This window comes from Meles meles, chromosome 10, assembly GCF_922984935.1.
Source record: "Meles meles chromosome 10, mMelMel3.1 paternal haplotype, whole genome shotgun sequence".
Classification (NCBI taxonomy): domain Eukaryota; kingdom Metazoa; phylum Chordata; class Mammalia; order Carnivora; family Mustelidae; genus Meles; species Meles meles.
The window spans coordinates 69,866,090-70,442,805 of record NC_060075.1 but is presented as its reverse complement, the minus strand read 5'-3'; the positions used below and the strand labels follow the sequence as shown (position 1 = coordinate 70,442,805).

At 38.8% G+C, this 576,716-nt stretch overlaps 6 protein-coding genes and 1 non-coding gene across 18 annotated transcripts in view; 2 read left to right on the top strand and 5 right to left on the bottom strand.

The window, feature by feature from the left end:
* The window catches only part of LOC123951876 (T-complex protein 1 subunit beta-like), a 1,798-nt gene extending 854 nt beyond the window's left edge, over positions 1–944 (bottom strand). Inside the window, exon 1 of the mRNA XM_046020972.1 lies at positions 1–944. This exon is cut by the window's left edge and continues 854 nt beyond it. Within this exon, the coding sequence (XP_045876928.1) occupies positions 1–925 (925 nt within the window). The 5' untranslated portion in view covers positions 926–944.
* A 1,756-nt stretch (positions 945–2,700) lies between these two features.
* LOC123952382 lies at positions 2,701–2,806 on the top strand. Its single transcript, XR_006820632.1, has one exon. It is a non-coding gene; the product is annotated as a U6 spliceosomal RNA (small nuclear RNA).
* Positions 2,807–97,768: 94,962 nt separating this feature from the next.
* Positions 97,769–407,961, top strand: PPP1R9A (protein phosphatase 1 regulatory subunit 9A). 11 transcript variants are annotated; one of them, XM_046020336.1, is made up of 22 exons: positions 98,014–98,291; positions 98,543–98,749; positions 100,024–101,648; positions 257,789–257,921; positions 267,331–267,451; positions 291,140–291,244; positions 311,655–311,790; positions 316,723–316,788; positions 335,455–335,610; positions 349,817–349,870; positions 352,458–352,687; positions 354,196–354,292; positions 354,397–354,568; positions 372,323–372,480; positions 372,982–373,279; positions 385,311–385,398; positions 385,491–385,574; positions 395,843–396,041; positions 398,076–398,195; positions 399,003–399,026; positions 400,122–400,304; positions 401,677–407,961. In XM_046020336.1, the coding sequence occupies exons 3-22, from the start codon at positions 100,254–100,256 to the stop codon at positions 401,884–401,886; spliced, it is 4,029 nt and encodes a 1,342-aa protein (XP_045876292.1). In that variant the 5' UTR covers positions 98,014–98,291; positions 98,543–98,749; positions 100,024–100,253; the 3' UTR covers positions 401,887–407,961. The 11 variants fall into 11 exon arrangements, with proteins under 11 accessions (XP_045876294.1, XP_045876292.1, XP_045876293.1 ...); XM_046020338.1 differs by lacking the exons at positions 98,014–98,291; positions 98,543–98,749 and adding an exon at positions 97,769–97,849; XM_046020337.1 differs by lacking the exon at positions 98,543–98,749.
* Positions 407,962–410,785: 2,824 nt separating this feature from the next.
* Positions 410,786–444,456, bottom strand: PON1 (paraoxonase 1). Of its 2 annotated transcripts, none has more exons than XM_046021419.1 (9): positions 444,262–444,440; positions 437,502–437,572; positions 435,957–436,012; positions 434,615–434,783; positions 428,832–428,958; positions 425,342–425,542; positions 423,769–423,850; positions 414,552–414,680; positions 410,786–411,114 (listed from the first exon to the last, which is right to left on the bottom strand). In XM_046021419.1, the coding sequence occupies exons 1-9, from the start codon at positions 444,333–444,335 to the stop codon at positions 410,956–410,958; spliced, it is 1,068 nt and encodes a 355-aa protein (XP_045877375.1). In that variant the 5' UTR covers positions 444,336–444,440; the 3' UTR covers positions 410,786–410,955. The 2 variants fall into 2 exon arrangements, with proteins under 2 accessions (XP_045877375.1, XP_045877376.1); XM_046021420.1 differs by lacking the exon at positions 410,786–411,114 and adding an exon at positions 414,187–414,446 and having other exon boundaries at positions 444,262–444,456.
* A 24,542-nt stretch (positions 444,457–468,998) lies between these two features.
* On the bottom strand, positions 468,999–497,867 carry PON3 (paraoxonase 3). The gene is made up of 9 exons (XM_046020132.1): positions 497,745–497,867; positions 495,953–496,023; positions 488,490–488,545; positions 482,690–482,855; positions 477,736–477,862; positions 473,816–474,016; positions 472,515–472,596; positions 472,124–472,252; positions 468,999–469,693 (listed from the first exon to the last, which is right to left on the bottom strand). Exons 1-9 carry the CDS (start codon positions 497,816–497,818, stop codon positions 469,535–469,537), a joined length of 1,065 nt encoding a protein of 354 aa, XP_045876088.1. The 5' UTR covers positions 497,819–497,867; the 3' UTR covers positions 468,999–469,534.
* A 10,112-nt stretch (positions 497,868–507,979) lies between these two features.
* PON2 (paraoxonase 2) lies at positions 507,980–536,648 on the bottom strand. Its single transcript, XM_046020131.1, has 9 exons — positions 536,497–536,648; positions 526,454–526,524; positions 520,035–520,090; positions 515,095–515,260; positions 514,430–514,556; positions 512,736–512,936; positions 510,116–510,197; positions 509,242–509,370; positions 507,980–508,612 (listed from the first exon to the last, which is right to left on the bottom strand). Exons 1-9 carry the CDS (start codon positions 536,568–536,570, stop codon positions 508,454–508,456), a joined length of 1,065 nt encoding a protein of 354 aa, XP_045876087.1. The 5' UTR covers positions 536,571–536,648; the 3' UTR covers positions 507,980–508,453.
* A 20,947-nt stretch (positions 536,649–557,595) lies between these two features.
* On the bottom strand, positions 557,596–558,205 carry LOC123951810 (calmodulin-1-like). Its single transcript, XM_046020866.1, has one exon. It carries the CDS (start codon positions 558,076–558,078, stop codon positions 557,629–557,631), a length of 450 nt encoding a protein of 149 aa, XP_045876822.1. The 5' UTR covers positions 558,079–558,205; the 3' UTR covers positions 557,596–557,628.
* Positions 558,206–576,716: the final 18,511 nt, after the last annotated feature.

Sequence of the window (576,716 nt, the reverse complement as noted above, 5' to 3'; positions counted from 1 at the left end):
GACCGGCAGCACCAAAGAGCTGCTCAGGATAATTATAAATTAACTGCCTGTTAATAAAGCAATTTATCCCATGCTTAAGAATTCGTTCAACTTTCTCCTTCATTTTCTCCTTTTCGGCATGTTCTATTTCAGCAACCTTTGCTGTAGAATCAACTCTTACCCTGGAACCAAATATCTTTATTTTGTCTGTATCCTTACCAGTATTTGCAATGAGAATTTTAGCATTTTCAATTCGCTTTGGTTGATTTACTCCAATTTTTTTATCCAACAGAAAGCCTTCATCTAAATAGGAATCTGCCCGACTTCCTCCTAGCTTCTTGATGATGTGAATTGCCTCCAGATTACCAGAACCTTTCAGTCTGAGAATAGCTTCTACAGCTAACTGAGTAAAATGGTCTCTGTGATGAGTAAGAAGTTTTGAGGATAATGTTGTTCCCGCAATGTTCATTAAATCTTGGCGGAATTTAACTTCATCAGAACCATGATCAACTGCAGAATTCAACAGAGCTTGTCTTGCTGCCTTTGTGGCTTCTCTCCAAGCCGCAATGATGGTTTGTGAGTGAATCTTTTTTGCAGTCAAAGATTCTGCTTCCCTTAGTAATTCTGCTGCTAAGACAGTAACAGAGGTAGTGCCATCACCAACTTCATCACCTTGAACTCTTGACATATCAACTAAAACTTTAGCTGCTGGATTGTCTACACCAATGTTTTTTAGAATAGTTGCACCATCATTGGTTACCATAAGAGAGGCATCTCGTCCACTGCTTAACAGAATTTTATCCATGCCCTTAGGTCCTAATGTGCTCTTTACCAAGTCTCCAACCGCGATGGCACCAATAAAAGAAGACAGACGAGCAGTCTCTGCCCTCTCTTCATCAGCCCCAGCCTTGAAGATGTTAACAGGTGCGAGGGAAAGGGACGCCATGGTTCCGAGGAGTTCGGCACACACGTGAATCCCTCAGCTCACGCCCGGGACCAGAGGCATATGTTTCCATTTTTAGCTGCCAATTGTTACTATGTAAACATTGTTAAGAATGTCCATTTTTACCTAGCTGCCTTATAAAACAGATAAAATGTCAAAGTACTCTTTTAAAACAATTTTAAAAGTCAGTAAAAATTTTAAATTGTGCAGCTTCAATATTTCTAAATGGTACTTTAACACAGATATGATTCTTATGACTGCTTAACACAATTAGAATTTATGTAAATATCTACTCAAAATTTTTCCCTTTTTATCAAGTTATTATAAAGTTATGTTTTAACTAATGTAGACCTATTAGCTTTCATTAAGAAAATTATCTATAAACTAGTACATAATTACACAGCCCAACATTTTCTAATCTTTTACATATGAACTCTACATTGTAAAAAATATTTTGTCCATTTTTGTGTGATATAAAATAAAGAGTGAACTTAAGTGAAAAAATTTTAAATTAGCATATCAACAAAGAATAAAATCTAATATTTACTTTCAATAATAACTTTAATGTTAAAATATTTAAAATGATAATATCTAATAATTTTTAAAACATAGGGATAAGTTTAGATACCTTATTCAGTATGAAAACAAAAATGCTTAATTTCCTTTGAATTATATAAGACAAAACCTACTTTGTCAAGAATAATATTTAAAATGAGGGGCTCCTGGGTGGCTCAGTGGGTTAAAGCCTCTGCCTTCAGCTCGGGTCATGATCCCAGGGTCCTGGGATCGAGCCCTACATGGGGGTCTCTGCTCAGAGGGGAGCCCGCTTCTTCCTCTCTCTCTCTCTGCCTGCCTCTCTGCCTACTTGTCTGTCAAAGAAATAAATAAAATCTTTTAAAAATAATAATATTTAAAATGAAATACGTTTTATTTCGGAACTAAATATAAGTTAAAGATACATATTAATGTGTAACTACATGTTATACATCAAAAAAAAAAGCAAAAACATCTCTCATGGCTTTTCAATTTTAGCATATTCTTCAAAAACTGTGCTGGTTTGTTTAAAAAAAAAATTTTCCACTGATGAGGCAAAAACAGTGTTTTCAGGCTTATTTTTTAAATTTTTTCCATCAATAAAATAATTTCTTTGGGGTATAGTAATTACATCAGAATACATGGATTACAAATTGTTTTCCCATTCCTCATTACATGGATCACAAACTAAGTTTTTGAAGTCTTTCTCTTGAAGAACTATTTAAGAATATATATTCTGGATCTGGTGAAGAATAGTTTTTATATTATAACCATCAAAGAAGCAGGCAGTTCGGCTTCTTGGTATGGCTAAATGATAAGATTGTTTTATTATAGTAATGAACAGTATCAAAATTGAGAAGAATAAACTTTTCCATTGCACTATAATATATAACTCTTTCATAAGAATTTTATCAAAATTTTTCCACAGATAAGATCATATCACAAACAATGAAAGCATTAACAAACCTCTTGAACCTGTCAATTTGTTTAATACGATATACAATCTCAGAAATTTATATGAATAACATTTTATCTGTACAAAATTATCCTTTCATTTGACAATTTTTCCCATAAATTTCTTATATAGTAACAAACTGATTCAGAAATATAGATTATATCAGGGCAACCTATAATATTTCTAGCATCTCTCTTTTTGAAAGGTAAATGTGTAGATCATTGTGATTTTCCAGGGGCTCTTTGAGAATTTCAAAGATAATTTTAATTTTAATTTAAAAAGACACCTAGTGCTTGTTTTGGCAGCACATATACCAAAATTGGAATGATGTAGAGAAGATAGCATAGCTTCTGCATGAGTATGACATGCAAGTTTGTAAAGCATTCATGTTTTTTCAGCAAATATTCTCATACAAAGAAGTTGAATTCTAATATTACGCCATATACAAGAGATTAACTTAAAGTTAATCAAAACTGTTAGAAGAAAAATAAGGGAAAAGATTCATGACATTGGATTTGGCACAATGGTCACTTGGGTATGACACCAAAAGCGTAGACAACAAAAGAAAAAATAAATTGGACTATATCAAATTTTTAAAACTTTTGTGCAAAAAAACACACTGTCAACAGAGTGAAAAGGAAACCCATGAAATGGGAGAAAATACTTGCAGATCTGTATCTTAATTAGGGCCTAATACACTGAAATATATAAAGAACTCCTACTATTCAACAAAAAAAAATAAACAATCAGATTTTAAAATGGACAACAAAATTGAATTGACGGTTCTCTAAAGAAAATACACCAATGGCCAATAAGCACAGACAAAATGTTCAAATCATTAATCATTGAAGAAAAATGGAAATTAAAAGTACAATGAGATATCATTTCCCAACCATTAGGATAGCTGTTTTCAGGAAACAAAGTAACAAGTGTGGGCAAGGATGTGGAGAAAGTGGAACACCTGAAGTTCCTGGTGCAAATATAAAATGGTACAGCCACTACAAAGATTGGTATGGTGGTTCCTTTAAAAAAAAGAAAAGAAAAGAAAAGAAAAGAAATGAAACAGAATTACCATATAATCCAGCAAACCCACTTCTCAACATACACCCCAAGGATTTCAAAGCAAGGTCTTGAAAAGATATCTGTACACTCATGTTCATAGCAGCATTGGTGAAAACAATCCACGTGTCCATGAAGGATGAGGGGCATAAACAAAACATGGAATATGTAAGATGGAATATTATTCAGCGTTAAAAAGCAAGAAAATTCTGACACATGCTCCATGTGGATGAATGAAACTTGAAGGCATTGTAAGTGAGATAAATGAGTCACAATATGACAATTGCTATGTGATTCCACTTACCTGAGCTATTTAGAGCAGTCAAATTCATAAAGACAGAGAACAGCATTGTGGTTGCCAGGAGCTACAAGGGAAGGAGATATTGTTTAATGGATATAAAGTTTCAGATGGCCAAGATAAAAAAAGTTCTGGAGATGGATGGTGGCAATGGTTGCACAATGTCAAAGTACTTAGAGTACACTTAAAAATGGTTACGATGGTACCTTTTATGTTATGTGTATTTTATCACAATAAACAAAATGAAAAAGACACCCTAAAATTTTATTTTCCTGAATTTAGAATTTGATCTCAAGGAAGTAAAGAATTATAAGAAAATATTTGGTCATTTGATTGAGATAAAAAAACAATTACCTGTGAGCAATGACAAATTATAGCCTAACTACACATTAATCTAAGTGACAACAATATACAATAAAAAGAGAAGGTTACAAAATTGTCAGGAACTTTAGCTGTTCTGAAGAGAGGTACTTTTTTTTGAAGTTATCCAGAATATAATAAAGGAAGTATAAATTACAGGAAATTATTTTGGTAATATACAGAATTTCTGCGAAATTTTCAGATTGCACAGAATGTAAAGAATAATCTTTTATTACTCTTGTTAAAAGTGACTAAATATTTCAAGATCAATTTATATTTTCACAGGGAGAAAATAAAATTCTAGTATTACATAAATTTAGTCTTTGGCAGTAAAGGGTATTGGTGTTAACATGTATTAATAAATATATCAAAATTAAGGAAAATTTGCTAAAATCTTAACATATTTTATCTGTTTTCTTTCAGACTCAGATATTGTAAAGAATGGCAAATAAAATTCACTTTCATCAAACCTTCCGTAACTTGCTTATACACTCAAGTTTTACCTTTCACGTTTTTTAATATTCTGGAACAAACTGAACTTTACAACAAATCTATTCTGTTTTTCCTCAGAAAAGATGCCAGGCTATCTCTCCTGATTGTCAGGGACTATGTATCTCTTTCTCATTTTGTAAGATTTCATTTTTTCTTGATTTTCTGAGATTTCTTATATAACTCATAGTATGTCTATTAGGAGAATATTCCATGTTTATTTGGATGATCATCATTTATCTTTCTTCATCCTGGGTAATATTTCGTTTTATGAGGTCTACATTATATATTAATATACCGCACTAGGGTTTTTTAAATTATTGTTTACACAATAGGCCTTTTAAATAATTTTAACCTATCCACTGCAGGGAGGTAATAAATTACAAAGGAGTATGAGGAAATTTGGGGGTTGATGGAAAAGTTCAGCATCTTTATTGTCAGTGATATCATGAGAGTTGCATATCTGTTAAAGTCATCAAATTGTATACTTGAATCGAGTGCAGTTTTTGGCACAAAAATTATACCCCAACAAGGTTGACTAAAAGCAGAATATACTAACAAAAAATACCTAGGAACTCTCCAAGTATTTGGAAATTATACCTCTAAATAAACCGTGGGGCAAAGAGGAAATTACAATAAAAACCTAAAATATTTTGAGCTAAATAATAATGAAGAGACTTCTTATTAAAATATGCAAGATGTGTGGGGCACGTGGAGGGCTCAGTCAGTTAAGCATCCCATTCTTGATCTCAGCTCAGGTCTTGATCTCAGGGCTGTGAGTTCAAGGCTTGTGCTGGGTCCACGCTGGGCATGGAGCTACTTAAAAAAATAAGAAGAAGAAGAAGAAGAGAGAAGAAAATAACAAAAAATGCAAGATACAACTAGCGCAATGTTTAGAGGGGCAACTATCATTCTTTTTTTTTTTTGGCAGCTATCATTCTTTATGTTTATGTTGGACATGCAAAAACATTTAACAATACTGATCTAAGTTTCTACCTGAGAAGCCTTGAAACAAAAATTAAATCCAAAGTAAATCAAACAAAAGAAACAAGAAAGAAGAGAGCAGAAATCAATGAAATTGAAAATGACCAACAATAAAGAAAATTTACAAAGCAAAAGTTTGTTCTCTGAAAATATTCATATAGTTAATAAAGCCCTGGATAAGAGACAGGCTGTTTGTCTTCCTCTGGGATATGAGCAAACTTATCAAAGAAAATTAGATATCTCAGTGTTCTAGATAATATTATATTTTACTCTAAATATTACCATTACAACTATGGACATTAGTCTTTGCTAACAGTTTCAGGTAAGATTTTGGAGAATGTGAGGATGTTTACTGTGTGAACAGTGAAGGTAAATATATTCTCAGTCTCCATGCAAAGATATCAAATTATGTTATGTTCACAGTATATGAAGAATTATCCAAAACTTGGAAATAAAGCCAAGAGAGTACAGATATATTTTCAATGTCATACTGGATCATTATTTAATTTTGAAATTAAATTCTTTAATTTAATTCTTTAAGAAAATTAAACTGGCACTTTTACCTGTGTTTTATTATTCTTCTCACTGTTTGATTAGAGCTCAGACACTGAAATTCATATTATCTTATAGATTTCTGTGTGATAGAAATTAACTTCCAAAATGTGTTGTATTTTTCTTTGTTTCTCACTGTGAAGTGACCAGTTTTATATCTAAACCAGCAATTTTATTCTAACATTACTTTACTCAAGTGCCTATAAATAGATCGTTTCTCAGAATGTTTTTTGAATTAGCTTTAACATTTTAATTGCTCATGTTAGGAGACAATTCTCCATGGGTCTCTCACAAATCTGTGTTCTTATGAGTAGAGGTACTAACTGCCTTTGTTCTGGATTATCTTTCCAAGAATGTTTATACAGCAAACAGCCTTGGATGATACATTTATTTGCTTCCAGAACAAATCGCAGTTTTGCTTATAGCCTTGGAAAGTAGAGTCTCCCTCCTGAGCTGGGGGTCAGCGATGCTCAGCGTGTATTACCTAAGCTCAGAGTTCCTCTCCTAGAATGCAACCCGCTATATGTGCAGGTGTCACCTGTCCTTCGTACCGCCGTGTAGAAAATTGTGGTTTGAACAACTGGCATCAAATATGCTTATGCTCATGCTGCTTGCTAGGCTGTAAAAAATTTCTTTTTGCCTCTGACCCAGGCATTTTGCATCCCCTTCTGGCATCCATGAATCCACTGTAGGTAATGTTTTTGCTTGCAAATAGGGTAAAATCTCAGACCCCTCACAGTTCTTGACAGGTTCTTTATTATTTAAAAAATTGGACAAAAGGGGTGCATGGCTGGCTCAGTGGGTAAAGCATATGACGCTTGATCTCAGGGTCTTGAGTTGGAGCCCCAGGTTGGGTGAGGGATTTATTTTTTAAAAAAGAAAAAGAAATAAAATAAAATAAAAAATCAGACAAAACATTTGACTTGTGTTCATTCCATGTGTGAATGAGAACTGTGTTTCAGTTCTTTGAACATTGTACTTTAACATGTTGCTTGGTTATCCACTGAGATACCCAAGTGGACTTATCTGCTAAATTCAATAGAATGCCATCGTCCAAGAAGTGAACTCAGTGAGTGTTCAGCCAAGACAGATTTTTTCCTTGGGTCCTGTAGGGTTTCCCAATTAACTGTGGAAACTTACCTTTGCTGACTCACAGTTTCTTCAGCCTTTCTCTCTTCTGCCTTCCTTCCTTTCTTTCTTTCTCCCTCCTGAGTTTTTTGTATTTCTGGTGCTTGGTCAAACCTGTTGGTTACTTTCTACAACCAAGAGCAGGGAGGAGTGGTGTTGTAGGCTGTCTTGACTGTGCAGTCAGTTGAGCACCTTGTGTGTACATGAATTTAATTTGTGTGTAGCCAATAAATGTTTCCTACTTGATTGCAGGAATGACTGCTAGTCTGTTTGCATGGTCTTGCCATTCAGTAATCTTCAAGGGATGATGGAGATCTGTTCTTTGTCAGGTAAGAGACGACCGAGAATCTGGCTTGTTTTTCTGTTTGACTATTTGTGAACTCATACCAATTAAGAAAATATTTTTCTGTTCATTGGAGAGGAGAATAACCCTTTGATATCTGAACTGTGGCGTTGTTATGTTCTGTGTTTACTTTTACTTGAGGCTGTAGACCTAAGGCTGCAAGCTCTCTCTGTTTTTGTGATTGAGGGAAGTTTTTACCTTTTGGGGGGTGATTCCAAATATTTTCCTATCTCTAGAGGTATTAGTAAATTAGATTGTAAAGTCTTATGAAAGGAAAGGGCTCTGTTCTGATTGGTTTATACAAGTTAATAAGTTACAATAATATATTCTATTGGTCCCAGAATTTCTAGAAATAAAGAAACTAAATTTTAATATTTTATAAATGTTATTCTTTTTAAAAAACCATTTCTAGAGGAATTTAGTTCAGAAGCACTTTTATATAAGAATCTAAATCCACATTATCAAGGTTAAATCTTGGACAAATCAGACTAGATCTATAATTTTGGGTTTCTCTACTTTGGCACTATTGACATTTTGGGCCAGAAAATAACAATTTAAAAGATTAAACTCTTTCAAAAGACATGTCTCATTATATATTCATTTAAATACAGTTTTATTTATTTTTTAACCCTAAAAAATTTGTGTAAACAAAGATTATTTATTGGATTCATGGAAATAATGCAGGAAATCTTAAATATTTAAATGATGAAAAATTAAACTCCTCTTGTACTAAAATATTTTGCTAAAGATTTTTACATGTTAATAAAATTAGTAAGAAGACAATGTTGACTTTAAACTATAATTACTCTAATTTGTCCAAAGAATTATCTATTTAAGAAGAATATCTTTTCTTAATTTTTCAAATATGAGTACATCTCTGTATTAAAATATCAGAAAATTTAAAGACTGGAGTTTTGCCAAAAGTTCCCAGTGTTGAATTTTTCTTTCTGGCTCGGAACTATGTCTATTACTAGAATTCACAGTTAACTTTTTTTCTGAGTTTCACTCTTGGCAAGGGAAAACATACAAAAGAAGCACAGAAAATTTAATATTTCCCCTGCCTTCCCCCTTTTTGGGAAAGTTTTCACTTTGTATCTGCACCAGATATTCCCAGAATTTATACATAATAACAGAGTATGTGCATGAGCAGATTCATTTCCAAATCTTCAAAGGTTAAAAAAAGAAAAAGGAAAGGGGAAAGAAGCAGGAGGAAGCCAACTTAAAACAGTTATTCTATAAACAGTTATATTATAAATCTCACTGTAAAAGGCTAATTATCTAAACTCTACAAGGAAAGAAAAAAGGTTAGATGAAAGAAACCCTATTTTTACACATATACACACCAAAGAAAAAGCATTACAGCTTATTGAAGCAATAACTAGGGTCTTTAATGATTCAATCAAACCATATGATTAAAAAGTTGGTACTTACTAATCACCAAAGTAGGAAAGTCTGAGACGGTGATCTCTTAAAATAAAAAGTGACCTCTTGTGCAGACAAACAAGTCAGAGAATCTCCTCCCACGGTTTTCTTCCTATTCTAAAGTTTTTCTTAAATGATTCATCTAGTCCATATCAGAAATATCTCAGAGTGGCCACAGTATTTCTAAATCCTTCTTGGTGAAATTAGGCCAGTTAGAGAAATATGCACCTGAATGAAAGTGTGAAGGCAGCACAGGCATGGCCCAGGGTGTGAAAGAAGGAAGACCCCAGATGCCTACAACTCTTATAAACATCTGACTGATCAGCCATTCTCACAGCTTTGAGACTTCTGGCTCTAGGCAAAAGAAACTAAATTAGTAATTATCATAGAAACAAAGGCAAGACTGAGGAAAGATCTTATTAGGTTGGAATAGGTGGCCCATGCAAAATGGATCCAATAAGGTTGCTGGTCTAATGGGCCCTTCTGAACCTGTCAGCCCTCTGGATAGATTGAGAGACAGACTACTGAAGCTACCACGTGCATCACTTCCCCTCCAAACTTTGTCTTATGGACTCACAACAGAAAGTGACAAGGACAAAAAAAGAACCAAGATATTATGTTATTGACAACAAATGAGTTCTTCTTCCAGATATAAGAGTTTTCAAATCTGACCAGGTCACCAAAGGATTCCTGAGAGGAATCCTCATTCCCAGGACACAAAATAAACTGTTTCTCAGAAAGGACTTCACATTAATCTGTTGGGCTTGAGCATCAATGCAGGACCTACCTGACTATAGTGGGAGAGACCCCTGAACAGGAAGTTCAAGTCTCAAGGGCATATGTGGTTTCAGAGCTGAGGGCCTTGGGCCATGTTGGCAAAGGACTCTCCACCAGATCTTTTCATGGTCTCCAAGAATGTCAATGTCAAAAGAATATCAAAAAAGCATATTGATCACACAAAGCTTGGTTTATTAGACTTACTGTAATAAGAGTATCTTCAAAGTCTTAGTAGTGTCTCAGAAGGGAGATTTCAAGAAACAGTATTTATAGGGTTTAGGTGGCTGGGTTTATGAGGTTTCAAGCAAGTCTTTCATGGCAGGTAACTGTGATAGTTTTGACACAATAGTTTCAGATTGGTGAACACGGTGAATTGTTTTAATGAGTTAAACTGTTGAAGGAGAAGCAAGGTGTTTGCCCAAGCCAGCTACCTACTATCCTAATAGTATCCTATTAGTAGAGTTATTTATCCCAATAAACCAAGTATTTGCCTGGACAAAATTAGTTTGCAGAAATGCCCTGAACAAATAGTAAAATGTACTGATTTATAGTCTTATCTTCCTGGACCAGAGTTCTCTGGAACAAACAGTTGTGTCATGATGGCACAGGGAGTCGGAGTTCCCCGAACCTTTCTATTCTGTGACCCCTGCTATGGCTTGTCCAGGGGTCTACCACAAAGCATCATTGCCTTACGATGATTTCCCACATAAAAATCAGTTAATATTTTTCAGAGGGATAATTTTCTTCTGTTCCTTAGAACATACACTTTATTTAGAATGGTATATTATCTTTTATGGATCTGGTAACATTTCTGGCAAAGGGGATACTAGTTGTTAATCCATTAAAGTTAAAATAAGTTTCACCAGGGTTTGGATCTCGGATTCTTTCAGGCTTCCTGAGTACACTGGCCTGTCCTTCCTTAATTGACTCCCACTTATAACTAGCAAAAATTCACCAATCTTCTAAGGCTAGTAACCATTCCTTCAGACTTTAATATCTTGCAGTTATTTACATAAAAATTTAGATTAAGAAAAATTAGCAGTTTGCTCTTTTGACCTTTTTGTAAAACTAACAATTTGGACATTTTCCTTCTAACATGACTGGTAAAAAAAAAAAAAGATTACAGATGACAGAATCAGTCCAGTTACTTCGTAATAGGAACTATTTCAGTGTTTTGGACTAAAGCAAAAAATGTCTTTGTAATTATAATTCAGTGGGGCTGTCTGAATTGGAAGCCTAATACACATATTTCATTGCTTACATTTATTAAAAGAGAGAAATTAAAACTTGATTTGACTCAGTAAATATTAACACATTTCTATAACCCATCCAAAAAAGGCCTTTTAGTTTGATAAGTCAGATTAAGAGACAAACATAGAAAGGCAATACAGATCCATACAGAAAATGATCCTGCCTGTGTGTCAGTAGAAAGATCTTAATAGTCAAGAGTACATCCATGGGGATGCCTGGCATTTAAAGTTTATTTTATAAATAGCCTCTAATATTTATGAAAATTATAGTCCCAGAAAATAGAACATGAAAAGAATGCAAGATACAGTCAGGTCAAAGATTTTTGAAGGTGAACAGGGAGATACTTAAATATCTTAGGAGACAAAGAAGTGAAAATCTGACTGAGATGATGAAGCAAGGGACAACAATCTTACTGAGACTGCGTACTTTGGGAAGACAGGCTCAGGCACGTCCTGAGCCATGTCAGTAAGCTGTTCCTGACAATCAGCACTCACCCACACAATTGTTAACAGAAACCTATGGCTCATTATTTTAAATGGAAAATCTTTAATATATTAACCATCAACTCAATGCCTCCAACCGATTTCTTAAAGTACAGGAAACCAAAGCATATGAGTAACAGACTCTATTATTAGGATGCAAAATTATTATAACTAAATGTTGTATCATATGCAGTAATGCCTCATTGCCTCTCTTTACACCATGAACATCCCAAGAGTGACATCTCTTTTTCTGGCTTTATGTTACTTTTGTCAAGGCTTCTACATGGACCCTGTCATTCTGTCAATTGTATTTGGATCTCAACCCAAGTGTTTTTCCTCTTGTCATTTTAATAAAAAGTATTGCATTGAGCTTTGGGGAGATAAATATACATTTTCCCCCACATAAACACCAGCCTAGAATATTGTTTTGAGAGAGAAAGTTCAGGGTATTAAAATCCAAGAGGCATCCTAGTGGAAAGATCTTAACCGAGGAGAGAATAGGCAGCTTAAGTCTATATTAGGAAATCTGTGACTTACTTGTGACTTAAATTCATGGACATGAACCCTGTTAAACTCTTCTCCATACTTCTTTAAAGATATAGTGGTTATAACTAAGACTAAGTTTGTCACTATTGTCATTAAGAATTATTCTAGAATAACTCTGCCTGAAAAAGGAAGGAAATGCTGACACGCACTGCAATATGGATGAACCTTGAGGATATTATGCTAAGTGAAATAAGCCAGCCACACAAAGACAAAGACTCTGTACTATGCTGCCCATATGAGGTATCTAAAGCAGTCAAATGCATTGCAAGAGAAAGTAAAATTGTGGTTGCTAGTGGTTGGAGAAGGGGAGAAATGGGGACTTGTTTAATAGATACAGAGTTAACTTTTTCTAAATGAAAAGGTTGTGGAGATTGGTTGCATGACAATGTGAATATGCCTAACACTTCTATAATGTTCACTTAGAAATGGTGAAGATGGTAAATTTTATATTATGTATTTTTTATGGCAGCAAAAAGAAACAAAAGAGGGGGAGAAAGAATCATTCCAGAACTTCAGCTTACTCAGAAGTCATCTCTAAAAAAAAATTTTTTTTGGTATAACATAAGTATCTCTCTTGAAGCATCTTTCACCCAGGAAAAATAAGGAGTCTGTATAAAAATCTTAAGAAAATAAAATCCATGGTGTTAATATTTTATATTAAGGAATCCTGCATATTTGCTACTATGTTTGTCATAATATTTGCTTATTAGCCTTGTAATTCCATTTTCTAAAGTGTATCTGTGTAGTTGATGTAGGTTTGTGATATTAAATTCAATTCTTACTAAATTTATGTACATTCTTGAAAAACTTAAGATAATATACTTGTAAGTTTAGGTTATGAGACCATCAGAGTTAAGTAGTCAGAAAGACTCTTTAAGTTAGACGATTATATTGCTGAAAAGAAAATTGAACATTTTAATGTGAAATGTTAAACATAAAAGGAAATTTAATAAGTCGAGATATTTAAGGGAATTTAATATGGTTGTAAAATCTCCCTTACAAGCAAGTGTAAAAATTTGCTAAACTTGTTTTTTTTTTAATTTGCTGAACGTTTAAAAAGAATTCAGGGTATAGGGTAAATTAAAAGCTTAGGAAAGAGTCAAGTGAATAAAATAGTCATTTAAAAAGAAACCTAAGTAAATGGGCTTTTCCACACAGAAAAACTGTTCTTGAGGGCATAGAAAACTCGCTTTCAAGAAAAGCAAAAAAGAAACAGCTCACGTTCACGCTGATAATAATATTTACTGTAAAGAAGAGAGCTGGGTTGCAGAAAGCTAACAACACGTCATTAACCACCACTGACAAAGTGTGCGCGACTCAGGTATCCTACAGAATAGAAATAGAACTACATTCAACGATTGCAGAGAACCAGGCTAAAAACGTAGATGTGGAGTATTTGTCTTCCTATTTGAACTATATCGAACCCTTCTTGGTAATTTTTAACCTCAGAGCTTTTACTCAGTTCTTTATTCATTAACTGCCTCCCCAGCAGGCAATTTGTGAGTTGCAGGGTCAGACTGAACCTGTGGGGCCAAGACTACCAGGAGCCTTGATAATGAGCGAGCTAATTCTCTCTTCCTCCCCGGGACAGGGTAACTTAGAATTCTGCTCAGGTGCAAAAGCAGTTTGAAACTGACTATGTCTCCGGTTCTCAAAGATTTTCTCACAATCAAAAATAGATTTTCTTTGATTTTTAAGTAATCTGCAAAGCACCCTGCTCAGTAACATGTACATGTAATAATTTGGGGGGAAGATAATAAGGATGACCTGGTGTGATACCATTTTAATGAGCCAGCTTCTCTCTGAGCTCTGGGCTGTGGTGAATCGGAGGCACATTTTTAAATGAGTCAGAATCACTTATTGATCACCTTCTGTGTGTAGATGACTGTGTTCGTATTATTGACAATTTAAAAGAATAACAAAAGGAAAAGCCTTGGACTTCAAAGAGTTTCTAACAGCCATTTTGGAATATGGAACACTTCTGGGCAGGCAAAGCCAGGGCAACATGCTGTAGCCATATGTCAGCTTCAGGGCACTGGGTCACACAGTGGGATAAGAGGAAAGGAAATGAGAACCAGAAGTAGCCTATAAAAATGAAAGTGCCTCCAAAGGAATCCCCAGACCAATGGTCCAATGGAACATGTTGAGCAGGAACTAGAGAAATCCATCCGAAATTAATACCTCTTACTAAGCATAAGACTTGCTCCAGCTGTTAAGTTCAATGAAGATTTTTCAGATTAACAAAATAATAATAATAATAATAATAATAATAATAATAATAATAATAATAAATCACTGGTCTCCTTGAGAGAATGAAAATACAAATGGACAATGTCAGACCATATACCACAATTCAGCTCTGCCCACAACCTTGGCAGCAATCAGTCCCAGATGATCAGGACTTGGTCAGTGACTGCCAGTTCCTTCTAATGATTGCCCAGCGTCCAACTCAGGACCAGCCAGAAAAAGCCAGATACATTTCCCGAATCAGTCATGTCAGATGCCCCACTTCTATCTAGCCCCTCTCACTTTCCCATGCCAACAACCTCTAATCAGAGCTGAGGCCTACCCCATCTCCACCCCCCACCCCTGCCCCATTATTAAGCTTCCTTGCCTTGGAGTCTCCACCAAAGGCAAGCGATGGTGCCTGACCCCCACCTCCCATCCCCACCCATAGCAATCTCTGAATATAGTCTTTCAAAATTCTTATTTAGGTAGTACTCATTTATTTCCACAGTTTTACTGGGAGCCCCATCTAGATATGATCTGCACTGGCTATTGCCATGGACCCCAGCCTTGGACTGCATTACCCATGGACACCCCTGGTACCCTGCAGCTTTTGGCCTATGGAGACCCGGCCTAAGTGGTAAGTCAACACGGGGTCTGAACTCTGCTGTCTTTGTGTTGAGTCCCCTGGCTATTTATTCTCCATTTGATAGACAGACATTGTTATTGGTTCCCATTTATGTGGCACTCATTGGAATCAGATCACTTTTTTTTTTTTTTTCATCTGTTTTGCTGTGTTTTATGCTTCTGCCCTGGGGTATACTGCCTGGAACTGTTTGTCAGAAGAAGAGAAGAAGGAGAATGACAGGTGAAAAAAGGCCCAGGTGCTATAAGCCTGTGGCTCCTGCTGACCTCACAGAGTCGTGAATTTCCTGCTTACTCAACAAGTGTCCATTTGGACAAACTCTGCAGAGCATCACCAAAACCCAGAAACTTCCCCTTCTGTCTTGACTTCTGGTCTTGAAAGCTTGCCTTTGATTCAGAGAGTGTTTCCTCTGGTTTTATTCTGCGGGGCCGGGGGAGGGGGGGCGGTAGGGGTGCAGATTAGTGGCTCTACCATTGAAGGCCAACCTTCCGGTTAGAGACCTGAAATCTTGAGTGCGGGAACATCACTTCTCTATTGACCACTGCCTTCGCTCATGGCGTCCTCTAAGCCAAAAGCTTCTCCTTTCGGGAACAATGTCTTCCTACGTATTCTCTCAACGCAATCCTAACATATCTTTCAAAATGGCATAATGGGGCCTCCAATGGCTATGCTGGGGAACCTCTGATGTGAATAATACCATTTGAAAGGCACCTGAGGAAAGAGAGGGAATATGGTTTCTCAGGTCTAATGAGCAGCACGTTTTGATTTGTAGGCAGAGCCCTAAATGAAATTCTGAATAAAAAAATTACTGAAAGAGTCTTTGGCCAAAAATAAGGAGAAATTTAACAAATTTAAGCAGAAACAAATGGGGCTTCTTTCCCTGGTGAATCCTCTCCCTCCGTGACCTCTAGCTGCCTCCATATAGCCAGTTTTCCCTCTTTCTCTTATCCTCTGATCTCTCTCCTTCTGCACCTCCCTGGACTTCTTTCTCTTCTTTCCATGGTCCAGATTTCTCTAAAACCAGGGAAGACTGATAGTTATTCATAGATGAATTATTTCAGACACAAACCTGGGGTTACCTGGCTTATATGTACACCTACGTGTTGATCAGAACCTCAGACACTAAATTCTGGCTAGCAAATGTTGGTTGGATCAACTCAGAAAGAAACCTACAAAAATTCCTCTTTTGACAGTAAATCTAAGAGTCAGAAAAAGGCTTAAAAATGAGATTAAAGTCTCCTAAAACCATGCCTGAAGTATTTCCAATAAAAATTGCATGGACACGACCATTGCCTGCCCAACCATTCCAGCCAAAGCAGGGAGCTCTGACATGTCCCACAAGACCTCGCTGACCAAGGGCATCTGAGTTGGCCCTGTGATGATGGTTTGTAGCTTTGTCCCAAACAATGCCCTGGGGAGACAGGCAGGATGCCGAGGCTGCCCTGCATTTCAATCCCCACATGGAAGAGTCCACAGTGGTGTTCAACACCCTGGAGCCAGGCCTCTGGGGCCCTGAGGAGCATGGCTCAAGCATCTCCTTCCAGCACGGGCAGCACTTTGAAGTATTCCTTGTCACCACTGAAGAAAGATTCAAGGCAGTGGACGGTGACTCCAAGTACCACCACTTCTGTTACCAGTTCCTGCCAGTGTGCAGTTGCCTCTTGAAGGTGGTCAGGGACCTACAGCTGGAGGCTACGAAGATCTTCTAAGCCATCTCAGGAGGGTGAGTGGGATGGGGTCTCCAGTGTTGAATGGCAAATAAAGTTTCAGCCCACATAAAAAAGAAAAAAAGTGTGTGTGTGTGTGTGTGTGTGTGTGTATACACATACATTATGTGTGTATGCAATATGTGTGTGTATATATGTGTGTGTGTATGTATACACACATATATATCCATAATTGAATTATGGAAACAGAAAAAAACCTGAAACTATAAGAACAGGTCCTGAAACTATAAGAATAGGTCCTCGATCAAGATTTATAAGATCTAAATTTCCCTCGTGATTTAGTTTTGCTACAATATGTAGATGACGTCATACTTTATCGAGAGAACAAGGAAGCCTATGGAATAGATCACTTGCTCTCAGCCGTAGCAAAAAAGAGACATAAAGTTTCAAAAGATATTAAAATTTTACCAAAATACCCCTCTTTAAGGTATGCCCTAATTAAAAAGGGAAAAACACTTTCTCCTAGTAGATTAAAGACAATCCAAACATATCCTACAACCATTGTAAAAAGACAGTTGAGAAGATTTCTAAGTTTCACTGGATATTGCAGATACTTGGTGCCAAATCTTCATGAACTGAAGATCTTTCAGTACATTTGACTATAGAAGTGACTGAGCAATCCCCAGTTGGTGAAGATCCAGATCTCTTAGCCATCCCTGAACTGGTCAACCTCTCACAAGTGAGAAAATTACCAAAGGTTGGCAGGGAGGGGGAATGGGAGTCCAGAAGTCAAACTGATAATGGCCAGACCATAAGTGTAATCCTACTCTGACCCACGATGTCTGCTGCAATCAGCCCAGAACGATCAGAACTTAGTCAGTGACTGCCAGCTTCCCTAATTTTTGTCCTCGGTTCTAAATCAGGATGAACTAGAGAAAGTTAAATAATCTCCCCCAAACCAAGCACATGAGATGCCCCATATCTAGTTCTCCCTTTTCTCCACCATTTATACTCTCCTGCCTGCCTTTGAGTCTCTGCTAAATGCAAGTGATGGAGACTGACTGCCTTGATGTAGCGAAGTAAGTGAAAAACCCTGTCTAGTCGCACTTGGGTTGTCTTTGTTCATGCCCCATCCTCTATTCAGAGTTTTCCCGTTTGAAAAATTTGGGTTTCTTGCTGTGAAAAACTTCACAAGCACCATCAGTCATGCCTGGAGCCACTGTAAACATTATGCTACTTGATCTCGAACACCAGAGACAACACATCTGAATAAAAATGCCATTTTGTCTTACTCTAAAATATATACATCTATACATCTATATGTATATATAGAGAGACTTATAATCATTTATATGTGCCCAAAGCTGTGTGTTTATCCAAAAATCATGGAGATCTCGAACTTGGTGGTTTTTGGAGTCAAGCTAACTTATCCATGCTTGTCTCTCTTTAATAAAGCCAGAATACGGTCATCCCACTTTCTAAGTCACCTCTGACAACTAACCCTGTAACCAGTATGGATTCTGACTAGTAAATTGCCAGTGACTTCCCAGTCATTCCCACCAGCTGGTCTATTAAGAGGGTTCCTGGTAAGAAAAGAAGCTTGGGGAACACATTTTCCAGTCACCTGGTATTATAGACATGTCAAAATTGCACACAGTTAAACACCAGCCAGCCCTGCAGAAAATTTAACATATCTCCACGTGTGATAGAAGATTATCTGAGAACCAGAAATAAGCATAAGGGAGTAGAGTGTATTCTTTAAGCACAATGCTGGCTTGCAGTTCTGATTAACTTCTGATTGCCTGCAGTATTTTACAACTCTGTAGGGACAGAAATTAACATGCAGACTTTTGTCCAAGGGAGATATAAATAACTTCTACCTTTATCATATATTGCCCTATAAAATATAAACCAGGAATTTAATACTAATATCCTTTCATTAAATTACCTCTAGATTCCTGACTCTTTAAATGCTCTCTGAACTTCTTTTAGCATCTTACTGATTCCCTCATTAACTGATGAGTTGAATAAAATCTCTGACATACGTTCATTAGGTATTTTCATGAGACATTATTCCACCTTTTTGAAAATTATCCTTGAACCATTAAAAATTTAAGCTCTTAGAGGAATGTTATATGGCTTTTTCTTTTTAAATATTATAATATGATAATATGTAATAATAGTTATCCTAATATTGAATCAACCTTGCATTCCTGAGATTCCATGCATATGATATTGTGATACCAAATTTTATTTGCAAATTGTTTGTATTTAGAATGTTTACATTTATAATTATTAACAAATAATTTTCAGCAAAAGGGAAAATCATGACACTTGAACAAATATAAAAATATACACGTTAAAGAATTTTTTTAATTACTTCCATATGAGAGAACCAAACAGATGCTATAATCAGTTCACAGAAAAAGTGAAATAATAGGAAAAATTATATGGAGTAAAGGAATGTTGAGAGGAATTGCAAATGGAGGCAGAACTATTTTTTTCAGAGAGGGGAGAAAATCAATTAAGATCACTAGCAGACAAAATACTATTTATGCATTTATCAGTTACCTAAACATAGATGCAAAATAGCTCAAAGACAGTGGACAAAACTAGAATCTGATAACATGGAAGGAAATGATATAAATGAAACAGTTTCTATTGAAACACTCAAAAATTTTTGACATAATTGTTGATAAAATGAGTCTGTAGTTTCAATTTTTTAAGAGTTTATTTATCTATTTATTTATTTATTTCACAAGTAGGCAGAGATGCAGGCAGAGGGAGAAGCAGGCCCCCGCTGAGTAGGGAGCCCAATGTAGGGCTTGATCCTAGGACCCTGGGATTGTGACCTGAGCTGAAGGCAGACACTTAACCGACTGAGCCACCAGGACCCCCTGTAATTTCAACTTTTTATTTAACCTGCACTGCATTTTGTTATTGTAAAGGGGGGAAATCTTTCTTCAAACTTTCTATTAAAGAAGAAACTTAAGACACATGGATGTCAGTGACAATGGTGAACCATAAACCTCTAGGAGCCTGTATCTCCCAGAGAACAACAAAAATCTGGCAAGAACTGTCAGAATCAACCTCATAGGAACTCTGGAAGACCATCAAAGGTTTGCAGCAACCAGGAGAAAGGCCACAGATACAGGATAAGAAAATTTTATGATATTCCCTTAGCCTTGCCCTGCCCCTCCCCCAGCACAAGAGCAGATGTGGGAACATGGTTCCAGAGCGAGCCAAGCAGATCTTGTTCCTAGGAATTGTATTTTTCTCTTTTGACCTGTCAGTGGGTTTCCTGAAGGATCCGTGTAAAGAGCCTGCCTTTGTTTCATCTGACGTGGAATCCTGCAGGTGGAGAAGCAGCTACATGAAGGATGTTTCTTTACAAGACAGAAAGTCAAAAGAATGAGCCTCTGTCAACTGGACCAAAAGAGAAAAATTGGGACAAAGGAGGGACACACAGAAAGAAGGGATAACAACTTGGAGAATGAGAATCTTTGGGGACTAGGGACTTTGCAAATCTTCTGCCTATAATGAGGAACCTAGAAAACCACACACATGCCTGGGGTGGGATGGCTGCTCAGAAAAGAATGAAAAAGACCATAACCTTTCACCTCTGGCAGATCTTTAAGTTCAATGAAAGCAGGAAGCGAAGGCTAAGTGAGTAAATGGACAGGCTAAGCAACAAAGATGTGTCTCCATACCATGCCACTCTCCAAAGACCTGGAGAGAATTATTTTCTTCTTTGTCTTTCCTCTTTTTCTTTTCTTTTGTTTTTGGGTCCAGAAGTTTGGTGGAAATCCCTGTCAAGTCATTAGTGAACAACTAAACTAAAGGAACAGAAACTTCAGAGTCAGACATAACAGAGAATACAGTCTTTACAAAAATAGTTTAGAAAAATCATGAAAACAAGAACTAGAACCCAATGCAAATGAAAACAGCAAAACTGGAGAGAGGGGAGAATATCATTTCCAGAGTTAGCACATCATAATATTCAAAATGTCCAGTTTTTGATTAAAGAGCATGAGGCATACAAAGAAAGAAAAGACTATGGCTCTTTCCCAGGAAGAAAAACCAAAATGGACAAAAACTGTTCCCAAGGAAGCACAAGCACTGTACTTGATTTGACAGAGACCTCGACAGATGGTCTGACGTGTGCTCAAAGAGCTAAAGGAAACCATGGACAAAGAAGTAACAGAAACCAGGAAAATGATATTTCAGTAAGTTGAGAATGCCAACAAAGAGACAGAAATTATAAAAAGGGGCCAAGGGGAATATTTGAAGCTGAAAAATACAATAACTGAAATGAAAAATTCACCGGAGGGATCGAATAGCAGATTTGAGTAGAGAAAAGGAAGAAGAGGATTTAAAGATAAGTCAAATGAAATTTTGTCATCTGAGGAACAGAAAGAAAAAAAGGATGAAAACAAGAAACAGAGTCTAAGAATTGCAGGACACCATCAAGCATATCCAGAAAAACATAATGAATATCTCAGAAGATGAGGAGGGGGAGAGACAAGAAAAAACACCTGAAAAATACTGAATATTTCAAGAAACAATGGCTGATATTTTCCCAATTTAAGGAAGACCCAAATCTATACATCCAAGAGACTCAATAAACTCTGTGTAACTTCTTATATTCTTAGTAGTCACTTTTGTTTTCTCTTCTGACTGCCTAGAAATTTTTGCTCATTATCTTATTTTTCTAATATTTGTGTATATACACATGTCTATGTCATCCATGCATTTAACCAGTTATACTGACTGGTTAAATGCATGGATTATTGATATGATTATTGGTTATTTATTAATTATCTATAATTGATGCATGGAATGTTGATTAATTATTAATTATTGAATAATATTTTCTTTCTCTCACTTTTTAATTTTTAAAAATATTTTATTTATTTATTTGACAGACAGAGATCACAAGTAAGCAGAGAGGCAGGCAGAGAAAGAGAAGGAAGCAGGCTCCCCACTGAGCAGAAAGCCCGATGTGGGGCTCCATCCCAGGACCCTGAGAGCATGACCTGAACTGAAGGCAGAGGCTTTAACCCACTGAGCCACCCAGTCTCCTACTAACTTTCAATGCTATCTCTCTCTCTCCGCTCTCCACAATCTCTCTCTTTCAGATTCAATATATACATAGATAAGTTTGTAGACTCTCTTGATCTCTGTTTATGTCTATACCAGCATCCTACTATTTTAATCAAGCAGCTTCAAGAAAGTTTTCATATCTAGTAGCACAACTTCTCCAACACTACTCTTTTTCACAAACTTCTTGGCAAGTTTCATGTGTTTATTCTTTTACAGTAACTTGAGAATGATTTTATTGAGTGCCAAAGTTAAATATCTTTGGGATTCCAATGGGCATTGCATTCAATGTATATATTATTCTGGGAAGACTGGACATGAAGTCTTCCCATCCTGGAAAATGTCTTTCTACTTAATCAGATTTACTTATGGTACTTAACATTTTCTCAAAAGTTCTTTTTCACAAAATATTATTTTTCTTGTTTAACATAATCCTACATATCATATAACTTTTCGCTATTGTGGATGCAGAACATTTTTCTATTTTAATTTCTAGCTGTGGTTTTTAATATAAAAATTCTTGATTTTTGCATATTTATTGTTTGCCATTTATTGAGTTCTCAAACTAGCTATACTGGTTTTCAAAGTTGAGTTTCTTGAATTTTCTAGACACAGATTCATAACTATAAATCATAATCTCTTTTTTCAGTAGTGGTCCTTATGCCTTGTACTTCTTGCATTAGCTAGAATCTTCAGGAAAAAAATTGAATAGTGGTGATGGCAGATACTCCTGTCTTTCTTCTGGTTTCAGTGGCAACGCCTTCAGTGTTTTTCTCTTTTGCATGATTTGTATTGTTGTTGGTTTCTGAGAAAGCCTCTTTTTTTTTTTTTTTTAAAGGGGGCAGAGTTCCCAGACAACAGCCAACCCCAACTGCCAGCCACGAGTGAGCCATTTTATTTATTTATTTATTTATTTTTTTAAAGATTTATTTATTTGACAGATAGAGACCACAGGTAGGCAGAGAGGCAGGTAGAGAGAGAGAGAGAGGAGGAAGCAGGCTCCCAGCGAAGCAGAGAGCCCGATGCAGGGCTCGATCCCAGGACCCTGGGATCATGACCTGAGCTGAAGGCAGAGGCTTTAACCCGCTGAGCCACCCAGGCGCCCCGAAAGCCTGTCTTTCTTGTTTCTTTTGGTTGGAGTTGTAATCAAGAAAGGCTGATTAACTTTACCATATTAAAAAAAATTATCAATTAATATCACTACATGTTTTTGCTTTTTGTATTTATAAATATTATATTGATAGGTCACCTAACTCTGGCTTTCTACTGTAAATTCTACTGCTTAGTAAAATCCCTTCTTCTTCCCCTGCTCTGTAGGACCTAGTTCCATCCCCATAGACTACCTTCTATTTCCAAGATCATTAGCCTTTCTTACATATTGTTATCTTTGCCAGGAATGCTCTCTCCCTAGTTCTTCACGAGTTGAACATAGTCTCATCCTACAGACCTCTATCTCCTCAGACTAACTTTCCCTGACCAATCTACCTAAAGATGATTCTACTGGTATTGTCCATTTTATTGATTGATTGATTTGCTTTACATCAGTTTTTTTTAGACTGTAATTATTTTGCTATTTCTTTATGGTCTATTTTAGGATCAACAGATTTTTTCCATTAAGGGCTAGGTAGTGGATATTTTAGATTTTGTGATTCTTGTGGCCTCTGTTTCAACTACTCAGTTCTGGCACTGTTGTGTAAAGCAATCAGAGGGAATGCATAAAGAAATAAATGTGGCTATGTTCCAATGAAACTATTTATAAAACAGGCAGAAAGCCAGATTTTGTCCATAGGCTGGAGTTTGCTGACTCTTTTTTGTTACTTTAGTTACTCTTCTTGTTCATTTTTCAGTTATTAAAATGAATATCAAGAACTTGAAGTATTTATTCAAGTAGAATTTTAGCTATGTTCTTTTAGGTTTTTCTCTATTATGTTTTCCATTAATCTCTTAATGATTAAGACTTCATTGTAAAATTTATATTTCTTTTTGAGATCATATTAGAATGTTTCCAGTCACAAAGCAACTAAGTTTACATTGTTTCTTTGTTAATGATTTTAGGTTTTTCACATTGAAAGATCATTACTTTCTTCATTTAAAAAATTTCAAGCTTTTTGGGCGCCTGGGTGGCTCAGTGGTTTAAGCCGCTGCCTTCGGCTCAGGTCATGATCTCAGGGTCCTGGGATCGAGTCCCGCATCAGGCTCTCTGATCCGCAGGGAGCCTGCTTCCCTCTCACTCTCTCTGAATAATAAGAAATAACTCGGGGCGCCTGGGTGGCTCAGTGGGTTAAGCCGCTGCCTTCAGCTTGGGTCATGATCTCAGGGTCCTGGGATCGAGTCCCGCATCGGGCTCTCTGCTCAGCAGCGAGCCTGCTTCCCTCTCTCTCTCTCTCTGCCTGCCTCTCTGCCTACTTGTGATCTCTCTCTGTCAAATAAATAAATAAAATCTTTAAAAAAAAAATTTTCAAGCTTTTTATCTGCCCAATTTCAGATAATTTCTTATAATTGGTCTATGAATGTGAGGAAACAAGAAATATGTTTAGTGATATAGATAGCTAGATACAAAATATCATATACATATATATATGTTGGTGATTGTTGTGTTCAAAACCTCTATATACTTAATTATTTGGTAAATACAGTATTAGTGATATCATATCAATTTCTATTGTATTGTTTATCATAAACATCATTTTTGTTGAAATCTTTTCATTTTATTACATCTGATATTAACATCACCACCTGATTTTTTTTTTAATTTTAATTTAATTTAATTTTTTTAAAGTAGGCTCCACACCCAAGGTGGGGCTCAAACTCATCACCCTGAGATCAAGAGTTACATGCTGCACTGACTGAGCCAGTCCGGCGCCCCCTATCATCTGATGTTTTAATTCATCTTTGCCTAACACATCTTTCTCCATCTCCTTATTTTCATCATCCATTTGTTTCTTATAGTCAGTATATAACTAGATTTTATTTCTTAAACAGTCTAAAAATCTTTTTATGGGGAAATTTAATCAAATCAATTATTCAATTTGATTTTGTTTTAGTCAACTTATTTTATACTTACTCCTTAATTAATTATGTTATAGACTTGTTTTCCCTTCCCGTGTATTTCTTACACCAAACTTTTTGAAAAGTTCTTTTTCCTTAGTAAATTATACTATCATATAGCTCATTTTAATGTTTTAATCACATTTAAACCTCTAAGTTTCTCTGTTGATCTGCCAGAATGAAATAATGATTATTGTATTGTTCTGCTTCACCTCTCTATTCTATCATTCTCTGCATTGTTTTTGGCTTTTGATTTATTTCTCTAACTTGAATTTCTTTTCCAGTTTTATTGAAAAATAATTGACATACATCACTGTGTAAGTTTAAGGAGTATGCAGCATGATGATTTGATTCACATTTATTGTGAAATTATTACCACTATAGCTTCAACTAACATCCATCTTCTCATATAGACATAATAAAATGAAAAGTTGGGGGGACTGGGTAACCGGGTGATAGACATTAAGGAGGCACCTGATGTAATGAGCACTGGGTATTATTTAAGATTGATGAGGGGCACCTGGGTGGCTCAGTGGGTTAAAGCCTCTGCCTTCAGCTCAGGTCATGATCCCAGAGTTCTGGGATAGAGCACCGCATTGGGCTCTCTGCTCAGCTGGGGGCCTGCTTTCTCCTCTCTCTCTGCCTGCTTCTCTGAGGATGTGCGATCTCTGTCTGTCAAATAAGTAAATAAAATATTTTTTTAAGAAAGTATTAAAAAAAAAAAGACTGATGAATCACTGACCTCTACCTTTGAAACCAATAATACATTATATATTAATTAATTGAATTTAAATTTAAACAATTCTTAAACAAAAAAGTAAAATGAAAAGGAAAAATATTTTCTCCTTGTGATAAGAATTCTTAGGATTTATTCTCTTGAGAATTTTCCTATATATCACACAGCAGTGTTAGCAATAGTCATCACGCTGTACACTCCATCCCTAGTATTTTTTTTTATCTTATCACCAGAAATTTGTCCCTTTTGACAACCTTCCATTGGTTGTTCAAGAAAATGTTTGATTTCTATGTGTTTGTGAATTTTCCAGTTTTTCTCTTGTTATCAATTTATAGTTTTATGCCATCATGGACAGAGAAAATACTTGATATGATGTCAGTCTTCTTGAATTTGCTTAGACTTGTTTTGTGGCCTGACACATGCTCCCGCCTAGAAAATCTTCCATGTATGAGAAGAAGGGGTATACTGCTTTCGTTGGATAGAATGTTCTATATATGTCTTTGTCCATTTGGTTTATAGTGTTATTCAAACCTCCTATTTCCTTATTGATTTTCTGTATAGATAATCTATCCATTGTTGAGGGTGAGGTATTAAAGTCCTAAACTATTATTGTGTTACTTGTATTGTTTTTTCCTTGTTTTAGCTCTGTTCTTGTTTAGCTCTGTTTTACTTCCATGAGTTCTTCTTTATATATTTAAGTGCTCCAATATTGGGCACATAAATATTTATAATATATCTCTTCATGTATTGACCCTTTTATCATTATATAATTCCTTCTTTTTCTCTCTTTACCATTTCTTTTTAACTTTCAAACTATAGTTGTCAGTGAATTATACACTATTATTACCATATTACAGAATTTAACTGTAACTATATATTTACCATTATTTGTGAAGTTTATGCTACTTTCTTATGCTTTTACAATGTCAGTTAGTGTTCTTTTACTACGACTCAAAGAACTTCCTTTGGCACTTTTTATAAGGCAGGGTTGGTGGTAATAAACTCCTTTAGCTTTCATTTGTCGGAGAAAATCTTTATCCCTACTTCATTTCTGGAGAATGGGTTCTCCAGCTGTAGAAATATTGGTTGACATTATTTTCTTTCAGTATTTTGAATATGTAGTCCCATTCTCTCCTGGACTGAAAGGTTTCTGTTAAGAAATCTGCTGATGGTCTCATGGAGAGTCCCTTGTACGTGACTTTTCTCTTGCTACTATTAAAATTCTTTTTTTGTTGTTTGTTTTTAACTTTTGACAATTATAATGTGTCTCAGTGTAGCCCTATTCATGTTCAATATATTTGGAATTCCTTGGGCCTGGTTGATCTGGATGTCCATTTCTCTTCCCAGGTTTGGGAAGTTTTCAGCTATAATTGCTTTAAACATACTTTCTATTTCTTTCTCTCCTCCATCGGGAATTCCCCTACTGTGCTTATTGCTTTTTAATTTGTGTTCCATTATTCCCATAGGCTTATTTCATTCCTTTTCATTATTTATTCGTTTGTTTGTTTTGCTCCTCTGACTGGATAATTTCCAGTGTCTTATTTTCCAGGTCACTTACGCTTTTTTCTACATGGTTGAGTCTGTTTTTGAAACTATTGAATTCTGCAGTTCAGTGACATTTTTCAACTCTAGGATTTATTTGTTTGTGACAGTTGCTCTTTCCTTGTTGAACTTCTCAGTTTGTTCATGCATTGTTTTCCTAATTTTGTTTAGTTATTTATCCATGGCTTGTGGGTTTTTTTGTTATTTGTTGGGGTTCTTGTAGTTCATTAAACTTCCATAAGAGGATTATTCTCAATTCTTCATCTGACAGTTCATAGGTCTTCCTTTCTTTAGGGCCAGTAATTGGTGCTTTATTAGTTTACATTGGTTGTATCTTATTTACTTGATTTTTCATGATCATTGATTCCTTATATTGGTCTATGCTCATTTGAAAAATCAGGCTCTTCTTCCAGACTTCACAGATTTGCTTTGACAGAGACAGTTCTTCACCTTTCAGCTCAGTTGGAATTTCTGGGTGTATCTACTGATAATACCCTTAAGTAGGTGGGCCCTTCTATTATGGTCTGTTTTGGAGTGAGGCAACTGTTCAAGTTCCAAGGATGGGATGCATGTCTGCCACTGGCTGAGAACACTTGGATTGGACTAACGGCCTGGTTCTCTACCCAGGTGAGGCTGTATGATGGGCTTCACAATTGCCTTGATTCTCTGGCCAGGCTTACTAAATGGTTGGAACTGGCTATTATATGCAGTAGTAGAAGAGGTTATAAATTAGCTTCCCTGACTTGGTAGGGAAGGGACCCAGAGATTATTGTTTGGGGACCCAAACAGGCCGAGTGTGCACTGAATTCCCTGGTAAGGTAAAGGCCAATAGTTTTGCACAACAGACAGGGGGAAGCCACGAGTAGTGCTCTCTGCTGAAGTACAGCCATACATAGGACTGTTAAATGGGCTATGTGGCTTCCCCAGTGCTCTGGTTAGGTTCCCTGGTCAGGCTGAAGGCTCTGTTCAGAAATGAGTGAGGCTGTGAATTAGATTCTCCGCCTGGGAACAGTGGGAGAAGCAGCTCTAAAACCAGTTAAAGCTCTTTGTTTGCTGTCTTAACTGGAGCCAATCTGCTGTCCAAGTTCCCTGACCAAACAGGGCCACTGGCTTTGTTCTGCAAACTATTGCCCACCCACTTCTTGGCTTGCGTGCCCCTGGGCTGCACAGCTTCCAGGAGTTATTGTCAGCCCTTCTTGTCAGATGGGGCGGCAAGATACTCTTCACAGCGTCTGTGATTCAGCTCCTTGCCTGGGTGAGAGGAAAAGGAGTGGCTCTAGGCTACTCTCAAACTGGCTGTCTGCTTGGGAGGGGCTGGGAATTATCTTCAGTCTTCAGCAAGGAATTAATGCCCAGCCTTTGCATAGCAGAGGAATATTCCATGCCTGGTACTGGGAGCTTTACTCTGGGACCAATCAGTTCTGCTCACTCACCTATGGGCTTGAGCATCACTGGGCTGCACAGCTTCCAGAGCCGTCCCCAGCCCTTCTGATCAGATGGGGCCAGCAGACTCTCTCTACAGAGGGTGGGGCTGTGATTTAGTTCCTAACCTGGGTGGGTCCAAACTGAGTTTTAGGGACTGTGAAACTTCTTTGAGGAGCTGAATCAGGCAGATCTGCACCTAGCCAAGTTCCCTGGTCAGAGTGTGCTCCTGACTCGGCTCTGAGAATACCACGCTGCTGGCTGAGATTACTGCTTGGGCGCTGCAGGTATGAAATCAGCCAAGATACACGTGCTGGTTGTTACAAGCCCTTCGCCTCCTTCTTTGTCCATTAGATTCACTGTGGTTGAACCCTACTGATTCTCCTGGGATCCTGTGGTGCAACAGCAGAGTGGGGGCTCCCACAAAATATCCCACCATGCTGGGAGTCTGGTTTATCCCCTGGGTTCTCTTTTCCCACTGGAGGAACTGAAGGCTCAGAGGAGACCTCTCTGCATAGTGCAGCTTTGGTTTTACGGGAAGGGCGATGTGGTCAATGTTATTCCTTTTCTTTTCTTTTTTTTTTTTTTAAGGTTTTATTTATTTATTTGACAGAGAGAAAGAGAGAGAGATCACAAGTAGAAAGAGAGGCACGCAGAGAGAGAGGGGGAAGCAAGCTCCCCAGTGAGTGGAGAACCTGATGTGGGGCTCGATCCCAGGACCCTGAGATCATGACCTGAGCTGAAGGCAGTGGCTTAACCCACTGAGCCACCCAGGTGCCCCTGTTATTCCTTTTCTTATGCTTCTAGGGCAGACTGTCTTGGTGTCTGAAACTCTGAGGGTGCTTCAGCCTTACCCCCATGTCCTAAGATTCTGTCAGTGGTGTCTTATTCTTGAGTAGTTATTAGTTGTTCTTGTGCAAAGTTAGGAACAACCTATGTCCCGGTCTTGATGTCACTCTCTGCTTTTTCTGATAATGGGATTGTTAGTCTTTGACAGAGCTTGTTACAAAGCAGAGCAGTGGAGGCAAAATATCCATTCTGATAATTCTCAAGGTCTCTTAGATACTCTAAATGACTATAGAAAGAATGAGCTAATGAGGGGGGTGGGTACAGGGAGAAGAATTTCCTCCCTCAGAAAATATATGCGATGAGAAGATGGTGTCCAGCCAATTTCTGTGTTGTTGACCCTCTTCCTGTCAGAGGACTGAGTCCATTCCCTATTGCATTGTTCCAGGGCAAAAGGTGAAGCATTCATTGGCTATGATTAGACTTGTTTAAGCCTTAACATCTGCTTGTAATTAGTATGAATCCTTCCAAGATTCTGATATATGATAAGTTCTGTTCCTTAGTTTCCAGAGCCAATGCACATGTTTTTATAATGTGTGTTTTCATAGATATTTCATAAAATTTTAGAGCATTTCTTGGTAATTTTTGAAAAAGTAGCACACAATATTGCCTAACATTTGGGAAATGCAAAAGGGCCCCTCAAAAGAAGATACCCATAATCAATTTATATAGATAATCTCTATTATCAGATTGTTTTTAATGTATTATTCTAATTCTGATTTTATATCTATTTTAATGCTAAAGTCAATCTGCTTGCAAATTGCTCTATATTCTTATATGTATATATTACAAGTATTTCTCATTCCAGTTAATATTCTTCAATAGCATAAATTTTGTTGCTACTTAGTATTTCATCTATAATTTCCAGAGAGTTATTTTCAGATTTATCAGTAGAGTTGACTAGTATTTTCTTTTTGCCTTTTAGTATCCCCTGGATTATGTCTATATCTACTTTCTCATTCTTAAACTTGTTTATTTATGTTTACCTTCTATTATTTTTTATTAGAGTATGCAGAAGTTCTTTTTTTTTTTTTAAGATTTTATTTATTTATTTGACAGAGAGAGATCACAAGTAGATGGAGAGGCAGGCAGAGAGAGAGAGAGAGAGGGAAGCAGGCTCCCTGCTGAGCAGAGAGCCCGATGCGGGACTCAATCCCAGGACCCTGAGATCATGACCTGAGCCGAAGGCAGTGGCTTAACCCACTGAGCCACCCAGGCGCCCCGAGTATGCAGAAGTTCTTATATTTATTTCTCTTTTCTTTAAGCACCATTTTAAAAAACTTCCTTGGTAAAATTTTAACATATTTAACTAAAATAAAACATTTAACTTCAAACTTGTATAAAAGTTGATGAGTAAGGACAAGAAACTCCCATTTACCCATGACTCAAATTCACCAATTGTTTACATTTTGCCTATTTTCTGTATTATTTTATATAAGTATGTTATATGTAAAATGTATATCAAATATTTTTCTACTGCTATTCTAAGTTATACTAATTTTTTCTGAAGTATTTTGGGAATAAGTTGAAGAGATGCCTATTTTCTCTAAGTGTTAAAGAATATTAAACGTATGTCTTTCCTAAGAATGAGGATATTTTCTTGTAACCACAGTGTAGTTGTTAAAATGAGGAAGTCAGACATGGATACACTATTGTTGAACCATAGTCTGTATTCATATTTATCTGTGCTTCAGTAATGTTCTTTATTGCATTGCTTTGGTTACCATATCTCTTCAGTTTTTCTTTAGTCTGGAAGAGTTCCTCAGTCTTTCTTCATCTTTCTTGACTTGAAAATTCGAAGAGATCTGAGCAGTTATTTTGCAAAATGTCTCTCAGTGCGACTTTGTCTGATCTTTCCTCGTGATGAGATGTGGGTTATACATTTTGGAGGAAATATCACAGAAGGCATATTGTGTCATTGTCAGAGCATGATAGAAGGAGTGTGATGACGTTAATTTGGATAACTTGGTTAAGGTGGTGTCTGTAGGTTTCTATACTTTGGAGCTATTGTGTATCCCCTTGTCATTAATAAGTAATTTATGAAGAGACAATCTGAAGCTATGAAAATATCCTGATCCTTTTCATTCACTGATTTTAACATCTCTTGATGACTTTTAACTCTATCATTCCTTCTGCATTTACAGATTCTACTGTAAGAAAGACTATGCATGGATTCTTATATTACTAAATTACTTGTAATCCATTACTATATTTATTTTGATCTATAGTTGTTCCAGAATGACACAGTGTGAGTCCCTTGAAGTTGTCCTCTTTCTTCTTTGTTTTTTAACCTTCAAATTACGTTGTTTTTTCATTAACGCTAACAACTGTTTCCTGTAGTTAAGTTTGTTTCTATGTGTACTCAAGAGTATATTGAATTGTTGATGTATAGGAGATACCTCATTAAATTTCAACCTTTTATTCAAAGGCCTCCAAACAGAATAATCTGGATGCATTAAGAAATTTCAGAACATCCTGTTAGGTGTCAAACACACTGACCTTCTCTCTTATGCTTCTAAACCTTTTTTTTTTTAGCACAGTGGCTTATGGAAAAGCATCTGTTGGTTTTTATCTTTGCGATGACTGTTTTCTTGTTATGATGTGGGAGGAGGCCCTCATCAGGTCTATAAATGTTCTAATACTGCCCCCTTTCCTGTGTCAGCCATGAACCCATATCAGCCATCAAAATTTTTATTTTTTTAGGGGCGCCTGGGTAGCTCAGTGGGTTAAGCCTCTGCCTTTGGCACCTGGGTAGCTCAGTGGGTTAAGCCTCTGCCTTTGGCTCAGGTCATCATCTCAGGGTTCTAGAATCAAGCCCCACATCAGGCTCTCTGCTCGGCAGGAAGCCTGCTTCCCCCTCTCTCTCTGCCTGCCTCTCTGTCTGCTTGTGATCTCTGTCTGTCAAATAAATAAATAAAATCTTAAAAAAAAATTTTTTTTTTATCATTTAGGAACCATTTTACTCTCTCTGTTTGTAAGCTTGTAGATTTTACATTTTACTCTCTCTGTTTGTAAGCTTGTAGATCTTACATTTTTTAATGTTGATAGGATTATTTTTGAGTTCATCCATGTAAACACACAGATGTTTGTACACACAGGTGACACAGTTTCTTCCTAGATTTTTGTGTCAGGTGTACAAGAAGAAATAAAGAAGAGTCCAGATCTGCTTTTATACATTCATAAAGAGAAAGTCTCTGTTGATTATCATTCTCTTTGTCTTGAATTTTTCTAACCCTCTTTGCAAGTATACTGGGATATATTCTGTGGTGTCTGGTTCTTGACTTGGATTTTTTTAATCTGTGACTTAATTGTTCTGAATGAGCCTACTGAAAATGCCAAAGAGCCAGTATTTGTTGGGGATTATGCTTCCTATGGAGTCATTCCAACCAATGCCCTGCCTGTCCTTTTCTCTGCTCAGTAGTGGAGGCCAGGAATTGCAGTCCATGCTCCTGCTGAGGCTCTCCTTCATGCTTCCAACATATCTCCATGTTTCTTTGAACAGTTTCTTACTTCCATTTTCCCAAGGTAACCTGGTTGTTTTTAGTCAAGAAAGACATTCAAGATACTAAGATCTGCATGGTAGGGCTGATCATTGGTACTGATGCTTATTGCCTATAGTCCCTTTTAGCAGAGAGCTGGGAAATATCTTCATCTATTTATATCTATATCTTATATCTGTATTTATTTCTAGCTCTATGTTTTTATTTCTATATCTAAATAACGAGTTTCATTTTGAATTCAATACCACAGATCACATAGGGTTCTTCTCTTTCTACATTTTTATCCCTCTGTCACTGTTTCCTGAACAGTGAGAAATCTGGATTCCATTAGCCTCAATACTTTTACTCAATACTTTTACCCATTTGTACAAATTCAGAGTACACAGAAGTTAATTTCAGAATTGTTAACTCATACCACTGAGAAAAGTAAGCCTACTAACAGGAACCTTGTTCATAAATCTGTTTTAGATGAAGTGTATACATACAGTTAGCTGCACAAAACCCAAGTCTACAATTGATGAATTTGTACAAGTACATACATACATATAATCCACATTCAGGGCTCCTTAGAGAAATGTCTGAATTTAGGGCTGGGGCAGGAAATAGACAAGATGAGCCTGGAGCATCTTATAATACCAAAAGTTTGGAAGTCCTTAGAAAAGGAAAAGAAAAGAAAACAGAATCATAAGGGCATATGAAATGGACGCATAAGCAAACTGAAAGATTTTGCAGTGATTAAAGCTGCAGCTATTTGAAAAAAAATAATATCATTATAAAATAAATTATAAAATAAGAATTCAAGGGGCACCTGGGTGGCTCAGTGGGTTAAGCTGCTGCCTTCAGCTCAGGTCATGATCTCAGGTCCTGGGATCGAGCCCCGTATTGGGCTCTCTGCTCACCGGGGAGTCTGCTTCCCCCCACCCTCCGCCTGCCTCTCTGCCTACTTGTGAGATCTCTGTCTGTCAAATAAATAAATAAAATCTTAAAAAAAAAAAAAGAATTCAAGAGTCCATACTGATAGAACTAAATGACTGAATAAATAAATAGAGCTGAAGAAACAAATTTCCTATGCAGAGTTCCAAATAATTTGTATAGATACTGTGCTGTCAAGAAATGGGGCATCACCCGCACTTTAATTCGGATGTGTGTAGTAATTGCTCCCAAAAGATGTAGTATCAAAAGGAGGGGGTAAGGTAACTTTACAGTGGGGGAAGCTGGCAAACACTACCTCAGCCCACTGATGAAGGTTAATGTCAACAGCACTAAGTTATACTAATAGTGTGTATGCTTGGTTGACAGTAATGGAAACGGCACTTTATCTTTGCGGTCTTCCTTCCAAAGATCAATAGCTCCAGTCTAATGATGAGAAAAATACCAGACAAATTCCAGTAGAAGAGACTTACAAAATACCTAACCAGAACTCCTCAAAACGTCCAGGTCCTCAAAAATTAGGGAAGTCTGGACAATTGCCATAGTCAAGAAGAATGTAAGGAGACATGACTAACTGTACTTTGGTGTCCTGGATAAAATCCTAAAACTGAATTTGGGTCAAAACCAGGAGAATCTAAATAATATATAGACTTTACATAAAATAATATATCAATATTAGTTTATTGTGACAAATACACTGATGTAAGATGCCAGTAAGGGGAACGGTGTGAGATATAAGGGAATTCTGTGGTAACATCTCGGTTTTTCCGTAAGTCTAAAACTGTTCTGTGAAATGAGGTCTATATTTTTTAAAGTATATGTTGAAGGATAAAAAGCCCACATGGCTTGGGATTGTATGTATAAACTCTTAGCAGTCTAAAGGTCAATTGCATTGAGTTATGATTTATTATTCTTTCCTTGGTTTGCAATGTTAGCTGCATTCTTTTGATAAAATGATTCAGAGTTATTTACTTTCACTCCCTCAGGTGAAAACTTCCACGTCTGTTCTTCAATATGCTATTCGGTAACCTCTTATTGCAATATTTTTTAATAAAAATTCTTTTCAGAAACAATACATTATGGAGTTGGATTTTCAACTTTATTAAGTGAAGGATATTCATTCTTCCCGTGATAGCTTCAAATAAATCTTGCATTCAAAATGCAGATCTCACATATATTACGTTTGTGCTCCGAAAAGGAAGATGCGCCTTGTGAGAGAAACAAAATACAGTGCAATATGTGACAATTGTGGGTCTTGAGGGCTGAACGTGACCCCGAAACAAGGACCAAATGTAGCATCATACAAATTATTCCAACAATGGCTAAACTGTAGCAGCCACACATAAAGTAAAATAAGCAAGACAGAATAAAAGACTCAATGTACATGACTAATTGGAAACATTTAGAAATAGAAACAACATTTATGTAATAAATTTTTTTTACTTTTTTCAGAATTTCTCAACATGGCGTAAGGGGCGTATTCACCCGTATCTATATAAATATACAGCCAATTCCTGTTCCTCTGTTTGGGGAATATTTATTAAGCTCAAAGACTTAGGGACATTGGGGAGGGTATGTGCTATGGTGAGTACTATAAGATGTGTAAACCTGGCAATTCACACACCTATACCCCTTGGGATAAAAACACATTATATGTTTATAAAAAAAAAAACAAAAAAAAAAAACAAAAAACAAAGAAACAAAAAGATCAAAGACTTTTCCCTGATATTAAAATTCTGTACAACCCCAGACAAATTCTGGAAAGAAAATTGTTTTTCTGTTTGGACAGAAATTCCTATTCCGTGTTGCTGTTAAAGGGGGGTAATTTAGTTCAGAATAGGGGGCTTTCACTAAAGCATGACGCTGTTAGAACTACAGAAAGCAGCCTTTAGATATTCGGGGAAGAAACTGCTATCCCTGAAGAAAATTATACCAATTCAAAATAGGACAAAGGCAGAACTATATGCCCTTTCAATATCCTATCAGAACATTGTCTAACATGACCACCCGAGGGTTATCTAATTCTCTAGGGGATGTACCTTTGTTTGACTTACTAGTTATGTTTGATTAGGCCCAGGTTCTGTGAATTGTGAGTCAATGATATGGATTTTTTTTTTCCAGTAGAGGTGCAAATGATTTCTCTTTGGCAGGAAAGATAACCCAAAAGGTTGTAGGTTTTATTGCCCAGTAGGATACTAATCAGTTCTGTCTCTCACTGAGTATACTGATTTCAGCAAGTCTTTTTTCCTCACTGACTTATAAATCAATCTCAATCAAACTCTCTCTTTCTGTACAGATGTACACCTGCGCAGAATAATATGCACATAGAGGTACATAATATTTATGTATAACATATATTATGGGTATATGTGTATCACAGACATTCTTTGGGTTAGTTATGACCCCATTTCTTTTTTTCATTAATAACACTCTATTATTTGTCTCAAGCATACAGGTCTGTGATTCATCAGTCTTACACAATTTTATGCCCCCATTTCTCGACACCAGAGTACCTACACAAATTATTTGGAACTCTGCATGGGAAATGTGTCTGTTAGCTTCTATTTATTTATTCATTCATTTAGCTTTATTAGTATAGACTCTTAGATACTTATTTTATCCTTTGTTTTAAATCCAATATTATTTTTTCAAATAGCTGCAGCTTTGACCATTGGAAAATCTTTCAGTTTGCTTATATGTCCATTTTATATTCCCTTATGATTCTTTTTTTTCTTTTTTTGCACTTCCAAACTTTTGGCATTATAAGATGCGCCAGGCTCATCTTGTCTATTTCCCGCCCCAGCCCTAAAATCAGATATTTCTGACTGTGCTGCAGGCAACCTTATTAATAAAGTTGAATACATGTCTGATGCACGTTTATTCTACAGTTGTATGAGAGTCATGCTATAAGAAAATGATTCAAAGTTATTTACTTTTGCTTCCCCAGGTGAGATCTTCCACCTCTATTCCTCAAGCCACTAAAACAGGTCACTGAAAAAAAGTTTATGCATAGATTCATTGATGAGCTACATTACTGCCACCAGAGTTCACCTCTTCCCTATGGCCCCACATGCCCTCATGTACTTATGATTATGAAGTGGGTCAGCACAGTGTTTGTGAGCTACCATACCTGCTGATGGAATAGAAGGGGCTTTTGCAAAGCTTTGCAAAGCTGATCAGTTTGACCTTGTGATGGGTGAGCAAGTTGAATGTTCCAGAAGCTTTCAGAGTTTTTAAGCAGATAGAGAAAATGCTTTTGTTTAACATTTTACACTTTAAAAAAAAAAGATTTTTATTTACTTATTTGTCAGCTAGAGAGAGAGAGCGAGCGCACAAGCAGGAGAGTGGCAGACAAAACAGGCAGAGAGAGAAGCAGACTCTTGCTGACCAAGAGCCCGATGCAGGACTGGAGGCAGTTGAAGGCAGACACTTAACACACTGAGCCACCCAGGTGTCCCAACATTTTGCACTTTAAAAGAAATCCACTTCTTAATGAAAATCATTATTTACTTATTTCTCATCAAATATTATCCTTCAGGGGATGAAATAGATTTTTATTTGTCGATTCTATGGGGGGAAATAAATAACTAATTAACATGATTATTTATCAAGTAGTCAATTTTATAAATTGTCCTTGTGATACAGTAACCACAGGATCAAATTACATTGAATAATTGAAATACATAAAACAGGGACGGAATAACTACTGTGTTAAATTTTATTAGTCATCTAGACAAATTAATGAACAACAAATATTTGGCTACTCAGTCAGCCTAGGAATAAAGTTCCAAAAGATGATGATCATCCTTGAGATCCTCCTATATGTAGCTTCTGGGATGAAACAAAGAAATGTCATCAAAATATCTGGGCAGGGGTAGCCAGTGTTCATGATGAGAAGGCCTTAATTGTTAGACTTTTACATTACACAGTCAGCATTTTACAGATAAATAGTCATGGAAATACAAATCCTGTCCCAGGGAAAATCTCTTGCTTTCCCTGCTTCTGTACATTTGTCAGGTTCTTACTGAATCTGTAATTTATGAGTAAGTGACATGGTTAAAATTTGAATTGAAGACTTTAATCTACATTTAGTGTTTTCTCCAAAAGATAATCGTATCCATATTCTAATTTTGATTCTTTTATATCAGCATTTATTAAAACCTCATTTCATCTTTCAGCAGAGGAAATAATATTTTCAGGGTTCAATTCCATAGGAACAGGATATATGCATATATAGTAAATTCTGAAGTAGCTATGCCAACAAGAACATTAGCATGAGAAGTGAAAACATCATACTTGGTGTACCATTTGAAATGGAGATGGGTCCCACCAGCAAAGAAGTGAATGTGTGTTTCCTTGTCCATTCACATTTATGTGTTTCATGACAAACCTCAACTTCTAATTGTTCCCCACATATTTTCTGTCAAAAATATTCAGCGCCACCCGCAGCGGGGTTTCCCAAAGCACATATATTCAGAAAACTTGGGGGGGTTATAATTCTTTTTTTTTTTTTTGAAGATTTTATTTTGTTTATTTGATGGACAGAGATCACAAGTAGGCAGAGAGGCAGGCAGAGAGAGAGAAGGAAGCAGGTCCCAGCTGAGCAGAGAGCCTGATGCGGGGCTGAGCCTAAGCTGAAGGCAGACGCTTTAACCCACTGAGCCACCCAGGCACGCCAAGGGGGGTTATAATTCTTTAATGAACTATTGTCTTAATTACAGAGACAAATTTCACTTTTGACCAAAAGGCCAAAAAAATCTAGTAAACCTTTGGGTTTTTCAATTACTTTAATAGACACACATAACACTACCATTTAGACAGTCTTCAGATAAAAAGGTGAAGTAAGGGCACCTGGTAGCTCAGTTGGTCAAGCATCTGACTCTTGATTTTGGCTCAGGTCATGATCTCACAATCGCATTGGGCTCTGAGCTGGATGTGGAGCCTGGTTGAGATTCTCCCTTATCTTCTCCCTCTGCCATTCCCTCTCCACTTAAAAAAAAAAAAAAAAAAAAAAAAAAAGGAAAAGTGATTTATAAAATAAGTCACATGGAAAGGCCAGCCACACTGGACTGGGGATTAAGAACCTCAGGTTCCAAAAGAGTTCACACTGCAAGTGTGATAGGACAAAATTAGGAAACCACCTGGGAGTGTTTCTTCAAATGGAAAATCAGCGGGCTGGGTTAACTTCTAGAAATGTCTATGTTCCATCCTTTCCATTTCACAATTCAATTCACAAATTCTCTAAATTTGGCCCTCATGAAAAATAAATTCCAAATAAAAGGCGTATGTTTATTAAAACAAACAAGCATCTAAAGTTTAAATATTTCTACTCGGGGAAAAAGAAAATTGTTGTCATAATTATACCTGGTTTTTTTACATTACTCAAAAAAGCTAAATAACCTTATAATACAACTATGAATTTCTGTTACTGGAGAAGTGTTCAATTTATTATAACATTACCCGTAACTATATCAAATAAAACAAAATTGTAAGTATCTCTTAAAGTTGGACATTCTGTAATATTTTTTATATACTGACTAAAAGTATAACTATATTATATGACAAAGATTACAAAATAACTTCTGAAAATAAGCATTTCACGGATTGTCACTATTTATCTGAGAACATATAAATACAAACTAATATGAATCATAACATTCACTTTTGAGTAAGACTGATGAAATCAATAGTAAAATCCACATAGCTGAAATGCCCAACTTTGAAAACTAAATAATTTGTTCATCAGTGTGAATTCTGACAGCTTTTCTTTTCCAACCCTCTCATTCTTCTTTCTCTATCAAAAAAATATATCCACTGAAGTATATCTTCAGAATCATTAATAGCCAAGTCATTGTGGTCTGAATGAATAATTTGGCACCTTAGCTGAGCCTACCCCCCAACCCCCACAAAAAAGGCAAATAATTTCCCGAAGAATTAAAACATGGCTCTTTCTATTAGTGCTGGCATTTCAGTTCTGTTCAGAGACCCTCTCAAATTTAGCTGGAGATAGTTTCCATGGTAACTGAAGAATGTGCTCTGATGAGTCTTGAAACAGACAAATAAGAATCTTTGCTTCTTACAAGTGGGCAACAATTTAATGCTTAATGCTTTCTAATGCTTAATGGAAGACATTTGAATCTATTTTGGTTTCAGACAAAAGCTGAAAAAAAAGCCAGTTCTGTCAATTACACAAGTCTAAAAGGTAGATATTAGTAACTTTGAGGTGAATACAAGCTGTTTTATCCTTTTCAAGATATAAGAATATATAGCAATATATTATTATCTGACATTAAATATTTTACAGTACCATGAAGAACTTTAAAAACCAATTTTCTTAATCCAAGTAAATATATCACTTCCCATTGTCATTGTCAGTTTTTTACTTAATTACTTCCTAAGTAATATACAGTTTATAAACACTGCAAAAATTCAAGATGGTGTTTCATTTTTTATGTGGGATTTGTTTGTTTTTGATAGAGAAAATTGGGGATGGGTTAATGGAAATGTACAAGTCAATATGTGAAGGAAAGAAACACGGGCAAACTATTGAATTGAAAAATAGGTATGGCTTTTCAAAGTCTAAAAAAAAGAAAATTAGTATTACTCAAGAACAAATTATGGCCCTACTTGAAAGTATCTCTGCATAAACTTGTGTAACAAAGATAATGAAAACAGATGAATCTACCCTAATCCAAAAAACAAAATCAACAAAAAGACAGTTAACTCCCTAGGGAGGAATCTGTGTCTTTCTTGATTGTGATGTTGGTTACCAAGGTAATGACTGTATCTGAGAGGCCCCTGGCTACAAATCCAATCTCTTGAAGACCTTCAGTAGAATCTAAATCAAACAGACCCTTATAATGGACTAACTTGTGTTCCCTAGTGCTCAAACACCTGAACCTTAGCAAATGAAACTTACTGCAAAGCAAGGCAAAAATCAAGGTCATTGCTGAAGAATTTGCTTTAAAATTGCTTTCACCTCAACTCTCCACAAGTTGGAATATGTCGAACTCGAATCATTTAGAACCCTGTGACCCAGGCGTTGTAACTGACAGGATAGCCACTAGCCCATACAATGTATTTGTGTGATTTAGAGGGTATGAATGCTGGTGTTAGGGCTCACAGCAAGTAGAGGACATGCTGGACTGAAGCTACCCTCCACTTGTTCATCCAGACATACCTGTGCAGTATATAAATGGCACAAGGCAGCCCTCGCACTAGGTCTTGAGTATGTAGTGATGAGTAGAAGAGGCCAATGAATACCAACAGAAAAGGGAAAAAAAATGACTGGGATCTGATTGTTTTATAGGACTATTAGTATTTAAATAAATTTGATCAACATTCCTTAAGAACCTACTATGTGCCAGGAATATTGTGTAAGGGTTATAAGGATGGGATTCAGGAAGTACAAAAGAACTCTCAGGACATAACTACTTCTTCAAGTTCCTATACTAAGAGACTTTTTCAAACCAGTCAGGACGTCTGGCAGCCTAAGGTCACATTCCTGGGACTACCCACTCTTTCTGAGTTCCTGCCTGAAAAAGCTTCGTGCTGCCAAAAGAATTTGCTGTTTGTTTTATTCAGTACCTGACAACAGGCCCCTACCCCCACCTTTTTAGAACATTTTCAAATAAATAAATACATAAATAAATACATCTTATCATTGTAAATCCATCCCTGTCCCTTTGAGATACATACTTCTCTCCCACAATTTAGGAGTGTCTTTCTCAAGAACCTGAAGCCATCCCTTTGAAATATAAATTTAGGGAGGGATAGGACCTCTGTCTCCCAGTCTCTGTGGGAGTATGTAATCCTAACTTCAATAATTGCTAGCTAGGAGACACAGCTGGCCTAATTCCATTTACACTGACCGACCCTCTCACCTACGTTTTGTCATTTTTCACTCCCTGGACACTGCTTGAGCCCTCCCTTTCCCTACTCCCTCTTTCTCCGTTTAAAACATTCAGTCACCTCTGCACCAATTGGAATGGAACTCAGTTCTTTCCCCTACTCTCAGTAGTTTCTGAATAAAATCTGTTTTTTCCACTTTAACTAATATTTGACTGTGTTTATCTTTGACAGATCTAAAGGAAATATCGTAGTGTGAAAAAAAAATGTTAAAAAATAACCACCTGAAATTAATATTACATTGTATGTTAATTACCTGGAATCTAAATAAAAACTTAAAAGACCATAAATACAGAATAAAAATGCTAGGGTAGTACATTTAATTAATTAAATTGAGTGTGTGATATATGGTCTGCACATCGATACAAGCGATAATATAATAATATGTGAGAAGAAGGGAGACATCTGTTGGGCAGAGGAGGAAGGCAGTGTGGTTGGAGTGGAAATTTAACTCGGCTTTATGCATTTGTATTTGGACAAGGGAAATAGAATTTAACTTAATATTGACATAGGTTCATTTTATTCCAGAAGACATAAGCATTGCCATAACCATATTAATAAATTCCAAGATCCGTAAGTGGAGTTCTTACCTGATTGTTTTTTCATACCTGCATCATCAATGTATAACATACAATGGTCTCAACAAAAATTCATTGAATTAACAAATGAGGCATTATTTAAATAAAAAGAGAGTAAAATATGTGAACTAAAAGGCAGCTAAGGGAAATAATCAGAAATGAAAGAAGAGCTTTTAGAACTGATGTCACAGAAGTAAAAAGAATCATGAGACCAGCATGAGCAATACACTAAGAAATAGGATTACCCAGAAAAAAATGGATCAAGTCCTAGAAATACAGAATCTACTAAGAATGAATCACAAAAAATAGAAAGTCTGAACAGACTTATAACTAGTATGGAGATGGAATTAATAATCCAAAACCTCCCAACAAAGAAAAGCCTAGGACCAGATTGCTTCATTGGGAAATTCCACCAAACATTTAAAGAAGAATTAACACCAATCTTTATCAAACAAGTATCTCCAAACTCATTTTATGAGACCAGCATTACTTTGAAACCAAAGCCAGACAAAGACACCATGAGAAAAGAATATAGACGCTGAAATCCTCTGGAAAATACTAGCAAACCAAATTCATCAGCACATTAAAAGCGTCATATATCTTGATTTATCCCTGGGACACAAGGATGGTTCAACGTAGGAAAATCAATTGATGTCATATATCCCATTAAGAAAATAAAGTGTAAAATCATGATTATCTCAAGAAAGAAGGAAAAAGCATTGGCAAAATTCTATACCCTTTCATGAAAAAACTCACCAAACTACCAAAGTACCTCAACATAATAAAGGCATATATGAAAAGCCCAGAGCTGACATAATCAATGCTGAAAACGTTAAAGCTTTTGCCCTCTGGGACTGAACATGAGGCAAGGATGCACACTCTTGCCATTCTGTTTAACATAGGGTCAGAAATCTAGTCAGAGAAATAAACTAAATAAATAAATAAATAGCATTATTGTCAGACAGAAGTAAAATTGTCCCTGTTTTCAGATGACATTATCTTACATATAGAAACTCCTAAAGCCCCCACCCAATAACTGTTAGAATAAATGGATTCATTAAAGTTGTAGAATAAAAAAAAATCAATATATAAAAATCAGTTGAAATTCTATACACTAACAATGAACTATCTGAAAAGGAAATTAGGAAAACAATATCAAAATAACCAATTTATAATTACCAAAAGAAAATATTTAGGAATAAACCTAATGAAGGAGGTGAAAGAATTGTATATTGAAAACTACAAAGCATTGATGAGATAAATTAAAGAAGACACGAACAAAGGGAAAGACATCTCATGTCATGGGTTGGAAGATTTAATATTGTTAAAATGTCCATATAATCCAAAGCAATCTATAGATTCAATGCAATCCCTATCAAAATCCCAATGGCGGGGTTTTTTGTTTGTTTGTTTGTTTTTAAGTAAGCTCTACATCCAACATGGGGGCTTGAATTCTTGACCTCAAGATCAAGAGTCACATGCTGTACCAGTTGAGGCAGAAAATGGCATTTTAAAAAAATAGAAATAGTAAAAAACAATTACATAACTCGGAAACACAAATAGCCAAATCAATTGTAATAAAGAACAAAGCTATAGGTATCACACTTTCTGATTACAAAACTATAGTAATCAAAATAGTATGGTATTGGGGAAAAGATAGGTGTATAGACCAATGGAACATAATAAAGATCCCAGAAATAAATCCATGCATATATGGTTAATTGATCTTCGACAAACATGACAAGAATACATAATGGAGAAAAGACAGCGTCTTCAGTGGTCTTAGGGAAATTGAATATCCACATGCAAAAGAATGAATTGGACCCTTAGAGAATTAAAAAAAACAACCTCAAAATAGATTAAAGATTTAAATGTATGGCCTGAAACTGTAAACATCCTAAAATTAAAAAAAAAATAGGGGAACACATCATGACATTGGTCTTGGCAATGATTTCATTGCCTTTACCAAAAGTAAAGGCAACCAAAACTATAATAAACAATAGACTACATCAAACGAAAAAGCTTCTGTTCATCAAAGGAAACAATCAACAGAGCAAACAAGCAACCTACAGAATGGAAGAAAATGTTTGCAAACCATATATCTGACAAGGGATTGATTTTCAAAATACATAAAGAATTCCTACAATTCAATAGCAAAAAAACAAAAACAAAAACAAAAACCTGATTTCAAAAATGATTTCAAAAATGAACAAAGAGCTCGAATAGCTGATTTTCCCAAAGAAAACAAACACATGGCCAGCAGGTACATGAAAAAATGCTCAACATCATTGGTTATCAAAGGAATGAAAATCAAAACCACACTGAGGTATCATGTCCCACCTATCAAAAATACAGTAAGTGTCAGCACATAAGTGGAGAAACTGGAAGCCTTTCACACTGTCGGGGGAATGCACAATGGTGCCGCTGCTATGGGAAACATATGGAGGTTTGTAAAAAAATTAAAAATAGAACTACCATATGATCTATTAATTTCACTTCTGGGTATTATCCAAAAAAATGATGTCAGGATCTCAAAGAGATATTAGCATTCCCATGTTCATTGACACAGTATCCACGGTAGCCAAAAATGTAGGAACAACTCAAAATGTTCATCAACAGATGAATGGATAAAGAAATGGTGGTATATACATACAGTGGAATACTATTCAGGTTTTAGGGGAAAAAAAGGAAATTTTGCAATATGCAATAACATGGATGAACCTTGAGGACATTGTGCTAAGTAAAATAAGCAAGTCACAAAAAGATGAACTGCATAATTTTACTTATATGAAGTATTTAAAATAGTCAAATTCATAAAATCAAGGAATAGAATGGTAGTTGCCAGGACGGAGGGGAAGTGGGGAGTTACTAATCAATGTACTTAAGTTTCAGTTAAGCAAGATGAATAAGCTGTAGAGACCTGCTTTACAATATTGCACCTAAGGTCAACAATAACGTGTTGTACACTTCAAAATGAATTAGGGTAGATCTCATGTTAAGTGTTCTTACCACAATGAAACCAAATTCAAAAAAGATCTGGGGGCATGTCTTGAGGTGCAGATAAATTCCTTGAATTCAGTTTGATCTTTTTTCAGGTTTGATTTTTAAGCTTCATTAATTAACATCATTGTCCTTTAGTCAAAGGCTGTTTGGCTCTACTGCAGAGATAATCCAAGTCTGAGAACTCTGATGCCTTATTCATTAGGAGGACATTTGACTTCAGGCTGTTAGAACATAATGTGTTCCCACCTCTCTGTGAGCTCCAGGAGTTGTTGAGTCCAGTTTAGTCAGGTGGTTCTTCATCAGAGTCTATACTTTCTCCTTGTGCCTTCACAGATAAGTATATACTCAAAGACAGGAAGATTCAGGGGCACCTGGGTGGCTCAGTGGGTTAAGCCTTTGCCTTCAACTCAGGTCATGATCTCAGGGTCCTGGGATGGAGCCCCGCATTGAGCTCTCTACTCAGTGGGAGCCTGCTTCCCCCTCTCTCTCTGCCTGCCTCTCTGCCTACTTGTGATCTCTCTCTCTCTCTGTCAAATAAACAAATAAAATCTTAAAAAAAAGAAAAAAAAAGACGGGAAGATTCTTCCACAGAGCAACAGAACTCTTCCCTAATAGCTCCATCCTCTTCAGTATTATGTCCTGAAAACTGTAGCTCCCTTGACCTCTGCAAACTTTAAACTGTATCCTTGCCTCACCAACACTACTAGGCTATATGCAGCTTTCACCTCAGTGTGCTGCTGAGTGAACACTGTCTCTAGGCAGTGAGCTCTAGGGCTTACCTTCTTTATCTGCTCTCAAGTATATGAAATAAGAATGAGCACAAACTCCTGGTTATCAAGTGGGTCGGAAAACAATGAAATGACATTATAAAAAAATATTTTGTTTATTTATTTGACAGAGATCACAAGTAGGCAGAGAGGCAGGCAGAGAGAGAGGAAGGGAAGCAGGCTCCCCACTGAGCAGAGAGCCCGATGTGGGGCTCGATCTCAGGACCCTGAGATCATGACCTGAGCTGAAGGCAGAGGCTTAACCCACTGAGCCACCCAAGAGCCCCGAAAGGACATATTTTAAATATTGAAAGAAAAATGCTGTCAACCTGGAATTTGATACCCAGCAAAATTATCTTCCAAAATGAAAACAAACCAAAGACTTTATTTTAGACAAACAAATTTTGAGAGAATTAGTTACCAGAAAACCTGGATTATAAAAAATATTTTTAAAAGTTTGTAGAACAGAAGAAATACAATTCCAGATGGAAACCTGGGTATGCACAAAGAAATGAAGACTGCCAAAAATGGTAAATCCAAGTACATGAAACACAAACATGACAGAACTATAAAGAAAAATAGACAAATCCACAGTAAGAGTTAAAAGAGATTTTGACATGACTTCCTTAGTAATTGTAGAACAAATTGATAGAACAATTGATAGTAGTTTAAAGAGCAAATAAAGACAAAAGCAGTAAAGTATAAAAGATATGCACATGATAAACCTACTTGACCTAATTGATATTTACAGGACACTCCATGCCATAACCACAGAATACATGTTTTTTTCAAGCACAAGTGGAATTCACCAAGATAGAGCATTTACTGTCCTCAAAAGAGGTCCCTATAAATTATATATCATGTTCTCTATCTACAACAGATTTAAATTAGAAGTCAATAATGGAAAAATACCTGGAATGTGTTCCAAATACTTCCAAATTTAATAACAGAGATCAAAATAAATATGGGCCCCCAAAAAATCGCACTGAAAAATAGAAAATGTGACCTAAAAGAAAGTGAAAATAAAAACATAATAAAATTTATCAGCTGCAACTAAAGCAATTATTTATAGGAAAATTTATTGCTTTAAATCCTTATATTAGAAAAAAGTAACATTCTAAAATCTATTATCAAAGATTCCCCATTATGAAACCATAAAAAGAAGAGCAATATTAAGCCTAATGTTAGTAAAAATGATCATAATAAGAGCAGAAATCAATAAAACAAAAACCACAAAAAATTGAGAAAATTAATGAAATAAAAACCTGTTCTTTGAAGAGTAATAACATTGTTAAGGCTATAGCTGAATTGAATAGTAACAAAACAAAAAGATAACTCAGATTACCATATCAGGAATAAAAGAAGAGAAATGGCTAATGATACAATAGTCATTAAAAAATAAGAGATTACTTTAAGAATGCAGGCCTATAGTCTGAATAACCTAGATGAAATGAACAAGTTCCCTGAAAAGCACAAATTACAAAATAGACTCAAGAAGAAATGGAAAAGTCAAATTAGTTTAAGACTTTTCTAAGAAAAACACAAATTTACAAAACAGACTCCTGAAGCCAAATAGCCAAAAAGTCCTATATTTATTAATGAAATTATATTTTCTAATTAATATCCTTCCACAAAGAAAGCTTTGCAGTGCAAAAAAGCAAGAAAAGGAAATAAAGGGGCATAGAGGTCAATAATGAAAAAGTAAATCTTTCTTTTCACAGATATCATCATCTACATAAAACTACCAGAGCTAATAAGTTAAATCAGCAAATAGTACTACCCAAGTTAAGATACAACAACCAGGGGTGCCTGGGTGGCTCAGTGGGTTAAAGCCTCTGCCTTCAGGGCGCCTGGGTGGCTCAGTGGGTTAAGCCTCTGCCTTCGGCTCAGGTCATGATCTCAGGGTCCTGGGATCCAGTCCCGCATCAGGCTCTCTGCTTGACAGGGAGCCTGCTTCCTCCTCTCTCTGTGCGTGCCTCTCTCTACTTGTGATCTCTCTCTCTGTCAAATAAATAAAATCTTTAAAATTTAAAAAAAAAAAAAGCCTCTGCCTTCAGCTCAGGTCATGATCCCAGGGTCCTGGGATGGAGCACCGCATCAGGCTCTCTGCTCAGCAGGGAGCCTGCTTCCCGCTCTCTCTCTGCCTGCCTCTCTGCCTGCTTGTGATCTCTGGTTTGAAATAAATAAATAAATAAAATCTTTTTTAAAAATCACTTTTTCTTTAAAAAAAAAGATTCAACTAATCATAATTCTCTATGCTATAAATAAATAATAAAGTAAATTGTGTAAAATGATACTGTTTACAATAGCATCCCAAAGCATGAAATACTTAGGAATAAATTTAGCAAAATAACTGAAAGAAATGTGACTTAAAGTTAACAAACATTGGTGAGAAAAATCAAAAATACTGAAATAAATAGATGTTTGTTAATGGACTGGAAAACTAAATATTTAGTTTTCCACTAATTGATAGATTTGATGCAATCTCAAGGAGACCATAGCAAGACTTTTGTAAAAATTTTCATTGTTAGTGTATAAGAAAGCCACTGATTTCTGTACATTGACTTTGTATCCTACCACGTTACTGAATTGCTGTATGAGTTCTAGTAGTTTGGGGGTGGAGTCTTTGGGGTTTTCCATATAAAGAATCATGTCATCTGCGAAGAGAGAGAGTTTGACTTCTTCCTTGACAATTTGGATACCTTTTATTTCTCTTTGTTGTCTGATTGCCGTTGCTAGAACTTCTAATACTATGTTGAACAAGAGTGGTGAGAGTGGGCATCCTTGATGTGTTCCTGATCTCAACAGGAAGGCTGCAAGCTTTTTCCCATTGAGGATGATATTTGCTGTGGGTCTTTCATAGATAGATTTTATGGAGTTCAGGAATGTTCCCTCCATCCCTATACTTTGAAGCATTTTCATCAGTAACGGATGCTGGATTTTGTCAAATGCTTTTTCTGCATCAATTGAGAGGACCATGTGGTTCTTCTCTCTTCTCTTATTGATTTGTTCTATCACATTGATTGATTTGCGAATGTTGAACCAACCTTGCAACCCAGGGATGAATCCCACCTGGTCATGGTGGATAATCTTTTCAACGTACAGAAATCAGTGGCTTTCTTATACACTAACAATGAAAATACAGAAAGGGAAATTAGAGAATCGATTCCATTTACTATAGCACCAAGAACCATAAGATACCTGGGAATAAACCTAACCAAAGAGGTAAAGGACCTGTGCTCGAGGAACTACAGAACACTCATGAAAGAAATTGAAGAAGACACAAAAAGATGGAAGACCGTTCCATGCTCTTGCATTGGAAGAATAAACATGGTTAAAATGTCTATACTGCCTAGAGCAATCTATACTTTTAATGCCATTCCAATCAAAATTCCACTGGTATTTTTCAAAGAGCTGGAGCAAATAATCCTAAAATTTGTATGGAATCAGAAGAGACCCCGAATTGCTAAGGAAATGTTGAAAAACAAAAACAAAACTGGTGGCATCACGTTACCCGATTTCAAGCTTTACTACAAAGCTGTGATCACCAAGACAGCGTGGTACTGGCATAAAAACAGACACATAGACCAGTGGAACAGAGTGGAGAGCCCAGATATGGACCCTCAGCTCTATGGTGAAATAATCTTTGACAAAACAGGAAAAAATATTCAATGGAAAAAAAAAAACAGTCTCTTCAATAAATGGTGCTGGGAAAACTGGACAGCGATATGTAGAAGAATGAAACTCAACCATTCTCTTACACCATACACAAAGATAAACTCGAAATGGATAAAAGACCTCAACGTGAGACAGGAATCTATCAGAATCCTAGAGGAGAACAGAGGCAGTAACCTCTTCGATATCAGCCACAGCAACTTCTTTCAAGATATGTCTCCAAAGGCCAAGGAAACAAAAGCGAAAATGAACTTTTGGGACTTCATCAAGATCAAAAGCTTCTGCACAGCAAAGGAAACAGTCAACAAAACAAAAAGGCAACCCACGGAATGGGAGAAGATATTTGCAAATGACAGTACAGACAAAAGGTTGATATCCAGGATCTATAAAGAACTCCTCAAACTCAACACACACAAAACAGATAATCATATCGAAAAATGGGCAGAAGATATGAACAGACACTTCTCCAACGAAGACATACAAATGGCTATCAGACACATGAAAAAATGTTCATCATCACTAGCCATCAGGGAGATTCAAATTAAAACCACATTGAGATACCACCTGACACCAGTTAGAATGGCCAAAATTAGCAAGACAGGAAACAACGTGTGTTGGAGAGGATGTGGAGAAAGGGGGACCCTCTTACACTGTTGGTGGGAATGCAAGTTAGTGCAGCCACTTTGGAGAACAGTGTGGAGATTCCTGAAGAAATTAAGAATAGAGCTTCCCTATGACCCTGCAATTGCACTGCTGGGTATTTACCCCAAAGATACAGATGTAGTGAAAAGAAGGGCCATCTATACCCCAATGTTTATTGCAGCAATGGCTACGGTCGCCAAACTGTGGAAAGAACCAAGATGCCCTTCAACGGATGAATGGATAAGGAAGATATGGTCCATATACACAATGGAGTATTATGCCTCCATCAGAAAGGATGAATACCCAACTTTTGTAGCAACATGGACGGGACTGGAAGAGATTATGCTGAGCGAAATAAGTCAAGCAGAGAGAGTCAAGTATCATATGGTCTCACTTATTTGTGGAGCATAACAAAGAACATGGTGGACATGGGGAGATGGAGAGGAGAGGGAGTTGAGGGAAACTGGAAGGGGAGATGAACCATGAGAGACTATGGACTCTGAAAAACAACCAGAGGGTTTTGAAGGGGCGGTGGGGGTGGGGGGTGGGAGGTTGAGGAACCAGGTGGTGGGTAATAGGGAGGGCACGTACTGCATGGAGCACTGGGTGTGATGCCAAAACAATGAACACTGTTATGCTGTAAACAAACAAACAAACAAAAAAAGACTTTTGTAAAAATTGCTAAGATGATTTTAAAATGTATATGAAAGAGCAAAGACCTAGAAGAGCCAAATTATTCCTCTTAATTATGATGTTGGAGGAAATAAGCTGCCTGACATCAGGACATGTTATGAAGCTGTAGTATATAAGTAGATAGATATAGATAGACCAATGGAACTGCAGAGAATCCAAAAATAAACCCATGCACCCATGGTCCTTTGATTATCACAGAGCTGCTGAGATAATTCGGAGGAAAAGAATCGTTTTTACAAAAATGGTGCTAGAACAATTAGGTTTCCATTTTTTTAAACGGAACAACCCACACTTCATAACATACGTGAAAATTGACTTGAAAAAGATCACAGACCTAAACATAAAAACAAAACTACAAAATTTTAGAAGAAAATCTTAGTGATCTTGGGGTATGTTTCTTTAACAGAACAAACAAACAAAAAGCATGAGTGAGAAAAGGAAAAATGACAAAGTATGCTTCACAAAGTTACAAAGGTCTCTTGCCAAGAACTGTGAAATAACTGAGATTTCATCCAACTTGCAAACTAATGAGTTAGCCTCCTTTAGTTCCACGGATGTTGTCACGCAAGAATCCTGAGTCAGAGCCTGATTACTCATGCCACAGCGAGTAGTGTCACCATTAGCCTATTTCTACCAATTCTCTTTGTCCCCAGAATCCCACTGGGGTGCGGCAGATGGGCCCAGATGGATGCCTGAACAGACAGTGAGTTGCACTGTAGAGGAGGAACCCGGAGCTTAAGGAATTCAAATCTTTTATGATGAGCAATAGGCATGACTGCCCTTTGCACCTGAAGGAAACATTATCTTTATTACGTTGGACAGTCAGCATCCCTGCCCTCTGCACAGGAGGGAGAAACCGTCTCCTTCCTTCAAGGCTGAGTGCTATATAAACACCCATTAAAGCACAGTCCAGAGAAAAGGTCCGTTAGCAACTTGCTCACAATAAATGAAGAAACCTGAGAAACCTGCAAAGAATTGTCTCCCAAACCTCTTCTGTTCCAAAGATACAGTTAAGTACATGAACAGGAAAGGCACACACAAGAAAATTTTTACAGTGCACACGTGTGACATGTTGTGCAATTCAGAAGATGTACGGAACTTCCACTAACTGATAAAAATACAAACAACACTACTTTAAAAATAGGCAAAAGATTTAAATAGATATTTCACAGAAGATATCTGAATGGCTACTCAGTACATGAAAATGTTTTGAACATCTACTTGACAATTTAAAAAATAACAGTACTACCAATACACACAACAACACGGTTGACTTGCAGAAATATTATGTTGAGCAAAAGTAACCAGATACAAAAGAGCAAACTGCATGATTCTAATTTTACTAAATTCTAGAAGAGACAGAATTAATCTATTGTGACAAGAAGGAGATCAACATATGCTTTGGGGTTCAGGGTAGAGTTTGACTTCACAGAGCTCAAAGGATCCTTGTAGAATAATTGAAACATTCTGTATCTTGATTATAGTGGTGGTTACCCAGTTGTATACATGTGTCAAAACTCATTCAACTGTACACTTAAAATATGTGTCTTTTATTGCATATAAATTATTCCTGCATAGAGTTTATTGAGGATATAGTCCAGTTACACAAAAGATGACTTAAAATAATAAACTCACAGATAAACATTGTGCATGAAAAATACGATGTTGGAGTTGCATACAGTGAAACATAGATTTAAGTGTAATCATCTAGTATCTATACAAAATAGAATGCAGTTTTTTATAACTAATATTGAAAAGGTATTAGTAATTATAAGAAAATCCAGTAACATAGCTGGACACAAGACTAATACTCAAATCTTTTTTAAAAAGACTTTATTTATTTATTTGACAGACAGAGATCACAAGTAGGCAGAGAGGCTCCCAGAGGAGGAAGCAGGCTCCCCACTGAGCAGAGAGCCCGATGTGGGGCTCAATCCCAGGACTATGGGATCATGACCTGAGCCGAAGGCAGAGGCTCAACCCACTGAGCCACCCAGACACCCCTAATATTCAAATCCTAATTGTTGGTGTACCTGGGGGGCTCAGTCAGCTAAGCATCTGTCTTCAGCTCAGGTCATGATCTCAGGGTCTTGGAATCAAGTCCAGCATCAGGCTCCCTGCTCAGTGGGGACCCTGCTTCTCCCTCTCCTGTGCCCCCAGTTCTGCTCTCTCTGTCAAATAAATAAATAAAATCTAAAAAAAAACCCAAAACCAAAAAACCTTAATTGCTTTGCTATTTGCAGTTTAAAATACAATGATGAGGGGTACCTGCATGACACAGTAGGTTAAGTGTCGGACTCTTGATCTCAGCTCGGGTCTTGATCTCAGGGTCATGAGTTCAAGCCCTACGTGGAACTGGGCTCCACACTGAGTGTGGAGCCTACTTAAAATTAAAAAAAAAAATTAAAGAGAAATACAATGGTGAGTATTTCATTCAAAGTAACAATGTATAAGCAAAAACTTGGGAATATACTTGGAAGGAAATACATAAAGGATATATATGAAAAATATTTTGCAACTCCACGATGGAACACAAGATCTACTTTAATAACATAAGACTGTTTTGGCTGACCGTTGCTGCATAAAAAAAAAAAAAAAAAAAACAAAAAAAAAACTAAGTGACTTAAAATATTCACTTAGTAGATTTGTTGATGTGTAGCTGGTCTGTGAGGAGCTTGGCTGGGCAGCTCTGCTTCTCCCTGGAATTCTGCAGACTAGTTGGGGTCCTTCTTCTTCAGATTGTAGCAGATCTACAATCTATTGGGACAGATCTGCTTGACACAATCTCATCCTCCTCCTGGGACTCTAGTAAACATGGGTAATGTTCTCCAAATGGAAGTGGCAGAGGCTCAAAGAGGCAGACCCATGAGCCGAGCACATTTCAAATTCTGCTTCTGTGATTTCTGCTAATATATCATTGACCAATGCAAGTCTGCATGTGTAAGGACAAAGTCAATGGACAGGAAAAAAACTACTCCTCCTGTGGAGGAGTAGGAGGGACTGCAAAGTCACACAGAAGGGTTGTGTTGTGGACTGAATGTTTGTGTCCCCATAAAAATTCATATGTTGAAGCCCTAATCCCAATGTAATAGTATTAGGATGTTGGACCTTTGGGTAATAATTAGCTTAATAATTAGCACTCACAGTGAGATTTGTGCTTTTGTATGAAGAGGAAGAGACACCAAAGCATCATCTCTCTGCCATGTGAGGGTACAGTAAAAAGGCAGCTTGCTGCAAGCCAGAAAGGGAGGCTTCAAATAACCAAATCTGTTAGGACCTTGGACTCCCAAGCGTCACAACTGTGAGAAATAAATGTCTGCTGTTTTTCTTTTTAATTAGTTTCAGAGGTAGTATTTAGTGATTCATCAGTTGCCTGTAACACCCAGTGCTCATTACATCAAGTGCCCTCCTTAATGCCCATCACCCGGGTACCCCACCCCCCACCCACCTTCCCTTCAGCAACACTCAGTTTGTTCTTTATCTTTAAGAGTCTCTTATGGTTTGCCTCCGTCTCTGTTTTTATCTTATTTTTCCTTTCCTTCCCTGACGTCCATCAATTTCATTTCTTAAATTCCACATACGAGTGAAAGCATACAGTATTTGTCTTTCTCTGACTGACTTATTTTGCTTAGCATAATATCTTCTAGTTCCATCTATGTCATTGCAAATGGCAAGATTTCATTTTTGATGGCTGCATAATATTCCCGTGTGTGTGTGTGTGTGTGCGCATGCACATGCGTGCGCACACACACACACATCTTCTTTTATCCATTCATCCATCAATGGACATCTGGACTCTTCCCATAATTTGGCTATTGTGGACTTTGCTGCTATAAATACTGGGGTGCATATGATTCTTTGGATCACTATGTTTGTAGCTTTTGAATAAATACCTAGCAGTGCAATTGCTGGGTTGTAGGGCAGCTCTATTTTTAACTTTTTGAGGAACCTCCATACTGTTTTCTAGAGTGGCTGCACCAGCTTGCATTCCCACCAACAGTATGACGGGATTCCCCTTTCTCTGCATCCTCACCATCATCTGTTGTTTCCTGACTTGTTAATTTTAGCCATTGTGACTGCTGTGAACAGGTGGTATCTCATTGTAGTTTTGAAAATGTCTGCTATTTAAGCCACACAATCTCTAGTATTTTGTTATATCAGATGGAGCTGACTAAGACAGGTTGTCATTAAAGGGATCAGTGAAGAACAGGGCCAATAATGAAAAAAAAAAAAAAAAACAACCCACAAAAAACCCCTGGATTTTGGACAGAAAGAGTCTGCAGTTGTGGTGATTATTAAACATTTATACAAATTCCTTGACATAAACTAATTCTTTGACTTCTCCCATGAAGATGGGTCCATGATCCTTCTTGACTTTACTAGTAAAATAATAAGGCTTTGTTTATTAGTAGAAGGTGCCAGGAAAGATGCTACCTGACTTCTGGGGCTTTGTTAGCAAATGTTCAAAAAACAAAATAAAACAAAACAAAGACCTCAATGGGCACATGGGTGATGCAGTGGATTAAGCATCCAACTCTTGTTTTTGGCTTGGGTCATGATCTTAGGGTCATGAGATGGATCCCCATGTCTGGCTCTCACTCAGCAGGGAGTCTGCTCAAGTTTCTCTCTTCCTCCAGGCCTGGTTGACTCAGTGGGTTAAAGCCTCTGCCTTTGCCTCAGGTCATGATCCCAGGGTCCTGGGATGGAGCCCCGCATCGGGCTCTCTGCTCTGCGGGGAGCCTGCTTCCTTTCCTCTCTCTCTGCCTGCCTCTCTGCCTACTTGTGATCTCTGTCTGTCAAATAAATAAGAAAAAAAAAAAAAGGATTCTCTCTCCCTCTCCCTCTAGCCCTCCACCCCACCTCTCTCAAATAAATAAATCCTTTAAAAAATGCCTTCATACTTCAAAATGATGGTTATTGTGCTAACTGAATTTATAGATTTGCACAGTGTGTTAGTACACATGTTTTGGCTGGAATGACTAAAATGTACCCAATAATTAACACCTACAATGGTGCTTACCTTTACATTAAAAAAAATCATTTTATATAAAACCCATCAACAAATGCAAAAATAGACAAATAGACTTACAACTTTGCTTGTAGCACTCAGCTCTCAAACCACATGAATCACAGTAGTTAAGAATAAAAATCAAACAACTGTATAAGACCCATTTTTCCCACCAAATATTCTACAGAGCAGTTGGGAGGCCATGGGTCGGGGGCCACACTGTCGGTGTAAGACAAAGCTGGAGGCAGATAAAGTTAAGAAGGCCATGTCCAGGCCAACAGAGTAAGGTACACAGAGCTGAAGTCATGAAATCACCAAGAGAGCTGACGGGAGTCAGTGTGGTACCATATGGAACCAAAGTAGCCCGTCCTCGACTGAAGTCCTCCCAAAGCTCTTCACCTTCACTGCCTTCAGAAGGAGCAATGCTGACATCCTGCAATGCAGCCAGTCTGCTCACCCTGAGAAGCTGAATTCCCCACGCCACAAGTAGCTGGCCAGGGCCTGTGTGGGGACGAATGAGAGAAAGATGGCTGAATGGTGCCTGGAAGTTGTACAAAATTAGGGCAGCAGCGAGCAGAGCGTCCAAAACAAAATCGAGAGAACACAGATGCAGAGCTTGAAGTAAAACTGAGTAAGTGAAAGAATGTGAGGGAGATGGGTAGAAGTTGACAACAGCAACCAAATTTGCAGGAATTGGAATAAATGTATTCTCTTATTTTGTTTTGTTTTTAGCAGGACAAAGACACACTGTCCCTGAGATGAAGATCAGCAATACGTAAGTATTGTTTGTAGAGATGATAGCTTCCCAGGCGAACAGCTCGAACTTTCTATGTCAGCTAGTTCCTCTAAAACAAAATATAAAATCTATCTGCCTCCTATTCTCTCTCGCTCTCTGTTCAAGTGCTTCTTCCAGTTGAAAATAACTTCTTCATTCTTGCTACCACTACAAGGTTTTCCTCTACTTCAACACCTGGTCCAAATCTCCTTGACAGAGCTCTGCTCAATTTAGTCAATCTTTTGCCTGCTTTAGCATTTTTTGCCAATTAGCACCTTTTTTTGATGTTGCTTTGTAAGTATGCCTGAGGGTTACTAATGTGTGGGTTCTATCATTTTGACTAGACTGTAAAGTGAAGTGAATCTGTCTTTATTTGCAGATGATACGATCTTACCATATCGTATCATATCTATCTATCTAGAAAATTCTAAACACTCAACCCAAAAACTGTTAGAACTAACCAACGAATTCAGAAAACTTGCAGGATACAAAATCAACACACATAAGTCAGTTGCATTTCTATACATTAACAACAAAATGCCTCGAAAAGAAAATAAGTAAATGAAAAAAGGACTCAAACAGTTTATTATAAGTATAATCAGGGACTCAGATGAAATAGAGAAGGAGAGGGGAAATGAGACAAAAAAATATTGGAAACAATATCCAGGAACTTCCCTAAACTAGTGAAATACATAAACACAGAGATTCAAGAACTTCAAGGAACTCCAAGCAGGATAAATCAAGAAACCACACATCAGACATATTATAGTGAACTGCTAAAAATAAAAATGAAGGAATTCTCATAAAAGCAGCCAGAGAAAAAGACCCATTACATTGCAGTAATAGAAATAAAGCTGGGGTCCCTGGGAGGTTCAGTCTGTTAGGGCTCCAACTCCATTTTGGCTCAGGTCATGAACTCAGGGTCCTGGGACTGAGCCCCAAGTCAGACATTGCACTGAGTGGGGAGTCTGCTTGAGGATTATCTCTCTGTCCCTCTGCCCTTTCGCCCAACTCATGCTCTCTCTCAAATAAATAGATCTTTAAAAAGAAAGAAAAAGGAAGGGAAGGAGGAAGGAAAGGAGAGGAAGGAAGGAAAGAAGGAAGGAAGAAAAAAAAGAAGGAAAGAAGCTTACAATTTTTCGAAAAGAAACACTGGACGCAGAAGACAAGTGAATGACATCTTAATGCACCAAAAGAAAAAAAAAAACACAAAACATGATAATTTTATACTCAGCAAAAATGTCATTTAAATCAAAGTGAACTGAAGGTGCTCATAGGCACACAGAAGCTGAAACGATTGTCAGCACACCCACATGACAAGAAAGATTGAAATAAATTATTCAGGCTGAAATAAACTGATACCAGATGGAGGCATATAACAGGGTGGAAAGGAACAAAAAGTATCTAAAATGTAAACATGTAGGTGAACACAAAAGAATTATCTGTTAAGATCAGGAATAATCAATGTCTTCTAGACTTAGACCAAATGTAGAAATGAAATCTACATTAGCAGCAGCAGGCGGTGATAGCAGTGCCTGATCCAGCCTGAACTACCTGACTCTGAGAGGGAAATGGAAGACATCCTTGAGACCCGAACATTTCCCCTCGGATAGGGGACCAGAGGGGCTTGGCATGTGGCATAAAGACGAGAAGTCACCTAAAAGATGCCAGTGTTCTCTCCCTCTGTGTGGCTTGCATTTTCCAAAGTCCCACTTTGCAGGGCGGCATTTCTAGTGGATATGTATAATGGGGAGACCTTTTGGGTGTGGGCCCCTTTCCCACACCACCTTGATTAGTCATTTTCCACTGATCAGAGCCCAGGCTAGGGGATCTCAGAAGAACATAGAGGAAGGGCAAGGAAAATTCCTGTGGGGTTTTGGAATCACTTTACTGGAATTTGGAAATCTTTTCTGTCTGAACGCAAAGCATATTCTAGTTCTAGCTGGACACTCCGGGTAATGGGTAGGGGGTGGAGGGTAAAGCGTAGGGGAAGATGCTATAATGAAACTGGTTAGTCAACGTTATCTTAATATTGTTGACAATTCTGTAAAGTTTCTTTTTATGAATGTTTCTGTTTAAGCTCTTTCACCTTTGTTTAGAAATCCTTCCCTTTTGGGAGAAAATGTGACACTTGTGGAAAAGCTTATAGGAAAGCCCCTCTTGCCACCCCCCCTTTTTTTTTTTTGCCTTTAAGCCTTCTTTAAGTGACCCATCTTCTAGGTAATTAAGGTTGTGAATTTTTACTTTGCTTTGTTGTTAATGAACATTTGTCTTTCAGAATGGGATTGTGTGATAATGTTTAAACGGCAAAAACATAATGTGATTTTGTGCAATTAATGAAAAGCTACTGCAAGCAAAATAAAACGCTTCTTGGTAAAACAAAACAAAACAAACTCACAACCCCGATATCAAGAGTTGTGTGCTCTACCTCCTGAGCCAGCCAGGTGCCCCATTTTTGTTTTTGTTTTTTTCAAGCTGCTTTAATTTATTGAGAAGAACACTGTCATAAATGGAGCCTGTTTGCTACAGGGTGCACAGGGCCTCATCCTTCCCGCCCTGGCAGGTTTCGAGTCCGGCTTGGGCTCGCCTCCTCACAGCGCATTGCAGCTGCCCTCCCTACATTAACAAGGGAATACTGAGATAGCTTTGCCCGCAGGGCATAAGGTGACCCTTCACTATCTACAGCACAGTTAGGAACCTGCTAGTAGGGGACAAATAAAAAGAGATTTTTGAAGTGAGAGTACTGAGCTGTTTTGTAAGAGTACCATAGTTAGGGGAGGTGCCTGGGTGGCTCAATCAGTTAAGCGTCTGCCTTTAGCTCCCGTCAGAGTCCCAGAGTCCCAGGAGCGAGCCCAGCATCTGGGTCCCTGCCTTTTCCCTCTATGGCCACACACACCCTCTCTCTCTCTCAATAAATAAATAAAAATTAAAAAAAAAAAAAGAGTACAATAGATTGGGCCAGAAATTCATTAACACTATTTAAAGTAGATACAGAGATGGTGCCACAGATGAGATTTATGCGCTTAATTTTAGAGATGTTCTGCTTATCTTGAGTTAGAAGACACTGGCACCACATGAGATTTGGAAGTCTTATGTTCTAGACCGTAATGGGATAGGCCAATTTCCTGTCATCCAAGCAACTGAATAGTAAAAAAAAAAAAAAGCTTTTCTTCTTCTTCTTCTCCCCTGCAAAACATGAATGGGCAGTGTAATACTAGAACTGTACTTTAAAATCGTTCTGTATATACCTGCTCCAAACAGCCACAAATATGGTATTCTTTAAACCTTTGCCCATCCATGCTTGGAACAGAGTCTTCCAAAACGTGGGGTAACTGGGGTAACCCCACTCCTTGGCCTGGGGTGACAGTGGCTTCATTTCCTGGCTTGGGCAGCTATTTATCCCTCAACTGAGTCCCCTGTTCTCCAGTCACTGCGGGGCCTGCAAATTATGGTGAACGGCCCTCAGCATTTAGGCCTCTATGACAGTCCACTCCCTGGTGACCTGGAAAGCGGCAATGAGGGAACTCGGTTGAATCTTCTCGTTGTGCCAACACAAAGTCTGTACTCACTGCCTGCCATTTTGGTCAATAAATGTACTCGAATTCAAGAAGGAAAGGCAGCTCTGCACAAACAAGCCTTTATCTCTACCAGGATATCACATAACACCAACCCTTTCAGCATTTTCAACTCCATAGTATTTCTGTAGGCTGTGGTAAAGTCTTGATTCAACACCCAGTCCAGAATGTTGGCAATGTCTGGCTTTAGTGGTGCCCAGTGCAGGTGCAGACAGCCTCCTCTGTCATCTTCACAAGGGCGGGAGTGTAGGAGATTGGAAAATGTAGTGAAACTGTCAAAAGATTTCCTAGTTATCCATAAAATGTTAAAATTGCTAATACGATATAGTCCGAAATAAGCTCAAGGATAACTCATAATGGGTAACATAACCACGTAAAGATTAATATGAAGGGTATAGCTAAAAAGTTAGAAGAGATAAAATAGGACAACTTTTATTTATTTATTTTTATTTTTAAAGATTTTATTTATTTGAGAGAGAGATAGAGACAGAGCATGAGCCAGGGGAGGGGCAGAGGGAGAAACAGACTCCCTGCTGAGCAGGTGTCCTAGGCAGGGCTGGATTCCAGGACCCTGAGATCATGACCTGAGCTGAAGGCAGATGTCCAACCAAGCCACCGAGGTGCCCCCAAAATAAATCTTTTTTAAAAATCAGAGGATATTGAAAATTTAAAGATTGGATAAAATTTTTAAAATTCTTGAAAACTCCAGGCAAGGATGACTTCCAATATTTTTCAAACATTTATGGAAGAAATAATTTTAAACACACTCTTTAACACAACAGAGAAAAATGAAAGACTTCCCTATCAATTCCATGAATCTGGCATAACTAATACCAAAACTACCAAATTCTTATAAGGACATTATAAGAAGGCAATATTACAGGTAATATCTCATCTGAATATAAATTTTTAAATCCTCAACAAAATATTACCAAGTAAATCTTACCATGAATATACATATGAATGTTATACATAACCATTATATGCACATTATTTTATGTACATACTGCTGTTTTACATTAGAAACTATGTTTGTTTAGAAATGAAGGATTCGTTTATTATTTGAAAAGCAAACAATGTTAATTTGCCACATTAAGAAGACTAAATTCAATAGATGGAAAAATAGCATTTTAAAAAGATTAAAATTCTGTTCATGTTATGAAAATTTATTCTTCTCAGGAAGCTAGGAATAGAACGTCCTTAATCTGAAAAGGAGTATCTGGTAAGATCTATTTCTATCATCATATTTAATGGGCATATATTGAATACTTTCTCTTTAAAATCCAGAACAAGACTAACTGGATATAAGCAGAATTCTACCAGTATTGTGTTAAAGCTTTTTGTGAATACATCAAGATAAAAAACAAAACAAAACAAATCAAAAACCATAAAATAAAAAGAAAAAGGAAAAGGAAAAGATGGGAAAGAAAAGAAAAAATAGAGACTGAGCCATATAATTCTATACATGGAAAGACCCCAAATAATCTACAAAGAAACCAATAGATTAGTAAGTGAATTTAGCAAGATTGGTATGGGTTAAATACACAAAAGAATCGACTGAATTTCTACATACCAGCAACAAATTATGGGAAAAAGAAATTTACAGCTATTATTCATATTAGAAAAATATTAAGTGGGGCACCTGGGTGGCTCAGTTGGTTAAGCGACTGCTTTCAGCTCAGGTCATGATCCTGGAGTCCCGGGATCAAGTCCCACATCAGGCTCCCAGATCCACGGGGAGTCTGTTTCTCCCTCCCACCTTCTCGATCATGCTCTCTCTCACTGTCTCTCTCTCAAATAAATAAATAAAATATTTAAAAATAAAAATAAAACATGAAATGCTCAGATATAATCTTTTGAAGATGTGAAAGCTTCTTCACTAAAATGTATAAAATACTGATAAGTTTATGGTATCTGTATTTATTTGATTGTCTGAAAGTTAGTGGGAGCCTTCTAGTGCAGAAACAGATTACATCCTGATAGCAATGAACTCACTAATTCTTATCTGCCCCCATTCTTTTCTCTTCAAAGAAGATAGGAAAAGACTCAGATTAGCTGTGACCTTACCAGTACTGGGGTTTGTACTATGGGCCCTGGAACCCTATTACTGTGAACAGAAGTTTAAATAGGATTAGGAAAGCTGTTTGACTTTCCCTTGAGAGAAAACTCCCTAATGTAAACATTCCTTGGAAGAGAGAAAGAGAAAGAACCTGAACTCCTACCTTTTATGATGTAAATAAATGTCTTTAGGGGGAGAGAAGAGAAAAACCCCTTCGAGTTTACCAGCAAGGTTTTAGCTCCATGGCTTCAGGACCCATCCCCTTGAAATATGAAAACTCATAGCTCTGTGAAAGTAAATCTCCTCAGTTCTCACCATTTGGTTATTATTTAACTTCCAAGTCTTGTGTTTTACCCCAGGGTTAGTTTTCTTTCCTTCAGAAAGCCCTACCCATGCAAAAAAACATTTTAAAATTGTTCTCTATGGCTCCATCAATACTACTCAAGTAAAACTTTTTAAATCTTTTTTAAAAATATTTTATTTATTTATTTGACAGAGAGAGACAGAGAGAGAGGGAGAGAGCACAGGCAGGGGGAGCAGCAAGCAGGAGAGGGAGAAGCAGGCTCCCAGCTGAGGAGGGAGCCCTATGCCAACGTGGCATCATGACCTTAGCTGAAGGCAGATGTCCAACCAATTCAGCCATCCGGGAGCCCCTAAATGTTAAAATATCTTAATAAATGTCCATAGACAATGGATCTTAGTCATTAGCAACATTATCTATATATTCAATACAATTCCAGTTCAAATCTCAGAAGGTTATTTCCAGAGGAAATTGAAAGGTTGATTTAGAAATGTATAGGACATGGGGATACAATGTATAGCATAAGGAATATAATTAACAATATGTAACAACTTTGTATGGTGATGGATGGTGACTAGATTTAGCATAGAGATCACTTTGTAATATATATAAATGTTGACTAACTATGTTGTAGACCTGAATCTAATATAATATTGTATGACAACTACAGCAACAACAAAAATGTATGGGAAGCAACAAAGATATAGAATACTCCAAAACTTTGAAAAAGACAGTGATGTGGGGCATATGGCACTAGATTTTAAGACTTACTATAAAACTATAAAAATTAAGGCATTATGATAATTAGTATAAGGGACAGACAAAAAAAACCAGCATAATGGAAAAGTGTATGGAAATAGACCATACATATATGATTGGTTGATTTAAGACAGATTCATTTTATTTACATTTTAGGAGGTGAGGCGTCTGGGTGGCTCAGTGGGTTAAGCCTCTGCCTATGGCTCAGGTCATGATCTCAGGGTCCTGGGGTCAAGCCCTGCATGGGCTCTCCGCGCGGCAGGGAGTCTGCTTCCCCCTCTCCCTCTGCTTGCCTCTCTCCCTACTTGTGATCTCTCTTCTGTCAAATAAATGAAAAAAAATCTTTAAAATAAATAAATAAGTAAATAAATTTATTTTAAAAGCTAATGGATTTTTTTTTAATGGATGGTTTTTAAAAAGATAGTACTGGAACAATTGGATATCCATATTTATACCAAAAGCCCTAAATTTAAGAGATAAAATTTTAAAGCTTCTGGAATATCACATAGAATATTTTCATGGCATTGGAATGAACAGTATTTCTTAAACAGAACACAAAAGAACACCAAGCTAATTAATTTAATTACTACATGTCATTAAATAACCAATATTGTTAGTCACCAGGGAAATACAAATTAAAACCACAATGACACAGAATTTCACTAAATTGGAAATAAACTGGAATAACTAAAACATAAAACAAATAAAAAGTTGTATAGCAAATGTTGGTAAGTCCTGATCAACTGGAACTCTCATACATTCTTAATCAGGGTGGAGGGGGGAAAGGCATTAAGCAATTTAGGAAAACTGACCACGTCTAGTAAAGATAAACCTACATCTATCCTACAATGTAGGAACATCCATCAGTTCCAATCCTAGCGGTACATTCACAAAAATTGTCTACATGTCCACCAAAATACACACACAGTATGTTCAAAGCAATTTTATTCATCATAGCCTAAAAATAGAAATAATCTAAATGTCTACCAACCAGGGACAGATCTATTGGATAGATACATTTTGGTTAATTCATATAACGGAATACTACGCAGTAATATATGATGAAGGCACTACTGACGGACACAACTGTTACACAAACATTATGTCGAGCAAAAGGTGATGGACACCAAAGGGTGCATACAGACAGGGTGATTCTATTTACATGCAGTCAAAAACCAGACAAAATAGGTAGTGATAGATGTCAGAAGAATGCCTACCTCAGTCTGGGGATATTGGTTGCGAAAGGAAATGAAGGAACTTTATTGGAATGTTCTATATCTTCATTCAGTTGGTAGTGTCACAAGTGTATGTGTATATTAAAAAATCATTTAACTCTTCATTTAAGATTAGTGTGCTTTATGAACATTACTAAGTATATATTACTATGTTACAAGTCAAATGTAAAAAAATGAGGGGTCTTTTATCTGTTAAGTGTGTGAACTTTCTACCAAGCATATTTTCATTGAGATACAAGAAGATTCTCAGAAGGAAACAGAGTTATTTCTTATTATTCACGGTAGTTACACTCGATAAACTCCCCATAATATTGCATTAGCAAATGCATTGCTCCTAGGATAAAGACAAGGTTAGGTTCCCGCTACCATCTGGTCACAACATTTTTGTCAACGGATGAATCTATAACCTTGTTTTATGTACACCTCATTAAATATAATTTGCTAATTTTTTAACACTGAACTCACAGCTGTTAAAAAAATTAATTTGAAGATCAAATTGGCTTTATTTTTTTTAAGTTTTTTTTTTAAGATTTTATTTATTTATTTGACAGAGATCACAAGTAGGGAGAGAGGCAGGCAGAGAGAGAGAGAGAGAGGAGGAAGCAGGCTCCCTGCCAAGCAGAGAGCCCGATGCAGGGCTTGACCCCAGGACCCTGAGATCATGACCCGAGCGAAAGGCAGAGGCTTTAACCCACTGAGCCACCCAGGCGCCGTAAGTTTTTTTTTTATTTATTCATCTGAGAAAGAGCATACGAAGGAGCGCACGAGCGGGGTGGGGGGGTGGGGATCAGAGGGAGCAGTAGACTCCCCACTGAGCAGGGAGCCCAGCTTAGGGCTTGATCCCAGGCCCCTGGGGTCATGACCTGAGCCAAAGCCAGATGCTTAACCAACTGGGCCACCGAGGCACCCCTGAATTGGATTTATTAAACAATTCATGAATTAGGCAGCATCCCATCTAGCAAACAGTGGGGAGTTTGGAGTTGTACAAAATGGAAGCCTTTTATGGAAGAAGGTGAGTCCAAAAGTTATTAGCAAAAGTAAAGAAAGAATTGTTCCAGGCAAAATCACCTTCCCTTAAGGGGAAGTTCAGGTGTCTTGTTAGGCAGATTACCTGTTCTTCTGGGGGAAGGAGAGGGCCCATGTGACACACTCCTCCCTGAAGTTGAGCAGAAGGTTCCTGACTCACCAATTAAGACTACATTTCTGAGGGAGGGTAAAACTGCAGTTAGGTTAGGTATTAAGTCCAGATTTGGTGACCTGGCTTAAGTAACAACATTTTGGGCCTGTGATTTTCTTTTTGACACAGACAACAGCACTGTAACTCCTCCTGACACAAAGCTTATCTAAAACATATTTGTGGGGCATAAACCGCATCACAGCCTTCTTGTTCTTAGGAATGCTGGACAGCACTTCAACACTGTGCTTAGGGGCCATTTCAGATAGCAAAATCACCAACAAAGATCACAAAAGAGGAAAAACCATGGCACTAAACAGACCACAAAAATGACAGTATGGGAGCCGAAATAAGGCACTAGCTTGTTCAGTCTCCGCCGGGACCATGCATGTCAGACAGCTCAATTTTTTTTTTTTGCCATTCTATGCATGTCCACAAATGACCACAAGTATGACACGGGTATTGATTTGGGAGGTCACAAATGAATTTTAGTGAGTAGGCAAATATGCAAATACAGAATCTGTGAACAACGAATAACAGTTTGAGTACAACTAGATGCTATAAGGCATATAAATCTTTCATAGTTCTCAGAAATAGTGCCCCTTTATAGGGAAATTGACATCTAGGTAGATATATAAGGAAGTATGTAGAAATTGATAAAATATCAAGGCAGAAATGACGGTGAGAATTTTAAAGCAAAATTGGAACTTTGGGCAATGGTTACACAGAGCAGTCAGGAAGAACAAGAGGAATCACTAAAAGAAATGTGAAGGAGGTAACTGGCTTGCGTCATCTCCTAGAATAAACTAAAAACCCAAACCCATCTCTTTTGCTCCCTTCTGAGCCTTTTAACCACATCTCTACCGGTCCTGATCCATAATGACCTCATGTTTTACTAAGTGTGTAAAAATTTATTAATCCCACAATGACACCATAATAACATTAATATAGGTATTACAAAATGGGTATTTAGAATGGAAATACCTGCAGATCTCATAGCTTATACCATCAGGATAGCATAGGTTATGCGGCTTTAACAAAAATCTCCAAAATCTCTTTGGCTTTACACAAGAAAGCTGTTTTTGCCTGTTTTTGTTTTTCTCTCACACAAGAAGTCCTTTGCAGGTCACCAGGAGGTCCTGCTTTGCTACAACCTCATTCCAAGGAACAGCTACTATCTCAAAAATTGTCTCTGGTATATAGCAGTGGGAAAGTAAGAGTTTTAGAGAGTTTTTTATCAGCAAGAAACACTTCAACAGAGACCTAATACATGTAGATTCTACCCATAATCATTGACCAAACATAGTTAAATAACCTCACCTAACCCAAAGAGGCCTTAATATTTTGTTTTGGATATTTGTGACTATGTTCATGAAGAATATCAATTCTTCACTTGTTGCTTCCTTTTCTTGGAATATTTTCATCTGGTTTCGATATAAGGGTAATGTTAACCTTGTAAAATGAGTTGACAAGTGTTTCTTCCTTCTCTACTTTTTGAAAGAGATGTCTAGAATTGGGGTTCTCTCACTCTGAAATGTTTATTAAATTTACCATTGAACTCTGAAAGGGATAAGATCAAGCAGATTTTCTAATTTTTCTCAATTCAGCTTTGTCATGTTATGTCTTTCAAGGAACTTGTCCATTTAATCTGCAAGTGTTGGCATAAAGTTATTCATCATATGCCCTTATCACCCTCTATGTCTGCAGGATGTATAGGTAATGCCCCCTTTTTCATTCCTGATAGAGGTCATTTTTATCTTCTCTCTCTCTTTTTTTTTAGATCGCTGTGAATAGAATTTTATAAATTTTATGGTTCTTTTCAAAAGAGTTTTTGATTTTACTTTATTTTTTGTCCATTACTGTAAAATTTAGAATGAGTGTGAGCTAAGTGACGTTTAGAGTCAAGTGACCCCACTCCCGAGTCCAGTGTTTGTGGCTGGGGTTGAACTGTAAAATAAAGGATTAGTCCAAGGAGTAGTTTCCCATAGCTCTGGCACCCACGTGCTAGAACTGCAGTGTAAAATGGAACTGCTGAGAACATCAGTCAAATTAAAAGAATTCCTAAAAGTTTCTCTTGCAAATATCTAAGGTGGTTAGTGGCCTGGTAAATGCTGACGTTTTTGAGATGTTTGTTCCATAAATTCCCAAAGACTAGGGATGACTTGGATGTCTAAGAGAAGCGATGGCCAGGAAATGTTGGGTTGCACCAGCCGAGGACAGTCTAGCCTCCAGGGACCCTACATGACTGTTACCAGGGTGACCATGCAGATGGTGGAGATGGGATATGGCCATCACATCACCTCAAAGAGACCTGGGCAGCCTAGGTAATGCAGCTAGTGAAGTGAGACGTGCTCTGGAACACGCTGAAGGTTCCTCATTCTGTGATCAAAACATTGCAACAATAGACTATGGTTTTATCTTCTGAATCTTTCTAAGTTTTCATAAAACTTTACTCAGATTTTATGGGCATGTGCTTGCAAGGGAGGTCATTGATAACAGAATATTGAAATCAATGCAAATACATCAGCAGAGAGATTTTTCTAGGATTCTTGGTGGAATTCAAATCAAGTGATTGAATCAAGTGCTTGATAATTGTTCCAATTTGTATCTTATCTCCCTAACCAGAGTCCAGAATATTACCCTCATTTGTATCCCCTATGATGTCTCATATCTGTATCTCCTGGCTCACCATGCTCTGGGCAAGTGTAATATTAATACATATCAATACTCAGACACACAATATGTGTCATCCTCCTACCTTCCAGCCAAAATCACAAATTATCTCTTTCATCTCACTATTTTCTCGGATTATTTCCCCTATATGGTGCTATAAGGAAAACCAGAAGAGCATGAGGTTGGGTAAAGATGCATGTTATGTGTACGCTTGAGGTTGAAATGTGACAGTAGGATCGTAAGTGATACTCTTAGTCGCCCCAGAGTCTTCTTTTGTTTCAAGATACCAGTGTTCTTTCTCTTAAGCATTAGTGTAGATAATGTGAATGGACTACATGTGTGAAATAAAAGAGGAAGTAAGCAAATGCGGCAGAGGAGATATTTAACAAATTCACAAAAATCAACATTGTAATAAAACTGTGCAAATAGTTAGCTGAATTGAAAACCTATTATGAGTGTGCCCAGCATGTAATTTGGCATTATAACAAATCAGAATAAAAACCGTGTCTTTATGAAATAAGCAAACATGAAATGAGTAAAGCTATACAAAGTTGTTTGCTTGCTCTAAAACAATTGTTTATTTGAATGTTTCATGAAGGCTGTTTAATTAAATATGCTTGATATCTTGAGTTGCATGTCATCTTCTTAGTGCTGTGAATGTTTCATATTTGAGAACTACGTTCAGCTTATTCTGAAAATAAAGCTTCAAAGATCATTTTGACTGTTTAGGAATGATTAATTTTATTGCCAATACTATTTGGTCAATTACCAAATGTTCTTCTATGCAGTCACCTCTACCTTCTAAACCATTTTTGAGGGGAAAATGGGGCCGCCACAAATTTCTGGACTGCAGGTGAGAAAAACTTGCTAATTTAATGATTTATCTTGAATGTACAATGCTGCTTAGACTGATACAGGGCTTAGAAGGATGGGGAGAAAAAAGGTCAAATAGGATGTTGATGTTCTAATAGCAACATGATGATACTGAAAGTAAAGAACTAATTAATTCTGCTTAAAAAAAAAAAAGCTCTTCCTTATCATTACTGTACCTAGCCAGAGTAAACCTAGAAAGTCTCTTGCCCTCACTGTGATCAGTTTTTAATTTGAAACCCTGGTTGTATCTGTCAGTATCTGTCATTCAGAGCCAATTTTTCCCAGCCTTAATTAAAATCCCCACTTCCTTTGTTCTTTCACCTGACTCTTTTTTTTTTTTTTTAAGATTTTATTTATTTATTTGACAGAGAGAGAGATCACAAGTAGGCAGAGAGGCAGGCAGAGAGAGAGGAGGAAGCAGGCTCCCTGCAGAGCAGAGAGCCCGATGCGGGGCTCGATCCCAGGACCCTGAGATCATGACCTGAGCCGAAGGCAGTGGCTTAATCCACTGAGCCACCCAGGCACCCCTCTTTCACCTGACTCTTAATTAATATATGCTACATTGCTATAGGTGCTTGTAAGTTTTTTGTTGTTGTCTGTGAAATCTAAATTTTTCTTCAAACTAGTCACATAGACATATAGACTTGTAGCTGTATGAAACCCGTAAATCTTACCATTTCTTTCTTCCAATTCCCTCACAGCCAGTTCTATTTTGTTAGAAAACTTACTCTGTAAAAACCAACTTGGACACACTTGCTTTGTCCACATTAATGTATTACATAGTTCGCTCAGTTCATTTACAACATAAATACTGAGATTCTATCGTGCTTACTCATCTTATACCCTGAGGAATGCAGACAAGGAGTGATATTCTAAAATCTGCACAGAGTGAGAGATTATTCACAAAGTTATCATTCCAGGGGCACCTGGGTGGCTCAGTCAGTTAAGCATCTGCCTTCTGCTCAGGTCATGATCCCTGGGTCCTGGGATCGAGTCCCACATTAAGACTCCGTGCTGGGTGGGAAGCCTTCTTCTCCCTCTCCTCCCCACTGTGCTCTCTCTTGCTATCTCTGTCTCTCTCAAATAAACAAATAAAATCTTTTTTTATATAAAAAAAGCAAAGTTATCATTCTATATTAAGTATACAATGAGGGACACGGATAATGCGATAAGACTATTTTATCACTGGTTGCTGAATTAGTCAGAAAACATTTGGTTTGAAATTCAGAGTAATAATGTTATGTTTAATTGTAATAATTACAGATTTCAATCAATTTCTTAGTCATTAGCAAGGTATCAAATTATAATTGTTAAAAATCTTAAAAGTGAGTCTCATACAAATATAGAAAAAATACTTGGCATAGATATATTAAGTCACTAATGAAGAAGCCAGTCAGGATGGATAAAGCTTGTCCAAAAATAATTTTGAGACACTGGTTACTTACTGGCATTTTGGGAGTGATAGGGGAAGAATGTTAAACACAAACTAGTTAATGTCCTGTGACAATTAAACCATAACCTTTGTAGCTACTGTTTCCACCAAATAGAAATCTATAAGCTAACATGTCATTTATAGTAGCTATGTTCTAATCAGGCAACAAAATAGCAAAGTCAAGCACTGGTACGTTTTCTCAGAGAATTAAATAGTCCTTGGGTGGGCCTTTAACACAGTGGAAGGTCATACTGTATATGTGCCCTCCCCCCATTTCCAAGTTTTGGGTAAATTCTTTTTAAGCAGTATTTTGATTGCCATACATAAATCACATAGTTTCTTGGCCTCATTTTTCTTATAATAAAAGGAACTCAAGATTTGTTTTTCTCACAGAGAAGTTAATAAGCTAATGTGCAAAGGGTCTTGAAAAGACAATGTCCTTCATAGTTGCTAATTATTAGTACCGTCCCATTTTTGATATTATTGAAGAAATAGTTACATATTTACGTGGACTTCTACTTTGTCTTTTTTTCTGGCATGGTTTTAGGGTTTAGGAACCTGTCTCTTTCCTAACTGAATTTCAAGTGCTCTTGTATATTCTGACTCACAGTAGACATCAAACAAATATTCGCTGAATGAATACCTAGTTTTTGTGAACACTGCTCTTTATTAATAAGGAATACGTGGTTTTCAAATCCACCTACAATTGAATTTTTTTGTTATGACCATTAATGCTATGGTTTTCCTCTTTAAGTGAGAATCCATGTTCTTTATTCCAATGGAGCTAGGTCTTTGTAAAAACATTAAATTGGCCTTGAGAAGTATTTTTGATTTAGCTGTCACACTTATCTTTGACAGTAGAGTGCGGGTGTTGTTCTTTTTTTTTATTAATAGTTTTTTGATATATTTTATTAGCCAAAAATAAATAAATAGTCCACCCACCCTTCTATTTCATTAGCCTTTTATGGCAACACTTTTCGTGACTAAGCATCAGATTATTAATCTTTTCTTTTCCTCATCTGTAAAGTAGGAAGATCATATTTTATTATTTTTAAGAATATTTTTAGTTTGTAATACCCTAAACATTGAAGCAAATCTTTCTTGTAATTTACTCACTTTAAAAACAACAGCAACAACAATTTAATGAAACTTTACAGTTATAGTAGTTTTTTTTTTAAAAAGATTTTATTTATTTAGTTCACAGAGAGAGTGAAAGAGCAAAAGCAGGGGGAACAGTAGAGGGAGAGGGTGAGAGAGAGGGAGAAGCAGGTTCCCCCTGACCAGGGAACCTAATGTGAGGCTCAATCCCAGAACCCTGGGATCATGACCTGAGCCGAAGGCAGGTGCTTAACATCTGAGTCACCCAGGCATCCCAAGTTGTAGTGGTTCTTAATTCAATACCATAACACCAACTTTATATGGCATAAATTGTTAGAGATGGCATCATATACTGAAAAAGAAAAAAGTAACAAGTCAGGATTGAGTTTAAATTCTGACTGTGCCCCTTGTCAAGTTTAAAAGATCACACATGATTAATTTTCCGGAGTGTGTATAAACCTCATAAAACTGAAAATCCAACAGGCACAGGTCTTACAAATCCCAAATGCCGAATATTCCTACAAAAATCTGAACATTCTCCCCACTGGCAAAAATAGAAATATTGTGCAACAAAAAATACATTTTATGGACACTTGATAGAAGAAGAAAGGCAAAAACATGTCCTAGTTTTTTTAAAAAATGACATAGAATACAGGTTTGGGGTGAATGTCTCAGGGGGATTCTATCACAAAACAGCACAGACTGGGGTGGCTTAAACAACAGACATTTATTTCTTGGAGTTCTGAAGGCTGGGAAGTCTGAGATCAACATGCTTGCAGATTTAGTTCTCCCTAGTTTACAGTCGGCCGCCTTCTTCCTGATCCTTCACATGGCAGAGAAAGGAAGTTATGGTTTCTATTTTCTTCTTTTAAGGTCACAAATCCCATCTGGGTGACTGTGGCCAATCTCATGACCTCATCTAAACCTCATTTTAAACCCAATTATATCCTAATGCCTCACTTCCTAATATCATTGCATGGAGTGTGTTTGTGCTTATGTGTGTGTGTTTGGGGGGGGGGGTTCAATGTTTGTATTTTGGAGGGACACAAACATTCAGTCCATAACAGTGGGTATTCAAACCAAATCCTCTGAACTTGGGGGAAATGTGGGAGAGGCATGGGTATTCCTCTATGAGTCTCCCATATGTCTATGAATAAAGAAAGTATTGTATATACTCCAAGCTAGCAAGTTTCTGTGACTCATATCTATGAGAGATTTTGATTAAGTGTTTGGTGTGATTTCTTAGAACATGCATTTTCTTAATCATTCAAATTGATTTTGATTCAGGTAGTATCTGGACTATGCTACTATTAAGCATTGAATTAGATTATCTGTGAGATCATTTAAATATTAAAATGCTGATTATAAAAACCTAGGAATATGTTAGAATTCCATCTAAGAAATCTAAACTAAAAAAAATAAATAAGATCTTTTTTTGCCCTCTGCTAGGCCCAAGACATTTATTTTGCCTTGGGAAGAAGAGATATTCAATATTAATAGGTCTTCCTCTTCATACTTAGACCTTTTTCTTATTCATATTTTCTCTGGAACACTAAAAATGCCACTTTGCACAATTCCTACATAACCAGTATCACTGATAAGTACTCGTGTGCCCCTATACATGACAGTCACTATTTTACCTTTTATTTTTTAATTCAATTTTACAAAGCAGTCTAGGCCTCAGTGTACATTCTGTAGTTCAAATTGTTTCTAGTTAGAGTTACCACTTTGCTTTTTTATAATGCTCATGAGCTGTCAGTTCCATTAGTGTTAAAGGGCAGGTGGGGGGGAGCAATACAGAAAAAGAAGTCACAGCGTCTAACTTCTATAAACTTGTACAGTCTGTAAAGTTACTTCCCTCTTCAAAGAAGGACTTTTTTTTGTTTGTGCTGTTTTCTGCTTATATGGTAATACCATGGGAATGTGTGGTAATATGTGCCTACCATTAATGATTTACCAGACATATAAGTTGGACCAAGAGAGCAATGATAGCAGTGATAGTCTTCTCTTTGCTCTAGTTCTTAATATTATAAGAGATAAGTTTTCTTGGTGTAGTGGCCAGCAACATTGTCAGGAGCTCTTGGCCAATTTCCCCGTCGGGGCCTATTAAATGAAGCCTCTGAGAAGCCAAACAATTTAAATACCCAGGAGTTAAATTAAGGCATTCTATTCAAGCAGGCATCAGCAAAGGTGATAGAACTTCCACAATCCCATTAACAATTCATGAATTCTCAGCAAATGTTGATGAGTTAATTCAATCACCCTGGTTAAAACAAATGGAGCTTAGATTCTAGTTTTTCTTCTTCATCCACAAAACTTTAATTTGCTTTTTTATTTGTAGTGGAAGATATGAAGGAGGAAAGAGGGCTCTTGAATTGTTCTAGTCTGGTTCATATTCTAGTCCTACTCCACATGAAAAGCTTTCAGAAGATTATGCAAACTCTGAATTTTAGAGGGTTTTTTTCCTTAACAAATTTGGAAAATCCAACCCACCTCATAGAGGTAAGAGTTAATATAAGCATCACTGTAATATGCTTAGTAGAGTACCTAGCATACACAGTGCCCTAGTAAATGGTAGTTATTACTAAATAGCAAAAGGCCAAATATTGATGTAGGTGAAGGCTTTCTTCACTTACTCTTTCCTAAACCTTTTTATGGTTTTCATCCAAACTACAGCAGATGCCTATTTTTCTGCTCATTCTCTTATTCCCATGACTTCCACATCAATCCCTGCCTCCAGGTGTCCGATGGAGCCCAGTATTTTTCCACCCTGGCCTTGCTCTTCCTGTTGTTGTGTTATTTTTTAGAACATCTTGACTCTACTATTATCAAAACATAACTTACCTTTTTTTGGGTTCCATTGCTTTAGTTCCATATTCTGTATATTTTATAGGGAGTGCACCAACCCAAACTGATGGAGAATAGTGACAATGACTTACTTTCAGGTAACATGTTGGCATTTTTACCTGTATTTGGGGAAAAGATCCCTTATCTTAGGGGTGAGTCCGGAGTGGAAACTATCATCACCATAACAAGTCCAGTAAATGAGGTCATGGTGGACAGGAGAACCTCACATGTGAACCTTCTCAGGGAGGAAAAGGTTTTCCTCCACCCTTATAGGTTCAGCAGAGGAGGCCTGTGAATTAAACAAACAAAAGACATTAACAGGAAAAAAAAGGCACACAGTTTTTATTGATATTTATATGCATGGAATTCACAGAAAAGAAATGAAACTCAAAGAAGTGGTTAGACTTGGAGGCTTTTATATCATTTTAATAAAGAAAAGGGGGTTTGGGCTTTCAGGGATGATAAATTATAGGGAAGTGACTAGGAAATGTATTAGGTAACTAATGGATGATAGGAGTTATTTTAGAAACATTCATTTATGCAAACTCATCTTGGTGGGTATAAACTCTCCATCTCTGGGAAAAGTGAGTTGTTCTTCCTGGTAGGGGGAAGGCAAGGGGAAGAAACATCTTCACAAAGGAAAATTTATGCCTGCTTTCATGGAGATAGCAGAGTGCAGAGAACTTTTTCTGCATGTCGATTGTCAACTGCCTTTAGCGTAATATAATCCTCCTGCCAAAGTGGCACGCTGTGAGGTAGCATATCCTGATCTTCAGCCTCACACAACGCCATATAGACAGATGGCTACCCAAGCACGCACTTACTCAGTCAGCTCTATTTTCATTGGTGTGCTCACCGTAATCTCACAAAGGCTGTCGGTGTCTCCTTGAAAATGCAGACTGCTTTTCATTTTTCCAACCTATCTCTGGAGATTCTGATCTGCATTGTCAACAACCATCCCAGGTAATTGTTAACGCAGTTTAAAATTGGAGAGCTCCACTAGGGTAGCCTTAGACGTACACATATTCTACAATAAGCTGTGATGTTCTTACAAATAACATTTACCAGATTTTCAGTAAGGCCTGAATAATGAGTCATAAATTATGCCTTGGAAGTAAATGGAATCCTTTTCCCTAATGTAAAAGAGATTGCTAGGCATCCTGCTGATTTACTTTGATCAATCCTGGAAACTGGGGTTATAAATGGAACCAAGCTGAGTTCGATTCTGAGACATATTAGCATCCCCTGCAGAGCTCTTAAAAACCCTGATGCTCAGGCCATACTCCAGAACAATGAAGACCCTTTGGAGTGGGACCCAAACTTTTTTTTTAAAGCTTCTCAAATGGGGACACCTGGGTAGCTCAGTAAGTGAAGCGTCTGCCTTCAGCTCAGGTCATGATTCTGGGGTCCTGGGATCAAATTCTGTGTCAGGCTCCCTGCTCAGTGGGGTAGACTGCTTCTCTCTCTCTTCCTCCCAACTCGTGCTCTCTGTTGCTCTCAGTTGTGCTGAGAGAAACTCGTGCTCTCAGTCTCTCTCAAATAATGCTATCTCTCAGTCTCTCTCTCTCTCAAACAAATAAAATCTTTTAAAAAATAAAAACAAAAAACTAAAAGCTCCTCCTACATATTGTGTCTACAATATGTAGACACGTTTAAGAATCAGTGCACTAGCATCAGGATTCTCAACGCTGGAGGCAAATTAGAATTATAGGGACAGTTCACAAAGACAGCTACCTGGAGATCATCCCTAGAGACTCCCGCCCGATTGTTCTGAGGTTACCCAGCTCCTACAACAGACAGCCAGGGTTGAGAGCAAAGGCATTAGAACAATAACTCAAAGTGGGAATGAGGAAGGGTAGCGAAGAAGAAAACTTAACTTTCAGATTTGAAACAGAGAACAAGAGGAAAGGGAGAAGGGGAGGATTGCATTTAGAGTGTCAGAGCAGGAAAGAGCCTAGTTTACAGCAAATGACCCAGCATAAGCACTGTAATAGAGAAGTAAGCTAACATTTCAAGCACACCAGTCCTGAACGGGCAGCCCAGGCAGGGGTAGATTATTTCTATCTGAAAGGCTAAGAAATTCTACACTCTAGGCTTGAGAGACAGCTATTTGAACTACTATAAACACAGGTGTGTTTTAAAATGGCATTAGAAGTATTAGAAAATTTTCACTGGTGTCCAAGATATGTGGTTGGCCAAGAAGACTACATAGGTCCTCCTGTCTCTGTGTGAACAGGGTATTAGAATTTACCAAGATCAGTAGTTTCTTTACCCTTAGTACTCAAAGTGTGGTCTAGACTAGCAGCATCAGCAAAAAGGCTTTTTGTTGTTGTTGTTGTTAGAAATGCAGGATCTCAGGCCCCATTCCAGAGCTAATGACACAGATTTAAGTTCTTAACAAGATCTGCATTTGAACAAGATTCATATGCACTTTATTTTTTAAAATTTTAATACTTTATTTTTTTAAAAGATTTTATTTATTTATTTGACAGAGATCACAAGTAGGCAGAGAGTCACGCAGAGAGAGAGAAGGAGGGAGGGAAGCAGGCTCCCTGCTGAGCAAAGACCCCCCCCCCCCCCCGATGCGGGGCTCGATCCCCAGGGTCAGGACCCTGGGATCATGACCTGAGCCAAAGGCAGAGGATTAACCCACTGAGCCACCCAGGTGCCCCTTAATTCTTTATTTAAATTCAATTCAGTTAACATATACTGTATTCTTAGTTTCAGGGGTAGAATTTAGTGATTCATCAGTTGCATGTAATACCCAGTGCTCATTATATCATGTGTCCTCCTTAATGCCCATCACCCAGTTATCCCCATCCCCCCAAAAACCTCCCCTCCAGCAACCCTGAGTTTGTTTCTAGAGTTCAGTGTCTCTTATGGCTTGCCTCATTCTCTATTGGAATATTACTTAGCCATCAAAAGGAATGAAATCTTGCCATTTGCAATGGCAAAGACCTAGAGGGTATTATGCTAAGCAAAATAAGTTGGTCAGAGAAAGACAAACATCATATAGTTTCACATAAGTGAAATTTAAGAAACAAAACAGATGCACATAGTGGAAAGGAAAGAAAAATAAAATGAGATTTGTATGCACTTTAAAGTTTGAAATGCAGTGAATGGCATATCCCAGATTTAATATTTTGAACCAGTTCTGCATGCAACTATGTAACTTAAAATTTTGTGCTCTGCCCCCTAAATGGTTAGTTGAATTCAGCCGCTATGATATTGTACAGGATCCTCAAATGAAACTTCCATACGAGGAGCTTGTTGGAGTGCCTAAAAGAACAAAACAGAGAATTGGGACTTCTCTGAGCTTACAGAATAGCTTGTGTCTGCTTGCTAGTAAGTGTGTGCATGTGTAGAGGAATTTAGTCTGAGATTTCCTTCCTTGTAATACATCTCACATCTCACCTAACAGCGAGTTTGTGCTAGCCTTTACCTCTAAATCTTGGTGGCCACATATAGTAGCTAGTTAAAAAAAGATCCTGATTAATTGTGAAGGATGAAATGAGGTTAAATGGTCACAAGACTAGTCCAGTCTCTACATTTGACAGACTAGACCATGGGGGTCCAGAGACTCTAGGGACTTACCCAGGAATATGACTAGAACTCAAAACTAATGACTCTCAAGTTTAGTCTTTTTTTTTTTTTTTTCTTTTTTTTAACTTCTACTGAAAGCGGACTTTGTCTGCCTCCATTTTGACCTCAAACTTTCTAGCTGGGTTCTTCTCTCCAACTTGTCTCTGCGCTCAGGGGGATTACCCTGAGGGCAAAGCATCCTCCAGGGGTATCAAAACTAGCCCCTCAAGCAATAAGGACTACCATGAGCCAGCAAACCCCGCCCATGATTGACTCCGGGACAATGATGGATCTGACCCTCACCGCTTACCTTCACATCCCCACCCACTTTGCCCCGCATTTTCCATATAAAAACCTGGAAATATTTTTGGCACTTTGGGCCACTGTGGGCCCCACAGAACTAACTTTCTTTCTTGTTTCACCACGACTTGTCTCTCTCTCTGCCTTTGGATTCTGTCAGAAGTGAGTGGCTGAACCTGGTCTGTTTGGGAACCCCTGCACCCCGGCTACTATACCACCCGATTTCTTCAGAAGAGCACTATGTCCTTCTCCATTTGTCAAAAAGTAGAGGAATGGAAATAAAGCTGAAGGAATGAGCTTCAGGCTCATCAAACTGAGGAAAGTAACCTCAGTATCACTTGCTCAAGCATCTCTTCTGGTCCAGTCTTACGCACAAGCAGACCAGAGTCCCCTTACAAGAGATGATTTAAGATAAGGGAAGGGCGGGGCGCCTGGGTGGCTCAGTGTGTTAAAGCCTCTGCCTTCAGCTCTGGTCATGATCCCAGGGTCCTGGGATTGAGCCCCACATCAGGCTCTCTGCTCAGCAGGGAGCCTGCTTCCTCCTCTCTCTGCCTGCCTCTCTGCCTACTTGTGATCTCTGTCTGTCAAATAAATAAATAAAATCTTAAAAAAAAAAAAAGATAAAGGAAGGGCTTCTTCCTTAAAGCATAGTTATATTAATGTCACATCTCAAGAATCATTTCAGTTTACACATGGCACTTTTAAATCTGGAGAAAAAAGTTGTTAGCTAGCTAACACGTCATGAATAATTGTTCTAACTGGGTTAAAAGATAGTTCTCAGAAGAAATTAAAATGACTCTCAGATAGTTATAAAAAATGATTCTTATATAGTGTTAAAGATTTTATTTTATTTTACTGGTTAATCAATGAGAGAACCAGACAGATGCTAAAACTGGTTCAAAGGAAAAGTCAACAAACACAAATTTATGTGAAATAAAGGAATTAGATTACAAAGGGAGGCAAAACTGATTTTTCTATAGGAGTTAGAGAGGTCAAACAAATCTCTATTAGACAACAGGGTCTGCATATTTATTATCTGCATTCATTATCTGCAATTTAAATAGAGGTACAAAATTGCTCAAAGACAATGAACAGGGGTATTACTAGACGACTGGAAGGATGTGTTATAGACAATGCATAGTTTTTTGCTGAAGTACAAAATATCTTTCTACAACTGATTAAACAACTCATTATTCTTTATTTTTCTGTAGCATTACAATGAGTATGTGGCAATTTCCCATAACAATAATCCAGAGTTATGAAACATGATCTCTACCTAACACTATAAAAAGGCAGACTCCAGGGCGCCTGGGTGGCTCAGTGGGTTAAGCCTCTGCCTTCGGCTCAGGTCATGATCTCAGGGTCCTGGGATCGAGCCCCGTGTCAGGTTTTCTGCTCAGAGGGAGCCTGCTTCCTCCTCTCTCTCTGCCTGCCTCTCTGCCTACTTGTGATCTCTGTCTGTCAAATAAAGAAATAAAATCTTAAAAAAAAAAAAAAAGGCAGACTCCAAATGGATGAAAGACATAAATGTGAAAAGCTAAACAATCATGTTAAAAAAGGATAATATAAGGGCACCTGAGTGGCTCAGTCAGTTAAGCATCTGACTCTTGATCTCAGCCCAGGTCTTGATCTCAGGATTTCGAGTTCAAGCCCTGCATTGGGCTCCACAGTGGGCATGGAGCCTACTGGAAAAAAAAAAAAAAAAAGAAGAAGAAGAAGAAGAAGTAAAGGAAGGAAGAAAGAAAGAAAGAAATAATATAGGAGAATATCATTGTGGTAGAGATATAAAGAAGGATTTCTTTAACCCAAACAGCACAGAATTCAGGACAAAAAAAAGAGAAGAATATTAGTACATTAAAATTAAGGATCAAAGTCAGAGACATGACATAGTGGGATATGGGATATTTGCAATGTCTAAAACCAGAAAGAGACTAACATGTAATGTGGGAGGAACTCCCACAAACTGACAAGGGAAAAACATCAATTCCAATAGAATAACAGATCACGAATCTTATGTAAGATTTTCCTTCATTGTAGCATACTGCTTGGTCCCAAGGTCCAGCCATTCACCTTGATGAGAGCTGCTAATCGTCATTAAAATGAACTCAGCAACCGCTGAAGGGTCAACTAGGCTTAGTTGGCAACAAGAGCCAAAAGCTGCTGTGATGAAACACCGGGCTGGAAAGTTTTGACAATGGAGAAGAAGAAGTCCAGAAATGAAACACTGCATTAAGGGATTCCTGTGGGGAAAGGAAATGTTTGTGGCCAGGAGAAAACAAGGTAACTGGGGCCTCTGGGAGTTGAAGAGCACTAATGGAACCAGCCAGGCGTTCACACAGATGAGCTGAAGACACAGTTTGCCATCTGGGCTGGCCTTCCTACTGCTTCTCTTCCCTCTACTCACCAACCTTAAGTGTGAAAAGCTACTGCACTTGGGATGCCTGGGTGGCTCAGTCGGTTAAGCCGCTGCCTTCAGCTCGGGTTATGATCCCAGGATCCCGGGATCAAGTCCCACATCAGGCTCCTTGCTCGGCGGGGAACCTGCTTCTCTCTCTGCCTCTGCCTGCCACTCTGTCTGCTTGTGTTCTCTCCCTCTCTCTGATAAATAAATGGGTGGAATCTTTAAAAAAAAAAAAAAAAAAAAGAAAAGAAAGAAAAGAAAAGCTACTGCACTTACAGACTAAGAAAACCAAGCCCAAAATTGTGCACACACTTACATATACTTATATTTGTGGATTTGATCAGTTGTTTTAAGTTTAGTATACTCATTCAATGTTGTACTTGGCTCTGTGCATAAACATAAATACCCAGGAGACAGAGCTAAATGAAAACTTGCATTTTGATGAGTACCTCTTGACCATATATATCTAATAATTGGTATATCACAAAGATCAGAGAAAGTGTGTTAACTGACTGACTAATGACTTGGCATAATTTATGGATAACAGTTCTTAGTGCTTAGCACAATGCCTCATATATGGTAAATGTTCAGTAAGAAATTGTTTTGTTTTATTAAGCATGCCCATTGTGGGGCCCAGCTCGGGGCTCGGACTCACACTCTTGAGATCAAGACCTGAGCTGAGATCAGGAGTCAGACGCCTACCCAACTGAACTACCAGGTGCCCCTGCAGTGAACATTGTTGACTAAAGGGACATAAATATGAGTATTCTATGTCCTGATTAAATATTTTTATTGTCAGTGAATGAGTTAATACCCCGAAAAAACTGTGAATTATTTCATTATTAGATTGTTGCCAGAAAGAAGGGATTAAGAGCAACCAGGATTAAATGTAAGTTATCATTTTGGGGGTACACTTCAGCCAGTATTTGCTAAACTTACATCTTAATGATACAGATTGATCCTATAGAGGAGATTAAATCAATATATATAGGTATGTATTTTGCAACTACTTTATCTTGGAAGGTTCACTAGAATATTATATTTTAGAAAATCCAATATTTTATGGGTGTTTTATTGAGTTATGTATCATTTCCTGTAAATAGTTCCCGGGCAAAAGTAATTATGGTAATGTACTGCTGCTCTCTAAAGCAGGACACTGAGGTCTTCCTCATCCGTTTACCTAAGTACTAAGAAGATCCAGAATTACTTTTGGAAGAAAACCTTGGCTTTGTCTAAAAATAGATTCTTGGCCCACCTCTGCTGGAAGCACTTAGGTCTTCTATTCAAGTATGTGCCTCCTTGGCGGCCTTCATTTTTATAAGAAGGAATCTTCCTACTTTGCCCATTAGTTGATTGTCAGAGCATATCCGTCGGCGTTCTTATTTGGCAAAATGGACTATGTTCATTTCAAATTCCTACCAAAGAGTATGTCTTGGACTACTTATTGGCCAATTCTTATAATCCCTATGGGGAAAATAATTATTGGAAGATTGATAGAAGTATTTCAAGTACATTTCTTCACTTCTATTAATTAACCCATTTTATTTTGTGTTTTTGATGTTTTGATGTTTGGGGCCTTGCTGACCCTGGAGGGATTGCCCCTTCCAAGCCACTTCTAGAGATTATCATCAACAATGTACCTGTGAGAGCACCTTTCACATGCAAACCAACCAGTGGAGCCCGTGCTCAAAGACATCCTCTTTATTGGGTTCTCACACCCAGGACACTATTCTCTTGCCCTAATCACACAAGGGCCAGGTACCAGACAGACAGCCTTTATAGCCCAGAGCCTGCTGAGATTATTCAAACTGGCCAATCCTAAACCTGCTTACCCTACTTCTCCAGTTTCTTCCCACGGAAAACACAGTAAGGGCTCTTACCATGTTTCTTTCTCATTCCCTCTGCTTCCTGACTGGTGCTTCCCTGCGTGGCCCCATCCTTGCGGGATGTGCCCCCCTCCTTGCTGTGAATAACAAGCCATGTTGACAGTGGCGATCACCTCCTAATTTGTTCGTTTCACCAAACCTGAATAATAATAAACCTACATTTAAAAAATATATATATATATTTAGGCGCACCTGGGTAGCTCAGTGGGTTGGGGACTCCGACTTCGGCTGGGGTCATGATTCCAGGGTCCTGGGATCGATCCCCCCATCGGGCTCTCTGCTCAGCAGGGAGCCTGCTTCCTCCTTTCTCTCTGCCTGCCTCTCTGCCTGCTTGTGATATCTGTCTGTCAAACAGATAAATAAAATATTTTTAAAAATATATGTATATATTTATTTATTTATGAGAGATAGTATGTGCACACACCCAAGGGTGAGGGGTGGGGGAGAATCTCAGGAAGACTCCCACTGAGCATGGAGCTGGATACTAAGGGCTCCATGCTCAGGCTCCATCCCAGGACCCTGAGATCATGACCGAAGAAGAAATCAAGAGTTGGTCATTCAACTGACTGAGATACCCCAAACCTACCTTTTACCTTTGGAGCAGATTGGACATTCAAAATTAACCCAAGTCTCAAATCTAATTGTTAGAATCTCTCAGTGACTTGCTTTTATTGAATTATCTTTTTAAGTCATGCCATCCATCTGTGTCTCTGGACTTTAAAAGAAATAACAGTGCAAATCATGTTGTTAGATAAAAGTAAAGTTGTTGCTAATGACATAACCCACTATTGTCTCAGAATGTGCCTTTTATAAATTCATATTAATAGTTTCAAACATACTTTATTTTTATTTTTTTAAAGGTTTTATTTATTTATTTGGCAGGCAGAGATCACAAGTAGCCAGAGAGGGGAAGCAGGCTCCCTGCTGAGCCGAGAGCCCGATGCGGGGCTTGATCCCAGGACCCTGAGATCATGACCTGAGCTGAAGGCAAAGGCTTAACCCACTGAGCCACCCAGGCGCCCCTCAAACATACTTTAAATCTCATATTTTACTTTGAGGAAGATACTGCTTAAAATTTACTGAATATACACATACATATGTATATTCATATATATTGTATATATACATATACATTCAGTATATGTACTAATATACATATATATGCATGTGTGTGGGCATGTATATTACTGAACATATATATCTTTTTAATAATATATGGATTTTCTTCAGTGATGAATTGGTACTGGGTAGTACTGGCCTGAGGGCTGACTATTAAATTTTCAGGAATTCTATGTTGATAGTTTGAATTGGCCATGGTTGGCGTAATGACACCGTGGAAATGGGCAAATACTGCAAACCAGGGCCCCCTAATCCCTGTGCGAAGCCAGATGTTATGCATTATCAGTACACCATTGATAGAATACATTAGTTTTCTACATTTGTTTTACAAGCTAGCATACACCTAAATATACAGGAAATATACTGGAATTTCAGTCTAGTTTACAGAAAATATTTTAAAATTCTAATATTTAACCCAACTAAATATGAAGTTTCAGACCAATAACCAAGCTGCATGATTTTTCTTAGACCTTTCAAATGTATTGTTAGTTTGCTTTTTTAAATGGACAAACAAATGCAACTCTGTTCCTTAGATTAAAGTCAAAAAGTGAGACCAAAATGTACGTGCTGTTTATAGATGGTAAGGTTAACCAGATACACAGTTCCTACTGTTATCTACTGGTCAGAATGATGAGAGAGAGAGAATTTCACAATAGGGAAAGGTAACGCTCAATGACATAAGAACTCCAGAGTTCAGTGAATATTGGAGACCTCTCTCGCTCAAGTTTAGGGGATCGACTTTATGGCAGAATTACCAGAGAACTGACTGTATCTCATATTTCAGAGAAAAGATAGAGCCGAGGGAGACTGGACCAGCTGAAGTCATTCCTTATGAGACTGGACACAATGTCTCCACCTAATCCAGTATCCAGAAATGGAATCAGAATCCAAATGGCATCTGGATTTATGAGGAAATAGTTGTTTGACTTTTTGTTCTGCATCCGTACAGAAGAAGTCAGACTTGCAATTATAAATACAAAAGTCAAGGTTAAAAGAGCTTAAGCATTTATATATTTTCAAAGTATATGGCATGTAACTTTTATGACCTAGCTAAGTAATAAAGTCTCTGAAAAATAAGGAAACAATTTCCACACCTTCTGAGTCATTTGTGAAGCTAGAAACATGAAACCTGGCAAAGTACACTTGTGTATGAATTACCTTCTCCTGCCAATGACCTTTGATTTTAATGATTATCTAGGGATGATCTTACATGTAAAATTGGTTTGCTTTGTTATAGATTTACCTTGCAGCAATGAAATCACACTTCTTTCTATTGTGGTCAAAACACACATTGATTATCAACTTTTAAAAATTGTACAATGCGGGGCACCTGGGTGGCTCAGTGGGTTAAAGCCTCTGCCTTTGGCTCAGGTCATGATCCCAGGGTCCTGGGATCGAGCCCCGCATTGGGCTCTCTGCTCAGCAGGGAGCCTGCTTCCTCCTCTCTCTCTGCCTGCCTCTCTGCCTACTTGTGATCTCTCTCTCTGGCAAATAAATAAATAAAATCTTTTTAAAAAAAATTGTACAGTGCAGTAGTATTTAACTACATTCACACTGTGGTACAACAGAAATCTAGAACTTTCTCATCTTGTAAAGCTGAAACTCTATATCCATTGAACAATTTCTCTTTTGCCTCTTCCCCACCCCTGTCCCCTAGCTCCTGGCAACCATCATTCTGCTTTGTGTCTAAGAGTTTGACCGTTTCAGATACCTCACATAAGTGGAATCATTCAGTATTTATAATTTTGTGACTGGTTCATTTCACTTAGCATAATGTAATCAAGGCTCATCCATGTAGCAGATGACAAGTTTTTTTTTTTTTTTAAGGCTGAACAACATTCCATTGTATGCATATACCATATTTTCTCTATCCATACTTCTGCTGACAGAATTTAGATTGCTTCCATATCTTGGCTCATATGAATAACACTGCAATGAACATGGGTGTGCACATCTTTCTTCAAGACTCTATTTTCAGTTATTTGTGATAAAATCCCAGAAGTGAGATTTCTGGAACATTTGATAATTCTATTTAAAAATTTTTGAGGAACCTCCATACTGTTTTCCATAGTGGCTACATCATTTTACAATCCTATCAACAGTCACAAGGGTTTCAATTTCTTCACAGCCTCAATAACAATGAGAATTTTCTTGTTTTTGTTTTGATAATGGCCATTTTAATGGGTGTGAAGTGATATCTCACTGTGGTTTTGATTTTCATTCTCCTGATGAGGAGTGATGTTGAGCATTTTTTCATGTGTTCATCAGCCATTTGTATATATTCTTTGGAGAAATGTCTATTGGAGTCATTTGCTCTTTTTGAAATTAATTTTTTTAATTGTTGAGTTGTAGGAGTTATTTATTTTTAAAGAATTCTTTATTCTGGGTATTAATCTCTTATCAGATATATGATTTGCAAGCATGTTTTTCCCATTCTGTAGGTTACCTTTTCACTGTTAATTGTTTTCTTTGCTCTACAGAAATTCTCAAGTTAATACAATCGCATTTGCCTTTTTTTGCTTTCGTTACCTGTGCTTTCAGTACCATATCGAAGAAATCATAGATAATTCTAATGTCATGAATATTTCCCCATATGTTTTCTTCTGGGAGTTTTATAGATTCAGGTCTTAAGCGCTTAGGCCTTTAATCCATTGTGAGTTAATTTTTTCATATGACGTTAACATAAGGTGCCAGCTTCATTCTTTTGCACTTTATAATCTATTTTCCCATACCATTAGTTGAAGAGACATCCTTTCCCCCCTTGTGTAGACTTGGCACCTTCATTGAAGATCATTTGGTCATATGTATAAGAGTTTATTTCTGGATTCTCTATTCTGTTTTATTGGTCTACAGATCTTTTTGCCAGTATCATACTATTTTGGTTATTGTACCTTCATAATATGTTTTAAAATCAGAAGGTGTGGGACACCTGGGTTGTTTAGTGGGTTAAGCACCTGCCTTTGGCTCAGGTCATGATCCTGGGGTGCTGGGACGGAGTCCCACATTGGACTCCCTGCATAGTGGAGGGCTTCTTCTCCCTGCTTGTGCTCTCTCTCTCTCGTTCTCACCCTCTCTCAAATTAATAAGTATAATCTTTTAAAAAAATCGTAATGTGTGAGGCCTCCAGCTTTGTTTTTCTTAAGAAGAAATCATACTTTTAACAATGAAAATGAAACAAGGAAAATTGACTATGAGATAATCACACTTTTAACAATGAAAACTTGCTTTGAGAAAATACTTTGTGTCAGCCTCTTAAACATTTTTATCTAGTGGGGTAGGGACAGCTTCCTATTGTGTAATGAAACTTTGTAGTTTTACCTACTACACTGTAAACAGTGATTGTTTTTATTTGGATAGTATTTGTTGTATAAGTTCTAGAACACTGTTAACCGATACTATGACAATAATGACGTGCCATTAAAAATGACAAATGTGTAAATTAGGCACCAAAATGAATGTTATCTTCTTTCTTTCCTCTTTCTTTCTTTGTTCTTCTTCTTCTTCTTCTTCTTCTTCTTCTTTTTTTTTTTTTTGTTTGTTTTGTTATCCTCTTTCAACCATATGCTTTTTCAAGTAATGCTAAGAGCTATCTTTTGGAGCTCTTCTTTTATTATGAACTAGCTTCCGATCTAGTCAACGACCTACTTAATAAAACTGGATTCACTACTTTCATTTCTCATATCATATTTAACTGTGAATGACTTTAGAGTGTTTATAAATGTCAAATTCTGTTTCGAAGAATGAAGGCATTCATTACTGAGTAGGAATTTGGAAAATTAGGAAATTGCTTTGAGGTAAGAATTATTTGGATACAAATAAATTTTGGACCTGCTTGTTTAAAAATCACTCATATTACCTGATATATACTTATATATGTATATAAAAAGTTTTGACTAATTGTGACTTCTTAGAAAATAAAATGACAAAATCAAGTGTTTACAGAGATTATCTACCCATGAATACCTCACATATTCCTTTCTAATGTTTTGGGTATGTCAAATCAGGCAAAGAATTACTTCTATATATGTATTTATCTTCACTGCATTCCAAAAAGAATTTTAAGCATGGTATAAGCAGCGCCAGCCAAGTCACAGATTCTGTAAATTCCCAAACAGAGTGAAATTATTGGTTGAATGTTTTGATACTTTATTGAAACATATTTTTCATTTTTAATTCTGTTTATTTGTGGTATACAGGTTCTCTCACATAACTGCAAAAATCTGAATTACTCCACTTAGTTCTAGCTGACCAATTCTTAGGCTTTAATGAGAATTAGCCCTGACCTATATGTCTAGTACCTTAAGAGAACCATTCAGTGGTAGACAACAGTGTTAACTAATAAAACTAACCTGATTTGAAAAATGGGAGTCATACTAGATCTAGGCAATTAATTGTGGGACTATGGACTTCATAAATTAGTCAAAATTTTTTCTTACAGTTTTATTGAAATATAATATACATACCGTACTTCTCACCCATTTAAAGTGTACCTATTAGTGTGTTTTAGTATATTCATAAGGTTGTTCTATCACCACCACAAAGTTTAGAACATTTTTTATCCTTTAAAAGAAACTCCCTACCTATTAACCATCACTCACCAGCATCACCCTCCCCAGTTCTAGCCTTAAGCAACAGCTACTTTCTGTCTTTATAGATTTGCCTATTCTGACATTTTGTGTAAATGGAATCCTGCAATATGTAGCCTTTTGTAATGGACTTCAGTCATTGAGCTTAATGTTTTCAATTTTTATTCCTGTTGTAGCATGTATCAGTACTTCCTTTTGTTGCCAAATACATTCCATTGTATAGACATACAGTATTTTATTTATTTATTCATCCTTTGATGGACGTTTGTGTTGCTTTCCCCTTTTGACAATTTGTTAATAATGGTGTTATGAACATTCCTGTGTATAGCCCAAAGACTGCTGATGTATTTGAAAATAAAGAAGGGGAACCTTAGGGAAGTCTGCCATTGTAAACAAGAACATTATGCTTCAACAGAAAACTATACATTTTTTAGTTCACACTCTTTCAGGTATCTGATTCTAGTTTTTTGTTGCCATTGATCTATTTTACAGTTCTTTAAAGTGTAGGTTGCCTGATAACAATGCAAAATAATTCCCAAAATATTCCCACCTAGAACCTGTAAGTTCTATCAGATAGAGGTTCACCTGCCTTCTCTCCATCACTGGGGAACAGGCCATTTTTGCTTTCATGTATACATTAATTTCAATATTTCTGATTTCCAAATGTATGTGTTTTTTTTAAATGATCTCTCTTGAATTGGTTGCAATATCGTGCCAGTTTACTCATTAATGGATTAAATAAAATCATTAACACATTTTTATTTTTAAATCTGTACGAGAGTCATGATTTTACCTTTTTTGAAAATGATCTTTCAACAACACCCTCAGTGTTTGTCTGCCTCCAAAACTCCTGCATTTTCTGATGGAATTAGAGTTTTAGTGGCTCTGAGAAGTATCCACCAGTTGGTTACAACATTTCTGAAATCTCAACAAAGATAGTTAACATATCACTGTATTCTCAAATTTAAATACATTCTGTCTAAGAGATTAAAGTTTTCTGTGTAGTTTTGAAGTTAGAGGAAAGTTTTGAGCAGAAGGACTCAAGGAGTCTTCTCAATTCTTATAAATGTGAGTACCACATTTATAAGTTTTTCTATCCTACTTGGATCGCTGTAGAGAGCCAATCAGGACAGTAACTACAAAGCAATGGTTGTCAGGATTTTCTTAGCCAAAAAGCTAAGCGTAGACCTCCATAACCAAAAACATAGCAGGGAGGATGGAGTAGCATGGTTTCTGATACCTCCTGCTCATGGTCTCAAAGGCTTCTCCACATAGATCACAATGCTCTACACAGCAGTAACCAAATAGTGATTCAGGAATGAGAACTGTAGGTATATACTAGATACCGCAACGTATTGGATTCTAATATCAGTAACATCATTTAGTTAGTGTTTCCCAAACATCCGTCCTCAGTCTAGCTGCACAACAGTATCAACTTTAGAACATTCTGGAATTTACTAGATTCTACCCTAGAGATTCTTATTAGGAGAGCTGGCCTACAACCCAGGCATTTAAATCTGATCAAGGTCTCTAGGTGATTATGATTTCCTTTTTATTATTTTTTAAGTTTTGAAGATTTTATTTATTTGAGGGAGAGAGAGAGACAGAGATAGCACACAGAGAGAGAGAGAGCGAGCATGACAAGCGGGGAGGAGAGGGAGAAGCAGGTGCCTACCTAGCAAGGGCTCAAACCCAGGACCCCTAACTGAGCTGAAGACAGATGCTTTAACCGACTGAGCCAGCCAACCTTTAACTGAGCCACCCAGGTGCCCCTGAGTGATTTTGATTTTCACACAAGGTTTGGAGCCAGTGGATACAATACTACAGATGAAGAGAAATACTTCCTAAATCTTGCAATATAAATTTATGTGTTTTCTTACATTGCTCTCCAAGCATTCTTTACCAGGCCAAGGACAGCTAACGTTCATTGTTCATGCCTCACACTGTGCCAAGGAATTCATCAGATAAACAAATTTTCTTATGGGCAAGGAATATAGCAGAGTCTTATTTCATAAAGATTCTATAAGCCACACACCTGGTTTCTTTTGAACTTAATTAATATACCAGGCATTTATTTTTCCTTTTAATTTCTAAATCCTACCAAGAACTATTCAGAATCTATTATTATTTGATTTCTATACGGTCAGGCTAAAAGATAATAGTTTTTTTTTTTTAAGATAATAGTTTCTAAGAAACATTTTATGTCAGTTCTCAATTGTTTGTTTCTTATATATTTCAGGTTTTATATACCCAAACGGATGGTTAGAATCTTGCAAAGAAGTCTTAATCTTTCAGAGTTGGAGAGAATTTTACTTACAGCAAAATAAAAGCAATCGTAAAAAAAAAAAAAATTAAAAATAAATAAATAAATAAAAATAAAAGCAATCGTAGTATGCATTGACCTTGTGATTCAAAAATTTCAGAGAAGTGATCAGAAAGGTTTCAGTGAGGTGATGATTATGTCCAAATACGTTGGAAACTGTCTGTATGTAAATATGTAAGTTTCAGGGTCAACACTCATCCGAGAGCATCTCAGTGTCCATTTTAGGCTTAGTGTTAGATTTTTGAAGGTGCATTTGCTTTCAGAAAATAAAGCTACAACACATAATAAATGACTATTTATTTATGCATCTCATTTGGCCGACCTCATTTGGCCTTTGTCCAACTCTCCTCTGTATGAGCACGTAGTAGTCTATCATTTGGTTTTATGTAGCTCTTTGCTTAATCTCTGAGGCTCTCGAGATGAGCTCAACTTATGAATTTGCAAAATATGTATACTTTGCTAAATTATAGCACACTGTACTTAAATACATGTAATCTCTTATAAGAAAATTATTCAGGTTTCACAAAATCATGTCAGAGTAGCTTGTTAAATTCTAGAGCAAAGATGGGCGCCTGGGTGGCTCAGTGGATTAAGCCACTGCCTTCGGCTCAGTTCATGATCTCAGGGTCCTGGGATCGAGTCCCGCATCAGGCTCTCTGCTTGGCAGGGAGCCTGCTTCCCTCTCACTCTCTCTGCCTACTTGTGATCTCTCTCTGTCAAATAAATAAATAAAATCTTTAAAAAAAAAATTCTAGAGCAAAGCAAAAATTCTTTAAAAATCCACAAAATTCAGTTTCCTTCCCTTTAAAGCTACAATAGGTCAAATTTACATTCTTGGTAAAGATGATATCTTCTTTTTGTTTGTTTTTTTTTTTAATATTTTATTTATTTATTTGACAGAGAGAGAGGTCACAAGTAGGCAGAGAGGCAGGAAGAGAGAGAGGGAGAAACAGGCTCCCCACTGAGCAGAGAGCCCGATGTGGGGCTTGATCCCAGGACACTGAGATCATGACCTGGGCTGAAGGCAGAGGCTTAAACCACTGAGCCACCCAGGCGCCCCATCTTCTTTTTGTTTTGTTGAAACTGTAGTACTTAACTCCCTTCTAAAATTTTAATTAATATCAGCTCAATTTCATCTCACATTAATATATTTGTTTCTATTCCCAGGATCATAAAATATGAATTTCATTTCCTTTGAGGATCCAGCTAGGTGTTAGGCAGTTTTCAACTACTCGTTATGCTGTTTCTGTAGCCATAAAATAAATAAGAGATTCTTGTTTAAGTTTTTGCCACAATTCAATATGGGAAATAATAGCATATTATCTTTTTTGCATGGACATATACAGCCTTGGTGTCCGTGGCTTTCTTTTTTTAAAAGGGAATAAACACTTGGCTTGTAAGGCAGAGAATTATCAATGTGGAATTTAACAGCATTTTCCCTCAAGTAGACAAAAATCAGGAGCAGAGTTAAGATATAAGATTTTTTACACTAACTGATTTCTTTAACTTATACAAATACATTTTAAAAAAACTACAATCTCCTAATTTCAGTTGGGCAGGTTTTATTCTTCTTCTACAATACTAAGAAAGCCCAGAAAGTATGTGATCCATCTACTCATTTAGAATCTAATCAAAGACACCAGCTGAGTGAAGAAAAATTTCTTGTGGCTTAATCAGGAAACTAACTCTAGGGCCAGCAGCACTTCCAAATACAATTACAGTGCTGGGTACTGTCTAGGCCATGAACAGAAGTGCTGGTTGCTTTAGATCTCCCCACAGATTAGGATAAGTACTTGTTCATTTTTCATCCAATTCAAAAATTTAATCATGTAGAAACATGTAAGGCATCATTATATATTTTCAAACTTCACTTTAAAATAATTGTATGGATAAAATTCTATGCTGGACATCAGAATTATAGCTAAGAACCTATGGAAAATGTACTAACAACTTAGAGAAAATTTTTTATTATTTCTTTTTTTTAAAAATTTATTTATTTGAGAGAGAGTGCTGGGTGGAAGGGCAGAGGGAGAGGGAGAGAAGGTCTTACGCAGACTCCAAGCTGAGTGTGGAGTGTGACTTTGGGCTCAGTCCCATGACCCTGAGATTCTGAGCTGAAACCAAGAGTCTGGTGACTCAACTGACTGCGGTGCCCAGGCACTCCTTATTATTTCTAAAAGCAGATAATCACATCTACAAGTTAAATGCTAGAGTTTTGTTTTTGTTTTCTTTTTAAGTAGGCTCTATGCTCAGCATGGAGCACAACTTGGTGCTTGAACTCCTAACCCTGAGATCAAGACCTGAACTGAGATCAAAAGTCAGATGCTTAACTGAGTCACCTACACACCCCTAATACTAGAGTTTTTAAAAAATGTTTTTTTATACCTTGGATTTTATACCAAACAGGACTATAATGCACCTCCTCAGGGTCTAGTTCTGTTACTAGAACAAGACTGGACATGGAAATAAAATCAAAGAATTTTCCTGTTTAATTATAGACAAACAGGGTTGTTTATTTATGAGCTTTAATAATTAATTCACCAAAGCTAATGCCATGGAATAGAGAAGCTCCTGACATACTTTTGGTATTCTTTGATTCCTTCCTCCATATTTTCACAACTAAGAGTATTTTGGACAACCATTTCCTCCAGCAGTTGTGTGCAAAGAAGAGCTATGCTATCCTATAGTTCCAGAAATAGGCTTAGCAGTTCTAAGGTAAAAGAATAATGAATATGAATTCCAGTAAAATGTTTTCAACTTGAATCTCAATTTGACACTTTGCTATCTGTTCTCTCCGTGAAGGATTACCATGCCTCTCCCATTTTGTTCCTGTCTTGAAATATAAAATTATTCTGAAGCAAAGGAGACAACATGTCAATCCCAAAGATGCCAGAGTTCAGGTGCACTTTGTGGGTGGAGAATTGGCACATAGAATACCACCACCAGAATCCTTCTGCCAGAGGGGCTAATCAGCTGAAAGTCAAATGGGCTTCTGTAGGAACAGATAATACCTCACACTTGTTATTAAACATGCAATTTATACTATTGTAAAACTGAAAACTGAGAAGAATGTTTACGGCAGGTATTGTTTCAAACTTAGAAGCAGTGACAGTAATGAAAACATCATACCAATGTCTAATCCAATAAAATTCTTGGTTTACTGTGTTTTGTGTGGGCAACCAAATAAAGTAAAAATAGTGAAACAAGTGAAGATGTATCCCTTTAGCGTGAACACACCGTAAATCTATTGTGCTTTGTAGAGCTAAGAAATTAACAGCAACTTAAAAAAATGACTTTAGGAATCCCAAGAAGTTCCATAGTTTATTACTTTCAAATAAAAGTAAATACTCAAACCCATCACGAGCCTACTTTTAGGTGGAACAGCCAAGATACTGGATGTATTGTAGAATGAGAAATCGATCAAGATGATGGTATAAATTTTCAGTGGCATGCCCAAGGCATGAATGTAGGTAGAAAGCAATGCTGAATCATTATCAGTTTATTTGGGCAGAAATGACACCTTCTAGATTAGAAAATCTGTTTATTGATTTAAGCTTAATTTTATAGTTAGTAACACAAAATCAGACTGATCATAGAGATCTCTGATGTATTCTGAATGTAAGCTGGGGACTTACATTCACTGTTTTACAGAAATATATTTAATCTCTACAATGGAGTGTGTGCGGAATATCAAAAACCTAAAACACTGTAAGGCAGACTTAAATTTTTACCCTTAAATAGGGATGGTTATTTTAAAAGATGGACCTTTAAGATACCCGAATACCAACATTTACATCTGAAGGGGACAAAGCACTCTGGTATTTGCAAATGTGAAATAAGCAGTTATAAATATGCTTTTGGTAACCAAATTGCTTCATTACTATCAACACATTTTTCTTATTAGTATTGGTAAAGAAATAGTAGTAGGAGTAAAATATCCTTTTATGCTAAACCTCTGTGTAAACTTACTTATATAAATTGCTCTTCCATTATTTTGTGTATTGCATAAAGATATTATTGTCTTTAACTGTTCTATTCTTTTCTCTCCATGACCTTCTGTTAATATACAACCAGCCAGGTGCCTTCCTGCATTAAATTATGGCGTGAAAGGCAGGTTTCAGGCTTATCTTAGTGAATATTATCTAGTCTTAAAATTTGATTCAGGCTTGATTTAGGCTTAATTTTATAACTGTACCCAACATTTCATTTACACTTATGAATAATAATAATTCTTTGACTAGTTACTCAGAATATCCATTATGAGAACTTTAAAAATATACTGAGAAAACCCCTAAAACAACATAGAACACATTTTGTACTTTTTTTTTTTTAAAAAAGATTTCATTTGTTTTAGAGAGAGAGCATGAATGTGAGCGGGAGGGACAGAAAGGAAGGAAGAAGAGCCTGAGAAGGAATCTGAAGCCAAATGGGCGTTGAGCTTGGAGCCAGAGATGGGGCTTCGACCAGGTGACCTGGAGGTCATGACCTGAGCCAAAATCAAGAGCCTGCTGCTCCACCAACTGGGCCACCCAGGTGTCCCTACATTTTGTACTTTTTATCTACTAATCTTACGGTCCATTTTTCCTAATCATGGTATTACTGATTACAAAGGAACTAAGAGTAACAGTCCACAGTATTCTGCAGGACTTATGAAAGAAATCATATGGGAAAATCATCTGCCCCAATGTATTGTATTTTGTATTCCACTCATGTCAATACTAAACATCACCTGTTATACCCTAACACTGCTCCAACCCCTTTCCAACTGGAACATGCAAAACTTAGGACCTTGAATCCTCAATACATTAATGAGCTACTAAATTAAGTTTCAACCCTCATAAAGTCAATATGTCTTTTTTAATTTATAGAAATGCAAATGTGGTCTAGGATAGCACTGTCCAAAAGAAATTTCTGTGACGAAAATGTTCTGTATCCACACTATCCAACAGCATATCTAGTTCTAAGTAATTTAAACAGCCACATGTATTGGTTAGTACTGTTCAAGTAGACTCTTAAAATAGGTAAGTGTTAAACTGGAAAGTAGATTATGGGCAATCAAGAAATCTTAAAATCTTAAAATTATCAGCTTTATGTTTTAAAAACTCTGTCATTCATTCCTTCGGTAAGAATTTTTCCAGAAGGTTCACATTAAAAAAAAAAAAACACCAAAAAACCAACCAAATTCTTTAGGTTGCTTTTCTGTATGAATCATCTTTTTGCAAAGAGGTGTAAGACTGATTTTATTGCCAACTCTGCCCCCTCTTCTACAGACAGAACTCAGTGATTAGGTTCTTGCATTTATTTAGGTTACTCTCCTAAAAAACATGGTTTCCATACTGCAAATAAATGACAGGAACTTTTCCACTAAATTATCCCAGACAGCACAAATGTTCTTTCCAAAAGTGGAGACTGGAACCACAGCCCCCTCACGTTGCCTGCTACATCTGTTTATGCTTACAGAAGTGACATCCACTTTGTAGACAGAGAATGCCAATTTCTTGGGAAAGCACCCAGAATTTGGTGAGCTTGAAGAAAAAAATTCACTGTTCAAAGTACTTAGAATTGAGTAACTACAAAGGCTTTTTGAAATTAAGTGGGGAGAGATTTTGCTTCCAGGGTATAGATTCTGTATACAGACTTGCTGGAGTTCATATCCATCTATAATCATTTAGTAGTTGATAAAGCTCTGGGTAAGTTTCAAACCTAAACTTCAGTTTTCCCATCTGGGAAATTCAGATAATTATAGTTTTCTGTTGGGAAAACTTGTTTAAGACTTTGAAATGGGTAAAATATCACTGGGCGTTCTTTCAGTGGAAGGCTGGATGCTATCTACGGGAATCTTGTTTTGGTTCAATGGCAGTCTGCACCTTTGACCTTAGACAAGGCTATTTTACTATTTTATAGGCTGTAGAAACTAATGGTAATGTAAATGTTCTTATCTATAGAAATGCAAAATTACTTTGTTTTTTAGAGATACCATTACTTCCCTGTAGAATAGATAATTCGAAACACTTCATTTTTGGGCCTTACAGAGTTTTAACCAGTTCGGCTTTAGATCTCCTTTTCACATCCTTGTTGGAATGGGTTGTTAACATCTTGCGATTCCCTCCCTAATTAATGAGTCAAATGATATTTCTGACACATTTTTATTTTCTATGTCTATGAGAGCTACGGTATTACCTTCTTGAAAAATTATCCTTCAGTCATTTCTACCCTGTGGAATATTTGGGAGGATTGGTTAAAAATCCACACATCCTCAGGATCAGTTTCGTATTTTGCCCCCAGGCTGAACACTTCCGGTCTTTGGGGGGAGGGGGAGAGAAGGGGGAGCAGCGGCAAAAGGGGGAGGTTGGGGGTCTGAAAAACTCTATCCTGACGCGAACGTCAGGAGACCTCCTCATCCTTTTCTTTTTTAACAGTGGAGACTTGAGGTCAAGGTGGGTGTTAGGCGGGGCACTGTGGCCTAGGTGTTGGCCTTCCGGGCCTGGACGGGGGCCTGGGGTTTTAGATGCCCTGGGGTCATCAAGTTAACTGCAGACTTTGTGGGGGCCCAGCAGCGGGCCGAGCGATAGCCCAGTTTCCGCCGAACCAACCCCTCTCGGCCAGGCCCAGAGGCCCCAGGAGAGCAGGCCTTGCCCCAGGCCCGGGAGGCCCCTAGCCCGCGGCCGAGGGGGTGGGGCGGCCTCTCCTCGGGCCGGTGCTTTTCGCCCTCGGTTGGCCGCCAGAGGCTCCCTCTCTCTCTCTCCCTCTCCTGGGATTTTGCTGCCGGGCTCCCTCTCTCTGCGGCCCTAGAGTTAATCCCATCAGCCGAGGTGAGGCACCTGTTACCCTGGGCCTTCCTCACCCCCGCGGCCTCTCCCGCACTACACCTGGGCTCCCGGGCGGCCCAAACGGCCCGGCGCGGGTGACCGCACGTGGGCCAAGCCCCTTCCGCACCGGGACCCCCGCCCCAGGCCGGCCCGAGTGTGCGAGCGTGTCGCGGCCCGGGCCGCCGCCCGCCCGCAATGGCGTTGGGGAGCGCAGCGCGCCTCCCGGGGCCGCCCGCCGCGGGCTGGGCGCGTGTGGGGGCCGCGGCGCGAGTGGAAGCGGCCGCCGCAGCCGCCCTCCGCGCTGCGCCGTGAGCGGCGGGTGGAGGGGCGCCGAGCCGGCCCGCGCGGATAGAGCCGCGGCCACCGTGGGGCGGGGGGCGCCTCTAAGGAGGGGGGTGGGAGCCGCGGCCGCCCGACCCTCCCCGCCGGCGGCGGCTCCCGCTCGGTAAGGGGGAGGCTGTGCGCGGGGCGAGGAGTTGGGGAGGGTGGAGATGAAGAGGAAAAAAATCGGGATGTACAAAGGCTGAGTTGCAGGCTGGGGGTGGGGGTGGGTTGTGGTTGGGGAGCGATAGGTTGAGGATCGGAGGCATTATCAGTGGGATCTATTGTTTCCTGGCACATTGGGAGGAAAAACAAAGGGATTTATTATCATTACCCTGTAATTTTTTTTTCTTTTTCTTTTTTTAATGTGGCTAGGGAGCTCGGCTTTCCCCGTGCCACACTGGGATCCGCCTGGCAGCCGCCGGGAGCCGCAGCCAATGTGTTAGGACTTCAGGTGCTTTTTGGCACAAAGCTAGACTGCGACCTCCTACCATAGCGCTTGGCGTCACCTGCTCTCCCGGCCCTGCCCCGGGGCCGAGGGATTGCGTCCCGAACCAGGCTTGGGAACCGGCTGCCTCTCAAGTTGGTGTTATTTATGTTTGTCTTTTGTGAGGGCAGGTTTTGAGTCCCCCGGCGGCCCCATCTCCCCCGCCCCCGCCCCCTCGGGTTCGAATTGGCCGGGGAGGGAGTGGGGTGTACGTGCGGGGGGGCGGGGGGGAGGGGAGGGTTTGCAGGGCTTAAACAAATGTCAGGGTACAAGGAGATTGTCGATGCTTTACAAAAAAACAGGCACCACACTCTCAAGCCTTTCTTGTTTGTCTGCATGGGCCATGCATGCGTGCTGGGCCAGAAGCCGAGTTTGGAGGCGGTTTAAGTGAAAGTGTGTGCTTCCTCAGCTGATTGTGCGTGAGGGTGATATGGCTCGGCCTAATATTAAAAGACAAAACAAAGCAAAAACAAAATGAAAAATCTTTAGAGCTACATTGTTTGCGCCTCAGCAGATCTTGAAATATTTGATTACTGACATATTGATATAAAATCCAGCTGTGGGCTAGTGGAGACCAGCAAGCATGCATTGCGTTGCATTCTGAGCTTGTAGTAAGTTAGAGGAGTAAACAAATCAGGACTATGAAAAGAGGGCTCATGTTATATTTGCTTTCTGATCGTCACGTTCTGCATTTATTCCCGTGATACTCTACATCTCACTCTATAATTAATAGTATCCACTCTTAGGAAACTTCCAAATATTAGATGTGAGTGCACTTAGAGTGAAACTTATTTTCATTTAAGAACTTTCTTCTGCTTGTTTTGGTCTGAAAATGTACTAATGTTGCTCGGGGGATGCTGTAAATGAGAATATTGGACCAAAGAGAGTGAACTAAACCTCTGTAAGCATATTTTGTACTTTGGAAACATAGATTCCAAACTCTGAATTGTGCTTATACAGAAAGAATAAATTCTACCTGATGGGGAGCACCCCAAATGAAATTCATTTTTCAGAACGGTTTGGTGATATCTTAAAGATCTGTGAACTGCTGGTTTCTTTGAAGGTCATTCACAAAAGCAACAGAAACTTAGGCTAAAGTAGTGTACTTGTACTCATGTGTAACTTGTATGTGTCTTAGTGTATGATTTCTGTAGGGATCTCCAAATTGTGTTTGAAACATTTTTGTTATCTTAAGACCAATCAGAGGGATAACTTTTAAATTCTTGGCTTTTAAATTCCCCTATCAATAAGTGATTTTTTTTTCCTGTTTGACATATGGCTAAGCCTTGTTGAAAAGTGTATTGTTAGTTGACTGAACTTAAATTCAAATAAGTAAATGAATTTAGAAATTCATTCTTTTCTGTTACAGATGAACCTCTAGCCTTGCTTTGAAAAAGCCATTTTGTGTAACCCCTGACTGAATAATTTCCTAATACACCTGTTGGGAGGATCACTGATACAGTATGGCATTTGAGAGGTACTTTTTCTTGACCAAATACTGGTGATTAGAGAAGAGAGGTGTTTTGTTTTTGTTTTTTTTTTTTTTTTTTTTTTTTTTCCTGATCATTATGAACATTGGTTTTCACCCCTGAAGTAAAAATGTTGAAAACCGAGTCTTCAGGTGAACGAACCAATCTCAGAAGTGCCTCTCCTCACAGGAATGCTTATAGAACTGAGTTCCAGGCACTGAAAAGTACCTTTGACAAACCCAAGTCAGATGGGGAGCAAAAAACAAAAGAAGGTGAGGGCTCCCAGCAGAGCAGGGGGAGGAAATATGGCTCCAACGTCAACAGAATTAAAAATCTATTTATGCAGATGGGCATGGAACCCAATGAAAATGCTGCAGTCATTGCCAAAACAAGGGGGAAAGGTGGACCTTCATCTCCACAGAGAAGAATGAGGCCCAAAGAATTTCTGGAAAAAACAGATGGCTCGGTTGTTAAGTTGGAGTCCTCTGTTTCAGAACGAATCAGTAGATTTGACACGATGTACGATGGCCCTTCATATTCTAAGTTCACAGAAACTCGGAAGATGTTTGAGAGAAGTGTGCATGAGTCAGGACTGAACAACCGCTATTCCCCAAAGAAAGAGAAAGCTGGAGGGAGCGAGCCTCAGGATGAGTGGGGTGGCTCGAAGTCCAACAGAGGCAGTACCGATTCCTTGGACAGCCTTAGCTCCCGGACAGAGGCTGTCTCCCCAACTGTGAGTCAACTGAGTGCAGTGTTTGAGAATACCGATTCCCCCAGTGCCATTGTTCCTGAGAAGGCTGAGAACAACGAATACTCAGTGACTGGGCATTATCCCCTGAATCTACCATCTGTTACTGTTACAAATCTTGACACCTTTGGTCACCTTAAGGATTCTAATTCTTGGTCTCCTCCAAGCAAACACGGTGATGATGCAGAGGATTCTCAGAAGGGTCATACAACTCCGGGACCAGAAGTGGCTTTGAAAAGTACCTCTCTAGCCTCCATACCCAGTGAGGAGACACAGCAGAGCGAGGAAGCCGAGGAGTCCACATCCATCCAAGAGACTCCTGTCGGGATTGACAGAGACATTCGTGAAGAACCTTGTGCTGACACTAAGGCAATGCCAGAGTCTGAAATCCCTTCACCACAAAATGAACCTTTAGAAGACGCCGAAGCTAATTTAGTTGGGAGGGAAGCAGCAATGCATCAGAAGAAAGACCTGGCAGGTGGTGATTTTACCTCTGCTGATGCTTCTGGATCCAGGTGTGGAAAGGAAGTACCTGAAGATTCGGTTCATTTTGAGAGTTCCCATGTTTACATGCACAGTGACTATAATGTATACAGGGTCAGATCCAGGTATAATTCAGACTGGGGAGAGACGGGCACTGAGCAGGATGAGCAGGAAGAGAGTGATGAAAACAATTACTATCAACCTGATATGGAATACTCGGAAATTGTTGGATTGCCAGAAGAAGACGACATCCCAGCAAATAGGAAAATTAAGTTTAGTAGTGCTCCAATTAAGGTAAGTATGTTTTCTCAGTTTGTTTTTGAAATTTCTTTTCTAAGTTGCTTTTTTTTTTTCTCTTTTCTTTTTTTTTGTATTTGGGCCTAAATGTATGTAGAATAGATTTGACAACTATAAGGAAGTCACGGTTGTTGATATACACATGTTGTCAAGTGATTTAAAAGTTTGGAGATGTCCACATATTTCCTAATATACTTCAGGATTGTTTAAACCAGTATTGACTAATAGTAAAGTTGAAGAAGTTTGAGGATTGTGAGATAGATTCCAGTGGACTGGAGTATGAATAATATGAACCCAGAAAACCAGGACTGTTAGTTTGAGAATAGAATTACCTCTTTAACTAGTTCTACTAAAAGTACCCATATGTAAAAACATTTTCTGAATCTGGACCCTCTAGGATATGAGGCATAATGTACAATTAGAGAGTCATGGTTGACCTTGAAATAATAGTCTTTATTTACTTGCTTAAAAAAAATCTGAGTTATCTCTTCCTCAAGTGTAAGTGGATTGTGAGGAATGTTGAAACTTACTATTTTTTTTGTACTGCTACTTAGTAGCGAAAGTTTGATTCATGGAAATATATTAGCGGACTTAAGTACTTTAATTGGAAAGCTATGACTGTGATTAGCTTTGAGTTCAGAATTTGTGATGTAGCCCTGAAATGAAATTTTATGAAAGGAAATTGAATTGATTTGTCATTCATGTATATGTTTTTACCTCTTAAAAGCTGGATAAATGCCAGTTGAATTCAGATGCTCTATTCTGATGACTTCACTTAACATTTGGTGTAGAAGAAATAGCACAACGTAATCAGTAGCGGGGGGTGAAGCATTATTAGCCGATAATGGCGGGAGGGGCAGGAGGTGGTGGGTTGAGTATCACAGTCTCCTGGAATGCTTTTTCAAAGTGTACTTGCCCATCAGCCTCCGTCCTAAGATTCTGGCATGCCCTCCTAGGGGAATCTGAAGGGTTGTGGTGGTAGAAATGTGTAGTTTGAAACTACTTTCTAGGGACTCCCAGCTTGTCCTGCGTGTATATACAATAGATTTGGAATTTGATGTAGTGTCTTTTAAAGGAATCTGAAATCCACTGTCTATTGTCATTTCCATCTTTTGAAACTTCCATATAAGGCTGTAAGAGAGGGAATTTACAAAGCAAAGAGAAATTTGACTTTGCTCTAATTATGAAATACTAATTTGAAATAAATAATCTATGAAATTATTTATAGATGTTAGTAGGCAGTTCATTTCATTAGGGTAAGACAAAATTTCTGGGTCAGAATGGGCCATGCCGAGTTACACTGTGTTTAAAATAACTAGAGATGTGAGTGTGGTTTCTGAGTAAGCTAAGTTACTTTGCTGTGTTTTCCCACTTTCCTTTGTGAGCCTCGCCCCTAAACCTCTGACCTCCACCCCCCAAGTCTTAGGCTTTCTCTTTAGAGGTGTCTTTCCATCAGGCTTATCCAGTGAATTCCTAAATTTCGCCGTGCATGTTCCCTTCCAAGTGCTCTCCTTTGAGCATCATCTTTCTACCCCTTAGGAAGAAAGCAATAAGATTAAATTGTTTCACACTGAGCAAGGCAGGAATAACTGAAATGAACTCTTCAAGGAGTTTGTTAAAACCAGTGACTAACTCCCTAATGGGGGATAGCAGCTTACGAAAATTTATCAACTAGAACACTACCCACTCGACCAAATGGGGCACCAGCCTTGTATTTGCATCCTGAGCAGCACAAAACGTAATGCCTGGTGATGGGTTTAATGCATTTTTAAAGGATTTCTTATTGAAATATGGCTGTTCATAGGTGAACAAACCAGGGTTGGGATATGATATTCTGAAATTCAAGTAATTTTTTCCTACTGTTGCTTATAACAAAAGGCGTTTTGCCTTTTAATTTTCATGTAATAAAGAAATTATGTATTTTATATTAACAAGGAATGAAATAGATTGCATGCATTTAAGTTGTAACACATTTTATCAAGAATACGGTTTGTGAAACAAAGATAATGCACTAGGTTTTAGTGGGCAGTTAACAGTACTAGTTGGAGTGGATTAAGTTTGCAAACAGAAGATTCATTCTTAGCCCTTTGTAATGAATAAGACAATTACTCTTTCTTGTTGTTCTCACTATTTAACATGTAAGTGGATTCACTTGGAAATATTGAGAGTCACTTTTCTACTGGTACTGGGTTTAGATTATTCTCCAATTAAGATTTTTGCCTCAGAGGGTGGTAACAATGATGTTCAACAAGTGTTTATTGAAGGCTTTTCATGTGTCTGTGCTCATGCTGTTAGAGGTAGAAGACACACAAATCTACAATGTTGCCTCTTTCCTATGCTAGCTGGTAGAATCAGTTCTTCAATACTTGGTATTTAAAACCCATATAACACAGTCTGAAAACCTGTGCTGAAATGTCCCATGTCCTACCAGGACTGTAACTGTCCTTGGCTGTGCTAAATGCATGGATTCAACAGGATTTGATAAACCATTTGGAAGGAAATACACTGAGCCATTCCCTATGGATGTTTCATTATTCCTTTTATAAAGTTTCACTTACAGAATGGGAGATTATGATTTCCAACCTAAACCTTTTCTTTTGAAATTTAAACATACTGCCTCTTTCAGCAACCAAAGGTGACATACTCTTTACAGAAATGATCTTTAGAACTTTTACATTCTTTTCCTGATATTCTCATTTACTCTTCACCGGAGTAAATATTCTCAACACTTTTAGGCTTTTGTTTTACATCTTGTGTATGATCGATCTTTATGTGTGTGATCATTTCATCAGTTTTTATTTTAGTTCTTCTACAGATTTTTTTAAATAGATACTTTCCTGAGACGTCTTAAATCTGGATCTAGGAAAGCATCAAAATGATAGCTGATCTTTCCTGTGTAGCGTATTACTTATACATAATCGGTGACATTTAGAAATGGATTGTTTCTTAATGGATAGGTTGATGTGTTTCACAGTGTTGTGGAAAATTACAGTGGGATTGATTAATAATGGAAAATATAAAATCCAAGTTTGAAATATGGAATGAGAGTGTTATGAACCATGCTAATTTGAGCTGTGGAATTATGCCTTCATTCTCAGGAATTTCTCAAAACCAAGAGATTGAATTAATTAGCTTTGCTTTAAATGAACCCAAGAGAAAAGTGGTGACATTTTTCATTATTGTTTTCTATTAATTTGGAATATTTACTGAGACCTTGCTATGTGTGGGGAACAGTGTAATATACAATAAAATGTAATAAATACATAAAGTGACTGGAGCCGATCAGATCAGCAAATGCCAGGAGGTGGGGAGTGGATAGCCCCTCAAGGATGGTTCTCGGGCTATTCTCCTGAACTGTTCCTGGATGCTCTTTCTAAGGTCACTGCAACCCTTTTAAGGCAGTCATAACGCTTTCTCTCTGGGAGTCTTATGTCCTTTGGATAGGTGTTCTTGAAACTTAGCATCGATGAAAAAGGGTATTTTCCTAATTCCCTTAGCAAGAAGGAGATTGCAGGGTTAATGTTAAGGTATGTTGTGCTCTATCTTTCTGAGTGTTCTCTCCAACTGTATGGAGCTTTGCAGAGCTGGGGTTCAAAGGAGAATCACCAAGGACAGCAGTGCTTCTCTAAATCTTACATGAGACTTGTTGAAAGGGGGTCCCTTAGCATTCTCTTTCTTTTGGGGGGCTCTGAGTTGATACACAGGACATATACAAGACCTTTCATTTGGGAGGTGTTCAGAGTATAGTTCTGAGATTCAGATTTCAGTCATTCTGTTTCTTCAGATAGTCTTGCTCAGTGCTCTTAAACTTTAATATGCTTATGAAACCCCTGGGGATCTTTTAAAATGCGGATTTCTGATTCAGCAGGTATTTGGTGGGGGAAATCACCTTGATGCAAATATTGGCCTCCAAGCACATCACCAGCTTTCCCATGGGCTATACGATAGACAGGCTCAGCAACCAGATTAAATGTTTGAATCACAGTATTTATCAAATCAGTTTGAAACACATGGCCAGAAGCAAGAGGAAAGTCATAGGGAAAGTTTACACAGGTAAGGAGCAAAGTTTGGAAGGACCACAGGACCTAGGCCTAGGTACACAGTATTTATATTTATAAATATATATAAAGTTTATATATATTTATATGCATATAAATATATATAAAGTTATATATTTATATATAAATATATAAAGTATATATTTATATACTTTCACATCACCCTTCCCACTAAGGGTGCGGTTATGAGGACCAGAGTTGATTTTTGAGCAAGGGCTCCACATACTAATAATCCCCTCAGCTCATGATATCATGATATCAGCTCTACAGAAGAGAGATGGTACAAGTACACTTACAGACAGCTGTAGCTTTGCCAGTTTCCCTGGGTTTTATTTGTGTTTCTTGGGTCAAGCACCTGTGGGTCTGAAATAAGACCAGGCTGGGTGGCCTCGGTGGGTGGCTGGTATGGAGATGGCGTATCTGGCAGCCCAGAAATGGCATGAGGATGACTTGGTCTTTCTATCCCTTTTCTTTCTGCAAGTGAACTTCTTGTTTGTTCCATCGTATTTTCTATTTTGGAATGTCTTTCAGCTTACTAACTTACCTATTTTTACACATCTTTAAAATTTTACCTTCATTTTAGAAGCTTATAAGGTCTTATTGTTTGTACCTAATTGAGCCTCTGAGTGTTGTCTTTACCTCCTAAGTTATTAGCTTACTTACCATTAGTGACCATCACTTATGAGTGTCATCCATCCCATTTGTTTTCTTGACCTATATAACAGAATTTAATATTGTTGAATAATATAGCAAATTCACAAACAGTAGGTCTCAGGTGAGATTGTGGATTCCTAAAAAGATCTCAAGTGTGTGCTGAGGCTGCTGATCAACAGATTGCTCTTTGGAATATGATTGTGTACTAGTTTTCTGACTTCTGACAAGAGCTGGTCACAAAATGTTGGGGAATCCTTTAACATGTTTGCTTTCCAGATTGGTCTGCTATAGCTGGTTTTGTGGAATTGTGTTCTTTGAAGCTGACAGAGGTGTAAAGTTGTAAGGTGCATGATCGTTGTGGATACAAGAATGGATTATGATCTCTAAATTCATAAAAATTTTGGGTCATTAAAATGTCACATCATAGACTCCTGTGTTAGACCACACAAGAGTTTTATACAAGAGTGTGAAGTTTTGTTTTTTTTTTTCCTTTTTGGAAGATTTTATTTATTTGAGAGAGAGAAAAACAAGCAGGGGGAGGGATAGAAGGAGAGGGAGAATCAGAACCCCCACTGAGCAGGGTGCCTGACATGGGACTCTATCCCAGGACCCTGAGATCATAACCTGAAGGCAGATGCTTAACTGACTGAGCCAGCCAGGTGCCCGACATATTTCTTAATATAAGTTGTGGAAAATATGCTAAAAAAAACATTACTCTCAATGATTTGAGATATATCTGATGAACTTATTAAATCTAGAGTAAAAATTAAATAGCAGTTTGCAAACTATTAATGTGAGCTTTTTAAGAAAATGTTTTTAATTATAAAAAAAGCAGGAGGAAGCAGTTCTTGATAGACTCAGAAACTCCATTTCTTTCATTTTTTGGAAGCCTAAATTAATAAACCAGAGAGAGTATAATATTGTTGTCTTATTTAGTTGTCTTATTTAGTTGTCTTATTTCTTCGGATAACTTTGATCTCATAACATTTAAATTGGACTTCGTTAACATTCTGATGTCTTGATTTATAACCAGGTAAATATGTCAAATATTTTAATATACTATACACATTTAATGTACAAATATTTTAATGTACCCCTTTTCTAATATTGAATGTGTAGACTAATACCTCTTTTCTATTTTACTAAACGCTGGTCATTTAGTCTGCAAAAAGGGGTTCTTTTCTACAACAAACTATTACAGATGTTTGCTGGCATTTATTTGTAGTAGAAAGATTTAGTTTTTTGTTTTTTGTATCAGCCATAATTTTTATCTTCCCCTCTAAAGTTCCTCACAAGGTACACAGGTTGTTGCCATTAATGGATTTTAAAGGGAAGAGGCTGTATTTAGGGGAAAATAACTTTCTATGTTATCCATGCCTTGTTTACCTTATTAACGCAGTTACATGCCCAACAGTAGTAATCTGATTTAAGTCTCATCTGCATTAGATTTTTTTTTTTTTTTTTTTGCAACATCTTACTTCTTCACCACTCAAGGACAAAAAAGGTTTCGGAATTTTTCTAGAGAGATACAGTTAGCTATGGGATAATTTCTGTATAAACAAAACAAGCATGGCTGTGTTAAACTCTGCATATCATTTCTTGGCTTTTGAGCTATTATTTAATTTCTTTGCTTTTCTATTTAATATTCTTTTCTTACTATTCTGTGCTCTTCCTTTTTGGATCTATTTCACTTTTGTTCTTTTGCTTCATTATATTCCACAGTTCCCATTTTGAATGGGAAGAGATGATTCGTATTTTTTCTTCCTGGTCACTTAAAATTTTTTCCCCGGGTCTCATTTCTTCATTGTGGTTTGTGACATAGGAACTTACAGATGAAAAACCCTTCGCGGTAGTCTAGTGTAATTTCCCCCTCACCCCGTTAGCTCTTCAGTAGCTCATTGCTGACAGATGATCATTCAGTTTCTGCCTTAATAATTCCACTTTTGGGGAGTTTATTATTTTGCAAGGTGAAAGGGAAGTTGGAAGGAGGGAAATGCTGTGTGTGTGTGTGTGTGTGTGTGTGTGTGTGTAGTTGTATAGCATTGTGAATGCACTTATTTTCATTTGTTTTTAATTGGCAATTTTTTATTGAGATAAAATTCATATAGCATAAAATTCACCATGCAGTTTGATGGCCTTCAGTATATTCACAGTGTTGTGCGGTTATCACTGTTACCTAATTCTAGAGCATTTCCATCACCCTAGAAAGAAACCCTGTGCCTGTTAGCAGTCACTCTCAATTCCCCTTCTTCCTGTATCCTCTGGCAAACACTAATCTACTTTCTGTCTCTATGGATTTGCCTCTTTTGGACATTTCATATAAATGGAACCAGGGGCATGCTCTTTGAAAGGAATGTAGGAGACACAACGAATGTGACTTGCGATATGTTAAAATTTTTTATGTGTTTTTTTTTAAAGATTTTATTTATTTTTTTTGACAGAGAGAGAGAGATCACAAGTAGGCAGAGAGGCCAGCAGAGAGGCGGAAGCAGGCTCCCTGCTGAGCAGAGAGCCCAATGCGGGACTTGATCCCAGGACCCTGAGATCATGACCTGAGCCGAAGGCAGAGGCTTAACCCACTGAGCCACCCAGGCGCCCCGTGATATATTAAAATTTAAGTTATCATGAGGACGTCAGACTGTAGGAGAGTCTAAAGAGCAGGGGGCAAAAGAATTTTCTGGGTGCTGACATGGTCTAAAGAGCAAGTGACAAGGTGTGGGAGCAACAGATGCAGTCTGCCCCTTATGCAGTTTCATGGAGAGGAAAAAAAAATCAAGCTGAGGAGACAGCAGGGTCCAGGAGGAGATGAAGGTATTTGTAAACCGAGGAAGAGCGGTGCCCATGGCGAAGAGGACGGTTGGAACAGCTCCCTTGTGTGGAACACCGCACTTCCATGCATGTAATCTGAAATTGCTACTGATGGAGCCTAAGTGCTTGCTTCAGCGCGGGCTGTCGTCAAAGGCACGGAGAGCACTAATGCTGATTTCATGTTTGCAGTGGCCTGAACACAAGGGATCCTTGTCCTTTTCCGATGATCTGATCAGCTTCTTTCCATCCTACTGCTCTGACGTTGTTGCTTTCATTATTTTATGTTCAGCGAGATCGTTCATAGACAAACTTCACTCTCTGTCTTTAAAATTCTTTTCATTCTTTCATATTTTAATACAGGTTTCATATGCCATACTTGCTGTTATTTGTAATGTAACCATTTATGAGATGAGTAATTTGGGGCTGGCACTCATTTAGTTTATTGCATGTTGTTTACTGAAGCATAGTATCTAGATGGCTGTTAAATATTATTAACTGGTAATGAAAGTAACACCAAGAGTGACGTGGTATTCTGTAAACTTGACGGATTGCCTCTTGAGGCCTTGGCGTTCTTATTTGTAATGGAGGCTGTCTTACTTGTAAAAGACCCTGCTCAGTGTTAACATCTTGTGATTTTCTGATCATCCCTTAAAAAGATTTGTACAGTAAGTACTGCTATCATCCATACTTGTGCTGTTATTTCAAAGGGAAATGGACATCTTTGGTTGCAGTATGGAAATGAATTTAGATTAGATGCTTGTGAGAATGTTATTTATGCTGTAAATTATAGTTTAAAATGATTAAAATTTTAAATCCAAGGGAGTACATTTTCATAGAGTAGTTTTTCAGAGCAACTCAACTTTTAGAAGTATGGGTTGAACTATATATTAAACACCCTGCTGAGGAACCTAAGAATAAAGAAATGTTTTGTAATATAGTTGCTGACATATTAATTGCTTCACTCACTTTTGTTCTGGAAATAGCTTCATAGCACAGTTCAACATGATTGAGATATTGATAATTTTTTTTTTTTTTTTTGCAAAATTCCCAATTTTTCAGTCTAACTTGCTCTCTCTCCTCACGCATCTGTTCTTACAAAAAGGACAATGAATCAGGCTGAGTATAAAGCTATCTGGAAATTTTATATTTCAGGAGGAGGAAAGTTTTGTTCTTCCCTTACTTAATCTGTTTTCAGAGGGAATGAAGAAAAGCATTTGTAGAGTTAAAACTTTCCCCCATGCATTTATGTATCAGGAAAAGTGGTTTTAGATGAAATGGCTCATAGACCTGTTAGTCTCCTGTCTTTTTTTAAAGTCAGATAAGAGTTTTATTTTGGGGAAAGCTGAAATCTAGCTGGGCTAGATTGGAACATGTAGTGGTTGGCAAGGTTCTAAAAGATAAAGAGTCATGATTAAGAGGCTCTTTACCAGGAGTGACCAGGTGAGAGGCTTGTAGCTATTTGTGGAATTTTCCTGGTGAGGCTTTTGGACTGGCGTAACCCTGAGAAACAGAGTGACTCTGTGCCTTCAGATCTGTCACTGTACAGTGGGGCGGACCCTTCTCTCCTCCACTTAAGAGCTGCCCTCCAAAAGTCACTTTTTACTTTTTACTTGTTCCTCTTTCAAAAGTATGTCAGGATAGAGTTCTGCAAAGGGTACATTCATGCTTGAAAATTCGTCTAATCTTGAATACAAGGATTTTATTTTATTTTATTTTTTAAGAGTTTATTTATTTATTTGAGAGAGAGCGTGAGGGCATGGGAGGATCAAGGAAGAGGAAAAAGCAGACTCCCAGCTCAGCACAGAGTGGGACATCGGACTTGATCCCAGGACCCTAGCTTCATGACCTGAACTGAAGGCAGGCGCTTCAGACTGAGCCACCCAGGTGCCCCAATACAAGGATTTTAAATCGTACTCAGAATCAGAAGTACCTGTTTGGGGTTTTGAAGAGTTTTCCTTCCACTGTAACGGATCTCAGTTGAGGGGAGGAGGGAAGGGCAGGTTTATTGGTTGGTATTTAAGATCAACCTGTGAGTCTGTGCTGTATTGATGGGTTCTTTTACCAACCACTTGTTTCAGATAAAATGGATGTACAAAGTTGTTTCATAAAGAAAGAAATAGACATAAATTCACACTTGCTCTTCGAATCACTTGATATATATTACGTATACTTTTAAAAGAACCCATTTCTGGGGTGGGGGGCGAAATGGCTATCATCTTGTGCAGCTATACATAAGATGTATTTATTTTTTTAAAAGTTTCTTCTGTAGGTAGAATAATAAAGTGCAATAATTTAAGTTGTGCAGGAGTTATTATATAATATACTATGCCCAGGGGGCCCATTTCCTCTTAGAAATTTCAAGATTGGTCACTAAACTTGAAAACACACACACAAACAAGCCTTATGAAAACAAAAATTGGATCAGAAATGAAAATCTACAAGATAATAGGGAAAGCAGAATACAAAAATGATAACATAGAGCAAGTCTTCATTGACTTTTGATGTATGTGCTTAACACTGGATTAGCATTAAAAGGGAATTAACCCTATATACAATTTTTTGTTCAAGATCTAGAATTATCTATGATCATTTAGTATAGATTTCTAAAAATGAAATTATTGGCTAAAATATTTTAAAGCTGTTCACATACATACTGCCTGAATTATTATTTAGAAAGGTTGTATTAGTTTATAATTAGCATTGCATTGGAATGGTTTTCTCACAATCCCTGCACCAATAACTTGGTGTTATTTACATGCTTTACAGTTTTCAGTTTGGTGGGTAAAAAATGTCTCTCTAATTTCTATGATTTATGCTGACATTGATGAGTTTAAATGTTTTCATGTGTTTATGGGCCTTTTTTGGATATGAGTTCTGAGTGTTGTTTTTATGGTCATGTGTTTTTTTTGGTCAATGACTGTTGGTAAGGAGTACATCAAAGTTGTTATTTGTCTTGGTAGAAAGTTGGTAGAAAGAACTGACATGTCTAATAATAGTCATAATAATTCATAGTAATGTCTTAATAATTCATTATGATATATGCATGTAGATTAATAGGATAAGTCTATTATAGGTCATGTCTTCTAAAATTTTAAAGATGAAGACTATTGCTATACAGTAGGGTAAAAAGATTGGTTAAGTACTTAATATGCATTTTTTTATTAACATATAATGTTTTATTTGCCCCAGGGGTACAGGTCTGTGAATTGTCAGTTTAATATGCATTTTTATCACCATTTTACTTTTAGTATTTGTACCTAGAACAAAGATTGAAAGCACATACGTCAGAATGTTAACTATGGTAATTCCTGGGTGGAGAGAATAAAGGTGATGTTTAAAAAAATTATTTATAGTTTTCTAGAGTTACTAAATTTTCTACAGTGAGCAGGTGTTACTTAATTATATGTAAAAAAAGGTGATGGGAACACAATTGGAATGATCAGTGATAACAACTTAAGAGGTTGACAAAACATTTTTTCATATCGTCCAAGATTAAAATGATTAATTTTTATTGTTATTTTCTTTGGAGGTCATTATGTCACAGAAAAATTTTGGTTGGGGTGTATAAATTTATGGAATTCTGAGTAAGTGTTGGTTTAAGAAAATGGGTGTACTTTTGGCAATTGAATTCATTAAGTGCATACTTTTTAATCCTTGGTAAAATTGATACTGCATTTGTGGTTAAGCTTGTCAATATTATGGGGGGGGAGATATTTCAGTGTATTTTAAATTATGATGATAACATTTGCATAGGTGTTAGATGCTTTCCTTGAGGTGCTATTGTGTGTGTATAAAAGTATGCTTTTAAAAACTGAGCATATATTTTGGATTTGAAGAGAAAAGTATATTTTAATGAGTAGTCTTACTAAAAATAATAAATATTTGTTTATTTATAATTCTAATAATTCTTCCACGTCTTTCTTTCTGACCTGTTAAATTACTGAGCCTCAATAGCTTTTCTCTTTCAGAAGTTGAGAGAGATGTCAAGTTTAGTACCTTGGCTATATGTAATCCTGTGAAAACATTTGCATGCTCTCAGTTAAAAACAGGATTTTGAGTTCTAGGACTCCACAGCGTCCTTTTGAATATGTTTCCTGTCACAAAACACCAGCCAATATGTAGTTTCCTGTTGTTCTTCTTAACAAAAGTTTTAGCTGAAAAGAGATTCATTTGATGTATGATTAGGCTATATGGTAGTATATAATATTTTTAGTTAGGGTTAAAGGGTCAGTTCCTCTCATGCATTGGATTGGATAGTGTTCCACCTTTGAAAAGCTTTGGTAGATAATGCTGGAGCATATAGGTGATAACAAAAATATTTTGTTGAGTGGCAGAGTTTTCTGAAATTAGAAGTTAGAAGTATTGCTTCTGGCCTAATTGGATCAACTGATAACTCAAATCTTAAAATTTTAAGCAATTCTGGCATTTTACAAGCTCTGGTGAAGTCGTAATTAAATTGCCTCATTGTATACACTGGTGCTGCATTACCATTTTCCTTTAGGTGTACTTAAACCTTACTACATACAATGTGGCTAATAAATTCTGTTTGTATTTTATTGAATATTGATTTTATAATAGTAATACTCCTATGATTGATTGTATATAATTTTAAGGATTATGTGAAGGAGAAAAGGCAACATTATTATGCATCCAGCTAACTTTGAGATGAAACTCGTGTTTTTCCATTGGGAGATTCTGATGCTTGTGGAATTTTTATGTTGCTGGTTCCTTTTCTGAATAATGAGTTCTGTGAGTAGTATTTTTAAGGAACTAGAGAACTCTCAGGAGATTGCCCCATTTGCAAATATAACAAATCAGAAGTTTTAGTTTGAAGTTAGTTGGTTTTGGCTCTTACTGTTTTGTAACATTCTTGCCCTTAAATCTAGAAAGGAACCATTGATTAAGTAGAGTTGATTCCTCTCACTGGAGGATGGTGGAAATAGATTGTAAATATTAATATGAAATACTTTCTTCTGCCAAGTTTTTATTTAAATTTGTTAGTTAACTAACCTGCAGTGTAATGTTAGTTTCAGGTGTAGAATGTGGTGATGCAGCACTTGCATACAACACCCAGAGCTCATCTCAAGTTAATGTGGAATACTTTTGAAGGTGTCTTTTTTACCATGTGTTGTATTTAATATTTAGGTAGTATTATTAGTTAAGGTTCTCCAGAGAAACAGAATCAAATAATAGAAGATGTGTTTGTGTGTGTGTGTGTGTGTGTTGCGGGGGGGCGTTGGTGAGGGAGAGAGAGAGAGACAGAGACACAGATAGGAATTTATTTAAGGTTTGGCCCACACGATTATGAAGGCTGGTGAGTCCAAGATCTACAGGGTGGGCTGGCAGGCTGGACACCCAGGGAAGGGCTGGTGTTGTAGTTTCAGTCCAAAATCTGTCAAATTGGAGACTCAGGGAAGGAAGGCTGGAGGGTAAGGATTCAAGTCCAAAGACCATCTGCTGGAGAATGCCTTCTTTTTCAAGGGGAAGTTGGTCTTTTGTTCAACTCAGGGTTCAACTGACTGTTTAAGGCCTACCCATGTTATGGAGGGTAATCTGCTTTACTCCGATTTAAATGTTAATCTCGTTCAAAAACACCCTTACAGAAACATCCTGAATAATATTTGGCCAGGTTTCTGGGCATTCTGGCCCAACCAAGTTGTCACATAAAATGAACTTTTATAGTCAGATTTTCTTACTTGGTTCTAACCTCTGAAGCAGTTTCAGGAAAAAAAGAAACAAAACAAAACCTCAGTTTTTTCCCTCATATCTTAGTGGAGTTGTTCTGCTATCTGTTTTTCTTAGAAAACTTGCGAACAGAGTTCTCCCTCTTGGGGCAGTTTGTAGTAGTAGTAGTCGCAGTAGGAAGATCACATGGTTTGGAATCAGATTGGATCCAGATCCTGCTGACATGATCTACTTAATAAAGTTTGTTTCCAGTTTGAAAGCAGAGACTTCGTCTTATGGTCGTGTCTCCAGGACTGCTACAGTGCCTGGCACATAGTAGGTACACAATCAGTGGTGGTAACCTTTGATGTCCTTATCCATGTTCCTTCCCCTTCCCCATTCCCTCCCCACATCTGAAGGTCCAAACGGGGATGACAGTGATAATATTTGTACACGTATAATGATTGTATAATTTATTTATAAGTGAAATCCTTCAAGTTAGCAGTTAGAAATGAAGGCTGAGTGATCCCATTACAGATGGTAATCTTTTCTGGCCCCTGCTCTGGCTGGCTGAAGCTCTTGTGCTCTTTCATTTGGGAAATCTCAGTCTATTGCCCTGTAAGATAATGACAGTTTATAACTAACCAGAGACGGTCATTAAAGTATGGTTGCATGAGATATAGCTGTGAGGGTTGAAGGGGGAAAGTATTCATTTTGCCTTAACTTTATTTCTGCTTTGAGTGATCGACCAAGCTTGTAATTAATTGCAAGAAAATATAAAAATTGAGGTTCCATACGAAAGTTGTAAAGCTACTTAGAAATTGCAGTAATTTGCTAAACTTTGGTAAATTGTATATGTGAATATATCTGTATTCTTACATGAAAATTGAAAATTTAAATAAAGAAGGCAGTTGAATTATTTCTTAACATTTAGTCGCTTCCCCACTTTATTTCCTGACCTGTTTATTAAAATGTGGTTTCTTTTGTACTTTTCTTTGATTAGAGAGGAAATGCCTTTTTTTTGGATAATATCTCCCCCCACCCCTTTGATAATTGATTTTAGAAATGTCTTTGGTTTTAATTGCAGACCTAAGTTATAATTTTATAATTATTTTGGTAGTTAGTTTTCTCATTCTCTAATCAGGCAGGCTCTTGCTGAGTATGACTTGTTTATCCAGAAAACGGTTTTTCATTTTTCTCCATGACTTGTAAGTAATTAGTAATAAACTGCATTGGAACAAATAATCCAAGGTCTTCAAATCATATTTTTTTGTCTGTATGTTTCCTCCATGAATTATATTATCTGGGAGAAGTCTGACAGTTGTATTAGACTAAAATATGATATGGCTTTGCTTGTTCATGTAAATTCGTTTAGGTACAAAATGTATGTCATTTTCCCCAGGCAGAAATAGCTTTTAATGGCACTCTAAGAAAGAGAATTGCTAAGCTGTTTTTCTGCATTTTTCTTTTAAAATAAAAATACCCTGTTTGGAGGTTTATGTACATATCTGGTGACACACAAAAAAGTGTTCTGTTAAAAAAAGCAAAACACCTTTAGGTGATAGCGATGTTGGTAAAAACATATGGCCTTATACTGTTCACGTTGTTTGAGTGACTTGAGCCAGTATGTCAGATACTGTTATGTACTGTATGTTATTACTGCTGGTGATATTTTGCTTTGAGATTAATATGATTCTAACACTCTGCAATTACTGCTTGGGCATTAGGGTTGATAGATCACTTATGATTCAGGTGTTTATGAATAGCTGCTTATGCTGCAGCCATTTTGACCCATTGTCTTCTAATTGATTGTTAGCAGTCGGCCAGCATTATTGAATCCTTAGTATGTGTTGAGCATGGGACTTGATGTGTGGATATTTTTTGTTTGCTTGTTTTTGTTTTGTGTTTTTTTTTTTTTCATTTCATTTTATTTTATTTCTTTTCAGTGTTCCAGAATTCATTGTTTATGCACCATACCCAGTGCTCCATGCAATACATGCCCTCCTGAATACCCACCAGCAGGCCGATGTGTGGTTATTAAGATAAATAAGAGAAGCCCTTGCTTCTCAAGGAATGCATAGTCTTGACAAGGAGGTAGAGAACAAAACCCGTATAGGATAGTGGAATAAGTACTAGGATATGGTTATAGTCAGAAGGTGACTGTATGTGATTTGGGGGCCAAACTGTGACTTTTTTTCAGAATAAAACAGGAGTAAGAATTATATATGTTTGAGAAACCAGAAAATCTGAGTGTGTGTTTTATTTACTTATTTTTTAAAAAGAACACAGACCATTGCTTCGTCTTCTTCGTATCCCACAGTGTCTAGGGTGACCATATGATTTATTGTCAAACTGAGATGCTTTTCTGACAGCAAAAGGACTGTTGTTAGCACTTAGTCTCCAACAATGGGCATAACCTATGTCTGACCCAGGGTGGCCAGTACACTGCGTTGCCTGCATATAACAGAGTGCTGAGGTCCTTTCTTCGTCAGGAGGAGGGAACTCATCAGGGAGGGCTCCTTAGACGAAATGGTACTGAGACTTCCAAGATGATTAACAGTTAATTAGGTAGAGAAGTGGGACATTCTAAGTCCAGGAAAGGTACGTTTGAGGTAACTGTAGATAAATCAGAACAACTAGAGGAACAGTGGGGGGATGCGTGTGCATGTGTGCATGCGTGTGCGTGTGTGTGTGTGTGTAGAGTCAGAATGTAGGCAGGTAATAGTTCAAGGACAGACTTGTCTACTATGGGGTTGGAAACAGATGCAAACTGGAGAGTCACTGAGGAATTTAAAGGGGTAGTTGACCTCGCCACTTTGCTCTAGTGACTCCTTCTTACATGTTGCTGGTTTTGGAAAGCTGGAAGAGATCCATCAGTCCTCTATTCCTTCTCTTTCATTCACTCTGTTCTTTCAGTAAACATTTATCTTAGTGCTTAGATTCTGAACCTATTTTTGCTTGTTTCTTGTCTTTCTAGGTGTATGTTTAATTGACTATTATGTATATTGATAAAATATGAGTGTTCAGTGTCTTTTCTGTAAAAATGTAAATTGAAATCTCCTGATGAGGAGGTCACCTAAAAATCTTGCTGTTGAATTAAATGAGGGTGGTAGGGATTAATACAACTGTTTGACCAAACAGCTAAAATGATCAATTACTCCAGTTATTTTTCAAGTGTCTTTAAGTTTTTGATCCACTTTAAGAAAGTCAAACTGGCCATCATAGCCTGGGCATAATGCTGATTGTTAACCTGAGGGCATAAACCCAAAGCAAAAGGCCTGGCCTGATACCCAGAGATCAGGGAAGGAATGTACATTTAGTTGTCTCATGTCAATCAAGACCTGATAAAATATAAATCACTTTTTATGATTTCCCCACTTTAACTGCTTTTTTCAATTAGTTGACAAACTCTTAGTCCAGATTACTTCTGCTAAGAGAGCATCTTCTTGTAAAGAATGTCTGCTCTAAGCTAGCACTAAGCTAATCGCCTAAATTAAATATTGGAACATATTCTTTTTCAAAGAGCCTACATTCCAGTGGGAGAGATGGATGGGTGAGTCAACAGTTATAATATAGTGAGAGATGCACTGTGTTAGAGTTGTGCACAGGGCACTGAGGGCAGAGAAAGGTCACCTAGGTTCTGGATAGAAGTGAGGAGAAACTTCTAGGAGAAGGTGAAGCTCTAGCTAAGTTTCAAAGGTTTAGTAAGTGTCTGTAGAGGAAGGGGAAGGTGTGCAAGGTAGTAGGGAGGCACAAAGGAGAGAAAAACTCATCTGTTGCAGATCTTAAAGTAGTTTAAGGTTGTCGATACACGGTAAGGCAAGTTCAGATTGGGAGGGTTCTCTGTGCTAAGACTTAGGAGTTTGCATACTTTTCTTAAAACTTATCAGTCATAGGGGATTTTGAGCATGGAAAGGCATGGTCGGATTCGTGTATTAGAGAGGCTGCTCTTATGGAGGGTGGAAGCTGGATGAAAGGGTCAGGTATGGAGATGGGGACGAGGTGGGTATGTAGGAATCCAAATGAACAGGGATAAGACTGGTGAATATTTACAAGAAGGGGGGTCAAGACAGGCAAAGGGCAACCTGGGGCAAGACATAAAGTGGAAGGTGATGAGGGGTGCTGGTTTTTTTTTTTTTTAATAAAGTTAACCTTTGAGTGCGAAAATCATATGCGCCAGTTTCTTATTCATCTCCTGTATTTTTCCTTCCGTCTCATAATAGAACCTTGCCTCATGCTTAGTTTATAACTGGTACTCAGTAAATGGGAGGTAGTGAAGGAATTAGCTGCATATAAAGAGGGAGTTGCTTGTCTTTGATCCAACAGTTGCAAAATTGGATGGATGAACTGATGGGGTCTTTTGGGGAGCACAGTGGGTATGAGAGCTGGATCTGGGTTTCAGTGATATTGGGGTACCATGAGAAGAGGAAAGACCAGGATAAGGGGGTAAGACCTGGTGGGAGTACAGGGAGGCAGCATCATGGATCCTTCACATTTTGGAGGAACAAAGATTCAGAAACAATGCTTTGGAGAAAGCTTGAAAGAGAAGTTTAGAAAGATTTAAGAAGTATAAAGGTTTAACAGCCTTGCTAGTGGGTTGGTAGGTGAAGTAGGGTACTCTGAGTAATTCTGAGGAAAGAGGGTGACATTTATGGATTGAGACTGGGGAAGAACACTTCTGATTAGGAAAGGTCAAAGAGGTACAGAGATGTAGAGACGCTGACTCGCATTTATTTCTGATCAAATAAGTTAGTACTACTGGACCTTTTGAAAAACTGTAATAGTAACTCAGAGCCATGTCCAAGGTTGGTGGCAGAATCGGAAGCAGGGTTCGGAGTTGAAAAGAACCAGTGCTAAGCTTAGCTGTCAGCGTTTTGCAGGTTAAGCTCTAGATTTTTATTGCATCCATCCAAAATGGTCGGGTACGCAGATGGTGGTCATCTTCTCTAGAATTACTTTGCCTGGACTGCGAAAAGCTTTTCTTTATTTTCTTTGTACATTTTTCTAGCTGTAATTTGCCCCCTGATACCAGATCTGCGATGATCCTTAACAAAGGCTCCAGAGTGACAAACGTGAATGTTATTCTAAATCATTAGTGGACTGAAATAGTCCTTCTTTCAGTCTTAATTTGCATTGCAAAAGTAAGTGCTCCTCAGTAAGATACTGTGTTTGTTTTCTTTTCTGAAGGCGTGGTAAGCTTCAGATGGGATTCTAGTAACTCCTTATTTGATTTCAAGCAATTGCCTTTGACAGGTCCTTGTAAATTAAAATCTTCTTCCTGTTGGCCTGATGTCATACAGTGAGATACTGTTCCCACGAAGGGATGCCACTTTATAAAAATGCTAAAAGTAGTCATGAAAATGAATAGAGAAGACATACAGTTAATGCAAATAGGACATATACTAAACACACTAATAACGGAATTGTTCCTGGTAGGGATTTTTCCTGCGTGAATTAGACTGGCTGTAGGTTCTTAAAATACCACTTCTATGTGTATGAATGTGTGCCTCTAAAAGTATTTAGATGGGAATGGCTGTTTCCATGGCTATTTCTTCTTCAGTGAATTTTTGCTGCTGAAGATACACTGACCTTCAGGCTTTTGGCATTTGTTTTACTTGAGGTAGGTGTTGGGCTGGGCATTAGCCACTTTTAAAGACAAGTTCAGTTTTCTTTGTTGTTGTTGTTTTAAAGATTTTATTTATTTGAGAGAGAGCATGAAGGGAGGGGGCAGGGCAGAGGGAGAAGCAGACTCCCTGATGAGCAGGGAGCCCAGCACAGGGCTGGGTCCCAGGACCCTGGCTGGGATCATGACCTGAGCTGAAGGCAGGTGCTTAACCGACTGGGTCACCAGGCGTCCCATGATTATTATTTTTAAGCGAATCTATATCTACTGGCTGAAAAACACGTTGGATTTTTGTGTTGTATTTTACTTAATGATTTTGTTAATGGTGTCAACCAGGTTGACTTGGTACTGACTCTATACTTGAATTCTGTAAAATGAAGGTGCTGGATTAGGTAATCTTTTTATCTAGAAGTGCTTTGTAGATACAAAATATCAAGGCTGTGTTATAGAATTCTTGATTTGGTACATAAATAATCAGACACCTTACCTTTGTGAATGTTGTTTTGAGGTGTTAGTTTAGTGTTTGCTAAGTTTATTAGAACTGAGGCAGAGTTTTGGAGAGCTAATTCTGGAAGTTAAATTAAGCTCAGTGTTAAAATTGAGAGAATATATATTCACAGCATTTGACCTTGGAATTATAGGTAGGAGTGGTTGAGAGGAAGGGAAAGGGGGATGGTGGGACTCTTCGTGACAGTTCATGAATTAAATGAACCACCTACTCTACCAATAATTATGATACATCTTTTTTTTTTTTTTAATGCTGCTCTTCCAAGGATGGAGTTTCCAGCCTACCTGGAGCATATACTTTTTTTCTTTTTTTCCCCCTTTGGTCAGGAAAGGAAATAGAGTTTTGATTCATTAACCTTCTATCCTCTGATCTCCGGTGTGACTGGTATCACATAACTGTGCATGATGTGTATCTGCTGAGTAGCCCTGTGTGATGGAATATGTGACTCTATGATTAGACGTCAGGAAGAAATGAGCTTTGACTATTAAATACACACACACATACACACAGGCTGTCTTTGGCCATCTATGTATACCCATGTCTCTCTGCACATACAGGTCAGGTGTGTATCATATAGTGTCCTGCCACTGGGGAGGAAAATGTGAGAACTTTATTGTTAAGAACAGTTACATCATCAGACTACAAAGCTCCAAGAAATTCTCTGGCAGCATAGTTTGCCATGATCCAACTGGGAATGTGCAAATTATAAGGAAATTGACAGAGAGAAATTCACTGTGGTTCAGTTTTTAACTGCAGGCTGCTCCCTCTCTGAAAAGTCTAAAATACAACAAGGTGAAGTTAAAATGTTCTGAACTATTTGCAGAAATGCCACCGAAGCATGTAAAGTATCAAAGTGCTTCTGAAGTCATCACTGAATTCAGGTAGACAGGCAGAGAGATCAGAATAGAAGGTGAAGTGGGAGTCGTTCCCCTCCCTTCTCCCAGCTGTACTGGAGACAACTGCAGTGTGGTTGAGCTCTGTGTCTACATGTGAAATCAGAGTGAGCAGGGCCTCTAACCTGTCAGCTGGGGATGAGCTGGAGAGTGCCATCCTAGAGCAAAGCACTGGGAGATAGGCGATTAGGGTGCTCACAGCCCCCAGGATAAGTCACCCAAGTGTTTTAGTTTAATTACGTTGTCTCTATTCTGTAACCACCCAGGGATTTCCCCATAACTGAAGGAATTTTCCTAATCACGTGAACACTTAACAGTAATAGAATAACAGGAAATAGTCTTGATTCTAGAGCTAAGAGAACAGCCTCTATAGGTTTGTGAGTATGGGCGTGCTAATCCATTACCAGTGGACCAACAGTCAAAAAGTGTTTGAGTCTCCTCATCCTAGATCTCCAGGAAGTTCATTTGTTCTCTATCTCACAAACTTCCCGTTTAAAAGTCCTTTTGTTACTCTGCTTCAACCAAATAATCTACATGCCTGTGAGCTCCTTAGGCAGGTCGCTCTATGTCTTTGTAATTTTTGGGTGCCCCCTGTCTATGGCACACTTTGGGTGTTCAATAATTAATTGTGAATGAATGAAACCTTACAGCCATCTACCCCTGTTAGTTCTACGAGCGTAGGTCCTGATTTCCAGAGCTCTTAGACATTAGAGTAGTGAAGCCTGTGAAGTAGAAGTATGTAGTGATAAGGGGTTTGGTTTAATGCAGAACTATATGCATCTCATGTAAACTGCTTTTTAGGGGAAAAACTGGGGAAATAAAAATTGTTTTTCTTTCTTTTTTCTGTTTGATTTTTGAGGTGAAGATAGTCAAGATAGCTGATGCCCTATTTCCTTAGCCCAGTCATTAGATAGGTGGCACTGTGATGGATACGGGCCTTTTTTGCAAGAGGTGATGTAAGTAAAAATTGGTATAGCCTTTTGGATAGGTTGCCAAGCCATCTCACTTCTTAGTTTAATTTGGAATAACTTTGAGTTAGTTTTCTTTTGTAGTTTCTAATATTGTGTAAACTGATTCGTTGAATGTTTGCTTTGGGCATGGCGGTACTTTAGACATCTCTCCATTTTCTCATGGGATTATTTGGTTTTTACCTTGCCATTATTCCAGCAAATTTATGATGGTGCTTATGGAAAGGGAGCAGATATTTGAGGTATTATGATTATTATTTTTAAAGATTATTTATTTATTTGAGAGAGAGAAAGGGAGAGACAGAGCAAGCAGGAGGGGCAGAGGGAGAGGGACAGAGAATCTCAAGCAGAAACCGTGCTAAGCATAGAGCCAGATGTGGGGCTCAATCTCACACTAATAGCCTGAGCTGAAACCAAGAGTTGAGGCGTAAGGACTGTGCCATCCAGGTGTCCCCAAGGTATTGTTTATTTAAAGGACATGGTTTTTCTAGTGGAGAAGGTGCTTTGTGCAATTCAATTCAAGCATCTTCTCACTGTAGCCTTTGTATAAGTCTGGCAGTGTACAAAAGTGATGTTTTAATATCTTATTTATTTGGATTTTATTTTTATTTGAAATGCTTATTGCTTAGATGTTTATATTATTATAGTTATTTGATGTGTAACTTTTATTTTTTTCTTGTTTTATTTCTGTTTTCGATGTTTTCCTCTTACATGGTTTCATTTTTCCCCTGTGAGAAAGTAATTAGGGCCCTCAAGTCTGCTGCTCTCTTTGTCTTTTTCTAGCTTCTTATGCATAAACATCATACAGCTGGAGTTGATAAAATAATTTTTTTTCTTTTAGTTAACAAAACTACACTGTGATGATGTTTCAGCAACAGAAATTTAAATCTGGTTTTATTTCAGATGTGTTTTGGTTATTGTTTCTGTAATAAGGTACAGACTCCCCAGTTAAGTTGTTATGTACAGTTTTGTTATTAAATTGCCATTTTGATGGGGCGCCTGGGTGGCTCAGTGGGTTAAAGCCTCTGCCTTCAGCTCAGGTCATGATCCCAGGGTTCTGGGATCCAGTCCTGCAACTGGCTCTCTGCTTAGCAGGGAGCCTGCTTCCCTTCCTCTCTCTGCCTGCTTCTCTGCCTATTTGTGATCTCTGTCTGTCAAATAAATAAACAAAATCTTAAAAAAAAAATAAATTGCCATTTTGAGGCCCCACATTCACCCATAAACCTCTTAATAGAATTCCCCCCCTTTGCGGTCTATTTAATATTCAAAATTTTGTCCTCACTTGTAAGGTTTTCCCTCTATACTTTCATTAGTTCTCTTTTTTACTAACATTTCCTGCTGTTTTCCCTTTCATTTTATTTTGCTTACATAAACACATTTGTTTCTTACTTGAAGCTTTTTTTTTTTTTTTGGTAATGTTGTGGATGGTATTTCCCAAAGGATTCCAAGTGATTTCCAAAAAGGAAACACAATAAAAAACAAATAAAATTAAATAGAGAATCAGGATTAAAGTGAAGAGGAGCTCAAATGTGGAGACTGTAAGTCAGCAGACCTGGTTGCTTGCTTTGTGCTTCACATGTGATCTTAAGTATCCCGTAACTCATAGTGAGAAGGAGGTATACTCAGCCCCATGTTTCTAATACTAAGGACAAGCAGCATTTTTTTCTTTCTTTAACCTCAGAAGCAACAAAGCTTTTGTTCCAAAACCAAAAGTTTTTGCATAGAACATTATTGCATTGATGATCGCAGAGAGGCAGGCAGAGAGAGAGGGGAAAGCAGGATCCCTGCTGAACAGAGAGCCCAATGTGGAGTTTGATCCCAGGACCCTGAGATCATGACCTGAGCCGAAGGCAGAGGCTTAACCCACTGAGCCACCCAGGCGCCCTACTTTGTGTTTTCATACATTGTCTCTGGAGAGGTCGTTTTCCCCCCGCCTGAAATTGGTCACCTTTAGTTTTTTTCTTTTCTCTCTCTTGAGGAAAGAGGGGATGGTAGTGTTGAGCTACTACTTAAACATTATTCCTTGCCAAAGCCCTTCTTAAAGCACCAATAAGCAAGGGATTTGTATAGTCTAGAGTCAAATAATAAGATGTGGTAGCTTATCCCAAAGATGTATTTTACTGGATATTAGTTTTTTAGGGAGCACTTTGAAAACATGGTTCTGTGGTTAATTATGTTTGGGAAACTTTATACTAGAGCATCTTCTATCACAAGACTATTATTAGCCTCTTCGCGGCTCCAAGGAGACCACGCTGTTACATTTTTTGAAAAAATTCTCTTCCCACCTTATTCTTTTTCGTTTAGCATTCCATGATGTCAATTAGCATTCCATGGCTCATGGAGCTACTTTGGGATAAGTTGTTGTACAGTTTTTAAAGTAGAATATTTCTTTTAAGTTGCATTTCAGAAGTTCAGTTGCTCTTACTGCCTTCTCCTTCCTCACTGATTATCCCAGAAATCTTGAATTTTATAATAGTGAATGTTAGGTTATGATAAAGTGTTTTCAATTAATGAAAGTGCTGCTACTTTTAACTTGCAGTAAAGCTTGTTGATTGAAGTAGTCCATTTTTGCTGTTTCATTCTAGAAACCAGAGATTCTGGATCTAAAATTTTCTTTTAATCTCCTAAATCAGCCTGGATTATAGCATGCTCTGTTTTCTAGCTCATGATAAGCATATTGCTGTAAAACATAAGAAAATTAAAAACATTGTCTTCCTATTGTTTAAATAATTGATAAGAGTGAAGTAAATATTTTAGGCTATGTTTGCACTTGGAAAAGGAAATTTGAGCAGTGATCTCATCCCCTAGAGATAGACCATTTGGATAATGAAGCCTAAATTAAAGTAGTTTTCTTCAATAACTAGGGTTAAGTATTGCTGTATGGGTACCAGAGAAGGCGGTTGACCTTATAGAGGATACTTGTAGACTCTCCTGGCTGTTTTCTTCTATTGGTAATCATTAGCTATGAGTGATCTTTTTATAAAGGGTCTCAATTTCCTTTTCTGTAAAATGAAAGAGTATTATTAGATTATCTCTTTAAGATCTCTTCCAGGTCCTAAATTCAGTTTTCTTTACTGTTGTACCTAACAAAACTTTCATTTCTCCTTTTTTTTTTCTTTTTGGCCTGGAAAGCTTTTAACATTAAAATTTTTTTTTTCAATTTTAAGATTTTATTTATTTGACAGAGAGAGAGACATAGAGAGAGCACAAGCAGGGGTAGTGGGAGAGGGAGAAGCAGGCCTCCCGCCAAGCAGAGAGCCTGATGTGGGGCTCGATCCCAGGACCCTGGGATCATGACCTGAGCCAGAGGCAGACGCTTAGCAACTGAGCCATCCAGGCGCCCCATGGCCTGGAAAGCTTTTAACACCACATGAGGCTTAGGCCAGTAACATTCTTTGTTTTTTTTTTAATACTGGAGGTCCAGAGAGAAGGACTTATCTGTTTTCATCTGATGCTCTTCTGTCTCGTTTTATGTACTGTCTTTATTCTGTGGATTCGAATAGAACTATCTTATTTGTGTGGGACATACTTATGTAGAATCGTGAATAGGGAAACCTGAGCAAAGATCAGGTTGAAAAAATTTTGGAAGTATTTTACCCTGGGATAAAATTAAAGTTGTTAGACTGCTATATTACTAAGCAATCTAAGTACAGGGACAATGAAAAACATATATACATACATATTTTTTTTAAAGATTGTTTATTTATTTATTTGACAGAGAAAGAGAGACAGCAAGAGAGGGAATACAAGCAAGGGGAGTGGGAGTGGGAGAAGCAGGCTTCCTGCTGAGCTGGGAGCCTGAAGTGGGGCTTGATCCCACGACCCTAGGATCATGACCTGAGCTGAAGGTGGACACTTAATGACTGAGCCACCCAGGCGCCCCGATACATACATATTTATTTATTTCAAAGAATAACCTACCTCAAGATAATTAAGAGCTCTAAAATTACTGAGGGGAAAATATTACCAAATGGCAAAACAGTAATTCTGTAATATGTTCAGTTTAATGAATGACTAGCTCATAGTCATTAATTGCTTCCTTGACTTTGAGAAACTAATTTTCTCTGGTTGTTAGACTTCTCAGTTCATATATGTATTTAGAATTTTCTGAATAAATTTACACGTATTAAAGTAAAAACAGGACTGAATTTTTTTGTCTTTATGCTGATTCTTTCATTTTTCAATTAATAGTATGACAGTTAAAGCCATTGTAAGGTCATTCCATGTGCATCTGTACATAAAGTCTGTGTATCAGCATTTTAAATTCTCCTTAGTATAAATATATTACAATGTATTATTTAATTTTCCTCTAATAATGGGTACTTGGTTATTTCCATTTTTTTTGCTTCCATGAACAGTGTTACAGTTAACATCTTAATATATTTTGTGTACATGTTGTGGGATGGATTCCTAGAAGTAGTGCCACCCAGAGTCCTTTCCCATCCCCTAAATTGGGTTACATTTGTCTCCCCTAAGTTTCTGAAGCTTCCTGTACGTCCCTCTAATGCTCTAAAACTACATTTTATTGTAAGTATGAGGCTGTCCCCTCCACTGGACACTCTCATGGGATGCAGATTGTGATTTATGTATTGTATCCCCAACACTGAGCACATAGTAGTGAAAAATAAATTTGAACCGGCAACTTGAAAATCAGTATCCAGCTACTCCGTTTTAGTCTTGGCCTGTCTCACACAAACTCTGTAACACTCTCGTACTATTTTCCCAGTGCATTTGGGTCATGACAGCATAGCTCCTGAAATCCAGAGCCATCAACATATGATGTGGCTCCTCTGTTCTTTGCAACTTAAGTTTCAGGAGCTTGGCATGACCCAGTGACACAGGTGTGCTTTCTTATAGAATACAATGTTTTACAAGTCTCTTGAGATAATTCTCCTAATTAGAGATGAGGGGATGAGAACTCTTATGTAATCAGCATTGTGGTAGAATGAAAAGAATCCGGGTTTGGGTGTCAGATGTTTGAAAGCGTCTTCTCTGTGGCATTCTATAACCGTTTACTGAGGGCAAGTTTATTGATCTCTTTGAGGCCTGGTTTCCTCATCTGTAAAATGCAGATAGTATTATATATTACGATTAAGTATCGGAAGGACTAAAGATCTTAAATGTGAAATGTCTACCACGAGACTTGGTACATGGTAGGTACCTGGGCAATGTTAATTCCCTTTTCCAGGTACCTTCACAATTTTCCATCCTCAAGGGGAACTGGCCTCACAAGGTCTCCACATTGATTTTCCAAACCGCTGAGAAACTCTGGTAGAGAAGAAGGTTGTTATAATTGACAAGAATCTCGGAGAGATTTTAGACAATTGCGGTTCAGTTTTTCTCATTCACACATACCTGCTTCTTCATTCCTCCCATCCCTTTGGGATGTATATGTTGACTGTGACATTGCTCTTGTTACCAGGAGAAAAGTGCTCCTAATTTACCACTGTTAGTGATTTCATGTTTTTTATTGCAAGTTCTTGTCTTTTTTCCTGTTATCCTCCCTAATGTAGTTAATTCAAAAAATGTCCTTGATCCTTTTTCAAAGTGAGTTAGGTTATACTTGTCAAAAGATCAGAAGTGGTCCTGGTTCTCATCTTTCTTGATCAAGCCCATTTTTAAATTAATCTGTAAATTTCATTAGACCAGTTTATGAGCAAACAGCAAAACTACTTTCAAAAGTATAAACTACCAGAAATAGAATCAGCTGGTTCTTTAAGTAACCTCCTTTTTGGAGGGCACAAAACTGAAATATGCCATGTCAAATGTCGCTTTGGGGATTGAATGAGTTTGGGCAGTATTTTCGTCAGTAAGTATTGTGATGCAGATATGCTACTACTGTGTTTTGTAAGGGAGAAATAAATGGTGACTTTTCTCCCCCAAACTGTGAAAGCACTGTATATGAATTTTATGAGCAAATGCATTATTACTTGTTTGATGATATAGGAATGCTAAACAAGAGGAGTTCGGTGATGTGTGATGTAGATGAGTGGCTGCAGAAGCTGTGAGGGTTAGTAGAGAGGACGGCAGATTCGGAGGGAGAAGACCTAGGTTTGGGACCTCCTGGCTGTGTAACAGCACACCTTTCTTCCCAGTTGCAATTTCTTCATAATACTTTTTCATTATGTTCATTATGTTGTTTTGGGAATTAAGTAAATGAATATGTGAAAGCACTTTCTAAAATGTAAAAGTATTGTCTACGTCAATAGACTGAACTGTTAGTGTACAAGTGGCTAACATAGTGCCGGTAGATAGTGGGTATTTTTTTTTTTTTTTTAAGATTTTATTTATTTATTTGACAGGGAGAGATAGAGATCACAAGCAAGCAGAGAGGCAGGCAGAGAAAGAGGGGGAAGCAGGCTCCCTGCTGAGCAGAGAGCCTGATGCGGGGCTCGATCCCAGGACCCTGAGATCATGATCTGAGCTGAAGGCAGAGGCTTAATCCACTGAGCCACCAGTCGTTCCAGATAGTGGGTATTAAATAAATACCTGCTGGATGAAGGAATTGGGGATATTAAGCTGGAACAATGTTTCTTTTTTATTTTTAAGGATTTTATTTGTTTATTTGAGAAAGAGAGAGCAGAGCCAGAGCATGAATGGGGGTGAGGGGCAGAGGGAGAGGGAAAATCAGACTCCCCACTGAGCAGAGAGCCCAATGCCAGGCTCAATCCCAGGACTCTGAGATCATGATATGAGCCGAAGGCAGACACTTAACTGACTGAGTCACCCATGGCTTCTTAACAGAACATTCAGTTTACTCCTTTTTATTTCCTTCTTTCTTTATGTTCCAAATCAAGAAATACTAATCTTCTGATACATAGATTTCTGGCAGAGATAAGATGTTGATAGTAATAATGGGCTGCTCCATATCCCATTGGGGTACGGAGCACCTTAGTTAAGAAAACAGACTGAATATGCAAATTATTTATATTGCAAAGACAATTTACATAATAAGTATTTATTGAACATGCACTATGGACTTATTATTTAATCAGTTAGGTAAACCATTATTAGGAGCATACCATGTCCTCAAACCCAGGGGATTGTACAGTAGTGTTGGAGCTAGCTCACTCCGCCTTACAGCCCATCAAATATGTTCTCTTTGTTTCCTCCCTTGACCTGTCCTGATTGCTGGTTGAAAGCTCTGCAAGCGCAGGGTCGTGTCTTCCTCACTCCTCTACCACCAGCACTTGGGACATAACAACTGATCAATAATTATTCATTAGTTGTTGAATCCTGAATACATGAGGATCTTTTTTTTTTTTTTTTAAGATTCTATTAATTTATTTGAGAGAGAGAAAGTGAGAGAGAGCGAGCCTAAGAGGTGGAGAGGGTCAGAGGGAGAAGCAGACTCCCTGCTGAGCGGGGAGCCTGAAGTGGGACTCGATCCTGGGATTCCAGGATCATGACCTGAGCTGAAGGCAGATGCTCAACTGAATGTCCCACTTTAAGGGTCTTGATTAATCTTTTCTCTCCCTTCCCTTCCCTTCCTTTTCCTTCCCTTTCCTCCCCTTTCCTTCCCTTTCCTTCCTTTCCTTCCTTCTCCATGCTCAGCACGGGGCTTGAGCTCACAGCCCTGAGTCACAAGCTCTACGGACTGAGCCAGCCAGGCACCCCCATGAAGGTCTTGATTTAGCAGTGTTTATACAGAAAAGAACCTGAGCCATAACAATCATAATGGCTAACCTTAATTAACACACTGTCATTTCCTCTGCTAAGTGGTTTATAGGCAATAACACATTTAATCCTCTCAATACCTTGAGAGGCTGCTGTTACTATTCACATTCTACTAATGAAATACTGGAATCTCAGAGAGACTAGATAATTTGCCTGATATAGCCATCACTCATTTTTTTTATTTCTTCTACCTGGGAGGATCCAGTATAGCATAGCCTCTCATTTTTTTCTTTTGCTGTTGCTATAGTGGAATTTAGTCTCTTTTATCCAGATGACCAGCATCCTCCCTGATGCTGTTCCCCTTCCCTACTACCTCTCTCCTAGTTCCTCCAAAGAGTCTCCTTCTTGTGATCTGTGAGTCAAAGATGATGGTAATCATAGTTCCAAAACATGAGATTGGTAGTAATGTTATATTTGTAATAAGGGAAAAGGAAAGCTTCAAGCTTTAAAGTAAAACGAATCAGTGCTGTTAGCTTCTGGAGTCCTTGAAAATAATTAAAAGTTTATTCTGAATTCCTTCAAATGTCTTCATCTATTTTATTATCTTCTCTGCTTAAATCTGTTTCTCTTCAAGACCCGAATTCAGGATCAGAAGATAAAGTATCATACATAAGATTTTTGATAGGTTCATAGAATTTGAAAACTTGAAACAGACTAATTTTTTTAAAAAGATTATTTATTTATTTGACAGACAGAGATCACAAGTAGGCAGAGAGAGAGAGGAGGAAGCAGTGTGTCCCCCCCCTCCCCCGTGCCCCCAGCAGAGAGCCGGATGTGGGGCTCCATTCCAGGACCCTGGGATCATGACCTGAGCCAAAGGCAGGGGCTTTTAACCCCCTGAGCCACCCAGGCACCCCCAGACTAATTTTTTAAATTGGGAAAAATCTTTTAAAAAATTAAAAGACTTTTTAAAAAGTTAGGATACTGAGAGTCTTAGTGTTATCTCTTCCAAAAAAGTACCTTGCCCAACTTCCACCTTTCTGTAAGCCATGAAAAGTTTTGCATAATGAAGAAACAGACCTTTTCAAGCAGCAGTGAAATCAGAGAAGAGCTGAAAATTTGGAGATTACATTATGTAGATTGTCACTATGATTCTTCATTTTGCCAGAAAGAATGAAAGACAATTAACTTCTACTTGGTTTTGATGCTATGAAAGATCAACACTTAAGAAAACTGAGAAATAGCGGGGCAGATGGTCACATACAAGAGACAAAGATAAAATGGAAGTAGAGGAAGAGGTTAAAAAAAAAAGCAGTGGCATGGAGACAAGGTTAGAGAGATCAGATGGGACAATAGAGTTGGTAACAAAGGGACCAAGCAGAGCAAAGTTCTGCCATGAACAGGTGAAATCACAGTGAGAGAGAGAGAGAGAGCGCGAGAGCTCACAGGCGGGCGGGGGGGAGAGAGAGAGAGAGAGAGAGAGAGAGTGAGAGAGTGTGTGTGTTGTCTCAACCTCTGTGAAGATAAGGACACTATATCTTTACATGTATCTTTAGCCCCAGTGACTGGTATCTGTACACTTGTATATGTGACAGTATGATTCAGGGACGATTTGAGCCTCCGCAGTGTGCCCTTCTTAAGAATGCCTGACTGTATTTGTGTATTTCAGAAAGGAGTCTATCTAAAGGTTCCTAAAACACAGTTTCATACTTAAGTGGTCAAACCTCAGTTCATTGTCAGCTTTCCCCCCTTTTTCTGCTAGGCTGACCCATTTCCCAAAATTAAAGCCTCTTGTATTTGGGGGTCTAATAGGCTTCTCTGAGCTGGCAATTGTGGGAACCTAATTTCCATTTAAATCTTGACTTGTGTGCGATTAAGTTTTAATTTCTATGCATTTAAAAAATCTTGGAAAAATCATTTTGAGGGGGCACCTGGGTGGCTCAGACCATTAAGCAACTGCTTTTAGCTCAGATTGTGAACCTGGCTGGTGTCCAAGGATCAAGCCCTGCATGGGGCTCCCCGCTCATCAGGGAGTCGTCTTCTCCCTCTGCCCCTCACTCTGCTCTAGGCTCTCTCTCATTCTTCCTCTCTCAAATACATAAATAAAATCTTAAAAAAAAAGAAAAAAGAAAAATTCATTTAAAAATCATCTTGGTGATAAGAGTTGGAGTGCAGTTTTTATTTTTAAAGTAGTCAAGGAAAGGAGAAAAACAATCACTGAATTTTTAACATGGCAGTATAGCTCATGGATTTGGTTATTTAAATTTTAGTTTTCACATCCTTGTTGTGACCTTGGGCTGAAGATCCTTGCTCTGATCCAGTTTCCTTATCTGAAAATAAGAATAATTTCTGCCTCATACAATCTTATCGATTACGTGAAATGCATTTAAATGACCTACTTTGTTGCGTTTGATACGTTGACTCACTCAATAAATGTTATTTTCCCTGCTTCCGTTTTACCTTCAGTCAGAACATTTCTCTCTGATTCTTCGTCTTTGGGCCAGTCTCTCAGAAGCTGTAAGTGCAGAAAGGGCGGTTTCCCTAGGCTATAGAAATTCCCTTGGGTTTAATTTGAACTTCAAATGAGTTCTTCTGTATTCTACCGCAGGAAACAGCCACTTCCTACACTTGATGACAGGGTGAGGCGGCTGGTGAGGTGGAGGGTTATGGACCCATCTAGGAATAAGTCAACCATCTCAATTAAAAGGCAGTCATCATAATTGAATAATTTAGAGCAGGTTGGCAAACTATGACCTCTGAGACAAAGCTAGACCTCTGTTTTTATAAATAAAGTTTTATGGAACACAGACCCTTCCATTCCTTATTTGTGCTATCAAAGCAGAATGAGTGGTTGCAAAAGAGATTGCATGGCAAGCTGAGTCTATTATCTTCCCTTTTCCAAGTGTGCCAACCACTGATTTAGAAGATTGGGAGAGTTTCTTTAGGTGAATATCAACTGAAAAACTTCGGTGTTAAATATTCATGTTTGAACAGCTATGCTGATTTTCTCATTACAAACTCCATCTTAAACTTCTGAGAGTTTGCTGCTCTGAGTCTAGGAGAGCCAAAAATATGATCTGGAATTCACAGACCTCATTAGTTCACTATTCTTGGGCTAGTTGTGTTTGGGGCAGAGAGTGTAGTCAGTCTTCATTATTATTATTTCGTGTGCTTTTTCCCAAAATTTCTGGAAAACTGTTTCAAACTTAGTAAAGTGCTGATTACAATAATTTCATGAACATTTCTTTTATATTATCTAGACATCTGTTTTTGGAAGTAAAGCTTTTATCTGTATCTGCTTCACCTAAAAATGTATTTTGAACCATCACAGCTCAAGGGGGATGGCAGTGGGATGGAGATACTATTTATTATGTTTTAGACAAAGGTAGGCCCTAGTCCATATTGATATTTAAGATAAGTCTATGAGGGGCGCCTGGCTGGCTCAGTCAGTGGAGCATGTGACTCTTGATCTTGGGGTTGTGAGTTGGAGCTCCATGTTGTATGCATAGATTACTTAAAAATAAAATAAAAAAAAAAGAAAGATAGGTCCGTTTCAGTGCATGGTGGGTGCTGATAGCTTATAAAAGAAGTTAAAAACGTGTTGGGCATTCAGATCTCTGCAGTGGAGTATGATTATGAGAGAATCAAGGAAAGCCCCATTGTGACCTACGTTTTGTCAAAACTGGAATACTTATTTCTTAAATGTTGTCAACTGGCTCATTTTTGAGGATGTTCCCTTGTTTGTGAAGTGCTACCTCCTTCTGTTTATGTGAGTGTCCAGCCTGTACTCCAGGGCTGTTTCCAATTAATACATCCTCAGTCCTCGTTGAGGCTGTCTTTCCTTCCCTGCTCTCCCACCCCAATAAATACACGCGGTGTTGATCACCTGCCCCTTTACGCCTCTCTAACAGTTGAATGAAAATTGCCAGATGTTATCACCAGCAGTGCTAAGCGTCATGTCCTCTGCACATTTATTAAACATGTAATTAGTGAAGTAGTTTGTGACTGTGGTAGAAATGTGCTCCATTAAAAAAAAAAGATAGAAAAGATCATTACTACTGTTCCGAGGAGTTGATTCATGATTCTTTAGATCAGCTAGTTTTTACTTAAGAGGGAAGAGGGCCCCTCATTTCCTAAACCTGCGGTTAAAGTTAAGCTTGGACTAAATCCAGTGTGATGACCATAGTGATCAAAGACATTTCTTTGACAGATTCGTTCATTTGTAGAAATCCCAGTCCCTGTTCCAGAGCTGTTTCTTTGGTCACTTTTTGTATACTTTGGTTCTCTGATTCTTTTTCTCAAAATAGTAGTTTGCCTGGATTTGGGATTCTGGTTACCTCTGAAAAGGATTTTGGAGAACTACTCTAGAATCTTAATTGAATTCCGTTATTTAGGGCATTGGGGGTAATAACTTTTCAGATGTGTTTGGATAGTTAGATATCAAGGATTCAAAAAATTGAAATTCTTAACCAGACTTTGGATTCTAAGTCCAGCTTTTGCACCCAGTTCCACTGGGCTTGAGGGGGATGGTCTATGATGTTTGTATTAGTAAAACTGCTTAAGAGAATACTTTCTGAAAGCACATGGTAGCCAAGAGGCCGACTTTGGTTTCTAAAGATATTGATTGCCTTGTTTGCCTTTCCTTGCATAAGATACTATCTTTACTTAACTTTCATAAGCCATACGTGCGTATTTAAAAAAAAAAAATCAGAGCAGGGTGGTAGTAAAAGCATTTAGGGTAGGTCCTTTGGTTCTTTGCTAGCAGGAGTAACCTCTTGTAAGTTACTTAACCTCTTGTGCTTTCCTTTTGTCTTACAAAAGGAGCTTGATTATACCTTCTTAGTATGTGTGCTGCCGAAGCGAGCACTTGATTATACCTTCTTAAGTGGAGATTGTAAGGCTTGTTTTCATGAGGATACGAAAGATAGGATGCTTAAGGTCAAATGAACGGAGTGAGGGTTATCTGGATAATTAAGTCTGAGACCTTTCGAGAAATGTTTTACGGGGGTGGAGGGATATATTTTAGGAAGGGTGTCTAAATAATTTAAACTGAGTTATTGTACTTGTCCCACTTCACTGAAAAATTGCCCATCTTTTACTTTGTTTTGTATGAAATTGGCATAAAACTGCCATTCTAGTCACTTCATATTTATGCCCAGCTCACAAACATCCTCTTGTTGTTCTGTCACAGTGAGAAGACAGTAACATTCCATTTAACTATATCGGTGGAAGTAGGCTAAAATATTTATGAACATATGTTTTGAAATTTGGAAACATTGGAGGAAGAAAATCAATAAAGATGTAAATTTGTTTTGTTAAAACAGTTTGAATCTGTTAAATATTTTCTCAGTAATCTGCTTGACATGCACAAACCACTATAAATAGAGATAAAAGAACTTGTTAACAAAGAGGTTTGTGTGAGTACAAAATTTATTTTTTGGATTTTGTTTCATTAGTCTGAATATTAATTTTAATTTGTTTTACTACATCAGTGGCTCACATAGCATTAGTTCTGGGAACTTACAGTCATCAGAAAGCTAATATGATGCTAAGAATGTACAGAGATTTTTTTTTTTTAAAGATTTATTTATTTGAGAGAGAGAGAGAGAGTGTGCTTGTGAGCTAGGGGAAGGGCAGAGGGAGTGGGAGAAGAAGGAAGCAGACTCCTCACTCAGCACAGAGCTGGACTTGAGGCTAGATCCGAGGACCCTGAGATCATGACCTGAGCTGAAATCAAGAGTCTGAAGCTTACCTGACTGAGCCACTCAGGCTCCCCAAGATTCTTAACAAAGCTTAAAATTGCACATAAATAAGATGTATTGAGACTCTTAAACTAATTTAACACCTGTATCATAACAAAGGTCCTGAAAGCTTTTCCTCTCTTTAACTAGCACTTTGAAGCTTTCTGGGAATACCCTGGGTAACTTACACCTTAATGCTCCTTAGAAGCCTGTGGCCTGAAGTTTGTGGTCCAAATATGGTCATTTTTTTTTTCCTTCTCTAAGCTGAGATAGGTTAACATTTTCAAAAAGTTCTTAAATATTAGGGGAGGAATGGTAAGAAAATACTTTTTTTTTTTTTTAAAGAGAAATATATGGCAAGCTTTGCCCAGCTGTTTTCCATTTTTGGCTGGAGTGAGCGGAACCAGCTTAAATGATTGAGCCTGTGTGAGCGCTTTGGGGGATTTACGTGGGGCAGAATCTAGGACTAGTGTTTACCTTTGGGAGAGTAGTGTCTGATTGTCCTGAAACCCTTGCCTTTTTGTTTTCTGTACCGCCCCCAACCTCCCCAGCTTGCACAATTCACCACTGACACAGGAGGAGGAGCCTTTGGTTCAGTGGTTATATTAAGAAGGATAGTACTCAGATTTCAGATTTGTTGCTAATATAAATGGTCTCTCTGTTTTTTAATTCATGAATTGAAAGGTAATTTTAATACTGTTCCTGTGACTGGTGACTTTCTGATATTCTAAAATTCTTCTTGTAGACTTCTGGGTTTTCTAAAAAAGATAATCATACAATAGCTTACCAATTATAATTATTATAATTGATTTCTTCTTTTCTAAGACTATAACTTTGTCTTCTTTTTCTTGTCTTACTAGGACCTCCCTTAAAAATACTGAGCAGAGGTGGTGATAGTGGACTTTTTTTGTCTTGTTCTTCACTTTAGTGAGTTCTTTTATTATTACATGACTCTTGTTGACATTTTTTGGTAGATATCCTTTATCAGATTAAGAAAGTTCTAATCAGTTATTTATTTGGTGTTCTGTTTTTAAAATTTTGGTTGGATAGTCAATTTCATTGAACTTCTTTTTCGTATCTATTTAGATGATCATAGAGGATATCTCCTTTGGTTATATTGATAGGTGTTTTGATGTTAAACTGCTCTTGAATTCCTGGGATAAATCTAACTTTCTTACATTTTGAATTCACTGATTGATTTTATTTACTAACATTTTCTTCAGGAGGCTTGCCCTGGTCAGTTTTTGTGAGTGAGACAAGCCCCATGATTTTCCTTCCTCCTACTCTCCTTGCTTGGTTTTAGTATAAGGGTTATACCAGTCTCATGCAGGGGACCCAGTGGATGGGTCCTCTTCTATTTTCTGAAATAGTTCGTGTACTGCTGGAGCAATCTCTTTCTTGAGTGTTTGAATCAGTTTCTTGTGAGACCATATACTTTAAATCTTTGTGAGATTTAAAGTTTTCATTCAGTATCTTTAAAGATTATAGTGCTCTTAATTTTTTTTTTTAAAGATTTTATTTATTTATTTGACAGAGAGAGAGATCACAAGTAGGCAGAGAGGCAGGCAGAGAGAGAGGAGGAAGCAGGCTCCCCGCGGAGCAGAGAGCCCGATGTGGGGCTCGATCCCAGGACCCTGAGATCATGACCTGAGCCGAAGGCAGTGGCTTAATCCACTGAGCCACCCAGGCGCCCCTTAATTTTTTTTTTTAAAGATTTATTTATTTGACAGAGAGAGATCACAAGTAAGCAGAGAGGCCGGCAGAGAGAGAGGAGGAAGCAGGCTCCCCGCTGAGCAGACAGCCCAATGTGGGGCTCGATCCCAGGACCCTGAGATCATGACCTGAGCTGAAGGCAGAGGCTTAACCTACTGAGCCACCCAGGTGCCCCTAGTGCTCTTAATTTTAAAGCCATTTTTGAGTCAGTTTGATAGGTTATATTTTCCAGGAAATTGTGCATTTTGTCTGGTTTTCAAAATTATTAGCATCAAGTTGTTTATAATAGTCTCTTATTTTAAAACTTCTGTTGAATATGTAGTTTTTACTATTGCTAACTTGTCTTACTAATTTATTACAGCAATACAGCATATTTAGTCTTTTCAAAAGAACTACCTGTGTCTCTTGATTGTTAGGTCCTGGTCAAAGGAGCGAGACTGATACAAAGCGAAGGTCAAGCAAAGCTTTATTTCGAGCCAAGCATCGAGAATCAAACCGACCATTCGGGGTCACCTCTTACAGAGAGGGCGACCCCTCCCAGCCTCACAGACTAACTTTTATAGAGCAAGGGCCATGTGGTTGAGCCTAGCCACACACAGGTGGCCAATGAGATTGTAACACACAGAAAAGCTACATAGTCATGCTAGGTCACACATGGGTGGCCAGTTGTATAGTAGATATTTGAACTAGCCTATCACCTTGGTCAGAATTGGCGCCCAAAAGGCACCCAAAAGGCGGGGCCCACATTCTTTAGGGTGATAGTGATTGGATGTCTCCACCTGGTCTGACCTGCCCTTGTGTTTGGGCTCTGTTACCTGGGACTGGTTGACCATATTTTACTAGTTTCCTGGACTTGCTTTTAAGTCAGTCCCCTGGGTGGGGGGGGGCAGGGTCAATTTAAGTTTTACTGCATAAACAACAAAATGGCTGTTCAACCGAGATGAAATCGCTCTGGCTAAATAGGCCCTTACATTGATCTCTGTCTTTTTTTGTTTTATTAATTTCCGCTATTTGTTTTTTCTTCCATTTCCCTTGTTTTTTGTGTGTGTTCTTTTTGTAAATTCTTAATTTGATGTTTAGCTCATTAATTTTCAGTCTTTCTTTCTTTCTAATATGAGATTTTCCGACTGAATTTGACTTTGTGTACTGCATTAGCTAAATCTCACACATTTTTATATTAGTATGTTTTTTACTGTTCACTTTTAAGCATTTCCTGATTTCTATAGTGATTACTCCAAACCAGTAAGTTAGTTAGATCTATGTTTTAAAATACTCTAATTCATGTCCCCCCCACTTACGTTTTTGTTATTTATTTTGAACTTAAACTTCTAACTATAGACCGTAGAGAATATGGTATGTATGATGTTGATTTTTTTGAAATTAAGACTGGCTTTAAGACTTAGTTTATGGCCAGTTTTTGTAGCTGTTTTCCGTATGCTTGGCAGGAGTTGGTAGTCCCCGGTTCATGACAACCGTTTTCTGTATATGCACATTAACTCAAGTTTGGTACTTATATTTGCTGAGTGTTTTATTAGGTTTGTATAGTAACAGTGAGAGAGTTGTACTTCTCTCTGACAATTTTTTATTTATGTATTTTGAAGCTGTTAAGTATATATAAGCTTCAAGTTGTTAGGTTTTCTTATATTTTCTTTAAATCATTCTTTCCTTATGTATCATTACATATCATTTCATTATTTCTGCTTGAGGTGTCTTATGTTTGGTACAGATATTGCTATATCAGCCTTTCTTTGTGGTCCTACTATATCATTTAAAAACATATTTTTGCTTGCAAACTTTTTGTGCCCTTATGTTTTAGGCATTTCTTATGAACAACATGCCACTGGATTTTTTTTTTTTAATAATTTTTTTAAAGATTTTATTTATTTATTTGACAGAGAGAGATCACAAGTAGATAGAGAGGCAGGCAGAGAGAGAGAGAGAGAGAGAGAGAGAGAGAGAGGGAAGCAGGCTCCCTGCTGAGCAGAGAGCCCAATGTGGGACTCGATCCGAGGACCCCGAGATCATGACCTGAGCCAAAGGCAGTGGCTTAACCCACTGAGCCACCCAGGTGCCCCTGGATTGTTTTTTAAAAGAGTGAACTTTTCTTTTAAATAGGGAGTTTGGTCTTTGGTCTATTTAGATTTATTATGATTACTAATGTGTTTGTGTTTATTTTGAGCATTTTTTGTATATACTCTGACTTTTGCTGATTTTCCCCTTCTCGCCTCTCCTTTTTGTGAATTTTTGAGCTTTTCCTTCAGACTGGTTTTGTATTCTCCACTAGTTTGTAAATTATACAGTCTATTTTTTATTTGGTTACTCTAGAAATATATGTTTTCCTGTGTATTTATATATATGTATGTATATGCATATCTTTAAGTCTAATGTTACTCAATGTTTTCACTCCCCTCTGAACCACAAAAGTAATTTTTATTACTCTGCTTCCTATATTTACGAAATTGTCCATATTTTAGGTCATTTTAAAAAAACTTACAAAGGTAGGCAATTATCATTAACACTGTCATTGTTTATTTACATACGATGTATGTACCTGTTTTTCATTTTCTTTTTTTACCATTTATTGTGTATTCCAGATTTTCCTTTGGGATTAGTTTCCTTTTTCCTGATGTGTATCTCCTTTAATAAAGGATTATTGGTATTAAGCCCTCTCGTATTTTTGTCTGAAGACAGACAAATGCTTACTTTAAGCAGCGTTATAAATAGCGTACTGTTTGGTTCATACTGTAGTAAAGCAAATTTAGTGTAAAATTTTTACCTCTTAAAATGTATATCAAGGTGTGATGATTTTTGTAATATCTGTTGCTTCATTTTATCCATAGCCCTGTATTCTTCCTTTGGCATGGAGAATCAAGAATAACTTGAAGGAGATTCAGAATTTTTTTCTATTACAAAGGCCCAAAATAGTCTTCCTATTTCTTTTGATTCCCACTGGTAGTACTTTCTTTTTTGCTCTAATTGCTGTCCTATAAAAATATCTGAACAAGATGTGTGTTAATTTTCTTAGTTCCCCTAACTGTCTGGGTACTGAATTTTCTCATAAAAGAGGAATAGATAATCTCAGTCCATTCTCAGTTGTTGCAAATGTGTTGTTTCTTTTTTTTTTTTTTAAAGATTTTATTTATCCATTTGTTCGAGAGAGAGAGATCACAAGTAGGCAGAGAGGTAGTCAGAGGCAGAGGGAGAAGCAGGCTCCCTGCTGAGCAAGGAGCCGGATATGGGACTCCATCTCAGGACACTGGGATCATGACCTGAGCGGAAGGCAGCCGCCCAACCAACTGAGCCACCCAGGCGTCCCTGTTTCTGATGGTTTTAAAAATCAGTGCTTCTTTGAGGGAGAGGTAGGACCTAAGGTACTTGTGTATCTGTAGTTCTGACATTGTGACAACTTGCATGACTGTCTCCAGAGTCTACCAGTCTCCCATAAGCTCGCCCCACTTACTGAATCAGTCCTGACGTAGGCTTGGGGGCCAGTATTGATTCAGTTGGGGAAGATTAGGGGCTCCATGCTGGTGTTGGAGGATGGGACTTTCTGCCTTGCTTCCTGTGCTTGATTATCTGCCTTCATGGTACCTTGGCAGCCTTAGCTGGGGTTTTTGCTATCTGGTGCCAGGATTGTTTGCCTACCTGCCAGCCTGCACCTCTCACAACGTTGCTCACGCTGTCCTAATTGCCGATGCTGTGTTCTCCAGTTACTGCTGGTCCCCACCTTGGTTGGATTCCTTCCATTGGTGAATGTTGCTGGATAAACTTCCAAGCCATTCACTTCAGTAGGCATGTCTAATTTTCCAGGACGGCCCATCTTGTTACTGTGTGAACCCCTGTACTAAAGTACCTGTGGGCATTTCAGAAAGAACAGAGTTGGTTTGTAACACGAGCTTTCAAGAGAACTTAGCTGCAGTGACAAACCTTCTTATTGGAAACGTATTGAGTGTTAATATTCTTGGGTTACAGTTTATTTCCAAACAAAAATATAACAACCACCTGGTGCCCTGAGAGTTGACTTAAAAATTTTTTATTTTGTATATAAATATTGATTTCTTAATTTCATTCATTTTGTGTTTCATTCTATTTTGTCATATTTAATTTGACTATACAAATGGATTCTTTTTATATAGTACTGAAATATTATCTAATTAAGTTCCTTCATTTTTTTAAAAAGATTTTATTTATTTATTTGACAGAGAGAGAAACAGGGAGAGAGGGAACACAAGTGGGGGAGTGGGAGAGGGAGAAGCAGACTCCCCGCTAAGCAGGGAGCCCAATGGAGGGCTCGAGGCAGATGCTTAACAACTGAGCCACCCAGGTGCCCCAGAGTTCTTTCATTTTTTTAACTGTTACCAAATGATTAATTTTTAAGTCAACAGAAGTTACATTGTAGTATGATTGGTTTAAAATTTGGTAGGAAATTTTATAAATTGATGCAGCCTTGGTAAAAAAGTGTTTTCTAGAGCATGCATTTTTGTCCTTGTGAGTTATACTTCTAAGAATAAAGGCAAATGAGAGCAGTAAATGTATTAGTTTTTTCCCTCAAATAATTCTGTCATCATACTATCTTTAATTTTTCTTTCTTCTGAATTTCCATGCCTAATGGTTTATGTTAATTTTTTTGATGAATATTCACTTTTTACCTAAAATATAGAAGTAATGCATATAGAGATTGCCAGCCCCTGAAAGCAAATCTTAACCTTTCTTTATTCCACAGTCCCTGGCTCAGTGTGTGTTCACAGTGTATAGTTGGGCTTCAATCGTGTTTCAGTAAAAAGCAATCAGATGAGCTAGCATTAAAGTTGAGATTCAGAGTTTCATTTGTCAATATTTGCAAAGATGTGGGTAATTAAAAAATAACTGCTCTCCTGCAGCTTCTTATATCCAGGTATCAGTATACATGATAAGTGTTTCTTTTCATAAATCATTAACCATCATATTTAAATATATCTTTCAAAATATAATTATCATTATAATCTTTATTTCTTTAGCACATATGAGACGTATCTAGTCACAGAGATCTCAAGTTTTGCCGTATTTTGGAACAAGTAGAAAATTTGATTCCTTATATTCTTTGTTTTAAAACTCTATAGCAGATTTTATCTGCTAATAGTGGACTTATTCTTGGCACTACCTCAGATGTTTGAAGGGGAAGACAGTTTCTCCCTTAGTCATTCATAGCATAAAGGGGTAGGACAGGCCAGATTCTAGTAGTTACTTGGCCATCAGGTCTGATGAGGGTCAGACCAGGAGTTCCTCATCACTTCAAAATTTTTGTGTTTCTGAGTACAACCCTGTCAATATTACTGATAACATTCTTGGAAGACTCTGAAAGAAGGAAGAGTCTCGTGAAAAAGTGATTCTGCTGGATAGAAAAGGAAAAAGAATGTTTTTTGGTGGATTATTGGTGGAAGGAGGAAAGCCAGAGTTGTAGAAGTGACTGGGAGGCGGCTGGAACTGTGACTGGCTGGCTATTGTCAGGTGTGGGTGGGGCAGCATTCCAAAGGTTAGGGAAAAGGGAATTGATGTGTTTTTTTTTCTCCCCCTGATGGGGATGTTTATTATATAGGCTTTGGGTTTATTATATTATCAGAGGTGGTATGCATCTCATTTTTAAACTTTTTTTTCCCCAAGATAAATGTAGTGTATTACTAAAACTGCATTACCATTAGTTCATTTTCTGTGTATTATCTCTACCTTTGTAATTATCTGTAAAATGTGGGGGAAAACTTACATCTTTTAACAAATAAGGGAATCTGCATTATCACTTTTTCTGTTGCTACCTAAGAGACCTATTGTGATTAGCTTTGGTGAAGTCAACAATTGGTACTTGGGTTATCACACTTAGGCAACTTTGCTCAAACTACGCTCACCATACCTCTTTTTGTAGGAAGGGTAGTAATAGTAGGAAGTAAGCCATACTAAGTAAAACAATTTTGATTTTTCTTGATACCTTTGAGTAAATAGTTATGAGAAAGCACCTGTAGATTTGATAGGCCTACTACTATGGTATCTGGGTGGAAACTATAAGTAGCTAATAATCTTTTTTTTTTTTTTTTAATTATTTGACAGAGATCACAAGTAGGCAGAGAGGCAGGCAGAGAGAGAGGGGGAAGCAGGCTCCCTGTGAGCAGGGAGCCCAATGCAGGGCTCATCCCAGGACCCTGGGATCATGACCTGAGCCAAACAAAGGCAGAGGCTGTAACCCACTGAGCCACCCAGGTGCCCCACTAATAATCTTTTTTATGTTAAAAAAATGGGGGGGTCGACCCACGCATTTTTTTAACATAAAAAAGATTATTAGTGGGGCACCTGGGTGGCTCAGTGGGTTAAGCCTCTGCCTTCGGCTCAGGTCATGGTCTCAGGGTCCTGGGATCGAGCCCTATGTCGGGCTCTCTGCTCAGTAGGGAGTCTGCTTCCCCGTCTCTCTCTGCCTGCTTGTGATCTCTCTCTCTGTTAAAATAAATCTTTAAAAAAAAAAAAAAAAAAAAAAGAAGGCTCTCCTTTAAAAAAAAAAATGGGTGGGTCGAGGTGTTGATATCCTATTAATCATTAATCAGACATAGGTGTGACTTGTAAGTGCTTGCCTAAGGTAAGACATCACATGTGCTTTTTGCACAAAAAAAGGCTAAAATGAGATTGCTGGTCTCGAACACTTGCCAAGAACAGTGTAGAAGTGAGGTACTTTTTGTGAATAATGTGTCTACTGTAAGGAGTTTGTAAATTTGATAGCTGACACTGCAGCCTCCATGCTTGCACCTGTCTTCTGGCCTTGAACTAGATAGATGTCTCTCTAGCCTGAACCTCCCCTTTCTTCCAGATATTTCTGTGGCCAGTTCCTGATATCCAGGTCACTGTGCTTACAAGTCTTCCTTCTTCTCCAGTTTACATTAACCTTCTAGGCTCTGTTGAATCACACTTCTTATTTCCACAGTATAACTGATCAATACCTGAGGTTTTCTTCTTTAGTTATTTCTCTCCTACTAGGATTTATTCCCCAGGACACTGTGTATCTCATTCACCTCTTTCTCCTCAGGGTCTAGGTTGGTGCCTGGCACAAGGCAGGTGCTCAAAAATGTTCACTAACTGAATGTATATATTTTCTTATTCAAAACTTTTGTTGGTGGTGGTTATTTGTCATGGCGGTACTGTGGGAGTTATAGGAATAAATGAGAGTTGAACCCGAAAACCTAACAAATGGCTGTATCAAATTAGTGCTCTGGAGTTAATATGCAGTGGCTTCATTAAATCATCAGCAAAATTAAGCTTTGTATTAGCATTTTTGTTACATTGATTATACATTTATTTCCATTCATAAAAATTAAAACCTGGCTAAAATCCCAGATTATATTGACAATTTCTTTTTTAAATTGACTTGGTTATTTTAAAAGAAAAGAAACACTTTCTGTATGGCTGCCCAAATTCCATTTAAGGGCTTTTACAACAGCAGTATGGCTTACAAATACCAAGGATGGATGTAGTTACATATTTTACAGATTACAAAGTTGGGAAAATAGTTAATGAATGACTACTACAAAGTTAATGAAAGTAGTTAATGAACTACCGGTAGAAAGTAGAATAAAGTTTTCATTTATATCCAAACTAAATCGAGTGTTCATTATCACATTCTAAATTTAGGTATAAATGAAAGAGCACAGAGCATGTCAAGATTAGTAAGTATTTCATTTTACTTTTGGAAAGAGTCATTTACTTACACCTTCAGTATTTAGTAACCATTGATAGTTGAAGGGATTATATGAGGTCAGATTCTATAGAAGTAGTAGCCATTTTTAAAGCCTGTCATTAAATTTCTGACTTAATATAATGTTTTTAGCACTCCTGAGCATAGTGGTTATGTGCAGAAAAAATTACCCAGGGATTATATTGATATTAAAAATTAATATTTGAAGTTAAGATTCAAATTCCTAGTTTTACCTTTGGAGTGTAAGTCCAGCTTATATAAATCATATTATTCTTGTTGTAGATCCATCAAATTTTAACAGTTTTAAAGGTTTTGGGTGATACTTAATCTCATTTATAAACTTAAACTCCTTAAATCATTTAATACTTTATAAAATTTATTATATTTGACTTAAATATTTTTCTGAGAACCAGCAAAATTCTTCTACATCTCACAGATTAAATTATAAATATGGTGACTCTGAAGTTCCCCAGTGTGTCAACACTGTGTATACAGAGTTAGTTAGAAATACTTAGACTCATTGGTCTAAATCAGTTACTCATTTTTTTATTTTAGTTGAAATTCCAAGGCTGACCTATCAATCTGATAGACGAGATTCTCTTAAAAGTTACAAATCCTTAAAATGTAATTGAACTAAAACCAAAACAAAACAGAATGAAATGTAATTGAATTTATTATTATTATTTTTTAAAATATTTTATTTATTTCTTTGACAGAGAGATCACAAATAGGTGTGTGTGTGGGGGAAGCAGGCTCCCTGCTGGGCAGAGAGCCCGATGCAGGACTTGATCCCAGGACCCTGAGACCATGACCTGAGCCAAAAACAGAGACTTAACCCACTGAGCCACCCAGGTGTCCTTAACTGAACTTATTATTATAAAATAGTAATGATAGGACTTTGATTCTCCCAAACATTTTTTACATTTAATTATAAATCTCCTTAGGATTATGTCATCCCAAGTAATTTTCTCAACCTTTGCGACTATGTGAGGAATTTGAGCAGGATTCTTACCAGATTCTTGTCAGTTCCTTTTATAGACAGACTAACCTTTATTTATAGGTAACAGGGCCATACTAAGTTAGTCCCTTCTTAACCACGCAGCCCACATCCCTATTCTACTCATGTAGAGAATGTAGTCTGTAATATTTGGTTGGATTTTGTATTTCTTTGGCTCGTAAGATAATTAAATATCTTTTCCCCTAACTTTGAAGACCTTTGAAATTGATGGAATTAACTTTTTTTTTTTTTTTTAAATGTCCTTTAATGTCTGGCTGGAGCACAAAGATCTTACTGATATTGAAAATATCTGATAGAATGCTGGCATTCTCTCAAGACTTTGTTCAGTTACAACTTGCAAGGTCATTCTGTAGATATTAAATAAAAACAATCAGTGAACTCTGTTAGTCTCTTGCCCCTTCTTCAATGGTTTGTGTATGACCTCTGTACTAGTGGGGGGGAGGGAGAGAGAGAAAGTGCTCTCAGAAGGTACCCTGTCACTAATCCTATGATATCTTTATATTATAAGTGGGAGCATCTGTTCCTTTTGGTTTAGGTCAAAATAAAATGAAAAGAGAATTCTGAAATCCTTTTAGAAAGCAGGAGAAGGTAAAGGAAATAACACTTAAGTCTTATGAGGCATTTTATACTTATTATCCAACTTAAATTTATTTCAGTCTTACCATATACCTGCCAGGGAGGCATTATTGGTTCCTCATAAAGTGTCTTTATTTATAGATAAAGAAATAGTAGTTCAGTGACGGTAACAGCTTGACAGAGGTCATAAAACGATTAAATGGTAGAGCATAGTCTGAATCTAGATCTGTTTTGTGCTCAGATCTCTTTTCCTGCCTTGTCAGAAGATAAATGAAAAAAAAAATGGAGGGGCGCTTGGGTGGCTCAGTGGGTTAAGCCTCTGCCTTTGGCTCAGGTCATGATCTCTGGGTTCTGGGATCGAGCCCCGCATAGGGCTTTCTGCTCAGCAGGAAGCCTGCTTCCCCCCACCCACCTGCCTTTCTGCCTACTTGTGATCTCTGTCAAATAAATAAATAAAATCTTTTTTAAAAAATGGAGATTGTGTTCATATAACCAAATATGTTTCTTTTGGGTATTGCTTCTTCATATTTGCTTGCTTTCCCTGCTAATGTATTTAGTAGAAAAGCAAAGTTGAGTGTGTTTCCTGACTTGCCCATTGGGTTTTGTAGACGTCCTTGTTGGCAGGGAGAGATGCTTGTTCTGTAGACTCCAGAGTTTTTCCACTATGCAAATTTGTTTTGATATGTAAAGGGGAGAGTTGACTAGTGATATGATACAGATCATCTGGAAGGGAACCCTTTAAATTCACTCTCTTTCCATCTCAGATGTGTTCTCTTCCCTTTCCTTTGCTTCATCAGAAGGAAACAAAAGTGGGCCAGTAACATGACAGACTTGCACTTGAAGGGGATTAGGATATGCTTCCCCACTTTGGTGTAAGGATTATTTTGAGCCAAAGAAATTCAGTCAGCAGGTGCAGGCAGAATTCTCTGTCCTCTCCTTACTTGCCTAAAAGCAGGGCATGAATTTCCTTTGTAAAGGTGTCTGTCCTCCTGGACTGTGGGGAGGAAAGAGAGTGACTCTTTACCTCTGGATTTGGTGAGTTGGCACTGAGATGTCTACATATGAGTCTACATAGCATACTTCATTAAAACAGGCCTTCCGGTAGTTTCCACCATGTATTTTATATTATTTACTGAGGATTAATTGTCCTGTGAAGTCTCAATCCCCTTTTCTTTGTTAAAATGTTATGTAAGCCCTTGAGTCTAACTACTTCGTTTTACTACTTCTCTATGACCTTCCACGCACCTAAGATATTAATAAAAATTGTATGCCTTGTCTCCTGTTAATCTCTTTTGTTAATTTAATTTACAGGCTAATCATTACTGAACCTAAGAGAGTAGATGAAAAGTTGTTTTGTTTTTTTTTTTTTTTCCTCTCCTCAACATCTAAAAGGGAAACTGGAGCCTTATGAGGGAGTTTCTTTTCCGTATAACTGGGTTTTCTTTTGACTGTATCAAATGTTACGCTTTTCAAAGCAGTATAATGACTAATAATATTAGTATATTATTCTGATTACCCTGTAGTTTGGGTAAGACAGGTTATTCCTGTTTTATTAATATGTAAATTAAAAAAAATGAATAACCTAAGTCACTTACCTCAGGCTAATTCAGAGTAGAAAATCTGTAATCTTTTTTTTTTTAAAGGTTTTATTTATTTGACAGAGAGAGACACAGCGAGAGAGGGAACACAAGCAGGGGGAGTGGGAGTGGGAGAGGGAGAGGCAGGCTTCCTGCTGAGCAGGGAGTCCTACGCCTGGCTCTGTCCCAGGACCTTGGGAACATGACCTGAGCGGAAGGCAGACGCTTGACCACTGAGCCATCCAGTCGCCCGGAAAAGCTATAATCTTTTAAAACAAAATGGAAGACTATGAGGTTCTTTATAAATATAAAATTAGATTTAGGAATCCCAGCTGGTTATCTGTAGGAAATTGGAGCATCTAAGGAGTTAAGGTTAATTTTAGAAATGACTCGTGCCCCCTTTGCAGAAACTACTTAGAAATATTTGTACCCACTGTGGTAGCAAATAGTGCCAAATTTGGATGTAAATGGCTTTGCAGGCAGCAAATTACTATTTAAAGTTTGAGTTTAAGTATTTGGAAAATGCTTGCCCTAGCCCTTTTATACACTCTAGTTTTACTTGTTATTTGAGCATATATCCTAGAACAGATTTTTATTGATATAACCAATGTATTGGGGCAGAGCCTGACAATCGGCATGTCAGAGGATGCTCATTTCTCTCTAATTTATGAATTTTGTTGATTATTACAGAAATGTCTGAATGCTCATTATGTGCCTTATGTGTATCTTGTAATAGCTATATCAGATCTACTTTTTGAATTTTCAGGGTTTTTAGGATACAGACTTACTTTAGATTCAAATGAATTTCCTGGGGTTCATTGCAGCTCCGTGAATTCCCTGCTCTTAACTTAAATCTAATCAACTATCAGGAATGTCAGAACTCATTCTCCTAGAATCCTCCTGTTTTTTTTTTTTTTTTTTTTTACAGTCCACCTGGGGTATCCATCCTCTCTAGAGAATGTTTATACCCAGTTCGTCTTACATTCATCCATGCTTAATTTCTGTGCAATTTCTTGTTCCTAAAATGTATAAAGCACAAAAATGTGCAACTGCTCGGATATCTGTTATTCATTAATTCCATTAAGTAGATACTGTTAACTCTAGTGGTTTAGCTGTCATTTCATTTTTAAGGACATTCCTGATAAAGTAAGATTTTTGATATTATTACATTGAATTGTCAGGTGAAACTAGTGGGTTTCAAAAAATTCCACTCACCGTTTTTACAAATATTCCAAGAGTTTTACCTCTGTGTTTTACCCCGATGATACATGACTCTAAATTGGATTTCTTTAACCTCTTCCTCATAAGAGAACCTTGCTTTTCTGTTTAAAGAAATGTAGAAGTTACTCCTTATAAGGAGAAAATATCTAGAGATCTGTTTATAAGCATGTAATATTCAAGTTAAAAAAAAAACACATCAAGCTGAAAATTCAGATAAAGAGCAAAATTACCTTGCATTAAAAAATACATTGAAGTTATGCATATAGACTCTGAAAAATAAACATACCTTCCAATGCAATGAAATCCACCTTAATTTTAGTCTTGATTTTGGGATTCTGAGTGACTACAGTGTCATTGACTTGAGTGTAAAGGGACTAAATATTTTCCTACTGGAGTCAAGCTAGCATATTAATTTCTGTAACTGTGAGTTTCCATATAGGCAAAGGACTTGCCACAAAATACCAGAATAATACATAGCATCTCTTTGAGAAAGAAATTTTCTTTCCTGGATTTGCCTCTTCTTCATATATGCTTTCTCACGAAAGAGTTTGAGCTTTTGAATATATGAAGGGGTAGCATTTAACATTCCAAATAGAAATCATTTAAATATAGCAAAAATCTCTTCAGGATGCTTGAGGAATCAAGCATTCAAGTTTATAGAATCACATAGCCTTTACATGGGCAACCAGTTCTCCAAATAGCAAAATAAAATATCTTTAATATAAAAAGTTTTGAATGTAGTGTTTTTGTGTATGTGGGATGTAAGCATGACATTTTAGGCACTTGAAATGAATTTCAGGTTTACCAATTGAGCAACACTTACCCTGTGTTGGGGAAGCAATGTAATGAATGTTTGTGAATGAGAATTTCCTAACTCTAATCTGCCAGACAAATCAGTTTGCAACAAAGTTACTATTTATAATAGTTTCAATGAGATATAATTCATGTACCATGAAATTGTTTCTGGTATATTCATAGGAGTGCTTAACCGTCACCACAAGCAATTTGAGAAATTTTCATTGCTCCTAAAAGGAATGCTAGGCCAAGCAACTCCCCTTCTCCTCACCCCATCCCTAGGCACCTTCTAATTTAGTTTCTGTGTCTCAGTCTTCCTGTTCTGCAAATTTCATATAAATGGAATCATAAGGGATGCAGTCTTTTGTGTCTGGCTTAGTAAAATGTTTTCAGGGTTTATCCACGTTGTAGTATGCGTCAATATTTTATTCCTTTCTATGGCCAAATGATATTCCCTGGTATGGATAGACTGTATGTATTTATCCACTCATCAGTTGATGGCCATTTGGGGTTCTTTTGCCTTTTTGGCTATTGTGAATAATGCTGCTGTGAATATTCACATATACATTTTTGCAAGGACATAGGTTTTCATTTCTTTTGGATATATGCCTAGAAGTGTATATGAGTTTTTTATAACGTTAATTTTCCATTGTTAAAAGTAAATAGGTTTCTTTTTTTTTTTTTAAGATTTTATTTATTTATTTGACAGACAGAGATCACAAGTAGGCAGAGGCAGGCAGAAAGAGAGAGGAAGGGAAGCAGGCTCCCTGCCGAGCAGAGAGGATGTGGGGATCATGACCTGAGCCGAAGGCAGAGGTTTTAACCCACTGAACCACCCAGGTGCCCTAAAAGTAAATAGGTTCCTCATGAACTGACATAAGGAAACATCTTCGAGTAGTGGAAATGGGTTTTTTTAATCTTGGCTGTAGCATTTAAACCTTTTATATCTCTAATTTCTTTTTTTTTTTTTTTTTTTAAATATTTTATTTATTTATTTGACAGAGAGAGGTCACAAGTAGGCAGAGAGGCAGGCAGAGAGAGAGGGAGAAGCAGGCTCCCCACCGAGCAGAGAGCCCGACGCGGGGCTCGATCCCAGGACCCTGAGATCATGACCCAAGCCGAAGGCAGAGGCTTAAACCACTGAGCCACCCAGGCGCCCCTATATCTCTAATTTCTTATACGGCAAGTGAGAGTTAGACTGGAAGATCTCTGTCCATTTAAATTGTAAGGTCTTGGGGATGCCTGGGTGGCTCAGTCACTTAAGCGTCTGCCTTTGGCTCAGGTCATGATCCTGGAGTCCCAGCATTGAGTCCTTGTGTCAAGCCCCACATCAGGCTCCCTGCTCAGCGAGCAGTGTGCTCCTCTCTCTCTCCCACACTCTTCTCTCCCTCTCTCTCTCTAAAAAAAAAAAAAAATCTGTTAAAAAAAAAAACAACCCTGTAAGGTGTGTGTGTGTGTGTGTGTGTGTGTGTGTGTGTGTGTGTGTGTGTGTGTGTTCTTATTCAGCAAACATTTGCTAAGTGTCTACTACTCTGTGGCAGATTTGTGCCAAGACTTGGGGATAGTGCATCTTCAGAGGAGCTCAGAGGCTAGTAGAAAGGTAGGGAGAAGAGGAAAAAAAGCAGAATTCATTAGTCAACAGATAGAAGCCTGTGCTGTGCCTGCCCAGAGAGTGGTCATCACTGAGCGCTGGTGAACTGGTGAGCAGTGGTACCTTATCCATTGTGGGCCAGGGTGTGGGTGAAGGGGTGTCTGTGAAAATCTCTTGGTGAAAATGATGCTTAAGTGGTCCTCAGGAAGTCAGCCAACTGGATTAATGAGGAAATGATGTTTTATAACAAAAGTTGCTTGGTAATCATTATGTGCTTAAAATTTTGGCTAAATGAATTTTTAAAGTTGACCAAGCAGGAAAAGACTACACTTTTTTTTTTCTTTACTACTCATTGCCAGACTTTGTAGTTATTTTTCTCATTGCAGAAAAATGTAAAACAAGCCAATTAAGCTTAAAAATGACTCAACTCTTAACTCTTACTTGAACTATTCTGGTCACTTTAAAAGCTATTTGGGATCAGCAAGAGAGAATTTAACTTTTTTTCAAGAAGAAATTAAATTTTATTTGTTTAATAATCATTTAATTTTTTGGTAGTTAAATGTCACCTCACTCGGAAATATCTGGAATGGTCTTGTCTGAGGGTCTCCTGATGAAAAGGGCTCAGAATGGAGTTGTTTGGGCTAGGAATGCGGATCTACATACTGCATAAGCCTGGTCAGCTTCAGCCTGGGCTTGGGTGGGATGGTGGTAATGAACTTGAGCCTTGATTACAGCTCCCAACAGAGACTGTGGTGCAGTGGCTGGATACCAAGTGTGTGGAGGGCAGGTTCCCTTCAGGAGACCTGCCAGGAGAAGCCTTTTTTTTTTTTTTTTTTTTTTTTAAGATTTTATTTATTTATTTGACAGAGAGAGAGATCACAAGTTGGCAGAGAGGCAGGCAGAGAGCAGGGGAAGCAGGCTCCCTGCTGAACAGAGAGCCCAATGCAGGGCTCGATCCCAGGACCCTGAGATCATGACCTGAGTCGAAGGCAGAGACTTAACCCACTGAACCACCCAGGTCCACCGCCCCCCCTCCCCGTTTTTTTTAACTTTAAGGTGTGCAGTGTTTTGATTTGATACATTTTATTTTATTATTATTATTATTTTTTAATATTTTATTTATTTGACAGAGAGAAATCACAACTAGGCAGAGAGGCAGGCAGAGAGGCAGGCAGAGAGGCAGGCAGAGAGAGAGGAGAAAGCAGGCTCCCCGCGGTGCAGAGAGCCCGATGCGGGGCTCGACCCCAGGACCCTGAGATCATGACCTGAGCCGAAGGCAGAGGCTTTAACCCACTGAGCCACCCAGGCGCCCCTGATTTGATACATTTTATATGGCAGTATGATTACCACTGGGGCATTAGCTAACACGTTTATCATGTCCTGTAATTGTCATTTCTTTTTTGTTTTTAGCATCTTTAAGATCTAGTCTCTTAGCAACTTCAAGGACTATAACCCAGTATTGTTAACTGTAATTACAAGGTGTGCATCAGATCTCCAAAACTTACTTGTCTTCTTACGGGAAGTTTATATACTTGACCAGCATCTCCCTAATTCCTCCACCCCTCTGCACTGTGTTTCTATGAATTTGACTTTTTTTTTTTTTTTGGCTTTCACATATAAGTGAGATCACATAGTATTTGCCTTTCTCTATCTGACTTACCTCACTTATTCTGTCCTCAAGGTCTATCTGTGTTGTCACAAGTTTGCAGGATTTCCTTCTTTCTCAGGACTGAATAATACTCCATTGTGTGTTTGTGTGTGTGTGTGTGTATCACAGTTTTATTCATTCACTCACTGGTGGACCATTAGGTTGTTTTCACATCCTGGCTGTTGTGAATAATGTTGGAGTAAACATGGGAGTGCAGATATCTCTTCCAGATCATGTTTTTATTTCCTTTGGATAGATACCCAGAAGTGGGACTGCTGGATCATAGGGCTGTTCTTTTTTAATTTTTCGAGAAACCTCCATAGTGTTTTGCATATTGGCTGCACTAGTTTCCATTCTCAGCAGTGCACAAGGGTTCCTTCTTTCTGCATCCTTGCCAACACTTGTTATCCCTGGTCTTTTTGATGATAGCCAATCTCACAAGTGTGAGGTGATTCTTCCTTGCTGTTTCAATTTGCGCTTCCCTGACCATTAGTGATATTGAGCATCTTTTCAGGTACTTGTTGGTCATTTGTATGTCATCTTTGGAGAAATTTCTATTAAGATTTCCTCTGCCCATCTTTAAAATCAGGTCTTTTGTTGTTGTTGTTGTTGTTACTGAGTTCTATGAGTTATTTATATATTTTGGATGTTAACACAAGAATATGGCTTGCAGATATTTTCTCCCATTCTGTAGGTTGCCTTTTCATGTTGTGGATTGTTTCCTTTGCTGTGCAGAAGCTTTTTAGTTTGATGTAGTCCCACTTACTGATTCTTGCTTTTGTTGTGAGCATGCAGTTTTCTACTCATTTTATACAAGCAGGTTAATTGCATGCAACTTTGGAATCTTTCACATAGGGTAATCTTTTTTTTTTTTTTTAAAGATTTTATTTATTTGACAGATAGAGATCATAAGTAGGGAGAGAGGCAGGCAGAGAGAGAGAGAGAGAGGAGGAAGCAGGCTTCCTGCCAAGCGGAGAGCCCTACGCGGGGCTCGATCCCAGGACTCTGGGATCATGACCTGAGCGAAAGGCAGAGGCTTTAACCCACTGAGCCACCCAGGCGCCCCAACATAGGGTAATCTTTAGAAATCATGGTGATGTTCCTGTAGGAGTATTTGCAAGCTATTGTGGGCCACTGGAGAAACAAACAAAACAACAACAGAAAAAGGTGAGCTTAGAGTTCTAACTTGTAGAAGCAATAATCTAGGCGAAGTATAAAAATCTTCTTTAGTGGTATTAAAAAGGAAAATATAATGGAATTTGTTCATAAATTGAAATTTCCAGGTTTTTTAAATTGGTCAGGATATAAGAATTCTTTCTTCTCCTTTCAGGTTCTTCCTTGTCTTTTCTAACCATCATTTCCTTTAAAACTTGGCTTAAAGCTCTGCCTTGAAGGAAGTCTTCTAATATTAAAATTTCCCCTTGTGTTATTTTTCCCTTGCATACTGATCTATAATTAATTACCTAATTTTTAGTCTCATAATGGATTGATTTAATATAAAAGTACAGAGCTATGTCTGCCCAGGCCAGTGAGAGAGGCATGCATAGAAGGGGACTGTCGGACGTGAAGACAACACTTCATTTTAATTCATAAATGCCGCTATCTGTATTTTCATACATCCTTGTTTTTGTACATATTATTTCAAGGTCTTGTTATTATAATTAGGCAGTTTGTCTCTTCTGAGTTTTAGTTTCAAATCTGTAAGTGGGTAAGATTCATATTGACCTCAGCTTTCATGATTTATTACACTGATGCAAATCAAACATAGAACAGGGAGAAGGGAAACAACCTTTTGTAGATGAAGCAATGCATTCTTAACTTATGCTGTTAAGACTTTTTTTTTTCTACAACTGTGACAGGCTGCTCATTCTCTGGCAATGACCTCTACCTTGGCCCTGACTCAGCTAGTATGATGGCTCTTTGTGCAAATATTTTCTCAACCTTCAATTTGTCACAAGTAGCTGGGCATTATCCCATGAATAATAGATCTATGATTTTTCTAGCATTAGCAGAGTGGCTGGGATACTAACTTGTTCCAGCTGTGTTTCCTGGATTTGGTTTTTCTTCTCAGGAACTGGTGTTACTGCATAGCAAGAAAATGAATGGCCAGTTAAATAGATTGTAGTAGGTGTGTACTGGCCTGGCCCTGAGGAAGATTAATCTGAGGACAGGTTGAGAGCACTTGAAATACTTTAGGCTTTTAATGATCTGAATATTGTATGTTACCATATCATGGGGTCAGGTAGCTACAGCGTTACCAACAGGAAGACCAAATCTTAGATAGAGGAACTTGCCAAAAAGTTGTTCCGTTCTGAATTTAATACACACTTTGATTCCAAGTTCCATGCTCTTTCTAATCCAATGTAGTACATAAAGACCAATGAAGTAAATAGATTTTTAGTGGCAAAAAAAAATAACTACCTTTTGGATAGGATAATTAAAGAGGTAGAAATTGCTACATTTCCTTACTGTTTCAGTTATTTAAAACAATGCTGAGATTTCAATTCCTTCATTTTTTGTTTTAGGAGATTTTTGTGCCTTTACTTAAGTGCTGTGAAAATGAGGAACCACCGCAAAACATAGGAAAAAATAGATCTACTGCATCATAAAAATAATGTATGTGTTGTGTATTTTTGTTATTATTGTTTACCAAGTTTTTTTTTTTTTTACCTTAGATTATAAATGCCTGTAATTAAAAAGGCCAAACTATTTTAATCCAGTGATGCTGAGGCTTATACTGTGTATTGAAAGAAGTATAGGATTTTAGATCTGTAGATTGGGAGGAGAAGATTTTTCTAGAGGAGATTACCTTGAATAAAGTCATGTTTTGGGGAGAGCTGGAGTTAACTGACTTAGTGTATTTGATGCCAGTCCTCAGATTAGGACACATGGAAGGGGTAATTAGGATCCATATTGCCTGTTGTTGAGTTAGGGAGGGATTTTTTAAAAGTGTTTTGTAAGAATGTTGTTTAGAGGATGTAGAGTGAATGGAAGGCTAGGAGAAAGTCTGAAAGCAATTGCAATAATGTGATATGTTGAGAGCCACGAAGAGGATTGGGTCTTAAGCTTTCCCTTGACAGATACAAAGATAAGAGAGGAGTGGATATTATAGATTTGGGGGAGTTCATTTGTCAGTGGTGGAGTATGTCACACTAAAATGAGTACAATCATTGAAGTGGAGTTAGCATTTTGAATCAGGATTTGTGATTGGAGTAGAGGGTTCATGGGGGATAAGAGAGAGATAACTTGCCGTAGGTCAGATTATAAGAGGTCTCAAGAATTAGGAAGATGAGTTTTAATTGTGGTGTATAAGTCAAGACAAATTATAGAAAACAAAAATGGTGTTTGAGAAGTTGTTGACACATTTAGGAAAACCAATTGTGCTTTAGTTTCTTAGAGTCTGGCTGCGATAGGATTTGCGAGAGGCAGGGTGTGTGACATTAGATGAGCTGAATGAGTTAAGGATGAATGTCCTCTAGAGGTTCTCCAACTTGAATGTGCTTAAGAATCACCTGAGGAGCTAGCTAAAAATTGCCAGATAGCACCCTTCAAGGTTCTGATTTTAGAAGGATGGGTAGAGGGTGGAAATCTGCATTTTTAAAGGTACTCTAGGTAATTGTGATGTAAATGGTACACAGAAGTTTCCAGTTAGAGATACCTGGATAATCATAGACTGAAAACCGGAAATTAGGGGCATAATTCTGTGCAGCAGATGGTGAGTTTGGTTTTGGACAAAATGAGTGTGATATTTATAAGCTACAGTGAGTTTGATGGCAGGACGTCCAAGTGGAAAGAGCTGTCCCGTAAAAATAGGTCCTCGCGTTGGCTAGAGTGTGTTGTCTGGCTGTGAGAATTGATGACGCATCCAGAGGAAGGTTACTGGAGAAAGTAGGACCTTTTCTTCTAATTAATTTACCTCAGAAACACCAGCGCACCGATGGATCTCCTTAGTTAAGTCATTTTAACATAGCTTCGTTCTTCTTTTTTCTTCTGAAAGGACACTGACATTTCTTGTTTTGTTTTCTTAATTCCTGGGGAGTATACATAAATGTCTTTGGCAGAGTCCTGCTGGTCTTGACATAGCTAACAGTATTTCAACCACTGTAGACAGCTGTTTTAGCTATTCAGTTGGGACACATTAAGATAATTCATAAACAAATAAAGTACTGTTACTAATTAGAGTACTAATCTGTGACGATATGCCCATGACTTATTTGGCTCTATGCCCTCTACCTCCTTACCTATTTCAATGTAGGCATTGATGTTGTTGTGTTAATGGTATCTGAGATATCCCGTTTATAAGTAGTTCTCGATCTGTATTTTTCAGGACCCTCAGAAAATTTTCCAGATAATTTTAGTTAGTCTCAAAAATGAATTCTAACTTCTTTTAATTTAGAAAGCAAATACTGTGTTGTACTGTTTAAAAGAGTCTGGATATATAAATTGCTCTGGCCTCTACGTCAACCAAGTAGTGACATTGTACTTCAATCCCTAAATTGATATGAACCACTGGGATAAAGGAAGTTTAGTTTAGTCCATTCACAGAAGAAAAAAAAAAAAATAGCCTGGTAGCTTGAAGCCCTTCTTTTGGCTTTGCTGCAGATTTTATAAAATGTTAAGCAAGCTAATTCACCTCTGGACAAGCTGGAGGTCTTTGAAACAGCGATATCTGAGCGGAAGAGGCCTAATACAAAGTGACTTACTCTTAAACATACTCAAAAATGCCATGGGCCAAATTGAATCCCATGAAACCTAACCTATATGCAGATAGTTTCCAGCATATGAGCCAATTGTATTTCAAAAGTTTATGTGTAAGGCAGCTGTTTGGAACTCAGAACACATTTTTTTCCCCCCTCTTACTGAAACAGTATAAAAAGTATTGGCTGTGTTCCCAGGCTAGCTCACAAATCTTTTTAACCCCAAATGTACCTTAAGTTTTAACTGTACAGTTCAGTTTCATTTTATTAAATATATATATGCATATGTATATATATGTATATTTTTGTATATGTATATATATATTTGCTTTTGTGGGAAAATACACTCCAAATCAGTGGGAAAGGAATAGGTTATCTTTGCTCAGCTGTGTTAAGAGTCTTCTCAGAAGATGTCACTGGTTAAGCTGGGAAACAGTAGTTTATTAAGCATACATTTGTAGATAGTTATCCTCTCCCATTATGAAGATGCACTTGTCGGTTATTCATTCCCTTGGTGATTACTGTTTCAGAAAGATGGCTTCAGTTTCTCACTCTTCTCTTCCTTTACTTTTTCGCCTTTGTCCTCTTCTCTTCCCAAATGTGGTTCATTATTAAGTGCATGTTCATAAATCAGGAGTTGCCTGTAGTAGATTTGGCTATAAAGTATCTAGTGCTCCTGTATTTCGTAACCAGAATTAATTAATAGGTTCAGTCACTTACTTTCTTAAACGAGTCTGGTGAGAACTTATGATGGAGATCAATTATCAATGACTTAAAAGTATGTGACATATTATTGTAGTATTTATTATATTGGATTTTAATGATTTGAATTTTGGTGAATTATTTCTGTTATCATTAACCTGTTTTATTCTTAACCCCTATTTCATTTTGACTGGTTATGGTTGGTGACTATGTATTCATTCAAGGAAAGGGGTTCTATAAAATAGTGATTAAGTCTCATTTACATTCAGCCTGGAGTGATTTACCTTGATGGGATTGCTGTTGTTTTGAGTGGAATTGAGGATCTGGAACCTCTCATTCATTCATTCAATTATCCAGTCCACATATATTTATTGGGTGTGTGTCATCTTCTTTTCTGGATGACAGGGATACTACAGTGACTGAAACAGATATGGTTGCTTCCCATATGTAGCTTATATTCTTGCTGGGAGTATGGAGAGAAAACGATAACTGGTAAGTAAATAAATAGTGTGTCTGGATATATTGTAAAGGTGGATCCCACTTGGGTAACAGATTGGCTGTGGTGTATGAGAGTCAAGGGTATCATCAGCAGAGATTTTGGTCAAACAACCTGAGGTATGTAATTGCCTTTCCTTACTTTGAGGAAGATAGTGGGGGGCGGGGGAGTGGCTAGGGAGCACTGGTGTGAATCAAGAGTATGGTATTATGTATTAAATTTGGGGTACCTGTTAAGCGTTGAAATTGAGATATTCAGCAGGCAGTTCAGGGGAGAGGTCTGGGTTGAAGATAAAAGTTTGGCAATTGTCACCCTAAGAGTGGATGTGAAAAAAAGAGGTCCAAGCTTTGAGTCCAAAATTGAGGGACTGGAATCAGCACAGAAGACAAAGAAGAGCAGCCAGTGAACCTCATTCAGGTAGTACCGACATAGTCAGTGCCAAGTTAAAAAATGTTTCAAGGAAAAGGGAATGATCAGTTCTGTTAAATGTTGTGTATAGTTCTGTTAATATGAGAACTGACCATTGGTTGAGCAACAGAGGACACTGGTGACTTCGGACAGATCCTTTTCATGTGAGACAGAGACAAAAGCCTGAGTTGGTGGGTTTAGGAGAGAATTTAAAGGAGGGAAATGAAAGCCAGGTATGCAGACAGTCGATAGTAAATTCCAAAGGGTGCAGTGGCAGCGTTTCAGGAGCTGAGGAAGGTGCGGGATGAGACAAAATCAGGGAATAGAGGGTGCCTTATGGGGATGAGGGACCAGGTGGTGAAGAACAATTCGGGTTCCTTGGGATTCTTGTAAGGGTGAGTGATATGAAGTGGAATAAAGGACAGGATGTGTTTAGCCTGATAGTTTTCCAATAGATTGTTACAAAGCCAGTGAATGTGGAGGGGTAGGAAAGGGTGGGTGTCTGGCTAAGGTCACCTAGACCTCTGAGTTGCAGCCTTGTTCTTGGCCAATAAAATGGTTTCTTACAGAACATTTCTTATAGAACTTTGAAAGTAAAGTTGCTCTAGTTTAACTGAGATTGAATTGTACCAAAAGCCAAACTGTGGCTATCTAGTAAATATAGAGCCTTTAAAAAAAAAAAAAAAAATCAAGTTACATTATAAAATAGACTAGATTTTTTATGGCACGTAACTGGCTGTTGAAAGAAAAGATGCTTAAAAGAATGAGTAAATGTTACGGGATCTTGTTCCAGTAAATTTCTTATGGCATGATCAATAATTTTAGGTATTTATGAATAGTATTTTTCCTGTACACTTACTTAGAAAGGCTTCATTGCCTCTTTATTCCTCAGTATTTTTTGTCTTGGCCTTTTTTATGGGGCTACCCTCATTTTCATTCAGCGAATTTCTGCTGAGTTCTTCTCTCTGAAATAAACATATTTAAAGTGAAATCATGGCCTGGAATAAGTTTTCTGAGTACTGTTTTAACTTTTCAGTTGAATTCTAGAATTTCTAATTCAAGACTAATTCATCTTTCAGTGTCCATTTGATTTAGGTGTTTGGAGTGGGGATTCCTCTAACACATCGAAATTTTTAATGATAGAATTTAAATTTACATTGCTTATGCAGCTTTCTGGCAAGTTCTGCAGGAAGAAATGATTTCTTTTACTATTTATTATTAGAATTGACTTGTTTGAACAAACTCTTACTGTTTCTTAAGTCAAATATCTGTCCTACATTTGTAATTCCAGATCAAGTTTTTTTAGTTTTTCAACCATAAATTTCATTAATTCCTGTTTAGTAATAGCCTGGCATAGTCCATCCTTCTCTACCCACAAGTCTTTGTAGGATGCCAAGGCCATGAATCAGTGCCATCTCATAGGAATTCTGTTGGAGGTCTCTCAATGGGATGTGTGATTTGAGTGTATCACCCTTATATTTTTACAGAAGATAATAAGCACTGATGTTAAATGCTATTTAGCAAATGGATGCAAAGGGTTGACAGTAATTTTAGGTTACTTAAGATAATGTGGTCTTAAAAATTTTTTTTTAGAAAGCTGCTTTCAGTTGACTTGTAGTTACTTGTAATCTGTTATTACAAGGTCATCTCGTGGAAGATTTCCAAATATTCATTGGACCATGTGTCATTATTACCTCTTAGTTGTCCACAGAGGAGAATGAGATTCTGTGGTGTCGAAGGTAGAAGAGTAAGGGTCATTATTTAGTGTTTGTTATGAATGGTAACTGTGTAGCTATCTCCCATATCCAAAGCCAGTTAGTTAATAGTGGAAGCCACATTCTGGCTTGATGTTGTGTAGGCAGAACTCTCAATGTTCTAATAACAGGAAGACAATGGTAGTTGTGTATAATTCCTACTGGTTGAAATGTAAAAATTATTATCTTCTGGCTTTGAATACCTCTTAGTACATACCCGTGAATACTGAAGTATTAGATCTGAAAATGAATACTTGTGAAGAACCACTGGTGTAATTGTTTAGATCAGTGTTTTTTTTTTTTAAATTTGATCACAACTCGTAACTCGTAGTAAGAATTCATTCTGCATTCTAACCTAGTGCACCATCTCACACATTCGTGTGTGTATGTGTATGTTATATGTAAGTATGCAGGTGTTGTATGTGCGTGTATATGTTAACAATTAGTTATAATAGGTGATATATATATATAAGTTTAATGAAATAGTTAATCTTTGCATCATGCAGTACATTAGAATGTTTTCATTCTAATCAATTTTAGAAAAACATATTGTACATGAACTAAATTGATATCTTAACCCATTACTGGGTCGTGACTGCTTATTGGAATATTTCTGGCCTAGCTGATCTCCAGGGTGGCCCACAACTGTGGAATGCTTGTTTCTGGTTTCTATAAGAAAGGTGGTAAAAGTACTGAATATTCACTCTGAAGTTTACTAATCCTTAGGAAGTAATCTTCACCATCAGATAATTTAAGAAACAGTTACAACTGGGGGTGCTTGGGTGGCTCAGTTGTTTAAGTGGCTGACTCTTGATTTCAGCTTAGGTCATGGTCTTGGGGTTGTGAGATCAAGCCCCGGGTCTGGCTCTACGTTCAGTGGGAAGTCTGCTTGAGATTCTGCTTGAGATTTGCTCTTGTCCTTTCCCTCTGCCCTTGCTCACTGTCTCCCTGTTTCTCTCTCTCTCAAGTAAATCTAAAAAAGAAAAAGAAAGGCTTATGATAGAGTAATTTACTCATACAACTAATCTTTACTGAGTGGCAACTCTGTGTCAGGTTCAGAGCTAACCACCTCATATTCTAAGGTGGAGAAACAGAGGCTAGGGGCATGTGGGTGCCTCAGTTGGTTAAGGGGCTACCTTTGGCTTGGGTCATGGTCCTGGGGTCCTGGGATCGAGCCCACATCAGGCTCCCTGCTCACTGGGGAGCCTGCTTCTACCTCTTCCTCTGCCTGCCACTCTACTTGTGCTCTCTGTCAAATAAATAAATAAAATCTTAAAAAAAGAAAGAGGCTGTCTCTGTCTGAGGCTCCAAGGAGCTTCCCCTGTAGTGGAAGAGAAAATAAACAAATAAGAACTATAGATTGCCATGGAGCTATGGGAGAGAATGATGGGAGATGGTTGCTTGCTCGTAGTTCTAATCACCTTATTTATGTATCATTGGAAGAAAGAAGGTGGTAGCTGGAAGCCTAGGTTTTGACCCTAGGTATCTGATCCCGTTTGTCAGGTCGGATGCTCTCCTCTCCATATTCCCTCTTAGGCAGGAGATCTAATGTGCAACTTTTAAAAAAACTGATTCTTAAATAATTTTCTTTTGGACATTTTCTTGCTTTGTATGACAGAGAGTTTTCTGTTTAACATTTTCACAAAATATCCTCATTTTCGGTGGTTTCCCATGGTTAACATATTTGTAATCTGTATGTACATATGTGTGTATATATAGTCTAATGTAAACACTTTTTTGCTTTTAATATTTTCACACTAATAACGATTTTCCATAGCAGTCATGAAGAAAGATTGGGGTTGTTACAAATTGTAGTTATTATGGAGGAGGGTTTCTTATGAATGATAGTGTTTCCCTATACTCATCTCCCTTCTATGTATGAAATGGAATCATAAAATTTTCATATTTGCCAGTTTAATTTTATGGGCTATGAAGGTACATGAGAATGTTTTGGGAAAAAAATGACAGTAAAGATGACTTGGCAGGTGGGAAGAGGGGAAGTGATAGCCCTTTTCAGGTTTTCAATGGAAGAAGGACCATAGAATTTTTTTAAGCTATGGAGATTGACTTGAGATCAGCAGGTGGGGGGGCGCCTGGGTGGCTCAGTGGGTTAAAGCCTCTGCCTTCGGCTCAGGTCATGATCCCAGGGTCCTGGGATGGAGCCCCACATCGAGCTCTCTGCTCCGCGGGGAGCCTGCTTCCTCCTCTCTCTCTGCCTGCCTCTCTGCTTAGTTGTGATTTCTCTCTGTCAAATAAATAAAAAATATTAAAAAAAAAAAGAGATCAGCATGTGGAAAATACAAGTGGCAAATTCTGATGGATAGAGAGGACGCTAATAACCTTTTCTTGGTTGAATGATATTGGAGATATTAGAAAGGTTCTTTGAGGTTTGTGCCTTATCTTTACCACTACTGTTACCTTCTTTTTAGTGAAGCCTGTAGTGCAGTTTAGTGCTATTGCTCAAGTTCTAGAAGGACCTGGTCTGTTTTCTTTCCCTTCTCCAATATTTCATACAAACCCACATGATTCTGTGCTCTATTATAATAAAATATTAAAAGTAGTGTCATAGATGGATTAAAATATTGATATTCAGAGGGGAGATTAATGGTTCTGCTTTTGAATAGAATGTATACTCCCAAAAAGCTGATGCTTCTACAACCTAAGTGCCCACTGATGGATGAATGGATAAAGGAGATGTGGCACGCGCACACACACACACACACACACACATGGAAAATGGAATATTAAAAAGAATAAAAATGCCATAAAAAAGAATGATATCTTGTTATTCATGATAATATTGATCGACCTAGAGGGTATCGTATTAAGTGAAATAAGAGAGAAAGACAAATACCATATGATTCAATGAATCATACCATATAAGTGAATCATATCATGTAAGTGAATCTTATATGTGGAACCTAAAAAACCTAAAAACCTAAAAAACAAAACAAATAAACACACACATACACAAACAAATGACAGAACAGACTCATAATTACAAACTGGTGGTTCTAGTAGGGAGGGGGCAGGGGGATGGCTGAAGTAGGTGAACGAGGTTAAGAGGTACAGACTTCCAGCTATAAAATAAATAAGTCATGGGGATGAAAGGTACAGCATAGGGCACATAGTCAATATAACTGTAATAACATTGTATATTGACAGGTGGCAGCTACACTAATGGTGAGTGTTGCATAATGTATAGACTTGTTGAGTCACTATGTTGTACTTCTGAAAGTAATGTAACGTTGTGGGTCAACTATACTTTGATTTAAAAAGCTGACGCTTCTAGTTTTAGATAATTCTGGTTTGTCTTTCTAGAAATTGCATTGGTTGTATAAAATATTTAATGCCCTAAAAGTATCAGCTACTTTCCAACCAAGTGTAAGATGATCAAGTAGAGTTTGAGTTTTGAGCATTGAGCTTTGGCTTAGAAACTATTTTCTTAACTGGCGATGAGTTGGGCCATTCTTTTAACCATGAAGTATAATAATCTACGTGAACAGTCTGGTTCCTTGGTGACCTCAAACTGAGAGGCCAGTGAGATTTACTGGGATAAGTACAGTATCTGCAACTGGATAGAAATTGATAAAATATCAACCAGAAGACAATAGCATGTAGTTGACAAAGTAAGGAATATTTACCTTTCGAATCTTTTTTTCTCTTTTAAGCCTAGCTTTTGCTGCATCTCTGCTGTTTATGTTAAATAAAATAACTCATTTTATTCAGCAGAGCAATAGGATTTCATATTTGTTTAAAAGAAGAAAAATTGTAGATTCATTGAAACTACAAAACTAATTGAAAAGTTGAAAATTAAATCTTATTAAGAAAATCATAGCTATAGAAAAAGTAATACTCTTTTTGCATTGAATATGACAGCAGAAGAGATATTTTCTCCAGTAGAAACCAAGACATACATGTTCATATCCTTTGGGCTAGTAGTTTTCCTTCTTATAGTGTATACAATGTAAATAATCCAAAAGGAGAATATTCTTTTTTTTATAATATATATTATTTTTTCACAGGGGAAGGGAGGGAAAACTGGGAAGAAATCAGAGAGGGAGACAAACCAAGAGAATATTCTTTATAGCATTATTTATACTGCATTATTTATATGTGTGAACATATATATTTAACCGTTACATATATATGTATCCTTATCATAGAGTGTAATATTTTAGGTATCTTTTCTAAATGCTATATTATATAATCATCAAAAGAGATATGTATGGGATTATCATAGCAACATGGGTCATATAAACATGTTTTAGAAGATAAATGTATGAACCGCTTTTTGTATGAACCATTTTTAAATTTCCAAATAATGCCCTTAACTTTTGAAAACATGTTTAGAATAGCTTTTTTCCCATTTGACCTGTTTTGCTACGTTTTTACCAATTGCTCTTTATTATATACCTGTGTGTTGTCATTCAGAGTGCTAGCTTTATTCTTGTAAAGTATTAATTGTTCCTTGACATACAGCTCTTTTGTATTCTCAACTATTTAATATTTTAGCTTAAAGCTGAGAAAACGCATTCTTTCGTGTATAAATTTTTGCTTGTTGGATTTAAAAAAAATAGTGAACACAATAAATAATTCATTTGGGTCAGAAGTTCATTACCCTTGACACTTGTGGGCAAGAAGCCTAGGAATTTGTCATCTGTGTTTCCAGATGGGAAACTCTTACCTTCTGATACTTGGTCTTCATTACATCTAAAATACCAGAAAATTTTGTTAGAAGCAGATGTTGGAGATATGTAGATATGACCCAAATGTGTATATTACAGCCCTGAAGGAAATAGCTCAGTTAAAACCAACCAACAAACAAAAATCAAGAATATTGGAGTTCCTTTATTATTTGATTATAGGACTTTCATATCTTCTCATATTCTAGTATTTATTTTAGGTGTTTGAATTTAACTGCTTAAGAAGAAACTTACCCAGTGCTTAAAAAAATTGCTGGATAAGAGGCCATTTCAGCAGTTTTGTAAATTTTTTTTAATGTTTCCAAATGGTGTGTATTTAAGTAATTAGTGAGTTGGAGAGATGAGCCAGTTTTCAGCAGGTCTGATTAGATTAGAAAGCCAGGCTAAATAATTCCTATTGAATATCAAAACAGGATTTGAGTATCTGAATTATGGGTAATTATTTGTTACATTTTCTGAACCTTTGTTGAAAGAGTAGAAGAGTGAAATGAGAAACTCTTTTATAAAAAAATGATGGGGAGAGGAAACAAGTGAACAGACAGAACACAGGATTTTTAGGGCACTGAAAATACTCTGTGTGATATTATGATGGATCTGTGAGCTTATGCATTTGTCCAAATCCATAGAACATACACCAAGAGTAAATAAGGTGAACTGTGGACTTTGGGTGATTATGGTGTGTCAGTGTAGGTTCATCCTTGGTAACAAATTATTACTCTGGTGAATGATGTTGATAATGGGGGGAAGCCATGCATTTGTCAGGGGAGGGGGTCTGTGGGAAATCTCAATACTATCCTCTCAATTTTGTTGTAAACCTCAAACTGTTCTTTGAAAAAAGACTTTAAAAAAATGAAAATAAGAAATTGCGAGTCAAAATATATGTTGAGAGGAAAGCATTCTTTAGGTGTAAAGTAGAATAGATGTGACTCAGATCCTTGTGCTTTTCCTTATCCTAACATCTTGGAGTGATGGACACTGGACACTGTCTCTACATCTCCACCCTCTGGGGTGATGGTGGCGTATTACCCTGCAGTTCTCATATTGCGTAACTCCTGAGTTAGTCCTATATTTTCAATGTTTAGTGTTCAGTGCTTTTAAACTTGCCTTACACCTTTTAGGTTATTTACTTCGTTATCAAACTGATGATTAAATATGGTGATCCTTTTGACTCTACAAGGGAAAAGAATCAAGTTAAACTAACCCCTAAACAATGGTTATCTCAGTTTTAAGGAATCTTTTAGTCCAGGGTTTTCAATATTTACTTTAGAATCATCTAGAATACTTGTTAAAAAAGATAGCTGGCAGGGGTGTCTAGGTGGCTCAGTGGGTTAAGCCACTGCCTTCAGCTGAGGTCATGATCTCAAGGTCCTGGGATTGAGCCCTGCATCGAGAGCTCTCTGCTTAACCTAGAGCCTGCCTACCCGCCTCTCTCTGCCGGGCTCTCTGTGTACTTGTGATCTCTCTCTTTGTCAAATAAATAAATAAAATCTTAAAAAAAAAAAGGAAAAGGAATTTACATCTGGAGCGCCTGGGTGGCTCAGTGGGTTAAGCCTCTGCCTTCAGCTCAGGTCATGATCTCAGGGTCGTGGGATCAAACCCCGCTTATCCCATGGGCTCTGTGCTCAGCGGGGAGTCTGCTTCCTCTCTCTTTCTGCCTGCCTCTCTGCCTACTTGTGATCTCTCTCTCTGTCAAATAAATAAATAAAAATCTTAAAAAAAAAAAAAAGATAGCTGGCCCTTATTCCCAGATTTTCTCATTTAGTAGGTCTGAATGTGACCCAGACTGCACGTTTCTGACAAGTTTTCAGGTGATGCTGTCTGCTGCTGGTTTGGGTAACACTCTGAAAAAGAACACTGGTTTAGCATACATACTATACAACTCATTACTGAAGTTTAAAAGTTCAAATCATCACTCTCATACGATGTACAGCCATGAATTTTATATTTCTTGAACACATATTAAAACATTATTTAAATCATAGTTAAGAGGGAACCGGGCAGATGTTATAGCCAATTTAAAGGAGAAGTCCAAGAAATTAAGATTTCTGTGGTATAAAGGAATATTGACGTGAATTTATAAATGGACAGGAAATTGGCCTTTTCTGTTTGGAGGAGTCAACTGAACCTCCACTGGACAGAACGTCTGTAGATGAGCATAATTTATATTGCTCTCAGTTACCTATGACAATCAGTTGTCTACAACTCACTTGGAGTTGTAAAAGACCTCAAGGTCAATGGAAGACTAGAATCAGATAACAAGGCACGGTGTGCACAACCAAGTCCATTTTTCCATTGGAGCACACCATATTTATTCTTTTTTCTCATGCCCAATTTCCTTAGAGTGCTTTACTGTAAATATCCTAAAAAGGAAAGTGCCAAAGTGTTTTCCAAAATACTCGTACTGCTTTCCATTTCCGCTAACAGTGTATGAAATGCCAGTTCTTTTACTTCTGCAACAACACCTGATAATGGTCAGTCTTCTTAATTTTAATTATTCCAATAAATGTGTAGTAAAATGTTGTTATGGTTTTAATTTTCATTCCCTGAATGACTAATGATGTTGTGCACCTTTTAATGTGCCTTTCTCCCCTTGTCAGTCATATATCTTATTTTGCGAATGTGATGATTTATTTTCCTAATTCTTATTGTTAAGTTTTAAAAGTTTTTTTTTTTTTTTAAAATATATTCTGGATACAAGCCCTTTATCAATGCTTTTGCAAATACTTGCTACTAATCTGTGGCTTGTCCTTTTATTCTCTTACTAGTGTGTTTTGGATAGAAGAAACTTTTTAATTTTGAGGTCCGGTTTAGCAGCTTTTTCTTTTATGAATCACCTTTTGGTGTCACATTTAAGAAAGCCTAAGTTTGGGGCGCCTTGGTGGCTCAGTGGGTTAAGCCTTCGGCTTAACTGCCTTCGCTGCCTTCGGCTCAGGTCATGATCTCAGGGTCCTGGGATCGAGTCCCACACTGGGCTCTCTGCTCAGCAGAGAGCCTGCTCCCCCCCTCTCTCTCTGCCTGCCTCTCTTGTGATTTCTCTCTGTCAAATAAATAAATAAAATGTTAAAAAAAAAAAAAAAAGAAAGCCTAAGTTCACAAAAATACTCCTCCTATGTTTTCTTCTTGATTTTTATAGTTTTGGGTTTTACTTTTAAGTGCATGGTGCACCCTGTAATTTTATATATTCTGTGAGAGTGCTCGCTTCGGCAGCACATATACTATATATTCTGTGAGATAGGGATCCATGTTCTTTTCTTTTCTTATGGTTATCCAGTTGTTCCTCTACCTTTTGTGGAGAAGACTTCCCTTTTGCTAGTGAATTGCCTTTGTCAAAAGTCAGTTGTCCATATATAGAGTTCTGTTTCTGGACACTGATTTGTGTTTTATTGATGCTGATACCACATTGTATTGATTACTGTAGCTTTATAAGAAGTCTTTTAAAAATGTCAGAAAGAATTAGCCTTTCAGATGCTGCTTTTTCCGAAGTTGTTTGGCTCTGGAAGGTACTTTACATTTCCATGTGAATTTTAGAGTTAGCTCATCAGCTTCTATAAAAGAGACTACTTCTGTTTTGGTTTGAATTATTTGAATCTGTGGATCAGTTTGAGGGGAATTGAAATCTCATGGTACTGAGTTTTCATGAACAAGGTGTAGTTCTCCAATTATGCGGGTCTTCTTTAATTTCACTGAGCAGTGTTTAGTTGTTTTCAGCATACATTCTTGCAGGTCTTTTGCCAATTTATCCCTAAATATTTCCTATTTGTGCTTGAGTTTTTGAACATTTGGCGCACAGTGATGGTTTCATGTCCTTATCTATCGTTTCTAAAATTTGTGTCAGTTCTAGATTGGTTTCAATTGATTGACTTTTCTCAGCCTCATGGTTCAAATTTTCCTGCTTTCACATTTCCTTCTATAATCTTCGATTGGTTAACAGACATTATTGGGTGCTAGATATTTTTGTATTATAAATATTCTTGAACTTTTTTTCTGGAATGCAGTTATTTGAAAACAGTCTGATCCTTTTTGATCTCTCTTTTAAATATCTGTTGGGGAGGACAAGAGCAATGAGTGTAATGAATCTTAAACTACCTTGCTCATATCCTTCACTACTGAGGCAATGCCCTTCTCAGTACCCTAGACAATGCCCAATAAATTATGTTTTCCAGTCTGTCTGGAAGAACTGGATGTTTTAGGGGAAAAAAGTACCTTGACCTTCAACTTGTGGTATATACAAATACTAATTTGTGATGGGCCATAGGAGATCATAGAGGAATATTTTCATAGTCTGAAGATAGGAAATGGTTTACTATATAGGACATAAAAATGCTAAGTGTAAAGGGAAAATTGATAAATTGGATATGATAAAAATTAAAATCTCCTCAACAGTTTTTGCTTAAAAATGAGTAATAATACTGAGACTAGGAGATAATGTTTGCCATATGTGTATCTGATAAAAGACTCCTGTGGACACTGTTTGAAGAACTCCTACAGCTGCTCTAAGATTTTATCTTTATCCCGGGTTTCAGTCTTGTGATGTTGATGTACTGTGGTGTGCTTTTCATTGTGCATATCCTACTTAAGCTTCTTCTGTTTGAGAGTTTATTATTTTTATAAAAATCTGGAAAATTATTGGCCATTATTTCCTCAAATGCTTTTTCTAATCTTCCCCTCTTTTCTTCTTGGTTCTACTTACACATACATCAGACTGTTTAATACCGTTCCACAGGTTGCTTAGGCTCTATTTATTTATTTATTTTTTGTAGTCTCCCCCCCCCTTCCATTTTTGTTAATTTCTATTGCTGTTTTAAAATTTACTGTTCTTTTCATTCAGATATTGTGTTTTTCATCTGAGTAACTCAGTTTCATTTTTAAGTCTTCCATTTTCCTTTTTATCATATTTTGTTTTAAATAAATACTGAGCCTTCCATATAAACTGTTTGAAAGCTTCTCTGTTTGCTAATTATTTTTTGCATTTTTGGGGTCTGTTCTGTTTTCTCTTTTTCCCACCTGTTTATGGATCACAGTTTTATCATTTCATTCATGGTCACTCCTAGCATTTTTGATTGGATGTTGGGTATTATGACTATTACGCTGTTAAATGTCTAGATTTTGTTGTGTTCCTTTAAATTTTTTGAAATTTGTTTCAGGTGGCAACTAAGTTGTGCTTCAGTTTGTGTTTTTGAGGCTTTTCCCAAAAATTTTGTTTGCACTGGTCTAGTGACAGCTTTATGTAACCTACTTTGGACCTGCTTCTAAGATGTGTTCCTTTTGGGGTGTGTGGGGTGTTCGGCAAGTCTCTCCACTCATTGTCCATCAGGCCTCGAAGGTCTCCCAGCCCTGTGAGACCACTGGGACTTAACTTCCCTGAGAACTCCCCAGTCCTTTGCCTGACTTCATGGAGTCTCCCCCCTACATAGGAAGAGCTGAATCAGTAGCCAGGGACTCAAGGAGCCTTTGTGCAGATTTCTGGAGCTTTTTCTCTGCCAAGCTCCCAACTCTCTCGTATTCTGCCTCACACACTCCAGTCTCTTTAGCCTCTCCCAGATCTGATTTCTATCTCCTTTGCTCAGTGAGATGGCCATGATTACTTTCAGGAAGTTCCCTTCCCTGCACTCTGTTATGGAAAATGCCTCCTGGAAGAAGAGTTCCACTTTTCTGTCTGTTTTTCTTCACTCAAGGATCATAGTCCTGCGCTGGCTATTGTCTCGGTGTCTGAAAAAATATCTTTTTCCAGTTTTCTAGTTGTTTATTATAGGAGGGCACGATCAGTTATGCTATTCCATTATGCAGAAGCTGGATAGTTTCTGTTTTTAATAGAAATATTTATTGCAGTCATGATTCTGAATGAATGTGATCTGAGGTTATTTATTTTTGTTGTCTGAGTAATTTTTTTCAGCAGCAGAGCCCCCTCCCCCCTTTCTCAAATGAAATTCTACACAGAACTCCAACACAGAAGGTAGTTAAAACTTCATCTGCTCTCATTTAAGTGAGGTTAAGAGCCGGCTTGGTTTCCACCTAACCCTGAAGCAATCTGGTACTCCTAAAAATAAAATTTGAAGACCAGTGAACTATTTACCCCTCTCATTTTACATATGAGGATACTAACTTTCTAGAAGGGTCAACTGCTTTGTCCTAAAGTAATGAATCTTAAACTACCTTGCTTATATGGGTTCCTCTAGCATTTGAAAGAAGATTAGTTATATCCAAAGTTAGTGTCTTATTCTCCTTAGGTCAGCTTGATTGAAAAAAAAAAAAATAATCCTTCTGATTTTGAGCTGTTTCAGCATGAGATTCTTGGAGAACTCCATTTTCTATTAACTTTTGTGTAGTGCACTGAGCCCATATGGGCTCTATTGTAACTTCTGGCTGTTTAAACAGTCTTAGAATAGTTTATTTTAAAACCAGTCCAGCATTTTGGTTTATTCTGCTTTCTCAGTACTTGTGTATGTTAGATTTCTGCTATTCCATCTTACAAGAACTCCAGATGAAGATGGCCACGTACAGATGTTTTATTCCTCCCTCCTCTTTCAATTATTACGCTTATGTTATTTAATCTCCTGGAAACTACTTGGACTATATGTGAAAGAATGCTGTACTTTGAACTCTAAAGAGTAGATCATTGGTTGTGACCTTGAATTGTTGAGGAAGTTTTCATATTGAAGGAAGCTGAATGTCAACATCTTGCACTGTATTTCTTGGCAGAAACCTGCTCCTTGTGCACCTGGGGCTGTCTGCAATCAGAATCGGAGAGCTTACGGTTTTAATTATTTCATTCTGAAACCCGTTCTGTGTTTATTCATTGCTTTATTAGTTTGGTCTGTAGTATGGAAATGGGGCAGTCACCACAGATGGATGAGAAGGAGGAAGGTAGAACAGATGTGGCATTTGTCCAGTCCTTTGGTCTGCGGGTTTGGGTTAGACATTCATATTGAAGAGTTGTGTGGCTGCTCTTATTTTGTTCTGACTGAGAGGGATAACAAAACAAAACACCAAGTAATTTATTTATGCCTTATGTCCTTGATTAGTCTTAGGGTGAAGAGTTCTTTTGAGGTATCTGCGTGTCACTATTCGGGACTCAATGAATACTTGTCCAGTGAACAAATGAACCAACCCCAATAAAACCAACAAACAGCCCCCGAGAAATTGTTGTTGATGTAACTGTTGGAGTTGCATTACTTTACAGAACAAGAAGAATGCGATCGCTCTTCGGCAAAACCAGTTAGTTGAGTTACCTTATTTTTGTATTAAGGCTAATCCTGCCATGTTGATATAGCTCTTCCACGGGCAGTGGGGAAACATTTCCCCTTACTAATCTTTGTGTATTCAGTACTCAGCAAAAGGCTTTTGACACCAGAGGTAGTGCTCAAGAAGTGTTTATGGAAGGAGACCAATAAATCTGTTTTATCACATTCCAGTGTGCTCCTGGGCAGGCTTGGCAGATCTTGAGAAAGCTGGTCTTTTTCATGACTGTAATAATCCCATGTTAATTTTTGAACGTACACTTTACATGCACATACATTTACTCTCTAATTGTAATATGTGTTAGTAGACATTTCCTTTCTAACACTGATTAGAAATTTTGGTTAAAAAATCTTATATTTTTAATATAGCATTTGCTTTTTCTGTGTACAATTCTTAGAGCCTGCGTAACTTGAATTTATTTAATTTTGTTTTCCTTTTCCCAGGCAAAAACTTTCTACCTATTGTAAATAAAACGTGTGGCTTTTTGACTGATTACTAACATTTATAAAAAAGCAACTTAGGAGGGGTTTTCATGCATGTTCTCTTGTTTGCTCCTTCAACTTCTTTTTTAAGGTAAGTAGGCAGGTAAAGCAAGGCAGGTAGGCAGGTAGCTTAATTATCTGTTTCAAAGTTCTACAACTAGTTAAGTTTCAGGGTTAAGACTTTGAGGTCAGTGTTGTTTCTATTGATTGTAAACTACCTCTGAATATTATATTTCAAAAAGTGACATAATCTGTTTGCTTTAACTCTTATTAGGATTGACTTACAATTTTGATTTAAGAATAAGGAAATGACACTGTACTTAATAGAGATAATGTAATTTCAAAGGTTGATTCTGTGAAATATATATGTTACATATATATCTATATATATTTAAGTATATATATATATTTACATTAATATATCTTACATCTTATAACTGTAAATCTCTGTTTAGGGCCCTGTGTCTTTACAACCTCAGTTCAATAATTTATTTCTGATATAAGCAGATGGTGAGAAAACAGTGATCCCCAGATCTCTTATTACTGCTGGGTAATTTGATGTTTTACAGATAAGAATTTTGACCGATGGGAGGCTGGTCAGGAATTCACATGTCTCAGGCGATCTACATTGTCTAGATTTGGAAGTGTACTTGCACTTGAATTCAGGAAGGCTGTTGTAAACAAGGATTTGGCCTGCATTATAATTAAAATTCAAATCTTTATGTAGCTATTCCTTTGAGCTATTAAAAATTTAAAAAAAGTTTTTTTAATCTCATTTTTGAGATAGAAGATTTCAAGCTTTTCAAAATGGTCTTTTCTTCTGTCATACTGAATATGAATAAACCATCGCAATGATTGGTATGCATTTATAGATGAAGGCAGAAAAATTGAAATACAGAAGGTATTACATCTTTGCAGTGAATAAGAACTTTTGCATCATATCATATATTGAAAATGGTAAATTCTGAGATTCTTACAGATCTAATTGATAAAAAAAAATCAATTGATCAATTTGATCCCACATGAACCCTTGTATCAGGAGAATAAAATGATGCCTTGAGGGACTTTATTGACATTTAAAATTGGTCAAAACAAATTTTAATTTGACTTATTAGCCTTGTTTATTTATAATTAACTTTCATTTTTCATATTTCCCTTCTTTTTGATTAGTGTTTTCTGTTCATCAGTTTTACTGCCTTCTGAATACTAAAGTCTGTCTACACTGAAAGTTTTCTAACTGTATTGAAGATAAAGAAATTCATTAAAAAGTTTATCAATACCATTAAAATCTGATACTAAGTTCTCGCTTTCTAGGGGCGTATTTGAAAAATAAACAAACAAAGGAGACTTTAGTATTCGTTCCAGCTGACAATAATTCTGTTATGTCTACTCTAAAAGTTAATTATTGGCAAAATTATTTGAAATATTTTAGTATTCTTGTGACTGTTACAAGCCATGCTTTTTAGAGAAGAGAAATTTGTAATAAGTGTCTTCTCTGCAGTGGTTGTAAAGTGATCTTATCTATGATGGAAACTGATGTTGATCTTTTTTTCTTTTTTTAAGATTTGTTTATTTATTTTAGAGAGGGAGAGAGAAAGAGTGCATGTGCCCATGTGGGTGACAGGGGTGGAGGGACAAAAAGAGAGGGAGAGAAATCCTCAAGCAAGCAAACTCACCACTGAGCATGGAGCCCAATGCAGGGCTCCATCCCAAGGACCCTGAGATCATGACCAGAGCCAAAATCAAGAGTCTGATGCTCTACCTACTGAGCCACCCAGGAGCACCCTGATGTTGTTTTTTAAGGGGGAATGGCAGCTAGGTCTTCAAAATAATTTGCGGGAATGAAAATTGGCTTTCATACCCAAAGTTGCTGACCCCCACCCCCCATGGCTAAGGGAAGGGTCCAATCTGTCTAAAAATATGTAGTTAAAAGTATATGACATATTTTATCTTAAGTATGTGAACAGTACTACAAAAATACAACATCACAAAATAGGATTTCTTTATTTCAGCATATCTCATTGTACTTCACAGATAATCACATTTATCACAAACTGAAGGTTTGCGGCAACCCTGTATTGAGCAAGTTCCAAATGTATTGGAACACATTTTCCAGTAGCATTTGTTTAACTTTGTGTCTCTGTGTTGCATTTTGGTAATTCTTGCAGTATTTCAAACTCTTTTATTGTTACAGCTTTTATGATGATACTGTTGTAATTGTTTTGGGGTGCCACAAACTGCGTTCATATTAGACAGTGAACTTAACTGATAAATGTGTTCTGACTGCTTTGGCAACTGGCTGTTCTCCCATCTTTCTCCCACTTCTCGGGCCTCCCTGTTTGCTGAGACACAATATTGAAATTAGGTTCATCAGTTACCCTACAATGGCCTCTAAGTGTTCACAACAAAGCAAGAATCACATGTCTCCCACTTTAAATCTAAAGCTAGAAGTGATTACCCTTAGTGAGGAAGGCCTGCCAAAAGCTGAGATAGGCTGTAGGCTGGGCTTCTTGTGCCAAATAGTGAGCCAAGTGGTGAATGCAAAGGAAGAGTTTTGACGGAAATTAAAAGTGCTACTCCAATGAACACGAGAAGGATAAGAAAGCAAGAGAGCAGATTTTGCTATTGCTGATATGTTTTAGTGGTCTGGGCAGATCAAACCAGCCATAACTTTCCCTTAAGCCAAACCTTAATCCAGAGCAAGGCCCCCACTCTTAATTTTCTGGAGGCTGGGAGAGGTGAGGAAGCTGCAGAAGAAGGTTGGAAGCTAGCAGAGTTTGGTTCACGAGGAAGGAAGTCCTCTCTGTAACGTGAAAGTACAAGGTGAACGGCAGGGGCTTCTGAAGCTGCAGCAAGGTGAACGGAAGGTCAAGCTCAGAGAGTCAGTGACGGCGACTGTGCTAAACAACAGACTTTCTGTGTAGATGAAATGGCCTTGGATTGAAAGAAGGTGCCATCCAGGACTTTGATAGCTAGGAAGAGGTTAGTTGAAGGACAGGCTGACCATCTTGTTAGGGGCTGATGCACCTGGTGACTTAAGTTGAAGCCTGTGCCCATTTACCATTTCATAAACCCCGGGGCCCTTAAAAAGTATGCTAAGTCTACACTGCCTATGCCTTATACATGGAACAACAAAGCCTGATGATAGTACCTTTGTTTACAATATTGTTTACTGAATATTTTAATCCCACTGTTGAGACCTACCACTCAGAAAAAAAGATTCCATTTAAAATAGTACTACTGCTTGTTGGCGGAGCATCCGGTCACTCAAGAGCCCTGATTGGAGATGTACGCTGAGATGAATGTTGTGTTCATGCCTCCACTCTGCAGCCCATTGATCAAGGAGTGACTTTTACTTTCCTGTCTTATTTAAATACATTTTATAAGGCTGTAGCTGCCACAGATAGCAATTCCTCTGACGCTTTTGGGCAAAGTAAATTGGAAACCTTCTGGAAAGGATTCACCATTCTAGATGCTACTAAGAACATTTGTGATTCATGCGAAGAGGTCAGAATATCAACATGAAAAGGAGTTTGGAAGAAGTTGATTCCAACCCTCATGCTTGACTTTGAGGGCTTCAAGACTTCAGTGGAGGAAGTGACTACAGATGTAGTAGAAATAGGAAGAAAACTAGAATTAGAAGTGGAGCCTGAACATGTGACCAAATTGCTCCAGTCTCATGATAAAACTGTAGTGGATGAGGAGTTGCTTCTTATGGATGAGCAAAGAGTGGTTTCTTGAGGTAGAATCTACTCCTGGTGAAGAGGCTGTGAGGATTGAAAATCTTACAGAATCTCAATTGATAAAGCATTGGCAGGGATTGAGAGGATTGGCTCCAATTGTGAAAGAAGTTCTGCTGTGGGGCACCTGGGCTGCTCAATCAGTTAAGCACCTTGACTGACTCTTGGTTTTGGCTCAGGTCATGGTCTCAGGTGGAGAGATTAAGCACTCCAGCTCCCATGCTCTGTGCTCAGTGGGGAGTCTGCTTGAAATTTTCTCTCTGCCCCTCTTCCCTTCCCCTCCTTTGCTCATGTGAGCATGCACACACTCTGTGTCTCTCAAATATATAAAAGATAAATGAAATCTTAGAAAGTTCTCCTGTGAATCAGATCCTATTAAGCATCACATGCTACAGAGAAATTTTTTTATTAAAAAGAAGAGTAAATGTAGAAAACTCCCTTGTTGTCTCCCTTTAAGTAATTGCTACAACCACACTAACCTTCAGCAACGAACATCCTTATCAATTAATAACCATCAACATTGAGGGAAGACTTAGCAGCAAAAAGATTATAACTTGTACAATGCTTGTACATTAAAAAAAATGCTGTTGCACACTTTGTAGACTACAGTATAGTGTAAATATAACCTCTCTATGGACTGGCAAACCAAAAAGTTCATTACACTCACTTTGTATACACTATTTGCTTTAGTGTGGTGGTCTGGAACAGAGCCTGCAATATCTCTGAAGTATGCCTGCCCATTGAAAGTCTTATATGTTGATTTGAATAATATTTCACTTAAGAGGGCTTTCAAAGCAGAAGTCAGGAGATGTGGAAATTTATCCAAGTCCTGCAAGTTCTAGGAAGGAAAGGAAGGAAGGGGTTTAGAGGTAGCTGGGGTGGGTATCTGGGTAGGACACCTGAGTATATGAGAGTAAGCTTAACATTAGGGAATCCGAGAAAGGTGCTTGGTTCCTGAAATCAAAGGGCAGGCTCCTTGGGGATTCCCATCAGGAGAACCCACTGATCTTCACTGAAACAAAAACTCAGTGAAAGTTACGAGAGCCATTTTGACCTGAGGATGGATTTGTGGGCTTTTAACACAGAATTAATAGAAAATATACAAGGTTGAAGGCTATTACATGACCTAACAGGAATGAAAAGTGAAAGAGGAAATTATTATCTCCTAGGAAAAATAAAACAGTGGAGTCAGAAAGAAATCAGGGCATATTTTTTATCCTGAGCTAGCTAATTGATTGGCATTATGGGTGTTTAACTTACCTGTGTATAGTTACACTCTTCTGATGTCTTTACACTGTAATGAGAGTGTTCATCTGAGTTTACTCAGTATTTCCATTCCATTAGTGATAGCCGTAATGACTAGAAAAGAGAGCGCCAGCCTCATCACTCCTTGGATAGCCACATTGCAGTGGTACCCAGGGGTTATGTCTATGGGAACCTGATCACGAGGCCTTCTGGTTAGAGAATTGCCTGTGTGGCTTATAAAAAAGCCCCATCAGATACATGTAATGAATATGTGTTTCAAAAAGCATGTAAGAGTAAATAAGCACAAAATTGCCTTTTAAAGATGTTGAGTTATTCAAATTTCTCTTTTCTCCTTAGGATTCATGCATAATTATATTAGTAATGTGTTATTCTTATTTTTTAAAAACAGTTGTTTTCTTCTGTTTTCAGTAGTCAGATTTAAGCCTTCATGAAAAACATGAAAACATGAAAAACATGAAAAACAAGTAATTATTTTTATTGTTATGTCTCAATTAATATAAAGAATCGTGCATAAAATGGAAGGCCACAATTGTCTCTAATATGAACAGGGAAGCACAATTTCCTGGTTCTGTTAGCTGTTATAAAACATGGTTACTCAGCTATTATTCTGTACTTTGGAAAAATAATGCTTCTGTGTTGATTCCAAGTGAAATCATTTAGGAATTAAGGTCTCCCATGTGAATAGAAAACCACGATACTTTTAAGGATATATTCCTTCAATTTAAAGACTCTGATGAAGAAACAAAAATATAACATTGTTTAGTCCCTTGATACTTAAAAATCTTCTCTTTTGATGAGAAGTCCTGGCTTCAATCTTTATATAGATTTTTATAGAAAAAATTTAAAGTAGGTAGAGTCAACTCTCAGTTCCAAACATAGGGCAAATACCTCTTGATTTGTTTGACCTGTGGCATTGCTTTTCAACCTTGGCTGCTCTTTACAATCACTGGGAGAGTGTCTTCAAATTACCAGTGTGGTTTCACCCTCAGAGGTTGTGATTTAGTATTGGTCTGGAGTGGGCTTTGAAATGCTTGAGTTCTGTAGGTAATTCTGATGTGTGGTTACAGTTGAGAACCACTGCCTTGGAAGCATTCTGTCGGACTGTCATTCGTCTTTATGTGAAGTCAGAGGGGGACTGAGGAAGGAAAGGAGTGACCTGTAGCATCAGCTTCACATCTCTGCTCATTCTAAGGGATCAGGGTAAGAGAGCATGTGAAGGGCTGGAGTTTGGGTCCTGTGCATCAGGGCACATAGACTAGTGTGTAGTGTTGGAAGTAATGTTCCCGAATGTTGTAGTGTGGTGGCGTTTCTTGCCAAGAGTGATGGGAATGCGAGATTATTTTTGCTTCTCTGATATTGCTTGAACTTGAGTAAAAAGTTGACCATCTCTTGCTTTTTTAGCATTTTAGGAAAAAAATTAGTGTGCCAAGAGTCAAGAGTATCAGGTAATCAGTCAGAAAAACACATGAATGGAATAGAATTGTGTGTATCATTTCAAACCAAAGAAATTCAAAAGCATTCCTTTTTGCTTTTTTGGCTAAGCTCTGGCAGCACAATCACTGTTAATTTTGTAAAGAAATTTATTTTTAAAACAGCATGAAAGCCAAAAAAAAAAAAAAAAAAAAAAACGCTACTCTTGTGGGGAAGGGAGAGAAGACACTCCTGGGGTTCATTGTGTCTCTTAAAATCTATGAGAAGGGTTTAAAATCTTTAAAGAATCTTACTTAGTCATCATCATTTTTGTGCTAGACTTTTTGTATGAACTTAATTATATATTTCTAAATTAACTAATCTTACGAATACTTATTTGTTGAATGTGATCCTTACATATGGAACTGTTTAAAGATTGAAAAGAAGAATAGGGATCTGTGTTGTTAATAGCAATTCTGGATACTATATATCTAATCCACAGCGGTACATAGTATAACTGGTGTCATATATGTCTCTAGACACACATACCGATATAACATGATATTGCTGCCCTATAGCATTTGATATGATATCTGCGCACTGCCGTGATGAAGGTAAGGACACGCTAGAAATGATTGTTGCCCATTGATGACAGTCCAGGTCCTATCAGAGATCTGATGGGTGTTTCTCTCTGGAGAAGAAGGAATATATTTTCTGACAGTCAATTAGATAAAGATTTTTGATTATCCTAGAACAGAGGTGAGGGAAGTAATTCATATGGAAATGGACACTTTTATTAGGGGAGTAAGCTAGATTTTTGCATTTTGTTAGTTGGGTGCCAGGCTACTAGACTCTAAACTCCGTCTGGGCAGGATTTTGTCTGTTTTGCTCACTGTTGTTTCCTCAATAAAAGTTCAGTGTTTTCGATTTTGATGAAGTCATTTACCTACTTTTTGACTTTTTCATTCTTCTTACTTGCTATCTGGTTTTGTAATTATATGCTATAAGCTACTTGCAGCTTTCTGCACCGGGCTAATATGGTAACATTTTACAATTTATTTTACAACTTTTTAAGGACATTTAGTACAACTGATGATTTGTGAATAATTTATGAATTAATTTTAGAGAGAATAAAAGTATAAAACCCTAATGAATTGAATATTAGTGTTTAGCCTTCCTCTTATAGTAGGCTTTTATACAAGAGTTGAAATAAGATTTTAAAACTTCCCAGGGCATGTAATCATAGATATGAACCATATTGAAGGATTTTGTTCAGAATCATACTTGATAATTGACATTTCAATACACTTAACTGTGTAAAAACTTTACACAGAATGGTTTTTAAATTACCTAGTGAATTTAGACTGAATTTTATTCTCAAAAACTCAAAATTTCACATCATTTTAGGACTGTATATATTGTAAAATGTGATATACACTAGTATCTTGTTGTGGTCAGCATCTACCAGAAAAGTGAATATAGAATTTCTTTAAGATAGCTAGTTCAGAAAAATGTCCTGGCTGTATTTACAGCAGGCAGTATAAATAATTGCTGTAAATGTAATACCACAATATTTGTGAATCTACCCTCCTGTCCCCATCAACAGATACTAATAGGAAAATTAATTAGCTTTTTTCTATTGTCTGGCATAAATTATTTTCACCTAAAGATGTACCAAAAAATGGTGATGTACACAATCATACATTTTAGAGATGGAGAGGGTCTTTGAAATAAGGTACACTTACTTTTAGCATCTTGATTATAGATTGTAATTTTGTAAAATGCTTGGTGATATTTTTGTGGAGGTATGTTTTCATTAAGCTTTTGGTGCCTTAATAGTCTTGCAGTAGTCTTATTTGTTAATTTTGCCAAGAGTTCCACTTGAGAGATCTAAACCACTTCCTTCAATTTGAAATTTACATAAGGATGAAAATAAAGTGAGATTTTAAGAACATTCTTATGCCTTTGATTTTTGAAGAGAAAAACCCTAAAGAAGGGTACAACCTGTTATAACTGAGACTTAAAAATTTTTTACAACACAAGAAACTCATTTTTAGTTCAGTAGATAATGCTTGCTGGTAGTCTTTAGAGAAAAAAAGAAGTTACTGCATTTTAATTTTAAAAAGAATCCTGCCAGAATTCTTCTCAATTCTGACGTGGTCGGCCTAAGGTCAGAGGGCGCTAGTTTGCTTCTTAGCACGTCAGTTCGTTCACGACGGTCCCTTTCTCTCATCCCTTGAGAAGTACAGTTTCAGGGTCTGATTCGTGTATGTCCGTGTGTGCGTGCATGTGTGTGCATGCGTGTGTGTGTTTTGTACATATGATCTACCTTTCTATCTTTTTGCAGCAACCTTTTTTCTTTGAATGGTCATCCTAAATTTCTAGTGCTTCCTTGGAGCATAGTTTTTTGCCCTAGATTGTTGATTATTCTAGGGCAGGATTTTTCAATCTGTGTACTGTGACATTAAAACCGGATGATTCTTTGTTCCAGGGGGCTCTCTTGTGCGATGTAGCATGTTCGGTGGTGTTCCTGGTCTCTACCTGTTAGATGCTAGTGGTACTTTCTCCCTGCTTTTGTGACAACCAGAAATGTTTCCAGACATTGCCATATGTCCTCTGGGGGACAAAATTATGGTAGAGAACCACACATGTGTCCCTCCTAATTATATACAAGTTCATTTAAAAATTTTTTTTTACTGAATTGAAATAATAACTTGATTTCAAGAACTGGTTATACTGGGTTTAAATGAAAATTTTTATTTTGTAGCTTGTGTGACTAACAAATACGTAAGAAGTTAGAGAGGACATATATACCGAATTATTTGATTTTAAGAAAAACAGAACACCTTTGTATTAAATCACTCATTTAATGAAAGATATATGCTATTAAGAACCTTTCCATGCTAGAGAGCTTATAAAAAAAATCTTCATTAAACAAGATGGGATTGGGAGGGAGACAAACCATAAAAGACTCTTAATTTCACAAAACAAACTGGGGGTTGCTGGCGAGTGGGGGGTAGGGAGAGGGTGACTGGGTTATGGACATTGGGGAGAGTATGTGCTATGGTGAGTGCTGTGAAATGTGTAAGCCCGGTGATTCACAGACCTGTACCCCTGGGGCAAATAATACATTACATGTTAATAAAAATAATTAAATAAAAAGACATATTTAGCATTTTTGGTGCTATATATACTATTCAGAGGGTACAAAATGCTAATAATTACAAGAATGTTGATATCAACAAATATTTGCGGATATTAAATTTCATACCTTCCTCTGAATGCAATCTAATTTCTGAACTTCCCCATTTTTTACTTTGAAGTTTGATAATTATCTCTTTTTTAAAATGGAAGGGAATTGTCCTCTTAATTTTACTCTGTCTCTTTTTGGTTTCCCACTGAATTCCACCCATAATGAATTTGTAGCAAGAGGAAGGCAAGTCAAGTTATGTGATATTTAAGTTGAAGTTTGTGGCTTTTAGTGTTGCTACTCAGTATTGACAGTGTATTTTTTTCAAAGACTTTATTTGAGAGAGTGAGCAAGCACAAGCAGAGGGAGCAGCAAGCAGAAGGAGAAATGTATGAACGGAGGAGGTTGGGGGTGCAGAGGGAGAGGGAAAAACAGACTCCCCACTGAGCAGGGAGCCTGATGTAGGACTCAGTCCCAGGGCCCTGGGATCATGACCTGAGCTGAAGGTAGAGGCTTAACCAACTGAGCCACCCGAACATCCCAATATTGACAGTGTATTATGAGCAACACAGATCAATATTTTCTGTAGTTAGTGGGCCTGAGCAGCTTTTTCTTGTCATCTCCTTTGGCTTACCTTAAAATATATAATCAAAGCATGTGGTGTTTTTTAAAATTCTACATGCTGTTATTTTACTTACTTACCTTATTTATTTATTTATTTGACAGAGAGAGAGACACAGTGAGAGGGGGAATAAAAGCAGGGGGAATGGGAGTGGGAGAGGGAGAAGCCCGCTTCCCGCTGAACAGGGAGCCCAATGTGGGGCTCCATCCCAGCACCCTGGGATCATGACCTGAACCAAAGGCAGACACTTAACCTACTGAGCCACCCAGTGCCCCTACATGCTGCTCTTTTAAAAAATTTTAACTATTTCAACCAGGAAGAAATTCCCCAAATTGCAGAGTGATTGTATATTAAATATTTCTCATTGATAGAAACTATGAAAAAAATGTTTTGGATTCATTTCATTCTGAGTTTCTATTTTCTGTTGCTAGAATGGATAACATTTTCAAAATTTGAAGAGTAAACAGGCAGATTTGTTAAGGGAACAATATTCTTGTGTTGATATTCTAAGTTTAGTTGTATGTGTTAAATGTCCGTAATGATACACAGGTTCCCCTGATGTCAGTGTTGCTGATAGTAAGTGGGTAGAAGTGATGAATCGGATGATCTGCCTGACAGAAATGCCGTCGGAGAAGAGAATTTTCCTCTTTGAACAGAACCCTCTTTACACTTGGCCTGAATTTCTTCAAGATAACAATACTGCCTTTCAGAATTTAGCTTTTCTTTAAAGACATTTTTCATATCAGCATATTCCATCTAAAATACCTCATGCTAAATATTATGTTAAATTTAAAATAAGAGCATTCAAACATTAATATCTGAATTAAGCACATCAAAATTATCTTTATACTTTTAAATGTGGAAATTATAACAGCATTCTTTTACAAGTTTTTTTTTTTTTTAGATTATCTTACAAGTAAAAGCAGCTGAAAAATTTTGGCAAGCTTGGTCTTTTTCAGAGTGAGTATGACTTTCTTTTTATAGGAGAGTCCTGGCAGATTGTGGTCTATTTTGTGAAATACTGATTGTAGGGGGAAATAAAGATGCTATTTATTCTTTTGATTTTCTTTAAACTGAGCAATCAAATTAAAATCTATGATACTGTTTCAAAAGTAACCATCCTATGTGTTTTTATCCTTTTATCTTTATTTTCTCTGTGGCTTTTTAAAAAATTTTTCTCCAATTTCTTAATATTTTTTACTTTATTCAATTGAAATTTAATAGTCACGCGTTTACTTCTAATCAAGAATTATGAGTACTAGCCTTTAAAAACTAGCCTTTAAAAACTACTAGAGGCAACAACTGTTCAGTTAAAATAATTCACAGCTGGTGGCTAAATATCCTGAGAGAGAGTGTACTAAATGAATCAGTGTCAGCTTGGAAAGAGAGCTCTTTCTTTAACTCTGTTCCACTTCCTATTTGAATGACTTAGATGACTCCCGAGTCATGTAATCTAAGTCAGACTCCACTCACTACACGGAGCTCAACTTTGCAACTCCATGTGAAGTTGAAAGAAATAGCTAATGTGTTGAGTGAGTAAATTAGAATTAAAAATGATCCCAATGGGCTGAAATGCTATCGCAGCAAGGAAATGAAATTTAATATGGATACATCTATATGCCCACATTTAAAGATACACAAAATTGTCACTTAAGTTCCGGAAAACTTAGCAAAATGGTTTTAGTTGACTACCTGTTTTCTAAGAAACAACAATATGATAAAGGTGCTAAAATTGCCTATAGTAGTTAGTTTCAAAATCAGGTTTTCCAAGGGGGTCCCTGAACTGTACCATCCGCTCTTCAGGAGTCTTTTTTCTATTATGGACTTCATTTCTCTCTCTCTCTCTCTCTCTTTTTTCCCCCGCATTTTTCTTTTATTTAAACTTTATTTTTTCAGTGTTCCAAGATTCATTGTTTATGCACCACACCCAGTGCTCCATGCAATACATGCCCTCCATAATACCCACCACCAGGCTCACCCAACCTCCCCACCCCCCACCCCTCCAAAACCCTCAGTTTGTTTCTCAGAGTCCACAGTCTCTCATGGTTTGTCTCCCCCTCCAGTTACCCTCAACTCACTTCTCTCCATCTCCCAGTGTCCTCTGTGTTATTCCTTATGCTCCACAAATAAGGGAAACCATATGATAATTGACTCTCTCTGCTTGACTTATTTCATTCAGCATAATCTCCTCCAGTTCTGTCCAGGTTGATACAAAAGTTGGGTATTTATCCTTTCTCATGGAGGCATGGAATATTATGCCTTCATTAGATGGACTTTATCTCAAGGAATAATAGGACATCGTCCACATGAGTGAACAAGACTACACTTTGAGGAAGAGGGATCGTATTTGGAGGAAAAGGCCTGAGAAGTCTGGTGAAGGAGAATGCTGGGAAACTTGATCTGAAAGAAGGATTTCTGGCAGTGGGCATACTCCTTACTGAAGGCCAAACCATGATCATTGAGCTGGTAGAACCTTTAGGGAGGCTGGTTAATAATATAATCGTTTAAAAACTTGGAGCCATTCAGTAGTGGATTGATTGGGCTGCTTCATGAAGTGACTAGAACTAAAACGTTAATTTCCATAATTGCAGACTATAAAGTTAATATAGTAAAATCAGTTGTATTTTTATACTCACAGCAGATGATTGGGAAATGAAATTAGAAAGAATATTATTTATGGTAGTGCCAAAAATCATAAAATACTTAGGTATGAATACAATAGAAGACTGAGACCTCTGCAGTGAAAAATACGAAATGTTGTTAAAGGAAACTAAAGAAGCCTAAATGAATGGAGAGATTAAACCATACTTAATATTATGTATCTTCAAAGATTGGAAGACACAATATTCTTAAGATGGAAATCCTTCTCATACTGGTTTATAGATTCAGTGTAATCCCAAGCACAATTCTAGCAGGTTTTTTGGGGGGTTGCAACAGACAAACTGATTATAAAATTTATATGGAAGCTAAAAAACATAGAATAGCCAAAGCAGTTTTTAAAAGAACAAAGTTGGAAAACTTTTTATTCAAAACTGTTTTGGTTTTGAAGACTTACTATATAAAGCTACAGTAACCAATAGTGTTTGGAATAGTGAAGTTATATTGGACAGAAAATTCAGAAATAGACCCACTTATCTATGAACATTTGATTTTTAGTAGAGGTGCCTTTTGTGAGACATTTTCTTATCATTCTCTGAAATTTCTCCATATCTTCTGGGCAAGCGGCACTGACATCTTTGATCCGGACTATCTTTACAAAAATGTTTGTATAACAAACAGCTTTGGGAGATTGAGACAGTGCCTTTCTCTGGGACAGAGAGTAATTTATTTTCTCCCACAATAATAAACATAATGTCTCCCACTTAGGCAGAAGCTGGGCAGGTTTACTGGCACCCCCTTTATAGGAGTTGTTGGAGTTTCCAAAGTTTGTGGTTCCTCTGCTGTGACTAAGACCCACTGTGTGTGCAGCCTTTTTTACCTGAATGTACCGCTACATTTCTCCCTTGGGAGTTGGGGAACAAGAGGAACCAATGTAAACATGAAACTCATGCTGCCTGACATGTCAAGAATTACGAGGTGCTTTATCTCTGACCCAGGAGTTTTGGGTCTCCTGCTAGCGTCACGGAAACTGTGGCAGAGCTGACTTGTAGCTTACAAGTAGGATCGTATCAGACCTTTCATAGTTCTTGACAGTACTGAGAGAATTAAAAGGGGGAAAGGAAAGTTGTTTCAGCAAATGGCACTGGACCAATTGGTTATAAATTTGGAAAAAAAATGTGAACATCAACCTTGACCTCATACTAGATGTAAAAGTTGACGTAAAAGATGACTCATGGACCCACATGTACAACATGAAACTAGACTACTGATAAAAGAGCATAGAACTTAAATCCTGCAGCCTTGGGGTAAGACATAGCAAGTCATATCATGGAGGAAAATATTGACTAATAGGATTTTATCAAAATAATAAACATTTTCTCTTTAAAAAAACCATTAGGGAACAAGGTCAGGCTGGCAGAAAACATTTACATAGCATATATCAGACAAAAGGCTTGTATCCAGAATACATAAAATACTCTTTCAATTTGATAATAATGAGACAAAATCCAATGAAAACATAGTAGACAAATGTTTGGATGCTTCACAAAAGACAACCAGTGAATGTCCAATAAGTACGTAAAAAGAAGACCAGCATAATTTGTCATCAGAGAAATGCAAAGTGAAATCACAGTTTTGTCCTAATCCATGCCCATTAGAATGATGAGCATGTGGAGCGTCTGGCACTTTAGACATCGCTGAAGGTATGAATTTAATGTAAATGGTGTGACTACACTGGCAGGAAATTTTTAAAGAGTTAAATATACATGGACTGTTAAAATAAAAACAATAAATGTACACGTACCATACACACACACACACATGTGTATATATACACATATTTTACTGCTATTTCTTTACACAGAGGGGTGAAAATATGTGCCCACACAAAGATTTATTCATGAATGTTTAGAGTGTTTTCATTTGTAATAGTCCAGACTAGGAACAGCCTAAATGTCACCAGTAGGTCACTGGATAAACCAGCCATGTCCTACCCATGCGGTGGGCTACTATTCAGCAGTAAAAAGGACAGGCAGACAGCTGATACATGCAGCAGTATGGATGAGTCTCAAAATAATCACACTTAAAGGAGCCAAATGAAGAATATGTTTTATGCAATTCCATTTATATACAGTTCTGGAAAGCTCAAATGAATCTATAATGACATAAAGCAGATCGGTGTTAGTCTTCCAACAGTGGTAGGCTGAGGGAAAAATTATAAAGGATTGCACAGGAAGTTCTTGGGGCTGGTAGGACTGTTTGTTATCTTGATTGTAGTAGTATTTTCATGGGTGGGTATAGAAGTCAGAACTCATCAAATTGTACATTTTAAATGTAGGTAAGTAGTCATTGCATGTCAGTTAAATCTCAAAATGGGAAAAGAAGACACAATTAAATATTTTATTATTTTTTAGAAATTCAGTTTTCTGAGTTCAGCTTTCTCATACAAAAGAGCTACTTTTTTTTTTTTTCTTCATTGAGTTTTCATTGCCTCATCAATAATTTGCCTATATATTTACTTCTAGGTCCATATAGCCCCATATATTTAGGTTGGAGGATAACGTAGAAGTAGTTCAATTTTGGTTGGCCTCACTTACTTCAACTATAAATTTAGGGTTATATCAGATCACCAAGGATTCTTCTGTCTTCGAAAATCTGTAACTAATTATAAATCAGTTGGTCTTTTTAGAATCACTTCATAAGGAAGCATTGTAGAGAGATCAGGAATATCTACTCAAATAGATCATGTTAATTCTTTTAGAGAATATTTTGAATAATATTAGACTAACCTGGTAATGTAAGATTGACAACCAAAAAACAACTGCCCAAAGATGAAAAACCAAATCTTTGTCTGGATTAACCAGTATTTAAAATCAGGAGTATAAAATGCCATGTAAGAAAAATGAATTTTTTTGTGTGGTTATGTTACAATAAAACTTTATTTACAGAAACAAGTGGTGGGACAGAATTAGCCATGGGCCACAGTTTCCTGACGTCTGGCCTAGAGCTTTGTTGTCTGATGGTTAAAGCTTGGCCGCTGCAAGTATGGGTTCCAGCTAGAGGAAAGTAGGGAGAGAGAGCCCATGGAGGAGATAAACTCACTCCTTCATGGGTGCTGATCAGAAGTGGGATATCTCCCATCTCACAGTCTTTGAGCCAGGGCCTAGTCCAATGGATGACCTTCTTGCAAGGGAGGCTGGCAAATGGCTTCTAGTTTCAACAACTCTGTTACTTTAGAAGAAGAGAATGGATTTTTTTTTTTTTTTTTTTTTTTTGATAGTGGCTCTTAAGAGAAATGTTTCCAAGATAACAGAAGCTTCAAAGTTTGGAATTAAAAGCAGGAACATCATTCAGCCGTGATACCAGAAGTGGCATAGCAAGGTTCTGTTAGGGAAAGTACCCTTGGAAGCCACAAAAGCTCTTCCAGCCCCAAACGATTGAAAACTAATTATTGCTAAGCAGCTGCATGCTGGTGCTTGGCAAACAACATCTTTCTGGGAGTAGTTTCCTGTCTTTAAGGTGGGGATAACAGCAAGACCTCATCGTGGGGAGTAACCGACACTGCGTGCAAAGCGTGGGACCGGACACACAGGTAGTGCTTGGGAAATGTTTGTTACAATTAATACCCTCATCATCAGCATCATTATCTCCTGGAACTCTGACAGCTCGCATGAAAGAGGTTCTATTATTCTCAAGAAAAATGAGTTTTTATTATATAAAACTGATTTCATATTGCTTACTGTGTATTTAGAATGATTTAGAAGAATAGTCTCATGCTCAGAGAAATTTAAAAACCAACACAACAAATGTTATTAAATATTGTTAATATAATTGCACATGCCCACACATAGTAATCTAGGTAAGTTTTTATTAGAACTCACGAAATGGGACCAGTGTTAGATAAACGTCTTAGGGATAGGGGAAAGAATGTGTGTTCACTTGGCTAAATAGAATGTGGCACGTGGGTGTAGAGAATCAAGAAAAAGCATTTTTTTTTCATGTTCAGGAAAAAAATGCCTTTTATGAAGTTGGATGTTCTTGAATATGCTTCTAAGTCTTATTCTAATATACTCATTACGTAAAGAACGTCCTGTGTAATACATACAAATTGCACAGACAGATGTTCTCTGGTGACAGGAATGGAACACCTACAGAACTTGTTTGTAACCGGGCTGCGTTGACATAATAGCCCCCTTTGAGTGAAGCCTGAAGCAGGAAGATAGCTTCATTTACCCAGCGTTGTGGTTTCACTCTTCAGGCCATGCTTGGACAAACAAGGAGGTCAGTGTGAGCAGTCTGCTTGCGGGTTAGTCTCAAAAGAAATTCTCAGAAGTTATTTTTAAAAAGCCAAGGAAAATAGAGCTCCTGTTTTTGGTACATATGTCACAGCTGAGCCTCCTCATTTGAAGAGCTTCATTTAATATTTTTTGCCTTTTGGAGGGTAAGCTCTAGACTATATTCTAGACACTGTAGCATTGATAAAATGTTACTATACAGAGGCTCTGTGTATCCCTTGCACCCAATACCTTCCTTTCTTACTCTGCTCTGCTACAAATCTTTTTCATAGCTTGAGGAAGTGTTTCATGGATGACCTAGTTTTTAAAAAAAAAGTATAAAAACATCAGTTGAAATTTATTATTATTATTATTATTATATTTGTTGTTAGTAAGTCCCACATTAGTGGAACTTTCTAGTATTTTGGAAATGTAAGCAGGATTCGACTCTATTAGAAGCAGGCTAGATTTTGATTTAGAGAAAAGTATCTGAAAAAAAAAACTAAGAAAATTGTGATTGAGATAATCCATTATCACGTAATAGCTTATGGTGTTAAAATTCTAAGCAGTTTGATAGAATGCATATTGAAATGATAATTAGGTATTTGATCTTCAGTGGATGATAGGAGCCCAAAAGGCTTATATTTAGTCTTAAGAAATTATTGAAGAAACCATGTGCATATGTGAAGTGAAACAGTTTTTCTTAATAAGTTCAGTTAAGAACTATTAGGTATAGCAGATTTATAACACTCTACTGCTGAAATTATTATAATTAATTTTCAAATTGGAATTTTACCTACCAAGTCGCAGGGAAGAAAATCCTGTTTTGAAGTGTGTCTTTTCTTTTGTACTCATTAGTTACTTGCTTTTTGGAAAATTAGTTAGATGTGTTTGATTTCTTATTTCTTGATGCCTATTTTACTGAATCAGAACTGACATACATTACCATTTTGGTTGGTATTTAGTGTATTAAATGGTACATGTCGTGTAGTTTTAAAGTGACAGTTTTAAAGTGACAGTAGGCTTCATCTGAGACCCGTGGCTGGTAAGCATGGGGCTCCCTCCATCCCACCCCAGCAGCCTGTGGGGTAGGGTGGATTTGGTAATGACACTGCTAGAGAGTCTCCATAGTCCTGTCTCTCTTCTCAGACTCTTCTCTGTTTTCTCTCTCCGAACTTGCCCTTTCCTTAGAATGCTAAGTGTCTGGGGAACACCTGAGGCTGCTTTTGCCCTACACGCCATACCGGGCCCTGCGCTACTGCTCTTTTCCCAGATGTTGGTGTTCCCGATTCCGCCCTCCTGCTTACCCACCGAGCGTTAGGTGAATGTCTCAGAGCCCATCTTCTTCATCTGTGAAATAGAGATCATAACATACATCACAAGATAAATGAGCAGACCCACATGAGGTACAATTTAGGAGAGGCTTTTAAAATATTATTTATCTTCACAACTGTTTAGTCAGTAAGAGAAATGGAACTGAGAACCTTTTTGCATTTGGTGGTATTCCAGACAGCCAATAGAATGTGTTTTGTGAAAGCTATTTTTGTTACTTTTTTTTTTTTTTTTGGTATCGATTGAAATTGGGGAATGAGAGTCATGTATATTTTAGGTATCTGATTTCTTAGAGGGAAATGCTTTGTGCTCAGTTTAGCAGAGTTTTTTTGTCCAAGTGTTACTTCTGAAACCTCTTGCTATAGAGGAGAGAAATGTAGCACCCCAGAAAAGGACAGAGTGCCTGCTGTCTGCCTACTGACAGCTCCCAGGAATCTGACCACGTCAACCAACAAAGTAGGACAACTGGGTAAGTCCGACCCCCTTAGTCCCTTGCTTTTACTTTGGAATGACAAAAATACTTACTTCCAGTTTACCTAACAGTGACTTTCTAAGTGCCTAACAGCTAGAATGGCCTGGGCCCCGAGGAGTTAGGACTGGAACAGCATTCTGGGGACACCCGGTTCCACTAAGGTTTTGATCTTTAGCTGTGGAATTGTGGGGAGTGTCGGGCAGAGCCAGGCCAGGGTTCCGGCCACAGGGACTGGGCAACGTGTGCAAAAGTTCGCTCAGGCCTTTTGTCAAAGGGCCAAGGACGACAGAAACCTGTAAATGTTGTGTGCCAGGCTCAAGTTCACCTTAGTGTGTCCATTGCAACTTGGGTCATTCTATCTGATTTTCAGATAGAATGGTTCTAACCATTCTATAGAAAAGGGTCTAACACAAACTTTTTCTTCCTTTTTCTTCCCCCCCTTTAATCAGCTGTGGGAGATAGTCATAGGTATAACTGAATATAACGTTGCCTTTTTAGGAAGGCATACATAAAATGTTAGCTTTCACACGTTAGTTCCTGGGAAAACTATTTAAAGAAACCTTAATTTGAATCCTTTCATGAAGTGATGATTTTTAATTTCTCTTAGTTATAATATTGAATTTGTATTTATTAGGTCTGTTATAAAAGCAGTATTAAGAGAACATAGCACCCCTAGGTAGTGTATAGTTGTGGAAGTTGTAGCTTATGTATGATCACAGAGTTGGGAAAAGAACCTTAAATGATTTGAACTGGATTGGCCCAACTCCTCTGTGGTCAGTCACTCTGCTGGTAAATGCTCAAGCTAGAACTTGAATCCTGTCTCCTTTAACTTCTCCTGTAACCTGTTTGTGTTAAGAAGCAAGGATTCTCTTTAGTTTGTCTTCTTTTCAGATCACATTGGCAACAGTTATGCCATCTAAGCTTTGAGGTATGTAGCATGGAAGTTATTGTTTCTCTTTGAAATTTCGGGTAACTGAGGCCTAGAATTTCTTGGTTCCTTTTCTGTCTGATTTCCCTGTTCACACTGGTTGAGTCAAACCTGCAGTTTGTCACTCTTTCCTCCCCAGCCAGCCAAAGATTTCCGTTGTGCGCTCTAGGTTGCTTAAGATCACAGTGGGAGTTAGTAGACCAGGCAGATCTATGGAATGCTTCTCAAATATGCAGGTTGTGAAAGCTTATCACTGGGGAGAAAAAACTCAATGCTTGCAGTTTTACTCAGGCCTAATCCTTTTTTTTTTTTTTTTTTTTTTTTTTGGTGTTAAATTGAATGAGGAAACCGAGATCCAGGACAACAAGCTTACTCAGGAAGATTTACTCATCAAACTGATAGTAGGATTAGTAGGACTAATTGAATCCTTTCCCCAGTCTATTCCATCCAAATCTTATCCCTTAAGACCCAGACCACATGATACCTCGTCCATGTAGCCTTCTCTGGAGAAAGTAATAGATGACCCACCATGGTTAGTCTGACTCTAGAAAAAGGAAATGGGGCAACTTGAATCTAGAAGTTACATTTTAAGGAGACTCTGTTTTGGGGAATATAGTCGGATTACCTGGAACATTGTCACCATTTGGTCTGTTCTTGTAGTGCACTTTTTAGTACAACTTGAGAGAATCTGCTTTTATTACAGAATATAATGCATACACAAAAGTGTATAAAACAGTTGTGCAATGTATATAATGGTGAATAAGTTATAAAATAAACACCCACATAATCACCTCCCACATGAAGAAGTAAGAATATTGTCATTACCACTGAATCATTCTAACTTTGGGAGGCAACCACTGCGCCTTGACTTTAATGATAAGCACTTTGTTCTTTTATTTTTCATTTAAAAAAATTATTTATTTATATTAGAGAGAGACGAAGTAGGGGGGAGGGGCAGAAGGAGAGGGAGGTGGAGAAGCAGACTCCCCGCTGAGCATGGAGCAGAAGTTGGGCTTGATTCCACACCCCTGAGGTCATGACCTGAGCTGAAATCAAGAGTCAGATGCTCAATTGACTGAGGCACCTAGGTGCCCCTGTTTCTTTTATTTTTCTTTTTTTTTTTTTACTTTGTTCCTTTTAAAATAAAATTTTTTTTTAACACTTGTATGTATCCCTTGGTAGTACTTTGCCCCTTACTTCTATCTATTTGAAAAGCACATGGCCAAGTCCTTTATTCTTTTTTCATTCTACACATCTGTCTTGTCTTTGCAGACTTTCTGCATAGAGTTTGACTGGAAACTCTTTGTTGTGTACATGGGTTATAATATCTCGTCCCACTCTATAGCTTCTCATTCCTTATTATTATATATATATATATTATATATATATATTATTATTATTTTTCATTGAACATCTTTTTTTTTTTAATTTATCAAATTTATCAATTATTCCCTTTATGGAAATCATGATTTTAGAATGTTGTTTAACAATTTTTCCTTCCCCCAGGATCATGAAGATATTCTCTTATATTCTAAAAACTAAATACATAGTTTTGTCTTTCACATTAGAGTCTGAAAATTTCATCTGAAGAATTTATTTGTTTGTTTTTGTTTTTCTAGACAGTGTGAGGGAAGGGCCTAATTTAATTGTTTTTCATATGGTGATCCAGTTGTTCCCACATTGTTTACTGAAATGACTGTCCCTTCTCTACTTCCATGAAGGTCTACTTTTGTCCTAAGTCAAGTCTTCATATATTGTGTGTCTGTTTCTGTGCTCCCTAGTCTGTTCCAGTTGTCTTCTGTTTCTCTATTGCTGTAGCAATACTATGTTGTCTTAATTGCCATTTATTTGTAATAACTCCTCATATCTAACGCAGTTCTCACACACTTTGTTCTTCTTCCGGATTGCCTTGTTTACTCTTGGCCTTTTGCATTTACATGTAAATTTTAGAATTAGCTAGTCAATTTCCACACAGACCTGTTTGTAATTTTAGATTGTGATTACACTAAATCTGTGGAATAACCTGGGGAAAATTTACTCTTTAATTCATATGAATGGTATATCTCTTCATTTATCTAGGGTCTTCTTGCATGTCTCAGTAAAATTTTATAAAGCTGTCTTTAGACTCTCGTATATGTCTTTTGATAGATGTATTACTGCTTAGCAAGATTTCTGGTGTACAAAATTAAAATATAATTAGTCATATGTCTGTGTTGCAACAACAAACAAAATAAAATTGTAAAAGATACAATTTGCCAAAACATCTGTTTTAAATATATTTCAATTTAAGGTTTAAATTTACCATCTTATTTTGTGTTGTTTTTTTTTTTAAATTTTTTTTTTCTTTTCTTTTTTTACAGATTGAGAGAGAGAGAGAGAGAGATTACAAGTAGGCAGAGCAGCAGCCAGAGAGGGGAGGAAGCAGGCTCCCTGCCAAGCAGAGAGCCCGATACGGGGCTCGATCCCAGGACCCTGACATCATGACCTGAGCTGAAGGCAGAGGCTTAACCCACTGAAGGCAGAGGCTTAACCCACTGAGCCACCCAGGCGCCCCTTATTTTGTGTTTTTAACTTTAAAAGTTGCTGCTGTTTGATTCTACAGAGACAGTAGTGCCCCACTTACCCACCAGTTGGTCATAAAGTTGTGTCAGTTATTCAGAGTTATGAAATATTCTGGTTTGAGAAGTAACAGATATTTGATTTTGTAGTGTTAAGGGCATTACTATATTCTTTTGCATATACTCATTTAATCCTTTTAACATCTTTATGAGAACAGCATATGGTTTCTGTTTGATAGCAGATGAAACTTAAATGTAGGGATGTTAATTAGTTTGCCTATTATCATGGCACTAGAAAGCTGTGAGTATCTTGGTCTGAATCAGCTTGTGTCCAACACCAGCATCCATGATGTTGTCACCTTCAAGATTTTGTCACTTAGCACTAACTCCCCAGGGCAGCACAGTGCTTCAGCGATGGTGATTGCTGATGACAATGAAAAACACGAAGCAGCAAGAGGCTAAGTCATAATTATTTTATTTTATTTCATGAAGCAAGAAAGAAGGTAAAAAATTTTGGAAAGATTTCTATTCAAAACATGAAAATCAAAGTAAGCCGGCTGAGCTTTATGATGCAAATGGATTCAAAGTATTTTTTCCTATTGAAGGGGGGAGATATAATGCATAGAGATAGTGCTCATTAATGTTATCAGTTTGTGAAAATAGAAAAAATATTTGATTGTTAAGAACCCTACTTTTTACCTAAACTCAGTTTTTTTTAAGAATAGGAAAATGTGAAACTTTAGCTTTTATTTATATATCTTTTCTCCTTCTGTCAGTGACTGTCACTTTGCCAAATCCGTGGGAGTTTTATGATCTGTTATCCTCTGAGATCTGTGGATTCATTAACATTTTGCTGTGATTTTATTGGTTTTGGAATCAAAAACTAAAAACTGAGTATAGTTCACTATTCACATAACAAGATTTAAGGATGCTTAGTTTTTCGAAGTTCCTTTGGTCCCATTAGATTTATTTCTGTTTGACTAATGAGTAGATGGAGGAAAAAAATCAAACATTGCATATGGTTTCTGGAGTCTGGATATGTTTTAATAAAAAAATATATATCAAATCTGGTCAGTGAAAACTTTCAGAAAACGATTTCATGAAAAACTTGCATGCTTTTGAGTTAAGAGTACTTTTTCCCCAAACCTGAATGTCAGTCATACCACTTTTTTCCTATTCTCTGTTTTCTATTTTTATCTGTTCCTTAAAAATATTTCTTAGCTACAAGGAGACATGCCTGAGAGCCGTCTCGTACTTAGGGTGGAGGTCAGTAAAACGATAGCTGGAAAAACTTTAGATTGTCTACTCTGTAGACTAGGATGGAGAAAAAGAAAAATAAGTAAATGGTGTTATGATTTTCTGTAAGATACTCTTAGCTCTTTTAATAACACTATGGTGTAAACAGTGTCTTTTACACTGAGGATTGCAGCCCACTGGGGGGTCATTGCAATCAGCATTTAATTTAAAGAATAGATTAGCATGTAAATTTAAATTTTAAAGTGAATATAAATTGGAGCCACCTAGGGGGCTTAGTCCATTAAGCCTCTGCGTTCTGCTCCGGCTAGTTCTGCTCGGGTTCATGCTCGAGTCCTGGGATCGAGTCCCGCATCGTGCTCCCTGCTCAAGTGGGGAGTCTGCTTCTCCCTCTGCCCTTTACCCAGCTCATGCTCTCTCGCCCTCAAATAAATAAATAAATAAAATAAAAAAGAATCCTTTAAAAATAAAGTGAATATAAATTTAAGGAGCTTCTAAATTTGGACAGATGAAATAGAAAAATTAGTGTATCACATAATAAAATTATTTGTTCATGAAAATTTAGTATCAATTCCACAGATAATGTCAGTAACGTATGTCAAGATTTAGGCCAGGAAAAAGAATCAAGATGTGTTTTAAACAGAAAGATACTTAATGCAAGGGAATTAGGTGCTTATAAAATTGATTGAAGATATAAAGAATGGGTTCTAGGAATGACTTCCAGACTGTAGAATCGATCCACTTAAAAGTTGCGTACACCTGAAGCTATTGTTGGAGCTGTGAGTTTGCGAATATACCCCGTTGCTGCAATTAAGTATTCAGGAAGCCAGAATTAATCTGCTGCTGCTGTGGGCACAATTGCCTCTTGACACCCAGAGAATGGGAAAGTGCCGTCATCAGCACTGCGGTAGAAAACCTCACATTTGCTTGTCTGTGTTTGCAATTGAAACAGCCAAAAGGGTGCAGGAAAATGGCCTCTGCTTTACTTCTGATTCCATCATCTTAGACATGTTGCTTCTATTTGCAGAACTAATTCTCATCCAGAATTCTAAGTCTAAGAGAAATGTCCTTAGCTTATCGTCCTGTCCAACTATCTAGATGGAGGTTAGAAGGGCAGGTGAGAGAATCCATGCACAACATCCAACTTGGTTCACACCTTTAACTGCTCAGGGCTCACACATGCTCTTCTCATCTTGACAGTACTCATAGCAAAACTGTGCAGCTGTCACTCCTATACAGGGAAGGTGGTCACTTCTCCCCAAAATGGGTTACAGCAGAGTCACCGTATCTAGTGAATGGACTTTCTGATCCAGTAGAGATGCAGGCTGAAGTAGTTGTTTATTATCTGGGATTTGCTTTAAAATATTCTGGGGAAAGAAAAGTAGGAGGAGAGACGAGGCAAGACTGGCAAACATGGTTATAATTGTTGAGACTGGGTTACGGCTAATCGATTATTTTTCTCTATTTTTTGTAATCTTTGAAAATTTCCATAGGTAGAAATTTAAAATATATAAATGTAAAATATACATCTTTGTGCATGCTTCTTTAACTTAAAAATTGGCTATTACCTTTGGGAAGAGGAGCAGATGGGAGGCAGTGAAACAACGAAACTGAACCATAGTGATAGAGACCTCTATAGAAGAGAATATTGATTCTCCTCACTTCCTGAAATTTTTTCATTAGTAATTGTATTCATAAATATAAAGCATTGTCACTCTTATCTTCTTAAAATGATGCATAGGGTTATGATTTATTTATTATCATAAACATATTTGTAATGCCCCAAAAGTAATTTCATGTCATTTGATTGCATTAAGATTAGAGAGGTAAATTGTAGACATGATGTATTATGTCTGAAAAGTCTCAAGGCCAGATCTTCTAACCCCAAATACCAGGTTTGCATCCCTGAAGTATACTTAAGTTGTTATCAATCATTAGCTTCTACTCTATACATATATTTTCTTCTCTTACCTGTTCTTTAAGTATAGGGGTCTGAAAGAATGGTGTATGTGCACATATTTTTATGTATGTGTGGTGGGTGTGTGCACATGTGTGTGTGTGTGTATGTGTGTATTTTAACACCAGCTTAATATGAAAAGTGGTTATTGAAACTTCTCATTTCAGCTCTGACAATTAGAAATTTTGATAGTTTTCACTTCCATCCTTAGAATAAGACAAAGCTGGACAAATTGAAAAAAAAAAATGAAAATCTCTCATCATAGACCTAAAGTTACAGGTCAAACCATCACCTTGAAATTTGGAAAGATGGGCGCATGCAGGTTGTGTCAACCAATATCTGCTTACCCGTGGCAGAAACTTATGAAGCAGTAATACTTAAATGGTAATTTTGATAAATTGCTCAAGACTGGGTATGAGTTAATGTTAGAGTTAAGAATTCTTGGGGTTCCAATCTTAGAGTGGTCCCCAGCCCTCACATGTTCATGAGCCTTATCAATGGGTACCCCACCAATTTCTCACAGTGAAGATTTGAAAATTGTGCCAGCATGACTCTGACAGGAGCAATGGAGAAGTAGTCATCATAAAATACACCCAGAGCCGTCTCCAAATAAAGGCTACTCTTTAGGGTGAAAGACTTCGTCAGAACCTTGTCCTGGAGCCACAGGAGTCAGATATACATCTCTAGTCCCTTATAGACTTCCTGTTTTATTGAAGAAATTAAGTGACATGCTGTGTAAAGGTCACAGGCCAGAGGCATCCAAATCTTAGAAGTCTAATTTTTTTTTTTTAGAAGACTGAAATTTAATCAGAAGACTGCCTCTCCCCACATTTTGCCACTATTCCAAAAGATCTCCTGTATAATAACCATGAATTATAGCTGAAAGAACTGCAAGGCGCAGATTCCCTCTGAGGAGGAGTACATAGGGAAGCCCAAAGTCAGGAGCGGGCATAGAAACAAAGATAGTAGAGGAATTGTTCTCTCTTGCACCTACAGCTGCAGCAAACATTAAACACCCAGAGTATAGCCAGATGAATATAAATCTTCACACTGAAGGCTTATTTACTTTAGTTCTTTTTCCCAATACAATATACCTGCTTTGAACAAAAAATTATAAGGCATCTCTGAAAAGGTAACGGAGTCATCAGATATGATGACAGATGTTAGAAATATCGGACAGGTAACTTAAAATAACTGATTAATACAAAAGGGCTGTAATCAGAGAAGTAGACAACATGTAAGAATAGATGACTTAGGGACGCCTGGGTGGCTTAGTCATTAAGCATCTGCCTTCAGCTCAGGTCATGAGCTCAGGGTCCTGGAATTGAGCCCCACATTGGGCTCCCTGTTCAGCAAGGTGCCTGCTTCTCTCTTTCCCTCTGTTCCTTCCCCTGGCTTGTCCTCTCTCTCTCTCGCTAGCTCTCAAATAAATAAATAAATAAATCTTAAAAAAAAAAAAAAAAAGAGAATAGATGGCTTATATAAGAATGAAGGTGGAAACCCAAGGAATCAAAAGAAAATGCTAGACATCAAAAGCACTGAGCAGAAATGAAGAATGCTTTAAGTGAGTTCATCAGTAGACTTGACATGGCTGAGGAAAGAATTAGTGAGTCTGAGGATAGGTCAATAGAAGCTTCCAAAATTCAAATGCAAAGAAAAGCAGAAAGTAAAAAAAAAAAAAGCATTCAAAAACTGTGGGACAATTTTTAAGGGTTTTTCATACCTATAATTGGAGGAACAGGTGGAGGATAAAGAGGGAAAAGAGCAAAACAAAAACAAAAAACAAAAAACATTTGAATTGATATGGCCAAGACTTTCCAAAGTTAATTAATTAATTTATGAAAACTGCAAACACAGCAAGCTCAGAAAAAACCAGGTAGTGTAAATACCAAAAGCAATGAAACAAACAAGTAAACTAAAAACACAGACCAACAACTCATACTTCCTATTGAAACTGCTGGAAACCAAGCCAAAGAGAAAATCTGGAAGTAAGCCAGATGGGAAAAATACTTTACCTATAGGGGAGCAAGGACAAGAAATGTGGATGTTAAAACAAGGTTTCAAATACTTAATGATACACATATTTACACCTTCAATTTAGCAATGACTTTTGAAATGCCTAATAAATGTCATGTTCTATAAAAGGTGATACAGGCAAAATGAGACCTAATAACCTCCTTCTCCCAACTGAGTAGTAAAATCTGGTAGAAGGAAGTAAGAAAAGTATATGTATAATGATAATAGTAATAGTAATAATAATATGCAGATTTTAAAGTTACCACGAGGGAGGTACCAGTCACACAAAATGTCATGGGGGTGCTGAGGGGAGGGAAAGCCCGCACTGGCTTGGTGGGTCAAGGACAGTTTCTTTCCTGTTGCCCACAGGAGCTGACCCAAAACTTGACCTTCATCATTTTCCTCCCATTTTTTAAAATTTTCACCTGCCCCTCACTCAGGCTGTGTTTCCTTCTGTTTCACTGAGAAAATAGTGACAGCAGTGAACCTTGTTATCTCTACCCCTGTTCTCATGCTGTCCAGTTTTCTCATAAGACACCTTTCATTCTCTGTTTTTATTCATGTCTCTGTTTCCGCCTCAGTCCTGGCATATCTGTCACGATTACATTGCTGACCTCTCCTTCTTCTCCCCAATCCCATCTTTCCAGCATCCTGTACATTCTCCGTGAAACAGATTAATCATCTCTCTCCCCTGATTCGCCTTTTTTGTGCTTCTCGCGTCGCCTACAGAATAAAATCTTCCTCTTTGGCCTGTCTTTCAAAGACCCTCGTATTCTGCCACAAACTTCGGTTTTTGATTTCTGAGAGGACATATCCCGTGAAATGTTTTCCAAACGTATTTGACAGAAATATCTATTGACTGTCTCCTGGGCCTGTAATGTTTTGCAGAGTACAGTTTGGGAAGTGCTGGGCTTGAATGAAGAATGTGAACTTCTGGGAACGGGAACAGGAGGGAGAAGCAGGACTGAAGTCATCTTGGTAGTAATGAGCATGGAGAACAGGCCAGCTGCGTATGAGGTCATGACATACATTAGTACATGATTCTCCAAGTGCTGATTTCTTCTCCAAGATTTTTAGGAGCGAGCCTCTGTGTCTGTTTATAATCTGCAAAGACTGTCATGCAGAAAAATAGGAGGAAAAGCCTTTCCGCTCTTAATCTCAGGAGACAATAGATTTTAACCACGTTTCTGGAAACTTGCACTGGCAGAAGTTAAAGTCTTCCAGAGAGCTCAGTTTTATTTCATTTGTAGTTATATTTCATCTTAACAATTTAAATGTAAGGTTATTTGGCAAATTTGAGAAGAATGCGTTTTCGTTTCTTAAGAATTTTTGTGCTGTTCTTTTGTAGCCTCCCTGAAATATGTACATTTATGCAGTTGCCATCCAAATATCTGAATGTATACTTGATAATGTTCCTATCACAAAAGCTGGGGTTCATTGAGTTTTTTTTTTTTTTTTAAGATTTATTCTTTTGAGAGAGAAATTGGGGGTGGGGTAGAGAGAGAGAGAGGCAGAGAGAGCCTTAAGCGATTCCTCAGTGTGGAACCCCACACGGGGGGCTCGATCTCCTGACCCTGAGATCACAACCTGAGCTTAAATAAGGAGTCAGAAGCTTAACCGGCTGTCACCCAGGTGCCCCTGTTGAGTGTTGTTTTATTGGCAATTTCTTGTAACTAGGAATCTCCTGCTTTAGTAGAATGGAAATAATTAACTGTCATGTCTTTAAGGAGTACTAAATCATTCTGAAGGGACTTACATAGAAAAATATTAATTATAGTTTGTTACAATCCTTTAAAAGTTCATGATTTCTTTAAACTTTTTTTGGTGAGACTTGCAGGACCTAGGCTGGAGAGTCACCTTGAGAGATTGGCCTCTCACTGAGTGTTGCAAATGGTAATCATAATTCTTTACATAAGACCTTTCTATAGTTAGAGGGCAAAATGCAAGGCAAGTCATGTGGTACGCTCTAGGGGACAGAAGACTCTATCCAGACCTCACGTACAGGTGGGGAGAGTGTCCTCATATCCCTCTGGGCCTGCCTGGCTGTCAGCGAAGATAGGGAGCCAAAGGCAGCCTTCCTGCCCCCATGGACTTCCGGTCTGGTTGGACATGAAGTATGCCTGTGGCTACACACTTACTCTGGGATTATACCGGGAGTGTTGACTTTCTCAGAAGATGCAAAATTAGGAGTGGAGAAGGAAGAAAAAGTGCTTAGGGAATACGTGATACAAACACATTATGGCAGTGGAATGGGTCTCTTTCTGAAATTTTGGATTAAAACCTTGAAATTGCTGCTTGTGCTACTACTTTTAGAAACTGATGGGCTTCATTAGAAGAGCAGAGGGCATCATTCCGATACTGAGATGCATTGAAGTTTTAGATCATTGGCAGTGTGTCAGTTTTCTCTGTTGTTGTGTCATACCTCAGCATCTCTGACTGGACAACGTATCTCTTTTTCACAAGTACACGATAACGGGAACCTCATGATGTGTTGATGTAAAGTAAAACTTCTTACTGATGGTGAATATAGTCAGTAGATTGTCTAATGTTATTTTCATGATCAAGAGAAAGAGAATCAGGCCGCCAAAATATAATCCTTTTAGCATCATCCACATGTTGAAATAAATTCTAGTTGCAGACTTTTCGCTGATAACTCTCATTTTGGCATTATTATATTTCCAATACACATAAAAGTATATTTTTGCTGAAAATGTTCCATTAAGACATATTTTAGGTATTCCGTTTGCTATCAGTTTCACTAACTTAGAACCGTATTTTTAAAAATGCTTTCCCTTCCTAAGTAGAGACATGGAAATCTTGCTACCGTGTAGCCACAGTAACGTGTCTTAAAAATGAGACTGCTAAATTAAGTCTTTTTTTCCTCTACTTTCTTTAAAACTATATTATTGTATTCCTTTGTGGTATTTCCATCACTTAAGGGAATGAGATTTCAAATTGAATTCTAGAGAGACTTGACTTCCCCTTGGGTTCTCTTTCGCTGGAGGTATGTGTATGCTCTGAGGTAATTAGTGGCGCCTCATTAGGATAATGCTGGCAGAGTGGTAAGACTTCCTTCTGCCTTGAATAACTGCTGACAAAAACCAGACACCCACCACTAAATAAATAATCTTGCTGTGCTTCCTATACATGAAAATACTTTGGACAGTAATTCATGAACACAGCGCAGATGAATGAAAAACTTAAAGCAAGCTACTCCTCTAATAGTAAACTGTGGAAGCATCTTTTCTAAAAACATGGACTTTATACTTTCTCCCTGCCGCAGGCTGCCCCACGCCATTTGTTTTCTACTCCTACTTCTACCTTTTGTCTTAATGATTCTCCCCACTTCTGTCCTTAAATACTTCTAAGCCTGTTCCCTAATTTTCCTGGACTTTGAAGTCAGTCGGAGGTAAGATTTAGTGATCATTCTTTAGCTTGGCCAACATTGAAATCCCACTTATCTCAGAAGAAAAATAACACATTGGAGGCTCTGTGCTTCAAAATTTGACTGCCAAGGAGACGCACCAAAAGAAGCCTTAGGTTGAGGGAGGGGGAATTGAGGCAGTTACTGCTTTTTTAGTTGTTCGGAGTTAATTTCCGGTCACGGTCTCCCAGTGGCTGCTCTGAACTGTTTGCTCCGTCCTCACATCCTGAAAGCCACACTTTATCCATCATTCTCATCTCCTGTGTCCTGCAGAGACTGAGGCCACCTGAAGTGAATTCCTTCACTTGCATCTAAATTACTGCTCTTCATAGGCACTCACGCTCTTTCCCCTTCTGCCTCTTCAAGGGTATGTAAGTTGAAGTTCAGAGAAACAAACATGAGCGTTTAGCCCCCGCAGTACCATTTGAAAGGTCAGTCATATAATGTCCAGTTTCTGTTCTCAATTTGGAAGGTTCTGGTGAGTCTAAAAAAGGAAGATAAATATGAAAATGACTTGAAGACTATAAAGGGCTGTACAGTACATAATTTATTAGCAATCTTTTCCATTGTTTGAGCTTGATATAGCTTGATCCAGTTTTTGTTAGTGGAAGATTTGGTTGAAAAGGATGCAGCAGAATTTGAGTGGATTCGGTAAAGAGTGAGGATGAAAAGAAGAGAAAATGGGTCTTGCGAGTAAAATTGAAAACACTTGGGACTTTATTTTGTCCTTAAAAAATTGGGCAAGATGACTAATTCCTTCAAGCATATGAAAGATCATTATATTGACCCATACTACACTTTATCTCTTCAAAAATGAAATGGAGAAAATGGTTTTAAATAGCAGCAACAGAGAAGAGTCTATCATTTCTGAATTAAAGGTTATTAAACACTGAAACAGGCTATTAAAGGAAGCTATAGAATTCTCAGCATTGAGTACCATTAAGATTAGGGATTACTTCTATTAAATGTTTCAGATATTTTTTTCCTAAAAGCAGATGACCTGATGACCCCTTGCATGCCTATACTCTTTTGGACTCTACTGTATTATAACATTGGAATTTGGAGCATCATAGGGAGCATTTAATTTTCTCTTTTCTATTAAAAATTTTCCTTACTGTGCTCCTTTTCCAAGAAGATACTTTTCAGAGAGAAAAGCTGGAGACCTGCATGGGTGATAGTTGGACTAAGTCCCGGGGATTCTCTGCCATGGATTCCAGCTGATGAGGACAGCTGCTGCTACTGAGCTACTGGCTTCTCACCTCCTCCTTTTCCCCACCAGTTCAAAATCACTTTTTTGTAAACAATCCATCATCTTTGATTAAATTAGACCAGAAATAAAAGCCTACGCATCCTCAAATAAAGAGCAAACATTCAGATCTTGACCTTGCAATTCCAAAATTATTTCCGAACGCTTATAACCAAGTAGGTTCCTTATTCTTTCTCAGAGAAACAATGAGCTGCAGCCATCTGTGACCCCCCAAGTCAAGTGCATTGTGCAAGTGCATTGTGATATTCGTAACTGAAAGCTTTTTGTGTGTTTTGGTTTTGGTGCTGCCCTCTCTCCTGGATTTGTTGATTTCAACAATGGAGTGATTCAAGAAGGCGGAGAGGGGACAGTTAGAGCCTTCCAGGTGCCATGTGACACACACCACTGTGGGCAGTGGCTGACTTATATTACATATACCCCCGCTGGAGTTCTGGTCATTCCCAGCCCAAGATTGAAGTTAATATGCCATCTCTTTGCATTATTTTTTAATAGCTCTTTACTTCTATGGTATAAATGAATAACTTGTATCAGTAGGGACCATGAAGGGAGTTTTTGGAACAAATGTTTTAAAGCATATATATATATACACACACATCTAGTGTATATATACACTGGTTGTTGTGTATCATGTCATTTATCCAGTGCCATCAGGATAGTTTCAGTCTTTTTTTTTTTTTTTTTAAAGATTTATTTATTTATTTGACAGACAGAGATCACAAGCAGGCAGAAAGGCAGGCAGAGAGAGAGGGGGAAGCAGGCCTCCTGCTGAACAGAGAGCCTGACGTGGGGCTCGATCACAGGACCCTGAGATCATGACCCGAGCCGAAGGCAGAGGCTTTAACCCACTAAGCCACCCAGGCGCCCCGATAGTTTCAGTCTTAAGTGATGTGATCTTCGGCTATATTTTTCCACTGTAAACCTTTCCTTTTCAACAATTCACTCCTTGAGTCGTAATCGCCTCAGTTCTCCAGGATCTTTTTTGTGACTGGTTTGAATGAGCTCATTGTTTATTAGCAGTAAAGAACGTTTCTGATACTGCTTTGTTTTGAATATAGTTGAGTGCTCTAGCCGACTTTCTTGTTGAGCCAAAAAGGTCTATTCTGAGTATATTCTCTCTCAGGTTCTATCTTTGCTGAAACTGAAGGAGATTTTGAAGAATTTTCCCCATCTTACCAGGTTGTTTCAGCTACTCTCAGTTTTCTTTTTGGCTTTGCAATAACTTTTGCCAATTATGAAGGTTGATTCATTGGGGACCTCTTTATCTTTTTGTATTGTGATATAAAGTGTAGTTAAATCCACACTAAGGGAACATATTGTTGAGGCAGCTAATTCTTTTAGGCCTTGGCAGTTGGAAGTAATCCATATAGAAATCCGTATAGAAGGTGTTTGACGGTTAACAAAAAGTAATCTATAGGCTAACTGGATATAACAAAATGTAAGTATAAAAGCATGCTGGTTAGTAAATATTTCCTGTTTTTCCATAGGTGGAATACAGTTTTATTTGTATGATCAAATTAAAATAGGATTTTAGTTACGTTTTTCCAGATTGAATATTTATTTTAGAAAGGAGCAGTTGTCAACAGAAGTAGAAAGAAGACCTCATTGTTTTTTAATTCCACATCTAATTTTACATAAAACAAAAATGCATGTTAAATGATAGTACACAAAGTTTAATGTAAAACCAGTTGTATGTACTAATATTGATGTGTGTTTTTCATTGACTAAGATGATAAAAATGCAGGAACATTTCTTTCCTTAATAGTATCCGGGGCATCTAGGTAACTCAGTCCTTATGTGTCTGCCTTTGGCTCAGGTCATGATCCCCAGGGTCCTGGGATCAAGCCCTGCATCCACCTCCCTGCTCAGCAGGAAGCCTGCTTCTCCCTCCCCCACTCTCCCCGCTTGTGTTCCCTCTCTCACTGTCTGTCTGTCAAAAAAATAAATAAAATCTTTAAAAAAGAGCATCCATTAAATCTATTTTATGACTTCTTATATTAGAACTCATTCATTTGTCATTTTTTAAAAGTGTTCATTCAAAAAACTTACATGACTGGTAGGATTTTAAGATAAATAGGATAGTCTTTTTCTGGGAGCTAACTTGAGAAACTTAGGTGTGAAAAGATAAATAAGTATGTAAGAAGTACAATAATAGAAATATTATTATAGCAGCCTATTTTCCATCATCTTTTGAAGAAAACCTCTGGGATAAGCTTTACCAGTGATTCCAAACTTGTAAATGTGTGTCGGGCAATTTCAAGAGTTCTGCAAACCCAGCATTGACTGTAGGTTTAATTAATAGTATATGACTCACATATGTCTTGCTGTTTTCCAAGGCAGTGTAGAAACAATCCTGTTCAATGAAGTGTGATATCATTTATACAGTTACCAAATTCATAGAAGCATTTTGGTCATTACATGCCCTTTCAGCTGCTGCGAAAAGAGCGTCCACTATCATATGATGGGTGCATGTCAACAACAACAAAATCACCTGGAGGAATGTCCAGAATCTTGCTGTCGGATTCCAGGTTTTAAGGAGCACATGTAACCTCTCACAAGGCTGTCACTGTCAGAAAAATAAGTTTGAGTCTTTGGTGAAAATGGCTCTTTGGTTTGGTCTCCTTTCTGTTGGTCACATGTTTAACTGAGTGATATTGTCAACTCTGTGCATAATGGTTTTGGCTTTTTGTTTTTTTAAGATTTTATTTATTTACTTGACAGAGAGAGATACAGTGAGAGAAGGAACTCCATTGATCATCTCCTCGAAAACTACTTAGAGAGTTTATCCTGCCTGTCTTCACCTCATGGTCAGAATGTAATCTTTCCTAGAACTCCTGTGTATTGACTTCTCTTTCAGAAAAAAAGTTTTTCGGGTATTACTATGGTGACCAGCTGCTTTTGACATGGGCCCTTTCTGACTTCTTATTTTCATTAAAGCATTTTCATTTTGTTATCTCAGAGCAGTTGAAGTGTGATTCTAGTCTGTGTCATCTTACTTGAATTCTTTTCGCTTGAAAGAAGTCAAATCCTTTTTGAATGATCAAAAATTAAACATTTGTGACCGACTCAGAGTGATAGTACTTCACAAAGCTGTAACAAAACTTTTTTCTAAAAAATGATGCTGTTTAAGGTTTCTGAAAATTCTGCACGAGCCTTCTTCCATAGGTAGCAGCATTTCTAAAACTTTGCAGTAAGTTTTAATGTTCTTTGTTTTATGTGCCTGAGTTGGCGTTAGCAGAATTAGCAGTATTCATAAGAAATTTTTTGGGAAATATTTGTCAGAATATGTTATTTGGTGGTGATGGGTGGTTATTATTAAGGAATTCATTTTTATTCAATAAATTTAATAAAAGTTTATTAAAGACGCCTCTTTGCTACACTACTCCTTTAATAAAATACAGTGAGCTTATGTTTCTTTCTTTGCTCAAGACAATGGGAGATGGTTTAATGTGTTTGAGTTATTTGATAAATAGCCAAATTAGAGATATTTCAAGTGAGTAAATATCTTTTCCTGAAAATCACGGAACTCTGCTGCCTTGCTCTAGAGCATAGCAGGCCACTGAAGAATGTACCAAGGAATTTGTATTTCAACTATTATGTATTTTTTTCTTTCTTGTTCTTTGTTTATTGTAATATACTTAAGGCAGTATAATGCCCAGACCGATGTGAAAGTCCTCACTCTTGGACCTACGCAGAAATGTTTAGATGTTTACAGTATTAGTGTAGTTATGTAATACTTATGGGATCTCACATCCATGTTTCTCCCACTTATATTTTGACAGTATTATGTTGTATATAATTTGCTAGTGTGGCTTTTTTGTGCCTTTGATTCTCAAACTGAGGATCTTAGAAGCAGGTGAAGATCTGGACAAATATTAGCCTTTATATCATAGAATCATATAATAGTAAGTCATTAACTTAGACTCTTCCCACTGGATATCTCCCCGCGGGTGGCCTGTCAGTACAACTTCTCTCCAGAGCCTAATTTTCCTTCTGCCTTCCCAGTCTTAGTCATTGGCATCAATCAACAGTCACGAACTCAGGGCAACAGTCTTCGGGTTATTTTAAATTTTCCTCTTCTCTTGCTTTTGTGTCCAATCAGTTGCCATGTGCCATCAGTTCTAACTCTGCAATATTTCTTTTTCCTCTACTCCTTTCTTTTGTCATGGCTCCTGCTCTGTCACGCTCTCGTCGTTTCTACTCCAGAAAAGTGCAAAAGCCTGCTTGCCTCTGGTCCCTTCCTCTGTCAAGTCATTATTGACTAAACCCTCAGTGCAATTTCCATACTTGATAAAACATACTATCTTCATAGAAGCTGTTTCATTGTTTTTTAGTAAGGCTGGTGGGACTCTTTCTCTCTATCCTCATGCTGCCATTAGAATGTTTTTCAGTGTTTGCGTTTCTTTGTGTTGAAATGGATATGAGAATCTTATTGCTGAAAGAAGAATAAACAAGATGATTCACATTTTCACAAATCATATCTGAGGGAAGGTAATAGAAATGGGTCGTGGCTGTTATCAAGAAGTCTGGTATGTGTTTGCAGAGGGAATTGGGAGCAGAGTAACTGGAACCTGGACCTCACATGAAGCAAGTATATTTGCATTGTTCTCCCAATACATCTGGGCCCGGGAGACTTTCCTTTTTGTACATGAAAGAAATACTACAGCAAAATTCAATACAATTTTAAATTTCTCAAGACCAAAACCATAAAAATATTAGATAAATATCTAAGATCAAACAATATTGACAACTGCATGGAAAGTCTTATTTTACTTGTGACTTTACTTTTAAACTGGTGGGAAAGAGAGGCAAGACCTCTTCACAGCTTGGATCGCAGAAGCTGAAAAGAAGATGACGGCTCAGTCAGAATCTCTTTGGGAACCCCTTGCCACATTGTTCTGTGTGGTAGTCTGTAGTAAGTGTAGGCCATAGGATCTTTCCTCATTTCGATTTCTGCTGCTTTTGTCAACCTTCAGAAGGCTATAGCATGGAGATGTGGAACCATATTGCTTCAGAAAGCCCTGTAACAAAATACCTCCTGCTCTCTAGAAATATAGAGAGTTCAACTCATCTAGGTATTTTGAAGTTAGGAAAGATTTGAAGAGCAGTCACAAAACTATGTTTAGCCCCCAAAAATAAATCTGGTAGAGAGAATTTTTAAAACAGCTATAATAAGCATATATAGAAAGCTTATGTTGGATAACTATGGAACCAAGGCATTTTGGAATGCATACATTGATCATTTTAGATTAGATTTTAGATTACAGCTTCCTCCAGTGGTTTCCCATTGTATTTGGAATTAATTCTAAGTCTACCATGCGTTGCCTGGAACCAGGGTGACCATTTATCATCAAAATCACTCTTGAGAGTGAAAGGAAGTGCTGTTACTAATTGCACCTGAAGAACCAGAAACACCTAACCCTTTCCTAGGCGAGTTAAAACGTATGGTTACCTGAATTCCAAGGTCCTGCTCCCTTGTACCTGGTCCCTGTATGTCTCTCCCACCTCGTCTGCCACTTTCCCCCACACTCCACACGGACCTTTTTTTTTTCTCATCTCTGTACTTGTCTTGGAGCTTTTGTGCTATCTTTTCCTCTTCCTGAAACAATCTGCCCCCAGACTCTCACATGGTTAATTAATCCTGTGTTATTCCGGGTCTTGGCACATCAGTGAGGGCTTCCCTGTCTGTCTAAAGTTGCCCTTCTTCCCAGCACGCCAGCCTTTGTTTCTCATAGCACTTCACATTACCTGGAATTTTGTGTGTGTATTCATTCACTTACTTGTTTGTTTTTCCCCTTAAAATAAACAGTAGGTACGTCTTTGTCTCGTTCATTACCATGCTTCCTGCGCTTAGGACATTGCCTGGTATGTGAGGTTCAAATATATTTGTTGAATAAGTAAAAGCAAGTTGATTTATTGTAACTTAACTGATGGACTCCTGACGAATTAAGTATCATGACATTGAAACAAAGTTATTTTGGGGAAAAGCACCTTGGTATAGGAGACAGATGGGATAATTTCCTTGGATTACTTAAGCTTTCACTGACTGTCCTTCCCTTTCTGAACCTCAGTTCCCACATCTGTCAAGTGGGATTATAACTGTGTTGCCCACCTCATCATAAGTAGTATCAGATAAATGTTTGAGAAAGGACTGTGTAAACTGTTAGAGGACTTTTATAATTAGAAGGTGTAACCATACATTTTCCACTTCTCTGCCACTTAAAGTATTGCTCTTTTCCAACTTCCCCTTTTCTGTTAAGACCTCCAGGTGAGAAATCTTAGAAATAATTCTTAACTGTACCCACCCATTTGTTCTTGACGTGGAGTTAAGTCTCTGAGCTCTGTTAATTCTTCCTTTGAAACATCTCCAATTTCAGTTTTTATTACCACTGCTTAACATCCCATGTTAGTGCCTCATCACTTTTTCCTAGATTACTCTGATAACATTCAACATGTTTGTTTTCTCTTCCCTGTCTGATTTACCAAAGGCAGATTAATCTTCTTTCCAAACGATGTTTGCTGGTAACCTTCCATGATCTCCATAGCCTATTTGAAAACATCCACATTTCTAAGCCTGACCTTTGGGGCCTTCTAAGGTCATACTCTGAATGCTAATTTCTGGCTCATGTACATCTCCTGAGTTTCGTATTAATACTAATTTCAGTGGGGTTTTTTTTGTTTGTTTGCTTGCTTGCTTGTTTTGTTTTGCTTTGCTACTAGTTTCTCATTCAAACATAAAATGCTCTTTCAGTTCAAGCACTTTATCCTCCAGGAAGTCTTTCCTGACAATACACCCCACATTTAATCACAATGCACTTAAAAAACGTCTTGTGCTTTTTTTCTGTTATGTAGACATGGTGCATCCCTTCTAACTCCCATTTATTGAATACCTACCATTTGCCAGGAATAATATCCTAAATGTTTTCTTTAGTAATTATGAAAATCAATACAAAGTAACCTAAGAAAGGTTAATGCAGTTAATGCATTAACTTGTTAATAGAGGTTAATAAAGGTTAATGCAGAAACTTGTGTTGTTTTTTAACTGCTGTATAGAAGTGTTTTCAGCATAAAAAATTCAGAAACAAGACCCACGTCTCATTCTTTTTCACTTGCGCATACCATTAGCAATATTAAGTTCTCACTTATGCTTTTTAAGATTGCATATATGTTTCATATTTTCTAACGGCTGACTTTTTCTTATCAGCACACTCCATACCTATGAATTCATGTGCTGAAGAACTTCAGTGACCCGATATGTTCTTACCTAAACAATTAAATTAGAATGACAGAAGTTCAGGGAATTTGCTAATTACCTTGCAGTCACTTGTTATCTAGGAACAAGTTTATAAGCCTGGGATTTATGTGGTATTTGCCCTTCCCCACAACAAACCAACATACTGGTTTATAGTCATAACAAGATAATTTCAGCATAATACTTTGAGCAGCATGGCAGAGGTTTTTTTTGTTTTTTTTTCTTGCTTTTTAATACTGGTGACTTTAGACTCTGGAGTTTCCAGCAGTCTGAGGTTAATGAACTGTTGCATTCTTATTAACCATGGTGAGCTTATGGCTTTACAAAATACCAGGTTTTTCTTGCCTTGTGATTTTTCTCCCCCCCCCCCCGGCCCCGCCATATGATTTTGCTGCATTTTTCAGCGCGTGAAAACTGCATGCATCATATTACCATGTTCCCAGAAGTTGCCTGGCAGTAGCTAAGTTTGGCTGAAGTAGTGCTAATGGCATTTACACCTCATGAAACTTAACCACTGATCTGGTTAAACCTGATATTTTAACTAGTGTATTTTTGCAGGTATTTGGTTTAACGATGGCTTTTAAGAAAAATTGAATTTACACACCATTGACTCTTGAAAAGGCCAAAATCTAAATGAAATATTTATATTTGGACATTCAGCCAGGGCAGTTCTAAAAATAATCAGCCATACCATCACTAACATTTGTGAGACAATCTCAAGTTACATCTAAGCATTGATTAAATTATTAATGTGATTTATGGCTTTTTGAAAAGAAATGTTGAATTTTGATCTCTCTCTCTTTATGCCACATATTGTTTGGTGACTTCACTTAGAAAAGAAAAAGAGGAATTTATGACCTCATCAAAAGCCTCATTAAGGAGTATGTTTGGCTTTCATGCTGAGGTTTTTTTTTTTCTTTCTTTCTTTCTTTCTTTCTGCTGTTGTTTGTTTCCAAGAAATTCAGTCTCTACACTCACATAATTTGGGGGATTTCAAATACTACGTCATTCAGCCACAGCTGTTTTAGATATGCCACAAAGTGTAGTTGTATGAAATTGATTTTGATTTTTTTGATAGAGAAAAGCAAAGGATACAGAAAAGCAAACAAAACAGGGAAAATTTAAACTGTCTCCATAGTAATAGAATAATTCATGCAGCCAAAACGCTATAGCTTAGTAAGTACCTCCCTTACTTTAGTGCAGCATCAAATACTGGTGCCTTGTTTCTCATTTGGTACAGATGTGGACTATTCTACCTCTCTAGGGTGGTTTATAAGAAATTATGGTCATGGTAGGGGTTTAAGTTGGGTTTGCTCCATGAACTGGAGGCATTTTCCCCAGTAAGGAACTGGCAGATGAATTTTAGGTACATTGAAGAAATAAATACAGACAACTTGCACAACCTCTGAAACTTGGAGAAGCAATACCGTTTTTATTTTTTCTAATCCTCTCTGAGCTCGTTTGTTAATAACCCTCGTCTTTACTCATTTTTCTGCCTTCCACTTACCCAATTTTCTACTTGGAATGACTTTCTTTGTGACAAAATCCATTTGATTCTTTCTCCCTGTACCTTTTTAGTGTAGCACTGAAGAGAAATTAATTATATTGAACAGTTGTTTTTAAGTTTGCTTCACTTTGCCTCTTCCTGATCATTCGTTTTTCTTCTCATTTTGAACTTTCATTATGGGTGGTAGAGCAGGAATTGGAAAGACCTTTGTTCTGAATAATTGGAGTGACCATATTTGCCAATTAGATACTAGAGCAATGGTTATAAACCTGTCTGAGCACTAGAAATTTATGGAGAACATTTGAAAACATGTATTTTCAAATATGTACCCAGAGATTCTGGCTTAGTAAGCTCAAAGTAGTCCTGTAAATAAGTGCTAGAAATAATTGACAACAGTTTTGTTCTTAAGTCACCTTAAATGAAACTCTAAGGATTGGTTTATAGAGAAACAAAAAAAGATTTTCTGTTCTTCTGGAGATGTAACTCTCCAAAGTCCTGGCTTCAGCTGGACTTTTTATTTGGCTTATAAGTAAAGAAGAATAGTTTAGGCTAAATTAAAATAATTAACTAGATTACTAATGGGTCCATTACTAGATAAATAGTGTTACACTGAGGAAGATAGAAAATGCAAAGATATTTTTCCTAGAAGAAAGAAAACAATATATATCAGACAATATATATGTTGGGGCTTATAAAAGAGACTTCTCAAGGGCTGAGTGTGGACTGAGGAGAGAAGTGGGCCTCTCTCAGGGCCGTCAGGATTCTAGTCTTTAGCCTTTGCTTAGAGAGGAGGGGTCTTTTGAAAGTGAGGTTGTGAAGCAGTTGCTGGAGAATTGGGAAGAAGACAGGGAAGGCCGTATGACAGGGCAAAGGGACAGTCCTAGGAGGGAATTGTCAAGTGTGTTGAAGCTGCACTAAGATGTCAAGTAAAATGAGGATTAGATAATTGGTTTTACCAGAGCGTGGGGGGGGGGGGGTGGATGGGGGTAGTATGGGGGGAGGAATGGAAGGTTCTCGTATCAAAGAGGCATTTTTCAAACTCCAGTTATTCATCCGTCATCTCCATATTTATTTTCTTTCTAATTACCACCTATTTTTCACTCTTTTTCTTTAATTTTATAGGTGGTATTCCGTGGTTAAAAATAATCAACATTTTATAAAAAGGTGTATTTAGAATTCATTTCACAGCCATCCCAGCTTTCTCCTACCTCTTACTTACCTCACTCCTTACAAACAGTCGCTCTTACCAATGTTTTGCTTATCCTTTCATGTTCTTTTTATAAGGTGCCAGAGAAATCTTATCATGGTAACCCTTTTTAACTTTAAGTGTAATTAACATACGGGTTATATTAGTTTCAGGTGTATACCATAATGATTCAGCAGTTCTATACATTACTCAGGGCTCATCGTGATAGGTTTAGTCACCGTCTGTAACCAGACAACGTTGTTACCATCTTATTGACTGTATTCACTGTACTTTTCATCTCTGTGACTTATTTATTTTGTAACTGGAAGTTTGTACCTCTTAATCCCCTTCATCTATTTCACCTTCCTCCACTGCCCACCTCCCCTCTGGCAACCACCAGGTTGTTCTGTGTATTTAAAAGTCTTTATTTTTGTTTGTCCCTTTTTTTCTTTCTTTGTCTCTTAAATTGCACATGGATGCCCTAGAGGGTATAATGCGAAGTGAAATTAGACAGAGAAAAACAAATACCATATGATGTCACATAAGATGGCTTTTTTTTTTTTCAAAGATTTTATTTATTTGAAAGAGAGAGAAAGAACACACACTAGTGGAGAGGAGGGGCAGTGGGAGAGAGAGAAGCAGGCTGCCGCTGAACAGGGAGCCTAGTGTGGGGCTCGATCCTAGGGCTCTGTGATTGTGACCTGGGCCGAAGGCAGACATTTAACAGAGCCATCCAAGCACCCCTCACTGTAGCTTTTTTTTTTTTTTTTTAAAGATTTTATTTATTTATTTGACAGAGAGAGATCACAAGTAGGCAGAGAGGCAGGCAGAGAGAGAGAGAGAGGAGGAAGCAGGCTCCCCACCAAGCAGAGAGCCCGATGCAGGGCTCGAACCCAGGACCCTGGGATCATGACCCAAGCCGAAGGCAGAGGCTTAAACCACTGAGCCACCCAGGTGCCCCTCACTGTAGCTTTTTAATCCTTATGAAAATCCCATTCTCTCTAAAATACCAGAGAATAGCAATGTAGTGTAGTGGGTACTAGGCTCTCAGCCCAGAATTGAGAGAGCCTTGAATCTGCTATATGACTGATTAAACTGCCCAAGCATGTGTCCCCAAATAGACTGTGGCCTGAGCCCTAAAGTTCATATTTTATTAATTCATCTTTCTATATATGTTAATCCTGGAACATAAACAGTTAGCCATTAATGTGTGGTTGAATTTGTATACATTAAGTGTGGGTTTTAAGGACAAAAATTTCTACGATGTCTTAGCCCCCACAAAATAATTTTGTAGCTCAAATACTCCAGCACTTGAACTTGAATTTTCTTTGGTTTCCTTCATTCCCAGTGTTCACTGGATCTTCTTGAGATTGTGGAGATCTTGGATCCTGATCTAGACCCCCTTTTAGCTCTTTGGCTCATGTCCTGCAAGAGTGGGAGGGGATACAGGAACATCAAGGAGTTTCTGAACAACGTGTGACTGAGATGTTTGCTTCTGGTGTTGGAAAGGGTTAAGGTGCGGGAAAAGCTACAGTCTGAGAGAGATCAGCAGACAAGTTGGAAAGGGTCCTGGAAATGGAAAAAACCCTGGATATAGATTGATGGTTCTCTAAAGCCTACTACCATCCCCAGTTCTCCCATATAGTAGAGGGTGGGAGTTTGGCCAGCCCTGTAAACACCAGCTCTGTAAGTGCTGTGGTGACTTCAGGACTCATTGGGCTAAAGCTCAGCCTGTTACAGATCCCAACTTACTTGAGAAACTGAAATCCAAGTATTCAAGTTGTTACCACACAATTATATGACAAATAACATGTCCTGGGTAGGCTGAAGGCCCCACACGAGACACCTCCTACTCCGCAGTGGGAGTCTGAGGCAGCCGTGCAGTTTGGCAAGGAAGGGCAGAGGTGGAGATTTACGTAATTGACCTTATGAAGCAGAGATCAAGAGACACATTAGACTTGAACTTAGATGCTAACTAATAATGACCAGATATGTAAAAGAGATGAAGTGGCCATGGCCCATTATCACCCAGGCCATGCCCCCTTTATCACTGCCTAATGAGAAGGTCTTTCCTAACTAGAACTGTAAACTGAGATAGATCCGTTGTTCCCATAAATTAAATAGTGGAATCACGCAGTCTTGGTTTATTAGGTACCGCAGTTAAAGAGATAAGGTCAGAAGCGCTCAGACTTTCCCACAAGTTATAATTAGATTTCGATGCTGGCATCATTGGAATGTGGTTTTGCCCCCTCGGAAAGCTGACACGTTTACCCCACCCAGACTTTATTGGTTTAGTTGCCCAGTTTGGCTGTAGGGGGTTCATATTCCAATTTAGCTTTGACTTTAACAAACTACACGTGTACCATGTGGCAGCACACTCATACATACGTCTACTCTCCACCTGAGGCCTCCTGGTGAGAATAAATATCCGCTAACCCTAGCACATCTCAGACTATTAATGTACAGTGGTTGGCTAGCAGGTATTCCTAGTTTATGGGAGAGTTGACCCTGGAAGGTTGGGAGCCAATACTAGTGGCTGGGGTATGGAGTGGTGATAAGGTACATAGATAGAACTTTTACCTCCTGGGAAATATACCTGGCTGGCTCAGTCAGTAGAGCATGCAGTTCTTGATCTTGGGGTCATAAGTTCAAGCCCCATGTTGGGTATAGAGCTTACCTTAAAAAAAAAAAAAAAAAGAAATTTTTATCTCCTGCTTTAAGTCTGTTATGTATGCTGAGATAAAAATTTATTGCAACTGAATCCTGGAACAGCATGGAATTAAAAAAAAAAATTACCTTTTAATGGGAGTTCCAGGTCGAGACAACAAAAACACCTGGAGAAACAAAACTCCTGCAGTTTTCTGGCCTTTTTTCTTCCTTTGCCTTCCTGCCCTTGTGCTGCATTTAACACGATGCCACCAGTGGGAAGTTCTCTGTGGAAATCTCCAGGATGTTTTAAATACATATGAAACATCTATAAAAATACTTAGTGAATAGGCAAAAATTCGGTAGGTGTTGTACTAATAACTGCAGTTTGGAAAGCTGTCACTTACATGATAAAGTATTTAAAAAATGCAATAGACCTCAAAAAATACAAGTTGTCATTATTCTTTGAATGGTGTTTAATAAGTGATGGCTTTCTTTATTAATAAGCAACATGATACAGAGCAATGTCACTGTTAACCAAGAGACAATTAAAACTTTATTTATTTACTTACTTACTTTTGAAAGATTTTATTTATTTGACAGAGAGCGACACAGGAAGAGCGGGAACACAAGCAGGGGGAGAGGGAGAAGCAGGCTCCATGCTGAGCAGGGAGCCCTAAGTGGGGCTTGATCCGGGGACTCTGGGATCATGACCTGAGCTGAAGGCAGATGCTTTATGACTGAGCCACCCAGGTGCCCTGAGACAGTTAAACTTTATTAACATGGAGCAAGGTACCTGAAAATGGCTTGTAATATACCTTAAAATAAAATCAGTATTTTAGCCTAGTAATACTAGGCTAGTGAATATAGAATTTGATTAGATACCTCCATGAGGGGCGCCTGGTTGGCTCAGTTGTTAAGCATCTGTGTTCAGCTCAGGTCATGATCCTAGGGTCCTGGGATTGAACCCCACATCTGGCTCCTTGCTTAGCGGGGAACCTGCTTCTCCCTCTTCCTCTACCTGCTACTATGCCTGCTTGTGCTCTCTGTCAAATAAAGAAATAAAAATTCTTTAAAAAATACTTTGATAAGCAAACCTGAATTACCATGGAAATATACTATACTAGGGTCCCAAATTCTTTTAATATTTAACCAACAAGGCAATTAACCAAAGAGAATTTCATTAGCTTGCATTCTCTGATACTTGTTTTGGTTCTCATTTTCTTTTGAGAAGAAAATTCTCAAGGAAATCAACAGGGGCAATTATGTATGTCTTGACAGAAGAGATACTCCTTTGCACAGCTGACCAAGGTGCTTGGAGTTAGGGGAATGAATTGGGTGATTTTTTATGGTGAGTGGAGCATCCTATCTAAGATTTTGTTATTGTACAGATTTGAAAACCTTTTCAGGTCTCTTAAAAGACTCAAATTCTCTTACCCTTTGTTTTTATGAAAAGCACATGACAATAAACATTTGAGTGGGTGTGAGAAGGGAATTGAGGAACCCAACTTCCCCATCTCCTCTGTGTTGGTGTGAAAGACACCAGAAATGTCCTTTGCAGGTCCTTCTTGCTCCTACCATAGAAGCAGTTCAACTTATAGGTGGGTGAGGTTCTTTTTTTTTTTTTTTTCCTCCACTTTGAGTTATAATTGTTGTAGTATAATTATAAAACTATACATCCCCCTGCATTTTTTTTTTTTTTTGCTTCTATTGGAGCTGCTAAATGTCTTAAAGAAAAATATCCACAACAGGCTTTGCTGTCACAGAGCACTTCTATCTGTGTTTCTCCATTTATGAAAGGGGGAGTGTTGCTTGGTAGCAGTGGCGGCTGTGGGTGTTCGAAGGCAGATGGGGGACTGCCGGGCTGCAGCTGCAGTCTTGCAAATATTGTTAAAATAAACTTCCATTGCAAATTGAGTGGTCAAATAGAGAGTGTCATTATGATGAAGCAGAGTTGAAAGTCTAATGTGAGAAAAAGCAGAGCTATTTATCTGAGCCTTGGAAACATCTATTCTGAGTAGTGTCAGTGAGGTTTTGTAGTAGAAATCCAGTGGATTGTGACCTTAAGAGGCCTCTAGGAAGTGATTGGGATAAGTGTCACTAATAGGATATTTTGATGAAAGAGAAAGCAGTTCCATTATTTATTCTAAGAAGGTTTAATTTCCCAACCAATTTTATACAACCTTGAAATATATGCCTCAGTCACTTAAAGGTGCATTTTACCTGTATTTGCTGATTTACCACAAAGTCTCATGTGTATATAAAGTTTGGTTGTGATAAAATTGCATATTCAGAGTTACCTGGGCCTGCCATAGACACTACAATCATGGTTTTCATAAAAATTGTAATGGAGGGGCATCTGGGTAGCACGGTTGGCTAAGCATCTGACTCTTAATTTTGTATCAGGTCATGATGTCAGGGTCCTGAGTTAGAGCCCTGAGACAGGCTCCATGCTGAGCATGGAGTCTGCTTAAGATTCTCTTCTCTATCTTCTTCCTCTGCCCCTCCTTTCACGTGCATGCACACACACACTCTCTCTCTCTCTCTCTCAAAAAACAAAACAAAACAAAACACTACAAAGGAGCCAAATGAATAAATAGATGGTTGTTATCAGAAGAGTTGTGGAAACTTGTGGAGAGTTGTTTTCTAGTGTAGTTGAGTTAGATGAATATTTATAATGAAATACATTATTCATCATAATCATATTCTAATTTTTTCTTTTTAATTAGACATAATATTTATTTTGAAATTATATGTGGGTAGTGTTTATCATGTGTGTTCGTTTCAAGGAAGTAAAGAGGGCATTAAAAAATTTTGTATAAAAAGGAGGACTCTTGCGATCTACTTATCTTGGTAATAGTTAACTTGGACTTCTTTTTTTTTTTTTTGAAGATTTTATTTATTTATTGGACAGACAGAAATCACAAGTAGGCAGAGAGGCAGGCAGGGAGAGACGGGAAGCAGGCTCCCCGCTGAGCAGAGAGCCTGATGTGGCCGGGATCCCAGGACTCTGGGATCATGACCTGAGCCAAAGGCAGAGGCTTTAACCCACTGAGCCACCCAGGTGCCCCTTAACTTGGACTTCTTAAATTGTTTAACTTTATACATTCAACAGAGTTTCTTTTATCTTTTAAAGTTAAGTCTGTTATTATTATTTGTAGTTCTTATGTTCTGTAAAGTTGCTGCAAACAGTATTAGTTAATACTGAATTTATTGCTCCTGGGGGAAATAATTCCTTTAAGCCTCTGGTCATAATATTTTCATCAGTCAATCAATATATAACTTATCTTGTGTGCATTTCTAAAAAGACACCTTATTTATTTTTTACAATTTTTTATTTATTTCTTATTTTTTTAATAAACATATAATGTATTTTTATCCCCAGGGGTACAGGTCTGTGAATCGCCAGGTTTACACACTTCCCAGCACTCACTATAGTACATACCCTCCCCAATGTCCATAATCCCACTCCCCCTCTCCCAACCCCCTCTCCCCCCAGCAACCCTCAGTTTGTTTTGTGAGATTCAGAGTCACTTATGGTTTGTCTCCCTCCCAATCCCATCTTGTTTCATTTATTCTTCTCCTATCCCCCTAACCCCCCATGTTGCATCTCCACGTCCTCATATCAGGGAGATCATATGATAGTTGTCTTTCTCCCGTTGACTTATTTCACTAAGCATGATACCCTCTAGTTCCATCCACGTTGTCGCAAATGGCAAGATTTCATTTCTTTTGATGGCTGCATAGTATTCCATTGTGTATATATACCACATCTTCTTTATCCATTCATCTGTTGATGGACATCTAGGTTCTTTCCATAGTTTGGCTATTGTAGACATTGCTGCTATAAACATTCGGGTGCACATGCCCCTTCGGATCACTATGTTTGTATCTTTAGGGTAAATACCCAGTAGTGCAATTGCTGGGTCATAGGGTAGTTCTATTTTCAACATTTTGAGGAACCTCCATGCTGTTTTCCAGAGTGGTTGCACCAGCTTGCATTCCCACCAACAGTGGAGGAGGGTTCCCCTTTCTCCGCATCCTTGCCAGCATCTCTCATTTCCTGACTTGTTAATTTTAGCCATTCTGACTGGTGTGAAGTGATATCTCATTGTGGTTTTGATTTGTATTTCCCTGATGCCGAGTGATGTGGAGCACTTTTTCATGTGTCTGTTGGCCATCTGGATGTCTTCTTTGCAGAAATGTCTGTTCATGTCCTCTGCCCATTTCTTGATTGGATTGTTTGTTCTTTGGGTGTTGAGTTTGCTAAGTTCCTTATAGATTTTGGATACTAGCCCTTTATCTGATATGTCGTTTGCAAATATCTTCTCCCATTCTGTCAGTTGTCTTTTGGTTTTGTTAACTGTTTCCTTTGCTGTGCAAAAGCTTTTGATCTTGATGAAGTCCCAATAGTTAATTTTTGCCCTTTCTTCCCTTGCCTTTGCCGATGTTCCTAGGAAGATGTTGCTGTGGCTGAGGTCAAAGAGGTTGCTGCCTGCATTCTCCTCAAGGATTTTGATGGATTCCTTTCTCACATTGAGGTCCTTCATTTTGAGTCTATTTTCGTGTGTGGTGTAAGGAAGTGGTCCAATTTCATTTTTCTGCATGTGGCTGTCCAATTTTCCCAGCACCATTTATTGAAGAGGCTGTCTTTTTTCCATTGGACATTCTTTCCTGCTTTGTCAAAGATTAGTTGACCATAGAGTTGAGGGTCTATTTCTGGGCTCTCTATTCTGTTCCATTGATCTATATGTCTGTTTTTGTGCCAGTACCACGCTGTCTTGCTGATGACAGCTTTGTAATAGAGCTTGAAGTCCGGAATTGTGATGCCACCCACTTTGGCTTTCTTTTTCACTATTCCTTTGGCTATTCGAGGTCTTTTCTGGTTCCATATAAATTTTAAGATTATTTGTTCCATTTCTTTGAAAAAAATGGATGGTATTTTGATAGGGATTGCATTAAATGTGTAGATTGCTTTAGGTAGCATAGACATTTTCACAATATTTATTCTTACGATCAAGGAGCATGGAACATTTTTCCATTTCTTTGTGTCTTCCTCAATTTCTTTCATGAGTACTTTATAGTTTTCTGCATATAGATTCTTAGCCTCTTTGGTTAGGTTTATTCCTAAGTATCTTACAGTTTTGGGTGCAATTGTAAATGGGATTGACTCCTTAATTTCTCTTTCTTCTGTCTTGTTGGTGGTGTACAGAAATGCAACTGATTTCTTTGCATTGATTTTATATCCTGACACTTTACTGAGTTCCTGTATAAGTTCTAGCAGTTTTGGAGTGGAGTCTTTTGGGTTTTCCACATATAGTATCATATCATCTGCGAAGAGTGATAGTTTTTCTTCTTCTTTACCAATTTGAATGCCTTTAATTTCTTTTTGTTGTCTGATTGCTGAGGTTAGGACTTCTAGTACTATGTTGAATAGCAGTGGTGATAATGCACATCCCTGGCGTGTTCCTGACCTTAACGGAAAAGCTTTCAGTTTTTCTCCATTGAGAATGATATTTGCGGTGGGTTTTTCATAGATGGCTTTGATAATATTGAGGTATGTGCCCTCTATCCCTACACTTTGAAGAGTTTTGATCAGGAAGGGATGCTGTACTTTGTCAAATGCTTTTTCAGCATCTGTTGAGATTATCATATGGTTCTTATTCTTTCTTTTATTAATGTGTTGTATCACATTGATTTGCAGATGTTGAACCAACCTTGCAACCCTGGAATGAATCCCACTTGGTCGTGGTGAATAATCCTTTTAATGTACTGTTGAATCCTATTGGCTAGTATTTTGGTGAGAATTTTTGCATCTGTGTTCATCAAGGATATTGCTCTGTAGTTCTCTTTTTTGATGGGATCCTTGTTTGGTTTCGGGATCAAGGTGATGCTGGCCTCATCAAATGAGTTTGGAAGTTTTCCTTCCATTTCTATTTTTTGGAACAGTTTCAGGAGAATAGGAATGAGTTCTTCTTTAAATGTTTGGTAGAATTCCCTTGGGAAGCCGTCTGGCCCTGGGCTTTTGTTTGTTTGGAGATTTTTGATGACTGTTTCAATCTCCTTACTGGTTATGGGCCTGTTCAGGTTTTCTATTTCTTCCTGGTTCAGTTGTGGTAGTTTATATGTCTTTAGGAATGCATCCATTTCTTCCAGGTTGTCAAATTTGTTGGCATAGAGTTGCTCATATATGTTCTTATAATTGTCTGTATTTCTTTGATGTTAGTTGTGATCTCTCCTCTTTCATTCATGATTTTATTGATTTGGGTCCTTTCTCTTTTCTTTTTGATAAGTCTGTCCAGGGGTTTATCAATCTTATTGATTCTTTCAAAGAACCAGCTCCTAGTTTCATTGATTTTTTTTCTATTGTTTTTTTGGTTTCTATTTCATTGATTTCTGCTCTGATCTTTATGATTTCTCTTCTCCTCCTGGGTTTAGGGTTTCTTTCTTGTTCTTTCTCCAGCTCCTTTAGGTGTAGGGTTAGGTTGTGTACTTGAGACCTTTCCCGTTTCTTGAGAAAGGCTTGTACTGCTATATATTTTCCTCTCAGGACTGCCTTTGACGTAAAGACACCTTATTTAATATTGTTGCTCCTCTGATGTTGAATTCACAGCCAATGCTAAGAAGTTTCTTAGAAGTACATTAATGGAGATGAAGAATGCTTTCAATGGGTTAATATGGAGACCTGACTCAGTGAGAACAATCAGTGACCCTGACCTTAGATTAGTAAAAATTACCCACACCCAAAAATAAACAGAAAAAGTGGATAAAATAGAGAGCAAAGTTTCAAAGACTTCTTGAATAATATCAGTAGTCTAATGTCTATGTGATGAGACTGTAGAAAAAGAGAGTATAGAGTAAGAAGAAATATTTGAAGAGAAAATGGCCAGAATTTTAAAAATTAACAAAGTGTATTAAATTATGGTTCTAAGAAGCTTAGACAGTCTCAAGTAGGATAAATATTAAGAAAATTCACGTAGGCACATTGTATTCAAATTGTGAAAAAATAAAAGGGTAAATAAAAAAAATGAAGGTGGAAAAAATGATAAATGACAGATCTAGCAATAAAGTTAAGAATTTCAGCAGAATTTTTATCAGAAACTGTGCAAAAGTATAAGGTAGAGTGTGAAACTTTTAAAGTACTGGACAGAATACAACCTGTCAATCCAAAATTCTATACTCACTAAAAATAGCTTTCAAAAATAAAGGCAAAAAAACTTTTTAAGAAAAGTAAAAACTGTGAGAATTCATTACCAGCAGACCTGTGGTATAATGTGTTAAAAGAAGTCCTTCAGAAAGAAGGAAGGAGGAAAGAGAGGGAGGAAGGAAGGAAGAAAAAAGGAAGGAAGGAGGAAGAAAGAAAGGGGGAAGAAGGCATAGAGGGAAGACAGAAAAGAGAAGAGAGAGATGTTTTATAAAATAATTAGGATGTTATTTATTTTTCTTTCTGGTAGAAATTGTGTAAAATTTGGATTTTTTTTTTCTGGCATTTTAATAAAACATACTTGTAAAACTAAAAAAAAAAAAAAAAAAAGTCCTTCAAACACAAGGAACATGATACCGGACAGAAACTTGGACCCACATAGAGAAATGAGCCATTGAGAATATCAGAAACTGAGAGACTCCAGGTACCTCAAGGGACTGGAGTTTTCAGTGCCATCAGATCAGGAGATTTGTTTGAGTGTGTGAAAGAGGAATAGATCTTCTCCCTAATAGTACAGCCAGGCACTTATTTTCTCTTCTTCCTTTTCACCCCTGGAAGAAAATAAAGAGTCTTACTACCTAAGGAATTTGGGGAAAAACAGATATGTGCATACTGAATAGTAAGATTACAAGTCCTGCCCTCATCCTCATGTTGTTCCTAATGGGAAGAGGATTCTTCTCTGAGAAACTTTCCAATTCAGAGGACAATTCTAGATGATATTTGGAAACAGGCAATTAGCTGGATTTTCATTTTGTTAACCCACCTTTAGATCACATTTCAATCAACTTTATGGAAATATACTAAATAATAATATATTATAAATGGGCTAAATTGTGTCCCTTCCCCCCAAATTCATATGTTGAAGCCCTAACTCCCAGCATTTTAGAATGCTCTCTCTCTCTCTCTCTCTCTCTCTCTCTCTTTTTTTTTTAGATTTTAATTATTTGAGAGAGAGAGAGAGAGTGTGTGCACGAGCAGGGGGAGGGGTGGAGAAAGAGGGGGAAGCAGGCTCCCCACTGAGCAGGGAGCCTGACGTGGGTTTCAATTCCAGGACCCTGAGATCATGCCCTGAGCCAAAGGCAGATGCTTAACCAACTGAGCCACCAGGTGCCCTACACAATTTGACTCTATATAGAGATGAAGTGTTTTAAGAGGTGATTAAGTTAAAATGAGGCCATTATGTTGATGCCTAATCTAATCTGACTGGTATCCTTATAATAGGAAATTTGGACACTCAAAGAGATACCAAGTGTACACATGTGTACACCCACACAAACACACACAAACAGAGAAAAGATCTTGTGAGACACAGGTAGAAGGTGGCTGTGTATAAGCCAAGGAGAGAAGCCTCAGAAGAAACCAAGCCAAGCCAGCACTTTGATCTTGGACTTCCAGCATCCAGAACTGTGAGAAAATAAATTTCTCTTGTTTAAGTCACCAGTCTTAAAAATGTAGAGTTAAACATCACTGATAGATAACCAGACCAACAAATAAGCAAATAATGGGAGTAGAAGAGAATAGAGATAATGCAGAAAGGAGAAGGAAATAATCTGAAAATATGATAAGTAAAATAAGAGAAGACATTGTATCTATGAAACAAGAATAAGATGGTCTAATACTCAAGACTACAAGAAGGAGCTTTTGGACAGTAAAAATGATGGAGGATATTTTAAATTCAATGAGTTTTTCAAGACAGGGTTAAGGAAATCCCCCCTCAAAATGGAGGAAGTAGATTATGGAACCCAAGAGGGAAAAAAATGGAAGATAATCCAGGAGGTCCAACATCCAACTAACAGGAGTTCAGAAAATTAGTGAACAATGGTAAGGAAAGAGAAATTAGCAAATAAATAATACAAGGAAATTGTCCTAGCATTAAAACATGTGAATGTTGAGACAGAAGTGCAGTATAGAAAAAAGTTTCAATAAGGCATATCATTGTGAAATTCCAAAGCATCAGAGATTACAAAAAGAACTTGGAACATTTTGGGGGGAAGAAAACTACATCAATGGTTTGGAATTGTAGTACCGACTTTCTCAGCTATAAACAAAGAAAGGTCAAAACATAATAGAACAGTGTCTTAACAATCATGAGAGAAAATAATTTCCATCTTCGAATTCTACACCAAAACTGTCAGTCCCATGTGTGAATAGATTATAGATATTTTCATACATGCAGTATTTTAAAGATATTTTTCCTCTGCCCTTTCTGAGGAAGCTACTGGAGCTGTGTACTACAAAACTAAGAGAATTAATATAGAAGGAGGAATATATGGAATCCAGGAATGGGATTCAGCAGACAGAGGTAAAGAGAATTCCCAGAATGATAGTGAAGGTTAAGAAAGTAGTTGGCTAAATGCCTATAGAGTGTACAGTCAAGATTAGGAGATTTTAGGAGTGTGTCTAAGGAAAACAATTGAGCTTGAAACTTGTATATTATTTGATGTCTTGCACTGGAGTAAGGGAAGTTTATATTTCTTTTGTATGTCTAGTGCTAAAATGTTTAAAAATACACAAAAAAAGTTATCTAAAAAACAAAAGCAATGATTAACTTTAGAGTTAACACAAAAAAATAAATTGTAATGATATCCACAAAGTGACTCAGGCATAAATAGCTTTTAAATAACAACAACATCAACAATAAATACTGAATATTGATTTGGGCCAACATGTGAGGAGTGGTGTAGTGTGTGTGTAATGCTCAAAAAGTAGGTGGGAAGGGGGCAGGAATCAAGAGTGTGGAGACGAGGGAAAAGGATTATATGTTATAAGCCAAATCTAAAAGTAATTGTTGACTTTACAAGAAAATATTCTATTACAAGAGTAATTACTGTAGAAAATAAAAAATATGAGCAAGAAGGAAATTAAAAAAAATTTTAGGTCAGTTTAAATGACTGCTCAGTAAGCAGTTCTTGTAAGGACAAAGGTGTTTGATCTTATTGCCAGCTTACTTTTCTATACATTTTGTTTCCAGGGCTTCCTTTGTTTTCTGGTTTTTGTTTTAAGATGCACATTTTTCTTATTTCTTATTTACACTTTATAGTGATCTTTAAAAATTTAAATTATGTAAATGTAATTATTTTTTAATCAGGTGGAGACTATCTGTTACTGAATTCAAGAGTATTAGTATACTTTGAAAGGAGTTAGAATATGTCCCCCCGAAAATATGTTGCTTTGGCATAAGGATTATTTTGAGCTAAAGACAACCAAGAAATACCAGATATAGGAGGAGTTCTCTGTCTTCTCCCCTTTCAGCCTAAAAACAGGGCATACATTTTTCTTTGAAAAGTGAAATGAGCATCCTTTCATAAAGGTGCCCCCTTTCCTGTACCAAGAAGAGGAGAATAATTCTTGTCACAGGAGAAGATTTGAGTTTGGATAGCAAACCTTACTAAATAGACTGTCTATCATAAGTTTCCTAGTCATCATCACCTGTAGGAGCCCAACTCTCCCTTTCTTATATTTAGTCACTTCACAATTTATTGCTTTTTGCTAAAATGGTTTATAAGCCCCCAGGTTGAAAATCTTTTTGGATTTTCACTGCTGTTCTATGAATTCCCTGTGCATTTAAAGACATCAGAGAGGCACCTGGGTGGCTCAGTGGGTTAAAGCCTCTGCCTTTGGCTCAGGTCATGGTCTCAGGGTCCTGGGATCGAGCCCTCCATCAGGCTCTCTGCTCAGCAGGGAGCCTGCTTCCACCTCTCTCTCTCTGCCTGCCTCTCTGCCTGCTTGTGATCTCTCTCTCTGTGTCAAAGCAATAAACAAAATGTTAAAAAAAAAATAAAGACATCAGAAACAAAATTGTGTGCCATTTCTCCTGGTAATATATCTTCTGTCAGTTTAATTTGTAGTCTCCAGCTCAAGAACCTAAGAGAGTAGAGAAAAAAACTTTTCCTCTCCCACAACCTCAATTTCTCTTTTCCTTGATTTCCCTCTCATCTTTTAAATTTTTATTTGCTGCATTAAAAGATAATTTTCAGAAAATGGTAAAATCATTTTTTATACAGATTTAAGAAGAAACAAGTTTTAAAGAATTTAATTTACTCATGTTCAGGAACCAAATAATAATTTCAGAGGAAGTCAAAACAGCACAGATTTATGTGAGGTTAAGAAATATTGAATGACTTGTAAATGGAAGCAAAGCTGGTTTTCTACAGAGGGTAGGAAGTCAATTTAAAAACTATCAGTCAGTTCAGAATTTACATATATATCACTTAACTGTAATTTACAAAGAGTTGCAAAATAGCTGAAAGCCAATAACAGAACTAGAACTCACTGACCTAGAAGGTTAATTATGCTATGTAAAATGCATAATTTCCATTGAAACACAAAATTTTTATTTTTATTTTATTTTATTTTTAAAGCATGTTTATGACATTTATATTATGTAATATCAAGAGCTGTTTAGCCTTCATTTTCTATATCAAGGGTTAAGAAAATTCTTCTTCAAAGGGCCAGATAGCAGGTATTTTAGGTTATGTGGGACACATGTATACATATTCTGTATTTTATTATTTTCATTTTCTTCTACAACCCTTTACAAAGTGAAAACCATTATTAGCTTGTGAGTTGTACAGACAAAGGTTGTGGGTCGTATTTTGCTGACCTCTGCTGTGTGCAAATGATTAGAAGTTTGTACCAGTCTTCTCATGCCACCAATTTCTAATTCTTGAGATCTTTGTTTTGATAAATCTCTTGGCAGACTGGCATTCATTATCGAGTATGCATAAGCACAAGCACATTTTTTCCTGAGAAAGCTCATTAGTGCAATGTAGTTATTTTCCATTAGTCTCTGCATGTTCCTCAATGCTTTTATGTGGATTAGTGGCACACCAAGGGCAGGGCAGTGGAGTGATGTGCATTGGGTACAGACTATGCAGAGTTGCTTTGTCTACAGAAAGCTTTAAAATCATAATAAGGTTGAATAAAAGTTGGTCTATCCAAGTTCATTTCAAGAGTAAATTCGACTTCTGCTTCCGTACATGATATACTAAAAAAGTTTACATTTACCTTCCTCCTTGAAAAAAGAGAAAAATGGACAAATTGTATGAAACAACGGCAGTGAACACCAGTGATCCTTGAGAGATGGGAACAAAACAGCCCAGCTTCACTCGTGAAGAGTGTCGGGACCACAGTGCAGTTAAGTGGAACGCAGACAGAGCTTGTCGCTGTCACTGAGGTGAGCTGACAGAGCTGAGAGCCTGGGAAAGCTAAGATAGCTAGAGTTTACAGGACAGAGTGCTGATGAAGAAATTGCTGTACAGGGAGAGAACTCTAGAGATTTCCAGAGGCTCTGGTACAAGAATTGAGTTGAATACTGATGAGTGCATGCATATGAGTGAACTACCCAAAGTAGAAGAGGATACAGTGCCCAGATGTCACCTCCGGTGTTGAATCATGCTTATTCCCAGCAACTAGAGTGGAAAACCTCCAAATTCTGTAGGTGTTGGTTAGAGTATCAAAGAAGGGTCCCACCTCCTGAGAGAACAAAAATTTTAAAAAGTAAAATTAAAATAAACCTAGACTAAATCGAATGTATTCCTTCTTAACCTTAAAATCAAGACCTGAATGGAATGGTTTCCAAATAACTTAATCATATTCCAGAAAAAAACTCAAGAATATTTGTTGACATACAAAAATATCCAGGACCCAAGAACCTGATTCACAGTATCTGGCATTCAATTAGAAATTCCCAAGTATACAAAAAGAAGCAGATAAAATAGCATAAGAAGGAGGAAAAACAAAAAAAACAACCCTCACTCTGAAATGACACAAATGGTAGATTTAGTGCACAAATAGATTAAAATAGTTGTTTGGACCTGTGTTCCCCATGTTTGAGATGCTACAGAGCAGATTGAAAGGATGAGGTAGAGACATGGAACTGGTAAAAGCAACATTATGCAGTAAACTTCTAGAGATAAGCAATGTACTGTTTGAGATGGAGAATGTACCAGATGGATTTAGCTGTACATGAGCTAGCTGATGAGTAAAGAGAATGAAATTGAAGACGTAGCAATGGAAACTCTCCAAAATGAGACTCATAGAGAAAAGACTGGGGAAAGAAAACCTCTGAAAGGTGCATCAGTAAACTGAAGAACAACTTTAGTGGCCAAAAATATATGTGTAGTGACATCAGTCACTGGCAAACATTGCTCAGAATCAAATTTTTCAGAAACTAGCAAAAGGTAATAAACCAAAGGCTTGCAGCAGTCATAAAAGCATTTAATAAAGGTAAGCAACTGAATCATATTAAGAATAGCAAGCTTTGTGGTGTTTAACTTGCACTCTTACCCTCTCCCCTACCCCCCCCCCCCACCACCCCTCCTTGAATTCCAGGACCCTGGCATCCGTTGGAAGGGGAAAAAGGTGGTGGGAGATCCAACACCATTTCCACAGAATTGTCATTATTTGACCTGTCCAGTGATCCTCTGGAAGACACTGCTTGTGAAGATTTTCTTGATTTGTCCTGACTTAGCACTCTCTTGAGTACAAGCAGTCTTTTTTGTTTTGTTTTGTTTTGTTTTTGTTTAAGCAGGGGGAGGGAGGAATATTTGTTACAAACAAACGATTGTTAAATATTCCTGGTATTTGGTAGAATTGGTAGATATCATAGCAACAAATGGTAGGCTAACCAAAAAGTTAACCTGGGGAATAAGCTTTTCATAGGGGACTTTGAAGATGCACTGACATAATCCTGGGAATCTAGAAGCCTGTGCAAAGGTGTAGGGCAGTGAACATGCTCAGGAAGTACCTGTGACAACCCTTTGCTCTTACCTTTGGCTGACCTTGAGGCTCTGTGCAAGCTGGAAATGAAGGCTAAGGTAGAGTTGTCTGCTGCCTAGTGGGTGTTGAAGGTGTGCTCCAACACACACAGAGCTCTGCTACAAAGACTGGGAGATTTACTGGTTCCAGGTGGTTAAAGAAATCTTGTCTAAATTATTAGCTGTGCATTTTTTGGGCACTGATTGTGCTGAGCATTAGAAGCCAAAAGACCAAGAGTGCCACCTACTCCCTCGGCTGGCTGTGCAGAGCTCTGCCTGGTGCATACAGAGCATGCTTTACCCTAAACTGGTGGTACTGCGGGAAGAGGCTCTGCAAATACTGCATCTGTCCATCAGCTGAACAGGTGAGAAGGTGGAATGAGCTCTAGGGTGAGGACAGTTAAAAACCGGACATTTCATTTAAATTGAACGTCAAAGAGTAGCACGATTGATTCATGCTAAAAAACAATTACCTACTTCGGTTATGTCATGATGTGCTTTTTTAAAAAAACTTTGTTTATAACCTTTGTTCTGCTGTCTGTGTGCTATTCTTACAGCCAGGTTCCAGGAGGAAAGTGCATGAGATTCGGCAACAGGTCTGCCTAACTTTATGAACCAAAAGTATTACTCGACAGTTTGGCATAAATCTAACTTTTGTAAGATGAAAAAATAATTAGCTGTCTACTAAGCCAATCGAACAGAGAATTCAGTGTCCACAGAACACAAAGAATATATAGAATTTGAGACACCTGGGTGTCTCAGTTGGTTAAGCTTTGGACTTGATTTCGGCTTGGGTCATGATCTCAGGGTCATGAGATCGAGCGGCAAGTGGGGCTCTGCGCTCAGTGGGGAGTCTGCTTGAGACTCTCTCTCTCCAGCCCCACCCTGACCCTCCCCTTGCTTGCGTGCATTGTCTCTCTATAAAATAAATAAGTCTTAAAAAAAAAAGGAAGAACAAAGAATATATAGGCTTTTTAGAATTAGTTCAGAAAAGCTACTATCAATCACAACCACCACCACAGGCAGTAGCAAGAAATGTATGTGTAAGTGGATTCAAAAACAAGGTGGGGAATGAAAAATTATTTGAGGAAATAATGCTGAATATTTTCTAAATTTGCAAATTTGATGAAAATTCTACGATCCCAAGCATTCCAGAGAGCTCAGCTATAAGAAATATGAAGAAAACTACACTAAGGTGATGCACCATAATCAAAATGCTGAAAACCAGTGAGTGATGATCAAAATATAAAAGCAGCACAGGCAACAGGAGCATATTACATATATGGGAACAAGAAGAAAGATGGGAGGGCACTTGATATAAAGAGCCTGAGATGTTATAGCAAATGATGAATCACTAATTCGACCCCAGAAACTAATAATACACTGTATGTTAACTAAATTGAATTTAAATTAAAAAATTAAAAAAGAAAGATGACGGTAAATTTCTTTATGAGAAACAATAAAGCTAGAAAACAGCAGGGATATTTCAAGTCCTTAAGGAAAAATCTGCACACTTCTGTAGCCCATGTATGCCACCGGCATCCCTGTAGTAAGAGAGCGAGGAAAAACGGGTTATGTTCACCAGTGAGCTGACACTATATTTAAGGCCTGTGTTAAAAGAAAAGCCTAAGCAAAAATTCTTGGTGTTCAAAGTCAGATGGGACAGAGAAATGAGACCGTTGTTGCTAGATGTATGAAGCATGGGTTGAGGGCAGAGAACAATGAAAAGTACAAAGCACTGTAGTGGAACTAGGGAAATAGACTACAAGCACTACGTAATGATTTCCATCAAGTTTTTTCTTTCCTGACTTATACTATAAAGCACTTGGAACATAAGAGAAAATATATGCCGTGATACCCACCACTCAGTTTCGTAAAATTTTAATGTTTTACCGTATTTACTTTGTATTTTTCCATTAAAAAAATAGAATATTACAGACTCAGTGTCCACAGTGTCCATCACTGTGTAAAATCATTTTGCAGTCCTTTCTAGCAGTCCTCACGTTCTGGATTTGGTACTTTGAGTTACCAAACATTTTTATTTTTCTAAAATATGTAGGTAAATATAATATTTTTATTTGATGTGTTTAGGCTATACATAAATGGTATCAACTGAAATTACTCTTTGGTAGCTTTTTTTTTTTTCTCAATTTAAAGATGTTGAGACTTGTCTTTGTTGATCCAAGAGCCCTAGCCCCCATGTATTCTACTGTGTGACTCTTCCAGAGTTTATCACTTTCTTGCTGTGGTCATTACAGTTACTTACGGTTTTATCACTCACACCAACAATGCTGCCATATACATCCTTGTACCTGTCTGCATATGCACAGGAACAATGTTTCTCCATGCTGGGTTTCTCCGTGTGGACTGGCCGGGTTATAGGAAATGTATCCGTAACGTTATATCCAAAGTAATGTTGCCAGGGTACGTTTCAGAGAGCGATGCTGACTCTTCCATCCTTCACCAGTTCCTGTTCCTCCTCATTCTCACCAATATGTGGCCTATCTGCTGGATTTAAAAGGGAACTCATTGTTTTAATTTATATTTTTCTGACTACAAGTAAAGTAGGATGCCTTCTGTGTTTGTTAGCCATTAGATTTTCTTTTTCTATGAGTTGTGTCTTCATATCTTACCCCATTATTCTACTTGTTTGATTTTCATTTTTATTAACTCTTTTGAGTTTTAAAAATATATATTGAATACCGACTTATCGGTATGTTTTCCCAGTTTATAACTTACATTTTTCATTCTGTGTATGATATTTTAAAATACAGAAGTTTGCGTTTTAGTGTAGCCCTAATTGCTAATATGTTGTATCTTCTTTTTCTATAATTTTTAGAAATCTTCTCATGTCATAAGTATCTCTTTTTTTGTATTTTCATCTAAAATTTAAGAGTTTGCTTTTCAGTTTATGTCTTTAATCCAAAATTCTTTTTGGAATTTATTTTATATACGATATTAGGTAGGGATAGAAATTAATGTATATTTTTCCTTTCTTTTTCTTTTTCATGTAAGTAACCAAATGGTTTCCCCAACTTATTTTCTTCAAACAATCTTTTAAAATTTAGAATAGATAAGGCCCTAGTCTTTTTAGCAACTTACTACTGAAATGATAATATAGCCTGTGTTTGCTGTTTCAAGACTGTGATATATTTTCCTAGTGGTTTGGTTTTTAAAAAATAAATAAAGCTTAATTTTTCCTCCAAAAAAGCTTGGAAGAGATTTAGATTTGCAGGAAACTTGCAGAGATAGTACAGAGAATTTCTGTGTGCTTCATACCCTGATCCCAGATTGTTAACATCTTTGTGTGGCTTTCAAAATACACCAGAGGTATAGAAAGGGACCTTGTCTTTCCATAGCAAAAACATTACAGAAATTCACTTTACAGTTCTTGCCTTTTTAAAAGACAGGATACATATTTTAAGGTGGTTGTATCATAAATATAGACACAAATACAAATACATGTTTTCAGGTATAATATTAAATATCTCTTGCAGTGTGTGTGAAATGGATTTGCTGTAATGTTCTTCCGACTGCATTCCACAGAAGCATCCAGATTGTATTGTACTAACTCAGTGGGAAGTAGGGGAAAAGGAGGGAGTTATGGGAATTTGGACATCTGGGGATCATGGAAAGCTACAGACTGTAACCAAGGTTAGAGGTTGCTGGGTGTATTCTCCGCTTTCTGCTTTCAAGACAGGTATGGATCTGTTGATGCAGAGTCAGGCTCAGAAAACACTGGTGCTCAGTATTTGTAAACATTCCCTTAAGTGAAAGCCTATAGGGCTTGTTTGTCCATTTGGGTTTGTATTTTCCAAGCTGAAAGTTTAGAATTGTGGTATAGCAAGAAACAGGCTTCTTGGTTCTAGCAGAAGTCTATCCTGTGTAATAAGCATGTGTGCCTCCTGCTAGGGAACTTTGGGGCTGTTGGAATCTAAACTGTGATATTTGGCATTTCTTTCTTTTCTGTGTGGTTCATTTTGTTTCTAATAATAATCTGTATTTTGGCTCAATAAGCTTGAATCCTTATATAATCATATGGCATGTATGGGTTTTTTAGGGGGGGATTGGAGGTTTTCTTTCTATCATCTCATAGTGTGCCTGAAATAATTTCTTCATGAACTACCTTCGAGATAATTTACAGATGTCAGCAATAAAGAGTAAGAATCCCAGAACACTGTTCTCTATGTTTTAATTACTTGTGTGTGTGTGTGTGTGTGTGTGTGTGTGTGTGTGTGTGTGTGTACTGGCCTCCATCCTGTTTTATCTAAGAAGGGATAACCTAATATTGTTATCGTTGATTAGTTAGTGAAAAAGGAAGTTAAGAATAAACTAATAACAGTAATAATGACTACAATAATAATATTAAAAAGTAACAGGAGTTAACCTGAAGTGTGTAAACCCATTTAGGACAACAGAGTGTCCCAAACTATAATTCAGGAAATACAGTCTTGTAAAGATCAGCTGTGGTTTCCTTAATGCCTCTGAATGTCCCTCTCATTTCATTTTCATTCTTATACATGCATATGAGCAGATTCTACCTTCATTTTCTTACTGTTGGACACTTCCAGATCTGTTTGCAGAGAGGTAGAAGATGCTTAATCTGGGTGTAATTGGCAGTATGTGTTAGAATTCCATAGATGGGAGGAATCTGTTGCCTAGAATCTGACATTTCCAGGGGGTTAGAATCCAGGAATATGGAGGAGGTTCCTGATCTTGGCTGTGATTCTCAGTTGAATTCCTTTGGAAATTAGAAAAAGGACATAGTATTACAGTAGAAGGCTTTCAGGAAACAACTAGGACATGTGGAATCATTTGGTAAAAATGGAAAATATGGGAAGAATACTGGTCAACTTGGGTAAATGGTGGTTTGTTTCAGCCTGTTTTCTTCAGCCAAAAGGATGTTTGAATTATTCTGCAGCATTTACAGCTGTACCATTTGTTGATATAAGAAGTTGATTGAGTATCATCAAGAGCCCTGTGTAGACAGTTCTAAACACTAGAACAGGAAGTTAACGATTTCACCTAAAACCTGCCCCTGGTCTCGTTGCACTAGGACAAGCATTTCTTTTGCTCACCCTTAAGCTTTTCTAGTGGACGTCACTAGTAAAATACACATACTAGTATTTGGAGACTCAAGAAGCCGCATATAATACATTTGAACTTTAGCTCAAGAGCCATGAAAAGAACATCAAGGAAAAGAGTGAACATAACTTATAAAGTAGTTGATACTTTAGAGGGAAAGTCAGTGAAATTCATGAAAATGCTATTTTAGTTCAGGAAAAAGAGTTTAGAGTACGGGAGGGTCAAAGATGTGAAGCCGATCCATTTTAAGGCTGATCAAATCATTGTCATTCTGCTCTGTGATGCCACCTAGTACCCTTATTGTAGTTGTGCTGAAATATGAATCTGCCTTCAGTAATATTTCCTCATCCCCTAGGACATAGAAGTAAACATAATTCAGATGTGAATGGATAGCACCCAGGTGTTTATTTTTGTCTCATTGAGAGATTGGTGATGTGTTTTGGATTTCTCTTTCTCTGATCAAATATGCTCTCAAATATTCATCTGAAGGTAAACATTTTACTTCTTGAACCGTAACATTAATTAGAATTAGAAGTTTTAGTCTCCTTATTCTAATTTTATTTCAAACTACAAATAAAATAAAATAAATTTCCTTTATTCATAGTGCCATTGAATCCCAAATATGGGCAGTCCCTTTGCTAGAATGTGAGCCATGATACTTGAGGGATTTATAGTTTCATGGAGAAAGTGAAATGTAATGAAATATTTACAGTAAAGGGGTAGATGGTCTCATGTATTTGTCTTTCTCATGGAATCCTACTCTTTACGATGGTTATAAGTGTGCTATAACAGATGGCCAAATAAGTTTTTAGCCAATTTTGAGCTTTGTGGGTTTTTTTGTTCTTGTCATTATTGTTTTGTAATCCCAGGTCTTATCTGCAGCTTTAATCTGATAATACTCACTGTGAATATAGTAATTGATTTTTTCCCAGATGTATGAAGCCAGGAAATCCTTTTTTAGGTAGAAGTTGTGAACATTTCCTGGAACCGTGCCAAGGCCACCAGGATGTAATATAGAGAAGACTACGGAACTTGAGTGGAGGAAGCTTCTACCTCTAACTTCAACTAAGTCAGTCAGGAACGTTCACAAATAAAGTCATGTCTACACTGAATCTTCAAGTTTGTGTTGTTGTAAGATGGGTAAGAGGATCATGAAAGAGAATTCTGGTCATTTTAAATAGTTTGAGATCTTGAGATTGTTGGAGATACTGATAAAGAGAGTATGTCAGGGAGAAGATGAGAAGTGAGAATATTTAAAAAATCTTATAAGATCTGTTATATTGTTGGAACTGTATCTGGTAGCTTATAAGAAGCCATTGGAGGCTTTAAAAATTGAAACAAAAAAATTTTTTTTTGGATCTTTAAGCAGAGCAGGGTTCTGATGAAATCCATGTTTTTTTGTTTTTCTTTTTAAGATTTTATTCACTTAGTTGACAGAGAGAGACACACAGAGAGAGGGAACACAAGCAGGGGGAGTGGGAGAGGGAGAAGCAGGCTTGTCACCAACCAGGGAGCCCGATGCAGGACTCGATCCCAGAACCCTGGGGTCATGACCTGAGCTGAAGGCAGATGCCCAACAACTAAGCCACTCAGGTACCCCGACATCCATGTTTTCAAAGAGTACTCTAGTGACAATGTAGAGTGATTAGAATGGTACCTGAGTAGTACTGAGAACTGTTATGTAATAGTCAATGTAATTGACCAATGAGAAGGGTATTTGTCTTTGGAAGAGAAGATAGAAGCTTAGCTATTTAAGAGGGTGGAGTACCCTAGACCTGGTCCTCTGAATCCTACTTTAAAAGAGACTTGAATGGATGGTGGTTGCCCTTAGAAGGGCCTCCTTTTTTCCCCCACTAAGAGTATGGCATTCTGTACCTTCCTAACTTTAATTTCGGAAGTCTCACTGAAGTCTGTAAGTACTCAGAAAACATTGTTCAATTAGGGAAACTTAAAAGATAAAAGAGGACAAACTATACCCATGATTGATTGATTGATTGATTGATTTTGGAGGTTTAGAGGATGAACTACACTCAATCTTTTTTTTTTTTTTCTTGGAGGTTTAGAGTTTGAGGAACCTAATCTATAGTATTCTTCCTTTGTGATAAATTCTGAATGACCCGAGTGATAACCTGATAAAAGTTAGAGCTGTGGAGATCAGAGTATCCCCTATAAAGGACTGGATATGAGGGTGTAGTTTAGGTTTGTAGGACTGGTGGCCTTCCTGAATCCTGAACTCCAGAATTAGACTTACCCACTCAGTCCCACTGGCACCAGAAAATAGCGGGTCTCTCCATGCAAGAGAATTTTTAAGGGACAGCACTGAGGCACGGACAAGAGTGTTTGTTCTCTGCAGACAGCCTCGTCCTAAAGAGCAGAGCAGAGTTACACCCGCCTAGTTTCTTACTCTAAAGGACCAGCAGGAGAAGTAAGTCATTCTTAGATGCAGTGAGTAAAGGCGCCTAGAGATATACAGTGCTTTGATGTCCCTTCCCGTGAAATAAAGCCAGGGGAAGAAAGGTGGTTCCATTTTTCCCAAATGGTCAGTGGCTCTGTGAAGACTGGAAACCATTAAAGGGACCATATTACGCTCCGCTGAAATAGCAGATTGATTGTAAGTATAGTTTTGGAATTTCAGAGCTGAAAGTGATCTTGAGCCATTTACTTCATTTACTACTCTCATTTTTATAGATGAGGCAAATTGGGCCTAAAATGGTCAATTTACTTAAGACAACACAAGTGGAAGAGCACATCTTCTGAGTCACCATGGTGACTCTGTTTGTAAATAGTAATCATAAGGCATTGCTTTTTAAATAGAAAATTAAGTAAATTTCCTCATTTCCGTTTTTTTGTGCAGTAAAGAAAGATATGGGAATATTAAAGATGATAAAACAAATTCATAATCCAGCTACTTTATTTTTTATTTTTAAAATTTTTTTTAAAGATTTTATTTATTTATTTGAGAGAGAGAGCAAGCACGAACAAGGGCAGAGGCATACTCCACTGAGTAGGGAGCCTGATGTGGAGCTCAGTCCCTTAACCGACTGAGCCACCCAGGCATCCCAATAATCCAGCTACTTTAAAACAACTATTGTCATTTTCACATGCTTTCTCTTCCAAAACTTTTCAATGCGTGCGACTTAAATATGAAGAATACCCACGACATCCAAATTGGAATTGTTTTCTGAAGGAGGGCTCACTTTGCTTCATGTGAAAGGAATTATTTTGCTACTTGTCTTTTATAGAGAACCATTTGAAGGAATGCAAGGTAATACCAAGAATACTCTGTAACACATCTGGAAATTATTGTTCCAACATCAGCTTTGGTTAACTGTGATCTTGGATGTGCTTGTCTGAAACTAAAATGAGAGATGAGAGCAGATATGGCAAACCTGTGTCTTTTGTCCTCCTCCTCACCGGATCTGTTAGCAGTGAGCGCACTGAAGCCGTGTGGAGGGCGGCTGGACTCAGCTAGCCGGACTGGCTTGGGAAGTCCACCCCAGGAAGGAGGGGGAGTGGAGTCTGTGGCCTTTGTTTGCATGGGGATTTGGGCATTTGCCAAGATTCTAGCTGGCTGAAAAATTCAGGGACTACGTACTTTAGAATCTCATTTTTCTTCTGAATGAAACGAATTTCTAATTTTACTGAGTTTTAAGTAAAGTTGTATTTTTCAGATGGATAAGTATGTGATACCTCTCTATCTAGAGATATAGCTCAGGGGACCACTTCTGTTTTCATGTGATGACAAAATCATTCCACATAAACTTAAACACACACAAAGGCATTGTGAATCAAGCCCAGAAAACTTCAACTGAAGCGTAGTATTAGTTTTTTGCTCAGCGTGAGTGTGATTTTCCACTGAATAAACCCCTCAGCCAGATGTCTGAAAGAAGAGAATGTACACTTGATTTTCTTGGAGCATATTCTCAGAATTAAAACCAGAGTATTCTGGTAATTAAGTTCTTTCGAATAGGGATTTGGATCTAGATCTTTGTTATTTTGTTTGAGGATCAAACAAAGTGGAAGTATTTTAGTATTTAAGGTCAAAACTCAACAAATTATTTTTTTGGTCAATGATACAGTAACTATAAAACCATAGTTTCTATACTGTTTGACACATGTATGTTTATTACATAAAAAAAAAAAAGCTGAACGGGATTGTATTTTGCATTTCAGATTTACAAAACACAGTGTCTTTTTGTTCCTTAGGGTTATCATTGCAAACATCAGTTATCACTATATAAATTAACACCGAAAGTGGTATTAAAATATGTTTAAAATTGATATAAAGCCAGACAAACTTGTTTTTAACAGCAGTGCATGGAAAGATGTGCTCATTGATCGTTCAGGATTTGTTAATGAGTGTTTTTAAAATAACGTTTATTATTTCTCATGTACTTATCAAAGCTCTATATTTTTAAAAAGCCAGAAAAATAACAAAATAAAATAATTTATAATCCTAGTTCTCAGAAACTACTATGTCTGTGTACATAATGGGGTACATTCCTATTCTGTGTGTGTATACACACAGGTGCTTCTATAAGCTCACATGCCACACATTTGGACATTTTTTGGTGTAGTTAAATGACTTTATAGAGCATGATTGTCATGATGCATCTGTGAGAATGAATCAGTGTGTTCCATCTTATGGATATACCGTTATATTCATCCTTCTTTTGGACATTTAAATTGCTTTGAATTTTTTTCCTCTTTAAAATAATACTGTGGGGGCGCCCGGGTGGCTCAGTGGGTTAAAGCCTCTGCTTTCCGCTCAGGTCATGATCCCAGGGTCCCGGGATCGAGCCCCACATCGGGCTCTCTGCTCCGCGAGGAGCCTGCTTCCTCCTCTCTCTCTCTCTGCCTGCCTCTCTGCCTAGTTGTGATTTCTCTGTCGAATAAATAAAATATTAAAAAAAAATAAATAAATAAAATAATACTGTGATGGGGCGCCTAGGTGGCTCAGTGGGTTAAAGCCTCTGCCTTCCGCTCAGGTCATGATCTCAGGGTCCTGGGATCGAGTTCCGCATCGGGCTCTCTGCTCAGCGGGGAGCCTGCTTCCTCCTCTCTCTCTGCCTGCCTCTCTGCCTAGTTGTGATCTCTGCCTGTCAAATAAATAAATAAAATCTTAAAAAATAATAATAATACTGTGATTAGTGTTTTACATAAATATTTTGGTGCATCTGTGATTTCATTAGATTAAATCCTTGGAATTTATTAGGTCATTTGATTGTAAAGGTTTGAAGATCTTGTGCATGCTGCTCTTCAGAAGGTTATGCTAGCTTCCTTTCTCCACAGTGTATTAACTTGACAGTTATCTATCCCATTGCCTGGTTTTAATTCCTCACAAATGAAAAATGACTTATGTCATTTGCATTGTTAAAAGATTTTGTTTATTTATTTATTTGACAGAATGTCATTTGCATTTTAAAAAAAGATTTTGTGTATATTTGACAGAGAGCCTGCAGGAGCAGAAGGAGCGGCAGGCAGAGGGAGGAGGCAGAAGCAGGCTCCCCACTGACCAGGGGCGCTGGGATCATGACCTGAGCAGAAGGCAGAGGCTTATCTGAGGCGCTGGGCACCCCCAATGTTTGCATTTCTTTAGTTGCTATTAAGTTTGAATCCTCCTCCCTACTCCCATTTCTTGGTTCTCTGCTATTGTGGTGTTTATTCTGTATAGGGGTGCTTCTTTTATGCTTTGGTTTTTTAATTTTTATTTTATATATTGATTTATTGATTTATTTTCGGGAGAGAGAGCAAGTTGGGGGAAGGGCAGAGGGAAAGGGAGTGAGAGAAGCCGACTCCCCACTGAGCACCTGGCTGTATCTCAGGACCAGGAGATCATGACCTGAGCCAAATCTAGAATCTGATGCTCAACCCAATGAGCCACCCAGTTGCCCCTCTGCTTTGGTGTTCTTAATAATGCTTCCTCTACTTAAAGCGCTGCGGCAAGAGGGAAAGAGCATGAAGTTTTAATTCATCCAGACCTGGGCTTGGATTTCAGTTGTCACTTATATATTTTCCACGTGTCTTTGGACAGACTGTCATTTATGAGCCTGAAGTTCACTGAGCTGCAAAATAGAAACATTATTGGATCTAAATGAGACACTTATCTCAGGAGAGTCACTTAATGGTAGCTACAGTTATCCTTTTTTTTTTTTTCTCATCTCCCTATTATCACCTACCTGTCATTTTCTGTTGAGGTATTTTTGAATCCAACTGAAGAAAAGGTCCAGGAAAGTCTGCTGTTTGTCTATAAACAGGGGAAGGTTCTCAGGTCACTGTTGGAATCTTCTTTTTTATTCTTATGATAGCTTACTGATATTGTAAACTTATTGATAGACATTTCTCTTTTATATCTATGGTGAGAGAGCCCACAATGGAACAGTGGCTTTTTGTTTGTTTGCTTCTTCCAAAGTGAAAGGGTAAGGCGCGAGTCTCTAATTCAGCTCATTGTCTCCTACAGCTGAGAAGCTGTATCCCACTCCTGAGTGCTTTGGCTATGTCTGGTTGATTCACAAGAGGCAAGCAGCAGTTTGAGTGTGTCAGATTTAGGACATGTGACCTACACATTTCCCTTCCCAGTGCCAGTGCGGCAGGTGGAGATGACATGGGACAGGTTTCGGCAGCCTTGAGCTCTTACACACTAGACTGTTTGTGTTTTCTGGGCTTGGGAGATGACAGGCACCAGCAGCGCGGTTTCTCACAGATAGCCCACCATGACCAGAGGCAGAACTGTGAAGGGGACTGCTGGATTTTATTCAGCAAATCTGCCACAGTTGTGGGACATTGGGGCCTTCACTGACCCCTTATCATTTAGGGACAGATGCTGCACTCAAGGCTACAGGGGGAGCAAACAACTTTTATACATTTACATATGTAAATCCACAGGCTTTAACCACCTGCCAGCCCCTCATTTCAACCAGAGAACTTAATATTAGCTATTATTATTTCTCTCAAATGAGGCATTTTCCCAGCCAATAAAGCTAATTGCCCTTGACTACCCTATTCCTACCAATAGACTTTTTATATTAGCATTTTGAAATACATTAAAAAAGTATCAGTTCTACCAAATGATGTCTTGTCAGTCTCACGAAACTGATCAAAAGGGGAGCATTATAAACCTTTGTGCCAGGCACTAACTGGCCTTTAGAAAAGGAGGATAGTGGTCTTTTCCTGTACTACCTACAAGAAGATATACAATTAATTTCATTCTTCTATAATACTTGATTCCTAACACAAGTAATCATGAAGACCATGTCATTACATCATGTCTTTTAGACTGTATAGCCCTTCAAACGATCATGCTAGCTGGGTATCATAGCAGGTTTATTTAGCTAATGGATGACCATTAAAGGGCATCCCAAACTACACATATGTGAAGACTCACTTAGTTTGCAGTTGTAATATGGTAAAGCTTTTTATGACTGGGAGATTTTTATGATGGGACTCCCTCTGCCTTTTGAAGGTCACTTTGCTTTTGCTCTAAAGTAGTTCTGATTTAAGATAACATCCACATATAGATCACCGACATTGTAAAAGACGTTGTACTGTTAACCGTAGATGATATCGATTCTGGTAAAGGTTTCACAGTGTACCCATGCCTCAAAACTTCATGTTGTTAGGTAGATATACATCATGTTAAATAGCTACCATTTTTATTTTGTTGATTATATTGCAGCCAAGCCAGAAATTAAAACAAACAAACAAACAAACAAACCAGAAACAGAAGCAGTGGGCTATAGAAAGATGAATAAGACTATAATACACCCCTAAAGAGTTTATTTGAATAGAAAATATGGTCACAGATAAATACAGTAAATGACAGAATGGGATAAATTCTAGAGGAGAGACCCCCAAAAAAAGATGAAAGAAAGCTTTACAAACTTATAGCAAAATAGGCACTTAACAATTTTTGCATGCTAGGATGAGTACAAGGAAGTTGTGTGGGTAAAACCTGAGCCTTGTAGGCTGCATTCTCGTCCTGGAGATCTTTGATGTCCTTCTAAAATATTTGGACTTTCTTCTCAAGGGAATCCAGAGCCTTTGGAGGCAGAAGGAATGTAAAATCACTCATAAATTCACTATCTTGGGGCGTCTGGGTGGCTCAGTCATTAAGTGTCTGCCTTCGGCTCAGGTCATGATCCTGGGGTCCTGGGATGGAGCCTTGCGTTGGGTTCCCTGCTCAGGGGGAGCCTGCTTCACCCTCTCCCACTCTCCCCACTTGTATTCTCTCTCTCGCTGTGTCTCTTTCTGTCAAATAAATAGGTAAAAATCTTAAAAAAAAAATAAATGCACCGTCTCTTTCTGTTTCCTATCCCAGTCTCATCTCCCAGTTCTGGTCCCCAGCCACAGTGTCGTGATTAGAATCACACTTGAAGAACGGTATTTAGATGTGGTTGTGGGAGTTGTGGGAGAGCAGAATGCAATAAATACATTATAGTGTTGTGGGATCGTGAGTTGTGGGAGAGCAGAATGCAATAAATACATTATAGTGTAATTATATTATTAGTGATCTGAGCAGTCAGGGAATAGGAAGGAATGAAAACAAGGATCCTTTAAAAGATTGACTCTCAAAAAAATAAAAAAAGATAGACTCTCTAGGAGATTTTGACCAATTTCAAGTGTGTATAGGGTCAGGGGAGAGGGAGAGGAAGATATGTTCATGACCGACTGCCTTTTCAAGTCCACCTGACCGAAAGGGTCCAGTTGCCATCAAGTGGGAGAGAGCTTGCAGGAGGCAGAGAATGGGGAGCAGTACAGTTTTGCTTTGGGGCACTATGAATGTGAGGTGCTATGAAGGCTTCGAACTGGTCAGCATCGAAATGGGGGCCATAGCTTAGTCAGGCTGACACATCAAAGACCATCACAGTTGGTATGAGTAGCCTGGTCTTCGGTGCATCTTCTCTAAGGAGTGAAAACCAGTTTGCGTACATCACCGCCAGGATACTGTAGATCCCATTCCTTTCCTTTGCTGCATTTCAGTGAACTTTTTTGAGATTCCTCACCTACTTGTTTGGCAGACAGTTCAGCCTCGTTGATGTCTTTGAAATTTCTTCCGTCACCTAGGTAAACACACAGTTTCTGAGAGTTTTATAAAGACCCTTGTGTTAGGAGCCAGACTTTTAGTTTAAGTTGGAGACATTTAATCCATACTGTTTTTTCTACTTGTTTCCTGGCAACAAATGGTAAAGTTCCTTGAAAGGCTCTTCCACTGTCTCCCGGCAAAATCTTGGACCTGGGGTGGGTGGTCTTCTTAAGGTTCCCAAGACCGTAGAGCTTAGTGTTTAGTTCTCATGATACCCCTTTAGCCCTTCCTTCAGAGGTGCAGTCACCCTTGCGGGGTGTAAACATCGATACCTTAGGAAAGTCTCCCTTCGCTTCCCAGCCTCAAGAGAAGCTCTCAAACCCTTTTGGTGTAGCCAACCTCCTCCTTTGTCCCCTTTAACCTCACCAGCCATGCATACGTTAGCACTCCATTCCATCAGCTTTCCTATTTAGACAATTCAGAATGATCTCCTTCCATGGGACTTCGGAAACACAGTGTTGGCACTGGTAGGGGAAGAGGAAGGGAATACCAACTGCTCAAACAAATGCTAGAACAGACCCGGACTTACTAACTCGTTCTGTTGCATCTGGATGAGAGTATTAACTTCTGTGAATGAGAGGTCAGCTATTTATCTTGGGAGATTACCCTCTATCCCCCCAAAAAGGTGCCAATTGGTACTAATTAGTTCAGTTTTTTCTGCAATGAAGACACCTGCCCAGTGGGAACTGGACCAAGGCCACCAATTTATGTCATGCTGGCCACCAGTTGTCAGTTTATAAAGCATATGTCTCCAATTTAAACCAAATTCCGGCTGAGCTGAAAGAGAACATTGCTAATTTCTCATGGATATGTTTAATTGTTTATAAGAATTTGGAAAATACTGTGAAAAACATGAACATCAGTGGAAGCACCCAGTTTCCTGTTAAGCTGTCTCCTGGAAAAACACGCTAATTTGGGCTTCGTTGTCTTAGAATTTGTCCAAATTTAGGATGAGCTCAGTTTATATTTATTTATGACAATTTCTTTCTGTCATTTTACTTTAATGGCATTAACTGTTTTTACAAGGAGATATTAACGCTTTTGAAACTTTTCAAGTACTTAACCAACACATCTTTGCAGATAAATGATACTAATGATAATTCAATTCTATTTTCTCAAAATGGAGCGATATGGGACCTTCTAATCCTTTTATTTCACTGAGAATTTGTGTATACATAGCCTTAATAAGACTCTACTTATTTTGAAATATTTTATTTAAAGTCTTCATAGATACAGCTTATTGTTCCACAGAGTCAGTCAGAGCTATTCTAAATTTAAAGAGTCAGCTCCTCCAAATTTGGTTGTTGGTTGTCTCTAAACATGAAGTAGTTGGTGCCAATGATGACACAAAAATATCTATTTGATTTTATCACAGTTTTGGGGCACATTCTTTGACTATGTCTAGGGATATGAAAACTACCACACTATAAGAGTTGTTAAAAAAACCTTTATCAAGATATGATTATCAGATGTCAAAAGACTAGTTTTTGGAGCCAGAGAATTTTCTATTTTTTTCAATTTACATTTTTAAAAAATTTTTATTAACATATAATGTATTATTAGCCCCAGGGGTACAGGTCTGTGAATCACCAGGTTTACACACTTCACAGCACTCACCATAGCACATACCCTCCCCAATGTCCATAACCCCACCACCCTCTCCCTACCCCCCTCCGCCTGGCAACCCTCAGCTTGTTTTGTGAGATTAGGAGTCTCTTATGGTTTGTCTCCCTCCTAATCCCATCTTGTTTCATTTATTCTTTTCCTACCCCCTAAACCCCCCACTTTGCCTCTCAACTTCCTCATATCGGGGAGATCTTATGATAATTGTCTCTCTCTGATTGACTTATTTTGCTCAGTGTAATACCCTCTAGTTCCATCCACATCATCGCAAGTGGCAAGATTTCATTTCTTTTGATGGCTGCATAGTATTCCATTGTGTGTATGTGTATATATATACCATGTCTTCTTTATCCATTCATCTGTTGATGGACATCTAGGTTCTTTCCATAGTTTGGCTATTGTGGACACTGCTGCTGTGAACATTCAGGTGCACGTGCCCCTTCAGATCACTACCTTTGTATTTTTAGTGTAAATACCCGGTAGTGTGATTGCTGGGTCATAGGGTAGCTCTATTTTTGACTTTTTGAGGAACCTCCATGCTGTTTTCCAGAGTGGCTGCACCAGCTTGCATTCCCACCAACAGTGTGGGAGGGTTCCCCTTTCTCCGCATCCTCGCCAACATCTGTTGTTTCCTGACTTGTTAATTTTAGCCAGTCTGACTGGTGTGAGGTAGTATCTCATTGTGGTTTTTATTTGCATTTCCCTGATGCGAAGTGATATGGAGCACTTTTTCATGTGTCTGTTGACCATCTGGATGTTTCCTTCACAGAAATGTCTGTTCATGTCCTCTCCCCATTTCTTGATTGGATTATTTGTTCTTTGGGTGTTGAGTTTGATAAATTCTTTATAGGTTTTGGATACTAGCCCTTTATCTGATATGTCGTTTACAAATATCTTCTCCCATTCTGTCAGTTGTCTTTTGGTTTTGTTGACTGTTTTCTTGCTGTGCAAAAGCTTTTGATCTTGATGAAGTCCCAATAGTTCATTTTTGCCCTTGCTTCCCTCGCCTTTGGTGATGTTTCTAGGAAGAAGTTGCTGCAGCTGAGGTCGAAAAGGTTGCTGCCTGTGTTCTCCTCAAGGATTTTGATGGATTCCTTTCTCACATTGAGGTCTTTTATCCATTTGGAGTCTATTTTCATGTGTGGTGTAAGGAAGTTGTCCAGTTTCATTCTTCTGCATGTGGCTGTCTAATTTTCCCAACACCATTTGTTGAAGAGACTGTCTTTTTTCCATTGGACATTCTTTCCTGCTTTGTCAAAGATTAGTTGACCATAGAGTTGAGGGTCTATTTCTGGGCTCTCTGTTTTGTTCCACTGATCTATGTGTCTATATTTGTGTCAGTACCATACTGTCTTGATGATGATAGCTTTGTAATAGACCTTGAAGTCTGGAATTGTGATGCCACCAGCTTTGGAGAATTTTCTATTTTAAAGGCTTTGTGATGGTTAATTTTATGGGTCAACTTGGCTGGATCACAGTGCCCAGATATTTGGTTAAACTTTATTTTAGATGTCTCTGTGAGGGTGTTTTTGAATGAGAGTAACTTTTCAATTGTATGTTGAGTAAAGCAAATTGCCCGACATAACGTGAATGGGCTTCATCTAGCTAGTCAAGGCCTGAATAGTAGTAAGACTGACTTCCCCTGAAGAAGAGGTGCTTTCCCTAGCAGGCTGCCTTCAACTTGAACTGCAGCATCAGCTTTTCCCTGGGTTTCCAGCCTACTGACTTACCCTGAAGATTTTGGACTTGTGAGTCTCTCTAATTGAGTGAGGCAATTTCTTAAAATAAAGGTGGTTAAATATAAATACAAATATTACATATATTTGTTATATACTATATAAATATGATGTATATTATACTATATATTGTACACACACATGTAGACACAGTGACACACACACGTCGTCTTGGTTCTGTTTATCTGGAGAACCTGACAAATACAGGGTTCTTTGTGTTGCCTTTTGAACTAGCCTGCTCTTTACTGCCCACTGTGTAGAGTGTGCTTATTTTTTCACTTCCTGTTCTTTAGTTTCCCTGAAAACACTAGGCTTACATTCAGCGAAACACATCTTTTGTTCCTAAAGACTTTGTCTTCATTAACTATCCTTGGGTATGCCATGCACATGGTTCTCAGAGCTTTGGGTTTCTCAAATAAAAATATAAAAAGTCTGTGCTCTCTTTACTCTTTCCTGCCTTATTTACTTGGTATAAGGGTTAAAGATAATTTATGTTAAGTTTTATCCTGTCTGTAATTTACCTGCAATTACTTCACCATATGCATCACAATATTTATGGGTAGAACTTTGTTTGAGGAGCCTTTAGTTAGCATTCCAGGTATGTTGGTCAGGAATCTTCATTCTAGGATTAGTCAGTATTTGAAAGACCCTAACTAGAAGTCAACACTTCAGAGTTGGGTGCTTTCAATCTGCACAAAAGGCTTATTAATATTATTCATTAATGTTGAGGATGTTACAAATTATTGGTGAAATGAATGATGTTGCACATATATGGACTGGCCTTAGAAATAGTTCATGTTAACGGACTTTGAATTAGGCAAGGCCAGCAACCAACAGCTTTCAGTGTAACACCTACCTTTAACCCTCATTTGGCTCTGTTCCCCGATATGGAGGATTCTGCCGAGTGGACCTGATAGAAGGCTAGACACATCTGCTGTAGAGTGTTGTCATAAGTGCTTACGAACCTTCCGGCATGTTCCTTGTCAGAGATACCCTAGAACAGAAATCTGGGCCTTTGCTGAGTTTACAACGTAGAACTGTGGGTCTCTTTTTCCACCTTCCCTCTCTTCTGTGTATCTGTCTGCAGCAGAAAAACCTCACCAATGGGGGAATCTTTGCGAGACTCGGGGTGTTTGCCCCCAAGCTGAGGTTGTCCATTGCTCAGAGGCCATCAGGGTGCTCCTTTCTGTGGATGCTTCATTGCCATGTTTCACTCCAACACTTTCAGTGTACGGATCGTCTTCTCCCTGCTTTGTTTTAGTATGGGTTTAGAGTCACCTTAGCAGAGGCACTGAAATCACGGGAAGGTGGGTTTGAGTCCTGGTGAGGAAGCTCATGGTAAGTGGGGCCCGTTTGTGAAGCACACGAGTGCTTGGTCAATGCCCAGTCGCGCGCGCTGTGCCCAGCCGTCCTCTGAAACGTGGTGTGCTAGAATCTGGAATGTTTTCCACCTTTGATGTGTCAGGAAGATGAAGCGGAACCAGACAGCAGGTGGAATCAAGACCCTGTGAAACATTGTGGGAGATTCCTTCCAGTCAGTATTTACATAAAATTCTGAATTTATTTGGACCTGCGTTGAAAAAAGAAAATGTGTTATAAGGAAGTAAAGGAAATACTTTTTTTTTCCCCTTATTGTTCAAAAAGTGTTGCTATTGTTTTGAAAAAGTGCTGTGGCTCAAACCACCAGAAGCATGCAAAAGAATGACCTTAGTTAAAAATCTTAGAGTAAGCTAATTTTAACTTTATTTGTTTTGGATCGCTGTGGGTTACTGGGTCAGAAATGTCACTGCTAACTGTATTTGAAACTTGTTCCCCTTAAAAGCCTACCTCTGCTGCAAAGCAAGGGAGAAGGTCTTGTTTTGTTTCCTTTGATGAAGGAACAGAATATCATTTGTTGGCTCTGAAAAAAGAAGTCAAGTTTAAACATCCTTTTGTTTGCTTAATGAAATAACACAGGGACAATGTGAAGGTGACCGAACTAGATAGATAGATTGATTGATTGATTTTGATCGTGTTGAACATTAGGGCCCAGGATACTGTTGGCCTTTAGAGGTTTTTGCATTCCAGTAATATCACAATTGGGTTCTGATTATTATTTGATTAGCTGTCCATATCTCTGCAAAGTATTTTTGGTAATATAAATAAAATTGGTGGAACTATTTTAAGAATATTAAAAGAACCAGGGTCCATTGATGAAAGGGAAAGTATTTACCTCAGTTAACATCTCTTTTATCTCTGAGATTTCTTACTGGTCAAGGTAAAACAAAGCGAGGCCAGTGATGCGCCGATGTGGACTGATGGTGCATTGCTCTGGACACAGGCAGGGATTTTGGCAGGCCAGTCTATATTTTAGTGTCAAGATAGTTATGTAGATTTTGGTTTCAGGGACAGTAAGCATCACAGTGGGTGAAATATTCAAAACTTATTTATGAACAGGAGTATGAGAGGAGTGTAGGTAATCTGGGGAAGTAGTCATGTTATCTCATGTATAACCCTGGGAAAGCCTTCTCTCCCCCACATTGAATCATGCATGATTACATGGATGATCTCATTTCATTTTCTCAATAACTTTGTGGGATCAGTGCAATTATGATAACAGCCGTTTTGTGAATAAGGACATTGAGGCGAGAGCTACAGAGCTAGAGAATTAGGGTGTCTTTAAATTAGATTAAAATTGGGCTCATACCAATTGGGAATATATATATGTAGATAAAGATGTGGGTATGGATACTGAGGTATAGACAGATATGCAGTGTGCTCTTTGGTTTCCATAATATAACCATTTCAGAGTCTTTCATGTCAGCAGGGATAGAACTTTTTAATCATTGCATAAAATTACATATTCATATGTACCATAATTTAGTAAGACATTCTCTGTCAGTGGACATCTAGGCAATTTCCAGCTTTGGGCTCTTACAGATAGTGCTATGATGAACTCTCTTGCATGTACATTTTTGGGCACATTTGCAAATATATCTATAAATACCCAAATGTAGGATTATTAGGTCAAAGGCATTGACATTTAAAATCTTTTTTTTTTTTTTAAGATTATTTATTTATTTGACAGAGAGAGACAGTGAGAGAGGGAACACAGCAGGGGGAGTGGGAAAGGGGAAAGCAGCCTTCCCCCTGAGCAGGGACCCTAATACGGGGTTCAATCCCAGGACCCTGGGATCAAGATCTGAGCCTCAGATCATGATCTGAGGCAAACGCAGATGCTTAGTGACAGAGCCACCCAGGTGCCCCTGACATTTAAAATCTTGATAGCTATTCTCAAATTATGCTTTTTTCCCTTGCTTTTCCAAGAGCATTCTTTTTCCTATATTCTTATGAACACTAGATATTGCAGTTTTTTTTTTCTCTGTCAACTATTCTGTGGGTATTCGAATACCTGGTATTTCCTTGTACTTGAAATTTGCTTCATTTTTAATGAAGCTGAGCATCTTTACATCACTTACTGAACATTAATATTTCTTTATTGAATTCTACTTAATTTTCTTTTCCCTGCTTGCACATGCAGTTGGTTGAAGTAATGTTCTTTGTATATTATGCATATTCATATTTCATCTTGATATTTAACAATTTTTCCTCCTAATATTTGATTTTTCTTGTAATTTAACTATGGCATATTTTGTTGTCTAGAAGTTTTTAGCATTGAATTTTAATCACATAGCTTATTCATTTCTTTGAAGATTTCTAGGATCTGTGGCTTTGTAGGAATATCCTATCTAGCTGATTAAACTTTGTCCCATATTTCTTTAGCACTTTTAAAGTTTATAAGTTTTTTTGTTCTTAACCAATTGAAATTATACTTTTGCTATTGATATGAAATAGGATTTTTTTTTCACAAAGATATCCCATTCTTTCCTTACTATTTATTAAATATATCACCCCAACTAATTTGAATAGAAAAGTAGAGGAGTAGAACAGAATAGAACCCCAAAATAGATCTTCCTGAGGGTCCAAACTATATTGCCTTAAAAAATGAAGTTTTATTATATGTTTGATATCTTATAGGGTCTGATTCCATTCTACTCTTTTCAAACAGTTTGTTAGTTTTCCATGAAAAATGTGGGGGGGGTTTAATTTTGACTGCCTTGTATTCATAAATTAAATTGGGGCAAACTAAGATTTATAGTAATTTAACAGTATAGATACCTTTACAATATTAAGAATTTTATCCAGGAAAATAGTGTGTCATTATACATACTTAGGGATTTTTGTATTTTCAGTTAAATTTTATAGAGAAGGTTATCCTTACACATTTATAATTAGTGATTCCCAGGTATTTTTATGTTTCTGATCTTTTCTGTTATACTTTCTAAACTATTGTGAGTTTTCTTAATATTTTTTGGTTATTTTGTAGAACTCTTACTGGTTCTAATAATGTTTATGTTAAATCTTTTGGATTCTTCAAGTAAATGATATAGCTTTCTCTGCACCTAATGAATTCTGGCTTTTCTTTGAAAAAGAAAATTTATTAGATTATTATAATATATAATATATTATATATATAATATGTAATATATATTATATTATTTATAGGTTTTTCCCATGTACCCACATAATTTACCAGACTATGAGCAAGCTGAAGATGAAAAGTATCTTACATTATTTCTTTTCTACAGAATGAAATAGTGGTATAGTCCTCTGATTGCTAGCTACCTCAAAAATTGCTTAAAACACCATTTTCCAATATGGAGTCATACAATTAGTTGCTTTATTTAGTTTCAGGATACCCCCAAATGAACTTTATAAACCAGACCAGTTGAGGAAGAACACTCTGACAGCAGAGTATTTTGGGATCTGAAGGAAGTCAGGAAGGTGTTCATTTATTGGAAACAGTTCTCCCGTACTTACATTTTACACACACACACACACACACACACACACACACGAATACACCCACATATTTATTGACTTACTCTGTGGTAGTAAAATTGAGCCCTGTTCCAGGATGGATATCAATGGAATCTTTGTTCTACAGTCAATATATATTCTTGGACTTTCAGCAGATGTAGACAAGCAGCAGACATCAGTGGAGTAATTTCCAGTCATATCTGCCAGTAGTTTGCAGGACATGTAAGTTCCAGATCCAGCTAAAATTTTTTGTGTGTGTCTTTAAAGGTTGCTCTCCTAGGCATGTTACTTTGTAGTCCACTCAGCTGTCTGTGTTTTCTAAAAGAAATGGATATAGGTATGGTTTGTTTTTGTTTTTGGTTTTTTTTTTGTCTAGGACCTTATATTTAAAATGTGCATTCTAGCTCTTCTACACTCAGATATAGGAATTCTTGTTTATTCTTTAAGATTCATCTCAAATATTTTGCCCTTCATGAAATTCTTCTCTTTCTCCAGCAAGTGAGAAAGATTACTTGGCATATTCTTCTGTTACATCAGGTATCACATTATATACTGTGTTGTTTACATTGATTTCTGTATCCCTACTAAGCTGTGAGCTACTTGAGACCATACCTTCTCCAATGTCCACAACTTCCAGTGTCTGACATGGAGAAAGGTACAAACCCTATAATTTAGAAATATGCGTTTGGATGCAGTGATGTTTATTATGGTGGGGAAGTGTGGTAGAGACCAAATGAGTGGCTTGAGGCCATGAAAACTTGCTGAAAGTCAGGAAGAAAAACAGCATTCATCCTGGTACAAATATTATAAATGACATGATTTTGATAAATTGATACCACACTACATCTGCGTCTATATATACAGCATATATTCCTGATTTATAGCTTACCATATATAGCGTATGAAAGTTGCCAGTTTTCCAATAACATGAATGTAGAACACACCTGGACCAGCAGGACCAGCTTTATCAGTGATAGATTTGGTTTCTTTCATCTCTGACCTTCTGTTCTGCTTTCTTTTTTAATTACAGCTTCTTATGTATATTAAAGCTTTTAAGATTTTAAGATTTTGAAGACATTACAGAGTTTTTTCAGGCAGTTTAGAAACTTAATATTTATTGAATTTAATTTTAAAATGTCAGTTTTTATTATTACATGTTCATTGGACTTGGTGAATTACACATTTCTTTCTTTTAGATATTCCTCAGTGACTTGAGTAAGGGATGGTATACCTATTTCCAGTTACTTTTCAAATAGAACAAACTCAGAAGAAATAAGGACAATCAAGTTTTGATTTTAATACGTGTTTTTAAAAATGGAGGGAATGATTGACATAGTATTTAGGAGAACTGGTGCTATCCTAGTTTTCTGCAGCTCTTGAGCAGTATTTTGATAGTCATTTTGTGGAAAGGCTCACTGAGAATCTAGCATGGATTTACATGCAAGTAAAATAAGAGAGGACAAATGAGAACATTGCGTGCTCTGTGCAGTATATATGTGCTACCAAAGTGAGCCGCTCAGTACAGTATAGAAGTCAATTTCAGTGAATCTGTGACTGAAATATAATTATTGTACCAACACACCACAACGCCTGGGCATGTGTAGGTCATAGCATGAAAGGGATTCAGTGCAGGTGTTTGCTTAGGTAGTAGCTTCAAGGTCCTTCTCCATGGTTCCATCAGGAACCAGTAGAGCATTGCAGCTAATATGGTATACTCCGATTCCATAAAAAGCAGTGAGTATTGCTATTCAAATAATACATCCTGTGGCTTCTGTTGTCTCTCAGTTCATTAAAAGTGATAGAATGGCATACATTTCAGAATGTAAGTTATTTTTATTCTGATTGAGTTTTCCTTTTCTTAACATCTCCATTGATTTTAGAGAGAAAACAATTGTTTCAAAGAAATTCATGGTACAAAATTTTTAGTTTACATAGATTTAGATACTTAGCAGGTTTTTTGTTTTTGTTTCTTAAATTAAGAAAGCCGTCTTTCTGGATTGTCATCTTCTTGTTCATCTCCTCCTACAGGTTTTCAGCACATACTCCAATGAAGACTATGACAGGAGGAACGATGAAGTGGACCCCGTGGCTGCTTCTGCTGAGTATGAGCTTGAAAAACGTGTGGAAAAGCTGGAACTTTTCCCAGTGGAACTAGAGAAAGGTATGTGAGCTCCACAACATTTGTAATCTCACTATGTGGCTATTTTAGTAACACAGAAATGACTTTATTTTTTTCACGTGTAGCCTTCCCCCCCCCCAAAGGGTTGGATAAAGTGTTAATTCTCATGGAGGATTTAATTTGTTTATTACATTTCAAAAGTAGTTGATATGAGCTCTGCATAGACTGTAGACTCGAAGACTCTTTCTTCCCTTCTGTTTCCAACGGAAAGCCATCAGCTGCTTTAGTTGGCCAGGATGGTGCGGGAGTAGGGAGGTGTGGGTGGGACCTGATGTTTGGTTGGTATCTTTGCTAAGGTCCAAGGCTAGTGAGAGCTCAGAAGGAGCAGGTGGAAGGGAGGGGGGCAGGAGGTTGTGTTTGTGTTTGTTTTTTTCATTCTTGGTGGAGGAAGAGTGGTCATGGTTGGGCTCTGAATGTAGTAGGTAGGGGAGTGCTGGGCTTTTGATTATGGATTTTGGAATGGAGAATCCTCTCTGAGGGGAGAGGGCTAAGAGAGCAGGGAGATGGGAGCAGAGGGGCTGCCTTTTTTTTATTTCTGCTCTGGGAATCTTAGCCTGCTTGTAGTGGGAAGTGAGGACCCAGCGGCCCAGAGACTGCCATGTTTATCATCCTGTAAGATGGGCACCAGGGAATGGACTGGGACTCAGTGAACAGGGAGCTAATCACATCTCAGAGAGCTTACAAAAAAGCAGAACAAACAGATGAAAACTTGAATGACAAAAAGAAGCAAATGAAAAACCCAATGAGGATATCAAGTATGGCTTTAGAAAGACTTTCTTAAGCCAGTCAACAAACAACAAAAACATTGATTTTAAAATTTAAAATTTCAGTAGAGGAATTGAAGAGGAAAAGTTGGTATTGTTGAGATTCAAACTGGTGACCTTGAAGGTCAGGCCTAAGAAATGAGCCAAACTAATTCTTAAACAACAGAGCAAACATCCATGAAAAGTCATGACAGAGACCCAACATATAAACTATAGGTGACAGAAGAGGAAAAGACAACAGAGGATGAGAGACATATTAGACAGAACATAGAAGAAATTTTCCTGAACTCAGAAAAGACCTGAGCCTCCTATTTGGAAGGGTTTAGCCAACTGATTGAGAGAGGACTTGAAAAACACCTGTACTTAGGCATACCCTGGGAGAAGACCTCGTCATCAACATATAAAGTAGGAATTTTACACAATACTGCGCTCAAATCAGCGCAAAGAAGCAAAGGTACTTGCCAAAGCCACATTATTAGACTAGCATCAGATTTCTCACTTTTAACACTGGACATGGGAGGCAGACATACAGTTTCACACATCGAAGAATCCCGTATCTGTCCCAGAGAGCACTTCTCCTGGTGAAGGAGGGAAAGTTGCTGTATGTATCTAAGGATCTAAAGGACACATCACCTGCCTACTTCCTGATTAGCAAGGAGGAAAAGAAACAAAGAACAACTTGTTCTAAAAAGCAAAGGTGAGGGGAAAAGAGTTGAAAACTAATTATTGGGCATAAAATTACTTGGGTTACAAAAATGTAAAGAATACCAGTCATTACACCAGGCATGACTGGCTAATTGTTCCCATTAAGAGACACTTTTCATTTGAGGTTAAAAAGATGTAAGAATGATACTTACATTTTTCATTGATTTAAAATGTAAAAACCATTCCTAAGTTATGGTCTATACAAAAACAGCTGTGGGATTTGGCTGTGGGCCACTGTATTGCTTATAATAGCAAAAATGAGCATAATCCAAATATTCATTAGTGACAGAAAAGGGTAAAATGAAGGAGGCTCAGTTCCATGCAGTAGTGTGTATGATTCTTACAAACATGAAATTGGCGGCCGGGGGAGGGGTAATAAAAAGCAAATCACAGAAGAAGCCATTCAGTATAATTCCATTTATTTAAATTTCAAAGCCAGTGAAAATTAAATGGTGTATTGTTTAGATATACACAAATAAGTGGTTTTAATAAGTGGTTTTTAAAATGGTGGGAATGATTGATACAATATTTAGGACAGTGGTTACCAAGGGAAGAGTTATGATCAGGGAGGGGTGCAGAATGGGCTTTTCTGGTGTTGGTAGTATTCTGTAAGTTGGTCAGTTTTAATTTTCTTCTTTAAATACAATGTTTTGTAAGTAAATGTTTTCATAGACTCTTTTGTGTTTTTCACAAAATAAAAGTTGAAGCTAGGGAAATTAATCTAGAAAAGAACTAAATTATTTTTAATCTTTTGAGAAGCCTCCATCCTGTTTCCCCAAAATGGCTGCAGCAGTTTGCATTCCCAGCAACAGTGCACAAGGGTTCCCCTTATTCTGCATCCTTGCCAACACTTGTTATCTCCTGTTTTTTTGGAGGATGGCCATTCTAACATTCTAACTCCAATAAGGTGATTTCTTACTGTGGTTGTGATTTGCATTTCCCTGATGATTAGTGATGTTGATTACCTTTTCATGCAAACTGGTGGCAAATGTCTGTTCGCTTCCTCAGCCTATTTTTAATAGGTGTTTGGTTTTTGCTGTTGAGTTGCATGAGTTCTTTATATATTTTGGATATTAACCCCTTACCAAGTATGTTCTCTCATTCTGGATGCTGTCTTTTCATTCTGCTAATGGTTTCCTTTGCTGTGCGGACGTTTTTTAGTTTGATGTAGTCCCACGTGTTTATTTTTGCTTTTGGTGTCAAATCCAAAAAGTCATTGCCAAGACTGATGTCAAGGGACTTACCTGCTGTTTTCTTCTAGGAGTTTTATGGTTTCAATCCTTAAATGTCAGCTTTTAATCCTTTAGAGTTGATTTTTTTTTTAAGATTTTATTTATTTATTTGACAGAGAGATCACAAGTAGGCACAGAGGCAGGCAGAGAGAGAGAGAGAGAGAGAGGAGGAAGCAGGCTCCCCGCTGAGCAGAGAGCCCGATGCGGAACTCGATCCCAGGACCCTGAGATCATGACCTGACCCAAAGGCAGAGGCTTTAACCCACTGAGACACCCAGGTGCCCTTGAGTTGATTTTTATTTATGATATAAGATAGGGGTCCAGTTTCATTATTTTATATATGTCCATTTTTCCCAGCACCATTTGTTGAAGTGGCCATCCTTTCCCTGTGGTATATTCTTGGCTTCTTTGTCATAAATTAATTGACCCAATATGCATAGGTTTACTTTAGAGCTCTCTTTTCTATTCCACTGATCTTTGTGTTTGATCTTTTTATGGCAGTACCGTACTGTTTTGATTGCTATTGCTTTGTAATACAATCTAAAACCAGGAAGTGTTATGCTTCTAACTTTTCTTCATTAAGTTTGCTTTAGCCATTTGGAAAATTTTTTGTAGTGCCATACAAATTTTAGAATTGTTTGTTCTATTTCTGTGAAACAAAGTCATTGAAATTTTGATAGAGATTGAATTGAATTTGTAGGTTTCTTTGGGTAGTATGGACATTTTATTAATATTAATTCTTTGAATCCTCGAGTATGGACAGTCTTTCCACTTATTTGTGTCTTCAGTTTCATTCATCAGTGTCTTACAGCTTTCAGAATTTCAGATCTTTCACCTCCCTGGTTAAGTTAATTCCTAGGTATTTTATTCTTGCTGATGCAATTGTGAATGGAATTCTTTTCTTTTTTAAAGATTTATTTATTTATTTTTAGAGAGAAATAGGGAGCACATGTCATGGGGGGAGGTGCAGAGGGAAAGGAGGAGAGAGAATCTTAAACAGGCTTCACACCCAGCACAGAACCTAATTCAGGGCTCAATCTTTGGACCCTGAGATCATGACCTGGGCGAAAATCAAGAGTTGGATGCTTAAACAGTTGAGCCACCCAGGTGCCCTTGGAATTATTTTCTTAATTGCTCTTTCTGATAGTTTGTTGTCAGTGTGTGAAAATCTAAATATGATACAAACTATATATTATAATACCAAACAGAATTTTACTTTTAAATTAAGGAAGCATTTTAAAAAGTAAATACATTAATGAAGGAAACACTAAAAATATTTCAGTTAAAACCAGGAGTCTGATGTGAAATGCTCTTTAAATGAAATAGTGTAAATGGTAGAAATCAAAAGATGAAAAGTAACCTTTCGCTGATTTTTATTATATAATATGTATAATAATTATATATATGAAAACTGTAATGAGAAGCTGAACTAATTCTAACTTTAAAATATTAGAATTGATAAAATTATATGTAAGAGGAGGTCAGCTTCCACATACATGTAAGAAAATTTATCATTTTTTCTCTATATTTACTCAAGCACGTAAATATGAAAATGGGAATGTTTCATTTACAATAGCACAAAAAGAACAAAATGCTTATTAATCACTAAGATAAACAGTATTTATCTGTTGAAAATCCATCTTTTGACTGATAGAAGATGTAAACAAATAGAAGGATATACCAGCCATATTGGCCTCACTTCTGCCCTTTTCACCAGTATGTTAAAACAAAAAAACAAAAACAAAAAACAACAACAAAAAAACCCCTATCCTAATGCCCCAAAACTTGGGCAAGCACGATGCCCAGTACTCTCCACTCTGCTAGCTAATGCTGGGCCCTGCCCTCCATCACCCCAACACATATACCAGCAGACTACAGCTGGTCTTGTTCACATTTGTGCAGGGAAGAGGAGTACCACTCCTCTCCCTCACCCTGCCCTGCTTTGGGGACATCCCACTCTAGGCCATGTCTCCCCGTCCAGGAACACTCTCAAAATCCAGTAGGATTTTGAAGTGCCCACTCTAGTCCGCTCCAGTAGCTCCACTCTGGAGAGAGATGGCTGGTAGGTCAGTCCCCATCCTCCTTCCCTCCGCCCCAGCCTCCAGGCCTGCTGTGGAGGTGAGATTGCCATGGGTTATGACTTTGTGACTTGAGTCCTGGGCATCTTCTGTAATGATGCCTCTTTCTTTTCTCAGATGTTGCCCAAAGTTTTGCAAAAAGCTTCGTTCATTTTCAGGTACCCCCACCCCCTAAAGAATCAGCTGCAACTAGCCAGCCAGGGGGACATCAGGAGAGAAGAGGAAGTCTGGGTCGGGAGGGGCCTAAGGTGTGCACAGAAGTCTGCACTGTGGCTCAGCTCTGTGCTTTCTTGGAGTTCCTTTCCAGGATTACCAAGATTTCCTCCATGAAAATGCTCCTGAGGCACCCCCTGCCCCTGCTCCCCCCACTGCTGTTTGCTGTACATAGAGGCTAAGTGGGGTGGGGTGGGCGGGTGTGCACATGTGGTGTGTGTGTGTGAAGAATGTATATAGGTAAAGGGGAGCGTGGTCCAGTGGTTCCAGGAAAGGGACAGACTCCTGTGTTCCATCCCCAGCTCAACCACTGGCTCGCTGTGTGGCCTTGGGCAAGTCACTTAACCTCTCTGTGCCTCAGTTTCCTCATCTGTAAAATGGGGATAATAGTACTGACCTACCTCACAGGGGTGTTGTGAGGCTTTAACTAAATGTTTTGTAAAGTGTTTTGAGATACAGAGGCAAAGGCACTAGGGAAGGGCAAAGTATTATTTGGACTTAAGAAAGATGAAATGGTACCATAAATCCTGCTATTCTGAGAGCCATTTTAAACTGCACTGCTCCAACCACCCCCGCTTCTCATCACCAGGACAGCAGGTCGAGAAAATGTCTTTCCTTTCACTTGCTTCTGGGGTTTGTGATTATTCTAGACACTTAATTTTGTTCCCTTGCTGTATCTCCTCCTTCCCTCACCCCCTCGACTTGTTCCCTGTTCCGTTTACGCGGAAATGGCAGAAATGCTTGAGCAATGAGAATGCGTAAGTGGATTGGAAGTTTATAGTCTGAAATTTCAATTTTACTTTGTACTGTACATCTTTTTACTTTAGACTTTGCAATAAAGGGTTATGTCAATCTTGAAAAAAAAAAGATTTGGATGAAAAGATTCAGTATGGAAAAGTCCCTCCTATTCTTCCTCTCTGATACCTATAAATTAATACATAAATTTAATGCAGTTCAAATAGAACTACCAGCAGTGTTGATTGGGAGAGTGGATTGCATAATGTAATACTAGATTATACATGGAAAAATAAAGACCTAAGGGAAGTCTGAAAAAGAATGTGAAAGGTCTTAATTTCTTAAATATCTGGATATAATGTAAAGCCTCTATAGTCAGAACGAATCTTATTCACAGAGCAAGTGGTCAGTAGAACAAGGTAGAAAATCCAGAGAAAGATGTTAGTATGCATGAGAATTTACTACACAACATGTGTGGTATTCTAATTTAGGAGCAGTAGGGTGCTTTGCAAATTGTTCTGGCGTAACTGAGCATCACTGTGGAAGAATATAAAGTTGGACACCTTCATTTGTGTTATATCATATGAAAAACAACTCCTCATGGATTAGATAGTTAAATATTAAGTAATAAAGATATTTGACAAAAAATATATAAGACCACATAAATCCTGAAGGCATGTTGGAGGAGGGGCTTGACCAAAGTGGGAAAGCAGAAGTTAGAAAAGGAAAGAGGGACCAGTCAATCAATCCAAAATTTTAAGCTTTTAAAGGCAATATTGTCAAACAAAGGCAATAGATAAATGATAAATTTGAGGGGGGCATCTTCGTTATAAATGACATGGAGTTAATATGTATAATATGCTAAGAACCTTCAAAAAGAAAAAAGAGACAGGGAAAACTCATTAGAAAAACATGGCAATTTACCGAAGAGGACATCCAATGGTCCATGCTCCTATGAATACAGTCTCAGATCTCATGAGCAATAAGGGGAATGCTAAGCCAACATGAGCTTCTTTCCTAAGAGGAAAAAATAAGCTCTGAGCTCCAGAGTGTGGTGACAGCATCTTTCCTAGTAACTCAGCCTCACCGTCTTTTCAACCGTTTCCCGGCTGCTTTGCCTACTTAGTGCTTGGCCTGTCCCTAGGAGGGGATAGGCAGAGGAAGACCAGGTGGCTCCTGGGTTCCTGGCAGTCACAAGAATCCGTGGTCTTGCAGGATAGCGCTCTGGACTTCACCCATGCCTGACACATCTCACAGAAAGCTGTGCAGAGATGAAATGAGGCATCTGGTCTCTGTGTTGATTGTGTTCTTCCTTTAATTGTCTCTGAGTTATACATCTTTTCTTTCAGGCAGTCAGCACTGGAACTGAGGATGGCTCAAGCTACTATCACTTTTCCAACAGTTGGGTTTTCAGCTCTGCAAATCTGAGTAATTTTCCAGTGAGAGCAACAGAGTTGCTAAGGCAGGAAGAAAGATAATTCTTCTAAAGCCCGAGTCCAGGCAGGGAAATGAACTTAAAAATGAAGACATAATTTTCATGCAGGCTATTTGCAGGAAGGAACTACTTAATGACATGATGGTACAGAGAATCCACATTTGAAAGGAGTTCTTTGAATGTACTGAGTGCCAGAAAGTTTCATTTATAGCCCAACATTGGCTTGACACAGGGTAATTCATAATGAAGAGAAGCTCCTGTAAATACAATGAATGTGAACAAGAATTCAGCTAAATGCTTTATACCAGATTTCATATGGGAGAGAAGCCTCATGGCATTATTTAGTGTGGACGAGTCTGCAGTGATTATCCCTTAAACGACCAAGAGCAGACTCTCTGGGAGAAACACTTACATGTATGTAAACACTGGGAAGGCTTTGGGTCATCATTCATCCTTTCATCAACATGAATAGATTTCCACACCAGGAAACTCTAGGAATATGATGAATGTGGCCAAGAGTTCAGCTATATAGCTAACCTTCTATACAAATAGGACAATTCCTGTGGGAGTGAGGAAACTTATACATGGGACCAGTGAGGAAGAGCCTTTAGCACAGATCTAATTTTTCTTTTCCCCCGAAAACTCGTACTGGAGAGAAATCCAATTTTTAACCAGAGAAAGCCTCTGGACGAACTTGAGTATCTATACTAGAGAAACAATGAGAATGAAATGAATGTGGGAAATCACATGCGTGCAGACATTCTAAATACAAGGAATGAAAGAACTTCTCCAGCGATGACTTGTACACTAGTCACCATTAAACTTCTCTCGCTGGAGGGGCATCCCTGCCTCAAATCAATGCGGAAGTACATTCATCTGGGGATCACATTGATCAGGTCCTCCAGGGAGAACACTCTACAGAGCTCTCTTTAGCACACAACTGAGTAAACAAATCACACTTTTCCCAAATGATGTTTTTAAACCTATGTAGAATACAGATGTAGGATTATAAATTGGACTTAGAAACACTTAAAGCGGAAGTTGGTGACAAGTAGTAATGATCAATGAGATCAACCCTGTTCAAGAGATTACTGATTAAGAATGCTTAGCGTATTAAATGTTATGGCTAAGAAGTCTTAAAAGCTTCAAGCATTCTGCTGCCTGGATGAGCCAGTTTTCCTTTGACAACCCTTTGCTGTTGATTAGAAAGTGTCTGTTTTTTTATGCAGCCCATACAGTATGGTTCCAAAGACCTTGAGGCTATCAGCCAATAACTTTCAGTGTTGACCAAAAAATGTGGAATGTGAAATCTTTTATTATTATCTTTATCTTTTATTTCCTTGATGTTAAGATACATATGTTCATGGAAATATGGAAACACATTATTGTAAAGGAATTTAAAAACGTTTTTGTCAGTGGTGTTCACCAGAAGAGGAACATGGAAACTAAAATGAATGCCTGTCAGTAGAGAAGTGGTTGTATAAGTTATGATACCATCTCACCATGAAATATTATGCAATCATTGGAAGTGATTTAAGGCTATGTAAGTTGATATCCATGAAGTATCATTGAATTAGCTGCAGAGAGAACTAGCTTTAATACGATCTTATTTGTATAAAGCAAATAGGAAGGAAAAATGAGCCGTTGTTTATACACACTTATACATATATGTATATGCATTTATATATATGCATATGTACATTTATATTGTAGCTGTTGATACTTTAAATGCTTGGATAGTAGGAAAGTACTGAAAGACACATGCCACCTTATTAAACATGAATGGGGACGTGAACCAAAAAACCAAAGACCATGTAAATGAAGGGGAAATTTTAGATATATTATGATCAGATTCATTTAAAATAATATATATATGTTTTGGTATGTATGCTTTTGTGTTTGAAATATATTATTTAGAGAGGGTGTGTTTTAAGGCAGATTGATTACTCCATGATCAAATTACTGCTTTTTCTTGGGGTTGCAAATGAATAGCCAACTGCAGTAATAAAATGAGATTAAACTCACAAGCCTTTGGGGGGGCTCCTGTTTAACATCTTTGCTCCCCAGCAGCATAGAAAAAAATATTCTGCTGAGACAAGTGTGTCATGAATGTGTCATATAGTCCATGAAGAACAAAACTAAAAGCAAAAAAAAAAACCCAGGTCTTACCACCTAATTGTGGGCTAGTGTAAAACTTAGGTTGTTGCATTGTTTTTCCCTTTTTCATAGATGAGGATGGACTTGGTATAAGCATTATTGGAATGGGTGTTGGAGCAGATGCCGGACTTGAAAAGCTGGGAATATTTGTCAAGACAGTAACAGACGGTGGTGCTGCTCAGAGAGATGGCAGGTAAGCTAACTACGGTTGTTAATAACTAAAATCTTCTAGGAACTTTACTGGGAATTTCTTTCAGTGGTAGCTTTCTTCTTTTGATTTTTTAAGGACAGAATTATAGAGTGTGTCTCAGAAATGGAAAAGGTTAAAACACTTGAATTACTTTCTGACTTGCCAGTAGAATGCCTGCTTTCTTTAATGTATGTTAGGTAAATGGGTGGTTGGGTCTTGTCTCTGTCTGTCTAGCATTGGTACCTATCCCTTCATCCCTCTGTCTAGTGGGAAATGGGCAGAAACGTGGGTGTATATTGTCTGGGAATATGTCCTGTGGAGATCAGCATATAGTTTCACTTCAGAAGTATTGAGACAAGTGGTAATATTTCTGGCACTTTTGAGAATGACAGAGGTAGAAGGGATAATAGGAACCTTAACCCTGCAATGATGATAATTCTGGAAATCACATTTTCCAAAATGTGTTCTGTCTGAAACCACAAGTTCTTGAGTGCCAACTAAACCTGTGGAATTAAATGTTCTGGAGAGGACTCCCAACAGTTTTTACTTAAGTGTCCGCCTTAGGTAATCTGGGTGCACACCAGCATGTTGGCTGATGGTTGTTTTAAGTCTTAGCTTTCATCATCTCAGCCTACAAGTATCTTTAAAGATTCTGATGAATCCCCACTCGACATTCCTGCTGCTTCAGGTTGGGGCTGAAGCAGGGGTTGCCAATAGAACTAAAAGTAGGTCCAGCACTATGAGGGCCAAATTCAAAGAAAGGTCATCTTATTTTTTTTTAAGAGCGCAGAGTAACTGGCTTTGATTTTTTTTCAAGTTTTAAGTGTATCTAACTTAACCGTCTTATCAAGAAATGATAAAGCATGTTGAAAATCATTTGTAAATCTCCAGTGGGACACATAGTAGCATTATTTCTTTCATAATCCTAAGTATACATATTGATATACACAGATACCGTCCAAGGGGAATTAAATTGATTTATTTAAAAAGAAAGCCACACCAGTATCATCTTGTTCCATGAGGTTTGGGACCATACATATCTCAGTCAGTAGCCTTATTTGTATAGCGTTCACTTGAACAGAGAAGGTCTGACATGAATCTTTTGAGTGAATGTTCAGTTGAGTGAATGTGTATCACACTTAAAGTAGGATATTAACATTTTATGTTATAAAATAATTTGTTTACAAGTCTTCCGCATTTTTCAGGTAGTTAAGGAAATAACCTCTTTACCCTTTCAGTGAATTATACAATGGTAGTAGCATAAATTTCCCATTATTGATGTAGAAACTTTCTTCCAAGTGAGCTAAAATTTGTTTGTAAAATCTGTGTGTCATTTCTCTTTAAGTTTCACGAAAAATTTAAAAACTATTCCACAATTATAGGAAATCTTGTTGTTAGTATTCAGATAATATGAAATTATTTTAAACCATCTCTAAGTTACATGGGCCACAAAACCAAACCGAAATAGAAATTAATTAAAAAATAAAAAGGTAGAAATTTTTGCATTCAGCACTTAGCCAGTTCCCATTATTCTAAACTCGGACCGTTTTGTTTTCCCACCACTCACTTTTAAAATTAAGTTTATTTTTCGTTAACCTGTTTTCTTACTTGTTGTCCTACATAGGTTCAGTATTTCCACCGGCAGGAGAACTTGGCTCTATCAGTCCCCATGTGCATTTCCTCAGTCCTTTGAAATGGATGTTTAGCTAGGATAGTAATCCTGCTGTTGTTGCAATAGATGCTTAATAAATGCCTCAGTGAATATACTAAGGAAGGCAATTTGATGAAATGAGCAGAATCTTTGGGAACATGTGACTAGGAGTCTAATTCTGTTCCTTCTACTTAACCAGCTATAGGATATTGAACAAATCAGCTTAATTTTCATGTTATCTACATTGCAGGGTTGCTGTAAGCATTCAGTGTGCCTATGTAAATTAAAACCTGCCACAGTGCTGTCTGTGTATGAAACTGTTCTTGGATGAAGTAGGAATAAGCTTGAAATTTATTTAAAAATAGTTATGAGAAGTGTTATGAAAAACTGTAGAAAGATATATAAAATATGTATAGAATCATAAAATTTTAAAAGTACAGAGGAACTTTAGAGATCTTTAAATTCATAACTTTTGTTTTATATGTGTTTACAAATTGAGTATATATATGTGTATATATAGTCTTATTATTAGACCTGTGTAAGTATTCACATCTTTAAAATTATATTATTATTCCCACCATTACTGTTGTGCTCATTTGCACAATATTTAAATGCTTGTTGTTTAAAATTTATCAGTGTAAAATAATTACAAAAAGAGTTGATTGCTTCCTCAAGTTAATTTTTTTTTGAAAGCTACATCTACTTGATGGATATAGAAAAATATCCTTTAAGGATTTATGAAGCACTATGATCAGTGTGAGACAATTCTTCTGTGGATATGTTTTCTGTTTTTCATCCCTCCCCCAACTTCTCTTTCTCTCAAAAAATGTAGAATTAATACATACCAAAATATTGAATGGCTCTAGTCCATGTGGGTTTTTTTTTTAATTTCAGCTAATATGGAATATTTCATTTTTCTACAGAGAATTTATAAGACTTGTGTGTATATATATATACATATATATATATTTTTTTTAAACTACAACTAAAAATAATAAAGTTATCATGTGCCCTCAGGAAAGTTGCTCTTCAGAACTTGGTTATGGACAAAATGAAAGTTCTGGATTAGGTGTTCTTTATAATTTAAAAGGTTTAAAGTTTTTTGGTTTTTTTTTTTTGAACACTGCTAGCTTACTTTAGATTCTTTCTTTTTCTTTTCTTTTCTTTTTTTTTTTTTTAGAGACAGAGAGAGAGTGTGTGTGCACAAATAGGGGAGGGGCCAAGGGAGAGAGAAATAAGCAGACTCTGGGAGGCTTGCGGAACTGGACCTGGAGCCTGACAGCGGGCTCCATTCCCGTGACCCTGAGGTCATGACATGAGCTGAAATCAAGCGTCTGTCCTTAACTGGCAGAGCCACCCAGGTGCTCTTTGCTTTAGTTTCTTAATTCTATTTAAGAAAATCATTTCAGGGGCGCCTGGGTGGCTCAGTGGGTTAAGCCTCTGCCTTCAGCTCAGGTCATGATCTCAGGGTCCTGGGATCCAGCCTGGCATCGGGCTCTCTGCTCAGCAGGAAGCCTGCTTCTCCCTCTCTCTCTGCCTGCCTCTCTGCCTACTTGTGATCTCACTCTCTCTGTCAAATAAATAAAATAGAAGAAAAAAAAATCATTTCAATTTAATCTCATATTCAGTCACTTTACCTTCAAGATATGTTAAATAAACAGACTTATAGACTAACCCAGAGGATTCTTTCCTTCCTTCTCCGCATTCACTGCCCCCACACAAGAAACCTTTATTGATTGCTTTAACCCCTTCTAAACATCTCATAAACTCAACATATTTTGAGCACTTTTGAAAATTTGCCATGAGCATTTGTCTCTAGTGCATCCAGGGTGTAGTTAAAAAGTTTTGAATCTTCCTTACTTTTTTTTTTTTTTTTTTTTTTTTTTTTTTTTTTTTGTGAAACAATAATGGTTTATTATAAAGAAGACATAGCTGTATTTAACATGCTGGGTCTGGGTAACTTTATTCAGGACTTTGACAAAAACTATCCTCAAAGTAATATAAATTTAGATACTTTTAGAAAGTCCAGATGTGAAACTCCAAGAAAATTTTGAATTCAGTCTGGAGTCAATACTAGGTCAAATATTGAACCAAACTCCCAAATGATAAATACTATTTTCCTTCTTAAGCTCATTATATTTTCTGAAACAGGTTACCAAAGCTTCCCTTTCTTTAATATTAGTATATGGAATCATTTTAACATGGTTTACATCTTTAAGTTCTAAGTTTGTACTTAACCTGAATATGTTATTAAAAATATAAATCCAAATGTGATAACTCTTCCTTACAGAAGAATTCCAACTAGTAAATGTAGAAGAAATGAGAGAAACAGAAAATCACCATTAAAACACCACAGCAGTAACTGATACAAGCAAGATCTGGCAGCGGACATGAAAATAAGTAGGCAATAATTTAAGCAGAAACATTTGCATAGTCTCAAAGTATCTCCAGCGAATATTGAGTCATTAGGAAGAAAAATGTAGGACTTTTACAGTAGAGAATCCTAGCAGACACCACCTTAGATAGCAATTAAGGTTAACAACACCAGAAACACATTATGACATCAGGTTTCATGATACACTGTCACAGACTGGGAGGACGCTATGGAGACATGACAACTAAATGCAAAGTAGAATTCTGCATGGGATCTTGGAACAGTAAAAGGACATCAGTGAAAAAAAAGAAGAAAATCTCTACTTTTTAAACTCTCTAGTTAACAGTATTGTATCAAGGCTAATTTCTTAATTTGAGAATTATAAAATTAGTAGTTTCTGTATGCTCTTCACTGAACTTCCCCTTATGTTAACATCTTCTATAACCATGAATCTTCCTTACTTTTTGATAGTGTGTTCTACATTTGAAATTTTCTTTTGTCAAGCTTTTCCTGTCTGTCTGTGCCTCGTCATATGATGCCTGAAATGTAGGGGTGCTCAGTAAGTACTTGTTGATGAGTGAATCTGAATACTTGCGCGTTCAGAACGTTTACTTAGGCCTAAAGTTTTCCTGCCCCCCACCGCTCTCCCTCCCTTCTTTTACTTTTTTCTCCCTCTTTCTCCTTTTTGTGCTACCCTGCCTCTTACAGAGTAACTTGCAGTTTAGCTAAGTGACATGAGTCGGTAACCATTTCCACCATCTGTTTTAGTTCTACATTTTTAGTAAAAGAGTAAGTGTCATTAAATAAGATTAATTTTAGTAAAATAAATATTAATCTTAGTAAGTGCATTTTATTTATTATTAAATAATAATTCTTTTATTAAATTAAAATTAATATTTAGTAAAAATAATGATAAAACCATTAGCTTTGCTGCCATCCATTTTACGATTGGTATACAGGACGTGAATTATTTCTCCAGTTCTCTTTCATGAATCTGTAAGGCAAATCAACTTTAAGATACCACAATTGAAAATGCTGGTAGTTGGGGCGCCTGGGTGGCTCAGTGGGTTAAAGCCTCTGCCTTCAGTTCAGGTCATAGTCTCAGGGTCCTGGGATCGAGCCCTACATCGGGCTCTCTGCTCAGTGGGGAGCTTGCTTCCTCCTCTCTTCCTGCCTGCCTCTTGGACCACTTGTAATCTCTGTCTATCAAATAAATAAATAAAATCTTTAAAAAAAAAAAAAAGAAAGAAAATGCTGGTAGTGGAGTAAGTCCTGACAAACAATGGGAATGACACTGTGCTAAAGAGGCAAATTAAAAATGCATTTGGGATCTGCTTTGTTTCTGGCTCCTAGGTTTGTTTCTCAGGTGTTTGCATGTCATCATTTGAGAACACTGTCCTGGTCAGGAGTTTTTGAAAAAGTTATCAAATGTGAAAGGAGGGTGTTATGTAGTTTACTTTCATTCAAGCCTCTCAGGGTTTTCAGATGATTTTAATTGTTCTTGACCAGCTTTGGGTAGCAACAACACGTAAAAAGATGAAGAGTTTTACTCTTAACTTCCCTTGCAGCAGACACCCCCTGGGGCAGGACCCATCTGTGTCCCTGGGGTGCCCCTCAGGCCCCGGGACAACCTGAATGGAAACTGCTGTTTTAATTGTGTCCATCTGTCATATCCCGTAGTCCAGGGTTTCCTCTCAGTGCACACACCCCTGTGTCACTTTCCTCATCAACTATTTTGCTTGTTCACCCCTTAGAGAGTTGGGATATTACTGCTTTGATATGGACATATTTTCATATACATTGAAAACTTCACTATGTGGCCTTTCGGGGAAAATTGTGTTGACCAGAGTTGGTTAGTGTTGCTCCAGCTGGTCTCCCTTTCTTTCACGCTTTGTTTACATAAGCCCTGTGAGGTGGAATTTGTGTTGTTGTTTCCCCTTCCCAGATACATCATGTCAGTAGGTAACGATCCAGGAACATTAAACAAACCCGGGAACCGTCCAGCGTATGTATTTTTGTAAGCTTACCCCCATTGGTCTGGGTTTTACATTCCGAGCTGAGGGAGATCACAAATACAGTGGAGGATGAAGAGTTGTGCACTGTTGTTTACTAGCACACGAAAACTATGACTAGCCAGGGACATTCCCATCCACTCCATTCCAGAAGACAGTGTTTCCTGGGAAGAACAGGCTATTTCCTGTGTCTTTCTGTAAAACATTTGGAAAGCCCAGGTCACCTGTAGTCTTTGTGCTGGGGGATGGTCTGCTTCAGAGAGCTGTCCATTTAATTTTTACCACCAGGACTCATGCCTGGTCTGTTTTGTGCTTCTAATTGTGAGCCAAGATTTGAGAGATTATCAGTGTTACTGTAGGAAGACCTTTTTCTCTACTGTTGCAACCATTTTTGTATTAAATACCTTACTGGCTTATGGTCTGGTAGGTTGTAGGGTCAGTGTATGATGGCAGTACTAACCTGAATTGCTGCCCTTTCTTTTTAACTGGTGTTACTCCTCTCATCCCCTGTCTAGTCCTCTTTTCCTCTCCTCCCTCTTCTGCTCATTTTTAGTTTCTTGAGTTTGTCTCCACCTTAATCACCACACAGTCTTTCTCTATGAAGTGGTAAATTAAAATGCCTCTCAAAATATCAAACTCACTAGAACTTCCCTCTCTCCCTCTCTCTTTTAAATTAAAGGTGGTTTTATTTCCTTGGTGTTTTTTAATTGTGTATCAGATTCTCATTTTTTTCCTTTAATGAATGTAACACTTTTGAAATGAGGACTTTTTAAAATAAATATTCCTTTAATGAAAATAATAATCAAATAGCACTGAGCTCTCTTCATCCTCTTAATACTGTCTGTATTGAGGCAGGCAGGAAGAATTATGTAGGATCAGGAACCTGCATTTTAATCATGGGCCGCCTCTTCCTCACACTGGTGTGACTGCAAAGAGCAAATCTGTGCCAGATACCTGTTGTCCCTGTCCCTTTGTATAGAGCTTGGGTCACTTCTGTCTTCTGAGGGACCATTTCCAGTGCTCTTCATTGCTTTGTGAGTTGCATATTTCCATCTCGTATTATTTTCCTTTCCTGAGGGACTTGCCTTTAATGTCTTGCCACCAGGTCTGATGGTGGTGAATTCTTTAATTTTTATGTCTGAAATCATCCTTTTGTTTCACCTTTTTTTTTTAAGATATATTTTCTTTGTGTATAGAATTTTGGGGGTTGACAGTTTTTTTGTTTTTTGTTTTTACCTTTTGGTACTTTTTCCAGACTTTTTTTTCCTGCATGAACAAAAGTACGTGTATACAGATGAATTAAGAAAATTAGCAAGTGCTATACATAGTGTTTTATTTTCTGCTTATTCAAGTGAGTTGTGTATAAGAAGCTGACAAGCAGAAGCTCAAAGCTATGTGTACTAATTCCCCCGCCCCTTATATTTTTTTGAGACCATGCCTTTTTGGCTTTGGGTTATAGGACTATAGATCCTTGAGTCCAGAACCTTTAATTATTTTATTGTTATGCACATGTGTATCTTTAATAAAGAACAAGTGCTGTAATGCTTTAGTCTAAAGGAAAACTTTTTAGACTGTCACTATGAAATGCTATCCTCAAGTGTCAAATTAACATTTGCTAATTTTAGAAAACATTTTAAAGTTTTAATGTAACGCATGTTCATTGTTGAAAATTTAGAAAACAGAGAAAAATGTAAAGAAGGCAATAAAAATTGCATGTAATCCCACCATCTAGAGTTGATCTATACTAAAATTTCCTTGCAGATTTTTTTCTGTGCATATTATGCCTTTGTTTACTTACTTAACGAAATTAAGAATCAGATGAATATATAGCTTTGGGGGTTTTTATGCTTTTTATTCATCAAGATAGTATCTGTTGAGTGCTTATGAATGATATGTCAGGCTGTCTTCCATGCTTTTTATATTTTCTTATTGTTTTTATTTATTTATTATTGCTAATAGCTATAATTAAATATGTATATTATTATTTCTGTTGTATATATAAGGAAATTTTGGCTTTTCTTTTATGGACACAGCAAGTGAGTGGCAGAGCCTGGCTATAAATCTAGTATATCAGACTTTAGAGTCTATACTTAACTAATACATTCTGTTGTATCACATCATTAAACACTTTTCTGCAACAGACTTTAAGGGGTACGTTATGCTGTTGTATTATATAGAGAAGTCATTTGCTTATTGTTAGGCTAGTATGTTGTTTCAAGGTGTTGATCAGATTAGCATTTTTATATAAAAACCATTGTGACTATCTCTGATTATTTCTTTGAAATTACTTCCTTGGAGCGGAATTGCTGTGTCAAGGTGCGTTACATTTTAAATGCTTTAGAAACACATTGCTAAGCTGCCCTTCAACAAGATTGATCAGTTTGTACCCCCTTAGCAGCATCAACAGCCCTGTACTGCACTGTACCCCCAGCAAGACTAAATGTCGTGTTATAAAATCTTTAATAAATTGATGTGAGATATTGCTTTTAAATTTTAATTTCTTATTTCTGAGCCTCTTAGTATATTTACTGGACACCTGTATTTCTTTTTTTTTCCCTGTAAATTATTTTCCATTTGTTTGTTTCCTGTTACATTTCTTACAACTGTGCTTTCGTCTGTTCTTTCAGTGCTGATCTTCACAAAGAAGGCAAGTGGTGCATACCAACTGCCTTCACTTCTCGACTACATGGAGTTTTCTCTCCTGCTCCCCTGGTTCGATAACAAAAACAATCAAGTATAAGAAACGGAATTAAAGTGCAGCTCTAAACTTAAACACAGTAAAAATTTGTATTAAGTTTATACCCTTAATTTTCTGTCAGATTTATGCTTTGAAAATTATTTACCTAATTTTTGAGACATACAAAAACTTTTTCTTAGATCTGATCTTCTTAAACATTTCAGTGTCATAGTGTAATCACTTATCTCTAACTAGGTCTACGCTTCCATCCTCGGTTTTGTTATGTCGTTGTTGTTTTGTTGGAGGTATGTGTGTTTGCATGCACATGTTTGTGTGTGTGTGTGAGAGAGAGAGAGAGAGAGAAAGCAAGGATGAGAGGGATAGAGAGACAGATATATAGATCGCTTGCTTCTTATTTTTCACTCTGTATTAGAAGAATGTTTCTCTCTCAAATTAGCTTCCTAAACTCATTTTTATATTCAGTCAGTGAACTCATTTTTTAAATGACTCTATAGAAAGTACTCCCAAATTCGTACGCGAGCCTTGGCGCCTATAGAACCTTTCACTTGGATCATCTTACTTTCATCTCAAATTCAACATAAATTGAATTCCTTTTTTCATTTTCTTTCTTCCTTCCCCTTGATCCAAACAACTTGCTTTTTTTTTCTGTATTGTCCCTATTTTTCATTACTTTAGATGTAAAACTTTCTAGTCATCCTCTCTTCTATCATTTACTTTACCTATATAATATCTTACTATATTGGATATTTCTTTCTTTTGGAATGTTCCTCAGATTCTTCTTTTCTGTTCATTCTTTGAGCCATATCACTGGACCAAGTCTTTCTCTTATTGTGCTGATGTTTGTGTGGGGCTTCTTTCAGATGATCTTTCCAGTTTATCCTTACCTTGTTCCAAGATTGTTCTTCTATAGTTATCACTTTGTTTGTATAGTCTTGGTGAATAATAGTGTGTAGTTGTGCTCCTTTTTTTTTTTTTTCCAGTCAGAGTGCAATGTCTTAGTGACTTTGAATACCTGCTATTTAAGTGCCTATTCAGTTGTCTGCTTCAGTCCAGATGATTACATTGTCTGCACTGGTTTCCTTCCCCAGCCTCCCTCCACATCTTAGTTGAAATAATAATTACTATAACTACAATGTATTAAGACCATATAATACATTAATTACTGTGTAAACCCCTTTACATAGATTTTTGCTAGTATTACAGCCAGCACGGTAGTTATAGTAGACCTTCTTTATCTAAACTAAGAATTAATTTTTTCAGGAATTTATAGTTGAACAAACTTAAGGTTTCATAGAAAATGGGATTAAGGCATGCCTAGGTGGCTCAGTTGGTTAAGCATCTGATTCTTGATTTTGACTCAGGTTCTGATCTCAGGGTTGTGGGGTCTAGTCCCCCTTAAGGCTCCCTGGCTCAGTGGGGAGTGGGCCTGGCTCTCTCCCTCCCTCTCTGCTCCTTTCCCCCACTTGTATGTGCACTCTCAAATTAATTAATAAATCTTAGAAAATAAAGAAAATGGGATTAAGAAAATTGTGGTCTGAGGTAAGTGAATGAAAGCATCTAAATAAATATTTGCCAAAATAATGCAATCAAAATGTGTTCTAAAAGACTATCAATTACACATCTTAAGGATTTGCTATAATAGATACAGTACCGTTCATTTACATTTAGCATTTTGCATATTATGTACTTTTCAGCTAAGCATTAGGAAAAAGCTTGTGAATTTGTTTTATCCTCTTGGTGGTGATATGCATTTAACCCACTGAGCCACCCAGGCGCCCCCGGTGATATGCATTTAAATGGCATTTCTCATTCCCCAATACTTTTTCCAAGTGTTCATTGCTTTTCCAGTTTTTGAAGATCTGACTTTGTTTTACCGCCAGGGCCTGAGACCCTGTAGCTCAACTGCTCAGTCTCCTTCATTCCTCTTTCACTTTCAGTGTGCTCGCAGGGTGGGTGCGTGGGTCTGGATTTTCTCTATGGCAAATTTCCTTCTCTCTTCCCAGGGCTACTTTGTAGAATTATGCGTCTCAGTCTACCATCTGCTTTCTAGCTCTTTTCTTTTTCTATCTTTCAGTCATTGCTTTGTCTATTTCTCTACGTCACACAGACTTAAAAGTATTCCTGAAACAACTAATTTCCTTTGATTCATTGATTGTTTAGAAGTGTGTTGTTTAATTTCACATATCTTTTAATCTTCTGGTTTTCTTTTTGTCACTGATTTCTATTTTCATTTTATGGGATCAGAAAAGATACTTTGTATGATTTCAATCTTTTAAAATTTATCCAATTTAAAGTCTTAAAGCAAAAAAACAAAACAACAACAACAAAGCAAACAACATACAAATGGGAAAGAGCACTGGGGACTTTCAGTAGATCATCAATAAGTGGAAGCTCCAGGATTGAAATTTAGCTCTAGGCAACTCTGGGACCCAAATCCTTTTCTTACTACCATACTTCTTTCATACTCTCTACCTTACCCAAAATAGTATCTTTCTCAACATTGTGTTACCTTTTACTTCAAGGTTAAACTTAGTGTCCAGTTCATCACTGAAACCAGTTCATCACTGAAACCAGCCCAGCCGAACGCTTGGCCTCTGTACACTTGAATGTAATGGGTTATAGCACATGCATTTAGGTTTACTTGTTTGTCATCATCTCGTGTGTGTTGAGTGAATATCCATAGGTTTATGGTTAAGTCATTAAGAGCAGGGACCAGTGTTGTATTTCTGGTGTTTTCTAGAATAACATGCTGGTACGAGACTTTCAATAAGCACTAGAACCCATGTATGAATGGCTTGATGCCACTTCTAAGATTCAGTCTTTTGGGCAAATTTCCTATGACTTTAGTTTTTAATGTGTGTTTCGTTACTCTTCCTAAAGGTAATTTCCAATAATCTTTAGTCTTTGTGAGGGTCACATTTCCATTTCTTTTTGTTTATTTTGATAGCATCGTATAGTATAGCTGATGACTTTCTTGGCTTATTTGTAAAAACACCATGACTTCATTGTGAGTCCATCTATTTTCAGTTTTTTCTTTGCTCTGGTTGCACTTGACCCTCACCTCACAGAGTCAGTAGCCCTCCCCTGTTAATGTGAACTTATTTTGTTCATACCTTTCTTAGCACACTTACTGAAATACTTCACACTCTCCGTCTCTCCAGTTCCTGCAACATACACACATATCCCTGTGCTTCTGCAAATATTTGTGTGTGTGTGGGTGTGTATGTGTGATATTCTGAAACAGGAATCATACTTCATTCAAATTTGTATCCCAATGACTCTCACTGTTCTTGGAGTACAGTCAGGATCGACTCACTCTTGCTGAATTACTGACTGAATGAATCAATCAAACCAATGAAGCAAGCATATTATTTTCTCTACTTATATTTTTCTAGCACTTTTGCTCTCTTCCTTCTGATTAGAGTACTTAGAAATGTCCCTTTAATTGTATTTGTTGCATTGCATTTTATCTAAATTATCCTGTACAAGAATGTATATTTTCAGAAATTTCTTTGACCTTGCTTGTACTTCCTTTATTCTTGTCCATTAAGACAATCATCAACCTCTTTTTCTTTCAACTCTAATTACTCTGTCTATTGACAATGTAAAAAACCTATATTTTACTTTGACTTTTATTTCCTCCCCAGTAAATGCTAGCCCTGTACGTATTGGCTTACAAAGAAACCCCGTTTTAGAAGTTTTCTGTCCTGTACTTAGTAGTTCCTGCACTCATCCTTAACTTTTTTTTTTTAAATGTCTACCTTCTCAAATGCTCTTGCCCAATTAGAACATCTTACCACCTTTTCATTCCATAAAAGCATAACAATGACATTCCTTTTGAGAGTTTGAGCCTTTCAGCTTTACTTCCCACCCCCCCCCAAAGGCCAACTGTGTTCATTGTTCAAATTCTATAACTCAACTTTAACTTGGCGTTTCAAAATACAAACTATATTTTAAACAGTTGAAAGAGAAAGAATTTCTACTGGTAAATCAGGCACTTGAACTGCCATGGATGTTTCTTGGAGAAATGCCATGGGTTTATAACGGTCTTTGGTCATTCAGAAGCATTGAGGAACTGTTGCTGTCCAAGCATGTGTTGAACATATACTGCCTGATAGCATTCCACTAGATTTTATGTAAATGTTAGGAAGAAATAAAGTCATACTTTTGGCCATGAAAGTAGTTTAGAATCAACTTAAAACACAACGTCCCCACTCCCAACACAACCCTACACAACAAAATGACTTTCATAAAGCAATGCAAGGAAATGTTACATTATATTACACAAATTATGTGTACACAGACACAAAGATAGAAAGTTTTAAAAATGCTACTAAAATTAAGTAAGATTTAATCAAGACAGATGTTTTCTAGACAGTGGACTCTGAAAAACAACCTGAGGGTTTTGAAGGGTCAGGGGTGGGAGGTTGGGGGAACAGGTGGTGGGTAATGGGGAGGGCACGTTTTGCATGGAGCACTGGGTGTTGTGCAAAAAGAATGAATACTGTTACGCTGAAAAAATAAATAAAATGGGAAAAGAAAAAAAATACTTAAATGACAACTGGCCAAGAGAAGATGTTGTCACAGAAAAGAGATTGGCAAAAATAGAAAGATAGAAAGGGAGGCAGTAATTAGGATATTTGCCTCTTTTGAGTCTTATCAACAGCAGTGTGTAGAAAAATGTTATCCTAAAAGTGGACATTTAACTTTTGTCCTATCCAGAGAATAAACTACACATAAAAGGAACTCTTTCTTTTCTCTCATTTTCCAAAATGGTTTAATAACATGAACAGTATATAATTATTGCTCTGGGATCAGATGTCAGACCCATGAGGTTGGCAGTCTGTTTGCTTAGGGAGACCTTATACCTCAAATAATAAACGTTTATCTGGTAACATGTAACATTAGGTGTAGGTGTAAAACATAACGGTATAGAAGAGGTTCAAAGAATAGAAGAGATCAGTGGGCTTGGGTAAATAGATTAATGCTCAAAGAGAAGGTAATATTTGAGCTGCGCTTTTAGGAGAAAGCTTTTGAGAAGACAAAGGGATATATGGGCACATGTTTCATAGAGGATACAAAGGCAGGAATGTGAACAGTCTTCTCAGGGTACGGCTTGTCTTACAGTTCTGTGAGGGAGTTGTTGGACAAAAATGAAAATGTAGTTGAGTTGATACTAGCTGATGGTAATAGGATATATGCTAGGTAAGTAAGTGGATACATTGCAATGTTTATAACAAGTGTCAATATTGTTAAGATGTCACATGTCCTTGTATTCATCTGAAGATTCAAAGAAATAATAGTTAAAATCCCAGTGGGCATTTTTTTAAAAAAAGAAATTGGTTAGCTGGTTCTAAAATGCATATGGATACCCAACTTTTGTAGCAACATGGACGGGACTGGAAGAGATTATGCTGAGTGAAATAAGTCAAGCAGAAAGAGTCAAGTATCATATGGTTTCACTTATTTGTGGAGCATAACAAATAACATGGAGGACATGGGGAGATGGAGAGGAGAAGGGAGTTGAGGGAAATTGGAAGGGTAGGTGAACCATGAGAGACTATGGACTCTGAAAAACAATCTGAGGGTTTTGAAGGGGTAGGGGGTGGGAGGTTGGGGGATCCAGGTGGTGGGTATTAAGGAGGGCACGTATTGCATGGAGCACTGGGTGTGGTGCAAAAACAATGAATTCTGTTATGCTGAAAAGAAATTAAAAAATAATAAAAATTAAAAAACAATAAAATGCATATGGAAATGCGAGGGACCTAGAATAAAAATTCTGAGAAAGAATAAAGTTAGAGGACTGACCTTATCTGATATTCTAAGACTTACTGTGAAGCCTCAGTAACCAAGACTATGTGATATTGGTATAAAATAAAAAACGTGGAATAGAAAGTAAGCAATAGATTGAGACATTTGTAGACGTTGACTTTCAATAAAAGTGCCAGGATAACTCAGTGCTAAAATGCACGGTCTTTTCAACAACAAGCAGAAAAAGAATTAGCTATCCATATGAGGAGAAAAAAATACCTGAGCACAAATGTTATCACATCATAATTAATTAACTTTGATTAATTAATCAAAATCAATCATAGATCTAGATGTTAGAGTTCAAACTATGAAACCTTTAAAAGAATGCATAGGTGAAAATCTTTGTATCATCACATTAAATAAAGGTTTCTGAGACAGCTCACAAAAAGCTTGGACCATCAAAGAAAAAACTGGCAAATCGAATTTCATTAAAAATCACAACTTGAAAAAAAAAATCACAACTTGTTTTTTACTTTGAAAGACACAGTTACAAAATGAAAAGAGAAGTTATAGGTAAGGAGAAAATATTTGCAAAACACACATACAGAATATGAAGAACATTTACAAGGAAATAACAGCAACCCGATTTTTAAAATTACGGACAAAAGATTTGACAGCCATTTCACAGAGAAGAATATATGTATGGCCAATAGCATATGAAAATATGTTCAAAACCACTGGTTGTCAGTGAATGCAAATTAAAACGGCATTGAAATACCATTCCCTTTGGATCAGGTCATGATCTCAGGGTCCTGGGATCAAGTACCAAGTTGGGCTTCCGGCTCCGCAGGGGTCTGCTTCTCGCTTTACCCCTCCTCGTGCGTGTTCTCTCCATCGCTCTCTCTCTCTCAAATAAGTAAATGAAATCTTAAAAAAAAAAAAGAAAGAAAGAAAAAAGTAATCCTGGACCTGCTCTGTGGGAGAACAGAGTTGTGTCCCTCAACCACATAGATCAAATGGGAAGAAGGGAAACATATGCTATATACTAGAATTATTAATTCACTATAATATTTGATCTACGGAGCCCACCCTCTAGCCCAGTTACCAACCAAAGGTTCTTAAACTTTAGCACCATTCCTATTTCTTAGAGGTACAGTACTCTAGTCTTGTGCATGGTGAAGGGTGGAGGCAGATGGGGACAAATGATAATAAGGTTAAATATCAAGAAGGATAATGTGGGATAAAAATGTCAGAATTAGATTAAGACCCAGTGCTGAAGAAACTTGATAGCTACACTAAGTGATTTAGAAATATATTTTATGGGAATGACGAAGCTGGTGGTGTTTTGGATAAAGTTGTTCTTTAAGATGAATTTTTAACATTTTATTGATATAATTTACATACCATACAGTTCATTTATTTAATTATAGAATTCATTGGTTTCCAGAATATTCAAAACATGTGTCACCAATTAATTTTAGCACATTTTGATCACTCCAGAAAGAAACTCCATATCCATTTACAATCATTGTCCTTTTCTTCCAACTCCTCCCTCTTCACCCAGCTTTAGGCACTAGTCTACTTTCTGTCTGTAGAGATTTGCCCTTTCTGGACATTTCATATAAATGGAATCATACAATATATATTGGTCTTTTGTGACTGACTTTTCTTCACTAGCATCCATGTTGTAGCATGTATCACATTTCCTTCCTTTTTATTTCCAAATAATATTCTATCGAACAGATATACCACATTTTGTTTATTCTGACATCAGTTGATGGATATTTGATTTGTTTCTGTTTATACAAATTTTTGTGTGGACATGTTCTCATTTTTCTTGGTATATACCTAACAGTGGAGTTTCTGGGTCATGTGGTAGCTTTATGTTTAACCTTTTGATGAACTGCTGGATGGTTTTCCAAAGTAGCTGCACCATGTTACATTGCCTCTGGTAATGTATGAGGGTTACAATTTCTCCATATCCTCATGAACACTTGTTATTATCTGTCTTTTGATCATAATCATCTCTGAGTGGGTGTGAAGGGGCATCTTATTTTAGTTTTGATTTGCATTTCCCTGATAGCTATTGATGTCAAGGATCTTTTCCATGTGCTTCTTGGCCATTTGGGTATCTTCTTTGGTGAAATGCCTGTTCAGATCCTTTGCCCACTTTTTTTCTCTTAAGGTATAATTGACATGTAACATTATATTAGTTTCAGGTGTACAACATAATGACTTGTATACCTTGTGAAATGATAACCATGGTAAATCTAATTAACATTCATCACTAGACATAGTTATAATTTTTTCTCTTTTTTCTTGTGATGAGGACTTTTAAGACATACTCACATAGCAGCTTTCAAATATGCAATACTTAACTTACAGTTAATATTATTAACTGTAGTCACCATGCTGTAGGTTACATCCCCATGACTGATTTATTTTGTAGCTGGAGGTTTTTACCTGCTGACTCCCCTTCAGTCATTCTGTCCACACCCCACCTCCCTACCGTCTGGCAACCTCCAGTCTGTTCTCCTTATCTGTGAGCCTTGTATTTGGTTTGTTTGTTTTGGTTTTTAGATTCTACATATAAGTGAGATACTACATTATCTTTCTTTGACTTAGTTTTTAAAGTGGATTGTTTGTCTTTTTGTGACTGGGTTGTAACTATCTTTATAATGCTGTAGACACAAGCCTGGTATCAAATATGTATATATAAATGTTTTCTCCCAATCTGTGAGTTATTGCATATTAAAACAATGATGAGATACCATTACACCTATTAGAATGGCCAAAATCCAAAACACTGACAACACCAAATGCTGATGAGGATATGAAGTGAAAGGAGTTCTCATTCATCATTTTGTGCTGTTACCATTTCAAGCTTTTTACAAATTGCAAATGGCTTCTTAACTGTCTTCCTGATTTTAATTTTTCCCTTCTTCAGTCTCTTCTCATCTTCACCCCTAATAGAGGAACATAATAGCAGTTTTCAAATATATGAGGACCACCATGGAAGTAGGAATTGACTCACTCTGCATAACTCTAGTAGTAGAAAAACTATTCTCTTTTCTTCTAAATCATATTATGGATAATATGATTCAGTCAGTCCTTCAAGACTGAATGCATTTCATAAAAAATACAGTTCATTTTTTATCTTCTTTTTGGACTCAGATGGTATAGACTGAGGCAAATAAAAATAAATAAAAATCACTTCTTCAAACCTTCTTCAACTTGCTTTACACTCCAGTTTTGATTTTATGTTCTCTCATATCCTAAAACAGACTGATACTGTAGGTCTAACTCGTTATCCTTTCTCCAAGAAAAAAAAAAATCATCCCATTACCTCACCCACACAATTATATTTTTTTCTGTCACTGTTGCTGCTAACATCATCTCAATCATCCATATTACACTTAACTTACAGCTTACTTAACCAACTTCTAGTTAACAACCTTTGCAGGTAGATGGGGACTTGCTAATGATTGTCCATCATGCACAGGCAATACCAGACTAGCAGCTATCATTTTCTGCAGCCACACACACCATTTTTACATCTTAAAGTGTGGAGATAAACACATTCCTTAACATGATGCAAAACTAGAGTAACTTTGTAACATTTTATTATTTATTTATTTTTGGTAAATTTGTAACATTTTAATATAAGCGGAGTTGTATATATTAAAAGCTATGCTTTTATGGCCAAGGCATTGGAGATAACTAAAAATCTGGGAAATCATGTTTTAAGCTGACACTCTATAAAACATAATTATCATCGATATAAAAGTTTGTCAGAATTATGACTCAGTTTAGTTAAACACAATCTAATTTTCCTACACGTCTTAAGCTTTATATAGGAGTACTGTTAATCTGATAAGTATCCATATCAGAATATTAGGAAGTTCAGTTTAATTAATCTCTTCATTTGGAAAATACAAACCCATACCTTTACAAAATCATGGAGAAATATCTTAAACCAAAATTATTAAATTAGTCTTACTTGTCTGAAGATTCACTTTTACTGTGTGAACTGGGCTTTCTCTAAAAATATTGCTGAGCTTCTAGTAGAATCTTTAAGAAAGGTGGGCATTAAGGAGGGCACGTATTGCATGGAGCACTGGGTGTGGTGCAAAAACAATGAATTCTGTTATGCTGAAAAGAAATTTAAAAAAAGATTTTTTTCTTAAATGTCTAGCATGTTTGAACTTTTCATTAGGTACTGAAATAGAAGATGTATGAGAGTGCTTGCTATTCTCTGTGAACCAGGTTATCACTCCTTTAACTTCCAAGACTTCATAATTTAATTTATTAATACCCTTCTATGTTAGGAACATATTTCATGCATACACAGTGGGAGATAACGGCTTTTCTCAGTTACAGCAACACAGAGAATTTGTCACTTCAGTTCTGCAACCTCGGAAACAGCATTAAGTAATCAAAGAAATACAAAAACTCACCAGTCAAGATTTCAAAGGGCTATTTTCCTTTCTAGTGTCCAGGAAATTTTTTTATGAGATAGCTGAAGCCCACAAACAGACAAAAAAAAAAAAAAATTAAAGGATAGTAACTCAAAATTTTTTTAATCATCTCTCCCATGAGAGATAATAGATCCCTATAATCCCAATAGCTGTCTCGAATGGTCAGAATATAAAATTACACTCCTATTCATTGCTGCTACCAGTGGGGAATTATTTTTCATTGTTGTTGTTTAGAGCAAACTCGACGCAGAACCAAAATGGCCAAAGACAGAAAAAACTTCAAAACTGTACTACATTAGGAAAAAACCGTGTTAGCAAAGATAGTGCTCTGTTGCTGCTTTAGAATCAGTCTGGAGCCTAAGCAATTATGCGGGGGCAGTTGCCCTGGCTTTGTCAATCCACTCTGGCATCTTGGGTAGAAGCTCCGAAGCCATTGTAGGCTAATATTCAGAGAGTTAAAAAAATGACTTTCATACATATAAAATGAACACGGATTAGACTTTACTTAACTCACTAATTAATGAGAGAACCAATGAGATGTGGTCAATGTGATTCAAAGGACATTTTAGAAGTATGTAGTTAAAGGTAAGTTAATAAAGTAGTATTAGAATAACATTACTAAGTTAGATATAAACTAGTTAATATTCTACAGGGAAATAAACCATGGCCTATGGGATTATCTTTTCTAACAGAAGAAAGTACCTGAATTTATTCCACACAGAAAAATCTGCAAATTAACATGCAACTTAAGTATATCCAGTATTTTAATCAATTTTAAACAGTGAATCAATGAAAATATGTTCCCCCAAATTATCTTTGGGTGGACGTGCTAAATATGCGCCTTAATCATATTGAAAAGACAGGTTACTCTTCTTTTTATTCTTATTTTCAAGCTTTAAATAACTCTTCTTAACAGATGGCAACAACATATAATATACCCAGCACTTGTCCAGAGTTATTATAGTGGCACAAGGTTTATTGATGGGAAGCATCAGTATGATAAAGTTGTCAGTGTTCTCCAAACTAATCAAAAAATTAGTATGATTTTGTTAAGACCTCAACGAGTGTTTTTAGAGATCTTGACAAGTAAGTCTAAAACTAATTATGCAGAGAAAAAGCTCAAGAATAGAGCAGAAAAATTTGAGGACAATGAACAAGGTGGAGGGAATTATCCTATGAAATGTCAAAACTAATTAGGAAGCGATAGAGTATGCAGAGATAGACAAGTAGAAACTAATAGAAAACCCAAAACATGTTGATGCATATTTGAAACCCAGACAGATGCAGCTCTACAAATCAGTGGAGGAAAAATGAACTCTTAGTAAAAATGTTATTAAGGTATTTATTTATAACACTTGGAAAACATAAAAATAGATTGCTAATACATATTATAATAAAAAATAAGTTCTAGATAGTTAACAACCTAAATGCAGAATGGCAAAATGTTAAAACTTTTTTTTTTAATAAATTTTTTTTTTCAGTGTTCCAGAATTCATTGTTTATGCACCACACCCAGTGCTCCATGCAATATGTGCCCTCCATAATACCCACCACCAGGCTCACTGAACACCCCATCCCCCTCCCCTCCAAAACCCTCAGTTAATTTCTCAGAGTCCACGGTCTCTCATGGTTTGTATCCCCCTCAAATTACCCCCAGTTCACTTCTCCTCTCCATCTCCCAATGTCCTCCTTATTCCAATGTGTTATTCCTTATGCTCCACAAGTGAAACCCTATGATAATTGACTCTCTCTGCCTGACTTATTTCACTCAGCATAATCTCCTCCAGTCCTGTCCATGTTGATACAAAAGTTGGGTATTCATCCTTTCTGATGGAGGCATAATACTCCATTGTATATATGGACCATATCTTCTTTATTCATTGGTCCATTGAAGGGCATCTTGGTTCTTTCCACAGTTGGGCAGCTGTGGCCATTGCTGCTATGAACATTGGGGTACAGATGGCCTTTCTTTTCACTACATCTATACCTTTGGGGTAAATACCCAGTAGTGCAAATGCAGGGTCATACGGTAGCTCTGTTTTTAATTTCTTAAGGAATCTCCACTCTGTTTTCCAAAGTGGCTGCACCAACTTGCATTCCCACCAACAGTGTAAGAGGGTTCCCCTTTCTCCACATCCTCTCCAACACTTGTTGTTTACTGTCTTGTTAATTTTGGCCATTCTAACTGGTGTAAGGTGGTATCTCAACATGGTTTTGATTTGAATCTCCCTGATGGCTAATGATGATGAACATTTTTTCATGTGTCTGTTAGCCATTTGTATGTCTTCTTTGGAGAAGTGTCTGTTCATGTTTTCTACCCATTTTTTTGACGTGATGATCTGTTTTGTGTGTGTTGAGTTTGAGGAGTTCTTTATAGATCTTGGGTATCAGCCCTTTGTCTGTGTTGTCCTTTGCGAATATCTTCTCCCATTCCATGGGTTGCCTCCTTATTTTGTTGACTGTTTCCTTTGCTGTGCAGAAGCTTTTGATCTTGATGAAGTCCCAAAAATTCATTTCTGCTTTTGTTTCCTTTGCCTTTGTCTTGAAAGAAGTTGTTGTGGCCAATGTCAGAGAGGTTACTGCCTATGTTCTCCTCTAGGATTTTGATAGATTCCTGCCTTACATTGAGGTCTCTTATCCATTTCGAGTTTATCTTGGTGTATGGTGTAAGAGAATGGTCGAGTTTCATTTTTCTATACATAGCTGTCCAGTTTTCCCCACACCATTTATTGAAGAGACTGTCTTTTTTCCACTGTATATTTTTTCCTCTTTTGTCACAGATTCTTTGACCATAGAGTTGAGGGTCCATTTACGTGTTCTCTACTCATTGGACCAGATGGACCTCATAGATATATACAGAATATTCCACTTTAAAACAACAGAATACTCACTCTTCTCGAGTGCACATGGAACTTTCTCCAGAATAGACTACATCCTGGGTAGTCTATCTAATCAGGGCTCAACCAGTACCAAAAGACTGAGATTATTCCCTGCATATTCTTGGATCACAATGCTTTAAAACTGGAACTCAACCACAAGAAAAGGCTTGGAAGGAATTCAAACACTTGGAAGCTAAGGACCACCTTGCGTAAGAATGTTTGGATCAACCTGGAAACCAAAGATGAACGTAAACAATTCATGGAAACCAATGAGAATGAAGACACTTTTTAGTCCAAAACCTATGGGATATGGCAAAGCCGGTCCTAGGGGGAAATACATAGCCATCCAAGCCTCCCATTTTTCTGGAAAAATCCAGAATATACCAGCTCTCTTTATACCTTAAAGAACCAGAGAATCAACAACAAATTAAGCCAACCTCACACACAAGAAGGGAAATAATCAAGATTAGAACAGAAATCAACGAGATAGAAACTAGAGATAAAGTAGAAGCCAGTTTTTTGAAAGAATCAATAAGATAGATAAACCACTGGCCAAACTAATCCAAAAGAAAAGAGAAAGGATCCAAATTAATAAAATTATAAATGAAAAGGGAGAGATCATGGCTAATATCAAGGAAATAGAAACAATCATCAGAAATTATTATCAACAGTTATATGCCAATAAGTTAAGCACTACTGGGTATTTACCCCAAAGGTACAGATGTAGTGAAAAGAAAGGCCATCTGTACCCCAATGTTCATAGCAGCAATGGCCACAGCTGCCCAACTGTGGAAAGAACCAAGATGCCCTTCAATGGACCAATGGATAAAGAAGGATATGGTCCATATATACAATGGAGTATTATGCCTCCATCAGAAAGGATGAATACCCAACTTTTGTATCAACATGGACAGGACTGGAGGAGATTATGCTGAGTGAAATAAGTCAAGCAGAGAGAGTCAATTATCATAGGGTTTCACTTACTTGTGGAGCATAAGGAATAACACATTGGAATAAGGAGGACATTGGGAGATGGAGAGGAGAAGTGAATTGGGGGTAATTTGAGGGGGATACAAACCATGAGAGACCGTGGACTCTGAGAAATTAACTGAGGGTTTTGGAGGGGAGGGGGATGGGGTGTTCAGTGAGCCTGGTGATGGGTATTATGGAGGGCACGTATTGCATGGAGCACTGGGTGTGGTACATAAACAATGAATTCTGGAACACTGAAAAAAATAACATGAAATAAAATTTTAAAAAAATGTTATGTATAAAACGTGTATAAATTTAAAAACATTGTACATTAAAGAACACTAGTACTATATATGCTCTTAAACATAAACATATACATTTATATACATGTGTGCGCACATATACACATACATACAGTTATGAGCATTATCTGTGTTAAGCGTACAACTTGAATAGGAAGTATTCCCTGCAATTCCTGATGTTATTTCCTGAAGAGGAGAGGTGGAAGAAGGACTAGGGAGGAAGCCCACAGCATATTTCAGCTGGATCTTTTAGGTTTTATATAATTCATTAAGGACAAGAAAGGATGTAAGTATGTCATACATTAGCAGTTGTCAATTTGTTGTGGTAGGAATATGAATGTTGGGGAACCTGAATCTCTCCATTTAGTATTGCTTTTCAAAACAATCTGTTTTTCAAAACAATCTTTTAAAAACATTAAATATTTGACTAAGATTGGGAGCTTGTGGATAAAAGACAAATTTCAGGTCAGTAAGAGTATCATAAAAATCAAGTATTTTGTCAACTCATGTATTGAAAATGGTAATGTACTATCAGAAAAGTTAATTGTGGTTAATTTTTCTCCTCTTTCCAAAGAATACAAGTCAATGACCAGATTGTGGAAGTGGATGGAATCAGCTTGGTGGGTGTCACACAGAATTTTGCTGCAACTGTTCTCAGAAACACCAAGGGCAATGTCAGGTAAATATGTGTCTTCAGATATGTATAATTTTATTATTTAACATTTTGTTAAATTTTAGTTTTCTAGATTATGCCTATCATATGTAATTACAATGAAGATTTTATCTAAATACTTAACACTTGCCTTAATTTTTAATGTTTCCTTCTTTATTGTAATCAGTTTATGCAAATGTAATATAAGACCAAAATTTATGATACTTTAGGATGACACAAAGATATGAAGTGTACAGTGTGACTCAATATGGTTAATTACTGAGCTATGTTAGTGTGCCTAACTGCATAAAATTTCTACTTAAGTCCTCAACAAACATGTATTTAAACTCTAAATCCTTTTAATAAAACTAGTAATACAGTAAATTGAAATTGAAATGATTATACATATATCCAGTGCTACATGTTTTTAGATAAACTGGCTAAATTATTTGAGGTTAATACATGCATTTAAAAAAATCTCTTTATAGACTTTATAGGACTAATCTTCGGTAAATTGTAACTCTGCCAACTTAATAGGACAGAGGGTATGTTCTTTTTAACCTTGAAATATATATCCTGTCCTGGGGGTTTGAAAATTGTAGCTTAGAAAACAGATAAGAAAATAGTCCTGAGCCAACTAAGATCAAGGTTTGAAATCCATTTTATTTGGTCATAGGGTATTTATTTTTAAATATTGTGTTGCTTATGTCTTAATATTTTCCCATCAATCCTACGAAGGAACACATAGGTGACATTATTTAGTATGGGCAGTTATCAAAGTAATTTAGTGTTATCATCAGAGTGTCACGGCCAAATACTCTGAAGTATCAATGAATCAATATTGCTGTGAAGAGGGTAACATGGAGATTTTATTGCAGCGGGTTTTATGTTGCACAAACATGGGGTTAAGTTTTAGAATTTAGATATTTTCAGTAGGAAAATACCCTTTCATGCTGAAGGAAGTGTTTAAGGAATACAGCATCAGTGACTTTTATGGGTGCTATGTTGATGCTTCAAGACTACCCATAGTCCTGAAAAAAGTGTGTGAAATAATTGGAAAGAGCACAGGAAGAACCGTCTGATGGCTCTCTTAGAGCTGCGTGGTGGGCTCGCTCAGGAATCGGCACTGTCTTTCTGCAGATCATGGTCCTTTCTTGAGACAGCACTTTCCTCTGTCAGTAGAGAACTTGGTTGTAAAGCTGCCCGTTAAGATTTGAAGTGAATTTTAAAGTGAAATAAGTAAGATATGCATTCAAGTTGTAAGAACATTTTTCTTTTTTCTTTCTTTTTTTATAAGAACATTTTTCAGTTGCAAGGAAGTTTTTAGTTCCATGAAATCATAGCCATCCTTTTATTTCAAGGCTCCTAGAAATTACAAATGGCATCTCAGCTATCTCCAGATTTCAGTCTCTCCCTTTTCCAGTCTGTCTTTCGTATACTTCCTCTGAGTGGAGGAAAATAATAGCAGTTTTCAAATCTAGGAAGGACTATCATGGCAAAAGGAATGAACTCATTCTCTGTAACTCAAGTCCTGGAAGATCCGGGACCTTTGGGTAGAAGCGATAATTCCACATCCGTCACGTGCCTCTCCTCTTCAGACACCTTCAGTGGCCCCCCGTTCTATACAGCATCGAAGCTCTTGATCCTGGTATTAAAATCTTTCGTCACCCAGTCTTATCACTTACCTCTCCCTGTATTCATGCTTTAGTACAGTCACACTGGTGTAGCCATATTCCTTCAAATGTGGCTTGAGTTATTGTTTCATTATTATGTCTTTCTCTCTGTCATTTCTTCCATTTAAGATACTGTCTTCTGGGGGGCGCCTGGGTGGCTCAGTGGGTTAAATCCTCTGCCTTCGGTTCAGGTCATGATCCCAGGGTCTTGGGATTGAGCCCCACATTGGGCTCTCTGCTTGGCCAGGAGCCTGCTTCCTTTCCTCTCTCTCTGCCTGTCTCTATGCCTACTTGTAATCTCTGTCTGTCAAATAAATAAATAAAATCTAAAAAAAAAAAAAAAAGATACTGTCTTCTTTTTAGAACCTACTTATCTTGAGGAACATATTTCAACTCCTTTACCTTCCAAGAAATCCTCCTTGACCTCCGTATCCCCTAGTGGTCTCTTCCTGGTAGCATTCATCATTCATACTACTTTTTTAACCTTGAGGTTACAGAATATTATTTTCATCTTATAAAGGCATACATACATTTATTTCCTCATTCACTTTGCACAAATCTTGATATTAAATTGGGACCTTTACCCCTCCTTATACCCCCAAATTGTTTAGACGAGGGTCTTAGTTAATTGAATATAAGGAGTAAGTCTTTTCTGAATTTTAACTTATCAAAAGTAATATTGGAGTTCTGTGAATAAATTTTAGGTGGTAGTTCTTCATAAAGCATTAATACAATAACAGGATATAAAAACTAGACCTGTGTTTTTAATGAACTTTTTAAACCTGAGAATTTAAAATATGCATGGTTTTATATTTCTTACTGATTGGTGACTTAGCTATCACATTTAGTGGTTACTGAAATTTATTTTCAAAAAGGGATATCTGAAAAATTAGTAAATTTAGTTTGATATTTTTCCTAACTACTAAGCACATATCTGGGAGGAAGGTGTGGAAGCCATGGCTTTAAAGATACAAGTGGGAGAAAGATAGGAAGCTAGAAGTGATGAGAAAAATGAAACTGAGATTTGGTTGGTGATTATTTCTGAAGTATTAGAGGTCAAGATTTTTACTTATTTCCTGGAAATGTATATGAAATTGGTACTGGGATTTGGATATGCATCAAAATTACACAGTGAAGTTCTGTGACTTCGTTTCCCCTTACAGAGAATCATTTCCCGTCTGACTTCAGTCTGCTTTATTTTATGAAACTTTAAATTATAATACCTGAGTTTATGAACTAATACTACTAACAAAGACTCCATTACTATGACATTTTTAACACACTGGAGAAATTACAGGTATTTTAATGTGATCATTTTTAAGGCTATGTGTTTTTCAACTCTGCATCATTTATATGAGTTAAGAAGTAGTTCAGCTCAAACCAGGTGAGATCCTGGGGGATTGGAAGTCTAGGCCTGACTCAAAGTGTCAGTAAACAATGACTATTTCCCTCGTTTTACTGATGTCATTTAAAAACTAAGAACTCAGGATAAGTACTATGCTAATATCATGTAATTACTTAGCATAATTGATTAGGAAAAGACTCCTTAAGTAGTTCATAGTCAGAAATAATGCAGCACAGCAACAGCAGGGGAAAGATAAGCATTAACAGGTGGGCATGGTGAACTTAAGACAGTCTTCTTTATCATCCCTCTTCTGGGCCTTGTAGGACTTGCTGGTCTCCAGATGCTAAACCACCATGGGCATGTGCATGGAGCATCTTGGTACCAAGAAGTCCAAAGTCAGTGTGTGGTAGGGATTTCTCATTGAAATCATTGAATACCCCTGGACTCCACAAAATCTAGGTAGAAGAAATAAATCCAGTGATTATTACCAAACACCTTTGACAGGTTAGTCTGTCTTGCCTTGAAACAGCTCATGGACCTCTATTTGCAAAACACCTTTTTTCCCTGGTTAGTATATCTCGCAGCTTTGACCAAGGTTCAGTACCATGCTCTAGGCAATTCTGCATACTTTGTCAGTCCATTCGGTTTCTGGATTAACTCATGCTCTCTAATATGTAGTGCATAACACATTTACGGCTCTCCTTTTGGCTTTAGATTCATACTACTTAGTATGTTTCTATATTGTATGTTTCTTCTTTTAAAAATTTTTATTGGAGTGTATTTATTGTATATTTCAATATTTCCTGGTGAAAACCTAAAAAGAAAATGTTGTAAATTACTTGAAAACCTGTAATCTTAGGGCACCTGGGTGGATCAGTGGGTTAAGCCTCTGCCTTCGGCTCAGGTCATGATCTCAGGGTCCGAGAATCGAGCCCTTCATCGGGCTCTCTGCTCAGCGGGGAGCCTGCTTCCCTCTCTCTCTCTCTGCCTGCCTCTCTGCCTACTTGTGATCTCTCTCTGTCAAATAAATAAAATCTTAAAAAAAAAAAAAAGAAAACCTGTAATCTTTTTGATGCTTGATAGAAGGTAACTTGCCAAATGTGATATAGTTAAAAAGTTAGAAAAAAGTTCTATTCTTATTGTCAGATCCTACAATATATAAAACATAATTTAAATGGTTTAGATTCAGTTCATTTGAATCCACAGGTTTAGCTACTTACAATCCATTTTTAATCAGAACATACTAAATGATGCTTTTCTTAGAGATCCTTAAAAGACCCTGATGTCTGTTGGTCCATGAAAAGTAATGGGAAAATACTTTTAAACTTGAAATTATAAAGTTATTAGAAAAATAATAATAATTAGTTCAAAATGATAAAAATACTGGTCATATACCTCTGGAAAGAAAGCAGGAATCTCTAGATATGAGGAGACTAATTAGAATTTACACAAACTACCTTCCAATTAATTTTGGATATATAATTTAGCTTTCTGTGATGTTGTTTGGTCAGAGATGTCCCAAATGTAGACATTTGACTCAGTCTCTCATGTTTTATCTCTGTGGACAAGGGGAAAAATGTGTTTGAGTTATAGGATAGCCACAGGATAGGTACAATCATGGAGCTGATTGTTACAAATTATAAATATTATTTAATGTATTCACTGATATTTCTTTATGCACTTAGCACTAGGAATAATTGTCTTTCTCTAGTAACTACCTTTTCTCCCATGAAGCCAGACTCATAGGTTCAGATTCTGACTTGTGAAATGGAAACTGTGTTTATGGAAGTGTTAAAATCTCCCTGTGCTGTAGTTTCTTGACATATAAAATGGGCATCATAATAGTACCTTCCCCATACATTTGAGATGAGTATTAAATGAATGAAAACATGTAATGAATGTCTAGAAAAAGTTGAAATTCAGTGAAATTTTAGTGATTATTATTTTCTTCTGAAAACTCTGGTTCCTTCTTAGGTGTTCATGTAGATTGTTAGAAAATTGAATCAATTTTATAGTCGTTTCTAACTAAGGCACAGGATCTGATAGTCTGCAGAGGAAACCGTTGTTACAGGTTTCTCTTTTTAGCTCTTTTGGAAGCATCAATGTAAGTCTTTTCCTTATTCTTTGATTTTTCTGTTTTAGGTAAAAATTTAATGATTGCTTATTATGAAACTTTCACCTATCAGTTTTTTTGTTCGGTTAAAACTTTTGTAAGAGTTTATGACATTTACTTTCTATGAAATGGCTACAGTTGTCTTAGGCAGTTTTTCTATAAGTTCCTTCAAAAATTAAAACCAATAAATTGTATTTATAATGTTATGGTTATGAAAGTATTACTCAGTCTAGAATCAAGTATGACTGAATTGATAGGAAATGAAATGTAATTTTATGTCATTCAATCTGTGTCACTTTTCAAGGCATAAAGGTTCTAATGGAACCTGACTTAATTTATTTCTAGCCTTCTTGATTTCCTCTGGGTCATACATAGCTGCCAGGGAGCTTACTTGTCTAAAAATGTATTATTTGGCCCTGAAATATAAGTAGGTATAGTATTTGAATTCAAAATCCTTTTCTTTCAGTATTACGAAGATATTTTCCATTGTCTTTTAATATCTACAATTGGTGAAGAGAGCATTAGTATTAATCTGATTTGTAGTCCTTTATGGTTTTCTGCTTTGGATTTTTTTGCCCTCTGGTTTTTGAAATTTTTATCAGGCTATAAGTAGATCTGTATTTGCTTGTTTGTTTTTTTTGCTTGGAACTCAATCCGAAGTTGAATTTGGGAAATTTTCTATTATTTTATGATTTTCTTTCTTTATTATTCATTGTGTTGATCTTCTTTTCTCAAACCAGTATTAAATGGGGAATTAGATACCTCGGCCATATCCTCTGGCATGTTCTTTTCTCTCAGGATCTCCATCTGTTTATATTTTTGTTAATGTATTCTTGAATTTTCTCAATTTAATCTTCAGATTACCAATTTATTTTAAAGCAATGGCCTTTTTTCTTTTTCTTTTTCTTTCTTTTTTTTTTTTTCAGCTGTTCTGGCCCATTCTCAATTTCCTTTTGTTACTTAGAGCTCCATCCTCTCTTGTTTAAGCCTGAGAGTTATTCAGCTTCCTACTTGAGATCTTCATGTGGCATTCAAATTCAATTAAATTTCATTTGACACATCAAATGTAAGATGTTCAAATTAGTATCCTTTATTTGTACCATTCTCTGTCTTGCACCCTTGTCCAAAAAAAAAAAAAAAATCATATAATCTTTACGTGGCTGATTCCCTCTTATCAAGTCTCAGTTCAAAAATCACTCTTTCGGTGAATGAATTCTTCTTATAGTATGGTACTTATGTTGTCCGAACACCAAGTCAGTTTCTGTCACTTTACCATGTTTTCCATAGAGCATCCTCCAAGCAAACGATCCTCTGATGATCCTCTCTTCTGGGCATTGCTTCTCTTGTTCAGTTTTCCACCATGTTTACTCCTGACTAGCCTTGTTGATTAGACTATGAAGGAAGTAGTGATATGTTACTTCTGAAGCTAGGCTGTAAAAGGCATGTGGCTTCTACCTTGGTCTTCTGGATCGCTATAGGCAGATAGACTATTGGCTATCTGCCAATAGCCAGTGCTAAGTAACCAGCTCTGTGAGGGTGGCACGTTGGTGCAAGATCTTCCAGCCTCAGTAAGACCTTGAGATACTTGCAGCCCTGTCAACATTTGATTTAACTTAGTGAGAAGCACCAAGCCAGAACTGCCTCGTCAAGCATCTCCTGAATTCTTGACTCAGAGAAGATATGGAAGATAAAATGTTGATAAATTTTGGGATAATTTATTATATAAGTTAGAATAAAAGAGAGGACATCATTATGGACCTAACAGATAGTATAAGGATTGGCCAATATTATGAAGAACTTTATGCTGATAAATACAACTTAGAATAAATGATAAATTTCTTAGAAAACAATACTATGATGGAATACCAAGGCTCATTCAAGAAAAAGTTGAGTGCGTGTGTGTGTGTGTGTAAATGTACACATGAAAATGAATTTAGAGTTTAAGTTTTCCAGCAAAGAAAATTCCAGTATCAGTTTGTTTGACTGGTGAATCTTATCACACATTAGAGGGAGAAATAACGTGACTTCTATATAAACTTTTCCGGAACATAGAAGAGAGGACACATCTCAGCTACATTTATGAGACCAGCATTACCATCATATTAAAGTCAGGAATAGACATTAAAACAAAAGTCATTACATACCAGTATTGCTCATGAATGTAGATATAGAAGTCTTTAGCAAAAATTTAACAGATTGAAGTCAGGAATATATGAAAAGGATAATACATTTATGGCTAAATGACATTTATTTTTGAAATGCATGTTTGATTTAATGTTTGAAATTCAACCTGTAAAATTTTCTATACTGATAGAAGCATGGAGAAAAATCATAGGTTCATATGCTCATCTCAGTAGTTGGAGACCAAAAAAACCTCAGGAAACTTGAAATATAAGAGAATTTCCTCAATGTGACAGATAACATCTAAGTGAAATCTACAGCTAATATCGTACTTAACGATGAGAGACCAAATGCTTTCTGTCTAGTATAAGAACAGTGTCAGCGTGTCCACTTTCAACACTTTCTTCAGCCTTGTCCTGGGGCTCATAACTAGGTGAATGAGGCAAAAATAAGAAATGAAAAGCACAAAAGATTGAAAAGGAAGAAGTAAAACTCTTTATTCACAGATGAGATGGTCATCTATGTTAGAAAGACCTAAGGAATCTACCAGAGATGCTACTAGAACTACTAGTAAGTGAGTCGTACAGGGCATAGGTTGATGTACAGAAGTCAGTTCTATTCGGTATACTTGCAACAAGAAGGAATTGAAAATTCAGATAAAAAATATTTATGTTAGCATTGAAAACATGAAATACTTAAGGATAACATTACAAAGATATGTTGACAACTTCAGCAAAATATTTCTGAGAGAATATAAGGACTACCTAAATGATGAAGCAATAGACCATGTTCATGGGTCAGAATACTCAATATTGTTAAAATTTCAATTTCCTCTAAATCTTCAGACTAAGGACAATCTCAGTGAAAATCTCAGCAAGATTTTTTGTAGAAATTAATATTTTCTAAAAAGAACAAATTTGGAGAACTTTTCACTGCTGCAAAGCTACACTAATCACAACAGTCTGGTTTAGGCATATGGATAGAAATCCAGTTTAATGAAACAGAAAAGAGAGTTCCAGTATCGACCTGCACAGACATGAACAACTGATTTTTTACAAATGCACCAGAATAATTCAGTGGGGGAAATGATAGTCTTTTCAACACATGGTACCGGGACCATTGAATAACCTCATTTAAAAAAAAAAAAAAGAATGAGAACACTTGACCTTTGTCCCACAGTATATACAAAAATTAATTCAAGATTGATCATAGATCTAAGTACAACTACTGAAACCATAAAATTTCTAGGAAAACAGGCAAAAATCTTCAAGACCTTGGGTTAATCAGATCTTTTAGGACACAAAACAAAAAATATAAGAGAAAGACATGATAAACTGCCTCAAAATTTAAAACATTTGCTTAAAAAAATCCTTAAGAAAATGGAAAAGAGGGCTAAAGACTGAATATTTGCAAAAACAATTATCTGATAAAGGACTGTTATTTAGAAGATATGAAGAACTCTTATAATTCAGTAAGAAGATGTATAATCCTATTAAAAATGTGCAAATCAATTAAAGAGACACTTTACCGAGGAGGATACACAGTTAAGCACATGAAATACTGCTCAACATCATTAATCACTGAGGAAATGCAAATTAAATCCACAATGAGGTACTACTACACACCCACTAGTATGGCCGAAATTTAAAAGACTGATAATACTAGGCATTGACAAGGATGTGGAGCAAATTTAACATTCATTTGTTGCCAGCGGGAATGCAAACTAGCACAACCATTTTGCAGAATAGTTTGGCAAGTTCTTATAAAGTTAAGCATGTATTTGCGGTATCAGCCAGCAATTCTATTCTTTGCTGTGTGTTCAAGAGCAATAAAAATATATATCTTACACAAAGACTCGTACTTAACATGTTCATAGGAGCTTTGTTCATAAAGCTAGAAACAACTCAAAGCCCTTTAACTGATAAAGGATATACAAATTATATTACAGCCTGTGTGATGAAATATTTCTCTGCAATGCTAAGAAACAAATTACCAATATAGTCAACACAATATTTGACTGTCAGAACTATAATATTGACTAAAGAAGGCAGACAGAAAAGGCTTTATACTCTACTTTAAACCATAAGCATTTAAGAGGCATTTTTGAGGCAGTGAAAATGTGCTATATTGTGGCTATCGTATTTGTGACTCAACTGTGTGTATATGTGAAAACTCAGTGTATTAGACAACTTTAATTTGGCAAATTTTATTGTATATTAATTTGATCTCAATCAAACTGATTTTTTAAAAAATGTATGTTAATAGTTATGATTAACTTAGAAAGCACCATGCTAACTAATTATCTTGATGGGAATGGGGGATTTCTACTTAAGAAAGGCAGATGTAGTCAAACTGAACTTCCTCAGCAATATGTATATGTTATTATGCTATATACTTCTTTTTGAAAAATACTTTCCATTGTTAATTTTCTACCAGAAAAAAATAATGCCTATATTAAATTGTTGTCTGGACCCTTTTCTTTCTTCAGACATGGATTTGCAACATAACTTTTAAGAACTCATGTGTTTTGGGGTGTTATAGCTTTAAATGGGACCTTTCTGATCTTGTTTACCGCTATGTAAATGACATAGTGTACCTATTGTTGTAAAACATATTGCCCCAACCTTAGTGACTTGAAACAACAAACTTTTTATCTCACAGTTTATAGGATCACTTTCCAGCTTTTTCATGAGACCCTCTCTACAGGGATGGCTCACAACATGGAAACTGGATTTCCCAGAGGGAGTAATCCAAGAGAGTATCCAAGATAGAACCTTCCATCTTTTCATAACTTAATATACAAGGTGACATTCCATCAGTTTTGTATTTTATTCAATAAAAGAGTTTAACAGGTCCCTCTTATGCTCCATGAACATCAGGAGACAGAGATCACTTAGGTGCATTTTAGAGGCTGCATATTACGTAGTGATCAATAATTGATTGATGAATAGACAGGCAGTCTGATCAATGTTGTACCACAGTATAGTTTGTTTAATGACTACCCTCTCTTAAGAAGAACCCTGAAAAATTTTGAGACTATTTAGAAAAGACCGACCAGGATGGGGAGAGAGCTAAACATTTTTTCCTTGTATATATATAAAAATTAAAGACTCTTCCAACTTTTACCTAAAATAGAAAATTTTAAGAAGACATAGTAATGATTGTGAAGTATTTGAAAGAGTGAACTGTGGGAAGAAACTTGGGTATTCTTTTTAACTCCAGATAGCTGTCCTAGTATGAGAGGACAGCAATGATAGGAAAAGGATATTACAGGAGAGCAATTGTGCTTCAGTATGAGAAATTTCTAATAAATTGTATATTTGCTCTTCAGTGCCATTTACATTAAACTTTAAATGCTTTCTGGCAAGTATTGCTACTTATGGTCAGTAACATTCATCACACTTTTATCCTTAGCATATGTGTTTAGTGAGTTTTTGACATTGAGCCATATGACACTTCTGGAGATGAGGATTTTGTAGGAATTCCAGTTACACATAATAAAATATAAATTAATCTGAAGGTCTTAAATATTTCCCTATCCTTTTTGGAAGAAGCTATACTACTTAAAAGAAAATATAAATGCATGTTGAATTTTCAAAATAAATATGCACTTGTTTATTTTGGATTCACACGTGGATATGTAATTTGTCTTGTTTTTAAAAAGTTTATTTATTTATTTGACAGAGAGAGAGAGACAGAGAGAGAGATCACAAGTAGGCAGAGAGGCAGGCAGAGGGGGAGGGCGAAGCAGGCTCCATCCTGAGCTAAAAGCCTGTGCAGGGCTTGATCCCAGCACCCTGAGATCAGGACCTGAGCCTAAGACAGAGGCTTAACCCACTGAGCCACCTAGGCACCCCGGATATGTAATTTTTAAATATGAAAGTTTTTTTCTAAATTTTTTACCTAAAATCATTGGTTTTCCATTTGAAGATTTCCATTTGAAGTACATTAAATCTTGAAATGTTTTTGCTTCATTCACATCGTTTTAATAAGAGGTTTTGTTGCCATTACAGTACAAGGGGAAATTGAGAGTTTCACTTTTTATCAGAGTCTTGATTTTGTGGTTGTGCATAATGGAGTGTCATTTGTAATGAAGGGCAGTGAGGGCACCACCATATTCATGGGAATTCTCAGTCCTTACAGATTTTGTGTTTGCATTACTCCCTTGTGGTTAGACAAGAGGAATGGGACCATGAGTATTACGACTTTTAAATTATTTAAACTATTTTAAATTATAACTACTTGTGATAGAAGATTAGATAAAAGATTAAAAACAGTGGAAATTTCAAAAAAATGTTTTAAAGGGGACTTGGGCTTAATGAGACATTTTCTGGGGCCAATATATACAAATTAGGATTCAAAAATTTTTCCTTTAAATATTTGTATACTTAACTATTTAAACCTGAAGTTAGCTTTCAAATAAAGAAATTTCTGTTCTTGAGAAAATATAGCATTTTTAGAAAATATTTAAGTTTACACCTATTATATAGCATATAATCCTTGAAGTGGCCTGAGTTAGGCAATTTTAAAAAAAAATTTTTTTAAAGAATTTTTAAAGAATTCCAACTATTTTTGTTCTATATTAAAATATAGTTGTAGAACAAAGTTCTTATGATTAAGATTGGGTTAGATATAAAATTCATTTCAAAGAAGTAATGCTTATAGTTAGGTTTAAACATTTCAGATCTAGATATTTAAGGTCTAGCTTTTAAAAGCAAACAGGGGGCAGGTGGGTGGGTGATGGAGTAGATGTGTTAAAGGTATTAAGAAGGGTACTTGTTATGATGAGCCCTGGGTGTTACATGTAAGTGATGAATCACCAAATTTTAGTCCTGAAACCAATATTACACTATATGTTAACTAACTAGAATTTAAGCAAAATTTTGAAACCAAAAAAATAAAAGCAAACATTTTCCTAGATGAATTTAAAATTTGTAAATGGTATAGAGTATGCTATATTAATCTAAATCCCAATATAGAAAGGAAAAATATGTAAGGGTACCCAAATACAAGAAGAGGGAAAAGCTTTGGTATGTAGGACTTCAACCTCAAGATACTAATAGCAAATCTCAGTGAAAGCAGCTAAATGTGCGTTTAACACCACTTGCTCAAGTACAATTAAGTCAAATATTTTAAAAGCTATGAAGTTCAGAGTAAGGCCATAAAATGTCATCAAACGTAGAAAAAACTGAGACACTTTCTACAAAAATATTTAAAAGTACCATGGGATCTTATGATCCAAGACTCCAATATAATGAGAGTAGGTGATGTGTATCTATTTTTCTTTTCATTTTTTAGGTATATCTTACAGGTTTTTGGTGTGTGCACAATAAGTATTTGTTACAGAGTAAAATAATTGATTTTGTAAGAGCTAATAAGTATATTCTACTGTAGCTTTTCCTTTTTTAGACTTGATTAAGTCTACATTAAAAATTATTTAGTATAAAAAATTTGAAGTTTTGACATCATTTAAGCATCATTTTTTTACTAGTATATCACTTTTATTATCATAAATATCTGCAAAACAAGGCACTCATAACTCATCAATTTTCAACATAACCACTCACATCATTTACACTGAACATGTAGGATCTTTATGACTTCAATTCAAATTGTAAATGCAATTTTATAGTTGTTTAGTTTTTGTTTGACAGCGCACCAGAGAATTCAATAAATCCTGTATAATTTCATCATCTAAACTGTAAAGGACAGTGCATGGACACTGCTTGGTCTGATAATAGATGAAAGGGAAAGGGGAAACTGATTTATCTTTCTCTATTGTATCTCACCCTGAGGGAGTGAGGGGGCAGTTCTTATTGAAATAATTCACATCAAAACAAGATAATTGTTTGAAACACTAGAAACAAGTCATGCTGAACACATAAACCCTCATTTTGTATTTTAGGTCTAGCCTTTATTTGTCCATTATAACCTTAGAAAATACCGAATTTTTATTTTTTATTTTTTTTATTTAAAAAAATTTTTTTTATTTATTTGACAGACAGAGATCACAAGCAGGCAGAGAGGCAGGCAGAGAGAGAGGCGGAAGCAGGCTCCCTGCCGAGCAGAGAGCCCGATGTGGGGCTGGATCCCAGGACCCGGGATCATGACCTGAGCCAAAGGCAGAGGCTTTAACCCACTGAGCCACCCAGGCACCCCCGAATTTTTAATTCAAATGTCTATTACATTTTGGCTCCTGTTACCTCAACCTTTATAACTAAAAAATAAAAAGATCAATCCATTCCTTGTGGAAGCAAAGTAAATGAATTTAGAAAGGAACAGGAGAACATATTGTTTTCTTAAAGGATCTTAAAGGCTGATTTGACTATGTGTGTGTCAGAGACTATGTGTTTCAGTCAAAGATAATGTCTAAAATATAAATCGTAATTGTGCATAAATATCAGTTAATTTGGTCACATGTGTTTGGAGGGACTGATTGTTGCTGACTTTATTAATTGCTATAGTTTTGAAGACTTTAAAAATTCAATTTAAAGGGATCACATGACCTATACTTTTATATTTTGACAGTATCTAAAATTAAGATTCTCAGAACTTCAGTGCAAATATTTTACCTTTGTACTGTGGTTGACTCTCAAAAATGTACTCTGTTTTCAAAGCTAGTATGATTCAAATAAGAGGTAATTGGCACCAGTGTACACAGATAGTACTTAAAAATGCATTCACCCCATCTAGCTATTAATACATTATCCGGGTAAAAACAACAGCAAACATTTGTTAAATACTCTCTAGGTAGTAGGTCCTTAGTTAAGCTTTTTATATGTATCATATAATATTTACTTAAGTTATTATATTCATTTTATGACAATCTGGAAACTAAGGATTAGAAATGTTAATACATTCAAGGTCACAGAGCCAGTGAGTTATGTTTCTGGTTTAGTGAATTTATCCTGTCATAGCCTTTTTCCCTTTGGCAGACACTTTTAACCCCTAAATTTTACTATCACAGCATATCCATAGTGTGAATGCACAATTGAAATAATAGTAACCTAATTTTAAATTTTGCATTTTCTTCTCAATTGCCTACGTGCTAGATTGTATACGTATTGTTACAGGAGTCCACTTATAAACACAGCTTAAAAATGGACCAGACACTTAAGAACATATAGAAAGGTAATTTGAATGTTACCCGTTTTCCAAATGGGAGACTTTATCACTTTCATCGTCCCAGTAATAGTGCCTCATGTCCTTTCATGTCTATACCACATTTTATTCTTTTATCCCTCCTTTAGACACCTGAAGTAGATACCAATTTTCACATGAGGAAAATAAGGCATGGAGAATAGTTTAGTTCCAGCTCTGGGTGCTTTCCCTCTGAACCCTCCTTCTCAGGATGCCATTCTCCACAGGCACATGTGCACTGTAAATGACAGTGGAGTACAGGGCTTTGGAGATGTGTGTAGCTAGGTGCTGTCACGCTACCCTAAACAGCTGCCTGAATGAAGACGTGTACTTTAACATAATGCTTTAAAAAGTATATCTCATGAGATGGATTCTCTATTTGATATACGGTTAGAAATCACCTTTATTTCATAAGACTGTAAAGTGATTTTGAATCCAAATGACTATTGGGCAAATAGTGAATAACGTTAAGTTGTAGGGACCAACTCAGAAAGCCATGCTATGATTTGAGCAACTGTGCCTTCGTGGTTTAAAATACTGATTTCTTGGTGGTGGGTAATAGGGAGGGCACGTATTGCATGGAGCACTGGGTGTGGTGCAAAAACAATGAATACTGGGGCGCCTGGGTGGCTCAGTGGGTTAAAGCCTCTGCCTTCGGCTTAGATCGTGATCCCAGGGTCCTGGGATGGAGCCCCACATCGGGATCTCTGCTCTGTGGGGAGCCTGCTTCCTCCTCTCTCTCTCTCTCTCTGCCTGCCTCTCTGCCTTCTTGTGATTTCTGTCTGTCAAATAAATAAATAAAATCTTTAAAAAAAAATGAATACTGTTAGCTGAAAAGAAATTTTAAAAAAGTGAAAAAAAATCTATGAATTGATACCAGATATAAATTTTGGTGCTATTACTGGCAAATAAATAAAATAAAATACTGATTTCTTATGCAACGTGGAACAATACTTATTACTCTGGAATTTCAGTTGTACGTGTATTTGTTCCTTTCAGTTTTAGCATCACAAATAATTCTGGCTTGGAATTAGAGATCATATTTTGAGGGCAGGAAGAAACATGCACATTGTATTGGAGTTTTGATGTATTATATAATTATATAATTTATTATTATATGATATGCCCTCATCATATAATTTGGGCTTTAAAAATAATCTTCTGAGTCCATAGTCTCTTATGGTTCGCCTCCCCTTCCAAATTTTTTTTTTTTTTAATAAACATATAATGTATTTTTATCCCCAGGGGTACAGGTCTGTGAGACTATGGACTCTGAAAAACAACCTGAGGGTTTTGAAGGGTCAGGGGTGGGAGGTTGGGGGAACAGGTGGTGGGTAATGGGGAGGGCACGTTTTGCATGGAGCACTGGGTGTTATGCAAGGAGAATGAATACTGTTACGCTGAAAAAATAAATAAAATGGAAAAAATAAATAAAAAAAATAAAAATAATCTTCTGCTCTAAAATTTCTCACAAGGTCTTTCTTAAGACTCCCTCATTCACCTCTAGAGTCATTAGCAGTGGTTCTAACTTGTTGGCAAGTGAACCAAATCTTACCTTTTCTCTCCCTGAATTATGTTCAGAGTAATTTAAACACTTGCCTTTGCAGAGGAAATAAACTTCTCCATTCTTAGGGAAAACTGTTCAACTAAAAGATCTGACAATGTAATTCTCCAATGAGTTTAAAGAATTTATGACTCAAATGAATCTAAATTCTAATTTACCTTTTACTTTGAGTTTGGCTGCTGTTTTCAGTTAGTAGCATTTTGTACATTAATTGCTTCCTTCAAATTTCTGTCAGCTTTTTAACAGGTTAAGTGATACTTATTTAAACCCCACTCTGTTATGCATTTGAAGACACATAAAAGATCCATCTAAATTTTCCTAAATCTTTCATTCTAGGATATGAGTTTCTTAATTGCTTTATATTTATATCCCTAGACATCATTTCTGACTTTTAACCAAAAATATGATGAATTCGAAATAGTCCTTATATGTCTAGATTAGTTGGGCATGGTAAAGGCTTTATGTACCTTCCATCACAGAAACCGAGTATCTCCGAATGAAATAGAAAAATAAACAGGTAAGAAAAGAAGAAATAAAAATGTCTTCATTGTGGATATGATCTTATATTTGGAAAAGTCTAAGGAATCTGTAAAAGTCTACTATGATTAATAAGTGGGTTTAGCAGGGTCACAAAATACAAGGCCAATATTCAAAAGTCAATTATATTTGGGGGCGCCTGGGTGGCTCAGTGTGTTAAAGCCTCTGCCTTCTGCTCAGGTCATGATCCCAGGGTGCTGGGATCGAGCCCCACATCGGGCTCTCTGCTCGGCGGGGAGTCTGCTTCCTCCTCTCTCTGCCTGCCTTTCTGCCTACTTGTGATCTCTGTCAAATAAATAAATAAAATCTTTTAAAAAAAGTCGATTATATTTGTGTATTCTAGAAACAAACCATTAGAAACAAATTTAAAAATCAGCACCACGTCCAGTAACTTGAAAAACCATGAAATAGAGATCAATTTAACAAACCGTAGCTACAACTTTGCACTGAATGTTGTAGTGTATTGCTGAAAGTAAAAAAAATCTAAATAAATGCAGAAATGCACCATGTTCATGGATTTCCATGAACTATTTCCACAAATAGATCTAGAGAGTCAAAGTAATCCCAAATCAAACATCAAATGGGCCTTTAAAAGAAATTGATGAGCTGATTATAAAATTTATGTGAAAATGCAGGTAAGTTGGAATAGTCAAAATAGTTTTGGAAAAGATATACAGAGTTCGAAAATTCACACCACCTAGTTTCAAGAGTGATTATATAGTAATCAAGGCAGTGTGGTATTCACACAAGGATAAGCACATCAGTGGAAGAGACTGGAAAGGTCCCAAAATTCAGCCCACAAGTATCTAGTCAACTGATTTTCAACAAATATGCTAAAGTCCCAAAATTCAGCCCACAAGTATCTAGTCAACTGATTTTCAATAAATATGCTAAAGTAAATTCAGTGGCAGTAATGAATAGTCTTTTCAATAAATGGTGTGGAAACAACTAGTTATCCATGTGGAAAATGATGAAGCTCCACCCTTACCAAACATTGTGCATGAAAATTAATTTGAAAGATACAGATCTAATACAAAATCAAAACATTAACACTTCAGTAGGAAAATAGGAGAAATCTTAAAAATCTTACATGAGGCAAAGATTTCTTAGATGGGGAAAAAAAAGAGACAAATCTTTTAAAAAGTTATCAATTGAACTTCCTTGAAGTTCAATTTATAAGACACAATTTAGAAAATTAAGAGGTTGAGGTGCGTGGCATGATCCCAGGGTCCTGGGATCGAGCCTGCATAGGGTTCCTTGCTCCCTGCTCAGAGAGCCTGCTTCTCCCTCTGCTTGCCACTCTCCCTACTTTTGGTCTCTCTTTCTCTTTGACAAAAAAAAATAAAATCTTTTAAAAAAATTTCAAGGGGCCCCTGGGTGGCTCAGTGGGTTAAGCCTCTGCCTTCAACTCAGGTCATGATCTTAGGGTCCTGGGATCAAGCCCTGCGTGGGGCTCTCTGCTCAGCAGGAGTCTGCTTCCTGGCCTCTCTCTGCCTGCTGCTCTGCCTACTTGTGATCTCTCTGTGTCAAATAAATAAATAAATAATCTTAAAAAAATAAAAATAAAAATAAAATCTTAAAAGAATTTTTTTAAAAAGGAAAAAAGAGAAAAGAGGTTAAATCACACATTGGGAGGGGATAATAAATAAATCAAACAGATACACAGACATCATTTGTATGTATGTATGTATCTATGTGTGTTTATTACATACAGTATACATAGATAAAGATATGCATCCAGAATGTATAAAGAACTATTACAGCACAATAATAAAAAGCTGGACAACCCAGATTTTTTTAAATTGGCAAAAGATTTGAAAAAATATTTCACTGCAAAAGATATAAGAATGCTCAGTAAGTGCATGAAAAGATATTTAAACGTCATTGGTCATCAAAGCATTGGAATTAAAACCATTATAAAGGTACCATTAGATATTCAGAGGAATAGCTAGAATTCTAAAAGACAGTACCAAATGGTGGTTAGGATGTAAAGCAACTGTAATTTTCCTGCGTTACTAGCAGGACTATAAAATGGTATGACCACTTTGAAAAATAATTTGGCAATTTCTTTAAAATTTGAAGATACTGTAGACTATCAATTCCACTATTAGTTATTTGTGTAAGAGAAATGAAATTTATGCCCCCTCAATGACTTGCACACAAATGTAACTTTGCTCATAATGACCAAAATCCAGCCTAAATATCCACCAATAGAAGAATAAATAAGCAAATGTAGTACATCTGGTACAATGAAATACTATTCAGTAATAAAGAGGAATGAATTACTGATGTTTCCATCAGCATGGATAAGTCTCCAAAACATGGTGAGCCAAAGAAGTCAGACACTCTATGATTCTGAAACTCTAGAAAAAACAAATCTAATATGGGTCCAAGGTGAGGATGATTTCCTAGAAAGGGAAATGGTATATTTTAGGTTGATGGAAATGTGTATTTTTATTGATGTGGTGATTATAGGTTATGCGTGTGAAACTTATCAAACTGTGCATTTAACACTGATCTACTTTATTATGTGTAAATTATACCTGGATTATAAGGATGAAAATTATATAATTTATAAACTGTACTTATACTTGATTCCCAAAGGAAAATAGCTCAAATGATTAATGAGCACCCAAAAGCATAACTTCAAAGTCCTGTTTGGAACTATATAAAAATACTGCTATAAAGACAATTAATTTCTAGCATCTAAGCATAAAAATTTTGACTTGTAGTGCATTTGTACAGAGAATGGTGGTGTATTTCATTTAAACTTATGATCCAATACAGCAACATACTATAATCCAAGAACAACATCAGTTAACTATAGAAACATGATTAAACAAAGAGTCACAACCAAAATAATGAAATTAAGTGATATATAGAAACTAAATCATGTGTACTACTCATATATTTTTAGAAAAATAGAACCATATATTAGTATGAAAAGATGTTAAGTGAATAGTAATTTGTTAAGCAAGACACAGTGTTGATGAAGTTGTATTCTAAGTGACTGCAGCTTACAACAGTGAATGACTTCCTTGCTTTTATTTTATACTTTTTCTTACAGTAATTGATTTGAACAGATATTTTCCTTTGTCCCTTTATTTCTTGAAACCATACCTTTCCTCATAACATCTCTTTATTCAAAACTATATGACTATATGACCTCTTTTTATTTTAGTTTTTCTTTTCTTTTTTTTTTTAGGTTTTTTTTTGTTTGTTTGTTTTAGTTTTTCTTCTAAACAAAAACCAAAACCTGTATTTGTTTCCCCTTCTTATTTCCAGAGTTATAGTAACTTAGCAGAAGTTAATGCCTCTTTATTTACCCACCTAAGGTATTCTATTCCTCAGAATGTTTTTGAAGCAGTTTTCGCATTGTAAAAAGAGCAGTATTAGGGAAGTGATTCTCAGGTTCAGCTGTACAAGAAATTAAGAGTTTGCTTCCACTTTGTAGGGCATCAGAAATGTGAGAAGTACTGTAGAATGGATTACATCTCTTTGTCTTCTCCCAAAGCAATTTTTTTTTTTTCTTTTTAGAGCAGCATGCAAGTGGGGGTTTGGGGGTGGCAGAAGGAAAAGAAGAGAGAATCTTGAGCTGGTTCCACATCCATCACCCCCCGGAGGCGGGGCTCATCTCAAGACCCTGAGATCATGACCTGAGTAGAAATCAGGAGTCAGATGCTTAACTGACTGAGCCACCCAGACATCCCATTTTTTAATTGTCCTTTACTTGTCCCTTTTCTTTTCCGTTAGGGTACATCTGCAGTCACCTGTTCAGTTGACATCTCACCTCCCCTTCTATGCAGGCGTATCATTTATAGTATACATGTGATACTATCTTCTTGAGGCTTGATGGACCATGATGAGCTATCAAGCTCAGTTGCTTTTTTTTTTTTTTAAGCTGGAGAATCCAACCATATTGGTCTCTTTTCACCTTCCTACAGATTTGTTATTGGGCGAGAGAAGCCAGGACAAGTGAGTGAGGTTGCCCAGTTGATAAGCCAGACGCTGGAACAAGAAAGGCGCCAGAGAGAGCTGCTGGAGCAGCACTACGCCCAGTACGACGCCGACGACGATGAGGTAGGTGGCGCTCACAACGTCCTTCCTGCCTTTCTCCCCGCTATGTTCCTCCTTTACAAAACTCTCTTTACCACGTAAAAGTAGGATTGGTTCTTTGCAGTTTCTCAGGGAGAATGTCTCTACATTCAAACTCACAGAAAAGAAATATTACTTACATCTGTTATTAACTTATGAATCAAGTAATGGTATCCTGTTTACAGCATGAAGGCTTTGAGATCAAATAAGTCATGTTTTACTGCACTATTAAAAGAAATTCACAAACAAAAAAAGAGTAAAAACACCAACACATGAATAGTAACTGTCTTTATTGTTAGAATTTGGTGATTTTTCTCTCTCTGCTTTGTATTTTTTCCATTTCTCCCAATTTTCTACAATAAGTTTGTAACACTTCTTGAAAAAAAAAATTTTCTTGATCGAAAAAATGCATACGTACGTACACAAACACACAGAAAAGTGCTAAAAACTGCTGGGTGTTTTCAGGTTTCTTTTTTCCAGGAAGAGAAAATCCTTTGGATCTGCTCACTGTGATTTGTGCTAACATAACACAGAACAAAGCATTTCCACCAGCACATATCCCATAGAGCAGATACATATTGGAGTAATTTTGCATCCTGCTCTCTGTAGAAGATCAAGTAAATGAATAGAAGCTAACCCCCAAGTGAAAATGGCTCTCCGGAATCCTTGTGTGTTGTAATGTAATACAGATGCTGGTCTATTTCTAATGTAAATGCCAAATGTGCATTGATATAATGGGACAACATGCTTTATTATAAACATGTTTAAACATGTATGTGTCTCATATTGGTATGTCAAAAGACCCTCAATAATTTAATCTGAGTATTTCATACTCCATAAACATAGTAAATATTCAGGTAGAACATATTATTTATACCACCTGATATAAGGACAGTGCAACTTTATATGTTCAACCTCTACTCATCTGAATATATTCTTTTTCCAGAGCCCTTTGTTGGTCTCTAGCCAGGACATAGTGAAGATTAATAAATAGACATTGAAATATTTTCATGTGTTTTTAGTCTGGAATGTTTTAACCCAAGTGTATCTTAACTTTTTATGTGTTGGTAGTTCAGTGTAATTTATTCTCCATTCATTATAGTAGATAACTAAAAATGGTGTATCAGCTAAGTTTTGATTGGAGAATAAACATTACAAAGTCTTCACGTGAATGAATTCGTCTCCTAGAATTCTATTTAGTTGATTTAATTTTTTACTTGCAGAGTCCATCTGAAATGGCAAGTATTTTTTTTTTTACTATACTGAGATATAATGTACGAAAATGTTGCCTTGGTTTAGAAATTAAAAACGATTTCCTCCAATATTTAAATTTTCATCTTAGCGTTCAGTTTCTCTGTGCTAGCGTTCTGTATTTTATCAGAGACACTGATTTGCTTTGGCGGCCAGCCTATTTTTAGGATTGTAGAATCATTCTCTGCAGGCTTGGTTTTTACCTGCTGGCTCTGCTAGAAAGAATTTGGGTGTGAGATTTGGGGGAGTTTGGGTGACATCGAGTGGAAGAAGGCGAGGAGGCCAGGCTTCACAGTCTGTGGGCCTCCGTGTCTTTGGCTTTGAGATTGGGCTAAATTTCTGCACTCTTTCTGGCTTTTAATGTTCTGTGAGTGTGTGAAATAAAACATCAAGTCTCGCAAGGCAAGAGGGAAAATAAGATAGTTCTTTAAAGCTCTCCCGGTGAAAATTTTATATCGCCTACTCCATACTCCATGCTGCTTCCAGTTATGTTGAAGAATTGATCACATTCAGTCCCAGAGGTTTTCAACTCAAGCCCCTAAAGCTTTTTGTTTGTTTGATGTAATGTTTTCTCTAATTTAGTAATTTGAGTCAATGCAAAATGAATATTTGTTATTCAACTTTTATACTTAGGAGCACATCATATGCAGTTTTGTTTGTTTTTTTGCCTGGCTTTTATGAGGAAAGTAAAGTTGGTTGTTACTGGAGCAGATATTTTCAGGACTAAGAAAGGTAAATAAATATCCAGTGCCTGGCACTTGTCAAGATGCATTTCCCTACATGATTTCATGTAGTCTTTATAGCACACAGAAGAGATGTTTTTTCTAGAAATGAAGCAAACGAGGCTTTTTCTAGTCATATAGCTATAGTTGGCAGATTTTTGATGGGAATAGGGTCTTCCTGTCTCCAAAGTCAGGACTCTACAACATATTGCTGTTTTTGAATGGGTTAGTCCAGTGGGTCTGTCTTTGTTCGGGTACCCCCAGAATAACTGGGTAACCAGAGATGTTGGAAAGAGGATTCCTGTGTTGGGTGATAGAGTTTCATGTAATACTTAGGCTCTGTGATTCTTTATTCTGTATTTCTAATAATAGGGGAATTAAATACTTGGAGATTTATTTTATTCTCAGCAAATAATCTGTAAGTATCCTATGAAGATAGGGCTTAAAGGGAAGAATAATTGAGTAAATGATTTTTTTAAAAATTTGAGTTTAACTTTAGGTTAAACATTTTCTTCTATTTTCCGTTGTGGAAATAGAAATCATATGTTTGCTACTATGTTATTCCAAGTAACCTTCACTTTACTGGAAAGGTCAAGGAGACTTTCTCTATGTTTCTCTCTCATGCTCCCCTCTGACTTATATTTCTCTCCCTTTCTTGTGTGTTGCCAAAACATGCTCAATTAAAACCAACTGTTAATATTATGTGCATAGGAGAGATGAAAGCTGTACAAATAATGAAAATTCACTCTTGTATAAACACTTTATTTACTTGATTTATATTCACTTTTTTTACTAATACTACCAAATATTAAGTCAATTTGAGTTCTGTGTCCCTATTTTTTATCTATTCTCTTTCTCTCTGTTAATGAAAAGTAAAATGTCCAAGAGACATAACAGAGGTGACAAGAACCAATAACCATTGGTTATGCAATGGGTAAATGATCCTGAGTTAATTTTATATGTAATTGAAAAATGTATTGATTTACGTATATTTGTTAATCCTGAATTGTATAATCAAACCCTTGGCTTCTCACTTTTCTTATCATCTGTGGAATCATCTTGCGATTTCAAAGTTAGAATCATTTTTATTTCACAATATCCCCTGTGACATTCCCTGGGCCAACTAGGGAAAAACCTCTAATTAAATGCAGAACAACTGAGTTCATCCAACTAATTTCCAGAGCCAGCACTTAGATCAGGATAGCCTACTGAGGGATCGATAGCTTCTGGTTTTGGTCAAATCATCCAAGGTTGATTCTGACTTGGAACGTCCATTGATAGAAGGGAGCTGCTTGCTCGAACTGCCTACAGTGAAAACATTGCAATGTGAGAAATACGTCCCCAAATTGTGAAAGTACAGTAGTTCTCTATCAAAACCATATTCAGGAATAAAAATACCTTATCATGCATTGTGTGTGCTTACATGTAGCTGTTTTAATGATTTGGGACATTATAAGTTGTACTCCAAGAGAATACGATACATAGATAATCCCCAAACTCTATTTAAATTTCTACACTTTCTGGGTTTTTTTTTACCCCCAAATATTTAAACTAGAGGAGTTTACAGTAAGCCAAATCAGTTTTAATTTACATTTAAATTTACATTTAATGTAATTTAATTTAATTTACATTAATTTACATTCCTGTTTCTCCATTAAACATTATGATTTAAAAAAAAAAAAAGTTTAAAAGGCTTTGCCCAAAGGCTGAAGAATACAGGGAGGGATTCTGTCAGGAAGAGAAAGATTAAATCTGAGCAATTGAAACATTTAAGATGTAGATCAGAATGTATCTGTAATTAGCGATTGCCTTTCTGGATAATAGAATTATTGTTTATTTCTTTTTCTTTCTTTCTCTTTTTAAACAATCTGGAAGGTAACGATGGAGGATTTCAATAAGCCCCTCACACAGTCAACACTATCCCACGAAATTCTGGGGGTATGGTAAATTTTTCAACTAGATTTTAATTTTCAATAACAAATTTAATCTCCTGTCATACTCCACAATTATCAATGTTTAGCCTTTTAGTGATGGGATGTTGTAATTCTGGTATATGTTTTGTGTAGCATGGGTCATGTATGTAAGTTGTGGGTTTATGTTTCTATCAAAGATTATTATGCAATATACAGTCTGCTCACACTAGAAATGAAGTATGAGCTGGTGCTGTAGCACTTTTTTGAATTAGAAAATGCATATAGTCGTTCACATTAAAATAAACTATTTTATATGCACTTTGAAATTATAGGATTATTTTGGTTTGCTTCTTTAAATATGCTTTTAAAATATGGTAATTATTACATTTTAAAGTCTTAGATTATAGATGGTATTTCAAAGTCTCTTCAGGCAGTAGTTTATAACAAGGTTAATCATCACTCTAGAAACTGAGGCTCCTTCTCTTAAAACATAATTTAAGCTCACTTTCATAATTTTTTTCATTACTGCAAATTAATATAATTATAACTGTATCATGAGAACATTAGCTTTTAGAATCTTTTAAGATATTAAATACAATTTAGAGCAGCTACCTACATGGATATGCATTTTTATTGCTTGTGTTAACATGTAATGATTAGAGTCAGAAGTACAATGGAACTATGGTTTGCATAAGTATTAAATGGTTCGTAAGAATATAATTTTTAGGTGAAAAGCATTAAAGGGATAACATTGAATTTGACTCATGCTGTTTGCTGTTCCTGGTTGGAAACAGCTTGTGTTGTGTGAACAAGAAATTGCAGTTATTATGGATGGCCTTTTAATAACGTGAATTGACTTTATACTGTTCATAATGTTGAGAAACTAAGAGTGGGAGGCATTCTCCCAGTTCTCAAATGTGTGTGTTCTAGCTGGCACTGGAACATCAGTGTTTTTTCTACCCTTTATCCTTGGGCTGCTCTCTTTAACAGGGAAAAAAGCCTTCTTTAATTTGTGTTGTCAACCATTTTAGAGCACTGTGGCTGAATTGCAAGGAGTGTCTGGCAACAGCAATAACAATAACAACTATTTCCTTAAGGTTTGTTTGTTTTTTTTTGTTTTGTTTTTTTTTTTTTTTGGTGGAAAATAATGCTTATATGCACCTTTCTGCTTCATGTGTGAAATTAAATATTCCGTGTTTCTTATTAACTGGCACTGTGCTCAAAGAACTTCTCTAGAGCTGTGTGTTCTTCTGTGTGTTGAATAATTGTTGGAAAAATTATCATTTGAAAATAGTATTTAATTCTAAGATGCATATCATGGATGCAGGTTCTGCAGGTTGTACTCACTTCCTAATGTTTAACCCTGGATGTTGTTAACCCTTAACACTTTAAATATTTTGTGATTCATATTAAAGGGATAGGAAAAGATACCCAACAATAAGGCTGTATGATGTGTACACAGTACAGTGTATATGTTGTTTTTAAACCCAGTGAGTATTTTTTTAGAAAAGAATCTGTTGATACAAAGTTCTTCATTTTTCAAAAAACGAAATACACATATATTTAAATTATAATGCTACTTATTTATGTGATTTATATGGTAGACATAGCAAAATGTCTAAAAAAAAAACTATTGCACTTCAAATAATAGAATAATTCTCACTATCTTTAGCTGCCAGTAACAGAAATAGAGGAGCTTAAAAATAGAAATCAAGCTTAAAATGGAGATTCGATTGTGGTGATGGGAGGAGCCTGAAGAATAGGAGAAATATAAAACCTGTTTAAACAACTTTATAGACTCCAATTTGACTGGATCTTTAAAATCATTAAATTTAATTACATCCTTTAGTTTGTGATCCCAAAATCTACAGTACTGGTCATTGTCATTGAAACCCAGAATCAAGATGTTTGGAAAACACTTAGTTGAAGACTGTGTGTCCATGCTTGTTCTAGCCTAGGCATTGTACATGTACACAGACACACACACACACACACACACACACACACACACATGCATGCACTATCGCCTTGTGGTAGACATCCTCCCATACTTGAAGAACCCTCTGTATAAATATTCTTTGTATGTGAAAACAAAATTATTTATGATATTGAGCACAGACAGGAAGATGGATAGTGTCAAGGGAAGATAGAGATTAAAATAGAAACCAAGGAGGGCACCTGCTGCGTGGAGCACTGGGCGTGGTGCATAAACAATGAATCTTGGAACACTGAAAAAATAAAATAAAATTTTTTTAAAAAAGGAAAACGAAAGAAACCTTTGCCTAGATAATGTCATCTTTTTGTAGCCCATTTTCTTTATATTGTTTATCATAATGCAAGTGATTTGAATATGCTTTCATATTATTTTCTTTCCAACTACCACATTGTGATGATATTTATTCATGAGTGAGATATAAAATACTAAATAAACTCCATCAAAGTCTGCTATGGCATTAAATTCCTCTGAGGGTATAGACTTTGTACATCGTAGAAATCATGCTAGAACAATTCTATATTACAATGATGGATCACGGAGTTTGAAGTGTTTGAGAGATGTCACAGAAATAAACACAAATGTCAGCATTTTTCCAACTTTAAGAACATTTATAAGTTGAATATAATTTTTTACCAAAAAGTTATAAAATGCAGAAAGGCACTGTGGGAGATGGATCTTATCAACCTTACTTTCCAGTAGGCCGGAAGGATTCTGTGACGTCCTCATGCCTTTGCTCCTTTGGTCTTCTCTTCCTGGAGTACCATTCCCTAAACCCATTCTTGGTCGACCTTGTGTGCCTTCAAATCCTCTTCACTTTTTGGGTTCAATTTAGGTTTTGTATGTCTTTTCTACAAAGCCTTCTTGGATTTTCTCAGCTGAGCTGGGGACTCTTTTCTGTATGAGTCAACAACAGTACTGTGTGTTTCTCTCTCTATCATCATTTACCCATAAATATCCCCCACTAGCTTGTAATCTCTTCAATGACAGGTTTCAATAGCTAGTTGATTTTTAATACACACCACCATGAGCACAGCACTGGGCAGACAAGAGGAAGCCAAGAAATTGAATTGAATTGAATCACTCAAAGGATGCTAAGATGAAAACTGGAGAGTAGAGTTAAATGAAAATAAAATTTAGTTAGGAACATAATCTGAAATAGTGAGGGAAGAGTGACACAGAGTACATGGGTAAAAGAAATGTCAGACCTGGCAAGACTAGAGATTGGAGATAGGGACTGAGGAATAATCTGGACTTGTCCTTTGGCACTTGGGGATTTCACACCTTTCTTTGGGTTTTTGCTTCCATATCTTAATTGTTTTGAGAAAATGTGAATTTGCAAGAAGACCCTATCTCTATCACACTGCACCAAAATTGTTGGCATGTAAAACCAGAAAAAAATGAGTATACCTATTTCATTCCTTGAAAACCTTTGGATCTTAGAAATAGGAATTTATTGACTCACATTGACATGACCTCTTTTTAGCCATAACTGAATAAACATACAGTAGAAACAGTGTAGTTGAAAGGGCCTAAGTACTGTCAAGATCAATATTACATAGAGAGCCCTCTTCTGCCCAGTAGTCATCATAGAAATACATTTTCATCAGCAATAAGGACTAAATGGTGACCTGACCAAAGACCCCAGTGTTCTAAAGCAGGCTTATTATGGAGGCTTAGCAGGTTTGATAAGGATTCCATTTATTTTAAACTGATATTGATGCTAGTAAGGGTAGTGGTAAAAACTCTTACTGGATTTCTGGAATTCCAGTCCTTAAAGGGGCCTTAAAAAAATCATTTTATTGACATAAAATTGACATGGAGTAAAATGTGTAGCTCTTAAGTGGATAACTTGATTGTTTTACCATTATATAATCCATGTTTCAGACATTAAAGTTAACATTAATGAGGGACAACTTATATATAATAAAATGCACCAATTTTTTAATATATTCATGTGGGTAGACGGTTTCTGAATACTTTCATGAACAGTCAAGATACTGAACATTTTCATTACCTAAGATAGTTTCCTTACAGAACTTTGCAGTTAACTCTCAGCCCAAATCAAACTATTGAATCTATTTTCTGACACTGTAGATTAATTTTGTCAATTCTAGAATGTCATTTGAATGGAAACATAAAGTACACACTTTTTATTGTCTGCCTTCTTTCACTTTCATAATGTTATATTTATCCTAAGTATCCTGTATATTATGATGAGACTGTAATTGGTATTTCTTTGAGTTGCCATAGACAAAGCCAGGGCCCAGCCAAAATGGGATGTCTAATTAGAGAACTCCATCATAAAGCTGGAGTCTCATGGGCTACACTACTCTGGAAGATGAAAATAAATCTAATCTTCCACTCCAAGGACTGCATGAGAAATTGCCAATGTCAAACCTTGTCGCTGGGTGGAAGGGAAGAAAAATTTTTTTTCTGAGACGTTCTGATCATAGCAGCCTGAACTTATGCTACCTTTCAGGAGAAAAAAAAAAAAAAAGCATGTTCTTTCTTGAGCCATTCATCTTTTTTTTTTAAAGATTTATTTATTTGAGGGGCGCCTGGGAGGCTCAGTGGGTTAAAGCCTCTGCCTTCGGCTCAGGTCATGATCCCAGGATCCTGAGATCGAGACCCACATCGGGCTCTCTGCTCAGCAAGGAGCCTGCTTCCCCCTCTTTCTCTCTACCTGCCTCTCTGCCTGCTTACGATTTCTGTCTGTCAAATAAATAAAATCTTTAAAAAATATATTTATTTATTTGAGAGAGAAAGTAGGAGGAAGGACAGAAAGAGAGGGAGGAGAGAGAAACAACCAAGGGTTGGATGCTTAACTGACTACACCACCCAGGTGCCCAAAGCCATTCATCTTCAATCAAAGCTTAAAAGTCAAAGTTTCACCAATTTCAAAGTACAAAACTCACAGGGAAGAACAAAAGGAGAGGGCAGAGAGGAAGTGAGAAGGCATGGGAGGAAAAAAAGAAGAAAGGAAAGTAAGAGAAGTTCCCAGTCATTTTATCAATAATACCAAACTGGAACAAATATCTTCAGTTATATATAACTTATTCCAGAAGACAAAAATGAAAGTAGTGCAACTCTGATTCAGGAATGCAATAAAATCTTGAGAATGTGAGATGTATTGGGTTATGAGGTATAACCTTGGTCCAAAACCAAATATTGATGACAAGATTTAATAGGCCCATCCTACTCATAAAAACAATGCCCCCCAAAAAACTAAATAAATAAAATATTGGCAAATCTTATCCAAGAACATATAAAAGAGGTATTGTAGTGAAATTGAATTTAGCCAATAATGCAAGTATTAATATTTGAAAATCAGTCACTACTTGGATTTGACATAATACTGGAAGGCAAGAAGATGAAGTAAAAGAAATAAGTTGGAAAGGAAGAAATAAAATTGTTATTATTGCAGGTGATGTGGTTATCTGTTTGGAGGACCTCAAATATACTTATGATCAATTATGAGAAATATAAAATTTTAGCAAATCTAGACACATAATTAATGCACAATATAGCATCTATTTCAGTGTGCCTACAGAGAGAAAATATAACTATTTTCTAATTATTTCTAAGTAATTATTAATTACTTTAGTAAAAAGGCAAAACCTTGTCTAACAAACTAGGCAAGACCCTTATGGAAAAAGAGACATTTTACTGAAATACATGAAAGGAAACTTATATGGAAGAGTAAAGAAACCTTTTTCATGGATCAGAAGACTCAATAGTTTAATTTGAGTCAATTCTAAGTGTATTTATACATTCAATGCTATTCCAGTAAAAATGATTCTAAAGAATTTAAAAATGGAAGTTGGTAAGCTATTGCTAAAATCTGTAGGAAAGAACAGTGCACCAGAAATAACCATGACATATAGCATGCCTTAGAAGAGAGATATTTATTATTAAACCGTAGAAATTTAGTCTCTGGAGCAAAAGAAGGAACAAGTTGGCCAAGGAGCCCAGAAACACCCCTCACACATACGAAAGTTGGATTAGTGACAGATAACACTCTAGGTGAGTTGAGAAACGTTAGGCTTTTCAGTGAAGGAGACATGGTGAAATTGCAACCTCCATTTCAGTCTGTACCCAAAAGCTCACTCCAGGTGGACGGACTACTCAGATGCAAAATATAAAACTATAACATTCAGAAGACATCATAGAAGAATATCTTTATGACCTCAGTGTAAGAAGTGGTTTTTCTAACATGAAACAGCTAAGAAAGCAAAATCATAAAAGAAAGGATTGAGAAAATTGACTAATTAAAATTTAGAACTTCTCTGCGTCTGAAGAATACCTATATGCATGCAAAAAGGCAAACCAGAAGCTGGAAGAAGGTATTTGAAAAATAAATAACTGAAAGAGAATTATATAGAAAGTACTTCTAGGCACCAACAAGAAAAGACTATAAAGAAGGACATTGGCTTTAACACTCATGTCATAGAAGAAGAACCTTAGTGGCCAATGAGCATATGAAAAGATGCCCAAACATATTAGCAATCAGGATGTGAACATTAAAAACCACAATGAAATGCTATCTGGTGTTTACTGAATTGATTTAAATTGGATATTTTAAGTTTTGATGAGGATGTAGAGTTAAAGGAACTATTATTCTTTGTTATAGAATATATTAATTGGCCCATCCACTTTGAAAAACAATTTGACATTATCTAGTAAAGTTGTCTCAACAGTTATATTCTTTACCAAACAACTAGTAAAGCTCTTATATACAAGAGCTGTAAGACATGTAGTATTTTTCTTCTAAAAGAAAAAAAATTGGACACAACTGATATCTCTATCAACAAAAGACTGGGTAAATATATATTTGTATATTCATACAGGGAAAATATGCAGAGTTCCTTCAGCAATCCACCACAACTGGTAGAATCTAGGAATATACCATTTAAAATAAAAACGACACCGGAGCATACAGACAACATGATTCCACCGATAATGCGGTTTAAACCCGTTAAAAATAAATGATACACTGTTTTGCTCTACATAAATATGGTAAAACTAAAGAAAAACCAAGAATGATGAAATGCAGCAGAATTACTCTAAAGGGCATGCAACTGAAATAGAATGAAGAAAGCACACACAGAAAAATATTAGAATGTAGTGATACTGCTCCTTTTCTTAAACTAGGTTGTTCGTTGGTAGTGGTGATATCATTATTTATATACTGTCTATGTGTTTTACAAATATGCTTCCTGCCAACTCAGTATTTAATGAAAAAATTAAAATCTGCCATGTACAATTCTTATATTTAGCAATTACCTGGATATAAAATGACGATTACCTAGTTCCTGATCTCTAAGACTTAAAAATGTCTCTAAGACTCCATGTCTCAAACTTGCGTCAATGTGACAATCTCATGGTACTTCTTTAAAATTACAGATATCTCCACCCAGCCTCAGACCTACTGAAACAGAGTATGCATTGTGTCAGGCCTAGGATCTGGGGAGTTTGTGGGAAGGGGTTAGATGCGATCAGATCTGGAGTAGTCCAGCCAGGAAAACTGACCTTTGAGTCCTGCCTGGTATTGCAGAGATTTTGTAAGAAAGAATTGTGGCCACGACCCATCAGATGGCCATGAGGAAAGGAATAGAATTACCCTCTCTCAAAGGAAGTTGTAAAATTGAGATCATATTTATCATTAATTCATAGATAATCCATAGAAATACCATCAACGATGTTAGTGTTCATTTTACCTTTTCATTTACCAGAAATTCTGTAACTGTGACTTCTGGTTCTATCTGATCATCTGTTAGCATTTTTGCAATCATGTGAGTCAATTTGTATATGTACACACCGTATTTTCCAAGACTCAGTTAGTTGTATAATTATAGAATTACTGAAATAATAATAACATGTGCCACTTTGGTCCCTGTAGTTGTTCTCTTCTGCAGATTAAAAATTCAGGGAAATACAAATCTCTTAGTCTCTTCCCACAGTTCTGTTGGCATCAGAATAAATGCTTCATTGTTTCCTTCGCAAGTAAAACGAAACTCAAGGAAGGCTGCCAATTTGAAATTGCCGTGTGACATTTGAATTACAGAGGTCTACTTTGGTCTGTTGACTGTTTAGTTCTGGATCTCAGTGGGAAAAATAAGGATCTTTAGTTCCCTCCTCATATAGAATATATTTATCAGGGACTTAAAGACAGTGGCATTTATGTCTTAGTGAGTAGGTAGCATTTGTTAAGAGGAATTGAATTAGGAATTTTGAGTCATGGAAAAATATGGTTTATACGCGCAAGAGGCTTGCTATTTTGTTTTGGAAACAATAAATATATATGGTAAAGAACTTAAAGCACTTCCAGGCAACCTGCCAAAAAGCCAAATAACCATAGTGTAAAAGAGTCATCAGAACTAAGGACATACAAAATAAAAGTACAAATTTAGATTTGTGGTTTTGATATTTATTTGCAAGAAGTTTTTGTTTTTGTTTGTTTTCTGTAACCTAGAATCAGGTCAATATTGCATATATTCAAGAAAGAGACCAGTTTACCTGCAGGCAGAGTATGTGGAAAGGAATATTAGTTGGACAGTCTTTGAAAAGGTAATTTGAAAAATAATATAGGGATGTTAAAAATCAGCTGAATTTTGTAGACCTTTTTCTCCATTAAATAATAACCGGGAAACAGTTCTCCACGAGGCTTTCATATTTCTGAGGTACTGATTGCCCTTTGTTCTGAACTATCAAATGTTTGTGTCATGCACAGTCTTGGAAGCTAGAGATAGTCTTTCCTTTTGGAACAAGGGTGGTGACATTGCCTGTTATAAAAGACTCAGGTTCCCCGAGCTCTGGCGTCCTCTCCAGACAGGCCTGCTTGTGCAGGTATCATCTGGCCCTCTTCTTACCACTCTCTGGAAACTGGAGTTTGAGGAATCACCACAAAGATATGTTAGTCTCTATCAACTAGTCCAAATACCCATTCTGGGTTAGAGGAATGTTCTGACCTTGTTCAGACCAGAGTCACAGAGAAACGCACTGACATCTAGCTCTTGGGAAGGAAGGGATTTGCAATTGCCACAGTCAGAAGCCTGGGAAAGCCTCAGAGGCTTAGTGAGTTCACTGTGGAGATAGTGGAGCAAGGCATATAATGCCAGTTTAAGGAGAAATACCAGCAGCTGGACTGCCTTTGACTCAACCCCTCCTGCACTTCATCATGCCAGCTGTAGTCAGTGAGACACTAAGAGGTCTCAAAGTTCTTTGTGTTGCGTCTTGACTGCTACAGAGGCTTATTGGCTCAGTCAGGGAGAATTCTTTGAGATAGACAATCTCCTGTGGGAAATTATTGATGAATATTTGGGTCCCAACTGGCCTACAGTGCTGACGAAAGTAACCTGCTGGAGAATAAGAAAGTGTCCCCCAACGGTCTCGCTAAATTCTTACCATTAGCCTTACCACCTTGGAAGATTTCCCTGTTCCTTATGTTCTAACCAAACTTAGGATTGGACTCCAGGCTGAGATGGCCTCCAGCACAGTTTATGCTGTGGGAGTGAAGGCAGGGCTGCTGGGTCAAAGACTCTCCAAAGCCAACTTGGTTGTGTCAGTAATGATGACACCATATATAGTGCTTCAGGTGGGAGATGCTGGAAGTTTGGTTACAACACAAATAACCACTGCACTACTCAAAACAAAATAAATGCACCTTATTAGTGGTTCAGAGCCACCCTCTGCCTCTATGCCCCTTGATACCTCCTCTATCCACCCTGAACTCTGCTGCTGTAAGGAGGAAGGTGACTAGGGGTCAGGATGAGATCTCCTTTGTCCTTCAAAGAGACCAGATGCTATATGAACCCCTTAAATATGCTGAGGAACTTTGGGAGGAGAGGCACCCAAATTCATGGTTGTGTGGATACTAGCTCACATATCACCATCTTACCTGGTCCCATAGTGAGGAAGGATGCCCAAATTCAACTGATACAGTTTGGGCAGTGTTCACAGTGGGAAGGGAAGCAAAATGGTCTTTTGGACGGAACCCTTTGGGCAGATGCAATGTAATACTGTTGTGGCTTCCACTGCTCTATGTGTAATGGAATCGATGTGTTATACGCCTTCCCTTCTCTGTCCCATTACTGCCAGTGGAGATCCTCTCATTTAGGGATTGCCGATGTAGAACAGTAATAGCAGGCCAAGAGAGAAAACACGTGTGCCGTTTTCTTCCAGGTGGACCAGCAGAAACAATATAGAATCCCAGAAAAAGAAGGAGAATCCACAGCTTATTTAAACACATCATGGTTGATCTCAGTTACTACAAGCTGAACTCATTCTGTTGCTTGGATTTCATTTAATAATGATCTTAATGATATGAAATAGACTGACTGGATTTGACGCTAGCCACTGTGGTCACACTTATCAGTGTAGCTGAGGGAAAATCCTAATAATGGGAAAATTCACCAGAAGCTAAAATATAGAAACAAAGGTAGATATCAAGTGGGAGATGATTCCTGTATGGGTCTCTGACTTCTCTGTGTGTCTGGTAAGCAGAGACACTCATGGCCTTTCTTTCAGATTACCTTTTTAATGATGTGTGTAGGGTGAACAGTGTTGGAAAATAGAGTGTTTCTCTTTAGGGCAGATGACAGACTTGCTTACTGCACGTTATTAAAAATATATATATGAGTTCCCTCAGTTCAGAATACTTTTTTGGGGAGGTGTGGTTTATAGTTCATGTTTTTCAATCAATGCAATTATAATTAGACACAACTATTTTAAGAGACTTTCTTCGAAGAAAGAAAGAAAATAATACTGTCTTTTAAAAACATTTGATATTTGAATACTCACCAATAAATTCAATATAGTAGAACAGCTGGAAAGGGAAAGGATTTATAGAGTTTGAGGTGGATAAGATTAGGATATTCCTAGAAAGTAATAATTTAAGAAATTGTGGTTGAAAATTACCTCAACAATTGAGTATTACAGATTATAGTACAATGTAACTGCTATTCTTCAGATCTTTCTTTTTCTTTTCATTTAAGCATAGTCAGCACACTGTGTTGCGTTAGTTGCAGGTGTACAGCGTGGTGATTTGACAATTTAATACATACTGCTGTGTTCACCCCAAGTGTCGCCACCATCTACCACCAGACCAACGCTATTACGGTACCACTTAGTTCCTTATGCTGTTCCTTTTATTCCCATGATTGATTCATTCTGTAACTAGAAGCCTGTATTTCTACTCCTGTTGACCAATCTTGCCCATCTCTCTACCTCCCTCCCCTCAGGCAGTCATCAGTTTGTTATTTGTATTTACGGGTCTGTTTCTCCCTGTTGTTTGTTCATTAGTTTTGTTTCTTAGATTCCACATATAAGTGACATCATATGGTAACTGTCTTTCTCTGACTGATTTCACTTGGCATAATACCCTCTAGGTCCATTCATTTTCTCACAGATGGCAAGGTTTCATTCTTTTTAATGAATGGGTAATATTCCATTGTGCATATATCCCTTTGAATTCATGTTTTCTTATTCTTCAGGTAAATGCCTAATAATAGAATTTCTATTTTTAATTTTTTGAGGCATCTCTGTACCTAAGTTCTGCTTCACTTTTAGACTGTGTTCTCCTGGCACTACCCTGCCTTTGAACTTTGTTTAGAAACTATTTCTTATTTTTAGAATCAGGATGTTCAAAACCATCAAGTCTTGGTTCCCTTTTGTTTAGTTTCTCCCAATTTCTCTCTTCAGTCACATTTTACCATAATAAGCAGCATGAAGAAATCCAGCAGCACCTTCATCACTTGTTTGGAAATCTACGTAGTGAGATCATTCCATTCATTAGGGAGCTTTCCAGCTTTCTCCTTACAGAGGTGATAATGTGGCTAAGCTTCCTGCCACTACACAAGAACTATCCCCCTATCCCAGATTTCCACTTACAGGGTGTTCAAGGCAATTCAGGCTTGCTCTAACATACTCTTCAGAATCCTCCCAGCCTTCCTTCACTGCCCATTTCCAAAGCCACTTCCTCATTTTTCTGGGTTTGCTATGGCAATACCGCCTCTCTATTACGGTATAGCAAACTACCACCATGACTTAACAACTTAAAGTGAGAAGTATTTCTACATTACAGTGTCTGTGGGTCCGTTTAACTGGATGCCTCTGACTCAAGATCTGTTCCATGGCTGTGAATAAGGTGTCAGCCAGAGCTGCAGTCGTCTGAGTGCTCTACGTGGGGAAGATCTGCTTCCAGGCTCACTTGCAGCTGTTGGCAGGACAGAAGGGAAGATCCACTCCCAAGCTCCCTCATGTGACTTTTGGGACGCCTCAGGTCCTTGCTGGCTGTTGGCCAGAAACATTAGTTCCTCATGATGTAGGTGTCTCCAAGAAGGCCATGCACAATCTGGCAGATTGTTTCTCAAGGGCAAGAGCACAAAAGAGATGCAAGGCATAGTCTTCTTGTAAACTAATCTCAGAAGGGACATCCCATCACTTTTGTTGTATTCTGGCAGTTAGAAGTGAGTCATTAGGTCCAGCCCACATTCAATGGGGAATGGATTATGGAAGAACATGATTACCCAGAAAGAAGGATCATTAAGGGTTATTTTAGAGCCTGCCTACCGTGGTGGAAAATGGAGTTCCTGCTTTTCAGGAGTATGCTTTCTAAAAGGAAGGGGTAGGGGGGGAAAAAAACCCAAAGAAGTTATTAAAATACTGCAAAATCAAATGCTAACTTATAAACTGTCTACCACAATTGCTAGAAATTTTTAAGAAGGGAAAAGATGAGTTTGAGTTGTTATAAAAAAATTTACAGGCAAATCTTCAATCTATCTAATCATATTTTAGGAGAGATAATTTGCCAGAGGTATTATCAATTATCTGAGGAGCCGAGTGTTTGACAAAAGGAACATGGAAAAGGAATATGGAAAAGGCCATATCAGTAACCTAAATATAAACAATAGATGTTTCTTGCTTTAGTAGCGACATCGTAGAATGAAGTGAAAAATCAGAAAACATTCTGAGCAAAAAGATTGGCAAGGAAATTTTGAATGACTTGAGAAATAAGAGGAGAAGTGAGTATCTGTCTCGGCCCAGGCATCAATGGTGGATGTTTTACATACTTTATCTCTTTGAATCCTCTCAATGCGCTATGAGATTGGTATCTTTGGGGTCATTTTTAGAAGAGAAGAGCACGGAAGATGCATGCTAAATGACTTGCTGGTGGCTATCATGCAACTGTGAGATTGTTTTTTCTCTTTTGGGGCCCTGGTCTCTCCACCCCAGAACCCATGCTTTTTTGTTGTTGTTGTTGTCCGCATTGTTCTGGTGAAGCCAGGGGTAGTGAAAATTATCACAGTCATAAAGTCTCTGGCCTTTTAACATATTCTAAGCACCGTAATTAATACTTTGAAGATATCACTACCGGAAATTCTTCCAACAACCTTATGAAGAAGATGCTCTTATTCCCATTATAGAGATGAGCAAAGAAACTGAGTGGCCTAACATTACAAAACTAGGACACAGAGAAGTCAACTGACAGAAGATGGAAAGAAAGATGGCTTTGCAGGGAAGGGGATGCTTTTGCTGGAAGCCATCTGGATGGCTGGCACAGATTTAGGAATTTTAAACATTAAAGTGTTAGTTTGAGGTCTTTCTCCTCCAGAGAAAAAGCAACTCTCTTCTATTCTCCAACAGAACAGAGTCTGAAAATATATATAACCAAATTCAAATCCAGTAAACAAATTCCAACAAAAACTGCATAATCAAGGCTATTTTTTTGATTAGCACCATTTAGTTTCCCGGAATTTACCAGAGCAAACATTGCTACAGCAAAAATTACTGCTAATGGTTGAACCTAACAACAAGAGAAAATCCCCAAAAGGGTCATTTAGGCCCCAGCTGCAGCTGTGCCTCACTATATTTCTTACTTGAAAGCTGAGAATTAACAGGAAAATCAGGGCTCTGCCGTGCTGTGCAGATGTGGCTGAAACTGCATTAATTTATTCAGCAAACATTTGTTTAGTGCCTACTATATGCCACGCAGTGTGCTAGCCACACTGGGATTTCAGGAATAAAACATACCTGGTGCTTTCAAGGAGCTTATAGTTGAAAGTGGTTGATAGAGGGCAGATATAAAAGCGGCCAAGTTTTATGAGTGGCATAAGGAGATCGTAGAAGCTTAAACGAGTGGATGAGAAGAATCTTCAGGCTATGGCTTCAAGGATGAGCTGAGTAGATCCATCTTCATCTTGGATGCCTGGGGCAGGAGGGGCAGGGCCAGTAAGTGGAGACAACAGAGGCCTGGAAGTTTTCTTGGTCCTGGGTAGAAGCTGATGCCTCCTACCAAAACTGGGAATATAAGAAGAGGAACGGATTTAGGGAAATGAAAAATTTTACTTCAGAAATGACCGATTTGCTCATCAAAGTTTCACGTGGCAGGGTCTTCTAGGATGTTACATTTATGAGACCAAAACTTTGCGAATGTCTGGTTACAAGACTCCGATTTTGAGAAGCTGTAGCTTATGTTGCTGTTTTGTAGGATTAGCAACACGACCAGTAGCAGCAGCAGTGGATTGTCTGGGGCGCCTACCATGTGCCATTCCTTGGTGCCTAGAGACACTCCTAACTTAATCTCATGACAACCGTGTAATATATCCTAAGGGGGTATTTTTGTTCTCAGTTTATAGACGAGGACTTTGAAACTTAGATCTGGAAGCCAACTTTGCCAATATCATAGAGCCAGATTTTGAATCCAGGGCTATGTGACTTCAAAATCAAGATTGTTTAGTTGGCCTCCACTTAAGCAACTCACCAGTATAACAGATAACATCCCTTCCTTCTCTAAAGCTAAACTGAGATCTGCAGCTTTCCTGAGTGCTCAAAGCTCAAGAATGTCTCATGCATTTGTTCCCACCAGTCAAAAGTTAGAGATTAGGGGCGCCTGGGTGGCTCAGTGGGTTGGGGCCTCTGCCTTCGGCTCAGGTCATGGTCCCAGGGTCCTGGGATCGAGCCCCGCATCGGGTTCTCTGCTCGGCAGGGAGCCTGCTTCCTCCTCCTCTCTCTGCCTGCCTCTCTGCCTACTTGAAATCTCTGTCTGTCAAATAAATAAATAAAATCTTTAAAAAAAAAAAAGTTAGAGATTAACTAAGAGGCAGAACATGTCAGCTGTACTTACTATTTTTGTAATTACGTGTTTTATTAAAATATTAAGTGCTCCAATGTCATATGAGTATAAAGGAAGTTGTGTCCATGAAAATGAGATGAAATGTCTGGGAAGAGTCAATACAGATGGGTAGCTCAAGAAAATTAGGTGTGAGAAGGAAACATAAAAGAGACAGACCATGCACATCTAGAGGAATTTTGCATTCATTTTCCTTGCAAGTATCTTTTCCATCCATTTTAGCACCCGGCAGTAATTCTATAGGTTGTATGCTGTGATCCTGGTTTATATAAGAAAGAGGGCATGAAACATAAGTCAGCAGGCCGGTAAGTCAAACCTTTTGAAGGAGACTTCTGTGTACTTACCCAGGGTGAGCCCGTTATGAGAGAAAAGAAGAGGAAGTCTCTAGAGACAGGTGGAAGTCTTCAGAGTGAATTGAATGAAAATGCTTGAAGATGTGGAAGGTGAATTTCAGCACAACAGGATTACTCACCAACATTTTTGGCTAGGGAACTCTGCAAGGAATGTATTCCCAGCTTTTATCTTCTAAAGCTTTACTTTCTGTAGACTGCATGCACTACAGTATAGAAGAAAGGACATGGGCTTTGGAATATGTACCTTCGACGACATAACTATATGCCTGATACTGGGTAGAGTCCCTTGAGTCTCGGTTTCCTCTAATTACAATGGCATAGTAATACGTACATCATACAGTCTCTGTAGAATGTCATGTTGGGCACACAGTAAGTTACAAAGGAATTGCTATTCATTTTTTCCACCCTTGGGAAAGAAATAAAAAGGTATAAAATATTAACCAAGAAGGTAGATGAGTTGTGAAAGGGAACCCTTACTATCTCTGTCAATTCTTACACTAAGAACTATTCTCCCTTCCTTTAAAATGGATTTTCAGGTTGGGACAAAAGATTTTCAAGAGTCTCTGTTTACTTGAAACATACTGAATCTGGCCAGAAATAAAGAGGAGATGGATACCAATGGAAACACTTTGTTGTGGCTTTTTTTTTTTTTTTTTTGATGCAATATTGTCCATCTTCCTCTGTAAATGTCAGATTCAGACCAATCTGATGTTGAGGTCTATGAAATTCTACTACCCTATCACTCCATGTAATTTACTTTCAGATTAACCATAAAAATGATGTCCATTTTCATTAAAGATAGAACAATCAAAAGAACACATTATTCTTAGTCTACTCAATGTAACTTTTTAACTTCTAGATGTTTATGAGGTCTGTAGTAAATGCTTCCTTTATTATAAAGCCTATTTATATTGGGAGTGGTAAATGATCAGCAAGAGAGATTGGCAAGATAGTTTTTTTTTTTTTTAAGTTTCTATTTAAATTCCAGTTAGTTAACATACAGTATCATATTAATTTAGGTGTACAACAGAGTGATTCAACACTTCCATGCAACACCCAGTGCTCATCACAACAAGTCCAATTCTTAGTCTCCATCGCCTGTTTCCCCCATTCCCTAACCAACTCCCCTCTGGTAACCAGTGCTTTGTTCTCTGTTAAAGGTTAGTTAAGTTTCTTGGTTTGCCATTCTCTCTCTCTCTCTTTTTCTTTTTTTTTCCCCCTTGCTCATTTGTTCTGTTTTCTTAAATTCAATTTTTCATAGATGTTTATTTATTTATTAGAGAGAGAGAGTGCGCAGGAGGGGGAGGAGCAGGGGTGGGGAGGGAGAGAGAATCTCATGTAGACTCCTTGCTGAGTGCAGAGCCCCATGCAGGGCTCAGTCCCAGAACCCTGAAATGGACGTTGAGATCACAGCCTGAGCCGAAACCAAGGCTTGAACACTTAACCAACTACACCACTCAGACGACCTGGCATGGTAGTTTTTAAACACCCTATCCAGAACCTCTAATAAGTCATAAGTAGAATCCAGACACTAAAAGATGTTGTCTTGACCTTAGTATGCTTCTAAAACTAATTAGAAAGAGAAAGCATTAGTAGGTAGGAAGATGAAATGAAAGATAAAAAAGAATTTCGCAGAATTGCAGATAATTTGTATATTGAGGACAGGGATTAATAAAGTAAAAAAATGAATCAAGAGGAAGACTTCTTAATGACTTACATTTCTGAACGTAATTTTGAAAACTAAAATGGATGACAAAGCCAGAACTATACTTAGAGATAAGAGTTGCATATATTATACATATATTGTATATGCCCTAATCCTGTTACTCACTGTAAGAAGTGTTAAAAAATAAAAGTGACAGAATACTGTCTTCCTAACAAATGCCTTTACAGTTCATTTTTTTAAAAAACATATATTATTGAAAACCTCCCTAGGAGGTTATAGATATTAACAAGTAGCAAGTGTAATAGGCATTCTTGGATATATCCTTCTAAAAATATTTGTTGAGATCCTATTATATGTCAGGCCCCATTCTAGGCACATGTTTATAATCCTTCCTTTACACACAGTGAAGAATTATTTTCAAACTGGCAAAGGGAAATCAAATTTTATGTTTAAAATGTGCCACAGTGTCATCGGACCTTAAATTTAGCTTCAGATTTTATGGAGTCATTCAGAAAATTCATCAAATTGATGATGTGGGAGTGAATTTAGTCTACCTGGTTTAGACCTTTATAATAAAGGCATGGCTTTGCTGCTGGTTGTAATTCGGATTAAAAACAAGCACCCACTCTAATATTTCTAAAGCAGAAGTTTCCGCAAGGTATCAAGATTGTGTCCTTACCAACCTTACTACATTTCTATTAATTAATGGCCCTGGGACTTACAAAGTACCTATTGGTTCTAAAAATACATATAAATAGGAGATGACTTAATTTACAGAATATCACAAAAAGTGATACCAAATCTGGAATTAGGGTTCTTCTGAGATTTATAAGATCTAATCATCCCAACAAGTAGGAGCTACCTAGAATCAGCAGCCCCTGCCACTCAGCTACCTTCTCCTGTCAGTGCCAGAGGCACTTGGAAGGGAGTTTCGAGTCTGCGTATTTTCCGACTGGTTTCTGAAGACTCCAGGGGGCCCGAGTACTGAGGGGCTCTTTCACCCCAGAGATACAGTGAGCTTGCTGCTAAGCGCAAATGCCGCCAAAGTGAAGATCTTCATGATACTAGCCTTCCCATGAGGAAGCAGTGCCTGAAAGATGCCGAGGCAGTTCGTCCATCCAGGTCTGACCCTCAGATTCCTTACTAGAAGTTGTGCCTACTTCTGGGCTCCATCCTTTAAAACAAGTGTGGAGAATTTGGAGAGAAGTCTGAGCAGAGGCACAAGGAGGATGACAGAGAATGAGACCCAGCAGGAAACCAGAATTATTTTACTTGAAAAGGAGCAATCAGAATGGCAATTTAATAATGGTCTTTCAGACATTAAGAATTATGACATTGAGGTTAATGACCAGATTTTCTTCGTGTGCAAAACAGTGAAAGAAATAGAATTTTAGCTTTAGCAAGAAGAATATAATATAGAACAAAAGAAAAAAAAAACCAGCAATCAGATACTGAGCCTATTTAATCAAAGGACTAGATCAGTCCACACACTTTATGAAAGTGTTTTTAAAGGCAATATGATTTCCTGTCTGTTTTATATATTATACATAATACCACCTGACACAACAGGTACACATGAAATGAACTTTATTTTTTGATCCTGTGAATCCATGATTTATCTTTAAATTATGTCATAAGGTATAGATTTCCAACAGTTATTTTAGATTAGAGCCTCATAGCTTGGTGCTGCCAGGAGAGGATCTACTTTCTGATAACGTTAAGGAAGTTAGCAGTATGGAGGAACATTTATTCCAGGGCTGCAAACTCACGGAGCTGCAGGGGCCTGTGGGTGCCGTGAAGAAGTGAAGCTAACAGTGTACAACAGTGCAGAGTTAGGAAAGTTCTGGTGTATTTGAAGGTGTGTGACCCATCCCAAAGGGGCAACCACTGCTGACTAGCCCGTTGTTTTCCTGTCACAACATACCCATATTGCCAGATCTTTAGCTTTCGCAAGAAAAACTGGGAATCTGGAATCTCATGTGAATTTTTTATTTAACATCAACAAAATATTAAGATTTATCAGAATGCTTTGCAGGCAAAGCAGTACACCTCTGCGGGCCGTAAGTTAGCAGTCTCTGGTTGTCCTTTCGGTCACTGGTTAACCAACACATTAGTTAGCAAAGAAAACAGAGCTGATTGAACTCTGAAGCATAGGAGAATCCATCTGCTAAACCTTCGTAAGGCTTAATTAAGGTCCCTTCCAGCTCTGCAAATCTTTTGATCTCCCTTTCCTTCTTCCCTGCTCTCAGTATTGGGTGACTAATTCACACAGTGGTGGGGATTTACAGGAATTACTTACTTCCCTTAGCAATATCACTTTATTTTGCAAAACCATCACATACTTAGATGGAAAGCAGCTTTTGTTGCTATACTAAAGATGCTGCTAATGCTATTAGATTTTTAGGAAGGCACTCACATATGGCACAGACATGTCACTTTGGATCTTTGAACTAACCTTTGTTTATAACATTGGCTGCATGAGGCATGCTTGACTTAAAAGCCTATTTACTCTTTACCATTTGGTGACATATTTTATTTCTCTTTCATAAAATATTTTCAAATAACCCACTTCTCCCTGGGCTAACGACAGCTGGATCTCTGAAATTCCCTTCCTTTCAGACAGGAGAATATGCCACAGATGAAGAGGAGGATGAAGTAGGACCTGTTCTTCCTGGCGGTGACATGGCCATTGAAGTCTTTGAGCTGCCTGAAAATGAGGACATGTTTTCCCCATCAGACCTGGACACAAGCAAGCTCAGTCACAAATTCAAAGAGGTAAGTTGCTGATCTGCAAAATATTTTTCTATACCTTTCCATTTCATTATTATATCTATATTTTGGTTTGAAAAATGTATTGAGAAGAATCAGCTTTCAAAAGAAAGCCTTTGGATAACAGATTGTCTTGAATTTCATGGAATTTCAAGGTAAAATTTAAGTAGATCTCATTCCACAACCATTAATTTTTAAATGCTTGTTATTTGTGTAGTGATAGCTTATGACTGGTCTCTTCTTCCATATTTTCAAGCTGTGACTTAAATGTGCAGTTTCCATGGTAAGTTCAGGTTTTATTTTTTCAGTATTACAGAATTTGGGGGAACTGCCGATAAGCTTTCCTCTAAAGCAGTAATTTCTTAGAACGGCTTTTTTTTTTTCTTTTCCTAAAATAGACAAGATCCCAAAAGGAATCAAATGACATACCTAAGTAGTTTAATTGAAGAAATTAAAGTTTAATGAATGAAATTTGAGCAGAGTCACTAGAACTCCCCAGGGATAGTGAGGTGCACAGGGACTGGTAACAGCAGGAAGTTGTTCCAACTTCCAACCAGAAGAAGGCCTTGATGGGTAAAGAGGAACAGAGATTTGTCCCCCTCCTCCCAAACAAGGGCATCTTTATAAGAACCAGCCACTGCTAAAAACGACATTTGGAGACAAGGGTGATAGACACTCAGCCCCTTCTCTCCTCCTCTGAATGTTTCCTATCCATCGGCCAAACCCAGGAGCAGTGTGAAGAGGTCAGTCTCCCAAGGCAGCAACTATCAGAAAAGGGCCAAGTAAGGATCCCAAAAGGGCAGATAGGTGCAGATAAAACATACATTCGTCTTCTAGGTTAACTGCTCAGAACTCCAGCATGTAAACCAGAAACACTGATGAATGGGTCCCCAAACAGTTGACTCTTTCTTGTTTAGGAAACATCCTCATTGTCAAGGCAAGTGTGTCATTATTTAGAGCCCCCCCTACCTCCACCCCACAATAACGCCGAGGCACTAAAGCTCTGTGGTTTTGAGCCTGTGAGGGACTTGACCATTTGGAAGAAAGTTCTCCTATATGTGAAAAACGAGATTGATCATTGTGAATGTGTAATTTCTAATTTTATTTCTGATTTCTAATTTTCTTTCATTTATAATTTCCAATTTTGATGTACCATAAAGAGTTCAGTTTTATATGCTCTGATGTTATACCTAGCATGCCTTAATAATGACTTGGCCTTGACTTGCCTTTTTAATTCCTTATGATAAATTTATACTCGTGAGACCAGTATCAAAGTGAATGTACTTTTAAAATGTAAATTTTCATTTAAAAAAACTTAGGTTTATTATAGAGTTTTGGAAAATGCACATTCATATAAATGCCAAAAATCTCATTCGGGAGCCTAATTTTGTGGTATCTGGGATTATACAATACATGCTGGGTTAAATTTCTATTCTTGATACCTGTACAAATGAATTAATAGGATTTTTTCATGTTATCAAATGTTCTTCTGCAAATACTGTTTATTTACTATAGAGATCTCTTATCATTGATCTACTTAATTTTTTGTCTTAGAGCATTTCCGTTATTTCCAGATCTTAAAAAATTATTATTCTTAAATTACACTGTAACTGGTATGTGTGTACTTATCCTTGGGATAATTTCTCACCGTGGAATTATTGGATCAAAGAATATGAGTATTTTGGGGACTTGTGGTACTTAATGCCAAGTTGCCACCAGAATGGCTTTTCTTGGTGATAGAGAAATTTACTTATGCCACTCAGTCTGCTGAGTGCCCATTTCTCTCCCACCTGTTATTAATTGTCGGGTTGAACCATTTCCATTTGTATAGTTCACAGAGTCCTTGAGGCAAAATACATGGGTTTTCCAGAGGATTTATGACTATTCCTAGTTCTGAGTCAGATACAAACACTTGGAGCAAAGGAAGCACACAGTTCTATAATGATCACAAAACTCAGAATTCCCTTACAGTAGGAGTGGTAGTACTTATCTTAGGCTAGGTTTTCTGCATTAACTGGTATCTTCAAACCAAAGAGCAGTGCCAAAAAAGAAAGTTCTACTGGAAGTGAGTGAGCGCGAGGAAGAGGCAATCTCGGGATCTCTTTCTCTGCAGCTCTGATTTGGCCCACGAATACAGATTATCTAGAAGAATAGATGGACGACTTGTTTTTTAAAAAAGTCTTCCTCAAATGTTGTAACTCTCAGTCCAGCTTTGAGGCCGTGAGGTCAAAGCAGTATATCCGGGCAACGCCTGTATTACAGCCAGGTGGGTATGGCCACCTGGGTATGAGCTGGAAGTGGAGCCCACATTCTTTTATGGAAGCTAAAGAGAATAAAAAGCAGAAACAGAATATGGTTATGTCCTCCATTTTCTGAATTGAGCTAAGGACTCCGCACTCTGTAAATACTGTTTGAGGTGTACTCACTGTGTAGACGACTGTGGGGTCTAGACCTAGGGGTTGGCAGACTGTGACCTGTTGGCCAAATCTAGCCCAGTGCCTTTGGTTGTAAATAAAGGTGTATTCGACATTGCCACGGACATCTGCTTGTTTATTGTTTGTGGCTGCTTTCATGCTCCAGTAATAGCCAAGTCAAGTAGTTGCATGAAGACCATGTGACCTGCAAATCCTAAATTATTTGCTATCTGGCTTTTTATAGAAAATGATGGCTGACTTTGCTGTATAGGCCCCTGCACGATCTGGACCCACTGTATATCTAACAGAGCTGATTTATTTTTAGCCTGAGTAACCAAATCTGTAATTTTCTTTTAACTTTGGTTTTTAAGAGTTGGAGGTTCGTCCGCACCTCAAGATCAAGCAAATACCACATTATTTCACTTCTAATTCTTGTCATCTCTTTTGTTACATATTTAACGTATTAACATATTTCTTTCTTCGGGAGATTGTCGCTGAGGATTTGTATCTTGTACACTGCCACTATCAGTTTTAACTTTCTTTCTGTGGTTAGCATAAATGCCCCAGTACTTACAGCACTAAATGTTTTTCACAAGATGATGCACAAAATGTGGGATGGAGATGTAGAGTCACGTGTGTCGGACTCTGTACAGTGTCTCCTATGAGCGAGGGTTCTCTTAATTGCGTTATATCAAACCAGTACGTGTTGTGCTCTTTGGGAAAAGTACATTGGACAAGATTATCTCAGTCAGCCCTCCTTTTGGCCTCTTACCTATCTTCCTACCAGGCTCTCAGGTCCTCTGTTTTGGCTCACTCTTGTATCCTGTTTACTCATAGTTCTTGACATATGGTCAATGGTTAAATGTTTGGTGAATGAATATCATAAAGCATATACTGGAAGTTGTATAATTCAAGACAGCTGCCTAATTTAATTTCTCCAAGGAGTGGACAAGATAGCTAGCATTTTTATTAAATGCTCATTTCTGTATTTCCCTCTGCTTGGAAGGCCAGCATTATTATCTACAGAACTGGTGCCTTTCCACTCTGGCCTGCTTTTAGCCTTTATATTCTGTTCTTTTTTCTCGTTCTTTGGTGCAATGCTGTTAGTATATCCATGAAACATTGACAGAATAAATCAGATTCATCTAACTCTTCAAAAATTCCTGTAGTGTTCAACCTATTCAAGAAAACATTTGAACCACTTTATTCATTCCCTTGGAAAAACTTCTTTGCATTTTTATTGTAATTACATTAAACTACTAAATTAACTTGCAGAGAGCTGGCATTTTTATCACAGTCACTCTTTTAATCCAAGTTTATGGAATGTATCTGTTTAATTCAAGTCTTTTTTTTCTATTAGTTACACAAGCATCCCTCCTATAAGTAACAGAACATTTCACTAGAGTGGATTAATCAAAAGCTGCCACAAAGGTTGTATTAGCTTCACTATAAGTTAAGAAGTTTTCTCTATTTTTCTATTTTCAGAAATGATTTTTATAAGAGAGACTTAATGACTTGCATAAAATAGAAATTTCTGTTCCCTAGAAGTTTATTATTACTCAGCTGTAAAACCATCTGTGCCTTTGTGGAGGAAGATTTTAAAAACCTTTTATAAAGCTATTACTCTCTCCAAGTGTTCAGGTTTTTCTTGGGCCAGTTTTGGTATTTTGCATTTCTCAAGAAAGTTATATGTTTCCTCTAAGCATTCATATTTGCTATCATTTTTATAATATACTTTTAAAATACTGAAATCCTTGCTATCTATAATTAGTTATTCTTGTTTCATTCTTTATTTGAATATTTTTTCTTAGTTATTTTTCTACAATTTTTGTCTGTCTTGTTAACCTTTACATTCCTAACTTTTTAAATTAAAAAATATTTACTATTTCCTACCAATATCTTAATTTTTCCCTCCTTTCTTATTTCAGTATTGATTAATTGCAGTTGGTACATTTATTTTTGATAATTCCTGCATTCTGATAAATATATTTAAAACTATGCTTTTTCTAAATATTGATTTTTAACTACATGTTAACAGTTTTTTACATTTAGAATGCCATTGTCCTTTAGATAAAATTTCTCTTGGGATTTCCTCCTTATTTTTTTTAAGATTTTATTTATTTATTTGAGAGAGAGAAAGACAAAGAGAGAGAATGAGCAGGGGAAAGGGGCAGAGAGAGAGAGAGAGAGAGAATAGCGGAATCCCTGCTGGGCTCAGTCCCAGGACTCAGAGATCATGACCTGAGCCAAAGGCAGACGCTAAACTGACTGAGGCACCCAGATGCTCCAGGATTTTCTCTTTAATACAAGAATGTTTTAGTGATATATTTTACTTCCCAGATATATGTAGCTTTATTTTGTTATCCTTTTGTTACCAGATTTTAATTTTATCACATTCTGGTCAGAAAACATATTCCATATGATAGCTATTTAGAATTTTTAAGACTTCTTTTGTAACTTAATTCATAAATAATTTTGTTTAACTAGTCCTCATGTATGCATGCAGAATTTTTGCATACATTTTGTGCTTAGGTATGAAATTTATATGCTTTTCATTTATGTAAATATTATTAGTAATAGAATTATACATTTCTTCTCTGTAGTGTGGCTTAGATTTTTGTCTGTTTGATCTATTAATTCTGAAAAGCATATGTTAAGATCAAAAACTATGGTTATTTTTTTCCTTCCTATAATTCTATCAGTTGTGGTTTCATATATTTTAAATCTTTGATATCAGCTGCATATATGTTCAGGATTATTATGACTTTGTGATTTATTTAACAACTAGCTGTCTTGTCCCTTATGATGCATTTTACCCAAAATTTTATTTTCTCTGATAATAAAACTTCATCACTGCCTTTCTCTTGCATCATGTTTGCTTCACAACATCTATTTTTTCCATCTTTGTTTTCCATCATAGCCTTTTGTTCAAATGTATTTCCTTTCGCCAACCTATTCTTAAATCTTACTCCTAACTACTATGGGAGTCTTTGTCAGTTAATTCATGAGCTTAACCCATTTACATTTACTTTAATCACTTTAATATTAGAACTTAGAGTTGCTTCCTTATTTTATATTTACAATTTTTGTGCTTTCTTCTTGTTTCTTTTTAATCTTTTACCTATTTGCCATTAGATACATCAAATTCTCATCTACTGCTTAAAAGTTATACATTTTCATTTAGAGATTACATGTGACTAATTTTGACTCAGTCTCAGGTTATTTTCTCCTAGAAACGTAGAATGCAGATCAATAGCTGTATCTACCATTTAACAAAATAAAAACCATCGCATAGTCTCATCTCCCTTTCCCCTCCTCTTCAATTTTTTTTTTTTTTTTTTGTATTTCAGGGGTTTTGGTTAGATATCTAGTTCCAACTCACCTATGCTTCTCCTGACTCTAATGGGATTTCAGTGCTGTCCTGATGTTAATTCACCAAACCTCATTTTGGTGCTCCTACTTTACCACATGGCACCAAAGTTTAAAGTTAGTGGCCAGGATGTCTAAACTTACGGTGAATGTCCCTCATTTACCTCCAGATGCAGGTTTACCCAGTCACATGTATAAGATGAAAGATTAATTAGATTGCCATCTCCCATTCCTGATTATAGACACTTGCCTGCTTCATATACTCATTTTTCCCAAACATATCTGGAAACACCCCTGTTCTGTCTCTTAAGAATTTCTTACAAATTTTTTTGCTAATTGATGAATGAGCATTTTTTGTTTGTTTTTTTGTTTTTTTGTTTTTTTTTTTTTTTGCATCTCCAAAGTTGCATTCAGGAAAGGCAGTAAATAGTTTCTCTTAATATGTGTTGTTGTACTGCACTGGCTGTTTGCCCCTGCTCAATTCAGTCATTTTATCATTTTTTTTTTTTTTTTTTACTCATTCCGTCATTCTATTATCCTTTAAATGTTTGATTTCTCTTTTCTAACTTATGGCAATAAATGCTTAGTTTACTGTAATACTTTATTGTTTAAACATGAAAGCACTTAAAACTATGAATCTCTGTTTAGCTAAGTTTTTGGCAACATCTTTGAGTTTCAGTGTTCATTCTGTCATCATTTTACAAATAGTCTTTATTTTTCATTTTTAAATGTTTTTATTTTCTCTTTGACTTGCATAATTGAGGAAACAGTTTTTAATTTGTAACTTATTATTAATCTAATGTTTTGTTACATTGTGGTCAGATGATATTGTCTAAGTTTTGTTTTTTTTTTAAGTGGTTCTTTTATCATAGATTAATATGGGTATTTGTGATAAAAGTGATACTATGTGCTTTCCACCTTCTGTATCCTTATCATTTTTTCCTATTTAACCTCCTAACTGAGACCCGTATAGTAAAATTACACCTCATTATATTTTGTGCCTAGTAGCTTTGATTATCTATTTTAATGTTACGTTGAAAGCATAATCTTTAAATATTCTTTGTTTGATGGTAATAATGTGACTGCTACTTTTGTTTGTAGTTGCTGAATAAACACGCTTTTGTAAACATGTGTATGTATCTGCTTTTATAATGTAAATTTAAGTGAAGTAGTTTATCTTATTGTAAATTTTGAAAATATCTTGGAGCTCTTTTTGTACAAAACTTTAGCAACTTAAGTTTATTGTTATAATTATTCAGAGTTTAATATATCTCACCTCATTTTATGCTTTATGATTCCTTTATGTTGATTGATTTTGGTCAGGATTATCTAAGTTTTTAAAGAACTATTCTCTATTTCTATAATTTTCAAAAGAACAAAATGATACCATGTGGAGTTCTAAAAACAATCCCATTTGAATCTTTTTTATACAATCTTGGTTTCTAAGACAAGATTGTTGTTAATATTTAATTGTCACATTTTCAATTAGCTTTATAATACTATGTGCAATAAATTGTTAGACTCTGGCTTACTCAGTTTCACCTGTTATTCTCTCTATACCAGAATTTCTCATTTCACGGAGTATATCCTTGAGTAATGTATTATGTACTCATGGAGGTTACAGCTTTCATGGGCTTCCTATACTGAGAATGGGAAAATCTAATTTTCATGACATAGGAATGATAATTAGTTGGGTTTATTATTTTGATTCATTGTTTTTTTTTTTTTTCCTGACAGTGTTGTAGGGTAGGCTTCTCTGTTGAGCTAGGTGGATACTGTAAAAACTAAAGAGTAATGCCAACCTGGCATTTGGATACTTGTATTATTTTAGTCTTGCATTTTACATTTTTATCACAATTTCTTCAAGTAGGCTTCCTTTCATTGAGGTTTTTTTTTTTTTTCTTTCAATTTGCTTTCGTTGTTTTATGTTTGTGTTTTGGTTTGGTTTGACAATATTTTCTTCAGTTTCCATTACTTTTATCTCTGTTGCAGTTTCTTTTCTAGAAACACTTTGTCTTCTGTATTGATTATTTTGCTCATATTTTCTTTTCTATTTTTCTCTCTGAGGTTGTTCTCAAATGTGTCCTCTCATATCAATGATTCAGTTTTCTGTAGCATTAAGTATGCTTAATGCTTAACTTCAAGTTCATTTATGCTTTTTAGCACCTCTATAACATCACTTAATTCCTTTACAGCATTTTTAGTTTCCTTACTCTCTGTCCATTCTTTGTGCTCCTTCACTTTCTATGCTGGTAGTCCAGAAAATTACCTTAAAATATTTTTATTTATGGGCTACCTCATTTTCTCAGTTTACTTGAGTTTTCAAGTTGATATTCTCTTTATTGTCCCTTGAAATATTTAGTAATAGGCTCAGTTTTGCCTTTTTCTCCTGTATTTATCTGGAAGTGAGACAAAAACTTGTTTGTATAGTCAGCTGTCATCCACTTTTTAAATTATGTATCCCATATCTAGACTCCCATCAGGAGGACATAGCTGTGTGCCTCGTTTCCTGTCTGCTTTCTATTTTCTGGCAGTCTATCATCTAGTGCAATTCTCTGTGCTCCCGTGAAATACTTCCAAATCTTCCACTCCGTTCTCTAAATTAAAGGGGGGGAAAAAAAAGATGATCCCTTCTCTCAAAATCCTTACTAGGACCACCCCTATCTTTACTGCTCCATTTTGGGGTCTGGAACTCAAAGTATGTGGTATGCCACTGTTCAGCCACCTTCCTGCATTATTTTCCTCTTCTGGTAGTTGCTTTCTGAACGAATGTGGAATCCTGAGAGAGTTGGAGAACCTGGTCTGAGGACAGTCCCTGGGAAAGACAGTAAAGGTTGCCCAGCTTTCTCACTGGATAGCCTCGGGATCTTCAGGAGTCATTGAGGATGGACAGACCATCTCTCTGTCCTTGGAGTGAAGCTTGGATGCTTTTCTTAATTCAACTTTGTGACTATTTCTAGTTACAGATGTTTTTAAGTTTAGTGTCCATTTGAACTTGTGAGTTTTCTCCCCCCACCCTTTTTTAAAAATGTGATTTCACTAGAAATTTAGTGGGGAAAAGGAAGAGGCTGAATCAGAAACTGCTGGCCAGGAGACATTTAAACCAGTTGTAAAGTGTTTCCCATCATACTCCTCCTCAGCGGTCATGAGGGTCTTGAGGGAAAAAATGGAGTCTAAAAACTGTTCTATTTTACTTTGCTTAAGTCTTAGAAAATGTATGAAAAATAATCTAGAGAAAGTTGTAAATGCCTTAGATGATAATATAAAGTTATCTTTATGGAACTTTCCATTAACATGTAGAGAAGCTATAAAATAGTTTATCTGAAATAGTGTACTTAGCAGCAAACAGATACTTCTTTAAAAAAGAAACTGTAATTACATGCTTTCACCTACGTCCATTTTCATCTACATCATTAATAACTAGTTTATGAATACCTACTTGGAGAATGGCCTCGTTGGAGTAGCTCACCCAAGCCTACATATGCTGCAATTAGTGGTACCATTCAGATCAGATTATTATACTATTCAATCACCCAACTTCAGCTGATTTTGCATAAACTGTTCCCTGAGAAAAACACTCGATAGTGTAAAGATTGGTACTATATATAAAGCTTTGAGCAGAAATTATAAAGGAATATGATGTAGCTTCATTTTTAACAACACCTGGGTATAGGCAAAAACAGCTGTGATTCCTTCTTTTATGGAGCCTACCCTGTCATAGGTTAAGACAAAGTTCAATCAAATAATCACACTGATAATTATAAAAAGTTTGATCCCAGTACTGAAATCACTTTATAAAGCTCTACGCAAATATCGTGTATTATTTCGCCCTTGTAAAGTAGAACAGGGAATGTTGCTCTTACCCAATTGTAAGCTCTCTGGCACTAGAGATCTCTTAAAATCTTTGACTTTTTAAAGAAAAATGTTTCCCATTCTTGCACAGGATAGGTAAAGAAAGTGTAGAAATTCAGTCTCTCCATTTCTGTTTCTGCATAAGGATGTTTCTATTTCTAGCGCAGTTAAATTTGGATTGTATTGATTCAGGGATAGGGTATATGTTCCATATTCATCTTTATTTTGAAAGAAATAAACAAAACGGACACAGCAGGCACACCTGCAGAGTGTTACGTAAGAGCTGCTGTTCTCTGTGGGAGGCATTTGTTATCTGTGCTGTTTGTGCTGTAACCCCAGGGTAGACATCTTTGGCATTCACGTTAAAAGATGGCAGAAGAGATGAGATTGGTCTTTTAAGTTAAAACACTGACCTGCAATCCTTAACCTTTTCTTTTTATTTATATCCTGTCTTCCCAAGTATTCTCTCCAAATCTGGATTTTCTGAAGCTCCCAAATTCCAACAGGTGTTTCAGGCTCCGTTTCTACTAACCAATCCTGTTGACTCCCTGCCCCTGCCATCAGCCTGACCAATCTCAGATGGTGATGTGCAAACCCTCGATCTGTCCTTTGGAAAGGTTATTAGACACATGGAGAGAGACCTGCTCTAGAATAAGAAAACATGACCTTTCACCAACTGTGCTTCTCTTGTCAAGTCACTTCACCTCTTTGAAAAGCAATTTTCTCTTCCTCTCTCTGTGAAATGGAGGTATCTGGGTCTCATCCTGCCCATTTGCCAAAGTGGGAGATAAGACACAGAGGCCAAAGCCTAAGGGTCATCTGACCCAGCTATGGGAATAAAAGATTAATCAGGCTATCTTGGAGGAGGTTCCCTACCATGTTTCTCTGGGGGTGATCTAAGAACTTCTCTCAGAAGATGGTCTTTATTATAATCTCCTAAAGTAAGTGTTTGGAAGGTAGGTTCTGTGTCATGTGATGAGCACAACTCACAGTGTCATTAGGTCAGTACTAGTTGGATAACGAGGGACAGGAAAAAACTGTATTGCGAAGCTGATGAGGTGCAGGGTGAAGGGGTTAAGAGAGGAAAGGGAGTCAGACCTGAGATATTTTCCACGCCAGCATCTGCTTCCCCTGGGAACTTGAAGAAGCCATGTAACTTGTCTGGGCCTCTGTCCCCATCTGAACAATGAGGTGGACCCTACCTGTCTGTCCGCTGTCCCTCACAGGCTCATTTGCAATGATAAAGGAGATGATAAGAGAGATAAAGTGTCTTACACGTGTAAGACATTTAGTGGAAAGAACTGTGAACTGAAGTGTTCAAAACCCAGCTCAGACACTCACTAGCTCTGCAGCTCACACTACTGAAGCAGTTTCCCGCTACGTAAAATGAAGGTTCGATTAGTTTTGATATTTTTCCTACTAATAGAAATGGGTTTGTAGAAATTCTCTTATAGTGCATAGAGCCTTAAAACAATTACACGTCCTGTCATTTTAGGCCTTGGGAAGTCTAAGAAAACGTTGCACTAAAACTTTTGTCCATCTTCTGAGTAATGTCTGAATTTACAGGCTTCAGTCTGTTTTCCTGGATCCACAGCATTTAGAGGTACTTAGTAGCACTCCAGGCTTTTATCAGTGCTCTCCCTTCACCACTAATGAGTGCCGCTGTCTTGTCACCCATTTTGGTGGGATGGGAGGGTGGGATGCCTGGAGGTCAACTGGGCTGCCTCAGTTTTGCCTGGGTTTGCCTGCACGTCGTCAGTGGATTAATCTCTATATGCATTCATAGGAATAAACATGCTCACCCGAGACAAGGATTTCTAGGCTCTGCAACCATGACAACCATCTCCAGGCTCTTCATTTCATAAATGTCACACCTGTACTATTTGCAGGGGCCTTGGAGTTCTTCCCATCTAGCCCTCTCGATTTTCCTGTGGGAAGCCAGGGCCCAGAGAAGCAGCTTTCTGTCGGTCGCAGTGATCTGAACAAGGAAAATCCAAAGTCCCAGCAACCTGCAATGCCACATACTTGGTTACCCTATGGTTGAACGAAGTCAACCCCTGAGAAAACCAAATCTGGCACTTCCCTGTGGTTGCAGCGTTCTTCGTAAAATCTGCCCTTTTGATTTTGTGCTACTCTTCGAATAGAAGCAAAGGTGTTTATTGCAGGTGTGACATTTTACACCATTTAGCACTTTTGATTAAGAAGTGCGGTTGTGGTAATTACATTTGAGTTCTTCAGATCATTCTTGTCTTAGCCTGGGCTAACTTTAAACAGCTTATTCTGTGCTAGCCATTGTGCTAGCCGCTTTACATGGGTTATCTCATTCAGGCTTCCAGTAAAGAAGGTCATGACCTATGAGGAACTGCACTGTACAGGTGAGCAAAGTGAAGGTAAGAGAGGTGAAGGGACTGTCCGACGTCACTGGAGTTCACGCATGGTAGGCCTGAGATGAATTCAGTCTAGCTTCACACTTGGCCATGGTAGAAAGATCAAAGAGTCACTCTTCTGGTCACTAACAATTCCAGATACTTCAGAATCGTCTAGGCACGTGCATTTGCTGCCATTTGCTGGATGCACATAGCGGCTCTTCAATAAATGCCTATTGAATCAATCCTTATTTTCAAAGGGAAATGGAACCAGATCAGGAACCAGAAGGTCTAGTCTTTAGTCGTGGTTCTAACAGCAATTCACTGTAACAACTAAGCCTGGTCAGTTTCCATCCACGTGCCCTGGTTTTCCACATCTTCGAGGGAGTCCAGAAATGTCGGGAGTGGTGATTCTGCAAGTAGTGTGCTCTCTGAAGGGCTCAGAGCTGGAGTAAACATACCCTGGTCCTTTGGGCACATCAGGCTGGCTTGCCTGAGAGATTCATCTGGACTAGGGCTTTGTTGGTAAGACCTCATGAGCGAGGTGGAAGGCAGCTGCCGTGAATTTGGTGCGGCACTTGCCACTCTGTTGCTCTGAGCAGCTCCTTAAAGTAGGCAGGTGAAGCGTCGTACCACTAAGGCTATGGAGAGAAACCGGGAGCACCAGGACTGCCTCTCTGGGGCCTCCTAAAAGAATGCCAGCTGCACAGAGAATCCTTCTTCTCTAGAAACCGTTAGAGCTCAGGAGCCCCTGGGAACCCACGAGGGTGAAAGGAGCAAGAGCCACACTGACCAGACTGCGGGAGTGTGCCAATCAGGAAGTGGTAAAGTAAGAGAAATGGTGTGAGTGGGGCAGAATCAGATTTAAAAGTTTCAACCCCCCACCCACCACCCCACCCCAGGACCAAGAGCAGTAGCTGAGCCATAGCACTGTAGACCACAGGACCTTAAATATAACAGGAGACTGGAGAGTATGGGGGAAGGAGCATTCCGCTCCATCCTTCCCCCATGCCTCTGTCAGCAGGCTGAAAACCAGGGTCTGGTAAGAAAACTTGGATTTATTTGATCATAGCAATATCAAACATTTGCAGCCCTTCTGATACAATTCTAAATCCGAAACGCTCTGAAAACTGATTGTTTCATATAATTTTGTGGCAAAGTCATTTGGTGGTAAACCTGACCAAAACAGACAGGATGCTATGTATAGTCTCTATTATCTACCTCACTTAGTGAGAAATACGTATGTTGGGTGGCAAAAAATGCTCCTGTATTTGATCACAGAGTGCCTCCATGGACAGGCTGTGGGCAATAGGCAATTTATGGAAAATGCCTCTCCCTGCCTTTCTGAAATTGGAAAGATTCTGAATTCCAAAAACATCTGGCCCCAAGGATTTCGGAGAAGAGACTTTCAACCCGTAAATTGTTTTCTGTAAATCTTGGTGCATTTCTTTATCCCTTAAGGAAAGGAATGTTCCATTTGTTCTTCTCACCCTTACAGAGAAAACAATGTGGGGGGAGGGGAGAAGCAAAACAAATGTAACCGGTGGCTCGATGGCTAATAAGCTGCAGCCAAAGCTTTTGTGTGTGTGTGGGGGGGGGGGGGGGGGTCCTAGGTCCTCCATCGGAGTCGATTTTGGGGGGGACAGAAATCTGCACCTGTACCTTTCCTGCAATTAAAAAAAAAAAAAATCACCGATGTCGTTGTGGAACTGCAGCATCCTTGTCTTCATCTGGCAGCTGCCGGAGCCGCGTAGGAGGCGCTCGGCCTTCGGTGCGCGGGACTCGCGGAACCATGGCGCCATCTTTCTTCCAGATTGAGAATCGCATCCTCGCCCTGCCGCGGGCCCACTTGCCTGCGGGAACCGTGCGGTCCACCAGGCTCTGGGCTCTGAAACCATTCCCTGGCACCCAAATCCCAGAGGAAGAGCTGCAGAGAGGGCTAGAAAATGTGTTGTCTTTTCTTTGGTCCCCGAGCAATTAAATTCGCAGCCTAATCCGTTAGGGAGTGTGGGCCACAGATCCCACGTTTTATTAGTGTGCACCTAGTGAGTCATTTTACACACTAGACATTTTAATTTACAGCCTGCTGCATTGCAGCGCTTTTCTGGGCCTTCTCTGCCATGGGATAAGATATTCTTCTAGCCGCCAGGGCTTCCAAAATATAGATACACTTTCTTAGTTCAGATTTTTTTCTTTCTTTTCAATTTCCAGTTGCAAATCAAACACGCAGTTACAGAAGCAGAGATTCAAAAGTTGAAGACCAAGGTAAGCACCGTTAAGTGGTGTTTGAATTGTGCTTTTTACACTTCGGATGCTGTGAATAAATTCAGCCCTAGGACTAAAGGATTTGTTCCTGTGCATTTGCAAGAGTACAAATGTGAGAGGCTTTTCCACTGTTAGATACGTAGAAAGACCTGCCAGTGAGACACACCCCCCAGGGCCTAAACACCACCATACTCCCTCAGCCAAGATATCACAGCGTTTTAAAAATGCATATTTACATATTTGCCCATATGTGGCCACTTCCCTCTGAGATTTCCTCAAAAAATTAAATATTGCTAATGGTTCTAGCATCCGAGTTATGTTTTGACCACTCAGTATGCTGTTCTTATTATACAAGTTATTACCCTGTATCTCTTTCTCTTTATTTAAGTAGGTTTATTCATTTACTTATTTTTAACTTACTCGTCAGAAACAATGTATTTCAATGTAGCACATTAATACTTTTTCATAGAAAAAAATTCCAATTTCTAATAATTAAATATTATGAAATTTAATATAATGTGTGAATAATTGATTTTTAAATGCCAGATACTACTGGAAATTTTTAGACAAGTTTAGTTTGCATTATTTACATTTTTGGGGGAAAACGGGTCTTGATAAAAGGGAATATGTATTTTTAGTTTATTTATGAAGTAATACAAGATTCAAAAGGGCACACTTAGTTGGTAAATTATAAGGTGCTTGTAAATTCCTTGAATTGTGTCCAGGTTTATCGAATATGTAATTTCAAGGATTTAAAAATATTTTTGAATTACCTAAAAATAATATTCTTTATTGTTTTTATTGTCTTTTAAAAACTAAGACATAATTTCTCCCCCCACCACTAATGATCTGTTTTCCTGTTCACATTGAACAGTAATTTTGGTTTTTCCATGTGTTTTAAATGGAGATGAATTAGCAGGGCTATTTTGGTTAAATGGTATTCTCAGCTAATAACTCTGTAGCTCTTTAGTCAAAACATGTCTATACATCATTAATGGTGTCAGCCAAGCTCTGTGAATAATCATTTTTAAATTAATAGTGGTTGGTAAATAAACAACTTGAATACAAAACATTGCTTAATAAAAGATGCAGGAAAAACCTATCTCATTTTAAATTGCTGTTGTTTCTTAGCACAGAATGGAAGAATAGATTTTTTTTTAATTGTTGGTTATAACCAGGGAAAAAAATTCCCCTGTGGATTGTAAGTGCTTTAACAAAACTTATGTGTTAGACCAGAAACATTTAATTTAGAAATCCTATAAATTAGTATTTTGTATTTCTCTCTTTATTATACTGGCATGTAATATCTATAGTAGCTTATTTTATTGTGACTCTTTATATCCATGTTGATAATAGAATTCCTAATTTTGAAATGTTTTGATTTTTTTTATTTTATAATCTGTTTTGTCAATGTATTTAGTTTAAAATATGCTTTAAAAGATACATATATATGTTTCTTTGCTGAATGTGGTATGGTCTGAAGATGTCTTCGGTTTTGAAAATTGTTAGTTTATAATGACTCTGCATCCTTTTGAACTTGAAAGGAAGCATGTGGACTAGATGAAGCACTAGTTTAAAGATCCATTATTGTGAATAAATGACATTTGACCCCTCACCTAAAGGATCAGCCTTGAATTCCTGTAAAAATAATGGGGTTGGGCTAGTATACTATCTATTCCCAAGAGTCCCTGCAAGCAGAAACACAAGAAGCTACCTTTTTTGGTCCATCAGAGGGATTTAAAATAAGTCAGCAATAATTTATATTTTTTACTTGCACTAGCTTTTACACTTTTATGCAAATTGAAGTTTATCAGGCTCTGGAAATTCAGAACACTGCCAGCAGAATAATGAGATACAGACTGTGTTTGTGTCAGTTGAAATAAAGGACATAATCATATTATAAAAAGGGATAAAAACCAAAGTAAAAATAACATTTATCAGATTATGCCAAAGGAGCTGTTCCAGGCATGCCATTGTGTTACCTCACAATTCTGTCTTATAGATAATATACCTGAGTCTTAGAGAGCTTCCGTTACTTACTTGCCCAAGGTTTAAAGGCCAAAATGGTAGAACTGGACTTCGACTCTAAACTGAATGACTCCAGAGACCCCCTCTTAACTAGTAGACCAAACTGTGCTTTGGCCACTCTCTCTCCTTCCCAGTGTGCCTCTCCCCCTTCACTTCTCAGTTAGCCTTTTACATCTAATTATATGTAGGAAAAACATCTGAAAGAAGGTACATTGAAGTTCATTGGCTAGAATCCAGTCAAAACTCTAAAACAGTATGTACTGCTCACAGAATTTCAAACCACATGGGGCAATGGGAAGATCATGGGAGGTGAAATCAAATCCCGGTTTTATTATCTATCAGATGTGTGACCTTGGTTGGATAAAACATTTCCCTCTTCAAGGCTTCCATTTCGTAATCTCTGAAATGCTGAAAATAAGGCTTGCTCTTCTCATCTCCAGGTTCTAAATGATTGAGTATATGTGGCAGTGAAACTTAATTTAAAACATGCTATAAAAACATGACGGATTTTGCTATAGAATACCCAGATTATCCTTGCCTTGACATTTGCTTTATCCAGCTGCAAGCAGCAGAAAATGAGAAAGTGAGGTGGGAACTAGAAAAAACCCAACTCCAGCAGAATATAGAAGAGAATAAAGAGAGAATGCTGAAGTTGGAGAGCTACTGGATTGAGGCTCAGACCTTATGCCACACAGTGAACGAGCACCTCAAGGAGACTCAAAGCCAGTATCAGGCCTTGGAGAAGAAATACAACAAGGCAAAGAAATTGATCAAGGATTTTCAACAAAAGTAAGCAGCTTCTAATGACTAAAGAATTGTGTGCATCTAAAGAGGGCTTACATCCAGTAGTCTTATACCATCTAACAGAATAGAAAAGATTATCTTGGTGATCCTTTAAGCAGAGTTATAAAGCATTTTGACATTCACTTTGGAAATCCCTTCTATCATTTTTTCATGCGAGATTATATTTTGTTTATTTTAGAGTTTTTTGGCTATCAGTTCCCCTTCCCCCTCCCCGGTTTCTCTTTGATAGTTTGTCACTCCTAATAACTATGAGAACATCTGAATCTCTGTCCTTTTGGCAACAGCTCTAAGGAGAAAGCAAGAAGCCCAGTTGAAGTCACGCAAAGTGACTGACCATGCAGAGCAGTAACTGGAGCCTTGAGGAGGTTGTTTCTGTCTCTGTTCTTAGCATCAGGGACTGCAGAAGTTTCCCACCTCAGATAGTGTAAACCTTGACTAGCGAGACCCCTTGCCCTGCCATTTTCCGTTGCTCACAAGGAGAATCCCGAGGGGTTCCGTTCGCTGCAGTGAGAGTCTAGCGGCAAACTTGGCTTTTGAATCTCATCAGCTCTTTCCACACGAATGCTGCTTTGCTTCCCTCTGTTGGATTTTGGTGTAATTTCAGGGAGCTGGTTACTTAAAGATTTTTTCATCCGGGACTTCAGGTGTCTCTGGACAGCCAGAGCAATACAGTCATGCCCGACCACTTCTGGTCTTCGTTCCAAGTCTTAGAAGCTGAGCGTGTGTGTAAGATTCCCGATGTCTCCGTTATTTCCTATGTCCGAACCCGTGTTTTTCACATTTAAAGGAGACTGCTATAAAATGTTGATTATGGAAAAGGGGAAATTACTCTTTGTGGTCTGAATCCAGTACATCACTATTTTAACTCTTCCTGACAAAAATGTCATCCCTAATTGTGTTTCATGTGATAAATTTATAGTAAGTGTTGCCGGATTTGCAGGTTGCATTCTAGGCTCCCAAAAGAGAGAGATTTTCTCCTCCCCATATTAACTTCCAGTGTGCAAGTGATGGCTCCCCCTCAGTGTTTCTGACCTGCCCAGTCCTTCGCCACTGTCATTCGTAGAGAGCAAATTGTAATTATCTCCTGTAAACTCTTACCGTCCAGTCCTATTGGTTTATGAAATACATGGCTTTGTAAATACGGAATTGTAACTCTCCGACATAGAATCATCTGCACTAAGTTACCCAAAGTAGGTCATTAGTTCAGTAGCTTCTCTCTAAATCTGTGTGGGTGCTCAAGAATCAGGAGTTAACAAATGAAAATCACAGAAGCAGAATCAAAGCATTCTTCTTTCATTTAGGAGCCATTAAAATGTTTTATTTGCTTTCGTTCCTAGATGCCTTTTTTCGAACCGTGATTGAGTGTTGTTTATTTAAATAGCTGTCCAGTCGTGTGTCCCACTGTGCAGTCTATTCTTTCAGATAAGAACTTCCACGTGTTTTCTCATTTATTGAGTATTTGATGCCATCAGATCTTTTATTTTCTTCTTAAGAGAACTGGATTTCATCAAGAGACAGGAAGCAGAAAGAAAGAAAATAGAAGATTTGGAAAAAGCCCATCTTGTGGAAGTTCAAGGTCTGCAAGTACGGGTGAGTTATGTGCTCCAGACCACTAAGTAATAGATGGTTTGGCTGAGTACTTAGAGAGGAGTGCTGGCTTCGAGGTTTACGGATGGATTTTCTTTTCCCCTTAGATTAGAGATTTGGAAGCTGAGGTGTTCCGACTACTGAAGCAAAATGGGACTCAAGTTAACAACAATAACAACATCTTCGAGAGAAGAACATCTCTTGGTGACGTCTCTAAAGGAGATACCATGGAGAATTTGGATGTCAAGCAGACATCTTGTCAAGATGGCCTAAGTCAAGGTTTGTTTAAACTAACCACAAAAATTATTTCCAGAGACTATAAAATTTAGCTTTACATTCTTCGCTTTCTTACCCAGAGATTTCAAAGTTGAGACAGCCTTCCTGCCATGAGAAAGAAGAAAAGGTTTATCAAAATAAGAACCTATCATTTAGCTCTTGTTTTATCAAAAACCAATGCCTTGATGAAAGGAAATAACAAAATTGCAACTTAAGCCAATTATTTTTTTAAGTTATGATAATATTGATAGACTTAATGAACTACCTTAAAAAGAATAAGTAAATAAACTACCCTAACATGATAGTTCATCTAGGATGAGCTACTACTTATGTATTAATAAGTAAGTCTTATAATTTTTAAGTCATTAGAATCAAAATCTTTTTCCTAACGTCAGAAGGCTGACTACCTACTTCTAGCACTTGGAATTCATTGAGTTACAAAGTTCTGTATGCTTTTATGGTTTTACTTTGGTGTCCTCTCTATACTTCTCAGTCTTTCCTGTCAAAGAGCAAATAAGATTCAAAACACTGAAACATTTGTTCTCGTAAATATTTGTCTTGTTTTATGTACCAGCCATAAAACAGTCACTTGTTTTCCTATGCAAACACACGTCCATACAGAGGTTGTGTGTTTATGAATGTGAATGAATGCTTTAATATCTATAGTACATTTATAAGTTAGAAAATGTGTAAGAATTTATAAAGATAAATACACAGGAGGATATAAAACCTTTGGTTTCATTTTTAAAGTCTTTACCTAATAGTCCTCGGAACAAGTGAAAGTAAAAGAATGTTGTGAATCAGCGCTGTCATGATAGGACAGACAACTCACAGGCAGTGATCTGACATGCAGGAAAACTGTTCACTAATGAGCTGTATAATTCTCTGATGTTCTTTCTCACATATTAAAATGTCTCCAACGAGACTTCTGTTGATACGCAAGTGTTTATATCATATCATTAACTTTTGGAATTGCATTCTTAGCCATTAAAAATGAAAAGTGTTGGAAATCTTCATTTAAAACTAAAGTGAGATCTAGAACTTTGAGACCATTTACTACATTTGTATCCTTTTGCTGGGCTTTCCCTTAAATATAATGGGTACATCTTGACTCCTGGGTAGCTTAAAAAGGATTGTTTAGCAAGGGCGTTACCACTAACTGAAGAGCTGTGTGTCTTCAGGAGGGTCATTTAGCATCTCTGGATTGGTTTTACTATGCATAATATAAAAATAGTCACACTTGTTTTTTCTCCATACTAACAGGTGTTTTGAAGTTATATGACTTTGTCACTGAGGTGAATCAATCTTTTATAGGATTATAATTGTTATATCAGGAACTTTAGAAGATTGATTTCTAAAGAAAAATCAGTGTTTTTTCACCTTTTGGAATATTTTAATTCAATTAAATTTATTGTAGTTTACAATAAATACGTGTTTTTGCTGTGACATGCACCAGGTGTGATCCGTAAACCAGTGGCTTTCCAATGTTCAGTTCATTTCTGTTTATTTGTTTCCATTCAGAAATCTGTATCTTGTCAAACATGTAATTAATGGTATTTATTAAATTATGTGACACAGAAGATCAACAAACTCTACTATTAACATGCTGATTTGGATCAAAACCTTATATTTCTTCTGAACCCTTTTCCTATTCTACACTCTCCATTTTGCCACATAATTATCAGTTTCCCTAGCAACACTGTCGGTTCACAGTGAGATGCGAAGACTACTAATTCTTACTGAAACCAATCCATGCTTGTGCAGTGGAGGTAGAATCAGTCATCTTAGACATTAGTAGCATACATATCAAGCGCTTGCTCTTCCAGTTTTGCTGCCGAGGACAGTCAGTGATAAATCTCCTTGAATTTCAATTGCTTGATCACATAAACTAAAATGGCTTGGTCAGTAGCTAGATAGGAATGCTCTGGAAAGCACTTTTCTAAATTGATCCTTTGCTTCTGTTGCTAGGGAACGCTGAAGTCCTAGAGGTTTAGAAAAGGAAGTAAAACTGAGGACAAAACAAAGGCTATTCGGCACTTAAAGATCCTCTCCCCTCCCCTCCTGCATACTTTTTGGCAACAGGATGGTACAGCAGTTGCCATCAGCCCTGCTGGTTTCTGCCCCTCGGGTGCAGTGCCTTTTCTCCCCACTTCCTGTGGACTGTCCGGTTTTGACTTGCCTTCTGAACACTGGAGTGTTTTATTGATAAGATGAGTGGTTTAGCAGATCTTTAGGTCTTGAGGGCTCAGTGAAGCAAAAGGATTATCAATTAAAGTCATTGAAAAACTATGTTAGAATGCAATACTAAAAGAAAGAACGGAAGGAGAGAATGTAGGGGGCAGAATAGGAGGAGGAGGCAAGGAAGAGCCCACATGCAGTTGTTTCTTCACAAGGAATCATGTTCTTCTACAAATGAGCTTCCCAGATGAGGAAGGATTAATTATGTGACTCTAGGTATTGAATTTATGTTAAGTTTTCAGAGTGATAAAATCATTTTTCAAACCATGCAGAAATTTACCATAGTTACAGTTCTATTTGAACACTATTTGTGTGGTTCTCTCTATAAACCAGACCTACTCAAGTAGCTCATTAAAATTTTGATAGATTATACAAAGCCATTAATATGCTCTAATACATCTTTTATCATAATACACAAAGCAAATATAACATTTTTTTTAACCAGGAGCCATGACAGACCCTTATTAAGGATTATTACCTAATTATTAAGAGTTATTAATTAACACTTACTATTTATTAACTAGAACACACTGTTTTACCTGTGTTCCAGGATGTGAAAAGTAATTATTTTGCCCTCCTATCATTTTTTTTGTTGTCATTTCTTAGTGCCTGAGTAGTGCTAGTCTATGCATGTCCTCTATCCAGGAGCCCTAAATGAGTAGAAGTGTCTGCGACTGCCCAGGTATTTGAGTCACGATTAGAGTAAGAGCAGAGAATGGGTTAGAGAGATCTTGGAAGAAAAGGGTTGTAGTCTTCGTTTGATTAGATTCCCTGGAAAACTCCGCTGAACAACATGAACTTCCTGCACTTCAGATATTCCGGGATCCTTAAGATGATAATGCTTTTGGCTCAAATATTGTAAAGGCTCTTGTGAAAAGTTCTGCATATTTCATAGAGATAATGAAAGAAAAACTAGGACTAATTGGTAGAAGTTACGTGTGAAAGAAGATTATCACTATCCTGCCTCAAGAGGTTAGAAGTAAGTAGGATACCTTTAGGAAAGTGTTTTGAACACTTAGTGCTGCACTCACTTGTACAAGGAAGGATGACTCCTAGACAGAAAGAATGGTGTTTGTCCCTGCCAGTCATACAACGAGGCCTGTCATTTGTAGGATAAAGGATGAAGAAGGTGAATGGTTTGGTAGAAGACAAATACATAGATGAGATGAGATGAGAGGGAGGGACAACTGGGTGGCTCAGTCATTGAGCGTCTGCCTTCAGCTCAGGGTCATGATCCCAGGGTCCTGGGATTGAGCCGGTGTCAGGCTCCCTGCTCCGTGGGAAGCCTGCTTCTCCCTCTCCCACTCCCCCTGCTTGTGTTTCCTCTCTCGCTGTGTCTCTGTCAAATGAATAAATAAAATCTTTAAAAAAGAAAAAAAAAGAGATGAGAGGAGTTGAAGAAAAGGAAAAACATGAATAAAATTAGAATAATTTTTTTTTTCTGATTCATAGATCTTATGTTAAAGAATGAGACCTTATGTAAAAGGTCTGCTTCAAGGGATTCTTGGAGCAAAAGTAGGCTTTGAGTGCCTGAGAAGAAGTCATAGCTATTTCCGTAGGCACTGGGACCCGTTAGTAGTTCTCAGGCATAACAAGAACTGGGTCACTTGTGGGTTTGTGAAGGTAGTTCAAGTATCCCTGTGAGGTTTGGATATTACTACCAAATCCTTCTTCTTTCTCATACCCATCTACTTACCTAGTGGGCCACTAGTTAGAAAACACTGAATGGAGGCCCCTGGGTGGCTCAGTGGGTTAAGCCTCTGCTTTCGGCTCAGGTCATGATCTCAGGGTCCTGGGATCGAGCCCCGCATCAGGCTCTCTGCTCAGCGGGGAGCCTGCTTCCCCCTCTCTCTCTCTGCCTGCTTCTCTGCCTACTTGTGATCTCTGTCAAATAAACAAACAAAATCTTAAAAAAAAAAAGAAAGAAAGAAAGAAAACACTGAATATTATCTTCCCTAAAGAGTGAACATTGAAGGATTATATAAAGCCTTTTATTCTTAGTTCCTTTAGTTAGTTACTATTCCTTAGCTCTAACAAGAACTGAGCCAGAAGAAAAAGACTGAAGGTTCAAGATGGCAGATTGTAGGAAAGACTAGACTTTCAGCATAGATTGTATATAGAATTAAATAATGTATTATTTGGAGCAAACAGTGATATTAATATAGATAACATCCTTAGAGTAAATCCACTGATGATTGTTATTAGAACATTTTTACACAGTGACCCTCAGTGTAGACTAATGGCATCACACATATATGTAATGCAGTGTTCAGTAAAACTGAATTAAATTATTGGGGAGAGTATGGATAAGACATGACATATGCAGTTATCCGTTGAGCTAGTTTGGTGCTCAGGTGCTCTTTCATGTATAGCAGGTTAAATTTCTTAACCATGTTCAAAAAGAGATGTGTTTCAAGTAAGTCTCACCCTATAATTATGGAGTTATCTGGTACTTCTTTTGGCTTTGTTAGTTTTTGCTTTATGGGTCTGAGGTGATGTTAATAGGCACATACAGTTTAGAATTGTCATATCTCTTGGTAGATTGACCTTTGATCATCAGAGAACGTCTCTACTTTTAGAGACATTTACTTTTATCTGCCTTGTCTGGTATTTGAAGAGCTATATCAGCTTTCTTTTGGTTAGTGTTTGTATGGTATATCATTTTTTTTTTTACTGTAAACTTTCTGTGTCTTTTGTACCAGTATATAGATGTTTATTTTTTTATTATACTCTCTCAATCTTTTTAAGTTTTCCCAATTCTTTATTTTTAAGATGCATTTAGAAAGTTATTTAATTTATTTACTGATACGTGGAGTTTAAAGCTAAGCTCTTACTATTTGTTTCTAATCTAAAAACAGAAATCTCTGTTCTTTTTATCTGCTTTCTTATTTTCTTTTGGATTAATCCAGTGGGGATTTTTTTCTAATTTACTTTTCCTGTATTAATTTCTATTCTTTTTATTGGATACCTACAGATACAATTTAGAATATTTGCAGAAAAGAATGGACTGAATGAATATTCATTAATGTGCTTCCCATTCAACTGGTTCTTCTTCTTTTTAAATCTTTGGGCAACTTTATTGGCATGATTAAGAACATTTTTCTTAGATGATGACAGACTATATAAACATCAAAAAATATTGGTGGCTCTATCTTACAACCAGTATTTTAAATTTGAATATTTGATACTTGCCAGTGTATTGCCAGTTCCTTATTTTATTAAAAAAAATCCATTTATTGGTTCCATGTGAAATCATAACAATTATTTTTAGGGGGAAATGATGGCTCAGTGGTTTAAGCCGCTGCCTTCGGCTTGGGTCATGATCTCGGGGTCCTGGGATCGAGTCCCGCATCGGGCTCTCTGCTTGGCGGGGAGCCTGCTTCCCTCTCACTCTCTCTGCCTGCCTCTCTGCCTATTGTGATCTCTCTCTGTCAAATAAATAAATAAAATCTTTAAAAAAAATTTTTTTAAATGATTTATTTATTTATTTTAGAGAGAGAGAGTGAGTGTGCGAGCAGAGGGACAGGTAGAGTGAGAGAGAGAATCCCAAGCAGACTCCATGCTAAGCATGGAACCCGATGTTGGGCTTGATCTCACAACCCTGAGGTGATGACCTGAGCCGAAATCAAGAGTAGGATGCTTAACCAACTAACCACCTAGGCACCCCTAAAAAAAATCTTTCATAACATCTGAAACTGATATATTGCTCTATGTTAATTATACTGGCGTTGAAGAAAATTCTTCTGTAATTGGAGTGTGACCTGTGTCACACTCCAATATAGATAATAGAGATAATAAAGATAATAGAGATAATAAAGATCCTCAAAAAGTTGGAGTTTGGGTTTTTTTAAATTCTTTTTATACACTACAGGTCTTGTAGTCCCTAAGTGGCAATTTGGTAGAGGTTATACATGTTGGCAAATGCCTCAAGTACAGTTTTCTGTGTAACTAATGGAGGACAGATCTGTACATTTAACAAACAGTTAAGTTGCAGATGAAGTTAATACATTTGTGTAAGATTTAAGCTGTCTAACACAGTTGTGTTCTGGAATAAAGTAAGTTCCTGTTCTACTCTGAGGTAAGCAGAATGAACACCCGTTAGCTGGCCAGGATTCTCTTCCTTAAAAATAAACAAACTAAACAAAACAGAAAACCTGCTTCTTCACAGAGGTAAATACTGAATCCAGAAATGCACTTTATGTACATTTACATATATAATGTATATAATACCATAACTAACTTGTGTCTATACAAGGAATCCAAAGTTGGTTTGACATTCAGAAACTCATGTAATTCAAACATTAACTAGAGAAGTAATCTATATAATCATCTCATTAGATGAAGACAAACATTTAATGAAGACTTGTTCATGATAAAAAGTTTATTAAACTAGAAATACAAAAGTTTATTAAACTAGAACTTTCTTTTGCTTTTAACTAGAACTTTCTTAACTTGATATGTGAAGCAAACAGAAGTCTGAGAAACAAACTGAAGGTTTTGGAGGGGAGGGAGGCGCAGGGTTGGGTGAACCTGGTGGTGGGTATTATGGAGGGCACGTATTGCGTGGAGCAGTGGGTGTGGTGCATAAACAATGAATTTTGGAACACTGAAAATAAAATGAAAAAAATCATATGAAGGGTGAAAGTTAAAATCAAGAATTTCCTTTAAAAGTAAAAATATTGTTAACATTTCGTCACTTAATGTTCTATAACCACTGCTATCCAATGTTTTCCTTGAGGTCCTAGCAAGTACCAGACAAACAAAAGAAATAAATTTAAAAAAAAGGAATAAAAAGAAAGAAGCCAATGTGTTATTGTCACTGATAATAAAAGTGAATACATAAAAAAAAAAAAAACCTTCAAGATACAGATTACTAGAATTAATAAGAGTTTGGCAGGATGGATGGCTCTAAGAATTATTATTAGACATCAGTTAATTCTAACAAAGAGAAAATGTAATTTTTGTACAAGCAATTTATAATAGCAACAAAAAATATAAGATAACCAGTATGAATTTAGCAAAAGTAGCTCAAGAGCCACGGTAAGACATTCAGGAGGACCTACAAAAATTGGTAGAGGTAGGAAGCCTCAATATTACAAAAATGCCATAAAGCCAAATTAACCTATGTATTCCATATAGTTCTGATGAGAATTTGAACAGGGCTTTTGTTTTTGTTTTTGCTTTTCTTAAAGAACTTGACAAGTTTCATTTTACAGAAGAACAGTTTGGCCCAGAATAACCAGGATATATACTTGTGCTAGGACAAAGTGAAAGAGCCTTGTTCTCTCAGATGCCAAGATTCATTATAAAGTAATAGTGATTAAGATAGTGTGGTGTAGTCTCAGCAATTGACAAGTAAGTAGACCAGTGTAACAGAGTGAAATCCAGAAACAGACTGATCCATTCATGCAAATTCGAGACTGATACAGAACTGACAGTGCAGATTAGTGGGGAAATGATGCTGGGAAAACTGACCATATGGAAAAAAATGAGATTAGATTTGACTTTGTATCACTCATAAAATAGAATCCAAATGTATCAGAGCCTTAAATATGAAAGGCAGTATTCCTAAATCTTTGAAGAAGATGTAGGAGAATGTTGATATGATTTAAGACACAAAAATTCCAAATCATAAGAAAAGTTTGTTAAATTTGTTAAAATTTGTTAAGAAAAGTTTGTTAAATCTATTAAGAAAACCTGATCATTGAAAGATACTGTACTATCTTTCTAGAGAACATGGAAAGACATGCCGAAAATTTGAGAGAAGGTATTTGTGGCCTATTTAGGACTAAAGATTGTTATTCAGAATATACTAAGAATGCAACTAACTTAATAGAAAAATGGACAAACACATAAGCAATCAGTTCACAAAAAAGAAAAACCTTGAATTTGGTAAACATAAGTAAACATTCAACCTCATTAGTAAAAATAAAGTGATTTGCAGGTATAAAGTTTCATAGTAATATGTGAGAGCCAGCATGAAGGAAAAGTCATACAGCTATTTTGCTAAAACAATTTGGTATTGTCCAGTAAAATGGAAGATAACGCAAATTCTGTGGCCCACCAAGTTTGCTTCTACATGTTTATATGCTTCCGGAAGTTCTTGCAAATGTGTACCGAAAGACATGTTCAAACATGCGTAACAATATTGTTCATAAGAATTGCAGAAAAAAGTGAATTAATCCTAGTCATACCTTTCCACATAATGTTGAGCAAACAAAAACGACAATTTGCAGAATATTGAATACTGTTCATTACCATGTATATAAACTTAAAAAGCAAGCAAAATTAGTGTATTTTGTTTAGAGATACTTTTGTGAATAGGTAGGAGAAAAGAGAGGGGCTACACCTAGAAGTGAGGCATAGAGAGGGCTTCACAAATACCAATTTTATTTTGGGGGCTTGATGGTAGGAACATGGGTGTCTTTTTCCTCCTTTTTCTATGGGACTTACATATATAATTTTTTATAAATTAAATATATTAAAATAGGAATGGTTAAGTAACTTAGTTGAAAGTTAAGAATGAGGGGAACCACAAAAGACTTTTGGGGGGGTGCCTGGGTGGCTCAGTGGGTTAAAGCCTCTGCCTTCGGCTCAGGTCATGATCCCAGGGTCCTGGGATCAAGCCCCGCATCGGGTTCTCTGCTCAGCAGGGAGCCTGCTTCCTCCTCTCTCTCTCTCTGCCTGCCTCTCTGCCTACTTGAAATCTCTGTCTGTCAAATAAATAAATAAAATCTTTAAAAAAAAAAAAGACTTTTGGGGGCTTATAATACTTATGATTTAGTAAGGGGAGAAAAGTCAACACCAAGAGACGTTTACATCAATAAGGAGGTTCCTTAGGTCACTGGACTCCTCCAAAAAATCATTTTCTGCTGAGGCTGTAATCATGTGTTGTCTTTGTCCCTTTTGCCTTTCCCTGGGCCCTCAATGTTAGTGGATCTTTCCTGATACCTGTGGATGTGAAGCCGGGCTAGACCCCTACCACCATGTCTGATTTATTTCCTGACGGAGTTTGAGAGTACATTAAGCATTCACTTTTAGCATTGGAACCCAGAATTGTAAAATAAGGTTAAAGGCATGATTAAAGCCAGAATTCATTAAATGGAAAGTCATTAAAAGGAAAGTGAATGCTTGCACTACATTATCAAGAGTGTCTTATACAAGAGCATTAGATACAGAGCAATGAGGTAATTATTCCATGCTGTCACATTGTTTAGTTCTAAATTGGGGCAGGAGAGAATTCTGGAGTGGATTCAAGCTTGCATTTATCATGCATACAGATACAATTTCTTGGTAAACTTTCATCATTTTCATTTTTCCTGAACAAATTATTTGCAGTAACTTTTAATCCCCAATAGATAATTTTGACCATGAAATATTATTGAATTGCACTAATTAAAGGGTGAACATTCCCGGTAAATCACTATGGAAAATTTTAATGAACAAGCCAAATGAATGAGAAATCAATACTTATTGATTGTTTTCTGGCATATCATTAGAGCCAAAATCTGTTCTCTTACTCAAAAAGCAAAGCACCTAAATTGCCTGTCTAGTTTTGTGCAAGTTTTGCATCTGTCTTTGTGTAAGTCATTAAGACTTTTGTTGCCAAATCAAGGAGGCATTCAGGAGGAGGTATTCAGTTGCAAAATGACAACTCTCCTTGGTTCCTATTTCTCACTGCCTCTTTTTAAGTTCACAGAAGTCACCAGACCCTACAGTCCTACTGGTATGCATTAGTATTAGAAGATATATGAAGTTGTTTTGATAGAAAACAAGCTATTATTTCTGAATGAGCTTAAGCTTAGTAGTTCTCTGTCTACTTTAGGAAAACTGGACTGCTTTATATTTTATTTGGGCTTTTAAATTTTGTTTGCTTGGAATCGAACTGTAAGGTAGATTATGATCTGGAAGTAAAGACAATTTTATTTTTTTTTAGAGATTTTATTTGAGAGAGGAATGAGAGCGTGAGAGCAGAGGGATGGGGCAGAGGGGGACGGAGAGGGAGACAGAATCCCAAGCAGACTCCACCCTGAGTGCAGAGCCAGATGCCCGGCTGGATCCCAAGACACTAAGATCATGACCTGAGCCAAAACCAGGAGCCAGAGGCTCAACCTACTGAACCACCCAAGCCCTGGAAGTAAAGACAATTTTAACCTTGAATGTTTGATACAGTTCCTTTTCGAGGAAATTTTCCGAGATAGCTGTATTCTGAAGTGTTCCTACATTTTATAGATAATCCTCGGGTTCACCATGAAATTCTAATTATACAGATTGGGAGATGCTGTATAGTTCTGTTAAGATAAAATTGACTAAAAGAACAGGCTGGGAAATCAGGATGGGAGGATACAAAAGAAGAATGTTGCACGAGTGGTTTCTACGTGTAGCGCATGTTGGCAGGCTCCTGTAAATTTTTCAGGGTGGACACAGATTTCACTGTGCACGCCATCTACCAGCCAAGAGGAAAATACGATCAATCATGGTGTCACAGCCTCTTTAAAATTAAAACCAAACAATAAACAGCTGTTTCTGCAATTAGGCCTAGAAAATTATCTTGTGTGTATGGCTCTGAATAATATTCTAATCATATTGTTTCAGTAGTTATGAGATCCTTGAGGTTTTTTCTATGAATGCAGGACACTAATAGCAAGTTATGACTGAATCCCACTGGACATGAAATAACGTTCTACTTCAGTACTTGACACTAATTATGTCTGAGAACCTACAGGAAATGCCATGTGTTGGGAAACTTAAGAAACATAGAACTTAGAACTTAGGTACACAGAAAACTCTTGTCTGTGAGTTTTGTGATGACAGTAAAGGCCTTAAGACTATCCAAAGAGTCATTTGGTTATTTGATTTGGTTTCACAATTAATGTTTGATTTATTCAAGCAACATTATCAAAGACCTAGTTTTAAAATTTATTTGCAAATCATTGTTAAGGGATCCCGGAATAATATTTAGTTCCTATTTACAAACTTAACTAATTAGCACCTACAAACATTTTAAATTGCTTTTGTAAATTTGTTGTTTGACTTCCTTTTTAAATACTATTTTTAGTGACTGACAATCTTTGCAAGTACTTAAGAAATTCTCATGCATCTGTTATGTTACACTTACAAGTAGTGTAGCCTTTGAGTTTTCTTAACCCTTTTAATGCTGTATGTACATAATTAAGTCTTTCCATAGTTAAAAGGTACTTTCCCGTTAAGGAAGCCAACAACTGTTATTTCAAGTGACTGAGGTTACTTCCTATCAAAGGCATAAGCTTTGAATTCTTCTTACAGTAATCAAAGAAACTGTTACATCATGATACATCATTTGGGGGAGGGTTGTGTACTTAGCATACTTGGGATTACTAATATCCAGAGATTTTCGTAGGCAGCCCCAAATGACAACAACACAGAAGCTTGTTTACTGTTGTCTTGTCAGGGATGCTGTAATGTCAAGAAGAGGACGTTTAAACATCCCACCTTCCTAGACTCAGCTTATGTACGTGACCTCGTGGTCCTACTCGCAGAAGTCTGCAGTTCCCAGCCAGTTTGCCCATTTGATTAGATTTTATAATTCTCTGAATTTAAGGACTTTTCTATCGGATTCTAAAGATGTTTGACAGTGAAGGAAACCTAAGATACTGCATGCCTTTCCCTGCTGTCTAACCGTGAATTATTCTTTAATGTTCTTGGAATCAACAACTCTTACAAGTGTTGTAAATGATACTGATGGAATTTAGGAACCCTCACATAGTTTTTTTTTTTCTTTTCTTTTTTTGGAGATAAGTTTGCAGCCCTTATCTCCAGGGGCAGGTCTAGTGGCATTACTAAAGAGTCAGGGGCAACAGTGTCTGACCTCTCTGCCCTCTTGAGAACAGGAGGTGGTGGGTTCATAAGCTGAAGACGGCTACGTTGGGCATCAGATGGCACCTGGAGAGGCATTACACACCGAAATAGATAACCAAATTATGTTCAAAGGCCACACAGATAGTTTTGAGGTTGCATTTATTGACAAAGTTGTTTAAAAAAGGGGGGGGGATGGGGCACCTGGGTGGCTCAGTGGGTTAAAGCCTCTGCCTTCGGCTCAGGTCATGATCCCAGGGTCCTGGGATCGAGCTCCACATCGGGCTCTCTGCTCCTCAGGGAGCCTGCTTCCTCCTCTCTCTCTGCCTGCCTCTCTGCCTAGTTGTGATTTCTCTCTGTCAAATAAATAAAATATTTTAAAAAAGGGGGGGAATTCTTCAATATTTTTCAAACATTAACCAATGAAATGTATAGTTCATACAACAATAATCTCAGACCTACTGAAGAGATTAGGGAACAGCAACCATCTTCTGCTTGTTCTGAAATGGTAAGGAATCAGCTTCCTAAAATTTCAGAAACACTACTTGGGGTATAAAATGTGTCCGCTCTTAGGCAACCATAAGGAAAGCAACGCAATGAATTGAGTTCAGGGTGAGAGTGGCCTGTGGGTGTGTTCTTAAGTAAGGTGCTGTCATGAGAGGAGATGAAGTTGTGCAACTTGCTCTCATATTACCGTATCCGATTCAATACATCTTTGCCGGGCCATGCTGAAACAAAGTAGTGACTGGAAGCTAAGCCATAGGGCCCCGATCAAGCCAGGTCATCTGGTCGTCAGGAGAGCAGCAAGGCAGGCCCACAGGCTCCACAGACGTAATTGGAAGAGCAGCCCTTTCACCTGGGGCAGGCTGATAGTCACACAGATTTTGACAGAGTTTCCCAGACTAATAACAAGATCTGGGCATTCCGAGTCCTAAAACACCAGAGCTCTCGGATTAGAGTGGAATTAAGATGTCTGTAAAAGAAAATGTACTGAATGTGCGGGTTGTTTTTCTTAGTCTGTTTTGTTTTTACTAATTTTACATCTATAAGTAATATATAAACACACAAAAAATACATATAATACCAAAAAAATTAACATTACAAATAGGTTTAAAGTACCTGTTGGCCAAGATCTCCAAATCTGATACCTTCTTTGGAGGTCACCACCATCGTCAGTATGAAGTACATTCCTTCGGGTCTTCCTCTGTTAAATCACATGCATCTACTTATCCTCAATTATAAATTATAAAATTATAAAAATATTTAAAATGAATGTACATGTGGTTCTGCAGCTTGCTTTAGTCATGTGAGACTATCTTGCTAACCTTTCCGTGTCAGTAAATGCACACGTTGAGTGCTTCCGTAGCCGTCGCTCTTCCAAGCATGGCATATCCATGAATGCATTTGGTTCTCGCAGCAACGCCACTCTCAGTGCTGTGTTACCATCGTGCCCATTTTGCAGTTGCGGATGCTAAGGGACAGAGAGGTTAAAGAAATTGCCCAATTTAGTGACTGGAGCCGCCGATCTGGATTCTGTTTGAGAGAGACTAACTGCAGGTCACTGTCATGGTAACTGTTTTTCACCACCTCTCTGAGATACATAAACCTACCTCTGAATGCAGGGCATAGCAACCCCCAAACCCGCAGGCCCATATTGTGTGAAGGTGCAGTGACTGTGAGTGATCCGCGGCTACTGTTCAAATTTTCAATTGCCACCAAGTGGCTCATGCTCAGCACTGTACTTGATTACAGCGAAAGTGAGATCATAGAGACAGGACTGTTTTTGAGGAGAATAATGCCCTTAAGAATGCAGAGCAGCCTCCATGTCATGCTGCCCCCTTCCCCTCCTTCCCCGGCCATCTCTGTCTGATCTGCAGGCCGTGTTCCATTTACGTCAAAAATAACGTCAACCTAGTGAAAAAATGGAATGACTCACAGCCTTACTGGAGGGAACTTGTTGCTGTGTGATAGGATATATAACATCCTATTTCACAGAACGTTTTTCATAACAGCTGTTAAAATCATAATCGAATCCATTAAATTTTTTTCAAGGATGCAATTCGAAGCAATATTGAAGCTGATCTTAAAAGGCAGGTGCACTGAGGTCGAGTCCCACCCACGCAGCACTGCTCTGTCATGAGCCACTTCGTATCTTTGCTGTTTGTCTGTCTGTATTTGTTAACCCACTCGAGTCTGCCCATCTTTTGTATTTCTAGCTGCCTTTGAGTCAGAGTTGGGCTCCCCCCACCACCACCCCAGAGACTGGAGGGTTGATAAAACGGAATAGAGAAGGAAAGGAGAAATGAAAAGGAAATTTCCCTCTGATTCTTATGGACAACAGAACACAACAGTTGGAGAGAAGGGGTCGAGGAAGAACCCAGGTCTTGGCTTTATAAAAGCAGTGTTAGGTTATTGATGAAGTTCTCAGTTGAGAGTGAATGACAGTGAGAGAACATGGCCACCTAAACCCTTTCATTCAGTAGCGTATGACTTAGCCATGTGGAGCCGGTTGGATTTTTTCTGCGACATTGTTATCCTCAAAACTGGCAGCTAATTTTTTTAAAAAAGATTTTATTTATTTATTTGACAGAGAGAAAGACAGCGACAGAGGGAACACAAGCGGGGGTGGGGAGGGGAGCAGCAGAGGGAGAGGGAGAAGCAGGCTTCCCACAGAGCAGGGATCCCAATGCAGGGCTCGATCCTAGGACTAAGCCGAAGGCAGATGCTTAAAGACTGAGCCACCCAGGCGCCCTGACAGCTAAGTTTTTGATGTAAGAATTTTACTCCTTGGATAAATATAAAACCTAATAAAATCCCTCAGGTTTCTTTCTAAGATACTATATACTTCTGGAGATTTGCAAAATTAGAATCTGATGTGTATTTTTGTTTGGAACATAAAGTAAGACTAAAACAAAGACTCTATGATGGCACAAGGTCACTTGTGAAGTTTACTTTCAGAATTGAGAATGACCTTCCAGAAGGCTGATAAGCACTTTTTTTTTTTTAAGATTTTATTTGTTTATTTGAGAGAGAGAGAGAGAGCAAGCAGGGGGAGGATCAGAAGGAGAGGGAGAAACAGACTCTTTGCTGAGCACAGAGCCTCGCACAGGGCTGGATCCCAGGACCCTAAGATCATGACCTGAGGCAAAATCAAGGGTCTGATGATTAACTGACTGAGCCACCCAGGCACCCCAAGAGAACAGGCTTCTGAGGACTGAGCTCTATCCTGCCTCATCCACAGATTAGCTGTGTGATGCAGTTAGTAATCTTCTTTGAGCCTTGTTTTTCCTAACTGGAAAGGAAAGCGGAGATAGAATCCCTAAGGTTCTTTTGAGCTGCAATATTCTGATTCTTGAGCAACATGGTAGAAAAAGATAGCTTCTGGTTACCCATCCACATAAGTCCTATACACAGTTTCCTTCTCTCGCTCATAGCTCCTCTAACACTCCGGAGGGCGATGTAGCTTGCTAGCTCCAGACTTCCTGCTGTTGAAGTGAAAGTTCTCCACTCCACTCCATTTTTCTGGCTCTTTACTTAAAAAACATTCATTCTCGGGATGGAATATATAAATTGCTGATTGGCTGATTGGTAAATTCATGAAGCACTGCTAAAAGCCTCGTGTTCCGGTCCTCAAAAATCCTCGATTGGATGCAGTGTGTTGTTGGCCGCTTGGACAGCGGACTTAAGGCACTGCTTTTCCAGCTGACTTCATCTTCGGTAGATGTAATTCCATATGTCTACCTAGTGCTAGCTGATATTAAAGCAGGTGTTCTAGACCACTCTTTGGAAGTTGTTGGATATGAGTACCAGGCAAATTCATGAATAGTAATAGAGCCGGAAGTCCCAGAATAATTCTCTGCCCTTGAAACCCTGCTAATAAGTAGCTCTCATGTTCCCTTACTTTATTTCTTCAGCGCCTAGTGGTGGAGTAGCTTCTGCAATTCTGGATGTTGGGTGCTACATTGGGTCCTCCGGGGCCAGGATTCTATTGCAAAAGGAGCCATGTTGACAAAAGGAGAACAAGCTTCTTCCTTGAGTCTTCTTGTCACCCAGTAACCAACACTGTTACAAAGCAACCGAATAAGAAATCCGAGAATTACTTTTTTCTATAATTTTCAACGTCTCTTCCTTTTTATGCTTTCTTAATACATATGTGGAAGATAAGTATATTCTATATGTAGCCAATTGGAGAAATTGTGTTTCCTAGAAAAGTCACATTATATGTGATTTTACAACGAAAAACATTTGAACTGTAATGGCAGGAAAATTCTTTTTCTAGTAACTTGTTCAACCCTAGCTAAATTTGGAGGGCACAGACTAGTAGCCTGAGAGTCAAAAAACAAGAAAAGTCATGGCAGCTCATCAACCAGCCATGCAGATGAGGGCAAGTTACTCAAGTTCTCTCAACTTCTGGAGAGGATAAAACATAACTCGGTGGCTCTGTTGCATGGGGTTGTGAGGAACGTGTGAGATGGTGTGTGCGACTGCTTTGTGTTACAGAAGATACAGTCCACATACAAGATAGATAAACTATGAAACGGGCTTGTATGACAGTCTAATTATATTATTGCTTTCATCTGTGTGGTATTCCCACATTTTACATGTAAACAGGAGCTTGTAAGGTTGATTATCTCTCAATTATCACAACTAATGAACTCTTAATCGGCAGCTGCAGGTTTAGATTTTATTGAAAGGAAGAAATTAAAGTGATCAAGGAGATTATTTTTCCTCCATTGACATGTAAACAATGAAAAGATGACTAATTAGAAAATATTTAGCTGTCCTTTATAAATACCTGAATAGTCTGACTTTTTTGAATATTCACTTTTCTTTCAAATATAGGAAATGAAGAGTCAGAACCTTTCATAAATATTGTCACTCAGTGGATGTATCTCCTAGGGAAAATATGTTTAATATCATTTGTTAGAATCATATGCCAAATGCAAAGTTCCACAGGTAAGAGAGGCGCAACCTGAGATGCTTCCTGGTTCTGCTTTTATGATATATTTAGAGCACACCTTCGTAATAACACTGTGAAACGGTATTTCCTCCAGTAATGCTACTGTAAGAAATTGGTTTATTCATTAATATCAGTACACATTAATTTTCTGCAACTCAGTTATAAGCTTTATTTTTAATAATTTAAATCCAGAAGCACCTAATTAATTCTGTGAACATTATGACTTCATTTAGTGACTGCCATTCAAAAAAGATAAAACAGGATTGATGATCAAACTACATTTTTTTAAGGAGCAGGATTCCAGCAAATTCAACCTGAGAAGGACTTTTCCTCAGCCAACGCCTATGTAAATCAATGGGTAACCTTTCCTTTTCCCTTTGGGAATGGTGACTTGGAGTCCTGACGTGGGACTTAGGGCCGCAAAATTAAAGGTAGTGAGAGGCAGACCACAGAGGACCACGCTGGCTCTTTGAATGTCAGATTTTTTTTTGGTGCCTTGGTCACCTTTCGTGTTGGTTTCTTCCATTAGGCTTTGTACATTTCTCCTAAATCTCACAGACTTGTTTGTTACCCGTGGGATAGCAGAGAGTCTGGCGTGGTTGTCACCTATTTTTTTCCCGGTGTTAATGATAACCTTGAGATTTTTGTTACCAGGGCCTGTGGTCTCTTTGATGATCCTCTCCAAAGGTTCCCTCACCGATTATTTTGCTTTATTCTTTCCTTAGACTTGAATGAGGCAATCCCAGAGACAGAGCGCCTGGATTCAAAAGCACTGAAAACCCGAGCCCAGCTCTCTGTGAAGAACAGACGCCAGAGGCCCTCTAGGACAAGACTCTATGACAGTGTCAGTTCAACAGATGGGGAAGATAGTCTGGAGCGAAAGGTGAGCTGACTGATTTCTGACTTGCAGTGTCGAGCTGTCTCCTTGTTCCTACAGCTTTTTGAAGATGATTTTTCTGCAGCCAGATTCTATGCCCTAGATGGAAACAGCTGGAGTAGTTCACTGTTTTGTCTCCTAAATTTTTGCTCAACTCGATAAATTGTAATTCAGCTTATTTCTGTACTCATTCAATGAACTAACCCAAGACATTATCCCTATTGTCATATTTCATGATGGTGTTTTTATATTCAGTTGTTGGTTTTACCTAGTGGGAAATAAGGAAGGTACAAGTAATTGTTTCTATATGTCTTAGGTGTCTGTTTTAGCTACAATGGTAATATGCTGAACTGTTGTAAACTACACAGTCTCATCTGTAAACCCACAAAAAAATTGGTTTTCAAGGGAAAATTTTTTACTAAAAAAGTTTGGTCTGATTTCAAAGTAAGTATTCCTGGAGCTGATGCTCAGCGGCATAACCTCCTTTATAATCTCTTATACCAACAGCCTGCAAACAGTTTCTATAACCACACGCACATTTCCAAATCACTTCTGCCCAAGGGTTTGAGAACTTCTCCAGAATCAGATTCTGGTGCTCCATCCCTCACTCCAATGGCTGGCAGTGTGCCCTTCTCATCTGACCACATAGCTGAATTTCCAGAGGGACCACTGAGCCCAGAAAAGGAACCTTCCTCCCTTATTTGGGGAGATACTTCACTCTCCTCTCCTTCAAAATCTGATCATGATATGGAAGAATCTCCATGCCACCATCAAGCCACCACCAAGAAAACACCACAAGAAAAAGGTACCGTTGATTTTTGTTGTTGTTTTGATTTTGGCTTGTCTATCTTCACTAACTCCTTGATTTGTAGAATATAAAAACAGTTTTTTTTGGTCATAGTCGTAAATCCTTTGTCTTCTCACACCTAATAATTAATATTGCTTTCTTTTTATGTTGTGGGATAAGGCCCGTGACTCTCCCATTTTATTTATTTATTTTGTTTATTTATCTTTTCCTACCAGGTTAGTATTTTTACTTCTTTCACTGTCCACAAGTTTACTACTATTGAAGGAAATTCTTCAGGAGGCCTACTAGAGATTTTGTAGAGTAGCAGCCCAGAGTTTTAATAAACACTTAACATACTCACATTGGGGAAAAAGAAGTGTATATAATATATATGTTAAAGTATGTATGTATATAATATCTATAAAAATACATTACATATATACATATACATATTTATACACATATGTGGGGTGTGTGTGTGTGTGTATATATATGTGAAGATGAAAGCAGTATAAGTTTTAAACCATTAATTGGTTTTTATTTAGAAGAAGTTTTCACAGTAATGATGTATTACAGAAATGGTGACAGGAAAGCTATGACAAAGATAATACAGAGAGATTAATCAATTAAATTTTAAAATAAGCTCCTAGAATTAATACCAAAATTTTGTAGTCATATCAATAGACTTTCATCATTTTAATTTACAGAAGAAATAAATTCTCATTCAACAAGTTAAATGATACAGAGATGTATAAAGATTAGGTTCACTCTTTTCCTACCATGTCTGATGTGTCTCTTTATAGTAACCAAGTAAAGGTTATATTATGAGTCATATCTGAAATACAAGTAAGTATATGTTACGTGTATTTGCATGCATGCGCACATGTGTGTGCGTGTGTGTGTGTAGATGTAAAAACGAAAGTACTTTTTAGTATGCTTGTGTTTTGTTTTGTGTCCTTTTTTTTTTTACAAAAATGAATCATACAAGTTACGTGACTCTGCAGTTTTGTACATGATAATATTTTATGGACATTCCCCTAAGACAATATACCCAAATTAAATGATAAGAGACTCTTATGTAGTGAGCTTATAACATAACTGAGACAACTATTCTGATATCGGTGGACATTTAGGCTATATTCTAGGTTTCTTTTTGTATATTGCTTGTTTGTTTACCACTTTGAAAGAAGTTACAACAAGTATTTGTATATTTTTTTAATTTTTATTTATTTATTTGACAGAGAGAGAGAGAGACAGTGACAGAGGGAGTGGGAGTGGAGAATGACAGGGGGAGTGGGAGAATGAGAAGCAGGCTTTCCACCAAGCAGGGAGCCCGATGCAGGGCTGGATCCGAGGGCTCTGGGATCATGACCTGAGCCAAAGACAGACACTCTAAGGACTAAGCCACCCAGGTGCCTCAGCATTTGTATATCCTCGTATACTGGACACTTTTACTTCTTTAGAATACGTTTTCAAAAGTCGAATTGGTTAGTCAGAGTATATTGTGCTCAAGAGAAAAATGTATAGCTTTAAATTACTTTATTATTAAAAATAAAGACTGAAAATAAATAAATATTCAAACTAATAGGAACAGAACAACTAAAAGGTAGGGGGAAAAGCAGAAAATAGAAAGGAGCAGGTAAGAGATATAAGCTGAATTTAATTTTTAATGAAATGAAAAACCGATTCTTTTTTTTAATTTTTATTTTTTTATAACATATAATGTGTTATTAGCCCCAGAGATACAGGTCTGTGAATCGCCAGGTTTACACACTTCACAGCACTCACCATAGAACATACCCTCCCCAATGTTCATAACCCCACCTCCTCCCCCCCAGCAACCCTCAGTTTGTTTTGTGAGATTAAGAGTCTCTTATGGTTTGTCGCCCTCCTGATCCCATCTTGAAAAACCCATTCTTAATCCCCCTTCCCCCCCCAAAATATTGTAACAGTATTTAATTATTCTAGCTAAAAGTGAAGAGCCACTTGGAAGGACACAGTAAGAAAAAAATAGAGAAACAAACAAAAAAAAATGTGGCATTGGAAATAAAGGACATACAGAGATTAAAGTAATTTTTTTTTTTTACAGATAAATGTGAACTCAGTAGATTTAAAAACCTAAAGGAAATGGAGTTCTTTACAAAATTAGTCTATTCAAATTGTCTAAGAGAAAAACTTGGATAAATCAATAATCACAGAAACACGAAATGGGTTTTTATAAACACTTCCATTTAGAAAGTTACCAGAGCCAGGTGGTTTTATAACTGAATTCTGCCTAACCTATTAAAAAAAAAACAAAAACAAAACCAGATAGGCTCTATTTTATGCTAGTTATCCCAGGTAGGGTGTTTATCATTTATTCAAGTAGCTGGAGTCCTAAAAACTAGTAAAGCCAGTGTAGAAAAAGGAAATCTTATGCATGTAGATTCATTTTAACTATGATGCTAATCAGTTGAATCCAGGAGTGCAAGTTAATTATATTCCATAATCAGGTAGTAGTACTGATTCTGAAAATGTAATAGTTTACATTAGAAAATCTAACAATATAAATCATCATATCAACAAAGGAAAGGGAAGGTGTTACAATATCAATGGAAGTCGAGAGGCATTTGGTATAATTCTTCAGACATTTTCAGTAAAAACTTGCTAAAGTAAAAATGGAATTAGAAAAAAATTTCTGAATATGATTGGTTACTTACCAGCAATCAACTACTAAATAGTGAATCTTAAACCATTTGCACAAGAATTAGGAATAAGACATGAATGCCAACTACCACCACGATTTTCAAGTCTGTTTTTGAGACTTCCTAATTGCAGGAACATCAAATAATAAGTACAAATTTGAAATAGTAAAGACAAAAGTATCTTTATTTAAGAATTATATGAATATTCATCTAAAAGATTAAGTGGCCAGATATAAAATAAATATATGAAATTAATATCTTCATGAGGGTAACGGTGAAGTGTCTACAACTTACTTTGAAATGCATTTGAAAATTAATGGATTAATGGATGACTAGAGGGACGGCTATATGATAAAGCATATGTAGTAAAATGGAAATTGTAGAATATAGGTAGTGGATATACATTTATTCACTATAAAATTTTATCTTTTGAAAAAAACTGAGTGGTAGAAAGGAATGTCGTTTTTGTCTACACTGATGTAAAGATTTGCTACAACAGATATTTTTGTGGAACTTGATAACCTGATCCTAAATTTATAAGAAAAGAGAAATGGCTAGGAATACCTGAGACGTGTGTGTGTGTGTGTGTGTGTGTGTGTGTGTACCTTATTTTATGACAGCTGGTGGGTGGATCTATGGAGATAGAATGGATGTTTTTTACAAATTGCTCTGGGACAATTGGTTATCTGTATTTTTAAAAATTACATTAGATACTCCCCATACCTTGCAAAACAACCTATTCAAGTTGGATTTAAGACTTAACTGGAAAGTAACTGGAAAATACAAACTATTTAACTTTTAAAAGACTGTATAGAATATTTTTGTGACTTTGGGTAGACAAGGATTTCTTAAACAAGACACAAAGGAAAAGAAAGAAAGAAAAAATTAGTAACATCAGATGATACTAAAATTAGGAACTTCATTTCTCAAACACACAACAAAGAATCCCACAAAAGTGGAGAAGATATTTACTGTCTGTGTAACTAACACAAAGTTAGCATCTAGATTATGTAAATAACTTGTATCAGTCACCTGGAAAAGACAAATGATACAGGAGATAATATATAATGTCCTGAACAGGCACTTCATAGAAAATGAAAACCAAAAGGCCAAAGTATTTATGAAAGATGTTCAACTGCATTAGTAATCGGGAAAGTATGAGACAAACCAGATGAGATACCATTTTATACCTACCACATTGCCATAAATATTAAAGTCTGATGTTACCAAATGCTGGAAACTATGTGAAACAACCAGAGACAGAAGAGTTTTCATTGTGCAGGTGGAAGTGTAAATTGGGGCAAGCTCTTGGGAAACAATTTGGCATTGACCTAGTAAGGGTGAAAGTGTGCGTGCCCTTGACCCAACCAGGTCCTACACTTGCCTACTGAGAATCATGTACAAGAGTATTCATAGCAGCCCTACTGTGTGATCAAAAACAACAAACAACTGGGAAAACCTAAAAACTGATAACTACTGGAATAATCACTAGTAAAATAGTTAAATAAATTGTAGTATAATCATATGATGAATCTGTGCAGCAGGGAGAATGAATTGAACCACACTGAAACATAACAGGCATGAATCTCTAGAACGAGACATTGAGAGAATAAACCAAATTGCAGAAGAATCACTGTGGTTCTATTTAGATAGTGCTAAAAAGTGAATTACTTAGAGATACAAACAAAATGCTGAGGTTGTAAGTGGGAATGACAAAAGTCAGTCCACCAAGTATGTGGAAGGGCATACTAGGGACTTTGTAGGTAGAATCTGTAGTGAGGGTTGTGGGGAATAAATGAAATGGGTGTTTGCTTTATTGTTTTTTTTTACATGCTCTACAACTATCTAATAAATACTCTTGGTTACAGTAGTCAATAAGCATAATAAAGGACCCTATATAGAAAGTTAATTGATGGACTTTAATATACAGGTAGCTTCAAAGAATTTTTAAAGAGTCAAAAATTGGCAAAAGAAATAAACTGTTGGTGGGGCACCTGGGTGGCTCAGTGGGCTAAAGCCTCTGCCTTCGGCTCAGGTCATGATCCCAGAGTCCTGGGATCGAGCCCTGCATCGGGCTCTCTGCTCAGCAGGGAACCTGCTTCCCTTCCTCTCTTTCTGCCTGCCTCTCTGCCTATTTGTGACCTCTGTCTGTCAAATAAATAAATAAAATCTTAAAAAAAAAAAAAAAACTGTTGGTTCACTGAAGAGAAAATTTGCATTGCTTATAGGAAAAGATGATCAGCTCACTAATGATCAGAGAAATGATCACTTAAATTAGATACCACTGGATTGCCAAAGTTTTAAAGAATTCATGAGCTAAGGACGCCTGGGTGGCTCTGTTGGTTAGGCGTCTGCCTTCAACTCAGTTCATGATCTCAGGGTCCTGCTCCGTGAGGAGCCTGCTTCCCCCTCTGCCTGCTGCTCCCCTTGTTTGTACTCTCTCTCTGTCAAATAAATAAATCTTAAAAAAATAATAATAATAATTCCAACAACTAGTGCTAGCAGTGATGTGAGATACACTCATACTTTGCAGGTGTGACTGTACATACTGTATTTTTGAAAAGTGCATACCCATCTGTCTCTACCCGATCAAAAATTATAATCTTTCTAAAAATAACCTCATGAACATAGAAATACATTTGATTTGGGGGACTCAACCTGTTTCTGACACTTGCGAAGCACCGTAGCTTTATTCTTGATCTTTTCCCTTTGGTTTCCTTTCCCGAGTCTATTCATTGCTGGAATTACTTTCCACAGACTGGTCCTAAGCACAGCTCTTCTAGGAGTTTTGGGATAAAAATTACGTACTTACAAAGTAAAAAAAAAAAAAAAATACTAGTAGAAGCAAAAGAAGATATGTCGAGCCTGCTAATTCATCAAAGGTAGTTCTCAAGTTGGTGGAGGACTTGCATGGTTGATATTTACCTACTTTCAAAAGAATTAAAGACTTCAAAAACTGTCATTTATTCACTCAAACTATGGACTCAAATAGCACTTTCATAGTGCTGTTTTGTGGCAAGCCCTCTATCATCTCTTTGGAAAACTACATATAGACCTTAATTGGTCCATAAGAAGACCAAACAACAGACACATGTATTTTGGAGATAGAGGTTAATACTCGGTGGTCTGCTATTTGAGTTTATCAGGCATAACTAGCTATTTGAGAGAAGTTACATTATAGTCAGGGAGAGTGGGTCACTCACACTTGAGATATGGCCCCCCCCCCGAATTTTTTTAAGTGGCAAAGTATTATCTAGATTAGGTCTCTCTTTTACTTCTCATTTTTTTTAATGCTTCTTTAAAGTCAGCAGATGGGAGAAGTAGTACATGGATTTGCATTGTGCTCCGCAGTCTACAAACAGCAATGTAGGAGTCAAATGTGAGAATTCCACCCTTTTCCCAATGCCTCCCTTATTTGCTACTCTTCCTTTTTTTGGAATTTCCACTCTCGGTGGAAGTAAGCAGGAACTGAGATAGAAGATGGGTAGCTTCTTCTCGAGAAACCAAGTACTTGGGCTTTCCCCCCTTCAGTCTTCCTGGGCTGATTGTCTTTCTGGGGAACAGGGAAGAAGCAGTTCATTGAGCTTTGATAAAATATGAACTTTATCAATAGTCAGTTACTAGTACAGTAGCCACTGGTACATACTATGATCAGATAAAAGAGTGCCTCACGTTCCTTTCTTTCCCACTAAAAAGTTTCCAGCCTTGAAGAGTTTTCATTGCCTTCCCTGTTCATTGACATTAATCCATTCATTGATGTATTTATTAAACAAATAGTTATTGAGCAGTTACTGAGTCAGGCTGTTGTGCTAAGGATTAAATGTATGAGGACTGACAAGATTCCATCTTTACCCTCAAGGAGTTTGCTGACTAGAGTCAGTCTGTCTGCCTCTTCTCTCTCGCTCTCTCTCTCTCTCTTTTTCTCATTGCTAGTTTGTTTTGTAACATCTTGTCTCTGATATCCCACCATCAGTGACTGGGAAGGCCCTATTCTCTCTTGCCTTCCGGTCTCAGGCTCTGTAACACCTGGAAAGACATCAAAGAGACCTTTAGTTAACTGACTGTCAGTCAGCAGCCCATTACCAATTGGTACCTCAAAAGTCAAAGGTCTAGCCCTCAGTTTTCTAAGTCCAGAAACTCAATAATACAATTCAGATTTAATCAAGTCCAAAGTGTCTGATTCTTGCTGCTCTAACTTAGAAAACACTGATTTCTAGGCCAAAATACTTACTTTTCTGATTTAGTTTGGGAAGTACAGCTGACATAATACCCAGCATCCTTCATATGTTCTGTTCTCTCTCCCATGGGTTGGTAGGTTCATAAATCAGAAAGCTGCTCAGCAGGCATAAAATGGGAGTTAAATTACCTGGATGTGTGTATGGAATATGCTCGTTTGACTGGGCTGACTGATGAATGGCCCATTTCATGGCAGCACCCCTGCTATTTGGGCACTTTTGTGTCCCTCCAGGACTCTCCCTCCCTACTTCCCAAGATGCAGACCACAGTATTTTAAAATGTTACAACATTGCAGGGGATGATACAGTATGGATTAACAGACTCAGATCTACCTTCTCTGTCCTCAAAATCCAATTTGAGGAATAACATCCTATAAAATTCTTGAGTCCCTGGCTATATTCAGAGCTGGACTCAGCAGAGGTCAGGTATGGTTAACCTTATTTCCCTCTGTGTGTTGGTGTGTTTGTTCACATGTGAGGTTCTTAGAACTCATTGGCTCATCTTTAGAGGAGCTAGAGTGAACTCAGTCAGTAAGACCTCATATTTACATTCTTGCCTAACACTTCACTCCAGGGAAATTCTGATCTTCTTCAAACCCAGGTTAAATCTCATCTCCTTTAGAGGACTCTTAGTATACTCTCCGCATTCCCAGGCAGAGGGAATTATTCTCTTCTCTCTGATCCCACAGAAATTTTCACACTGTTGCTTCTCATTCATCTTTTCATCTTCATATTCTTGGTCCCCAGCAAAGAGTATGGCATGTAATTGATGTTTCATAATTTTCTTTGATAACCAGTGCAGGAGGTCTCTCCAGATAGCCAATGCAGGTCATCAAACCAAATCTGGCTGCCATGTGTTATTATAAGTAAAGTCTTCTGGGAACACAGCCACACTTATTTATCTATATCCTGTCTACACTCGTGCCACAATAAGCAACTGTATAGCCTCAAATCTCAAATATTTGTTATCTGGCTTTACAGAAAAGCTTGCTGGCCCCTGGTCTAGGCATTCATTTCCTCCTACTCATCATTGCTGGGTAAACTCTGAACATGTCTTAGTCCCTGATTGCCATTTATCTAGATTTTTTAGAAATAATATGCCATTATTTTTGGTTGGTTAAGTTACTACAAGGTAGTAATTAATTTACGGCTGTACTTGCCTGCAGTTTCAAGGCTAACAATGTGCTGGTATTACTGAACAACTAATTGAAGTTGGCTGTTTTCTAAATTGTGTCGATACCACATTCACAAATCATCATTTTGTTGTCATATTTGAGGAACCTCAGTGGAAAGTGGGGTAGAAAGAGCCCCATGGTAGCTGGGTAAATGATAAACATCTAACCCCATTTCAGTTAAAGCAAGAGGAAGTATAAGATTATTTCCAGAGGTTTGTAAGACAAGTTATATGACCGTAGAAAGCATGACAATATTTTTCTCATGCTTATTCTTTGAATAACCTAATAATAACATTTTGGTTTCTAGACTTCCATAGCAGTGGACCTTTGTTCAGGCAAGGTTAAGAAGAGTAAATTAAGTACTATCAGCTTTCTACTTATGATTTCTAGGGATTCTAAGTTTATATGTGGCTATTCGCACATTGCCTGACACAAAACATGCCTTCAAAAGTATTTGCTGAATTAATGTCCTAGCAAATAGAACCGGCTTTGCAAAATCTTTATAGGATTTTTTTATTACTGACATAATTGCATTAGGTCCTTATACATTAGAAATAGAAAATTTTCATCATTGCTCAGAGGAGGGGCGAGGTTACATCCAGCTCTTAATTGGTAAATTAAGACTTGACAATTCGAGGGACCATCGAAGGACTTGGGGGGAGAGGGACGGCCAGGGAAGGCAGATAAGGCATGGAGGTGGCCTTAGCAGTGACAGGTACACATGAGATGGGTTGAAAGGAGTGGGGCTTCCCAGCCTGCCTGAAGTGAAGCGATTGTTTTATGCAGGTTAAATTGTTGCAATAAAATTGAATAGGAAGGTGAAGTCATTAGCTCTAGAATTTAAGTGCCTTGAATACCTCACCATATTACTAGGCAAACACAGATGTTTGAACAGAGGAATAAAAAGGAAAAAACAAACAAACAAACATGAGGTGTGGGGAAGGTGAATCAGGAGACACGGGGAGGGATGACCTGGAAGGAGGAGCAGTAGACATTGAGGGAAAGAGTGATGCAAGAGCCCGTGACACGTAAGCTGCCTGGATGTAGGGGAAGAAAGTGAGGAACTCCGAACTTGACGACAGGGCTTCTGACCTCAGGAAATGTGGCCCTGTCATTAGTAGACACTGGGAAGTCAGAGATAGAGGGCAAAGACAACTCATTTTTTTAAAGGCATTTTTTTTAAAAAAAGATTTTGTTTCTTTATTTGACAGAGGGAGAGAGAGAGAGCACAAGCAGGAGGGGAACAGCAGAGGGAAAGGGAGAAGCAGGCCCTGCACTGAGCAGAGCCCAACCAGGACCCTGGGATCGTGACCTGAGTCAGAGGCAGATGCTTAACCGACTAAGCCACCCAGCCACCCCTTAACTCATGTTTTTTAATGAAGAAGGTTGTGAGCTCAGGAGACAGGCTGGGCTAGGGGCAGATTTGGGAGTCCCCAGAGGAGGGGAAGAGGTCAAGAGTCTGGGGCCCAGGAGAGGAAGGATAGTTCAGTACAAGTAAAGGCCATCACACGTAGCCATGAGGAGACTGTTTACTGCTTTGAAACTGAAGGCCAGATTGCCAAAGCCTGGGGCCGCAGCACGGGACCTGGGGGTTCAGACTTCTGATTGCTCTTGAGGGTAGTGTTGGAGAGATTTCAGAAAGCCTAATGGAAATTTTGCATAAAGCTAAATAAATAAACAAAAACAAGTCAATTTTTTTTCTTTTCCTGAAATCATACCAGTCCAGTGTCGGTTTTTGTGCAGACTGGACATTCCAATGTACACTGTGGGCGGATTTGATTGCTTTAAAATAGAGAAGTGCATTATTCCTTAATCTTGCCTCTTCAGCCTTTTGAAAGCATTCATTTAAGTGTTCCTTGGAACACACTTTGGCAAATGTGCGAGATAATGATGTGAGGTTGCCTAGCAGCGGGCTCTGTAATGGGCAGAATCAGGCTTTTAGTCCCAAGATGTCCAAATAACTGCAACACTAAGAGGTTACAGAGCATTTCCATGTCCATTGTCTCATCTGGTCCTCTCACCACTCGTTAAAACATCGCCCCGCTACCTCCAATTCAGAAAATAATTAGGCAGTCTACTTTTAAACTTCGCACAGTCCTAGCCATTAGGAGTTGTTTTGGCATTGCTCTGGAGGAATCCAGCACTTTTTTTTCCCCCTTCAGCTTCTATGAAGGAAACTGAAATCCTGCCTTTTTTTTTTTTTTTTTTTTTAAATGTCCATTAGCAAAATCACCTCAGAAAGCGTTTGGGCCGTGTCTGTGGATTTTCTATATGTGTATGCCTACATCTGTGGCCATTTAATTCAGACACCCAACGTAATGATGCAAATATCCGTAATAAATATCTGAGGCTAGAAGTGGATTTTTGACGTGGACATATTTCTGACGCTGGTGTTCCATTATGTACATTCCAAGGGATTGATTGTTGTAATCCAAGTATCATTAACTGAAAATATGAAGGGCTCCATTGCTAAAGAATCTTTAGTTTGGAAACCTCCCATGCTGCTTCTTCAGAGCTTTGAACATAAACTCCTGAATAATAACTGTGTGCATAATTCATGTTGTGTGTGTGTGTTTAGAAATTTATCCTGAAATACAATTAGGAGCAAAATTAATTAGCAAGGTTAATTAAACACTTCTGTGGGAACACTGTTCTGTCTACATTCCATGCCAGAAAGTTGCTGGAATATTTTTATAATTTTATAAAGATAGAGACAGCCACCAACAGACAGTTAGGAAAGAGTAGTTTCACACACAAATATGCATTAAATTTAACACATCCTTTGTTAATCATCTCAGATCACTGGATATGCTGAACAACATCTTTTGCTAAATAGTTCCAGGTAGAGCCGTAGGAATTATCTCCTGTGTCCAAGGAGGAATAAGTGCCACCCGTGGAATCCAGCTCCTATGTTTGACATTGAACTCCATTCTCAAAGCCTCTCCTCTGATTGCTTTTTTGGCATCGTGTGGAGTGTTCCCATCCCCCAGCAGCTGCTGCCCTTGAGAGCCAGCATAACTCAAAGAGGCAAAGATCATTCAGCTCCAAACACCGAGGAAATTTTGGCATCTTCCACATGACAGGAGGCCAGCCAAGTTGTAGTCCAACCCAACCTCTGAGAGAAGCCTTTCAAAGATATAAATGTTTTATAGCTGAGCCCCAGCTTAAGAAGTCTCCCCATGCTCTACCTGTCCCAGGACTGGTCACAGGCCATTAGCTAAGGGAGAGACCAGAAGAGAAGGCTTTGACTCTTACTTTCTCCCCTAAATCTCCCAGACTCTGAGGGGTCTCTTTCTGTATTGGACTTGGGAGTTAAATAAGAAGTGGGCTGGGTTCCTGTCAGAAGGCACCAAAACCCAAAGGCAGGACAGGTGTGGAGGACAGAGTCTGGCATTTGAAGCAAAGAGTTGGAGCCAGAGAAGGAACAAAAGGAAAGTCGTGTCGGTCCCTGCTTTGAATGTAAAGAATTATTTAATAGTGTTTATTCTTGCTTATTTTGCTCATTCCAGTATATTTGAAGATAAAACTCTTTTTGATGAGTATTGGGCTTCTGTCCAGCAGGACCTCTCCTGGCTTAACTGAACGTGCCTCAGCATAGCTGTGTTTCCTGTGGCTTAAGAAAGGCATATATTGGGGCGCCTGGGTGGCTCAGTGGGTTAAAGCCTCTGCCTTTGGCTCAGGTCATGATCCCAGGGTCCTGGGATTGAGCCCCGCATCAGGCTCTCTGCTCAGCAGGGAGCCTACTTCCTCCTCTCTCCGCCTGCCTCTCTGCCTACTTGTGATCTCTGTCTGTCCAATGGATAAATAAAATCTTGAAAAGAAAAAGGCATACATTATTTTCTTTTACACTTTGGAATTGGGGCAAAGTCCTTAGATTCAGAAATGCACTGACTTTTGACTGATGACCTCAAAAAGAATAATAATTTGGTCTTTTTCACCTGTGTGTATATCCTAGATGGTGCCAAAGGTCCCAAATCACTAAGGGCATCCAGTTCATTGGTGGTGCAAGGAGGAAAAATTAAGCGCAAGTTCGTGGATTTGGGGTAAGCATTTTGTGATGTAAAAATCAAGCAAACAAACAAAAAGCTAAAAGAGGAAATGTGTTTCTCCTTTCTGACTTGTACTGTCCTTATAGGGCACCTTTGCGAAGGAGTTCCAACAAGGGAAAGAAATGGAAAGAGAAGGAGAAAGAAGCCACTAGGTTCTCTCCAGGTAGCAGGTACGGGTGGGTGATCTCAAATTTCTGGCCCCCCTCCTCGGTTAACCAAAATCAGCGGTCTGTGTCTGTGAGCTGAAGTGACGCACCTAGAGGTGAGAGGAAAGAGAAATTGCACAGTCACTGTATATTAGTCCTACCCCAGTTGTAGCCTACACTGGCGTTGGGTATACCCATTGGCTTAATTGCAGAATTATGGTCACGTGAACAGTTTCAAAAAATGTGTATCTAAATGCGGCATAAATAGATCTGTGTGATAGGTCAGTTGGTCGTATTTCAGGGTCTTTGCCTGGCTACCCCCAATACTAATGTCCTCTTTTCTGTGAAGTCTGAAAGGGTAATTTTACATTAAAGGACCTTGTTGGCTTTTAGGACTGTTCTGACCATATGTAGGAAGGACCATCATCTCTTGCTGGACTCAGCTGTTTGATCAATTTTCTTCAGGCCCTACCAACTATTCTCACTGTTCAAGAAAGACTTCCTTATTAAATAGGGAGCTTTGTACTGCCTGTTGTCAAGGCTTCCCAACTGTATTCGGAGATTCCGTAATTTCAAGTTTAGATTTGTATCGGGAGGCAATAAAGCACGGAGCTTGACAGCCTGGGTTTGGATCAGAGCTCTCCCACTTATTACCTCTCCCATCTTGGAAAAGTTCTTTAACCTGTTTGCTGCCATTTCCTCATGTGAAGTAAGGATAAGTTACTTAACAGGATCTACCTAGTAACTTTAGTGTGAGGATTAAGTATGTTTTCCTGCAAAGCACGTCAAATGGCACCTAGCACGTAGGAGGTATTTAAAAATAATAATGAAGATATGGTTTGCTGTCATTATTACTTGCAAGTTACAGAGCAGATTTATAGATACCACTTTAGTCCATTCTTGTAGGAAGGTCGGGAGGGCCGAGAATAACACCATACTTTATGAAGAACCTCACCTTCATAGAATGTAATTGATTTGCCCACGATTATGCTGCAGGCAGTTGACATGACAGGGCTTGTGCCTCCTGTCCGGACGGATATCTTTCCGACACAACACCTCCTCTTGTTTATGCCTCAAATGATGCAGAAATCTCTTTACGAAATTTGGGAATCATCTTAACAGCAGTAGACAAAGGAAGAAACAGAACGCTAACAACGAAAGGTCGTCAGATCAGTTGGGGACCACGGATCCATTTTATAGGTGGTCCACTGCTGTTTCTTTTTCTCCTTTTTCTTTGTTCTGGCATACCACTTGGTGAGAAACTGTACCTTCTTCCTGGGATTATAGGAGAGTGGGGTAAGGAATGAGAAGAGGGAATTCCCAAATTAATTGTGTGAGTCTGTTGTGGTGGTGGTTTAATCCTATACTACAGAGAAAGGGTAAAAAGCTCTGTTTATATTGAGGGCACCAGTCTTGGGAGAAATAAGTCCATGATCCGACTCAAAAGCAATTTAACTTTGTGTGGTTTTGAAGTGAGAAATAGAAAACAGTCTGCTGTGTTCCTTAAAATTAAGAATAGGAAATGATCAAGGATACTCAGGATAAAATACAATAAAAAGTGGAACTGTTTCAGGGAGAGAGAGATGCCCAGATGCACAACGGGAGAGGAGCCGGGACAGTTCTGTAGTAAACACCACCTTCCTTTCGGTCCCTGCACTTCTGAGACAGTCACTTCCCCGATTCTTGAAGCTCCGTGGGGAAAGGGATGGGAGCGAAGCATCCAGCTCTGTGGAGAAGGCTTGACTGGCTTTCATCATAGTAGCCAGAGGGGTATCACCTCCCTCTACAGATTCCAGGTCAAAAGCAAGCAAATCTTGATTCTTTTGGTCAGTGCACACCTTACTCGAGGCCAACCCCAGGGAGTCACTACCAGGAATTCCAGCTTTGGAACCAGCAGCCACACGGCTCCATATTTTTAAAATACTAACCCTGGAGTCTTTCTGCTTCACTGGTCACAAGTATTTATACATGTACCAGCGCTACAAAATAGTTGTCAATTGGAATCATAATTTTTATAATTGTCTGTAATTACAGTAGAATTTTGACAGGCCTGACAGGAATTCATATAATTGAAATAACAGAAGAACAAGGGAAAAAGAGGGAGGACTTTTTCTGTTTCACAAAATGATTTTTTGAGCTATCACAGTAGTTGGTTAACACTAATCAAATCTAATGACAGTCTCTGTTCTTCTGTATAGATTGACAGTGGGCCCAGAACCTTTTAAAACAGAAGTCAGAAAACAGAGTTACTACCCAGTAGTAACACAGGGCCCCCAAAGGTGGGTGCGTGACAAGCAACATCCGTGTCAGGGTCCCGCTTGCAGTTGTGGAAGACTGGGAATAAACTCATCACCTCTGTGAGACTTTCTCAGAGAAGAGAGGGTATGATTCACGGATTGAGTTAGTAATCTTATCTCTTGGCTTTTCATTATTAGGCTGTAAAAATCAGATGAGGTCATTCAATCAGTGAGAGCCTGAGGCTGCAGGACTTGAGAGGCAAGAGGAGAGGTTTGCCAAATTCAGTCTTGCTTTTAGTTTTTTCCTTCCTCAAGAGTTAAGAGTTTATTGTATTCCTTGTGGAGACCTAATGACTCAAATGCATGACATGAAACAAATAGATGAGGTTCAGTAATTATAATAATAAATAAAACCCTATAAAAAATATGGCTCGGTCCTAGCCTTTTCAAATATGTGCTCAGTGAACGCTCTGATTTAAACAGGCAGGATAGCAGGTCACAAAAGCAGGAAAGAGTGAGTGAGTTAGTTGTCAGAGCTTGTTGACACCAAAGAGTAAAATAAAATATCCTCATTTTAGAGCAAGTTGCCCCTGATGCCAGTGGAGCACCTACCTTGGAGCTCTGCGGGAGAGGCTCCTGGTTGAGTGGCTGAATGCAAAAGTGTGTGAACGGTTATGTGTATCTCGGAACAAGGCTAGACAGTGGTGTGTGGGAAGAAGACAGGAAGGGAGATGGCACTCCTCTGGAGGTGAGTATGCATTCCCCTTAAAAGTGTGAACTGTGGGGAAAATACACTGTGCCAGAATCCAAGTATTCATCCTGACTTTGCCATAGGTAAAGCTCTGAATTTCTTGGACCTTGGTTTCCCACCAAAAAGTAATTAGATGGATTAAAACTACATGGTCTCTAACTCCCCATCTCTGTCTGTATTATCCAGTATGGTAGCCGTATGAGATGTAGCCATTCATTGAGCACCAGAAATGTAGCTAGTCTGTATTGAGATGTGGTATAGGAGAAAATGCATGCAGGATTTCAAAGACTTAGTATGAAAAAAAAGAATATGAAATAGCTTATTAAAAATTTTATAATACTGATTACATGTTGAAATAATAATACCTTGAATATTTTGAGTTAAATAAAATATAAATTAATTTTACCTCTTTTTTATGTGGTTACCAGAAAATTATAATTTACATATATAGTTAATAAGATTTTATTTATTTATTTGACAGACAGATCATAAGTAAGCAGAAAGGCAGGCAGAGAGAAAGAGAAGGGGAAGCAGGCTCCCTGCTGAGCAGAGAACCCAATGTGGGGCTTGATCCCAGGACCCTGAGATTATGACCTGAGCCGAAGACAGAGGCTTAGCCCACTGAGCCACCCGGGCACCCCGATCCCTTTGATTCTATGAAAAACATCCTCTTTTGAGGATCTATAAATTCTGTTGATCTCTAAATTGGCATTTTCATGTTTGTTATTTTGTTTTTACTTTTTTATTGAATTATAATTAATATAGACTATTACATTAGTTTCAGGCATACAACATAGTGATTCAATAATTTCTATGTTACTCAGTGCTCATCACGATACATGTACTCTTGTTTATCTATTCTTTTTAAAATCTATATCTACTTCTCTGTGTTCCCAATATAATCTGTTTATACACAGAGATACAAGAGATATAACAATGTAAATTATTGTGACGGCAAATTGGGTAAGGCAAAAAAAAAAGATAAAACAGAAAGTAACATTGGTACTTAAAATAGAACATCTTCAACAATACCGTCCTGTGTGCCAGAAGAGAAAAGCACCGCACCTCTGCCTAAACTTGACCCACAAAGAGGAGCCAAATTTCTTTAAAATCAAATGATTTTAAAAACAGGAAACAAAATGCAGTTGTAAATGGCCAGAGGAGAATGGTGAAATGATTTCATCCTGGCAAGTTTCAAAGCGAGAGTTTAAGGCCTGAGCTATGACAGTGAAAACTTAGTGAAGCCCCTACAGAGCGGGTAACTTTGACAACATCGCTTCTGCGGGTTCGCCCCTTCACGCGATGGTTTTTCATGCCCAAAGATGGCTTTCCTTAAAAAGAGGGATATTTGGGTTGTAAATTTAAAGTAATTTATTAAAGTCTCCAGTTTTAAAACCTACCTTTTTTTTTTTTGAGTTTCAGTTCATCTTACAGATCTTGTTGTTTCATTTTATACATCTAGTACAGTTGTATAAAAAGAAAAGCAGTCACTTTTATTAGGGACCCTTGAATAATGTTAGCTTAGCCTCAGTAGAGCAGACCTGTTCCCCCTGTAGTTGTCGATCCTGTTGTTAGAGAACTACACTTATAAATTTAACCTACTCAATTTTCTTTTTAAGTACGTCCGAGTGCTTGAAAGCTGACAAACTCTGACATTCCTAACAACATCAACACTCTTCCACTTGGAAAAAACTCTCGAAAATCTAGTAAATTAAAATGGTAACATAGTGACTATATAAACACCCAGAGCTCTTATCACTTTGGTTATTTTTCATCTTAACCAATTAAATATATTAAAATAGAATCCATAGACAAACTTCTCTCTCAGATTCCTAATAATACAGATTTTCTTAACTCCTAAGCAATATATTTATTATTCCTAAACCTAATGTTTTTGTTTTGAAATATCAAATTTTTATTTGATTTTATTTGAAATATCAAATATTTATTTTATAATCATCTTGCTGTTTCATTTTAAACCTTCCCAGGATGGGGAGGACTCATTAAGGGAACAATTTCTCCATCTCATATGAATGTAGAGGGGGCAAAAAAGACCTTTTTCCTTCTACCCTCTTGGGTTTTCCAGCTGGAGTCCTGTAAATTAGATTGGCAGAAGACAGATTAACAAGGGAAAAGCATACGAATTGATTTGATGTAAGTTTTGTGTGATGCAGGAGCCTTTATCAGGAAGTGAAGACCAAAGAAGTAGTTAAGCCTGAACACTGTAAGGCTAGGTTTGTTGAAGAGTGGGAAGTCTTGGAAAAAATGTTGAGAGGGCAAAAGGGTATGAACTAAGAGTAGTAAACAGTGGAAACTTAGCAAGACCTGTTCGTTCCCAAAACCACTGTTCCTTCAGATTCCTCTTGTGCCCTTCCATCTACAGAGATAAGGATGTTCTTTCCTCCAGGTGTAGGGAAGGCACCTCTCTCAGAAGATCTTATGATCTGCTTGGGGGGCAGTGGGGGAGGTCAGAGAACCCTTCGTACACCTGCCATTTCTCAAATTCCTTAAAATGTTTGCTTAAAATATTTGCTAGGCCAAGTTGCCATATTCTGTGGTAGCGTGTCCAGAACCCTGTCAGAAATTAAGGTTAAACACTACAGGGACCATCTCGGATGGGCTGTTGGTTATTAATGGGAGCTTTGGACCATAACTGAAGGTAGAAGCAGAATATGTCAGTGGTGGTTGGCCTGCACTGCAGATGGACGCCTGCTTGTCCTAGCTATGATCTGCCCTTAGAAGGGTCTGGCTTTACAACCACCATCTTCTTAGTGCATGTGAGAACCTTACAGAATTACTTCATCTGAGGTGAATAAACGGAAGTCTGCAGCCCTTCCTCTGATTGCACCTAACTTCCTTTAATTAACCTCCTTAACTACCTGCTTAAATTCTGTATTCTGCTTATACTTTTTCTGTTCTGGCAGTTCCTGAACTCCTAATTATATCTTGATGACATTCAGTTCTGTTCTGAATACCTCACACACCTTGTATTCGAAGTTAAGACAAATAAAAAAAAATTACTATGGAATGTTTACCTGAGCAACTTAATTTTGGGGTGCTGACCCCAGAAAGAACCGATGTCAAGATGTATGTAATTGGGTTAACTGCTCTGTGGAGTTGTTAATTATAAACCATTTGAATGCCAGGAAACAGTGATTATCCCCACCTCATCTTGCCCCCCGCCCAACAATTTAATATGACAGAGACTTAATTTGAAGCCATTCTTTTTCCCGGTTCCTAACAATAAAACAATCAGGGTTACATCAGTGATTTGTAATTCCATTTTCACCAAAAACAATAGTGAGATATTAGTGTACAAGTTTAAAAAAAAAAAAAAGATGAATTACAGAACACATACCTATTTTGATCCTCCGGAAGTTATTTTCAGATCCATTTCTACCAATCTTGATTTCTAAGAGCATTATTAAAGATCTCTATGGAACTTATGCACCCAGACCGTAACCTGCTCTCAGAGTCAAAAACTGCAATAGAGAGAAGGAGGGAAGGAAGGGAAGGGAAGAAAGCAGTAAGGAGAAAGGGAAGAATTTTATGGGTTTTTTTTTTTTTAAGATTTTATTTATTTATTTGACAGACACAGATCACAAGTAGGCAGAGAGGCAGGCAGAGAGAGGTGGAAGCAGTCTGGCTCCCTGCTGAGCAGAGAGCCCGATGCAGGCTCAATCCCAGGACCCTGGGATCATGACCTGAGCCGAAGGCAGAGGCTTTAACCCACTGAGCCACCCAGGCGCCCCAAATTTTACTTTATTCTTAACAGATTCCTCCATGAAATGGAAGAGACTATGAGAGATCAGTAATGGCATGATTGCTTCCAAGCTCTCTGTGCTCCTTTTGTAGGCCCAAGAGTTCAAGTTGTCCAAAAGGAAATTGGTATTTATTTTAGAAAGCGTGTCTGGTAAGCCGATGGATCTGTAATTATGAAGTAATGGAGAGTTTGCTTCTTTTAATGAATACACACACTAGGTCGAAGCAAATGGAAACACACTGGCCATTCAGGATAGTAGGAGACAGTTACCTCAGTTCATGGGGTTTTAGAGTCAAGGCTAAGATACCGCCTCAGCAGGGGCACAACCAGACCTCCTGGAGACATGGAAAATTCTCTTCCAAGGATTCCAGGACCTAGTGGTTTGCGGTTGTGAAGACACTGGTTATTTCCTTAGAAGTGGGCTTTCTTTGCTTTCTCCATGATAATTCTTCCAGTCCTTCCATCCTCTTGTATAGGAAAGCTGGAGAAGAAAGCCTCCGAATGTCCCCTAAAGCTGAGCTTCCATGCCGTCACTCGTCACACTCACACTGTGGCCTCTGGTCCTGTGTTCAGTGCTGGGTGTACAAGACTTAATGGAATTACTAGTCTTGAATATTCTCCTGGCAAGAGGCTCTTACAAAAGAGTTTAATTATATGTGGTCTTGAGCTTCTGTTTGAAATGTTCCATGGTCAGAATTTGAATCCAAAGTCCTTTTCAAGTTAGGCATTAGGATGACAGTACGTGGGCAACAATATTCTTATTTCCTGTCTAATTAAAAAAAATAATAGGGATGGTGGTGATTGTCGCAAAAACGTTGTTACAAAGTTCACTTGGGAGCAGGACAAGAGAGTCATGCTGTCATTAATTATGGCCTGTTTACAAACTTTAAAACAATATCCATATATTTAGGCACTACTGTACCTTTTTGAATCATGGATGGAACTCTTAAAAAAAAAACTCCCATGCTCCTTTGAGTAGCTGATTCAGAAATGTATAACCAAAGGGGGAAATAATCTTAGGTCCAGTTTATCTCAAGCATGTCCAGTTAGAAGACTGTGGGACTACAGAAAAAATATTTTTATGGATTTGCACAGTTAGAGCTTTACTGAGTATTTTTACTGGACTGGGGAACCTGAGCTTAAATTAAGTCAAGCCTTAGAAGCTAAAGTATGACTAGAAAGATAGGGAGAACTGTGGAGATTTACCTCCCATGAGGTGTGTGGTTTCATATTCAAGGAGTGGGCTGGGGCGGGGGGATGAGATCCAGCTTCGTGGAGACATTCCCAGACTTGTTAGGCTGGAGACGCTGGTCTTATCTTCCCCTAAGACATGTATTACTTTCTGACGGGCAAGTACCGAAGATCCTTCCTTCGTTGAATTTGTTTACATGAAGGAGATAAGATGTCTGTCCCTTTCCCAGAAGGGAGGTGGGGACAGCACTGCCGTCCCTATCCTATCTTATCATCCAGATGGGGATTTTTTTAGATTCCTCACCAACAACGTAGACCAAGTATAGGATGACAGCTGGCTTTCATTCTGTCATTCTGGAGAGAAGAAAGTAGGGCATGGGGACCCAGTGCAATAATTTTCTATAAGTAGTCACCTCTTCTCCAGAAACCTCATATTTGCATTCAGGAAAATAGAAATAAATGTAGATACTAAAACCTTCAAGAGTCAACTCAGACATGTGTTAACATACAGATTCCAGGCAAACTTCTCCCTTTCTGTCTCCCAGATTCTAATTCAGTAAGTCTAGGTACCCAAGAATTTGTATCTGAGCTGCTGCCCCAGGTTATTCCTGTCAGGCTTGTTTGGGAAACACCACACTGGTCCACAAGCCAGGAATAGAAAACGCTTCTTCCAGAAGACCGGTCTGCCTCTGCTGCCATAGTTTCTTAAGTTGGGTTATTGTACCCCCTCCCTACCCCATCTTTTAACAGCAAGTGAGTAGACTTCGGGATACAGAATTTTTTTGGTTTAAACTTTAGGATGAGACTGAAGGTTGACACTTCTCTCATTGGGCTTTCTCCTTTATCCTTACAGTCCCCTTTGTTGTTTTGTTTTGTTTTTTAAGGAATTCGCCGTTATAATCATCAGATATTCTGGAGTCTCTAAGTGAGCAATCATGATAGTCACCCAGCGTATGATCTCAGTGTTCTACCAAAACTTCACTGGCATCTCCGTTCTCTGTAGTCACTGTTTTTATAATCTCTTTACCTTTGTACAACTAACAAGATGGTCTCACATTTATTGTCCCCTTTGAGTCTCACAATAACTTTGGAAAGAACAAGAACTATGGGGAGCTGTACTCTTTCTGTAAATTTGAAATATATGTTGAAATATCTGAAGTAAAAACTATTTCAGAGTATTTGGAGTGAGGTGTGAGAAGACTGAAGTCCAGTACGCACATGGGTCATGCACTGTGTCAGTGTGGTATGGAGGCACTTTTCACTGAAAGGGAATCTCTGTTGTTGTGACATCAACACCCAACAAATAATAGGCATTGTGTCAAACTCATTTGGACAGATTGAGGGTTGACCTCTTCCCAGATGCACAGAAACTACCACCCATTCCTGCCTCAGGTCTTGCTAATTCCTTTTCTCTAACCAGAAGAAAAATACAAATACGCAAGTATACACAGTCGTAAAAGTATCCGTTTTCAAACTGTGTTTCTCAAATACCCTTGAATCCTTTAAATGTTAAACAATAACCTTAGACCTTTATACTTTCGCAGTTTCCCAGGTACTTTCACACGTATTCTCTCATTTAATTCTTAACAACCACATAGGAGCTACATAAAATATCCACCTTTTACAGAGGAGAAATGGAGGCTGAGAGAAGGCTCAAGGCCCCGTACTCAAGAGGTGACAGATCCTGGACCTCCAAATAGAGTGTTAAGACGTGCGGTCTCGTTTCCTCCTAAGGGGTGTGAGGGCGATCGGCTGTGACATCTGTCACTCCCTCGATGCCTGGGTCGATTCGGCTAATGTGGCTGGCTAGCACTCCAATTGTGATGAAAAACCAATAAGGCGTGTATTCTGCTTAAGCTTTCATAAGCCCTAAAATTTCCAAATTACTTAAATACATCTTCTAAAGTCCCAGACTCTTGGAAGCATGAGTTCAGAGAAGGCAAGGAAAGAATGCTGGCTGAGAGCTAATGTCACTGGCGGTGAGGCACTGCTAGGTCACCCAAATAAGGGGAATGACGTGATGGTTAACCTAATAGCAGTTCCAGAAAGACGCTGCCCCTGTGACTTCAGTTCATCCACATCCACTTAATAGAAACATTTTATAAGAATTCACTATGGCAATAGGATACGAAAATGTTGACCATTGTTCTAGAATCCATTTCAATGCAAAAAAGATAGCTACTAAGATTAATGTCCTCGCCAGAATTGCGAAATTATTCCTCTCCTATGTAGAACAATTTGTCAAACTGCTACTTTGAACTTTATTCAGAATCCCTTCAGGATTCTGTTCAACAAGTGTCCCACCTGCCCTTCCTTTGTCTGACATGCGCATTTTTCCCCCATAAAACAGGATCTTCAGAAGCAGGCTGGAACACTGGAAACCCAAGCCGGCCCCCACGCCTCAGGCCTCCACCCGCTCGCCGTGCATCCCTTTCTCGTGGTTTAATGAGAGCCGAAAAGGATCCTATTCCTTCAGGGACCTGCCTTCACCTACAAGTCCCCTTCAGCCTTCTCCTGAAACTCTAATTTCAGATAAAAAGGGGTCCAAGGTAGAAAACACATGGATTTAAAAAGCAAACAAGAAAATCCCAAATCCTTCCTCCTCTCCAGTCTTTGGAAAGGATTCTCAACTTGTGTGTTTGCTCTGGACCTGAGAAACCAATGTGATAACACTCCAGTAAACCATGCATGGTATTTCTTGTGTGGGGGAAAGGAAAGCCTCATTTAACCATCACCTTCCTTAATGCTGTTCCATTCTAGATTGTACGTTAATCTTTGATTTGCCTGTCTTTTCACATATTGCTATTAAATCTCAGTTTGACAGTTAAGCCATGCTGGGAAAGATGCATTTGAATCATGGAACAGTATGATAGATCTGTTTACCAAGCGTTCCACTTTCAATTACATTACCAGACTATTTTTACTGTGCTCTTCGAGATTTACTGGAAAACAAATAAATTTGGGACTGAATATGTGTTCAATATATCTAAGTGAAACTCTTTAAAACAAACCAGTGCTGACATAGCACCCTTACTTATCTCTTCTTTTTAAATCAAACTTCCACGTTGAAAAACTTATAATCTCATCACCAAAGTTCTCTAACTTGAGCAGAAATAGAAAATATAATTGCATGGGTGTTGTTTGTTTTTAAACGCATGATGGTTATTTCCAGCATGACGCTGCAAACCTTATCTAACATTTTATTGGAACACATACAGTGGCTAACTTTCACATGTTGTTTGGTCTCCTTTTATCTGTGTTCGCTTTTCTTTCTCAAGCAGAAACGTGTGATTAATGTGAATTTAACTCTTTTCTTGAGGTCGGCAGCTCACAAGGTCTTGACAGGGCTGTGGGTTGTGTGTCTGTTGACATATCAAATAGTAATGTGTTGTGTTCAATGCTCTCCTGCTTACATGTTCTCCTAGCCTAGCTCCGTGAGCTCGGATTTAGTCTCTATGTCGGAAGTTTGAGCAAAACTTGGGGTTGGTTTGGAACTGAATTCTGCAGCCTCTGGCATGGTAGTTATTTTTGACAACCGACAGAACCCAGTGGCCAGGGAGCTAATGGAAAACTAATGGGCCAGTTCCTAAGGAAGCAGAATATGGAACAAGATGGTGTTGGCCAAGGGCTTAGAGTTCCTCGGAAGCCAGTCATTCTAGAATTACTAGCTAAAGAAGTTTTGGCACTACTAGACCACTTGGATCTTGAAACATTTTTGGTATTGGAGCTAAGAAATCTAAATGTAGTTTGAATAATTCCACCATTAGCTTGTCCTGGAGGGACTCCAGATTTGGTTTAAAAAATATTTTCACAAGTGCAGCCATGTGGTCATTCTGAATTTACTTGACTTGAGTAGCCACTGAACATTTTGATGAAGTTTTGGGGAAGTTGTTTTTTTCTTTTCTTTTTTTTTTTTTTACACCCCCCCCCCCCCAACTCCACCGGCCCCAGGTGATTATTGGGAGAGTGTATCTGTTCTGCAGCCTCTTCGGAGCTCTGCAGGTGCTGTGGGAGAGTCGTATTTTAGCATGTAGCTACGAGTGTATTGTCAGACTCTGACCTCCCCCAGAACTCATCATCCTGAAGGTTATATCCAGGGGACGATCGGCCTTTTCTCACGGTATTTATCACGGCCAATGGCAAGCGATTCTTCCCAGGGGGTGCTCGAGCTACCTTTCTAATATGGATGGCCATCTGTTCCTAATAACTCAGGCTCTCCACACCATCTTGTATTTTTACTTGCACTGCTACTCATCGCGAGTAGGGTCAAAGAAGATAGGCTTATTAATGTTACTCCTCTGAGCAGTTGCAGAGGATAATGAAGGCTGTATCCTTGAAGAGGGATTGAAGAATGATTGCTCCAAAACACCTATCCTTATTCTGATGGAGAAAGCGCCCAGAATTCCCCATCAGTTGCAAAAGGCACGGTACCCTCCACCACCGCCGCTTGAAGGTCATCACCAAACCAAATGTGAATTTCTCCGAAGATGACTTAAAGAGAACCTGTGTAGGACTGGCAGATACACCTACTACTGGTTCTCTCACTGTGCCCACTTAACACTGAGCTTCATTTACTTCCACAGAATTTTACCTTCAACGATGACTTCAGTCCCAGCAGTACCAGTTCGGCAGACCTCAGTGGCCTGGGAGCAGAACCCAAAACACCGGGGCTCTCTCAGTCCTTAGCGCTGTCGTCAGATGAGGTACGCTCACGGCGCTCATGCAGACCCACCTTCTCAGATCATCCATTGTACCCGCCACCGATCCCCCGGGAAAACGTAGATTTTGCATGTAAATCATGGGGGCCATGTTTTCTTGTTTGATGTGAAATCTTCATGATTTCTCTTTCTCTCAACATGAAGGCAAAGTATTATTTCTGAGTCCCTTGAGCTTTCCAGGGACCTCCTCTGCATTACTCTGACTTCATTGAGAGGATTTTGAGCAAGGCGGTGGGTGTGGGAGGCTGGGCACCAGAGAGCAAGAATAGGGAGCAGCTCAGACCGTCCATTCCCTCTCTCCCTCACCCTCCAAACATCACCCTTACCCCCTACTCTACCCCCACCATCACCTCTACCCCAAGTTGAGCATCACCCCTGATTGACAACCACTGCAGTGGAGAGGGGAGAAAAACTGATTTAGAAGCCAGGGTCAAGTTAGCATTGCCAAGAATTCCCAGAAGATCATGTGTTTCCAGGGAAACAGGACATTACATGACTGATGGACTTAGTGTCCCAAGAGAGGAGGAGAGGACAGAAATGCCACTATGGAGGGCAGGGGGTGGGAGGAGGAGAGGCCGTGTAAATAAAGATACCATTGCTCCACATATTTGCTCAAAGTTACTTCTTTCTAACATGATTTTTGATTTATAAAACTTTTTGTCTCCTAAATTTTTCTGCCCGTCCTCTTGAGGCCTGGTGTGATTTTAATTTTAACTCTTTGTACTGTGTATGTTGTGTTTCCTAGTTCTATAACACTTTTCTTTTTGATTCCTTTGTTGCTCCCTCACTCAGAGCCTGGATATGATAGATGACGAGGTGAGCTATCAGTGGGCTGCGTGTGGTGGCTTCTGTGGTATTGTTTGAACCTCCTCTTCTCTCCGCAAAATGATTTGAAAACCTAAACAGTACAAGAACACTTGTGTCTGCCCTGGAGGGTTTCCGTGTGTGAAATCATTTTGCTCTCTGCCCTTGTCTCTCCCTAAGTTGAAGAGATGTTTCTGAGGCAGGAGGATCACCAGGTTCTACCTACAGAGTCCCTCGGTCGATCCCCCCATCACCACTACCTTGACACGGTCCATTCTGTTCCACCTCCTCTGCCTTCATCTCGGCTTACCCCATCCCCTCGTCAGTGTTCCCCGAGGTGACTCCTGTCTCTCCTCCCAGACCTGTCATCGCCTTCATCGCCTCTCAGCTTAGAGGTTCTAGGAACCAAGCTGCCCTCTGCTCTGTCCAAAGTGGTGCTGTGCCCTGGGCGGAGCCAGAGATTTGGAATGAACCACAGACCGTTGAGCTCTCCCGGTCCCCTGCTCCGTGCTCCGGGCTGAGCCGCACTTGACTCATTTATTAAAAGTGATTATGGACATTACCTGCCCTGCCTTCCTCACGGGTTTGCTTGCTGCTCAAATGAAACCCTGGCTGTGAAATTTCCCCTCACAATGCTTGAGGACTTAAGGCTTTCCTCTTCTGAGGGGAAGATATCTCAAGATTTCTATATGTATTTTTATAGACCTCTAATGTCTTCTCTGAGGCTACACGCAGAGTGATGCATTGCATATAGAAATGAATCAAATACTTGTTTTCCACATCTCATACTCCTTCCAAAATGTTCTAATGTAAAGGCTTGCAATATTGGAGTGTATTTTCCGGTAGCAAACATCCTATATTAATAATGCTGCTTTATCTGGGGGAATTTTTAAATTTCCAAATACCTAAAAAAACATATATAGGTGATAAGATAACTATGCATGTGTGATACACACACAACTATAACCATTAACTTATTATCCATTTGATGGTGTAAAGATAAATGTGGCTCTAGTAGGCAAGAAATTCCTTTTGATAGCATAATAGGCCGTGGCGAGCCGTAGCTTTTTGGTCCTTTAACAACCCTGCATAACATTCCTACCTCAGATCCTTGATGATGGACAGTCTCCCAAACACAGTCAGTGTCAGAGTCGGGCGGTCCATGAATGGAGCGTGCAGCAGGTTTCCCACTGGCTCATGAGCCTAAACCTGGAGCAGTATGTATCTGAATTCAGTGCCCAAAACGTCACTGGCGAGCAACTCCTGCAGTTGGATGGCAATAAACTTAAGGTAAAGAATTCTATCTCTGTGTGAGGTTACCAGGTGTCAGTTGTGTTGCTCATGGCACCTGAAATGTTTCCATGAGACAAGAATGGTCTGCCTATCTGAGAGGGAATTCTCATCAATGGTCGGCAAAAAGGACGTTGCATCATTTCTGAGCAGTAAACAAAGTTTCAAAAAGTCATCAGAGATGCCGAATCAAACAGGATGCTGCCAAGGGGGAGAGCTAGGGGCTCACTCCATTGCTTCTACCCAGACATGTGGTCCATGTATGAAGTCTGTTGACTTCCTGTGTGGTAGGAGTTGTAATAATGGCTGATGTGGACTCTTTCATCACATGAGAGTGAAGACCTAGATCCATGAATCTTTCCTTCTTTATTCATTTCTTCTCCACCCCTGCTCCTCCCTGCACACCTCTCCAAAAGTGGGACGATAGTCTCCTCAGAACTTTCTTCCCCGAGTATGTGCAGGCCATGTCTCCCCTGCTCCATCCCACTCTCATTTCACCTGTCCAGTCCATCCCTTTTAGAGACTGTGGGGGATGGGTGGGGACCCACCCCTGTGAAAAAAGGGCAAAAAGAGCTTACATTGGGCTCCCAACACCCAACCTCAGCCCCCTGTTGGGCTGAAGGGCAGATGAGTATCTCCTGACAGTCTTGAAAAGGTTAGAGATCAATCAATAGTCTGTGATTATGAAGGCCCCATTGACAAGGCTGTCCCTGTTGGGGAGATGGATGCATCCCGCTGTTGACTCTGAAGGTCAGGAAACATTTAGAGTACGCAACCAACTCCCCTTATTCTGAATTCCAAGCTCACTAAGCAACCTCCTCATTAACAGGAATCCTTTATAGGTCTGCCTACAGGGAGAGAATGGCTAGTCATGCTGACATGAACATTCCGGCCCCAAAGACATTTTTGGTCCTCGTTGTAAGTGACTGCATTGGCAAAAGAGAAGCCACTTCAGTTCTCCCTGCCCTTCTTGGGGCCCTCTATGGCAGCAGGTGCCCACTCCTAGCTTTTAAAAATATTGACAAGTTTAGCGATACTCTTACCTGTAAATGTCTATGGCCCAAAGGTTGGAGAAACAGAATTGTGCCCCCCCCTTTTTAAAATTCCTTCACCCATTAGTTACCAGTTTGGCAAGCATGTATTTAATGGGATTTAAGGTGTGCTGTGCTAGGCACTTTGAAGGGCAAATAAAGCTTATTAGCCCCTAAGTGTGGAGATTTTTGGCAAAAGTAAGCAGCTTTTTCTAGGTTTTTACCTCTTTGATTATGTTTAAATCAGTCCTTGAGTCTGAACACATTATGATATCAGCCTCTTCCTAAGCAGAGAGGTCACTGGTTCTCAAGTTCAGTTTGTTTATGTATTTCCTTCCTAGGCTCTGGGAATGACGTCATCCCAGGACCGAGCCGTGGTCAAAAAAAAACTCAAGGAAATGAAGGTATCTCTTGAGAAGGCTCGGAAGGCTCAAGAGAAGATGGAAAAACAAAGAGAAAAGCTGAGGAGGAAGGAGCAAGAGCAGATGCAGAGGAAGTCTAAAAAGACGGAAAAGATGACCGCGGCGTCAGACGGTGCTGGCGAGCAGTAACGCACACCCCCTCCCAGACAGCTCTCCCCTCTTCCCGCCCTGCTCTCCTCCCGGGGACGAAGGAACTGATGGCAGGGGTAATGTGCTCTAGGCCGAGTGGGGAACCGCGTGTGGCATACATGCATTTTCTGCAATAATAGAATACGCTTTTAATTTTCGCCTCCTGAAATAATCCCAAGCTACCTTTGTTTATTACCAAACCAAGGGTCTCGTTTGTGAAAGATGCAAAATAGCTGCGTTTCATTCTCTCTTCTCTTACTTACCACTCTCTTGTGTTGCGTTGGGTGGGTGGTGTCCCTGGGGGAATCGGTGTCACCCTGCCCAGGAAAAGCGTGGTGCATCTTGGAGCACCATGATTTTTCAGTCTGGGAATCCTGAAACTGAGCAGTGGCTCGTATCTGCGTGGCCGAGAGCCTGACTCTACCGTGAGATCGGGGCTCCGGAATCTGCTCCAGCGTGTGGGAAAGTCTCCCCCCCACCTCGTGTTTGTGTCTGGACAGTGAGACAACCCCACTGTAGAAACACGGGTGCCAGGCCGCATAATTATATCCGGTGGCAAAAAGCAAGCAAGCTCTTCTGTTTGCTGGGCATCCGAAAGAGAGAAAAGAATTCATGATTTGTTAACCCCAGAAGGAAGCAGAAGCCTTCAGAATGTGGAACCTCAGGATTCTGAGGGTAACATTTGTCCTCCAGATTGAGCCGAACAAAGAAAAAAATCAGAGGTTAACACAGCCCCAGGATATTGGGATCCATTGTTTACTTTGCTCCCACTGTGTGTTCAGTAGTCCAGCGACACAGACACACATAACATAGTTCCTTTATTCCCCAACAAATTGAAGGGGAAATTGATTTTTAAGGAAACCAGCATTTTCAGGTTTCCTCTCCTGGGGAACATTCTGGCTAGTCTTCAGCCTGACTGTGACACAATCAGGAACTTGTCACATATTTTCTACTTAAGATTTCCCAAGTGGGCTCAGTTAGTGTTTTAACAAATGTACTTTTAAGAAAAATAGAAATGCCGGTTAGAGAAAATTTAGATGTGAGTAACACTCAGCCAGAGAAGCAATTTTATTGAGCACACAGAATGTTCCCGTAAAGGAGAGCTGACAGATTTTATAGATGTTTCGAATGGTTTTTCTGAGCCGTTCTCTTTCATTCTTTAGAGATTTCCATGTTACAGGTAAAGTTTGTTCACAGGAGACAGTCTACCAGCGGAGACAGTTAATGCTGATTTTAAAGCCAGTATATGAAAGATTTCGGCATTTCATCCAACTAATTCAAGCAGAAGAGACTAGGGCAGAAGGAGGAGAAAATAAACTCATCTTGAGAAACTTCCAATGATCGGTTATTGTTTGTTGTTGTTGTTTTGCTTTTTATGCTCATGTTTCCGGTTCTGCATTGGCTGTAAAAATGAGGTCATCCACTTTCCAAGGAAAGGGACAAGTTGCAAAATAAGAGTTGAGGTCAGACAAATCTTCAGCTAGTATTTTACTTCTTTTTACTGCATGGTAGGGGGGTCTTTGTACCATACACTGGGCAGGTCGTATACACAGAGCTTGGGGAAGGCCTTTGAAGGTTCCAGGTAACAGATAATGTAAACAGATAATGTAAAGCCCATCTAGCACCAACTTGTATTTTGGACATTGTGACTTTTTTTTTTAATTTATATATATATATATATATATTATTTTTTCTTTGCTTGCCTGAATATCTGAAATCTGGAATTGGCTACACTAGAAACTTATAATCCTGTCTCTCCCTAAGGCCTGTTTCCTTTTTGGTGACAGAGTATTGTCTGTTCTACTTTGATCCTATTGTCCCTAGTACAGATCATTCATTCAATGCTCAGAAACATTGACATAAAGTAACATTGTGTTTTACAATGATCGGAGTCACTATGTATGTCTTTCTGACTATCTTCATTTGCTGTATGATAATGAAACTGCCATACTGGATACTCTATTAATATTTGAGATGTGTGGTGCTTTGCTATTTATTAATATCCTGAGAAACAAGGAACCACTATTCATGAACTACAAAATTCAGCAGATCTTTTCTAATACTAAAAGACTAAATTGGTCAAAATCTGGTAATACTAGTGCTTGCTATTGTAAATTTTTTGCCATTTTTGCTTATCTTCGGGGGAAAAAAGTGATCTGGATCACACTGGAAGTTTTGCTCTGTATTCATTTTAGGAATGGAAATAGATGATGATTATCTTAAGTGATGTTTACACTCCGGTAATATTTGAAAATGGATGTACATACTGGAAATGTCTATAAGTCTCAGTCTCTGCACATAATTTATGATCTCTATTATATCGTATTTCCTTAAATGTTTTAGAAGTATTGTTCTTGAACTTTATTTGTGCGCTTCCAATGTTTAGACCAATGACCAACTGAAAATATTATAAATCAAATCCTTCTTCCTCAAATCACGTAGTTTATAAGTATTTTGATTTTTAAGTTAAGTTACAGTGATTTTAGGTCTTAATGAGTTATTTTAATATTACTACTTAAAACTGCTGAAATTGTAAAAGGCACTTGATTTGACTGTCCAGCCAAGGATGACATGTAACTGACTGATCGAAGAGTATGAAAACAAAGTACAGGACCTCAGAACTTACGAGTATTTTGTTTTCATGTTATTTCTTTTCTTGACTCTAGTGCATGATGCCTAATTGAGGTTCCAGTGTCTTCAACAACTCCTACTCTAATGCTAGTGGTTTTTGGTGTCCCTACAGTTTAACATAGACTTGTTGCTTCATGAACTGTAAGAACTTTGCAGTTTTTTTATTTATCAGAAAATGAACAAAAAGGGAATATCTGGTTGCTATGAAATATATTCAGTGACAGCTCAGTATGACTCTAACAATAGCCAAACTGTTTTGGGGTATAGGTAATGCTTTGGGGGTTAGGGAATGTGTGGTGAGGTCAAGCTGTAGACAGGGAGCATGAATGTCCAGGACAGAGTTTTCCATTGAAGGACTTTAGTTTTTATAACAGATTACTTGATTTAAGACCATCTCCCTTAAAGTAACTCACAATCTATGTAATCTTTTTTTTTTTTTTTTTCGCCTGAATCCAAAGTGTACTTCTGAGTGCTTCATTAGGGCAGGAACCTAATTTTGCCCATTTGGGCACATTGATGAAGTCCACCATTAATTTCATGACAGTAAAACTGCCATTCTACAGTTTTCCTCCTTTAGTTGGGCTTGACATGGGTTTCCAGCCCTCAACATCACGGAAGTATTTTTAACCCACAGTGGTTCGTGACGGCAGTATGCTAGTGCTCATTCCAAACTTAGCTTTCAAGGGGCATGAAATGGGACCACCTACTCTGGGCTTCTTTGTTGTTGTTGCCAACAAAGTGCCAAGAGGACAGCAGAGGAACCCAGTTAACCCTTGCTGCTGCCTTTCATCCTGTGTCTCCCTGGCCCGAGATCATAAGCTGCCCCAGGCCTGAGCTACAAAAACAATCACAGGTTGTTGGATCTAGGACCTTAATTAACCTTTATGGTTTTTTGCTGAGGACAAAGAATTCTTGTCTAGGTTGTTTGTGTAATAGGATTAACATGTGCTTTAAAATTATATTTTAAAAGGTAAATAAAAAATTGCATTTATATGGATGTTCTAACTCATTTATAAATGTTAAAGATTATATAGAACGAGCTTCAAGAGAAGAAACCCAGTGTTTGAAGAGTCTAAAGGGAGAGGTCCCAACGATTCTAAAAGAACTGTTTATACTTTGGAGGTGTTGTAGCTCCTCATTATATTGACATAGTTAAGAATTACCAAATTCCATTTGAACAACTAAATTTTCTGTCCCAGTAGGGCCCTGGTGAGGGGCATTTCAATCTGGTGGATAGTGGTCACTACAGTTCACATCACCTACTTAATTCTAAGTCCTCAGTGCTTTCTGAAGGAAAGGTAAAATGGAAAAGAAAAGCCCAGGGTTTTTCAAAATAGCTTTTCAAATTTATCTTTAATCAAGGACCCACCCTTCTACTATTCTGAAGCTAAGCATTGAAGGATGAGGTCCAGAAATAAAATGTGCACATTTTCCACTAGAATTGTTTTCCTTCTGATAATGGGGAGTCAATTCTCAAAAGAAAGCCATGGTATAAGAAATATGAATGTGTTTCCGTGGCTCATTCCTGAAAAACAGCCTGGGTATGTAGGCAGATTTTTGTTTTTATATTTGTCTTAGGTATTTAAAGTCTCAGGAAATTTAGTCTTGGTCCAAAACACTGGGGGGAAAATCCTACTAGACAGTACACCAGTAGTATTTTAACAATTTACAGTAGCAGTGTAGACTTGATCCCACCAGGAAGCCAGAGGGCAAAGAGAAAGCTTACAGAATCTCCTTTCCCCTGGAAAATAAAAGGTTCAGGTTCTACCTTCGGGTAAGCAGAGGGTCTTTCAGTGCTTGTGTGCGAGCGTCTGTGTGGATGTGTCGAGGGAATGGTTCTGACTTGAAGCTCACGTACGTATGCGGTGTGGACCAGTCACAGTATGTGGCCTGCTTCTGGACCTATGGACTGGGGAAGGACGGAAACGGGATGATTTCCAGTCCTTGGCCCTACCCCAACCCCAAAACTGCTAGAGATTCGAGAATGAATAGGAGGTAATGCCTAAGAGAACCAGAGGCAACTTCTCGATAATGTGTGTGCTGCGTGTGTCGGTATACAGAACTACATATGTGTGAATATATTCCCACCTTACATACACACACATACTCCGCAATGACACTGCATAAAAAATATATATTGTATATGGAACTTGGTCATGTCAGTTAGGACCCCAAGCAGTAATCATAGCCTTATTGCCACTTCGCGTGCGTGTGTACATTGAATGACTCATAAGATTTTCAGAGATTTTTTTAATGTAAGTATTTCTACTAAATGCACTTATCCTTCTACATGTTTATATATTTTGGTAAAATTGATTTATTAGATACTTGGTATTTTAGTAAGATAAAGTTTCCTCAAATGTTTGGTTAATGCTTTGATGTCAAGATTGCACATTGCTGAGTCGAACCTCAGAAATTTATGCAGCTTTGGGCATTTTCAACTGCAGAACGCAGTTTCCTTGGCTAAAAATTGCACGTGTGTTCTTGTGCATTCGCTCGTGCTCCACAGCGACCTACTTGGTAGCTGTGATGCTTCAGTCACTACCTGCTGGCTCTCTGGTGGCCCTGTGGCCATCGCGTGATCATTTATTTACTTCTTCCATGGAGTGACAGCATGGTTAGGTCAGTGCCAAACAACGATGCGAGCGGCTGTGAGCGTGAGTATGTTGTTGGAAGGTGTCCACTTCTCTTCCTTTTAGCTGTTGTATCCACACACCCAGGTTTTCTTTGAAGGATTTAAATCTTTCACCCGTGAAAGAACAATTGGCCACGAAGTGGGAACTAATAGGCACTCCAGCTAGATCACACCTCCCAACAACATCAGATTTAGTTAGTGTTTTGTGAAACCCCTCAAATTATCTATCTTCATCTATATATGTTTTCCTTAATATAATTTATGGTCGCCCCTACTGCTTCTGTACTAGCTTCTGTGTTTTTTAATGGTGTTGTGATTAAACCACAAGCACGCCTGCTACGTATCACTAACAAACCCGGCCAGCTGGAAAAAGAAACGAGAGAATGAATTCTGTTCCATCTTAAGAAGTTGATTTATTTTCACTTTTCTTTATGTATCACTAAAGGAAAAGAGTTGTTTGAAAAACCTTTTAAGTCCAATAAGTATGGATAGCATGTTATCTGAAACTTTTAATTTGTACATTTCGGTGTCTGATCATTTGCATGGAAGAGACAATAGTGCCGCGTCTGAACTGTTCTCTTGTGCTTGGTTAGTATGTACTTCTCTAGATTGTTCCGTTTCAAGTGACATTTCTTACTCTTTGGTTTTCAGAGGCATTTGAATCAAACTATCACAGTGGTCCTCTGTTTTCTGACCAACCTAAAAACACCTGTGATTCAATTTAATTTGTCCGTGTAAATAAATTTCTTGCCAATGAGTATTATTGTTGTTAGACAACGAATGCAATAAAAAGAGAAATACATGTCGGAGTAGGCTGGTTTTTGGTTTGGGTTTTTTACCCCGCTTCCATTTTCACCTTCAATTAAAACAAGCCTTGACTGGGTAGACCTGTATTAACTGCCAAAATGCATCTATCAAGCAAGAGCAGAGTGCACGTTTTCCAGGGAAGTGAAACTAAAAATGAGTTTTAGCCCCAGCAAAGTGTAAATTGGCAGCTAGCATTACATATGAAAGCACAGTTAGGGAACTGGGCATAAAGTAGAAGGTGTTCCACTAGAAGCTTCCTCACCCGCCTTCCGGTTCCAGTACCTGTCAGCCCGGCCAGGCTCTGTGACAAACACAGTCAACAGCAGGCCTCGCACAGCACAGGGCGAGCTCAGGGCAGGCCGGCCCACGGGATGGGGTTCTTGGTGGCAATTTTATTTCTAAAACCTTCGATGTTCTGAAGACTTGAATACAGCAAATAAGGGATATCAGTTTCTCTCCCTCTCTCTCTCTGTCTCTGTCTCTCTCACACACACACGAGCCATAATTGATCTGTGACTAAACCTTCACCAAAAAATAAATGAAATAAGCTGGTTTTTCTCTTCCTCCGAGTGTGTTATGAAATCCCTTGCTGAGGGGAAGGGTGTATCCCTTTTTGACTGGCCGTAAGCATATGCCATGTCAAACCGAATAGCTTGCCTGCTTTTTCTGTTGGGTGGGTTGGGGGCGGAATTTGCTTATTCTGTCAAGAACAAGAGGGAACAGAATATAGTTATTTCATTGATGAGATCAAACAACTCTTTTTAAAGGAAACATGGGGGCTTTTTCAACATAAGCCCAACAGCCATCGATAGTTTCAAGACAGTATTTGAGAAAATCCAACTTCAAGAGCTGTGAACAGCGTCACTGAGTAGCTGAGTGCTCCTGGGGCATATGATAGTATGCTCCCTGAAATGGTGACTAAAACAACTCTAATCTGATATGAGGAAAGTGTTTTTCGATCCAAACAAGATGTTCCCATTTACTACTTTAAGTTAGTAGCCTTAAGATGTTGACAGTTCTCGGGGCGCCTGGGTGGCTCAGTGGTTTAAGCCGCTGCCTTCGGCTCAGGTCATGATCTCAGGGTCCTGGGATCGAGTCCCACATCGGGCTCTCTGCTCGGCGGGGAGCCTGCTTCCCTCTCTCACTCTCTCTGCCTGCCTCTCTGCCTACTTGTGATCTCTCTCTGTCAAATAAATACGTAAAATCTTTAAAAAAAAAAAAAAGATGTTGACAGTTCTCAATTTATCAGCAGACCGTTTTCCCCAAAATGCCAGGCCTGACGTCATCATGGCAAGTGCCTTGGAAGAACTTTGTTTCTAATGTGACTGCCTTAGCATCCCAAAGAACTCATGGCCTGGAAGCCATACTTTCAAGAGACAGACAAATAAAAACAAGTAACCTTTTCATACCAGCTTTAATAAGAAAATGACAAAAGTCATCTCTTCTGCCTAATCACATCCCTCAGAAAATAGGCCAAGATTGTTGACTTTTTAATTTTTTTGTTTGCCTTTCTACTGTTTTCTTGTGAGCCTCCCCTGCAAGTAACAATAAGAGAACAAACAAACAAAAAAAACAACCAAAACCTGGTTGAGGGGGGATGGGCAGTGGGTGTCATGCGTGGATGAGTCAGTTAAGCATTTGACTCTTGATCTCAGGCCGGGTCTCAGTCTCACGGTCATGAGTTCAAGCCCCATATTGGGCTCCACACTGGATGGGGAGCTTACTTAAAAATACCACCACCAACAAAAACCAGCCCCACCACCACCACTTGTAACAACAGTACTCTCTTCGGGGGCATTTAGCTTTACCTGAATGGATTATAGGCTTCCGTCCATCTTCAATCACTGAAGCTAACAAACTTCTTTTTTTTTTTTTTTAAAGATTTTATTTATTTATTTGACAGAGATCACAAGTAGGCAAGAGAGGCAGGCAGAGAGAGAGGGGGAAGCAGGCTCCCTGCTGAGCAGAGAGCCCGATGCAGGGCTCGATCCCATGACCCTAGGACCATGACCTAAGCCGAAGGCAGAGGCTTTAACCCACTGAGCCACCCAGGCGCCCCAACAAACTTTTTTTCAATGGGGCAAAGCCACTAACATGTACAGTTTATGCTGAGATCACAGACACTCCCAAGAATGTTAAGATTTTCCTACATGTCATCGCTTCCAGAGAACTGAGTGAGAGTAAAAGGAGAAATGGAGGTCATTTAGGTTTCCATTTACTGAGAAAGTCCTGCACTGAAAGGGAAATGGGAATCAGATTGTGCCAGTATGTCCCATGGCTTTGCTAAGGAGGGATGCCTGGAGCCGAGAGACCTTTGTAGATCACCCCTAGTTCCCCAGCAGGTGACCCAGAGCCCCTGAGGACTGCCGTCTGGGACAACTCGTGAGATCACTATGCTCCTCTGTTTCCTGAACAAGATTCAGCAAGGCAGCAGGAAGCGTCATGGGCTCCCCAGACCACACCCATTTTAGGGAAAGGACTTTTGGATCACATGCAGTTAAACGATTTAAGGCCTGACAACTGACGTGGCAACTGTAGCCATTTTATTGATAGGATTTTTTAAAAATATTTTATTGATTTATTTAACAGAGAGAGAGACAGATCACAGGTAGGCAGAGACCGGGGGGGGGGGGGTGGGGGGTAGGAGAAGCAGGCTCCCCGCTGAGCAGAGAGTCTGAATGTGGGGCTCGATCCCAGGACCCTGAGATCATGACCTGAGCTGAAGGCAGAGGTTTAACCCACTGAGCCACCCAGGTGCCCCTATGGATAGGATTTTTATTGGTAAATGGAGTTTTCGGGTATTTCTAGACTGATTTGCTACTGTACTTTTAAAAAGCCTTATGCACTGATTCTGTTCCCAGATAAACAGCACTGTCATCCTTCCTGATGTGCAAATGGAGGCACGGTTCAGACGAGATCACCGTGGCCCTGGAGATGCAACAAGCCGTTGAAATGGTGGGCTCACGGTGTGCATGACACAGGGGCAGATCGACCTGCTAGAGCTTGCAGTAGAGAGCTCTGTGGAACACGGTGCCAACCAGCAGCTTCCCTTTGTACACAGAGGCCACCGTACTTCCTTGCAGCATTGTACCATTTTCTGCATAAACCAGTGTCACTTTGGGCTCTTCTGTTAAAATGTCCTGGATTTGGATCACCTATCAAAGAAGGAACATTAGCTTACTTTTTTTTTTCTTTTTTTTTTTCCCCGAAGATTTTTATTTATTTATTTTATACAGAGATCATAAGTAGGCAGAGAGGCAGGCAGAGAGAGAGGGGGAAGCAGGAGTCTGACCCAGGGCTAGATCTCAGGACCCTGAGATCATGACCTGAGCCTACGGCGAGGCTTAACCCACTGAGCCACAGAGGCACCCCAACTTACTTTTTCTTTTTAAAGTCACTCAAAAACATAATGTTAAAGATGGATCACTTCTCCTTATGAAGAAGTGTGTAGATAAATCCTATTTTGTTTTAAGGTTGCTCTTTACGAAAGACGCCGGTTTCCTTACTGGCAAAATGACAGGTTTTAAGCAGGTGATCTTAAACAGAGATAGAGACACATAGGCCTACCCAGCCCAGGGCAGAAATAGGAGTGAGCAGCACAGCCTGGTGGGAGACCCAGGAGTAGAAAGGATTATGTGAAATGGGGGACTGGAGGGGAGATGTTCCTCAGTAATAGTCAAATTACTGCCATGCTAGAATTCAGGCCAGTTTTGTGTATTTACAGATGAGCTAGGAATTTGGATGCTTACACTTAATTCTTGGTTTTCAAATTCTGGCAATTAAAAAAAAAATCTCTGTACCATACTCAGATGTTCCTCTGAACTTAAGGTTCTAACTCTAAACATGTAAGATTTTGTAAGCTCAGTTTCCTTCATTTAGGTGAGCAGAAATACCATCGTGTCATTAGCAACAGTGTAGCAGGGTACAAAGCTGATCATGTGTAGTAGCGGATACTTGGCCAGATTTCATATAATTTCCTAGCACACGGGGCAAAGAGCACGCTGTAAGGCAGGGGCCCAGTTTTCTGTTCTGGATCTTCAGCTTCCCATTCGTTTCTTGTTTGTAGAACAAGGTGCATAGGACTAGATTAAGTTTCTTTTTTTTTTTTTTTTAATTTTATTTATTTATTTGGCAGACAGAGATCACAAGTAGGCAGAGAGGCAGGCAGAGAGAGAAGAAGGGAAGCAGGCTCTCTGCTGAGCAGAGAGCCCCGTGTGGGGCCTGATCCCAGGACTCTGGGATCATGACCCGAGCCGAAGGCAGAGGCTTTAACCCACTGAGCCACCCAGGCGCCCCTTAAGTTTCTTTTCAACTCTTAACTTGTTAACATTTTTAAGGCTTTAGGATAAAATACAGTGTCTGGAAGAAAGGATGCTTACATACAAAAAAAAACCAAATATGGCAGACTAGGAGGGCCAGGGCCTATATATAAAGGGTCAATGGGAGCATTTAAAAGGACCTTTTTAAAACAGCCAGCCCCAGTCGTACCGGAGAGGCTCAGTCCTTTAAGCTTCAGACTCTTGGTTTTGGCTCAGGTCCTGATCTCATGGAGCCCAGTGTGGCGGCAATGCACTCAGTGGGGAGTCTGCTGGAAGATTCTCTCTCCCTGCCCCTCTCCCCCACTAGTCCATGCACTCTCCTTCTCTCTCTAAAATAAATAAATCTTCAAAAAAATAAAATAAAATAAAATAAAAAGTAAAACAGCCAGCCCAAAAGACAGACATAGTAGTTACTTAACTGGGAAATAGGTGATGGGGCACCTTGACTTAAGTAAGCCTCTTTCTAATAAAAGTCAGGCACTCTTCCGTGGGGCAGTGCATTAGGTAATGGCTTGTTCCTACTTTTTGCCATTCCTTACCAGATCCATCGTTAGAAAGGAAGCACTTTTTCCAGAACAGCAAACCAAGTCCATGCTATAGCAAATGACCTAAGTTCACCAGATGAGCTAACAAGCAAGAGCAAATTAGAATCTAACATTCTGCTCTGTTCTGCACAGTGAACACACCACAGCATACATCTTCCCAATTCTGTTAAACATACCACACAGCCATCCTAATAGCTAAGAACCAGGAAAAGGCACAAAGGATTGCCATTAAATATAATCACGATTGTCCTGTAAGCCTGGAGAGAAAGGGTATGAAGGGCCATAAAGTAATTGGAAATACACATTTGGTTTGGGGGTTATTTAATCTAAGAGACATGGGCTTTAAAAAGAAATTTTTTTTTTTTTCAGTGGGTGGAAATGAGGCTGATTCTTAAAACAAAACTTTAAAAAGAATATATAGCCATAAACTATGTCAAAAACGGTATCGGTTAGGCGAACCATAAGAGACTATGTACTCTGAAAAACAACCTGAGGGTTTTGAAGGGTCAGGGGTTGGAGGTTGGGGCAACCTGAGGGTTTTGAAGGGTCAGGGGTGGGAGGTTGGGGGAACAGGTGGTGGGTAATGGGGAGGGCACGTTTTGCATGGAGCACTGGGTGTTGTGCAAAAAGAATGAATACTGTTACACTGAAAAAATAAAAAAAAGAAAAAAAATGAAAAAAAAACGGTATCGGTTATTTAACATAAATAATATGTATAACGCATACTGAAGAACTCAAAACAGAAAACCCCAGATGAGTCACAGAAATGTTCAAATGCCTATGGCAAAGTGCGTCTCAAAATTCTTGTTTGCACAGCCAAAATAGTCCGCCGAGTAAAGACCGTGAAGATGAATGGGGTCTTTGGGTGCTATAACTAAGATGGAAGGAAAGGTCTTTTAAACCAAAATAATTCGAGCAAGTGACGGATCTTCCCATTCTGCAGGGAAGGTTTGGAGAGGACGGCCATACGGACGCCAGGCCTGGTGCTGTGTATGAACTCGCGCATACACTGACACACGGGAAGAGGGGATTAAAAGGAAAGGCAAGCAACAAACAAATGATTAGACCACAGCACTGCGGTCCATTCCATTTTTTAAATTATTGTGAATTCCCAAGTTGAAGAAACTCATTACTGAAGTAAAGATAGGGACTCCAGTACAGTGCTGTCTCCCCTCACCCAGCCCTCCACTCTGCCGAGACTCTCACGAAAGCCTACGATGAAGTTTCCTTTGACCCCCAGCTCTGGCTCAGGGTCAGCCCAGGAGCAGCAGCAGCAGGGGAGTGGGAGGACTGAGAGGGAGGTAGAGTGTTTGTTCCGGGCTTCTCCCTGCAGGGTCCCCACTGGTTGTCTCTGACCCCCAACCAGAGGCCAGGTTCCCCTCAGGGGACCCTCTCCACACTCAGCTCTGCTCTCATTCGACTTTCTGGTAACCATTTCCTGCCTCCCGCACTAGCCCTGGGGTAATGCATTTACCCTACGTGTGCCCACACCTTTGTATACAGGACCCTTATTAAATCTCCTCAAATTACCCAATTTAAATGTACCATCTGTCTCCTGCCTAGATTCTGACTAAAATGCCTCCCAAAGTCAAACTCCTTTTAATCTCTCATCATTTGGATCATCTATCCACGTCTCTCCTTATATTTGCACATGTAATTGAGATTTATGTTTCCAACTGAGAAACGGTTGGAATAAGGTCGCCAATCTGATTCATTTTTCAAACTAACCTCTGATGCGGGAGGATTCTCCGGATCGTAGAAGAAGATCTTCATGCCATTGGGATGGCATCCAACCCAAAGGTCCCCTGTCACAGGATCCACGGATATGTTATCCACGAGTGTGTTAAGGTCCAGGGACTTCCAGGTTAAGACAGGGAGAGAAGGAAGGACAGAAAGTGAAAACAGTTGAGAGGTGACGGAACAGTCTCTCAGGGGAAGCTATCTTCTTGTTCTCCTCGGTCTCCACACTGCTGGTTCCAGAACACAATTCTGCCGCATTTCAATATCGCTCAGAGAGTTCCTCTGGCTTTCCATCTATATTAGCATTTCGTCAGTTTCCAGGACAGAGGAGGGAAGGGGAAAATGCAGAATGGCAAGCAAGACTGTTGGAAGTCAGAGGAAATCATCTGGACTAACATCCGTGCATAAACCCAAGAAAAAGTTTTAAGTGCTGCATGAAAGAGTTCCTTCTACAAAAACATGTGCGAATGATATTTATAAGCATTCAGAAAACAACCAGGAAATGTGGATTCATTTTGGATGAGCCCACTGATGAAATGTAGGCTCTTCTTTAATGGCTAAATCATAGGCTGTGCAGCCAGAGAAGAAATGATCACCCAGGGTCTAATTTTTGCCACGGAGTAGGGGAAAAGTTTCTTCTTTGGTTTTCTGATGTTATTCAACTCCCTGTTCTTCTGCTGTTTATTTTCTAAATATAAGTCGTAAGCATGTGATGACTGCACAGATTGCTGTCGAGGCTTTGTACCAGGATCATAAATAATACCAATGATTCTTAATTCCACCATTCATCATCTTGGCTGCCTTCTACTGGGGAGAAATCACATCCATTTGTTTACCTCCAGCTCTCCGTTGGAGAAGTAATATCTACCGTGTACCTCAAACAGAGGCCAGCACACCTCAGCGCCCAGAGACCATGTAATAGCTGCTGGTGACTCATTGCAGAGGCCAGAGTGTGGGCGGGTAGCTGCGGCAAACCGGCACCGCCCTGCCCTGCGCCTCCTACTCTAAATGAGACCTCTCCCCCCAAGTCCATGATGGGGCTGCAGGGGCCGCAGGGGCCAAGCCTCCCAGGAGAGCCTCTCCCAGAGCCATCCATTCTTTCCCTGGAGACAGGCCAGGTCGGCCAAAGGAGGCAGCCAAGCAGACATCCTCTGGCCAGAATCAGCCCCAGGCCTTCTCTGTCCCCCCAAACGCCCATCCATCACAGTGTCAGACAATCTACGCAGATCCCACCATTTTCTTTAGACGAGGAAAATGTGTGTCTCGGGGCTCTGTGCTGTTTGCTAGCTTTGGAAGGGGTAGCTGTCGATTTCTGAACTGCATGGCGGTTGAAAGCCTCCAGAGATGTGAGCTGGGGTGAGAGAAGAAGACACCCAAGCCCGGGGTCCCTGTTCATTGGACACACAATGACTGAGTTCCCACCATGTGCTCTGGAAGCAGCTCCGCTCCCGGAGAGCGGGTACTGGTAAGTGGCAGGCCTGTCTCCTGCCAAGGAGGAGCTGATGCTCCCTCAGGGAGCCCCTTTTGGGCCCAGCAACGAACTCCTGTCTTGCAAATCTCTAATTCCTAGCAAAACTCACTCACTACAATGCACGCAACGGACACATTTCAAGCTTCCACAAAGCCAAGTGGAAGATGGTACATTTTTTGATAAAGGAAACTGAATAAATGATTCTCATTGCAAAAACCTGTGTCCTCTCTTAACAAATATCCCAATTTTTAGAGAAAGGGAAAGCACTGAAGTGGGACTAATTCATTGGCTGTGTCCTGGAATTTTTTTTTTCTTTTTATGGAGGAGGGGATTATTTTATTGTGGTGAAATACACATAACATGAAATGTGTCATTTTAACCACTTTAAAGGTAAAATTTTGTGGCATTTGTACACTCACAGGGTTTGGCAAGCATTGCCCCCAACCATTTCCAGAAACTTTCATCATCCCAAACAGAAACTCTGTACCCAATAGCTCCCCATTCCTACCTCCGTGAGTCCCTGGTGACCCCATTCCAATTTTTGTCTATGAATTTGCTTATTCTAGGACCTCATATAAGTGGAATCACACAATATTTATCCTTTCGTGTCTGGCTTACTCCACTTAGCATGAGATCCTCAAAGTTCCATCCATGTGGGGGCATATATTAGGACTGCATTCCTTTTTAAGGCTGAATAATATTCCATTGTATGTGCATAACACATTTTGACAGGACATAAATCCACCCACATCTCATCGCAAATTCTAAGATCAGTCTCAGCTCATTTATCAAATTTCCTGATGCTCTAAGTATTAATGAATTAACTGGTCTTGATTAACCCATTCCTTCAACAGAAAAAAAGGACATTCCAGTCACAGGGGTAGACTCAACTGAACTGTTATTTCAGCAGATGGGGCCTTACCTGTTGCCAAAAGGAAGCCAAATGTCAAATAAGTCCTTGGCAGGACCAGTGTCTTTACTCTTCTGTGTTGAATATATATTGGATGGGGCTCCAGTCTTATAAAATTAACTTTCAATTTACAAAAGTAACTATTGTTGCAACCACCATTCGTTTTCATTCCGTCAGCCAGTAGGAGTGTGTGAAATTCCATTTTACTTCTGCTAATACCAAATTGGCCACACCGATGATTTTTAATGTCAAACGTGATGCCACGTGGGATGGTGCTTTGAGCTCACTTTCCCGCAATGAAGCCCCTCACGACAGCACATTGCATGTCCTGACGGGGACAGCTCCGCAGGGCCTGGTGACAGCGCCTCGGGCTGGGGGTGGCTGTGGTAAGAGAGCCAGGTCCTATTTGTAAGGGACAGGGGACTACCTTCACCCAGCTCCACTTTCCTGCTACCTCCTCTTTCCTCTCCTTTGTGTTTTTACTTCTTCTGACTCAAACCTTCAGATCGGATCATAATCGACGGGGGTGGAAGTTAAACCCCTGAAGTGTACCCGGCCCCATCGTAGTAACTGCACAAGTCTTTGGTGAGTGCCTACTACATGTTAGGAACTCTTTCAGGAACAAAGAGAAAACACCCTGTCCTTCTGGCACTTAAACCCTAGTGGAAGAGATGGAGGATAGAGAGGATAAATAAAATATACAGCATTTCACGTACAAAATATAAGTAAAATATGTAATATTAGTAATGAATGTTGAAGGGAATTTAAAGCCATCAGGAGAAAAGAAGAGCGTGTGTGTGTGTGTGTGTGTGTGCGTGTGTGTGCTGGAGGAGGTCATCAAGAGGATGTGACCACCAGTTGATCGTCAAGCCGGACCCAGGCATTTGGAGGCTCCTTGACCCCTCCCCTGTCCTTGGGATATACATTCTGCCCACTGTTTCCACAGTGGGAGCTGTTCCAAGGACATAGCCTTGAGAGAGTAACATGCTATTGAGACCATCTGGACAGTGTGTGCAGCTGAATCCAGTTAAGACCTCTACGTAAACTTTTAAGATTCTGGTCGGAGGTTGTGGAGATCTACTTGTCCCACGGCTGCTCAAGGCAAGCCTCATATGACATTTCTCTTACTTATTAAACCTGCCACCCAGCAATCAGAATGGTCTGCCTTCTTTTTTGATCTCTCCTTGCCCTCCGTGTATGGGGACAAGAGACCAGTTTCCGATTGCACCCAGGAAGCTCCCCAGACTGCAAAGCTAATAATCAGTGAGCCAGCCAGGTGGAGACCAAAGAAATGGGCTCTAGGAAGGAGGTGTCCTTGGAGGAAACCCCGAGTTGGCCATTGATCTCTGTGTGGGGAAGGGTGACCCCATAGCCAATCCCTAAGCACTACCATGAGCTCACCGATCCCTGCCAGTGCCCGCTGATCGCATGCACTACTCAGCCATAACAAGGAATGAGATCTCACCATTGTAAAAACACGGCTTGACTTAGAGGATATTATGCTAAGTGAAATAAGTCAGACAGAGAAAGTCAAATACCATATGATTTCACTGAGCTGTGGAATCTAAAAAAACTAAACAGATGAACAAAGAAACAAAGGAAACTGTACAGAGAATTACCTGGGAGTGGCCAGAGGCGAAGGCTGTGGGGGATAGCAAAACAGCTGAAGGATATGAAGAGGTATAAACTGCAGGTTAAAATAAGTAAGTGACAGACGAAAATATAGTCAATAATGCTGTAATACCATTGTATGGTGGCAGTGGTGGCAGACGGTGACGATACCTGTGATGAGTACAGAGTTGTGTACAGAGTTCTCCGATCACCATGTTGTACACCTGAAGTCATGTGTCCACTGTTTAACAAATACATTAAATTAAAAAAAAGAAAGTGAGAAGAGATTAGAGAAGGATATGTGGGTGCTCGCTACTCTGTAGCTTTGGGGCTGGCAGACAAAGGGAGAGAACAAATCATCAGCGGAAGCCCTTGCACGCCATTTTGCAAAGCGCCAGCTGCTGAGGATTAAGGTCCAAGCGCTGGGACAAGGTCTGATTGGGAAGCTAAGAGGTGGAACGCCTGGGAAAATGGGGAGAGTGAAGAAGTTGCTGTGAAGGGAACAAAACGCCCCATGCTGTCCAACCCCGGGGACAAAGGAAAGCAAAAGCACCACGATGACCCCAGCCAGCAGGGCAGCCTCCAACGGAGGAAACATTCGTGAAGACAGAATGTACTTCCCCTGAGTTTATTGATACAGCTGCCAAGTTCCAGCAAAAGGCCAGAGCAAGTATTCCAGTGTGGTTCGTACACCTATGGGATGTGGGGGAGATGGCATTTCTCCGGGCAGGAAGCAGAGAGAATGAGTGACATCACCACACACTCGGCCCCCCGCCGCACCCGCACGGCACTCAGAGGTTCAAAGTACCACTCCCTTCTAGACTGGATTATCCTATCCTGCAGGGAGCTTTGGCCCAATGAGGGCCCCTCCCTGGGCATGTGGAGCCCTGAAAATCTAGAGAGGAGGTCCAACAACCCTTCGGGAGTTGGAAATGAGACAGGCAATCTCTGCCCCTGGCTTTGAAGGTCCTCATCAGGCCACGTTCACGGCAAGAATGAAACATTCTGTACCTCAGTCCACCACCCGACATCTGTTATGGGACCCTCATGTCCATGCTGTGGCCCACGGTGGGACAAGATATCTGTAGTGCTGGGCAATCTGTTGTCAATTTAGGGAAAACTGACAAATCCTAGGACAGGTACAGGATGTGGGAAAGACCTGAGACAGAGAGCTCCCCCATAAAACCTAAAGGTTTTCCCAATCAGCTGTAAAGGTCCAGTAAAAATAACCCAGAAACAAATGTGGTTTAACCTCCTTGCTGCAGGGATCTCGCCAGAACAGAGAAACTGACAACCCAACACTGTGTTCACTGGCCGGCGGAAGCCATAAAACTTGAACAACAATTCAGACCTGTTCCTTCTGCCCCTTACTGTCCCTAATGCCCTGCCTGCTCCAGCAGGAGCCTCAGGAAAACAGTGCTATTTGGGGTGGGTGCCTCCCTAACCCAGGTATAGAGACAGGCCAGGACTGCCTCCAGGTGAGGGCGGGTGGAGATGATCAGAATCGTCAAATTGACAGGCGCCTGGGTGGCTCAGTGGATTAAGCCGCTGCCTTCGGCTCGGGTCATGATCTCGGGGTCCTGGGATCGAGCCCCGCATCAGGCTCTCTGCTCCGCAGGAAGCCTGCTTCCTCCTCTCTCTCTGCCTGCCTCTCTGCCTACTTGTGATCTCTCTCTGTCAAATAAATAAATAAAATCTTAAAAAAAAAAAAAAGAATCGTCAAGTTGAACTCGCTCTTTACTGGTCCTCTAGGAGCTCTGGTGGATGCTGGATCCAAATGCACTCTGACCCATGGTGACCCTCAGTTTTCAGCACCATCAGTGATTACAGAGATCAAATGGTTACCGTTAAGAAGGTTCTTTGACGGATTTAGTGTTCCTCCCTACTACCCCAGGAATATGAGGTTCTTCTCTGTGCAATACCAGAGAATCTACAGGGCACTGATGTCCTATGAGGTGGAGCTGCAAACCTCTCTCAGGGAGTTCTGACCCTGGGTTCCGGTAATCAGACCAGTGCTGAGGGGAAACACGCACCACCAACCAGTACGCCTGCAGCCCCTTCAGAAAATGGTAACTGTTAAACAACATAAATTGCTTGGGGGCATAAAGAGATAGGAGACAGTATCCAAGAACACGCCACAGGACATTCTGCAGGCTTTCCTGGAACAGTTGCAAGGGAGAAGATGGGTCATGAACCCACAGAAAACTCAAGGCCCAGGAACAGCCACAGGCGTTTGGGAGTCATGTGGTTGGGCAAGATGCGCGTTCCAGAATCTGTGATTGATAAGGCATAAGCTTAACAAGCCCTAAGGACTTGAAAGCGGTGCAAACCTTTGTAGGGATTTGGGGGTTTTGGAGGACTTTCATTCCCCATCTGGCATGGTGTCTGTGTCTCTGATACAGACTGATAACGAAAGGACATGTGTGGGACTGGGGACCAGGGCGGCAGGTCTCCTTGGAGAAAGCAAACATACTAGTGAAGGAGATTACAGCCCTACAGCCCTGGACGTCTCGCAAGCAGGGCTGCTATTTGAGTTAGATGTGTCTGTGACTCCAGAAGGGTTGGGCACTGTGGTGGGGATAACAGGAGGACAGAGTACCCCTAGCTTTTGGTCCCAGAGGGGATAGAAACTCCATACACCCCCTAGAGCAAGAGCTCTTAGCCATATATGCAGTACTGCTCCGGAGAGGGGGCTGGTGAGGGTGCGCTCGGGAAGGAAGAGGGCATCAAAGTAAGAACTTCCTTTCCTATCAAGGAGTGGGTTTGGACTACGTTCCATCCACGCATTTCCGCCATGGTTCAAACCCCGACATTGACTACCTTCCGATCCGCAGCGTGGGAACACCCTGTCCACCTGCCCTCTGTCTCCAGAAACACGGGCACTGCTAGGCTTGGTAGAGGAGGAGATGCATTGCCCTCTCCCCCCACTTTCCATGGCAGTCCTTGCAGCTTGTAGAGAGGGAGTGGGGGATGGATCTAGTCGAGGGAATCCATCCCTCCCGCCCCAAACCTGAGTTGCTCTTCAGCCCAACACTGACACCATCTGGATGGAAGCAGGAAGAATCCACAGCAGCCCCTGGGCTGAACTTGAGCGGTTTGGCTGGTGGTCACTCCTGAGCCCTGACCCTTAACCCTTTGCATTGACCTTTGGACTGTTGTAAAGGGATTAATCCCCGGCGGCAAGCCAGGGTGTGGATGATGGGAATAAGACCCCGCGGAGTCAGGATATGTGGAAAAACATTTGTGTTGGCTAGCAGAGACTTGAGGCAGTCCCCACTGTCCTCCACATCCCAGCTCGGGCAGGGCTGACACTCCCTGGCAATCAGGAAGCCATGTCCTAGCTTGGATACAAGCTCTGGCAACATACCCCTTAGGAGATACAGAGAAAAGATGCACAGAAAGAGTAGCCACCCCAGCACCCCGGTGGGAGGGCATATTTCCAAGGAGGCTCTAGTGTCCTCAGAGTAGAGTGACTTGGTCAACACAGCAGTAGCAGGCCCGACGTGTTTTAAACAACGCCCAAGGCAACAGCCAAGACAACTGCCAAAGAAGTCCAAGGCCATCCCTTGAGACTGGCAGAGCCCTGGCCAAACTCATCCAGTAGGCCTTAAATGAGAGCCAACAGAGCCTGTCCTTACCGAACACTGAAATGTCTCTAATAACAAAAGCCGTCCTCCAAAACCGGATGGCCTGGAACACTACTTACCACCTCTTTGCCATTATCCAAACAGAATTCTGTGCGTTCACACCTGGCGAGTGTGCCAGAGTGTCATCTCTATTAAATCACATGAGGACACAAGTGAATGCCTGGAGTGATCTGACCTCAGCTTGGGGGACTTAATAAATCAGTGGTTCGGATCATGGGGCTCTTGGATGAAAAAAATTGTCATTGATTTGGGGAATCACTGCAGTGATTTGTGTTTTCCCTTGCACAAACACACTAACTTCGCTGCCTCCGTGCCAGTGGACCCCCCGCACCCCGCATCGCTGACTGCTCAGGACATGTTGCACAAGAGCAGGGTATATGAGATCATAAGAGCTGTCACGAGGGATGGCATGTTGGAGGAGGTCCTTGGAAGGACATGACCTCTGGCTGAACCTCCAGCTGAACCTGGACAACTGAAGGTGCCCCGTCCCCTCCCCTGTCCTTGGAATGTGCATTCTGCCCACTGTTCACACACAGCAGGAGCCATTCCAGGGACACGGCCTTGACGGAGTAAGGTGATGCTGAGTCCCTCTGGACAGTATATGTGACCGAACCCCCATTAAGGCCTCTATAAAAACTTTTAAGATTCCAGTGGGCAAGTGCAGAGAGCTAGTCCTCTTGCAGCACCCAAGACAAGCCAAGTAGATGAGGGTCCTTGTTTATTAAACCTGCCACCAAGCAATGTGGAGTGGCTCTCTGCTCGCCTCCCGTGTGTGGAGGCAGGGGAAGAGGACGGCTCGGACTGGACCAGGAAGCCCCTGAGGTTGCAGACTCGCAGTGTGTGTGCGGCTAGGCGAGCAGAGTCACAAGCTGAGATGAGGTACCCAGGAAAGGCCTCGCTGAGGTGACATTCTAGCGGAAACTGGAAGGATATGAAGAAGAGAGCCACAGAGAACTGGAGGAAGATGATGGGAGCGGAGGGAACGAGTGCCCCCCCTGAGGCGGGTCCCCACCTGGTGAGCTCAGGGCAGGGACACCAAGCAGGGGGAAGTGCCAGAGACAAAGGGAGCGAAATGATGGGTGGCAGGGGTGCGTAGTGGCCGCTGGGAGTCCTTGATACTTTACTGGGTTTTTTATTATGTTTACATGATTTATAACTATTATGGAGAGCGTGGTCATCTGAACTACCAGTTGAGGTGATTTCTTGGTTGTTTCATCAACATAGAGGAAAACATGAAAGGGTGAGTTAGAGGGGAAGAAGGGAGGGAGGGAAAAGCGGGAGGAAGGGAGAAAAAGAGGAAGGGACGGGAAACTAAGCAATGAGAATTCATTAGGGCAGAAAGAATCAAAGTTTCATAGGTGAGTTACTGGGCTTGCTCCTTGCCACTCTGCCGCCGAATAAAAGTGAACAACAAACACACACGATGCTGTTGACTCTTAATAAAGAAGTGAAAAATTGGTTCTCACCCGCTCCAATTAGACAATCCTTTTTTGCTCACTTTTAATTTCACAAATCAATTAGAATCTAATTATCACTCTGCAAACTTATAGTGTTAATACATCTTACCTTCAATGGAGTTAAAGTCCAATTAGCGTGTTTTTCATACACATGAATCTTATGAGCCAGCAATTCAGATATATAGACATACCTTCAAAGAAGAAAGAGCTACATCAAAGCACTTGAAGTAATACGGCTCAGAAGGTTATAGTGAAGCTGGGAGAACTCTGCCTAGGATAGAACTTTGCTTAGAGACAGGAAAATGCAATCCCTCTCAAAGCACACCAAATTGTAAAAAATAAAACAAAACAGAAACCCAACTCAATGAGTTTACAATGTGCAAAGGAGTTTTAATTTCTGAAAGGTTACTTCCTAAGGTAGGAACCTAGTTGTCCCTGATCAGGAGGGAAGAAACGCAGCCCTAGTACCAGCTCTAAATATCTGGGTGTAAAATGTCATCACACCACTTCTCTTTGCTGGTCAACATGGCAACAATCCCCAGGTTCTGCCTCTCAGGGGACAGCGAGTTCTCTCCGGCAGCTGCAGGAAAGCCCTTTGACAACCAGGCCCTTGTTTTAGGCCAGAGAAAGTATGAGAGGAGACAAGATGCTTGGCCGACAGAAATCTTCACCCCTCCTACCCTAAGCCTGATTCTGACCCTGCGCAATTAGTATTTTGAAGGCAGCGCATCCCAGAACAAAGAGAGAAATGACTATGTATTATCTGCTACTTTGTAAGACCAGGCAATGCTATAAATAACTGAAAACTGTCCACATTGTTTCCTCTAATCATGTTACCAACTTCTACCTGAGGATAGAAGATGAGGAAGGGTATATATGAGTGGATACATGGTTTTTGTAGACAGACTAATGATACCCCAAATGTGGTCCCTAGACCAGGGTTTCTCTGTGAATCGTTTGTTTCAGGGTCATCATCAAATAATAATGTAAATCAACTACACCATGAGGCACACTGCCTTGATAAACCGACTCTTCGCCCACAGTAACACTTTCTTGACAGAGAAAGAAGTGTCTTGATTTACACTTTGGTGCAGGCTCTTTATCTTGTCACAAACAGCACAGCTGAGATATATAACTGCACCAGTTCATCTTCTTACGCCCTCAAAACTCTTCCCTCAAAGCAAAGTTGTTTAGTAATACTGAATGTTTATCCCAGTTCCCCTTCTTAATACATACATCGCTCCCTGCAAATTTAGAAGAATATGCCTACACAAAATAGAAAATTTTGACTTGATACATTTTATCCCCTGAAAAATTAAGGTATTTTAACATTCTTCCTAATTTCCTCTTACCAGGATGACACATTAGAGCATATCATGTTGTTTAGAAAATGAGTCCGGGGACGCCTGGGTGGCTCAGTTGGTTAAGCAGCTGCCTTCGGCTCAGGTCATGATCCTAGCGTCCTGGGATCGAGTCCCATATCGGGCTCCTTGCTCGGCAGGGAGCCTGCTCTTCTCCCTCTGCTTCTGCCTACCTCTCTGCCTGCTTGTGATCTTTCTCTGTCTCTCTCTCTGACAAATAAATAAATAAAATCTTAAAAAAAAAAAAAAAAGAAAATGAGTCCCTTCTAAAGGGAACTAACAAGAATCTGGAGAGACGCGTGACATAAACAGTTCACATACTTGGCGTCAGGTGAAATGTTGATTCCGTTAGCAAAATCAAATCCATCGGCCATCACTCGAACTTCATTTGGACTATAGTAAACAACGTAAGACCACGCCAAACCCAAGTAGAGCTCCCAGGATTTCAAGTAGGTGTTGACAAAGTAGTGGTCATTTGTGGCATAAAAGTGCTCCGGTCCCACGGCAACAATATCATTCAAACTGCAAATTGAAACACATATACAGGATATATCCAGGTGAAGGTATTGTACATTACAGGAGTAGGCATTGATTAACATTCAGTGATGGCTGTTCCTAAAATCAAGACGCGGGATGAAGCTTTCACTCCAGTCATTATGGCACAGAATTAATATGACATCAATCCCACCTGTATGATCCTCAAAGACAACAATTACTCTAAAACAAAACAAAACAAAACCCTAAAAGGTGACTATAGCAATGCAACATAAAAATCCTATTAACTGTATCTGAAAAATAGTGTTATGGGGTGTGTGTGTGTGCGTGCGTGCGTGCGTGTGTGTGTGTGTGTGTGTGTGTAGACATACTAAAATCAGCAGACATTAAATTAGGCCAGGAATCATTATCAGGGCACAATGCATTTATGTTCATACAGAAGTCACTCTCATATAGAATAGTCTGGGCTATCATCAGGCGGAGGGAGGGAAAAACCACTGACGATCTTGAGATTTGCATTTTAGTAAAAGCTCTACCATGATTAGCTGTGCAATTTAGGTAAAATTAATCATTTTGCATGTCAGGGCCTCAGTTTCCTTATCTGTAAAAGGAGGAAGAGCGGGGCGGCTCTCTCTCTCCATCTTAAAAGGTCACTTACGGCCTTAAAGTTTCACGATTCTGAACTGAGGAAAATGTCCGCGAGCAAGAATGCTCAGAAACAGGATGCTATGGCATATTTTCTTTCTGATTTTGATTCTCTCTCCGTTACTGAACATCTAAGATATATGAGTCTATTTTTCTGCTTTAATAGGTACAACAGTGAACACATAAGTGAGTCATTCTCTGCTGATTGAGGTGACAGAAGTTCCCCCGGGCTATTATCTGGGAGAGAATTATCTCCGCTCCATTGCAGAGGGCCGAACGGCTAGCACAGCGCCTCTGACGCAGCTCTGGGCTCCTGGGCCAGTTAGATAAGCACCTGGAGTCTCAGTTTTCTCATCTGTAAAGAGAGGTTAAACAATTTTCCAGAAGTCATGCAGCTCATTAGTATAAGACTAAGGGTCAGTATCTTAATCTGTGGAGTCTCACTGGAAATCGCAATAATGCAATGCCCGTTATGGGCTTTGTAGAAAGCCTGCCACTTGCTGAACCCCTCCGTCAACGATGACCACTAACTATCACGACATGAGAAGAAAGGTCTAGGAACTTAGGATGAGTGTGTATAGGATCCAGGCATAAATCTCTCTCTCTCTCTCTCTTTTTTCCCCTCTGTCTGTTTTTTCCCCTCTCTTTTTTAAAAGTAAATTTCCAAAGTGAGCATACTTTACAAAGCATGTGCCCGCTTTTCGTAAAAAAGAACAGAGAAGAATATTGCAGAGTAATAGCTTTGAGATCTTATAGACCCCATTTGAATGCAGACATTGCTTGTTATTGTCTATGGGGGCCACAGCCTGTCACTAACACCTACACCTCAGTTTCCTCTCTGAACCTTGTGAGGTTAGGGTAGACAAAGTGAAAGAAGGAATATCAAGACCTTGGCACTGTGCCTGGCCTATAGGAGTGATCGATCATGACCTTTGTGTTATCATTAATGACCTACTTCTATTGTGATAGATTAGTAACAGGAATATTAATGCTATAAGCAACAGCATAAATAGTCATTAAATACAAAGCAGAAAATATACGTGGCTAGTCCTTCAGTTAGTTGGGAGAGCAGAATTTTAGTTAATGGTGGCGCTGCGGTTTTTTCATTTGGTTCTATATTGCCAAAGACACGTATTTTTGCACTTGGGCCCAGGAAAAAAATACTCTAACCCTGGGAATCTGGACAAATCTGAGACTTCCAAGACTAACTGTGAAATAAACAAAGTAAGCTTTCGCTATTTGAGACTGGCTCAGAGCAGCAGCTTCAGCCTCAAGTCAGCAGGGTCGATTTCCAGCTCTGCTGTTTTGCTGATGGTATTATCTGGGGCAAGTTAAATACTCCAAAATGCCATAATAATAATAACACCTAATTAAGAAGGTATTTGTAGAAAGATAATAAAGTAATCAGTTTAAATTGGTTATTGTAGCCCTGAACGTATAGTTAAAACTCATTGTTACTATCACAATTATTGCAATTATTATTAGCCCAGCTTCTCTATTCTATATACTTTTCCCTGATTTAGATCTCGGTATGTGGCACATTCACCAGACATTCAGTACCCTTGTTCTCTTTCCAAAATACATTTTTTGAAAGAATGTATGAATAAACTTGTTCACCAAAAGCTGTTCTCTGAATTTGCACTCATCTTAGGGACACAGAAAAAGACTTGGGCCCTGTAGTTCCTACACAGCTACTAATTAGCTGATTGACCTTCATCCAGTAACTCAGTTTCTCTCCAGTGGCAGTTTCCTTGTCTTCAGATCCACCAGGTAAGAAAAGAGAGGAGGGGGATCTGGGAAACACTGCGTGCCAGGCCCTCTGCTAGGTCCCCACATGTAAATAACACGCCTTTTAAGAAAAATCTAGATTTACTGATACTGAGGTAGTCAAGTGCTGTCTGCTAATCATTCAAATAAAGGTTGGGATTCTAGACAATCTTAAGATTCAAGGATAAAGACTGTTTGGAAAGACTGTGTCAGACTTTTGTTCCAAATCCGTCACAAGCCTCACAAACCAAATCTTAAGGCAAGTGAGGAAGTTGATTTGCGGTTGTGTTGACTGGGATCAGGGATCCCTGGGTTTTTTCTTTTTCCTTATGTTACATTGTCAAGAAACCTAAGATTGGAGCTGAGTGTGAACCACAGATCTGTTACTCCATAAATCATGTGCCCAAAGAGCAGGAGGGGTAGGATGGGGAGGTCTTAGAGATACCAGATTGCAGATCTCCCTTGGGTATATGTCTCTAATTCATAGAAATATCAAAGATTCAATTTTTTTTTAATACAAGAAGAAATAAATGAATAAAGAAGCAAGCTCACGATGTAGGAATTGTCTGTGAAATTGGTGTGGGTTTGAAATACAAAGTCTGGTTTTGGAGAAGAACAGAGTTACGTCTTAATAACAGCTTGAAAAGCCATTCTGAGCCTGGGAGCCATAATTCAGCACCCAGGCAGCCTGGGAAGTGAGAGAGGAAGAGAATGGGTCTTCTCTCAGGGGTCTGAATCCTCAAAAGTATCTGCAGAAGAACATTCGGAAGCGTTTGTGATGATTAGAAAGGAGAGTCAACCGGCCATTATCTGCCCCTCCCATTCTGGCTGGAAGGAGAAACCAAAGGTGGATTAACCACCCACTGGTGCTAAAAGGAAATAGAAATACGGTATATCTCAATACTTAGGCAGAAGTTTATGTTTGATGGTTTTCAGATGCAAAAGTGATTTTTCTTCTTCTTGAAATTTAAACAACTCAACTGTGGACTTAGAATCTGGATGGTTCACCACCAGCAGGTACACGGTATTATCTGAGAAAAGATTAAAAACAAAAATCGAAACATTAACTGAGCTCTCAGCTGTCAGCCCTGTCTCCTAAGAGCAATTTCAACCCACCTCCAACTAGTACTTAGGGTGTCAGGTAGATGGAATATTTTCATGTCCTTGTAGAGAGAAGCACTTGTGATTGCTCCAAAGAAAAAAATGGCTAAAGGAAGGACTAGTGACAGTCTCTAAACACCTCCAAACGCCACAGGGGGGAGAAAGATTCTCAACTTAAGAATGAGCAAGGCTTGATGCTAAAACTCCAAAGAGCTTGTTAAGCTTTCTATTGCAAATGGTCTCAGCAAGATGCAGATTTGAGATAAAAGAGCCAAAGTGGAGAACACCGGCATGAGAAGGTGTGGTGAGGTATAACTCACACAGTATAAAATGATAAATTCCATAAAAAGAACACCTGAGAGATGCTATCAAACGGGAAGCAGCTTCCATGAATCAGTCCAGCTTTAAGACATAAAAGAGATCAATCTAAGTGGTCAAGATGGTGTGATTAGAGTTGGCAAGTGAAGTTAGATTATTATGGTCTTTGCCTTAAGAAGCAGCAAGTCGTTGGAAAGCTTTGATGTGACCAAATTGGTGTTGAAAGAAAAACAGTGCAAAGTTTAGTAGATTGAGTAGATTGAGTGGAAGAGGTTTAAACAGGAGGCTCCTGGTAGTTAGGCCATTGGACAAACAAGTGTTTATTTTAATTGGTATTAAGTGCTCCAAAGGGAAAATAAGACCAGATAAAAGAATGAAGAGAAATGCGATGTTTTCTTCATGCCCATCGGGGAAGTTCTGAAGTGATGTTAAAGCAGAAACCTAAATGATATAGGAGACCACATCATGTAAGTATCTGGAGAAAGAGCATTCCCAGGTGAGGGAAGAGAATGTGTAAAGGGCCTGAGGCAGGAGCTTATCTCTTAATAGTGAGGTTGTGGATGGAGTAGATGGAGTGAAAGAAAGAGTAGGAAGCCTGCAGCCATAAAGGTAGGTAGCCAAGGCCAGTCTTGTTAGGGCTCAGGGTAAGGACCCATGGCTTACTTACCGGGGCCTTGGAGCCAAGGGGTAACATGACCTTACACTAACAGTAGTAATCCAGGTGTAGGGGGAGAAGAGACAGGGCCAGAAGGATGGCGTTGACAAGAAGTGGCAGGAAAGGATATGAGGACATTTGACAGGAAGTATCAAAAATCCCTAATGATGGCTGAGGAATGGGGAAGTCAGAAATCAAACACTGGAGTGAGCACTGAAACCCAGCTTCATATTTTGTGTGGCAGATTTTACCTCTAGGCATTTATCCTAAGGAAATGCTCACAGAAGATATATATACAGGAATGGTGATTTTGGCACTGTTCACAATGAACATAAAGGCAGAAACGGGCTGACTATCCATCAACAGAAGAACTATATTGCTGCTTTCCCAGGCATCTGAATCCTAAACAACCATTGCAGGGGAGCTCTAAATGCACGTCATAGACAGGAGTCCATAATGCAATATCAAATGCGGAAGCACTTTATAGAAGGGTTCGGGAAATACAACTCCCTTTTATTTTTTAAAAGCGTACGCATACCCAACAGTATATTTCTTTGCACTTAATGTTTGCAAAATGAAATACAATGTTGCTATGTGAGTGGAGAGCTCACTGAGAGGGGACTATATATGTATACAGAGAAGAGACATCATGTGGGGTAGAAAGGTAAAGAAGGAAAGATAAAAGGATGGAAAATCAGCTTTCAACCTGTTGACTTTAATAAAGCAGCTACAGGAGAGGAACTCAAATAGAATAATCTAGTAAGTTTGAGGGAATGGAACTGAAGAGCTGATGAAAAAAAAAAAAAAAAGAATACCCGATTAATGGAAATCTCCCCGAAAGCAGGCACAGTTAGCAGGTGTGACTTGGTTGAACTGTCTGAACTAGAGCAAATGAAGAGGAGGTAAAAGATCAGTGTTTTGGGGAATGTTCAGAAAATTTGGAATGAGTGACAAAACAATGAATGGGGGCGGGGGGGACCGCGGGAGGATCAGAACTAAGTTCGATAAGTATATTGCGATATGGGGGAGAAGCACTTGAAGGAGAAAGTGGTCAATAGCATAAATGAGGTGGAGGAAGAAAGGAAAGAACATGGAGGGAGGGAGGATGGGAAGTTAGGTGAGCTGGGAGCGAGAAGGCTTGTTAGTAAGGACGTTGCTGACAACTTTCAAGGCAGCAGTTTTAGTCACCCACAATGGGGAAAATCTGGAAGAAAGACGGAAGGAAGGACTGTCAGCTGAGGAGATGGAGGCCATGACGATAGAGGCTTTTCTCAACCCTAGCTTTACATTTGATCACCTGGAGAACTTTTAACAAGTCCTACCAGGCCTGCCTCAGACTGACTTGAGTCAGAATATTTAGGGCTGGGATCTGGTCATTAGGCTCTTTAAAACTCCCCGCTGTTAAAACCAATAAACAAATTCAGTGAAGTTGCGGGATACAAAATCAATACACAAAAGAGAAATAATATAATCCCATTTACAAGTGCACCAAGAAGAATAAGGGTGCTTGGGTGGCTCAGTGGGTTAAGGCCTCTGCCTTCGGCTCAGGTCATGATCCCAGGGTCCAGGGATCGAGCCCCACATCGGGCTCTCTGCTCGGCGGGGAGCCTGCTTCCCTTCCTCTCTCTCTGCCTGCTCCTCTGACTACTTGTGATCAAATAAAATATTAAAAAAAAAAGAATAAAATTAAGCAAGGAAGGTAAAGACCTATATACTGAAAACTGTAAGACATTAATGAAAGAAACGGAAGTAGACACAAACAAATGGAAAGCTACTCCATGCTCATGGATGGGAAGAATGAACATTAAAATGCCAAAACAGCAATCTACACAGTCAGGGCAATCCCTATCAGAATTCCGATGCCATTTCTCATGGAGATAGAACACTTGAAGCTTGTATGAAACTACAAAAAACAAACAAACAAACAAACAAACAAAAACAAAACAAAAAAACCCAAAGCCAAAGCAATCATGAAAAGAAGAGCAAGGTTGGAGGCATCATACTCCCAGATTTCTAACTATATTACAAAAGCTATAGTAATTCAAACTGTGCTACTGGCATAAAAACAGACACATACTTCAGTGGAACAGAACAGAGAGCCCAGAAATAAACCCACACAGATACGGTCAATTAATTTATGACAAAGGAGCCAAGAATATAGAATATACCATGGAGAGAGGATGGTCTCTTCAATAAATCACATTGGGAAAACTGGACAGCCACACACAAGAGATTGAAACTCGATCATTATCTTAACACTATACCCAGAAGTTAACTCAGAACAGATTAAAGACTTGAATAGAAAACCTGAAACCATAAAACTCCTAGAAGAAAACACAGGCAATAAGTTATTTGCCACAGATCTTGGCGATGTTTCTTTTAAATTGGACACCAAAAGCAAAAGCAACAAAAGCAAAAACAAACAAGTAGAACTACATCAAACTAAAAAGCTTCTGGGGGTGCCTGGGTGGCTCAGTGGGTTAAAGCCTCTGCCTTCGGCTCATGTCATGATCCCGGGATCCTGGGATTGGGCCCCACATAGGGCTCTCTGCTCGGCAGGGAGCCTGCCTTCCCCCACCCTCTGCCTGCCACTCTGCCTACCTGTGATCTCTGTCAAATAAAAAACAAATTCTTAAAAAAAAAAAAAAAAGCTTCTGTACAGCAAAGGAAACCATCAACAAAATGAAAAAGCAACCTATTGAATGGAAAGGGATATTTGCAAATCATGTATCTGATAAAGAACCAATATCCAAAATATATGAAAAATTGATTTAACTCAAGAGCAAAAGCAAACAAATAAATACTCTGATTTTAAAATGGGCAGAAGAGGTATGCGTGGATGGCTCAATCTGTTAAGTAACCAACTTTTGATTTTGGCTCAGGTCACGAGCCGAAGACTAGACTCAGGGCCCTAGACTAGAGCCCTGTGTTGAGCTCTGTGCTCAGCAAGGAGTCTGACTGAGGATTTTTCTCTCCCTGCCTCTGCTCCTACCCCCACTCATGTTCATTCTCTCTCTCAAATAAATAAATAAATAAATATATTTTTAAGATTTTATTTATTTCTTTGAGAGAGAGGGAGAGAGAGAGAGAGAGAGAGAGCACAAGCAGGGGGAGGGGCAGAGGAGGAAGGAGAAGCAGGCTCCCCACTGAGCGGGGACCCCCCATGCAGAGCTCCATCCCAGGACCCTGGGATCATGACCTGAGCTGAAGACAGCTGCTTAACCAAATGAGCTACCCAGGTACCCCGATAAATAAATCTTTAAAAAATAAAATAAAATAAAACAGGCAGAAAATCTGAAAAAGATATTTTTCCAAAGAAGACCGGGACAATCAATAGCAATAAGAAAAGATGCTCAACATCATTAATCATCCAGGGAATGCAAATCAAAACCATAACAAGATACCATCTCACACTTGTTAGAATGGCTATTATCAAAAAGACCAAAATAACAAGTGTCGGTGAGGATGTGGTGGAAAAGGAACCCTTGTGCCCTCTTGTTGGGAATGCAAACTGGTGCAGCCACTCTGGAAAACACTGTGGAGTTCTCGAAGAATTAAAAAGAGAACTACCATGCAACCCAAGAATTCCATTCTGGGTATTGATCTAAAGAAAACCAAAACACTACCTTGAAAATATGTATGCTCCCCCATGTCCACTGCAGCATTATTTACAGTAGTCATGACATGGAAACCACGTCAGTGTCCATCAATGATGAACACACACATACACACACACGCTCATGCGCGCACACACGCACACACACACAAATATTATTCAGCCATAAAAAAGGAACAAAAAATCCTGCCATTTGTGACAACATGGATGGACCTTAAGTGCACTATGCTAAATGAAATAAGTCAGAGAAAAACTAAAGCATGTGATCTCTTCTATATGTACAATTAAAATCTAAAAGCGAAATGCAAAGTTCATTGATTGGTGGTTGCCAGAGGTAGGGAGAGAAGGACAGGAGAAACAAGGGGTCAAAAGGTAAAAAGAAAATAAATGCAGTTGATATCAGATCCTGCAGGGGTTTCTGTATGCAGTGGGGGTTGAGGACTCATGTGGAGACCCAGGAAATGGCTGCATATAGAAAGGAAGAAATGGAAGGACAGCTTGTGGGATGGAGGCGATATGTTGATAGCTCTGAAATGGGGAGAAGTAGTCTGAAGACAAAACAAAGGTACAGTGGGCAGAAAGGCCTGGAAGGTGACAGAACTGAGAGAAAACTGGCCACAGTGACTTTCTGTCAGTGGATCTCTGGGTTGCTGATGACTTCCATTAGAAAAATCCATCCCTGTAAATTTCTGGATCTGGAAAATTGTTTAAAATGGAAAACCTCTAGTGATCAGGGCTAAATATTATTGCTATCATCATTATAGAGATAATGTGAATGCCGGTATTTTAAAAAATAAATGCATTACAAATCTTAAGTATTTTAGCATTCTCAAGCATCAGAGTGGGTAAAATATTATATTTCATTAACATAGGGGATACGTTTAACAGAAGAGTAACATTAATCATGATTATATGGTAGTTGAATGAGAGGAAATATTCATTCTTTAACATTTTTTAAATTTTGGTTTTGTTTTTCACAAGCATTAAATAGCGTTACCTTCATCTGTGAATGTGCTAATCCCATGAGGGTTAAATGAAGACTGATCAAAGTTACTTCCAATGACCCTCAGTTCTAACACTTTTGGATCTTCTTCATTCAGGTCCATCAGAAGAATTTTGCCAGGTTTATCAGGTGCAAAGCCCTTTATTCCAGGATATTTTAATCCCTTATAAAACATGAAGGAGAAAAAAACAGACACATCACAAGTACTCCAAAAGCTGATCAAGGTGGTAGATGGCACACGGGTTCACACTGTCTGCTTCGAGTCACGGGGCCACACGGAAAGCCTCTTGGCTGGCTTGTACAATAGGCCCATGAGGGCTTCTGGAATTCAGAGGCTCCACCAGGCCACACCACATGACACACTGGCTCCGACCCCTTCCATGGCAGCAAAGCCATGTGTATCCCATACCACAGCTCCCAAATCATGAGTAAGATAAAAAATGGAGAAACAGACCAAACGGGAAGCTAATGGGCTTCAATCATACAGGCAAGGAATACTGACAGAACATGGGCTTTTAGAACGTCTCCTGGCAGGTTCCTTGGAAGCATCTCTGGGACAGAGTTTTAGGGGAAGTCTAGTGAACCCAGAAACAACTTCCTTCTTAGCCTTCAGTTAGAACAACACAGCTGGGGTTTTTTTTTGTTTGTTTGTTTTGTTTTTTTTGGATGTTGGGGTCCCATATAGGTTTTGCTTAGAATATGTTATTCTGTTGCTTTTAAAAGGGGGGATTGCAAGACACTGCCGGAGAGGATGACTTGTCCTTCATCTTCATAGGAGAAAACTGGACTAAATAAATTACTTGTTTTGTTTTGAGCTATGTCACTACCACAGTGGTCTGTATGCAGAAGAGGTTCAACAAGCATCGTGGCTTTTCTCTTCAAAGTGTGGAAATTGTGGGATGGCCTATCAACAATTTTAGATTAAAGGACTCATTTTGAAAAGTGTAAAAGAAAAAGGTAAAATTGAAATGACATGTGAGGGGTATATAAAAAATACACCTAATTCAGTAAATATTTGACTCTGCCACTTAAATCCTTCAAGTGATAGACCACTGATGGAAAGCCATTCTTGAATTCGTTGGACTCACAATTTGCTCCAATGGAAGATGAAGTAATATTCGAGTTCAGTGAACACACAGGAGTACAAATACGCATAGCAGGCATACGGCAATAATTTTAACACCAGTGTAGGACATATATACACTTTACTTTTTGAGCCATATGACTGCTTATTTTACTTGAAGGTGAGTGTTGGTAAATAGCAAGCTTAAACAAGACTTAAGCTGTTGGATCTAGAAAATGGTGTAGAGCACTGTAAAAGGAGAAAAACACTTACAGAACTAATAAAAGCCAGTCCATTAGGAAGTATCTCCAAGTCTTCAGAGCCAGTTTCTGCCAGAAAAGAGAATAGCGAGTACAGATTGTTACAGATGATTACAGGGAGCTAGCCATCTTTTCTTTATCGCTCTTAACTGGAAAATGGGGCTACATATTTAGTTCTTATCTGATAGATTCAGGATAATTAACTCTTACATTTACTTATTCAAATTGACTAATATGATTCTATAAAAATTAGAAGACACTAATAATAATTAAGTATAATTAAAATTTATACTTGATATGTATTTTTTAAATTCATGGACTAGAACTTTTTCCTCAGAGTCTGAAATGTCTTACATAAAGTTCATGGATATTCACAAAATTTACAAAAGGGACAATAATTTGAAAACAGCTTGCTGTTTTGTTAAAGACACAGTGTAAACTACCAATACCTATTAATACTTAATTCCAAATCCAATAAATTCTTTGAGAACCATATTGGAAACATAGGCAGATTCCAAATGCTTCAGGTAAAATGGGGATACATTTCATATGCAAGATACACATCTACTACTAATTATAACCATCAGTAAATTATCACCAAGTTAATTATACTTTACATGTACATTTTTAAAATCTCAATCAACCTAGAGACAAATGAGATTTTTGATTTTATATTGACACTCTTAGTGGAGATGTTCATTTTTCAAATACCAAGTGATATCTAATATCAATATCATTTATTTTCTAGAGAAAGATTGCACTGTAAGATAGCTGGCTAACCTTACTGATGTGACTAAGTCATATGGTCTAGCCTTTCCAACCTTAGTCAACAGAGATAAATAATTCTAAACATAGTCAAACAAAACATAACAAAAGTGTGGGTCTGAAACAAGTTGTCCTCAAATAACAAAAGCGGTTGGTGGAAACCAGATGGGGACTTGAGCCCTGTGATACTCCCTGTTGGATGACTACCAACTGCTATTCCCCTAGCCTTTTATCTTTGCTGACAGGGCCTGCCTTCCACAACGGAATAATTACTTTCCCAGCTTCCTTTGCAGCTAGGGCACCAGCATGTTGTCCATCTCTGACTAATGAGATCTGAGGGGAAATCTGCTGAGAACTTCTGGGAAAAAATATTCCTCCCCAATATTTAAAAGAGAGATGGATGAGGGAAAGCCTTGTGGTAACTGCCAAGGTGTGTAAGAGCTTTTAAAAATTTGTCCCTTTACTCACTACTTTTTCTCCTTCCCCTGTCCCTCCCCTGGGATGTCCTCAGGTTATATTACCGCAAAATCAAACATTGTTCCCACTATTGTTTTTGCTAAACTGACCAAACAAAAGCAAACTATGAAAAATCGTCAATACTTTGGCCATATGTTGGTGAAGTCAAAAGTCGAGTACGTTGGTATTTATAATTAACTACTAACGTAATCACTCTCTCCTGGTTTGTGGTTCTTTTTTTTTTTTTTGACCAAAATTAAACAGGTGTATTAATCAAATCAATAGCACGATAATACTGCAAGTTTCAATGAGATACTTCTTCCCCTTACATACTTACCTATTCCTTTAACTAAATTACAGTTAGGAAGGTCGACTGGTGTTATTTTTCGGAAGGCATTAAGTCGTGTTCTGGGGGAGAAAAAAAAAGGAATAAAACACACATAAAACTATTCAGCAATTACAATTAAGTTGCAAAAGTTAGCCCCCAATAAAGTTCTCCTCAGTAACTCGGACTTTGCCTGAGTTTCAAGCCCGGGGTTAGCCATCTCTGGAGTCTGAGTGATTCTACCAGACGAGGCCAGAGGAAGACCCATGGGGCTTCTGGGTACATTCAGTGTTTATTTAGCCGAGGTGAACTGATCCACAGAGGAAACACATCGTGTCCTCTCCAGAGCTCTGCGCACTTTGGCAGGAATAGGGACTATTTCATCAGCTGCGTAAGGAGTCCTATGTGGAAATTTGGGTTAAACAGCAACATGGTTCCAATTTACTCCATTGATGTTTTAGGGCTGCTGACAGAGGGGCCTCCTACCCATCTGCCCAATCTGGCTCCAAAGCTGGACTGGGCATCTGCTTTGGGGTGTGTCCCTTGAAAAACACAGGTGTGCTTAAAGGATTTATAACTTCAGAAAATCATACCCAAGGCCAGCACATAAAAAGACATTTCACATACCATACACACACACACACACACACACACACACTACTTTTTTTTTCTTAAAGATTTTATTTATTTATTTGACAGACAGAGATCACAAGTATGCAGAGAGGCAGGCAGAGAGAGAGGAGGAAGGAGTCTCCCTGCTGAGCAGAGAGCCCGATGCGGGGCTCGATCCCAGGACCCTGGGATCATGACCTAAGCTGAATGCAGGGGCTTTAACCCACTGAGCCACCCAGGCGCCCCCCACACAAGCTACTTATTAAATCTGAGTGCATAAACATCCCACGGAACATCTGAGCGAAGGACAAAGGCTAAAAGGACAGATGTGGGGAAGATGCATACGCCGGTTCCCTGAGCAGAGCAAGGCTGCGGCTGAGGCATTTAAAAGAATTGCCCACAACATCAGCATGGCCAAGAGATTGAAGCAATCAACATTTTTTTTTTTTTTTTGAGAACTAATGATACAATATGGTCTTAGTGAGTAACAACAATTATCCAAGAATGCCCAGAAATCTTATTTGGCTAAAGATAGGCTGAGAAGATCTTCCCTTGCCTTACTAATAATTTAGTCTCACATAGGAAGAGGTTGGGCTAGGGGACACGCTGGGTAAAATTCTTGAGATGGTATAAAATGATAGGAATTTAGGGAGCCCCACCTTTTATCCAGAAAGAAATGCAACGTGTTCCTGTGGCCACGGCACTGGCCATCAATTCTACCTTTGGAGAGGGTCTGACCCAAGAGGCTGGGAGAAGGGTCTAGCCATCACCTTTGTTCATCATCGTTAACAGGATAAACCAGAGTTTATCCTGTAGCACAGCCAGAGTGGAGAGCCACGAGGCCAGGTGCTAGAGCTCCAGACAGGAATGGTAAGCCGAAGAAGGCCTGACCTGTGAGCAGAGGGTGGTTCCCTGACTGATAAACTTGAATTTACAAAGGAGGCTTCAAGGGAAAGTTGGGATCTATCTCCGTGACCTGAGAAGCTACCAAGTATTTAAAAAGTGGGAATCTGATATTATAATTACAAAAGTTCACAATAAAGAAATAAAAGGGAAAATGATGCATTAGGAAAAACATTTTGTATGGTCAACACACACACACACACACACACACGCCCTAAAACAGGTTCACAAAAGAATACTCATCCTAATACATGTAATACATTCGTAACTTTTCTATTCAATTCTATTTCATTCATTTTAAAATGCTGGCCACAATCTACTAAATTTGATTTGTGAACCACCATTTTGAAAAACATTGGTCTAGGGAAACCTTGGTGAATACCTGTAAAGTGCCCCCAAGGGATTCAAAGGACAGCACAAAAGATGTTACAGTTGCAGGTCCCATAGGAAAGTTTCAATAATGTGAAATCACGGACTGGGCCAAGACTTGTGCGAAATACCAAGGATAACCAAATTAGCTTTTCTTAGAGCCAAAGGCACAGGGGAAGTACTGGCCCATAGCCTGGTCACAAAACCCATCAAGCCTGATGGGATCACAGAAGGCAGAGAAAAGCGGAGCCCACCAGCCCCTATCCTGATTCAGACTTCTCTCTCATGGAAGACAATCTCTGACCAGGAAAAGGTAGAATAATCACAGTCAAAGGGAGCCAGGGGTAGCTAAGGAGGAGTGAAATCAGCACTCAGTTGCTTCGAGTTCAAATCTGTGGCCCCCAAACAAGTCATGTCTTAACAGAATAATCATCACTACTGTAGCCCAGGTACTGTATCACTCTTATTTAATCTTCAAACCCCTCCCTGAGGTATTATTTCCCTGATCTATGGATGACTAAATTTAAGGGGCTTTACAAATCCACGAGCTTATGAAGTGACTGAGTTGGGATTGGAACCCAAGCGTGAAGGTAGAGCTCACGTTTGGTCCTCTGCTCCAAACTCAGGGGGAACGCTGCTTCAAACCAGGGGGAACATCAGAAGACAATTCCGCCCGCGTTAGTATAATCCAGCTCATATTTTTCTCTCTTAATCCCAATTATTTCCTGATAATTGGCTTGATCAAGGGCTTGATGAAATCCAAATATTCCATATCGAAGGGATAAAATTCAACGTCTGCGATGTGTTCTGATTCATAGGCCTCTGAAGTCTGGCCAGAAATCACACAGTCCCTGCTGGGAATTATTTTTCACAAATACCTGCTTGCTTCTCACAGAAGAAAGTGAGGATCTTTAGTTTAGTTTAGAGGATCTTTCACATGAGGAGATCCATTCTGGAACTTCCTTGGGGCCATATTCAGCCTCCTCCGTCTACTTTCTGCCACTCTACACTCCTCATTCCTCCAATATTCCTTACTGGGATCTACTGGGTGCCAAGCGCTATGCTAAGGGCTCTCATACAAACTTTCCTGATGAATCTCCTCGTCACGTTTGAGGCAACAATTACTATTTCCCCTGATTGGCAGGTAAGAAAACTGAGGCATGGGAAAGCTACGCAGTTTGCTTGTTGTTGCTCGTTTCAAAGGATAGAGCTGGGATTTGAAATGAGGTGTTGTGCTATGGGGCCCTTTTCTATACATCGTTTTCATACCTCCTTTCCTTGGTTCCTTCTTCTCCCTCTGCCTAGAAAGCCCATACCTCCTAACCCCGGGAGAAAGACTCCTTCTCATGCCTTTCTGTAGCTCTTCCTGGTCTTCTGTGATAGGACTAATAACTCTTTTATCCTCATGAACCTCCTCACACACATCTGTAAGTCTCTGACCCTACTGTTTTGTTGCAGTTACTGGTTTTTGGTCTGAGGCTTATAGTAAATTCTGAAATCTGTGAGGGAATACTGCATTCTATTCATCCCTGTGACCCAGCAAGGACCCAGCACCGGCCAAGAGAAGGTCACCTGTAGATATCTGCCGAACTGTTTCGTGGAATTATGAGGCTATGGAGAAAGTGGTGTCAGTTGTATTGATAGGGAAGGCAGGAGAGTCATTCATTCGTCCTTAGCCTACGGTCACAGGAGGCATTATCCTAATATATATTCAAATACCACTCATTAGGAGGGTCATTCACAGGTGGATTTTTGCAATAGCAGAGGCCAAAAATAAAGCTAACATTTACAGAGTCCCTTTCATGTGCCAGATTTTATATTTATCCTACTACGATCTGTACTATCATCCCATAAGTTTTAGGTGGAGAGGCAGGCTCAGCATGGTAAAGTGACTTGGAAGTTGCAGAAGTGGCAAGTGGCGTTCAGCCCAGGTCTGCTGGAATCCACCAGCGCCCTCTTCCCACCGCGGTGTGGAATGTGGAGTGGGTGTGGCGTGACAGAAATGCTAACACTAGCTTTGCAGGCTCCTTCTAATGAAGGGGAACAGTGGTCTCACACGTTACGAACAGCAATTTAGGAATGGACGAGTTGCCCTAGAGATGAGGGGCTGCAATATTCCGCACCCCCAGGGTGCTGCTAGTCCAAGACATTCCTTGGATGACCATGCCCTGCCAGGTCACAGCAGCTTACTACAGAGCTGGCCAGGGGAGACTACTGATCCAGGGGATGTCTCTCAGTTCCTTCCTCGGGGCTCTTACCACCTCGAAGGCATCAGGGACCCCCCCAAAACACCCTTATTTTTTTTTAAATATTTTATTTATTTGACAGAGAGAAATCACAACTAGGCAGAGAGGCAGGCAGAGAGAGAGGAGGAAGCAGGCTCCCTGCAGAGCAGAGACCCCGATGTGGGGCTCGATCCCAGGACCCTGGGATAATGACCTGAGCCGAAGGCAGAGGTTTTAACCCACTGAGCCACCCAGGCACCCCAAAACACCCTTTAAAATCTTCCACAAGTTCCCTCCAGCCCCAGACTGGTAGAATCTCATGTGAACCTGCCCCCCTCCTGTCTACTGGATCTCTGAAGAACAAAGGTTGTCTCCACCGTGGGGGTTTGGGTTGCTCCCGATGCAGGTCTCAAGACATACTCTCTTCCCTTCTCGTCCTTGGGCAGATTCATGATCTTCTCTGGTACTCAAGGGCCTTACCTCTGAATGGTAACAGAGGTAATTACAAGAGATCCAGGATCTCTTGATCTGGCTCTAACGTGGGTGATGTGGGATTTGAGTGTTCTTTAAAGAAGTGCATACAAATCCCTCAGGGGAGCTCGTTAAATAGCGCTGATTTGGATTCAGTAGTGCGGGGTGAGGCCCAGGATTGTGCCACGAGATCGAGCTCCCAGCCAGTGCTCGTGCATCTGGTCCACAGCTCCTCTGAGGACTGAGGGTTTACTGCCTTTCAAATAGTGGGTGCAATTCCCCTTCCTTCTCCTATCTGGGCTGCTTCTGTCCTCCATCTCCATAACCATCATCCTCTTGGCCCTGTGTTGCTCCCAGTCCCCCGGTTCTTCTAGATCCCCTTTCCATTCTAAAACCAGAATGTTTTTTTCAGCTAAGGATATTTCAAAAGCTTTCATTATGCCAGAGTGCACTGCCAATCTCTAGGAAAAGCCTACATACAATAGACAACACTTCCCAAACTGGTATGTCCAAGGGATGTGCTTTTTGTTTTTTGTTTCTGGTTTTTGTTGTTCTGTTTTTTTTTTGTTTTTGTTTTTGTGGAGCAAGTCTTGTGGCTCATATTCTAAGGAACAAATGTGGGGAAATACTAAGGTTCAATCACATAAGCTAAGACAACATGTTGAGAGAGAAACTTTTTAGGGTTGGAGTAGTAAAGCTATGCTTTTACATAAAAACATGGGCAAAATGCCTAGAGTCTCCATTCTCAGAGTAAATTAAGGAAGATAAACCAGAAAGACAGATCCTCACTCCTTCTGGGTCGATCTGCAATCCTTCAGAAGACATCTTGGTGTGGAGCTTCTGGAAAAGTGGGGACAGAATAAACCCAGGTACAGATGCAGAATTGAAAGGATAAAGCCCAGAAGGGGTGTTAGATCTTTATATCTCATTTATTTTCATCCCAGGATATTACCATGATCCTCACATATGCTGGGGGAAGATATATATATGTGTATGTGTGTGTGTATGTATATATATATATATATATATATATATATATATATATATATGTATTAATATGTATAATATATGTATTAAATAAAATAAATATAAAACATATAGAGACAGAGTTTCTCCTGTAGCATCAAATAGAACTATGTTTAATGAAAATCCACAAACTGTAATTTTTACATGATTTGAAACCCGAATCACTATCTGTTACTTTTCTCTAATAGTTTGTGATAATAAAAATAATCAACAATTAGAAGGAAAAAACCTAGTAGTTTGTAAAAAAAAAAAAAAAAGCTTTCTTTCAGAAAGCTTAGGGTCATAAAAGTTTTTTAAAAGGTTAAAATGTTCAATTTGGTTTTTAGTAATGTTTTACTTCAAAGTAAATAACAAGATATTGACTAAAACCTTCGGAATTAGGATGTTCTCTAGACTTTGAACCCCTGTGAAGTTACAATGAAACTGCTGAAACATTCTTAAAAATCAACCCACCTGCTCCCCTTTTACAGTACTTAAGGGTTTATAAGTACTTTAAGGAAAGCAGAGCTCTAAGGTGTGTCCCAGGCAGGATGAATGTGTCTTATTGGTTCAGGCTTGTTTAAGCAGAAAGTGTTCGAGATGGAAACTAATTTGCCCAAGATCCCATAATGGAAGGGACAGAGTGAGAACCCAGGACATCAAATGCCTGTGCCAGGGTTCTTTGCTCCCCCTGCCCTACCCTACCCAACTGGAGCGCCTAAAAGTTAGCGGCAGGACCTCCCAGCATGTGTTTGCTCCCACCTGCTCTGCTCCCCATGTGTTTTCTGTCTCCCTGTGGCCTCAAACTGAGAATCCCCAGTCTGGGAAAGATTTATGGCCATGACCGGGCAGCTCCTTCCCTAACTGACACAATTTTCAGGAGAGATCCCTGGTCTGGTGATCTATCTTGAAGCGAGAATGAAAGGGATTCTGTAGCCAAGCAGTGATCTTCATGAAAAATCCATTTGTGTATGCCAATGACTTGGCCATCACACCTGTGTGATGTGTCTCCTTCCTCCATCTATCAGACACTGAACAAGGACACGTTTTCAACCTGCAGGCTGTGCATCTAAAACTTACCTGGGTGGACTTTCAGTTAAAAGACTACATCCCAATATCAGGGGCACTCCTAGGGTCGGCGGGGTGGTAAGAACGTGGGCTGCAGCCCTCATCACAATCCAACTTACTGAAAAGAAGCCCGGTGATCCCTGAAGAGTGCCAGTCCTAGCCCCAAGAAGGTGAGTATCATCAGCTTTGCCATGGCTCAGACAGGAACAGAGGACTGGGCTGCTAACCCAGACCGCGAGAGACTGGCCTGTGTGCAGCCTGAGCCCCGCTGGGGCCGCCCATGCCCAGCCTTCCTTGCTCCTCCCCTCCTGTTCTGCTAGCACCGACGGCACTGACTTGGGATCAGCGCCAGAGACCAGGAGTTGCGTGCTCTCCTGGGAGACTTTAAAGAGAGGAGATGGAGAGCAGCTGCCCAGACCTGGCAAGAGGCGGAGAGCATGCCCGTTGGTGGAAATGAAGAGCTGTGGGAAAAGAGAGCCAGGCTTTGATGAGTGCTGACTTTGTGCCAACAAGGTTCTAATGCCTATGGCTCAGAGGGGTTCAGTAATGTGATCACCGTGACTCAGCCAGAAAAGGCACAAAAGGAAGAAAGGGCTGTGATTAGAACCCCTAAGGTCTAAGTTCGTTTTCACCAGGCTACCACTGTGTGTCACCTTCAAACACCTGGATTTCAAGCATCTCCATCTCCAAGCAACACTCCTGAGCTCATAGCTCAGTGAGGACATCACTGTGAAGTTCATTCATTCTGGACACTCACGGACACTTATTGAGTACCTTCTGTGTGCTAGAGATCAGTAAAACACATCACTACCGCTGTGGGTGACATAGGTATACATTAAGGATAAGCACACATTCTACGGAAAAGAATAAACCACAGAAGAAATGTTAAGGAGGAGGACTGAGGTGCCATTTAAAGAACGGGAATCAGGAGAAGTCTCACTATTAAGGGGACACCTGAGCAAAGCCAGAAAAGAGATGTCTCTGTATACCTATGTCTCCCTTCTCTCCTGTTACCATGAAGGAAGGGTTTCCTGCTTCACTAAAGGCCAGCCACCCCCTTTCTTTCCTTTTCAAGGGTTTTAGCCCCCATTGCAACGTCTCTCTCCTACAACACCCACCTAGTCCTCTTTTCTGGAATAATGCAATCAGATACCAATAAGCTTTAGGGTCACAGTTCTGGGGAAAATGCTCTTTGACCCCACATTCTAACTCTTCCCTCTTTCTCTGCTTGTCTCTATTTTTTAAAAACCTCTGAAAGATTTGCCAACAGTCACTGCTTGCATTTTATCACCTCTCATAACAGATGAATGTTGGCCACAAATTCTTTGATACTTCTTTTTTTAAAATATTTTATTTATTTGATAGAGAGAAATCACAACTAGGCAGAGAGGCAGGCAGAGAGAGAGGAGGAAGCAGGCTCCCTGTGGAGCAGAGAGCCCGATGCGGGGCTCGATCCCAGGACCCTGAGATCATGACCTGAGCCGAAGGCAGAGGCTTTAACCCACTGAGCCACCCAGGCGCCCAGATACTTCTTTTTTTTTTTTTTAAAGATTTTATTTATTTATTAGTCAGAGAGTGAGCGAGCGAGCGAGAGAGAGAGAGAGTGAGAGAGAGTGAGCACAGGCAGACAGAGTAGCAGGCAGAGTCAGAGGGCAAAGCAGGCTCCCCACTGAGCAAGGAGCCCCATGTGGGACTCGATCCCAGGACGCTGGGATCATGACCTGAGCCGAAGGCAGCCGCCTAACCAACTGAGCCACCCAGGCGTCCCAATTCTTTGATACTTCTATTGAGGAGTGGGCACAAGACCTTGCCCTCAAGTGGGTGCTGACCCTGTGAATGCCTTAATTCATTAAATTTAGAGGTGCTATTCAAGTTTGCAGGCACAGCCTTAGAGGCCAACAGCTTCCACCTCCTGTCACTTGGAACATTTGCCCTTAAACCTTGAACTTATACATAATAAGTTATGCATTTGAGTGCTCAAGGAAAGGTTCTGAATACATGGAGAGGGAAAGTGATCAGAACTCTAGCCATCTTCTCCAAGGCAGAAGACTAGACTCCAGACAAGTCCAACCACCAACTGAATACCATTGAGCCACCCTACCTGACACCATGTGGAGCAGAAGAATCAACCGACTGAGCCCTGCCCAAATTCCTTACTCATTGTTTATGAGCATCAGAAAATGATCCTTTGATTCAGCTACTAACTTTAGAGAATATCTCCATTCTATACTTAACCCATTCTAGTATAGCTTGTGTTCCTTTGACTCAACTGTAGAACTTACTCTTATTAAACCACCCATAACATCCATGTTATCAAATCTGGTGGTTACTTCTCTGCTGTAACCATATTCAACTTGTAACCACACTGACCACAGATCACAACTCCCTTTTCAAATACTTACCCGTTTTGGATTCTGTGATCCCACCCTCTTCCAATTTTTTCCTTACCTTCCTTATATTTGCAGTCCTCATGTCACTGACCTCTAAATTATGAAACCCTAGAACTTGTTCTAAAATATTTTCTCTATACATTCTCTCTTGAGGTGATTCCATCATTCCAGTGGATTTAGATACAATTGTTATGCTGGTGTTTCCAAAATGTACCCATCTACCTCAAGCCTATTACTGTGATTCTAATAAATCATCCTTGATCTTTTTAGCCAAAGTAGCACACCCCACCTCCAACAACCTTTTGATGTTATCCCATTTCTTTCATTACTTATTGCTTTTGAAATCATCTTGTTAATTTCCTTATACATTTGTGGCCTATTGCTGTCCCATGGATGGAAGCTCCTTGAGTTTGGGGATTTTGTCTTATTTCCTGTGATGACCTCAAAGCATGGAATGGAATCTTGCAAAGAACGCTCGTTTATTAAACATTAATGACTGGTTGGTTGGTCAGCACTCACTTCGTGCTCACTGACTAATGCTTGGGTTATACCCTCGCTAGAATGTCTAGTAGTCTCCTTAAAATGTGTCCAGAGCAGAACTCTTGATTCCCCACCCCAATGTGCTATGTCCTCCAATCTTTCCACCCTTCAGTAAATGGCACATCTTTCCTCCAGGTGGTCAAATCCAAAACCTAGACAGCTACATTCATCCATCCCTTTCTCTAATAACTCCTTGCACCAAATATATTAGTCAGTCCCATAGGCCTTCCTTCTGTATTGATTATCTATTGCTTCAGAACAAACGTGTCAAAATCCAGCAGTTAAAAACAACAAACATTTATTATCTCATAACTTCTGGGGGTCAGTGACCTAGGTGTGGCACAACTGGTTATCTGTCCAAAGGTCTTTCATGAATTGACAGCTGGGCTGCCAGCCAGAGTTGTTGTGATAGTTCATTTTAACGTGTTAACCTGACTGGGCTAAGGGATGCCCAGATAGCTGGTAAATTATTTCTGGGTGTGTCTATGAGAGTGTTTCTGGAAGAGGTTAGCATTTGAGTCAAAAAACCAAGTAAAGACCATCAAACTTCATTAATGTGCACGGACATCATCTAATCCTTTGGGGGTCTGGATAGAACAAAAATGTGGAGGAAGGACAAATTCTCTCTCTTTACTTGAGCTGGGACATCCATCTTTTTCTGCCCTTGGATATCAAAGCTTCCAGTTCTTGGACCTTCAGAATCTGGAAATTTGGTCAGCGACCCCCTTATTCTCAGGCCTTCAGACTGGGTTGAATTATACCACTGGATTTCCTGGCTCTCCAGCTTACAGATAGCATATACAGATAGCATATTACAGATAGCATACCTCAGCCTTCGTAATTGTGTAGGGCACTTCCCATAGAAAATCTCCTCTTTATCTATCTCTCTGTCTGTCTATCTATCTATTTATCTATCTATCTAACATCTATACAATTGATTCTGTTTTTCTGGAGAACCCTGGCTGATATAGACCTACCCTCATCTGAAGGTGCACTTGGGGGTTGGTGGAAGAGGTAAAATCAGCTTCCAAGATGACTCACATAGTTGATGGTAGTCTTTGGTCTCTTGCCTCATGAGACTTTCCACAGAGCTGTAGCATAATAAAGTAGCTGACATCCCACAAGGGGAGCAAACTCACAGGGCAAGACAGCATGCCCCCACAATGGAAGCCACAGTCTTTCCACAGAAGTGACACCTCTTCACTTCTCTCATATTCTCTTTGCTAGAGGCAAACAACTCCAGTCCACATTCAAGGGGAGGAGAACTAAGCTCCACTTCTTGAGGGAAGGTGTATCAAAGAATGTGTGACATATCTTTAAAACCCACAACTTGCAAATAAATATCGACTCAGCCCACTTCTTTCCACTTCCACCGCCATCACTCTGATCCAGGCTCCCGTTGTCTCTAGGCTCAAACAAAACAAAACAACCCCAGAAAACCTCTTCACTCTTCTCCCCCTAACCCCTAATCCATTCTCCTCAGTGCAGCTAAAGTAAGCTTTTAAAAGTGTAAGTCAGATCATATCATTTCCCCATTTCTCATTTTACTTTCTTATCATGGCCTAAAAGGTCATTCAAGGTCTGGCCCATGCCTGTCATCTGACCTAATTTCTTATCATTCCCTCGGTGTAATGTTCCAGCAACATTAGCCTTCCTATCCTTCTGTAAACCTGTCAGGTTTATTACACCTCATCATTTTTGCCTTTGTTATCCTTTGGCTAGATTGCTCTCCCCATCCTTACCTGCTTCCTGACTGCTCCTTGAATTTTTCTTTTCCATCATTCAGATCTTTGCTGAGAGGTCTTTTTCAGCATTACTATCTATAACGCCCTTTGTGTTCTCTGCCCACCATAAGTCACTAAGACATCAGTCACTGGTTAATGCCAGTGCAGAGTTACTGATCGTTAGAATAGTGACATATCTCTGTTCTGTTTGGTGAACACTTCAGCCCCCCCCCAAGCAGTCTTCCGCAACACTGACCATTCCCCTTCTCCTAGAACCCTCCCTCCACCTCCACACACACACATCATTTGTCATGATCCAGCAACTAAGGGTTATTGCCTGCCGAGACAGGGTTTCCAGGAGTCTTTTCCCACAAGTGCCCCAGTCAGTCGTGACTGAGAATGTGCTGTAGAGGTTATTAAGGACCCCATCATCCCTGTCTTCACATCACTCTTCACTCTATGGAACCAACTTGTTTATCTTTTTGTTTACTTGTGGGCAGCCTGCCTTGCTTCACTAGCATGTAAACTTGAGGAGGACACAGACCTTGACTAATTTGTCATCTACCTTCTTTTCAACTTCTGGCACAGTAGGTCCTCAAAACTTTGGAGAAGGAATGAAAGCATGAATAAATAAATGAAAGGGGATGGAGCATAAAGAAGGCAGGAAGAGCAGGGACTGGAGGGTGAGTTGGGGAGTAAGTAGACAAGTGATACCATGCCCTCCTCCTTTGACCCCATTGATTTATTAACTTACTAATTTATTTATTGAATAAATTAGGCAATATATGAATATCCTTTCCAACTTGTTCTACCCTGTGAGAACTTAGAGCCATCGTTCTTAACTCTTTCTGAGGGGACTCAACTAACTTTGAGACTCTGCCGAATGCAGTAAACCTCGCCCTTGGGTTCATGTATATACAAAACACTTATGCCAGCTTTCAGTCGTCTCATAGGTTCATCCCTGAAGCCCTTTGACCAAGGCGAGATATTAAGAATCCTTGTCTGAAAGAAAAGTGAAAACTCTTTGAATAATGAATGATCTCCAATCAGTTACTTTGAAAGTTCTACCGTCTATGGAAATGCTGCTTTGGGCTTTTGCACCTACCATTTTGTTTGAAACACTTTTTCCCATAACATCTCTATTCCCCATTTGTGATATAACCAAATCCCACTTGCTCCTTCAGGCGCAAGTTTGGAATGTACTTTGGCTAGTCTTTCTTGATCCCTAATTCTTAAATACCTTTCTCATACATCCTTTGCACTGTGTGTCTTTATTATTCTTCCTGCTCTGTATTATTAATACCTTATTACTTTTCTGTTTTTCTCATTAGACTATAAGCTCATATAATACTGCCTTGTTTATTGTTATAGCCCCAAAGCCTGGGGTAGCAGCAAACACAGGTGAGGTGCCCAATATATATTGAATTAACAAATGAATGAATGTTTGAAAAGTATTACAGGAGCCTCTGGAATACTTTAATATTTTACTAACTTTATTTTACTTTACTTTAATATTTTATTACTTTAAAATGTCATCAGTGTTAAATAATTATTTTCTTTTAATTATTTTATTACTTTAATTACTTTATTATTTTATGTACCACTGGGAAAGAAAAAAACCTGTTTATTTTATTTTTTTTAATTAATTAATTTATTTTTATTTGCTTATTTACAGCATAACAGTGTTCATTGTTTTGGCATCACACCCAGTGCTCCATGCAGTACGTGCCCTCCCTATTACCCACCACCTGGTTCCTCAACCTCCCACCCCCCCCCTCCTGCCGCCCCTTCATAACCCTCTGGTTGTTTTTCAGAGTCCATAGTCTCTCATGGTTCATCTCCCCTTCCAGTTTCCCTCAACTCCCTCTCCTCTCCATCTCCCCATGTCCTCCATGTTATTTGTTATGCTCCACAAATAAGTGAGACCATATGATACTTGACTCTCTCTGCTTGACTTATTTCGCTCAGCATAATTTCTTCCAGTCCTGTCCATGTTGCTACAAAAGTTGGGTATTCGTCCTTTCTGATGGAGGCATAATACTCCGTTGTGTATATGGACCACATCTTCCTTATCCATTCATCCGTTGAAGGGCATCTTGGTTCTTTCCACAGTTTGGCGACCGTAGCCATTGCTGCAATAAACATTGGGGTACAAATGGCCCTTCTTTTCACTATCTGTATCTTTGAGGTAAATACCGAGCAGTGCAATTGCAGGGTCATAGGGAAGCTCTATTTTTAATTTCTTCAGGAATCTCCACACTGTTCTCCAAAGTGGCTGCACTAACTTGCATTCCCACCAACAGTGTAAGAGGGTTCCCCTTTCTCCACATCCTCTCCAGCACACGTTGTTTCCTGTCTTGCTAATTTTGGCCATTCTAACTGGTGTTAGGTGGTATCTCAATGTTGTTTTAATTTGAATCTCCCTGATGGCTAGTGATGATGAACATTTTTTCATGTGTCTGATAGCCATTTGTATGTCTTCGTTGGAGAAGTGTCTGTTCATATCTTCTGCCCATTTTTTGATATGATTATCTGTTTTGTGTGTGTTGAGTTTGAGAAGTTCTTTGTAGATCCTGGATATCAACCTTTTGTCTGTACTGTCATTTACAAATATCTTCTCCCATTCCGTGGAAAAAACCTGTTTATTAGTTTACAATGCAATTAGCATATAATTGTTAATTTTAACAAATTGTAAAATGAAGATAGCTCTAAGGAACCATCAGTTATACACTAATTTTCTATTTTGAAGATGTTGAAATGAATAAAAGTGCTGTATGTGGGTCCATGAAATATGAAAATTTCAAACTTATGGAAGGTTATGGGAGCTTTTAAAATTAGAATTGCTTTTTATTACCAACATTTAAAAAAAAACTGTAAAAAACTCAGTCAAAAATTCACCTTCACTTTTATAATTCCTTTTCTTTCTTACCTTAGTCCTCATGTACTAAGTATTTATTGGCACATGTTAAAGTATTACTTCCTAAATGTATTTGGTAAAAAACACATGTACTAATTCTTTTATTTTTCCACAAAAACCAGAATTCACGGAGTAGTCAATAATATCTGTCACTGCATTGGCAGAGAACCAGAGCCAAATTTACCAAGTTTTTTTTGTATTTTTTAACAGCAAAAAAAAAAAAAAAAAAAGATTTATTTGTAACACAGCCCAGTCCCCACCACTTAATTTTGTGCGGGTACAAAAGGGTTGATTTGGTGGGTGTGCTTGGTATTCTTCCCTAGAGGCTGGTGAACCTTGCTGGCACTAACTACAATGAACTCAAGAGTTTGGAAATGTGAAATTCTCATCTCCTTAGAACTCCAGTAACACCATTCTGCCTGCATCAGCTTCCATAAATATAGGTAAAAACACGAAACTGAAAGCATTGGACTTTGAATACTAGATCCACCATCACTCTCTGCAATTCTATAGTAGCAGAAATCACATCTATAAAATGAGAGCATTCCCATGGGTGTGTCAGAGGAAGATGAGAAAGTATCTGCAAAACCTCCATGTACATATAAAGCAGCTGCAATGCCAACAATGAAGTTCTATCAAGTGGGAAAAGGAACACTTTAAAAAAGTGCTCTCAGATATGTGGCAAGATGGCAGAGGAGTAGCAGACTGAAACGACATCAGATCCCAGGCGTTCAGCTACATAGGTATCAAACCATTCTGAACACCTACAAACCCAACAGGAGATCAAAGAGAAATAGAGCAGCAATTCTAGAAACAGAAAATCGACCATTTTCTGAAAGGAAGGACGTGCAGAGAAGTGAATCCAAAGTGATGGGAAGATAGACCATCGTGGGGTGGGGCCGGCTCCCAGCAAGCTGCAGAGCAGTGGAGCAGAAAATCAAAACGTTTAGAAGTCTGCTCCACTGGGGGACATAGCTCCAGAGGCTAAGTGGGGGTGGAGCCCTCATGGGGACAGTGTGGTCTCAGGACCCACAGGGTCACTGAAAGATTAGGGGTGTCTGAGTGTGGCAGAGATGCCAGGTATCAGAGCAGGGAAGCCAACTGCAGAGATGGAGCCGAGTAGTGAGCTCTCAGCTCGGATTTACCTTAAACCGTGATCTAAGGAATAATCGGGCCACTGCTCTTCAAGCAGGGACCCCATAAGTGGCAGATGCAGGGAGGCTCACCTTCCTGCTCTGGGAGAAGCAGCATGGCAGGAATCTGCTGGGTTTAGAGACTCAAAACGGGGCTGTGTGCCAGAAATAGAAACACTCGGTCACAGGCCAGGTAAGCACGGAGCATGGCCAGAGACCAGGGAGATGGGAGGGACTGACTGCTTATCTCTAAGGGTGCACTGAGGAGTGAGGCCCTGAGCTCTTGACTCCTCCCGATCGGAGACCGGGGAGGCCGCCATATTCATTCCCGTCCTCCAGAGCTCTATGGAAAGCATTCAGGGAATAAAAGCTCCGAAAGCCAACTCCAGCAGATTTCTTAGCCCGGCCCCTGGCAAGGGCAGTGCAATTCTGCCTCGGGCAAAGACATTTGAGAATCACTGCAACAGGCCCCTCCCCTAGAAGATCAGTGAGAACATCCAGCCAAGACCAAGCTCACTGATCAAGGAGAACAGTGGAATTCCAGAGATAGGGGAAAGCAACTCATAGAATTCATGGCTTTCCTTCCATGATCCTTTAGTCTTGCAAAGTTAAATTTTTTAAATTTTACTTTTAATTTTTATTTTTTCATATTCTTTTAATTTTTTTCTTATTCTATTTTTTAACTTTTCCTCTTTTACCGTTTTTTAACTAGTTTATCTTAACAATACCTTTCTAAAAAAATCTTTTTAAACCTTCATTGTTATAGTCATATTTTATCCCTTCATTGTATTTAAACTTATTTTTTTGTATGCATATAGTTTTTTTTTTCCTAAAAAATTTTTGGGATACAATTTCTTCTAATAGATGAAAATATACCCTAATCTAACACATGGCATTGTTCTAGTCTCCAACATGAGCACATTCCCTCCTCTTTTTTTTTTCTTTTTCCAGCCAACTTATCAATTCCTTTTTTAGAATTTTTTAAAGATTTTCATCTTTACAGTCATATTCCATCTCTTCATCGTGTTTACCCTTATTTGTGTGTGTGTGTGTGTGTATATATATATATATATATATATATATATATATGTGTGTGTGTGTGTGTGTGTGTAACTTTTTCTTTTTTTTAAATTTTGGGAGGTAATTTCTTCTAAGAGACCAAAATGCACCCAAAATCAAGTGGGTGGCTCTGTTCTATTCACCAATCTAATATATATATATATATATATAATTTTTATATTTTTATATTTATTTATATTTATATATACTTATAAATAAATATATATTCTATTTATTTTATAGATATATAATAAAATAAATATATAAATAAATTTATATATAAATATATATTTGTTTTATATTTATATTTATATTTATTTGTTTTATATTTGTATTTATATTTATTTTTTCCCCCTACTTTCTCCCCCGGTTTTGGATCTCTTCTGATTTGGTTAGTGTACATTTTTCTGGGGTCTTTGCCACTCTTTTAGTACTTTATTCTCTTGTTCATATATTCTTATCTGGATAAAATGACAAGGCAGAAAAACTTACCATGAAAGAAACAAGAAGAGGCAGTACCAACAACTAGGGACCTAATTAATACGGACATTGGTAATGTGTCAGAACTAGAGTTCGGAAGAATGATTCTCAAGGTGCTAGCTGGGCTCGAAAAAGGCATGGAAGATATTAGAGAAACCCTTCTGGAGAAATAAAATCCCATTCTGGATAAATAAAAGAACTAAAATCTAACTAAGTCGAAATAAAAAAAATGCTATTAATGAGGTACAATAAAAAATGGAGCCTCTCACTGTTAGGATAAATGAAGCAGAAGAGAGAATTAGTGATATAGAAGACCAAATGATGGAGAATAAAGAAGCTGAGAGACAAACAACTACTGCAGCACAGGGGGAGAATTCGAGAGATAAGTGATACCATAAGACGAAACAATATTAGAATAATTGGGAATCCAGAAGAAGAAGAAAGAGAGAGAGGGGCAGAAGGTATATTGGAGTGAATTATAGTAGAGAATTTCCCTACCATGGCGAAGGGAACAAACATCAAAATCCAGGAGGCACAGAGAATCTCCCTCAAAATCAATAAGAATAGGTCCACACCCTGTCATCTAATAGTAAAACTTACAAGTCTTAGTGACAAAGAGAAAATTCTGAAAGCAGCTCAGGACAAGTCTATAATATACAATGGAAGAAATATTAGATTGACAGCAGACTTATCCACAGAGACCTGGCAGGCCAGAAAGAACTGGCCTGATATATTCAGAGCACTAAATGAGAAAAATATGCAGCCAAGAATACTATATCCAGCTAGGCTATCATCGAAAATAGAAGGAGAGAGAAAAATCTTCCAGGACAAACAAAAATTAAAAGAATTTGCAAACACCAAACCAGCCCTACAGTAAATATCGAAAGAGGTCCTCTAAGCAAAGAGAGAGCCTAAAAGTAGTAGACCAGAATGGAACAGAGACAATATACAATAACAGTCACTTTACAGGCAATACAATGGCACTAAATCATATCTTTCAATAGTTACTCAATAGTTACATATCTTTCAATAGTTATCAATAGTAAATGGGTTAAATGCCCCAATCAAAAGACATAGGGGGGCACCTGGGTGGCTCAGTGGATTGAGGCCTCTGCCTTCCGCTCAGGTCATGATCCCAGGGTCCTGGGGTCGAGCCCCACATCGGGCTCTCTGCTCCGTGGGGAGCCTGCTTCCTCCTCTCTCTCTGCCTGCCTCTCTGCCCAGTTGTGATTTCTCTCTGTCAAGTAAAAAAAAAAAAGACATAGGGTATCAGAACGGATAAAAAAGCCAAAACCCATCAATGTACTGTGTACAAGAAACTCATTTTAGACCCAAAGACACCTCCAGATTTAAAGTGAGGGGGTGGAAAACAATTTACCATGCAAATGGACATCAAAAGAAAGCTGGGGTGGCAATCCTTATATCAGATAAATTATGGTGATATGGTTATGCCATGGTTATGATATATTATGATATGGTGAATGCTGTGAAGTGTGTAAGCCTGATGATTCATAAACCTGTACCCCTGGGGCAAATAATACAGTATATGTTAATAAAAATAATTTTTTAAAAAAGTCCTCTCACCTGCATAGTCTCACAGCATCCTGGTTAATGGGATATGACCGATATTACTATCTGTGCAGTATGCATAGTCATCTAGTTATGAAGTATAGGATTCCCAGATGTGGATGTCTAGCTTTGGTGATCCTAAATTTATGTGCACCTAAGCACAGAGTGTCCAAGTATAGAAGGCAAAATCAGCAGAACTATATGATGTTGCTGCAGTTATCTAAGCACACTTCTCAAAAACGGAAAAACCTGAAGAAAGCAGAAAGATGGAAATAATAGGGATAATACCAGAAATCAATGAGATTTTTTAAAAAAACAAAACACCCAGATTTTAAGAAAGACTTATCCATTGTATGGAATATTATTCAGTCATAAAAAATAATGAAGTCCAGATACATGCTGCAATATGGATGCATCTAGAAAATACACCAAGGGAAAGAAGCCTGACACAAAAGGCCACCTAGTGTGTGAGTCCATTCATATGAAGCAGCCGGAAGAGGGAAACACACAGACAAAGCAGACTGGTAGTTAACATGGGCTGGGGGTAAGGGTAAGGGGGAGTAACAGCTTAATGGGCATGGTTTCCTTTTGGGGGTATGAAAATATTTGAGCAGTTGATAGTGGTGATAGTTTCATAATATGTGAACATATTAAGTACCACTGAACTGTATACTCTAAAATGGTTAAAATGGTGAATTTTATGTTATGTCAATTTTACAATAAAAAATTAAATAGGGCACCTGGGTGGCTCAGTGGGTTAAAGCCTCTGCCTTCAGCTCAGGTCATGATCGCAGGGTCCTGGAATCGAGCCCCGCATTGGGCTCTCTGCTCAGTGGGGAGCCTGCTTCTCCCTCTCTCTCTGCCTGCCTCTCTGCCTACTTGTGATCTCTCTCTCTCAAATAAAAAAACAAACAAACAAACAAAAATTAAATAGAGGGGTTCCTGGGTAACTCAGTTAAGCATCTGCCATTGGCTCAGTCATGATCCCAGGGTCCTGGGATTGAGCCCTGCATTGGGGGAGGGGTCCCTGCTCAGTGGGGAACCTGTTTCTCTCTCTCCCTCTACTGCTCCCCCTGCTTGTGCTCTCTCCCGGTCTTTGTCAAATAAATAAATAAAATCTTTTTAAAAATTAGAGAAGATAGTGCTCGCTTCGGCAGCACATATACTAAAAATTAGAGAAGATAAATCATTCAAAACTTGTTTACTGAAAATACCAATAAAATGTATAAACATCTAGTAAGATCCACAAGGAGAGAGAGATTAAAAATTCTAAGTATGGGGAATGAAGAAAAAAATATTACCACAAGCCCTAAAGCTATTTGAAAAATGAAAAACATGATTTTGAACTACTTTATTCCACTATATTTACAAATGAAAATGAAAAGACTGAATTCTTAAACTTACCAAAAATATAGAAGAAACAGAAAATCTCAATATTTTTATATTTATTAAAGAAATTGAATCAATAATTTAAAGCCTTCAGCCTTGAATAGCTTCATGAATGAAAATTCCAGACATTTAAGGAAGAAAAAAATACCAATTTTTACATAAATTCTTCCACAGAATTAAAAAAACCCTTTCTCAACTCTTTCATCAAGCCAACATAACCTTGATATTAAAACCTGATGATGTATTACAAGAAAGGAAAATTAAAATTGCAGCCAATATTTACCATGAATATGAACATTAGTACCATAAACAAAGGATTAACCAATTGAATCCATAATATATAAGCAGGGAATATATTGTGAACAAATGAAGAATATACTCAGTATCCAAGTTTGGCAGAGAGCTTTAAATGCATCATATACTTGATAGACTAAAAAGAAAAATAATTTGATTATCTTAATAAATGTAGAGAAATATTAAAGGGTCCTAATAAATTAAAAATGGAATGAAAATGTTCTAATCAAACAAAGAACAGTAACTAAAAGGGAAAAGTTATAGCAAACATCCTATTTTTTGAGAAATTGAAAGCTTTCCCTGGTGATTAAGAAAGAGACAAGGATACTTACTATTATCACCTATATGCAACATTAAACTAGAAGAAACAGATACATACAAACATAAATAAATAAATCCAAGATTGGAAAAGAAAATCAGGAGCATACTTTATTCATTATTAGAAGACTTAAATTTTAAAGATTTTTTATTTATTTATTTGACAGACAGAGATCACAAGTAGGCAGAGAGGAAGGCAGAGAGAGGGGGCAAGCAGGCTCCCTGTTGAGCAGAGAGCCCGATGCGGGGCTCAATCCTAGGATCCTGGGATCATGACCTGAGCTGAGGGCAGAGGCTTTAACCACTGAGCCACCCAGGCACCACAGAAGACTTAAATTTTAATGATGTTCATGGTCCCCATTCAATGCTGGCATTCAGTGCAAACCCCATCAAAATTGTAATGAAGTTTTGTAGTAATTGACAAGCTGATTCTAAACTTAAACAGAAGTACGAGTAAAGAAGAACTTTAGAAATTTTGAGGAAGAACAACTTTGGGGAATTTTACTACCTAAAATTAAGACTTACTCTAAGTCTACTATAATTAAAACAGTGTGATGTTGGTTCAATGATTGTCAATCTCTTGAAGCAGAATAAAGAGTCCAGATATAAACCCCCATGCGGATGGTCACCTTACTTATGACAAAGTGCCATTACAATATTTGGGGAAAGGATTTTCTTTTCAATAAATAATGTTGTACCAATTGGATATACATGTGGCTACAAATGAATCCTGATTTCTACTCACAGCATACCCTAAAACATACGCCAAATAGGGGAGAAATTTAAATGGGGAAAGTTAGACAATAAATCTTTTATAAGATAAGAATGAAGCATATTTTGTAATCCGCTTAAACGGGAAACTTCTTAAATGGGAAACACAAAGCAACATCCATAAAAGAAAATATTGATATCTAAGTTATCTAAGATTTCATTAAAATTGCAAATTTTCTGTCCATCAAAGACATGATTGAGAAAGTGAAAAGACTCACCAAAAAGTGGAAGAATATATTTTCAATACAGGTATCCACAAAGAACCTATAACTACAAATTAATAAGAAAAACGATGTCAACCAGATTTTTTTAATGGCCAAAATTTGAACATTCCCTGTACAAAAGAAGACTCCAAGTGGCCAATAAGCCCAAGAAAATGTGTTTGATTTCATTATCCACCTGAGGATTGCAAGTAAACATCACAATGAGATATGCCTACATACCTATTAGAATGGTTAATTTTTATTTATAAATAAGAAAAATGACACTAGTAAGATCTGGCAAGGAAGTGGAGCAACTACAGCTCTAACGTTGTGAGTGCGAGGGTATTTTGGTGCAGACACTTTGGAGAACTGCTTGTCAGTATCTACCAAAGCTGCACACACTGTGCGCCCCATTACCCAGTGATTTCAGTTCTGCATATATACCCAATAGGAGTGTTTACATTAAAGCACATCTGTGCATTAAATGAACAAGAAAGTTCATTGCAGCTTGGTTCATCATATTTAAGAAATCTGTATACAACATAAATGTCTAGCAACAGTGGCATGGATAAATAACTTGTGGTATATTCATCCAATGAAATACTGGCTTATTTATCACTCATGCACATGTCCATTGCAGGTTGGAGGCAGTTCTGTGTCCCGTCATCACCAATTCAGGATCCAGTCTGGCAGTGCAGACTGTATCTAGAATACTACCAAACTGGGGGCAAAGAGAAAAGAGACACAGTGAAACACATGCCAGCTTTTAAAATTTCTACCAGGAAGTGACCTATGTTCCTTCTATCGCCATTTCATTGGCCACACTAGGTCATATGGCCATTCTTGAGCACAAGAGCTCAGAGATTATCATCAGCCTGCTGAGGGTCATACACCAAGAAGAGAACCAGAGTAGCTGAGCAATAGTTATCCAGTCTACCATAGAGGTTGAGAAGGTGAGTATCTGTCTTCTCTTGGGCAAAAGGGAATGATGAGGAGCGTCTGTGTTTGGTTCCTTAAAAGTCGAGATTGGGAGAAGATTTCAGAAGCACATGACTTGATGAGAGACTGTGTATCAGGGATAATCCTGAAAAGGAGTGAGGGCAACAAGAAAAAGATAGGGAAAGGACCAAAATATTTAAACCTGTTAAGGTAGCATCCATCTGACTTTATTATTTCCATTTATTATGTGTGTTGTCTTTCTGTGTGTGTGTGTGTGTGTGTGTGACTTTTAGCATTTATGATTGCTTTGAATGCTAGTGGGATTCTCTAGAATCCATTCATGCACAATTCATTTCCCCAAGATCTTGAGTTTACATTCTACGCAGACAATCTTCATATTCATTGCAGAAGCCACTATTTTTTCTGTAGTAGAAATTACTAACATTTTGCATTAATACTCCACCTGTGCTTCCTTTAGGTTTTACTTCCTCAGGTTTTACTTCTTAATACAATCAATGATATTCTAGAGGTTTCTTTGATTCACAGGGCTCCTGTGGTAAGCAAAACCTAGAGCTCTAAGAGCACAAATTTTGTGGTTAAGTGTTCATTTCACTATTTCCCAAAGTCATCCCTGATGGTCTGAGCTTTTTCTACTTTTGTTCTAGAGAGTATCAGATTAATTGTCTTAAAGGTTTCCCATTACATTCTGTACTCCAACTTAAGCACATTCCTCTTGGTTTTCCTCAATTGGATTACTTGCTCTCAAATATGCTAATTATGGTATTTTGCATCTCCAGTAAATTGCTTTCCCAAACAACCGCATTGTGTGGGAAAAATGAGTTTTGGCAAAAGGTACGTGATTTGTTTTCTTGCTATTGACAAATTCCTCCCATATTGTGACAAACAATATGAACAAGTACATCAATAATAGCGAGTGTGCATTCTGGTCGTACTCATGGTGGGGACATTAAATCAGCACCTTCCATTTTTCAGCCTTCTTTGGGTGCCGTGTTTTAGAGCCCTTGCACATATTAGAACTGTGCAGGGAGAGTTTATAAAATACCAGCACCCAAACCTCAGTTGTGGGGGCAGGGGAGGAGGTGGTCAGTCTCATGTCTTCTAGTGTGCCTTTCTGTACTGCAGAAGAAGAAACTAGAACCTATTATTTTCCCAACCATCTTGAAGCCACAACACAGGATATAATTCTGTGTCTATAGATCAGAATGGCTTAAGTGAGATTAAAATTTGAAACCGACTGAGGAAAGAGTCTGTATTGCAAGCATCCGGTTTGCTGGTGTGGATCTTGGCTACAGATGTGGTTCTGAAACCTAGAGTGCTTGTGATTCCTGGGTCTCACCTGCTGTGGCTCCAAACATCTACCCTTTCACTAAAGACGAGTGAAGTCCCCTAGATCCCCTGTATCCTTGCCACACGTCAATACTTGGCAATATGAGCATTTTAATTTTTCACAATCCACTAGGTACAAAGCAATTCAGAGTGCTGTTATATTTTTTAAATATTTTATTTATTTACTTGAGAGTGAAAGAGTGAGAAAGAGAGCACTAGCAGGGGGAAGGTCAGAGGGAGAAGCAGACTCCCACTAAGCAGGAAGCCCGATATGGGGCTCAATCCGGGGACTCCAGGATCATGACTTGAGGTGAAGGCAGCCACTTAACCGACTGAGCCACCCAGGTGCCCCTAGAGTGCTGTTTTTAAATGACACTTCTCCAATTACTAAGGACTCTGAGCATCTTTTCATGTGCTTCATTTTTTCCCCCTTCTTCTGTAAATTGCTTCTTCATACCAATTGCCTCTGATTCTTTGGGGCTACTATCTCCACTTTTTTATTTCTAGAGTTCCTAATATATTGTACTTAATAATACCTTGTCAGTTTGACATTGCAAATATTTCTCATTCTGATATTTGTCCATTATCTTTGTTAATGGTGTCCTTCCCTGAATAGAAATTCTTCATTTTGATGACTCAAGTTCAACCAAATTTTTTGTCATAAGGTTCATATTTTCGAAAAACTTTTTTGGAAGTCCTTCCCTACCCTTAGGTCATAAAGATACTCTCCTATGTTATCTTCTATTAACTCCAAAGATTATAGACCCTTGTTTGGTAGTTACCCAGTGATGGGACATAGTTTTATTTCCTTCTACAGAGCGAGTCCATTCTCCCAATGTCATTTCCTAAGCAAACATCCCTTGCCTATTAATTGGTACTGCTAACTATCTGATATTAATTCCCCAAAGAGAAATATCTCTGAGATCTCTATTCTATTCCATTGATCTACCTGTTTGTTAATTTTTCCTTTCACAAATACCAAACCGTTTTTATCGTTAGGCCTACTTCTGCCCTTTATTTTTATTTTTTGAAGTCAACTTAACTCTTCCATATGCATGAAAATCTATTGTGAGATATATTATATATGCCTGAGATCTATGATATATAACATATATACATCGTAAATATATATTTATATATATGTTTATAAATATATATATTATGTATAATATATATTTATATTATTTATATAATATATTTATGACATAATATATATTTATACAGAGTTCTAGAATGATTATAAAAGAAATATCAGTGTAAACCACCATTCAAGTCAGGAAATGTAATATTGTCAGTACCCCAGAAGTTTCACCATGTGTCATTCCCTGACCACAATTCCCATCTTCCCTAGAGGCAGCCACTATCCTAACTTCTGTGATAACTATCACCTCTGTGTTCTAACTTAATCACTTATGCATGCATCCTCAAACAACATTGTTTAATTGTTTAATTTTGCTTCTTTTGGAATTTTCCACAGATAAAAGCATACTACACGTATTCATTTTGTTGTTGTTGTTGTTAGCTCAACGTTTGTGTTATTTGTGGAATTCATCCATGTCCTTCCATACAGCTCTAATTGTGGTATACATGGCTAGATAGTATTTCACTGTCTGGATTCACCATGATTTGTTTATCCATTTCAACTTTATCAACACTTGGTTGTCTCTAGTTTTTAGTTTCTGTTAATGTGATGATTTTTTTTATTACTAATTTCTAGAATGAGTATAGAACTATGATTTCCAAAATTTCTTTGAGTTCACTTAAGGTACTATGGTAAAGGGCAGTAGCTACCTACATAAACCCCTCTTTTCTGGGCAGAAGGCTCCCCAGCGAAACTAAAATTTTCCAGTCTGGCTTTCAGTTAGCTATAGCCGTATGACTGCACCCTTATTCACAGAAGGTCAGTGGAAGCAGCTGGTGCCAATTGCGGTTGAGTCTGCAGACACTTGGTGCACCTCCTTATACTCTCCTCCCATTTCCGTGGGATGGAATCTAGCATGATGACTGACCATGAAGAAGACAATGCTCTACAGAACAAAAACGCCAGCTGTGTGAAAACTGCTAGGCCTCTGAAGTACCACACGGATTTGAATTTTCACACTGATCTGTCTCAGGACACTTATCTGCTATTTTTTTTTTTTTTACATGAAAGAGATTAGAAATGTATTTTTTAAATTAGCAAGCACTTGTATAACCCTGGCAGGTAACAAGAACTGGTAAGTTTTCCATACATTACCTCTTTTAATCCTCTTACCAACTCTAGGCGGTAGTTACTATTGTCACCTCAATTTTATCTATTTATTTATTTATTTGTTTGTTTGAGAGAGAGAGCGAGAGCGGGAGCAGGGGGAGGGGCTTTGGGAGAGGAAGAGAATCTCAAGCGGACTCCATGCCAAGCACAGAGCTCAACATAGGGCTCGATCCCACGACCCCGGGATCATGACTGAACTGAAACCAAGAGTCAGATGCCCAACCAAGGAGGCCACCTAGGCACCCCATTACCTCAATTTTTTTTTTAAAGATTTTATTTATTTATTTGACAACGATCACAAGTAGGCAGAGAGGCAGGCAGAGAGAGAGAGGAGGAAGCAGGCTCCCTGCTGAGCAGAAAGCCCGATGCGGGGCTCGATCCCAGGATCCTGGGATCATGACCCGAGCCGACGGCAGAGACTTTAACCCACTGAGCGACCCAGGTGCCCCCTCACTAACAAAACTGAGACTCAGACAAGGCCAGAGTTGCACAGTTAGTAAGCAACTGAACTGGGATTTAAATCCAGAGAATTGGATTACCTGATCTGTGCTCTCACCCACTATGCTGGACTAGCTGTTAGCAATGTCTATGTTCTTTAAGCCACTATATTTGGGGTCACTTTGTTACAATAGCTTAGCATGACCTTAGAAATATAGAAATTTGAACCTAAAAATGGGTTTCTAAGAATAATTTTAAATATGTAGTTAGAGTTGAGGAAACAGATACCATAGGCTGCAAAATTGGAAACCCTTGTAATGTCATCACAAAAATGTATAATAAAACTGTTTCCCGCAGTCATCTGAAAGACTGGCCACTTAACCAGAGAGTCACAAGAATGTTAATGCATGTTGCTTGTTCTTTGATGTTTGTACTAGAGGACAGTAAAGAAACGATGTGCTCAGGTAGAAACTAGTGGACCTAAAGCAGAAGACTACTGGGAAGGTCTAGAAATTTGGTTCTGTGGCCCAGCAACAGGAGGTAGGATTGCTATGACTCATAGCTTTTCCCAAATGCCTCCCAATTAGGAAAGCTAAAGGATCTAGCACTGTGCAAGTTTATATTGATGGTATGGCCTCATTTTACCTGTTAGTCAGATAGCCTCAAAGGAGACAGCATTTCAGTGAGAGCAATGGATAGACATGGAAACAAGGAAGTAAAGTGGGCTTGAAAGCACTGTTCCAAAAAGAAATCTGAACGTGTTGTTGTTGGCACATGGCACTGAATGAAAACAGGCACGGAAGCCTATCGGGTTTCTCAGATACTTACATTTCCACAGCAACCAAAAGCCTGCCCCGAAAATGTCCTCGGACTCCAAACCGATACCTCTAGGAAGAGGGCTACTAAAATTTCAGTCTTCCCAGGATCTGCTTCAGACACGGCCTTAAAGTGTGAAGCACTAGGAAACATTCCCGAGAGGAAAAATTTGGACTCACAGAGAACATGAGAAAGGACATGACTGCCAAGACAAGCTATCTTCTCAACTCCTTTCTGGTGTAATAATCTCTTTATTCCAGAGCCGAGTGTGTTCCCTTCCTCCTTTCTTTTACTAGGAGTGTTTTAGTTCATAAGCAATCATCGTAATTGGATGTGTGTATGGGGCAATAGCTTATTTTCTAAGCTGCCACACGCAGCCATATATGGATGTGATGCAGAGGTCAGAATATCACCCAGAGGTCCAGTGCTTTGAGCTGGATACAGAAATTGGGTAGAAATTTAGTTTATGTTCCTTGGCAAGGGAGAAGGGTGCAGAGGGATACTTCGTGGCTGAAGGGCGGACTGTAACACAGATTAGTAATTGCTCACTAAAATTCAATCTTTCTCCTGAAACATATGCCTCTCCAGTAATATAATATCAGTCAATTTTCCTTATAGTGAGTCAAGTGTGGCCATGTGCTTAGTTCTTACTATTAGTAAGGGAGAAGAAGTAATGACTACCATTTCTAGTCCTGGGTCTTAAGACACTGGGTATTTCTCCTTGACATCCTCTCTCCTCTTTCTCCTTCCCGTTTGATGGACACAGACGTGGCCATGACCTAGCTTTCACCATGCAGATAACTACAATCCCCTGGACAATGGTGCAGTAACATGTTGCTCAAGGTCCACTCTCTATGCAACTCCCTACTGCTCTGCATCCTGGAGGCTTTATGGGCTCCATTAATAGCTCCCTTGTCTTCTGGCTTCTAGTTGGGAGGGTGAAGGGGAGTTAAGTCAAGATACTTATTTCCTCTGCTTTCTCTCTGCTGAGTTGTCACAGGGTGGCTCCCTCCTTCTACCAATGACCACAGCATCTTTTGTAATGGTCTCTACTTTATCTATTCTCTTCTGATTTTAGTAGCTGCTTCCATAACTTGTTCCTTCAAACCTACAGTTAGAAAGAGTTCTTGGCCTCCCCCATTTCCACTCCCATCTCTCCCTCTCCATTGCTAGCACCAAGGTGTTATATTGTACCTTGTTAGTTTCCCTTAATCTTCCTACTCTTGTGTCAAGAGTCCCCCTAAAGAGCTTCCTTCAATAGCCTTGTTTGAGTGTGCCTTCTCTTCCCTGTAAAATCCTGACTAGCGATGTCTCTGAATGGCCCCATCAAGGGAAGCTGTCCCATCAATCACTCTTCTGAACTGGAAAATGAAAGACAAAGACACATTTTTTTAAAAAGACATTGTATTTTTGCTCTGTACAATAGTTTAGTCTTACCCTAGTTAATAGAGTATTATATTCTTTTTAGAAGTTTGTTCTTTTCAAAAAAATTTCAAATTTATTGGCATAAAGTAGTTCATCAACTCCTCTTTTTATCTCTCTAATGTCTATAGAATCTGCATGTCTTATTTTTCATTTTTGACACTGGATAATTGAGCCATTCTTTTTCTTGATGAGTCTCACCAAATGTGTATTAGTTTTTATTAATCTTTTTAAAGAATGAACTCTTTGGGGGGCGCCTGGGTGGCTCAGTGGATTAAGCCGCTGCCTTCGGCTCAGGTCATGATCTCAGGGTCCTGGGATCGAGCCCCGCATCGGGCTCTCTGCTCCGCAGGGAGACTGCTTCCTCCTCTCTCTCTGCCTGCCTCTCTGCCTACTTGTGATCTCTCTCTCTGTCAAATAAATAAATAAAATCTTTAAAAAAAAAAAAAGAATGAACTCTTTGGCTTTTGTTGAATCTCTACATTATACATGGTTTCCAGTTTCATTAGTTGACTAATTATTATAACAAAGTACTTCCAGAGCTTAGCATTTTAAAACAGTCAGAAATTTATATCATGATGCACAATTTTCATGAGCAAGGTCAAAACTGTAATGTTTTTCTATAACCTAGCCTTGACAGTCACATATCATCATTTCTAGAATATCCTTTTGATGGCAGGGAATAGCCATATTTGATGTGGGCAAGGGAAGGAATACCAGGAAGTAAGGATCACTGGGGGCTATCTTGGCTCTGGCTACCATGTAGGTTTTTGCACTTATTGTCACTATTTTCCTTCTCAGCTGAAGGACCCCTAATCACCACCTATATCCCCAGGCACGTCTCTGACAATAAACAGAGAGACCAGGGGAGGGATCACAATGAGTCATCAAAATGCAGCATTTATTAGGAGGGGAAGTCCCCCTGCTTCCCACACCAAGAGAATCACCTCAAGATTGGGGGGACCTTCATGAAGGAGAACCCCAGAGCCTTGTGACTTTCTTAAGCCCTCTCTGTGAAAGGACACACTGGTCTTTCAATAATCAGATCCCCCAAATATCTGTAGGAGTTTTATCATCCAGCCTTTCCTAAGTTGGCCTGGGGAGAAGACAGGGCAGGGCCAATTCTCAGGAACCCACCGGCATATCAATGCCCTTAGTCATCCCATCTCTGGCTTTCCATGTTGCCTCTAGACTGATAAACTTGTACAATCTATTAGGTATAAGGATTAGGAACAGAGAATAAGACTTTATTTTTAATTGACCGTATCTTAGTTATTGCTCATAGTTATTAATTTTTTTTTCTGTGTCTCTCTGATGATTAGGCTTTTGAAACTTAAAATCTGAGAACTAACTAAAACATTCTGCTGGGTCATTCTTCCCCTGAATCAATGGGAACTACAGTCTTACTGTCTAAATCAAAAAGGGCTGCATGGGCTACATAGTAGAATTTTACCCTGATGCAACACTTGTCAGCAAAACTTAGGTCTAATTGAGCAAAAATCTTTAGGAAATAAAGAAGCCTCCTCAATTCCCCATCCCCAGAAGAGAGGGGGAAAAAAATCAACTAACTACTCCCCAGCAGAAGTCACAAAAGGAGAAGAGGGTGCAGTGCATGGGCTGACTGACTCCCATGAGCTATTTGCTAAAGGCTGTCCTCGTTTTTGACCAGAAGAACATTTTTATTCATTCTCATCAAACTAAGGTTGAGTTGGTCCTTAAGACAGGACTTTAAGCCAGAGCCATATTCTTGCTTTCTTTCTTTCTTTCTTTCTTTCCTTTTTTTTAAGATTCTATTTATTTATTTGACAGAGATCACAAGATGGAGAGAGGCAGGCAGAGAGAGCAGGGGAAGCAGGCTCCCCACTGAGCAGAGAGCCCAAGGCGGGGCTCGATCCCATGACCCTGAGATCATGACCTGAGCTGAAGGCGGAAGCTTAACCACTGAGCCACCCAGGCACCCCCATATTATTTATTTCCAATTCCTTAGGTTGAATTCTGTGGGATGTTGCTTAATAGGGTATGTATTGAATTAACCAGAGGGCAAGTTTAAAGCAGTTGAAGGTCACGGCTCTAAGGCCCTATTCCATGGTTCAAGAGTAAGCTGATTAGAGTACTTCAGACACAAATAGCCCTACACAAAAAGGCGTGTTAAAAAGGAACAGATTAGCCCTGTTCTGCCCTAAGGTACCCAGGGAGGCGGGGTCTTTGTCAGATTTTCCAGAACCCGGTTTCCGGTATCTGTACTGGAAAGGCTACAAGAGGGCTCTGGGCAGTTTCCTGGTGCCAGTCCTTGCTTTTATCCAAGGCCTAGGTGCCTGACTGGCAGTTTGTACCTAGCACAAACTCAGGAAGAGAAGGGGATTTGTCAGTAATTGAGCATCGGCTTTGCTCCAGATGCGGACCACAGGAGGCTGAGAACGTCAGGTGTAGGAGGTAGTTTTGCTTCCCGGTAAGCAAGGGGCCCTGGGTCAGCTGGAATGCTCACTCACCAGAGCATGCACATCTTACTGTAGAAAGAATATTGGGGATACTGGACAAAAAGCATTGAGAAGCCTGGCTTCTTATTGGACTGTCACTCACTTGACTTAGGACCTGGTGGGCATTATGTAATCGCTAGGCTTCTTTGCATAAGAAAAGCTGGGCACACTATTATTGGTGTTTGTCATTTCTGTACAGTTTCACTTATCATATGAGTGAGGGTGTTTTTTTTTTTAGATTTTATTTATGTATTTGAGAGGGAGGGTGAGAGAGAGAGAGCGAGCGAGCACAAGCTGGGGAAGAGGCAGAGAGAGAGGGGAAGCAGACTCCCCCAGGCTGAGCAGGGAACTCTATGTGGGGCTCAATCCCAGGACCCTGGGATCATACCCCAGGCCAAAGGCAGACACTAAACCGACTGAGCCACCCAGGTGCCCCTAATTTTTTTTAATTTTTACTAAACATGAAGATTGACAACAGAGACAATAAAATCGAGTAAACGTTAACTAAGAGAGTTATTTAAAAGGGAGCCGGGAGGACACCAGGGAGGTGGGGCACTTGTTCTGGATCAAATTCTCAGAATTTTTGCTAAGCTCAGCTCAATTTCCAGGCATCTACTAGGTGTTAAGATGGACATGAATGGACTTTCTGCCTCACCCTAGCAACCAGTCACACACAGCTTAGTGTCACTGTAACTATACCAACACCAAGCACCTTTTCTTCAAACATCTTAGGTAAATCTCTTCTTTCCTCTTTAAAAACTCTAACCTCTTTGTCTCTCTGCAGCACGCTTTCAATTCTAGTCGAATCTGTGTCTCCCATGTTTGCAATCCCTAAGACCCCAAATAAACACATTTATCTTGCTGCTTGTATTTTGTGTTTCCTTGGTTGACAAGACTTTTGGGGATGTCTGGAGTCTAGAGCAAACAGTACAGAGCTTTGTGGAATATCGTGCCTATGAGAAGTTTTCCGCGGTACACGGAAGCCACGGTGCTTGCCTGAAGCACAGAGCCATTATTGGCATACTCGGTGCTGATTTTAGTCTTCTCAGATAAAACATTCTGGATGCGAAGCACCTGTCAAGAAAAAGATAATTTGTCAGTATGCTACATGAACAAACAGCTGCCAGTGACATTTTCCTTCTCCAATACTCCAGGACTAATATATTTCCCAGAAATCAATACACTGAAATTTGTGTACAATTATTTTGGGGGGTATTCTGATGAAAGTATTAATGTTCTAATTATATCTGTGCAGTCAAGTGGACTGGTTATCTGACATTTACCAAATTCCCAACAAGACTGTTTACATAATCTCCATAGTTCGGGCATCTCCTATAGAAGAAGGAGGTGAGAACCAGGGGGCGCTCTTATCTAATTCTCGAGTGAATAGTGTTCGTCTGCGGGAAGGGTCTTGCCTTTGACTAGGCCTACTGTGTTGGGAGGGAAACACAGGACAGAGAGGATGAAGGGACACTCTGTTAGCAAGCCAACCTAATCTCATAACTAGTAGGATGGTACTTGTCCCAGCTGGAACCCCCTCATATCCATAACATGGCTCAGAAGCATAAAGAATGCATACTTTGGAAGTCAGTCTGACACATCCCACCTACTACTGTTATTGGTCCTCAAGATCAACACACTTAAGTTTGTTCATCAATAAACACATAAGAGCTCAGTTTTCTGAATAGCCTGGAGGAAGTTCACTGAAACAGCACATGATAGGAATTAAAACCAATTAGAAATTCACGAGTCATGAGTATGTATCGACACTTATTAGGAACAGAGTTGAGTTGAGTTTTGTTTTTTCATCTTAAGGAAGATCCTGTAACTTCATCTCGGATGTGTTACACGAAAATACTCAAACTTGGAACTCATGTAGATAGAAAAGTGAAGCCTCAAGCACAAGGGAAGGGAGTCATTGATTGTGAGGGAAGAAGCCTTATCTACATACATACAATAAACCTATGATGAGCTTGAAAACAGAGACATGAGAAAGATCCTGAACAATTTTCCAGACATGCTCTAGATCATATTTTCATTCTCTTATAGCAGACATTATTAGGCATTTGTAAAAAGTAATATGGCTCACTTTTGGGGGACCTGTGTCTGAAGCCCAGGTAGATTGCTAGCCTGGGGTAACAGTTCTTTAGGCTCCAGATTCAGACTGAACTTTTGTTTCTTTTCGTATTTTTTGGTGTTTCTGCTTGCTTGTTTGTCTGTTTTTAAGAAGCTGTGATTAATATGTTAATAAATTAGAGAAACAGATTTTTCTTCTTTTTAACTGAGGAAGAGCAATATTGGAGGCAGAAGTCAGGGTATGTTACCAGGCTGGGATTTGAATCTCAATTTCCCAACTCCCCAAACCTAGACTCAAACATTATATCTTTCTCCAAACCTTACCTTCTCAATGAGGCCTACCCTGATTCCTGTATTTAATAATAGGACTGCCCATCCCCCTGTTCACAGAAATCCTGATTTCCTCTACCCTGTTATACTTTTTTTCCCATAGAACTTATCACCTTCAAGCTTGCTATGTAATTCACTTACTTCTTGCGCTTATTGTTCATTGTCAATTCCCCCTCCAGAAGAGCAGAAATCTTTGTATATTTTGTTTTCTGACATATTCCAGGCCTTGAAAAAAAGTTTCACCCACTGTAAGCACTCAATAAATTTTTGTGAATTGATCTCTCAGAATTTGTGTGCCAAGAATTTATATCTATATTGAATTTACTAGAGATTTGTTATTCTTAAACTCAAAACTATAGAAAATTCTCCACCTGTTTTTAATGCCATATAAAATTCAATGGTATAAGCTATTGTTTTAGAAGATTTTTTTTTCTTTTTCCTTTTTACATAGGTTCCATGCCCATCCTGGGGCCCAACACAGGGTTTGAACTCACGACCCTGAGATCGAGACCTGAGCTGAGATGGAGAGTCAGATGCTTAACCGACTGAGCCACCCAGGCACAGCTGTTTTAGAAGAGATTTAAATAACACAAATAGCATCTTTAAAATGAGACGTTCTTCAACACTATCATATACATTAGAACCTGCTGGCAAAATTAGTTTTGTTTTGAGACTACAGTCATTTAAATCCTTTCTTTTGAGCTTCATAGTAGTGTGAAAGAAGATGGTTCCACATAGGACTTTCCCTTTGCCTAACTTCAGGCCCTTCTCAGAGCCTACATCCTGATTGGAAATATGATATGGCAAGCTAGGTCAGTGTGAATAAGGAAGCTCCTACTTATCTATTCTTCCCAATAACAAGCACAGCCCTTGCAAGGATGGGGCATGTTGTCTAGCACTGGTGTTAAATTGGCATCAGGAGACCTGAAAAGGTTAATGCGCTGTAACTCTCCGTCCTGCTAAAATCTCTGCTTTTTCCATATGCAGAACTTGTTCAGTTCTGGAACACCGCATGTGACCCACTAAATTCTCCCAAGTCACCTCAACAAATTGTTCTTGCAGCTTAGCCTGTGAGCTCAGAGAAATACAGGCACTTACTTCGGACCCTGGAGGATCCTCAGGGTTATAGACCAGCAGCTTCATGCCATTAGGATGGCATCCGGCCCAAATATCTCCCGTGTCTGGATCCACCGTCAAATTATCCACTAAGGTGCCCAGATGCATCACCTTCCAACAAAGAAGAAGTACAAACACGTTGTTTCAACTTTCTTCTTGACCCTTCCTCCCTCCCACCAGCTCCTTCTGGCTCCTGAAATGGGTCTTTTTAAGGGCCTTACTACTGAATTTTAGAAGTTCAAGCACAATCTCACCGATATTCTTCTAAAATGGTTATGTTTCCTGCATTCAAGGAGCACATTCCTTGTCAGGGGTGGGAACTGATCTAAGAGGCCACATGGTGGGGGAATAAAGCAAGCCAGGGGACTTTTACCTTCACTGGAGTTAAATCCCAGTTCTCATGTTTTTTCAGGACATGAATGTTCTGAGCAGTTACATCAGCTATGTAGATAAAGCTTTGAAGAAAATAGCATTTAGATGTAAGCAAGTAGTAATGAGAGATGACATTAACTTTTACTTTGGAGGAGAGGTCTAACAGTTCACAAGGGTTCCAAGTGCCCCTGCAATGTCTTCCTAAAGCATGGTACAAGAAGATAACAGAAACTTATTTTTAGTATTTTTCAAGGATTGAAGTAGGCATTAAATATGAGATGTGACCTTGGTGTTTCTAGGTGACATATATGCTCAGTCTCATTACTTCAGAGCCACAATGTATTCCTTAAATTGTGTGGAGTTAAGCAGACCTCTGTATTATAAGTCAAAAGAGTCTATACTTCCACAAGAAACTAGTGCTTACAAAGAAGTATCAGATGACCATGAAAGTCAATCATAATCATTTTTTTGAAAGAGGAGGAACTTAGAGTTGTTTTCCACAGGGATCATCTCTATTATCTCAAATGCACATAGCAATATTCATGGGGTACGTTTCTTTTTTAAAAAACCTTCCAATCTGGGGCGCCTGGGTGGCTCAGCGGGTTAAGACCTCTGCCTTCAGCTCCGGTCATGATCCCAGGGTCCTGGGATCGAGCCCCGCATCGGGCTCTCTGCTCAGCGGGGAGCCTGCTTCCTCCTCTCTCTCCGCCTGCCTCTCTACCTACTTGTGATCTCTGTCTGTCAAATAAATAAATCTTTAAAAAACAAAAACAACAACAAAAAAATCCTTCCAATCTAAAACACTTTAAAAGAGCTTCTCATAGAATTTCATGCTGCATAAAATCATATTTAGAAAAGTCTGCTGTTGTATATCAGTAAATATGAAATTCATACAATCACAATGCCCAATCTAAGTCAGGTCTCCTTCTCTAAAAATAAGTTTTGGGTAACTCAATTAGTGTAAGTAGTTAAACAACTTTCAGCCTCATAAAGGCAGAGATATTGGGCATTTATTCTCCTTTTCAGTGTGTTGGGTAACTGTTTCTAGAGTCACATGGTAAATTGGACCAAGGACCTCACATCCTTGAATCCACATCCTTCATTTCATTGGGGGAGGGGGGCTAACATGCAAGAGAGCAAATGGTGTGCTTATGATATGTTCACATAGAGTGTGAACCTTGGCCACACCCAACATATTCATCTATCCAGCAACGACTTAAGCTTAAGGAGGTAACCACCTCCCGAAGGAAGAAATCCACTAAAATGTCAAGAGCAAAGTATTGGAAAATTATAAAAGCTTACTTTTTGTCTAGTGAGACTGTGATCCCATTGGCAGAACTAAATCCTTTGGCTACCACTTTGACCTCTCTTGGACTGTAGAAAACAACATGACTCCAACGAAGATCCAAGATAATCTCCAACAGCACCAAGAAGAAGTTGGTAAAGTAGTGGTCTCTTGTAGCATAAAACTGTTCTGGTCCAAGAACCACAATGTCATTCAGGCTACAGTGAAAAAAAGAAAGAGAGAGAGAGAGAGAGCAAAACCCATGGAGTATTTAAGTATCTAGACTGTTGTCAAAAACACTGAATCTCAAAGACCCTTCTGTTCATCAGTTTGAAAAAGTATACACAGTATGAATGAAGAAATTCTGCACAAAGGACATGATTTTTCATTGTACCTGTTCTTTTAGCCATTTATTATTTTCTCAATCTTCTCTTCCACAGAAGTCAGCAAAAATACATAAATACACACAAAAAAACCCTCAACTCCAAATCGTTGACTTGTAAATGTCAATAATGGTTATGTGCGATGGTCACAGTGCAACAATGGTTATTATCGGTGGTCACCAATAGTTCTGGTTCACTTTCTTCTAGGATTAGACTTCTCCGTGCCCTGGATCTTTGGCCCGGGCACATGACTTGCTTTTGGCCAGTGAGATGAAGTGATGTGTGTGGCTTCCGGAAGGCAGACGGGCCAGTATGTGATCCACCATGCTTCCCTTACTCTTCGGCAGTAACCAGCAACTTTTCTGATGACTGAAAGTGTGGCCCGTTAGGGCCCTATAGGAGGACAATATAAAATTGAATCTTTGGGGCGCCTGGGTGACTCAGTGGGTTAAGGCCTCTGCCTTCAGCTCAGGTCATGGTCCCAGGGTCCTGGGATCGAGCCCCGCATCAGGTTCTCTGCTCAGCAGGGAGCCTGCTTCCTTCTCTCTCTCTCTGCCTGCCTCTCTGCCTGCTTGAGATCTCTGTCTGTCAAATGAATAAATAAAATCTTTAAAAAAAAATTGAATCTTTGAACCACTTACATCGGACATGTAGCATGAGTAAGAAAACAAAACAAAATTTATGGTTTTGAGCCACTAAAAACCTTACAGCTTTTTTTTTCTGTTATTGTATTATAACCCAGTCCATCCTGACCTTTATAATTGGGATTGTGAGTGCTATTCTTTCTTGCTTATAGTCTTCAGTATTATGAAAATTTTTAAATGAAACAAGTCATACTCCTATAAGAGTAAAGAGCAATAAAGTCTTTTACATTTTGGAAAAGGAAAAAAGAGATGGTGACTTGAAAAAAATGTAAAAAAAAAGAGGAAAAGTGTAAAAAATGTGAAAAAGTGTAAAAAATGAAATACTTTTAGATTGAATTTAGAAAAATTTTGGATGAATCAGGAAATACTTTGAGGTTTTGATTTACAATGACTTTTCCAAGGCCATTAGGCCACTCATCTTTTGGGTCTCAGCTTAAGCATTCGTTCTTCCAAAAAGTATTGGCAGGCACCACAGGATAAGTTTGATCCCAGAGCACCTTGTTCTACCTTGAAATGCTTGAAATGCTTGGTTAAGATTGAGTACCAGGGCACCTCTCAAAAGTACTCTTTAGGTCCTCCAAACTTCACCTGCTCTGTTCCAGATGGCACTCCTCCAACCAGCTCTGCCTGGTTCTGACAGACCCTTACCTCATTTTTAGGCTCCTTAGCCTCATCTTAGGCTCCTACTTCCAGGCTTCTATGTTGAGGCCAAAGCACGGGATATCACCAGACTTGACTTGCACATGCACAATCAGGAATTTTCAGGAGTTAATACCCTTTGGGGGCAAACTTTGGCTCTCAGGAGATGGGCCTGGGGAATAAACGCTTCTCCCTTTCTTATGGCAGCCAGATTTTCCGAAATTGAGGCTCATGTTGCTTACAGGAGGACAATCCTGATTGTCAATCCTGATTGACAATCCTGATTGACAATCCTGATTTCAAGCAGCTGCACTCGGCAGTGCCTGGCTTCATTAACACTCACCATAGCCTCTCCTCTGCATGAGCTTCCTAGCGCTGCCATGACAGAGTACCACAAACTGGGGAGTGGAAAACGATAGAAATTTGCTGTCTCGCAGGAGGTGAGACCTCTGAAGTCAAGGTGCTGACAGAACCATGCTCCTTCTGAGGGTTCGATGGGAGAATCCGTCCTTGCCTCTTCTAGCTGCTAGTCACTCTGGACATTCTTTGCCTTGTAGATGCTTCACTCCAATCTCGCTCTCCATCTCCATAGGCATTCTCCCTGTCTGCCTTTCTTCTTATTAGGACATGAGTCATATTGGATTAAGGATCCACCCCCACTTTTAATATAACTTCATTTAACTGAGTATATCTGCAGTAATCCGATTTCTAAACAAGGTTATATTCTGAGATGTTGCGGTGGGGGGATGGCTGGTTAGAATTTCAGCATATCTTTTTGAGAGGACATAGTTCAACCCAACCTTCTCCCTGCCTCAGGCTGATCCCTCGCTTCTGGGTCCTGGGATGGTAACTCTCCAATAAAGTAGTTGCCTATTAAGTTTTCCCTCAGGCTATGTTTTCACTGAAAGGAATTCGTTCAGTGAGGTCATAGGTCACCATCACCAGTTGGGTAAGTCAAGTCAGCCAGAGAACCCCCATTTCGCTAATGACACTGAAGCATAGGTTGGGAGATTTGTCCACAGTTTCTCAGTCACCCCGTGGCGGTCCTGGTCCCTGCTGTGCCTCAGAATCCAGTGCAATCCATCATGGGAAGAGTTCAGTGACCCCTACTTCTTTTCTTCTGCCCTCTGCTTTTGTCATCCCTAATTCTACAGGGAGAAATTCATACATGATTTTGAGAAAGACAGTGAAGGAGAGACAGTGAACTTCCCTCCTTTTCTTTTCCTGATCTTCTATCACAGGAAAGATTAACCTCTACTGTCTTTCAGCATTGAGTCCATTTTATAAAAGACAAGTTCCTCCTTGTTTGTTACAGCCTTCCAACAAGCAAACTATCCACTAAAAAACTAAACTATTTTTCTCAACACAGTAAAAAGGATGTTCATCACTGTGACCGAGAGTCCAGCTTTGAATTCGGACCAATCGAGGCTTACATCCTGGTTCTACCACTTACAAATTATGTAATTTGGGTAACTTAACCTCAAATTTCTTTTTTTAAAAAAAAATATTTATTTATTTATTTATTTGACACAGAGAGAGATCACAAGTAGTCAGAGAGGCAGGCAGAGAGAGAGGGGGCGGGGGGAAGCAGGCTCCCTGCTGAGCAGAGAGCCCGATGTGGGACTCGATCCCATGACCCCGAGATCATGACCTGAGCCGAAGGCAGCGGCTTAACCCACTGAGCCACCCAGGCGCCCCGAACCCCAAGTTTCTTAGGTCCCAGTTTACTCATGCCTATTACTAAGGCTGTTGGGAGAATTAAATGAACTATTTTGACACAGGGCCTGGCACACAGTCAATGTTTAGTAAATGTGAATTTTTATATGAGCCAATAGCCTTTTTTCAAATCCTGTCCTAAAGCTTTTATCAAAAAAGGAATGGCCCATCTGGAGGCTGGTTATAACACCCAGCCGGTAAGGCTCTCAGAACACAACCTACTGGGACAACTAGAAAAAGGTGTAGGTGTTTGAAAAGAGCCCAATAGTGGGTATTGCATTGTTGTGGTACAGAGGATGGAATTAGAGCTGAGAATCTAATTGAGCACCTTTATAGGATTAAAATGCTTTCAGAGAGTTGGAGAATATAAAGATATTCAATACTGAATACAGCAATTTCTAGTGAGGTGCTGGGCAGTGTCACCATGGGAACCTCTTGAAAGCTTTAGGGAAAAAATGCTGCAAAACAAAAGTTTAAGCCTGCTGAACCAAAGAAAACAAAGCAACCAGCAGAGATGCAAAATAAATAGAAGTGCAAAATACTTTAATTCCATACCTCTTGAGGAGTTCATGTTTTATAGTTTTCAGGTGTATAAGAGAATGTTGTTGTTCTTCAAATTTAAATTTCTCCACTGTGGACTTCATGTGGGGATGATTCACAACATAAAGATACACAGTTTGGTCTAAGGTGGACAAAAAGGCATAATTTCCAAGAAGTTTACTTCTATTGCAACTATTATTATATTCCTAGACTTGGTGTACAACTTGGTCATGTTCAAGTACTTTTCTTATACACCTTGCATTTGGCCCCCCAGTACACCTGCTAGGATCCCCATTTTTTAAAAAAGATTTTATTTTTATTTGAGAGAGAAAGAGAGAGACAGAGACAGATTAAGAGAGCATGAGAGGGTCAGAGGGAGAAACAGACTCCCCATGGAGCTGGGGGCCTGATGTTGGACTCGATCCCAGGACTCCAGGATCATGACCTGAGCCGGAGGCAGTTGCTTAACCTACTGAGCCACGCAGGCACCCTAGGATCCCCATTTTATTGAGACAATTTAAGCTTAAAAGGTGAGTCACTCATCAGCAATTTCACCACCACCAAGTGGCAGAACCAAGCCCAGATGTTTCTCAATGGTCTCCCGATCCTCACCTACACACCCTCTCCAACAGGAAGGTACAGAACTACAATGGTACATGGACGCATGTGGTTTCCCAAGGTGGCCCTTCAACAAAAAAGTGGGTGCACACAAGCAAGCAGGTGCTGAGAATTCCTTTCTTTGAGAAATACCAACATTGCAACACACGTTCAAGAAAGGTCAGGGCTATGTAAATATTTTAAAAGAAGGAACATGTCCCAGCTAGAGAAGAAAGTACTGACACAAGTCCACCACCTAAGGCTGCAACAACAATATTTAACGAGCCCAATGGACATGTATGTATGAAGCCAAGAGAAAGAAGACTAGTCAATTCTGGGTACTGCCAACCTCGAAAACGTTCACCTGTGTTCGTATTAAAATGTGAACTGCTAGGGACAGCGCGGAGGGTAGTAATACGTTTTCTCAAAATACTGTTTTCTGACTTGACAGAAGCTCTAGTTTGGAAGAGCTCTGGAGTTTGAAAGAGCCTGGCCCCATCCTCCCGTTGCAGGGCCTGGTCTGTATTCATGTTCCCTATTCCATTCTTGATGAGTTCCCGATCACGCAGACCAAGCACCAGCCCTGAGAAGCAGGGGTTATACTCAGAGCCCCTGAAACACACAGGTACCTTAACCCCTTAAGGAAAGGCACTCCCTCACCGGCGACTCTTTTAGTCTGACCCAGCTCAGTTCCAGGGCCTGAGGCTTGGCAAGCAAAGCCTGAGTTGGATTTCAGCCCCCGTGTCGCCCTTCAGCCAGACACTGTTGTCAGACGCAGCGTGAGCATTATGTGTGCTGCCCTGGTTTTACCCCTTCTTTAGGCTTCTACTGGACCCCTCCTTCCATATAACAGATGCTCAGTAAGAAAATTTTTGGCTTTTGTCTTCTCATTCCATTTTGATTTATGAGTAATGTTTTGCCGTTATTAAATGCATAATTAAGGGGCGCCTGGGTGGCTCAGTGGATTAAGCCGCTGCCTTCGGCTCGGTCATGATCTCAGGGTCCTGGGATCGAGCCCCGCATCAGGCTCTCTGCTCCGCAGGGAGCCTGCTTCCTCCTCTCTCTCTGCCTGCCTCTCTGCCTACTTGTGATCTCTCTCTCTGTCAAATAAATAAATAAAATCTTAAAAAAAAATAAATGCGTAATTAAGGGAAGTGACTAGTAACTAAAATAAGATTGCAACCATAATATATTCAGCTTCTGAAAGTCTGATTAAATGCTTGAGGGTTAATCTGTAAACTGGTTCCATCTCAAAAAACAAAAACAAAACAAAAGAAAAAAAACAAGCACCTACTGCCCATGCCTCAATAATAATAATAATAATAATAATAATAATAATAATAATTCACCCCTAACATTATCCCATACAGTAAAATAGCTCCAGGTTAATCGGATCACTCATTATACTTTCTCCAATGAAGGTGTTGGGGGGAGGGTCAGGCAAAAAGATGGTGACTCAAATAATTTAAACAGAGCTTGGAGCCCTAATTTCACCCAAGTAAGGGGTATAGGATTAGAAAGAAGACCACCTGGGTTCTACTTCTGGAATTGCCTTTTATTAATGACAAATGTGAAGTCACATGTCGCTGCATTTCTTCAAACTCCATTTCTCTCCATCTATAAAACTGAGTGTTAATATCTGCCCTGTCTCATGGGCCTCACTAATTTATTCATTCAACACACATTCATAGAGCACCTACTATGCAACAGACACTGTTCTAGACTATAGGAATCCAGCAATAAACAAGTCACACATGATTTTATGGTGATTATATTCTAGAGAAGAGAACACAGAGGAAATAGTAAATACAAGAATACTGGAAAGGGGAGATGTCTTCTTCATAGAGTGGAACCCACTTAAACAGTGACAAGCTTGGATCCAAAGATGTGAAGGAGCTCACTACAGGGCAACAGTAGAAGGAAAGAAAGTTGGTATCATTTAATATTAATAAAAAACTTTAATTGTCATTTTGATGAGTGCTAAAAGAGGGACTATACTGAGAAGAAATATAATAAGGTTCACACCGGGAAACAAGATAGTAGAAAGGCTCCCTGAGAAGGTGACATTTAATCTGAAGCCTAAATGATGAGGAAGAATAAGTCAGAAGTGGTGGAAAGACATTCCATTCAGGGGGAACTGCAAATGCAAAAGGCCTGAGGCATGGACCATTTTATAGGTCTAAAGGAAATCTAGTGTGGTTGGTCCAGGGAGTCAAGGGGAAGATGGTATCTGGTGAGGTTGGAGAAAACACCCACATGCCCATGCCAGAATACACACAGGTCATTTCCCACCCACTCTGGAGAACTGAGGTTTTTCTCTGGAGTAATGGAAACAATATGGCGAATTTTAGGAAGGGAGGGACATGATGAGATTTGCATAAAAAATAACTCTTGCTTATGAAAATGGATGGAGGTGGTATAAGAGGGAAGGTCTAGTCAGGGGGCCATTATAGAATCCAGGGAAGACATGCTGGGGGGTTGGGATGGGACAGACGCATCGAGGACAGAGAGAGGTGGACAGCTTGGAGACATAGTTGAAGGGTAAATTGGACAGAACTTTGGAACTAGGTGACTGAATGGGGAAGGAAGAAGAGAAGTATCAAAGTTGGGCCCAGTGTTTTATTTTGAGGAATAATAAATTATATATGAAAATTTTAAAAGGAACCCACTTACTAAAAGTCAACAAACCTATTGGTGCAGACCAAAGGAATTAAATAAAGATTTGTTGGATGAGTAGATTAATAATTATTAATCATTCATTTTTTATTCAATAAAATCACTCCAACAAATGTATTCTTAACAATACATTGTAACTCTTGTACATATTTGAAAGAAAACACACAATTTCTTTAAAAATTCTGAACTGCCACACTTCATTTGGCCTTCCCTTCACATAGCTACTATGAGTAAGGTCTCACTGTTTTTATTTCCCATGTGCCCTATAGACTCACAAATATCTAAAAATTAAATTAGTCAGGAATGATGAACTGTGAACAAGTAGCAAATCACACCAGAAACCATTGTGCTAAAGTATGTACAATGTATAAATAACCTAGATTTTTTGCAACAGTTTTTGTGTGATATAAACCATTGTTGTTAAACTCGAGCTTTTAAAATGTACAATTTAGTGGTTTTTAGTATATTCACAGAGTTATGCAACCGTAGCCACTCTCTAGCTCCAGACCATTTTTACCACCCAAAAAAGAAAGCCCAAACCCATTAGATATCATTCCCCATTTCCCCCAGCCCCTGCAAACAGCTAAGCTACTTCGTGTTCCTATGAATTTGCCAATTCTGCACACTTGATATAAATGTAATCATACACTATGTGGCCTTTAGTGATTGAATTCTTTCACTTCGGATAATGTTTGCAGAGTTAATCCATGTTGTAGTATATGTCAGAACATTATTACTTTTTATTGCCAAATAATATTCCATTGTAAATACATTCATCACTTGGTGAGAATTTGGGTTATTTTTGCCTTTGGGGTTTTAGGAATAATGCTGCCATGAATGTTTGTGTATAAGTTTTTGTGTGGACCTATGTTTTCAGTTCTCTTGGGGACATACCAAGGGGTGGAGTTCGGGGATCGTATGGCGACTCTGTGTTCATTTTGTAGAATGGCCAAAATGCTTTCAAAATGGGCCACACCAACAAAGTGTGAGCATTCCAATTTCTCCATATCCTTGCCAACATTTGTCATCGTCTGCTTTTTTATTATTATTATTATCACCATCCTAGTGGGAAGGGAGTGTCATCTCTTTATGGTTTTGGTTTGCATTTCCCTAATGACCAAGGATATTAAATATCTTTTCATGTGTTTATTGGCCATTTGCATATCTGTTTGGAGATGTCTACTAAGATCTTTGTCCTTTTTTTAATTGGGCTGTCTTTTTGTTGTTGAGTTGTAAGAATGATTTATATATTCTTGATACAAGCCTCTTACCAGATATATGATTTGCAAATATTTTCTTCCATTCTTTGGGCTATTTCTTCATGGTGTTTTTTGAAACAGAAAGTTTTTAATTTTGATGAAGTCTAGTTTATCTTGTTTTCTTTCATGTAATGTTTTCTAATGTCACACACAATTATTTTCAAAGGACTTTGAGTTTATATGTTAGATTTCTGAGAACCATCTCCAAACTGGTTTTGAAGGCCAAATGGAAAGTGAAGGAGATAAGAGGAAGAAGGAATGACTACCTTCTTTAATGTGGGGTTTACAAATGTTTGGTACACACTTATTATCTTACAAATATCCCTTTTTCTGGTAAAGTAGAATTTTCCTTCCTTTCACATACACATTGAGTCGTGGAGGTTGAGTGTCTTTTATTTCCCTCATTTACCCCTTATTTTTAAACATTCGGGCTTTACCTTCGTCGATGAAAGTACTGATTCCATGTGGGTTAAATGATGCTTTGTCAAAATCACCACTGATGTTAAGTGCCTGGACTTTTGGGTTTTCCTCATTCAGATCCATCAAGAAAATTTGTCCTGGCTCATCGGGTGCAAAGTTTGGCATGCCTGGATATTTTAATCCCTGTAAAAAAATATAAAATAAGTAGTGCATATATCTGCTTCACAATATTTCATATGGGAGCTCAAATCTCAAAGCCTAACAAAAATATTCAAGACTCTGCATTTCTTTTAGATTTCTGGGATTTTTCACTCTGTCAACTGAGGCCATTGTCCGATCTGAGGGATTACCAATGACACTGGGGCTATTGGGAATGGGAATGGGAATGTGGGAAGAACCCATATTCAATTACTCATATAGAGAGAAGGGGTGAAGCCAAAAAGTGTAATGCAAGACACTAGGCTGGGTTACTTTGTGTGAGTCCCTCGGTCTGCCTATGCCTCTGGTTCCTCATTTATAAAATGAGAAAAAGTGTAGGATTGCTAAGCCCGAGAGTCTGTCCTTTATAGTCCTGATAGTCAGCAACTAACCCTCCTTAAAGCAGTGAGAAGGGGTCCATGCTTTCATTGTATTGCTCCCACCCCTATATTCGTTGTATTAGATAGTCACAAAGAGTGGAAGCAGCCAAGAATTCACATAGGGAAACCAGTAACATAAAGCTGACTATTTCTTTTTTTTTTTTTAAGATTTTATTTATTTATTTGATGGAGAGAGAGAGAGAGAGATCACAAGTAGGCAGAGAGGCAGGCTTCTCTCAGGGGTGGGGGGGGAAGCAGGGCTCAATCCCAGGACCCTGGGATCATGACCTGAGCCAAAGGCAGACACTTAACAACTGAGCCACCCAGGTGCCCCTAAAGTTGACTATTTCTGACCTATGTTGTCCCTATATAATGTCTGAAAATTTGGACATGAATCCTTTTCTTCAAATATTGCAAAAAGGTTATGTCAGTAACTCGGAGAGTGGTTCTTTCTCCTGGAAGGACCAATTATGTGGTCTTTTAACCAATAATAGACAATGGGCCTTTGCTGCATCCCAGGTCATTGTGTGGAAATTGGGAGTTGGTTTGTGATACACCAATGACAAAACCTCTTCCTCCCTGACACCCTCCCCCATCACTCTGATATATATTAACATCAACAGTGTTATATCTTTTCTTGTACCCTCATTTCCATTTATAGTCAATTTAAATGATGTCCTTCTTACTCTATCTTGTCTTCCTTTCCCCTTCCCCCCCTTTTTTAAAGATTTTATTTATTTGACAGAGGTCACAAGTAGGCAGAGAGGCAGGCAGAGAGAGAGAGGGGAGGAAGCAGGGAGCCTGACGCAGGGCTTGATCCCAGGACCCTGGGATTATGACCTGAGCCGAAGGCAGAGGCTTTAACCCACTGAGCCACCCAGGCGCCCCTTTCCCCTCCTTTTTTTATAAACCCTCATACACATCTCCCCACACTTACTTACAATAATAGCCCTTCCATTGTCCTTCACCCTACCCCTGGGGGAGTCAAATTTCAGTTGCAAACAACCTCACACACAACTTTGAGGGGGTTTTTTGTTTGTTTGTTTGTTTTTTAAAGAACAGTTCTTCTATCCCTAATTATTACCAGAACCCTGGCTTTCCCCCAGCCAACAATGACATTGCGGAAGGCCACCCAAGGACACACGATTCTGGCTTCATTTTTTTCTTAGGTCAGCCTCACCTGGAGGAGAGATTCCCACCGACTCCCCTTTCCCTGGTCTAGCTCTTAGATAGGGCCAGTCTGAAATCAGGTAGGAAACTTCCTCTGCAAAGTTATTATCCCAACTTCAATCAGACCTTCAATACTGTTTGTCAATCTTTTTGTTCATTCCAAGAGTAATCTATTGCACTTCCCCAGGTATCCACCTCAGTTTATTTTATTATCTTCCAGAGCACCCACCTTCTTCCTCTTTATTCTCAATGGATGATCTTATCTCCTATTTTTCCAAAGATAAAACCATGCCACTCAACATGAATTTCCTCTGATTCCCTCCTTTCTATCTTGGTAATTCTTCAATTTATCAATTTTCTTCCTTTCTTCCTCTTCTCTTAAGGATAGAGTTTCCCTCTTCTGTTCTTTTTAAAAAATTATTATTATTAATTTCTTTTCAGTGTAAGAGAATTCATTGTTTTTGCACCACACCCAGTGCTCCATGCCATATGTGCCCTCCATAATACCCACCACCTGACTTCCCCAACCTCCCACCCCCCCCCCCCCCCCCGCCGCCCCTTCAAAACCCTCAGGTTGTTTTTCAGAGTCCATAGTCTCTCATGGTTCATCTCTCCTTCCAATTTCCCTCAACTCCCTTCTCCTCTCCATCCCCTATGTCCTCCATGTTATTTGTTATGCTCTATAAATAAGTGAAACCATATGATAATTGACTCTCTCTGCTTGACTTATTTCACTCAGCATAATCTCCTCCAGTCCCGTCCATGTTGCTACAAAAGTTGGGTATTCATCCTTTCTCATGGAGGCAAAATACTCCATTGTGTATATGTACCACATCTTCCTTATCCATTCATCCGTTGAAGGGCATCTTGGTTCTTTCCACAGTTTGGCGACCATGGCCATTGCTGCAATAAACATTGGGGTACAGATGGCTCTTCTTTTCACTACATCTGTATCTTTGGGGTAAATACCCAGCAGTGCAATTGCAGGGTCTTGGGAAGCTCTATTTTTAATTTTTTAAGGAATCTCCACACTGTTCTCCAGAGTGGCCGCACCAACTTGCATTCCCACCAACAGTGTAAGAGGGTTTCCCTTTCTCCACATCCTCGCCCTCTTCTATTCTTAAGTGGATTATTTCCCCCACCTGCTTACGTGGTTGCCTGTTCTCGGGGACCTGTTTTTAGAACTTAAAGTCTCTTTCCTGCTTTATCCCCCATTTCTCACCAGTGCTCCTTTCATTTGCCTTAAGAATTGCTCACTTCTCCTTCCTTGAGACAAATCTTCTAATTTTACTACTCCTTCAAACGCATATTTACTTGCCTTCAGCTCTCACTGTCTGCTTTCTTAGAAACATCACCTGGTCTTGTTGCCTGCCTTGAATGGCTCCAACTCTCACCAGTTTGTCGAAGCACCTCATCGAGGTCATACCAGTGCTCTCCAGAATATCTCATTGGATAGCCCCTCCCCCTTTCCTTAGCTGTGTCTCCATGGCATCTCAAACTCTGATGTACCCCTTTATTCCTTGTCAAGAAGTCAAAAGCAGACTTTCCAGAAAGAAGTCCTGCTTTTCTTTCTGCCCCTTCCTCCTTCTATCCTCATCCATCCCTCTTTTCTTCTTGCTCTATACTCTTCCCTTGCAGATCTTATTCCTAAGGCTTCAGATATTTCTTCTATACCAATTATCTTCAGGTCTGCCCATTTACCTGGAACCTATCTCTGGAGCTCTAGCTTGCATTTCCAACTTCCTCCTAACAGCAGTTCTAAATCAAATTGACAAAACCAAAATCAGCATTCTCTCCCTGAATCCTGCCTCTCATTTGTGTCTATTACTCTCAGTTAAGGGCATCACTGTTCTCTCCAGTGCTCTCAGGCCATGAAATTCAGTCTTCCAGTCTACCCTTTCCTCAGAGTCAGGCTGCCAAGCCCAGCAACTTAGGTCATGGTGATAATGAACAAAAAATATCAGAGGGTGCCTGGGTGGCTCAGTGGGTTAAGCCGCTGCCTTCGGCTCAGGTCATGATCTCAGGGTCCTGGGATCGAGTCCCGCATCGGGCTCTCTGCTCAGCAAGAGGCCTGCTTCCTCCTCTCTCTCTCTCTGCCTGCCTCTCTGTCTACTTGTGATCTCTCTCTGCCAAATAAATAAATAAAATCTTTTAAAAAAAATATATCAGAGACATCCAACTCTTCCCTTTCAACCAAGGAAAATTAAGCCCAGAGAAGTGAATTGCCTAAGTCACTCACATCGTTAATTGTACACTCTTCCTGACACACAATCAAGAAAGGTTTAACAGTGGAGAATGTTACTCGGGAAGACAGCTCAAGGAAGACCACCTTAGCAAGTATCTTGGTAGCCTGGGTGCAAACAAAGGCACAGCCAGCTAGTTCAAAGACTGCATGTTCTCAAAATAGAAATGATTTATTACATAAATAAGGGTAAGACATTGCAAACAAACTTGACCTACATTTGTGGCCACAGAAAGCCTGACAGAGAATGAGGGGCTGGCTCTGTCATGTGTGAAGAAGGCAGGCAAAGAGAAGCATGCCAAGTCCCACGGTGAGGAAGCGAATAGCCCACTAGGCACCTCTCTATAGACTGACTACCAATGTCACGCAGAATTTCTCACTACAGCAGCAGCTTGCAAACAAGGAAGGGAGAGAGGAAAAACCAAGAACAAGGACTTGTGAGGCAAGGAAGGGAGAGAGGAAAAACCAAGAACAAGGACTTGAATTCACTGCAGTGCAAAGAGATTGAAAATAAGCAAAAAACTTCTTCCTTAGCCTAGGAGTCGTTTGTTAGTTTGCAAAGAAGGGCTCTATGACTGACAGCCCCCTGTTAATGTTTCTCCGTTAAAATCTCTAGTTTCTGTACGGCGACCGTCCAGTACTTTTAGTTCCGGCGAAAATAGAAAAGAAGCATACAGCTGGACCTACAAAAATTTCCTCCTAAAGCAGAGAAATCTCCCAGTTACAGAATAATCATTTTTAAAAGTCTATGTGGCATAACACTGAACATCTAAATTGACAATAGAAAATTTAAGACAACAAAGGAAAAGCTTTTCTAGACAGCTTTTGCTTTAGTTTTGGTTTTGCAGGAAAACTAAGGAAATAAAATCCCTCTCATGCCCGCCCCCCGACCCCAACACATTTCACCAGCAGCAATTTAAAATCCAAAAGAAACCTTACTATATTGTGCGTACTTGAGAATTTAGACACTCAGGCCTTTAAGTGTTATTATATGCGTCCCCTTTTAGCCAAAAAGATATAGATTTTCAAATTCATGGTATTTGGTAGTATCCTATTGGTTAAAATGGAATATTTAGGACATGCAATCCCAGAAATCTGAGTTCACATTGAAAATGGAATCATTTTGCTTGTTCAGAATCTTAGGCCGCATTCCAACCTTCAACTGTTCAATAAATACATGGCAATTTTCATTATCTTCACACCATATGTGTTTCAACCTTGTATTTAATTTATTTATATTTATTTATCAGACCTTTACATAGCTTCCGGACCACCCCAAACCTGTGAAGGTGGTATTGGAAATAAAAAGCAGGTCCTTCTTTTACTAGTCTTTGAAAGTTGGAAGGAATGGCAGGGAACCCAAGATGGAAAATGGGCAGGCTTTCGAACTGAGTAACACGGTCAACATATGATTCACAAATATCGCCCAAATCCCAAACATGGGCAGGCATAGAGGTAATACCAGTTAGTGAGGACATAACAACCGGAAACTCAGGTCCAGCAAAATAGGGCAATGATGGGGAGGGACACCAATAGGACAAATCTGAAGACTCGTCTAGGAATCAAATGGAAATGAATAGACATTTACTGAGACCCTACTGGATTTGTAACCCCATAGGGAGCTACCCACATGGGGGCAAGCAAACCTGGGCATTCCTGTGGTAATCCAATTAGCCATCTGGAATCCTGTTTTGGCTTTTTTAGTTGACTGCTTTAACCACAGTTGGGATGAGCGTGTAGGGATCCATCAGGCAGCCCTAGTCTGCAATGTTAATGTATCTATTTGGCTATTGAGCTGAACATCTGAGGGGCGTGGAAAATACTCACACTGGAGATAAAAGCCAGCCCACTAGGAAGTATATCAATGTCTTCAGAGCCATTTTCTGCAAAAGAAGTGGAGGATCAGGAAGATGCGTGAATGAAGGCTTAAAAAGTCAACCTCCCAGACAAAACTTTAGACTTCTTTTGAAAAATACATTAACTTTTTCAACTATTTACTTGGGAAACTACATTAACTTCCAGGAATCCCATAGGCATGCTACTCTACAGTAAAACCTGGGTCAGATTCCCTACATATTAAATTCTTTCTTTAGAATTCAATTATCAGGAGAAAAAAAGCAAATAACGATAAAATAAAGTCATAACCTAGATTTATTCTTTAAATAACAACTTCTAGGATATGCCCTGAGAGATTCAACTTTATTCCCCATAGAAGACTGATGTGCAGATGGGTTTATAACATTTGGAAAGTCATCTTTGTGAGGGTGTCTTAAAGTCCTCTCAGCCAAACATTTCTCTCTTCCAACTTGTTGAGGTCTAAAAATATACCATTACCCAATCATATTGGGAAATTCTGGTGATTGTTATCCATTATGAAAGCAATAGGTCTTAGGAAAGACTACCAAATATAGGTAAATTTGAACAATTTAATCAGCTCTCTTTCTCACTAAGAGATGGCCCTAAGCATTTGTCTCTGGAAAGAGATGGATAAGAAGTAAGTTATGACCATGAACAGGATGAAAAGGGGGCTCACAAGTCTCCTAATAGAGAGATAGACCCACAGAGGATGGGGTCCCAAACAGGCAGGACTGAGGGTAAAGTTAGTGGTTACCTAGTGTGGCAAACTCTATTTTACAAATACGGGAGAACCAACATGGATCATCGCCACATGCCCTTCTTAAAATGGGATGGTCATGTTCTTCCATCAGGAGGCAAGTTCTCTCCCCTTGAGTCTGGGTGGATTAATGGTAACTGCTTTGACAAACTAAATGAGGTACAAGTGATGCCATATGGTATACAAGGTAAAGTCATAACCACAGTTGCTGCTGGTTCGCTCTCAATCTCTTTCTCTCTCTCTCTCTCTCACTTCCCTTCCACCTTTCCCTTCTTTTCCCTTCTTCTCTCTATATCTGTCAGCTTGGGCCTTGGGAACCCTAAACTTAAATGTAGGATGCCTGGGTACTTTGAAGCTATAGAGGAGCGACTCTACAAGGACTACAGAAGGTAGAGAAGACACTGGAGGTGTCACAGGTCACTTCATTTCTCAACCGTTGAGTCACCCAAGCTCATGCAAATGGGAACAGCAATGAGCTGTGTCCACTGACCCATGTTAAAATTGCAAATTCATGAGCAAAATAAACATCATTTAAGTCAGTCACTCGGATTTAAGGTGGTTTGTTACACAGCTACGGTGACTGGTACATGTGGGGAAAATGTTGCTTGGAGTAATGCGTGACTAGTGTGTCAAAAGGCAGTTGAGCAAAGAGAGGGAGGGAGGAAAAGAAAAGTGGGACAAAGTCAAATAAAATGCAAATTTGAATCAACAGAGCAATGAGCAATGGGCACTGAAAATTAGAGAACAGAGGGAGATTTAATTATATATTCACTCACTGAAACTAATCCCCAACTAGTAACTTGAAAATTAATATTTAATTAATATTTTCTAAATATTCCAGTTAATCAGGATTTATCTATCTATGGTATCTTAAGGGCTTGAAAGACTTAGTGCTCTTTCCATGTGGAGTAAAACAGACATGGGGAGAACCCAGCAAATTGAATAAAGCAATTTAAAAAATCACATTGAATACGGGTTGGTTAATTTTTGAGCCAACTTTTTCTTCTTCTTCTTCCTTTTTTTCTCTTGAACACTGCTTTTCGGTTGCCTTTTGCCCTATTTTCCTAACCAGTTCTGTTCTGGACACGGATATTCTCGAGGCCCTGTCTTTGGCTGTTTCTTACGCCACAGCGTCCCTTCTGCCTGTGCAATCTACTGCAGTCCCCTGGCTTCACTTCTACCCATATGCTGTTGACTCTCTAATCTCCAAATCAAGCCCAAATTGTTCTGCCAATTTCCAGACCTTTGTATTCACCTGCACAGTGGGCATTCCTACCTAGCTGTCTCATTCCTCATATTTAACATGTCCCGAACTGATCTGGACACTTCCCCCTTGAATCTGCTCCATTTCTTATATTTTGATTTCAGTGGATGGCACTTCCATCCCCCAAGTACCCATCCCCTGAAGTACCTGAAGTGATCTTCGATGCTTTCTTTTTCCTTACTCCCTGAATCCAATGGATCACTGTCATTCGAGCTCTAGAACTGCCCCTTGGATTTGCACAGTAGCTTCCTAACAGGTCAGTTCTGTTCCCCTGCTACCACTCTCTGCACCTGCTGAGAGTCAGCATTTTAAATTGCAGAGTTGATCTCGTCATTCTCCTGCTTAAAACCCTGCGGAGGTGTCCCAGAGTTAGCCATAGAAATCTGAAGCTTCTTGGTCTGGATTCCCAATTCTCCACATGCTGGCTCCCGTCTTGGTTTGTTGGTCCCCACCCTCCACTCTCAGACAACTGTGCCACAGTTCTTGCCTGGCTAGTTGCTGAAATGTGTCAGCCTCGTTCACCTGCCTGAGCATGTGCCGCTCCCTTCTTGATAACCCATGCCTCTCCCACGCCACTTTCTCCTCCCCTTGCCTGAGTATCACAGGCTCTAGAGAAGAGCTTGGGGGCCACCTCCTCAGCCTTTGCAGCCTCTTCCAGTTCCCTTTAGTTCTCCCAGCCATGTTACATACATATAGGGTCACTTGAGACCCCCTCCGCCAAGACATTTTGTTCACACCTGGGCGGCACCCTTCTGCTGACATGTTGATTTCCTACCAGTCAGCCTCCTGGAAACAAGGACCAGTTTTCATTCAGCACTCCAGCTTCGCACCCAACGTCATTCTTGCCTTTTCACTACAAAAACTCTCAGTAAAAGCTGGTCGACTGACTAAATAAGAAAAACCATGTTAGTTTCTTGATCTCTGTCTTGTCTTTGAGTTGAACAAGTGGGTGTTAATTTCTGAGCATAAGGTGTCCTGAGTTGTGTGCTCTTTAGTCTGGTCCTTTTATCTTCTAAACACCGTTTAACACGTGCTCTGACAGCATTAAACCACCTCAGTAATTCAGCTACAGTAGGAGTGGGTGTGTTCTTGGGGTGTTGGATTTGTCTTTATTTACTGACTTAATCCAGAGCACAGGGATGCTAGTACTTTCTGTTCAGATGTGGAAAGGAGTCACCGGCTGATTGCACGGTATTCCCACCCCTCTTTCCCCACCTCCCCCACTACGCTGCACCTGGCGTGAGAACACAGTGCATCTTGCCAACAGTGGCACCCATGGGAGTAAGAGCTCCCAGGACACCCTCCCCTGGGTGCTCCCCACATACTCGTTAGCCTGTGCACAACTATCATTAAAACCCCGCCCAAACCAAATGTTTATAGCAGCAATGTCCACAATAGCCAAACTATGGAAAGAACCTAGATGTCCATCAACAGATGAATGGATAAAAAAGATGTGGTATATATACACAATGGAATACTATGCAGCCATCAAAAGAAATGAAATCTTGCCATTTGCAATGACATGGATGGAACTAGAGGTATTTTGCTTAGCGAAATAAGTCAGTTGGAGAAGGACAACTATCATATGATCTCCCTGACATGAGGAAGTGGAGATGCAATGTGAGCGGTTTGGGGGGTAAGAAAAGAACAAATGAAACAAGATGGGATCGGGAGGGAAACAAACCATAAGAGACTATTAATGTCACAAAACAAACTGAGGGTTGCGGTGGGGGGGGGGCGTGGAGGGAGAGGGTGGTGGGGTTATGGACATTGGGGAGGGTATGTGCTATGGTGAGTGCTGTGAAGTATGTAAACCTGGCGATTCACAGATCTGTACCCCTGGGGCTAATAATACATTATATATTTATCAAAAAATTTTTAAAAATTATAATAAAAAAACCCATCCATAAGTCTAAAACCAGTCTCATGAGTAGATGTCTACTACTTTTTAAACTGTCAACCCTCTATGCAGCATAATTTTGCCTCCTTGACTATTGATCATTTTCTACAGGCACCCTGAGAATATGTCACAACAAAACATATGATCAATTAATATTATCACGATTTCCCATCTTGAAAAGAAGATTCTGACAGCCAACTAAGAAAACAAAAGCGACCTACAATGGAGTAGAAACAGATCTTGGAGATAGGGAAAGATGCTGGAGAGGAAAAGGGATGGTGGGGAAGATAGGAAGACACCAAAGACAATGGCTGTTTACTTCCTAATCCTGCCAAGGGCAGAGCCCCCGTCAAACTATTCGAATTTCATGCGCAGCTTTAATTAGATGCCAAGGGCAGCCAACTAACTTCCTGGTTAAAACACTCCTTGACCCGCAAAGCCTTGGAAAAAGAGAAACTCAATACAAAAAGATCTATGAGATATCATTTCTGGAGGTTAGAATTATTTCGCTTTTCAACTTTTCTTCCCAGAAAGAATAATGGGAAGGAAAACAAAAAGAGGAAAGTTTCTTCCATCAATAAAATTAACCACAGAAGCCCAGATCTTGAAGAAAACACAAATCAGAATTCTTCTTCAGCTCTGTTAACTGCCTACCAAGCCCTGCCTAAAATCCTTATTGGTTTTCCATTGCTTCATAGAGCTTTTCACTCATCAAATAGTTGGGTCTCGTGAAGTGTTCTCAGCAGCGATTTTTATTTAAATATCTAGCCTGCTTTGTTTTGGCCAGCTCTGCTTATTAATATTTCACCATTTTGCATCTCAGACTTTTGGTTTTCTGCTGCCGTTTTATTTCCTGACACTTCCATAACAAAATGTGTTGTCAGTAGATAAGAGAGGCAGAGTCACACGACAAAGAATCCAAGGCATAGGAGAGAACCATCCAGGCTCATAATCTGGGTCTGTCACCCTCTGGTTCTGGGCCACTAGGCAAGTCACTTCATTCTGCTGTGTCTCTGTTTCCTAATCAGCAAGGACAGACAGCAAGCAGCACCCACCTTACAGATCGATTGTCAGGGTGATGTCAATGTTTGTAAAGAACTCAGCAGAAGGTTTATAGACAAAGGCAGAGGCATTATTTTTAGAGATGTATCAATATTGCTCTATTAATCATGATCCCAGTGTCCTGGGATCAAGCCCTGCATCGGGCTCTCTGCTCAGCAGGGAGCCTGCTTCCCTCTCTCTCTGCCTGCCTCTCTGCCTACTTGTGATCTCTATCTGATGAATAAATAAAATCTTTAAAAAAAAATTGCCCTATTAACAAACTTGTTTAGTTCTCCAGATATAAGACGGAGATATGCCGGTAGACACAAGAGGTAATGCTATTTTCTTTTGCTCTCAGCCCGTTCCCAACCATTTTAGCCATTCTTTTCAAAATATTTAGATAATCAGAACTTTGATCTGTCCTACAACATTAGCCCCAGTTTTAGCTTCTCAACTCTATTGGAATTCGACGATCATCGAGTCAGACAAGGCTCTAGCAATAATCTAGTCTAATTTCCCCACTACATTATTTGGCAAGCTCCTAGCTTTTGAGAGAGATATAAATATGAATATTACTTCACAAAACAGTAAACACATGAGCAAATGTTACATGTCCTTTTTTTTTTTTTTTTTAAAGCAAATGAAATCTCACCCTGTACCCATATTCCACTAAACCGAAGGGAAATTCAATCTCAGTCACTACTGGGTCTTCTGCCAGGGTTGTGTAAATATCGTAGGTGGCAAGTTTTTAAAAAGCAGAATATTTTGGGAAGTCCATCTGGCCTTTATTCTATACTAGTCACCACCAAATTACTCACTGTCAAGCCAGTGTGTTCCCTTTAACATACACAGTTCTGCCACTTCCAGGCCCTGGATGGGCACAGGATCTGGGATACACATAACAAAAGGTTCAGCATCCCCAAAGACACCTTGCAGCCATTCTTTCTGGGGTCCTGCTCCACCCCCAGAACGCTGCCAGGCAGCGGGAAAAGGTTCCTTGTTATTCAAAATAGCTACATATTCTTATGCTTTGTTCATCTGCACCTTCTGAGAGAGTTCAGGTTTTCGTGAACAAAAGTCAGGAAGCAGCTTGTCCTCAGTTCCTTCTGTTTCTAGCCAGAAGCACAAACCTCTTCCTTGTGCTAGGAAGCCATTGGCCAAAGCGACTTTATCTTTTCTTTTTTCTTTCTTTCTTCTTCTTCTTCTTTTTTTTTTAGAAACCAAAAGAGAAAAACAAAGATAGAAAACCAAAATAAAAAAGACTCTTATTCTATCCCTGTCTCTGTCTCCCTTTCTCTCCATGTATACATATATGTATATGTAGTCAAAATATATCATATATAAAGAAATATATGTACCAAGAAAAAGAAAACACAAACTCATATCACAATAAACCATGCTGTCACCCTGTCACATAATGATAAATAAGTCATAGTCCTTGACCCTAGGGAGTTTACAGTCTGGTAGTGAGAGAGAGAGAGAGAACACTGCTAGCCATAAAATAAAATGTGTGGTAAGTGTCGTAAGTGAATCAGAGTTTCAGAGCACTGGGAAGTTCAGAGGCAAGAGAGAACTTTGCAGCCAACCTCAGCAAGCAAAGAGGAAGGAATCAGTGCAGGGGATTTCATGAGCAACCAGAAGAAAGTGAAAAAGCACATTCTCCAGACAGTGAGCAGAATTCGCCTGGAGCTCTTTGTCTGGTAGCAGTGCCGGGGAGAAAGGGGGCTTGGAACCCAGAGAAGCAAATACAGCAGTAACAGTAATGGGTGAGCTCAGCCCTGTGTGGGCCACAGAAGATGTTGATACCAACAAGTCTCAAGAGACAATGAGGGACAGGGGGAAAACACATGGCTCCTACATATGGACGGAGGCCCTCTGGGAATGGGCTTACCAAACGTAGGGGAAGTCTAGAAGAGTTGTGGGTGAAGGATGAGGGAAAAGGCAGAAATGGAAAGTAGTTTAGACTGGAAAAGGAGGCCTGCAGTTTGAGAGGTTAGGGAGGCAGCTATGGAGTTTTGATTTTTTTTTTTTTTTTTTTAAGAAATCTGAGTAAGCTGTGAGGTTCCTCAGGGTAAAGGCTAGGTCATATTTCTTTTGGTACTTGCAGATAAATTTAGAAGGAAACTGATATTTGAAGCCCAGAATACCGTGAAGGGGAAGGAAGGAGAGAGAAAAGAAGTAAGGTGGGCCCCAAAAGGAGACAGAGAGGGCAGTCAAGTAGCACAGAAGGGGCATTCAGTGAGGGACAGGGTGTCCTTCAAATGATGGAGGACATCAGTAAGAAAAAAAAGACGGGGGAAAGCCACAGATTTGGACACTCAGGAGGGCCCCTGGAGACTGGGATGAGGGAGCTTCAGAAAGTGGAGCAGAAGTCCCTGGCAGGAGACTCTAAGGAGTAGCAGGCAATTAATTTAGTGGGCAGCCTCAGTTGGGTGGGTAGTGACCAAGAAATGGCACTGTCACATACGTACCAAGTCCCTCAATAAGGTGGCAGCTCTGGGGCTCTATCGACCTCACTTCTCGAGACGCATTAGTTCTTTGTCTATAGAAGATAAAAACACGGGAGGTCAGTGCACGATATCCAAAATCGATGTCTAAACATTGTCTTTAATCACCTTTTTAAAAAAGATTTTATTTATTTATTTATTTGACAGATAGAGATCGCAAGTAGGCAGAGAAGCAGGCAGAGAGAGGAAGGGAAGCAGGCTCCTGGCTAAGCAGAGAGCCAGTTGCAGGACTGGATCCCAGGACCCTGAGATCATGACCTGAGCAGAAGGCAGAGGCTTTTAACCTACTGAGCCACCCAGGCGCCCCTTTAATCACTTTCGTGTTCATTAACCGTGTTTCTCATCATGTATGGATGCTATAACACGTAAGTAGGTACCTCCTTTTATTTACATAATGTGAACTATAGCAGCTGATCTTACCCAGTTGAAAGCCTAAAATGCCATTATACATGGACAACATTTTGGCCTGATAAATGATACTGTAGAATAATATAAGTAACTGGACAGTATTATTACTTTAAACTTACAGAGTAGTAGTATTTAATTTGCTGAAGTATTATCTATTAAAAATCTGCACTTTGGCTCCCTTTTACTCCTGATAGCCTTGTCTTTTGACCCCTCCCCACCGAAATGCTTTCCCCAAATTCAAGTGTCTCCTGATAGCTAAACCCTGTAGCTTTTGCTTTAACTTCATTATTTAAAAAAGTTTTTATACTGACTTATTTTGCAAGAGCATAAAGGTCATCAGACTGACCACAATGTACAACTGGCCAAATTATTTTTCACTATAGTGTTCCTGTTTTCACAGCGAACTATTCTTCTAAATACCAGGGATAATTTTAAATTTTTATTAGATTGTATTCGGGAAGATTCTACACTTAGACCTATCTTACTGTCACTATTGTAACAATACACCCTCGATCTACCTTGTAATTATTATTTTTTATGATTCTCTCACTTGGGTGCACTGGGAACAAATGTAACAATAAACACTCTCAAGCTGAATTAGAAAGTATTCACAAAAGCCATCAGGCTTCTCAGTAGATTCTAATGTGAACTTCTGAGATCAGCTTTTGCTTGGAGAAATAAATAAAAGCAACTTAAAGACAAGTGAAGGCAAACAGAAGCTTTACATCCACTCAGAAATGCATACCCTACCTAACATTTCTTTCTAGCCCAGTATATTGGCTTCTCTTGAGATACTTCTGCTCATCACCACTAGATCTTCCACTTCAAAAGGTCCTAATTTTAACCTGCATAACGCCGGTGGTCACCACCTGCACGTTTCTGCTCATATCCCTGCTGTCTGGCTAGCTCTTTTAATCTAGGATGAGCTCTGTTTCCCAGTGCTCATCAGTGTTCCACTGGCCTTGGGCAATGTCTGAGTGGGCTGTAAACATCCAGCTGGCAGCCTGGTCCCCTCCAGGTCCAGCGCTTCCAACGGAGTTTATTTATTTATTATTTTTGTCTTTTCCAAGAGCAGAATGCCAAGGGCAACCTGGAAAAGGGGGTGGGGGTCAGAGGCACGACTTTCAGAAAATAAATAGGGCATTTCTGCTCTACCATCTGAAGAAAGGCAAACAGGTCCCTTTTCCACATCAGCGTTTCTCAAGGGATAGCTTGCTGGGTGGAACTGAGGAGCGAGGTTCTTAAAAATGCCCTTTCCTACCCTTTAGGAAGGTGGCACGCGGCAGCCCTTGAAACTTGGAAGGGGAGAGAAAGTACCAAGGATGCCCCCATCAAGATGCCAACTCACCTAAGCGCCACTAACCTCTCCCCGATTAGGGCGAAGCCGACCCCAAGCAAGGTCAGCACCAGCAGCTTCCCCATTGTCTCTGGTGCCCGGATACCCTGTGGCGACGTGCGGGTGCCCAGCACTCCCGAGGGGGAGGCGGGCAGGCTCCCGGCCCCGCCCCCTGGATGGCGCCCGCCCCGCCCGCCCCTCCCGAGCAGGTGCGCTGCCAGGGAGCTAAGGCTGAGGTCCAGGTGGCCCGCCCCGCCCCGCCCCCCGCCCAGAGTTCAAGGCCATTTCCACGCACCCGGGCCAAGGAACCCTTTCCTCGCGGGACTCCTTCTGTTCAAGGCTCCCCGTCCGGAGAGAGAGAGCCCGCGGGACCGCCGCTTTGGCACGAACACACCCATCCGTCGGTGGGAGGACGGAGGAAGTTTGTGGCTAAAAGCTGTGAAATTCAACCTCAGCTCCTCGAATGAACAGAATGAACAGAACCGGAAATCCAAGGGTCAGGAGACGGCGGGGAGCTGAGTTCAGAGCCGAAAACTTCGCGTTTCTGGAAGGCAAGACGAAAGATGAGCCGCAACATTGATCCCGAGACAGTGGGCGGAGCGATACTGAAAGATCACCGCAGCCAAGAGCTTTAACTCACCCTTCTCCAAGATTTCGGGCGCGGGCCTTATTTCCTGGCCTTTCCGCCCTGTCTCAGAATGCTGAATATGGTGGGTGCCCGGTTCCGTTTGTTGACTGGGTGGATTTGCGAAATGTTCGTGGCCGTCCGTCCCCATCATTGAAGGGATAAAGAACATCAGCGGGAGTGAAGGAAAAGAAGATGAGCAAAGTGGAAGTTAGCCTTCCAAAAGACCCCTTGATTCTTCTTTCTGCGTCTTCAGTTCCTACCAGCAAAGGATGGATTTTCCCCTCTCATGGTGAGGATTAGGTTGGAAGGAAAAGGTCTGGCTGGAGGTGGGGGAGACTTTGGAGTGAAGACACAGCAACGTAGCATCTTCAAGCGTGATGTTTTTATTTTTCAAGAGAAAGAAATAATGGTTCTTTTGAGTTCAACTGAGTAAATACTGTTTAGGGAAAAGAATTTGCCAGAGCTTTAACTCAGGTATTAAGACAAGAAACATTGGCCTTTGACTTACGGGACGCATGATTACAGTATGAATACATAATTATGGCATGAGTAACAATGCCTACCACCTACACAGCACCTACCATGTGTCTTGCATTGTGCTTAGTACTTTGCCTAGGTTAACTCTCTTCTAATTCTCAGGACCACCTCTGAGGCAGTTAACATTATCCCAGTTTTATAGGTGAGAAAAACTGAGGCACAGAGTGGCTGTGTAACTTGCCCTAGGTCACACAGGTGGTGAGTGGCAGGTCAGGGCATGGGCTCCAGAGGCTCTGCCCTTTTCCATGCTGCTTCTGTGAGGGCTGGGCAAGAAGGAAAGCTGTACTCAAGGAGGGCTGTAACATCTAGAGTTGTACTGATAATTATTTTTAAGATGACTATTTAAGAGTTCAAACAGAGGAAGAATTGAATGCTGTTTTCATAAGGCTTCCAGAGGAGAGAGATGAAGAAAGGAACCTTGCCAAAGGTGAAGGGTCCATACGTCTGGTACAGGCTTGCATGCAGGGCCTGGGGCTCAAGCTGCATGGGTTTGGATCCAGCAAGCCTTATGTGCCCAGCTAACTTGTTTATGCTTCAGATTCCTCTTTGGTAGGAGAATATCTGCCTCATAGGTGGCTTAAAATCAAATGTCATGATGAGTGCAAAGTGCCTAACACTACACGTTGTGAGGAGTCAATAAGCATTGACCATCAATTAAATCTGAGCCTCCATGTGAGAGTGTTGGCTCGGATCCCGGTCCCATCGATCGCTGGGTCTTCCAGTGCCGGGCCCGCAACTGTGTACTTAATAGATGCTCTATAAGATTGATTAGATGGATGAGTGCAAGATGTTGGACTTGGCGTAAGGACAAATTGGGAACAGAGACACCGACTGCATGATGAGATAGTAATAATTGTCCTACGTGCTATGTATTTTTGCATGTTTTCTCATATTCCTTCTTGCCATCCTCGCTTTATGAATAAGGAAAGTGAGGCCTAGAGATTGAATAATAACTTGCTTACATAACAAAGAAGTGTCAGGTACCCCATTTGGACTCAGGTCAAGAGACTCTAGAGTCCATGTTCCTTATCAGTGCGTTCCCTGCCTCCCAGCATAGCAGGAAGGCAGGGACAGGGGAAGAGGCAGATTCTTGGGCAATTTATTGCAGGTGTTGTGTCATCTATAACCTGGTTTAACATTCTCCACTTTAGGCAGAGGTAAGGATGTGTATGCGTGTGTGTGTGTGCATGTACCTACATAATTTTAAACCTTAGCGGTGGTTAGTTATCATTTGAAAACCATAATCAGTAATTCAAATCCCCAGCCCTGGTAGTTAGCATTAAAAGATTCCCAGCTTTGGAGACCACTGTATCAAGCGTCACCATTTAAATCTGCACCTGGAGAGTTCACTCATTAACTCAAGATACTAGAGATAATTATTCATGGGGAAGCCACTTAGCAAGACATATTATATAAGCAGCTCCTGCTCCGTGTAGAGTAAGAATGAGAACAAGGTTCTCACACCAGTGGAGTGGGTTTGGGCTGTCTTAGTCTATTCGGGTAGCTGTAACAAAAAAGCATGAGCTAAAAACTCATAAACAACAGACTTTTATTTCTCATAGTTCTGAAGTCCAAGATCAAGGTGCCAGCAGATTCACTGTCAGGTAAGAGCCCATTTTCCAGTCTGTGGTCTCTTTGCTGTGTCCTAACCTGGCAGAGGGGGCAAGAGAGTTCTAGGGGGCCTTTCTGTAAGGGCACCAGTTCCATTCATGAGGGCTGTACCCTCATAACCTAATCATCTCTCAAAGCCCCCACTTCCTAATACCATCTCCTTTGTGGTTAGGCTTTCAACATAGGAAATTTGGGGAGACACAAACGTTAAGACCATAGCGGCGACTCTAGAACACTCTTGTTTGCTGTGTCCACCCTATTGACAAGGAAGATTCTGCTTTTTGATCTGAGGTGAACTGAATCCTACTTTCAAAACTTTGTCTCTGACCAAACCTTTTCGTCACATGCCTGTTGAAATAGCTTGTTGAAATACGGAGGACAGAGCTAGATCTTCATTGAGTTTCCAGAACAACAGATCCTAGGATGATTTTCACACCTCCTTGGAAATAGACATTTGTGCGTGACAGATTTGGGTTTAAGCCTTGTGTTCCCTGGACCTTCTACATGGCAGTGAATGGGATTGACCGCATGACCAGAAGTAGGATTTAATCAGGCGGAAGGAGTGTTGGTGAGGCCCAGAGAAAGGCAGCCTGGTTTCCGCACAGTTCTGGGGAATTAGAACCAGAATGAAGTAAGTCCAGTAAGGACAGAGCAGGAGTTCTCAAACCAGGTGGTAAGAATCACTTGGAAGACTTGTTAAAACACAGAATGCTAAACGTTAGCCCCAGAGTTTGTGATTTGTTAGATTTGGGGTAGGTCTTGAGAATTTGCCTTTCTAACAAGATTTCATGTAATGTTGTTGGTAACTGGTCCAGGAACCACACTTTGAGGACCACTGGGCTAGAGCATAAAAGACTATGAGGAAGATGGTGAGAAATGAATCCCGAGAGGTTGGTAGGGCCTTGTAGGCCAAGTGAGGAAAGTCGAATTATATCCCAAGGGTTCTTGGGAAACCACAGGAGTGACATGACCCAGCAGATGCTTTAGAAACATCACTCTGTGGTAAGAATGGATTAAGGAGGGGGTAGGGAGCTTGCCTCTCCTGGAGATGGGAAGAATGGTTGGTGGCCTTGGGGAACTAATTGGAGAAGCAATGGGGATTAATTAGTTCCTAACATCCTTAGAACAGTATGGCTTTGAGAAATATTTGGGAAGGGGGCTGATAGTATCAGCAACTGGTTGGATGTGGACAGAGGAACAGCACAGAACAGGGACAAATTAAGGAATGGGCTTAGGTGTGGAGAATCTGGTGGAGAGGGTTACCTATTCATGGATCTGGGGACCAGAGGGCAAGGAGCAATAGATAGAAAAGCAGAGGATTCATTGAAAGCTCTGATTTCCATTAGGATATTTTTTGAAAAATCTTCATGTTTTCTTCAAAGTGGAACAACAAAAAAGTCACATTTATCATGATCATCACTTTCAGGCTCTGAACTGAGTCCACACAATAAATTTGTTATTTGCTTATTGTTAAAATAAATTTGTTTATTGTTACATTAGCTCTTTCAGGAGAAAAATCCGAGTAATGTCTCCTGCAGCTCAAACTAGGAGGGATGGGATAGCTGGCTTCCATGATTTTGGAGCTTGAAAACTGTGTACTGCTTTCTGCTCTAATGAGAAACATCATTTTCTTGTGCTTCCAAACCTTATCAAGAATTGCATAACTGATGATTTACAGTTATGAACTGGAAAAATAATTCCATCCTTTACACATGAAGAGCTCCTAGGAACTGATTTAAAAAAAAAAAAGAAGAAGAAGAAGCCAACATCCTCAAATTAAAAAAAAAAAAAAGACAAGGAAGTTCACAGAAAAAATAACCACAAATTTCTTTGAATATCTGAAAGTGTGCTTAAACTCGGCTGTACTAACAGAAGGAAAGCTAAAACACATTGGGATGTCATTTTTGCAAACATGCGAAAACTGGACAACAAAACTTGTTGGTGATGCTTTGGGGAATTCTTACACATTGCAAAATGTTACAACTCCTGTAGTGAGTTATGACGCATCTGTCAAACATTCAAGTGAAATTACCCTTGGACCCAGACTGAACCTCTTTCGATTCATTTCCAGGAATTTATCTCATAGATATACCTGCACACATACAAAACAAGGTATGCACACAACTACTCACTGCAGCACTTTGTAACAGCGAGTAATTGGACTGGTTAAATAAACTAGGGCATCCTAGGCAGGTATAAAATAGGATTAGTGAAGATCTCTTCATAATGATACAAAAACATGTCCAAACATTATCCTTAGGTAAAGGGAATATGTAGAACTCTATGTAGTCTGCTACCTTCTGTGACATAAAGGGAGAAAGGAAGAATATATATTCATATCAGCTTGTTTTTATATACAAATATTGGAAAGAGGGGTGCCTGGCTGGCGCAGTTGGTGGAGTGTGCAACTCTTGGTCTCGGGTTGTGAGTCTGAGCCCCATGTAGGGTGTAGAGATTACTTAACAATAAAATCTTTAAAAAAGTTGAGAAGATATATACAAGAAACCAACAAACTGGTTTCCTGTAAATAGGGCAAATGGAACAGGAGGAGACTTATTATAACAGGAGGAGACCTTATTATATCAGTTTGATCTTTGGAACATGAAAGAAGACATGCCTATGAAAACAATGACTCACAGGGCGGATGAAAGTGCATAAATTCACGCACATGATGTGGAGATGCTGCTGCTCTTGCTTCACGTGTCAAAGGGAACACTTGTTTCAAAGAACAACAGACCGCATGTCACACTTAGGCTGTGGCAAGATACCAGATGTGATCACATCCCCTCACTAGACCCTGTGTCCTGCAACAGTGTGGGATGGGGCCATGGGAGATGGAGGCGAGGGAAGGAACATTCCTGTTGTTCACATTTAGTCATATCGGATGAGCACGGACAACTGCTTACTTGGCACCGAAGACCCATTGCCAACAAGATACCCTCGCCTTTAAGGAGCTTCCGTTTGGGGTGGAGGGAGATATAGTTCTAGGAGGGAAAGGAAGGAGGACAGAAAAGAAGGAGACGAGGAAGGGAAAGAAAGACAAAGTAAAATTGTCTGCATTCTTTTATGGAGTGGTCAGTCAGTTGTGGCCACAAGAGAAGGCAAAGAGGCTCTAGGAGAAACAGCGCCAGGACATGCAACATCCAGGTGGCTAGGGAGAAGAGTGGTGCCAGATGAAGTTGGAGAGGGAAGCAGAGCCCAGATCACACAACACTTTGCAGCCCTTCTCAAACAGATGGGATGAGCACAAAGGTTTCAGGCGGGACATGATGTGATCTGAGTATTTTGTTACCGAGTAGGAAGTGGCTTAGAGAGGGCAAATCCCGGGAGAGAGGAGCCCACTAGGAGAACACTTCCGGGTCAGAGGTAACAGAGGGCTCAGCCACAGAGCTGCTGGTGGAGTTGGCAGAGAATGGATTTGAAACATCACTTGGAGCTAGAATGAGGTAGAGTCTCTGACGGCTAAGGACAAGCACAGAGTCAAGATGAAGGCGAAGTTCAAGCTGGCAATGTTAATTTCGGGCAATCAGTGCTCAGGTGGTATGTCAACCACCAGAATGAATGAGAAGAGATGAAAGAGGACGAGCACCTGATTCTGGACCCTACGGAACCACTACACTTCTATTCTGAGCGAGGTGCAGGAACCAGCAAAGGAGGCTATTAAAAAAGAAACAACAGACCCTAAATTGAGGCATTTGTGCTAAGCGCACATGACCAGAGACTTCAGACCTAACCTAACTGCCTCACCCAGGAACGTAAACACAATCAGTCAGTCTGGAATTAACTAGTCAGCACTAGCAAGGTCATCGGCCTGGTAGACGACTGCCTTCCCCCAGAGAAAGGTGACCTTGCCTGAAAAATAGTCTCTTTGCTAGGATAACTTTCTGGTTCCACTGCCTTCTGCCTATCAAAGTCTTTCATTTCGTACAGCTCATGGGATCTGCTTTCTGTTTGCTAGATGGGATGCTGCCCACTTCATGATTCATTGAATAAAGCCAGTTAAGATCTTTAAAATGTACTTAGTTGAATTTTGTTTTTTAACAAACAAAAAAAAATGATTAGATCCTTTAAATTCCTACAGAATGAGTATTATCCTGACTTTAGAGATAAACGTGAAGACAGAAATCTGTGACAAAGAATAAACAGTATCTCTGTGATCTGTCAGCAAGCGATTTCCGGAAAAAAAGAGAGACAATGCAGACAAGTGTAAGTGGTAGACCAGAGCAGAGAATGTTTTTAACAGAGTGCAGCCCACCAATATCAGCACTAGAAATGATAGGAAAATCACCACTGTGCAGCTCTGATATAATAATCATCCAGGCAAGAATCATTAATGGATGCTTCAACCGAACAGAGGAAATGTTTTAGGGACCAGAATATTCACATGGATTTACACATGGCGGGAAAAGATAACTAGGTGATCCGGTGGTGACCACCGGAATCAGTTATTCATATCCAGCATCACAACCAGTGAAACGACCTGTCCATATATTCCGACACAGTGCAAAGTGAACAACATATTACTTGTTAAATATTCTTGTCAAAATTGCTTAAATGAATCTAATCGAGCCTTGAGTAATTTTACAGGAAACTTCACAGGAAATACAAGCGATATTGACTGAATTAAGCTAAAGACTCCAGGGAGGAACTATCAAATAAATTCAGAATGCAGGGCATTCCGGAGGATCTTGCCCGCACTGGAAACAAGTGTTATGAAGGAACAAACAAGTGACCGAGCAACGGTTCCAGATTAAAAGACAGCGAAGAGACACAACAAGCAAATGAGAACCTTGACTGGATTCCAGATTGGGGGTGGGGTTGGGAGGGAAAGCAACTATTAAAGGCATCTGGATTATGTACGGATAAGCAACTATTAAAGGGGATTTGAATTTGGATCAGACACCAGGTGGCATGACAAACGCCATCACTAACGCTCTTAGGTGTGTGTCCGGATTACACAGTGGTTATGGAGGAGAATGGCCTGGCATTGAAAGGATGCGAGCTAAAATGGGCAGGGGTGAGGGTTTATCATATCTCCAACCGGCTTTCAAACAGATTTGGAAAGATAAATGTGACAAAAAGGTGATTTGTGAACAAAAGTGAAGGATATACATTAGGTCACCATACTACTCTTTCGACTTTTCTCCACTTGTCAAAAGTTGTGTGTGGCAGGGGGAAAGTAGGTTTCTCCAGATTATTCCCTGATCATGTTTCTTTGTTGAGTTCCTTCTAATCACTCCATCCATCCATCCATCTATCTATCTATCTATCTATCTATCTATCACCTAGCTAGCTGGCTAGCTATTTTCTCATTTGCTGAATCTCCCACTAGAATACAGGCATTATGTCTAGTTCACGGTTGTATCATAATGCCTAGCTCAAGACTGGCCACAGAAAAGTCCTTCAGTGTCCTTAAACATTTTTTTAAGTGAACTGGAAGTTACTCTCTTTGCAATAATAAAAATCAGATGACGTTTCCCCACCCTCTTTCTCTGCCTTCTGCTTGATGGAATAAAAATCCTGAAAACCAGGATCAGAAAACGAAGAGAGCTGTTGGGGTTCTCTCGACCCTGCTCCTTACACACTCAGAAATCCATTTGTGAAAAGCCAAGTGACTAATGAAAATTATGAGTAGCCTAAGAGAAGTGGGAGTGGGTGGTATGGTAGTGGGTGCTGTTTTAAGTCTTCATTGTTTTGCCAGGGAGACACTCACCAGCCTGGTTAAGTCTGACTCCAGGACAGGATTCCAAGTGAGCAGATCGAAATTAGTTTAGAAAAAGGATCAGCCTCAGAGTAGTTATCATTAATAATTAATCCATATACAAAATGAGAAAAAAATATTGTATTACAGCTTATATTTAATTTCCCTTATTCCATGTATTAGCAACTCATGTTCTCATTGAGCTGTTGTAAAAGAGCGGAGGTTTTGTGAAGAACCAAAAGTGTATTCAGATAAACCTACCATCACTGAACAGGAAGTCAGGTTAAAAAGCAAGAAAACACTCACAGCCCTGTGGGACCTGTATCCACCTAGTGGTGACATATCCCAATTGCAGTTTTAGTCCTTGAGTGACTTGACTTCCTAATAACCAGCAAACTGTAAAACTCAATATTTGATCAAAATAAGATCATAATATATAAATGCAGTCCTTATGCTTAGAGAAAACAAAATCCCTGACCCATAGAGGCCAAAAGTATTTTAAAAATTCTTTTTGTATTTCTAAGATAACTAAACTAATACCTGAGCTCATTAAAATTATACTTACTTTTGTTCAAATAAAATTTCTAATAAATGCAATAGAAAACAAGTTTACTTTATACCTACTGTATTCTGCTACTTTTCATGAATGTAGGTCTTTAGATAGTCACTATTATCATCCAATATCTAATACGCTTCTTGGATTTGGATCTCTGGGGACTAATATTTAATCTTGCTTTATTCGTCTGTGACATATTTTTTCCTATGGACAAGGAAAACAGCAAAAAACAGTAATCATTTTAGCATGAAAGAGCTCCAATAGACATTAGTCAGAGCCTATTTTAAAATGTAAATAAAAACACAGGTCAAGTCGACAGTGGCCAAGGTGAAGAACCGTTCTGCAGTTTACATTTGAAAGTCATTAAAGGATTCATCGGAAGAAGGAACTCAAATTGATACCTAAGAAAACAGAAGAAACTCTACAATAGGTGAACTAGTAAATTAGGAGACCTCATTAACTCCACGGCAGTGCCTTCGTGGGGGTGAACTTTCAGCCCATGGCATCAGAACTAGGTGGGGAGCCCCTCACTAGGTGTGTGACCTTGAACATCTGTGAAATGTTAACAGTTTGTACTATCAATACCTACTCCCTCGGGATTGTAATTAGGACTCCATGAGATAATGAATGTGCCATTTTTCATGCATTAACTGGCAAATTTAAGGAACTGGCAAATATTGTCCTGATAATGATGCCAAAAGTATAAGAAGCGAAATGCCTTGGTAAGTTACAATGGAGAGAAACACACGCAAGTCTTTCCTCAGGGCTTAAGATGGTTTTACAGGACATTTAATGAGTGGAAAGAACTCTCCTATGGGAGGCAGACACCTTTCGCCCTGATCCCAGCATTGCTAGGACTAACCTTCCCGGATAGCTGACTTCATTTCTCCCGATGAAGTTCATGGTTGTGTTCAATGGGGAGGTGGCACGACCCGCCAGGTCCAACCTTTTATCTCCTCTTGGTAGGCAAGGTGGGCTGCCATTAAGGAAGAGAGCAGAGGGGAACACTCCATACTCGGAGAACTGGAGTTGCTGTATTTAGCTGATGCTTTGTTCCGTTTTATTCAAATAAAGAGCTCATTTACATTCAGCATTCAGTGAAAGAAATTCAGGTTCCCATGCCTGCCCATCCCAAGGAGAACCCCATGAGGAAGGGGCCTGCTTTCCCATTCCCCTCCTCAGGGCATGCCTTGAGAATGAAGCAACAGGCCAAATTTGGATTTTTAGTTAGCCTTTAATAGAACTCCAACACATGAACAGTAAACAAAGATGTAAGTACGAAACATCCACGTGTTACCTAGCAGTAGTTCTGAACACTCACAGTGGTCACACTGTTGGAGCTGAGGTCACTCACATTTTCAGGAAATGCAGTGTACCCTGTTTCAGTGGAATGCACGCTCTGGCAGTTGGAAGGCAGAGATGAGGTTCCTTTTGTTCAGTGAATCCTCTTTACTGGAGGCAGCTGTCTTCTCTCTCCTTCACGCCACATATTTTAAAAACTGTCCCTTTGCCTTTTATGTTAAAAGTGCTATCAGGACTGAAGGGGCTTTTCCTTACCGAAATAAAATTAACTACACAGGTCCTACATTCCTGGGCCCATTTTGCCGGTTAAATTCCCACACAGTTAGCAACTCGTAGAAAAGTAAGTGTTAAAAGAAGTTAGCACACTTGCATACCGGAAGTACAATTCAGAGTTCACAATACAGGGCTCTGTGATACAGAGTGCCTATGAGCAGCTTCCTGTCATACACTGAGGCTACAGAACTTCCCTGGAGAACAGACCCGTTGTTGGCGTAAACTGTAGTCACAGTAGGCTTCTCAGACAGAATATTCTGGATGCGGAGAACCTATTCAGGGGATACAAAAGATTAACACCGAACCACCATACACTCATGTCACTCAATCACCAATAATCCCTGTCTTCCACAACAACGCAATGATTCAGAGGACATGCTGTTGAAAACAGCAGTTACCAATCTTTTTAATGTTTAAATGAAAGTACTTTTTTAAGCCTTCAAAGAAAGTACTTTCTTCAACCATCTAGCTACTACTGCATGCCAACCCAGGATTTCGGGTTATTATAGTAATTGAGCGTTAATGGAAATACTTCCACACTATGCTAGCTCGAACAGAAGTCATGTCATGTAGGGAGCTGACAATAAGCCAGGTATTTAAAAACACTGCCAGTCTACCACACAAGGAGGGTACATGTCTTTATAGAAAATGGCTTTTGACTAGTTTCCACCGTAATTTAATACATCAAAAGATTATCTTTCTAAAAGTATTTGAATGAGTGAAATTCTGCCAATTATTGGCTTAAAGCACTTACAAAATCACTGCATAAGTTTATCGCATTGTTGGTTTAAAATGACTAAACAAACCATCCCTGTGACAGTTTACTGTGTTATTAGTTGAAAAGGACTTGAACAATTAAAGTTGAAAAATGAAGGTCAAAAAAAAAAAGAAAAAGAAAAACCTCTGATGACGGAGGATTGTTCGGGTCATAAATGAAGAGCTTCTGGCCATTAGGATGACAGCCTACCAAGATGTCCCCCGAGGAAGGATCGATAGACAAATTGTCCACCAGTGTATCCAACTTGAGTACCTTCCAAATGAAAAAATGTCAATATCTAAATGACTTGAGAAACTTGATTAAATAATTTAGGACTAAGCATTCTTGCCTCTCAACACATGGGAAAATTACACACAGCTAGCTCCCGGCTTCCACCCTTTTAACACCAATATGGCGTAAACTAAATTTAATAAACTGGGTTAGGGCCGCTTTTCATCTTCCCTGAAATTAAGAGAGTGAGGGTGATGATCAATGTCTCTAAAAAATGAACTCCTTTTCCTTTAAAAGATGCACAATGATCAGTTAGCTCAAGGAACTCATTTGAAGCAAAATAGGAAATTCTTAATCAATCTAAAATATGTGTTGTCAAGCAGGAAGAAAATAATAATGGTGTGGAACCCAATTTCTACCTTCATTTATTATTGAAAGAGCTGACAATGTGCATAAATCTTCATTTCAGAATTCATCTATTAGTCTTTTCAATTGTGAAAATTCTTATTGGAATTCATTGGGTACCATCAGTACGTCATGGAATGGGCTCTAAATCTGATGCAAATATGACTCCCAACCCTCTGCTGTATGTCATCAGTCAGTCCTCGTGAAGGCTGGGGACAGGAGGCTTAGCCTGTTGTAGAGAAGTAATATTTAAAAACCCAGAATAGCAACCCTGGCATCATATTCTGTTCTAAGGGAAGTACTGTGATGATACAGTGTAACTACAAAATTACCAAGTTTAATACGTTAAGGTCTACTTGCTATAAGAAAATAAGTATTTTACCTTCAACTGAGTTAAATTCATATTAGGGTGTCTTTCCAAAACATGAATTTCGTGAGCCAGGATATCAGCAACATAGATGTACCTTCACAGAAAGGACACACTGGTTAGAGCTCCAAGCCAATATAAACCTTCATTAATGCCATATGGAAGAATAAGTCTTAATAACCTGCCAAGAAGTTAATCAATGATGGGCCCTCAAGGAATGCTTGATAAAGGTCAATTTTTATTTAAAAAGCAAGCTTTCAAGATCAATTCATTGTTGCTACAAACAATCACAGAATTGTTAAGTGATTTCTCAAGAGGTTTGTTAAGGGGGAAAGTAATATAGAACATTATTTTGAATATAAAGTCTGTGATATTTGCCACCGAAAGGACAACAAAACAAATGTCTGGCTTCCAAAAAAAAGTTTACATATTCCACGATATAATTTGATATTTCTAGGTATCATGTTCACACAGAAATACACAGTAGTGAACAGAACACACTTTATTATTTATTAATAATCATTCATTCTTAATAAAATATTTATTACCATATTGAGAATTTTCAGAGTAAAAGATAATCTATTTAGAGCAATCTGCCTACATCTAAGCTGGGTGAAGTAATGGACTACTTTACGGTAATTTTACTCATTGAATTGACCGTTCCATGGCAACAGTTCTATTGAGCAATTATCATGTGTGAAGCCATGAGCTCAGTATTGTGAGGGACATAAAGAAGAGGCAGCCTTCTCCTACAGAGTTTCTAGTGCGTTGGGATGATCAGACTGGTTTGTACACAGGAAACAAATAATACAGCATGATTGGTTACACGAGAAAGAGTTCAGGCCTAGAGACCGAAGAAATACCTAACTCCTGAGAACACAGAAGGCTTCACAAAGGAGGGGCATCTGCTGCTATGGAAGGAGAGACTGCATTTGAGGAAATGAGGACAAAGCACTTTCTAGGCAGAAAAAAACTTGTGAGCAAAGGCACAGGGGCAAGAAAGAGAGAGGCATATTTGCAAAATAATGAGTTCTTTGTCTAAAGCAGGGAAAGTATGAAAAGGGTCAAAAAGGAAGGTTGAAGCTCCCCTATTAAAGCAAGTCCAACCCTTTAGCTTGCCCCAATTTGATAAGCAGTTGGGTCCCACTGAATTTGCAGAATAACAAAGTGGCACAATAACAAACGGCCAGTTCCATTCAACAAGTCCTGAGCATTTGCTTTTGCACCGGGCAGGGCTCAGCAGGAGGAGTCCAAGAAGAAGCTGGCTGGGCCCCCTCTTTCAGAGGGCCTTAAAGGTTCATGGAATACAGAAAGACAGAACTGGCAACAAGGCAAAAAATGTCAGCAGACTGAAAACAAGTTGGCTACTACCGTCTACTACTCTAGCCAGAGAGGGTGAGAACCTAAAGCGGGCAGGCGTCAGCGGGAAAGGAAAGGGGGACGAGGACGGCTTGTTCCTGGGGTGGCTGGGGAGGGCAAAAGAGGAGTTCGAGCTGAATCTTCTCTCATTATTCTTGTTTGCAGCTCAGGTGCTGGAAAGTTTGAGTCTCATAATTGAAAGATGAGAGTTGGGGGAGAAAAACAGATTTGGCAGGAGAGTTACAGACAATTTAAATGATTCTACATTCGTCATCTATAATCAACAAGAAAGAAGAAATTGTGTCATGAAAAAAGACGTTGAGTTGTCAAAGAATGCCAAATTTACTTCACGTTATGTTTGCAGGAGTTTAAATTGTTCAATGTGCTAAGGTAGTACAAAGGGAAGTTAATACAATTTAATTTCCTTTCTATATGCTATGGTTGGACGTAGACAAACAGTGGGATAATTTGGGAGAGGGGGCCACTGGGCAATATCTATTAAAGTTACCATTTAAAGGGGTCACTCAAGTAAGTGGTTCTACTTTGAGGGATCTGTTCTATAGAAACAGTTGTACAAACGTGCAGACAGGGCTCAGAGCATCACCGTCAACCCGCGCCCAGGCGGCATTCACACCCAGGTCTGTCTTATCATCCCAAAACTTGAAGATGGGTTATGCTGCGATGCTCCCTTCAGGAGCTATTCCTTAAAAATATCTGGAGAAGCTTCAGTGGCAAATGAGAAATACATTTTATATATATACATAAAATATATATATATATAGGAAAAACAACCTATGCATCCATTAACAGAGAATTGTTTAAATTCCTTTAAGATCATCCCTATAATACAAGAATATGCAGCCAATGAAACAAAGATATCTTTATTTAAAAGGAAACACCTACCTCACCCTTTAATAGGTATATGTAAATAACCCAGTTCATAAAAATTCACATTTACAAAATTAATTTCTACAATGATATGTAGATATTGTATGTAAATATATATAATATATGTGCTTAGTATATATTAAATATTACATATAAACATTATATATATTTAATATTGAATACAAATATATCAATGTATATAATATATGTATGTGTGTATATATACATATATATACACACATCGAGATATATATATATATATATATATATGTCATAGACAAAAAAATATCAAGGAAGCTTTTTACATTGGAACAAACCAGTGAAGTGAGGAATCTGACCCAGCACCAATACTAAGGAGAAGAGAAGATACTCTTATAAGGAGTCATACTTTTTATCAGGTGAAATATTGATCCCATTTGCTGCATCGAATCCTTCTGCTACCACTTTAACTTCATTTGGACTGTAGTAAACAACATTTGCCCAGTGTAAGTTCAAGTATGTTTCCAAATACTTTAAGAAAGGATCAGAGAAATAGTGGTCATTGGTGGCATAGAAATGTGCTGGTCCCACAGCTATGATATCGTTCACACTGAAAGAGAAAAAATAATCCGTGAGAGAAAAGAAGCAGCCAGTTGGTCTCCATATTAAAGATTAAGTCTCTGGAAGGACGGCATACACAATCTGTGCCTTAGATTTTTGGTACAAGGTTTCCCAGGAAAAGCTCTGCTGAAAGTCACACGGCTATGGTCATAGGTAATCTACTTTAATATCATTTTTCAGAGAACAATTTTGCAAGATAACAGGTAATCTGAAGACAGGTCATTTAGCAATTACGGCAGGACTATTATAAAAGAATAAAAGAACTTCGTGCCAACAGGCTATGTTTTTTGAGAGCCAGAAATGCCGGGTTTAACAATAACATGAAAGGATACGACTATCTAGAGTACCGAGCTGGCTAGAGCCGCACTGGCTGCTGGGCTGGTCGGGCCGTCAATAACATTTACCCAGCCTTCATTTACTCAGTTGCCAGATTTTCCCGAGTTCCTCTGCTTGGTTATTAGTCAAACTAAGGTTGACTGTTCAATTTCTACCTGACTCACAAAGACGACCTGCCGAGAATGAACGGGCCCTCCACAGACACGTGCAGAGAGATGGATGATGAAATTGCCATAGTACAATGATTCGGATGAGAGATTTATATGCTAAAAACAATTACATTTTTAAAACCAGTTAGGCAAGGGCGTTATTAAATTTAAATTCCAATTACCCTATGCAACACTTTCTAAAAGAGCTGCTTTCTTCTTTGTTCAGTGAAAAACAGAGCTACGGGGAAGGTGGGTCCCCTCTTTCCAAAAGAGACCACGATACAGAGGCTGTCTGGACAGTATTTATGCTCCTATTTATTATGAAGTGCATTTTTTGGGAAGAACGATTGGAAGTTACATGCGGAAGCCCTAGACAGGGATGGAGAAATTAAAAATATTCATCAAAGTTCAAACTTAAAAGAAGCAGTAGGCTAATGCAAGCGAAGCCAAGGAGATACACATGAGTCTCCTTTAGCCACATTATCAACCGGCGGTATGTTCTGGAAGGAAGAGTGACCAGCTTCCAGTCCGAATCCCTCCAACCCTGTGTGGCCATTAGCCCCCAGCTACCATGACCCCGGTGGAAGCACTCTGTAGTAGTCCCACACAAAGCACACCAGCAGCATTTAGAGCAGGCTACTCTTCCTTGGCAGGACAAAGCATTATGGTTGGGGTGATGAGTCATCTGAGATGGAAGGTGACAGCAGGAAAAACAGGGAGGCTTGTCTCCTATTCCCTAGATGGACCTGAGGAGCAGCGCCCCTGTAATCCAGTGTTTTATCATTTCTCAGGGGAGTCCTCAGAGAACACTGGTTATTATGAGTGAAACTGACTTTCCCTGCTCTGCAAGGAAACCACACACACACACACACACACGTTTTTACATATGTGTCTACATACACTTATTTTAGCTCTTATCAAAGCTGAGAGGACGATCATGGGGGAATACATGGAAATGACTGAGACAGACTGGAGAACGAACAAAAGGGCTGAGTACCTTGGAAGAAGTTCATGTTTGATTGTTTTTAGATGCAAAAGGGAATTTTCTTCTTCTTCAAATTTAAAAATTTCCACTGTATTCTTGAATTCTGGGTGGTTTACAACGAAGAGATAAACTGTATCGTCTAAAGAAATGAAAGAACAGAGTTAATTTACAAGACAGAACCACAGGACCTCTGGGCAGACACTGACATTTAAATACCACAGGCGGGAAAGGTTGAATGTATAAGCTGTTAGGCGACCTAACAGATCATTCTTCTTCCCTGTCTTTCCCATCACTGTCTGGCTGGCGTTATTTCTGATCATCGGTCCCCTGACCTTTAAGAAAGAGTGTTTTCCACTCCATATACAGAATTCATGAATAATCTGTTTATAGTTTAATTCAGAACCATAGCTCTTTTTAAATGCAATAATCATAGGTATATGAAAAAAGGTTATGAAATCTAAACATTCTCCTAGGTGTTAACTGTTAGAAATTCCAAATGTGGCCTAAGTTGCTGCTAGCTGGAGTGGCAAGTGATCAACTTATTTGTATGAAGAATACAGTAGTAATTCATGAGTTAATTGTTCTTCTCTTACTATAGATATGATCCAAATCTATTTTCCACAGTCATTTGCAAACCATGAGAAGTTTCTCCATGTGAGGAGCTCATCAGCCCTTACCGTTGTCTATGAAGGTACTGATACCATGTGGATTGAACGAAGCCAAATTGAACCCACGGCTGATTCTTAATTCCAGGGCCCTCGGGTTTTCTTTTTTTAGATCCATCATTAGTATCCCTCCAGGCTTATCTGGGGAAAAGCTGTGGAGTCCTGGACATTTCAAACCCTTTTCAAAACAGAGGAAAGAGTTAAATATAGAGGCCTACAGGTGTTTATGGGCTAAAATGGGCTGTATAAATAAATGATAAATAGATGTTGGTTAAAGGTGGCGGCATTACAGCTACAAACAGCAAGAAAGCAGAGAGGAGATGATAGAAAAAAATAGGAATTGGAGGCTGGCGCGCTGCGAGATGAACGGGAACTGATTTTTCTGAGTCGAAGCACAAGCCTAGGGATGTGGTCTCTTAAGGGGATAACCAGAAGGTTGGTGGACGGAGAGATACCAAGCAGAGTTGGGGGGGGGTGGGAAGAAGTGAAAGTTTACACATGGGTTGTTGACCCTCAAGCTCTTGGCCTGCCCTTCGCTCCTACAGAGCTCAAGTCTTGGTGAACGATATTAAGTCAAGACTCCCCTCCTTGCCTCACACCCCAGATCGAATCCACCAGCAAATCCTGTTGACTTGACCTTGAAAAATATATCCCTTCATAAGGATGTGAACCTTTCTCACCACTTTGGCCATGACTGCCCTGACCCAAACCACCCCCACAATGACGGCAACGGCTCACAACTAATTGTCCTTTTTGATTTTTTCTGACCTTTCCCTATGGAAGACTGGTCTCCCACCAGCATCCAAATTAAGTCGGATGATGTCACGCCTCTGATAAAAACTCCATCTATATACACAATGGAATACTATGCAGCCATCAAAAGAAATGAAATCTTGCCATTTGCGACAACGTGGATGGAACTAGAGCGTATCATGCTTAGTGAAATAAGTCAGTCGGAGAAAGACAACTATCATATGATCTCCCTGATATGAGGATATGGAGAAGCAACATGGGGGGTAGGGGGATAGGAGAAGAATAAATGAAACAAGATGGGATTGGGAGGGAGACAAACCATAAATGACTCTTAATCTCACAAAACAAACTGGGGGTTCCTGGGGGGAGGTGGGATTGGGAGAGGGGGAGCGGGCTATGGACATTGGGGAGGGGAAGCGAACCATAAGAGACTATGGACTCTGAAAAACAACCTGAGGGTTTTGAAGGGTCAGGGGTGGGAGGTTGGGGCAACCTGAGGGTTTTGAAGGGTCAAGGGTGGGAGGTTGGGGGAACAGGTGGTGGGTAATGGGGAGGGCACGTTTTGCATGGAGCACTGGGTGTTGTGCAAAAAGAATGAATACTGTTACGCTGAAAAAATAAATAAAATGGAAAAAAAAAAACAAAAAACCTCCATCTCACTCAGATTATGAAGAGAAAGTTCTTCGGGTTCCCCGTATGGTCTGCCTTAACCCTCCTGCACCTTGCCCTCCCCAAACACTCCAGATCTCGGCCCTCATCTCCTACTGGCCGCATGGCTTCCTAATGCTCATTCTCACTTCAGCACCTTTATACACACTGTTCCCTCTGCCTAGGAATGCTCCCCACCCCACCCCACCCCAAGATCTAGGGCTCCCAGCTGCTTTATATCTGTGTCAAATGGCACTCATTGCCATTTGGCACAGATGCATACATAGACACACAGAAATGGAAGCCCGACCACACCCTCAGCACAGCTCTCCCTCTCCACTGCCCCACCTTCCTTTACTTCTCCTTAAAGTGCTGCGAGCATCTGACACAGATCCATCCTCACCCCACTGGAACAAGAGTCAGGACTTTGTCTCCTTCGCTCACTGCTAGGTCCCAAGGCCTGGAGCTGTGCCTGGCATATACTTTGTCCTCCCCACGGGTTGCAATATCACCTCTATGTACATGTACACGTACAAGATCCCTCTGCATTCTGATTGGTCTGGGGACTCCGGCCTATTCCTGTACCAATACACTACTCTTTAATTACCATAGCTGTATTTCTAATGACAGCCACTATATTTATGGCGCGTCCCCATATCCCACACCCCATCGTTTTATTGTCACAAACTAGTCTTAGATATTTTCGCTTATTGATTTTTCTGTATAAATTTTGAGAATTAAGTTGCTGCTCTGAATGGAACATTATTACTTTTATTTTTATGACTCTTAACAGCTCCTACTTGGTTCTTCCTTGTGCATGGGAAAGCTAGTGAGTTCTACATGTTCGTTTTGAATCCAACCACAGTCTACTGGTTGAATGTCTTGGATTGCCTAAAAAGCAGGTAATGATGATGTCTGAAAATTATGGCAGTTTTGACTTTTTTCCCCACCTCGTATTTCTCTTTCTTGTTTTACTGCGTTATTAAGAACTCTAGTAGAGGGGCCCCTGGGTGGCTCAGTGGGTTAAAGCCTCAGCCTTTGGATCAGGTCATGATCCCAGGGTTCTGGGATCAAGCCCGGGATCAGGCTCTCTGCTCAACAGGGAGCCTGCCTCTGTCTGCCTGCCTCTCTGCCTACTTGTGATCTCTGTCAAATAAATAAATAAAATCTTAAAAAAAAAAAAAGAACTCTAGTAGATTACTGATGGTCATAATATTTGGGGGCATTTTCTTCCTTTTCTAAACATTTATGGGAAGGTGGCTAATGTTTTACCACTAAGAAGGACGTTGGCTGTAGGTTTCAGAGAAATTACCTTCCATTTCTAGTTTTCTTGGAGCTTTCAACCAGGAATGAAAGGTTGCACTTTATTTCATGTTTTCTCAGGACTCACCAAAATAATCTAGGTCTTTTCTCTTTGAGATCTTTTAAGTCTTATTTTATGCAAATCTAAAAGAGTATACCAAAATTAAGTCTCACTTTATGCACAAAGTTGAACATAATAGAAATTATCTCCAATTTTAAAAAATCTATCAAAATGATAAAACTTCAAGGCTGGTAGGCTCAGTAAGCAGAATAAACTGGAATTACATTATCCCTACATGGCAGGGTCACTTCACAGGCTGATAATCTCTGTATTATATCACTGTCCCATCAACGAGAGCATGGCTTCAAGAAAGAAAGCTCTACCAGAGATGGTGATCACTATTCACGGTTATTTTAATGCTCCCTACCATGTTTTTTCTCTTTTCAAAAGTTTGATTTATTTTTACTTTCAGTAAAATACACATACCAAAATTTACCACTTTCACCATTTCAAGCATACCTTTCAGTGGTGTTAAGTACACGCCTATTGCCATTTAAATCTTTCTTATATTCTATTTTCTGTCGTGGGACGCAGGGTTTGGGCTGACCCTCATACCCATAACCACAGAAGAAGATGTGTCAGATGAGCTACCACGTGTGGAAGAGGAAGAGACAGCTGCCGTGAGATACCCATTACTTGTTTAGAAAGAAGTGAATTCTGGGAAACAGGAGAGACAGTGCTGAGTAATTTAAAAATCAGCAGTAAGTGGGATTGTTTCTAAATTTCAAAAAAAAAAAAAAAAAAAAAGACAGATAACCAAGGAAGGACCAAAAAGCTGAGGAAATTGTACAGACATGGCTATAAGATCACTGTGACTCTCATGAGCCCCTCAGTGGAAATGACTACAGATTTATGTGCGTGGAGACCTCAGTTCTCCCAATTCAGGTTTATTCCTATGGGGGCTGAGATCTTGAAACATGTGATTTCTGGATTACAAAAATCTCTGAAAATACCTCTTTTGAGAAAAAAAAAAGCAAGTGATTTCTACTTTCCTCAGGATTTTTGCATCTCTAGTTATGAACGATTCTGACAAGGAGTCCCAGTGTTTTCTCCTAAGCCTATAGACACGTGTAAGCATGTGCTTCCTAACAAACCTAAAATACTAGAAATGTCATTTTACTCATTATGTGTAGGTAAGTACATAACCTTGTCTTTTGAGACTGCATTTTTAAAATTTAACATAAATTTTAGTGTTCTTGCCAAAGCCCACAATATTTCTTTTTTTTCCCCTCAGTGGTAACAACCAGCTGCTCAGTGTTCCACCTAAAAACTATCAGGAACCTGACCAGTATCCTAACCCTCATTCTCTAAGCCGAGTTCTCTGACCCTTCCCAGAGGTCCAACAACTGTTTTATTTGTGCCGTGACTCTTCAAAAGCAACCCTATGCTTGTCAGAGCTAAATCTAGAGCCTGAAAATAATGGATGCTGAGCGGGAACAGAATCATCACAGGCCGCCTTCCTCCAGGAAAACCGAAGCCGTGATGACGCCAAGGACACTCATGGGGGCCCAAGCCACGGAAGAAAGGTGGTCAGAACTTCCTCATCGCCCACTCACACAGTTTTCCAATTAGACAGCGACTGATGCAGGCCAGCACGCGGGCCAATCAGTTTTAGTCTTCCCAATGTATGCCCAGGGAAGTGGTTATTTTTCAGCTTCTAAGAATTAAGGCAAAAGCGAAGGGTAGCAATAAATTCAGTTGATGACTTTGACGAGAAGCGATTCAGGGGGAGAAAGAAAGAAAGAGAAAGGCTTGGTCTGGGAAAGTTGGTATATTGTTTGAAAATAAACAACAGCAGCAAGAATATGAGCTTAAAATTGAGTAGCTAATGGAAGGAGAGATAGATGCTGTACGTAAAAGAGTATAATGTAGTACGGAATAGCCACAAGAATGCCCAAAGTATGCTTTTTAATAAAAACTTTTGAAACACAGACTGCGTTGGAATATTTTAGTACAATGCGGTGGGGAATAAAGAGCAATTAATCAATGGGCAAAGATGTTTTCATCTCTACATTTAGATAAGCTTGAGGACATTTTCCAAAATTCTGCTCAAACTGTCTTTTTTTTTTTCTTCAAGAACATATTTTTGAAAGTGAGGAATTTTAAGAACAAATTACTGCTCTGCAGGCCCTCATCAAACACTCCTGTCCCTCCTCCACTGAGACTGGTGAACGAAGGAGCTACTCACCACGCTAAGGAAAGCCAGACCGTTGGGAAGTATGTCAATATCATCTGCGCCAGCTTCTGTAAGTTCAAGAGATAGATAAATGTCACGTTCAAATTCTGTTATTTGTTAGGTCTAACTGGGACTTAGTTTACTTTGTCGGTGCCTGCATTTTTAGAAATGGTTCTAATTTTTTCCAAGGAACCTACCACTCTCTTGAATACACGTCAGTCCAAATCCCTTCCTGCAGTGAACCTCTGACTTTAAATGTTAGATATTTAATGTTTACTCAAATCAAAGTCAAGTAATCACTACATTTCCAGCTATAATACAGGAAAAGTTGACATCTGTACACTCTTCTGATAAACATCCAGATGTCTGTACAAAAGTAATTGACATCAGGGGAATATTACTTTCAGAGAGAAGGGCTCATACTCATTTAACCATGCAAATATCCTTGTCCCTTTCTCTGCTCGTTCAATCTGAAGCAAACACAGACATTTCTCTCATTAACAGAGATAGAACACCTGGGATTATATATGCCCTCTTTAAAAAACAATGTCTGCTTGTTCTCATGAGCAAAGAAAGCCTTCCATTTAATCTTTAAATTTAGGCTTTAAACTACAGAAAACAACCAGCAAAAGAAAATTAATGAAAAATACCATGCACCTAAGCCAGCTGAATCTTCTAACGCTTGTCTCTGAGCAGGCTACAATTACTATTGATTGTTTATTGATTGTCTGCAGTCCACTCCACACAGCACAGCAAATAATTAGACACAAGACCTTCCCAGTGGTCTCACTGTGTAAATTCCGCAGACAGATAATAGACCCAAACACAAGAAAAGAGGAATAAAAATGGCTTAGATTAAGCCAAATCATGACACATTCTTTGAGTCCACAAAATCCAATCTTCCCCTTTAAGGCCTCTCCAAAGACTTTCTCCAAGATTATTTCTAGGCTGTCAAAAACAAACAGCATCTATGCAGCCGTTTTGGTTTTGATTCATGAGTTTGCCTGTGGCGGGTTGCCTGCAGTGTCACTGGCTCTATCATAGTGGAGAAAAGCAGAAGAAAATAAAAATGCCAAGAACTTCGCTTTGCAAAGACAACTGCAATCGTGAACACCTGCAAAGTCTGTTCCTTGGCAAGAAGATATACACATATATATGCTCACGCATGGCATAATGGGGGAGCTCTTCACCTGGGCCTGTGGCTTCCTAAGGAGCCACAAATGGGTTCTGTAGTCTGTGAACTTGTCAAAATTCTATGCAATGCAAAAATGTCATCTGTACGCTCAGCTGGGAAATTGTCTATGAGAAGGATCCTTGGCTTTCAGCAGGTTTAAAAAAGGGTCAGTAATACCTCAAAAAAAGTTAAGAATCCCTAGTCTCTAGTCCCATGGTGGTTCTCAACTGGTAATGCGCAGGGGTGGGGGGAATTCAACCCCACCTGTGTGTATATGCAGCCACAAACATACAAACACACACACTCAGAGGCCCAGGTCAGTCTGAAGTTTTACTTTCTGGATCCACTGAATAGGAAGTCAATTAAGTAAATTTGGTTGCTTCTGAAAAATTACTTAAAAAAATTTAATTTCAATGTGTACATGCTAATACACAAAGTACCAGAAAAGGTACATAGAAACAAATTAAGATTTTATTTATTTATCTGACAGACAGAGATCACAAGTAGGCAGAGAAGCAGGCAGAGAGATTGAGGGAGAAGCAGACTCCCCGCTGAGCAGAGAGCCCAATGTGGGGCTCGATCCCAGGACCCTGGGATCATGACCTGGGCCAAAGGCAGAGGCTTAACCCACTGAGCCTCCCAGGAACCCCAGATATATAGAAGCAAATTAACCATGTTTCTTTGGGTGGTAGGATTATAACTGATTTTCATTTTCTTCTTTATACTTTTCTTTGTTTAAAATTTTCTACAACGGTACCATTTTAGCAATCAAGAGAAGAACTTTTTTTTAAAGATATTTGCATCCAACCACGCTGTAACTTCTTTCCGTTTAACCCCATTGCCTAATTCCAAGGGAAAAAAAGTCTTATCTGCAGTTTTCTTTAGAATATTTTCCAGATCTCCCCCCAACCGCATCTTCATTTCTATATCCATCACTACAAGAGAATGTTATCATTTCATATCACTGCTGCGGTGTGATTACTGCAAAAGTAGTCAATGCTGGAGAAATTTTTTCTCCTCTAATTTAATAATAGAAGTAGTACCAGCAGTAATTGTAATAGCTATTAAGGTATAGAGTTTACCGAGAGCCACACTCCTTGTAAACACTTTACATTCATTATTTCACATAATTTCCTATACTCTAAGAAGCATTATTATCTCTTACTTTAGAGTTAAGAATATAGAGCCTTTGAGCAGTTAGGCAAATTGCTCAAGGTCTGGGACTTTGAGTCCTTTTGTCCTTCTTGAGTCCCAAGAAGCTGGGACTCAAATCCTTTTGTTCTGACTTAAAAGCACACAGAAAAAAAGACAACCCAGCATAGAATGAATTCTCTGTTAGAACGAATTCTCTCTGTTAGAACCATCACTGCTTCCTCTCTGAAGACACTTTACTTTGTAAATTTGACTATGTTCAATTCCATAGGTTGGCTTCCCCTATAAAAGTTTTGCTTCCATGCCTCCTCCCAAGATCTTCACCAATCCATACTCTGCACTTTTCTGTAAAAGAAAGTCTTCTAGCTTAACACATCTGATTTTTTGTTTTTTTTCTTATTCCTTTGGTAATGATCTGTGTCAGAGATGGCTAACTGCTCCCCACTATCCATACTCCCCTTTCTCCTTTCCAGCCACAGGTGCCCGGCAACACACCACAGACGTGTTCTGCACTTTCTCCCAAGAGTTGTGGCCATTTGCCTCGGTTCAGGTTAATGGGATGTGAGAGCACAGTATGCATGTAATTTCTGGGTAAAATTACTAAAAATAACAGCCACGTCAATGTTCTTTCTACCTCTCCTGCGGGGAACTGGCCAGAACTGGAGTTCTAGTCCTAGACCCAGAAGCAGTGTGTTGAAGACAATGGTGTTGCTCCATCAGCCTCTGTACTAGATTGGCCACACAGAGCGTAGTCATCTTATCACCCTAGGCTATTTGCTTATCTTTAGACAGCCAATTAAAGGAAGATAAATTTCTCTCTCCTCTAGGTGTAACTTTACAACAGCAAATCAGCCCTTGGCATTCCCAATAGAGTATCTGAGATATAATGTACCTTTTATTGTCCACCCTTGGCACACTAGTGAGGTATGTGTGTTAATTACTCTGGGAGGAGATACTATATTGGAAAGATAATTTGCAAAAGGTACTAAACCTTTCTGAGCTTTGAGTCCTTCTGTCATTAAAAAAAAAAAGAAAGAAAGAAAGAAACGAAAAAAGAAATCTAAATCTCACAGTAGTGTGTATTTTGTTTTCCCTTCGTAGGTAGAGTGTAAAGTAACAAACTGATCACAAGGGCTGCAAACTTCAATGCCTCTTTTTTTTTTTTTAAATCTCCCCAGCAGCAGTTTTTGTAAAGGTCTTGATTGCCAAGTGTATAAAACCACTAATTAACTCAAAGAGACAATCCATTGAAAATTTTATTTTAGTCCAGTACTCTGAATGCCTGCATTTTCAAAGACATTTAGAAAATGTTTTAAGCTTTTAAGCCTCAAATAGACTTAACTAGCTCCTGTCATTATAATTTTTATTATTCAGATGTTGATATTAGGCCAGATCCTGGGTAAGAGCTTGGTTTCTATCTGCAAGAGACGAGGGGAAGGAGTACAGAAAATGGGACAGTGAGCCTACTCTGTGCCCCTACGGAAGGTACACATCCTGTATGCTGTCTGGCAGATGCCTATCACTTATTAAAACAGAAAGACATGAGATGAGAAAGTACCAGAATGGCAAAGAGTTCATTTCTAGTGAATTCATGGTGAATACAGCACTGGAGAGAGAGAGACAGAGAGAGAGACAGAAAGTGTGTGTGTCGGGGGCAGGGGGTGGTATGTGCATATGAGTGTTGATGGGGCTGGAAGGGTAAGGGAAAGTGGTCTTACCTCTTAGATGGATTGCAAGCCTCAAGTGCATGGCTACTACTGTTTCCAAAGAGAAAACTACCCAAAGAAGTCGCTTTGGCCTGTATGGGAATGTACACGCCCACACACGATTTTTCCTCGTAATCAAGACACCACTGAATAGGCGACTGTTATTAAACACATATAACCCCATGCTATTATTAGCCAGCAGGCATCACTAACATAGCATTCAACAAATGTTCATATAGTGCGTGCTAACCGCAGAGCAAAAACAAAAAGAAAGAAAGAAAAAGCACAATTCTAATTAGCTCTAAAAATGTATCCCAAATGGGCTTCTAATCACTCATCGTCTTCGCTCTGTTGCCTTTTGAAGTGCCTCCGAGGCATTAAACACTTCACAAGAAGGGCCATAGGTGACATATTTCCTCATTCTTTCCAATTCCAGACAGTAGCTCACACACATCACAACATAAAGGTCACAAACACAGACAGACGCCTGTTCAGAATACAAATGCCTTTGGGTTTGTTTTTCTCCGAGGAGCCCTCCATCCCAGTGAGTTGTAACAGCAATCCACTTGGCGGTTCATCCTGTAATGTGTCTGTCTGTGCCCTATTGTGTACTCTGAGACTCGAATGCACAGAAGGTGGGCTCCACAGGGCCAAGGGCTGTTTAATAATTTGACAATTATTAACTCAGTAGCAACAGTAACCTTCGGGAGCATGGACTCAACCTCCCAACCTTGTACAACATCCCTCACAGATGCCATCGGGTTCTTGCTTAGTGGCCAGTTCTGAGGGGCTCCTCATGACGGCTCAGAAGGCAGGGAACAGCGGCTGAGTTTCCTGGGACTCCCAAAAAGCTTATTTCTAGGACGGGCTGCCTTATCTGGCACAGATCTAGCCAGTCTGCTATTTGATCCTGAGTTTGTATCTCCCTGCTAAGTGCAAGAGTAACAAAGAGAAGCTCCAGGAGAAAGAAGTCAAGGAGTCTAGGCCTAGGGAGATGGTACTGGGAAAAAGTACCGAAGTAGCAATGGGAACTAGGAGACAGGGCATATAAGAAACAGATGTGTGAAGGAGAGGCAAATAACAGAACCAGAAGGTTCTACCTGAAGTAGAGAAGGCTGCCCTGAAAACTGATAGGTTCCATGAAAATGAATCCTTCTTGTGTGTGATCCAGCAAAGGATCACTGTTCTGTTTTTGCTCAAAGAGCATTCTGAGCTCTGTCTGTAGTGAATGTGCTTGTAAGTATGACGTACTGAGTTTATTATCGTTGCCAACTCCAGGGCAATTCAGCAATGACAAAATTTTAAACATTTATATATATATATATATATATATAAAATATGTATTATATATTTATAATATTTATAAAAAGAAAAAATCTATATGTAATACATATATATATTTTTAGAGAGAGGCTGAGAGTGTGAGCATGCTCGCAAGCCCATGTGCACACTCACACACACACACAGGGCAGAGGGAAGAGAATCTCCACACATCCAGAGTGGAGCTTGACACAGGGCTTGATTCCACAAGCCTGAGATCATGACCTGAGCTAAAACCAAGAGCTGGATATTTAACTGACTGAGCCAGTCAGGCACTCCGACTGTCAAAACTTTAACACACCCACTAACTGAACAACAGTCTCACTGTTAAGAATTTATCCTACCGATATACAAGACCTCTATGTACAATGATGTTCACTGATTGGTTTGTAGTTGCAAAAAAAACTAAAACCCTCCAAATGTGCATTAAGACGGAAATGACTAAATCCACCACGGTTTCCTGCAAACATGAAAAAGAGTAAGGCAGACCTACATGTGTTGACGGGGGAAGCTGTCCACATTGCATTTGGAATAAAGCGGGTTGTAGAATGTAATCTCATACTAAGATGCCATTTGTGAATAATACATCCATATGCGTGGATTTGTTTACATTTGAGCTGGAAATGTCAGGAAAGAGAAGAAAAACTTTCTCTCTGGAGTTACTTGTGTAGGAAATGGAGATTTTCTTGAGAGGTTTTTACTTTCCGTTTTGTGACTCCTCTTCCTTCCAACACCTTCACCAGCCGGCTGCTAGGATGACAGCACACAGGTGTCCGGGGCCGCACACAGCAAAGAGCACAGACTTTACAAAACTAGTTCAGAAAAGTCACGCAACAGGCAAGAAATCAAACCATAAACATAGGATTACACAAATAATTAACAAATTGCAGTGAGCGTGAGAGAGAGAAGAAATACAGGTGCAGGAGATCCAAAAAAGATTGACTGAAGAGGTTTTTGTTGATTTAATGTGATTTTTCCTCTGATCAACACTAGTGGCATGCCAAAATACTGCTAATGAGTTTTTTCGTGTTGGTGGCCAAACAATGTAAGGTGTATAACAAGCATTTTCTCATATTTACCAATTCCTTTAATGAGGTGGCAGTTTGGAAGGTCTATGGATTCTACTTCTCTGGAGGCTTTAAGTCGATTCCTGTTTAAAAAAGAAAAAGAAAAAAGAAAAAAAATCTATCTGTTTATGTATTCCCTGCTTTGTTGCAGACAGGGTTTAAAGAGGCTTACAGCAATACATAAAACACAGCATAAATCTAAAGCAGATAAAAGAGAAGATAGAAAAACAAGGGTAGGAACATAAAATAGCCCCAGAAATGAAGTTAAAATAAAAATGCATATCACTAAGTTCTAGATGTGAATGTGGGTCATAAAAGAAAGCCAGTAACTCAACAAATAAAACTTGTAAGGCAAGTTCCCAAGCAAATGGGAACACGGCAGCAGGTCACACTTCTCCCAGCTCTGGTGTGGTGGGAAGAGCTCCAGATGGAGACCCGGAAGCTGAGGACCCAGCAGAGCTGAACAGCGCTCAGACCCTCTGCGAAATGACACGGGGCCTGATGGGAGGCCAGGAGAAGAGGCAGTTTTCAGAGCCAGGTGCACAGAAGCTGTTACGAAACAACGTGGAAGCGGTCACATCCCCATCCCAACATTTACTGGGTGAGGTCGTTGGAGAACACCAAGCAAGTGCAACAAAAGTACACTGTGCTGTTGTTTCACAGAAAGTAAAGATGAAGAAATCATGAGGAAATGGTGAACTGTAAGGAAATGCCTTCCCTAGCACCCTGCCCAGGGAGATGGTCACAGAGCAGTTTAGCCAAACACATTTGGGACCTCTTCTTCTGAAGCCCCATGCTGTAGGCTTTCCCTTCACTTCCCTTGCTGTCTCTCGCCTTCTCTCTCTGTTCTCTATGGTCATAAGTCATAACAGCATTTTCAGAGTCATTTACATTTTTTCCAAAGTGGGTCACACACACCACACATTTAAGAGAGAAAAATGACCATTTGCCACTTGTCCCTCTCCTATTTGAGTCCTTGACAGCATCTGACTTCTAGACACTGAATTTGGGGAAGGTTACTGGTCTCAGCAACACGGAAGAAGGCCAAAACCTACCTAACCCAGAAATTACCAACAGGTGGTAGCAACTACGTAATGTGGCAACTCATATCAATATCAAGCTTCTAATTAAAATGTTAATCGGTACATTATTTTGAGGGGTGCCTGGGTGGCTCAGCCGGTTAAGCACCTGCCTTTGGCTCAGGTCATGAGCCCCGGGTCCTGGAATCAAGTCCCATGTTGGGCGCCCAGCTCAGTGAGGAGTCTGTTTCTCCCTCTCCCTCTGACCCTCAGTCCTGCTTGTGCTCTCTCTCTTGCTCTATTTCAAGTAAATAAAGAAAGAAATCAGTATGTTATTTCGAATCGTATAATTCAAATAGTGTCAAATTTTTTGAAACAATATAGCAATAAGGTAATAAAATAAAATTAAAGTGAATAAAATAAATATATGAAATACATAGATGTAGTAAAAATTTAAAATAATACAAAATTTAAAGTAAAGCAATAAAAAAGACAATGAATCTCATATTTACAAGTCCCAGGTGATTTAAAGGAAGGTAATATGTATATTTGGCCTAGTGTGGTAGCAGTCATACTAGTGATGATGAGGTTACTGCGGCTGATGACCATGGGGGGCAAAAGGAATTGAGTAATAAAAACAGCTAAAACTCACTGAGTCTACCACTGTTCTATGTGATTTACCTGAATGACTTCATTTAATTGTTAAAACAACCTTAAGAAGTTGGTACCATCGTCCCTGCTTTAGGGATGAGGGAAGTGACTCAGAGGTGAAGGAATTTTGCTGAGGTTTGGCACCTGCTGGGAAGAACCTTCCAGAAGCAGTACTCTAACCCGCTATGGTATTTTTCTCAAAAAGGGTGAAGGGATCTGTGTTTCTGTCTTAGCAGCAAACCTGCCTGACCATTAGCAGGTGAATCTCTGTAGGCCTCAATCTTCTTCATGCAAAAAGTAAGGATGAGGCTAGATGACCTCCCAGGTTCAGTGGACACTGCATGATTCCAGAAACAGACAGAACTATGTCAGTAGGTCCCAGCTGCAGTTTCGTCAAGTTTCTGTATCATGGATTGGTTTGGGTGACAGTTTTATGCAACTTCCTATTATGCTCATTTAGCTATACAAAAATAAGGGTCATGAGGATTGTCATCTACCTTTTTCAAAGATAAATTATATGGATAAAATAAAATTCAGTTGCGTTTGAACACTCTAATATGGGTTATTTTTTAGAATCAACAATTGGCAACAATTTTAGATCAACAATTGGCAATTACACATTGCCACTAGGGCAATCCTCCATCCGCTAGTTTAGCTGTACAATATCATCTCTAAATATGCAGACTGCCTACTATTAAAACTCGAGTTATTGGGCGCCTGGGTGGCTCAGTTGGTTAAGCGACTGCCTTCGGCTCAGGTCATGATCCTGGAGTCTCGGGATCAAGTCCCGCATCGGACTCCCAACTCCATGGGGAGTCTGCCTCTCTCTGACCTTCTCCCCACTTCATGTTCTCTCCCACACTCTCTCTCAAATAAATAAATAAAATCTTTTTTAAAAAAACTCGAATTATACAAGGACTGTGCATAACTTCTGGTTGATCAAATCATTTTTTCTTACCTCTCTTTTATAATAAGAGAAAGACAGGATTTCGTTTCCAACTTCTGTGGCCTGTCAAAACTTTCAAATTCCTTCAGTGGAAAACTGCTAGGCTTTTAACCTGGTAGAAGCACTGGTTCCCTACCCGTTAGAGAACTTCTGTTTTCTGGGGTGGCAGGCCCTATTCTCTGACAAACATAATGCCACCATCACCCCCTTCCTTCTCCCTCCTTTCCACTGCAGGGACAGACAGGCCAAACATTTGCTTTCCCAGAGTCCTTTCTATTTAGGGGTATTCATATGACTCAGGCTTTGGAGAAAGACATTTTTGTTCCTGAGAGAAAAGGCAGACACAAGAAGAGAGCTAACGGGCATCCCCCCTTTCTCTCTTCTTCATAATCTGACTCTACATATGGTGCTTAGGACTATAACAACCATTCGGTATTCTTAACGTGACAAGAATGAGGACATAATGCCAAAAAGTGAAGGACTGAAGGACAAAAATATAAGAATCTAATTTTTTTTTAAAAGATTTTATCCATTCATTTGATAGAGAGAAATCACAAGCAGGCAGAGAGGCAGGCAGAGAGAGAGGAAGGGAAGCAGGTTCCCTGCTGAGCAGAGAACCCGATGTGGGGCTCGATCCCAGGACCCTGAGATCATGACCCGAGCCAAAGGCAGAGGCTTAACCCACTGAGCTACCCAGGCGCCCCAAGAATCTAATTTTTTATATGATTATGGTCTCAAGGGACAAGTTATAGAATGACTCACCTACAAAGTTTTTATCACGTGAGAAAAATAAGCCTTTATTTGCATATGTTACAACTAATTTGATGTATGTTACTTGCAACTGAAAGCACTCCTAACCGTTAAGAGATTGAAGAAGTTTGGGGGAATATACAAAGAGAAAGCTATACAAACCTCTTTGGACTAACAGATCAATAAGCCTAAATGCATTCGTGCCAAATTAAAAATAAATAAACAGATGGTACAAACACAGATAATTCTGGTACAGCCTCTTTGCTGCCTAGCACCTTATGTCCTAGCACACTTACGAATGTACGAGGTCAGAGATAGCAGACATGGCCAGTCAATCACAGCACTCCTGCCCCTTAACCCACTAGCCAGCCTCACACACAATGTACTAGGCAACCACTACTGTTCTAGGTTCTTTTTGTTTTCCTCACTTTCCTCTTCTTTGTCATTAAAATTGGGTTATTTTCCTTTGAGTTACAACTATATCATAGGTATAACACAGCAAAGAAAATACACTGTCTTCCTTCAACTGAGCCAAAAATCATTTGCCCAATGACACCCCCTGTAAACATGTATATCGAGACCCTTAATCTGGGGTCCAGTGACCTTTAAGGAGTCCATGGGTAAAATTCAAGGATCCATGAACAGGAATGGGGGGAAAAAATACATCTTTATTTAAACCTAACTGAAACTAAATATTTCCTTTGATGATGAGGACAAGCAAGAAACCACGGAACTTTTTCCTAGCAGCACCGGTGTCTCTCTGTCAATAAAAGAAATCACAGACATTGTAGATATCTCAAAATAATGTTTGGTTGTAATATCTCAGTTATTCAGTTGTAGATATCTCAAAATAACGTTTATACTCACTGCTACTTCAAAATACCTATTGCTACATATTCAACTACTTTTATATCTATTTAAGGCTTTAATTAAGAAGCCTATGTTAAGGGCGCTTGGGTGGCTCATTTGTTAAGTGTCCGCCTTTGGCTAAGGTTATGATCCCAGGGTCTTCGGATCAAACCCCATGTTAGGCTCCCTGCTCAGCAGGAGTGAGTCTGCTTCTCCTTTCCCACTCCCCCTGCTTGTGTTCCTTCTCTCGTTGTGTCTCTCTCTGTCAAGTAAACATATAAAATCTTAAAAAAAGAGAGAGAGAAGCCCATGTTATTACATCATACATTAGATTTTAAAAACAGGTTGGTAATAGTATTTATTAAAATTAGTATTAACTTACATAGTATTTAATTTTGTTTTGGAATCCTATGTGTTTCATTTTACACATTTATTTTATTTTTTTTAAAGATTTTATTTATTTATTTGGTAGAGAGAGATCACAAGTAGGCAGAAAGAGAGAGGAGGAAGCAGGCTCCCTGCGGAGCAGAGAACCCGATGCGGGGCTCGATCCCAGGACCCTGAGATCATGACCTGAGCCGAAGGCAGTGGCTTAATCCACTGAGCCACCCAGGCGCCCCATTTTACACATTTAAAAACATGATGCTGACCAAGGGTCTATCAATTGTTGAATGGCTAAAGAAGATGTGGTCTTTATATATACAATGGAACAGTATTCAGCCATAAAAAAGAATGAGATCTTGCCATTTGCAATGACATGGATGGAACTAGAGAGTATAATGCTAAGTGAAATAAGTCAGAGAAAGACAAACACCATATGATTTCACTTACATGTGAAATTTAAGAAAAGAAAAAAGCAAATGAGCACAGGGTAAAAAAAAGAGAGACAAATGAAGAAACAGACTGTTAACTATAGAGAACAAACTGACGGTTACCAGAGGGGAGGTGGGTGGGGGGATGCGTGAGATAGGTGATCGGGAGTAAGGAGGGCACTTGTGATAAGCACACCGTCATGTATCGAATTGCTGATTTACTATATTGTACACCTGAAACTAATATAACATTGTGTGTTAAATAAATGGAATTAAAATAAAAACTAAAAAAAAAAAAAAAAAGAGGGGCACTGCATACACACACACAAAATAAATAAAAACATAATGTTGAGGAGTCAAGACTTTACTAGACTGCCAAATGGATCGAGGCACAAAAGTCTAAGAACTCCTGCCCGAACCCTGTCATTACAGGTAACCTTCATCCGGCACCTACTACGGGGTTGGTGTTGCTTTAGCACTTTACAAGAATGAACTCCTTTATCTTCCATAGCCCCACTATGGAGTGGGTAGTATTAATATCCCCATCCTACAGATTAGGACCCTGGGGCACAGAAGGTAAAATGAAAAGCCAAGAAGCCAGGTAAATAGTGGAGCTAAGAAATGAATTCAGGCTATCTGGCCACAGAGCTTGAACCCTTAACCAACAGTCATTACCATGAAATCAATTTCTATTTCCTTTTTTTTTTTTTCCTATTTCTTTTCTAAGGTTTTTTGTTTTGTTTTGTTTTTTAAGATTTTTATTTATTGGGTGGGGTGGGGGGATGGGGGCACAGGAAGAGGGAGAAGCAGACTCCCCGCTGAGCAGGGATCCCAACACAGGGCTTGATCCTAGAACCCAGGATAATGACCTGAGCCAAAGGCAGATGCTTAACCCAATGAGCTACCCAGGTGCCCCTCAATTTCTATTTCTTTCACTAAGGAGAGAGCATTACCCACAGGGAGTGGGATGAGATGGTGCAATTAGTTATTATGTTGCCTTATCTTCAGCAAAGTAGAAACACAGTGTTACTACCTGGCATTACTTTGTTCCATATTTCATGGCCTTTGAATTTACCAACTCCTGAAAGGGCTTTATCTTTTAAGTACAGGCTTAAATACAGACAAACAGGGGCTTTATCTTTTAAGTACAGACTGAAAACACCCCTTGGAATTCACCCTTTGGGCCCCTGTAATGCCTGTAGCACTTATTAACCAAGAATTTGTAATTAGGCATCTTAGGCTGGAAGTAATTTGCTCCAAAGGCAGAAAAGCTAGGAGGCAGTGGAGGAGCTGGGGCAAACTCTATCTGGAATCAGAAGACCTGGCTTGGAGTACAGGTTCAGCATTAATTACCTGTTGAATGAATTAGCAGACCCCCTCTAGCCTCAATTTTAACATGTCTAATGCAGAAAGGAAGACATACATGAAGACTGAATAAAGGCATAAGTGTAAAAGGGCTTTTCCCCCAAATGTCAGTAAATGTATTTTTTCATGTAGGGGCCCCTGTATATTAGATTTAGGGTGGCTCAGACGGTTAAGCGTCTGTTGATTGTGGCTCAGATCGTGGTCTCAGGGTCATGGGATCGAGCTCCGTGTCGGGCTCCACACTCAGCAGGAGTCGGCTTGAGATTCTCTCTCTTCCTCTGCTCCTCTTCTCTCGCCTCTTGAAATAAATAGACAAAATCTTTTTAAAAAATGTACATTTTAGCTTAATATAAAGAACTTCTGACACTTTTGACACAGTGGCTAGAACACAGTAGTCACACAGTAAATGATAAGAAGAGTAGTTTAAAAATAAAGCCTGACCTTGCAGAAGTGTTCGAAAGCAGATTGGATAGCTTTCTGGTACAGTTGTCATAAAATCTATCAGGCAACAAGCAGAATGTTCAGATGCTTGTTTTAAGGATTCCTGCTCACTGCATAGGCCTCTCTCTGATGTACTCAAGTCTCATGACTCATCCAAGGTTGTGGACTTTGCAACAGGTAGCCACTGGCCTGGGGATATTTGTGTACTTCTAGTTCCCCCTTTATTGCTCAACTAGGGAGAAGTGGAAAAGTTGGTATAATATGCCACTCTCCCCTGGGAAATTTACCCAGTTACAGTTCAGAAGGAAAGAGACAGCTTTGATTCCACTTAACCATCTGGGACATACTTACACTAAAAAAGTATTCATTATTTATCTGAAATTTAAGTGGGTGCCCTGGGGGAGAGAAATAACTTGAGTGCCAAAGTGCCATCTCTAAAAATAGGATAATGAAATAGCAGGCACCAGATGACAGCAAAAAATGAACAAAAAACAAAAATAAGTCTGTGTTTTGAAGAACCTTTCCTTATGGGGAGGTAGGAACATGCTGCTTTTCAAGACAGACTCTAAGGGTCTGAAAGGAGAGATGCTATGCATTTGAGCACTCTACGTGCTGTAAACAGTGTGTACTTGATATTCCACAAGCACAGGGTGGCCAGATAAAATACAAGCGGTCCAAATTTGAATTCCAAGTGAAGAATGATATTTTAGTATAATTATGCCCCAATATTGCAATGGGATATGCTAATACTACAAAATGATTTGCTGGTCATCTGAAATTCAAATTTAACTGGGCATCCTGCATTTTTATTTTTTTTATTTTATTTTTTTTTCACCCTGCATTTTTATTTGCTAAATCTAGCCACCTACCATGTAGTAACATTCTTCCACCAGCTGATTTGGGAGTTCTAGTATCCAATGAAGTTACCAACCTAGAAAGTCACTGCTCAGTAAAATTTGTGGTGGTCAAATCTTTACAAAGAAAAGATGCATTAAGTTGTGAATTACCTATAAGGTCCATTCTGTGTACATAAGCTTTATTTACTTTTTCTTAGGTTGGCAACTGTAACATCATTTAAACGGACTTACATTTTATTTATTTATTTATTTTTATTTTTTAAAGATTTTATTTATTTGACAGACAGAGATCACAAGTAGGCAGAGACAGACAGACAGAGAGGAGGAAGCAGGCTCCCCACTGAGCAGAGAGCCCGATGTAGGGCTTGATCCCAGGATCCCGGGATCATGACCTGAGCCAAAGGCAGAGGCTTTAACCCACTGAGCCACCCAGGCACCCCCGGACTTAAATTTAAAATGTTAAGATTAGTAAGAAGAAAAAACTTATTTGTGGGAACCCTGGTGGTTTGAACTTTCGGACAGTTTAACGAGCTTGTGAATTTAGTGCTACTGCCTTTGAAACTGAGAGCTGGACAGATTGTACAAAATCATCTAACTCAAGAATGTTCTGCAGAGCAGGTTGGGTATTTACATAACATGAAAATTAAGGTCAACATGCCCATTTCCTCCCTCTGCCACGCACCATTCCTCCTGCTTACATCCCTTTATCAGCAGATGAGCTCCAGATACAGGACAAGAGAGACAGAAACCCTGGCATCACCTTAGTCTCCCTACTCTGATCAGTGAGGCTCCAGAGTCTGGGCCCCCGTCCTGTTATCCTCTCCAAACTACAGTAATACCTTAACTAGTGTCCCCATGTCTAACCACTCTCTGTTCTACTACTTCTCAACTGTAACTGCATACTAGAATTAGAAGGAGAATTTTTAAAAATAAAAACCACTCATGCCTGGCCCCCAGGCAGAGCAGCTGAATCAGCCTCTGGGAGTGCAGCCCAGACATCAGCCCGCCAGCAGATTCTACTATCCAGCCAGGATCCAGAGCTCTCCTCCAATCCATCCTTCAAGCTTCATCTCTACAGCAGCACAATTAATCATGCTTTACAGCACAGCAACTGATTGTTTTATATGGTTTTAAAAAGATTCCTGTTGAAACACACACAGCTAACATCAACAGTTCTTTGCCTCTCAAAGCAGGCCCCAATTTTTGAACCTGGAGTTAACCATCTCAAAACCTATCCTTCCCCCAACCCCTACTATTCTCATCCCCGAAATTTATGCTCCCCTCAAGTTGGCCTACTGCTAGTCTCTGAACTTCCCCACCCTTTCCCCTATGTTCACCCTGCACTTTTCAACCTGGATGGCCCTGTAGGTGCTTCACTCATCCGTCAAGGCCAACAGTCAAATAGTCTCTCTCTCGGGAACTCCCCCTTCAGGAGCTGTAATCTTACCCCCTTAGGCCTGCAGAGGTGTGTTTGTACCTGGTCTGGACAGCCTAATGGCTATATTTGCTTCGGTTCTCTCCTCCCCCTGTAAGAAAGTAAGAACTTCTTAAAGGTTAAGGCCCTCACTCCATTACAGGAGCCTAGATTGGCACTCGGGACACAGTAGGGAATCCGTATTTCTGGAATCCTTTTGCAGGAAGCTTCTAAAATCGGAGTTGGTAATTTAGAAACTATGATGTCGACCCATCCGCGGTTTTCATTATAATTAAACTGGGAGATGGGCCAGGCTTGTGCTGTTGGAATACTGCCCTTCAGGGTTCCTGACTGAAGATAAATAAGGAAGTGATGTAAGAAGAGCAGGAGAGTATCTCAAGTCGTCTTCGATCTACAGCGCCAAGATTAGAAAGCTGAACAATTTCTCAAACTATGCAGGGAAGGGACGGTACGCAACTTTATTAAGACTGAAAGGCGGCGGCTGGCTCGGGCACCAAAGAGCAGCGGCACCAAAGACGTGAAAGAAAACTTTGTAATTAAGGGTTCGATGCATGAGTAATAGTTTTGCTCTCAGTTAAAGCAAAAATTAAAGCGCTGGACTTGCCTGTAAGTAACTACAAAGCCCTCGCCGGGCACACTGGGTGGCAAGGAACTCGGTAAGCAGCAGAGGCTTCCCGACTTCCCAGAAAGCCTCCAGACGGAGCGCAAACTGCGTCGGGTTTTGCTGGAAGCCGACGGCGGGGGCGGAGGTGCTCACGGAGCTGCGGAACCGAGAACAATCAGGAGTTCTCCCGCCGCACCCCGAGAGTCCCTGCACGGCCTGCGCCCGCGCCGCCGCCCGCGGCCACCCGGGCCCGGGGCCCCGGCTCGGGGAGGGCGGCCCCCAGCCAGGCCGCGCGCCGACCGCCGGGTGCCAGCGGGCCCACCTACCTGAGCGCCAGGAGCCTCTCGCCCAGGAACGCCAGCGCGATCCCCAGCACGCTCAGAGCCACCAGCCGCCCCATGGCGCGGGTGCCGGCGCCGCCTCGCTCGCGCGGGTCGGGGAGCTCGGTGGGCGGTGCCCGCCTGCCCGCTCCGGCCGCGCTCCGCCCCGGCTCCGCCCTCGGCCCGGCCCTTGGCCTTTGTCACCACCGGCCTCCCGGGACGCTTTCCCTGGGACGCTTTCCCGGGACGCCCCAGTTAGGTTGAGGGCGTGAAGCTTGGCCTCCTGCACCTGGTTTCGCAAACGGAGACACCCACCCCCTCCCCCCAAACCTCGAGCCCCCGCGTACCTTTCTCACCCTCGTCCTCACAGACTTTCCTTACTCCATGGGCCGGCAAGAAACTTCTAGATAAAGTTTGAAAGATCCTTTCTCATTCCAGGAAGAGATTCAGGATTCTTTCTTGCAAATCATTCATGTTAGAATCAACTACTTTCTATAACACGGTGTAGACGGAAGGAAAGAGACCTCAAGACGTGGACGCAGTTTGGGATCTAGCTCGGTTTACGGGAATAAGAATATGTATATATATATATACACACACATATATGTACATGTATATATATATATAATATAAATTTTCGTTTTTACTTTAACAGCCATAACAGGAGGGAAGAAAGGGTGGGGGGAGAAGGGGAGGGAGGAAGGAAGGAAAAGAAAGAGTAAAAGGGAAACTCACCCATTGAGATTGAGACAGTTCAAACAAGTGAGTATGCCTGGAATAAGCTTCCACTGGTTTGCAGGGTTTGCCATCCTAGTGCATGTAGGCAGAAGCCATGACAATTGCTAATTTTCAGCAAACATCAGTTTCATAAACAGTAAATAAAAGCAGATTCTGGTTTCTCATCTGCTGCGCCCCCCACCCCAAAAATAAAGATCCCTCTGAGTGTATGTCTGATTCAGTCCTAAGGGATATTAGGTTATGCTGAACGGTAGGTAGATAAATAGTTGTTATTTGAAAGAACAAGAGGCTTAACCTTTCTTCGTGTCATGGGTCCCTCTGGCAGGGATAAGTCTCAAGGACAAAGCCTAGTCCAAATCTGGTGCTGGGCCACCCAGGGAACAACAGCCCAGAGTTTAGAGCGAGGTGTTTGTGGTGAATAATGGGGGCTTTTAAGGGCAGCAAAATCAATGTCGTCTCAGTCTCAGAGAATTTTGGAGAAACTTTAGTTTAATATTAACACAGCCAGTGAATTCCCTCAAACTCCATCTCGAAATTCCCTCATCACTCTCTGTGAAGGCTACTGTAGCTCCATACTCTTTCCTCTTCTGCATGTTGCTGTTGGAACAGTTCCTGCAGAACTAGCCCCCATTCCTATCCCATCCCCACCACCATGCTGGGACAACCACTCGCCATTGCACACAGGCAGAGGGGGAAGGGAGATGTTTCCTGATTTGGAAATCAGAAGTCTATTTTCTCCATTGTAGGAGGATGGAAAGACCAGTTATTAAGGCTATAGTATATACCTGTTATTAAATTTTATGGTATAGTTTAGCAATCTTTTGAGATAACTGGGATTTCTGGACTAGACCAAGAACATAACCCCAGGTTTATGTTCTTTTGTGGGAAAAATGGTTTCTAACTCTCCACTATCCAAGTTACCCAACACAAAACAAAACCTGTTCTGGAACTTGTTTGTATGCTTGCGACTCTTTACACTTGGTATGAAACAGAGTTTCTCAAATAATGACATGTAACTAGTTTATAATTAGAAATTTAATGGTTCTTCAGGAAAATTTCAGAAATAATAATACCTTTTATCAATGCTTCTCAAACTATGTGTAGTGAAGGACAGGTTTTTCTTTGCCTTTGTGAAGTACAATGAAAATAATTACTAGAAATGAAGTAAAAAATCAGACATACAGAATACAAGCCCAAATCTTTTATTATTTGATTCAACAGACATAAAATTACTTTGTCAAATTTCTATAACAGTTTCTAAAGGCTTGCTTTCAAATTTTCATATTTATCTCACCATGGACCAGAAACAAAGAGTTCACAGATTGAAAATGGTCTTTGGAGTACACTCCAAAAGTGAACTGCATCTCATGATTGCACTTTGAACTCTTTAAAGTTTTTTGCCTATATTATCATGTGTAATGTCCCCGGTAATTTGCAAAACAGGTGGCTCATGATTATTGTCATTTTATGTGCTATATATGATCCCTCTGTATGCCTTTTATTTTTCTTCCTCTCCTTTCCTCTCTTTTAAGAGGGGGGCAGATCTTTTAACACAAAAATACATTGAGGAGATGTTATAAAGGATAATTTTGGGGGGCACCTGGGTGGCTCAATGGGTTAAAGCCTCTGCTTTCAGCTCGGGTCATGATCCTAGGGCCCTGGGATCGAACCCCACATCGGGCTGTCTGCTCCCCAAGAAGCCTGCTTCTCCCTCTCTCTCTCTCTCTCTGCCTGCCTTTCTGCCTACTTGTGATCTCTGTCTGTCAAATAAATAAATAAAACCTTTTTTTAAAAAAAGATAATTATTGTCTGTAAGAGAAAGAATTGTTCTATAGAAGGCTCCACTCAATGGCTTCTCAGAGAATAAAGGAGATATCTCCCCAACCCAAGTCATTTTTTGGAGAATCCAATATGTTAAAAAAATGAAAAAAAAATGCAATAACAGAAAAATGGTTGTATATACATATTTTAATATTTACAGTTAACAAATTATTCTTTAGTGATTAGTTGGACAATATGAACTTAGTTTGTTGTTGTTGTTGTTGTTTTGGAAAGGTCAAAAACACCCTGATACAAAATACAATGTAATTTGTGGTCCAGTAATGGAACTCAAGTTTAAAATGAATGAGTTTATTCAATTGGGTCAAGGTATCGCTGTGACATATGGACAGACAAATTCGAAGATAATATTGAAAGTCAACAATATAGCCCACCTATCCCCGCTAGACCGAAGGCTATTTCTACAGAGGGCTGTAGGATTTATTGCCTTTCTTCCACCAACAGTAGGACCCTGGAGGGAGAAGACAGAGGGATAGAAAATATTGGGAGAGAAGAAGGTTCAGGAGACCAGAGACAAAAACTCCCAATCTCCTTCAGAGCTGACTCTGTATGGCCTGAACAGTATGGAAAAAGTAAAGGCACAATTTCTTCGTTCTAGGAAATGCATGCGTATTTCTTGTCTAAATGCAATAATGTTTCCAGTTATCTATGAGTGAAGCGTGCATCCAGCCTCTTTCAGAGTACCAACCACAGCTATTATTTACTGAACGTTTCTTTTTTTTTTTTTTTAAAGATTTTATTTATTTATTTGACAGAGAGGGATCACAGGTAGATAGAGAGGCAGGCAGAGAGAGAGAGAGAAGCAGGCTCCCTGCCGAGCAGAGAGCCCAATGCGGGACTCGATCCCAGGACCTGAGATCATGACCTGAGCCGAAGGCAGCGGCTTAACCCACTGAGCCACCCAGGCGCCCCTACTGAACGTTTCTTATTCCACACACTTTATACACACTGCCTCGCTCAATTCCCGTAAGAACCATCTGAATCAGGTACTATTAGTACAGAGGTTATAAGGTTACAGAGTTTAAGTATCTTGCCCAAAGTTGTACATCTGGAAAATGGTGAAGCCAGAATCCAATATTAGAAAATTCATATAACACCCCATTTCTACCCTTGGTATATCTTTTATTAATTGTCAAATAAAAAGAATTTCTATACCTCTGCTATCCATGGTAAGAAGAGAGATGAAGGAGCTGGTGGTGAGAGCTAGTGGAAAATGATCTCATGTCAACCAGCATCAGAGCGAGTCTTTAAAACTCGGTTGCTGGGCGCCTGGGTGGCTCAGTGGGTTAAGCCGCTGCCTTCGGCCCAGGTCATGATCTCAGGGTCCTGGGATCGAGTCCCGCATCGGGCTCTCTGCTCAGCGGCGAGCCTGCTTCCCTCTCTCTCTGTCTGCCTGCCTCTCTGTCTACTTGTGATCTCTCTCTATCAAATAAATAAATAAAATCTTAAAACTCGGTTGCTTTTTATACTTCTCCTCTACCTGCTTGCATTACTTCATTTAACTTTGAGTATGTTCCACATCTCCAAGCCGTTCGTGGGAATTCAAGATAAAAGAGGTGCCCATTCCTGCCCTGGCTCTAGCTCTTGCTAGAGTGAGAGGCACCTGGACAAACATATGCAGTGTTGTGTCCAGGATTAAGAACTTTGATCTTTATCTTGCCAGTGACATAAAGTCATGAAGCCTTTACGAAAGGTCGCTCTGATGGCTGAGAAGAGGAGGTGACAGGTACTTTCCAAGTCTGCTTGGAAGGAGAGGCAGATGTGAACAAGATTGTGGGGAGGATGGAGAGGGAACAGGTTTAAGGACAGTCAGAGACTAGATGCATAGAAACCGGGGACTGGTGGGCTGAGGGAAAGGGAGAGTTGAAGATAACTTGGGTTGTTCAGAAGGGCAAATGGGAGTACACCAACTGGGATGGGAGAGGACCCTTCAGGGCGGTGAGGACAGGATGGTTTGAAGAACATGTCTGAGGTGCCGAAAGCCCTAGAGACACTCACAGACAAGTGCTCAGGGATGCGGCCTTGACTGGACATGTGACTTGGGAGTCGTTAGCAGCCAGCTATTGACTTTCCCTCATATGTACTCCATTTAATTTCACTTCTCACAGTGCTGATTCTTTATAAAGTGGCTTTTCACTGAAATCGCATGTATACATTTAGAGTAGTAGTTCTAAGTTTTGAGGGTGACTGTATACATTTATCTAGAAGAACTAGCACAGAACAATTGGGCTAATTTCTTCAAGGGTGTAAGTTTCCTGAAAAAAGGCATTATTTCTTCCTCTGAGTCCTCTTTCCTGCCATTTCTTCTTTGTTCTGGCGAACAGCTTTGACTCACCCATGCTGACCAAAGCAGTGCCAGAGATAGAACTGGGCCTGCTGCAGAAAACAAACAAACAAAAAAGAGTATCACAGCAGATTGCAGCTTTCAGTGGGAGACTCAAAGCCCATTCAAGGAAACATCTGAGGAACAGAGTGAAGATTAGCCATCCGACTACCCAGTTCTGAGGCTAGTCCTTGACATTGTCGGGGACATCATGAACCTGATTGCAGCTTGGAAGGACGAGACAGCGTGTCAACACGTGGGAGTGGAAGGCAACCAGTGCTGGGGTCAGTGAAGCTATGGTGATGGGCGGTGGGAGAGGCCAAGAGCTACCTCGATGGGGCAGTGTGACACAGGCCAGGAAAACGCTCCCTCGGTTCATGGCCCCATTTCCAGGAACCCCATCTCCTCTGTGAATGAACTACGTGTGTACAGCACAGATAAGCAGGAGGAATTTAGATTTTATTTGGTATGTATTATTTTAGGAGCATAGACACAAAGTTCTTAAGGAATTACTTTAGAGACCCATTTCATTTTCTGCCTTTCATTTATTATCCCTGCAAGCAGTGTTTTATTATTATTAGCATTATTTCTTTTTAAGCCTGTACATTTTCCTTTCATTATTTTATATTTCACAGAAGCTGTGGAGTTTGAATTTGCCTGGGTGCCTTGGGAAGACGAGCTCGGGGGCAGGCTGATTTCTCATTTCAGACATAGATAGTGGATATCTTATACGTTGACTTAATATTTCCCGACTTAAAAACATAATGGATGTTTACATGAAGCATGATTAATTACAGAGATGGAGCATGATTAATTACAGAGGGATACTAAAGTCCTCTGTATTATTGATAAACTAAGGTTTCATTTCTAATAAACTTTTTTACATCCCTTGACACTAGTGTGTATGTATATATATATGTATACACACACACACACACATATATAATCTTGAAAGAAAGTCTTGTGACTCTTCTATGTGAGAAGAAATCAAAGTTACTTGAGAGTTCTAAGAATGGAAAATGAAGCCAATTCTAGCACTGTGAGGCACTCCCTACAGGCTGTAAGCCACGAGCAATCATAGGAGTATGTCCAGGCAGGCCAGTGGAATAATGGAAAATTCCTAGTGGAGGAAACTGGACAGAATTGGACAGTGAGCAACACACAAGAAGAAGACCTAAAAGGGGACTGTAGTGTGTGAGGGCCAGCGGCATCTGCTCAGACCTGGCTGGTGATTGTCTGTCTCTGAGCGCTGACTGCTGAGCTCCATAGCTGCCCGTGGGCTTGAAGGAAGTCGGGCTTGAAGCCCACCCGCAGCTATGGAGCTACCTGGGATTTGTAGTTGTCCCAGGCGCACTGCAGGGGACACAGAAAAACTCACCCAGGTGATCTCCTAAATCTCTGGTATGCCACCTCCTGCCGCCAAAGAGGAAAATTGCAAGAAAAAGTCCTTTTTTCTCCCTCCGCCCTGTTTTCCTGCTGGCATGCATTTTGCATTTTGTTGGATTTAGGTGGGTGTGGCCGCAGACTGGGAAATACGAAATGTTATCGAAGAAACCTGGGGCTGGGCAAGTGGATAGATAAAATCCACGATAGATGGATGGGCGGATAGATGGTTAAAGTGATGAAATCTGAGTCTGCTGGAATGCAGAGAACCATTCTTTGAGCTTTTTGTTTCTCCATGTCCACTCTCAATGATCATGTAATTCACATGATCAAGTCCTGGACGGTCCCCAGACCACCAAACTTTGGGATTATCTTTCCCTTTAATACATTTTTTACGCTGGCTTCAGCCCTAGCTCACATAGTCTGCACACTATATCTCTACAAAGATTCCCCAGCATGACGTTCAGGGGCTTACAGGACTCTTCTTTCTTGTTTACTTAGAATTCCATCTCTGCTGTGTCTTGTACCTTGTGGTTCTTCTCTTCCCTCCCTCCTGTGGTATGCAGGTGCTTTTTGTTTCCTTTAATTATCGCCTAAGAACCACTAAGACAATTAATGCATATAGTGCTGAAGATTTGGGTAGGTAGGGCATGGAGGAAAGCAGCATCACAGCAGAGCCAAATCAATAGTATGAAAGCTACTATTACTTTACCTTAGTCTACCTATCTTTGTTCCAGCTCTCATCATCTTCAGCATTGCACTTTTCTCTCTGGTCCTTATTTCTCCTTGAGCCCGGCTGTCCTGCCATTTTGCTGGCCCATCAAGCCATTTCTCCAGCATGTCTTTCTTCCTCTTGGGTTTCCAAGGGCAAAGACAACATTCTTTGTGTTTTCTTATTGTCCCAGGAAAGCACTGAAGGATGTCTCTCTGTAAATAATTCCAACTGGCCTTTCATTGATTAATTGTACCTAACATTCTGACTATGTAGGAACAGAAATGATCTTTATTGCCGTCATCCCTAGAGGCTGCCCTTTGGCAGGGGGCAGAGCCACTACTTACCTGGGATAGGGAGGCATGGTTCTGGACCCAGGAGCTGGGTGTCTCACCTGTATATATATATATATATATATATATATATATATATATGCATACGGTGTATATGTATACACTACACTATACATACATACTATACTATACTATACATATATATATATATATATATATATATATATATATATACTACGCAGCATCTCACCTATATAGCCTGGGACTTGCTCTTCTAAGAACAAACATGTAGGAGCAAAGGAAGTCGGGCAGATCTTTCGGCTCCTGGTTCTAGGTTCCAGATCAGGGTGGGGCCATCTCCTGTACCACGCAAATTTTTACATACAATTTTATTGAGGAATTTTGTAATCCTACCAGATATTACTAAAGCCTCAGCCAGGCAAGACAATATGCACTCCTGATCTTTTTCTCAAGGAAAAAAAAAAAAAAACATTAAAACCCCATAATTTTACAAACTAATAAAATTTCTAAGCACAAGGTTTTAACCGGTAACAGCAAGTTTAGTTAAACATCCCATTTTCCAAAAACCTCTGTATCTGAGCTCTTTATTTTGCTTTTTTGCTCTTCAAGACAGGATCATAGGTGATAATTTTAAAAGGACTTTGATCCAAGGACGCTCGGCTTCAATATTAGGACCTTTCATTTTTGCCCTAGGATGAAATCCTTATGCCAAGGATTTCAGTCGTCCCTTTGTTCTGCCTTCTCTTCCAGACCTTGCCTTAAAGCCTATCATTTCACACCCAACCTGGCTGCAGGTTCTTTTGCTAGCAAACAAACAAAAGTTTAAGCCCCTCAAGAGGAATTCTACCTTTAGCTCTCCGGAATAAGTGTTTTCTCCGGGCTATGCTTGGAAAATAAGGTCCCATAAGTCAATAACTCCGCACCCCAGTTTCCCCTTTTGAGTAAGCTTTTCTATTTCTTTCATTGATATCCTGTAAACCATTATAGGATGTTTTATCCTTGCCATGATAATATTGACAAATACCACTAAATTCTCAGCATTAGTGCCAAAATTACATTCTGAGCCTTCTTTGTATTGTTTAGTTTTACCCATTATATAAAGCTCCTCAGGCAGGAAGATGGTTGGAAATATCACTGCCGGGAGAGTGGCTTTATGTTGCTATAAAAGGAACAAGGATAACTTTGTCTTACACAGACTTATTCTGAAACAACGTGGAGGGTCATAAGTATATTGACTCTGATTATTGAACCCAAAATAGGTACACATGACCTGACAAAAATTTTTTTCTTTATTTTTACTTACACAAGCAATACATGAATGCTTTTGCATTGCAAAGTATTCAGCAGTTACTGATAAAATCTCCCTGACCTTTTTTCTGAGGGAAAACACTATTCTTAGTTTCATATGTATTCTTTTCTTTGTGTATTATTTGTACCTATGTAAACATATGGTACTATTGTATGAATACGTGTTTCCTAAACAATATTGTCAATTGATTTTTTTTTTTTTTTTTGGTGCCTTGAGGATGGCTTTTTTGGCTACAGAAACCACTCTTCAGAGGTTTTTTTGGTTTTAAAATGTAATAGTTTTTTAAAGTTACAGATTATGAAACCCATTTATTATATTTAAGGTAGTGCTTACAATATCTGTTCATAGCAAATTTTAACAATCACTTGTAATAGGTTCTTGTTAATATTAAAACCAATTTATAAAATTATTTAAATTTTTTTAAATTTTTAAAATTGTTTATTTATTTCTTATTGTTTTATAAACATATAATGTATTTTTATCCCCAGGGGTACAGGTCTGTTAAAATTATTTAAATTTTTAACTTCAACCTGTACTCATGAAACTAGTATATTTTATTTCCCTTTAAAGTTCTACATTGTTTGATCTTACCAAAAAAAATTTTCCAAGTGCTTAAATAGCTCATATATCAAAACAGTTATAAATAAGTGATTTTTAAGTTCTCTTTATGTTTCATTAATGAATATGAAGTACAAATGTTAAATTATCTCATTTTCCATTTTATTTGTATTTTTAAGAATCTTTGTGAGGGGGCGCCTGGGAGGCTTAGCAAGTTAAGCCTCTGCCTTCAGCTCAGGTCATGATCCCAGGGTGGGATGGAGCCCCGTGATGGGCTTCCTGCTCAGCGGAGAGCCTGCTTCCTCCCTCTCTCTCTCTGCCTGCCTCTCTGCCTACTTGTGATCTCTCTGTCAAATAAATAAATAAAACCTTAAAAAAAAAAAAGAATCTTTGTGAGGCTAAATATCTTTTTGGGTATTCATTTGTCATTTGCAATACTTCTAGAATTTGGCTTTCTTATACATTCGTGGGTCTGTTTCTGGAATCTATTCTTATAAAAAGAATAGATTTTTAGTGTACCAATAACACATTTTAATCACTATAAATCTATAATATGATGACATATTAGACTGTCTAAATAAAATTAGACAAATTTTATTTCTCCAGACCAGTTATTTTTTTTAAAACAAAAATATCTTGGTTATTCTTAAAAGTTTACACCTCCATATAAACTTCATAATTAACATGTAAAAATTTATGAAAAATCCTATTGATCTCAGTATAGGGCATACTGAATGTATAGATTAATTTTTGGAGAATTGATGTCAAAATGGTGAATCATCCCATCCATGAACTTGAGATTTACCCATTTGTTTAGGTCTCCTTTTTGTTTTTCTGTAAAAATATATGAATTTTTTTCATGAAGCTTGTATATATTTATAATTGGAATTATTCCTAAGGATTTTATAAGATTGTGTGTGTGTGTGTATGTGTGTGTTATCATGAATTGTTATACTAGTTTCCTAGGACTGTCATAAAAAATTACCACAAACTTGGTGGCTTAAGACAACAAGAATTTATTCTCTCAACGTTCTGGAGTCTTTTAAGTTTGAAATCAAGGTGTGGGTGGGACCACACTTCTTCCAAAGGCTTAAGAAGAGGATTCTTCCTGATTTCTTCAGCTCCCCTGATCCCTGGCGTTCCTTGGCTTGTGGCAACCCAATTCCAATCTCTGCCTCAGTCTTCATGTAGCCGTCTTCCTTGTGTCTCCAAAACCTCCCTCTCCCTTCTCTTATAAAGACACCAGTCATCAGTCATCAGTTGTAGTAATGAGGGAGCAGGAGGCTGGCTGAGGACAAAGCAAAATCTGGCACCTTGCACCTCCTCTCCACCCGCTCCCCTCAGTAATATGTGTAGCATTCCTCAGGCACCCCTGACCACCATAAACAAGAAACAAATAGTTCCCCTTGGTTTACAAATGTCCTAGAGATCTACAAACAAAGAAGTTACCTTGTGCTATTGATAATTTCCAGAGGCAAATAACTCAGTTCCTCAAGCCCTCCCGGCCATACACAAAACTGAAGGAGGCTGAGGTAGAAGGAAATGTAAATATAGTTAAATCCTTCTGAACCTAAATTTCACTAATAAAGATGCTTGACAGCAGGATTGTGACATCCCACCAGGAATCTCCCAACTATCTTGATATTAATGGCTTGCCAAAAGCCAACATTGATCAAGCCAGAAGACCCCCGGGTATCCCTGAAGACCTCCGGGACGTTGTAGGCCCTCTTTAGCATATGAAAACTCCTTTGAAACCTCCTTTCCCCTCACCTTCCCCCAACCACAGGGTACATAACCCGCCATCCCTCACAACCCGGGGCAGCAGCTCTTTCTGCCCACGGGTCCTGTCCCCTTGCTTTAATAAACCACCATTTTGCACCAAAGATGTCTCAAGAATTCTTTCTTGGTCATCGGCTCCGGACATCAGGCCACAGAACCTCACCTAGGTTCTAGAACTTCATCATTAGGACCTATCCTAAGTTCACGATGGTTTCGTCTTGAGAGCCTTAACTAATTATATCTGCAAAAATCAATTTCCAAATAAAGTCATATTCTGAGGTTCTGGATAGACATGAATTTTAAGAGGACATGATTCAACCCGCTACAAATAGGAATTCAATTTTTTCTAACATTTTTTGATTAGTTTCTAAGTGGATATAGGGAGGATATTAATTTTTGCATGTAGATCATACTTCTATCCTTGTTGAAAATCCAAGAAAATGTCTTGCCAGTTTCTAGGATACACTTTAATTTTCTGAACAATCAATATTAGTGACTGCAAAAAAGACCAATTTAAAATCTTCCTTTCCATCATTTATACATTGTTTTTCTATTTCTTTCATTGCCTAAGACTTCTAATAAGATGCTGAATTCTTTTCAATATATTCAAGTTTTCTTTTATGTTTTTCAATAAAGTTTCAAAGTTTCTCTGCCAAGGTCTTATACAAATTTTAAATCAACTTTATTTCAAATACTTTATGATTTTGTTGCTTATGTGAAAAGTTCTTTTAAAAAACTGTATTTTCTACTTTATTTTTACTGATATATGGAAATATTTAAAAAATTAATCTTGTATTTTATGCCTAACTAAACTTCCTCTGTAATTCTAAAAGTTGGTTAGTTTATTGCTCTGGATTTTCTAGTAGGAAATAATGTTCTTTGCAAAGAAATAGTTTTGTTTTACCTTTTCTAGTATTTGTAAATTGTAAAGTCTCCAAGATACATTGAATAATATTAAAAAGGGAGAAAATGACTTTACAGTATTTCTAAAGTTCTTTCATTAAATATGGTTTAGGTTTTGGTAGGTACTTTTTTTCAAGTTAAGGAAGCTGAGAAACCACCATTCCAACCTTATAACAAGTAAAAAACTGAAAAATAAACAACTCTGTTTAGATCTATCACAGAAATGAGATTACTGCGTGAACCACTACCTCCCAAGTTGGAGAGACAAACAGGGGGATACAGAGATTTACAACTTACTGGAACAGAAATTGGTGCTGTGGTAGGAAAACCTGAACTATAATTAGCAGATTGATGTAGGCTCCATCTGGACCAGTTCAAGTGTTAAAAACTTCAGGAGGATCCAGTCTGGGGTGGGGTAGGGGACCTCCGCACACTTTTGTTATTTTCGTTGGTAGGAGCTCAACCAGTTTCTCACGGTAACTATGAAAGAAATGTCCTCTGTGCTTCTGGCAGAGAGAGGAAACAAGTAACCATTGTAAATTATACCATTGTATTCTTTTCTTCTTAACAAAGCCTGTCCTCAGGAGAAATGATTTTACCAGAGTTTAACTGGCTGGGGTTTTATCAGAGCTTCATGACTAGAGGGAGGGAAATACCCAAAGCCAGCCCCCCAGAGCCACTGTGTCTCACCTAAGAGGGGAAAAAGCTAGGAAGCACTGAAGTTCATAGTCAAGGATGCTGGCTTACTAAAAGATGGAAACCTAATTATGGGGCTATAGAACATTTCCTCTCCTCCCATACCTTACCACAGCATTACTAAAGGCCTTCTCACAACAGCGTCTTTTGTCCAATGTGTTACATCTGACTATTGGGCCAAAATTTACAAGACATACTAAAAAGCAAAACAAACAACCAAACAACCCAAAAAACACATTTTAAAAAATATTTTAATTTTTTTAGATTTTTTAATTTATTCATTTGAAAGAGAAAGAGAGAGAGCATGAGTAGGGGTGAGGAGGGTCAGAGGGAGAGGGAGAAGCAGACTCCCTGTTGAGCGAGGAGCCCAATTCGGGGCTTGATCCCAGGACCCCAGGATCATGACCTGGGCTGAGGCCCAAATGACTGAGCCACCCAGATGCCCCAAAAAACACATGTTAAAGAGACTAAACAAGCACCAGACATTTTAAAGATGTTGGAATGATCAGACCAGAAATTTAAAGCAACTATGATTAATATGTTAAGGGATCAAATGGGAAAAGTTGACAACATGCAAGAAGAGACGGATAAGGTAAGCAGAAAGATGGGAATCCAAGAAAGAATCAAAAAGAAATACTAGAGGGGCGCCTGGGTGGCTCAGTGGATTAAACCGCTGCCTTCAGCTCAGGTCATGATCTCAGGGTCCTGGGATCGAGCCCCACGTCAGGCTCTCTGCTCCGCAGGGAGCCTGCTTCCTCCTCTCTCTCTGCCTGCCTCTCTGCCTACTTGTGATCTCTCTCTCTCACTGTCAAATAAATAAAATAAAAAATCTTTAAAAAAAAAACAAAAAGAAATACTAGAGATCAAAAACACTGTAACAGAAATGAGGAATACTTTTGGTGGCCTCATTAGCAGACTGGACACAGTGAGGAAAAGATCTCCAAGCTTGAGGATATGACTGTAGAAACTTCCAAAATGGGAAAGCAAAAATTAAAAAAGACTGGAAAAACAAAACAGAATATCCAAGAACTGTGGGACAACTATAAAGGGCATAAGAGACGCAAAGTGGAAATATTGGAAGAAGAGAGAAATGAATAGAAACAATATTTGAAGCAATAATTGTTACCATGGCGGGGGTAGAATCCACATTGTGTGACTGGAGGTCTTGGTTCTTGGATTCCCCACGAAAGATTTATGTGCGGATCCGGAATCAAGTAAAGACAGCCAAAAGGAGTGTGACAAGCACAAAGCAGTTGATGAAGGCCAATAACTCTCAAGCTGGGAGAGCAGGCGGACCCAGAGGTGGCAATTCTTTTCATGTTTGCCTCAGTTATGGGTCATAGCTAAGGGTAGGCTCTAACTGATGTTGTTTCCAGTCATCTGAGGGACTCCCCCTGTTGTGAGAGGCAGTTTTTGGCCCTACAGTAGTCTTGCTGGAACAGTCATGGCCATCTTCCCCTGTAGGTGTAGGGTGAGATGTGGGGGCGGGAGGGTGGGGGTCCCAAAGCACAACATAAATATATTATAATGGAGCTCTAGGTTACCCTGGGGCAGAGGTTGAAGAGGACAGCTCTGGCTCTTGGTCTGTGAACTCCAGGGTATTGGAAGCCACAAGTCCAGGATGTTAAAAACTGCAAAGTCTGTGGTATTGTGGTAGGCCATCATTTTTCAGAGAGCTAAAATTAACAATCCTAAAATTTGTATGAAACCACAAAAGATCTCCAATAGCCAAAGCAATCTTTCTTTTTTTTTTTTTTAAGATTTTATTTATTTATTTGATAGAAAGAGATCACAAGTAAGCAGAGAAGCAGGCAGAGAGCCCGATGTGGGGCTTGATCCCAGGACCCTGGGATCATTACCTGAGCCGAAGGTAGAGGCTTTAACCCACTGAACCACTCAGGGGCCCCTAGCCAAAGCAATCTTAAAAGAAAAGTAAAGCTGCAGGCTTCACATTTCTGGACTTCAAGTTATTTTACAAAACCGCAGTAGGGTACTGGCACAAAACCAGACACACAAGATCAGTAGAACAGAATAGAAAACGCAGAAATGGACCCACAACGCTATGGTCAACTAATCTTCAACAAAGTGGGAAAGAATATACAACAGAAAAAAGACAATTTCTTCAACAAATGGTGTTGGGGAAACTAGACAGCCACGTGCAAAAGAATGAAACTGGGCCACTTCTTACACCACACACAAAGATAAGTTCAAAATGGATGAAAGACCTAAATGTGAGACAGGAAACCATTAAAATCCTAGAAGAGAACACAGGCAGTAAACTTTTTGACATCAGCCATAGAAACTTCTTACTATACTCGTCACCCGAGATAAGGGAAACAAAATAAAAAATAAACTATAAGGAATTCATCAAGATAAAAACCTGCACATCAAAGAAACAATCAACAAAACTAAAAGGCAACCTTTGGAATAGGAGAGATTATCTGCAAATGACATATCTATCTGACAAAGGGTTAATATCCAAAATCTATAAAGAACTTAACAAACTCAACACCCAAAACTACTACGGGCTCTATCTCAAATAAACAAATAAAATATATTTTATAAGTTAAAGAATTACATTAGACTTCACCTCAGAAACCATGCGGGCAAGAAGAGAGTGAAGTGTGATATCCAAAGTGTAGAGAAAGTCTTCCCCACCTCCACACCCCACCAACCTAGAATTCTGTACCCTGTAAAATTAATCTTTAAAAGAGAAGGAGAGGGGCGCCTGGGTGGCTCAGTGGATTAATCCGCTGCCTTCGGCTCAGGTCATGATCTCAGGGTCCTGGGATCGAGCCCCACATCGGGCTCTCTGCTCCGCAGGGAGCCTGCTTCCTCCTCTCTCTCTCTGCCTGCCTCTCTGCCTACTTATGATCTCTCTCTCTCACTGTCAAATAAATAAAATAAAATCTTTAAAAAAATAAAATAAAATAAAAGAGAAGGAGAAGGCTGCCTGAGTGGCTCAGTTGGAAGAGCAGGCAATTTTTGATCTAGGGGTTGTGAGTTCAAGCCCCACATTGGATCGTTGGGTGTAGAGATTACTCAAATAAATAAACTTTCAAAAGTAATAAATAAATGTGAGAGACAAAGAAGGACTTTCTTAGATAAACAAAAACGGAGAGATTTTTTTCTCCTCCTGTCAGTCAATCTACTATGCAAGAGATGTTAAAATAAGTTCTTCAGAGAAAGGAAAAGGATGTGGGCCAGAAACACAGCTCTACATAAAGAAAGGAATAACATTGGAGAAGGGATAAGTGAAGACATCAGTCGTCTGAATACTGAATGAAATGATTTCTGGGTCACTGAAAACTTATGGCTTGACCATTCAGTGAAAAACCAAGCAGGCTGAGACTGGGACTTCACGTGAAATCACACCCATGCTCAACCTCTTCCCTTTCCCTGTCCTTTCCCCTTTCACATAGTGGTGTGTCCTGGGAGTCTTTCCTTAGATCTTTTGTGTCTGAAAAAATAAAAAGTAAGTTATACACAAATGTTGAAATTTACCCAAAGTTCTACTTGTATCATTTGACATAGATACATTGTTTCAACTTTAATCTGTTAATGTGGAAAATTACATATATGGTTTTTTTAAAAAAAATACTGAACAATTAATATATGAAGATAAACTCGACTAGGTCATCATTGGTTTTTTTGTTTGTTTAAATACACGATCAGATTCGATCTGCCAATATTTATTTAGGAATCTACCTCTATGTTCTTAAGGGAAATTGGCCTCTCATTTTATTTCAGATTTTGCCTCCATTTTGAGACTATAATAACCTTATAAAGTAACTGTGTATCTTTTTGTGTTGTGTATGGTCAAATTTTGTGATGATCCATGGGTATTGGATAAGTATTTATATCTTTATTATGTGCAGAGTTTGCTATTTCTTATATATCAAAGGCTTTTTAAAAAAGATTTTATTTATTTATTTGACAGACAGAGATCACAAGGATGCAGGGGGTGGGGTGGAGGGGGGTGGGAAGCAGGCTCCCTGCTGAGCAGAAAGTCCAATGCTGGACTCAATCCCAGGACCCTGGGATCATGACCTGAGCGGAAGGCAGAGGCTTTAACCCACTGAGCCACCCAGGCGCCCCTATATCAAAGACTTTTAATGAAATTATTCAAGTATATATTTACACTTGTATTGTTTTGAATATGATCTTTCCTTCATTTTTCCTATAAAGACTTTCTAATAGTATCTTCTAACATTGTTTTAGATAAAATTTGAATCTTCTGGATAGTTTTTTTGAATCTCTATCTTGCTTGTCTTACTTTGCATCTTTTAAAGATTTTGATTTATTTATTTGACAGACAGAGATCACAAGTAGGCAGAGAGGCAGGCAGAGAGAGAGGAGGAAGCAGGCTCCCCGCTGAGGCAGACCCCGATGCGGGGCTAGATCCCAGGACACTGAGATCATGACCGGAGCTGAAGGCAGAGGCCCAACCCACTGAGCCACCCAGGCGCCTCACTTTGCATCTTTTAATTGTATGTTTGTCCTGTATTCTGGGGAAAAAAAAATATTTGGGTTTTTCCTCCAACTTACTAATTTGCTCCTTTTTTGTGTCCCATCTGCTATTCTACTCCTCCATTGAATGATTCATTTCAAAGGCAAAGAAGCCTTTAATTTACATGACTACTAGTTGATTCTTTTTAAAGATTTGCTGTTTAAAATACTGTCTTGTATCTTTTGGTACAGAGTATTAATTAAGCTTTGAATAAAATCACTAGTTCTTATAATGACCTGGTATGTCCTAGATGATCAGGCTCCTGTGGATCTCTGAACTCTCCCCACCTTGCCCATTCTGCTCAAGACGTTTTGATCTCCCTGCTGTTGTCAACATTTCAGACTCTCCAAGTACCTGTACCTGTTGCTCCTCCCTGCTGGGCTCCTGACCCTGCGTCTTCCCAGGATGTGATAAGTCTTGCTAACACACATTCAGATCTGTGCTCAGGGATCTTCATCAGGGAGATAGTCCCTGACTCCTTGAGCCAAACTTGAGGTAATGCGCTCACACACACATTCACTTTCTCTCCCCCACCCTTTAGCTCTGCTCTTGCTCTTTGATATTTTATTCGGTTTGTTTTTTCTCCATCAGCAAATGGGAATGTCTCCGATGGTAGTGACCTTGCCTGGCAGTGTTTACCATAGTATTTCTGGCAGTTAAAGAAGTGCCCAGTACATACTGGTGAGACCAAGATATACTTAAATGAGCAAATGATGGTGTTTTTCAAATCCCGGGCTGCCTGCTCTGTTAATTCTTTCTGTGCGTGTGCATTCTTCCATGCTTTGTGTCTCTCTTTTGTGTCACCGGCTTCTCTCAATGCACAGATGATCTGGTGTGTGTCTTATATGGGTGACGCCCTATTGGGCCATCTTGGATGATGCCCTATTAGGCCATCTTAGAAGAGTTCTATGAATTTTCTCCAGGCTGTACAAGGAGGAGGCTCTTGAAGCGATCCTGGAGGTGGACTGGCAGACCGCCCCAGTCTCCTTGGGAGGAGGGAAGGGTTGTGGCAGAATGGACTACTGATTCATTCTACCGATGATAGCTAGTCTCTGAGATGGGCACTGCTCATTCCTTCTGATTGTGACCATTACTATAAGGTCCTAGCCCTGCCTTTTCAATAGAGGCCCTTCCTACCTGCATTGTTGTGATCTGAAGTCTGGTGCCACTCTTGCTTGTTTCTCAACACACAGAGAACCAGGGAGTGCTTGACCCACTTGGCTGCTCCCACTGGAGTCACCCCATTATCTTGCTATCACTGCCCCCAGGCTCCCTCCTACCCCAGATTTCTTTCATCCATTGTGTGGCGAAGCAAACTTTTCTTTTCTTTTCTTTCTTTCTTTCTTTCATTCAAGATTTTATTTATTTATTTGAGAGAGAGAGAATGAGAGAGAAAGAGAGCATGAGAGGGAAGAGGTCAGCGGGAGAAGCAGACTTCCTGCTCAGCAGACATCCTGATGTGGGACTTGATCCTGGCACTCCAGGATCATGACCTGAGCTGAAGATAGTTGCTTAACCGAATGAGCCACCCAGGCACCTGCAACCTTTTCTTAAAATTATTTTGAAACCATTTCAACCTCACAGGCTGTTGCAAAACAACCCGAAGAATTCCTGTATTCCCTGCACTCAGTATGATGTCTGTAGTATCATGCCAGAGCCCAGCAACTCATGTTGCTACAATACCATGAACTCGAGGACAGACCTCATTCAGATTTCACCAGTTTTTGCAGGCACTTCTTTAAGGGGGAAAAAAAAAAAAAGAAAGAAAACATTTATTGAGATATGATTCATGCGCCATATGCCACACAATTCATATATGGCAAATTTTGCCCATTTAAAGTTTTCAATTCAGTGATTTTTACCATAGTCACAGAGTTGTGCAACCATCAACAGAATCTAATTTTAGGACATTTTCATTACCTCCAAAAAGGGAAACCATATCCATTAGCAGTCACTCTTGATTCTCCTCCCTCTGGTCCTAGGCAATCACTAATTTACCTTCTGTCTGTGTAGATTTGCCTAATGTTTTCATCCATGTTATAGCACGTATCAGTACTTCATTCCTTTTTATTGCCAAATAATATCCCATTGTATTCATATGCCACATTTTGTTTACCTATTCATCAGCTGATGGCCATTTGGGTCGTTTCCACTTTTTGGCTATTACAAACGCTGTTGCTCTACGCTGGGTATTTGGGGAGGGGGTCAGTTCTATGAAATTTCATCACATGGATTCAATAATTATCATCACAATCAGAATACAGAACTGTTCCATCACCACAAATAAAGTCCCTTGTGTTATCTCTTAAAGATCACACGTTTTCTGCAGCCCTAATCCCTGGCTATCACTGATCTGTTTTCCATAACTAGAGTCTGACACTTGGAGAGTGTTATGCAAATGGAGTCATACAGTATTTAACCCCTTGAGACTGACTGTTTTTCTCCACTCAGAATAATGCTCTTGCATGTGTCCAGTCGTATTTTGTTTCTATTTATTGGTGAGAATTATTCCATAGTATGGATGTACAACGGCTTAATTATTCATCCATTGAAAGACATATGGATTATTTCCAGCTTGGGGCTATTACAAATAAACCTTCAATGAATACTACTATATAGATTTTTGTGTGAACACACGTTTTCATTTCTTTAAGATCAAGGCCCAGGAGTGCAATGGCTGGATCATGTGATAATTACATGTTTCGTTGTTTTGAGAAACTTTTGAACTATTTTGTAGAGTAGCTGTACCATTTTACATTTCCATTAGCAATTCATGAGAGATCCAGTTCCCCCCGGATCCTCTCCAGTGGCTGCTATTGCCAGTAATTTTTATTTTAGCGATTCCAATAGGTATGTACATGGTCATGGTTTTAATTTGCATTTCCATAATGACTATATGCATTCGTCTTTGATTGCTGCCATAACAAATCATCACGATTTTGGCATCTTTTTTTTTTTTTTAAGTTAATGGTCTTTTTTTATTGGAAAAAAAAAAGACTAGCATTTACAACTTGGAATGGACATAAATTGTAATTCCTTGATCAGCAATGTTGATGCCTGTGCTGAAGTCCACAGCCCCAGCCTACTCTGCTGGCTCCAAGTCATGGTTCAGGAGGTTTTACAAACAGAGAGTCCAAAGATGCTCCCTTGGTAAACGTTTGTGTTTTTGGTTTTTTTTTTTTGAAATTTGTGTGAATGGGGGCGCCTGGGTGGCTCAGTGGATTAAGCCGCTGCCTTCGGCTCAGGTCATGATCTCAGGGTTCTGGGATCGAGCCCCGCATCGGGCTCTCTGCTCTGCAGGGAGCCTGCTTCCTCCTCTCTCTCTGCCTGCCTCTCTGCCTACTTGTGATCTCTCTCTCTGTCAAATAAATAAATAAAATCTTAAAAAAAAAAAAAAAGAAAGAAATTTGTGTGAATGGTGACAGTCTGACACCCATGTCACTCCAGGACAACGCGGACAACGTTAAACCAACATGTGCGGCATGCCACCCAGATGAGTGTCATGGTCACCAAGGGTGGGGGCACCCAGAAGTACGAGAGGGCCGTCCTGCTAAGTGGGGCTATGTCTAGACAGCTTATCCTTCACCCATTTCTCTGCACAGCATCCTGAGGTAAACCAATTTAAAATGTTTGTTTTCAGTAAACCAGCTATGACAATTTATACTAACAAATTGAACTAGAACCCATTTGAAGAGGTTTTAAATTTTTTTCATTTTTCGTTTTTAATACAAATGCCTGACTGTGCTCAATTGTCAAGCTGCATGCGTGAAAAACTGGCCAGCCCAGTGTATTAATCATGAGCAAATGGAACTGCGAGGAGTCCACTAGGTGCTTCCTTATCATTAAGGTAGGACAAGTATTTATGTCGTAAAACTGATGTGTAGCTTGATCTTTAGGGGACAGGACCACCAACTAATACATGCAGATTTTGTGTGTGTGGACAGAAGGTACTTTTGACATTCAGTTTTGTTATATAGAAACAGAATGAGTAAATGAACTTTTTTTTTTTTTTTTGCAAGAAGTAAGTAAAAGATTCTTCTAGAAGGGGGGGGGGAAGGAGTTGAAAGTAGGCCTTCATTTTGCAGTCATCATCTGTACGAATTCTTCATAGTTGACTTGCCCATCTCCATCAATATCTGCTTCTCTGATCATTTCATCTACTTCTTCATCTGTTAGTTTCTCCCCTAAGTTGGTCATGACATCACGAAGCTCTGCCGCACTGATGTAACCGTTGCCATCCTTGTCAAAGACTCGGAATGCCTCGTGAATTTCTTCTTCGCTGTCTGTATCTTTCATTTTTCTAGCCATCATAGTCAAGAACTCCGGGAAGTCAGTGGTGCCATTACCGTCAGCGTCCACCTCGTTGATCATATCCTGCAATTCGGCTTCTGTTGGGTTCTGACCCAGTGACCTCATGACAGTTCCAAGTTCCTTTGTTGTGATGGTGCCGTGGCCATCTTTGTCAAATAGGGAGAAAGCTTCCTTGAACTCAGCGATCTGTTCTTCGGTCAGCTGATCAGCCATGGTGCGAGCGAAGGGAAGAAGAGCAGAGGGAGCGAGGGTGGCTGCACCAGCGCAGGGGCAGTGCGGCGGGGGCGCCTGCGCTGCTGTGGCTGCTGCTGCGAAGGCGCGATGTGCGCTCAGCGCTGTGCCGCTGGCTGCCGCCGCGGGACTGAGAGTAAGGGTGCCGCGCCCGCGGGGCTCCCAACACCACTGCCCACGACTTTGGCATCTTAAAGCAACAAAAGATTTATTGTTTTAAAGTTCCTTATGTCAGAGGTCTGGCTTAAAATCATGGTGTAGGGCTTCATTCCTTTCTGGAAGGTCTAGGGGAGAATCTCTTCCCTTCTAGAGGCCACCAGCATTCCTAGTCTTGTGGCTCTCCTTTCATCTTCAAAGCCAGCAACATGTGGTATTTCTCTGATCCTTTTTCTGTTGTTGCCTTTTTGGGACTGCAGTCAGGAGAGGTTCTCACTGTCTTATGCTCAAAGGATTAGACTGAGATAACCTGGTAATCTCCTCATCTCAAGGTCTTTAACCTTAATTGCATCAGCAAGGTCCTTTTGGACAAGCAAGATAATATATTGACAGGTTCCAGGAATTAGGAGCTATTAAGAGGTCCCATATATTTTCCTCTAAGCACTGCTCTAGCCACACAGGACAGAGATTTTTAATGAAATTTCTTCTTGAAAAAATTGTAGGTTCACATGCAGTGGTAAGGAACCATACAGAGAGATCCCCGTACATGTTGCCCAGTTACCCTCAATGATCATATTTTGAAAAATTATAGTAGAATATCACAACTAGGACATTGACGTTGAGAAAATCCATTGATTTTATTCATTTTCTCAGTTTTACTTGTACTCATTTGGGTGGGTATGTAAGGACCACACAATTTTAGCACCTCTATGTGTTCCTGTATCTCCCACCCCAGTTAAGTTGAAGTCCAATGCCACTGCCAACAGGGTCCCTCATGTTGTCCATTTATAATCAGTATCAATTCTTTTTCTAAAATCATCCTTGCAAAATTGGTATCAAAGTGGCATCATACTGTATGTAATCTTAAGGGCTTGACTTTTTTTGACCAACAGAATTTTCTGGAGTCATCCATGTTGTTGCAAAGTTCATTCTTAAGTAATTCCTAGTAGTTTTCCATGGTCATCGAATACCACAGTTTGTTAAACCGTTCACCTGTTGAAGAAAGCTGGACTGATTCCAGTTTTTGGTTGTAACAAATAAAGCTTCTGTGAACATTCATTTGTCAGTTTTTGTGTGAACATGAGTTTTCATTTTTTCCAGATAAATGCCCAGGAGTGCAATTGCTGGATAGTATAATAGTTGCATGTTTAGTTTTTTAAGAAACTGCCAGACTGTTTCCCAGAGTAGTTATACCATTTGACCTTCCAATCAGAAATGTGTGAAAGATTTAGTTTCTTCAGATTTTCACCAGAATTTGGTGTTGTCACTTTTTTTTTTTTTTCAGCCTTCCTGGTAAGGGAGTCAGTGGTATCTCATTATAGTTTTCTGTAATGTCATGTTTTCATTTTAACTCAGTTGATTTTTCAAAAAATCTCAAGACTTCTTATTTGACACAGGGGTAATATAAAAGTAGATTGTCTGATTTTTAAGTGCTTAGTGATTTTTCTCTTCTCTTTCTTTTATTGAATTCTAGTTTGATTCCATTATGGTCAGATAGCATACTTTACATGAGTCCCATTCTTTCATATTTGTTAAGGTTTATTTTATTATCTAAGAAACAGTATCTGGTGAATGCCCCATGAACAGTTAAAAAGAATGCAGATTCTGCTGTTTGGGGGTGAAATGTTCTCATGAACATCATTTAGATTTCACTGGTTGATAATATTTTTCAATTCTTTAAAATCTTTGCAGTGGGGCACCTGGGTGGCTAAGTCAGTTAAGCGGCTGCCTTCCACTCAGGTCATGATCCCAGGGTCCTGGGATCAAGCCGTGCATTAGGATCCCTGCTCAGCGTGAAGCCTGCTTCTCCCTCTCCCACTCCCCTGCTTGTGTTCCCTCTCTGTCAGATAAATAAATAAAATCTTTTAAAAAAATAAAAAATAAAATCCGGGCACCTGGGTGGCTCGGTGGGTTAAGCCTCTGCTTTCGGATCAGGTCATGATCTCAGGGTCCTGGGATCAAGCCCCACATCGGGCTCTCTGCTCAGCAAGGAGCCTGCTTCCCCCTCTTTCTCTGCCTGCCTCTCTGCCTACTTGTGATCTCTCTCTCTGTATCAAATAAATAAATAAAATCTTTAAAAAAAATAAAAATAAATAAAATCCTTACTGATATTTTTTCTACTGTTTTTACAAATTTCTAACAAAAGGGTATTAATGTTCCCAACTACAATTGTGGATTTCACTATGTCTCTGTTCATTTCCATTTTGCTTTGTGTACTTTGTAGCTCTCTGATTTGCTGAATACACATTTACAATCCTTATGTGTCTATGGTCAACTGACCCTTGTAGCATTGCCTAACGTCCTGTTTTTGTCTCTGATAATTTCTTTGTTCCGAAGTCTATCTCATCAGATATTAACATAACACACTTCAACCTTCTTTTGATGAGTGTTTGGCATGCTATCCCTATTCTCGCTTTTTACCTTTAAGCTGCATCGTATATGCCGTATATTCTAGCATGACATTTGAGGCACACTTGGTAGAGATCATGTAAGTCAGTCATGTTGCTTTTTAAAATCTCCCTGCCAATCTTTGTCTTTTTTTTTTGACATAGAGAAATCACAACTAGGCAGAGAGGCAGGCAGAGAGAGAGGAGGAAGCAGGTTCCCTGCGGAGCAGAGAGCCTGATGCGGGGCTCGATCCCAGGACCCTGGGATCATGACCTGAGCCGAAGGCAGAGGCCTTAACCCACTGAGCCACCCAGGCGCCCCAATCTTTGTCTTTTAATTGATGTGTTTAGATCTTTTAGATTACAGGCAATTATCGACATTTAAGAATTTATATCTGCTCTTTTATTATTTATTTTGTTTTTTCCCTCTGTTTTTTGTTTTTGCTTTTGCTTTTTAATTCCTTGGTTCCCCTTTGTCTTTTTCTGGGTTACTTGAGTACTTTTTTAGTATTCCATTTTGCTGATCTGGGGTGTTATTTATTGAGTCTGTCTCTTCATATAATTGTTCTATGGATTATGATGTTCTATGGATTATAATAACTATAATAATATAATAACTATAGCTTATTCTAGTCTTACTGGTAGGAGTAGTTGGCCATTTCAAGTGGGATGTGGATACATAGCCACCATTTAGATTACTCTAGCCTCCCCCTTTGTAATATATTTGTCCTACAATATTGCTTCAATGTATATTGAGAACTGTATCAGGCATTGTTATAATTTTTACTTTTAATTGTTACACAAAATTTTTAAAAAAATTGCAAGGAGAAACTATTCCATGGGACTTACCTTTATGTTGTTTTTTCCTCAGTTCTGATGTTCATAGTTTTCATCTGGAGTCATTTTGTTTCTGTATGAAGTGTTTCCTTCAGCTATTCTTTTATTTTGCTGGTGACAAATTCTCTTAGCCTTTGTTTTCAACATTGAATGTACTGATTTTTCTTATTTCTGAAGCATATATTTACTGGCTATAGAACTTTGGGTTGACAATTCTTTTCTTTCAGCACTTGCAAAATTTTGTACCACTTTCTCTAACCTCCATCATTTGCAGTTAGTGATCAGCTAGTATTTGATTTATTATTCCTTTTTAGGTAATATTTTTTTTCTAACAGCTTTTAAAAGTTTTTCTCTTGTCTTCAGTTTTCATAATTTGGATTGTGATATATTTAGGTATGGATTGGGGGGGTTGTTTTTGGTTCACTCAACTTTTTGAATATGTAGGTTTATATCTTTCATCAAACTGGGAAAGTTTTTAGCCATTATTTCTTTAAATTTTTTTTTCAGCCTTATATTCTTTTTCTTTTCCTCCTGGGACTTTGATGGCATGAATGTTACATTTCTTGTTATTATCCCATAGGTCCCTAGGGCTCAATTTATTTAAAAGAATTTCTTTCTTTCTTTCTTTCTTTCTTTCTTTTCTTCTTCTTCTTTGAGTAATTTCTGTTGACTTATCTTAAAAAGTTCACTAATTCTTTCCTTGGGGTTTCCATTCTGTTCTTGAGTCCATCCACTGAGTTTTTTTACTTAGATTGTTGTATTTTCAGTTCTGGAATTCCCATTTAGATTTTTTTTTTTTTTTAGATTTTATTTATTTGACAGAGATCACAAGTAGGCAGAGAAGCAGGTAGAGAGAGAGGAGGAAGCAGGCTCCCCGCTGAGCAGAGATCCCGATGTGGGGCTCGATCCCAGGACCCTGAGATCATGACCCGAGCCGAAGGCAGAGGCTTAACCCACTGAGCCACCCAGGCGCCCCCCATTTAGATTTTTTAAAATCTTCTAACTCTTTGATATTTTCTAATTTTTATTTGTTCCAAAAGTTTCCACAATTGGTTGTTTAAACATTTTTTGACAGCTTCTTGAAAATCCTGTTCAGACAATTCTAACATCTGTGTTATGTAAGTATTGCCAACTGTTACTTGTCTTTTCTCATTTAAGTCTATGTTTTCTTGGTTCTTCACATTACAAAATTCTGTACTGTATTTTGGACATTTTGAGAGTTATGTTATAAGACTCTGCTTCCTACTAGATCTTCTTTAGCAATATGTTTATGTTCAGAATGCATATTTGAAGGTCCTTTTGTGTGCTGTACTTCAAACGTCAGGTGAGTTTGTCAAGTCTCCGCCAAGGTATTTTGCTCTGCTCTGCCCATGTTCCTCAGATGACAGCACTGCATGCCAGTCTCTCAGAGCTATCTGAGTAGGTGAAAGGGTCCCACCTCTCTATTGCATGGCAGAGTTTGGGAGAAAAGATTTTACCTTCTGACTCATGTGGCCCTTCCAGTAACTGAAATGAGGTTATAAGTCAGAGTTCGACACACAGGCTCTCTGGGCAAGGAGTACCATCTTGTTAGTAGAAAGAGAGTCAAAGTCAGAATTATGCCTCAAGATTCTGCAGGGAAGAGCACTACCTGTTTCTGAAAAGGTTATGTGGAAGTCAGAGTTCTGCCCACAGGTTCTTTGGGGTGAGACACCTTCCTCTATCACAGAGAGAAGGCCAAAAAACATAGCTCTTCCTACTGGGTCTAGGCTGTAGTGTCCATTGTGGTGGGAGAGGCATGTAGTGTTTTTCCTGGTGTTTACTTTAGGAACAGGGAGGTCTGGTTAAAGTGTTTCTGTCTTTTTGGACCACCCTTTCCTGATCCTCTGGCTAGAGAAAGCAGACCTTTTTATTTTCTGTCTTTGACTCTTGTTTTTTCTAGATTATGGACTTGTCTAGTTTTCAGGCTGTAGTATTTATGAGGCAAGAAAAAAATTCAAGGAACTCACAGGTTGTTCCTCAAGTCCCAAGGTCTGTAGCCATTCCACCTTATTTTCTGTGTCTTACATTCATTTTCTAAGATTTTGTTTTACTGTGATTAATGGAAAGAACAAAATAAAATGTGTTTCTTCCATTTTGTCTGGAAACAGCAGGCTCCAGAGCAGCATTCTTTTTAGTAGCTTGTGTATTAGCTTATTTACATTTTAGTAGTCTTTATCCTCATATTTAATTCTTTATGTTCTATTAAAATTTTCTAGGATTCCTTCCTGGGATTCCTCTAAGGTTATTCATTCATGTTTTCCTCTGTGGTAGTAGATTTTTAAATCACACATCTTTTCTGTTATTTCTAGATATTCACTATAGAAGATAGAGATTTCCACATGGGATCAGCCTGCCATCTAGAACCAGAGTATAAAGAACATTTATTTCTGTGAATTTATGATTTTTTGTCATTTAACAAATCATGCTTCTTGAGAATAACAAAATTCTGTGCAAAGGAATAGAAACCAGCAAAAAACATATGCATCAATTAATAAAGTGTTTGAATATTTAAAATTGGGATTCTGCTGGGTTTACATATATAAATAAAAATTGCTTACATATATAAATGAATACACACTGGACTACTGCATTGAGCTGCTTCTGAGAAATCAGACAGCTATTGATTGGGAATCATTGCTACAGTGGATTCCATCGCAACTATTGAGATAAAAGGTAAATAAAAAGGGGAAAGAGACAGAATTTAGGTGGGAATCCCAAAGGAAACCCACAGAAAAGTGAAAGGAGGGTCTCACCGTGACTTCTAAAAAGATTTGTAAGAGGTTTAAGAAGAAGACTAGAAGATCAGTGAGATCTATAAAACTACTTATAGGAAAAAAAAATAGCACCATTTGGAAAGCAACCATAGACTGATAAAAGTTGGGTTTAACTTAATCACCCATTATAACAATTACTGTTACTTACTATTTTGTCACTGAAATTAACATGGGCAGTTTGAGAAACAGAAGTAAATGATGACAGTTGTGGGCATGTAAGGGTTTTAATTAAAGTGGAAAGATGTCCTATTGCATTAGAAAGCTGAAACAAAGATTTGATCTGATGAGTGTGCATTTAAGACAGAAAAAATTTTGCAACTTAGTAAAAAGAAATAATTGAGGAGCTTTTAACATATTTGTAAGAATGTTTTATTTACTTACTTCTTCATAGCAGTTCAATCCTTCACCGTGCAGTTGAGAGCAAGAATTTAGAGGTTGTCTGTTAAGTCTTTTTGAGTAAATTGAAAGCGAACACAAAGCCTATACCAGCAAATGAAGTTTAATTGCCTTAAAAATTCTGGATTATATTATTTGAACATAAATGCATTTATACAATTTTTAAGTAATTACAATAACATTAGTAATGAATAATAAGCCTTACTAGAGATTCTGTTAGACTTAGATTAATAAATGAATTAAAATTATAATTAGCAGCTTGTGAGCAAATGGTGCTTGAATACAACAAATGCAAATAGTGCTTGAAAACAATGCCTTAAATATCTCCCATATTTTGTAATTATTAATTAGCAAACTACTCTTTTACAGATTGGATCAAGGAAAGCTTCAATGCAGCTAATGAAATTATCATAAATTTGAAATTAGTCTGGCCTGAATGATATTCTGTTCTAAAGCTTGATTTACATTTTAAAATTTAAATGCTTTTCATTTTCTTTCTCTGAAACCTTTCCTCAAGTCTGACTATTTTTTTAATAGTCAACCTTTCTCTCCATGAGACACATCAATAGTAAATTGAATGAAATCAGGATTCTTTTCAAGTCTTTGAGAATTCATTTAAATGATTGGTACAGGAGTGCTATGCACCAGCTTTGAAGACATTTTGTGTTAGCAATCCTGACTTATACTGATCTCCATTTATACAAACAGGGGAAAGGCAAGAAGTTTTATGTTTTGTCAATGATATGTTATTTTTCTCACTATTAAATTCTAAATCAAATCTCAAAGGACACCTAACAAAATCATTAGTGCACTTGATGGTTGGATGCATGTTGTCTTTAGGAATACTGCTATCTTCCATGTTTGCTGTTAGCGTAGAAAATTAAATGACAACCCAGGAGAATCAGGAAAAAGATGAATACTTTCTAGGTCAATTGTATCTCAATAAAGCAGAGGGAGAACGTTAATACAAGGTGAGAAAATATTTGAAAATACAGAACTTTATTCTTTTCTATTCCATTTCAAATATGATTTCATGCCTAATATTCTAACACACAGCACCATTATTATTAGAGCCATATTTTATTCTGGTCATACCCAGGTCACAGCAAGGTATAATTGTCAAGGGCAAGCATCTTTTACAATGAATACAATGTCAGTGGTTCCCCTGGAGGCTCTGGTCTGAGTGCTTGCTCCTGTCCTAGATACTGAGATGTCAAATATCAACATGATATTAACTACAGTCTAATTAGGGAAAACAGATACATGAAAATACAACTTTTATGGACTCTAAAACACAGTAATGAAATTTGTTCAAAATACTCTAGGTAGTGGCAAAGAAGAATTTACAAGCTTAAAGGAGCCACAGAAGACCTCTCAGACCCACAGCCTGCTTATAAACAAACAAATATCAACTGAGGGCAAGTCTTCACAATTAGAATAGTGCGGCTTAATTATAATAATGAGCTGCTGTTTATTGAACTCTTACCACATACTAGGCTCTAGGCCAAGTCATTAATGTGCCCAGCTTTTTGTATAATTTACACAACAATCTCCTAGCATAGGTATTTTTACCATCCCCAATTTTCTGATAAGGAACCTTGAGTCCCGAGAGGCAAAACAGGCAGTGAGGGCCACACGGTGTTTTGAGGAGGTGTGCTGGGGTTCTGGGTCTATCAGGGGATGGCAGGCAGTGGGGACCTCTTTTCGCATGTCATAGTATGAACAGTGACTGATCTCTGGATGGGGATTTGCACTGGGTCTATTATGACTTGGTTCAGGGTTGTGGATTACTAAAGTTTTGTGGTTTCTTGTTTGTTTGTTTCTTTTTTTGTTTTTGTTTTTGTTTTTTTAGGAGACTAAGTAAGAATTAGGAGAAATAAAATCTAGTCCCGAGGGCGGCGTCTTCATGCAATGACTTTTGTGGCAACACTGTAACTTAACTGCTACCCGGTGTTTGTGGATTCAGATCCTGCCTCTTATTGATACAGCTGTGCGACCTTCAGAAATTTATTTAACCTTTCAACCCTTACTTCTCTTCATGAAAAATACATGAGTTATTCTTTGTTAAGACTCAATTAGTAAGGGCTTAATAAATGTTAAAATTCTTACTATGGACCTCAGAGGGTGAGGTAGGATGGGATGGGAGATGAGGGTCATAAATCCTTGAAAATACTGTTTAAAATGGTGTGTGGGAACACCCAGCTATACAGAGGATGGGAACTTACATCTACACACAAGGGTGCAAAAATATCACATTATTTATTAAACTTCAAATTAAACTTGACCTCAAGCCCCCATTCTGCCTTGGACAGCAGGAAAGCCAAGCTCAGTCATTACTGATCGTTGGCCAGCCCCATCCTTGGGCGGTACACAAAGGCTCCTGACCTTTTCAGGAGGCCTCCCATGAATGGACTGGCAGGTTGTGCTCTGTACAACCTCGGGGACACCATTCACATCTCAAGAGGCTTGACCACATTCTTGGAACAGGAAGGAGGGGGAAAATAGAGCATGAAACAACCCGCCAATTAACATTTCAATAAATTATCCAGCCACATGCATTTTTTTTTTTTTTGAAGGGAGAGTCCATACCTTTCATTAGATTCTCAAAGCAAAGAGGGAGTGTGATTTGATCCAGCAAAAGAGATGGGTGTCAAACCCCTGTGCTCCACAAAGCAGGAAAACATCACATTTGCATTGATTATAGACCCTTTTCATAGTGCTGACACATCTATGAGCTTTGAGTGGCCTCATTATTTTTTTATTAAATTGGGTCAGGGTGGGGGCCCCCCATTCAACCTAAATGCAGATGGGGTCATTGTGACCGAACAGCAAATACACAATAGGTAATAAATTCTGGGAAATGAAATCTGTCATCGGACCACTCTTTCACACAACAAAAAAAACCAAGATGGGGTATAACATCGGGACTCGAGGCAAAAAAGTCTCAGAGATAAAGAGGCAGAATTGTATTCACTGAGTTACAAAGCACTGGGGGGCCCTCTTCTTTGGACAGAACAGGAGAGGGCCGGTATTGATGCAGAAAAAGTATATAAAACTCCTGAAGAGAAAAACCATGTATGTAATGGAGGGAGCGTGCAGAATCCACAATGGTTTTGCAAACAAATGTAGACACCTGAATGGGAGCATCATTATCAGCCCCCTCTTCAAACATGGGGAGAGAGCAAGTGCTTTCGGGGCAGTAGCAGGAAAAACACTCCGGTTGATGAAGAAAGCCTGTAGCAAGTCATATCCGTCATGTTAAGTGCTCATTACAATAATTCTTTTCATCTGTATTTAATTTTTATAAAATTCAGTTGATCAGACCTCAATCCATGATTACTCCTTTGAGGAGGACTAAATTCAAGTGGGTAGTAATTACCAGGAAGCGAATGTCCAAGTCCCAATTTTAGGATTGTTATTGCCCTGCCTCGCATTCAGTTTCTATATCCCTTTGCCTTTGGATGAATCTGGACATCCCTATTTCATGATAGTTCAATTTAGTCTTTTGTCACTTTGATTCCAGAGCTCTATAATAGTTAAAAAAAAAAAAAACAAAAAAACAAAAAACAATGCTCTGAGAGTTTTTGAGATATACAATCACACCTTCTATTTCTTAGTCGTCGCACGAAATACTCCATCCGTGGAGGTAGCTGTGGATTTTTCACTGGTGTGTGGGCAGCATGGTGCAGTGCAGGGCACACGAAATTTAAGTTGGACAGATTAGAGTCATATGACCTGTCTCTTTACCTGTTGAGTGGGAGTATGGTACCTTCATCACAGTGCCATAGGTAACATAAGCAAAATGTCTGGCTCAGTGTCAGGCTCTGGTTGATACTGAACAGCGGTTTTCTTCCTTCAGAGGAAAAGTTCTAAATGACTGAGTATACAGACTATTTTATTTCGTGAGTTGCGGAACAATGACATGCTTGAGCTGGAAAGGCCCTCGGTACGAACTCATTTCACAAGTGAGGAAACTGAAGGCTTAGGAAGTGAAAAAATTTGTTCAAGGTGAAATGTCTAGTTTTCTCATTAAATAAGTATCTGTTGAGTGAAGAAATAACATTACATCATCCCCAGAAATCAGTTTCCTATAGGTCAAGTAATTATCTATCTCTTAGAAGCACGGTGTATAACATGTGACGAGGTGAACTGTAAAATGTGAAAAAGAATGCGAAAATGTATATGAATTCCTCTTCTTCATTAGATGTTTCATTGGGAAATGTGTATTAATTGCCCTTCGTGCTTAACCAATTTAACTTGTTTATTTAGTTAAGAAAGGCATTGATTTATTGTTCTAAGCCCTTACCTGCCTATAGTTTCATACTTATTCTATATCACATATGAAAGAAGAGGACTAAATCGCATGTGGCGTATGATAAGAAACAGGAAGGCACTCATTTGCCGGTCCTGTGTCCATTGCTAATAAAAACAGAATTGTTGGAAACAAATTCTCAACAGGATACAATATGGTTCATTTGGCTCACTTCTGATGTTCAGAATTTGGTTAAGTTTTAGGGTTCACTCTGTCTGTCTTACCAGATTTAAATACAAAAAAATACTAAAATGGTGGATTTCCATATAAAAGAAGAAGGCATTATGAGGTATGAATTTTAAAATCGTGGCTTCCTAGAAACTGCACTGCGGCAGTCCTGCCTTCCTGGGGTTATTCAGCAGCATGTTAGTTTATATAATTACCACCCCAGCCTCCCTTATGGAGCCCACGGAGCCCACGAGGCACCCAGGTCGGTCACCATGGCAACAGATTCTGAATCAGTAGCCCCATCCAATACTGTACACAGAGCCTCTTCTTGGAAAAAGTTTTTTTTTTTTAATTTGAACATATTTCCCCCAAATTACAGGTATACAATTTCTGAGTATTTGTTCTAGTTTTCTTTTAAGTAATCTGACCACTCAGTGCCTGGGCACATACCTTTGCTTGAATAGCAAAAGAAATATAATGCAAACATTTAAATACAGATTGGTTTTTCATTCTGGGCACCATTTTGAAAAGGCGAAGAAGAAAATCACATTTCATCATCATCATCATCATCATCATCATCATCATAAAACACCTGAAGAAATAGCTATGGGAGGAAATCAACTCTCTTTGATCTTTGTGCTGTAAGAAGAGCTCTTCTACGATTTTTAAAAGACTCAAAATGCACAGATCTAAAGCAAAACAAACACAATTTCCCATTAAAAGTTTTTAAAAAATGAACAAACATGTGTTGCAAAGGCCACATTGATCAAGCTTGTGCAATAAAATTATCTTTTTATCTATAAAGCAGAGAGAACACACATTTGCTCAAGATGGGCTGTCTCCCCCTGTTCTCCCCTGCACCGCCGGGAGGCCCCCGGTAAACCCTTGCCTCTTCAGCATGGTGGCTCCTTTCTCATTTCCTGTTTGTATTTGGACATGCCTTGCAGCTGGGGTGGCTGAGTGTCGGAAGGAAGGCTGATAATGCTCGCAGTTACATAATAGCACTTCTCAAAGCACTGCCTATCCGTGAACTCATTTGAAACTGGAGCCAGGATTTTCTTTTTTCTCCCCGTTATGAAAGATATTTCCATGTGTTATTTATTTTTTTTAAAAGATTTTATTTATTTATTTGACAGAGATCATAAGTAGGCAGAGAGGCTGGCAGAGGGAGAGGGGGAAGCAGGCTCCCTGCTGAGCAGAGAGCCCAGATTCGGGGCCTGATTCAGGACCCTGGGATCATGACCTGAGCCCAAGGCAGAGGCTTAATCCACTGAGCCACCCAGGTACCCCTCCATGCGTTCTTTAAAATTCCTTTCTAATCTCTCACTGAACAGGAGAGAGAAATGCACAGGGTAACTCATGGTATTGTATCCTGTTTACAAAGTAAGCTCAACTCCTTGTTTTTGTCTAGACCTCAAAGTCCACTCCTAGATTCTGTCCCATTTCCATTTCCAGATTTCCTTGGTACCAGAGTGATTTTGTTCTTGAGGACCTCTTAGAAACGTCTCCCTTTTTGTCCTTCCCCCCTCTGGCTCCCTTCTTCCTGTTGTTGTTTTCTGCAGTATATACCCTGCCTGACTCCCGGCAGCCAAGACTTAGGGAGAAGAAATATTGTTAACCCCAGGTTCTATTCCCATCTCTTTCCTGTGGGCTCCCTCATCTGCGAAACAATGTGGATTCCAGTTCCTGCCTTCCTAACTAAGGAAAGGAGAGGGAGGTCAGGAGTGGTTGTGTCAATGACCTTTGACAGGGCTGATCAGCGACTCCTCCCCCTTTTCGGGTTCTGGTATATTTTAAAAATGAAGAATGCCAAAGTTGTGTTGTACTGTACTTAAATATATATATTTTTAACATTTTCAGTGTATCTAACCTCATCTGGAAATAAAAACGACCGCCTAAATGTCTGTCCCTTGATGAATCTGGAGTCCAGATCCCATGCCCTCTTGTTCCATAGGTAAAGACCCCAACCTGCACTTCTGGGGTGCGGAGGACTGTGGGGGTAGCACAGAGGACTCTGTTGCAGTTGGGGCAAAGGTGGCAGGTAATGACAGCTCAAACCTCTGGAGCACCTACTGTATGCCAAGGACAAATCTCATTTTATGCGCGCTAACCTACTAGGCTTTCTCCGGGAGGTACCGCTGTTATCCACATCTTAATACTTAAAAGGAACTAAAGGACAGATTAGGTAACTTGCCCAGGTATGTACAACTAGTCTGTGGTCTTAAGCACTGGGACATTTGATCTCTTACTAGATGCCCAGCAGAGAACACAAGGACCAGAGGGGGAGTGTGAGTGCCCTCAAACCCACAGCAAAGGAGGGGGGCTTGCACTACCCGTTGTAAAGGTAGGTGGAGGCAAGGCAACACTGGCCATTTTGATTCTCCCCTGCCATCTGGTGGTTGTGCCCAGGGCTGAGGGAACTGGGCAAATAAGGTTGCTATCCGCGCTCCTATTGTCTCCTCATAGGCCACGGGATGTGTCCAAATCACAATGGAAAGTGTCATTTTTTGCAGACCCACAGAGTCGGATCCAGCTTCGTGGGCACGTGACTTGGGCAGTCACTGGGGACCGGAGGTCTGAATGGCCCAGCACTTGGATTAATGCTCTATTGTCAGCATCTCAAAAGTCTTACTTCTCGAACAAAAGGCCCCGCATTTGTGTTTTGCCCTTGGCCCTGCAAATTACGTAGCCAGTCTTAGCTGGAAATCCTGAACAATCTGGAGAAGTTTGCAGCTCCGATCTACCAGGGGAGAGAAGATTCTATTTCCCTCTGATTCCCCTGCAACCGCAGCGCTGTGAATCTGCAGTTGCTGTTGGCGGATTTGCATTTTACTGCAATGTAATACTTTTCCTCACTGGGGAAAGCAGTCGGTTCTCACTAACAGGGGCTTTAATGATGCTCTGCCAAGGTTCACGTGCATAGCCTAGAGCAAAAAGGCTCAGGACAGGCTCCAAATTCAACAGCGGGTTAACTACAAGGGAGCCTCTTTGCAGAATGATAAAACACTGTTAACCTTAGCTAGCTTCCTGGCTGGCCCTGGGGAACGCCCCTGCAGAGGAACAGAGATCTGTGTACAAAATTCCAGTTCGGTCGGGTCCTCTTGGAAATTTGCACTGACCATCCTACAACGTTTGCATCATTTCAGCACGCTACAGTTAAGTTGAGATTTGCGAAAACTTGTAGAGGAAAAAAATCACACTGCCTCAGCCCCAGGAAGCCTATCTGATAAGTCCTCTATCTGGTCTCTCAATGCTCGAGCAGTCTGACACCAGAAGAAATGATTGCTCACCAGTGGCGAGTTTCCATGGAACCGGTGGCTCCGGGGCCTTTTCTTGAAGCGAAGGGTAGTGAGCTGATTTTTTCCACTGGGGCAGTGACGATAGATACCCGGGAGCAGAAACTGTAAGGGAGAAACAGCCCAGTTCTCCAAGACGACAAAGAAGGGAATTTGGTGCCTCTCTTGTGCAGAGGAGCCCAGACCCTCACATTCAAGGAGATCTGTGGGGCTACGCTGAATGCATAATGACGGCCAACATCTTCTAGCATTTACCGTGCCCCAGACACCCTTGGAAGGGCTTTGCATATGTCAACCCAGTTAATCCTCACAACAAGCCAATGAGATAGGTATTATTATCATCTCTCTTTTAAAGGTGAAGGACCCGAGGCACAGAGAGGGAGGCAGTTAAGTCAGGAGAGCAGCTGCATGGCCGGCCAGGGGCTCCAGGTTCACCCGGGATAATGACAGGCAGCGCGGAGTTCCCGGTGGGGCCCGGCTGTGTGTGCAGCTGCTGAGTCCGAGTCCTGTTTGTCCTCACAATAAACCCCCATTAACGAGGGAAGCACAATTGGTCTCCCTTGCTCTTGCAACCTGAAAGAGCCTATAGAATACAGATTCCATTGTGAATGCTTTTGTAATTTGGAGATTCTTTTTTTTTTTAATAAATGGAATAATCAGCCCCTTAATGTATCCATAGGGAATTCAGGAAAGGGATGAAGAAGCGGCTCCTGTTTTTGAGGCATTTGCAATCATTGTTGGAGAGACAGAGCCAACAGATGGAGGACAATAGTGAGAGACTCTAGCGCTGGTGTATGCGAATGCTGGGCTGTGGTCTTTGCCCATGAATGGTGTGGGAAATCAGAGAGAGGAAGGGTATTTACTCACTGACTATGGAGTTCATGGGGGTAGGGGATGGAAAGGAGAAAGTGGGGTGGCTTTGGGCACAGTGGTTAATCTTCAGAATTCATCTTCCTCAACTGTGAAATAAAGCCGTAAATTATCTCAAAGTCTCCTTCCAGCTTTAACATTCAATGAATCCTGACCTTTCCTGTAAAGCTGGATATTTATGTGTGGTATTTGCTAAGCGTCGAGACACACCCATGATTGTTAGGACCCAGACTGAAGATCATGTGGTCAGGTTGATACACCTTCCTGACCTCCCGTTAGCTCCCAAGAGTGTTAGTGTCCTGAACTTTAGCCTTAGCTTTTCCTGGCTGTTCACTTTAACGGTTGCCCCAGCCTTTTTTTTTTTTTTTTAAAGATTTATTTCATTTATTTATCTGACAGACAGAGATCTCAAGTAGGCAGAGAGGCACGCAGAGTGAGAGAGGGGGAAGCAGGCTCCCTGCTGAGCAGAGAGCCCGATGTGGGGCCTGATCCCAGGACCCTGGGATCATGACCTGAGCCGAAGTCAGAGAGGCTTAACCCACTGGGCCACCCAGGTGCCCCGCCCCAGCCATTTTTATACACTTTTTTCCCTTGGCTATTTGTATTTTTCTCTCTTTCTTTCTTTTTTTCTTGTCAAAATATAAAAGTAGGATAGTACTTAATCATAACTTGCATGTGTTAATATTTTAAAGAAATAAAATTTACCAAATGGGATAATCTGTCATTTTGCTCATTATCATTTAAATGTTTTTCTTGTGTCTTCATTGTTTTTGTATTTTTTTTTAAATTCTAAGTTATTTTCGTTCCCAGTAATTGGTTATGATTGCTTAACATACAGTGGCAAATTGATGAAGTCTGTAATGGAAATTAAACACATTTTAAAAATTTCTATATTATTATGAATACCATGTTTTCAAGAGTAGAAAGAGTAGATTTGGTTTTTATCCCAAACAGGAATGCAGTTAAGAGAAAAAATGATCTGATGATCCTGATCATTGAAATATACAAACAATAATCAAGGAAGAGAGTTTTAAGAAGTATTTTTTGCAGCGACTTTCTATAACCTGTCAGTACCGGCAGGCTTCGGTGATCTCCACTGTAGGTTGAATTTAACGTCAACTGTTGTATTTGCACTCAAGTTCTTCTAGATTTATAGACCCAAGTTATCTTTCCAATGTTATCTTCTCCTGTTTAGATTCTTATTTTTGCAAAACTGGATTGCCATTCTCTTCCCCCACACCCTCACTCTCTGCGAGAGGGACAGTTGGCAGAAGGTAAGACAGGAAAGGCCTTTGGTAAGTAGAACTATAGGGGAGAGGATGTTCCTGGATGGTGCCATGGCATAATCAAATGTATTAAGTCACCCAAGCTTCTTGTTTTCTATCAAAATCTGATGTCAGATACCACTTCCTTTCTGAAATCTTTCTTGATCCTTCAATTGGAAGGTGTGATCTTTCCTTGTGAAATGCTCCAGCTCCTCCCCGTCCTGTGTTCGGTATTTTTTTTTTCACAGTATACCCTGTTCTGCCTTCTGTGTAGCCGGTATAGTCTGATTTCTTTGCTTGGACCATCAGTTTTTGAGATTGGGGGCTGCTCCCTACTCATCTTTCTGCCACGCCTAACACCTAACACAGTGTCAGACACAATAACTCCGTCAGTTGTTGTTGCATTGTGGAATGCAGTAAAGGGCTGCCAGCCAAGCCCAGAGAGTCTTCGGATAGCTTTTGGCCAAGGCTATTGGCTGTTATGAGTTAGGTGAACATGGCATGCTTGTCCCAAAATATTCCCTTGCAGGTAACTGACATTCGTTCTCTTGAAGATTGATAGAAAGTTTACAACCCATGTTTAAAATACAAAATCCGCCTAGGAGGCATCAAGAAATAGAAGGAAGATCTCGAGGACAAGCCTAGCTCTTTTACCCCCTGGAGCGATAAGGGGCAGCACACAGACACTAGAAAGGACTCGGGCTGGGAAACGGGAACAAATCTTTGATTTCACAGTCTTGCCTGGGGCCTTGACTGACAGTAGCTGCTGCTTTAACTTCCATCTGTGGCTTCACGCCTTTTTAGAAGAGACTCAGGAAATTTCACTCTGGTCTTACAGGGAATATTTTCAGCCTAAGAGGAAAATTGTGAGCATGAGAAGCAAGCTCATCTTGCTTTCCCACACCCAAAGACAGAGACTCATAAAACAATAACACTCTGGAAAGAATCTGAAGATGCACGGTACAAAACGTATTTGGTTTATTATTTTGAGTGCTCTTAATACCACTGCAGTGAAAACAAACAAGAAACGGGCAGCACCCCCCCCCCCGCCTCCAAACAACGTTTAATTTATGTTTATGTATTTGTCAGCCACTCATGTCTTGAAATTCATCTACAACATCATAAACCCGTGGCAAATTCCAAATTGAGAAATTCATTGTTAGGACACTATGATAAGGGAATACATGGTTTAAGTGGGTAAAACCCCCCAAATTTTAATCTATATTTGCGATTTAATCGAGATCACGTTTTATCCGCATTGGCTCGGATTTTTTCCCCCTCGGGGATCCTGCAGCTGTTCTTCCTGCTTCATTTGCCGCGGAACACTGCCATCATGCGGCCTGTCGTGGTAAAGACACCTGATAGAAGACGGCCCCATGGTTTTAATTTTGATGCTCTCTGCAGAGAAATGTGCGGGGCTTTAAATTGTGCTTTGTTGTTTGAAGCTGGATTTGTTGACCGACTTCTAGAGTAGCATCCTTAAGTTATCTGCCAAAGGATGAACTCTTGAGTTTTTGAATCCCCAGTATATAGTGACCACATTAAAAACAACACATCTACAAAATAATGAATGCTTATGCTTATTTTACAAATTTGTAAAGTTTTCATAAGTGTATCCACTTTAAAGACAGTAAAATACCTTTATTATGTAAACTAACGTGGCTGCCTCTTTTTTCTGCACACTGGTAAGTCCCTTTAGGGAGAAGAGAGGTAGGGAAATGTAGGCAGGCAGCATTGTTTGGTTCAGAAATGAAAAGTATGAAGCTTGACCCTAGGTTGGAGCCTTCAGTTTGCCACAAATGAATTACTTAATCTTGAGCAAGTCCCATAAGCTGTCTGGCCTCACTACTTTCTTAAATGGAGTTAAGTTTGATATACTTCAGTCAAAACTGCTTTCCAGTTGATAATGCTGTGATTCTAACCTGACAAGTAAACAGGTTCTTTCAAAGGCAAGAATGCTGTTTTCCTTTCCCGGTGATTTTCTGGTAAATATGCTCTTCCTTCCTCCCCATTCCCTCCCCTAGCCCAAAGTGAAGCTTTGTCTGCATGACTCATCATGCAAAATTCTCTCTGCAAGAACGCAGAGATTATGTGTTGGGCTCAGCACTGTTCCAGCCCAAACACCTTTCATGCCCTTT

Bases quoted from the DNA above. Each gene is read 5' to 3' on its own strand.
- PPP1R9A (XM_046020338.1), top strand. From the start codon at position 100,254: ATGTTGAAAACCGAGTCTTCAGGTGAACGAACCAATCTCAGAAGTGCC. The intron at 257,922-267,330 runs GTATGTGAGCTC...CCTTTTTCATAG, and splicing joins CCCAGTGGAACTAGAGAAAG to ATGAGGATGGACTTGGTATA. The intron at 385,575-395,842 runs GTACGGGTGGGT...CCCATAAAACAG, and splicing joins AGGTTCTCTCCAGGTAGCAG to GATCTTCAGAAGCAGGCTGG.
- LOC123951810 (XM_046020866.1), bottom strand. From the start codon at position 558,078: ATGGCTGATCAGCTGACCGAAGAACAGATCGCTGAGTTCAAGGAAGCT.
- PON2 (XM_046020131.1), bottom strand. From the start codon at position 536,570: ATGGGGCGGCTGGTGGCTCTGAGCGTGCTGGGGATCGCGCTGGCGTTC. The intron at 512,937-514,429 runs GTACTCAGCCCT...TTTCTCTTTCAG, and splicing joins AAACATGAACTTCTTCCAAG to TGTGAACGATATCATAGCTG. The intron at 508,613-509,241 runs GTTTTTCTTTTT...TCCCCTGAATAG, and splicing joins ACAATCCTCCGTCATCAGAG to GTTCTCCGCATCCAGAATAT.
- PON1 (XM_046021419.1), bottom strand. From the start codon at position 444,335: ATGGCAAAGCTGATGATACTCACCTTCTTGGGGCTAGGACTGGCACTC. The intron at 437,573-444,261 runs GTAAGTTGGATT...TTTCTCCCCCAG, and splicing joins GATCACCGGGCTTCTTTTCA to AACACGACTTAATGCCTTCC. The intron at 414,681-423,768 runs GTAAGATGTATT...TTAACCTGGAAG, and splicing joins GGACTTTAACTCCATTGAAG to TCCCTGGACCTTAACACACT.
- PON3 (XM_046020132.1), bottom strand. From the start codon at position 497,818: ATGGGGAAGCTGCTGGTGCTGACCTTGCTTGGGGTCGGCTTCGCCCTA. The intron at 482,856-488,489 runs GTGAGTATTTTC...ATTTTTTTACAG, and splicing joins GGCTGGCTTTTATCTCCAGT to GGATTAAAATATCCAGGCAT. The intron at 469,694-472,123 runs GTAAGTGCCTGT...TTTTCTTGACAG, and splicing joins AGGATCCTCCAGGGTCCGAA to GTGCTTCGCATCCAGAATGT.